At 41.7% G+C, this 576,716-nt stretch overlaps 6 protein-coding genes and 1 long non-coding RNA gene across 12 annotated transcripts; 3 read left to right on the top strand and 4 right to left on the bottom strand.

Moving 5' to 3' along the window:
• Nucleotides 1–18,015: 18,015 nt before the first annotated feature.
• TEK (TEK receptor tyrosine kinase) lies at nt 18,016–116,201 on the top strand. Of its 3 annotated transcripts, none has more exons than XM_047699693.1 (23): nt 18,018–18,554; nt 61,987–62,298; nt 70,757–70,867; nt 71,719–71,871; nt 75,708–75,839; nt 76,158–76,298; nt 77,037–77,165; nt 79,902–80,053; nt 81,664–81,808; nt 86,513–86,674; nt 87,834–87,968; nt 93,100–93,387; nt 95,402–95,701; nt 97,784–97,938; nt 99,715–99,925; nt 102,515–102,625; nt 105,102–105,292; nt 105,822–105,935; nt 110,273–110,343; nt 111,373–111,413; nt 112,301–112,397; nt 114,289–114,388; nt 115,220–116,201. In XM_047699693.1, exons 1-23 carry the CDS (start codon nt 18,503–18,505, stop codon nt 115,292–115,294), a joined length of 3,378 nt encoding a protein of 1,125 aa, XP_047555649.1. In that variant the 5' UTR covers nt 18,018–18,502; the 3' UTR covers nt 115,295–116,201. The 3 variants fall into 3 exon arrangements, with proteins under 3 accessions (XP_047555651.1, XP_047555649.1, XP_047555650.1); XM_047699694.1 differs by having other exon boundaries at nt 18,020–18,554; nt 97,784–97,935; XM_047699695.1 differs by lacking the exon at nt 70,757–70,867 and having other exon boundaries at nt 18,016–18,554.
• Nucleotides 116,202–116,241: 40 nt separating this feature from the next.
• LOC125083338 (putative exonuclease GOR) lies at nt 116,242–134,641 on the bottom strand. Its single transcript, XM_047699696.1, has 7 exons — nt 134,495–134,641; nt 133,775–133,893; nt 129,928–130,032; nt 128,162–128,277; nt 122,336–122,470; nt 119,803–119,921; nt 116,242–116,312 (listed from the first exon to the last, which is right to left on the bottom strand). Exons 1-5 carry the CDS (start codon nt 134,517–134,519, stop codon nt 122,401–122,403), a joined length of 435 nt encoding a protein of 144 aa, XP_047555652.1. The 5' UTR covers nt 134,520–134,641; the 3' UTR covers nt 116,242–116,312; nt 119,803–119,921; nt 122,336–122,400.
• A 7,890-nt stretch (nt 134,642–142,531) lies between these two features.
• LOC125084058 (uncharacterized) lies at nt 142,532–161,202 on the top strand. Its single transcript, XR_007122452.1, has 3 exons — nt 142,532–142,688; nt 147,813–147,887; nt 160,865–161,202. It is a non-coding gene; the product is annotated as an uncharacterized LOC125084058 (long non-coding RNA).
• EQTN (equatorin) lies at nt 156,998–170,483 on the bottom strand. Its single transcript, XM_047701168.1, has 8 exons — nt 170,299–170,483; nt 169,961–170,071; nt 166,113–166,199; nt 164,051–164,140; nt 162,469–162,519; nt 161,110–161,175; nt 158,171–158,324; nt 156,998–157,705 (listed from the first exon to the last, which is right to left on the bottom strand). The coding sequence occupies exons 1-8, from the start codon at nt 170,375–170,377 to the stop codon at nt 157,423–157,425; spliced, it is 921 nt and encodes a 306-aa protein (XP_047557124.1). The 5' UTR covers nt 170,378–170,483; the 3' UTR covers nt 156,998–157,422.
• Nucleotides 170,484–184,425: 13,942 nt separating this feature from the next.
• Nucleotides 184,426–382,602, bottom strand: MOB3B (MOB kinase activator 3B). Its single transcript, XM_047701169.1, has 4 exons — nt 382,348–382,602; nt 307,583–308,205; nt 216,240–216,442; nt 184,426–186,860 (listed from the first exon to the last, which is right to left on the bottom strand). The coding sequence occupies exons 2-4, from the start codon at nt 307,998–308,000 to the stop codon at nt 186,831–186,833; spliced, it is 651 nt and encodes a 216-aa protein (XP_047557125.1). The 5' UTR covers nt 308,001–308,205; nt 382,348–382,602; the 3' UTR covers nt 184,426–186,830.
• On the top strand, nt 376,731–377,357 carry IFNK (interferon kappa). Its single transcript, XM_047701170.1, has one exon. The coding sequence runs from the start codon at nt 376,731–376,733 to the stop codon at nt 377,355–377,357; it is 627 nt and encodes a 208-aa protein (XP_047557126.1).
• A 20,874-nt stretch (nt 382,603–403,476) lies between the features above and the next one.
• C9orf72 (C9orf72-SMCR8 complex subunit) lies at nt 403,477–430,734 on the bottom strand. 4 transcript variants are annotated; one of them, XM_047701163.1, is made up of 12 exons: nt 430,404–430,483; nt 428,315–428,502; nt 424,615–425,102; nt 423,208–423,267; nt 419,330–419,425; nt 418,507–418,571; nt 416,331–416,403; nt 413,533–413,649; nt 409,937–410,172; nt 407,383–407,440; nt 405,370–405,479; nt 403,477–405,257 (listed from the first exon to the last, which is right to left on the bottom strand). In XM_047701163.1, the coding sequence occupies exons 3-12, from the start codon at nt 425,056–425,058 to the stop codon at nt 405,071–405,073; spliced, it is 1,446 nt and encodes a 481-aa protein (XP_047557119.1). In that variant the 5' UTR covers nt 425,059–425,102; nt 428,315–428,502; nt 430,404–430,483; the 3' UTR covers nt 403,477–405,070. The 4 variants fall into 4 exon arrangements, with proteins under 4 accessions (XP_047557119.1, XP_047557122.1, XP_047557121.1 ...); XM_047701166.1 differs by lacking the exons at nt 428,315–428,502; nt 430,404–430,483 and adding an exon at nt 430,670–430,734; XM_047701165.1 differs by lacking the exon at nt 428,315–428,502 and having other exon boundaries at nt 430,404–430,490.
• Nucleotides 430,735–576,716: the final 145,982 nt, after the last annotated feature.

Raw genomic sequence — 576,716 nt, forward strand, 5'->3', positions numbered from 1 at the left:
ATGTAAAAACAGCTTATGTCACTTTTCCCAAAAATGCGACTTATACACAACGGTTATGTAGCAATAAATGTGAAACCTTTAAAAAAAAAAAAAAGAACAATAAACTTCTGGTAAGGAAGTTTAAAACAAAGATGCATTCCATTGGGATATGTCCTCCTTTTTAATTACTGTAATTGGGAAGTAGAGTTGAGTAGGAGATAGGGGCAGGAGGCAGGAGACTTTAAAAAAGAAAGGATACTAAAATAGAAATCTTTCCAAGTTTACTTTCATCAATAGGTGACTTTCCCCTCCATAAGTGTGCTGTTCTAAAACAGGATGTCTGAACATCCTGGTAATATACAATCATGTGGCTGTTACATACTTTTTCTTGCAAGTTCTTTGGCTTTTTATTTTGGCTACATGTTTCGTGGTGTTCCGCATGCTGATTTTTACCACTTAAACATTTTTCATTGATTTTCTGTAATAAGGAGTGGAGAAAGGGGAGTTATAAGAAGAAAGGCTGCCTTGTGAAAGAAAGTACAAAAATATATTATCAAGTCCTTCAGCAAGTGCAAGTGAAGTCTTAGCAGAGCTAATTGCTCAATTCACTAGGTTTATAGTGCATATTTGTAGGGAGCAGCATAAAATATATGCTTTACAAATTGGAATGAAAAAAATCTTCATAAAACAAAGTTATCAGTCCATTACTATTAATAGAAAGAATACTAATAGAGGCTAGTATGCATTCTAAATGTTTCTCCATTAGTAATTTCTTTTTTTTTTAAAGATTTTATTTATTTATTTGACAGAGATCACAAGTAGACAGAGAGGCAGGCAGAGAGAGAGGGAAGCAGGCTCCCTGCTGAGCAGAGAGCCCGACGCGGGACTCGATCCCAGGACCCTGCGATCATGACCTGAGCCGAAGGCAGCGGCTTAACCCACTGAGCCACCCAGGCGCCCCTCCATTAGTAATTTCTGTTAAGAAATACGAGTTTTATACATGGTAGATGTATAATAAGAAAGATTGGCATATTTAATTTTCACACTAACTTTAAAAATACGATAGATGAAATTGGCTAAAAGGAAACTGTTCAAATGGTATACAAACAAACAAATAAAAACTTAAAAAGATCTTTCTCCTACAGACCAACAGGAGAAGAGCCTGATTAATTAATGGCCAAGTGAATTAATTAAAAAAGACAACATGAAAATGACATTTGAAACAAAGTTGAGGGGCCCCTTGGTGGCTCAGTAGTTAGGTGTCTGCCTTTGGCTCAGGTCATGATCCCAGGGTTCTGGGATCAAGCCCCACTTTGGACTCCACACTCAGGGGAAAGCCTGCTTGTCCCTCTCCGACTCCCCCTGCTTGTGTTCTCTCTCTTGCTGTGTCTTGCTCTATCAAATAAATAAATAATATCCTAAAAAAAAAACAAAGTTGATACAAGATTTTATATTATTTCAAAAATAAATCAAGCCCTTCTACAAATATGTTTTATTAAATAAGAAAATATTGAGAAACTTAGGTAATGGGAATACTTCCTTAGTGTTTGAAAATGAAACATTTCTTGCTCCTTGTATCACAAGGATGTTCCTTGCATCACATTGTGCTTTAGATGAGAGCATTCTGGAAAATATATGTATGTTTGTATGTATGTATATGTATATTTTTTAACTGAGAAATTTGTCATCTTTTTAAAAGATAAAAAAATATTATTTTTTAAAAATACAACTTTAATTCAAATTACATGGATAATATGTTCCAAAAAGAGAGAATTTTCCTTAATTCCTAGGAAAAGGAGCAGGATGTATAATGTTTTTCTACAGTAACATTGGAATTGTTTTTCTTCATCAACTGTAGGTTTGGACAAGCTCTAGGCCTGGTATTTATCAGGCTTTCAATGAACTGAAGAGAAGCGGGTGAAGGTACAGACCAGGCATATCTCCCAGTATGGGAGTGACTAAGAAGTACTGTATCTCTTCTTTTAAGTCTAAATCTTCAAAGAGAGTAATGATTAGAGGGCAATTTAAACTATCAAGCCAAAGAAATGCACACACCTAATACCTAACTGTCAATGGGGTAATTCACAACTTGGTCTCATAACTGGAAGAAAAAAAGAAACTTTTGGAATTAGAATAAACAAATACAAACATTTGTACAAGATCTGCTGAAACTCCAAGTGGTTCTTCTCATAATTTGGAGAATTTTTTAAGAAGTGTGCCCTGAAAATCCCAAAGTTATCTAGCAGCAACTCAAATTCAACATAAACCAGAAAGAGTCATCTTTCTCCCTAGCCTTTTTTCTGCTATGGATTCTTTCTATATGATCGAGCCTCTGGGCTGTGTTTCATTTATATTTTTTTATTCTGTTATTTTATATGCAATTTTAGAGAAATCACAACAGGAAACCCCAACTGAGTTTACTTTTTAATAAATACTACATATCTTTTCTAGACTTCAGTTCCTTATTTGTAAATGAGGAATCAAACCAATTAAGTAGAAAGATTATAGACTCAAAAACCAGATGTGTCTGTTCATACTCCAACTCTGCCACTTACATGTATGCTGTCCTGGAAAATTTTAACAACTCATCTGCATCAAAGTCTCCTTGTTCTTACATTCTTTGACTTGATGATTTATCTGATGATGTTTCCATATTTCCATATCATACTAAAGAAAATTAAGTAAAATATTAACTTTAAGAGAGCCATGAAATTAGTAGGTATAGACTGCAGAATTCATATATATTGCAGTTTGAAAAATTACAGTTGGAGGCTCCCAGGAAACTATTTCAATCTACTTAACTCTATACAACCATGTTCTTTCCAGCCTGAGTGACTGCCTCTAGCTGCTTCCACCTGAGATGCCCTCCTTCTGCCCATTTATATGTACCCTAGCCACACTTCAAAGCCCAACTCAACTCACATTCTCTAACTGCAGCATCCATTTCAGAAACATCCTTCTGAAAATTTCAGTAAAAACTGAACAGTAACTGAACTTTCTAATTAAACAGGACTTAGGCTTATTATGCATTTCCACCCTTCGCAATATGTAATATACTGTTTTACCTGCATGAGGTACTTAAATTATTCATTCTCTTATTTACTTTCTTTAAATGCTCATCAAAAATGTACCACATACTCTGTGCTCTAGGACTTTACGTTTCTTTGTAAAATGGAAATGAAAATTCCTATCTTTCAAGGTTGTGGAAGATTTAAAAAGATAATGTTAATGAAAGGGCTATGTGTTATGGCATAAATGTCTGTTTCTCCTTCTTTTGTAAGCAGGTATTTTCTGAAAATTAAAAAAAAATTAATTCTCAGAAATAAATGATGTCCTATCCAGAAAGCAGTTTTCTTTCTTTGTCACAAGCAACATTGTAACACTGTCTTTTTTATTAGAGTATTTTGGTATCTACTTGGAGATGTCTGTCACTTAAAAAAAATTTCTAACTTTGCTAACATTAATAGAATTCCATGACCATATGTTTAGAATACTGGGGAAAGGCGATTCCTTCTCTTTTCCTCACACTTGAAGGGTTGCTTCATACATTTGTAATATAGATAGATTCTTTTGTTATGTTCTGTACTACATCTTTGGCCTCTTAAATAATTTTTTAAAAATTCGAGTGCATTAAGTTTCGCTCTTTGTGCAGTAAAGTTCCATGAGTGTGACAAATGCACAATGCCATATATCTACCATTACAGTCCAATACAGAATACTTTCACTGCTTCTGAAAATTCACTGTACTCCATCCAATCAACACGAACTCCAACTCCTAGAAACCATTGATCTTTTGACTCTATAGTTTTGCCTTTTCCAGAACATTATAGGAATCATACAATATCTAGCTTTTTTATACTGGCTTTTAAAATTTAGCAATATGCATTTAGCTGTTTTTATCACCAAATAGTATTCCATTGTATGCATATATCTGAATATATTAAAAATAGCATCCTATTCTTGCTTGTCTATTTCCTCCAATTGCTTTTCTTCTGACTGTTTCTGTATGCCTCTGGTAAAACCAGGCTTTCCTCAGATACCTGGCTCTCTTGGCTGTTTGTTTAAGAACAGGGTACCAAAAAGTTAACTGGAAGCTCTGAGCATGAGGTCAGTATGTTGAGTACGAATTTTCCTGTAGCAAAACTAATGGATTGGTTTTGTTGGAGGTGTCTTACTGACATATCTGTTGGAGAAATATCAACATCTTCAGACATAGTCACTAGGAATGGTCAGGTTGCCTAGAGATCTACTGATCCTTTTTGCCGACTTTCTGCAAGTAAAAGTGGGGAGAAAGCCCAAGGTTTAAATTCAGTTCAGAACTTTAGCCTATTCCTATTGCCTATAACTGTATGGTCTAAAGAACCTCTCTTTTATACCTCCTTCAGCAAAACGGACTCCCATCCACTGTACTAGTCTTCTGTGTGGTAGAAAAACTATGGTTGCTCTACTGTGCAAGAAAATGCCTGGAGGGTCTAACTGTTGCATTTTTATTGGAATAGTTTTATTGAGATACAATCCATAAACCATACAATTAACTCTTTAAAGTACATAACTCAACATTTTTTAATATATTCACAAAGTTACGCAACTCACACCACATTGATTTTAGAACATTCTCACCACCTCACCAAAAGGCCCTAAGTCCTGCCCACTATACCTCACATCCTCCACTGCCCCCAACCTTAGCCCTAAGCAATACTAATCTACTTTATGTTTCTATAGATTTGCCTAGTTGGGACATTTCATATAAATGGATTCACTTTTATTTCTGCCAAATAATAGCTCATCATGTGGATATACCATATTTTATTTATTCACTTGTCAGTTAATGGTTTGGAGTTGTTTCTACTTTTTGGCTCTTATAAATAATACTTCTATGAACAATTGTGTACAAGTTTCTCAACAGACATGTTTTTACTTCTTCTGGGTATATACCTAGGAATGGAATTGCTGGTAACTCTTCTTTAACTTCTTGAGAAACTGTTGGTATGTTTTCCAAAGTAGCTCAACCATTTGCATTACCACTAACAATGTATGAGTGTTCCAATTCTCCACATCCTAGACAACACTTGTCATTATCTGACTTTTTTATTACACCACTTTAGTGTACACGAAGTGGTATCTCATTCCAAATGGTTTTAAAACATACTTTCAGCTACTCTTAATTTTAATTCCACTTTGTCTCCTCTTCCAGAAGTATAAGTGGCCGCTAATTTATCATCTTTTAGGGGTTCTATAGAGTATGTTGCTTTCTCTACCAATCACTTAGCAGTAGCATTTTGGGGACTGCTATATGAGGTAACTCTGACCCATCAGTTTTTCAGCTTCTAAAGTTTTGTGGTTTCTGTCTTTCCCATTTTCTTTGGTTGGCTTTCTATCCTTAAGCAATTCATTTGCTTTATTTTAATGGTTTTTAAAGGGAAGAGTAGTCATGCATATGATTAATGCGCCATCTCTAAACTGGAAGTTTATTTTCAACTTTACTTGCATGTTGCAGTTTTTTGTTTATAAAATAAAGAGAATAAAGTTTAACGTTTCTTTTTTCTAAAAGAGACATAAGGTGGCTTATGCCACCTTATGTGGCATAAGGTGCCACATATGTGGCTTTTCTTTTAGAAAAGAGGCATAAGCCACTTTATGTCTCTTTTAGAAAAAAAAGCCACCTTAGAATAAAATATTACTTTTGGGAATAAAGGGAAACACAAACATACTTGAATTCTTTGTCATGGCTCTTTTGTGATCATTTAAAAATATGTAAATTATATGAATAGCAACAACTTGTATTAATTTTTCTCATCTTTTAACCCCCTGAGCCACCCAGGTGCCCCAATTTTTCTCATCTTTTAAATTAATCACTGAGATACATTAAACTTTAAAACATCATAAAATGATGGCTACCAACTTCCTTTTTAAACTTTTAATGATGCTAATAGTAATACTTTGTACATACTGTATCCCAGGCACTGTGCTAAGCATTGTTCATACATTACCTCACTTAATTTTTCTGTGAGGCAAGAACTTTCGAACTACTAGTATAGAGAAGGAAGCTGTAGTTTTACTATCTACTGTAACATGCTAGGAAATAATGGATTTAGGCATTTATATTTGCTTTCTGATTCTGAGGCTTGTTCTCTTAACAATATGCTATATTTTACTGGGGAAGACCTTTGCTTATTCAGGTTAGAGGCAGCCCAGGTTGGTTAAATCTGCCATAGCAGGGATGGCTGGGTGGCTCAGTTGGTTAAGCCACTGCCTTCAGCTCAGGTCATGATCCCCAGGGTCCTAGAATCAAATCCCACATTCGGTTCCTTGCTCAGTGGGGAGCCTGCTTCTCTCTCTGCCTCTGCCTGCCACTCTGCCTGCTTGTGCACGTGCTCTCTCTCTAAATAAAATCTTAAAAAAAAAAATCTGCCATAGCATAAATTATATATCTATGTGTTTAAACATTGTGCTTGGTGTTGGGTCCATGGTCAAAGGAGTGAGACTGATACAAAGAGAAGGTCCAGCAAAGCTTTATTTCGTGCCAAGCATCGAGAATCAAACTGACGGGCCAGGGCCGTCTCTTGCAAAGCAGGCCCTTACACTTGGGTCTGTAGGTATTACTAATATCTGTCTACATTTTAAATTGAAGATATTTAATTGATTAAATTCTTTCTGCTGATGGATTTTTTTGAGCTTTAATCCAAATTAAAGTACAGATAATTATAATCAATTAACATTAACTTAATGTGGGATTCTGGAATGCCGGTTTTGGAAGTCAATTTAAATATGGGCTTTTCCATTTTAAAACAATTTGTAGCATGTGGGCCCTTGGGTGCTTAGTCTCTTAAGTGTATGCCTTCGCTGTAGGTCATGATTCCCGGGTCCTGGAATCAAGGCCCACATTGGGCTCCCTCCTCAGCAGGGAGTCTGCTTCTCCCCTTGCCCTCCCCAACCCAGCTCATGCACTTGGGTTCTCTTGTTCTCTTTCTCATGAAAATAAATAAAAACTTTTTTAGAAAAAATTTGTAGCACAAAGAGACTCCATGTTCCTGCCTTAAAGAGTATTTTGCCAAATGCAGGAGGAAAATAAAAATAAAACAAAACCTTCTTACTTAAAAAAAAATATTAGTTTCTATTTTGAGTTGTTTTATTAAATTCCTCATTACAATTGTTTTTTTGTTTGTTTTTGTATCTCATAAGAATGACTGTGATTACTATCTCAGTGGTTGGGTGTGGCTGAAGAGATGATACACAATCTAACATTCTTCCCGGGTTAATTTGTTCTCTTTTTCCATCTCTTCCCCCCTTAACTGAAGTGACAAACTGAAAGAGTTTTTGAGATAATGGGATAACTTACCACAAAGGTCCCAAGGAGGGGAATGGTTTATGGGGCTATGTGTTTAGAATGTTCCAGGAATAGTGAGGAGACCATTGTGCCTAAGTGCAGAGGGCAAGGGGAAGGCAGCTCCTGATAAAGCTGGAGAGGTTGGCAGGATGGCTCCTGTAGGCACTGCAGGCCACGCCAAGAGTTCACAATACAGAGCTGATGAGTAGCAGTGAGTCACAAAGGGCAGGGGGCCTTCCATGTGGCCAAAGCCTTGTATAAGAGAGCACCTCATGACTCCCTACTCTTTTAGCCTCAAAAAATCAAAAGGGAGAAATTTGGGTCTGAGTTTCTAAATATTTTGCAGGCAGTTTTAGAAGTCAAAGAATTACTGTTGATTTATTTTACAGTGAGATGCTTATATTCCTGACTGGCCTGGCCAAGATAGCTTCAATTTCATCTATGGACACATACATGTGGAACTATAAATCTTATATGCAAAAAACACAAAACAAAAAAAACTTATGTGCAAACTGCCTCAATTCAGAGAGCTCTTCCTGGACATTTAATCCATCAGTGCTAATGGCACTGAATTGAATGAACTCATGCTCATGTAGGAACTAGTTAAACTGCTTGTATTTGGTTTTCCAAAATACTAATGCTATCCAAACTGCAATGTCTCCTAAATAGTATTTAAGGGCTCTGCATTTCATGTTTCAATTCTATGAACCTTTATAGAAATAGCTGCTGGACAAGATTCCTGCTTTCAGGGAGCCCACAAACTACCATGATAGACAGGCACACCATTTTTTTTTTTTTTTTTTTTTTTTTTTGACATAAAGCATGATAGATTCCCCAGTGGAGACCTGATTCAACTTTTTCTATGGTTGTCATAGGTGGATGTTGATGCTTTTTATCTGTGAAATGTATAAGTTATATTTGATGATGATGATGATAACTATCATCAGGCATTCTGCTGGATGATTTACACAAATTACATGTTATTTCAAAGTAGAAGTCCTCCTCCCCCTTCCTTCATTTAGTGTATGAGGAAACTAGGCTTCAGAGAACTGAATTAGCCAAGGGTAAAAGAGGTAGTGAGTGGGGTCCCTGTGATTCCTCCCATTAGTGATTCTGGAGTTCTGTACTTCTTGCACTTCTACAGAGCAACTCCTTAAATACTATGATGTATTTCTGGAATGAATCAGAGGCAATTTAATAACAACTTTATCACTAACCCTCTAAGGACATTTGTACTTGTTTTGTTTTGAATGATCAAATTGTTCTAAAGTGTGGGCCCTTCTGTATTCATTTATCAAAACTTCCCTGAATATCTGTGAGTGAAGCATGATGCCAATGGAGCTGCAATGATGACTGTAGCATTGTGCTTGACTCTGAAGAACTTCAAGTCTGAAGAGAAGCAAGGAATTATAATGCAGAGTCACAAATACCGTTAGAGTAATTTTAAAAAGCCCCTTCCTGCTTCTCGAGTCCTGTCTCTCTCCCTCCTCTACTCTTCCTCCTCTATCTACTTCTTATGGTAGTAGCTTCTCTGGGGTCCTTCACTTTGCCTGCTATCTGAGTGACCTCCTTCATCCCCAAAGCTATGCTTAGATTCTTCTCTTGAGCTGCAAGCTAAGCGTCTATCCAAAGTTGGCTATCCAATATCCAACCCAAACCTATGTATCCTAGAATTTTATGCTGAATTTTCAGTATTTCCTGAAAAATGAGCTTGATGACCCTTTCACAAGTGAGTATTACCATGTAAATATCGTTATACAAAACAGCAATCATGGACTTACCCGTAGTCTCTTCCCTCCATGTCAACCCCTAACACTCATTAAATTAATATTTATAACACTTTAACACCTGTCATTTTCCCCACCTCTGATGCTAGTAGAGCCTTAGCTCAGACTTTAATCATCTCTAAATGCCACATTGTAATATTCATCTATTATGAGTTTTTCTAGCTATAATCTCTAAAAATTTAACATGTCTATTGTTTCCAGAGTGATCTTCCTAAAACAAAGTTTTGGTCATGACATTCTTTGATTTAAGACCTTTTATTTCTGGGGCACCTGGGTGGCTCAGTGGGTTAAGCCTCTGCCTTCGGATCGGGTCATGGTCTTAGGGTCTTGGGATCAAGCCCCACATTGGGCTTTCTGCTCAGCAGGGAGTCTGCTTCCCCAACCCACCCCTACCTCTCTGCCTACTTGTGATCTCCCTCTCTGTCAAAAAATAAACAAAATCTTAAGAAAATAAAATAAAATCTTTTATTTCCAAACATTGTTATAGACCTCAGTATTGTAGACCAAATCAGAATCCAGTTTGATCAATGCACCTTGTCTCTTACCAAACCCTTTCTCACCCTTATTTCTGCTTGCTCAATCAATCATTTACATTTCCCCTAACATGGTATATTACCTCAAACCCCTGTGTTTTGGCTCAGACTACTGGTCCATTTGTTGAAATGCCTATCCTACCTCCCTCCTATTCTTAACATGGTTCACCTGGTAAACACCTCTGCTTTCAGCATCCCACTGGAAGACCTAATTAACACTATACTCCAACTGGAACTGACTAGTTTTTGGAACATTCGGCCACCAACAGAATGAATATTCTTTTCAAGTACATGTGGAACATTCACCAGGATACATCTTATTCTGGGCCATAAAACAAACCTAAATGAATTTAAAAGAACTGAGATCATACAAAGCATGTTCTCTGATCATAACACAATTAAACTATAAATCATATAAAGAAAGATACCTATAAAATCCCCTAAATATTTGGGAAGTAAACAGTTCATGGATTATAAGAGAAACTAGAAAATATTTTGAACTAAATGCAAATGAAAATTCAATTTATGAAAGTTGGAGGTGCAGCTAAAGCTGTGCTTAGAGGGAAACTTACAGCATAACATGATTGTATCAAAAGGAAAAAAAAACTATCAATTTAGTGATACAAGTGTCTACCTTAAAAAACTACAATTTAAAGAGCAAATTAAATCCAAAGTAAGCTGAAGGATACAAAGAAACTAGAATAACTAAAACAATTTTGAGGGGCGCCTGGGTGGCTCAGTGGGTTAAAGCCTCTGCCTTCGGCTCAGGTCATGATCCTGGGGTCCTGGGATCGAGCCCCACATCGGGCTCTCTGCTCAGTGGGGAGCCTGCTTCCCTCCCCCTCTCTCTGCCTGCCTCTCTGCCTACTTGTGATCTCTCTCTGTCAAATAAATAAATAAAATCTTAAAAAAAAATAAAACAATTTTGAAATAGAAGTACAAAGTTGGAGGACTTAGGCTCCCTGATATTATTAAGATTTACTCTAAAGCTCTAATAACCAAGATTAGTACAGCATTCACAGAATGACACAGAAGAATAGACACAGAGATTAATGGCATAGAGTGAAGAGTCTAGAAATATACCAATACATTTGTGGCCAATTGATTTTTGGCAAAGGTGAGAAGCATATTCAATGGAGAAATGGTGGTCTTTTCAACAAATGGTGCTAGAATGGTTGAGCTTTCACATGCAAGAAAATGGACCTGAACTTTTATCTGACATCTCATACAAAAATTCAAATGGATTAGTGAATGAAATAAAAAATTATAAGACTTTTAGAAGACAACACAGAAAATAATCTTTGTGACCTTATGTTTGGCACAGAAGTAATACTTTTTAAAAAAGATTTTATTTATCTATTTGACAGAGAGAGACATGGTGAGAGAGGGAGCACAAGCAGGGGGAGTGGGAGAGAGAGAAGCAGGCTCTCCTCCAAGCAGGGAGCCCGATGTGGGGCTCGATCCCAGGACCCAGGGATCATGACCTGAGCCGAAGGCAGACGCTTAACCAACTGAGACACCCAGGTGCCCCCAGAAGCAATATTTGTAAAAGAAGTTACAAAAAAGAAGCAATGTATATAAAAGTAAAAGATAGGGGCGCCTGGGTGACTCAGTCAGTTAAGCATCTGACCAGCTCGGGTCATGATCTCAGGGTCTTGGGAATGAGTCCTGCATCGGGCAACCTGCTCAACAGGGAGATTGCTTGTTTCTCTCCCTCTCACTCTGTTCCTCCCCTTGCTGTGCTCTCTTTCTCAAATAATTTTTTTTTCCTTTTTTCACAGCAGGTGCTCCAGCGGGGCGTGGATGCTGCGGCGGTCCATCCTCTCATGGCTTTCTCTCTGCTCCCAGGTCAGAGGCCACAGAAGAAGGAGTGGCTCTAGATTATCACATGAGAGAGGGGTCACAGCACAGAACCCAAAAAAACTTAACTTTAAAAAAAAAAAAATGACCCGGGACGCCTGGGTGGCTCAGTGGGTTAAAGCCTCTGCCTTCGGGTCCTCAGGGTCCTGGGATCGAGCCCCGCATCGGGCTCTCTGCTCAGCGGGGAGCCTGCTTCCCTCTCTCTCTCTCTCTCTCTCTCTGCCTGCCTCTCTGCCTACTTGTGATCTCTGTCTGTCAAACAAATAAATAAAATCTTTAAAAAAAAAATGACCCAAAATCTTCATTTTGAAAATTTTTTGCCCTTTGCATTATAACTTTATAACTCTTCATACCAAAAGATGAAGTCTGTTTCCACCTCTTGGATCTAGTCTTAGCCGGGTGACTTGGTTTGGGAATAACATGTGGCAGAAATAATGACGTGCCTAGGTCTTGTTAGAAGATAAACTGAGCCATATAAAAAAAGTTAAGAATTTATTTGAGCAAAAATTTATTTGAATCAGGCAACACCATATTAGAAGTGGTTAGGAACTCTACCTACAGGAGTATGGGGAAGCAGCTCGGAAAGAGGCTTTTATAGAGAAAAGGAGGAAGGAAAGTAAGAAAATTGGGTAGATGTAGCTTAAAGCGTATTTGGCTGTGATTGGTTGTCCTAAGGGAGGGTTTTGCTTTCATAATCTTGAGGCATTTACAAGCTTGGATTTTGGTTTACTTACCTCGGCCTAGGGCCACCTCAGTCTAATGGGCTTGTTTAATTAGCTGAATGTCTTCAAGAAAACTTGCATCCCTGACTACAGACAAATGAGGGAGTCCAGGGGCACCTGGGTGGCTCAGTGGGTTAAAGCCTGTCTTCAGCTTAGGTCATGATTCCAGGGTCCTGGGATCAGGCCCTCTGCTCAGCGAGGAGCCTGCTTCCCTTCCTCTCTCTCTGCCTGCCTCTCTGCCTACTTGTGATCTCTGTCAAATAAACAAATAAAATCTTAAAAAAAAAAAAAATGAGGGAGTCCAGGTGAGCCTGAACTGTTTGTCAACCCACAAAAACCACGAGCTATGAAGGTATTTGTTGTTTTAAGCCAATAAGTCATGGGGTGGTTTATTGGAGATCATTAACCACCAACTGAAAGTTTTCACAGATGAAGTAACATATGAATTGTATTCTGAAGGATGAATAAAAGTTTCTTTTTCTTTTTTTTTCTTATTATTTTTGTCTTTTTTTGAAGGGTTTCTTGGGTGGGGGGCAGTTCATGAAAAATACCTCTAGTCTATTCTGTCTGTGGCATATTGGTGTCATAGTGGTTACGGGGCATCCTGGTTACCCTTTCCCCCAAGCCATTGAGAAAATAGCACAGGATCATCTGGAACGAATTACAGAGTCCCTGCAATCTTGGGGGCAACAGCAAAGACTCCTAAAAATTTTACTGCCAGTACCACCCTTTGGTATTTAGCCACACGATGCCTGATTTTGTTATTTAACTTTTCCTGTTTTGATACATCGTTGTCATGCCAGGACGGTGTCATTGTGAGGTTCAAAAGCCGAAACTACATCTTCTATATCTGCGTCTCTTCCTACAGCAACAGGCATAGTCCTTGTCATTTAGATGCTAAAAGAAAAAAAAAGATTTAGAGTAAATGAGGCTCATGGAGGGTCAGGTTTTTTTCCATATTTTCCATAGCCATCAGCTCTGCTCTAGACCATAGTGGGTGTTGCCACTTTAATTGTGGTGTCCTGGCGGAGGCCCAGGACTTAATTGTTGAAGACCCTTCCTTTTCTCCTAGCCACTTTTAAGTACAGAAGGTTCACGAAAAAGTTCACGAAAGTCCTAAAGAAACCAGACGTGATGGCACTGGAGGTTCAGTAAGCACAGCCCTACAAAAGGTAGGATGATGCCAAGACTACCCTGTGGGAAACCAACACTGGAATCTGTTCACCTCCTCGATGCTGAGCTTCACTTGGATCCCCTTCATATTTGTCAGTGGGTGTTTTAAAGTACATCCTACGGCCCTGGGTCAACTCTCTCAAGGATTTCCCCCAGTCTTCTTCATTTGTACACATATGCTCATTATTTTTTTAAATGTTGAAATTAAGAAAGTTATAAAGAAGTAAATATTGTCAGTTTTCTAATAAGCTAGAAATAATAGCATTTAACATTTTGGTATACATTTGTCATATATACAGGAGTGTGTGTGTATGTGTGTGTGTAAATTTCACACTGATCAAACTTTTTTCCCAGTCAACAATATACCATAAACATCTTTATATCCTTCACTGTCAGTACGCTGACATTTTGACACTTTGTCTATTTTATTGTATATCATGATTTGTATAAATAATCTATTTTTATTGGCTGTTCACGTTGTGTCCATGTTTTGATTATTGTCAACAATGCTTCTATAATGCCCTTGTACATACATTTTGGAGCACATCCTTGACCTTTGCTTGGGATATATCATAAAAGTGGATTTTCCCAGCTAAAGGATATACATCTATGGCTTTTGCTACATAATTGTGATACTGACCTCTAGACGTGGAAACCAATTCACAGTAACATTGTATACTTCCTACACCTCTTCACATTTTTTATTGTCCCTTGATATTTTTGTTAATCTGTCTCAAAGATTTTTAATGTTTTCCATGGATATTTTTGCCTATATTAAGTGCAAAAACCAGAGAATAGAAAAGAAAAAATTAGCCAAGTGCCTTGTTTGCTTATTTTGTTTGCTCATTGCCTGGTTTGGTTTTTGTGTGTGTGTGTGTGTGTGTGTGTTCTGTTGTAAGTATGTCTAGAAAAATAAAACTAAACTGAGTAAGCCTGACTCATAAGGAAGCTCCCTTTCATTTCCTTAGAGCAAGGCAGTGGAGTGCTCACAGGTCCTGATATTAGCAATTACTATTTTGGAAGCACAATGAGAAGTGACTACATTCCTCAGTGTTATCAAGCTTTTTCCATTATCTGTCAAAGTTTCATTTCACTACTTTCTTAAGGTCTGGATATACCCTGTTGATGTTTATGATATTTCCTATATTTATCTACTTTTTAGCATGTTGTAGTCTAAAGATGAACTACGCAAAAAAAAAAAAAAAGTCATATATTAAACTTGCAAAAATTGGAAACCAAAAGACCAGGATTCTACTAGTCCCTCTGCTACCCACAGCTGAACACATCACTTAGACTGTGTGGGACCTCATTTCTGCATTGCAAATAGCTCTATATAACAGTCCCGGGGGGGTAGTGGTGGCTGTAAATGGGGAAAGAATCTGTAGAGAGCCTTTATTAAATATCACTTGTGCCAGTTACTATGTATTTATTACCTTGCTAAATAGGCATTATTTCCACTCATTTTATTTTTTTCTTTTCTTTTTTTCTTAAGTAGGCTCCATACCCAGCACAGTCTAGTGCAGGGCTTGAGCTCGTGACGCTGAGATCAACACCTGAGCTGAGATCAAGAGTCAGATGCTTAACTGACTGAGCCACCCAGGTGACCCCTGCCCTCATTTTAAAGAAAAGGAATCTGAGGTTCAGAGATGTGAATGGCCCAGGTCATATAGTGAGTTAGTCATAGCTGTAACACGGAATCTAGGATTGCCTAACTCCAAAGCCCTTTTTAGATGTGAGTATAATTTATTATTGACTAATGAGTAATTTATTAGCTCAATTTATTATTATAATAATTATTATATTATATAATATATAGTATCTATATATTATAACTTATAATTATTATTATAATTTATTACTCAATTTATTATTGAGTGGTGAGTAATTTATTAGCTCATGAAGTATTTATTTAAGGCCTACTACGTGCCAAACACTATGCTCAGGTCTGAGAATTCAGTGAATAATTTAGATATCTTCTGCCTTATGAAGATTACAGTCAACTTGAGGTGGGAGGAAGAGACATTAAAAAGATAAGGACACAAATGTAGGATTACCAGTTGTGATTAGCACCATGAACAAAAGGGCATGGTGTTGTGAGAGAACAGGGAAACCTAATCTGAATTCAGCAGTCAGGGAAGAAATTTCGGAGCCCGAGAAGGTAGCAAGGAGTTAGTCAGGCAAGGATGGGAAGATAATTTCAACCCTTCCAGGTGGACAAACCTGCTAAGGGTGGAGAGCTGATCCAGCTGGCCTCCAACAAGCTCTTCAGGGGATGGAGAGGCCCTGATGATGGCCACAGCTAGCTTTCTAGAGAAGGGCTGTGGCATGTCCAAGTGTGTGGTATTTCCTTAAACGTTATGTACTGGGGAGAGTCCTGTCCAGACGTGGAAGTGGCCTCTCCCTTCCCTTGGAAATTCTGGCATGCCATCCAGTTTTGCAACTTCCCAGTATATTGCCAGTCAGCTCTGCTAACCTATTGGCCCCACATCTCCTGGTGAATCTTGTAGTATTGTTCCTTGATCAGTTCTTCATGTTCTAACATCCACAGGGCAGAAAATGAGAGCCGAGCATGTTTAGCCACTTTCGTCTCCAATAATCTTCACTTTACACTGGGAATTTACATGCTAAAGATTCGGACATCTCAGAGAAAAGTTGCTCAGCCTTTTGACTAGTGATGTAATTATCATAGGCTCAGGAAATCTAGCAGTTTTTATTCAGTGGGGTCAATACTTTGGATAGCATTGGAAAGGATTACATGGAAGATGAGATCAAACTACATAGCTCTTTTGGATAATGGAGCAACATTCCCTTTTCCATAATGAGCAGAATTTCTGGATTACAAATGAAACTGAGTCATCTATTCTGGATAAGGGAAGGAGAGAGAATTTAACAATTGACAATAAGTGTAGATCTTTCTGGATAACGGGGGAAAGATGAAATTGAGGTGCTTTTCTGAATAACAGAGGGAAATAACCCAGAAAAGGAAGCAAGGTAGTAGCATCTTTGGCCCACAAGAACAAGCCAACAGGAGGGTGTGTGAGCAAAGACTTCCTTGTGTGGCCATCAAGCACAAACAGAGGAAGCTGTGCCTGAGGAGGCAGGTGCCCTGGAGTTTGTTTATTTCCAAGGCTTTCCATCGCTGCTGCATATGGCCTGGGGCCAGTGGAGCTCACAAAGCCTCAGCCGCCATGTTCTTAAAATAGAGCATGTTGTGACCCTCTAGGTTCCGCAGCGACTGAGATACAAAGCTAGCATCTTCTCTGAACTGCCCAGATGAGAGGACCTAGAAATCTACTTGGGGATGCTGTGAGAGGACAGTTTAGTCATTTAGACTTATGAACTGTTACCAGTGGAGGGAAATTAGTCACATCCAGTACAAATCCTTCATTTTACAGTTAAGGAAACTGAGGCCTGCAGGTGGGAAATGACTCGTCCAAGGCCTCACAGGAAGAACAGAGCTGGGACAAGAGCCCAGAATCCCCAAATCCCAGCCTGATTCTTTACAACAGCAAACTTAAAGCCATTTCATAAAATGAGAGAATGGCTTTCGGAGAAATTGCTTGGGGTGGAAATCAGAGACTGAATGGAAAGACTCAAGGAAATGAATACACTAACATTTAACAAAAGCCTTCTATGAATTAGGCACTGTGCCAGCCTCATGTAATTCTCTCAAAAATCCCCCCATTGGAGATATTATTGCTGTTTTACAGCTGTTGAAACGGAGACTCCAAGAGATTAAGTAAATATGTGGCTGAGTAAATATTTGAACTCAGGTCTGCTTGAAAACAGCCTGCGCCTTTCTACCCGAGCAGACTGGAAACATCCATCGTTCTCAAGATCATCACTGATGTGATAAAACCTGGGACAGAAATGAGGCAAGGCTAACAAGCGCCTGCCTTTTTCTGTGGTGAGCAGGTCAGGAGGAGGAGCAGACTGCTCTTTCCTCCAGCATGAAGGCAGGGTGATGAACAAGAACATTGACATTCTGTCCTGACGTCACAGTTTGTGTTATGGAAAAATGATTTTCTGGATCAGTTCAGCATTTCTGATCTCATTTTAGGTATGGTTACTCCAAGGGCTGTTTTCCTTTTGGCCTATGTGGTCTCTCTGGTCTTATAAATGCTATTTTTATCCCAATTGAATCACTTATATTAGGTTTTGACAGAGGTTATTTGTAAAGTTTTGTGTATAATTTGCTTCTAAAACACCACTGGCCAAGAACCATGAAATTCCTTTCATCACTAAAACTCTTCTAGACCAAGTGCTTTAAGAAATGAAATCACCTTCGGATGAATTGTTAATAAAAATTAAAGCTATAGCCAGTAGCATGGATATTTTTGGGCTCTTGGCCAGAAAAGAAACCATCTGTGTGCAAGAAAACAGGCCGACAATTTTGGACTCTGGTCTCTGGGGCTGCATTGTGCATTGACCTCACCGGTAATTACCCGAATGAATTGCCTTTGGGTTGTGTTCTCTCATCATGGAATCCTTCTCTTACCAATGCAAACCACGTGGGTTAAAATGAGAAAACAAAAGCCAAAACTCCTCCCCACCCCATACCCGAAAGCCCCTCTGTCAGGGATCCCAGGTGGATCTGGTGGGCGGAGGGGGTTTGCAGTTGGAAGCTTAGAAAGGCTGGTCACCCCCGCATGCCATCCATAGGTGGAGGGCTGTTATTCTGTTTCCCGCCTATGAGAGGATACCCCTATTGTTCCTGAAAACGCTGACCAGGACCCACACTTCCAACAAAAATTCCTCTACCCCTACAACAGCAGCAAGAGCAGCGGCAGAAGCAACAGCAATAGAGAAGTGTTTTGATGAATTGCTAGACGGATAGGGCTTGCCGTGCCCCCAGCCCTGCAGATACCAAATGCCTTTAAGATACAGCCTTTCCCATCCTAATCTACAAAGGAAACAGGAAAAAGGAACTTAAAACTCCCTGTGCTCAGACAGAAATGAGACTGTTACAGCCTGCTTCTGTGCTGTTCCTTCTTGCCTCTGACTTGTAAACAAGACCTAGTAGAACATGCGAATGGAAAGTCACAAACCTCTGTGTGTTTGAAAGGCTCCTTGGGACCTCATGCACATCTGCGGGAACTGGATGGAGAGATTTGGGGAAGCATGGACTCTTTAGCCGGCTTAGTTCTCTGTGGAGTCAGCTTACTCCTTTCTGGTAAGGTTTGGCTTTGTTTTCTTAATTTAGTTTTTTTGGTTTGTTTTTTTTTGTTTGTTTGTTTTAAACGGAGTTAGTGTTTCTGGGCTTTCTCACAAGCTGTTAGTGCTGGATAACAAGGGGAAGCTGTGGCTTAGGCACTGTTTCTCCAGGACTTTCCATTTAATCTATGTGTGGATTAAAATGCAATGTCTTCATGGCATTGAACTGATTTTTCTAGAGTTTTCCTTCTGCATAATTGCCACCTGTGTTGCCAAAGACTCTATGAGAACTGATCAGGTCACTTTATTTGTAGAGATCCACTTACTGTAATACATTATTTGACTGCCCCTCATTTGGGATTGTTTCCTTATTAAAAAAAAAAAAAAAACAAAACCCTGCTTCCAAAAAAACTCCCATAATTTTGTAAAAAACGAAATTCATGCAGAGAATTATGGGACCCACTTACAGCAATGTGCAGATTGTCATTTTTAAATGAGAACAAAAACGCTTTTCTATAAGGATTTCTTATCTATCCACGTCCTATTTTAAGCAAAACAGCCAAAGGCTAGGCTTTTTTTCTTTTTTTCTAAGAGCTGGGGTCAGGACTTTATAATTTTTGTTAGATTTTTAAAAATATTTGGCATGTAGTAATTTATAAAGTCTTCATTATCCCAATGGGACGAAAGTTGGGGCAGTTACCCCGATCCCTGGGCACAGGAGATTATCGAAAGCTAAGGAATGGTGGGTTTGGATGTTTTTGGATCTGGTATGTCTGTTGCTCAGATTCTCCAGATAGTGGCATGCTTCTTCTATTCCCTCACTCTGTGGGACACTGGCTGAGAGTGGAATGAAATCCTGACGTGCAAATCACAACTCTAATCACCAGCAGCTTCTCCCTGTTAGTTTGAAAACATTCTAATTATTGTAATGAAAATAGAATTGTTAGTGGAAATCAAATTGGGAAAATGTGCTGAATTCAATGGTGCAGCCTATATTATGTTATTAAAAATGGATCCAAACATACATAAGTATGTGTTACATTATTTTCATCTTTTTCTATATGTTTGAAATACTATATTAAATAGTCAAAAAATTAATCCAACAAGATAAGAGAATTGCAGGTGATTTGTCTATAGCTTTTCAATTTGCCTTCAACACCCAATTATATTGAGGATTTAATAATATTCTTAAGACTGTGTAATATAAACTGCTGAGATGGTTTCAGTGTTTTGTACAAATTATTTATATTAACATGGAAATGCTGATTTCTCTAGTAATAGGCACCTTTAAAACAAATAATTACTATGATTCCATTTTTATTTTGCTTTCTTTTCTGTGTGACATATTTATCAGTAACATGAAATCTGGAACTACTCTACACCAGGGATTACAGTAAGGCAAAGCCCAGGGGGCTACAGTTGCTCTGAGATACTTTATAAGTTAAATCACCTGTGTGCGTACACATGCACGCACACACACACACACACATACACACACACACACACACAGAGTTTTAATTCATTTTTCCCCCCTCAAAATGACTGGATCATGGTACTTTGCAGTATAGGCTTAGACATAAAATCAGACAAAAAAAAATTTATGTGGCTGAAATAGTTGCTGTGTCTAGACCTTAGTTCCCTGGAAACATAGCCCTGACTTCAACAGGGAGAGGCTCAGGGAGAGGGATTTCATGCTCCTTTTGAAAAGAAAGTGTGACACTAGCAAAGTTGGTTTCTGGGGTAGGTCTGTTGTATTGGAATCCTAACTTACTTTCCCAGTATAACCCTCCATGAACATGGATACACAGTGCTTGGTCATTGCAACAAGAATCCAGCATGATCATGTCTATAAGCATAGGAGTCCATTCTTTTTTTGTGGGGCGGGGGGCATGGGGAGGCCATTCTTTACACCAAACTCCAGTGGTGCACCAATTGATGGAACAAGGGACTTAGGACTTAGGCATTTCTCTCTCTATTCCAGTGGATTGTTTCTGATTCCTTTTTCTCTGGACATAGAGGACTGAAACAATATGTCACATTTGCCTCAATGAAGGTGGCTCTGGGTGGCAGATACTGACCCATAAGGGGTTGGAAAAGGTATATAATTTTCAGAAGACTTCCCTAGATTGTGTACATTCCCCTCCCAATGGAGAATCACGGCCAACTTACAAACAAGTTCTCATAAACACACTAGCTTTTCCCTACTCTCCCATTCTCTCCAGTCAGGCTGTTTAGTCTAAAGAATTGTATATGCAGAAATACAAAATATATTATTCTTTGTGCTTTATCATAGTATGTCCTATATGATCAACACTGACCCAATGGTAAGTTTCTAGTAGTGTGCCTTCATATCTCTTTCCTGTTTCATTTGGCATTTTAAATAACAACTATTATCTCTAATAGTGGATATTTTGTCTGGAATGACAGTGGAAATTTGGTTACAAGGTCAGGGAAGTGGTCCCAGATGGAACCTTCTCTTTAGGGCTGGTCTTGGAAGGTTATATCGGGTCTTAGTAATCAAGGGTGGAGGTCCAGAAGCTGGGACTAGAGACACACCTGGAAATTACTCTCACAGGGAGGAGTTTTGCTTTCTTCACAGATGCTCCCTCCTAAGCATTGTCTTTGTTGGAAATGTCAGGATTTCCCTTTCAGCTCTATGCTGGGAGAGCTTCCTGCAAGAGTTCTGGTTCTTTTAAGACATCTCTCGAGGAGGGAAGCACTCATCCAAGTCCATTTCAGAAGATTGTGCTGTGTCTTCTGGGGGATTCATATGGGTGGATTCCAAATTTTTCTGACATTATAAATTTGTCTACTAAAAAGATATGTGTATGATTGTGTAACCTGCTTATTCCCTGTAGATGGCTTATTGGTTAGGCCACAGAATCTGTATTCAGATGATTTCTCTAAGATGACTAAGTGGACCAAACCCAAAAGATAGCAATTTAAAATGGATCAATGTGAAGTTTGGTTTCAAAAAATGTATGTATTTATGTTCAGTGTGAGAGAGTCTTGGTTTGTTGAAAGTTCTAGGGAATAATACCTGCATTTTGGTGATACACACAATTCAGAGGTGCCAACATGTGCTCTGTTTACTAAAAATGTAATATATAAGCTGCAACAGTTGACTTTCGTAGAAATATAAGGTCCACATTAGAAATGATAGTCATCAAGGGGAGATGGAGAGGAGAAGGGAGTTGAGGGAAATTGGAAGGGGAGGTGAACCATGAGAGACTATGGACTCTGAAAAACGATCTGAGAATTTTGAAGGGGTGGGGGGTGGGAGGTTGGGGGCACCAGGTGGTGGGTATTGTAGAGGGCACGGATTGCATGGAGCACTGGGTGTGGTGCAAAAATAATGAATACTGTTATGCTGAAAAAATAAAAAATTAAAAAAAAAACTAGTTTACAAATAGACAATGCAAAAAAAAAAAAAAAAAAAAAGAAATGGTAGTCACTTGGGGCGCCTGGGTGGCTCAGTGGGTTAAGCCTTTGCCTTCAGCTCAGGTCATGATCTCAAGGTCCTGGAATCAAGCCCCACATTGGTCTCTCTGCTCAGAAGGGAGTCTGCTTCCCCCCACCCCCGGCCCCCGCTACCTGCCTCTCTGCCTATTTGTGATCTCTGTCAAATAAATAAAATATTTTTTTTAAATGTAAAAAAAAAAAAGGTAGTCACGTTACTGCTCAGAGAATATCCATTAAACACTGAAGAGACTGAAAAATTTGACAGCAAAGAGAGTGGGCAAGCAAGAAGGTAAGTGCTTTAGAAAAATATTTAGCCAGGAGAGAAGAGATGAATTTTTAAGGGTTTCCATAGAGAAGACACCATGATTGTCTTCATTGTATTTTGCTAGATCTAGCATACAAGGATGAAGGGACTTTGGCTTGATTGATAGAAAGTTTCTGAATATTGGACCACCATCCCCATGATGAGTGAGCTCCCACACTGGAGAATGTTGAGGCATAGATGGGGTGATCCTCTAGCAGGATCATCTGAAGACACTTCTCTCTTTTTTTTTTTTTTAAAGATTTTATTTATTTATTTGACAGACAGAGATCACAAGTAGGCAGAGAGGAAGGCAGAGAGAGAGGAGGAAGCAGGCTCCCTGCTGAGCAGAGAGCCCGATGCGGGGCTCGATCCCAGGACTGTGGGATCATGACCTGAGCCGAAGGCAGAGGCTTTATTTAACCCACTGAGCCACCCAGTCACCCTGAAGACACTTCTCTTTTACATCCCTTTCATTTTACTGTTTGTGGCTCTTCCCTGATCATTTAAGTGGAGAAGAGTTCAGAAAAGCCACCAACATCTTTGCCCAGTGAAACCAACCTGGGTGTTTCCTGAATTTTTTAACTCAATCAACATGCCTTATGAGGAAAAAAAGCATATGTGTACAAGTGCTATGATGACTCTTCTGAAGCCACTACTCTTGGAGACTGAGGTGGAACTAAAACAAACAAACAAATAAAAAACAGGAGAAACAGTGAAGAATAAGCATTGTGAAACCACGGATCTGGGGTTAAGCTCAAACTTGATGACTATGAGAATGTCACTTGATTTCTCAAAGCCACTGTTTTCTCCTCTTTTGTGGATGAGAGGACTTATTTCCCAAAGTCATTATGAGCATCACGTGATGCAAGTAGAGAGCTTAGCCAGTAAGAACTTCCTTAATAAATGAAGCAAGTATAATAATAATTAATAATAATAATAATAAGTGTTTCTATGAGGAACTCTCTGGTAGTTCAAGACTCGTTCAATATTTTCCAGCATGTAGGGAAGTCACTGCTCAGAGAGGTACTCTCCTTCTAAAAGACATCAACTTTATCTAATTCCATAAGTTTTATGCTCGTCTCTGTCCATGTGGGCTATTATCCAGTGCTTCCCCTCACCTCCTCTTCATCCTTGCTTTAGGCTCTTTGCATTCAGTCAGGCTCATCTCTACAATCTATGCCTTCTTTCCTCTTGGCTCTTGTTCATGCTCCTCCATCCATTTGGAAAGGACACTCTCCATGCCTACTCTGTAAACACATATTCAACTCAAACTGCCTAGGCCAAATTTTCATCAATGATCTTCCCCTAATCCTCAGTTCCCTTACCATATAGACTGTGTCTTTGTGATTTGGGCACATACATTTAGCTACATTAGCCTCTTACATTTTTGGCAAGAGATGTTACTTCTTTTTTATTCTCCGTAACACATGCATTTGATGTTGAATAATCTTTATTGGATAGAGTTTAATATGCCATAATAAGAAATTGTTGGTATGCCACAGCAGGCCTGAAAGAAAGAAGGAATGTTGTAGAAAGAGTTTTAGTCACATTGAAGTAATAATAATGACAAAAATAACAAATAATTGGATGACAGTAACCGATTTCATGTAAATGGCAAGTGGTATTTGCTCAAATCTTAAAAGATTAGCTTGTTTTATATATATATATATATATATATATGATGTGAACAAGGTCAAAAGAAAATTCCTTTATTCCCTTAGATGTGAAACATAAAAAAACTTCATGAAGATGGGTCTAACCTGGCCTTTACCTAATATTAGATATTGTACTATTATTGAATTTCACCCAAAAGATAGACTCTTTATTCAATAGACCTTTGAGTTATTGCCCACCTTTTCTTTGTTCATTTTATTCATTCCTTTACTCAACTATCATTTTGGTCAATGAAGACATATTGAGGATTTAGTTTATGCCAAGTACTGTACTACTTATGAGGAATGCAAAAAAGGATGAGTCATTTTTTCTCCCTTCACATTTTAGTAGGAAAGAAGAGTATAGGCAGGTGAATTATGTGATGTGATAAATGGTACCATAGGGATACATACAAAGTCAAGTTTTTCAAGAGTTACAAAAACTATTAGTGACTTCAATTAAAAAAAAGGAACTTTAAAATCTAAATTAAATGTCTAAAAACATAGAATGTCACGTCACCTTCATTAGTTGCTAAACATGTATGAATAAAATGAATAATATTTCACAACAATCTGTAGGTTAGATTTTCCTCACTTTGCAAGAATTCCTAAATAGTTGTGGATATTGCCAATTATTGCCAATTGTAATTATAAGTTGCTCACAGCCAAATGATGTGAAAACTAAGAATAAAAAAAGGAAAAGGGAAGAAAGCACTTCCCATTAGAGGGAGCAGGGAGTGTGGAATAGCAAGGCAAGTTCAAGAAAGTGGAGTAAGGTTAGACTGTAGGGTGGGAGTGGAGAATTATGGTTGGGGTCAGAAAGGGAAGGGCCTTGTAGACCATTTTAAGTAACTTGTACCTCATTCTGTTCATGTTGAAATTTAGTATGGTGTTTGTCCTATCACAGCTGATTTATATCTTGGAAAATTCACTGTGATAATGGTATGGAAGATGGGTTAACCTGGCAGAGAGTATCAGCCCAGACTAATAATGTTTCTTTTCAGAACTCCAGGAAGGAAGGTCTGGATGGGCAGGGGTGTTGAGAACGTTTAGGAGGTGAAGCTATAAGGGTTGGTGATGCATTGCCTTTGGGAGATTGAGTGATAGGGGACAGAATAAGTATTGCTCTGTGGTTTTGGTTTGAGTAATGGTGGTAAAATTCACAGTGCTGGGAAAGGCGGCAGAAGGAACTGGTTGGAGATGAGCTGAGATGGAGCCAGTCGTTATTTTGTTCATGTTCACTTTGAGGTTCCATGAAAAGGGAAATATTTAGCAAAATTGAGCTCTCTGGGTCTGAAGCTTAGATAAAGGAGTCTGGGCAAGGGTTTGAGACATAGGCATCCTTGGTTTATGGGAAGTGAAGCCATGGTCATGGATGTGTACAAAAATTAAAGGATGAAAAAGAGGAAGTCAAGGGTTCCTTGACTTCCAGGGAGTCAGGGAGTTGGTAAGAGAAGTAAATCCAATCAGATTTCTTTTCTGGAATTTTAGAGAATTGGTGTGGCAGTAGCTAAAGAAGAAGAGCTTTTTAAGAAAAGGAGAGTAGGAAGGGAACAGCAGAGTGACAGCCCCTGGGCTTGACGTGGGGGCACCAGATTATAGGTATGTTGTTTTACAGAACACCAGCTGCACTCATAACATTCTGGACCAGAACTGAAAGGGATGTCAGACGATCAGTTGGCATCACTCCCAGCCTTCAGGAAAGGGAATGTCTAAAGTTGCCTCCCTTATTTCTGGAATTTCAAACTGATAACCGAGTTCCCACCAGTCTGGCCAGACTATTCCTTAACTCCTAGTACACGTGCAGAATGTTTTTTAGCTTCATCTGTACCTGCTTTCCTCTGCGCCCCATCCCCCCCACTTCCCCCACTTGTCCCTTCAGGAATTTGACCATCCTTCTCTCCTTGTTTCTTTACCAAGGCAGCAGGGGCAGGTGTGGGGGCATGGGTCTGCCAGATGGACAGACTCCTCTTTTCAACACATCCGCTGATGAGAGGGAGTGAATTCCTTCTGCCCCGCTGTTCCCTGTGGGACATGGTATGGATATGACAGGGGAGCCTGTCCGGCGGCCAGATGACAGACACTGTGGGTGGCTGCTGTTAGCTTTCTGTTGGCCACTGCCCTTGCTCAGAGTTTGACCAGTGAGGTGTAGATGGTGGTCACACCCATCTCCCCAGATCTGTCAGCTTTCCCGCTTTTGTTAGAGGGTGATATCATGCTTCCTGGGGGGAGTGCTGGAAGACAATGCTCGGCCACTTTTCTCCAGATACAATAGGCGGAGTCAGGAAGGCAGTATTGACATTGCTGGGGCCAGGGAGGCACTCAGAGCTCTGCGGCCGTCAGATGGTGAACCAGCTTAACCTTGGCACATGGGGCCTGGGTTGTGCAAGGCGTCTGGCTGCAGAGCCAAAGGGGACTCCGCCCTGGGGACAGGACTGCTTTAGACATCTGGGAATCTGGGATGGGCTTCAAATTCTGATCCCTCTGTCAAAAACAACCACAAAACAGTAACAGTACTGGATAACAAAAATGACTACCATAGACTGAATGTCTCTGTGGCAAGTATTTAATAGGATTTTTCATAACTCACAACAATCTTGCTCAGTAGATAATATTATTTTTTAAATAGATGGTAAAACTGAGGTTCAAAAAGTGACTTGCCCAAGGTTAAAAACTAAGACCTGCGTTATTTTGGACTGCTTAGCATTCCTATTTTTCAAGAGCTGTCATTAGTTCCCTCCATGTGACCCTGATGGGACTGCCAATTACTGATTGCAGAGTGTACCACTCAGCTGACCACAGCAGTTGGTTCCGATGGAGGAAGAATGACCCAACAGGGAGAGTTAGACTCTTTCTCTGGGAATTTGTGAGCAAGAGGTTCTCCTTGTTCAGTGAGGACACTGAACACCCAGAGCTACCAGCTTCCCTGGACAGCTGAGAGAAACTGGTCTTTGGCAGGAGAGAATGAGTTCAGTCACGCAGAGAGAACAGAACCATGACAGGCACTCTGTGATTATTGGAGTGTTGAGTCCAGTGGTTTTAGATCAGAGACCCAACCCTGTACTTTCCAATTATGGGAACCAGTTACCTTCATTTGCTTCCACTATTTTGAATGGTTTCTGTCTCTTGAAAGTGAATAGTCCTGAGAAGGCCCATTTCCTCAGGCTGCCTGGAAAATGAGGCTGATGACCACACTTCTTCATGTGGTTTTGGTAATGATTTTAAGAGAAATACTACTTAAAATACTTAGTATGGTGTTGGTACATGATCAGCACTCAGCAAAACCAGATGCTCTTAAATGTTTGCTTATAAACAGAGCTGCAGACTCTTACATTGTTTTATGCCAGTCTTTTCAAAGCTCATCTGGGTGAGGGCAGGCAACTCCTCTTCTATGCCAGATGGGGCTCCCCATCTTCCCTGGGTGAAACAGCCTTCATACCCCACATTTGGCCTTGTCTCGGGGAAAGGAGAGAGAGCTTAGAGCTGTGATTTCTTGGGTTTTTGCTAAAAATCTGGAGTGTCAGGTAGGGGAATTCCTTCCAGTGCCTCTGCTGGGTAGCAAGATGGTTCTCCTTACTTTTTTCTGGCCAGCCCTCAATTCCTTCTTCTCTCTTGTCTTGATTGAACAGAGGGTCTAGGATGATTTGTCATCTATAAGTCCCACCTCAATTATCCCAAACCTAATTCCTAGTTCTTGATTACTTATGGTGGAATTGTCAATTCTAAATAGAAGTCACCTCATTTTTTACCAAGCTCATTATTGGATTTTTGGACCCAACTAGATTAAGTGTGTGTGTGTGTGTGTGTGTGTGTGTAGAGAGAGAGAGAGAGAGAGAGAGAGACAGTAGCTCTTCTCACATTTCACCATTGTCTTTGCTCCAATTACTCCTGCTCTTACTCTTTTTTTTTTTTAATATTTTATTTATTTATTTGACAGAGAGAGATCACAAGTAGGCAGAGAGGCAGACAGAGAGAGAGAGAGGAGAAAGCAGGCTCCCTGCCAAGCAGAGAGCCCGATGCGGGACTCGATCCCAGGACCCTGAGATCATGACCTGAGCCGAAGGCAGAGGCTTATTAACCCACTGAGCCACCCAGGCGCCCCTCCTGCTCTTACTCTTAATTCCTCTTTGTGTCTAGTGCCCTCACATCTAGAAAGCTCTTTCTGGTCTTCTGGGGTTGCTTTAAATGTCCACCTGTTTTGTTCCTTCTTGCTGCCTCTTCAGACCCAGACAGCAGGGTGCAAATAGCCATCAGTGGTCATCAGTGCCTTTTCAGGAGCCAGTCTTTGCCTACCCCACTAGGCTCTTGGGATTCTCAGTCCCTCGTGCTAACCTGGAGGTGTATTTCAGCCATTCTGGGCTCTTTGCAATCTCTAAACATACACTTCCAAGCCTCCCTGCCTCTGTATGTGCTGTTTCTTCTGCCCAGAATGCCCTCTTCACCTTCCCTTCTTCATTTGACTTATTCAAGCTTCAAGGTTTATCTCCAGTGTCATGTCTTCCAAGACATCTCCCTGAACCTTCTTGCATGGGTTTGGGTCTGCTTTTGCCTGGGATTCCATCAGAAATGTGGCCTGAGGCAAAGGCACATGCGTAGGTAGGTTATCTGGGAAGTGATCTCAGGGAGCAGGAGTGAGGGATGAGGGGAGTAGAGCTGTACTAGGATACGTTATCAGGCGAGCCACTGCTATGGATCCTGGATCCTGCCAGCATCCTGAGGAGCCTTAGGAGATGAGACTCAGGACTGTTCACCTGTAGCACAGGAAAAGGAGAGGCATTCATCCTTTGCAATCCTCCCCCTTTGTGCAAGGTTCTGTAGATAAAAGAAGCTGGTGAGTTACTGTTGGTGTCCTGGTGTCCTGTGCTGTTGAGCCAGAAGAAGTCCCAGGAGAGGAAATGAGATGTACTCACATGGGCTCTGGGTGAGCTACTTGGAGATTACATCTGCTGAAAGCTGGTGGAGGTCTGCTCAGAAGTGGCTGCTGCAGGCGGAGCTGGCCTGAGAGCTGGGATGGGGAGGATTTGCACTCACGCCCAAAAGGGGTCACATGTAGGCACCCTTATGTTTGCCTCTGTCGTCGTACTTAGAACATAAATTATAATTAACAGTTTACTTGTTGCTTTTGTCCACTAGGCTGGGAGCTGTGTTGGGCATTTCAATATTCTAAGCACCAGACATAGTATACTGGCTGGCAGAGAAATCTTTAATAAATGGTTTTTGCATTGGTTTAATTGTTCCAGCCATTGCTTCCCTAAGTGTACTGTATATATTACTGCTGGCCAGAAAAAAATAATTTGATGTGGCTCTTGGAAACATATTCTAAAACTACCTACTCATTTTTATATGTAAGTATAAATAGATGCATGTGTGTATATATATATCCGTATATATATACACACCCACATATATCTATACATATACCTATACATATATCAATCATATAATTTCTTGAATATTCTTAATACAAAGCTAATAAAACATGAGTTAAAGAGAATGGTTAATAGAATAATTGTACAAGCAGCATGTAGAGTCAGTAAGAATCTGACTGTGATACATAAATTATGCAGTTTGGGAGACATTGCTCTAAGTGAATGAGTTAGCTAATCTTTTTTAGAACTCTGTGTGTTCAAATAAAAAATAGAAAAGTAATTAGGTATATAATGAATACTATCCAAGTGAGATGAGTAAAGTGAAGGCATCTGTGGTGATCAACCTGTCTCAAGGACAGTCTAGGACTCTAATCTTGCTTTTTCCAGTAAGCCTGGAAAGTGGGCATTTGTTTATAAAGATTTTATTTATTTATTTGACAGAGAGAAATCACAAGTAAGCAGAGAGGCAGGCAGAGAGAGAGGAGGAAGCAGGCTCCCTGCTGAGCAGAAAGCCCGATGCGGGGCTTGAACCCAGGATCTGGGATCATGACCTGAGCCGAAGGCAGCAGCTTAACCCACTGAGCCACCCAGGCGCCCCAGTGGGCATTTGTTTATAAATCACAGATACCTAGTTTGCCCCTTGGGCATACTGGGCATCCATGAAAATAGGCTGAGCGGTCAGCTAGCAAGCCAGGAGTCATTGTCAACCAGGAGAGGAATGGATATGTTAGTGACAGTCACACATTCAGGCTAACTTCTTCTGAGCCCTATGTCCTGGGAATCTGCTAGGTAATGCAGTTAGAAAGATAGTTAAGAGAGGCACATAACCTCCAATGCCTTGTGGTCTGCTGGGTGAAAAGCTCTTTAATGGAGGCAGACATTGGGAGCATGGGAAATGGTGGGGCGGGGAGTGGTAATCCTGGATGTTTGAGGAGGTTGAATAGGATTATGTCTTATGGAAAACCAGGAGTGATAGTGAGGAGTAGAGCATTCCAGGCAGAGGAAAAAGCATGAAAACGGGGAATAGAAAGTTTAAGGATCATTTGGTACGCTGGTTCTACGTGGCTATACTCCAGGGCACACTGAAGGAGGTGGCAGGGGATACAACTGGGGAGATGAGTGGGGAAGAGAAGGTAATTTGGTTTGAGATGGGCTGAGTGGGCAGGGACAGCGTAGGGACGCCTCCGGGAGTCATTAATACTGTAGGGTGAAGCTGTGTGAGGGAATGAGATTGTCCAAGAAGAAGACAGCAGAGTCTGGGGACACCTATATTAAGGGGTGAAATGGGTAGAGGAAGAGGAAACTGAAGACATTCAACAAGAGAAGCCAAGGGTGAAGGGAATTTCAACCACATCAAAAGTTGTAGAGGCAGGGGCAGCGTAAAGAGAGGGACTAGAGACTGGGCAATTTGGGACTGTGCACTGCAGAGCATTCTCAGTGGATGGGCTGGGCTGGGGTTGAGGAGTAAGCGGGAAGTGGGGAAGTAGAGTAGGTAAGTGTAAGTTCCTTTCTGAGAGATGTCCCTTATCCAGGCAGGTTCCTGTAACCATGTGCTTTTCTCTAAGCTTGATTCTGGGTGGTCTGGTAGAAGGTATGAGGTCCTCTCTGCCAAGACTGGCTTGAGATGCTAGGAAGATAACACAGAGGTCTGGAGATAATAGGGAAAGAACTCTTCCATCACAGACACCCTCTCTTGCCCCTGGATGCGGTCCCAAGTTACCTGTATTAGGGAACTATTTTAGTTTCACAAACATGGTAATAGAGGTCTTCATGGAATAGAGTCTTCATGGAAGGACCACACATTAACCGTTATACAGAGTAACAGAATAATAGGACTTAAGACTTAAAAGATTATTTAGTCCAGCATTTCTGAATACCAATTCCAGGAGAATCCTAGAATCTTTTATTTTTATTTTTTATGTATGCTAGGGAGCTAACACAAGGTACCTTAAGAAATACTAACTTGGTTCAACTTTCTCATTTTATAGACGCCAACACTGAGGCTCAGCACTTTGGTCAAACCTACTGAGCTCATTAGAGGCTAAGTTTTTTCTCTTTAACAGAGAATATGGAAGGCAATAGAAATTAGAGCTTAATGCATGTACTGTGTCGTCAAACTACCTTTTTTTTTTTTAAAGATTTTATTTATTTATTTGACAGAGAGAGATCACAAGTAGACAGAGAGGCAGGCAGAGAGAGAGAGGGAAGCAGGCTTCCCGCCGAGCAGAGAGCCCGATGCGGGACTCGATTCCAGGACCCTGAGATCATGACCCAAGCCGAAGGCAGCAGCTCAACCCACTGAGCCACCCAGGCGCCCCTCAAACTACCTTTTTTAGGATAGTTTGTTATCAAGTTATGCTTTCAGCTCAGGTCATGAACTTAAGCAGCAGTAAAATGCTGCTTAAGTTAGAGCCCCCATATCGTCCACTTAAAAATTCCTTGTATTCTTTCTTAAATGCTTAATGGACACAGCTGTAAGGCCCCCTAGCAGCATTGGCTTGCTTCGTGCCGCCCGGCCCTCCCATCCCCCTTCCCCTTGTGGATCTCACACCCAGAGTCAGTGGTGCTTTTCACACAAATAGTCTGCCAAGAGGTGTAGAACTAGAGCCAGAAACCCAGAGCAGCTGCAGAGGCTCAGCCACATCTAGAGGCTTGCAGAAATCTCCAGCCTGCCTGGCCACAGCCCCAATCACTGAGCGACTCTAGAGTACATAAACTATCAGCAAAGTGTGATTCCAACATAAGTAATACATGCATTCTGCCAGCTGCTTCTGGAATGAAACAAACAAAAAGAAACAGTTTTGTTGCCAGCCAGGGAGAAAAAAAAGATCACCATTAATTGCATCACTGTCTTCCTATTAAAGCTGGGGAGAGTCTGTGACTCAGGCTGATTTCTGTTAGAGAACCTCTTTTTCTCTCCTAGAGAACATTTTCTGAAGGAACTCATGGCTTATTACCCCCGCCAAGCCCACATTTTCACTCTACCCAGATTATGAGCACAGACTGTGGGGGCAGGAGAATCTGATCTGGAGCTCCACACACTGTGGCAGCGGTGCGACCCTGGACAAGTCCTTTGTCCTTTCTGTAGAATGGAGATATGTTATGCCTCTAAGAGTAGTGAGGATTACATAATATAAGTAGATCAGAGGTTCAGCAAGTGCAGTTTCATACAAAAAGCTCAATAAATATTAGCTATCATTATTATTTCTTATGTTTCCCTATGTTCTGAAGAGCTCCCTGTTGCTAAGAATCTGTGTAAATGTTATTCTATTCCATTCGATCTCATTTCAACAGCTCCTTCCTTCCCAGCCTATTCTATTCTATGAACATTTCTTGAACTTGTCTCTGTGCCCCACCCTGGGTCAGCAGATGTGAAGATAAATAAAGTCCCGGGCTGCCGGTGGGGTGGGACATACCGATGGCCGTCCAGTAGGTTCTCATCATTCAGAATAGTTCTATAAACCGTGAACACAGGGTTAGATTCAGGCAAGTCACCACATTTTTGTCAACTAGTCGATACACCTAGTTTTGTGTGTGTTTTGTTTAAAGGCAAATCGTTTAGCACATGTGGCTGATGGATGAGCATGGAAGTCCAGGTCAACAGCACTACTGCTGCTTGAACAGAGCTCCTCTAACATACGGAGTTTCTTCTGAGGCACATCACCGCTCCCTCATGCTTAGGAACATGAGAATGCACTTTGACACTTGGGGACACTTAAACTTAGGACCATTTCATTTTTTTTTTTTTATCTTTTGGGTTTGTCTTAAATTTTTTTTGAGTACAATTGGCGCACAATGTTACATTAGTCTCAGTTGTATGATATAGTGATGTGATGTGATGTATTGATACATTATGCTATGTTCATTACAAACGTAGTTGCCCTCTGTCCTGTTACATCACTATTCTGGTATCATTGACTGTATTATGATGTGCTTTTTATTTGTTTGGGAGTCATTTTTTTTTTTTTTTAAGATTTTATTTGAGAGGGAGAGGGCACCAGCAGGGGGAGGGGCAGAGGGAGAAGCAGGCTCCCCACTGAGCAGGGAGCCAGACCTGGGGCTTGATCCCAGGACCCCGGGATCATGACTTGAGCTTACGGCAGAGGCTTGAGTGACCCAGGCTCCCCTAGAAGTCATATTACATGGTGAAATTGCCAACTAATACCACAAAAAATGTGAAAAAATAGCACTAGGTACGGTGTGAGGAGGATACTGATTTACAGTTAGCAAAATGGGCATCTGAGGACAACCTAAGCCACAAAGGGGGTTCATTTTGAGGTTGTAAATAAACCATAAGCACATTGACAGGTACAGAATCAACAAATGAGGATAGACTGTTGATACAAATGACTCAACTCAGGTGGTAATAAAATAGCCAGAGACCGTAAAGGACAAGCACAGGAGAGAGAGAGAGAGAGAGAAATGGGATCCATCTGGGACATTCTACTCCACTGATGGCAATGAGGTGTTCAGAAAGGCATTTCTGACAAGCAGACATGGAAACATGGAGGGATGACAGTATGGCCCCAGGTTGGGGTTCAGGGGTGGAGGGCTCTGGGCCTCCAGCACTCTACTGTGCGGTCTGACTTGACTGGATACCTTTCGGCAGGCCTCTTCTTGCCCACGTTCACCTAGAGGCAAGACCCAGCACTCTGAGACTCCAGACACATGAAACAATCTGACCCCATGGTGTTAGTGAGTAGTAGACTACTTAGTGGGCCGAAGGGAAAGATGCTTTGCATTGTACAGTGTGCAGAACGTACTGAGTGCATAAATAGACATCTCTCCATTTCTCTGACAAAGTTCAGCTCCAGCTCCCCGTCTCCTGATTTCTCTTCCCTTGCCCCACTGCCCGCATGATCCAGACCATTCCATTCTCACCCCCACTTGTACATACCACTCAGCCAATGATAGACCAGCTAGTTATCCGGCCCCCTCTCCTCTGGAAACTTAGCAGGAGCCCAGTATTGTGAGTCGAGCATGGCTTTGGGGAATTTTCACTGTATGCTTCATTTCCCACTTATCCAAATACTCACTCCATAAAATATTTTCCTTCATAGTTTGGCATAAGCAATAAAGAAGTACAAGGTCCCAGATGAGTTACCACTCCCTATTACTGCCAGTTACTCCTGATGGAGTATTTTCTCATCTTGGACACGTGACCCATGGTTGCTACAGTTTCTTAAGCACCTCGTCCAGGCTCTAGCCACATTAGATATTGGATAAATGAATAGATTTCCACTGAACTGATGATTTGGGGGAAAGGAGACTTTTTTTATTTTAAAGATTTTATTCATTTATTTGACAGAGAGAAAGATCACAAGTAGGCAGAGAGGCAGGCAGAGAGAGGGGGAAGCAGGCTCCCTGCTGAGCAGAGAGCCTGATGCAGGACTCGATCCCAGGACCCTGGGACCGTGACCTGAGCTGACGGCAGAGGCTTTAACCCACTGAGCCACCCAGGCGCCCCTAGGAGACATTTTTATAATGTTTTCCTCCTTAAAACTGATAGGTAATTTTACTTGCTGTCATTTTCTTACACCTTTTACAAGGTTTTGTAATTCTCATCACATTTAGTTCTAAACATTTCTTCCTAATAATTCTCATCAAAATTTCCAGTGATACTATTTTTGAAACTTAAAATAATTGTGAATTTTATCTTGAGGAATAAGCAGAAGGAGCAGCTAAGAAAATTCTGCGGGGGAAGAAAGTAATTCTTGGGAATAGCTCTATTAGATCTTAAGGGTATCTTAAGGGCAGAGGACTATACTATAGTAACAGTGGGATACAGAACAAGAGTCTGGAGACACAGATCAACAGACTAAAAAAATCAGAAACCAGACCCAAGTTTATAAAAAATTTTATTACCTATAAAGGATACAAATCAGTGGGGAAAGGAGTAATAGTTCTGGGAAAATTAGTTTTCTGTTTAGAAAAAAGAACTGTTTAAAAAAGTCCATCTGTTACCACACACCAAAACAAATTCTAAATAGATTAAAGAGTAAATGCAAGAAATCAAGCCATCAAAAGAAGATGGAAGTGAATATTTTTTGACATTTTATATGGAGAAAAACTTCTTAAGTTTAAAAACAGTGGAAGAGGGGCGCCTGGGTGGCTCAGTGGGTTAAGCCGCTGCCTTCGGCTCAGGTCATGATCCCAGGTCCTGGGTTCGAGCCCCACATCGGGCTTTCTGCTCAGCAGGGAGCCTGCTTCCTCCTCTCTCTCTGCCTGCCTCTCTGCCTACTTGTGATTTCTCTCTGTCAAATAAATAAATAAAATCTTTAAAAAAAAAAATAAATAAATAAAAAATAAAAACAGTGGAAGAAACCACAAAAATAAAAATCAATAAACTTAGATATATAAATATTTAAACTGTTAATTTAACAATAAGCAAAATTAAAAGGCAAAGAAAAAATAAGAATATTTGCAACAATTATGGCAAATAAACAACTAAAGTATTTTCATACATGAAGCTGATTGAAATTGATACTAAAAATAAAAAACATCAATAGAAAAAGGAACAAACAATTCACAGAGAAAATATAAATGGCTAGGCTTGTGAAAAAGTTCATTCTCTAAATTAAAGTAAAATCAAAATAAGTTACTATTTTTCTACATCAAACTACTGAAGATTAAAAACCAAGAGATATTTAAGAATACATGACTAGGGTTGGTGAGATGAGTGTGTTTTCATACACTGTAGCTCTTTAAATAGAAATTTAGAAAAGCAAAGCAAATTTTTACAAGATTTAAAATGTTGTAAGGTTAAGTTAAAATTTAGAATATGAAATGTTCTGCTTTAACCTAGGAAAAAACCTATATATGTTGGTTTCTGCAGTTCCTCTTTGTGTATACTTTGTGTATAAAGGATATACATCAAAATGTTAACAAGAGTAAAAATGTTTTGTCATAACCATTTCTTCTCACTGTATTTGGATCTCAATGTCCAGATTTGGATAGGCTTGATCTGGTATTTAAAGAAAAATTTTATGAAAAGAATATGTATTTTTAAGTAGTTTACATTCTGAGTGTTTTAAAAAGAAGATTAAATACAATACTTCTGTAGTTTTAGAGATACTCCCTGCTGATCATTTTTATTCTCAAATTGTTACTACCTAAAGGATAAAAGTAATAGGAAAGGAACCCACGTTTATCAGGACTGCTGTCTATTTTGCATACATAAAATGTTAGTGACTGTCAATATATTAATTCATGCTCTGTGAATACAGGAAAAGATCCTTGGACATTTTCATTGGGCCATATGATCTATTGAAATAAGACCAGGAGAGACTGAGAAATGTTTCTTTCACAGGATTCAGTTAATTTTTGATGTTTGGGAATAAAAAAGTACTATTCAAATTGGAACTCTGTGTAGTTATTTCAAATTATAACATTTGTATGCATTAACTTCCTTAAAATGTATATTTTTCTGTAAAAATAATTTGATTATAAAAATACTGACAAAAATATTTCATGTTCCTATTGAAAAGTTTGGATATGCAGAAAAACATTTTAATATATAAATGAATTTTATACTTTTTAAATATACAAATATATTAAACGTGTTAATATATAAAAATAAGATAATATATAAATATAGAAATAACATATTTACAAAGGGATCAAGAGAGAAAGAAAGATTAAGAGACAGACCAAGAGGCATAGAAATACAGATTTGATTATTTGGTTTTAAACATCTGTTAATTATTGTCTTAAGGCATAAACCCAGTTTTGCCAGCTCCCTTTTATGATGGGAACTGAGAGAGGGACAAAAAAGGGGTCTCAACCACAGCATCATTGACCATAAATCAGAAGGGCCATGCAAACTGAAGACAGAGCCAAGCCAGGTCTTTTTTTTTTTTTTTAAATAAGATTTTTATTTATTTAATTGAGAAAGGGTGAGAGAGAATGAGGGGGGAGAGGGAAAAGCAGACTCCCCACTGGCAGGGAGCCTGACACGGGGCTCAATCCCAGGAACTGGAGATCATGACTTGAGCCGAAGGCAGACCCTTAACCGACTGAGCCATCCAGATGCCCCTAAGCCAGGTCTTCTGATGGTGCCATGTTATACTCAACCAAGCCCTGAAACAAATACTTTCCTCTTGTCCCTGGACTGCCTCTCATCATTTAGACTTAATCCTGAGAGATGAAGTGAGAATTCAGGGAAGTGTGAAGGATGAAGGTAAATTTCAGAAATGGAGTTGGAATGTCATCTATCTGTTACTTGTTCATAAAGAAGACCTTTTGCTATTAATGAAGAAGAGGGTCATGGCTTGTTTTAGGGTCACAAGTCTTGAGAATGTCCAGGAAGGCATTTTTCAAAATGTCGTGTCCTTCTGGCTCTGTGTCTTTTGCTCTCCATGTCACCATCTCCTTGTAAAACAGAGGGGCCACAGTCAGCTGAGTTTGAGGAAGGTGAGGACGACAGCCCTCAGTGCCCTCTCCAATCTTGCTTCTTGGCCTCCTGTGTTATCACAGTGGCTGTGATGTGGCCAAACCCGAAGGCCAGTGTCCTCACTTTCCTGTTGACCTTTAGTATTTGTATGCAAACTAATTACCACACCATGTCTGATCTTTCTACAGATCTACCATTAGGTAGGCCAGTGGCTCTCATATTTTCTTTCTGGGGCCCTGGGATTGTGGGGGGCACCTGTGTGTCTGGCACACCTGGCCAAAGTGGGTGAATGCCCGTTGGTCTCCAGCCCTATGCCCCTACTTTGCCAACTTCAATCAAGGTTACTATACTTTTTATGTAGTTAACATCATCTTCTATATAATATTTCACTTGGTAAAAGGACGCCTTTGTTTAACAAAAGTGCACGGGGAAATAGCTAACATCAGTTGCAAGATACGCTTGGGCAAAGATGGCCCGGAGCTGGGCTGGGTAGACACGTATCCTGTATGAGGAATTATTGGCTCAATACTGGCTAGAAGTACAGGTTTTGAAACTGAAATAGGAAAGCTGATGGGTTTCTTTATTTACTGTAAAAACCAGGAACCAGGTCATCACTTGTATCTGTAAAGGCTAATAAAGTTTTGAGGTTTGAGAGACTCTTCTAGGAATAAAGGGGATGTATTTTTAAGCCAAGAGCTTGCTAACACTGATCTTAGTGTTATGGGAAAGATTGTTTGCAAAAAAAAAAAGCAAAATTTGGCTGGATGAACTGTTACTTTATGGATATTAATATTTTATATACTTGAATTAGGAGTTAACACCATCTCATTTATTCTGTGAGCTTTACTGCCAACAAACCTGAAGTTGAATAAGTCCTTTGGAAATCTATTGAATATGTACAGGTATTCCCTTTTAAATTGACATTTGAGTGTTGATCCCTTTCACACATTAAAATTTTGAAATTAACCACTCAGACCTCAGCAATCAAGTTTTAATTTCAAGCAAACATAATAGAGCAAAAAAATTATCATCCCTTGAATACATTTTACATCACACAATCTAAGAACTAAAGTCAATTTGATCTAGTTTTGAACTCCTTTAGGGGCCAAGCTTAGGACTATCAGAAATTCTTTTTGAAACCTAGGGCTCTGGCTGATGAGTCCTCTTTTAAAATTCAGAATCCAGGGATTTTGGACTTACATTCCTAGAGCAGATGGTAAGTCTGGTTTTCCAGTGGTGACCTTAGACTTAGTCATTCTTTGAATCGGATTTCATTATCATTAGAGAAACCATAGATTAAAACTTCATGGCCCCTACTAGAAGTTAAATCCATTTGAAGATCCAGCCCATTAAAGGAATGGAGGCTTGAGCAACACAGCCCAGGAAGCCAGATATAGAAGGAATGTAGTTCTGAATTTTCAGAAGCTGATAGGCTGAGGGAGACTCATTTCTTGCCTCTGTTTGTGTTGCTTCTCTGGGCCATTACTATCTGGAAAAAAAGAGCAAAAAGGTGTGAAATAAATTTTAAAAAGGATCCTTGTCCTAGTGCACCATTACTATGCGGGATGGTATTTGACAGCTCTCTCTGGACCCTGTTTTCTCTGGATGTAAGATAAAAATGCTACTATAAACTTGAACTTTTCCGTGTGATGGGCTCTGCAAGCAGGATCACCCCTCGAGAGGGTGGAGTTGTGCCTATTCTGCAGGACAGCAGACCCTATTTTCTCCTCATCGGTCTCACAGCTTCAGGGAATCCTGAGGTCATCCTCCTCCTCCTCATCATCGCTGTTTATTGACTATTACACTATTTGTCACACACTCTTAACACATCATAGAATTTACAAAAATCATTCTATATGATGTAGACCTACACATTTATCCATCCTCAGCAAAATGCTAAGCAGTCAGGATCCTCCCGTCCTTACAATGACGCCGCGAAGGCACAGAAAACTCAGTCATTCGAGGATGGGTCTGTGTTACATGAATAGTATATGGCAGACCTGGGACTCAAACACTGGCCGCTGGATTCCCGAGGCTCTGAATGGGAACTGCATGGCTCTGCTCCTCAGCCAGGCTTACCTCGCTGGCCTTTCATGTGATGGGATCGGTTTTGAGATAGGCGTGGCAGGGCATCTGGGGGCTGATACAGAGTTTAGACCCATCGCCACAGTGAGAGGCAGGACTGTAAATCCAAGACTTAGCGTGCAGAGCACAAGCCTTTTGCTTTCCTTCCAATGACTTCATTTAAAAAAATGTTTATCTTTTATTCTGTGTGTCTACTACCACCATCCAGAGATAGCCACTGTTAACATTTTCCAGATAAGATTGAATTTTATATCCCTCCCTATGGAATTCACAAGCCTCCTACCAGGTTTCCCCTGTGAATTCCCAGGGCACTCCCATTCCCAGGGTTCCCTCCTACACTAAGTTTGGCTTCAGTCTTGGTTAATTTATGCACCCCTCCCTCGCTCTGTCCTGCTGCTCTAGTCTCTCTTCGACTTGGTGTCAAGCTAGACATGCAGCTCAGGCTTTTATACTTCAATTAAAAATTTAAAAAAGGCAACAATTGTTCAACACACAGACAGACGATACATTTGTGACTATCACGCACTTGAGTTGAACCAGAGGTGGGATTTATCCTGTGGCGACGCAGGCACACCTGCTTCCTGAAGTCCTTTAGCTGCCCATGGTACTGCTCAGACCTTCTCTTTTTTTCTCCTCTTTCCTTTTGTGCCACCAACTGGGATTATCTTAAGTTTAGGAAGAATTATCTTTCCACTTCAGAACACAACATTTCTCCGTGTCTTTAGAGCTTTTTTTTTTATCTTTCAGTAAAATTTCATAGATAGTTTCATAAAGGTCCTACACGTTTCATATTGAGCTATTAATACAGCTGTGATCTACAACACCATTCTTGCCTGCTGGGAACCATAGATGTATTTACAGAGAATGAATCCTTTAATAAAGGGCTGAAGTGATTTGCTAATATTTTATTTGGGATTTTTGCTTTTTCATAAGTGAGATAAGGAGTAGTTTTCACTGGTCAGCTATTTATTTGAGGTTAGATAACAGGATTATACTACCTTAAAGGAATTGGTAGATTGCTTTTTTTTTTTTAAACATGTTGTTGTATTGAATGAACTCATAAGCAAAATTGGTTGGCCCTGTGAATTTTTTTTTTTTTTATTACGTTCAGTTAGCCAGCGTGCCCTGTGAATTTTTGATGAGCTAATTCAGGCTTTGTATTTTTTGAGTTTAACTATAAGAATCTATATTTACTAATAAAATCACTGAATGTATGTTTTTCAAATCTATTGAGAATTATACATGAGATTTTCTCGTGATTTAAAACATCTTTTCACAAGCTATTTTGCCTTGTGTTTCATTGACAATTTTAGGTGTTTTTTTTTTGTTTGTTTGTTTGTTTTTGAGGACTCTCCTCTTTTTGTAATCTTTTTTTAAAATTTAAACTTTATTTTTTCAGTGTTCCAAGATTCATTGTTTATGAATTGTTTGCCACATTGTTTACCACACCCAGTGCTCCATGCAATACATGCCCTCCTTAATACCCACCACCAGGCTCACCCAACCCCCCACCCCTCTTCCCTCTAAAACCTTCAGTTTGTTTCTCAGAGTCTAAGGTCTCTCATGGTTCATCTCCCCCTCTGATTTCCCCCCAACTCCTTTCTCCTCTCCATCTCCCAATGTTCTTCATGTTATTCCTTATGCTCCACAAGTAAGTGAAACCATATGATAATTGACTTTCTCTGCTTGACTTATTTCACTCAGCATAATCTTCTCCAGTCCCATCCATGTTGATACAAAAGTTAATATTCATCCTTTCTGATGGAGGCATAATATTCCACTGTATATATGGATCATATCTTCTTTATCCATTCATCTGTTGAAGGGCATCTTGGCTGTTTCCACAGTTTGGTGACTGTGGCCATTGCTGGTATGAATATTGGGGTACAGGTAGCCTTTCTTTTCACTACATCTGTATGTTTGGGGTAAAGACCCAGTAATGCAATTGCAGGGTCATAGGGTAGCTCTATTTTTAATTTCCTAAGGAATCTCCACACTGTTTTCCAAAGTGGCTGCACCAACTTGCATTCCCACCAATAGTGTGAGAGGGTTCCCCCTTCTCCACATCCTCTCCAACACTTGTTTACTGTCTTGTTAATTTTGGTCATTCTAGCTGGTGTAAGGTGGTATCTCAATGTGGTTTTTGAATAGATTTCAGTGACTTGCTATTGTGAGTTCTATCCACACCACAAACAACCTCTTGGAATTCTTCTTTTTTCTATTTTTAAGTTTATTAATATCTGTATTTAGCTTTATTTTTTCTTTTTCCCTGCCTTAATTTTTTAAAAAAATTTTATTATTTATTTAGAGAGAGAGGGAGCAAGCGAGAGTGAGAGAGAGAGAGTGCGAGTTAGGGGGGCAAAGGGAGACGGAGGCACCACACTCAGAACAGAGCAAACACGGGCTGGAAATTGAGGTCATGGACCTAGTCAGACCAAGACCCTGAGATCATGACCTGGGCCAAAATGAAGTCAGACACTCAACCAACTGAGCCATCCAGGAGCCCTTCTCCCTGCCTTTTTAAAGTCTTACTAGTTCTTTTACACATGTTTCCTGAGTAGAGTTCTTGGTTTATTTATATTCATTAATAAGCAAAGTATTTAAAGCTATACATTGTCTCTGAAAGTAGTTTTGGACTCGTGTAGTTTTGAAAGTAAGAAGATTATCCTTTATTTTCTAGAAATCTTGTCTTTTTAGTTATGGTCTTTTCTAAAAATTATTTAGAAGGCAGTTTTATGATTTTGAAGAGTTGGATTGTTTTCACTTGTTCATTGATAGATCGTTAAACTCGATTTATCATGCTGTGTATGGCATCATTAGGTTGTGTTTGGGGAATATTGCATGGGTGGTTTGTCTTTGTTGGATTTCACTGAGGCACGCATGCACCATGAGTTACGGCAGGGCTGATATTCCACTGTTTTGTACTCGTTCATCTGTACTGATTGTTAAAAGAGTAAAATAATTCTGTGCTCTCTGGCAAATGTTGCTTGCTCCTACTAAAGGCCCCCTGTCCTGTCACCTTGGTTGCCTAGTCCCTGTAGACTTCCCAACCATCTAAAGGGTAATGTCTGGCCTGTCAGAGTCTTTCAAAGCATTTTCTGGCACTCAGATCAATGTGGATTTTAATTTGGTTGGCCCAGGTTGTTAAATATTTTGAATATTACCTCTGAGCCAAACCAAATGGAAATTAAGCAAATGCAACTAGATGTGCTTGGTCTAAACCACATACAAATATAAAACGGTGCAGATAATTTCACATGCCTTCCCTCTTCCACTGAGCTTGGTCTCTGTTCAACTGCTTCCCATGCTCTGGTTGTGAGCTGTGTGTGTGGAGGTACATATTTTTTGTGTCATCTGATTCCTGAATACCAACCGGCTCCTTTATCTGGTTCTCATCCAAAGCAGCAGTGATCTGTTCCGGTGCGGGAGGAAAACCTACATGTTACATTTGTGGATTAATGACACACTTCCACATTATCTTTCTGGATGAGTTAAAAGATTGTCAAAAGTAATTTTGTCTATATATAGTTTGACCTTACATGCTGATCTTACTAAATGTGTTGCTCCTTTGAGTGTACTCAATTTTGGGAAATATTGTTTGGATGGTTGGAGAAAAAAGAACCTGAATTCCTTGTTTTAAGGTATAGAATTATAGAAAGATACATGTGTGTGTGCGCGTGTGCACCTGTGTATAATTTATAATAATTGTATGTTTGATTTTTAGTCTACTTCATCAGTCCACATTTGAGAGAGATGTGATGCTGTCCCCCAAAACTATTGTACTTATATTCTTTTTGCTTTTACCTTTTTTCTTTATATATTTGACTCTATATGATTTAGAGCACAATTCATGACCACTATGTTTTCATTGTGTACTTCATTTTCCATTAGCATAATATAGATTTAGTTCCATTTCCATTTCATGCCTTCCGTCTTGAATTCCCCTTTGTCTGAAACTAATATTATTACCTTTGGTTTCTTTTTTTTTATTTTTTATTTTTTCTTGTCATTTCTTGATCATCTCTTTGTTTTTAAGATTGTGTGAGTTTAAGTGAGTCTCCTATAAGGATCATCTAGGAAGATTTTAATTTTTAAGCTAATTTTAATTAATTTTAATTAATTAATTTTTAATTTTTTTCTGAGAGGATTTGTCCATAGGTGATTGTAAACACTTATCTTTAAGTCATAATATATTTAATTTTAACTTCTAACCTCCTGTTTTATGTCCATTTTTTATACTTCCCTGATGTTTCCTTTATGTTTTTTTTTTCCTGTCCTTTGGTTTTTAATTTCATTAGTGGTTACTCTAAGTTTGTCAAAAACATTCTTTAACTTATACTTCTCTATTTATAATAGTAAATAATGAACCCATATCTTGAACATCTGCATATATGTTCACATATGTACACATATCATGTACACATATCATGATGAAAAAAATAAAATGATTGAAACAAGGGGCTCCTGGGGGACTCAGTCGTTAAGCGTCTGCCTTCAGCTCAGGTCATGACCCTGGGGTCCTGGGATAGGGCCCCGTATTGGGCTCCCTGCTCAGCCGAAGCCTGCTTCTCCCTCTCCCACTCCCCTTCTTGCCTTCCCTCTCTTGCTATGTCTCTTTGTCAAATAAACAAAATCTTGAAAAAAAAAGATTGAAGGAAAACAAAAATAAATCTGAGATTCAGACTTTAGTATTTAGTGTTAATAGGCTCTATTTCTATTTCATGATGTTATTAATTTAATATCTCACATTTGTTATCTTAAAGTCCTCTGTATTCTTTAATTCAAAAAATAAGTATAGAGGGTTTAAATTATCAGTTATGACAGTCTACGCACCTGAACTTTCTTGAACTTTGCAAAATGGAAGGGAAATTCCTATTACCTTAGAGATTTGAACTGAGTCTCAGAAGAGACTGGACTTGAGCAGATAAATATACATAGGGAAGGGCGTCCTTAGTAGAAAGAACCAGGTCAGCAGTGGCCAGAGAGGCTGGGACTACAGAGACCATGGTCACTATAAACCCACAGTAGTTCAAGTGAGAAAGAATGAAGGCATGAAAAGGGGTTGAATGTGAGAGACAGAGTCAAGCTAGAATGTGCAGAACACGATGATTGGCTAAAAACAGTGGGGGAAAGAGACTTGTCAACAATAACATGGAGTTTTTAGGCATCTGTTAGGAAAGCTGGAGGCTTAAGAGATTGTAGGAGAGGAAAGGTTAAGGCAAGAGAAGATGCTGAGTTTGTTATAATCCTATTACACTTGAGATGCATGTCGAGGGGTCCGTAGGCATTTTCATAACGTGTGTTTGTAGCTGGGAAGAAGTTAGAACTGGAGACCCCGATTTGGCATAAGTGGTAACTGAAGCCTTGGGAGTTGGTGAGATCACTGTGAACACGGAAATGGGGTGTTCCGTAACACTGGTCAGGCCATAATCTCGGGGCTAAGGCCACAGCCACTTGCTGAGTTTTGGCAAGAAGGGTGAATGGGAAATGAGATCCAAGGGAAACCTGCTCTTTTGGATGGCCGGTGTTACTCGCAGAGTACTCCCCTACCTCTACTGGGATGACCTGGTACAAAGGTGTATGGGTACTGAACCAGTGCACATGGAGAACCTCCTGTGCCAAGCTCTCCCTCAGGGAAAAGGAAGAGTTAAAATTCTAACTCTATTGAGGGTGTTTTCCATTTGAGATCTCCCTTAGTCACGGGTTGCTTGGTTCAGTCACCACTGATGTACGGAGATATAAATGATTGACAGGGTTGTTGTGAGAATTATGTAAAACAGTGCACTTAAGGTTCTGAATGATAATAGGTGCTTGATAAGTGGTGGCTATTGTATTACTAGCAGTTTTAGTAATTGTTCACATGTAATTGACACAATACTATTGAAACACCAAACTAGCAAATACTTCACACTGATTTGCAAATGCTAAACAAATAGATCTAGAGAGGCGCTCCAGGGACTGCTTCAAGGTCGGGGGAGTAGGGACGAATGCTGAGCTCCGATTTCCCTGCCAACCCACAGGAAGCATGGTTTTATCTGTTTTAGTTATCAGACATCACAAAAAAATGAGAGTTGTTTGAAATGAGCATAGACCTGAAGGCACTAGGGAAAGGAACAGTTACTGAACCCAGATAGAGCAGTGGCAACAGGGGACAGTCCACCAGAGCCATGGCTTCTGTAGATGGCTCAGCATGGGGGATGTTGGGAGAACAGACGCCCTGACCACACGCTCCTTCCGCCCACCAGTCTCCTTCTGGGGCTTCCTACCAGCAGAACCCGGTGGAACACAGGGGACCTCCATGGACCTAGCGCTAGCGGGGAGGAGATAGGAGAGTGGCTGCTGCGGGGCACATCTTGTCAAAATAGAACTGAGGAAAAGCCTGACCCTAGTAGTTGAGACCCTTACACTGTGACCTTCACATTTGTGAACTAAATTTGACTTAAAACTGGACCCAGCCTATCTATGCCCAGGTATCTGACTCGGATATTTCGTGAGATGCTTCTCTGGCTTTCATGTTTTTGGACTGCTTCCCCTCAAGTGACTGCACAGACAGGCTCTTGATGCCAGAACAATCTAAGTACATCCCACCTTGTCTAATTGGGAAGATAAAGGAATCGTTCTTCTAAACCATTACAGTGTTAACTGCCCAGCAGTAGCTCTCTGTAGGATCATAGTCTCTCACACGGCCATACCCATTAGGTACCACATCTGTGCAGTCCCTAAGACACAGCCCCTGCCCTGTGGCACCTGGGACGCTTCCCAGCGTTACGTGAGAGCATTAGCCTAGCTCGTGGGCCAAGCCACAGTTAACCAGTTGAATGTGGGCATAAAAGCCCTGGAGGAGGGCCATACAGGCACGGAGTGTGGTTCATGCCAAGAGATTCCAAAGTTGAATCCTTGGGAGGAGCTGCTGACATGTTTGAAATGATGTCATTGTCATTGGAATAAATGTGTGGGGCCTGGCAGGGGCCTCAGGGATTATACTAACTGTGGCCTCCAGGGCTTCTCTTAGGAAGACCACAGACTAACACCCCTTGAGACATTCAGGCTTCCGTGTGATCAGGGAAAACCTGACAGAAAGTTGAATTGGTATTCCACCTGGCAAATGTGTCTGTAATTTGGAAGTACAAAGGATTTTTTTTTTTTTTAAATGAAGGCAAGGGTATGTGACCAGACAAGTTGCTTTGCTTCAGAAATAGGTGACTTCCATTCACAGATACTTCTGTGAGGCACAGAAGACATGTAAGGCACAGAAGACAACAGATTCCAGAATTATCATAAAGGAATTTCTAAACTAAACGATGCAAGGCTAGAGGGCATCTGCCTTTTTTTACTATGAGTTAGGATCATGACCCCATTGGTGAGGTCGATGCTTCTAGAAGCAGACCTATTGTCCTGTTTAAAGAGTAGAGACATATATAGAGTGCACAGACTCACTTTTAAAGACGATGAAGAAAATGTCAGAGCAGGTGCTCTGGCCCAGGGACAAACACAGTGGTGGGCTACTGGGTCAGGTGAGTGATTTCCCTGAGGCTAGCAAAGGCTGATGGAAAGATTGCTTGTGTTATCTTCAAGTGGCCCCTGGTGCCCCCCAAAGTTGCCACCGTGTCACCAAGCTGGTTGTGAGACTGCTTTTCTAGAATCACTTGCATGTGCAGAGAATTGGTTTCCTGTTAAGGTCAGTCCTGTAAGAAAGGGGACAAGAATCAAAGTGCTTTTGAAGGAAACAGAGGGAATCTTCATTAGCTCAGGACTGGCCTGTTTCCTGCTCATGTGGGTTTGAAGTGTGTGGGAGGGTAGGCACGCAGCAGGACAGAAAGCCCTTAGCAGTTCTTCCTTTTGTGAGTGCTTTAGTTCCAAGATGACTTAAAAAAATAAAACAACACAAAACAAAACCCCAGCTGTCCCCTAAGGCTAATGCAGACCATGAGTTGATAGAAATTCAGTGATCAAATTGGCTTTGTGGCAGGTTGATACAAATTGTCCTTGACACAGCAATCAGTGATTGAAATTTCATTCTCCCATTTCACAGTTGAGGAAAATGAGACAAGATTTCAAGACCAAAGATTTTAACTACTATCCGGTTGACAGTGCCAGGCAATTTGTAATTCACAAAATAGTCACCTGGGTTTAAGATGTATTACTTTCAATTATTGTGGAATTCTTCCAGTTCAACTTAAACATACTGAGAAGACAAGCTATCTGTCAAATGTAGTGCTCGATGCTGGAGAGTCGAGGGTGAGCAAACCAGTTCTTTTCTTCAGGGAAATGGACATCTCAGGTACTAATTAGAGCACTGCCATAAGATTGATTAGTTGTGTGTGCTTTTCTGTAAATAAAAATATTTGAAAATTACAAAAAATAAAACACTATATGAATAATAAGTGAACATCTTTAAAAATTTTTTTTAAATTAACATATAATGTATTATTAGCCCCAGGGGTACAGGTCTGTGAATCGCCAGGTTTACACACTTCACAGCACTCACCATAGTACATACCCTCTCCAACGTCCATAACCCCACTTCCTTCTCCCTCCCCTCCTCCCCCAGGCAACTGTAAGTGAACATCTTGAACAGATACTGAACACAGTAAGTGAACATCTCCCTTCTTCCTTACCCCACCCTTAATTTCTAAGCCTGACAATTTCATTATCCAAAGGTACCACTGCTACTAAACTAGTCTATGACTTCTAGGCTTTTCTCTGTTTGGCAAAGACGAGATCACGCATATGGTTCTGTGTCTTTTTTTAAATTATTTTTATTTATTTTTATTTATTTATCTAAAATATTATTTATTTATTTTTATTTATTTTTTCTTAATGTATCAGGGGCATAAATCCATGCAAACTTCTAATATTACATTCTATGTAAGAATCATCATTTACTTAGCCATGTTCCTATTCATGAATTTCATGGTGTTTCCAATTTTTGGCCATAGGCTGTGATGAATATCCTTGCCATGTCTTTGCATATTTTTATCAGTAATTATGGAAGATACATTTTTATTGTAATTTTAAAATTAACATACAGCATAATTGTGTGTGTGTGCAGCCCTATGAGTTTTAATGTTTTAGAAATTTGTGCAACTGTCATCACAATCAGAATACAGAACCATTCCATCACCCCAGAAGTCTTACTGGACTAACCCTTTGTAGCCCGATCTCTCCCACTCCTAATCCTGGGCAACCACTCATCTGCTATTCAGCCATAAAAGGCTTTCCTTTTCCAGAATGTCATATAAATGCAGTCATACAGTATGTAGCCTTCTGATGCTTCCTTACTTTACTCAACATAATACCATGTTGTTGCAAGGATCAACAGTTTGTTCCTTTCTGTTGTGGAGTAATATTCCATTGTGTGGATGTTGATAACTTCATCTATTGAAGGTCATTTGGGTATTTTCAGTTTTGAGTGATTATAAATAAATAGAATTGCTATAAACATTCGTTGCAGAAACAAAAATTTCCATTTCTCTCAGGTAAATACCAGGAGTAGCCTTGCTGGGTGATATGATGAATGTAAGTTTGCTTTTATGAAAAAAAATGTGGAAGCATTTTCACAGTGATTGACCTATTCATTTTATGTTACACCCAGCAATGAATGAGAGGTACAGCTGTTGTGCTTTCTTAGTGCACTTAGTATTATCAGTGTTTTTTGATTGATAGTTTTGTTTTTAGCCATTCTGATAGGTGTATAGCAATATCTCATTTTTTACAATTTAATTATAATTTATAATTTTAATATCTCATAGTTTTAATGAGCCTTTCCCTAATGGCTAATGAAATGGGACATGTTTCTGCATGCTTTTTTGCCATCCATATGTTGTCTTTGGTGAAATGTCTCAAGTCTTTTGCCCATTACAAAAAATGAATTTTTTTTTACTGTTGAGTTTTGAGAGTTTTTTTTTTTTTTTGATACCTTCTGGATACAAGTTGTTTGTCAGATATGTGATTTGCAAATATCCTCTCCCAGTCTGTGGTTGTCTTCTTACTTTTAACACTGTCATTTATAGACCAAAGTTTTCAATGTTGATAAAATATAATTTGTTCATTTATTTCCATGTGGATCACAATTTTGGTGTCCTAGCTAACAACTCACAGCCTAACTCCAACATCATGAAGATTTTTCTTCCATATCCCTGTATTTTAACATTTTATAGGATTCATTTTCAGTTAATTTTTAAGGTTGGAGGTTTTTTTCAGGGCTCAGTTATTTTTGCATATGGATGTCCAATTGTTCCAACACTATTTCTTAAAAAGACCTATTGTCACTGAATTGCTGAAAGATACATTTTTTATGTGAAATGGTATAATATGAATATAGTTTAATTGTTAATAGGTTTTGAAGCCAGTCTGCTTAAGTTTGAACCTCAATTCTACCACTAATTATCTTTGTGACACTGACCACGTACTTAACCTCCCTTGGCCTTAGTCTCCTTTTTTGTAGAACAAAGAGTTACAGTTCCTACTCCGTAAGATTGCTATGATGATGATTATGTGTAATACACTTGAAGCGGCACTTGACATGTAGTAAGTGATGAATTAGGGTTAGCTTTTATGTAGCTTTATAATTATTGTAGATATTGCAAGCATGTCCTATAAGTGCATTTCCAAGAAAAAATAAAATATTGCAACCATTTTTTCTTCAACCTACTAGCTGGCTATTTGTATTTCTTCATCTGTGAATTAACACTGATTTATTTTCTCTAAGATTTTATTTATTTATTTGAGAGAGAGAGAGAGAGCACATGAGCAGCGGGGTGGGGCTGAGGGAGAAGGAGGAGCAGATTCCCCACTGAGCAAGGACCTGGTGTGGGACTGGATCCCAGGATCCTGGGATTATGACCTGAGCTGAAGGCAGATGTTCAACTGACTGAACCACCCAAGCACCCAACACTAATTTATTTGTCTATTATATGTATTAACACTTTAAGTTTCACACATAATAGTGTTTTTTTCCATTAGAGGCTGGAACATGAAGTTCTACCCCCTACCCTCTGGGGAGAGGTGAGGAGCTGGAGGTTGAATCAGCCAATCGCCAATGACTTAGTTATGAGTCAAAATGAACCTCCATAAAACCCAAAAAAACTGGACTCCGAGCTTCCAGGTTGGTGAGAACAGAGCTGGGGATTCAGGGACCGTGGTTCTCCTGGAGAGGGCACGGAAGCTCCCAGACCTCCCCCCATACCTTATCCTCAGTACCTCTTCACCTGGCTGTTGATTTGGATCCTTTATCATATCTTTAATTAACTGGCAAATCTGTTTCTCTGAGTTCTTTGAGCCCCTCTAGCAAAATAAAAGAAGTTACTCTAGCAAAGCTCCTAAGAGGAGGTCCTGGGAACCTCTGCTTTGTAGCCAGTCAGTCCGAAGTACAGGGAACAGCCGGCACTTGCAGCTGGGATCTGAAATCCAAGGAAGAGGGTTTGGGAACCTCAGATCTGTAGCCCAGTGGAGAAGCACAGATAACAGCCTGAACTTGTGACTGGCATCCGAAATAGGGTAGAGGGTGGGGAGTGGGTGGTCTTACAAGACAGAGCCCTTACTCTGGGGAATCTGATGCTGTGTCTGAGTACATAATGTCAAAATTGGGTGGAATTCTCAGACACTTGCTTGTGTCCAAGAATTGCTTGGTGTGGGACATTGGGGAACTCCTCCCTGCACATTGGAATTGAGTCCAGGAACCCAAAAAGAGTTGGTGTCAGTAAACCTATAAAATGGAATATAAATACCTTTCTTCACTATTATTATAAGAATTCAGGGGTACAGTGTTTGTAAAACACCCAGCACAGTACCTATTAAGTAGTATATGATAAGGAGTGCTAGCTTTGTCCCTACAGGGTATAATCTGAGGCCTGCGGGCAAGGCTACCTTCCTCCTTTGTCACTCTCTTCATAGTGATTATTATGATTCTGAACTTTTTCTATTACAGACTCATTTCTTTTGTTTGCTCTTCTAATAGTTCTCAGTGTGTGGTCACTTTAGGCTATTTTTGATTATTCTCTTTTTTGTGCAAACAAATCAATCAAATTGGCTTCTTTATCAGGATCTGGAGATCAAGGCATGAGGAGTTAGAGTGGTTAAATTCCGTCTTGGAAGATAAAGACATTAGGTTGTAGAAGTAGACATGCACACATTTGGGCAGCATAAGGGTGGAGGGGAACTTGGCAGGTGATTGAATCAGGAGAAGAGCCCAGAAAGAATTGGTGGCCTGGCACCAAGTGTGGATTCCTCTGACACCCGATGCGTTTCCTGGCACAAATGAACGCAGTCCACTTAGGGAGCAGTTTTCTCTCGGGATGAAGTGGACAGGAAAGATTGTAAGGCAGCATTGTAAGACTTGGGGGTATTTGCGAAATAGGCAAACTTCATTTCTGCGTATTCCCAATTTCTCTGTCCTGTATCCTTTCCAGATTTTTGGCTGCCTCTCCTCCAGGTCTTTTCTCCTTGCCCCAGCTTCTACCAAGCTCCAGGATTCTCCATGTACCATTCTGCCAGATCTGTAAACATTCCCAATTCCCTCACATTAATGATCTGTCCAGTTACACTCATATCCCTGGTGACAGAAAGGGCCCTGGAGAGAAATCAGCAATTGGGGACTGGCTTGACTATTGCCTTTCATGTGACCACTGATGAGTCTCTTGTCTGTAGGCCTCAGTTTACTTTTTAAACACTGTGAGTCTTGTTTCGGGAAGTCTCTCAAGTCCCCTTCAGTTTAAACAAGCCTTGATGGGATGGTACCATGCTACCGCCACCCCCACGATGTGGCACAGAGTTTGTAAGTAAGTGCACACATGTGCTTTATACTCAGTAAAGTCTCACTGTGTGGACGTTCTGCCTATTCCCTGGAAATAAACAGTTTCCTGCCAACTGACTGTAGCTAATTCTAACTAGAACACATGTTACTCTCAAAAAGTAATCAATAGGAAAAGAATGATGCTGAAATTGTAATTAGGCAGACAACATTGTAGTCTTGAGGTAGAATAAATGATGTCACTAAACAATATCTGTAAAGTTAGAATATTTGTTATTTGCTTGATGTGTGAATTTATTCTAATTTAAGTTATCATATCTCAGGAGGTGCTATAACCTCAAGAGGTGGGAACTGACTCAGTTTTTCTCACTGTTATATTCTCACCACCTAGCACAGTGCCTGGTATGAGCGAATGCCCAATAAATTTTTCAGGAGGAAAAAAAAAGAACATGTGTTACTTATCCTGGATGGAAAATTTCTGGTATTCTAAGGTGGGGAGAGGTTGCCATTTCATCCAGGAGACAAGGACCGTATTTGGCTGGGAGGCAGGGATGGGAAACAGGCATGCCCTTTGGGCAAACTGGCTTGGCACAGCTCCTGGTGAGATGTTAGAGATGCACAGCCTACTCACATCAAGGATGTCCTTCTCTAACTCCAAACTCCCAATTATACAATAAAAAAGTTAGCAACTTCCTTTAGTTATTTCTAGTCTTGTACGTTTTGGCATCTTCTCGTTAATTGCCCAATACCTTCTTGGAAGGAACCTTGAGGATAACGTTAGTCCTCAGAGACTTACTACATACATAAAAGGATCATGAAGAACAAAAAGAGATTAAAGTGTTGGAAGCATGCCTGGGAACTGGATTTCTTCAGAGAAGGCAAGAAAGCAGAGAAGATACTAAAAATATTTTAGCACAGACACATAGAAATGGCTCTAGTAGTTCTGAGGATCCAATCAGAAGAAATTTAACGCCAACTTTAGGATAGATTTAAGAAAGAACATTCTAGAAGTGAGTCTTATCAAACACTTAATCATTCTTAAAACTCTGCTTTGTAGTTACCCTTTCAGGGAAAAGTATTCTGTCTTCTCATATCCCTTTTGCTTTATCTGAGTAAGTCTAATTCTCCTTCAGGCCAAATGTCACTTCCTGAGGGAAATCTACCTGATCCACAAATCATTCCCCCACCCCAGCCAAGTCTGATTAAGTTCACCATTATCCTATCCCATAGTCATCAAAACTTGTCATTCTCTCTCATACTATTTATCATGGTTCCAGGGTTACATTTATTTATGTTCCTAGTTTCCTACATCTGTCTTTCACATTTGCCTGGAAGCTACATGAGGGTTGAAATCATCTGTTTTATTTATTGTTGTGTCTCCAAGATGGAGTATAGTCACTGGCACAAGGGAGGTACTCGGGAAATTTTTTTAGTAGATGGACGAACATATAAATGACTTCATGACAGGTTTTTAACCTACAGATCATTTTCCTTTTCTGGCAGTATATAAAAAAAAATAACTATTCCGCCAAATATCCTGGGTAGTTTGGGGGTTGTCTTGACTTCTTCAGCTCTTTGCCAACTCCCTCATTCCAGAAATGCTTTGGTTAAGGTAGTATTCATTGACATTTTAAATATTTGGAAGTTTAAGATCTCTACTGCTGTTACTGAGACATCCAAGAACACCTTAGAAAGGTTTTAAATCAAGTCAAGATCAAATTTCCAAGAACTCATACATACAGTTGTTTTAAAGACATGATATCTTACTCCAGACACATATCGATGAAACTTTACCAATACTACAAATCTAGGGTGTTAAGAAGCACAAATAAATGGCCTCAGTATGCAATAATTTAACCTGCTTTTTCTACTTACCCTGCCAGTGCTTTGAAGATGAGGGAGCTGGTTTAATCAGAACTTCATCATCTGCAACAGTCTCGAACTTGAATGTGGGAAGAGAGGGACAGCAGGCTAATTGGAATAAGCATGTTGTACTGCATTGGAATGTATTCTCATTGATAATCATATTTAACCTTTCAGTTTTTTCATCTGTAAAAAGAAAAGTAGTTAAAAGTGGTGATCTTTAAGATTTTGTTTTTATTGAAACAATTTTTTTTTTAAGATTTTATTTATTTATTTGACAGAGAGAGCTCACAAGTAGACGGAGAGGCAGGCAGAGAGAGAGAGAGGGGGAAGCAGGCTCCCTGCTGAGCAGAGAGCCCGATGTGGGACTCGATCCCAGGACCCTGAGATCATGACCTGAGCCGAAGGCAGCGGCTTAACCCACTGAGCCACCCAGGCGCCCCGAAACAATTTTTTTTAAAGATTTTATTTATTTATTTGACAGAGATCACAAGTAGGCAGAGAAGCAGGCAGAGAGAGAGGAGGAAGCAGGCTCCCTGCTGAGCAGAGAGCCCAATGTGGGGCTCGAACCCAGAACCCTGGGATCATGACCTGAGCTGAAGGCAGAGGCTTCAACCCACTGAGCCACCCAGGTGCCCCTGAAACAAATTTTTTTTTCCCAAATTTTTTCCCCAAATGAAAGCTTACATGAGTGTAAATGTAAACAGATAAAAGTTGAGTAGCTCATTGAGAGCATGTATGTGTGATAATTTCACCTCTACCAGTCTCACAAACTTCTGGAACAACATTTTAGAAAACTGAGAAATAACTCCTTGAAATAATACAGCTTGAAAAATGGCTCCATTTCTAATTTCCAAATCAGTTAAATTCTATTATATGGGTATTCATTTAGGTCCACAATCCTTTCTATAATAATTTTAAAAAATATTTTTATTTGAAATATTTTAATTACAGCATAGTTAACATATGGTGTTATATTAGTTTCAGGTATACAATACAGTGATTCAGCAAATCCATATATCACTCGGTGCTGTTCAAGATAAGTGTACTCTTGGGTCACCAGGGTGGCTCAGTCCATTAAGCGTCTGACCCCTGATCTCTGTTCAGGTCATGATCTCAGGGCTGTGAGATTCAGCTCCACATTGGGCTCTGCTCTTGGTGAAGAGGCTGCTTCACATTCTCTCTCTCCCTCTGCCCCTCCCCTGGCTCCCGCACACTCTTGCTCTCTCTCGAATAAGTAAGTAAATCTTTAAAACAACATTAAGTGTACTCTTAATCCCCGTTACCCTATTTCACCCATACTGCCACCCACCTCCCCTCTGGTAACCATCTGTTTGTTCCCCATAGCAAAGAAACAGTTTCTTGCTTTGTCTCTTTCTCCCCTCTTTATTCATTTATTTCTTAAATTCCACATAAGAGTGAAATCATACGGTATTTTTCTTTCTCTGACTGGTTTATTTCACTTAGCCTAATGCTCTGTAGCACCATCCATGTTGTTGTGAATGACAAGATTTCGTTCTTTTTTATGGCTGAGTAGTATCTTATTGTGTATATGTGTGTGGATACACCACATCTTTCTCCGTGCATCTATTAGCAGACATCTGTGCTGCTTCCATAATTGGGCTATTGTAAATAATGCTGCTGTACACATGGGGTGCATCTATCCCCTTGATTTACTGCTTTTGTATTCTTAGTGTAAATACCCAATGGTGCAATTACTGAATCATATTCTTTTTTAAGTTTTTTTGAGGAGACTCCATACTGTTTTCCACAGTGGCTGCACCAGTCTGCATTCCCACCAACAGTGTGCATGTATTCTTTTTTCCCAAATCCTTACCAACACTTGTTAAAAAACAAGTTTTTGATTTTATTCATTCTGACAAGTGTGAGGTGGTATCTCATTGTGGTTTTGATTTGCATTTCCCTGATGCCGAGTGATGTGGAGCATCTTTTCATGTATCTGTTGGCCGTCTGAACGGCCTGTTCATGTCTTCTGCCCATTTTTAAATTGGATTATGATTATTATTATTGGTATTGAGTTGTGTAAGTTCCTTATATATATTTGGGTACTAATCCTTTATTGGGTACGTCATTTGCAAATATCGTTTCCCATTCAGTAGGTTGTCTTTTAGTTTGTTGGTTATGTCCTTTGTTGTACAGAACTTTTTATTTTAATATAGTCCCAATAGTTTATTTTTGCTTTTGTTTCCCTTGCTTCAAGAGACATATCTAAAAAGATGCTGTTATGACTGATATCAAAGAAATTACTGCTTATGCTCTCTTCTTGGATTTTTATGGTTTCAGGTTTCACATTAAGGTCCTTAATTCATTTTTAATTTTGTTCTGTGTACAGTGTAACAAACTGGTTCTGTTTCATTCATTAATGTAGTCCAGTTTTTCAACACCGTTTGTTGAAGAGACTCTTGTTTTTCCTTTGCATATTCTTACTTCCTCTGTTGAAGATTAATTGGCATGTAATTATGGCTTTATTTCTGGCCTTTCTATTCTGTTCCACTGATCTATGTGTCTATTTTTCTATGACTATTTTTGTTTGTTTCAAATTTTTATTTAAATTCTAGTTATGGGTGCCTGGGTGGCTCAGATGGTTAAGCAGCTACCTTCGCTCAGGTCATGATCCCGGGGTCCGGGGATTGAGTCCCGTGTCGGGCTCCCTGCTCAGTGGGAAGCCAGCTTCTCCCTCTGCCTCTCTCTCTCTCTCTCTGTCTCTCATGAATAAATAAATAAAATCTTTTTAAAAAGATTAATTCTAGTTTGTTAACATATAGGGTAATATTGGCTTCAGGAGTAGAATTTAGTGGTTCATCACATATAACACCCAGTGTTTATCACTAGTGCCCTCCTTAATCCCTATCACCCATTTAGCCCATCCCCCGCCCACCTCCCTCCATCAACCCTCAGTTTATTCTCTATAGTTAAGAGTCTCTTATGGTTTGCTTCCCTCCTTTTCTTTCCCCCTTTCCCATATATTTACCTGTTTTATTTCTTAAATTCCACATATAAGTGAGATCATATGGTATTTGTCTTTGTCTGATTTATTTCACTTAGCGTAATACACTCTAACCCCACCCACATCGATGACTATTTTTATTTTTTTATTTATTTTTTTTTTTTAAGATTTTTTTTTTTTATTTGACAGACAGATCACAAGTAGGCAGAGAGGCAGGCAGAGAGAGACAGGAGGAGGAGGCAGGCTCCCTGCCGAGCAGAGAGCCCGATGTGGGACTTGATCTCAGGACCCTGAGATCATGACCTGAGCCGAAGGCAGAGGCTTTAACCACTGAGCCACCCAGGCGCCCCTCGATGACTATTTTTAAAGAAAAATATTTCTTTGTCTTAGTTAATGAGTCATTATTCAGAGCAATATTAAATATAAGAAAATCTAAGGGCAAAAACAATTTATAAACATTTCGAGTGTACCACAATGCAGTTTAATAAGCAAATGTTACTGTGAATGATTAGATGATGTGTCCTACAGCAGACAAATGACAGAGTGAGCCAAGTAACATTTTAGGATATTGGGCTTCAACTGTGATGGACAATCATTTGTTAACTTGGCAGATGCCATGTCATGATGGAAAGCATTTCTTTATAAATAAGACACATTTTAGGCAAATATTAAAAAGTGTTTGCAAAGTCTTTGCTAAGGAAAAATCATATCAATCCCCAAAGTGTGAAAGATGCCTGAAATTCAACATGCGTCTTACTTACTGATATAGCAAACTTAGCCTTTTCCTTGATGCTAGATGTGTCAAGAACTAAGCACTGGGTTGGACTAGAGCCCTTCAGACCATGCCTGAGGTGAAAGAACCCCATGCCGGTCCCCAGTGGGACTTGGAGAAGACAGCGTTATAATGTAGGAAAAGGCGTTAGGCACAGGAGATGATACTGGTGTGAGCCTGGTCTGTCTTTTGGTAATTTTTCCGAGGCCCGTGTCTCCAGTAGCAGATTTCTCTGTGGCACCAGCTGTGTACCTACAGTCACAACTTTCACAGTGTCAGTGGCTGAACTCTTTCAAGAAGCCACAGGCCACAGCTGTTAGCTATTAACAGCCACAGCTGTTACCCATGGCGTTAGGGCCCCGGCTCCTTTATTCTCTTTGAGAGGCCAAGTATGGTTACTCTTCTTCTCCCTATTCTCAAAGGGTTTTTTCCTTTTTTCTTTTTAAACCCATGTTTTTTCCCCCAGCTTTGTGGAATGGTATCACATTTCCCACTAGTCTAAAGAAGAGACAAAGAGAAAAATGCATTACTTGGATGCAATCCAAAGAGATTGGGATATAGGGACAAATGATGAGAGACACATATATTCCTCTGGCTCTTGATTCCCTTCCAAATACAACTTTTTAAGGGACGAGCAATAGCATTTACTTTTTACGTTTGATTTTTATGTGTAGGTATTATCAAATGGTTCTAAAAGCCAGCGTATATATGTATATGGTGACAAACCTTCCTCTTATCATGTCCCCCAGCTATCCCACTCTCCCCTAATGGGTCACTCTTATTCTCAGTTTCACGTCTCACCTTCCAGAATTGCTTTAGGCATATGCAGACAAGTACAAATGCATACTCTTGTTTCAGGAAAACTAAGTAGATTATTTTTAAGATCCATCCCAGGAATCTGGTAGGGATTTCTTCTCATCTCCATAGCTCACATACAAAATCCTTCTGACACCTCACTGAAAATGGCATGACCAAGGACAGACAACTCACTGGTGGGAGAGGGCTTCCTGTAAGTGGCATGCTGAGTAAGGGGAGAAAAGCCTAGTCCAGTCTGGACCCGCAGAAGTACATGATTTCCCTTTCTGTCACTGAAAGTAAAGGGAGAGAACTGGGAGCAAAAAAAGGAAAAAAAAAAAAAACCGGATCCATACCCAGAAACTGTGTAGAGATGAAGTGTGGCTGTCTTTTCAAATCAGCTGTGTTTTCTATTATTTCCTAACATCCTTCAAAAACCAGAGCCAGCGCAAGTTCAGTGAGTTCAGAGTCAGTCCCTTAGTTTTGGCAAGTAACTCACCTGGTCCTAGAAATGAGCCTCGATTGAATCGGAGCTGAAAGAATTACGGTGTTTCCTTCCTCTGATGACTCTCTCTGGGAACATGCCTGGAATGAGTGAGTGTGGGAGACGAGGTGGTATTCACAGCTGGACCTACGTGTGGAGGGGAGCTGGGCTCCAGTGTTATTTTTGGAGGCCCTAATTCCACTGTTAGTTTTCCTCACTCATCCTCTTTTACAGCACATTTTTTTTTTATTATTGGTTTTTTAATCACAATCCCTGTCTCTTATCTGGAGATCGTGAAGTTACCATTGAGGCTTGGAGCAAGATACATGCTTCTTTAGGGTCAGGTTTGGAAACCCATTCAAGGTAAATTTTGTCCCTCAGTCCCAAATATTGAGTTAACATTACAAGGAAAAAAATATATAGCTCTCATTCCCAATTACATTAAGATCTGACTTGGACATTCTTCTTAATTAATCAGACAAAAATGTAACTCCTAGTAGTGTCCTTCTCAAAATATCACTGCATCCATCCAACACTGGCGATTGTCATTAAAATTCTAAGAGGACTTCATGGCAGGCACAATGTCTGACATAAGCAAAGGCTCAAAAAAGATCTGGTAGATGAATACCAGTCAGCCCTAGATACTCAACAATTAATCACCTTCCTGTGGCATTTTATAAAAATTAAAACATTTGCTTTTTCTTTCTTTAAACTTAGTACTTCTCAAAACAGCCTTTTAAATTTGGGCAAGGATGTCAATTTAAACTCAGAGGAACACTTACATGTTTAACTCATTATTCTAGAAGTCGGAGTTGTAAACTTGAAGCAAGCAGATCTGGAATAAAATTGGTCCATCCATCCATCCATCCATCCATCCATCCATCCAACCACCCATTCATTCAACAAATATTTGTTAAGTCCTATATGCAGGGACTAGGCAGGGCACTCCTATATACGTCGGTGTGAACAAAACAGCTTCTCTCCTTCACGGAACTTGTCATCTATCGTGCTTGACCTCGCTAGCCCCAGGTCATTGCATGTAGACTTGGGGATCAGCCATCACCTGAGCCAGTGAATACCCTTCATTCCTGGTTTTCCACACTTGAGAGGAGCAGAGATTTCATTAGTTCATCTTAGAAACTTTGGAAATCAGAAGAGAAAAGAGGGGAGGGAGAGAATGTGAAAAGATGGCATTTTATTTTCTAAAATGTGCTTCATCATTTATAAAAAAAACTTTTAAAGGCCAGATAGGATTTCATTTTCACATGTGGGGACGGTTGAGGTTTGGGCCTAGGTGTTCAGGAAACAGAATTAAGAGAACTGAATTAATGGTTGTTGTAAACCCCATAAGACACAGTGCTTAGTAAGTTTGGTACTTTCTCTCATTTAATCTTTACAGGAATCCTGCAAAATGGGTCTTGTTAGCCTCATTTTTTTAAAATAACTTTATTTTTTTTAAAGATTTTATTTATTTATTTTACAGAGAGAGATCACAAGTAGACAAAGAGGCAGGCGGAGAGGGAGAGAGGGAAGCAGATTCCCTCCTGAGCAAAGACCCCGATGCGGGACTCGATCCTAGGACCCTGAGATCATGACCCGAGCCGAAGGCAGCGGCTTAACCCACTGAGCCACCCAGGCGCCCATAACTTTATTTTTTTTTTAAGATTTTATTTATTTATTTGAAAGAGAGTGGGAGCAAGAGAGAGCAGGAGCAGGGGGAGGGAGAAGGAGAAGCAGACTCTGCTGCTGAGCAGGGACCCAGACATGGGGCTCGATCCCAGGTAACTGGGATCCTGACCTGAGGCAAAGGCAGATGCTTAACCCACTGAGCCACCCAGGCTCCCTTGTTAGCCTCATTTTAGAGATGAGGCAAATGAGGCTCAGAAGGAAATGTGGCCCTCTCTCAGTCCTTCTCTATGGAATTCTTTGATAACGATGAGAGTACCACATTCTCATTAATTTTTAATAATTAGAATTACTTTCATTAATAATTAGTGACAATAATGCTATTGTTGTGAATTTAACTCAACAAGCATTTGCTGAATACCTAACTAATGTTACAGACACTGGAGTGGGTAGAGCTATAATGCACAGCTCTGTTTGCGGGGGTGGAGAATAACTGAGAGTCCATGGCAGCCGCGGTGTGCAGTGGGGCAGGAGGGGCTCATAGTGTTTAGGTGATGCCATGGTAAAGAGTTTCAGATCTTGTCCTATGGAACAGTAGCATTTTATTTTATTTTATTTTTAAAGATTTTATTTCTTTATTTGACAGAGATCACAAGCAGGTAGAGAGGCAGGCAGAGAGAGAGGGGGAAGCAGGCTCCCTGCTGAGCAGAGAGCCCGATGCAGGGCTCTATCCCAGGACCCTGGGATCATGACCTGAGCCCAAGGCAGAGGCTTTAAGCCACTGAGCCACCCAGGCGCCCCGAACAGTAGCATTTTAGAAAGATGGCTCACCAGCTATTTTCAGCCAGGACTCTATAAGCCCCCATTTATCCCATGGAGCCACATTGATAACCTTCCTCATGGATGACACACCTTCTTTCTTTTTCAGGAACAGTGGACAGTGCCATGGATCTGATCCTGATCAATTCCCTACCTCTGGTGTCTGATGCGGAAACGTCCCTCACCTGCATTGCCTCTGGCTGGCGCCCCCATGAGCCCATCACTATAGGAAGGGACTTTGAAGCCTTAATGAACCAGCACCAGGATCCCCTGGAAGTTACTCAAGATGTGACCAGAGAATGGGCTAAAAAAGTCGTTTGGAAGAGAGAAAAGGCTAGTAAAATCAATGGTGCCTACTTCTGCGAAGGGCGCGTTCGAGGAGAAGCAATAAGGATCCGGACCATGAAGATGCGGCAGCAAGGTAACATGCGCATTCGTCGGGGGCCATGGGGTCCGCTGAGGCTCACACAGAGTTCATCTGCTGCTTGTCTCTAGCATGCACATAGCATTCGGGAGCAAAGACACCGGCCAGTCCGCCTCACCCACGTTCGACCCCTTCGCCGGACATTGTGCCTGGTTCCTGAGATGAAATGAACTGTAATACATATTGTGCTAAGGTTTCCGTGGCCCTTATGGATTTAGGAACATGTTACGTGTATGGAGTAAGGAAATCACAGAGACGAAGACAGCTGTCCATGCCAAGATAGTAGCTGTTTTGAGCTTTCTAATTGAGTTTCCATTTGTTTCTTTGTTTTGCTTGTCCCTGAGTATTCTTAACAGAAGTCACTGTTTTCAGGGGATAATGTGGTAGAAATAAGAAACTTAAAAGGGGAGCATCTATCAATAACTTAACTGGTTCCTTAGTCTGTTGGCTATCTGTGGCTGTGGTCATGCTGTGTCCCACACAACCACAAACCCCAGTGGCACACCACAGTAAGCATTCACAGCCCGTGAGTGTAAGTCAGCTGGGCGGATTGGGTGGCTCTGCCGTACCTGACCCGGCTTTCTCACACGTGGACATTGGCCGACGGTAGGCATATTATGCTGGCCTTGGCTGTACCAGCCTGGCTCTGTTCCATGCATCTATTTCCCTTTCACAGGTTTAGCTAGGTGCACTCTCACGGAGATGGCAGAAGTGCAAGAGAACAGGAGGAAATGCACAAGCCTTCTTGAAACCTAGCCTCAGTGTTGTGCTCTCTCACTTCTGTCTCATTTCTTTGCCCAGGAAAGTCAAGTAGCTGAGCCTAAGCTCACAATGGCTGGGCCTCCCACAATTAAATGGCAAAGATGACGGAGACAGGGAAGGAGACAGGGGAGGACCTTCCAGCCCGCTGCCATTCTTGGAAAGAGACCATGGTTTCGTTCTGGCACTTGAGTGGCCACACTTAGCTCACAGAACCCTGGAATTTTTAAGGGAGATGTTGAGGGGTTTCTGCAAAGGGGCACATTATTCTTAGCTACCTCCTCACAAGACAGTGACGGGATGGAACCTTTGTCCCAAAATACAAGTGGCTCTAAGCTAAGTCTTTACGCCCGTCCACCAAACTGATGACAGCTGGAGAAGGCAGCTGTGCTTATTCTTTAATGGTTCTGTTTTGCCCTAAGGCTCCCAGGCCTGGACAGGTGGGTAGACTCCTGGTATCTTGATGCTGCTTGCTGGGAGGAAGGCACAGAATTCCAGTGGAGATGACCTCTCCTTGTTCTGAATGGAATGATCTGGCCACTCATGTGTCAACCCTTTTTTCTGAGCTGGTCATACCTCTAGAGGAGTCCTTTCTAGATTGATGTCATCATATCCACAGGGACCGTGGCCTGAGAAAGTGTCATTTTAGGAGATAATGACATTGTGAACTCTTCAGGGTTTGATTTTTCATTGCTAGACTGATCCACAAAAATAACATAGCTCTACATGTGTCTCTGATGGGCCGTTTTTAAGCTAGGAGTCTGCATTTTTTTTTTTTTTTAGACCAGTGTCTCTCGAAGTTGAATGAGCTTCTAGACCACCTGTGGGTCTTGGTAAAATGCAGACTCTGATTGGTAGGTCCTTGAGGAGAGTCCCGAGATGGTGCATTTCCCACAAGGTCCCAGGCGGTAAGATTCCTCTGGGCTGTGATAATTAAAAGATTTGAAGGCAGCAAGCTCATTTTAAAGTCAAAAGTGATAAAATCACCATTTATTACAAATAAAGGAAAAGGTTTTCTTAGCAAAACTGTACCGGTCACCTTTAAATGACACTAGGGTGAGTGGGAAAGTGCACAACAGACGTTCCCAGGAATGCAGCTCTCCGGTGAGGGAAGAGAGTTTGAACAAAGGGATGTGAGGTGTGCCAAAGCTATCAGAGCTGAAGAGTCAGCCCTGTTATGTTCCACACGTGTCATTCGGGATTTGACTTGTGTCAAGAGTTAGTCCTTTCTGCTGACGTTTCCACATTCAGAATGAAGATAATCCGAGACGTGGGCCCCAGTGCCTTCGTAGGAATGAAATGTGGGGTGCCACTGTGCCCTTTTCAGGTTGGCATGGGTCTGTCCTTGAAGGTGTAGAAGTAAGAACCTGCAGAGTATATTAAACCAGAATCTTGGGAGTCAAAGACCAACCGTAACGATCACTCCAAACTGAAGGTCTAGGCCAGCGCAGGGAAAAGAGAGCTTAAATTCAGCTAAATGAAGTGAAGGCTGGCTTGCTAGCGAGAAAGCATGGGGAGAAGATGGCTTTTAGATGCCTTTTCTCATGAGTTTTAATTCTTTCCCCACCACTAACCAGCTCTGGGGCCCTGGACAATTTCTTTAACATCCACTGGTCTCATTTTTCATCATCTGTGAAATGAGTATAATGATACCTTCAAAATACCATGAGTGCCTTTACATGAAGAGTGGATGGATACGGTCGACATGTTGCTAAAAGCTGGGGTGAAATGGGACCTTGCAGAGTGAGTTACGGAATAACAATAGTGGTTTGTAAATGGTGGGAATGGGATTTTTAAAAAAGATTTTATTGATTTATTTGAGAGAGAGAGAGAGAGAGAAAGCATGAGAGGGGAGAAGCTCAGAGAGAGAAACAGACTCCCTGCAGAGCTGGGAGCCTGATGCAGGACTCGATCCCAGGACTTCAGGATCAGGACCTGAGCCAAAGGCAGTCACTTAACCAACTGAGCCACCCAGGCACCTGGGAATGGGATTAAATGACCAGTGACCTGACTGCTGAGCCTATGTGGGTGACCGTTACCATATGCTTGGCACATCCCTCCCATTTGCTGTTAACCCCCCTCCTCCATTCTGAGCACATGTTTTATAAGGTAGAGCCAGTCCATGGGAAAGCCTGCAGGGCACCACAGGGCACCCCAGTGTAGAGACATGGGCTTGAGCCTCTGCAGCTGAATCACAGGATGCAGGGAAAACTCCTTCACTGAAATCATTTTTCTCACTTGAAAAAAATAATACAAGTAGAGATTTTACCCCAGACATCTGAGAATCAAAGGAGATGGCCAGTCTACCTGGCTCCTAGTAAGTCTTCAATAATCATCACAGTGCCATGGAATAAGCAATCATTTAGTAAGACTATTTTTCTACTCCGTTGTGGAAAAATGTAATACCATCCATTAACATAATTGTGGAAATGTATACAAAATAGGAAAAGAGGTAGCGCTTTCTCTCCTACATTTTAATAACAACATCACCGGCTGTTGAACTGATTCTGTTTCTTTCGCTGACCATCCAGTAGCTGAAATGTGGTGGGAGGAAAGTGTTATCCTTTACAGTGAATCAGGAAAACCTGCACAGCTCTGTCTTTGTGACACTATTAATTCCCTAGCAAAACACCAGGGGATCTCAGAGGTGCCTATGCAGGGACATAGCAGGATACAATGTAGTCCAGCTTGCCGCTGACTCGTGCATCTGGGGAGGAAGTGGAAAATCCATTTGAGATGGGCCAAAATACGCTTATGTTGGCTCTCACACGCCAAACAGTCAAACCGTTTTTATCAATGGCATCATGCAAAAAAATCAAAAGCAGTTTGTTCAAACCTCAGTGGTGATTTCATTTGGGGGTAGGGAGGTATAAATGAAGTTTGAGACATTTTCACATCCAAACGCTGTCTCGGTGTTCCATCAGAAGGAAGCATAGGTTATTTCCTTCCTATTTTCATCTGAGAAATCGCTTTGCTTTAAGAACATCAAACTTTGCAGGGGCACCTGTGTGGCTCAGAGGGTTAAAGCCTTTGCCTTCAGCTCAGGTCATGATCTCAGGGTCCTGGGATCGAGCCCCGAGTCGGGCTCTCTGCTCAGCGGGGAGCCTGCTTCCCCTTCTCTCTCTGCCTGCCTCTCTGCCTGCTTGTGATCTCTATCAAATAAATAAATAAAATCTTAAAAAAAAAAGAACATCAAACCTTGCAAATATGATTTGTGAAGTTGATAGAGAGGAGTTATTTCTATCTAAACAACACAGATGAATGTGTTAGAAGCAGAAAGAAAATAGGAAAACTTGAGACCTGAATCATTCATATATTCTTCCATTTCCCAAGTACTCTTAGGCCTCTTTTTGTGTCACACATGGGAACTGAAGTGACGGTAACATTTCCTGAATACTTCTGTGCCTGACATCCCCCTAGCTATCTTATAGACATTACTGCATAGTTGAGTCTTTACCAAATGTATCTCTGATGAGGACTGTTAGGACCTGTAATAATAGTTGAGGCTTAGATCAGTTGCAACTTAGATGCAGTCACACACCTGGTTTTCATTGTCGGATCTGGAAAGGTTCACTCCAGCTGATCACAGAAGCCAGGCCCTGACCAACACCGCGTGCTGCCTTTCAAAACAGATGTGAACTTGCGTCTTGGAGCATTCGGGCTAGCAGGGGTGCTGTGCTCTGCAAGGGCTGGCATGGGGACGTGCGGGGCCTTCGGAGAGCAGCCTTGAGACACTCACCCTGGATCCCAGGGGAGGGATAAAGTTCCTGGAGAAAGGGACATCTATGGGGGCCGAGGATGAGTGACACTTGGTGAGACATAGGGGGAAGGAAGGAGCCGAGGAGATGGAGGAAGTTCATGACTTGGGTGTGAGTGATCTGTGGCCTTTTGTAGAGCTGAGTACAGTTCAGAATGGCTGCTGTTGAGAGCTGAGGCCGTGGACTTGGAGTGAGATGGGTCTGGAGAGCTAGCGTTGTTGAGCAAGTGGGGGCATCTTGAGTTCATGTCTCGGCTTTCACACGATTCACTGTCAGGAAGCCTCGGGTAAGGGACTAACTCACTCTTAACTCCATCTTCCACATGGGTAGACAAATGGATACACCATCTTTCTAGCACACTTGTGAGACTGCACAAAAAAGTAATGGGCATAAAACTATGTTATTACCCTTAGTCTCTATCATTAAAGGAGATACCCAAAATTGAACTCAATTATTTTACATCAGTGAGAAATATCTTTGTTTATAAGTGTTACTATGACCTCTTCTCTTCATCAGCCCTTAAGGAATAGGGAATCATGTTCTTAGTTAAGCTCTGTCCATTAAGTAGCCCATTCAAATGACCTTGAACAAGTCATCTTCACATTCAGTCCCTAGCAATCTCACTGATAAATGAGGTACTAGGACTTTAAAGCCTTGTGAGTACTAACATTATATAGCCTCTGAAAAGCTTCCAGACCCAAGGAATCTAGTTTAAATCCTGACTTTCCCATGAATTTGCTGCATGATTTTGAACAAGTTACTTTACCTCTCTGTACCTTAACTTCCTCATTTGTAAAATTAGGATAATTGTAGTACCTATCTGATAGAGATATTGTGAAAATTATATCTGTATGAAGTGCTAAGAAAGAGTTGTGTCTGATCGTAGGCACTATTGAAAGGTGCTTATTATTTTCATGATCCAGTCAAGTCACATGACATTAATCTGTGCATACTGTAGACCAGCGGGGCTCCAGCAAAGGTCAGCGTGAAGGTTGTAGATCCCTGTATTAGTACTCAGCAGAGAACAGTCAATTTAGAGCCATTAATGCAGGAGTGGGCAGGATGGGTGGGGTAGACTCTGCTGTTACCATGTTTCTACCTAAGAAAACAGGGAGCTTAAGGGACACCTGGGTGACTCAGTGGTTAAGCATCTGCCTTTGGCTCAGGTCACGATCCCAGAGTCCTGGGATCAAACTCCACATAGGGCTCCCTGCTCTGCTGGGAGCCTGCTTCTCCCTCCTGTCTCTTGCTCCCCCTGGTTGTGCTTTATCTCTCTCTGACAAATAAATAAATAAAATCTTAAGAAAAAAAAGAAAGAGAACAGGAGCTTAAAAGGCACAAAGTCTAAAATAAGAAAGAGCCACAGAGTGGGGGGAAAAAGAAAAGCCCCATTGGAGCTGAGCCTCGTGGGGAATGGCAGTTCCTTTTCAGGATATGATGCTGAGTGAGAAGTTCCATGGTCAGCTCCATGGTCAGACCGTCACACAAAGGGGCAGAAAATCAAAACAGACCACAGAGAAAGGAACAACAGTATAAAGTGATCACAAAAGGTTCTCTCTGGTTCTCCTGCTACAGAGAGCAGGAGCTGCATGTGTTGGGACTGCTTGAGGAAGCCCCTTGTCACTGCGAGCAGGAGCCCCAAGTCCCCCTGCCAGTCGTGCATGCCTTCCCTGCATGTTGGATCCGTCTCAGTCCCCGTGAGAAAGCTGCCCCTGTTGTCCGTATTGGACATGTCCGCGCAGCCGTGCTGTCATTTGTTTGTATTTGGGAAGGATGCTGATCGCTTCTAAGTCCCTCGGCGCTTGGAATCCATCATTTCATATTCCCCAACAACCTTTCAAAGTGAATACTTTTACTTCTAAATTAGAGACGAGGAAGCTGAAATGTTCAGAGGTTAAGTAACTCCTTCAAGGAGGTCCAGTAAGTGGAGGAGCCACTTTGACAGCCCAGGACTGTCTTCTTCCAACGCTCCCACTGCCCTTGAGTCTGTCCCATCCCCCCTCTAGGTGTGTCCCAGGTCATTGATGGGGGTGTCCTGGGAGGGCACCATGCCTGGGTATACAGACAGAGAACAGGCAGATGAACCTAAGGCTGAGTCCTGTTGAGTTCAAGGCATCGTCTGCACCCAGGGTAGCCCTCTAAGCCCATGGTGTGCACGTACCTAATCAGCCTCTCTCAAGGCACCAGTCCAAGGGCCACAGAGGAGCCAGGAAGGAAGGCTGATTCACCCCGCTGTCTGCAGAAGCCTTGCTCCTGGGCTGAAATGCCTTAGGGATCCAAACCTCAGGGCATAGGGTGCTTTGCTACTGATGGCTAATTTCCGTGCATCTGGTCGGAGAATTTGTTCCATGGGATATTGATTCTATGTTATTTAGGGAGATGTGCTTTGTGGCTTAATAAGGGAGGCAATGATCTTAGAACTGGGTACAGGGATCTGTGAACAGCCAACAGATCTTTAATTGTGTTACTCAGTAATTTTTGGTCTGTTTGATGGATCGGTTTTGGGAAGCTTCCACAATGTTTGTGGGTTTGTCAGTTTCTTTAATTCTGTCAGTTTCTGTTTCGTGGGTCCTGAACCTGTTGTTAGATGCATATATAAGTTCATGATTACTAGATCTTCCATTTTTTATATCATCATGTAAAGACCATCTTTATCCTTAAAATTTTGTTTTGACTTTAAAGTAAATTATTTTTTTCTGACATAATTATTGTAGTGCCAGCTTCTCTGAATTATTGAGTCTGGCATACATTTTTCTCTCCCTCAATCTTATGTGTTACTATGTTTAATGTGTAGGTCATGAAAAAGAGCATGTTGTGTGTGTGTGTGTGTGTGTGTGTGTGTGTGTGTAATGTATTTTTTAAAAATTCATTCTAGGATTCTCTGGCTTTGGACATACATTTGGCAGAATCTCTCTTTTCTGTATGCTGTAACTTTTACTTGGGCTTTTGTCTCCCCTTTTATGTCCCTCCTGGCCTCCATGTTTAGGGAAGTTATATATTCTGATTCTCTTCTTCAAGTAGTGATCCTTAAATTTTAAAAATTGGCTTAACTTGTATGTCAATTATACCTCAATAAGGCTTAAATTTTTAAAAAAATTGGCTTACCTCAATAAAGCCTAAAATTAATCCCCCCTTATTCTTATAATTGTGGCTCTTTATAGATTATAGCATAAATTAAGGGAATTCAGAAACTGTCGTGGCTGGAAGAATGCTAGAAGATTTTATCCACATACCTTGTTCAACAAACCAAAGGACTCAGGCATATATATACAAGCATATATATACAAAGGACTCAGGCATATACATACACATACATACAATTAAGGGGAAGAAGGGAAGATATTGGATCTCATCTTTGCCTTATTGTCCAATATTCCAATACTTACACCATTAGTAATAAGTCCAGTATTGTGCTGATTCCATTTGAGAAATGCTTGCAGCATTCCAAAGCAATTAGAATTAGTTGGATTGACACAACCCAGAAGGACCTTGACCCAAAAGGGAAGAGCCATTTGGCAAATATCTAACCACTTCTATTCTTTTCCACTTTGAGAAAACTTGGTAGGAACTGGAGAAGGTTGTTTGATCCATTGTTACTATAGTTTATAGCTAATGTCAGGTCTTAGTTTGATATTGGATACTAATCAACATAAAGTCCTTATCTCCCCAACTAGTTGTATGAAAACAATGTGTTTATGTATAATGTGTGTATATATGTATTTATATTTTTATGGAGAGAATGAGTATTCCTTTCATCACATTTTTCAAAACCTTAATGAAGTTTAAAATCCGTTAGCTGCCATCGTTTTTCCTGTCCTACAAATCAGCTGACTTCTGGCAAGTGCCATCCCCCATCTGTTGAAGTTCCAAGTTCACTTGCTCCTGGAGAAAATATGTGACCTCATTTTCTTATTTGTTTTCCTTCTCTCTTTCAAAAGCTTCCTTCCTACCAGCTACTTTAACCATGACTGTGGACAGGGGAGATAATGTGAATATATCTTTCAAAAAAGTATTGATTAAAGAAGAAGATGCAGTGATTTATAAAAATGGTGAGTATGTGTTTCATTTCCTGCCAGCACCATGGTGTGAGACATTAGATAGCATGAAATGTATCGGGTCATTATCCTGGTGCAGTCTTGGGAGCAGATGTTGCAAGCAAAGCTGTTCTGATGCAAGAGTTGAATCTTATTAAAGAAGCTCTATGAGGCACTGTGGTTGGTTGCTTAATTAAGTAGAGATTCATATACATAAATGAATGTACATACATTCTATATTTATGAGTGTATAATATGAAATTGTGAATGTACAATAGATCACCCCTTTGATGTGGTAAGTGAGGTCCCAAATTCAGCCATGTAAACTGAGGGTTGCTTGATTGCAAGGTTAAGGAAATTACCAGATTGAGCCTAGGAAGCCAACTGGAAGTAGGTCTGGGAGTCCAACTGTGTCTTACAAATCTGTCCAGTTCCAGCTGTGATTTGGCACCCCGTGGTGGCAGTTGCCTGATCCAGCTGGAATATTGATGGGGACTATGCTGAGTTCTGTGGGTGGAGAGGACTTCCAGATTGCAGCAGCGATTCTAGGTTATCTCCTGGTTAGCTGATTAGTTGGCTGGGTGTCTTTGCCTGTTCATCTCTTCCTGCAGAAGATAAGCACTTTAGCTTTACCTCTGTCTTCATACCTTTGGTGGTAGATCGCGTAGACTAACCTCTCTGCTCTATCACCGTAACTTTCTCAGTTTGGGGAGAGCATTGCATGGCTCAGCCTTTTCATTCTTCTACATCCAATATGCTAGAGCACGTTTTCTGTATCCAGTCAGAGCTGATAAAGTGGAGGGGCCAGATGGGGAAACGGAGTGTCTGCTTATGACTCACTGTTCTCCACTCTTCTCCCTCACCAGGTTCCTTCATCCACTCAGTGCCCCGGCATGAAGTACCTGATATTTTAGAAGTGCATCTGCCTCACGCTCAGCCCCAGGACGCTGGAGTGTACTCAGCCAGGTACATAGGAGGAAACCTCTTCACCTCAGCCTTCACCAGGCTGATAGTCCGGAGTAAGTGACTGAGAGGCCACAATCTGTGATGATTTGGTCATTAGGATTTTTAGTTGCAAATAACAGAAACTGACTCTGACTACCTGAGTAAAAACCAGGGGATTGGTTGGAAGTTTACTAAGGACTCTAGAAAATTGGTAGAATGGCTGACAAAGAAGTTTCCAGAAAAGATAGGCCCCAGGGAAGATCTGGGGCTCAGCATGGGTGGGGGCAGATGGACTTTCTCTCAAGGAGGATGAGCTTACTCTAACTGTGCTTCAGCAATGTTTTTCTATTTACTAAATTTGAATTCCCAGGATAAAGAATCAGATAGGCCTAATATATGTCAAATGTCTACTGGCTTACACCAATGAGCTATAGTCAAGTGTGGGGGCAACATACCACAGTGCAGACTCCAGGACCTCACACTTGAATAGCAGCTTCATTCCCCTAAGAAGGGGGCATCACAGTGAGCTGGGCAGTCTCCCTGAAATGCATCTGATACACGGGGATGAGTTGGGCCTTCTGGATTGGTCTAATAGCTAGTTAAACATTCAGTCTCCTGCGAGACTCTTGGGTAGCTCAGTCAGTTAAGCATCCGACTCTTGATTTTAGGTCAGGTCACGATCTCAGGGTCATCAGATCAAGCCCCTCATTGGGCTTTGTGCTCAGTACAGAGTCTGCTTAAGGTTCTTCCCCCTCCCTCTCTCTCTGCTCCTCCCCCGTGCCCTCATGCTCTCTCTCAAATAAATAAATAACATCTTTTTAAAAAAACCACATTAAGTCTCTTGTAAATCCTACACTGTCTGGACTATTTAACTCTCAAATGGGATTTCTATTCTCATGTTTGAAAACGTGCATGAGTTAGAGAACTAGTAAACACTCTGACCCCCTATTTACAACTATCAAAGTAGAGAGTAACTATCAACCAGTAGTTTTTTTTTTTTTAAGATTTTATTTATTTATTTGACAGAGAGGGATCACAAGTAGGAGAGAGGGAGGCAGAGGGAGAGAGAGATGGGGAAGCAGGCTCCCTGCTGCGTGGAGAGCCCGATGCAGGGCTCGATCCCAGGACCCTGAGATCATGACCTGAGCTGAAGGCAGAGGCTTAACCCACTGCACCACCCAGGCACCCCTCAGCCAGTAGTTTTTATAAGAAATTGATTTATAGAAAGGAAAAACTTGCCTTGAGTTTCCTGGCTATCCCACGTATTCATGATATGAAACAACTCAGGTCTAAGTATTTGGGCTGCTCCGTCATTCTAATGGCTGGAATCTTACAGTTTTTCTTTTTCTTTGCCTTATATTTATTCATTTGTTCATTCAGCAAAAATCTATTAATCATAACTCTGTGCCTAGTATTGTGTTGGTATGAAAATACAAGGATGAGAAGATGAATCACTGTCCCTTGGGTAATTCTCAGAGCAGTTACATAGGCAAATGGATAAATCGTTTTGCATCATGATAGTGGGAAGTGTGAAAAGTGTGGTTCATGTGGTTTAGGCAGGTGGAGTCCCCTTTTATTCCACTGCTCTCATGAAGAATCCAAATGGCAAGAGCACAGTTGGACTTCATTTCATTTAGGTGTTTCTCTCCAGCCTATATAGCACTGTGTACCAGGCGTACTCAGAGTCTGGGGAAAATGGGCACATTTTCTAGTCATATCAGAAACACCAGATGTTGACCTATGGTAAAATATTTAACTTTTTTTTTAATGTCAAAACAATCATGACTTAATATAGACTAGAATTTGAAACTCACCTGAAGTTTAAAGATAAAGTGAAAGATTTCAAACACACTTTGATCTCTAGCTATCTCTTGAGACTGCTAGGAGCACGTGGTCATTCCTTTGTTTTAGAGTATTTTGGTGAAACTGAGAAGCATTGCTAATATCTAAAATAATTCTAAGAAAGTTTGAGTTTGGCTACAATCATCCGGTTTAAGAGTATTTTTTGCCAGTATGATTTACTTGATGTTTTAAGCAATGAGGTACAGCTAACGGCATTTGTCCATTTCTCATAACTCTAGGGTATCTGTCCAGGACAAATTGAAACCTAGGAGTAAATCATAAGTTCCTTAAACTTTGTGCCAAGAATCACACTGGTTTTATTTATAGGATTTCAATATAAATTCTCTCTCTGACAAAAGATTTCTTAGAACCAATGAATTTATAGGATTTCTCTCTGTATGCATGAATATTTAGTTTCCTAAAAATATAAAACCACAGGGCTTTTGATGAAAATCACAGAAGCCTGATTGCATCTTGTTGCTTATCAAAAAACACTTTTCCTAGCTTCTCCATCTCTAGGAGATCACCTCCGTTTTCCCTTCAAGCTTTATTCTTTTGTCTTTCTCAGGATGAGGGAAAAACCTGGGAAAGGTCTATAGATAGGTAGAGAGCTAGAGACATAATACAGTGTAATAGGAAGCTCATTTTCTTCTCCATGGGCTGCCATCATTAGTTTTCAACACGTGCAAATAACTGTGATCTGGCTCTCAAGAAATCACTAATTGTGCAGAAGTATTTTTCCCTTTATATAGTAAGGCATGTAAATATTAACTTTTAGACATTTTGCAGCTTTATCTTTTAAATGGAAGTTTGTAAGAAAGGGTCTGTGTAGACAGTCTTCCTGATTGTTTTAGAGAAAATACTGATAACCAGGAATTCTTGCCAAAGAAATTATTAAGTTACATCAGCTGTAGGCACAGGTCCAAGCTTACCACCGTGAGAGTAACATTCAGGGACAAAGACACTAGTTCCTATCAGATGAGAAATTAAAATGCTGACCACAAAGGGTCATCCCAATCCCCTTGCATTTTTTCCTTATATCAGAAGGTGTCTTTGGACCTAAAAAAAAATCATCTAAACTCACTAAATGTTAGAAAGAAGTAACCAGTAAATAAGAATATAGGAACATTTTACCATTCTTGTACTTTAGGTTTTGCATAGCTTGTTTTACTTCCTGTATTTTTTTTTTTTTACCTGAAAAATGGGTGGATGCTACTGCTCCTGCTCGCTCCTTCAGCCACATCTTGTCTCTATAGACTGTGGACCATAGGTTCTCACACTCTGGCAGGCATTAGAATTATCGGGAGGACTTGGTAAGAACAGATCGCTAGGCCGCCTCCAATTCAGTAGGTCACGGATGGGGGCTACATATGAGATTTGCATCTCTAGCAGATTCCCAGGTAATGGAGAAGCTAGTGGTCAGGGATCACACTTGGAAAACCATTGATCTAGCTCTGATCGTACCTGCAGCTCTGGAAAATGCCAGGCCTTCCTCCCCTGCCTTACCTTTGCTTGGAAAACACTCTGCAGCCTATCTTCTTTGCTGATTATGTGGTCATGCAGGTTCTGTTCACATACCACCTCCTCCAGGAAGCTTTCCTTTCATCCCCAAGACAGGATTAGGTACTCCTTGTCTCTCTCTCTCTCTCTCTGTCTCTCTTTTTAAAGATTTTATTTATGTATTTGATAGGGAGACACAGATAGCGACAGAGAGCACAAGAGGAGTGGAGAGGGAAAAGCAGGGAGCCTGACTGTGGGGCTTGATCCCAGGACCCTGGGAACATGACCCAAGTGGAAGGCAGATGCTCAATTGACTGAGCCACCCAGGCACCCCTCCTTGACTTTGTTGCTATCCTTATTTCCTGTTTCCATGTCTGTTTCCCACAGAGGACTATTAGCTTTTAAAGAACTGAGATTGTTTAAAAAAAAAAAAAAAAAGAACTGAGATTGTATTTTGTTTCTCTTCATTTACTCGTGTCTGTTGAAATGACTGCCATATTGTAGGTGTTCAGTAAAGGTTTATGGAATGAGTGCGCTCAACTCAGCAGAGCCTTGTTTTTCTTAAAAGGATGTGAAGCGCAGAAGTGGGGACCTGAATGCAACCGTGTCTGCACTGAGTGTAAGAACAACGGTGTCTGCCATGAAGATACGGGAGAATGCATTTGCCCCCCTGGGTTTATGGGGAAGACCTGTGAGAAGGGTAAGTCAGGAGCGCTTGATGAGCAAGTTCCGCATTTAAAAAGCCGTCATTGCTGGATGTAGAATTTTAACTCTGGACACTGTTGGGAACAGAAACTAAGTGGCCCAGGTTAGGCCATGTAGGAACTTGGTGGGAATTGGAAAAAGGCACCCTTTTCTAAAGGTTCTTTATTGCCAATCATTGTAAAGCTGTCCCTGCCTCAGCTGAGATTGGATTGTTTTCCATATTCACTAGTCTAGGGGAGACCCATAATAGAAGACCCATACATTTCAAGGGGTTGAATATTTGACTCTGACTCATCTTTTTCTCCCACCAAAGCTTGTGAGCTGCACACGTTTGGCAGAACTTGTAAAGAAAGGTGTAGTGGACCAGAGGGCTGCAAGTCCTATGTGTTCTGTCTCCCAGACCCCTATGGGTGCTCCTGTGCCACGGGCTGGCGGGGTCTGCAGTGCAACGAAGGTATGTGCCAGTCACACCCCTGAACAGAAACGTTCCAGCAGGTACACCCGGGAGATCCAGCTTGCAGGAGATCAGAGCGAGGGATGAACCTGGACTGTTCACTCTGCTAACCAGTGCTGAGCTATGGGTTTGTTTTTTAAAAGATTTTATTCATTTATTTGACACAGAGAGAGTGAGAGAGACAGTGAGAGAGGGAACACAAGCAGGGAGAGTGGGAGAGGGAGAAGCGGGCTCTGATCCCAGGACCCTGGGTTCATGACCCAAGCCTAAGGCAGATGCTTAACAACTGAACCACCCAGGTGCCCCTGAGCTACAGGGTTTTGAATCACAGATGTTTTCATTGCAAGTTAATGATGCTTTCATAATTAAGCATAAGACTCTGGAAGTTAGAGAAAGTGCTTTTCCTGCACATCATCTAAGGTTCTTATTAAAACACAGCCTCTGATTCCATAGGTGTGGACTGGGTCCTGGGGTCTGAGTTTCCCAAAACTCCCAGATGGTGCTCACAGTGCTGGTTTTCAGACCACATTTTGAGTTGGAAAGGCCATAGAGATTTGTGTTTTTTTAGTGGACTCTAGATATCAGAGCTCTGAGGTCCTATCCAGGCAGAATTTGGACTTTGAAAATAGAGGAAGAGCTTTCTTCTGTGGACCCACTAACATCACCTCCTAGCCACCCACAGCCTTCATTTTCTCCCTTCGTCTCTGTTCACCATGGTTCTGGGGTCTTGGTTTACAGCGTGCCAGCCGGGTTATTACGGGCCAGACTGCAGGCTTAGCTGCAGGTGCACCCACGGGGAGCTGTGCGATCGGTTCCAAGGATGTCTCTGCTCTCCAGAACGCCAAGGGCTACAGTGTGAGAAAGAAGGTAAAGCAAGGTAACACTGTAACTAGGGCTGTGTTTAGCCTGTCTGCGCTGGGCTTTGCCGGTTATAATTCTTGCCCCAGCAGCCCAAATTCCTCAAGCCACTTCTGTTTCCATCCAGAAGTTGGGAAGAATATACCCCAAGTTCTAAAGGACAACATTCTTGTCCTTTCCTACGGGCCCTCCTCCTGGCCTTCATTCCTCTTTCTGCTAGAGTAAACCACGTTCCCTTTGTGGAGCAGGGAGTGATGACCGGCTGGTGGAGGGCTCTGCCTACCCCGTCTGCTCCCTTCCAGGGCACCCATCTTTTCCCAGGGTATGCACAACAGGGGAGAATTCCTTTGGAGGGATTTGGACAAAGGATATTTTTGAAAAGAAAGATAGAAAAAGGAAGCAAAAGGAGAAAAGACGAAGCCTCAAAGTGCAATTTTAAGTAATTCTAGTTCAGAAATTACCGTAGAGCAAGGGGTTCACAAACTCTGACCCACAGACCATTCAGTCCGCTATTTTTTTTAACAACTTTATTGAGATATCGTTTCTATACCATGAAGTTCATTCCTTTTAAGTGTGCAATTGAGTGATATTTACAGAGTTGTGCAGCCATGACTGCAATCTAATTTTAGGATGTTTCTGCTCCTTCAGAAGAAACCTTGTACCTATTGGCTGTAGATCCCATTCTCCTCCCCCCCCCCCCTCCACCCTGCCCCCTGGCAACCCTGAATTTACTTTTTGTCTCTATAGATTGACTTATTCTTGACACTGCATAAACTTAGATGGGATCACCCATTACGTGGTCTTTCGTGACTGGCTTCTTTCACGGACCATACTGATTTTGAAGTTTAACTGTACTATAGCACTTATCCTTTTTATTTCCCCACCGTCTGTTGTTGTAAAGAAAATTTGATTGGCAGGAGCCGCACTAATTCGTTCAGAACGTGTACTCGCTAGCTGCTTACTCTCTACATCAGGGTTAAGGAGTTCGTTATTAGAGAACTTCCAGTCTGCAGAGCTGAAAATATTTACTGTCTAGACAGAAAAAGCTTAATTCCTCCCCTAGAATATACTTTATAAAATGAAAAGAAACATATTTTTATATATTTTCCCAACATTTAAAAATAATGAACCTATATAACGTTTCCAACCCTACAAATCTAAGTGTTCCAGAAGGAAATCTACACTCAGAGCAGCAAGACCAAGACCCTTCTGGCTTTTTGTCTGTTCATTTTTAAATTCAGAGCAAATACGGGAGGAAAATACCAACAATTGTTTTCTCAAAGGCTTTGGCTTTGTTTTACTGTGTTCAGTTCCCCGCCCCCCACACTGTTCGGACTTCTGGCCACACGGCAGGAACCTGGGAGGGTCTAGGAAGGGAAGGAAAGGCCTTGGGGCTGCGGGAGGATTTAGTTGAAAACAGGCGGCCAACACGCCCAGGGATTTGACTTTTCAATTTTATGCCCGTTTACCTTTGCTGAGCCTGAAGTTGCAAAAGGTGGGAGACCCTCAGACCTAGATGCAGGCCTCTGGCTTTCAGATAGCAGCCCCGCACCCCCCTTCCTAGCTTCTCCTCCATCTCCACCTGCAAACCCACCTTCCAGCCGATTGCAGGAAGTGCAAGGTGACCGTGCAGGAAAGACTTAACTGCCTTCAAAGTGTCAAAGCGCTTTTTAAAGTTCCTATGCGAATCACTTCTTAAGCCGAAAAATCAATCTGGTAGATTCTAATCACAATCCCTTCAAGTCTACAGACAGGTCAGGGAATTACCCTTGTAGTTCTTAGACCTCTTTCCTCCCTGCTCCGTACCGTTATCTCATTGCGTTCTAGGCTGGGGAAACAGGACAACAATATAAAATATGAATGTTGTGTTCAACACGGGCCCCATCGCCTTACCCCACCCCCACCAGTATCCAACAGCTCGTAAGTCCCTGCTGCTCTTGGGGGGCATTTCCATCACCCACAGTCTTCACGAAGTGCTGGACTGGTTTCTACTGCATCTCACTTTTAGTTACAAAGGGTCTGAGGTTCTCTAAGACCCTACAATTCAGAATAAAATTGTATTTCAGGATTATTCATTCTCTACCACATAGGTATTAGTCCTGATACCCTTGTTGATACCAGAGACAGTGTCTTTCAGTATTGGTGGCAACACTAGTGACTGGGCTGTTGCCTAGAAACAAGTTTGAGGGACTAGTTCTGTTCCACTTCGCTTCTTGTGCGTGTCGATGTTCCTCATTGCTCGTCACCTGCAGATTCAGGGAGCTCTGTCTTGTAGAGCAAAAGGGAGGCTCACGTTGGTCAGCAATGTTGTGGGGTTGTTTGCAGAGTCAAAGAGGACCGAGTTTTTGTTTTCGTTTTTGCTTTTTTTTTTTTTTTTTTTGGTCAGCATTCTCTTAAAAAGTAAAGGGAGCTGAAACGTCAGACCAGGGATGATTTGCTCATGATGATCATTTTAATGTAGAGACTGTCCATCCCAGATCCACTGAGGGGAGCACGGCATTATGGCAGAGTGTAGACTCTGGATTCATACAGATTGAGCTTGATTCTGGGCTATGAGCCTCAGTCTTCTCATCTGTAAGATGGGACCACAATAGCATTCCCCCACAAATTTATTACACGATGATAAAACAATATACTACTTGCAAAGTTCTTACCGGGGACATGACTTGCCAAATGGTAGCTGCTTTTACTTCTGTTGCTACTGTGTCAAAGATTAGATTTCACAGTGCTGTTTTCCTCGTGCAGGCACACCAAGGATGATCCCAAAGATAGAGGATTTGCCGGATCACATAGAAGTAAACAGCGGTAAATTCAACCCCATCTGCAAAGCGTCTGGCTGGCCACTACCTGCCAATGAAGAAATGACTCTCGTGAAGCCAGATGGGACAGTGCTCCATGTAGGAGTTATTCTTCCTCTGGCTCCTGACACTACTAGATGCTTTCAGTGTAGCAATCCCCTTGCTGCAGGCTGGGTTCCACCCTGGGCTTGCATCCTCCAAAGCCAGTGTGTTGTCACCTTGGACAGAATGATGTGTCCCTGGGGAGGTAGAACAGAGTCACCGCAGCCTGGCCAGTGCCACAGGGCGAGGTTGGAAAGAGACCACTACAGTGGAATTGAAGCTGAGTGCCAACCACCCCACTCTCCCCGCAGAGTTTTCCGACTGTGTGTGTTGAGAGGGACATGTCAGGCTATGCAGTCCTCACAGTACATCCCCTCGGTCTAACATCTATAAGGAAGAGTGAGGGGCTCTTGTGGCCACCAAAGGGTGTGGCAAGGTGTGGCCACATGAATCAGCAGGAGATTCTTGTGTTACCTACCATGTGCTATCAGGAAATGGAAATTTGATGACTGATCTACTTCTATTGTGTTCTTTGGAGCAAAAACTAGTAGAGCATTAAAGAAGGCAGTTCAGCCTAATTTCGTTGATTCCAGATAGATCTGCTCTCACACTTCCCATTCAGAAACCATACACCATGGAATCCCTTGGATCTGAATACATTCCTTCGGCCCCCGACCTCTTCACTCTGCCCTTGTGGCAGGAGCTCGGCTCTGGTTAGGGGCTGTCAGAGCACTTCTTCTTTGCTGGAAAGGACTAAGCAACTTTTCCAATATGTTTCCCTTCTCTCTTCCAACAATCTCCAATGCAGCCCAGATAGGAGTTCCCCAAATTTCTCTGTGTCACCAGAGATCCTCAGGAAGTTGATGTATTTTCTTGTCTAAACATTTTGAAATGGTTATCTTTTTTTTTTTCCTCTCAAAGATAGCTGAAAATCAACCTGACAAGAGGGTAGATGCCCGTGGCCTCCCGGTTGCAGGATATGTGGAATGTGCCATTATTGGTTTCCACACGTCAGCTATTCCTAACTCCCCTCAAACAATTCCTTAGGCAGTGAAGCCAGTTGACAGCTGCTTAAAATCTTGTTGGCCTTTTCCTGAGTTAATGGAAGTAAGAGCTACTCTCTAGGGAGGGTCAGCCGTGCTGTGTACGTGCTGCTTATTATTCCCTGTCCCCCTCACTAGAGAAGTGGAAATTGGCTGGGTGACATTGACTCAGGAATTGTCAAGAGTGGCAGAGTAGGGATATGAGTTGAGGTCCATGTGTCTTCAGAGCCCGGATTTTTCCCACAACACTGCACCCAATAGCTCCTCAATTATTTTGTGGAACCATTTTGTCCTCTCACCCAGCTATCTCTGTATTAAACTGGGAAGGAACAAATATTGCCAGAGCAGTTTAAAGGAATTGGGTTCTTAGCCTGTAAGTATTTACCCCACACTTCCAAACACACAAACACAACAGCAGGATCTGAGAGGGCGTCAATCCAATATAAACTTTCAGGGTTACTACAATAGCTTTGGAAATAAGCCAATGATTATACTAGCATTGCATTTGGCTTCTTAATCTCTCCTAGAAAACTTCTTATCAAACAATGAGACGGGGTCAGTGTTATGGACCTTTCGTGTGTTTATGCCTCCCTAGAAGCTTTTATTTGTGTTTGACCCTTCCAGCCAAAAGACTTCAACCTTACGAGTCATCTGTCAGTGGCCACATTCACCATCCACCGGATCCTCCCCCCTGACTCAGGAGTCTGGGTCTGCAGTGTGAACACCGTGGCTGGGATGGTGGAAAAGCCCTTCAACATTTCTGTTAAAGGTAAGCTCAGTTTCCTAGAGGAAGAGCTGGCCTCCTCCCTGCAGTGTTTATGTATGGTTGGGTGCTGCTCCCAGATAGAAATGTTATCTGAACACGAAAATGCCCTTTTGGGTATTTTCTAGGTTTTAAACTTTTTTTCATATGCATGAAAATGGAAAGGAGGTATTAAGTAGATAACCTTTAGAGTCACACAGCCCTGGCTTTGATTTTTTGCCCCTAAGAGCAAGACAGCTTTTGTATAGCCCTGAGCAGATGAGTTTAACTTCTCTGAGCCTTTCTTCATTTGAAAATAAAGTTTAGTTGGGGCGCCTGGGTGGCTCAGTGGGTTAAGCCGCTGCCTTTGGCTCGGGTCATGATCTCAGGGTCCTGGGATCGAGCCCTGCATCGAGCCCCGCATCGAGCCCCGCATCGGGCTCTCTGCTCAGCAGGGAGCCTGCTTCCTCCTCTCTTTCTACCTGCCTCTCTGCCTGCTTGTGATCTCTGTCAAATAAATAAATAAAATCTTTAAAAAAAAAAAAGTTTAGTTCATCTACTGCTCAGGGTGACTGTGAATATTTGTTAAATACGCAGAACACCTGGAACTGTGTCTGGCACAACATGTCTAGTTGTGTTTATGGTACATGAAAAGTTTGACTTCATCATTGTGACTTCCTATTCATTATTGTACAGAATAATTTGGAAAATACTTTTGAGAATTACTTATTATGAAGCCCAGGCTCTGCTATATAATGAACAATAATTTTTTCACATATTCAGCATGGTGCATATTCTTCCTGCTATGAATTAGGATTCCAAAATTTACATTAATCTAAGTAGATGGGTATACATTTGTGGCTTGGGGGGGAGAAGGAACATGAAGGTAAATCCAAATTATCTTGGCTGGTATACATAGATACCACAAGGAATTTTAAATTTGGAAGTTTCTTATGAACCCATTTAGACAAAAACAGCTAACAGCTCTTGGAGGTATTTTGTAGAAAGTCACTGGGCTAAGTACTTCACACACTTCACCTTCTTTAATTATTATAAGAACTGTATGCAGTAGATATTGTTATCACCACTTTACCAGTCAGAAAACAGGTGCAGAGGGTTTAGTTAACTTGTATAAAGTAGCACATTTGTTAAGGAATAAATCTTAGTTTTGAACCTGGGTCTCCTGACTCAGATGCTGCACTATCTTTTCTAGACCATTTTGTTTTCTCTGTCTCCTGTGTTAAAGTTTAGGAATCAAGATAACGAATGATGACTTGTATTTTACCCATTTGATTGCTTGATTAGGAATCTTTGGGCTATCTGAGAAGTAATTTCCATAAATAAAAGTAAATGTCCAGAGCATAATAATCTTTTTTAAGAGACCAGTAACGACATTAGCCTAAATACAACTTTGTAGATTGGGATTCTCTACTCTGAGCATCCATATAAACTGTCACAGAATCTTTAATATATTTTTTTTAATTACTGGAAAAAGCCCTGATCTGTTTTATTCAGTAGAACATTCACATGATCAAAATAATTTCTTGTATCTTGCATGTTCTTGAAGGGAAGGAAATGATATGCAGACAAGACAAATTACCTTATTTTTAAGCTTCTTGGAATGTTTGCTGCCCATGGAAAATAAAAGTCAAAAATAAAACATGTTGCTAAGAGTCCGTGGTTATAATTTTTATTTTTTAGTGGAAGACACAGCATATAATATCAATGCATCAAAGCCTCTGTAGTACTAAGGTATTGATACCTCTTCATGTCATATTTACTGATAGATATAAAATCAAAATAGCCATTTGGTAAATTAGTCAGTGTCTTTAATCACAGTGAAAAAAAAAAAAGTTGCAAGGCTTTTACTACCAGAATACAAGTTGGTACAACCACTTTGGAAAACTGAAAATGTGTGCTTAAGTTAGCCTGCATATACCTAGGACCTGGCAATTCTCCTAGGTATAAGCTCAAAAGAGTATATATTTTCAAAAAGACATCTTCAATATTCAGAGAAGTTTTATTCATGATAGTCCCAAACTGCAACTAACCCAATTATCCAACCACATGATAAAGGAGAACTAGATTGTATTATATTCATACCTAATGGGTTGCTAGGGCTGTCATACAGAGTGCCACAGATGAAGAGGCTTAAACAGAAATCTGTTTTCTTACATTCTGGAGGCTAGGTAAGTGATCAAAGTGTCAGCAGAATTGATTTCTCCTGAGGCCTCTCTCTTTGGCTCATAAATGGCTGTCTTTTCCCTGTATTTTCACATGGTCTTCCCTCTGTGTGTATGTGTGTGTGTGTGTCCTAATTTAACTTCTTATAAGGACAATAGTTGCATTGGATTGGGACCCACCCTAATGACCTCTTTTTGACTTCCTTACCTCTTTAAAGACCCTGTCTCTAGATAGAGTTACCTTCTGAGGTACTGGGGATTAAGACTTCCACTTAAGAATTTTGGGGGAATGCAGTTCAGCTCATAACACCATACAATGGAATATAAAACAGCAATAAAAGAGAATTAATTTCTGCAACAATATGGATATCATAGATGTAATAAAGAGCAAATGAAAATAGATGCTTTATGATTCCATTTATATAAAGAACAGGCAAAACTAACTGATAGTGACAAAAGCCAGGGTAATAGTTCCCTATTAAATAGTTCCCTGTTCCTCATAAGAGTGCCTTCCTGGGGACTGGAAATATTCCTTGTCTCAGTGTGTGTGCACAAGCAAAGTCCCTCGAATGAAATACACTTAAGAGTTTTGCACTTTATAATATGTATATCTCAACACAAATTACTAAAAGACAAAAAACTAAAATGATAAATTACTAAAAGGAAGGTTTTGGAGCAGTTTGTTTCATGTTAATATCATGAATATACTGCATATCTATTCATTATTTTTGTAATATCTGAGGCTTTTTTAATCCCACAAGAACCAATTTTAACCTATATGGGGGTGTTATTTCACCCTATTGAGAATATATGGTCTTTGAAATGGGGAGATTATTCTAGATTATCTGGGTGGACCCACTCTAATCAGATGAGTCCTTAAAAGCAGAGAATTTAACCTAGTTATCATCAGAAAGAGATAGCACAATGGAAGAAGGGTTCAAGATACATGATGTTGTTGCCTTTGAAGATGGAGGAAGGGACCACAAGTGAAGGAATGTAGGTGGTTTCTAGAAGTTGGGAAGAACAAGGAAACAGTGTCTCCCTTTGAGCTCCGTACAGTCCTACTAACACCTTGACCTTAGCCCTGTGAGACCCATGTCTGACTTCTGACCTCCAGAACTTTAAGAATCAATTTGTGTTGCTTTAAAGAGAGAGAGAGAGAGAGACCATGCATAGTTGAGAGGAAGTCCAATATCAAATGTTCACACAAAATCTCTAAGAATAATAAATTCTGAAAATTGCAATGGAGGAAAAGATTAAGTTCTTTGAAGCCTAACTGAGGTTCTAGTATAGCGCCTGTAAAGAAATCACATCAGAGCTGATTAATGAATGATCAGTTAAGAGGTAAGGGAGAATGGTGAGAGGCCTGGGGCTTTGGTTTCAGGAAAACAACACTTACAAAGAACAGAGATAGAAAGGAGCTTGTCACAGTTTTAGTTGGATGAGTTGAAAGGTCAGTGGCTGGGTGATGGGCATTAAGGAGGGCATGTGATGGGATGGGCACTGGTGTTACACGCAACTGATGGATCATTGAACACTACCTCTGAAAGTAATGATGTACTGTATGTCGGCTAATTGAATTTAAATTAAAATTTTTTTAAAAATTAAAAGGTCAGTGATACTGGAGGGTATTGGGTGAGGGGAAGAGGAGGCAGGGGCTCAATGTGCCAGGCCTGATAGGTCATGGTATAAATTTTAGATTTTATTCTAAACATGATGAGAATCCATGGTAAGGTCTTGAGCAGAGGAGTGATCATATTTTAAGAAGTACTTTGCGGATAGTGGGTGGGAGGGGAAAGAGCAAAGCCAGGAGATCACAGCGCAGGTGACGGCATTGAATCTGAACAGCAACTCTTAAGAGTGATAAGGGAGACAGGGGGAGTTTTCAGGCCCTGAGACCTCAACCACCAGCCAGTGCCAGGTTCTTGACTTCCTTATGAGAAAGAATTCAAGGAATTCAGAGGATAGCAGAAGTTATATTACAAAGCAAAAGTACACACAGATACAGGATCTGAGATGCCCTGGGTGGATGTAGAGTTCTGCTTTTTATAAGTAGTCACAATGGACGGGTGATATATTCTTGAAAGCTTCTGTGAATAGATGGGGACTTCCAAAAACTGTGCATATCATTACGCATGGTTTATGGCAGCTACTTTGCGCAGGCGCAGTCTAATTTTTCTCGTACAGATACTCCATAGTCAAAATGTACGAGGAGTACTCTGGCGCCCCCAGTGGAGAAGTCATTCGGTCATTTGCAGGCTGACTGGGACTGTGTGCATGCGCGCCATGGGCTTGAGCCATAAGGGGATGCTTGCGGCCCTGAGAAACCACCGAGCTATCGCGGGGTTTACTCAGTTGTCACAAACAGTCTGTCAGGTGTCAGACTCCGTTCCCTGCCTTTTGTTCCCCCTGCAGTTACCCAGTGTTTTCCTATATACTGCCTCAAGGGGGTTTTGTTGGAAATGTAAGGTAACCTCTCCTCTGTCCTCATCAAAGTACAGGTAATCAAACTCCAAAGATTAATCTGATTGTTGAAAAATTTGTCCAGTTCTTCCAGAGCCGCTGAATGCCCCAAATGTGATTGACACTGGACATAATTTTGCTGTCATCAACATCAGCTCTGAGCCTTACTTTGGGGATGGACCAATCAAATCCAAGAAGCTTCTATACAAACCTGTTAATCATTATGAGGCTTGGCGGCATATTCAAGGTAAGGTTTGAACAGGAAAGACTCCACCTAAAGATGTGGCACCAGGAGGGGAAAAAAAAAAATTCCTCAAATAAAAAAATACAGAAATCCTCTCTTGCACTCTCATTCCTCTGCCCCAGGGTAGTGGCTGTAGCCAAGGATTCCATCTCAGAGTTAATTACCTACCAATCTTTTAGTCTCACTATGCCCGTGATTTCCTCCTAAAAAGGGCCCTCTAGGCACTGTTATGTAGGTAATTGAGGAAGTTACAAAAAGGAGAACAAAAGGAGTTTTGGTCTTCATATTAACCCAGCTGACCTGGATATGTGGAGTTAAGTCATGGCACTGTTACCGAGCCCTTCACATTCTATTGTAGACTCAGCCAAAATTCAGAATCCTAGTGACGTAAGGCTGATTTGTGAAGTAGCTGCTGACAATATCAATGGAGAGGTTTTATTAAAAAGCAGCTTTTTTTTTCATATGATGGTAATAATTTGTCACTTTCCACAAACTGTTCTTTTAAGAACTTGTAAACCCAGCCCAATTTTTTTGGTAATAAACTGGAAATTTATCATATGGTAAGGCAGTACTTTTGCAATACCTGTAGAGAACAGAGTGTGGCTAAAGCAAATAGCTAAGGAGAAAAGACGCACATACTATTTGTTTATGAGATCTATGTTCAATGACTTCAGAGCCCTTCATTTGTAAATGGTATGATCATTACAAATCTGCTTTCTGGTCTTTGTAAGCAAACCCTCAAAGGATCTCTTCTCTTGATAGTCTGGTTGTGATCACTATGTATTTAAAAACAGTGGCAATTAAATTATATTATTTTAATTGAGATTCCCCTCCATTAAGTCTAATTGCTATTCCATATAGTTGAAGATTTGTGTGATTTTATCCTATAAGTGAAAAGACAAAATCCCTAGAGCAAAAGTGATTCAGTGGCTCAGAGAGACTTACATTAATGTATACATCGTAATCTGGAAGCTTCCTTAAAAAAGCCTCATTTTCCTTATGTTAGGAATGGTGAGGCCCTGAAGGGGGGGACTGGCTGTTTCACTTAGTACATTGTATTTTAAAAAAACCAAACACTAGTTCACATCACAATAACAACATTCCATTTTAAACAATGTACAAGTATGCCAACTTAAGTTTCCTGAACTTTCTCTCTTCTCAGTGACAAATGAGATTGTTACACTCAACTATTTGGAACCTCGCACAGAATATGAGCTCTGCGTGCAGCTGGTCCGGCGTGGAGAGGGCGGGGAAGGGCATCCGGGACCCGTGAGACGGTTCACAACTGCTTCTATCGGTCAGTGGAAGCAAACAGCATTTATTCCTGCACTGGGTGGGAGGGGGGAGGAAGGGGAAAGAGGAAGGAAGACCAGGAAGGGTGGTGGTGGGCGAGTGGGTGGGTGGAGATGTAGGGGGAAGGAGTTTGCTTTTGAATGGGTGGGAAAGTGACAGGAAGGTTGGCAGCTTGGAGCCAAAGAGTTCTTTTATTTGGGCTGCACTCCTGGTCTATGTCCCTGGGGGAGGGTGTCTGCAGCAGTACGGGGACAGAGGAGGAAGCAGATGAGCCTTCAGGAAGTCAGGGCCATCCCTTAGGAGTTGGGATTTACTTAGCAGCAACTGCTTGGCTCCTGAGTTTTACCAACAGCTTCCTGTTTCCATCTTAAGGGCCTAAGTCAGACTCTTGCCACATACGTACTTCAGAAATCCCAGTTTATTTATTTTTAAAACTAATTTTTAATTTTTCAAAGAAATTCATGCACAGAGTTAAAAGATCAAATAGGATAAAAGGCTTTTATCTAAAGAACAGCAGACCCCTGTTCCACCTCCCAACCCTCCAGTGCTGCCTCCTACAGGCAGTCCGTTTTACCTCCTTAAGCTACTTTTTTTGGTTTCAAGATTATTTATTTATTTGTCAGAGAGAGAGAGAGAGAGCACAAGCAGGGGGAACAGGGGAGCGGCAGGGAGAGGATACGACTCCATGTTTCTAAATCAGTGGTTCTCAAACATTAGCATCCTTAAGAATTACCTGGAGAGCTGGTTAAAACACATTTCTGGGCCCCACCCCCAGAGTTTCCAATTCAGTAGGTTTGGGGTAGGGGTCGGGCTTAAGACTTTGCAGCTCTAAGAAGTTGACAAGTGGTACTTGTTGTTGATCTTCGATCTGTACATGCTGAGTAATAGTGCTTGGAGAAACAGTGTGCAAATAAGGGATGGTTTCCTGGAACTCACCAGGTAGCAAATACAAAAAATAGCACCAGAAGCGATATATACATATATATATATATATATATGTGTATATATATATATACACATATATATATATATATGTTGGAAGATAAAGAGATAAAGGGGCCTCTGCTCTGTGCTCAGGTTGCTGCTAAAAGGCAAATGGTAGTTAATTCTCTCTCTGCCAGTGTTAATGAATCAAAGGGGAAGGTCATAATCTGACTCAGATGGAAAGTATTTATGGAACAGATCATAAAACACTTCACAGACCCACACAGTACTGTCTTCAGCATTCAGAGTACGTTCCAGCCAGGATGTCTTTAGAAGTCTCTTGGAATATTTCAAAGTAGTTCTCAGGGGTAGGTGGGGAGGGAATTCTTGAAGGTTCTTCTTTTCCCATCATTTGAATTTTGCTGATGTTTGTTTTTTAATTCATCTGGCAGTTGCACTATTTATAAGTATGTTGATTTAACGGTGAAAGCCAGGAGGCCCGGGTTGGGGGCGGGGAGGGGAGAGATCACACTCTGAACACAGTCAGAAAAAGGGCAGGTAGGGAGGGGTGAAGGGTAAGTCATGTTCCTGAAGGAAAGGAAAGGAAAAGGGAAATGACCATTTATCAAGTGACTCTTCTGTACCAAGCCTAGGCTTTGGAGGTTTAGTATATGCTCTTATTGTCAAAGCAGAGCAGAACTCTCTGTTCTGCTTTGTCATTCTGAGTTTGTCTGGCTCCTCTGGGCGGCTTCTTTTAGAACTTAAACTTCAGAGATAAGGAATGGAGTTACCATCACCTCTTTTTTTTTTTTTTTTTAAATCTTTTTTATTTATTTATTTTCAGCATAACAGTATTCATTGTTTTTGTACCACACCCAGGGCTCCATGCAATCCATGCCCTCTCTAATACCCACCACCTGGTTCCCCCAACCTCCCACCCCCCCACCTCTTCAAACCCTTCAGATTGTTTTTCAGAGTCCATAGTCTCATGGTTCACCTCCCCTTCCAATTTCCCCCAACTCCCTTCTCCTAACTCCCCATGTCCTCCATGCTATTTGTTATGCCCCACAAATAAGTGAAACCATATGATAACTGACTCTCTCTGCTTGACTTATTTCACTCAGCATAATCTCTTCCAGTCCCATCCATGTTGCTACAAAAGTTGGGTATTCATCCTTTCTGATGGAGGCATAATACTCCATAGTGTATATGGACCACATCTTCCTTATCCATTCGTCCTTTGAAGGGCATCTTGGTTCTTTCCACTGTTTGGCAACCATGGCCATTGCTGCTATAAACATTGGGGTACAGATGGCCCTTTTTTTCACTACATCTGTATCTTTGGGGTAAATACCCAGTAGTGCAATTGCAGGGTCATAGGGAAGTTCTATTTTTAATTTCGTGAGGAATCTCCACACTGTTCTCCAAAGTGGCTGCACCAACTTGCATTCCCACCAACAGTGTAAGAGGCTTCCCCTTTCTCCACATCCCCTCCAACACATGTTGTTTCCTGTCTTGCTAATTTTGGCCATTCTAACTGGTGTAAGGTGATATCTCAATGTGGTTTTAATTTGAATCTCCCTGATGGCTAGTGATGATGAACATTTTTTCATGTGTCTGATAGCCATTTGTATGTCTTCATTGGAGAAGTGTCTGTTCATATCTTCTGCCCATTTTTTGATATGATTATCTGTTTTGTGTGTGTTGAGTTTGAGGAGTTCTTTATAGATCCTGGATATCAATCTTTTGTCTGTACTGTCATTTGCAAATATCTTCTCCCATTCCGTGGGTTGCCTCTTTGTTTTGTTGACTGTTTCCTTTGCTGTGCAGAAGCTTTTGATTATGATGAAGTCCCAAAAGTTTATTTTGGCTTTTGTTTCCTTCGCCTTTGGAGACATATCTTGAAAGAAGTTGCTGTGGCTGATATTGAAGAGATTAATGCCTATGTTCTCCTCTAGGATTCTGATGGATTCCTGTCTCACGTTGAGGTCTTTTATCCATTTTGAGTTTATCTTTATGTACGGTGTAAGAGAATGATCGAGTTTCATTCTTCTACATATAGCTGCCCAGTTTTCCCAGCACCATTTATTGAAGAGACTGTCTTTTTTCCACTGTATATTTTTTCCTGTTTTGTCGAAGATTAACTGACCATAGAGTTGAGGGTCCATATCTGGGCTCTCTACTCTGTTCCACTGTTCTATGTGTCTGTTTTTATGCCAGTACCATGCTGTCTTGGACCATCACCTCTTTCAACTTGTAAAGGTTATAGAGAATAAGAGCTATTTAGAGTAATAAATGTATTAATATTAAATAGTTAAAATAATGATTATATTTGCAAAGGCTACAGGTCGTCGTCCTGATGTATGGAAACAGACCCTTTCTCTCACCTCTAACTGAAAATAGCAGTTTTTCAACCTTTTCTCCCTCTCTCTCCCCTCCTTCCCCTGCTCCTCTTCCTTCAACTACTGCCTCCTTTAGATATCTGTGTCCTTAGGACAAAATGCCTCTTTTGTCCTAATGTCTCCCCTGCCATGAATTTTAATACCATAGATATATTTGTATACTGTGGCCCTACACAAGCCATTGTAATATCTAAAATATTCTCATATCCCACAAACCAGTTTTTGCCCTCTTAGGGCCAATAGTGTCCCCACTGAGAATGCATGAGTTAGAGGATCCCTATTGCATGTTTTGAAAATACTTAATATCTAGAATTTAAAAATCAATTTACTGTTATTATAAACTGAGAATACAGAGTCCTGTGCCCACTGACACAGATAAGACAGGAAGGGAGAAAGGGAGGGAGGAAGGAAGGAGGGAAAGTAGTTTATGTAAGAGTCCCTGACTTCTTGTAAGCATTCTCACATCCATTATCCCATGTGTTCCTCCTGAGTCTGAAAGATAACTATTTCCATTTCGTGTTACATGTGAACTTAGAGAGCTTATGAATTTTCCCAAGGCTGCAAAACTAGGCGTGTTCTTCTCTCTTTCATTTCAAAACCCATGTTGTTTGCATTCAGGTACCTGTCTGGTAGCCCATGTTCTCAGTCAGGGCAGCGTGTGGTCAGAGCCAGTCCCTTGCTGTGATCAGAGCAGGGCGAGGCCAGGCTCTGCCACCATAGCTGTTCCAATGTTTGACATTCTTGCTACAGGGAAGGAACCCTGAAATTGCGTTAAAATATATTGCTCAAAATCATAACCGAAACACTGAATAGTTACCCACCCATTCTATCCCACAGCGTTAGAACATCCACTGTTTTAATTTTTATCAGTTTCCTATCCTTCACCAACTGTATCCAGGACTTTTACCTAACTGCAACTAGAGTTTTTTCTCTTGTATTATAAATATTTTTATTGGCCCCCCATGCTACTCTCAATGATCAATTTTAATCCATTGGATGGTTATATCATAATTTATTAAAGCATTTTCCTATTTTGAGCATTTAGATTTCTTCTGATTATTGCTATTATTGAATAATGCCACAATGAATGTCTTCATGCACTTAGGTTTTTCTCTTCTTCTGGATTATTTCTTCAGGATAAACCAGGATAAAATTATTTCTTCAGGATATAATCTATAGTTAGATTATAGGACCAAAGCAGACGGTTACTTCTAGAACTCTTGAAAATACTCCCAAGTTGTTCTCTAAGGGGGTTCCTCTATTATAATTACTCAAACTACAAGTTAGAACTGTTATAAAGGGGCACCTGGGTGGCTCAGTCGTTAAGCGTCTGCCTTCGGCTCAGGTCATGATCCCAGGGTCCTGGGATCCAGCTCCACATCAGGCTCCCTGTTCCGTGGGTGGGAAGCCTGCTTCTTCCTCTTCCACTCACCCTGCTTATGTTCCCTCTCTTTCTGTGTCTCTCCCTGTCAGATAAATAAATAAAATCTTTTAAAAAAATAGAATTGTTATAAATATTTGCTATTTTGATAGAAAAAAAAAAGTGTGGCATGGCTGCTAGCTTGTGTTTCTTTGATGGTTTGTGAAGTTGTCTATTATTCTAGATGCCAAGGTTATTCTGTAAAGTTGTCCTTTGGGGCTGTTTGTGCTTCATCTGATACAAAAGTCATGATCCAGGGGCACCTGGCTGGTACAACAGGTAGAGCATGTGACTCTTTACCTTGGGATTGTGAGTTCAAGCCCCATGGTGGGTGTAGAGTTTACTTAAAAATAAAATCTTAAAATCGTGATCTTTCTGGTTTCTCCCAGGTCTCCCACCTCCAAGAGGTCTCATCCTCCTACCAAAAAGTCAGACCACTCTAAATTTGACCTGGCAACCAATATTTCCAATTTCAGAAGATGACTTTTATGTTGAAGTGGAGAGAAGGTCTGTGCAAATGAATAGTGACCAGCAGAATATCAAAGTTCCAGGCAACCTGACTTCAGTGCTCCTTAACAATTTACACCCCAGGGAGCAGTATATAGTGCGAGCCAGAGTCAACACCAAGGCCCAGGGGGAATGGAGTGAAGACCTCATCGCTTGGACCCTTAGCGACAGTAAGTAACTCACCTGGCACTAGCCTTGCCCGAATGACATTTGGGTGCTGCTGCTTGGACTTAGCTACCATCAAGTCAAGCCTGTTTGCTAGACATCATAAAAGGCAGTTAAGTGTGCATGGAGATTAGTTAGTGTCCCCATCCCAACACACCAAACCATTTAAATGACCTGTAATATATAAGAAAGCCCCATGTATTTAGATTTGCAATAATTCAGGCAGGACTGTGCTAAAATTTACCTTTCCTTGGTATGCAGTTATCTAGTAAGTAAATTAATAGCATGAATAAGGTTTCTAGGGTATGTTTAATTTGTTATAGGACAGTTTTCAGGGTTGTCTTGTTTTTCAGACCCACAGATGCTGGTTAATTAGATAGGTGTTTCCTAATCTTAAAAGTCGAAGAATTCTGCTTGAAAAATCTTCAGTAGTAGATAATTCTTAGGGTTAGAACATACATTTGAGAGTAATAAAACCTCTTTTCTTTCAAAATATTCTGCAACTCAGGATTTCCTCTATTTCAGATTGGTCATTTAAAATTAGATGGAACTTCTTGGGTTTCTTGGTAGTATTGAAAGTTTTTCGTCATTAAGCAAGGAGTTCTGTTTTGCGTCACTGCATTAGAACTGTGTCTATGTATTTTGGAGTCCTTGGAAAGATAAAATATGTCTTGGCCACATGGACTATCATTTAGGTTAGGATCATGGGGTCCCTTGCCAACACCCGATGTCTGAGGTTCCCCTCTGCAGCTGCCTATCTCCACTTGCTCAATACCAGGTGTAGAAATGGGCTCTGTGTTCCTCCAGCCACTCTCCTGTGTCAGTGACATGTGGAAGTCTCACCTGTCATGGTGGCATTAAGGGATTCTTCATCAATTTTTAAAAATTCGTGAAATTTACAGAATACTCAAAGAGTAATTCAACAAACACCCACGTTCCTACCACCCAGAATTAACAACTGGTTCTATTTTGTCATACTTGTTTTCAGCTCTTTTGTTGATTCGTGGAAGTAAAAACACAATACGGCTCACAGGGCCCTTGGCCTGTCATCCCTACTCTCATTTTAGGGCTGACTCCCTGGAGACAATCCAATTATGAGTTTGCTGCGTATCTTTCCATTCAAGGTTGAATCAGCTCGATATGTTAGATTCATCTATAAGTGCACATATGCACACATACTGTTCTTCATTTTGCTTTTTTGAATTAACACTATGATTTCTGTTCATTGTTGACATATACTTTTATGATCTGACATATACTTTTAAAATTTCTGCATAACATTCTGTGTTCTGACTATATGGTCTTATTTATCCGTTCTCTTTGAGGTGGATATTTAGGTTGTTTCCTTTGTGTACCATATTCTCCTTTCTTTTTTTTTTTTTTTAAACTATCCCAAACAAAAGTGCAATGACCATCCTTATACATGTCTCCAGGTGTATAGATGTGAGAGCTGTCCTAGAGGATCTGTCCAGAAGTAGAACTGATGGGCCATGTTTCTCGTTCAATGTGTACAATGCCCAGGGGTATATGAGAGTATCATTTTCCCTACATCCATCTCTGTTCATATATCTTTTCCCTATATCTCTATCATTTGATGGTGGAGACCTTTTTATTTTTCATAATCTCAAAGGTAAAAAATGGTACCCCACTATTAAATTCAATTTTCATTTTCTTAATAATTAGCAATGTGGAGTATCTTTTCTTTGGCATATGGATTTCTGCTTTTTGATGAATTTATTCATACACTTTGCCCAATTTCTACTAGTTGTAACAGAATTTGATGTCTTAATTTAATGCAAGGATGAGAAAATATATGATGAAATATGTGTTGCCATTTTCCTGTCTTGTGCCATTTTGTCAAGTCTGCATAGAGTCCACTTCCAGTTGATTGGAATTACTACCCAAGAAAACACCTATTTGCCCTTCTTAGTTTATGTGCTAACAGTAAGTATCCATTAAAAGCATAGTAATCTAAGAGATGGTAGTGTAACTTAAGTGAATTTTTTTTTAAATTTCCAGTTCTCCCTCCTCAACCAGAAAATATCAGGATTTCTAACATCACAGACTCCACAGCCATGATCTCTTGGACAATCTTGGATGGCTATTCTATTTCTTCTATTATCATCCGTTACAAGGTTCAGGGCAAGAATGAAGACCAGCACATTGATGTGAAGATCAAGAATGCCACCATTACCCAGTATCAGCTCAAGGGCCTAGAGCCTGAAACAGCTTACCAGGTGGACATTTTTGCAGAGAACAACATAGGGTCAAGCAACCCAACCTTTTCTCATGAACTGATGACCCTTTCTAAATCTCAAGGTTGGTAGAGTGGACAGGTATTTACCTAGGATTGTTTCTGGAGAGTATCAGAAAAGCCCCATTATCTTAATTAAGATATTTACCTCATATATATGTGATGTGACATAATTCATTTGTCCTAGGCTTCTCCATCTCTAGATAGGTTCTTTTTATTATTATTTTTTTTTATTTTTATTTTTTTTTATATATTTTTTTTATTTTTTTATTTTTAAAGATTTTTAAAAATTTATTAGAGAGAGAGAGAGAGATCACAAGTAGGCAGAGAGGCAGGCTGAAGAGGAGGGAGAAGCAGGCTCCCCGCTGAGCAGAGAGCCCAATGTGGGACTTGATCCCAGGACCCTGAGATCATGACCTGAGCCAAAGGCAGAGGCTTTAACCCACTAAGCCACCCAGGCACCCCTCTAGATAGGTTCTTAAAATGAAAATGCCCCTGGGAGGGATACCCTGTTGATCCATTTTCTTTTGTTAAGCCTAAATCAGCCCATCAGCACGCCCCATCCAGGAATGGAGGCTCTGAGGAATATGAATTTCATTCCACAGAAAAAGAACATGGAACCTGCTTAGTGAAGGCAGGCCTGTGCATGTGCTTCAGTGGGAAGTTCCAAGAACCAACTCCATTCTTTCTCAAGAATGAACTCCTCTTTTAACTTTGAGGACACTATGCTCTTCTAAGTTGGGGTTTTTTGTTGGTTGGTTGGTTGGTTTTGTTTTGTTTTTACTTTCTGGATCTAAATTATGATGTCTCCATGTCCACCACTAACCCCCATTCCAGTGAGAGTAAGCTTTTTGAGATAGCTGGAGGTCTTTCAGAGTGCCAGGCACACGATGCTCAGTGATTATGGCTGATAATGCCATTTGAATGTAGTTAAGTGGGTAAGGGACCAGGGTTGGGGGGGGCTGCAGCTCCCAGAGCACCTTCCCTTTGAACTCTGTCTGCAATGGCGCCTGCCAGCCCTCAGCAACGTGTGCAGGGGAACACAGAGTGAGGTTAGGTGGAGAGTTTTGCAGATTTATAATCTGGGCTAGAGTTTATTTTTACAGAAAATCTTCTGGTAGTAAAAACTTCTTGGTTTTCAAGGGTTACTTAAGAAATAAAAGGAACCATGCCATATTTTCAGGGCTGATTCTTTGGAATATTTTTGAAATGTCCAAGGAATGAGGAGTCTGCCAGTTATAGAGAGTTGCAGTTTTCAGGTGACACCCTTAATTAATGCCTATTTTTTACATTTATTTGTGCTTTAGTACAATGTATACAGGCCCTAAATCCAAGCTATACATAAAATACAAACAGAAAAATTAAAAACAAGGCATAACAAAGCAACAAAATTCTCACCATTCTGTTCCAGACGTGTCTTTATGTACCCATGCTTAGAGAGAGAAGGAAGGAAAGAGAGGTAATCACAAAAGAGTACTTGTAAGAACATAGGGTCTTGCTCTACATACTGTTTTTCAGAAAATGTATTGCATTTAATTTTTTTTTGTTTAAATAAAGGGAAAAATGGGTTAGAGCATAATCTTTAACAGTTGATTTTTACTTAAGCCCTCATTTAATGATTTTTCTTTTCTGTCTTTCCCTCCTTCCCCTCCTCCTTTCCTTCATTCTCCCAATGGCATTCTTGGATTTTCTCTATCAGCTTTTAAACAAGAAAAAAAAAAAAAAGGCAAGATAACTTACAGATTTAAATTCAGCAACTTAAGACTTGAGAGCTTTTCTAGTTAGGGAAATTGTGCAGGGACATTTAGCCACCTTCCCAAAGCTTTATATCTAGTTAGTCATTCTTGCTGCTACTTGATTATGTGCTACTGCTTGGGCCTTACTTGGAAGTAAAAGTGGGACAAATGGTAATAACTAATGCTTAGCACTTTTCCCTTTCTTTTTGCAGGTCTTCTAACAGTCCTGTGAGTCAGACTCCTCTCCATTGAGTTTCAGAACATATAAATGAGTAGCTGAACGTCCCCTAGCAATTAGTTGGCAGAACCAGGGCTGCCATTACATATCCATTGTACCATGATGTTGCCCAAGGATGGTCTTGGCTTCTCTCTCCTAAACTAAACCTGCCGCTTCTCCTGTGTTCTGTGCAGCACCAGCAGACCTTGGAGGTGGGAAGATGCTGCTTATAGCCATCCTTGGCTCGGCGGGAATGACTTGCCTGACGGTGCTGTTGGCCTTCCTGATCATGTTGCAATTGAAGAGGGCAAATGTCCAAAGGAGAATGGCCCAAGCTTTCCAAAACGTGGTAGTGCCTCATCTTCCTACTAGCTAATAAGTAGCTAATTAGCTAATGTAGCTAATTAATTAATGTAGCTAATAAGTACAAGTCTGCATGTATGCAGAATCCTCACTTTAAAGATGTGGACCAGGAGGGGTGCCTGGGTGGCTCACTTGGTTTAGCAACCGACTCTTGATTTCAGCTCAGGTCCTGTTCTCAGTGTTGTGAGTTCAAGCCTCATGTTGGGCTCCACGCTAGGTGTGGGGCCTACTTTAAAAAAAAAAAAAAAAAAAAAAAAGATGTGGACCAGGAAATTTACTTGTAAAGCAAATGTTTCCCTTAGGCAGGTCTCATCTTCTCTTTGACTTCCATTATGAAATGGGAGATAAACAACATGACTATGTAATGTGTTGTCCAAACTGGAATGAATTTGAGAGTGGAAAGTTTGCTCTTAATAATTATTTAGGAAAACAGGGCTAAAACAGAACTATTGCCCTGCCGAAATGAGATGTATTATCATCATAGCGATGAGTCACCAGGAGGACCAGTCTTGCAATATGAAGAATTGAATGCTGTTAATAAGGAAGGACATGAACATAACCAGATCTCAGTGTGATGGGTAACGATGTGTTGTGCTAGAAAAATTTCCCCCACATTTCCTATTTCCAGTTCCTGCTTAATTCTTCTAATACCTCCCAGTCTTATTATTGCTCATATATATTATATGTGTAATATATGTGAATTTTTATGTTCACATGTGTCTCTCCATTCTTGTGTACCCATCAGTCTGCAGTCATAGTTTATAATACCTGGCACAGCCCCATTCTTTCATCTAGAAATTTTGACCAGTAACTAAGGCTTACAAAATCATACCTGACCAGTATACACCCAGTTTGATTCCTTTGGTATGCTATAGCCTGAATGTTTTTCTAAAACTAGGATGTTTTTCTAAAACTAGAACATTTTTCTAGTTTGTGGTTTCAAATTCTGTCAAATGAATTTGTACCTGACTTTATCAATTCCATGTTTGAAACATTGGGTACAATTACACATTCCAGATGAGGTGCAGCTTCCTGTCCACAAATCCCTGAGAGTCCCCTCCTTGGAGGATAAGGGGAGCTTTGTTATCTGACTCCATGCCAGAAGGGACTCAACTCAGGCTGTCTCTGGAGAAGAAAAACTAGCAAGGGGGCTGGGAGTGCTGGAGCTGCTCATGGTCCCACTGCTTTCTCCTGATATGTCAACAGTCTATCAAACTCAGGAGAAAAGGGGATGCTGTGTTGGGCTTTACTGTATGCCTCTGTCATCCTGGAGCCAGAGTCTGCTCCAGAATGGGCTTGAGAGGTTCAAAGGTTTAGGAGAAGTCATTGAGAGTAAGAGTCAATAATAGACCAAGATAATGCAAGGAAAGCTCTTAGCGATGCATGGCCTGTTACTGCCCCAGACAGGATCTCGGAGTTCTTTTCCAAACCAGAACTGAACACCTGTTTGTTCCCCAGCTCAGCAGAAACTCAAGTGTGACTAACTCAGGGATATGCTATCCTGTGGCATACTTACTGTTATTCCCCTATGCCTTGTGCTCTGCAGACATTGCTAATCGATTGCAGCATGCCTTCCACCTGAGCCCTGGAATTACCTCATGCAGCCCTTTAGACAGCCTGTTAGATGAAACCTATTTCCATCTGCATTTTAGAATTAGACAGTTTCTTGTTTTACCTGGTATGGATACAAACCAGGAATATTTATGCACATTAGAATTATGAAAAATCCTGACACTAAACCATGAAAAAATTATTTCTCCAGAGGGAAGAACCAGCTGTGCAGTTCAACTCAGGAACTCTGGCCCTGAACAGGAAGGCCAAAAACAACCCGGATCCTACAATTTATCCAGTGCTTGACTGGAATGACATCAAATTTCAAGATGTGATCGGGGAGGGTAATTTTGGCCAGGTTCTTAAGGCGCGCATCAAGAAGGACGGGTTACGGATGGATGCTGCCATCAAGAGGATGAAAGGTCAGTGCTTGACCAGATCAAGTCAGCATTTCACTAGGGTGGGGAGAAAACTTCACTTCCTGTCAGATCTTTCCGCTATGGTCTTAAATTATTTAAACAGAAAATTGGCATGATGTCAAATACAGCTGTTCTGAACAATGGCAGGTGGTAGTTCCTTTGAGGATAGCCAGTGATAGGGCCAGGCCATAAACATGAAGGCATGAGCTGTTTACAGGCCACGTCTCGACTCGTTGGGATGTGACAATATAGATAGATCTCTGTCACACATGGCTAACTTCAGGGGAACGCTGTTGTTTCTCTTGATGCAGTGGTTCTCAAAGTGGAGTGAGTATCTGAATCACCTGGAAGGCTTGTTAAAAACAAACTGTTGGGGTCCACCCTGGTTTCTGATTCAGCAAGTCTGGGGCGGAGCCAGAGGATTTGCCTTTCTAATTAGCTCACAGATGATGCTGATGCCAGGGTTTGGAGACCACACTTTGCAAACTACTGTCTTCGTGGATGATCGGCAACAGAGCTCCTGGAGACATTGTTAGAAATTCATCTTCTTGGCCTCTCCCACTGTCGGGTCTAGTGTAGGTGAATTTCTGGGGGGGACACGTGAGAATCTGTGTTCTTAACATGTGTGCTCTGTGATCCTTCTGTATGCTCAAGTTTGAAAGCTACCGACCTAAGGTCAGAAGAACTAAATCTTTTCCAGTTGTGTTCATCTCAGGACTGCTTGGAGCTTACCCACTTACCAAGATGGCTAATATACCTCCTCTGAGAAAGCAGACTGACTAGCTCACTGGCGGTCCTGGCTGTGTTCTCTTCTGTGAGGAGTTTACGCATGGCTTGACGAGGACGCCGCGGTGTCGTTTGTACAGCATCCGGCCTTGGAAAGCCATGAATTAGAGCAGGGAATGTTATGAACTGCTGTTGTTGGTCACCTTCACAAAGCGGGCTCTCTAAGGTTGCTGCTAGGTTTTCCTTTTTTTTTTTTTTAAGATTTTTATTTATTTATTTGACAGAGATCACAATTAGGCAGAGAGGCAGGCAGAGAGAGAGAGAGAGAGGAGGAACCAGGCTCCCCGCCGAGCAGAGAGCCTGATGTGGGGCTCGATCCCAGGACCCCGGGATCACGACCCGAGCCGAAGGCAGAGGCTCTAACCCACTGAGCCACCCAGGCGCCCCTAGGTTTTCCTTTTTGACCACAATATGGAACCTAAAGTTGGAATTAACCCTAAATCTCATTATGTCATGGCTGCTTTTTACAGGGTTGTCAGAAAAGAAATAAAATAAAACAAATAAAATAGTGTCTGTGCTTAGGGATAGTAGTATGTTTCAAACACACACACGTGCGCACGCATGCGCACACACACACACACACACACACGCACGGTCTTGCTTAAGTCTCTTTTCCATTTTGCTATGTTAGTCATGGGGAGTTTGGGGGTACAGTAAGGACAGGATGAGGGAACAGGGTATAGAATCTTGTAAAAGCCAGGCTTTTAAAATCTGAACTGAGCCTGATTGTCTCATGCCTATGTGAAGAGGTGAAATAGCTTAAATGGGGCATCAGGGCAGAAACTGTCATGGGGGAGAGTGATGCATTCAGAGAAGGACAATTACCGAAATAGGGGGACAACTTGCTTATAAAGAACTTCATTTTAAAAATGCTCCCAAGGCATTGACCCTCGGGCTTCTTGTGGTAAGAACAGTGTATCTGGCCTGGGATTGCCTACTAGCTAGTTTTATGGGTACCCTTAGCCCCTATGAAACATTCCTGTAATTTCCAAGCATATTCAGGCCAACACAGGGCCACCAGCACCCAACAGTCCCCCTCTCCCACCTTTCCTGTGCAAGAGCAGCATGAGTGCTTTGTCACTGACCAAGGCTGATCGGTTTGTTCAACAACCAGAAAGCACCTTCCCTTCAGCCTGGTTGGTCCTGGAGATCCTTCTTCTGACCAAATGCTAAGGGAGAGACAGGACGAAAAGACTAGTTTCCTGACCACTAAGCACTTCCATAAAAATACTGTGGGATTTGAGTTTCTGTTTTAGCAGGACTGCTTTGTGGAAAAGCAAGTTAAAATTATGGTAATAAAGCAAGGTGTCTGCATTCCTTGTGTTGTTGCTCTGAAACTGGTTCTCCTGCTCAGCATATTTGTTGCTGGACAGCGGCTTCAGCTAGAACAGGTAGAGTCTAAAGTGGAGGCCACTCCGTCGCTACCAAGTCATTTCACGGGGTCTTTGAGAGTCGAAACGAGGAAAAGTGTAAAGGAGAGGTTCTCAAGCAGGGGTGGTTTTGCCCTTTGGGGGAACATTCAGCAGCATCTGTATACATTTTTGGCTGGGTTGCTGCTATCTAGTGGGAGAAGCCAGATGTGCTGCCAAACATCCTATTGTGCACAGGACAGCTCCCAACAACAAAGAAGTGTCAGCCCAAGGTGTCAGCAGTTCCAAGTACTCTTCCTAGAGTAATCTCTGGTTTCTGTACAGTTTTCTAGACCTGATGGTGACTCTGAAGGTCCTCTGAGGGGAGCAGGACAGGACAACTGTTTCCCAAGAGGTCTAAGAGAGAGGGAATCACAACTCTTGACTTTCTTCCCAGAATATGCCTCCAAAGATGACCACAGGGACTTTGCTGGGGAACTGGAGGTTCTCTGTAAACTTGGCCACCACCCAAACATCATCAATCTCTTGGGAGCGTGTGAACATCGTGGTAAGATGTGCTTTTCCTATCTTTCCTGCCAGAATTTTTTCTTTTGAAACAAGCACAGTCCATATTAAGATCAGTAAAGATAATAATCTTAAGAATGTTACCTTTTTTTTTTAAAAGATTTTATTTATTTATTTATTTGTCAGAAAGAGAGAGAGAGAGTGAGCACAGGCAGACAGAGTGGCAGGCAGAGGCAGAGGGAGAAGCAGGCTCCCCACAGAACAAGGAGCCTGATGTGGGACTCGATCCCAGGATGCTGGGATCATGACCTGAGCCGAAGGCAGCTGCCCAACCAACTGAGCCACCCAGGTGTCCCAAGAATGTTACCTTTTAAAAAAAAAAGTTGCAGTCTTAATCGGAATGTCTAGTCCCATTTATAAACTGTGCTGAGTAGTAGTGCTGGAGGTAGGTCTCAAGGTTGGATCTTTTGCCCTCTGATGTGGTTCATCATTACTGCCCAGACGTTCCCATGGTTGCTGCAAACTCCCATCTTTGCTGACCCAGAGGTTTCCTCGGCTGCTGTTGCTTAGGTATATCAGGGAAGCCTTCAGCATCAGGAAGAGAGAAGTGCTTTGGATTTTCTTAATTGCTTACCTTTTTCCCTCCAAACCCAAGACACTGATATTCTGACTGTAAAATCCATGAATGCCAATAATCAACTGTAATGTGAAAGCATTGGTGATGATTAGGATAAAATAAAAACAATAATCTTATATCTGATTGAGCTTTATTTTTTTCCAAAACCATTACTGGTACAATTATGGTGGAGCTTTACAACTACCCTATGTCACACTCTTAAAGTTAACTTATATTATTATTTTTTAAAGATTTTATTTATTTATTTGACACACAGAGAAAGATCACAAGTAGGCAAAGAAGCAGGCAGAGAGAGAGGAGGAAGCAGCCTCCCCACTGAGCAGAGAGCCTGATGTGGGGCTCGATCCCAGGACCCTGAGATCATGACCTGAGCCAAAGGCAGAGGCTTTAACCCACTGAGCCACCCAGGCATCCTTCAACTTATATTATCAATTCAGATATTACTGAGTACTTCCATGAGTTTATGTCTCCAGGCTACCCGGGTTTCTAGTTCTACAGGAAGGCTTTCACTTAATTTCTCATGGAAAAGTTCGTGTCCACGAAAAAGCTCCACACAGCAATTATTTACAAACTTGACAACCTCTTGTTGACTTTGCAGCACGCACAAACAGCAACAATAGAAAAGAGACTACTTCCTTTTCCTCAATTTATTAAACTAAAAATACTGGGACTTCAAATAATATATCATTCTGTGATCCAATAAGGGTGTAATTCTGAAAGCCAGATCATGTCCCTTAGGTTAGATAATGAAGTAATGACATTTATTTGTGAGCTATTTCCTGAAAAGAGTAATCCGCATGGAACAACAGTAAATGAAAAGTTAAAAAAAAAAAAAAGTAACCACCATCAACAGAAAAATATGTATCTTCCAAATTTTCGCTCTATCATCACCTTAGCCCATAACTGGTTGACTCTTAAAATTTATAGTTCAGTAAGGAAGTGAGAAAGAATTGAGGTGTATCTTGACTTACAGTGCAACATGGTACCGTGTTAGACTTTTTTTTTTTTTTTTTTTGGCCAGAATTTCAATGTCTTAGAATGGCATTGAAGTTTATAATCACTTGACATTTTAAATTTTAAAAAAGGTATACCAAAAAAATTTACCTCTAAAAGACAGTAAAATCAGTCTACTTTTCATTGACTCAAGAGATCAACGTTTTTAATGGAAGAAAGTAATTTTATTAAAACAAACAATTTGGAATAAAACCAAGACAATGGACTATAATTTGTTCGAGGATCTATTGTTTTATTTGTCTCTAAAAGTTTGAGTTTTCTCATCTCTCTAAGCAAGAGGCAGTCTCTGACATTAGACTGTGCTGACCGGTGAGCTAATCAGCAATACGGTGACTGAGTACGAACTTCCAGGGAGGAATAGAACCTGTAGAGAGAATGTTGCCTGGTGTGGGTCCATCTGCCATGGATACAGAATCTTTTCCTTTTTAAAAAATAATCTCAAGAAAAGTTAGAAAGTAAATGGAATAACACGCCTGGCTCATATTAGTTCTCCATCAATATTGACCAAAAAAAAAAAAAAAAAGATGACGTGCATCTGCTCTCCTAGAGCTTCTGAAGGAAAACACGTTCATTTCATTCTGTTCTTCTTCCTGAGAGGGTGAAAGCATTCAGGAAGCTTCCATGTTAATCCACAAGTGGCAGGAGGGAGGGGTGTGGGAAAGAGGGGACCCCGGGTTCAAGCATGGTGCCCTTTAAGCACGGCAGGAGCATGGAACTTCTCTTCCTCCTGTCGCCGGCGTTCCCGAGGTTGGTACCGCTAGACCTGTTGCTTTTAGATACCGAGTTTTATAAGCAGTTCCCAGGACCATAGCCCATCTCAGAAATTTCACAGCTGCTGAGAAGGTGATCTCTCTCCCTTTCCCCACAGGCTACCTGTACCTGGCCATCGAATACGCCCCCCATGGAAACCTCCTGGACTTCCTGCGCAAGAGCCGAGTGCTGGAGACCGATCCAGCCTTTGCCATCGCCAACAGCACTGCCTCCACGCTCTCCTCCCAGCAGCTTCTCCATTTCGCAGCAGACGTGGCCCGGGGTATGGACTACTTGAGCCAAAAACAGGTTTGTTGTAAGGACCTTGCTTTGGACATCTTTCCTTTAGAATTCTCTCCAGGATTAGAGTTGAGTTAAATCTATGCATTTTTCAATTCCTCTTCGCCAGTAATTCCCCTTAGAATCTCCCTAATTTTCATGTCTTTCTTACTGTTCTATTTGTATAGAAGTTAAGGCCGAACACTGGCAATACCTGTATTTAGTGAAGGTCGGCATATGCATTTGGTGGGGTGCCCTAACCCATCATAGCTTCTCCTGGGTCCAAACGATGCGCGGTAGCAGAGGACTTACCTGGCAACAGGAAGATTTAGTGACCTGGGTTTCTTTTCTTTCTTTTTTCTTTTTCCCCATGAAATGCTTCCCAAGACATGGCAGGTCATTTGGCACAACCCACTGAGGACTTTGGAGGGGGATGTTTAAGGGACTTGGATTCCTCACTTCTCTATTTCCCAGAGTTCTTGCCCCAGTGGCTCTGTGCCAGCAGAATGAGCGAACAAGCAAAAATGCTGAAAATACATGATGTTTTTTAAAATTTCAGTTTATCCACAGGGATCTGGCTGCCAGGAACATTTTAGTTGGTGAAAACTATGTAGCCAAAATAGCAGATTTTGGATTGTCCCGAGGTCAAGAAGTGTATGTGAAAAAGACAATGGTAAGTTCAGAGCACAGACACGGAGAACGTCCTCCCCAGGGCCCCTCCCTCTCGAGATGGCCCTTCTCTTGGAATACCTCCATGCTTTGGTGACTCGGGCACCTGGTTGTATACCCCAGGAGTTAGTGCCCTGGCCCAGAAAACATCCCTTCAGAGTTTTGATTCCTAAAATGACCGAAGGCTCCACATTTACCAGTGAAAAGCCACCATCACATGTGGTCAAGGGATGGTATATGCGAGTCTCATGGTGTAGGGGCTCTGGTCTGCTTCTAGGCCAGACCCTTAAGTATCTCACCCAGAAACCTCTGAGGAGCTCCCTCAACCCCCTTTCATGTATAGCAAGCATAGGAAGGGCAAAAAAAGGCATTTAATATACTTTCCAAACATAAAGGAAATAAATTAATGAGGTTCCTAAATCACAAGGAGGCCTTGGAGAGAAATTCATAACTTCTAAAGCCTACGGAAGATGTCCCCTCTTCATCACAAGTTCTCCACTGTCTCTCCAAGGCACATCGAATCCACATCCGCCTAATGATACCTCCTCTCCCAGATAGTGATATTTAATCTTGATCCCAGGAGAACGTCCTCACAGCAGAGGGAAGAAGCTGGACTCCTCCTGCTTTTGTGGCCCAGTGTAAATCATAACGCCCCAGAAATGCCCCTCCCAGGGACATGAGAGCTGGGTGACAACATGGCGCTGCCCTTGCTTTCCCTCTGTGGGTGGGAGAGTGCAGGACCTTGGCACTGACAAATCCTGTAGTCGTCACATGTGTTTGGTGGCTCTACCCCAGTGGCACGGCTGCCCCTTCCCGAGGGCTGATGGACATTGCTCGGGCTCAGCTTCCCTGTGACTACGGCAGTTTTCACACGGTCCCTTTATGTTTGTGGGTAACAAGGTGTCTCGCCAGGCTCAGGCTTCTGTATTTATCCTCTTATTCAGGGTTTTTTTTTTTTGTTTCTTGTTTTTCCCAATATGCTTATTTTAGTTACTGACAAGATAACAAACAATATTCAAGAATGTTTTGAAAAGGAAATGACCCATTGTTCACCCCCTTGACCCGTTTTATTTTTCTTTTACTTATTGCCTTCCACAAACATACATATTTTTATATGGTTACCATCCCAGTGAACATAACTATTTTGGATCTTTCCAGTCCCTTTTTGGATGGGGGTTTGAAGTGGGACCCCTTCGGCCTGTAGAGACCACCACACACAACCAGTGGGACTCCAGATGCTTATCGATGGCAGTGATTTCAGAAGCCATAGCCACCTCCTTGAGGGCTGGCTTCCATGTAATACTTTTTTCTCTTGTTCTTTTCAGTTTTTCTGAATTTGCCTGACCCCAAACAGGCAATGTTTCTCTGCAGAGGGACTGGGCTTGTCTTAAAGAACCAGGACCCGCCCCTCACCCATTCACTCCCACTCTCCTGCTCCTCCTAGGCCACCTGAAGCTTGAGCTCTCCTTTGCAGAGCAACTCTCCTTGCTTCTCTCTGGCATCTGGGGGGCTGTGGTGCTCTGGGTGATGGGGTTGAGGCACTGACACAGTTTACCCCACAACCTACACATTTTATCTGGATCCTGTCCTCCGATCCCTAAGAAAAATGCTGCTTTGCTTGGCATTTCCTAAAGGGCAGGGATTTCGGCAGTCTTGGATAGTTTGGGGGAAATGCTTAGAGGGTTAGAGCACTTAGGTAGGTCAGAACTTAATTCTATCTGCTAGCAGCTGGGTGAAGTGTTGTGGCAGCACCGGGTCTGGGAGGAAAGACACAGAGACAGCCCAGGCTGAGAGCAAAGATGAGAGAATGGAGAGAAGCAAGCTCCCGGCAAGAAGGGTGTAGTGTGGCGAGTTACCACCAGAGGGCAGAGTGGCTACCTTCCCTGGCCTACCGTTTAAATTTGCGATTTTCCACTCCTTGCACTCCAGAATCTCTGGGAAGCTTTCAAAAAGTACAGAGGCAGAGTCCTATGGCTGAGATACTATGATTCAGCAGCCTTGGGATGAGCCTTCTACATCAGTTTCTGTTTTTTAAGTCCCCCAGGTGATGCTAATATTGGAAGTGCTGGAAGCCAACATACTAAGTGATTTGGGGCTTTTTATTATCATGGATAGATCCATCCCCTCATCATCGATTTATTTATGACTACAATGTTTCATGCCTGTGCTAGGTTTTGGGGTAACATAAATTGAGCTAGTCTTCACTTTTAAATGAACACACAATGAACAATTGTTAACAGTTGGTGAATGCCAAGGGCCAGGAGGGCACAGAGGAGGAACACACACTGAACTGAGCCCGTGTGGAGTCATGAGGGCTCCGTGGAGGAGGCCAGCTCCTGGGTTTTATAAATGTTAAATAGATATTGGAGACCCAGGAATGAATTGGGTCACCTGGAGGGTACAGTCTATATAAAAACTTAGAGGCAACCATTCGGGTCAAATAATTCAATGTGGCTAGAATGTAATGCAGAGAAGGAGAGTTAAAATTTAGGGTGGGAGGTGGAAGGGGTTATAACATCTTCTTGTAGATTCTTGAATTCCAGCTAAAACATTTTTTTTTAAAGATTTTATTTATTTATCTGACAGAGATCACAAGTAGGCAAAGAGGCAGGCAGAGAGAGAGGGAGAAGCAGGCTCCCTGCCGAGCAGAGAGCCCGATGTGGGGCTCGATCCCGGGACCCGGCGATCATGACCTGAGCCGAAGGCAGAGGCTTAACCCACTGAGCCACCCAGGCACCCCCCAGCTAAAACATTTTGAATTCAGTTAGGGACTTGAGATCTTGGGACAATAAGGGACACTGAAGAACTTTAAGAAAAGGAACCACATGGCTGGATTTGCCATTTCGAGTGATTGGTCTGGCTGTGGTGAGGAGGACTGATCCTTAGGGAGTAAACTCTGAAGCAGGAAGGTCAGTTAAGAGGTTGTCCTCAGGTAAGAGGCGATGGTGGCCTAAATCCTGGAGAGAGAGCAAGGGGAACGGTGGAAGTGGAAAGATCCAAAAGATGTCAAATGAGAAAAATAAAAAAGTGAACATAGAAATTAGTCATTGGGAGGTATGAGGTCAGAAGCTAGCAGGTACCTAGAAGCAAAGACAAGACAGAAAATGTTGATGATGCCTTCCATTCCTGTGGAGGGGAAGAAGCAGCTAGGAAAACAGGTCGGTGGTGGGGAGTGGTGGGCATGGAGTGGAGGGAGGCATGAATGTTGAGGATACACTGAAGAAGGAGGTTTGAGAAGAGACAGTTTTATAACTGACCTGTAAGGTAACAATCAGGACTTACGATTGGAAAGAGCTTCAGAATATCACTACTTCACAAAGATCTAGGAGACAAGAGCACGTTCAGGAATAGTTTTTGCAGTCCAGGGCACAGCTGGTCTCAGGATGGTTGGTCTGGGAGAATACCTGCTCCTGTTTCAGGGGGGCTGAAAAGACCCCCCCACATAGTGCTGCTGTTGCCCCACCTCTTGGCTACTGTGGGCTGAACCACCACTGTTGGAGCTTGGACAAAACCCTGGAAGGGAGGCAGCCATCTCTCAGTAGGGCCCATGAGATTCTCTTGGTGGGTCTTTAGGAAGGGAGCCCCCAGACCACTGTAAAACTAGGACTAAAACCTAGAAGTCAAACTTCTCAGTGTCCAGTCCACATTCATTTTTCCCAGGTTGGACTTAAAGAAATGGGGACAATCTGGATGGAGTCAGGGCCGGGCCCCCAAAGGATGAGTGTCCCTCACGACACTCCAAACCCAGTGAAAACTGCACTGACAGGAAATTATTTCTTCCTCCACTGATGTGCATGTGCACCGTTCCCTTTGGTCTGAAATGCTCTTCTCTCCCCAGGCCACCTGCTGAACCTACACATCTTACAGGACCCAACTCCGAGGTCCCCTTGTCTGAAAGTCTGCCCCATCTCCTTCAGGCACAGTTGGTCATGTGACATGGCCTGAGCCTTTCCCACCTTACAGTTTAATTCCTGGTTTCTCTGCCTCCCTCCCCTTTCAAGCCTCTGAGAGCCACAAAGTGAATAAATGAAATGCCCACCAAGAGGGCACACAGCCGTCCACACACGTACATGCCCATGCTTATAATTCTTCTTTATATAAAACTCCTGTAGGGATTCCTTGAAGTAAGCAGGGCTTAATCTTTGCATGTCTTTGAATTTGAGAATGTTCTTGTGCGTGGCACATACACAAACAGCAATTCCTGATTCTACCACCCCACATGTCTGGGAATTCCAAGTAGAGTTCCCTGTGGGCTTGGGTGAAGCAGGGCTCCAGGCAAGTTACATGCCTTGGGCAGGGTCCCTGTCTTGACTAAGTGGCATCTCACTTTGTTCTCTCCAGGGAAGGCTCCCGGTGCGCTGGATGGCGATCGAGTCACTCAATTACAGTGTATATACAACCAACAGTGATGTGTGAGTACGCCTTTTATTTTGAGGGTTTTCTTTTTTCCCCCAGGAAAGTAAGCATTTGACAGAGGTCTTAACGAGAGGCAGGAATATGCCTCTCGTAGAAGAAAGCTTCCTCTGTAGAAGAAAGCTAGTCAGTAAGCCCAGGAAATAAATTGTCTACAAAATGCAGCCTCAGAGTAGATAGACTGTTCTCATGGTCTAAGATCATTGGGGGCAGGTTGTGGGTTTCCTTCCGCCTGTCAAGGGGAAGTGGTGACTTCTCAATCACCAGAGAGTCAAGGGGCATGTGGGGTTTCCTGTGGCTCCACATCCCCGACTGAGTTCCGTATACAGGTGGGGGGTGAGGGGGCAGCCCAGACTAGCTGCTGGGGTCAGAGGTGGCAGGGACAGAAGGCAGGCTGGGTCTAGAGAATGTCTCTGCTCGCAGCCTGCAGGGACGAGTCTCAGGCTGGCGGTGGGAGGGAGGTTTGGGAGTGAGACCTCGGCCGTTTGGCCCACAACTTTATTGACAGCAGGAGAAACTGAGGCCTCGAGGGTTGAGGTGACTTGTCCAGGAAGTTTAGCTTCTGCCTGGGGAAGGGCGGGGGGCTGGCGAGTATTTGTGTCCTCACTGCGTGCAACATGCCTCTGGGGTGTTCTCTCACTTCCTGTGACCGAGGCAGCAGCTGGTGTCCCCACTTTCCGAACACATGAAGAGGCCTCAGGCGGTTGAGTAACTTGTCCCAGGTCATGCGAGTGTCAAGGTGGTAGAGCTGGAATTTAGTCTGTCAGCTTGGACTTGGCCCTGCCGCCCTGACACTGTCCCGTGCTCTCCGCCGGAAACGAGTGGGGGCTCTAACGCGGTTTCCCTGTTAGAATCCTGACCTTGGCCGAAGAGGAGAGAAGCACGTGCCCCCGCGGGGCCCTGTCCCAGGGAGCGCACACTTAACACTTCCTTTTCGGCAAAGTGTCAGTCACCCTGACTTTTGAGGCAGGAAACTAACCTGTCAGCTTGTCTGCTGGTGATTGGTCTCCCCGTTGTGTCCCCTGCAGGTGGTCCTACGGAGTGCTGCTCTGGGAGATCGTTTCCTTAGGTGAGTGTCCATGTTCATCTATGGCGAGACTTCAGGCGCCCGGAGCCGGCCCTCCCGGGCCCCCTCACTGTAATTTCAGCAGTGCCATTTTTACGTATTTCTGTATTTACGTGGCACCACCGGATAGGACTGGGAAATAGAATTTGATAGGTTTCTGTCTGTTTTTCCTGTTTTTCTTTTTTGAGAGCCCTGTTATTTAATGTCATACCTGATACTAACAACCTGGTGGCTGTGAGCTACACTAGAGCTTGTCTCTGTGGGCGCAGGGATGTCCCAGAACCATCGCTTGTACAACTTGAAGATGGCACACTACACAGCCGTGAGAAGTCCTTTCCGAAGGCCAGTTAATAGCTTGTGAAAACGCGTGTGTCAAAACCCAGCAACTGCCTTACACTAGGGCCCCGTTGTGTAAATACTGCCCATGAAAAACCCGGAAAGACTACACCAGAGTGATACACACTATTACTTGCTCTCTTCCTACTTTTTTGTATTTTCCAAGTTTTCTATCATTGGACAGTAACTATTACAGATCAAACAGGAAGTGGGTAACCTAATGGCAGACTCCCAAGTAGGGAAAAGATACTGCTCATTGGTACGCTAGACAAGTTGTGTGGGCTGACTCAGGGAGGAGAATGGCCCTGAGTAGAGTAATAGCCCTGTGAGCCCTGAGCTGGATCTTTCCACAGAGGGGATGGCCACCCTCTGATGCGGTTGGTGGCATCTGGACAGCTGTGCTGTGTGGTGGGTTTGCTCAGACGGGAGGGTCACACTGGGTGGGCACCTCCCTTGACACACCCTTTCTCCCCGTCTCTCTGCTTGAGAGGCTTAAGGCAGGAGACCCCATGTGCCAATTAGCAGGGCCTGAGGGTGACATGGTTTTCTTCCAGGTGGCACCCCCTACTGTGGGATGACATGTGCAGAGCTCTATGAGAAGCTGCCCCAGGGCTACAGACTGGAGAAGCCCCTGAACTGTGATGACGAGGTGTAAGTCAGGCTCCGCGCTGGGGCCATTTCATCTTGACCTCCCCCACATTTCTTGAACACACAGACTCTCATGGAAGGGGTGTCTGATTCATACACACGTCACCATCCCAAACAGCCAAAATAGAGGAGGAGGGTAGGGGGCTCCTTAAACTCAGAGCATGGTGCAGTGGGCAGGGAGTGAAGAGCTTTATCGGCATAGAAATCCAGTAGGAATTTAAGGCAGTGATATCAGGAAGGTGGGAATGAGGAAAGGCCCCAAATGCAGAAAAGATCTGAAATTCATAAATAAATGTATGAAACCTTGAGGCTAACCTTGGAGAGAGAGATTTCAGAGCTGTGACGTTAGGAAGATGGATTTTTTTTTTTTAATCACAGAATCTTGATTCTGCAAGGATCATTTTCCAGGAAATAAGAATTATTCCCCAGGGAAGAATGAGTAGCTTTTGTGAAACCACCATTCCCAGAATTCCCTGAAGGAGCTGCTGCCTGAAGCGTGTAATGTGAAAGGGCAAGGCGCTAGGTTCGGCAAAGAATTTATTATCCACACAGAGTTACTTTCTGAGAAAGCGTGTTATTCCTTAGGTCTCTGGTACAAGAGGCATGAACCTAGACCATGCTAGGTTGCTAGACTTCTGTGCCTGTAAGTTTCCCTTAAGACATTTATTCCCTGGGACGCCTGGGTGGCTCAGTGGTTGAAGCCTCTGCCTTCGGCTCAGGTCATGATCTCAGGGTCGGGTCCTGGGATCGAGCCTCACATGGGGCTCTCTGTTCAGCAGGGAGCCTGCCTCCTCCTCCTTTCTCTCTCTGCCTGCCTCTCTGCCTACTTGTGATCTGTCAAATAAAAAAAAAAAAAAGACATTTATTCCCTATGTGAAATTTTGAGCCCTACCCCCCAACATTGCTTCTTTAAAAAAAAAAAATTATTAACATACAATGTATTATTTGCCCCAGGGGTACAGGTCTGTGAATCATCAGTCTTAGAAACATCACATCACTCACCATAGCCCATACCCTCCCCAATGTCCATCACCCAGTCACCCTGTTTGCTGCCTACCCCTCAGCAACCCTGTTTGCTTCGTGAGATTGAGAGTCTCTTAAGGTTTGTCTCCCTCCCAACCCCATCTTGTTTCATTTTTTCCTTTCCTACCCTCCACAGCCCCCCAGCCTGCCTCTCAAATTCCTCATATCAGAAAGATCCTACAATAGTCCAATAGTCCGACATTGCTTCTATAGGTCTAGAGTGGGTCCCAGGAATCTGCATTTTAATGCAAGTGGTTCTGACCACATTGGGGGGTGTACTGCCTTAGACCAGTGCTTCCACACGGTGTTCCCGGGACATACAAGATGCAAATAGGTAATATAAGAGGGAAGGAATTCTGTGGTCGCTGACGTGGGGCAAGCTCCAGGTTAAGTCAGGTTACACGGGTTTTTTTGTTTGTAAGGGCAAGACTTCTCAAGCTTTGACTCTGCTACTCCCTAAGGGGGAGACGCAATTGGTGGGAATCTTGCAAATTTATTACAGCATGGAGTCTTTAAAAAAAAAAAAAAAAAGAATTATTAACATTTTGAGAGCTGTGGCATTCCAAGGGAAATGCTGCCCTAGATGCACGCATGAGTTGGTTCTTTCCAGGTCAGGAGAGCTGAGACCAAGATCCCGCAGGAATGGTACTCAGGATGGGTACTAGTTTTACTGACAGAAGAAAGGCGGACCGGCGGGGGGAGGGGGGAGGCCAGAGAGAAACTCGATGCTCTACTTTTGTGCTGCTGTTTAAGCGCAGATGCCCATGTGTGAAATGGCTCCCTCTCTTATCTCGTTTTGGTGCCCCACAGCAGGACAGGCCCAGGACTGAAGCAGAGTCAGAGTTCACTGCTTAACCCTTTGTGTTCACAGGTATGACCTCATGAGACAGTGCTGGCGGGAGAAGCCCTACGAGAGGCCCTCGTTTGCCCAGATCCTGGTGTCCTTGAACAGGATGTTAGAAGAACGCAAGGTGAGCACGGAGTTTCGGGCAGACTCTGGAGTCACAGTTCATCACGTCCCCCATGGTTAAAAAGAAACAGCTGATACAGTTCAACAAGGTGGTCTGGGCACAGCCTGAGGCAATAGAGGGACATAAAGGACGTGGCCCCCAGCTCTGAGGATGTTACAATGTCTGAGTTAATCAGATTTCCATAAAAGAGAGAGTCACTTGGTAGGACAGATAGAATTACCTCAGAGTTAGAAGGCACCTCATCAGTAATGGAGCCTGACTCTTGAATTTTGCAGAAGGAATCTATACAAAGAGGGGAGAATGATGTGTCCAAGGGCACACAGCCGGGAACTGGTACAGCCTGGTCTGCAGGTCTCTAGGGGGTAAGGACAGGAATTCTATAAAAAGGTCCAGCAGGTGGTTGGCTGTACAAATCTGAGGTTGAAAAGACAAATCTAGGTTATGGAACTGGACGGAAAGTTACCACCACCCGAGTGGTAATTAAACCAGAGATGTGGGTGAGGTCAGAGAGAAATGGGGACTGAGAACGATCCTGAGAGACTGGGACATTTCCAGGGGGACCACACCGGGACAAGAAAGAATGGCCTGGAGATTGAGGAGAGTACAAGAGTGAAGTCTTAGGTGCAGAAGGCCAGGGATGCATTTCAGGAAGAAAGCCAGCAAATACAACATGGGGACTGAGGACAGAAAAACATCCCCCAGGTACCTAGTATTTGAATCAAAACAAGTTAAGAAAACTAGGGTCTGATGATTCCTGCCCCTGGCGGTGGCAGAACACTGTTAGACCACTGTTCTGGACACTGTTGTTCTAAACCACTCTTGCTCTCGTAGACCTATGTGAATACCACGCTTTATGAGAAGTTCGCCTATGCCGGGATCGACTGCTCAGCTGAGGAGGCCGCCTAGAACAAGTCACACCCATCCGTACATAATGTTGCCCCTTCCCCGGCCTGTCAGACCCTTGATGCCAAGAAAGCCAGCAAGACTCTACCAAGAGAGGGGACACAGAATATACAAATGTATATATATTGCTGTATGTCTGGGACGAAACCACAAAAACCCGTGCGTGTGAATCTGTAGGACCCTTCGACTCTACTAGGACTGTATATACCGTTTTGAGTAAGAATGTGCTGAACTCAGAATGCCTGTTTGTGGTTTCATATGCAATAATATATTTTTCTAAAAATGGACTTTACAGGAAGGTGTGTGAATACAATTACTATGATGCCTAACTCATTATCATTCTGGATTTTTTTTGATATTTACCTTCATAGTGAATGCTGTAAAATGTTTTGCTGTATAGAAGAAAGATGTTAATAAATGTCACACCAACCCTGATGGCACCGGTGAGGAAAGTGGGGGAAAGAGGTTAGTTCTATCAGGACATAGTTGAACATTTAAAAGGGATTCTTCAATTCCTCAACTGTAGAAGCCATTTCAATGTCATTTGCTCATTGGACCCTGCTGTCATGTGTGTCCAGAACCCACGAGTCAATCCAGAGTGCTACCATCTAAAAGGGGACTCAACTCTCCTTCAGTGTGCATCTAAGGAACTTTAAAGAAGTACAAGTTTGGTAAATCAATGGGATTTAGTTTTAGTTTCTCTGGTGACAGCGCTTTGTGTATTTTAAGAAATCGAGTAGGACGCCTGGGGCTCTATTTGGAAGACATGTGACATTCGTACCAACAGAACACCACGTACTGCTCATTGTAAAGTTCCCGTGTTGATCAGCTGTGAGTCTGCGGTTTATATGGTAGGCACACATTGCCGTGAGATCTCATAGTAAGTGAATAAATGTCTTGCGTACCTGTTTTTTGTCTGGGAGTGTTTCTCCTAGGTCATGCCTGATGTCCAAGTTCCCGCCCTCCAGCTGTGTCGGTGAGATGCCCGTAGTGCGGTGGGTGGGGACTCCAGCTGGCAGGACTGAAAACATCGAGAAGTGTTCGGGCGAGCCCATTTTCTTGTAGCAGCGCTCTGTGCCCCCAGTAGTGCGACAAGGTCCACTGCGGGCTTAGGACAGCGGTCTTTTTTTTTTTTTTTTTTTTTTAAAGATTTTGACAGACAGAGATCACAAGTAGGCAGAGAGGCAGGCAGAGAGAGAGGGGGAAGCAGGCTCCCTGCTGAGCAGAGAGCCCGACGTGGGGCTCGATCCCAGGACACTGGGATCATGACCTGAGCCGAAGGCAGAGGTTTTAACCCACTGAGCCACCCAGGCGCCCCAGAACGGCAATCTCTTAACTGGGATAGTGTGAAATCGGTCGACACAGAGCATAAAGTTCCCTGTTCCTGTCACTTGCTCCACCTCGTGTGTTCAGAGACGATAGCAGGGCCCTTTGTTCCCAACGGCGTTCTCCAGCGGAGAGCACACACGCAAGGCTGCTGGCAGACCGAGTCAGCAGCCGGAAACGGGGGGAAGAGCCCTTGACAGGTCCAGGTATCTGCACTGGCTCCTTGGGCTTTTTACCACATGTTGTGGAGATAATTCTGCCAGCCCCTGGTTTGAAAGTACATGGAACTGAGCAAGGAGGACCTGAAAATGCAGATAATCCCTTCATTGCATATGGCATTGGAACAAATCTCCCCCCCCCCAATAGTCTTTCTTCATTACATATTACTTAAATTCATAATGATCAAAATTTGTATTATTTTACTTTACATCAAGTACATGACAAGAGAGATGGCTGAGAAGTACCTGGGACAGCAAGAAAAAAATGTTCAGGCATCACTGAGTTACTTGTAAGTCACAACACGAAGGCAGCCAAACTGACGTACACTTGAGGGCATCTCCTCACAAGCAACCGTCAGAAGGTAGCAGGTGTACTTCCCACCAGAGGCCCTCCTATTAATTGCTCTGACTCTCCTGTACTATTGGCAGTGAAACCTTTGTAATTTTGTAGCATGCTAGCAACATTAATACTGAAGATTCGTACTCAAGGGTAATCAAACTGAATCAGGTCAGGTACTTGCCCATAATGAGAAAGCAAGAAAGATGGAGCTAACTCCTCAAAGGAATGAGACAGTCTGGCACTGAGAACACAGGTTAGTGTGTTCAGAAGATCCCTAGGACACTGCCTGAAAAAAATAAGTTGTGAATTAAAATCCAGTCACAGTACACCAGTTAGAATACAAACATTACCCAACAGCCAAATGACCCAAAGCTTTATGTTAACAGAGTACACTGGAAAGTTTACATTTACTTTGTGAGGAAAATCTATTTATATATGAGACCTTAAAAAAATGTGTTAGGTAATGACAGTTTTCGGTATTTGGAGAGAAAGAAGTATACGTAACCAGAGACGTGACCCTTGAGGAGGTCACTGCTCAACTGTAAACCATACTCCTTTGTAAACCTGTCACCCTAGATCCATCAAGAGGAGTCGAAAATTCAAAGCAACTTAATCCTCCCCATTAACCACCCCCCACCCCACTCACAACTTTAGAAATGAACCGTGGAAATTGAAGAAAAAGGTCAAGAAACTTCCTACGGTCATAGACCCAACTCTAATGCCAGCCGCAGAGGCATCCCTGAAACCACACTGCAGGTATTTAAGATCTGCTCGGGCAGAGCGATCACTCCTTTCCTTTCAGGTCTTCTTTCACCTTCCAGAGAACCAGTTCCATCTAGGTGGTTGTATTTTCACTTGAACTATGACCTCCAAACATTACAGAATAGAAGACAAAGTGTTAGACCCACAATGACTGCATCCATGATACTACCCACAGCGGTTCTCAAAACGAAGCCTTGAGTTCATGTTTATAAAAAATTAACACTGGGTACTTACCAACACATGATTCTGAATGCTTTGTAAAGATTATACATAAATCTAGGGGCACCTGGGTGGCTCAGTGGGTTAAAGCCTCTGCCTTCAGTTCAGGTCATGATCCCAGGGTCCTGGGATCGAGCCCCACGTCGGGCTCTCTGCTCCGCAGGGAGCCTGTTTCCTTCCCTCTCTCTCTCTGCCTGCCTCTCTGCCTACTTGTGATCTCTCTCTGTCAAATAAATAAAATCTTAAAAAAAAAAAAAAGATTATACATAAATCTAGATTAGCAAACACTCCCTTTTCCTACGGAGGCTCTCCCCACATTGTCGCTACCTTGCTGTGACAAGATAGCACATTGCTACCTTCTCTGTAAACCCCTTTTCCAGAAAACAACAAAGTGGGAGGTATTAGTAAAAGATCTGGCAAAAAGCCAAACATAGACAGTGCTAGAAAAAGTGCAAGTCTCTATACAGAGAATGACCCGAAATACAAGTGGATAAAATTTACCCCAAACATAAAGCCTACAGTTCTGATGAGAATAATAAATGATGTAGGAGGTTAAATGAGAAATCATATGATCACCATGTCTAAAATGGTATGGTATTTTTCATTTGTGTTATTCTGGAAAAAATGGGGTAGTATATGTTTATATAAGCTGTTTTTTGTTAAGTGAAATATTTTCCTAAGGTTCAAGACGGTTTTCAATAGAACACATTACATTTGATAATAGAATATTGTGGGAATTTTTTGAGATATATTTTTAGCAAAACAGATAAAGACCCACTGTGAGGCAGCAGTAGTGTCTAACAGACGAAGAATCAAAGAATAAAGACCATAGGGTACAGCTGGTATGTTGTACAATTAATGACACTGTCAGAAGGCCTTCCCATGTCTTAGTCATCTTTAGAAACACAGCACTGTAACAAATTTTAAAATAGGCAGAATTAGTTTTCTCAGAATTCTCTATTGTGCCAAAGAGGAGCCTACATGGGTATGAGTGAATGTACAGAGTAACCTCCCTTCCAAGGCAGATACTGCTCAACTGTGCATATGGCAATGCCACTAACAGGGTAGTTGTAGCTATACTCAATGTACTTGACTAACGTGTTTACTGTTGGGTGTATTTCATCAGAAAAAAACAAGATGTTATGAGAGCAAGCTATACACCAAGCCAGTACAAATCACATGCACATATGATGAAATCTATTGAATTTAAACAGTAGTTTTTCTAACACAACACACACAATTTACTCTGGGTGAGATGACCTGACCCCAGTACATTTTGGAATCTCATTTAATGAAAAGCTGGTATGAAAAGAGGTACCCAGCAAAATTTAGACTGGAATTAGACCTCCACACCAATTGAAGTTTTATACATGAACTCCAAGACCAGGCAACTTGCTGAACAGCGACCTGGCCACCATTTTCTGGCTGTTCTGGTGCCTGTGGAAGATCCAGAATGACACCAGGCAGGGGGCATTTGAGTGGGGTCTACATACGCAGATGCTTTAGGGCCCTCCACCCTAGCAGGAATCCGTAAAGAAAAACCTACCTTAAGCATTTCAGGGAGCAAAGCTTTTACCACGAATCCCATGGTTTACTCAAGTCAGACTTAGGATCCTGATATTAATCATGAGTGAACAGGCTCTTACCACAGTCCTGAATGATTCTCTGCAGGTGGTCAGCCACTAGACGAGAGGGATCTTTTGTGAGGCAAACCTCGCCGATGAGGAAACAGAACTGTCTCGTCCACAACTGAAATAGCAATTAGCTGTCAAGTGAATGAGAAAATGCTATCAGAAGCTCTCCCCCAAAAATAACCACACTGATCGCAGCAAAGATCATTGTAGAGGGAGAACTATGCTCCGCGAGCAAGGAACGTGAGGCAGCTGTGACCTATCAGTCACTAAGCTCTCCACATAGATTATCCAGTACAACTTGCAGACCAACCGAATGGGGTAGATATTTTATTGTCCCTTTTATGACATTGGCCCTTGTTACAGCCCAGGGAACTGCAACTCTGGGAGATGAAGGATGGAGTTAGGAGAGTCCCGGGGAATCGAACACAAGCAGTCTGACTTGTGGATCCACTTTCCTGCTGGAAGCACCACCAGGGGGCAGCATGTGCAGACAGGTTCCAACCAAGACGGGTAGATGCAGAGCCAAGCTCCTCTCACCCTGGGACGCCGCTGAAGGGGACCCCCTCAACTTAGCACATGTCCCATCACATATTAGTGTTTACGTGTCTGCGTCTGGGGAGGCAGCACGGACAAGGACCCTGTCCCATCTATGTCCAAGTTTCCTGTGCTTATACATGAACAATGATGCATACATTTCCACTGAAGTTCATAAAGCAGACAATAGGATAAAAAGCAGAGCAGTCAGATAACTGAGTCTAGAAAGTGAGGTACCAGTTTGGATTCTTGCGGAGGGGAGCTGTATTTTGAAAGGAGCATGGAAGAAGATGAGCTTCAAGAGTAATTTAGAGACTCACTGAAAAATGAGGAGTTGGAGAGTTAACAGTAAGCACCTAGTACGCCATGTTTAAGAAGTACTGTAAAATTTCCTTTAATGAGTCAACTACCAACTAGACACCAGTTCCTGGCTGTGGGGTATTGAGTAAATAAAAGAAGATGGTGGTAGAAATAGAGGAAAACGGGAAAATCCATGAGTTATCTGGGCAGAAGAAACGGACTGATTACAGTGAAGAATCGTGACAGTTTAACATTTTCTGATCCAGGAGACAGATGGAGTAGAATGGTTCCTGAAAAAGGAGGGACAGAGTCATGGTGAGAAGTTCAGTTTGAGCGGTGAGGTCTCTGGGCCACAGAAGGACATCCCTGGAATAACTTTCTCAAAGGCAACTTAGGTCTGTTCCCACCTCTCTTTCCACATAGTTTGGTAGGTCTGGGTAGAGGCACACCCCAGTCTTACCTGGCACGTGCAAAGACAACACTGCTATGGGAAACAGATCTATACTTTGAATGCCAGGTGCTTTACAGAGAACGAGGTTGACATTCACCTATGAAATTTAAATAGCTATATTTGTATTCTTGCACTAAAGAAGAACTAGCCCTTCTCAGCATGAAGGTAAGTCCTGGGGGTGGCTAAAACAATCAGCAAATGTCTCCAAAGTTCAAGAGCTGTGCTATACAAGTGGTAGGCCACCAGTTGCATGTGGCTGTTTAAATTTAATAAAAATGAAAAAAATCATCTTCTCAGTCACATTAGACATACTATAAATGTTCAATAACCAAGTGTGGTTAGTGTCTACCATAGTAGGTAGTGGAAAATATAGAAAGTTCTACTGGATACCAGTGTTCTAGAACAGAGGTGGCCACCAACCTCTTCACAGTGTCAAGCTATAAATATTTTGGGCTTGCAGACCACACAGTCTCTGTTGTGACTCTTTAACAATGCTGCTATAGCATGAAAGCAGCCACAGAAAATACAGAGGTGAATGGGGGCAGTGGGTCTAACAAAAATATTTGCAAAACTAGGTGGCCAGCACCAGCTGCAGTGTTTGGACTCCTGTTCTAGAGCAAAGAATAGATAATGTTAACCTGAAGTATATTAAGGCATAGATTTTTCAAGTCTATCATGCCAAGAAAAATGAACATGACATTTGATTTTGAGCCTACCTGTAAGACCTACCTGGACTTAACACGAAAAAGTATCTCCAAGGAGGTGAATAAAATAACCTGTTAGATAAACTTAGTCTCACCCATTTGAATATTAAAGATAATATCAAACAATGATTTTGGTTTAATTCTAACTAATGGATTTTCTTTTTGATCTGGATGAGCCAAATGACTTTAGCTGTCTTACACTGCTTCTGGTTTTTGTTTTTTTTTTTTTATTTGACAGAGAGAGATCACAAGCGGGCAGAGAGGCAGGCAGAGAGAGAGGAGGAAGCAGGCTCCCTGCTGAGCAGAGAGCCCGATGCGGGGCTCGATCCCAGGACCCTGCGATCATGACCTGAGCCGAAGGCAGCGGCTTAACCCACTGAGCCACCCAGGCGCCCCTGCTTCTGGTTTTTGATGGTTGGACTGTATTATCAACATGGACAGCAATTCTTTCCTTCTTAGTTAACAGGGCAAATCGACCATCAATGATAACGCAATAGTAAGGACTACCATCTTAACTCATACTGTTCTGTAAAAGTAGGAGGCTGTAGTTCTTCACCTTAAGAGCATACAGACTCTGTTCAAAGCTATGTCCAATTAGTACGGTGTCAGCACTGAACAGGTTCAACAGGGTGGCTTGGACATCTGGATCGATATTCTAGTGTTCCTCAGGTCATCTTCAACACCAGAAAACCTGCCCCAGTAAGAAACACAATACAAGAAGGCATCTCGCTGGATTTCATCCATTAGAGTTAGAACACATCACTGACCCAACATGACAAACATTCACTGAACAAAACAATGATCTTACTTATGATCATCAGCTATCCTTTACCAGCTTATATTTATAAAATGTAATGTGGATTAATTAATGTAAAGCTGGGACGGGGGAGACATTAGTTCACAGAGTTCCTTTGAACTCTCTTTGTATAATCTGAGTTTTAGTCCCCCATTTCAAGTAAGCCTCAAAGAGCCACCACGGAGAACAATATGGAAGTTCCTGAAAAAATTAAAATAGCATTACCATAGGATATAGTAATTCCACCACTGGGTATTTACCCAAAGAAAACAAAACCACAATTTGAAAAAGACACATGCAACCCTATGTTTACTGCAGCCTTACTTGTAATAGCCAAGATATGGAAGCAACCTAGGTGTCCACTGATGGATAAAGGTGTGGTACACACACACACACACACACACACACACACACACACACACGAATGTTATGCAGCATTAAAAAAGAATGAGATCTTACCATTTATGACAACATGGATGGACCTAAAGGGTATTATGCTAAGTGAAATAAGTTAGACTGAGTTTTCAGTCACATGTGGAATAGACCTATAAAAATAGAGAGCTAATGGTTGCCGGATGGAAGGGGGATGGGAGGATGGCCAAAATGGGCAGATGGGAGTGGGAGATACATGCTTTTAGTTACAAAGTAAATTAAGTTCTGGGAATAAAAGGTATAGCATGAGGAGTATAGTTTATAATTTAGTAGTGTTGTGTGGTGATACTTGTGAGCATAGAATAATGGAGAAATGTTGAATCACAGTCTTTTATACCTGAGACTAATGTCACATTGTGTGTTGACTATACTCAAATAATAAAAAATAATAAAGCCTAACTATGAAATATGGGTAGCATGGAAGAATCCTAGGGAGAGGTCAGATAACCTAAGTTTGAACTATGCTATGACTCTACTACTTACTTACATTTTTTTTTACTGTTTTATTTATTTTTTTAATTTTAACTTCAGGATAGTTAACATACAGTGTTACATTAGTTTCAGGTGGATGATATAGTGATTCAACAATTCTATACATTACTCAGTGCTCATCATGGTAAGTGTACTCCTACTCCCCTTCACCTCTCCCCCATTCCCCCCCTTCCCTCTGGTAACCATCAGTTTGTTCTCTATAGTTAAGAGTCTGTTTATTGGTTTGTCTCTCCCTCTTTTCCCCCACGATCACTAGTTTGGTTTCTTAAATTCCACATATGATTGAAACCATATGGTATTTGTCTTCCTCTGACTGACTTATTTCCCTTGGCATTATACTCTCTTGTTCCATCCATGTTGTTGCAAATGGCAAGATTTCATTCTTTTTTTTATGGCTGAATTATACACACACACACACACACACACACACCATCTTCTTTACAGTTACTATATTTGATTTTCAGAAAGTTACTTAACCTTCTGGTCTAGTCTTATCTGTAGAGTTAATTACCAATCTTAATGGCTTATGAGGACCAGTGAAATACATGCAGAAAACTCTCCAGTGGCTTTCATGAAGCCCATTCTAAATAACTGTCCAGAAGCATGGCTACTTCTATGCTTTACTGTGATTTAGGAGAAAACCACAAGATAAAAGTACCTTTTTTTTTTTTTTAAAGATCTTATTTATATGACAGAGAGACAGCAAGAGAGGGAATACAAGCCAAGGGAGAGGGAAAAGAAGATTCCCTGCCGAGCAGAGAGCCCAATGTGGGCTCGATCTCAGGACCCTGGGATCATGACCTGAGCCGAAGGCAGATGCTTAACAACTGAGCTACCCAGGCACCCCTGGGAAGGTATTTTTAATTTAAAGTGTATATTGATATTATTGTCCCCTGTGAACAAAATATATATGGCTCAACTTTTATTTAACATAGTATAGGAAGTATTAGCTAGAGCAACAAGAACATGATTTTATATATAGACAATCCAAAGACTCCACCAAAAAACTGTTAGAATAAATGAGGTCAGTAAATTTGCAGGGTCCAAAAATCAATATACAAAAGTCTATTATATGTTTATACATTAATAATGAAATTTCACTTAAAAATTAAGAAAATCCCATTTACAGCATCAGAAAGAATAAAATACCTAGGAATAAATTTAATCGAGGAGGTAGAAGACCTGTACACTGAAAACTAAGACACTGATGAAAGAAATCAAAGGGGATAGCAGTAAATGCAAAGATTTTCCATGCTCATGGGTTGGAAGAACACTGTAAATATTGCCATACCACTCAAAGCAGTCTACACATCCAATGCAATCTGTATCAAAATTCTAACGGCATTTTCCAAAGAAATAGAACAAACGATTGTAAAAATTTGTATGGAACTACAAAAGATCCAGAATAGCTAAAGCAATCTTGAAAAAGAACAACAAAGTTGGAGGCCTCACACTTACTGATTTCAAGCAATATTACAAAGCTATAGTAATCAAAACAGTATAGGGTATTGGCATAAAAACAAATGCAGAGATCAATGAAACAGAATAGATAGCCCAGAAATAAACCCATGCATTTATGATCAATTAATCTAGTACAAAGAAAGAATGACTACACAGCGGAGAAAGGATGGTCTCTTCAATAAGTGGTGTTGGGAAAATTGGACAACCACATGCAAAAGAATGAAAGTGGACTACCATCCTATACCTCACTCAAAAATTAACTCAAAATGAATTAAAGACTTGACTGTAAGACCAAAACCACAAAACTCCTAGAACAGGCAAAAAAAAGCTCCTTGATATTGGTTTTAGACATTTTTTTTTTAATCTGACTCCATAGGCGATAGCAACAAAAGCAAAAATAAACAAATGGGACCACCTTAAACTAAAAAGCTTTTGCACAGTTAAAGATACCATCAACAAAATAACCCACAAAATGGACGAAGGTATTTGCAAATCATTTATCCAATGAGTGGTTAATACCCAAAGTATATGAAGAACTCCTGCAACTCAATAACAACAACAAAAAAATCCCAAACAACCTGATTAAAAAATGGGCAGAGGATCTGAATAGACATTTTTGCAAAGATACACAGACGGCCAACAGACTCATGAACAGATGCTTGATATCACTCATCAGGGAAATGCAAATCAAAACCGCCATAAGATACCACCTCACACCTGTTAGAATGGCTACTGTTAAAAAGATAAAAAATAACAAGTGTTGGTGAGGATGTGGGGCAAAGGGAATCTTTGTGCACTGTTGGTGGTAATATAAATTGGTGCAGCCAATATACCACCAGTATACAGTATATATGGTGCATAGCCATATACTATGAAAAACATGGAGCTTCCTCAAAAAATTTAAAACAGAATTACCATATGATCCACTAACTATACTTCTGGGTATTTGAAGAATATGAAAAGCATGAACTTGAAAAGACGGATGTACTCTAGTGTTTATTGTAGCATTATTTTCAACAGCCAAGATATGGAAACGACCTAAGTAATCACTGATGGATGAATGGATGAGAAGATGCAACATAATATCTACAAAGAAATACCACTTAGCTCTATAAAAGAATGAAATCTTGCCATTTGTGACAACATGGATGAAACTTAGGGTATTAGACTAAGTGAAATAAATCAGAGCAAGATAAACACTGTATGATTTCACTTATAGGTAGAATCTAAAAAAAAAGAAAAATCAACGAACAAAACAAAACTCAGATACAGAGATCTGAATGTCTGAATGGTGGTTTCCAGAGGGGAGGACTATTGGGGGTAGAAAAAAATGGGTTCAGGAGACCAAGAGGTACAAATTTCCACTTTTAAGTCAAGAGGTTGTAATGTACACCATGGGGACTATAATCATTAAGACTGTACTGTAAATTTGAAAGTTGTCTAAAAAGCAAATCTTCGAAGTTCTCACAAGGAAAAAGTTTTTAAACTTTGTATGGTGACAGATGGTAACCAGTCTTATTTTGATCATTTCACATGCGAATGACAAATCATTTTACTGTATGTACACCTGAAACTGATAATGTATGCCAATTATACTTGAATAGTTAAAAAAAAAAGATACCTAGCTCCATCATCAAGCTTAGGGAATTTGATAAATAATCAAATATTTGGATTAAGAGGAAATTATCATGGGGTACTTGGGTTTATTTTAAAACATTTTTAAAAAATTCAATGCATTGAATGTATTTGAACTTTTTTTGAGACTCAAAAATTATTTATAATGCAAGCCCTTCAGTTATCATTTTGTCACTATGAGTATCAATAATTACCAAATATTTCCAAAATGCAGTTAGGAAAGATCCCATTAAAACCATTCAAGTATAAGTACCATTGGAAGTATAGTAACGTTAAGTATATTACAATTTTGTTTGTCAATATACCCCAATAAAGCTGGGAAAAAAAAACAGTTAAATTGATAGGACTATTTAAATGTGGCAAAAATGAGTAGGAAAAAAAAAATCCAAAGAGATCAGGAGAAAGATTAGTATACAAATATTAGTATTTTCTGATCATAGCAATCTTTACTAAGTTTTTATGCATATAACCATTTTTTATGAACTGTGAGGGAATTTAGGTTTAAAATGCTTATTAGAATTCTCTATATATATTCTCAATATTTATCATCAAAACAACTTTTAATTTACATGACCACTTTGCTTTGTTGTGTTCCAAAATTATGGACATATACACATTATATATTATATGATATATACTTTATATACAATATTATGTAAGATAGTATATATACTATACTATATTATGTATACTATATACATTATTATATATACCATATATGTGTACGTGTATACACAAGTCATATTTGTTTATATATATAAACAAATCATATATATATACACACACATAATTGAGTAATTTTAAGTACTTTTGGAGAATGTGTTAAATTGAATAAATACAGTAACATCAATAATAGACACTTCTTATTCTAAAGTGAAAATTTAGATCCTTGCCATTTTATATTTGAGGAAATATATAAATAGGTCATGTTATATGGCTTATAAACCTTTAGGAAACCCAAATTCAACTGATCAGTGATATCACTGGTGTTTCATATGAAGTTTTAAAAAATTAAAGTCACATCTATATTGTACCACTTCAAGTTAGCACTGAGTTTGGGTCAGAAATACATTTTATTTTAATAATAATGATTCACAGAATAGAATCTGCACTGAACCATTACTTTGCATGCCATATCAAAGCCATGTATACTCAGGGACATGTCTACAAGATTGCAGAAATTTTTATCCAATGGGAATTTTTACTGAATGGAAATGGCAAATAGGGCATTTTCAAAAGGAACTGATTAATGATGGAACAATGAATAAAATAATGTATTCAATGTTTTTTACCTCTCTAGCTCCTACCTATCACTTCCACATGTCAACACCATAAGGGCTGAAAACCTATTATTTAGGGCTGTAACATGGGGTCTAACACAGTGTCTGTCTGCATAATTTTAGCAAGGTACTCCATAAAATATGAATGTTTTTGAACAAATGAATGAACTAAAGGAAAATAGTGTAACTCCTGCTGTAACATTGACTCAATAAAAGTATTAAGCTAAAACTCACCTAAACTACATGTTGAATATTCTACATTCTCAAAGTCAACCCTTTTATATACCTGGTGTTATAGTCAATGACTTCTTCATCTGGTTTCACAAATGTATCATAGACCACCTGGAGGCTAGGATCAACCACGGTCACTTGAGTAAGTTCCAAACCTTTGGCTGTACAGCACTATAAAGGGGGACATATTAAACTTACATAGCATATTGAGTAAACATTTTAACATCTGAGATATCACAAAGGAGTATTTCTGACTAGAATAGACAATTTAGTATTATTTGGATTTCTAACAAAAGCCAGTCTGATAGTCTTACAAAAGATATTCCAAACTTTTATTTTTTCTTTAATGTTAGTAGTATTTCTGCTAATAAAATAATTCCATTTTCTTGGCCTAGTCTTTATGATTATTTTTATTAGAATCAGTGCTATCCAGTAGAACATTCCATGATGACCAAATGTTTTATTTCTATGCTGTTTAATATGGCAGCCAGTAGCCACAGGTCTGAGGGGTGCCTGGGTGGCTCAGTCAGTTAAACATATGACTCTTGATTTCAGCTCAGGTCATGATCTCAGGATCTTGAGACCAAGATCTGCACTGGACTCTGTACTGGGCATGGAGCCTGTTTGGGATTCTCCGTCCCAGGGCTCCTGGGTGGCTCACTTGGTTAAGGGTTTGCATTTAGTTCAGATTATGATCCCAGGGTCCTGGGATCCAACCTCGCATTGGGCTCCCTGCTCAGTGGGAAGCCTGCTTCTCTCCCTCCCCTTCCCCCTGCTCATGATCTCTTTCAAATAAATAAATAAAATCTTAAAAAAAAATTCTCCCTCCCCCCATTTGCCCCTCCCCCGCTTGCATGTGTGCTCCCTCTCCCTCTCTCTCGCTCTCTCAAACAAAATGAAATATGGCTAGTGTGACTGAGGAACTGAGTGTTACCATATTGGATAATGCAGTTAAAGATCTTACTCAATGAAAAAAAGAAAATCTTTACCATAAATGTATAAACATGGCATTGTAGAAGACAGCATAGCAAGGATACTGGATTTCAAAGCCTGAAGCAGCCTTAATTGTTTCTAGTTAAAGACCCATGCTTCAAACTGAACAATGCCTTATATATTTATCATAATTAAACTCTACAAATCTGCTCTCCAAATATACTACAGGGAATAAAAATTTTATGTTTTGGGAGAGACAACTCTTCACATGATGTTTGACACATCCAATGTACTTTCCCTTATTTTAGTATATCTGATTCTCACAGTAACCATGGAGTGATGATTAACCCCATACTTCACAGGTTAGAGCATCTGGGACTCTTGTTCAGGGGTGACCATGGGGGAGGGGTGGAGGTTCCAAGGTCATAGGATTCCAAGTTCTGTTTGTTCCCTACTTTTTCGTATTGATTCTTATATGAATAAAAGTCCCTACAAATATTTTACTGTCTCTATAAACAATAGTGTCTGAAAAATTTATTCAAGTTTTTATGTTGATTCTGGGGATAACAGCACTATTTATAGTATTCTCCACCTATATAATTTTGGCAATTTGAGGAGTAGAACCACCATTGGTAATAAAGAAAAATTAATAGCCCAAAGGAGGACCAAGGGTCAATTCCTGGCTCTATCCCTAAGTATAGGAAAGTGGCCAAGTGGCCTGACTCTCTTCAGCTTCAGTTGTTTCTGAAAATACATGAACTACACTGCAGAGCTATGTGGGATGGGGATAAAGCCCAGTGAAGTACTGTCATACTATGAAGGGTGCGACACCATAATTTCCTTATAATTACTCCAAGAAGGGTAAGCGAGAAAACACTGATACACCACCTCACAACTCACAGCAAATACACAAGGATTACCATCGGCAGGTGGGCACTTGAGGGAAGTCTTCACGAAGCCCTCTAGGTTTTCTTTCCGGTCATCAACATGAAGCTAAAATAAACAGGGCCCAATAAATTACTGTATATTCCTGCAGGGAAGATTATGCTCATAGAAATCTCATCAATTAAAAATTAGTTAATGAATTCTTTCCAATTCTTTCAAAGGCTTCTTAATCTCTGGAGACAAACCTCTGATCCTGACCCAGGCAGCGGTCGTGGTGACAAGCCCTACCTTAGCAACCGGACACCCAGCAGGTCCAAGGACGCATTCCTAACAGCTGTACTGTGTCTCTAAGCCACTAAGGACTACAAACCAGAAACAAATAAAAATCAAAACAGCCCAACTCTATAAAGCAGAAGCAGACCTCACTCCCAGGTCTTACCTTCAAAGATCTTTAAGGACACTGCTGTGCGTGTGATCTGATGTTACCACTCCCCATAGTCCTAGTTCTAGATATTCCATAATGAGCAGAAAAATCAACTCCTGGAAGCAGAGTTCTTATGGGTTCCACTTTGATGAAGTACAATTACCAATGTCCTGAACACTTTCTATTCCCTTCCTTCCTCTTTCCCTCATTTTTGTCCTGGTACCTCAGCAATCCTCTGGCATCATTTTTCTAAGATTTTAATGTATTTATTTATTGAGAGAAAGAATGTAGGCACATGAGAGTAGGGCTGGGGCAAAGGGAGAGGGAGAAAGAATCTCAAGCAGACTCCGTGCTGAGTGGGGAGGCCCACAAGGGGCTTGATCCCAGGACCCGGAGATCAGGACCAGAGTCAAAATCGAGAGTCAGACGCTTCACTAGCTGAGCCACCCAGGTGCCCCTAGTGTGGCTTCTTTATTCTGCTTTGACTTTACCTCAACTATCTTTTCAACCTTCTCTACTCCTTGACCTTCTCTCTCTACTGGAGCCCTCTGGTTGAGGGCTACCAACTACCAGCTTCTCCCTTCCCATGTCTGAGCTGTTGATCTGACCCAAGAAATATCACCCAGTTTAACAGTCTGAGAGCGCAACACAGATGTCCCCTCCAGCCTTGGCTAGACCTACAAAACCCTGATGCCCTCTTCTTCTGGATCTTTTTTCAGGCATATGCACATTTTCACAGCCATAACCCCAAGCCTTCATAACTCTTTTCTTACCCCACTCCCATATGCCATCCCATCTGTTTCCTTATCCACCTCAGCCCATTTCCCTCTGGCCAAGACAACGTTCTCTCAACTGCTACCTATGAAATCCTTCTGCCTCCAGTGGTTTCTGCACCAGTTTTCCTATAAAATGTGGTTAAGACTGACTTTCCTAAAACACATGTTCATTATATCACTTTGCTCAAGTTGTTCCCTTGCACATGACTGATCAAATGCAAATTTCTCAGGCTGGCCCCGAAGGCTCTTGCTTACCCAGGTTTACCTCACTCATCCAGTCTTGACATCCCACAGCTCCATCTTACTTCCTCCCGGGATGAGGAAGGGAGGCGGAGATCCAGTTTTAACACAGCATTTATTATAAGCCAGGACTTGCACATGCCAGCTCACCAAATTGCCACACAAAGCTCATTCTGTGAAGGTGGAACCAAAAGCTCAGAAAGCTTAAGTAACTTGACCAATGTCTTAGAGGAAGTCAGTGGCAAAAAATCCCCAAATCTTAGGTCTGCAGACTCTAGAGTCCTCGTTCTGCTTTTTATGCTGTATCGCCTGGTTAGCCCAACCGGTCTCCCTGCTACACTGACTCTTCCTGCGGCATCTTCCTTCTTTGTTCTCCTCCCTTGGGAATTCACAATCCCTCCACCCTGTGAAACTAAGCCCTCCATGCTCTAAACACTCGGGCCAAACCTGCCTGATTTACTTTATTCTTTATCCACATATTTTTTTCTGTCATTCAATCAAGCCAACTGTTCTGTTATCTTCTTCATAGTATTTTGTACATTCACTTATATTCATGCCCATCTCTACATAATACATAAATAATTCTACATAAATTCTACATAAATAATTCATGTGTCCACGCACCCACCCAAAGATTTACTGACAGTCCCTATGCGTTAGTACCATGCTAAGTGCTGGGGATACAATAGGGAGAGAAATCAGGAACGGATGGGCATCCCTCCTAGAGCTTACAGTCTTTCAGAAAGGGCAGATAAATGACTAGATTGTTATTAAATATGGTTACATGCTCTGAAAGCAAGAGGCCCAGAGCTGGGATTCGGCTGGGAAAGGATGGAGGAGTTAAGCAGAGACACAGAGGGTAAGAAGGACCCAGCCATAGCACAAGCACAGGGAACAACAGGGAAGGAGGCTCTGGGCAGGTGGGCGGGGTGGGGATGGCTAGGAAGGGAACAAGGAACAGGGTGGAAGATGGGGGCAGAAGCCGAATCAGGCAGGGTCAGCCAAGAAACCAAAGTTGGTTTTCATCAAAGCAGGGCAGAGTGATGTCAAAAGCACATGTGATGTCAAAAAGTTATTCTGGGGGCTTGGGGGTGGGGGTTGGGAGGAGCCATGAGACTGAGCAGGACGACGGTGCAGCAACTGGGGACAGAGATGGGGTGGCCGGGACCTGGGCAGGGGCAGGAGAGGTGGAGCCGCTCAGGCTCAAGCTACATTCCTGAGGGAGAGCAGAGGAGATGTGCACGCTGCCGGGACGAAAATGTGCGCGACAGGGAGACTCCTGAGGCGCCCAGGTTTCCAGTTTGCATAGGCAGACCGCCCAGCTAAGGGGACGGGAGCAGACCTATCATGTTGCAGGGAAGACGGGGGCTGGCAGGGGAAGGGATCAAGAGTTCATGTTCACTCAGCATTGCCAGGCAGAGCGGCAAAGACCATTCCAAGCCCAGCAGATGCAAAGCAGGTTAAGTCCGGGGGGAGGTGACCGCCTGCAGGTCCGTCTGCCCAACTGTCCTGGCCTGGAGTTCCTGAGCTCGCGGGCCACAAGGGGAGGAAGTGGTAGTCAGAGGTGCAGACTTCAGTGGGTGCGGTCTCTCTCTACGGGACCGCATTTATACATACAGCAAACGGAATACTTTATTCCACTTTTCTCTCAACAGCTTGGGCACTGGCTGGTCAACGAAATGCAACAGAGCTACCCAGTACTTGCCTTTATGACTCAGCACCGGGCCAGAGTGGTAGTGACACTCTTCTGCCCTGCTGTGTTTGCCTGCGGGCAACACGCCATGTATTTCCCTACAATGACAAAGTATCTTCCTGGAAGCTCAACCCAAGCAGGAAGTGAGATTATTTGTGAATCTATGGAGAGAAAAGAAGAACGGATGGAAGTGCAGGGAATGAACCGCCCGTGTGTTCTTGGTCATGCATGGACAGCACATGCAGCGCTGACCATGAAGTCACAGGAGAAGTCACAGGGCGACTCCAGGGAATCCTTGCCGGTGACCTGCTCATGGCAGCCCGGGCCCCTCCTCAAACAGGCATCCACCATCTGCCTCCAGAGTCAGCCCAGCACCAGAGAATTGTGGATTTAGCCCCACAGTCAGACTGCAGCCAACTTTATTAACCATGCGTGCTAGCCCATCGTGGCTCCTGAAACAGGATGCAAGTCTTCTGTATTATTTTATCCCTTCCAGACACACAGTGACCTGTACGTACGTTCTAAGTCGCTGAGTGTATATCTGAGCTATTCACTAGACCCATTTCTGAAAAATATTCCTCAAACTGGCCATGATGATGAAAGCAGCTCTTGTCTGAAGGCCTACTATGCGTTTCTGAGGCACACGCTATGCCCAGTGCTTCACATACGTTCCTGGAACAGATGCTCAAAACAACCCGATGGGGTAGCTCGATTAACCCAGAACTGGGAAAACCAAGGCTGGGAGAGGCTAAGTGACTTATCCATATCTAACCAGCATCCAAACCTGGATTTGCCTTCCTCTTTCAGAGCCTGTGTTCTTAACTGGGTGAAGGGGTCTAGAAAAAAAAAAAAAAAAAGGTATCACAAATGGTGAAGATAATCCTGAGAAAAATTCTAAAGATATAAAAGGTATTTTATAGTCACTAAAAAATATTCCTATAACTGCATTTCAAACTCCAATGGACCTAAGATTTGACAGTTGTGGTATCAAGTATCCTATATTTTCTTGTTTTGGGTGGTGGTGGGGGGAAGGAATGGGTTCTAAGTAACCATGCCTAGCATTTAGAGAAAATGTAGAATAATAACACCAGTTGTAAATCTTTTGATAAGAATTCCTAACCAAAGATGTAAAGTATTCAGAGATGACACTGCATATGTGTATGAAGAGTAGTTAGGAGTAAGGACTCCAGAGTCAGACTCCTTGGGTTCAAATCATGGCTCTACCACTTATTTTCAGAGGAAACTCTGACAAGTCATTTGACCTGTGAATGGAGATAATGCTAGTACTTACTGGAAATGATTAATATTCAATACAATAAATTACGAAAATAAAATAAACTACGTAGATAATGGAAATGAAGTGGGAAGGGAAATAGTCCTTTCAGTGTTCCAACCTTAGCAAATAACGAGGATCATTTTTGGTCCCCATAGACTTACTGTCATTCACAAGAGCTTTTGTCATGCCTGGGGTTAAAAGAACACTTCCTGGCTTGTCAGGGTTGGGGTGGGGATAGTTATTTTCCTGTAACTGTTCTTTGGGTTAGAAGGCAGTCTTTCAGAGGTCTGTAAAGAATAATTCCTGTGAGCGCTAAGAAAAAAAAGGGGGGGGGGGCACTGTTCAATAAAACTTAAATAAATACTTTTAAAGGAGTGGTAAGGTTAGAGTCTATTAATCCTTCCAGACATGAAAAGCTAGGATGCTAATTAATATTAAGTAAGGGAGTAGCCTAAAAGAATCCAAGTCTCGGGGCGCCTGGGTGGCTCAGTGGGTTAAGCCGCTGCCTTCGGCTCAGGTCATGATCTCGGAGTCCTGGGATCGAGTCCCGCATCGGGCTCTCTGCTCAGCAGGGAGCCTGCTTCCTCCTCTCTCTGCCTGCCTCTCTGCCTGCTTGTGATCTCTCTCTGTCAAATAAATAAATAAAATCTTTAAAAAAAAAAAAAAGAATCCAAGTCTCCATATCCTCTGACAAAAAGATATATATATACACATACATACACACATATACACATGCATATGAATATACAGACATATATACATATACATGCATACATATATATTGTTCCCTGTATCATATGATGTCCTATACTTTGGGTAAGAGAAGGGAAAGTAAGAATCAGGTCAGTAACAGCCAGTGCATAATACGCATGCCAAAAACTTTTCTAATGACTTCGATTTAAACTTTATATTAACCCAGAAGGGCACACATATTGACCTCGTTTTTATAGACGCAGGGGATGAAGCTCAGGGAAATGAAGACACACGACCAAGGTTACATAGCACAGTTGATTTACAAACTCAGGTGCTCTGGTTCCAAATCATGCTTATTGATTCTCAATAGTCACAGAGATAAGAGTGCAAAAGCTTACAAGCAGGAAACATGGTGACTTTCACACGGGCAAAAGGCACAAATTCAAGGATCTCTTCCCAGCATCACTAACTCTTAAAATGCCTCACACTAATGGATTCTTAAAATTTCTTCTAATATGTTATTTAAAATGGGCAGAATTCGCTAGACCACCTTTGGCAAACCTTTTTATAAAAGGAAGAATTCTTCTGTGTGAGAAGTATTAAGAGATTCTAGAAGCATCTACTTTGTTTCAGACAAGTACTTGGAGGACAAGTACTACCATCTGGTTTTATTCAAAATACAACCAAATTCAAGTAACACCTTTTCTCTAGTTTCTTGTTCCTGGAAATTTGTTATAAATTCAGACTTTGAGGCTGTTCCCAGACCTGCTGAAGCAGAATCTGCATTTAACAATTCCCAGGCAATTACGTGCATGTTGAGTTTGAGAAACAGGACTCTTTCTGACTGGATGTATGTTAGCTCTCATCCTTTCAAAAAAGAGAGGTTGAGAATTCAAATGCTGCCTAAGTATAGCCCATTTCTTCATCTATTTATACTAACTTTTAAAAAGGATATCAAGTATGCATGGTGTGCAGATGATCCTTCATAAACAACAGCAATTTAGTAATTGCATTATGCTACGTTTAGTTCTTTAAGGTGACACGGTCAAGAGTCTGTCATCATTACACCAAGCTTACCACTTCTCTTTTCCTTCTTTTTCAATCCAGTTGTTTTGCTGTTGTTACTGCTTCTGGACACATCTAGAACATATAAGAACTCTTCTCCTAAGATATGAATTATATTTTTTAAATTTTTTATTTTTTAAATTTCTTTTCAGTGTCCCAGAATTCATCATTTATGCACCACACCCAGGGCTCCATGCAATACATGCCCTCCATAATACCCACCACCAGGCTCACCCAACCTCCCACCCTCTGCCCCTTCAAAACCCTCAGATTGTTTTTCAAAGTCCATAGTCTCTCATGGTTCATCTCCCCCTCTAATTTCCCTCAACTCCCTTCAACTCTCCAAGTCCTCCATGTTATTTCTTATGCTCCACAGATAAGCGAAACCATATGATAATTGACTTTCTCTGCTTGACTTATTTCACTCAGCATAATCTCTTCCAGTCCTGTCCATGTTGATACAAAGGTTGGGTATTCATCTTTTCTGATGGAGGCATCATACTCCATTGTATATATGGACCACATCTTCCTTATCCCTTCGTCCGCTGAAGGGCATCTTGGTTCTTTCCACAGTTTGGTGACTGTGGCCATTGCTGCTATGAACACTGGGGTACAGATGGCCCTTCTTTTCACTACATCTGTATCTTTGGGGTAAATACCCAGGAATGCAATTGCAGGGTCATAGGGAAGCTCTATTTTTAATTTCTTAAGGAATCTCCACACTGTTTTCCAAAGTGGCTGCACCAACTTGCATTCCCACCAACAGTATAAGAGGGTTCCCCTTTCTCCACAACTTCCCCAACACACGTTGCTTACTGTCTTATTAATTTTGGCCATTCTAACTGGTATAAGGTGGTATCTCAATGTGGTTTTGATTTGAATCTCCCTGATGGCTAGTGATGATGAACATTTTTTCATGTGTCTGATAGCCATTTGTATGTCTTAATTGGAGAAGTGTCTGTTTATATCTTCTGCCCATTTTTTGACATGATTATCTGTTTTGTATGTGTTGAGTTTGAGAAGTTCTTTATAGATCCTGGATATCAGCCTTTTGTCTGTACTGTCATTTGCAAATATCTTCTCCCATTCTGTGAGTTGCCTCTTTATTTTGTTGACTGTTTCCTTTGCTGTGCAGAAGCTTTTGATCTTGATGAAGTCCCAAAAATTCATTTTCGCTTTTGTTTCCTTCACCTTTGGAGACATATCTTGAAAGAAGTTGCTGTGGCTGATGTTGAAGAGGTTACTGCCTATGTTCTCCTCTATGATTCTGATGGATCCTGCCTCACGTTGAGGCCTTTTATCCATTTTGAGTTTATCTTTGTGTATGGTGTAAGAGAATGGTCAAGTTTCATTCTTCTATACATAGCTGTCCAATTTTTCCAGCACCATTTATTGAAGAGACTATCTTTTTTCCACTGTATATTTTTTCCTACTTTGTCGAAGATTATTTGACCATAGAGTTGAGGGTCCACATCTGGGCTCTCTACTCTGTTCCACTGGTCCATGTTTCTGTTTTTATGCCAGTACCATGCTGTCTTGGTGATCACAGCTTTGTAGTAAAGCTTGAAATAAGGCAATGTGATGCCACCAGTTTTGTTTTTCTTTTTCAACATTTCCTTAGCAATTCGGAGTCTCTTCTGATTCCATACAAATTTTAGGATTGTTTGCTCCAGCTCCTTGAAAAAGGTTGGGGGATTTTGATAGGAATGGCACTGAAAATCTAGACCACGAATTATTTTTGTCTGCTTTATAAAAAAATAAGAGAACACAAGAAAGGTATATAGCATAGTCAAGACTTTTATCTTTACCTTAAAACAAGTACCCAGCAAGTGAGACTAAACATCTTCATAATCACTTTCAACTTGGGGAAAAAAGTTAAATTTACTGAACTACTAAATAGATCAAGATTTCACAGTTTCCAAAGCTGATGTATTTTGTATTCTGTCTAGAGTATGTCTAATGTGAGTCAATGAGTTTTCATCATCATTGACTACAACCCTAATGATTTGCAAATCCTTTCTTTTTTTTTCTTTTTCTTTTTTTTTTTTGTCAGAGAGAGAGAGAGAGGGAGAAAGCAAGCACAGGTAGACAGAGTGGTAGGCAGAGGCAGAGGGAGAAGCAGGCTTCCTGCCAAGCAAGGAGCCTGATGTGGGACTCGATCCCAGGACAGACGCCGGGATCATGACCTGAGCCGAAGGCAGCCGCTTAACCAACTGAGCCACCCAGGCGTCCCTGCAAATCCTTTATATTTCCATTGTAAATATCCAAAATATGTACTTAGACTTCTATGTTCAATTTCTGTATGCTATATTTAATTTGAAAAGGGGGGAATTTAGAATACCATAAAAATACTAACCTATATGACCTTGTATATATTTTTTTTAATTTTTATCTTATTAAGTTTTTAATTCCAGTATAGTTAGCATACAGTACTGTATCAGTTTCAGGTGGGCAATGCAGTGATTCAACACTTGCATACATCACCTCATGTTCCTCACAAGTGACCTCCTCAGTCCCCATCATCTATTTCCCCCATCCCCCACCCATCTTCCATCTGGTAACCATCAGATTGTTCTCCAGAGTTAAGAGTCTGTTCTTTGGCTAGTCTCTTTTTTTCCTTTGTTCATCTGTTTCTTAAATTCCACATACAAGTGAAATACGGTATAGGTCCTTTCCTGACTCACTTTGCTTAGCATAATACACTCTAGATCCATGTCTATTGTTGCAAACAGCCAAGATTTCATGCTTTTATATGGTTGAGTAATATTTCATTGTGTATATATGTATGTGTACATATATGTAGGTATATATAATATAATGTATGTACATATCTTCTTTATCCATTCACCCACTTGGATTGCTTCTATAATTTGGCTATTGTAAATAATGCTACAGTAAACAAAGGTGTGCTTAGATTCTTTTGAATTAGTGTTTTCTTCTTCTTTGGGTAAATACCCAGTAGTACATACTAGATCATAGGGTAGTTCTATTTTTATTCTTTTGAGGAACCTCCATACTGTTTTCCACAGTGGCTGCACCAGTTGCATTCCCACCAACACTGCATGAGGGTTCCTTTTTCTCCACATCCTCACCAATACTTGTTGTTGTTTTTTTTTTTTTTTTTTAACCCTTCTGACAAGTGTGAGGAGGTATCTCATTGTACTTTTGTTTTTTATTTCCCTGATGAGTGATGTTGAGCATCTTTTCATGTGTCTGTTGGCCATCTGAAGGTCTTCAAGAAATGTCTGTTCATGTGACCTTGTATATCTTAAAGCATGTTTAAGTCTACTTGCAGTACTGTATATTTTTAAAATATCATAAAGAAATTATAAACAGTTTTTATATTCTTGAAGTTAGAATAGCCTTTCTAAGCATAACACAAAATCCAGAAACCATAAGAGAAAATATCTTCTATATTATTAAAAACTTCATAAATAAGGCTGAAGTACAAGTGACAAACTGAGGAAAACATCTGCAACGCATTAAAAGGAGAGACGCAAAAAGTTGTTGCAGATGGATGGGCCAACAAGAGGGAGGAGAAGGATGCAAAAAGGGAAATTAAAAAGTGAGAGGAAAAGGAAGGTCTTCATAGTAATAATTTTAAAAAGACTGGGGCGCCTGGGTGGCTCAGTGGGTTAAAGCCTCTGCCTTCAGCTCAGGTCATGACCCCATGTTCCTGGGATCAAGCCCCACATCGGGCTCTCTGCTCTGCGGGGAGCCTGCTTCCTTCTCTCTCTCTCTGCCTGACTCTCTGCCTACTTGTGATCTCTCCCTCTGCCAAATAAATAAATAAAATCTTTTTAAAAAATTTTTAAAAAGACTAAAATAACTTCATTTCTGGCCTATACTTTCACACTCTGAATAGGATAAATGATTAACTTTTGCAAGGTGTGAGGACAAACACATATACTCCTATCTTTTTAGTTGGGGATGTAAAGGGCAAACATTTTCTGGAGGCATTTGCAGTATTTACCAATTTTAAACATGCAGACCCCTTCTGCTAGCTACTCTGTGCACAGGCATTTATGCTAAGGATGTACCGGCTCTAGCATGAGGAAATGTTAGATTTCACACTCCATTAATCATAGAATTTATGGCAGGAAAAACATCTAATCAACCTAAATACTCAGATGTGTCTATTTCATTTGTATTATACATTCCACACAATGGAATATCAATATTATAGGTTCTATACAATCGAATACCCATAGTCATTAAAAAGTAGGATAACAGATGTAGATGTTAACACAGACTGTAGATTAACTGACTAGAGACTTCTGTGATACCTTATTCAGTGAAAAAAGGTTAGACCATATGTAAAATGATTGTATTCATTTAAGTCATTAAAATATATTTCTGCATTCATTATAGAGGGTCTATGTAGAAGATTTCGAAGAAGATTGTCTGGCTGTATTTTTTTTTTTTTTTTAAGAGAAAGAGTGCATGCATTGGAGTGGGGATGGGCAGAGAGAGAGGGAGAGAGAGAATCTTAAGCAAGCTCTACCCCAGCCTGGAGTCCAAAGGGGGCTCAATCTTATGACCCTGAGATCATGAACTGAGCCAAAATCAAGAGTTGGATGCTTAATCAACTGGCCACCCACATGCTCCTGGTTTTTTTTTTTTTAATGCTTTTCTGTATTATTTGAATTCATGCTATGTATTCTCAATGGGGGTGGTACTGCCCCTGAGCAAACAAAACTGGCTCTTGTGGAATTAAAAAAAAAAAAAAAAATCACATCTGTTACAATGGTATGTGGCTCTCCAAAACTCAACTTTATCCAAAAAAATATTATCCGTTGATACCTAATATTACTGGAGACTGGGAGTGGGGGAGGGTAGAAAAAAAAAGATGTCTAAAAAGATACCTGAAGGGGAACAATAATGGAAAAACAACACAAGACAAAAAACTAAGAAATACTATTCCACATGGAATGAGTTACTTTTATAACCAAAAACCAAGTTTAACTATCTCTGTGATAACCGCTCTCGAAGAGGTTATATTCCTTTGTCTAACTTCATATCTAGTTTGTTATTTTCAACCCAAAATCCCACTTGCACATCCTTATTTTAACAGAATGTTTTAGAAGGACACTGCACGCGGGGCGCCTGGGTGGCTCAGTGGGTTAAGCCGCTGCCTTCAGCTCAGGTCATGATCTCAGGGTCCTGGGATCGAGTCCCACATCGGGCTCTCTGCTCAGCAAGAAGCCTGCTTCCCTCTCTCTCTCTCTCTCTGCCTGCCTCTCCGTCTACTTGTGATCTCTCTCTGTCAAATAAATAAATAAATAAATCTTAAAAAAAAAAAAAAAAAAAAAAAGGACACTGCACTGAGTATCTAAAACAACCCTGCTAATGAAAACACATGTTCAGCAGCAGGTGTCCACCACAAGTTTTTAATCTCACCACTTGATTAATTAAAAAGAAATTACCTTGATGTCCAGCTTCTTAAGAGTATTTGTTGCTATGTTCACATACATATTTCTACTGCTGCAGCATTCATCAATGGCCTTTTCTTCTGTTTTAGCCTAGAGCATGAAGGGAATTAAAAAATATCAAAATTTCAAGTCTATGGATAATATATGTCATTTATGATATAATGAAATAAATATGGCAAAATATTTAACTCAAGGGATGGGGGAAATAGCACAAATAAAAAAAAATCTTACCTAAAAAACTATTTATGGTTTTTGAGGGAAAAAAATAAACTTATCCTATATATCGAATCCAAGAACTAGATACTTATCATCATAAACTAAAACTGCAGTATAGAGTGCACACTGCTAAAAGCCTATAGTGTATATAAATAGTGTATCAAGGACATATATTATTATTCTCATCTAAAAGGTGAGGAAGCTAGGCTCAAGTTGCCAAATACTTTGCTTAACATCATACAGCAAAGGGAAGACAGGATCCTCTTTTTATTATCTTTAATTTGTACGTTACTTCTAAAACTATAAAGTAATTATTATTTTTATACCAGAACACATTAACATAGGTCAGTAAAAGAAAAAAAATGGATGTTTTGTGACAGAAACAAGTAAAGGGAACAAAAGAATAATAAATAATATATTATATTAATACTTTACTGAGCACCGAGTATGTGCAGGTTTGGTATCAGCTCATTAAATATCTCCTCAATCTTCATTGTGATTCTGTGAGCGTGGGTGTCCTCATCACTAACATATATGAGGCTCAAGAGTTGCAGAGCTAGTAACTGAGTCCAGGTTGGCCCAAATGCCAAAGCCAAGACTCTTCTCACTACACTAAAACTCACAGAGAGAAAGCCATGGGAAGTCATGGCGGGGGCGGGGTGGGGGGTGTTGAGGAGAATAGAAAAGTAAACTGAAACAAAAAAATGTAACACTTCTCTGTAAGAGACTTCTTTTTTGTCTTTGCTTTGCCATTATTCTTTAGCCAATATAGAATCCTGGAGGAGACAGACTTCCGGAATGGCAGAACAAGAATCTTCGTGAACTCCTTGTCCCACTAAAATAATAAAAATACTGGCAAAACAACCAAAAGTAACCATTTCACAACTCTGAAAATTAACCAAAGCTACAGAACAAACTGAAAATTATCTAAGAGAACTACTGAACCTCGGTAAGATAGTGGGGTCTGTACCATTTTAGTTTGACTTTTCCCACCCTCCACTTCCTACCTCCCAGCTTAGTGGCATAGCAGTAAAAAGCTGGCAGCCTGGTTACCAGCCAACAGAGAGGACAGACTTCTCTTATAGGTACACGACAAGCATCATCCCCAGAGCACAGTCAATAGTTTGTCTGAACAAGCAGTTCCCTGGAAATTCTCTATTCCCAAGGTCTTGTGGGTATTTGATTTAAACTCAGTTAATGGGGGGAAAAAACCCTATTCCCAGGGTGCTATTAAAACAGTAGCAATGGGGTGGCAATATGGCAGCTACCTAATGTTATGATTTCCCATTGGTTAACAGGAATCTGTCAGGAATTTTTTTTTTTTTTTAATCTTGGTTATCTAGATGACCATAAAGAACTTTGAAGAGCTTTGACACATTTCTGGGGCTTAAAAGGTGGCTCAGGAAAGACCTGAGAAAAGAGAAGTCTTTACAAGGCTCTTCTCTGAGGACCAGGCCCAAGCAGGAAGTAAAAGCTAAAGCTATCTACAAACTGTGCTAAGTTTTAGGGCATGTCTTCTCACATGGGGTCCCTTGGCAAAGGGAGGAAGACAGAGAGACAAGGCACTGAAGAAAATTTTCTAACCAGTCGCTGATTAACCAGTAAGTTACGCTGGCAGAGGGTGACCCCACTGAAGCCAGCCTTAAAATAAAAAATAAAAGAACTTAAAAAACAATGCTACGGGGCACCTGGGTGGCTCAGTGGGTTAAAGCCTCTGCCTTCGGCTCAGGTCATGATCTCAGGGTCCTGGGATCGAGCCCCGCATCAGGCTCTCTGCTCAGCGGTGAGCCTGCTTCCTCCTCTCTCTGCCTGCCTTTCTGCCTACTTGTGATCTCTATGTCAAATAAATAAAATCTTTAAAAAAAAAAAAACAAAACACAATGCTACTAGAGAACTTGGTGGCCATATATGGAAAGTAATACAAAATCTAGAGAATTAGTCCAGTAAAGTCTCTAAGTAGCAACAAGCAAAACAACAAAAACCTAGCAACAAAAAAGGTATCAGACACCAGAGTTATCACAATATACTGTTTAACCATACAGTTTTCAACAAAGAAATTATGAGTCATGTAAAGAAACAAAAAAGTGGGTGCCTGGTTGGCTCAGTGGGTTAAGCCGCTGCCTTCCACTCAGGTCATGATCTCAGGGTCCTGGGATCGAGTCCCGCATTGGGAACCTGTTTCCCTCTCTCTGCCTACTTGTGATCTCTCTCTGTCAAATAAATAAATAAAATCTTTAAAAAAAAAAAAAAAAAAAAAGAAACAAAAAAGTATTCCCCATACAGGAAAACAAACAAACATACAAACAAAACACGAGAGAAAATGTCACTGAGAAGTCCAGATTTTGGACTTAGTAGGTAGTACGCAGACTTTGTAAAGATTTTTTAAAAATTAAGGAAACTGGGGTGCCTGGGTGGCTCAGTGGTTAAAGCCTCTGCCTTCGGCTTAGGTCATGATCTCAGGGTCCTGGAATCGAGAAGTCCAGATTTTGGACTTAGTAGGTAGTACGCAGACTTTGTAAAGATTTTTTAAAAATTAAGGAAACTGGGGCGCCTGGGTGGCTCAGTGGTTAAAGCCTCTGCCTTCGGCTTAGGTCATGATCTCAGGGTCCTGGAATCGAGTCCCGCATTGGGCTCTCTGCTCAGCAGGGAGCCTGCTTCCTCCTCCTGTCTCTCTCTGCCTATCTCTCTGCCTACTTGTGATCTGTCAAAAAAAAAAAAAAATCTAAAAAAAAAAAATTAAGGAAACCACATTTAAAGAATGCAAGAAAATGATACATAGAGAACATGAATAAAGAGAAATTTTTTAAATAAAAAAATTCTAGAATTTCTAGGGTTAGGAGACACCTGGGTGGCTCAGTGGGTTAAGCCTCTGCCTTCGGCTCAGGTCATGGTCCCAGGGTTCTGGGATCGAGCCCTGCATCGGGTTCTCTGCTTGGCAAGGAGCCTGCTTCCTCCTCTCTCTCTGCCTGCCTCTCTGCCTACTTGTGACCTCCCTCTCTATCAAATAAATAAAATCTTTAAAAAAAAAATTTCTAGGGTTAAAAAGTATAAAAATTGATATCAACAATTCACTGTCTGGGCTCAACAACAGGTACCCAAGATGGTTATTTGAATCCACATGAGAAGTAAAGAATATTGGCAAATATAACTTCATAGGAAAATATAAAAGAGAATAAATGTGTTTGTAATCCTTTTTTACTTTAACAACAGCCTAGAGCAATAATCATAAAACTGATGATAGGCTTGTAATATATGTCATAAACTGCATGGTAATAATGGTATAAAGGAGGGGGTAGGAAACACTGGGAATTTCTGTGATTATTAAAATGAAGGTAATTTTAATATGAAGTAGATGATTATAAATTAAGATGGTAACTGTAATCCTCAGGGCAAAAACTAAAACAACAACGAAAAAAACTAGCCCAAGAAAGGAAATGGATGTTTGCTTTTTCTTAAGATTTTTATTTATTTGACAGAGAAAGACACAGTGAGAGAGGAGATACAAGCAGGGGGAGTGGGAGAGGGAGAAGCAGGCTTCCCTAGAAGCAAGGAGCCTAGTGTGGGGCTTGATCCCAGGACCCTAGGATCCTGAGCTGAAGCCAGACGCTTAATGACTGAGTCACCCAGGCACCCCTGGCATGGACATTTAAATGGTACATTAGAAAATATCTGCTTAACAGAGAAGAAGTGATGTAAATCCTCTTGCTGGTCATCAGCTATTAAATATAAATTGATTAAATAATCAAAAGGGAGAGAATGGAAAAACTGGGGAAAATATACTTTACTGAATGCTGTCTATAAGATAGACACTTTAGTTTTGTTTTTTTAAAGTAATCTCTACACCCAACATGGGGCTTGAACTCATGACCCTGAGATCAAGTGTTGCATGCTTTACCAACTGAGCCATCCAGGCACCCCAAGATAGGCTCTTTAGATTCACAGAACTGGTTGAAAATAAAAGAAAAAATAAGTACTTTATAAATAGTAAAAGATATTTAGAGTGGCTATATTAATGCCAAAGTAGATTAAAAATTTATTTTAAATTCTAGTTAGTGAACATACAGTGCAATATTGGTTTCAGTAGAATTCAGTGATTCATTATTTACATACAACACCCAGTGCTCATCACTAGAAGTGCCCTCTTTAATACCCATCTAGCCCATCCCCCACCTACCACCCTCCATCAACCCTCAGTTTGTTCTCCATCATTAAGTGTCTCTTATGGTTTCCCACTCTTTCTTCTCCCCTTCCCATGTGTTCATTCTGTTTTTGTTCTTAAATTCCACATGAGTGAGAGCATATGGTATTTGTCTTTCTCTGATGGACTTATTTCACTCAGCATAACACACTCTAGTTCTACCCACATCAGGCTTAACACAAGATCTGGTACCACAACCTTTCGAAAAAGAAGTGAAGAGAAAATTAAATTGTTTGCTAATTGTGCCCCATGAGTTTTTTATCCAATGTAATAGTCACAAAGTATGTGTGTATCTTCAGATAGACTTTATTATTCAGTACTGACCTTGTTCAGAACCTCATCCTCTGTTTTATAAACCCGCAAGTACTTCTCAACAAAGAGGCTGACAGCGTTGTCTCACTTCCTCAGGGACTTTGGAAGACGACTCTGGCGTGACCAAAGCCCACTTCCGCTGGGCCACCTTGTATGTCAGCATCTTGTTCAATACAGAATTGTAGATTACAAAAATGTAAAACATGTATTTCTGTTTAACATTCCTACTATGTGTATGAAAGAAGTAAAACTCTCAGGTAACTTCTATAGCCATTAAATTCAAAAATAATTTCAAGTTTTAAATTCATTAAAAAATAGAATGATTGGGATGCCTGCATGGTTCAGTTGGTTAAGTGGCTGCCTTCGGTTCAGGTCATGATCCAGGGGTCCTGGGATCGAGTCCCGCATTGGGCTGCTTGCTCAGCAGGGAGCCTGCTTCTCCCTCTGCCTGCTTGTGTTCACTCTCTCTCTGACAAACACATAAACAAAATCTTTTTAAAAAAATATGATACAAGGCCTAAAATGGCCTGCACTCATGAAAGTCTGCCATCAGACTGTGGAGTCAGGGCTGTGCCCCATGTGTGCCCCACTGTAGCTGACCTGGGCACCCAACTCCCCCTTTTCACACCTGGAATCTTCGAGCTCCAATGTGGTCCTCTGCTCAGCAAATAGGAAAGTTTGTCACTTACCTATTCTTAAAACAAATATATGTCCCAATGTCAGTTACCATGACACAAAGAAAAAGGCTCAGACTTAAATAAGATTTATGAAGGATTTGTGCCTACTCAGTATTAAAATGATCCCAGCTACAAACAATGAAACAATGAGACAATGAGAACTCTAACATCAGGTAATCTCACTTTGGAGGGCAGGAGAGCCAATGTTACACTTCTTTGTAGTTGTCCCCTTAGGGCACACAGATGTTTTAGGGAGGGAGGAAGCCTCAAAATTGACAGGTAGTTTTCTGCTGAAAAATATTTAGTATACAGAAAAAAAAAAGTCACTGCCACAAATAGGAGAAAAATAACTGAAGAAGGAAGGTTATGTCACCATATCACTGATAGCATTATTTCCTGAAGGTCTGCCTTCTGCCCCTTCTCTCACACACATACACATGGATGCCCCGCAAGGGATGGTTCTTGAAAGGTATACTCCAGTGTGAAACTTTCCTCTGAAAAAAATTTAGGAGTCTTAAATGAGTCATAGCCACAGAGGTTTTAGGTCTAAAAATATGCCGAATATTTCCAAGAACAGGATAAACAAAATAACTGAATGTGACATGCAGACATGAATCCCATCATAAAATGAAAACAGCTGCATCAAATAGTAACCAGGAAAAGCTGAAACTTCTCTCTGGGGTCTGGCATTTCTCTGAAGGAGGGATCTCCAGAAAAAAAAAAAAAAAATAACAGAAGCACTCTCCTAGGGGCTCTATATGTGGACAGAAAAGCTGGTTGTTGGAAATAGACTTCTGGTCTTCAGACTTATTTATAATACCTTTCTGGGAAAAGAAGCAAGACTTTTCACAGGAATGTGTGCTCTGTTTGGCTTTTCCCTTGACAGAACCACATCCAGGTGGAGGCTGTTTGACATAAGCAAATTTTCTAAGAAGTTTTAACGAACAAGAAAAATAAAAAGGTAAGTTTTAATCACCTTAGCCTCAGATGATTAGAGTTTATTTTAATGATCAATTCAAGATTTCATAATACTTCCTTTACAGACTCTATTCTTTTCTTGAAACAAAATGTAAACACAAAAAATCCCAATAGCTAATACCAACATAAGCTAAAGAACAAATTTAGACAATTGGTAAAGCTATTCACTCCACGTAGATATGCTTGCAAAATATTACTTCTATGGCTTAGCATTTACGGATAAACAGTGTAAGTGATTTAAGTATCATGCCAATCATATAATCTCACATAAAGCTTCATGTCAGCAACTCAACTATAATTGGTAATATGTGAATTTCACAGGAAATGTTTTCTAAAATAAGGTAAAATTCCAAAACAAAAACAAAAACAAAAGGTAAAATTCCATTTCTTAACTGATTTTCTCATACCTTCTGAGGCTTTCCTTCAGGTCTGAGGGATGGAACAGGCAAATACCATTTTCCTTTGATCAGAAGGGGCAGCGAGAAAAGCCTGCCCACTGTTTAAGTCAGGCATTATCTGCACCACCTGTTGCGGGGCCTGAAGGATTCCAGGGTGACCAATTAGTGGGGCAACAGTCTCCCTCAATGGGCTAAGGATCTCTTTACTGGTTGGAACCTAGAGAGCATCAAAATGATTTTAAAATTTGAGAAGACGGAGCATTTCACTTTCCTTTTCTCCACAAAAGCTTTTGGAATGGACTACATGTATAATACCCCATGTAATACAATACACATAAATGGGGGTATTCCCAGAAACAAGCGGAGAAGAAAATAGAACCTTAAAGCAAAAAATACAAGAAAATTTTCTTGAAATAAGAGAACACATTAATTCTCCTATGAAAATGACACTTTGTATGCAGTAAAAATGTGAATAAAAAATGTGAATAAAACTTTGTATGCAGTAAAAATGTGAATAAAAAAAATAAAATAAAAGCTTTAAAAATAAAAGCTAACAGGAAGACCTATCCTACTACCAAAGTTACTGGAATTTAAGGAAGGACTTCCTTAGGTCACCACGCAAGAGTATCAGGTGATGCATGAAGGTAGAAACAGCAGGCTAGCCTCAGACTTCGCTACAGCAACATTCAGTACAAGAGAATGCAACCCCAGAAAAGATGTTAAGCTTGATCAGTAACAAAAGAAATGTCATACAAAACAAGGAAATAAAATTTCACCCAGACAGGTTTTTTAAAAAGAATTTAATACCCAGGTTTGATGAAGGTTTGTGGGAAAAAAACCTTAACATACCTGTAGGACAGTACCCTGTTACAACCCTTCTGGAAGGCAATATAGCAACATACTTGAAAAATGTTAAAACTCTATCTTCCTTTGACTTGTTATTTCCATTTCTGAGAATTTTAAGTGAAGGAAAAAAAAATTTTAAGGGGGAAAAGTGAAAGGGAAATAATGTTAGCTTCCAAAAATTTTTTCCAAAGAGAAGGGGAAAAAACTACTTAAGTAGGTAGCTATATATCTGACCCTTGGAGAGAGATACTCCATATCTCCATTTCACAGATAAAGAAAATGAAGCTCAGAGATATTAAATAACTTGCCCAAGGACATCTAACTATTCTGCGAAGAACCAGAATCCAGGTTCTCATTTGGGACTTGGAAGCATAAACTCTATTTACGTCATGCATAACATTCTGCCGTCAATGTGTCCCAAGCACAAGTAACACAGAGAATAGAGCGGAGAGATGGAGTTTGTTAAATGTCACTTTTTAAGCCAAAAGTGGTAAAGAAATACTACTCACAGCAGTGCCTCCTTAACTTCTGAAAATGCCATTAAAGGACTTCAGCACATACAGTATTACAAGACGTTTAAAGGACTTTGAAAATCTACAGTCCATGCCCCTTATTCACAGCACTCACGGTCCTATAGAGTCCCACAAACAGCTAACCAGTGAATCCTGAACCAGGGCTCCTAGGGCAAACAGAGGTGGGTTCAGGAGCGTCTCCGGTCACATTTCTGTCAACCAGTCAATAACCTCACCTTGTTTGAGGTGTTTCTGTTTAGAGATTCTTTACTTAGCATGTATTGCTGACTCATGAATCTCAAACTTGTGGTCGACAGCACTGGAACGCACGCCTCTACGGAGTTCAGCTAACACACTGCCTTTGTGAGGCACATCATGGGCCTCTTGATCTCAGCAACACCAGACAACCCTATACTTGGGGGCCATTTTAATCAGCAAAATCACCAACAAACACCACAAAAATGCAAAGAACGTGGCACTAAATAGGTTGAGAAAAGGACATACGTTAACGGTAGGAGAGCCGAAACAAGAAGGCAGTATTGCCTTGTTCGGTCTTAGCTGGGAGTGTGCATGGGAGGCAGTTTTTGGTTTGGTTTTTTTTTTTGTTTGGTTGGTTTTTGTTTGTTTTCGTTTTTTGCCATTATGAAGGCCGACAAAGGACCACATAAACACAAGTCTTGATTTTAAGGTTACAAATTAACTTCAATGAGTAGGGAATTCACAAATCCAGAATCTAGAAATAATGAGGATTGATCATGGCAATTTATAGTTCAAAAGCTATGCATTAACAACCTACCTGCTTTTAATGAAAATGTTAGATAATGGGAAGAAAATGAAGGATGGAGACAATGCTTACAAGTAGGAATCAACTTACTGAGTGCCCACTTGTGCCCCCAGGTGGATAACAGGACGGTAGTAGTGGAACATGCTTAAAGCTCAAAATGACAAGGCTTGTACTTTGTATGTGTCCCACAAGAGAGGAACTAAATAACTCACATCAAACTTGGCAATGTGCAGAATTTTTTTTTCTTGGTCCAGAAATGTTTTGGTAATAGAACATCTCTAATTCCATTTGCTTTCCTGAAGCCTAGTGGGAAAAAGATAGGAATTATCCAATTTCAGCAGAGTAAAAGCAAATCTAGCTTTTTTTTTTTTCCTGAAGAGCCACAGGAATCTAAGCTACAAAATATGGGGCAGTTTATTAAGAAATAATTCACAAAAAAATTATCTGAACCATTTGACATGCATAGAGTACTACAGAATATTTCTCTAAGTTGGGAAATCAACTATAAGTTGCTGTATGTACTATGATGGCCTCTGGAATCTGTCATGTCTGCAAGACACTATATCCAGCTAATTATCAAGGTTTTTGCCTTGCCATTCCAATGCCATCACAAGCATTAGAATATATATTATATACACATTATATAATCCATATTTCTACAGAGTTCAGCAGAGAGTACGTATTTAAGGAAAACTCCTTTAAATGTAGGAAAAGGATTAAAAAAAAAAACTGACTGACCTATTTAGTAATCTCTCTACAAGCTTTACTTCCCATGACCTCAGTGAAAATTCAAAGACATTCTTTCATAGGGTCATCCAAATCAGAGGGAATGTCCTCTCCAGTTTGCTCCATATCAAAAATCAAATTCAACTAATTTGCTGTCTTCATAAGTAGTGCAGTCTGGACTACGATCTTGTCTTCTCAGCCCTTGTCTTTGGCATGCTCACCTGAGGAACAGATTGGGGGCTGGCTTGAATTCGGACATTGACTTCCCTCATTTTGAGTATCATACATTGTTTTTATGTATTGTTTGCTCCGTGGATAACTCCCATTACAAATTCTGTTCTGCATTTGTCACTGAGAGGTGCACAGTGTATGCTTTCTTCTGAAACAGAGGCATAGTTTTTCTCACCACCAAAACTTCCCATCTTAGAAATGGGGTTTTTAACACCATACAAGTTACTTCTAACATCTAGTGAGCCTTGAATGAGCCGTTTTGGTAGTTCTAAATTGTTACAGTCATCTCTTTGTGTGGTTAGTTGGGTTTTCTCTAGTTTTTCCAATTCTTTGTCACTAATTTGACAATTTCTCTCCTCTGAGGACACTATATGTAACCTTTCATCCATATTCGGATACTTGAAGCCACTCCAAGGTTTAGCCTTTTTAGAAATAGGCATGACTGGAGGTACATCCATTACAAGGTCGTCTTCATCAGATTCTTGAAGATTTATTGTAATTCTTATTGGTGAAACGTAAGGTCTTTGGCTCTCCTGGGACTTGTGGCCATGTTCCCCCACATGTTTTTTCAAGTGGCAGAGGTGATATATCAGTCCCGTCCTGCCTTGCTTTCGACATGCCAAGCAGCCCTGCAGAATAATTGAGCAAGGGGTCATATTCAAGATCTGTTGCTGGACATTTGTGGTCCAGCACATACTTCCTAGGCTAACTCTCTGTTCTTTGATAGTTCATCCCACTTTTCCTTTGGAAGTAGGCTATTATATTCAAGAAAATCTTGCCTCAAATTTGTGTCACTCAAGGAGGCAATGTGGCTTTGCAGTAGTTCAAGTGTTAAAGTAAACCTGGAGAGCCTCTTCTGCTTTTTTTTAACCTCAGTCTTGACAGAGTCGAGTTCTTTGTTGAGCCTTTCCAGTTCTTCCATAGTTGTGCCTAGTTTTGTCAATGGAAGAGGAGTTTTATCTTTAAAAATCACCTCAGAAGAAATGCAGACTCCAGAATATCCTGGACAAGTAGTTTACTATCAGAAGGACATTAATTCCTTCAAACCCAGCCATTAACACATGGGGTTGTTTACTAACTGATGGGTTCTTAGAAGCAGAATGAGCAGTCAAGGATTAGCTCTCTAAGTCTTTCAAACATCATGCCCATGTCTGATTAAATAACATCCATGCCTCATTGCTAGAGTGGCTATATATCAGTGGGTCAGGCCAGGTTTACACATAATTATTAAACTGTGTCAAATGTGATACAGTTTGGATATACTCTGTTCACCTCATTATTTACCAACCAGTGACAATTTGAAAAGAGTTCAAATAGCTGAATGCGACTTACACAGAATTACACAAAGTTTCATATACCAATACATCTTGGTTATAAGTTATTTAAAGCACCAGTCTTTCCTAAATTCAGTGGGCCTCAAAATTCTCATTGAGGTCCTTGGTAATCTACTGATTGCCTCAAACATAAAATACACCCCCCCCCAGCATATAGCATTAAAAAAAACCAAACTTTATTTATTTGTCAGAGAGAGAGAGAGAGAGAACACAAGCAAGCAGAGTGCAGGCAGAGGCAGAGAGAGAAGTAGGCTCCCCTGAGCAAGGAGCCCGATGCAGGACTCGATCCCAGAACCCCAGGTTCATGACCTGAGCTGAAGGCAGTGGCTCAACCGACTGAACCACCCAGGCATCCCTAAAAAGCAACAACAACAACTTAAAAAAAAATCTTAAAAAAAAAAAGTCAATACAACAAACCTCCAGTGCAGTTTTAGATTCACACTCCGGAGGGAAAACCAGGACAGTTACAAGAGATAAGGCTTGCTGGAACAGCTGTTCACAACCCCCGCAGCTCCTTCCTGACTTTTAACTAAGGAAATCACAAGTTTCTTTCCTCTTCCCAAGATACATTTTCCTGTATCATTTATGAGGAAATTTACACACCTCTCTCTTCTCTCAAACAAGAGATTTCAGATTTAAAATGTGATCCCAATTTTCGAAACTCTGCATTTATTTTAGATAACCCCCATGCTTTGGTAACACACATATGCTTCTTCTTAACACAATGAGCACTCTCTTGGCTCAGTAAACTTTGGCTTCCTATTAAGAAATTAACTCTGTTGAAATCTAAAACAATGTGTTAAAGAAGTATGTGGCATTTGAGTGGAGGAAGGAGAAGGCAAAAAAGCCAGCGCAAGAATGAAAATTATCCTAGGATCCAAACATATGCCTGGATCGAATTTCCCTTTAAATAAACTTGGACAGGGGACTAAACTCTGGACAGCCAGCCAGAACTGCATTTTAGCTTAAGCTGGGTTTTATTTATTTATTCCTTGATTCAGGAAAGGGTCTTCGGCACTGCTTTGGGGACTCTACTGGAAAAAAAAAAAAAAAAAAGGAAGAGAGATTATACTTTCGGTTCATGTTACCAGTTTAAAATAAAACCTTTTTCTCATCAGAAGCTACATTTAGGGGGCTAATTTTGAAGTTTGAAGGCAGGCGTCACAATCTTTGCTCAAGGTAGAATTGACTGAGGAGCTCCTCTGGACCGTAAATACTTTTTGCTCCAAACGGGGTCCTACCCCACCTTCTTTCACCAGAGCAGAGCAAAACCCCTATAATAACTCCACACTGGGGATGGTGTCAAGGAGGGAGGATCGGACCGCACAAGTCCACGCACATCCATCAAAGCCAGCAAACCTGGGCTCGCCTTTCTAGGATCCCACGCTCGGGCATCTGCGGGTCCACAGCAGAGAGACAGCAGGCTGGGCCATACCGCTCCCCAGCCCTCCCCCGGACCACGTGACTTTGGCCCCGCCCTGTACCCCCTGCGGGCAGAGCCCTTACTGGGGTGGAGGTGCTCTCTTCTCCCAGCGGGGGGGGGGGGGGGGGGGGAGGTTCTTTTTTTTTTTTTTTTAAGATTTTGTTTATTTGACAGAGAGAGATCACAAGTAGACAGGCAGGCAGAGAGAGAGGGAAGCAGGCTCCCTGCTGAGCAGAGAGCCCGATGTGGGACTCGATCCCAGGACCCTGAGATCATGACCTGAGCCGAAGGCAGCGGCTTAACCCACTGAGCCACCCAGGCGCCCCAAAAGAGGTTCTTAAGGGAGCCAGCCCACTCTATCTTCCCCCAACATCACTGCCCCACCTTCTCCAGGTTTCAGGAATCTTGCGACCGGAAAGGTCTGAGAAACACGTTCCTAGTTAGGACCCCCAGAGCACCCTTACTGTGCTCAGATCTCAGGACATACTTTCCACGGGAGGGATGAAGAAAGAGGGAATAAAGGTTGGCACTTAAGGCTCCTGATCCTAGGTGTGTGATGCTGGGGAGATTTACTCTTGAGGACTTTGGGACAACTTGTTCCTCTTCCTAACACAAGCACTGGTTTTTTCTTTGGTCTGTAATAGCCACTCTGTAGGAACTACCCTTAAATAGCAAAGGTGGAGGAAAATAGATTAAAGTCCCTCTTTGAGGGCTGAGGAACAGGAGGAGTATGGGCACCGGAGAAAGGAAGAGGGTGTTTCAGAATGCCAGGGAGACAGGTTAAAAATCAGGTTTTTTTTTTTTTTTTTTTTTTTTAATGCCCTTTCAGGGAGAAACACCCAGAGAATCTGCTCAGGAAATGCAGGTTTGGTCAGTTAAGGGACAAACCAGAAGCATCCCCCCCCGTCCCCCCCCCCCGCCCTGGGCGTGTGACCCTCCTCTCGCTTCTAGACTAGGAAGTGGGGAGAAGGAGGTGGATACCAGTAAGGACTACCTGGTATTTTTCATGCCCCCCCCCCCCCCCGCAACTTGACTGCACGTTACATGGTATCTGCAAGCTAACCCCACTGATGAGAAGTCAATTTCTAAAAAATATGTTAACATCTCTTTGGGCCATTTTAGCCATAGTAATGCTATAGTAATTAACTTTCTTACTCTATAATACTTGTTAAGTACTGAAGAGAAGTTGGGTCATTGAATCCTGACTTACACTTACTTCTGATCAAGGAAATTCTCGGCCCCTCTCAAGGGTGAGTGGAGAAAACAGGTGGGAATGGTTGATAGTCAAACCCTCCTCAAGCTCACCTGATGTTCCCTCCACGCGCTCTTTCTCACCCGTGGATTCAACGTGGCTCCCCCGCACCTGCTTCCAAGGAGCGGCAACCCTCTGTCTCAGTTCCCACCGCATGTCCCGGCGCCCCAACTGGCAATACAAACGCTGGCCCAGACCCCCGGCGCCGTCAAAAGGGCATGGAAAATGGCCAAAGTAACCCGCTGAGGGTAGCTTGGACCACTGCCCAAGGTCACCCCCACTGGCTCAAGAGCTCCGCCCACCGAAAGCAAGGGCTGGGGAGAGCTGCCGGGCCAATTCTTTCCCCTCGAGCGTCAGTCTGATATAGGCCCTAGCGACTCAAGGGCAGAGCTTCCGCGCTTTCCCAACCAATGGTGAGATGGGGCTGGATTCAGGGCGGAAATGACTGAGAATGGTTGGGAGGGGGCCTGGCTGGTGAGTGCGAACAGACTGACTTTCCTCCTCCGCAGGGAAGGTTTGTAGGGACCTACGCCCGAGGTAGGGAAAACAATTTCCCAAGAGCTAAAAGGACTCCAAGGAACCTCCTGCCCTATGTGGAGCCTAGCTTGCTCCTAACAACCTCCTTTGACATCTGTTATATTTGGCTAGTAACCTTCATGGATCACAGACACCTCGCTTTGGAAGCACATCTTAGCTTCTCCAGCAGGTGATCTTAGGCAGGGTATCTGATTTACCTGAGTTTTCATTTCTTGATCTGTGAAATAAGCGTGCCTTTCAGTGTGATGTACCAAACCACCGAGCATAAAGTAGGTGAGAATTTAGGAAGACGATAAAACCTAAATTCGCACCCTCCCCCCAGCTCCACACATATCCACAAAAGATCTGACGCATGTTCCCCAAATCCTTCCAGTTGAAACTAATACCTCAAAGGGAAACGGTATCCCTATTCCATTGGTCTTCTTTGAAACTGAAATATTCCTGGAATGGACAGCCTCATAAGTGATTGATCACTCGACTTTTAAACAATAATGCTAGGAGGCTTGTAGTGATCCAAAGGGGAACAGCACCCCAATGTTTGTAGCAGTGACGTCCACAATAGCTAACTGATGGAAAGAGCCCAGATGTCCATCGACAGATGATTGAATAAAGAAGATATGGTGTATATACAATGAAATATTAGCCATAAAAAAATGAAATCTTCCCACTTACAAGGACATGGATGGAGCTAGAGGGTATTGTGCTAAGTGAGATACATCAGAGAAAGACAATTATATGATTTCATTCATATGTGGAATTAAAAAAAAACACTGGATCACAGGGAAGGGAGAAAAAAAAATAAAGACAAAATCAGAGAGGGAGAAAAACCATAAGTGACTCTTAACTATAGGAAACAAACTGAGGGTTGCTGAAGGGTGGGTGAGGGGATGGGGAAGTGGCTGATGGGCACTAAGGAGGGCATGTGATGTAATGTATCATGGGTATCATGGGCGACTGATGAATCACTGAACTCCACCTCTGAAACTAATGATACACTATATTAATAGAATTTGAATAAAAAGTTTAAAGTGGTAAAAATTAAAAAGAATGCTAGGAGTCTCTAGTACTAATTTAGTTTCATTTCTTCATAGGGCCCAACTGTTTCAGCAGTAAAACACAAGTGTGTTCTTTTTGCTTTGGTGAGGAGGAGGGATGTAGGTAGTAGTGATTATCATGAAAGTTCCCCAAATGTCCCCAGATAAGATAGATATCTAAATGTCTTCATTTTAAAGCTAACCAGCCTAGAGTAAATAAATTTCATAAGTCACTGTCCAGGATTATTTTTACTGAATGAGTTTTCCACACATTAAATTATTTTCTTGTATTTTTTTCCATTGTATAATTTTTATGGCTGAGATAATTTTATTGAATATGTCCTCCTTTTCAGATACCAGAAAATTTAAGTTTCTCAGCAGAGTTTCCAAATCATGATGTTAGTGAAATCACAAACTTCTTTTCTGAAAAAAACTTAACATCTATTCATCAGTGGGTGTTTCTTCACTTGGCTCCTCACTCTGAATTAAATCTGACTCCTCATTCCCGCCTGTATCATCTGAGGCTGTGGAAACAATGTCCGTTGTTCTAGATTTTGACACTATGTCTGGTTTTTTCAGTTCTGGAGAAGTGGTGCCCCAAAATGTGCTACTCTCAGCACTCTTAGAGAAAGATGTGTCTGATATGCCTTCTGAAGGATGAAAATAAGACAGAGTTGCCAGCTCTGGGTTGACGGTGTATTCAGTCTGACATCTACTTTTATAACTGAAACAGAAAACATGTATCGAGAATTATTTTTCATTACATACATTTGCAGCTCAACTCAATTTAGAAAAGCATCACAAAAATTGAAATAACACGTTAATTCTGTCCAATTACTTTGTATAACACCATATAAATAAACGACAAATGTTAGACCTTAAGCAGATGTGCTGTTTAGAACAGAGTTCATAGCCCTTTTGATCCAAGGCTAGCAAAAAAGAATGCATATCTAGATTCTCTATAACCTTTCCAATCGACTAATATTACTTTTATCTCTAGATGACTAATACACTGGGGGAAAATTCTCCAGACCGCCCCATGCTTCTTTCTAAATAGGGGAACTGGAGCTTAATGTGAGATCTTATAGATACATTTGGGAGCCACATTTCCTGAACAATTTGCTAAAGAGAGAGGGTGACAGCTTCACATCGTGCACGTTCCAAAGACTCCAGAGGTCTGCAGACTTACTTAATTGTCTTCACTTTGTACAGCATGGCACTACAGACTGCCAAGAGGATAACAAAAAGGAAGAGGGTCATCAATGAGATGCCCAGCATTAATTTTAACTTGATTTCCTGTAGCTTGGTCAGGGTGTCTTCACTTGTGGCATTCAAATCAGACTCTGAGAGGAAAGAAAGAAAATGCAATGGAAAAGAGTGACTGTTTCCAGCATGTCTTCCTGGATGAGTAAAGAGAGCAAAGCAACTGAAGAGCAGCCTTCACCATCCAGGGTATCACTGTACACCCTCACTTGTCTCATGCAACGCAAAGACGACTGTGGGCTACTCCCTAGGGCGAAGTACTCTTCGCTTGTTTTGTTGAACTGCCACAGTCGTCCTGGGGGAGCTGTTCTTAGCTCCATTTCACAGGATCAGAGAAGTTTATGAATTCGCCCATCTCACATAACGAATGAAGGGCAAAATCTGGTTTCAAACCCAGGTTACCAGATGCTCAAATATGTCTATAGCAATCTTCCTCCCTGACTGATAAAGACCATTTCAAGACACAAGAGATGACTATTAAAAAATGTGATGAACTTACACACCAGGGCCTCGGCCTTCAGAAGAGAAAGATACCCTTTTACTGTTGGGGCCCGCATTGACTTTGATGCTAAAAGGATGGTGTACCGGATGCTTTCTCCATGAAATTTAAGAACTGCATTTGTCATTCTGTTACTGAGACCACACCTAGTGTATTTGATGTTTAAAAAGTTAGATAATAAAACTAAAACTTAATATTAAATAAATAAAACTTAAATAAAGCTAAAATTTTTTTAAACTTCTAAAGTTAGATAATAAAAAATCATGTCCAGATCCAGAGATGTCAAAGGTCTTTTTACTAAATCTATTAATGAAAATACATCTTTACTGCCACACTTTGCTTTTTCCTGAATTTATGTCTGACTTAATAGACATTTATTTGATGGTGACTTGAAATAACCATGTTGATTTTTCTCTCTTGCCCCAAATTTCTCCCATCCAAAAGTTCCAAAGTTTTCATTATTTTCTAGGTTATGGTGTTTTGGTGATAAGCAGTGGCGAGCTTGCATGTGTGTATTCCCTGATTCCATAATTGTCAAAGTGCGATCTTAGACCATGAAGAGTGAAATGGATACAGCTGTCAGTGATTGTTGACTTTGAGGCAGATTCTTTGGGGAATAATCACATTATGTTAAGAGGGGCTGTGCTCTTGAATTGCTCTGCTACTCCTTCAAAGGGTTTTTGTAGAGGTGAGCTTGTAGTACATTTTGTTTTTCAAGGTGATGGTCTAAACTAGAGAAGGTTTGGAATTCCCCACCACTGGAAATGATGGGAAAGCTAATTACAACCTTGGGCAGTTTTTCTAAGCCTCAGTTCCTTCATTTGTAAAATGGATAATCCCAACTTCGTGGAGGACTGACATAATAATGTATATAAAACACCTGGCATGTGTAATATGTGCTCCATACATGATAAAAATTAATCATGTTCAATTTAACTACTTGGAAAGACAAAATATTTCTAAAGTAACACAGCATTAGTCATTCCTATATGTAACTTTTCTAAACAAAGCCTCACATGATATTTTTAAAACCCTGCAAGGCAAATGGTTGTAGTTGTCAAATAATCCAATGCCGAATAGAGATGTCAGGCTTAGATGTATCATCAGATGCTGTTTTTTTCCCAATAGTTTATTTGTAGGACAGAGGTTTGGGGGAAATTAATATATTGTCTTTTCATGACATTTTATATTGAAATCAATTCTTTTACTCACATAAATATAACTAATGCATGCATGAAAATTACAAACAAAACAAAATAAAACACTGCACTCAGCAGTAGGAATTCTCTTATTCATTGCTGGTGGAAATACAAAATGGTACCGCCACTTTAGAAGTTAGTTTGGTAATTTCTTACAAAGCTAAACATAGTTTTACCACACAATCCAGCTATCACAATTCTTGATATTTACCCAGAAAAGTTGAAAACTTAGGTCCACACAAAGACCTACACATGAATGTTTATAGCAGCTTTATTCGTTATTGCCAAAAATTGGAAGTAATCAAGATGTCCTTCAGTAGGCGAATGGATACATTGGTATATTCACACAGGAAATGTTATTCAGTGATTAAAAAGAAATGAGCCATCAGGTCACGAAAATACTTAGAGGACTCTTAAATGCATATTACTGAGCAAAAGAAACCCGGCTGAGTCTATGTACTTTATGTTTCCAACTATATAATATTCTGGAAAAGGCAAAACTATGGTGGTGGTGGAAGGATCAGTGGTTGCCACGGATTTAAGGACAAAGGGGCGGATGGTGGAGCAGAAGAGATTTTTAGTGCAGTGAAATGATTCTATGATCGTGTTGGTGGACACAAGATTATGCAGTTGTCAAAATGTACAGACCTGTGCAACACAGGGAGTGGACTCTAATGTAAACTACGCACTTTAATTAATACTAACATTGATGTTAGCTCATCCATCGTAAAACCTGTACCAAACTAAATTCAAGCTGAGAATGATAGGAGAAACCGAGTTGGGGGAATACAGGAGAACTCTGTACTTTCTGCTCATTTTATTCTGTAATCCTAAAACTGCTCAGAAAACAGAGTCTATCAATTAAAAACACTGAGTTCTAGATATGATTCACTTGCCTACTCCTCTGGTTTCTCTGTTTCAGGAATAGAAGTCACAAAACTGGAAAATGAAAACATATCTCTGCATATATGGCGACTGGAGAATAATGCTTAGGGACCATCGCTCTTTAAAACAGCACATGCCCTCTCTAAGATAACGTTAACTACCACGCTACGCTTTTACATACATTCCACGTTATTAGGGAAAACAGAATCTCCATGCAGTTAAGTCACACACTGAAACGTGTGCCGGCACTTATGCCATTTAACTGAAGTATTTTGTTCTTACTTGGAATTGGGCGAAATAATTGATCTCTTTCTTCAATCTCCTCAGCTGTTGGTGTTGCATTTAAAGCTGTTAAGACAATAAAGTGGTGTTATGGTAAACAAAACTCACTTATGAATATTACTGTGTGTGTGTGTGTGTGTGTGTGTGTGTGTGTTTAATATAGAGAGTGTATTCTCATTATTTATGACAGTTATGCTCCATAAAGTCATGGGAACACTGACTTGGTGAAGACTGAATTGTTGGTCCTGGGGGAAATGCAAGCTTAGGTCCCTGAGAACCTCTGGCCACAACATCTTCATCAACCAATCAATACATAACTTTTTAATGTGTGTTTCTGTTTAAAGGTACTTTATTTAATATATATTGCTGATTTATTAATATTGAATTCATGATTAACTGCATGATCACTCAAGCCTAAACAAAGTTTATCTGACACATATTTTCTCCATAAGTTATATCACTGCCTTCTCCCGCTCAGGAACACTGCCCAGCTCTTAATACTACACTCGGGGCCACGTTCATTAGCAAAATCACCGACCAAAAGCGTACAAATGCAAAACACGTAGCACTAAATAGACAACAAAAAGGACACTTAATTACAGTGTAAGAGCTGCAAAAGGAAGACAGGGTGTTCCTTGTTCTGCCTCCGTTGGGCACATGAGGGTCAGGCAATTAAAATTTTTTGCTGCTCTGTGCATGTCTGCAAATGACCATGAAAGTGATTTGGGGGGTTACACATATATTTTAGACGTAGGTAAATTCACAAACACAAAATCTGCAAATAATGAGACTCAACTGAATTTGGTATGTATTTCGTGTTTACAGTGTGTGCATCTATGTGTGTGTGCTACATGAATTACATTATACATGTGTGCATCTACAGAAACGTGCATTTGTAAGGCATGCACATTACATTTACATATGTATGCATATGTAATACATACATAAATATATGCTTATATGTTTATGATACATGCATTACTTTCTACATGCATATGTTTTGCTACATACTTTGCATTTATTCACAGATCTCCATGTGCTTACATGCGTACTGCTCCAAACACAAAGATGGACTACATTGAGGGAAAGCCTTATTTAAAATTTTTAATCACAAATAAACTGAATGACAAAAGTGCAACATTTATAGGAGAGTAAGCTTTGGGGAGAGAAATCAGAAAGTGTGCGACACAATCAATTTTGTGGGTTTGTTTTGCATTTGCTATTACACGTGATAATGGCAGCAAAATGTTGACTTATTAATTCTTAATATTAGAACTATTTACACTGACCTTGGCTTTCTTATGTAAGACTTTAGAAAACCAAAACATTTCCCCAGCTACCTAACCACTATGAGTTTACCTTTAGCTAACATTGTCCAAAATGCAGGTTCATTTGGACCCTTGGTTAGTCCTGTTTAAAAAACAAAATAGAACAAGATAACTAAGTAAGGTAAGTTCAGTTTAGTAAATTTGTGATAGAGCATTTATTCACTTGTCAGTTTAGTCATGTAACAGTTATACCTTGAGCTCCTACCGTGTGCCAGATGCTGTGCTTGGCATTAAACTTCAGAAATGAAGAAGACACAGGACTTATGCTGACGGAACACACTCTTAGTTTGGGAGGCAGACAAGAATCACTGTTAATTAGGATGCAGGATAACAGGGGTTCAACAGAAACGCACCAGTGGGATGCACAGAGAGCCCTAACTCCAGTTGCAAAGGCCAGAAGCCCTTCAAAATGGAGATGGTGCTCAGTATAGGCCTAGAGGACTAGAAATTTTTTGCCAGGCAAACAAGGCAAGAGTGAGATCCTTCCACTGAGTCATGAACAGATTTGGTGAGTTCTGAGAGCTTCAGATAGATTGGAATGAAGAATATGGATGGGGAATGTGACCGGAAATGAAACCTGAACATTTCTCAATAGTCAGATAATTTTCAGATTTAAATGCCTGGTTAAGAAATTAGAACATTAAAAAAAAAAAGAAATTAAAAAAAAAAAGAAATTAGAACATGACCCAAGCTTAATAGTAAATTACTAAAGATATTTTAGAAAGGAACACCACTAGGATGATGAGATTTCTATTTTTGTAGATATCAAAAAAAAAACGACTAAGATTTTTATTTGTTTTAGAAGTGTTAAAGATGCAAACTAATTCACAGTAACCATATGAGAAACATACTTGGATGCTTCATGTAATGACAGGTCCATTATCTTCAATTAGACCACTCATCCAAGACCTTAGAGGACAGCCATCCTGGGTTGATATGGTTATATAATTATTTTATTTTATTTTATTTTATTTTAATTTATTTGACAGACAGATCACAAGTAGGCAGAGAGGCAGGCAGAGAGACAGACAGGAGGAGGACGCAGGCTCCCTGCTGAGCAGAGAGCCCGATGTGGGACTCGATCCCAGGACCCTGAGATCACGACCCGAGCCGAAGGTAGAGGCTTTAACCACTGAGCCACCCAGGTGCCCCTGGTTATATAATTATTTTATAAGGAACAATATTGTTAGCATGAAAGTAAAATAATGATTTGGATTTTGAAGCTTGTCACTACCAACCCCTCCCCCAAAATTTCAGGAAATACTAAAAATTGATTCTAATTAGAGATAAATTTATTCCTCAAGCAGATAGAAATTTTACATTATTAAAATGTATTAAAATATACTTATATATCTAATATAAATATAAATATAATACATTTTATTAAAATAAATTTCATTTTTAAAAAAGCCCACATCCTATTCCTTGTCAAACAAATCTAAAAATGGACTCAGATTTTCGCTGTTTAAAAGATTTTAGAGTGACTTTAAATTGTAGCTGTAAAAATTCTTTAAGCATGCTATTACTATATGAAGTACCCAGAGTAGTGAAACATAATTTAGATCATATAATGATATGCTCCAAGTATGACTACGGTTTTGAAACTTTAATACTTTGATTGTTTTTTCCAGAGGGTTCTGCTGGAAATTCTTCACTGGTGCCTATTCCAATAGGTGACACAGTTGTTTCATTGACGAGTTTATCTGCGGAAAGGGATAACAGATTATCAGCATATACAAATATTGACAGCATCTGTGATTAGGCATTTTTTTAAGCTAAAAAATGGAACAAAGAAAAGGGAAAAAAAGAGAAAGATGTTGACATTTTCCTGAGCTATCATAAAGGAGGGGAAAGAAGAAGGCATTGAAGAACAAAGTTTTGGGATAATGGGTTGCCTGAGAAGGGATTAATATACCTATAATTTGTAAGAGAGAGGAAAAACAGGGACAAGGGTGGGGGATGGTTGTGGTGGTGGCTATAAGCTTCCTTTAGAGGTAAAAGAGATGTATTGGATGAGAACATTGGGTTCAGATGTTTCCCTTGACAGGACTTGAAGTGATCCCGTCAGCCCTGGAGAGCTTGGTGGCCAGAGTTAGGACACAGAAGAGGAAGGCGCATCAGTATCCTTGTAAATCAGAAACATCTGCGTGTGAACTACTCAAAACAGAGTCTTGGGTACAACCATTTGGGGCTACAAATCAGGGGTTTTCAGGCCTAATTTAGTATATATCTCTGTCTATAATGTGTCCATCTTTTGGAGGAATGTCAGTAAGAGTGTATTTGGGAACAATTGTGACTGGGGGACATTTTCCACACACATCCCCATGGTGGCCATTTCCTTTAATTTTGTTTAATAGGGAAGTCAGTTAAGTTCCACATGAAGTACAGGCAATCTCACTATAAAAGAAGCTCTACAGAGAGGCAGAATGAATTGAGACTGAGCCTACCAACAGCACTATGACAGAATTGTTGGCAAGAAAGTTATGAAAAAGAGTCTGTTACCAGAGTTGACATAATTCAAGCAGGACTCCAACAAAATTCATAAGTAATCCTTCAACTATGCCATGCATCCCTTATACTTAGAGAAAAGTGTGTGGATTTTCCCTTTGCCCTCACAGTTCTGGGCACTAAAAGAATTGTTAGTCAAAATTATTCCGGAGAATTCCATCTCCTTGATTGAGGGGCTTGCTCCTCTAGAATGTCCCAACCATGTTAGTATTATTTCTTTCTGTCAGAGCCCCCATTTAAAATGGCAGCAATTTCTTATTCCAATCCAACTTTCTTTGACAATACTTTGAGGACCTGAATTGTGGTAATAGAAATTAGGGTTTTAGAATTTCTTCCATGGGTCCTATGGTCTTCAATAATCCATCTCCTAAGGGAATTTGAGCTACCCGGTCTGTTGAAGACCTGACTCTCTGTTTCTTGTCCCAAACAACTCAAAATGATGTTTGCAGTGTACAAGCAAAATTCCCATGAGTGATTTGCTTAATTAACGTATGCCCTTGAAATGTCCCTCTCATTTATGTCCCAAGGTTTAGAATTACTCAAAATATTCCATTATTGTCAAATAACTTTATTAATAATTATGTATTACAGAGTCTGGCTTCTCTCAATATTGAAGCTGCTAGAGCCAGAAACATTCTCTCTTCCCTATTTAATTCTATCCTCTTTTCCTTGTCTTCTGTTTTATGCTAATGTGTTTTGTAGATATGAGCTGTTGATACTTCATGGTGTAAGATATGGATATGTCCTTTGAAGACTTTTAGTGGCCTCTGAAGTCACATGCTGGCAACAGTTTTATCTAGCAAATTAATTACACTTGATGGAAAGATGCAAAAAGGAAATAAGAACGTTTGAAGTTGAAGGTATAAGTAGAAAGGAATAAAAATGTGGGTTTAAGAAAACATACAATTTTCGAGAGCCCTAAATCTAGTCATTATTTTTCTTTTCAAACCAAAAATATGAGGCTAAGGTATGTAAGAACCTCCTTGACTTCTGACTTTGTTACTGCAAGGGACATGGAGTCAGTCTCCTTTTCTAGGAACTAAGATTCCCTGACACAAGATCACTAAGACCTTTTTCTTACTTGATACGCTCTAGCGCTGTTTGGAAATCTTGCTTTAAGGGGTTTTCATATTTGTGACACTGACTTCCAGTACTCTCAGTACTTACAGTTTCTAAGAGCAAATTGCAAATCAGTTGTTGCTCTCACAGATATTTCAGACTGGCTGCCATTTGGATTTTGCGTTGTGAACACATCTAAAAATACAAGATCAAATGTTTTCAGCAACTAACTCAGTTCCTTCTTCTTCCTTTAAATTTTTCCTTATCTAATTTTTTTTTTAAAGATTTTCTTTATTTATTTGACAGTCAGAGATCACAAGTAGGCAGAGAGACAGGCAGAGAGAGAGAAGGGGAAGCAGGCTCCTTCCTGAGCAGAGAGCCTGATGCGGGGCTCAATCCCAGGACCCTGGGACCATGACCTGAGCTGAAGGCAGAGGCTTTAGCCCACTGAGCCACCCAGGCGCCCCACTAATTTTTTTCTTAAAACATAGGCACTAATTCTGAGAAAAGAATAATAAAGTATTTGAGACATTCTTTAGCTACAAATTAAGGAAGTGGGGAAGGGTTTAAAAATAAAATTCATGGGGTGCCTGGGTGGCTCATTCAGTTAAGCGTCTATCTGCCTTCAGCTCAGGTCATGGAATGAAGCCCTATGTCGGGCTCCTTCCTTGTTCAGTGGGGAGGCCGCTTCTCCTTCTCGCTCTGCTGCTCCCACTGCTTGTGCTTTCTCTGTGTCAAATGGATAAATAAAATCTTAAAAAAATAATAGATAAATAAGATAAACATAAAATTCATGGAGAAAAAGCCAAATTGGTACCCTTGTGCTAAATAACATTCTGAGAATAAATTACTGAGCGTTGGTTATAATTCAAAACTAATGGATATATCCACTCAACCAGAGTCAAAGTAAATTGGATCAAGATGGCAGTCTGATATATTGACATATACATGTCTCGTTTTTCTTAAAATCTCATGAAATGACAGAAAATTTTATACATACATGAATGTATATGTGTGTTTAGCACATACATATATATTCAATCATCCTACCATGCAGGCATGTGTATGCACACACACACAGTGTCATTAATGAATTTTGATTTTTGAGGAATTTCTGAGCTAGATTAATGGGGAAATATCACAAAACAAAACCAAAGCCCAACATGCATGTTGTGAGTCACGAAACTATAAAAATTAAAACATTTTGGTATTTTTACAGGGAAAAACAGATCGAAGAAACAATAAAAAGGTAACAACTAATCCAATTTCAAGTGAGAATTTAGATTATATTAAATGGGTTTCACATGAGTAGGGAATTGGTGTTAGACATTTGGCGAACCTCCTTGAAAAATATAAAGTTTTGTGCGTATATTTATGACATATACAAAGATAATGATTTGAGACCTAAGAGTTAAAAACAAAAATGAGATTATTTGAAAAAATAGGAAAACAATTTAATTTCTTCAATTGAATAAGACCTATCTAACCAAAATATAAAATGCAGAAATTATTAAAAAATTAATCAACAACTGATTTTAGAAAATTACGATTTTTCTCTATGATTAAGGTACCTAGACAGGTTAAGAATAAGCAACAGCCTGGTGGGGGAAATATTTGTTAACTTTTACTATAGGAAAAGGATTAATATATTGAACATAGAAAGAGCTGTTGCAAATAAATGAAAATACAGCCTGATAAAAAAGTGGGCCATGATATGAATAGGCAAATCACAGAAGTAGAAATAAAAATACCCATAAATATATAGGAAAATACCCAACTTCATAAGTAATCAGAATGCAAATGAAAACAGTAATGGAAATTTCTCACTTACAGTCACAAAATATGATTAACAATATTCATTGTGGGTGAGCTTGTGGGGCATTCTCGGAGGACGTAAATCAGTAGATGCTTTTTGGAGGGCAATTTGCTGGTATCAATATATTTTTTTAATATTTTATTTGTTTATTTGACAGAGAGCTAGAGAGAGAGCACAAGTAAGCAGAGCAGCAGGGAGAGGGGGAGAGAGAGAAGCAGGCTCTCTGCTGAGCAGGGAGCCCGATGCGGGGCTTGATCCCAGGACCCTGGAATCATGACCCCAGCCAAAGGCAGCCGCTTAACCAACTGAGCCACCCGGGCGCCCCTGGTATCAATATTTTTAAAGATTTACTCTTTATTCAGCAATGCCCAGTACTTGATATCTATCCAAAGAGAGATACACCCAACTGTACATGAGAAAAATATAAAAGGGAAAAACTGCATGTAATCCAATTCTTTAAATGCTAGTGGATAAATTATGGGACATCATTTTATGGAATACTAGGCATCCACCAAAAATAATGAGGCAGATGTGAAAAGAGCTTCAGAGTTGTTAAATGAGAAAAGTAAGTTATAACACAATTTCTTAGGGAGATTTCATTTATGTTTTGTATATATTGTGTGTGTAAAAAAGACTTTTTTCTCTAATCGAGGTAATCATCAGGCTCTTAGTTTATTTACCCTCTGGATATTTTAAAGCAGAGGCACCTGCTTTAAAAGGAAATGACTGAAAAGGAAATGATTGCACCATTTGTACACCCTAGGCAGAAGCCCAGTGATAGATACATTAGATAACACTCCTGACTCTGGCTTTGGTAGTGTGAAATCTGGCAATTGACCTCTCTGAGAATCAGGTGGGGTTTTTTTTTACCTACAAAGGAAGGACATAGATTCACCAAAGAGAAAGTAGAAATACAACTTATATGTTATTATTATCAAAGTACTTGAGTGTATATATATATGTGCATGAATATATATGTAAATATCTTGATTGTATTCCTATTTTTCCTTGGATTAATGTTAATAAGGATCCCAAGACAACTAGATTTAATCTTAATTTTTTTTTAAATTTTCACAAGAGTTTCTTTTGAGTGGAGGACCTTATAAGGGCACAGAAAGAAAGCCCATACAAGTAATGATGAATAAACTGAAGTTTGATGGAACTTTCGGACATCTTAAAGTCATCTTGTTATGGGTTGAATTTTGTGTCCCTCCCCCCAAAAAGACATGTTGAAGTCCTAACCCCCAGGATCTCAGAATGCAACCTAATTTTGAAATAGGGTCATCGAAGATATAATTAGTCAAGATGGAATCACAGGAGTGAAAGGTGGGCTCCTAATCTGATATGAATGCTGTCCTTATAAGAAGAGGGAAATGGACACAGAGGCACAGCAAGAATGCCATGTGAAGATGGAGACGAGACTAGGATTGTGCTACAAGCCAAGGAAGGCCTGGGGCTACCAGGAGCTGGAGGAAGCAAGAACTGATTCACCTCTAGAGGCTTTGTAGAGAGCATGGCATGATCAAAACTTTGATTTTGGATTTCTGATTTCCAGAACTGTGAGAGAATAAATTTCTGTTGCTTTGAGCCACCAAGTTTGTGGTAATTTGTTTCAGCAGCCTTAGGAAAATGATACCCACCTCCAAATAAATTTTGGTTAACTCACCATAGAATTAGATCAATTTCAAATCACCGTAATTACATGATGAACTGTGTTATTTATGGGAAATTATCAAAAGAACCTTGTTAAACTTCATAACATCTTATGGGAAAAAAAAGCTGTAGAGGGGCGACTGGGTGGCTCAGTGGGTTAAAGCCTCTGCCTTAGGCTCAGGTCATGATCTCAGGGATCCTGGGATCGCGCCCCACGTCGGGCTCTCTGCTCAGTGGGGAGCCTGCTTTCCTTCCTCTCTCTCCCTGCTTGCCTCTCTGCCTACTTGTGATCTCTGTCAAATGAATAAATAAAATCTTTAAAAAAAAGCTGTAGAAAATGAGAATTTCATTTAACGTACTGAAATATTTATGCAGTAAATAAGAATTTAGGAAGTAGGAAATAAAATTAGAGTTTTTTAAAATGTTAAATCAAACCAGTATAACACCAGCTTTTCTATATGTGTTGCTATTAACTTTAAAGACTTACATTGTTTTATATCTTTATAATAATTGCCATTTTTCTCATTAGCAGGAGTATTCTCCTTAATTTCCGGTCCTGGTTTATATTCTTTTATAGCGTTAGGTGCCCACATCTCGTCTGCAAAATTCATAAGAAATAAGTTCAATTCTTTTACTACTTTCTTTTCTTTTAACTACATTTTTCTACAAAGAATTTGAGGCAGAGATTTAAAATGTAAATTATGCCATATTTCCAATAATAAACTTTGTACCATCCTATAGAAAACTGTCACATACCAGTTTTCTAGGATAATGGGTCATCTTTCTCATCTGCTCTTTCTGTAAAACCTTTAAATGCTTACTCACCAGCACCACCATGGTTAGTTGTATTGGGGTCCTGTAAGGAAAAAACCCCAGATACAAAAATAAACAATATAAAATTCATAGGGAAAATGATTGATTTATCCAGTAATCTCCTGCTTCCCCTGAAGAGTTTCTTTCTGTTGCCCAGCAGATCCTGTAACTAGCTAAGACATTATGATGTCACTGCCAAATGGAGGTGAGAATGCTGGGCATGGATTTCCAAAAGGTTTGTGACTCAATCTGACGTTGATTTTATCTTTGATACTCTGATGGTTTCTAGTTCTTAAAAATTAACCATTATAAGATTTTCTTTGAAAATTAGGAAATACATTTGCATGAAATAATGTGAATTATTAGTCATCGGGTTTTAAAGAACCACTAATATTGTTGATAGCAAAGTGAGAACAGAAGTTTTGGTTTTCAAAGCATTACAATATTGTATGTTCTTTTGAAAAATTGCAAGAAAGCATCTGTTAAAAAGTAATCAGAGATCCCTAGATTCAATCCAAGTACTCTGCAAGTTCTGGTTCACGGGCTGCCTTAACTATATAATTCCTCAATAAAGGTGTTGTGAAACTCATCTTTACCCTGTTGATGAATGATGTTGGGCATCTTGTGTCTGTTAGTTATTTCTATGTCTTCTTTGGAAAAATGTCTATTCATGTGTTCTGTCCATTTCTCAACGGAATTATTCGGTTTGAAAAGTTTGGCTGAGTTTGAAAAGTTCTTTATAGATTTTAGATACTAACCTCTTATCAGATATGTCATTAACAAATATCTTTTTCTGTTTCATAGGTTGCCTTTTAGTTTCATTGATTGTTTCCTTTGCTGTGTGGAAACTTTTTATTTTGATGAACTCCCAAAGTTAATTTTTGCTTTTGTTTTCCTTGCCTCAGGAGACATATCCAGTAAAATGTTGCTATGGCCAAGGTCAAAGAGGTTACTGCCTGTGTTCTCCTCTAGGATTTTGATGGTTTCCTGTCTTACATTCAGGTCTTTAATACATTTTGAATCTAATTTTGTGTATGGGATAAGACAGTGGTCCAGTTTCACTCTTTCGCTGTCCACTTTTCCCAACACTGCTCGTTGAAGAGACTGTATTTTTCCATTAGATAGTCTTTCCTGCTTTGTCGAGGATTAATTGACTACATAGTTATGGGCTCATTTCTGTGTTTCCTATTCTGTTTCATTGAGTTTTGTGCCAGTACCATACTGTCTCGATCACTGTAGCTTTGTAATACAGCTTGAAGTCCAAAATTGTGATGCCTCCAGCTTTGCTTTTCTCTTTCGACATTATTTTGGCTTTTCCAGGTCTCTTGTGATTCCATACAAATTTTAGAATTGTTTGTTCTAGCTCTGTGAAAAATGCTATTGGTATTTTGATAGGGACTGCCCTGAATGTGTAGATTGCTTTGTGTAGTCTAGATATTCTAACAATATTTATTCTTCTAATCCATGAGCATAGAATGTTTTTCCATTTCTTTATGTCATTTTCAATTTCTTTCAGTATTTATTATTTCTATCTTCTATCTATCTTTCAGTGTTTATTATTTCTATCAGTGTTTATTAGTTTTCAGAGTACAGATCTTTTATCTCTTTGGTTATGTTTATTTCTAAGTATCTTATCATTTTTGGTGTAGTTGTAAATGATATTAAGATTAAGGTTCATTAAAATACTCAAGTATCTTAATGAATGGCTTCAGATAACCAAACCATGAATACAGGGGATGACCCCACAGCATCTGCCTTCCAGTGGAAAATGCCAGGTTCATGGCGATTACTCTTTGGTAGTGGTCTTCCCCCTCTACTTTTTTTATCTTTTTGCAGCTTTATACTTATGTCCCAAGATGCTTATTACCAATACAACTGTTAAACAACTATATCAAAAGTTATATTATCTGAGAATATATTAGGAAAAAATCTTTACTTTTCACAGAAATTTCAAAGGAAATGGGCTAACAAAATGTTGCTTTGCTATGCTTTTCACTATATACAACAAATGTAAATTTTGTACAATAAATATTTCCTGGGGTAAAAAAATAAAGAAAGAGTCCCTTTAATATTTCTTGCAGGGTTGGTTTAGTGAACTCCTTTAGTTTTTGTTTGTCTGGAAAACTGTCTCTCCTTCCATTTTGAATAATAACCTTGCTGGATAGAGTATTCTTGGCTGCAGATTTTTGCTAGTCAGCATGTTGAATATATCATGCCATTCTCTTCTGGCTTGCAGAGATTCTCTTGATGATCTGTAACCAGCCTTATGGGCTTTCCCTTATAAGTTAGGGACTTCTTTTGTCTTGCTGTTTTTAGGATTTTTTTTCTTTATCACTATATTTTGCAAATTTAATTACAATATGTCTTGATATTGGCCTGCTTTTGTCGATTATGATGCGGGTTCTCTGTGCCTCCTGGATACGGATGTCTGTTTCCTTCCCCAGATTTGGGAAATTTTTAGTTATTATTTCCTCAAATAAATTTTATGCCCCCTCCTTCTTCTTCTGAGACTCCCATGATACAAATATTATTACCTTTGATGGAGTCATGGAGTTCCCTAAGTCTGTTCTGGTATTGTATAACTCTTCTTTCTTTTGTTCAGCTTCATTATTTTCTACTGTTTTGTCTTCTAGGTCACTAATTTTTTTTTAAAGATTTTATTTATTTATTTGACAGACAAGTAGGTAGAGAGGCAGGCAGAGAGAGAGAGGAGAAAGCAGGCTCCTGCCCAAGCAGAGAGCCTGATGCGGGGCTCGACCCCAGGACACCGGGATCATGACCTGAGCCAAAGGCAGATGCTTAACAACTGAGCCACCCAGGTGCCCCTGTAGGTCTCTAATTTATTCACCCGCTCCTTCCATCCTTGTATTGATTGCATCAAGTCTGTTTCAAATCTTTGTTATTGCATTTTTCATTTCTGACTGATTGTTTCTTAACTCTTTTATCTCTGTGATAAGGGCCTCCCTGAATTCTTGCATTCTTTTCCTAAGCCCAGAGAGTATCCTTATAATTATTGCTCTAAATTCTCCATCAGTCATATTACTTACATTGGTTTTGATTAGATCTCTGGCCATGAACTTATCTTGTTCTTTCATTTGGGATAAATTCCTCCATCTTGGCATTTTTTTCCAAGTCTCTGACTTCTGTGTGCTAGAAAAGCCTGCTATGCTTTCTGCTCCTGATAGTAATGGCTTTCTGAAGACAAGGTCATATAGTGTCCAAGCCCTTGCACTTCTCAGGTGTGCGCTGCATGCACTCTGCTGCTGTGTTTTGGCTGCCCTATCCTTCAGGTCAGGTGTCTGCAGAGGGTTCCCTTGCCAGCTATGGTCAGTGTTTGGACCTTGGTCAGAGTGTGGGGAGTTTTAACTAGGTGTGCTGTGGTCTGCTTGTTAAATGAGACCTGATGTTACTTTCACTAGAACTGAAGCCCTGCAGAACTCTGTTCAGTTAATGAGGTGTACAGGGCTTTCTGCTGGTCCTCTGGGGAAGGAGCCTGCTACACTGGGACTGAGATACACTTGCCCCAGAAAAGTAGTCCCAGCAGAGCACAGAGAGGTGGAACTTGGTATAAGGAGCTGAGGCAGCCAGTGTGAGTGCTGTGTTATTTACCTCAGGGGGCTCTGCACCTATGTTGAGGGGTAGCAGAGGGAAATGGCGTCCACTGGCTTTTTTTGTCCTAGGAGACAGGACTCTGCCTGTGCCACCTCTTGCAGATGTGCTCCAAAAGATCAAACTGTCTCCCCCATGCACCTTAGGTGATCCCCAGATCATGCTATCTGCCCGAGGGGTGCTTGGCTACCTTCACTCCAGGATGGGCAGCAGCCTCAGGGCTCTATCTCAGCCAAGCCCACTGGCTTCAGCCCTGCTGATTGCAAAAACTCAGGAAAATCAGTCCCTCTTGTTTTCCCAGCAACTGGCCTCAGGGAAGTATTTTCTTTGTGTGATCCCCTGTGTGTTCCACTCTCTCTCTCTCACCTTTCTCTGCGACAAGGGCTTCCTTCCTTCCACGGCACCCACCATCTGTTTTTCCCCCAAACCACATCTCTGCACCTCCTGCTTTCTGTGATGTGACTTCTTCTCTCCCTCAAGTTGTGGAGTTTGTTCTGTCAGTCTTCAGGTCGATTTCTTGGGTTTTCGGAATGATTTGATATCTAACTGTGTTCTAGGGACAAGACGAGCTGAGGGGTCTCCTTCTATGCCGATGACTAAGCTCCCCTCCTCTGTTTTAAAACTTCTACTTAACCTGTCATAAGGAGATTGCTAATTAATGGCTGTCTAATCATCTGGGAAGACAGATTGGATGCATTAGAATAGAACCACCAGAACATTGAATGTTGAGGTTGCTAAGAAAAAAGTGGAAGAACAGATTTACAGTGGGGTCTGGGAGTTAAACTCGTTTTTGAAAGAGACAGTGAGCGACAGAGAGCAATCAGGGCTGATGGGGAGATGAAGAGAGGCTCCATGTTCAGCACAGAGCCCAACTCGGGGCTCAATCTCAGCACCCTGCGATCATGACCTGAGCTGAAATCAAGATTCAGACGCTTAAACTGACTGAGCCACCAGGGTACCCCGTGTTTAACATTTCAAAGCTGGAACAGGGCAGTATGGTAATGAGGTCCAAGGACATAGTTTCAGATTGCTAAATTAGACTAGAGGGGAAGAGCATTGGCATGGGGACATCAAGTAAACCGAGCAACCAAGCTGTTGGATGCATTATCTGCGTGGCCAAAGAAGATCTGTATGAGAGGAACGAGAGGCACAGGGGAAAGGGGTGCCAAATCTTCAGTGAATTAGGGCAGGTGTGGAGGATGACTAAAGATGATGATGTGTTGGAGGTGGTAAATGTAGGGATAAATGGTGTAAACCTTGAAGGACAGATGGTATTTGAGAACAGGAGTCAAGACCTTGAGGAAGCAAGAATGCCAGCTCCACCTGAAGGCACCGATAGGTGCTGGGATACATGAGCTAGATCCGAAGGGCTTCTCTTCTAGAAGGCTGCAGTGAAGATCCAGACGTCATTTAGGACTCGTACTCTTACTGGATCTAGATGTTGCGTTTGTAACTGAACATTATAACATAAGCATCCTCATGAACTTACCTCCCCTAGGACATCAGTTTAGTGAATATTCATAACTGGTTTTGGTCATTTGCCTTACTGTTTGTTATTTGGGTTGCTTCCAATTTTCCTTATTGTAAACCATGAAGTAATGAGCATATTTATGACTCAATTTTTTCCCTGCATTTATGAATATTTCATTTAGATAATTTCCTAAAAGGGGACTTTCTACCTTAAAGCCTATGAACATTTTCCCAGCTCTTGATGCTCATGGTTCCATACTCATCTTGGATTTTCTCTGCTCCTGCCCTGAAACCAACCATTTCTCCAAGAACTCCTGGTTCCTTTAAGTAGAGACTAGTATTCACATGTCAAGATCTGGGCACTCAATGTGTTCATTGCACCGGCATGTCACCGTCCTCAGGCCGTCTCCGTGCACAAACACAGAGACTCTATTGAGTGCCCGAGTGTCTGTGCCCGCAGTATGTGGACACATATGCACACACATACAGGTGCTAGCTCTCATCTGCAGGGGTGGTCACAGGCGTTCTGTCTTCAAGTCACAGTAGAGTCCTGGAGAGTCTGCCTGCCCTCCAGGGGACGTCCTCTTCCAGGTGCAAGCCGGAGCACGTGGAGTGTGACCCGGTAAGGAAGGGCTGGGCATCAGGGGCCTCTAGGCCTTCAGGACTCTGTAGGGAAAACCATCAGCACTGCCACCAAATGAACAAAACACAGAGCGATTTCCAACAGCGCATTAGTACTCTTCTGAAGGCCAACTTGAGATGATTTAGGAAACATAGCAGCCTGGTGTTTATTCTTAGATCTACTTTCTCTATTCTTTCTGTGTTGAAATGTCCTTTCTTCTATGAAATAAGGGTCATGATATATGGTAGCATTGCTAAATTACCCTCTATTTTTTCTTTAAAGATTTTATTTATTTATTTGACAGAGAGAGAGAGAGAGAGCAAGCGTGGATGCACAAGCAGGGGGAGTGGCAGGCAGAAGGAGAGGGAGAAGCAGGTTCCCTGCAGAGCCGGGGAAGCCCGAAACGGGACTCGATCCCAGGACTCTGGAATCATGAGAGTGGAAGGCAGTGGCTTGGCTTAACCAACTGAGCCTCCCAGGCACCCTAATCACCCTCTATTTTTTTTTTTTTTTATTATTTTAAACCTCCTAACCCACAAAAAAGAAAGAAAGAAAGAAAGAAAGAAAGAAAGAAAGAAAGAAAGAAAGAAACCTAAGGTGTGAGAGGATTGTTGGCCATCTTTCTAACCTGTGAGAAGCCTGCCCTGGGCTTTGCCAAAGACAGAAGTCCGTACCGGTGGGAGTGGACTGCCTCTGAAGGATTCTTGGCGGGGAGCCGAGGAAGGGGGCATGATCGGGTCTGGGATTTAGAAGGGGCACTCTGGCTCCAGCTTGTGAAAAGTGAATGGTGAGAGAAGATTCCAGACACAGGGAAAGGCCTCCCCTCACTTCTGTAGAGTGATGGGCACAAGCAAGGAGAGCCTGAAGAAATGCAAAGGTCAAAGAGAACGGACATGCAGGAAGAGGGACCTCTCGAGCTTTGAGACTCACCTTCTAAGAAGAGTCTGAGCACAGCTTTCCTCTACGCCACCCAGGTGCCCCCAGACTCACACTTTCTACACTGTGAAAGAAACATTCGTCTCACCTGGTATCACTTCCTCATCACAGTTTCCCAAGGGTCCTCTGGGCTTTTCCGTTCCTCGAGGAACGGTTGTGAGAATGGGTTGGAGGCTGTACATCAAGTCCAAGAACTGTGCGTGGCACAAAGTAGATTAAATCCCAGTCCTTCTCCCTCCAAAATGCCTTCCTAATTCCCCTGGAAGCTCTCAGCACACCCATCTCCTCAGCTCCCAGTTCTTTCCAAACACAGCACCTCGGGCATCTATGAGGACCAGAAGAGGTTCACGTAAAAACCATCACATTTCTTTCCCCTTCTTCTTGGTAATGTGGGAGGGGCTTTAGAATTTTCCTCTCACATTTCTCTATCCAAGTAACACAGAGTCTCTTTGCAGTCACTTAGGAGGGATAATGCAAATTCCAATTAAATCTCATGAGCCCAGGGCAGCACAATCTTTTTTCTGAATGCAAAGAGACCACATGGCAATAACTGGTTTATGACTCTGAGGGACTTTGTGGACTTGCCACTTTGTATTTATTTCAAACCCATAGGCTCACAGGGTTGTGGCAAATTCACAGTCCAGAGAATGCCCTGCCAATTGGTAAAAACAAAACTATACCTTAGGTTATCTGCACAACCGTAGGTATCTCGTGCCAAGGCCAGAAGTGTGAAACGGGGCTCACCTTTTGAATTACTTTTCTTTAACTTCCATGGTTCAATAGTTGGTGAATCTAATGATTTACCACTTAAAAGCAAAAACCAAAAACCAAAACCAAAAACAAAAACACCTGCCCGTCTCTTGACATGTTGCCCCCTTGTATATTTTGTAGTTGAATCATTGTATGGACAATGTCCATGAAGTCCTAGGAATGGGAAGGTACAAGTCATTCATTTCCTCACAGCATATTTATTTCATTCAGCCTTAAAACATAGGATGGAACTACATCCTGACATATTAAAGATCTTCCAGGAACCAGGAACTAAACATTTATGGTTTGTGTAATTCCTGGTGACCTCAAAGGAGTCAGGTGGAATGGAATGGATGCTGCTTTTCAAATGTAATGTGATTCCTACTCATTCCTAAATTAGTCCATGGAATATATGCATTCAGAGATCTCACAGCCACATAGTGCTCTCTACCCTCTTAGTTATGTACTTCTAATTATTCACATAACCATATATTTTACATTAGAGCTAAAGAATTAATGCCAGTTAATTTCTTTAGTAGAGAAAGAAAATCAGCAAAAATTAACTGTGATAGTTCTGCAAATGTCTTTTCTATTTTTTAAATTTAATTTTAAGAATATTTAATTCAATTTTTTTTTTCAGATCTGTAAACTTCTTATGGTCAAAGCTATGTTTTGGGTGCTCATTAATTTTTAAAAGTCTGCTTGTTTTCCCCTAAGGATCAGTGAAATCATGTTTTTTTTCCCCCACTTTGGAGCAGGGAGCCAGACCCAGAAATTTTTTAGGTACAGTTTTAATTGATCATAGGAACACCTTGTTCCCACTGTAAGTAAAATTCCTCCTGGACTCATAGATGGTCTTCCTGTCTCCTGCCCACTCACAGACCCCATTCTGGCCTCTGGTCTTAGCCTCACACCACTCAACATTTTGTGGACTAGCCTTTCTGACCTTCTTGGTGTCTTCCTGTTAGATTTGTTGTCCTGCCTCATGTCAGACTCAGGGTCTACTCTGTATTTGTGAATGCTGTACATCTTGTGAATAGAAATACTTTACGATCTCAGTGGGACTGGTCATAGAAGCACTAATGCAATCACACTGACAAATGGCCAAAAAGAGACTGAAAGCTGAATTGCTCTACCACACAGAGTCTGTGTCCGTAGAGAAGGAGATAATCTGAAGAAGAGCTCAATGCTTAGAGGGTGCAGGTGTCTCCTGTGGCTGAGTGAGGGCCCTGAAGCACACCTGAGGGGCATTAAGTCCTAGCTCCATCCCCTTGCTTGTAACTTTGGGCAAATTACTTGGATAACCTTGACTGTAGGGATAAACATGGAAAGCCAACCTCACAGGGTTGTCATGGGCATTAAATGAGATTATCCATATAAAATGCTTAGAGTATATGTAATCTAAAGTATACAGTTAATAAATGTACACTTCCTGGCATATCATCAAATTAATATTATTACATATTGCTTTTTATTTATTTCTCTTTGATAGCAGACCTTATCTGCCATGTAAATCTAGTCATTCATTCATTCATTCACTCATTCATTCATCAAAGGTTTATTAAGCAACTACTGTGTGCTAGACACTCTCTTCTAGGTGACAGGGATAGAGATCCCTGATATGAAATTTATATTCTAGTGGGGTGGGGGATGGACAGGAAACAATAAAAAACCTAATAAATAAATATAATATAAATTATATAATGTATATATATTTATAAACTGTATATGTATAATGTATATAAACGGTATAGGAGAAGGAAATTCAAGCAGAGAAAGGGAGCTCATGAGTCCTGGGGAGCCTGGGGGGCAGGTGCGATCAGCAGCCACCTCAATGTCCAGCTAGAACTTGAAGGGGAGAAGGAAGTGGCCATGAGTCTACATGGGGGAAGAGCATCCAGGCAGGGGAACACTCAGGACAGAGGCCATGAGAGTGAGTGTGCCCAGCATGTGCAAGGCCTGGGGTGCAGGAGTGGAAGGAGAAATGGGGAGCTGAAGCTTTTAAGCGCAGTGCAAAGGGGAGTATTGTAGGGTTTCCAGCAGAGATGGGGCTAGGTTCTCATAGACAGACTGGACAGGGTAGGCAGCCCCGTTCCTCACTTCCAGCCAGTGGGAACTTCTCCTACTAGACTTGATCCTTTTTAAAGGCCTCCACAACTTTACCAAGATTTTGTCTTAACCACAGACTCCTATGGGCCAAGCGTCTTTGTTGTACTTCCCATGATTATACTTCTGATAAGACAAACCGTAAGGAAAATAATTAACCTTTAGGTAAGTACATAAGTCACAGTTCATGAATTTTCTAAATGCTGCTGCCTCTTGTGGTTATCAGTCCTCCTGCAGTTTTTAGCAATATCAAGATGTGTACATCACTGTAGAGACCTATATACATACAGTCAGAGCACAGTTATTTGTAACATTGTTTCGGAGTTAATAAACATACTATTCTGTTGATACCTTTCCCCAGCTGTGTTCTACATAGTTCTTGAAAATGCCTAGACTCTTACTCTTTGCTGATCTGATACTATGTGAGGTCATGTCTCAACTGTACGATATGATTTCCTTTGAAGCAGATATTCGACTTAATCTAGTGTGCAGTATTATAATTATAAACTCAAAGTTTATTTAGATTAAACCATATTTCCTCTTTTAATTTTTAATCAATTAAGTACTGGTAATTTGTGCTTGGTTTTTGTGAATACAGTAATATAGCAGGTAGTCAGTATATGTAAGGATCAACCGGAATGGGAGCTCGGGAAACCTACCCGCCCGAGAGGACAATGGTAACTGACAGACACGGGTCTGGGACACCGCAGGGAGTGGGGAAGACATCGGTAAATTGGAGAGACCATGCCCCATCTACACGGGTCAGCCACATCTAGCTAATTCCTACCCCACGAAAACAAAAGCCTGGTGTTGCCAGATCTGATTTGGTAAGAGGAGCCAGAAATTCTGACTTTTAGGCATCAAATTTCTCAATTTTTAAATGTTGGCAGCTAGTTAAAAAAAGAAAAACAAACTGTGTTAGTCTAACCCAACGTGCCTGCAGGCCACATTCAGTACGTAGCCTGCCTCTCTGCCACATCTCTGTGTACATTTCAGACAGTGGAACCGAGAAGGAGAAGAACACTTTATATTTGTCCTGGGGTTCCAGAAGCCTCATTCCTCACCCTCTGTCTAGAAATCACCTCATCACAAATAGCTTTTGTCAGATAGAGTATTCGATTGTTGCTATTAGCAACAGTGGCTATAACTGGAATCACAATTACTCAAAGTGGCTATACAGGTACTAATAACATATAAATAGAATGTATATATTTGTCCTCCAGATATATTAATATTTTTATGTTTTGCAAAAATAATTATAAGCCATACAGGAACAAATCTAGAAGCAGTTGCAGTTCAGAAATCCTAGGCACAGAACAATTAGATAGAAAACTCAGGGTCTCGCAAGGAAGGCGGCGGCAAACCTGAGGTTAAAGTTTATTTACCTGATTGATGAACGATTTCTCTAGTCAGGATGTATTGTATTTACATGTGAGGTTGTCATCAAATTTAATAGTGAATCCTACTGCAAGAAAAAAGAGGCACAACAGTCCTCTGTGGACAGTTAAACTATATGCAAAACGTTTCCTCCTGGGAAAATCTGAAAAGTATAAAGGAACTTCTGTTAGACTACAACTATGCGCATGTGTGTTCTCAAACACATTATGAATTACTTTTTGTAGAAGTAACCATTTTCTTATCATTTACTTGCTCCAAGACCACTGCAAGATGAAAAACGCACCTGTGAAAGAAATTAACTGAGCAACACACAAAAAAGACAGAACAGGTGATGGTTATGTGTCTTTTATTTGTGACATTGGGATTCCCAAGCTCACATGAATCGATTTCATAAATATCCTTTCATTTCCTCTTGCTTTTCTAATTGATGAATTGTGTTAGTTTGTTCTTAGAGTGAAACCCTTAAATTAATCACAAATGGAACTAAAATATACTAAACATTCTTTCTTCTGATGCAGTTAGAAAAGATACAGGAAAACCTTGAAATTAGAACACTAACAGCTAGTAACACAGCTTAAATGTCAGATTAGAAATGGACTCTCCCTAAAAGTTACAAAAATCCTTATTTATTCATCAAAAATTTCCTATCCAGAATTAATAACTGCCCAGAGGGAAACAACCTGTTATAAGTTTTTGGTTGTTGACATACTTTTTAAAGCAGGAAAGAAACTGTCTACTTCCAAAACACTTTGTTTGGCTAGTTCTAGGAGAGAATCACCTATTTTTTTCAAGGACCAAAATGATCCAAACACAAATGATGACAGTATTACCCAAGTAACATATCTGAGCCCTTGTGATTTTGCCTTTGTACACATTTCTGGAAGACATGTCTCTACTTGGCCCATGATATTTCTTAGACTCACAGTGTGATACCCACGGGGTGTGGAAGCGATGGAAGGTCGGTGACCACAGGGAATGATGTGCTTCCATTAAGGACCAGATAATGACTCGGCCTACATCACCATGAAAAGATGAGAGGCACTCTCCATCCAAGTCTCTTAATGCTTTGCCAAGTAAAGAAGGGATTAAAACAAAATAGCGCAATCTGATGAGGCCTGTTAAAGGTAGATATGAAGGCAACTCAGGAAGATAAACCAAAATGGCTGAATATAATATAGACATAGATTTAGTGTGGACTAATAGAAAAGAAAATTTATAAGAGTCTAAAAAACAAGTTGGGACTTAGCAAAGAGATGACGGTTTGGAGAAAGCATGTGGTACAACCACTGTTGGTTGCATCCATAATCCACAGGGACATGGGAAGTCTAGTGCGAACGGAGGTGGAGATGTTAGCCACTGGGCAACAAGGCTTCCAAATTCTGCCCTTGGAGAGCAGAAGGGAAAGGAGGCTAAAGGCCATTTGCTAACAGTCTTCAAATACTTAATGGATATGCAAATAAGGCTCTCATTTATTATGCTTCATATCCTAGATAATCCTTGGATCTTTTTTTTTTTTAAAGATTTTATTTATTTATTTGACAGACAGAGATCACAAGTAGGCAGAGAGGCAGAGAGAGGAGGAAGCAGGCTCCCTGCCGAGCAGAGAGCCCGATGTGGGGCTCGATCCCAGGACCCTGGGACCATGACCTGAGTGGAAGGCAGAGGCTTTAACCCACTGAGCCACCCAGGCGCCCCTCCTTGGATCTTTCTTAATGTGAGACCCTAGGAAAGGTGTGCTGAAACCCAAAGATCTGGCTCAGGTTAAATGGAAGGATTACAGATGCTGTGAAGTGATCTGTGGGATACACCAAAGGATGTTGTGGAATGTCTATGCCTGAGGCCGTGGAGAGGAGAAGGAGGTTTTTACCAGGAATGTTACTGATACAGTTTGGGAGGGTAGAAGGAACGGACTAAGAAATCTCCTGAAGTTGCCTCCACTCATCCTAGACGTCAGAAATGAGGAAACACCCCAGGAAGAGAGAATTAACACTGAAGCAGCAGAATCTGACTCTAGATGAGTATTTCTCAAACGTATCTGGTTTTGTTTTTCATTATCATACTCCTAAGGAACCTTTTAGGAAATTTAATTATTAATCATCCTCATGAAATTTTAATACCACAAAGACACTTTATACCTACTATGGCCCTTTGAGGGGCCACACCCCCCTGTTTTATCTAAGATGCCTCCCCGCATCAAAAAAAACCCCAAAAAAACAAAAAACAAATTTTGTACCCTTGAGCAATCACCTTCAATGAGAATATACACTATCTAAAATAAACCATGGGTCTGAACTGGACATCACTGAGAATGGGTGAAAAAAAAAATTACATTCAACTCTGGCTACAGGGCCCATACAAATTCTCATTAGCCAGTTCTTCTTCCTTCCCCTTCTAATGTAGTGCCCTTCTTCTTTCCCCTTTCCTCTGTTAAGTGGGAATTTATGAGTCCTCTATCATTGCTGTATCATTTAACTGCAATGGTTATAATCTTTTGGAGAACCTGGACCTCTTTGAGAATATTAAGAAAAGAATGCACATTTGCATAGCCTCAACCTCTATAAAATGCGTGCGTGCTGAATTTAAGAGCTTCCTAATGAATTTTTTACCTTTATGATGAATGGATCAGGTCGACAACACCTGAACTCAGTGGCCAAGCTTCATATCATGAAAAGAGATGACTAGACATTATATACTTCCCGACAAATGCAATAGGAAGGACACATCACTAATGTAGTATTTTTCCTTAAAAAATATGTTTAACTGAGTCTAATAAAGAGGAAACCACCAGGAAAAAAAAAATCCAGATCATGGAACATTCTACAGAAAGCCAGCCTGAAATCCTTAATAATGCCAGTGTCATCACACACACACACACACACACACACACACACACAGCATCACCACCCACCACCACCACACCACACACATACCAAACGGGAGAACTCTAACCCATTAACTAAAAAGAATGACAACAAATGCCACGTGTGATTCCTAACTAGATGCTGGATAAACAACAACAAAAAGCTATAAACATTTTGGGGGCAAATGACAAAGTATTTTAAAGTTTTATGATGTCTGCAACATACTTTGAAATGGTTCAGCAATAAGAATGTATAGTTACAGAGAAAGAGAAAATATATGGAAAAAGTCAAGAATTTAAAAAATGTTAACAATTGATGCATGGAAGTGAAGGGGACATGGACGTTCATTGTAATCTTTTTGAAATTTCCACTTTGAAATGTCTTAAAAAAAAAAAAAAGTGGATACATGTGTTACCCAGCTAAAAAAAGGTAGTGGGAAATAAGGGAGAGCTCATCAGGTGAGGAGGAAGAAGCAGCAGGTCAGGCTCAGACCCAGAAAGCCAGAGGGGCCCGGGCCACTGCCAGGGGCTCAGCTCCCCCCTTTGCAATGAGATGAACTTAGGATGTCATCAGGTCAAAGAGATGAGAGTTACCTGTAATGATTCTCTTTAGAATTTGCCAAACAAAGTTCTGCAGGACTAGGAATACTCTAATTAAAAATAAGAGTGGTTTGCCAGAACTTATCTTAGAAGAGCTGATGAATGCAATCAGAAATATAACCAGGAGGAAATTGTGCCAAGAAGCTTAAAAATATTTGGTCTTTTAAATTGAATGGCAATTTCATATGCACAAACAGTCAACAGAAAAGAACCTTAAAAAGAATTAATAACAAATGTCTTCAGAGTCCAGCAACCTGCTTGGTCAGGCATCACTGAAACACAGGAACATGGTCAACGTTTTAATGCAAAAATCCTGTGGTTTTCCATGGTGGCAGAACTTCGGAGTTCCTCCTAGGGCATGGGCTCCACACTGTCATCTCTCTGTCCCTCCGTTCGACATCCCCACGCAGTACTGACTGCGTGTTGCATAGGCTGGGAAGAGGGGGTCTTGTTTCTTTGTTCTCTGGATCCTTAGGACGGTCAGGTGTTTTTTCAGCCAAATATGAGGCTGAGAAGAATCTTAGTTTATCTTATTCTCTCGGAGTTACTTAGGAAGCCAAAAAAGGGGAGAGGGTGTGTTGGTTGTTGACCAGAGCACAACAAGATGGAAAGAGGTAGCAGCACTTGGATTCCGTGAGACTACTTGGACAAGACGGGACGCGAAGGTTGCTTTGCTGGATCAGGGCAGGGTGCCACGGTGCCCCGACAGTCAGTCCTTTCTTTGGACAAGGAAAGATTTCACTTTCTAGGCTCCTGGGGCGGCCATGAACAGCTTTAACGCATGACATATAATGAAACGAAATCGGAGTTGTTTCGGGATGATTTAATCGGCGTTACATTAAAATACACGAATACATTCTTATCTACTTCCCTCCACCAACTGCCGTTTTGTCAAATTCGAAGGATCCCTGGGAGTATCATGACCCCCGAGAGCCCACCAGGTTTGCGAATGAAGCAGAGAAGGCAACGTTTCTTCAGCGAAGACTCACTTGGGTTTCAAAAGGCAGGATGTGGCACAGACTGTGCTCGTCTGTTGACTGGAATGGAAAACTGGGAAGTAATGGAAGAAGGAAGTTCGCTCCAGTGCCACTGTTCCCTTGGCAACGGTGGCACAATCCTAGGGGCAGAAATTAATTTTGTGACCCAACACAATCCAGCCGAGGGAGGGTGGGGGACGTGTAGCGGAAGAGAAAGAAAACACAGGCTGGACCTGGATGTAGGCGCTCAGAGGGCCAGCTGGGGAGGCTACGAGCCAATGAACCAGCTGTCTGAGTTAAGCGCACCAAATAAGCAATTGCACTTCTGTTTTTTTTTTTTTTTTCACTGAAATTTTCATATTCTGTGGAGACAGCCACAACTCCCTCCCCTTTGGTCAAGAAAAAACGCTGCACGGATCTGTCTGGCTCAGGGCTTCTGCGGATCGTTCCTGGTCATTTACAACTTCCTTTTCTTCCTCTTTTCTGGGAAACAGGAAGGAAATACCTTGACTAGAAAAGACAAGGAATGGTGTGGTTGTAAAAAGCACATTCTGTTCAGAGTTAACTGGTAATGCATCAGCTTTCTGCTAGCGACCGGTCTCCCCCGCCTGTCGTTAAGGTTTGATTGGGGTCATGGAGTGGGAAACCGTGCTGAGGCTGTGGGGTGGGTCTCAGATCTCTCCTGGCTCCAGGCCCTGCGCAAAGTTAAACCACCGAATCAGATCAGGGCCGGAGCTTTGAAAGGAAGGTTTGTTTTAGAAAAACTCACGGCTCATCCAGAGTTCCAAAATTCCCCCGGTACTTAGAAACCACGTTACAGAAAAGTCGGCCAGCTGACAAGACAGAGTGGGAAAGTACAAGTAAGTGTCTCCGTCTCAAAACCTGAATTCCAGTAAAGCTTAGGCGGCAGGTCTCAGCAGAGCTGTGATGTGCCTGTTAAGTGCAGAGGCTTTCTGGGGGCAACTCAGAGCCAGAAGGGGCAAGGGGTAGTCCTTCTTGCATGCTGTGGTCGGACAGGTCCACCGGTCGTGGCTAGCAGCACTCAGAGGGTTAAGAGCACACGGGGTGAGTGGGGAACGTCTCTCAGGAATCATGGCTCGTCTTCACCTCTCCTGCTCCTGGAAGTAGGCGTGCCATTTAAGCGAGGGATGACTCCCTGCTCGGGACTCCCGGAGGAAAGAGCTTTCCTCTGTCTTCCGAAGGCAAGGCAGGGGCGTTAGTGACACATTCTGCTCGTCATCTCTTTCTGGAAAGCAGTGAGAGAGGGATGGTTAGGAGTAACAATAAACAAGGCCTTGCTGAAGGATTCCAAAAATACCCTCACAACCTCAGGAGCCTTTGAACAAGGACTTGCCAGCACGGCCCATGGAGAAGGCTCAGCATGGACATGAGTTCCATTTGGTCTGCAAGTTTGGGTTTGGGGTTTTTGTTCTGATCAAGCAATGTTAAAAATAACAACAAACCAAAACACTTGGCTAACTTGCTGAAACTCCAGGTTATTCACTCCCCCAACCCCCCAAATCCCAAGATTTGGAGCCACTGGACAGCTGGAGTTGAAGAACGGCTGTCCTCTTCAGATGGAGATGTGCTCTCCAGTTGGTCCCAGTCCCCACTACTCCCAGCTGTCTCCCCAACAGGAGCCAAGCATCACTTACTGATGGATGCGATCATTGGATTTAGATTGCTGTTTTTCTTACAGAGGAGAATAGTTTCTCTTTATCTACGTTTTAAACAACGATAGAAAAATGAAGGATAGAGGGGTGCCTGGGTGGCTCAGTGGGTTAAGCTTCTGCCTTCAGCTCAGGTCATGGTTCCGGGGTCCTGGGATTGAGCCCCATATCAGCTTTCTGCTCGCTGGGGAGTCTGCTTCCCCATCTCTCTCTCTGCCTGCCTCTCTGCCTACTTGTGATCTCTCTGTCAAATACATAAATAAAATCTTTAAAAAAAAATGAAGGATAGCATAAGTGGGTATAAGACAAGGGAAATGGGAGGGAGGACTTTTCTGAATGGGCATGAATACACCAATGCGTCTGACCTGCTCCCACCTGGCCTTTCCCTCATCTCTATCACCTGCTTAGCTCCTGTTAGGATTTGCAGACCCCAAATGTGCCATCTTTTCTCTTTCTCTGCACCGCTGCAGAGGTGAGACTCTTGCCTGTGGCATGCTCCTCCCCTCTCTGCCCTCCTGAACTTATCTAACTGCCATTCATTTCCCCAGCTCAGGCAAGAGGACTTTCAGGATGCCTGGGAGGTCCTCCGCTGTTCCTGTCCCCCACACTGTGGAGTTCACCACTTCTTCCACCGGGGCCAGCCTGGAGTCTTGCTTACAGTGAGCTGGTTTATGTGTGTGTGTGTGTGTGTGTGCGTGTGCGTGTGTGTGTGTGTGCATGGACCATGGGCATGTCTGCGGGCCCTACTAGACAGTGAGTTACCGTGTGTCAAGAAAAGGAACCCTCATGGGCTCACCACATGTGCACTCGTCTTGTCTCCCCTGCCCCAAAACAGTGCCCGGCACAGGACGACCACTCTGCTTTCAGCTCCAAGAACGGCCTGGAGGGCAGGCTGGGAAGGAGCCCTGGGCCAGGCAGCATCCAGGGGGATACGCTTAACATAATTTTATGTAGATGAATGAGCTGCTTGCAAGTCCCACCTTCCGCAGAGCTGATGGCAGCTGCCCCCTCTCTCGCATGTTCACCCCAGATCACCCCAGCCCATGGAAGAGAAAACATCGGAGCACAAGGAGTTGGAGATAGGAGTTCCCAGGTGCTTAGAGACTCTATTAGAAAACCATACCAATGTGTGGGTTAAAGAAATGACCGAATATACATGGCATATTCTAGGCACTTCTGCATCCTTGTAATATTATTAAACACAGGCAATCACATACAAATACATATACTGAAACGTGAAATGACCATTTCCTTCTCGTGACTTGTACTACGTGCCAGGTGCCTGGGAGATGCGGTTGTTGTCTGCAAGGAGCTACAGTCCATCAGAGAGAAAGAAATGTGGATCACTAGAAGGCACACTGAAAGACAAGACACAAATGCAAATATCTGGAGGAAGGGAGACCACGAGGCATGGTAGCTCCAAGTTCCAGCCACCGTTAGAACCCACTTCTGCCCTCTTTACCTACCCATATGACCGCCCTGAGTCTTTGGGTCTTAGCAGACTTGCCTTTTCTTTAGGGATCCCCTCCCTAGGCTCTGAGATAGGCATATCCCTCTTTCCTGCCTTTCATAGCACCCTTCTTCACACCTGGAATAGCCCATTATTTCTTTCATTCCTGCTTCCCGGCCAACCCATTTTAGATCCTATATGACCCACAAGGAAGGGGCTGTGTCTGCTCTATTCCCAGTATTTGGCAACTGATATTCAATAGATGTTTGTTCAATGAAGCAATGAATGGGCCCTCAGTCTCCTCATCTGTAAAATGGAACAGTGAGACTACCTGAGAAGGTTACTTTTAACCGGGAAGGTTAAAAGTATTAAGATATGTCCAGACTTGATGCATATTAATTCCTTCCCCTCAGAAACACATACATGGCAACAATCACTTCATGCCATGGCAAGAAGGGGCTTCAGAAGACCTCTCTGATAATATTTCCATTTAGATGGACCCCAAAATTTAAAGAAGGAGTCAGATGTTGTGAGGTGGGGAGAAGAGGACTAGATAGCCAGGGGGAAGAGCAGCCAAGGCAGAGCCCTCCATGGTCTGGTGTTGCTGTGGCTGGAGCAGAGGAGCCAGGCCAGGAGCGAGGTGTGGGTTGGAGAGACAGGTAAACACACATGCCCAAACACAGACCCATGCTCCTGGTATGGGGACTGGAAAGGAACGAGGACAATCTTAAAATGAATTTGCTGTCCCTTTGATAAGCTTCCAAAAGTCCTCCTGCTTTTGGTTAAGCTTTGATGACAAAGATGGGGAAAATAAGGTGGGAGCGCAAATGTGCACATGTGCATGAGTATTTAAGTCAGCAAGAGAGACCAGTGGTGGGGGAGAGATCACAGCCTGAACACGATTTGGCCTCAAAACTAATTCTGTCCTTGTTTGCAATGGGTTACTACTCTGGAAAAGAAAGGAGCTAGCATCTGTGAAGCACCTCTGAGGAGCCAGGCACTTGGTGGGGGCAGAGGGGAGGTGTTACATCATCGTGTCTGTAAAACTCTAAGAGAAGGAACTATGACCCCATTGGACAGCAGAGGGATCCAGGCTTCAGAGCAGAAGGGACCTGCTCAAGTAAAACAGGGAAGCTGCAGAGCCTGACCAGTAATAGTCACTTCCATCCAACAAAACGCAGCTCTCCCTTGGTCCCAGTGTCCCTCAGAGCTCTGCAGAGATCCCATCCCGTAACTCTTACACTCACACTGTGAAATGAGACTGGTTGTGCTCACTGAAACAGGCTCAGAGACAGAGAGTATCTTCTCAAAGTCACACAGAGAGGGGCGGGGGTGGGACTTAAACTCAGGTCTAACCAAAGACAAAGGCCAGCTCTTTCCACTTAGACCAAGTGATCTGTGGTTGAAAGCCTCTGAGACATTCTTATGAAGATACACTCCGATGGTACTGACGTACATTAATTGACATATATTCATTATAAATGGTTACAGTTATTCCCGGATTTTCAAAGTGATGAAGATATGTTTTCATTACCCAAATGGATGCCACTTGGAATTACAGGTGCACTGAGTAAATACTAAAACAGTTATGCCACTAGAAATATGGAAGAGTTAAGCACACACAGACACACACACAGACACACGTACACAAGGGAGCACTTTGATAGAGGGCATGGGACTTAACGAAAGCCACTGACTTAGTCTGTGAGAAGCCAGGACTGGTGCTTTCCTCACTGCAAATGCTTTCTCGCCTCCCAATGAAGGAGAAAAACTGTCTACTGGGATGTCTCCTAACATTCTTACAGGGAAAGAATGGCTGAAATAGCAGACCAGGAATTCCCAGATCCTTCCGTGGGAGGACAGCTAGACCCACTCTTCAAAGCTGTATTCTAGCACTTTCCCACTGGGTGGTGCAAATGAGCTGGGTAAGAAATAACTGGAGCTTGTGGGAAAAACTCCAAACCAAAAAGCAGGCAAATATTGTCTTCCAAAGCTTTCGTCATCATCTAAGCCCTCTTGAAGGCACCTAGCAGAACCAAACACATTCCTTCTTATCCCAGAGAGTGACCTAAACAACATCTACCCAGGTTGTTCTTTTTTTTTTTTTTAAAGATGTATTTATTTATTTGACAAATCACAAGGAGGCAGAGAGGCAGGCAGAGAGAGAGGAGGAAGCAGGCTCCCTGCTGAGCAGAGAGCCCACTGCGGGGCTCGATCCTAGGACCCTGGGATCATGACCTGAGCCAAAGGCAGAGGCTTTAACCCACTGAGCCACCCAGGTGCCCCTACCCAGGTTGTTCTTAAAGAATGAATTTGCAGTTGTTGGAGTGATCAAAGTGTAACATGTATTAAGGCAGACCACTGAAGAATGCCAGAAGTGCTCAAAAAGCTTCTCCAGAGATGATGACAATTTTCTGAGACAGGTTCATAGGGACTGTATTTAGCTTGTCTAGGAAGATGTTTTTAAGCACCTGCATTAAAAAAAAAAAATCCATCCTTAATAAGGAAAGGAGTAATAAGGAAAAGCTGGGTTTTGTTTGGCTCACCCAGTATTATTTGCTTTAAAGTAAGGAAGTAATTGATTTTGTAAAGTCCCTGGTTCCCCACTGCCAACAGAACAAATACCTTACTCCAGGGCCAGGCAAACAAAGCTGTTCACAACAGAGACTGGTGCCCTCTGCTCACCTCCTGTTGAACCCCACCACTCGCAACCTACCCACCCCCCACCCCCACTGCAAACTGGACTCCTCCCCTGTTTTCCACAGGACACGGTCTCTTAAGGTTTCTAATAGTTTTTCTAGCTGTTCCTTCTATCTGGGAAATGCTTTCTGCTCTTCTGTGCCTGGCAAATACTGACATCCTGACATCCTTCAAGATCCAACTGTCAGCTCCCAGAAAGGATTCATTAGCAAGCTGCTCCGTTTTCCCCATTGCACACACACACCGTATCACTTTCTACCAGCACTGGAATTCATCATTAAGTTTTTGCCAGAATCTGAGAAGACCCTTACAACTTTGTTGTATATTAGTATGTGATGGAAATATTTTGGTCAAGTCATTGAACAGTATATATAGTTTGATATAATTATTTTGGGAAAAAAATAGAAACAAAATATGAGTCCACTGTGATGAGTTTATCTCTGGGTGAATGAAATGATGTATGTGTTCTCTTCCTGACATCTGCCTTTAGCATATCCTCTTGGATTTTGAGGTATTTTTAATACATATGTAATTTCTTTTTCTAAGAAAATAAGCTCCAGTAATTAAAAAACAAAAAACAAAAACAAAACAAAACAAAACCAAAAAACAAAAATAGAAGTAGACCAAACCTCCAAATTGAAATCTTAGTTTTAAAAATAAAGTTAAAATGACTTTTGGCTACTTTTGTGTGGAAAGGGGGTGGTGAATGAAATCGGCATGTCTACATAAGATATTCAAGCTCTTCTGTTCTAAACACTTTCAAACTGAAATAGAGATATTTCTTAGCCATTGCATGAAGTGTTTGATATCTGTAGGACAAACCTGAATGTACTCTGAAAGTCTCAACTTAGTCTTATCTGTCAGTTTACCCATTTTAGAACTGGTAGTGGAGGGCAGGGAGTAGGTGGTCGCAAAGAGAAGTAAAATGACTTACTTTAGGTCCCACAAGTAATTTCTAACCCAGCCATGGCTACCAGAGTCCAACTGACTCTTAGCTTACTGCACAACCCATCATACATTTTAGTGATCTACTTTGCACATGAAATAAAGGGAAAACATTGACGAATAGGTGTCAGTCATCATGCTGCACAGCAATTTTACTAACTTAACATTAGAAACCAGAAAGCAAGCTCCAAAAGGTGGCATGATCACAGAATCACCGACCACTGCTGCCGCTGGGAGGACACTTGGGTATTGTCTAGTCTAAGACCTTCACTTCAGAGACTCAAAACCCAGGTCACGAGAGCGGTGCCTAGCCACCTGAGGGGGTAAAATAATTAGCGGCAGAGCTCGCACCCCAGGCCTGTGGGCTCTGGACACTTGATGTTGATCTGAGAGAGGCATTTGTGAAAGCAAAGGTGTCTCAGAGTTGGCTCAGCGTGAGGCACACGGGGTAAAACCCATCCTGCGCTACTGACTTTCGCTCACCGATACTCCTTCAACAGCTCCACAGAGTTTTCAAACTAAGTCCCAATTCTGGTGATCAATGCTCTTCTTGACCCGGACCTCCAATCTCTCTTCTGCCTTGTCACTCCCCAGCTCTCCTTCTCTCCTGCTGAATCCATGGCATCCAGGGATCTCCCGTGTATATGCTTTCATTCGTTCCTCTTTCCCCAGGACACCTTTCTCCCAACTCCAACCTCCTTCAAGGCGCTTGGGCAGTGTGGTCCTCTTGAGGGACAACTTTTCCTACCTCCCTCCTCACCCTGACCCCAAGGAGGTCTTCGGTGTTGTACTTCTGGTTTCCCATAGTGCCCGTCCTACCCTTCACCCTTGTTCTCTGATGGTTTATTCCTTCCCGGGCTCCAGCACAGGGCTGTCACTGAAGAGATGATCCCCATCTCGGGTCTGTTTGGACCCTGGGGCACTAGCCCAGACACATACCAGGTGCTGGAAAAATATTTAATTAAACCAAAACCCAATAAAGAAAAAACAATGATTAGGTCTATAGACCCAGTAAAATGAGTGGTGGAGGGAAAAATGCCTTGGATACTTACTATGGTAGAGGCACTTACATTTAGTTTGTGGACTTCTTTTCAGAACTCTGTGAAGTAGGCACTGCTTTTCTATTACACGGACGAGGAAAAGGAGAACTGACATAACTTGCCCATGTTCACAAGCAGGAGAATCAGGATTTGCACCCGAGTGGACTCAAGAACAAAAATAAACCAACAAACTAAAAACATGCTGTTCCCATCACTCCACTGGGGTGAGAAAGAAAAGCAGTGAGGCCTTTTGTTTTTCTAGCTTTTTAACATGTATTAGGGGGAGAGGTGTATACCCACAGCCTCCTGAAGCCTATTGTTTTAAATTCCCCAACTCTGCTAATTCTGAGAAACAAGGAGGAGGAGGAGGAAAAAATATTGGAAACAAAACTGAGGAAGAAGGGGAGCACAGAGAGATGAAAGGAAGGTGGGTATTGAAGCTCCAGAGTGTGGTAAGGAGAGAACACTGGGCTAAAAACTTTCTAGAGGGGCGCCTGGGTGGCTCAGTGGGTTAAAGCCTCTACCTTCGGCTCGCATCGTGATCCCAGGGTCCTGGAATCCAGCCCTGCATCAGGCTCCCCCTCTCTCCGCCTGCCTTTCTTCCTACTTGTGATCTCTCTCTGTGTCAAATAAATAAATAAAATCTTTAAAAAAATAAAAAAATAAAAACTTTCTGGAAACGATCTTTATGGAAACAGCCCCCCCCCGCCCCACCACCATTAAAAACCCAATGGCTTCAAACCGGGGAGTTCAAACATACAACTTAGTGTTAGAGTTGGCCCTAAGACGGCAGTAAATTGCCTCCCAGCTAAGAGCGCTGGAGCGCGTGTGCACACACACCACACACACACACACACACACACACACACACACACAAAGCACACTTGTGCACAAACGTGCACAGACAAGGGCGCACTTGCCTTTTCCAGTAACAGAGCTTCGTCCACACTTTTAAAAGGCAGTATGTTAAGGTGTGGGTTGCTGAAAGAACACCAAGGAATGGTGAGCCCACTGTGGTGAAGCCAGCAGGTGTGGTGCTCCCTGCCCAACCCCCACCATGCCCAGCAGTGAGCCCCCCACACCCGTCCCCAACCAGTGACCCACCCTGGGTTGGAGCATGGACACTCCAGGCCTCTCATCAGCCCCAGCCTCCTCCAAGAGAGACTTGGGAATCTGGGGTTAGAAGCAGCATGAAGTACGGGGATAGCATCTCCGGCTGGGCTGGAGGGTGAGGGTATGGGGAACAGATCGGGAAGAACTTCCTTCCCAACAGGGAGGCTGGGCCTTCTGCGGGTGTTGGCCGGGTCAGAAAGAAAGCTTTCTGTGGTGGCTTTCATCCTGCAAATGCCATTTTTTTAAGAGACTTGAAAACCTCCAAGTTGTATCCATATTATCCATTTGTTTCTTTTGTTATTGGCTATTTTTTTCTTCCCCTAAAAAGTGGGTGGTTTGAAAATGTTCACTGTCTTGAAAATTCTATTTCTCTGAGAGTCTTGCCCCTTTCCCTCCTCTGTTCCAAACAACTGTGTTGGTGGTGTCTGCACCAAGATTTCAGCAGAGCCACGGTAATTTCCCAGCCCCTCCAGGGTTCCCAACTCCTGCCAACACCCATTTCCCTCAGGTCATGCAGCTACACTGGAGGTCAAGCAGATAATTTGTTAATTCCTTATCTCCAGCTCTAACCCACTGGTAGCAAAGGCAAGTCCCTTTGGGACTTGTTCCTGGAGGAACAAGGAGAGTAAGTCCCAAAACCCTGAGGCCCTGAGGAAGAATTCCAGGAATGGGCAGGTGTGGCCCTGAGGGCTGTGGATTCAGAAGAGGAAGTGGTATTGTGCTAAGGCGTCAGATTGTAAGCATCAACCTCGGCTGCTGTCCCGGAACCCATCCGTTTGCAGGGCTCAGAATTCCTGCGATATCACACTGCCCTTTGATTCCAGTGTGCAGTCCACACTACTCCCTGCCGGTATCATCAACCGTGATGGCTGGAAAGGTGCTGTGGAAAATACACAGGGGCAGAAAACGTGGGTCCACTCCTCTCCATCAACCACCAGATAAAGTCCCAGCAAGTTAAAGAGACTGCATGTATCTCAGATCTACCTCCTCCTTCTCTCTTGCCCTGCACACACCTTGCTTCTGGCTGTTTCTGTATCTTTGCACACTTGTTTCTTCTGCGGGGAGAGCTCCATGTCCTTCTCCTCCCCAGAACACTCCCGTTGAGTCTTTCCTGCTCTGCTCACAGGTCTGTGAGGCTTACACACTGCCTCAGTGGGAGACAGAGTGATTCAGAGAAAGGGACCAGGGCGCAGGGAAGGGAGAGAAAGGATCTCAATGGCTCTAAAGCTGGTTGCTGAGAGTGTGGTCTGGCAGCTGGCTCTCCCTCAGACAGGGGTGTAGTATGTTTCTGCTCTGAAGGGCAGTGTCAAGGGGGAGCCCAGGAAAAACAGCCAGCTGCTTGCGGAAGGGAAATCCCTGGACCAACAGAGAAGAAAAACAAACAAGCAAATGCAAAATACCCCGGCTACTCTGCTGCTCATTCCCGGTGGGAAAGCTGGACTGTTGACAGTGGAAACCACAGCGGGGGAGGGGCATAGCTCCTGCAGCCCTCAGGGCACAGGGAGGCTGCCACGTCTCAGAACCACAGTCCTTGAGCCCATGTTGGAGAATCTCTGTGGCAGCCTCTCCCTGACCAGGATCTCCTACTCCAAGCACTTGTTTCACCCTCAAGGCCTTTGCAGCAGGAGGATGCAGCTTCTCTCCAGTGTCCTGTAGGAGGGAGCTCGTGTTCAGAAGAGCAGCTTATGACCAGGGAGTCAAGAGCAAGTACGGTGCGCAAGCCTCAAGTACTGGGCCTAAACATTTTCTTAAAACTATTTTTCTTAACATAGTTATGTCTCTTTAATGGGAACTGGGAGAAAGAATTCCAGTGGGAGACTGACACCAGACCCCTTAAATTCTTTTTGGAACAAGGCTTCATACATAATAACTAACTTGAATGAATGAATGAATGAATGAATGAATGTCAGGTCACAAAAGATGGAGGGAACAAGGTGGGGCAATGGTGTTAAAAGCCTCAGTGAGTCAAATATATTGTGTTCCTAACAGTAGTATCTACCATGTCCTGCACCTTTTCTAGGCCAGACGCTGTGCTCGATGCTGTCTGGATGTTCTTTATTTCATTCAGTCCTTACAGCAGTCTTAGTGGTATTATCCTCATTTTATAGATGAGGGAACTGAGATTAAGTGTCTTGGTCAAAGTCACATTGCTAGTAATGAGGATAGCCAAGGTGGAAACCTGAAAACCCGTCTTCCTAACCAGTTACACTGTATTGCAAGGCCTTAGCTGAACAGATCTCCCTTTATGCCTGTAAGTACTTTGAGCTGAGTCTGCTTGAGTCAGGGGGCGTACAGAGCCAGCGCTGACCATGGAACAGGGACATGGCCGGTGGAACCACTCACGGGAGGCCCACAGTCTGGGCCCTGCTAGCATCCCAAAGTCTGAATTCTTGTAAGGCAGGTGGGGCAGCCAGACTACAGAATTTTAAAAAGAATTCTCCCAGTTCAAAGTATACATGGGCTCCAACCAGCACACAGGAATTAAAAATGTTCTTTCTGCTTTCTTTCAGGAATGTGGGTGGTAAATAAGCCAAAAGAAATAAAAATAGAAACATGGCAGGCCAAACCTCCCTAAACAGGAAAGAACAATAATATTTATTTAATTAATTCTGTTCCTAAAGAGCAGCTCACATTACCGATACGGAGGGCGTTCCCCAACGGAGGGGTAATTGTGTGTGTGTGTGTGTGTAAAAGTGTGCACACGCCTCCAAGTACATGTACACATACGTATGGATGGATAAACACACAGACCTGCCACCCACAGAGAATATTTATTCATATGATACAAGAATCAAACTGCTCTTCTTTTCCTAAGTCCTGCAAGCATTAAAAATAAGTCACTTTATGTAAACATACTCAGTCTCTTGATTTATATGGATTCTCATAAAGGCAGAGCTACACATTTTTGAAACACTCTCCTTTAACCACAGGAGATGGGTTATGGACACACTCCATATGCGGAGACAGGCTGCCTTAGCAGGCATCAGGAAAGCAAGCGCATGAATCAAAATGCTTCATCGTCACTGCATTTCTCCAGATCTCTTCGCCAAAGCCCTGCAGGGCCCCTTCTGCCACACTGTGCATTTGGACATCCTGACTTATTCTGGGAAGGGAGCTACCATGTTCCCTATGTCATCCTTCTTGCTGGCACACTATTAGCTCCGACCCTGACAGCGTGTGCGTCCAACCTGTTTCCTGGTCAAAGCGATGGTCCCTGTAACCCAATGAGGCCCAGTGCTGGCCTCTCAGGCTAGCAGCTGCCCTGCCCTCCTCCTTCCCATCTCTGCCAGCCCACGTCCCCCACAGCCTGGCTTGAGGACCACACTGCCGTAACGGGGCTGACTCCTTCCCTCTTACACCTTGCATGTGCCAGCACAGCTGGACTGATTTCTGGCAGATGCTCTTCGTGCCCCTGGTTTTGGGATGAGCAAAGGGAGGCCGAGTGCACCCACTCCCTCAGAGGGTTGTGACAGATTTCAACATGGCCCAGTGGCCAGCCAGCAGGTTGTCGCTCTTTGAAGACTGGATGTGGGCGGAAGACAGGGTAAGGAATTCTCCTGTTTGCTTCTGCCACTTGGCCTTTTCATGGCGTGGGGGCGGGGGGGGTGCACTGGCTGGTGAGGCCCTTCTAGTCTAGATTAGGCTACTACAGGCATAGACTTACTTGTTCTGAGAGAAGTTTGAAGGGCCCAGCTCTTAATGACATTCAAGAAACCCGGAAGGAACACGATTTGTCATTTTGGGTGTGTCCTGAACTTTCAGGGCACGGGTCCCTGGAGGAAGAATTTACCTCCCCCAGAAAAACAAAGAATTCATAGAAGTCATTCAGCTGAGCTGACTTCACCACAGGACAGAGCTTGCCATCACTTAATAAGACCTCTATTGTGTGTCTGATGAAAACACAGGGAGATTTTCTTCCTCAGAGAGCCTATAATTTAGGAAGTGTCTAGCTTCTTAGCAGTCCCATTCCTTTGGAAGGAACAAAATATTAGGTCAGTGAAAAAAATGGACATGGAACAAAATGAATCTTCATTTTAGCAAAATAAGATTGCTTGCTAGGAGTCAGACTCCTGCTAGTTGAGACACATGCTCAAGCTCCTGAGAGCTTTAAGGGCTGACTGTGGCGTCCCGACCGCTGCCCTACTTGGTCACTGACACTCATCTCTACTGGGTGGCCACTATGCTTCCCCCCCAGAGAAACTGCAGCTTGCAGAGGCTGGTGGCTTGCCCATGGTTAACACCTGGCAGAGTGAGAATCTGCCCTGAGATCTGTCATTTGGATCTCATCAGTGGGCCTCAGAATCCCATTTTTCCTTTACATCAGGAAATGGGAAACCACAGGGCACAGGCCAGATCCAGTCCACACCTGTTTTGTATGGCCCATAAACTAAGGATAGTTTTTACATTTTTAAATAGTTGGGGGAAAAAACAAAAGAAGAAGAACATTCCATGACACAGGAACATCCTAGGAAGCTCGAATTTCAATGTCTATCCATAAAGTTGTACGGGGACACAGTCACGCCCATTCATGTCTGCATTGTCTCTGGCTGCCTTTCCGCTTCAAAGGCGGAGGTGAGCAGTAGTAAGAGGAACCGTTTAAGGCCCACAAGCTGAAATGTTGGGCATCTGGACCTTTCCAGAAACAGTTTGCTGCGCCCTGATCTGCACCCCGAGGACACCCTGGCCAGTGTGACTCTATAGCATTAAGGCCCACGGGATTATAAATGGATCCCCAAGCTACCAAGCTTATAAAGTTGACCTGGCCATAAACAGTCCAATGTTTCTCCTGTAGTGGGCGAGCAGTGATGCTACACCGGGAAGAAAACACATGTCGTAAACCAGGAACGAACTCTGCACATGCCTACAGCCTCTGAGCTCTGAACCAGCATGGGTTTCAGAGTAGGGGAGGAGACAAACCCCTTTCTTTCCGTAGTCTCTGACTCCCAGTTAATGAACCATGAATACAACACGGCTTTTACATAAAGGGAATGTGCTTCAGAGAGCTAAGGTGATGGTTACATGTGAGGGCTCCTTCCTCCCTTGCTCTGCTGATACTTCAGGACGAAGCTGCAATTTTAGACTTTTTAGCAAGAGAGGTGATTATGTGCTACTGTCGGTACCCTGTGTTTCGCTCTCAAGAGAAGAGGGAAATTGTCTAACGTATTGAAGGTGGGAAGCAGTTCTGCCTCATTTAAAGAGAAGTAAGAGCAGATACCCTTTTCCTTGGCATATTTTTTGTTCCCTTTCCTGGCCTCAGCTGCACACCCTAAAGACCTGGCTCACATGTGAGAAGAAAAGAAAAGAAGAGAAGAGAAGAGAAGAGAAGAGACGAGACGAGACGAGACGAGACGAGACGAGACGAGACGAGAAGAGAAGAGAAGAGAAAAGAAAAGAAAAGAAAAGGAAAGAAAAGAAAAGAGACGAGACAGGAAGGGAAAGGGAGGGGAGGGGAGGGAAGAAAAACCATGTCTGCCAAGATGAAAACAGTTCTGGAAACGGATAGTGGTGTGGGTTGTACAACAACAAGAGTTTACTTAGTGCCACTAAACTGGACACTTAAAATAGTTAAGATGGCAAATTTGATGTTATGGGTATTGTACCACAATTTAAAATGAAACAAATCCAAACAACAAAAATCCCATAGCTATCAATTTTGGAAAAAAGCATTTCAAAAGCTTCAAGGAAGATGTTTATATATAATTCCATTAGCAAAATGGAAAAAAAATCCATAGAGAAGGGATTTTGAAAGATTTTAAGTTCTATTGGGGAAAAAAAATGAAGATTAGTGTGTAGTTTGTGTGTGTGTGTGTGCTTGTGCACGTGTGTGTGCTTTCAAGAACATACTCCTGTCCAACTCATTAAATCCCCTCTGTTGTTGCTGTCAATATTGGAAACAAAAAATGTTTAGAAGAATTCTTCCATCTGGAATAATCTATTCACACAAAATGCCAAGCAACCTTGAACCAGTAACAGAAACTAAAAGAGTTAACTGTCTGAGACCCTTTTACGACTCTAACATCGTACAGCAGTGACACCAGAGGAGAAAACTACACCCGTGAGTACCTATTAAGATTCCTCTGTAGTATATGCATAAAGGGTGCTGTCACCGTCAAAGAAAGGCTGAGTTCCAAATAAAGTGAAAACCACATCAGAAACCTTATATTAAAAATTGAATTTAGGTAGGCATGGGAGTGCCAACTTTCATGGAAAGTCTGCCTCTTCAATCCTGAGGCCATAAAACTAAAACCAACCTATGTGGGATGTGGTCAAATACCTTATTTAACTCCTGTCCATTTGCCAGTGTTTTTCAAAGATTAGTAAGATAAAATCCCTCGAGGGTGCGCTGTGAGCGCTCGGTACCTTCTGCCAGTTCCCCAGACCAGGGCTGGTGTGCGATGGGCGTTCTGAAGGCTCCACTGTTTAGAGTGAACGTATATGATTACAACAGCTGCTTTCCAGCCCGGGCCTGGCAGTGACGGGGTCCACAATCCAACTGGCGATGACACTGGCTGTGTTGGGTGAAGCCAGAGACAAAGGAACAGATGTGCTCTGTGTCCCTTGGCACCCGGAGCACTACAGTCGCTGCAGACCAGTGATGGCGAGGGGGAACGGGGCAGCCTTGGTTTGAAGTGGATGCCAACTCAACCCAACGACCACTGTCTCATCTGCTTCATCTGAAGTGGGTACACTCCCCCAACGCACACATGCACGCACACACACACGCACAAAACACACCCCAATGCTTCATTTCATATGCTTAGAAGTTCTGGGCTTTCAAGATCAGGGAGAACTCTAAAATTAACACCTAAGGTGCAGGCACTGTGAAAGTATTGCCAGATTGTAATGGGCCAGACCCTGTCTTACCTACCACGGGCTCTATACAAGGCAGGAGTGCAAAATGATGGCTCTTAGGCAAACTGCACCCCTAGAAGGAATGGCTTGGGCCTGAAGGTTTAAAAAATGAAATGAAATAAAGTGCAAGAACTACTCTCATCAGTTGCCATCATTTAAAATTCTGAAGCATTCACCTAAAATGATGGAGTGCCAATTTTTTTTGATTTGGAGACTCTGGGTCCCAGCTCCCCCAGTGAAACCACGAGCTGGAGTCTCAGGGAGGTGGCTCCCAGAGCTTCCTATTTCTTGTTACCTGCTTGCTAATTCACACCTGCCACCTGCCTGGCCTCTGCAGGCTCTGTGTTTGGGTCACCTATCTACAGACGTGACACTTCTTGAGGCAGGTGTCATGCCGTTTTAGTCGTCCTAGCACTTAGCACCAGCTCCTCACACACGAGCTCCTTACACGCTATCATGTTGTTTGAGTCACTGAACACAGTGTGCCACATGTGCTCAGAGAGCAGATGTGACTTGACTGTGGCCTCGTAGCCGGATGCTGTTCTACCAAAGGGACAGAACTTCAGGAAACTTCCTAACTGCTACCGATCATCAGAAATCATTTGAATTAGTGTGCACCTGAGCAAAAATCTGCCTGAGCAGAGGTGGGTCTGGGTTTTGGGGTCAGACTTCCTGTGTTTGAATCCTGATTCCACAGGGCTGTGTGATATGGGACAAATTACTTCACTGCCTTGTCTGATTTTCCTCTTCTCTAAATTGGGGATAAAAACAGTATTTATCTCATAGAACTGTGTGCAGAGTAAATGAGGGAATACATAAACCTATTTCCCACAGCACCTGGTCCACAGCTTTATTTAAAAAAATTTCCCTCTCCTCCGATTACTATATTCTCAGAAGCTCAACATATCAAATTTTAAAAGTGTATAGTTATTACAGGCCATTTAAAGTTCTTCCTAGGCTGAAATACTTTAATAAGACACAGACATAAATCTCTACTATAAATCTTTTCTAAAATAATTTACTATTATAAATAAATGAAGTAAAAAAAAAAAAAAAGGCAGAGGACAATCTGTCACTCTGGATCTACAATATGCCAGAACTGGAAGGAAATCAAAACTTTCCTTAATCCAGTGGATTTACAACTTCTTTTAGTAGCAGAAACTGTATCTTCTAATGTAATCTGATACAAAGGCCACTAATGAAAAACTACAGCAGATCTGGTTGAAGAGGAGGTGAGGGCCCAGCCGCCAGCCCCGGGCTTCACCCCTGCATGCTTACAGGACCCCGATTTGGGCTACGCTCCCTCTTTCTACCAGTGGGAAAACGAAGACTTGGCTCACTCTAAGACCTAGATGGACTAGTCGCAGTATCCCTGGAGCCCAGCCATGCGCCTGGAACACAGGGTCCTGACAACACTGAGGTTTGTGTGATGGGAGCTCTGATACATGAGAAGGGCCGTGCTGAAGTGGTGAGGTCCGGAGGGGATGGGCCTCTAGGGTGTGGTGGTGGCTGCTGCCAGCAAAGTAATACCATTATGGTTTAGACAGGGAACGGGATGTAGGGCTGACTCTGGGGGAAGGCACGGAGTGGAGGGAGCTGAGCCTGACCGTAAGCAAACCAAAGTATTAGGGCTAGATTCCATCTACAAGATCAAGATGAGAGGGGCCACTCTTCAGTCTGGGAATCCTGCTGGACTCCAGTTCTGCCCAGAAATTGGGGAATGGATGGTATTAGTTCCAAAGTGTGATGCCTGGACTGCTTATATCAACGTTACCTGGGAGCTTATTAAAAATGCAGATTCCCAAGTCCCATCCCAGAACTACTGAACCAAAAATTCCAGTGGTAGAACCCATGCATTCACCCTCCCTAAGCTCCCCAGATGTTCTTGTGTGGGAAGAGTCAGGAAGCACCGTACCTCACTGGGGCTCACCAATGGTGTCTCATGAGAGCCGCCTAGAGAGCTGGACTTTGCATGGGCCCTACCCTTGGAGATCCTGATTTAATAGGCCTGGGATGGGGGACTGAGGGCTGAGATGCTCTCTGAAGTCTCCCCAGGTGATATGTGGCAGAATGTTTTACAACCATTCATAACTGATTGCCAGAGGGAAGGGAGAGCTACCCGTCTCTGTGACATGAATTATTCCTGTTATTATAACCAATGAAGATGCAGATACTCTAATTGGCCCTCAGGGATAAGTCCCTACTTTCCCTTTCAGTTTGTCTTGTTAACCACCCAGGCAGCTGGGAGACAAGTTTTCAGCAAAGACCTATCACTACCAAATCATTGTTCTTGCAAATACTAAGGTTGTTTTAAAAATATACTGAATCCTTTACCAAGCATCCTTTAAAAATAAAGTTTATTGAGGTATATTTGGTCCTATAAAATGCTTCTAATTAAATGTAGAATTCGATGAACTTCAACAGGGACACGCTCCCAGGTAACCACCACGTTAAGATACGGAACATTTCCATTGCCTCGGAGATTCTGTCCTGACCCTCAATCAATCAATCAACCAACCCCCCCTACCCCAGCAACCACCCCATCTGCTTTCTGACACTGTCCATTAGTTTAGACTGCTCTAGAATTTGATATAAATGGGATCAAACAGTATGTACTTTTTATGTCTGGTTTCTTTTGCTGAGCACAATGTTTTTAAGGTTTCTCACCACCATGAATTATATCACATGTTATTTCTTCTCTGTTTCAAAGGTAAGCACACAGGGCTGCGAGTCAGTACTGCAGGATAAAGGGCAAGTTTCTGGAGTTGCAGATCTCGGAGAACAGATCGCAGAGACAACTGGCTCAGCCGTCTTCCTCAAGGAGCCTGGCTAGGAGCAGGAGGCGGGGCCTACCACTCTGAGAGTGGTTATGGGAGTTTTCACGGAGGCATGTGATTTCTGGAGGAATGAGCGCTCTGGGGCAGGCAGCAGACCTGAGCTACAGGGTGTGGGAAATGAAAGACGAAAGGGAAATGGACAGGCCAAAGGCAAACATCATCCATTAAAAAATTTGGTCTCTGTAGTGATTTAAAAATATACTAGGAAAGTCTTTGGTATTTCTCTCTTTGGGAAATAGAGATTAATTCCCTCTCCTAAGTATGGGCAGGACTGAGTGACTCACTTCTAAGGAACAGAAAATGGTGAAAGGGGTGGCTATTGCTTCTGATACTGGACCTTGACAATATGAGGGCTTCCATCTTGGTTGCTCTCTTTGGGTTCAGGGAGCAGTTAGCAGGGACCCATTGTGGTGATGAGTGAGGGAGGTCTCTGAGGAAGGGACAATGAAGCTGCCAACACGTAGGCTGAGTAGGACTTGGGAGGACATGGAGATCCCTACAGGGATCTCCGGCCTGGCATTAAGAGGACATGACCCATTCAAGGAACTCTAGGAAGTTCTCTTTGGAGTAGTCTGCATTTCTCTTTCTTCATCCAGCCCTACCTGTATGCCTTTATTTTCATTTCTTGGTCCAGGCACACTCAGAGTCACAATGTAATAGGAATCTGTTAGCGCTGACAGTGTGGGACTAATACTGATTCATACGATGTTCTACTACTACACTACAGCCTAAATGGCTTTGCAGGTAGCCGATATCTCAGAACTTTATGCATAAAATTACTTCACAGGAAGAGCTCTTCCTAAGACCACACAAGTCCCTATAATAGGGACAGCCCATGCTTTTAAGTGGTGGAACAGATGGATGGCGAGAGAAGATATACTGTTAGATTTCAATAAATAAAGCCTTCCTGCATCCAAATCCCAATACTCATTTGCTGTCTTTTGGAGCCAAAGAACCTAGTCTTGGGGCACTTGGGTGGCTCAGTAGGTTAAGCCTCTGCCTTTGGCTCGGGTCATGATCTCAGGGTCCTGGGATTGAGCCCTGCATCGGGCTCTCTGCTTGGCAGGGAGCCTGCTTCCCCCTCTCCCTCTGCCTGCCCTTCTGCCTACTTGTGCTTTCTCTCTCTGTCAAATAAGTAAATAAAATCTTAAAAAAAAAAAAAAAAAATCTAGTCTCACCAGTCCGGGAAATTTGAACGAGTCTAGACCACACATAGCAGCCAAAATTTGGCAGTCTTATCTATGGGCATCAAGCCATACTGATTATTCCTATTTTCCTTTAAATGCTCACAGAGATGAATGGAATCCTACTGTGTGACTAACATTCTGCAGCAGTTTCCAGTTCAGCAGACACAGTAGAGTGTAATTATGACTTGGTGCCCCAGAGACCAACAGCACTCCTGAGGTACTGAGCTACTCTCTAATGTGGAGATTCTGACATCGGACCTAGGGAGAAACAATGAACGTATAATTTTGAGTCTTATCTGCTTTTCATCTGTAAACCAGAAGAGGAGTGGCCTAGCCAGTAGACACATGTGGCTTTTGAGCTCTTCAACTATGCCTAGGAAGATTAAGAGACCAGTTTTTCTTTTAATTTAATTTTAATTAGTCTAACTTGAAGCAACCACAAGTAGTTAGTGGCTACTATACTGGGTGTCGCAGCTTTAAGTAATGGATCGAAGGGTATGATTCCTGAAAATCACGACTTTCCTGAAGGATGGAAGTGTATCTTAGGTGACCGTCACTCCAGTTCTCAGTGCGGTGTCTGTGATACAGGTTTTTAAAATGTTTATTGACAGATGCGAGGCAGCCAGAAGAGAACTGAGCTCATAAGAGAGAAGACAGATTATATAAGTCTGCATGGTTTGTATTTCCCAAAGGGTATTTCAAAGCTTTAGATACACAAAATGCTCTGCAGAGAAAGGATTCCCCGATCAAATAAATCTGCACATTGCATGAACTACTTGGAGGTTAGGATGCACGTTAGGGTATTAAAGACATCAGAAGAGCTTTATTGACTCACTATTTCCCCTAATTATTTGAGCATATAACTCCCCTTTCACCTAACACCCTCTGACATCCCCTAGAACTAGCAGATTCTAAGGAAAAGCCTTTAGGAGATGCTGCAGTAATGACAGGGTAGGTGGGAAACTTCCAATGAATTCCTTGAAAGCAGGGACCCTGATTTTCAGCCCACATTTAGCATGTAACAAATGTGTACCGAATGGCCTAGAAATGACTCTCTTCTGCTAAAAATCAGAGGCAGTCGGAAACCATTCCCACTGAGCCTAGGAGAAGAGAGAAGGCAGAGTGTGACTTGTAAGCCTAGGCAGTCATTCTTAGGCTGCAATGCAGGGCACACCTGCAGAAGTGGACAATCATCTGACATGTAAGCATCACCCAGAAGTATGTAATGGCAAACTGGAACAGAAACCATGAGTTATGAAACATACACAAATATACATATATGTGTATTTTGTAATCTCTATGTAGAACATGGGGTTTAAGCTCCCCAAGATCAAGAGTCACATGCTCTACTGAGCCCACCAGGAGCCCCTGGAAATATACTAATAGTGTTTGAAGACTGTGCACTTTAAAAGTTAAACCACAACTGGGAGTGCATTGCGATTAGAGTATCAACCTTCATACAAAGGAATCAATTATCAATCATACAAAAGAGATTTAGGGTGCTATAAAACAGCGGGGCATGGATTCCTGAAGAAAGAAGAGAGAATGGTCCCGAGGGGAAAAAAAAGAAAAAAGATAATACCAGAATCTGAGATCAAGACTGTGTTTGTTACTTAGGTACTTCCTTAGTTACCTCTGGGGCTTTGTCAATACTTTAGCAAGAAGGGATTGGAATTAACTCTAGATCCCCATGATAACTTCAGCTGAAAATTATTTGTAGTGCTTTAGTTTAATAAAGTGTGTATACACCATTCCATGGTCAAGAATAATCCCTTTTCAATGAATCCCTTTGGTTCTCTTTTAAAACTTGGAAGTTAAAACTCAAAAATCTTTTCAGATCTAATTCAGTAGAGGAATCCAGCCAGGAAAAAACTCCAACCAAAACCTTTCATCAAGGTCATGGAACGCTTTGCAGTGAGGTGCCTGTCCCCACAGGGCTAGATATGTTACATGCACAGAATCCACAGACTTCGTCACGTGCTTTGGAATCTCTGAGATCTGCCCCCTTTGAACAGAACCTTCAAAATAAAAAATGCATGTATATAGTAAAGATAATAGCATGTCAATGTCTACAAAGGTGCTTAACTCCTTACTTCAGGAGGGACCACTCCATATCCAAGGACAGCCTAATCGTTTAGTCCACGGTTAATGTACTCCACCTTCAACTACAGACACAGAGCGATCCGCAACACCACAGGCTGTACCACCAGCTTGCTCCTTCAAGCATTTCTGTCACAGCCGCTCTGAGAAGAGGGGAGCAGAGGGCACAGCCAGAGAGAGCAGACACCACGCTCAGAGCCATTGGTCCTGGGCACATAGGCCACTGGGAGCAGCTTTGGCCTTTGTTAGGCCTTTGAAAGAGTAAGATTTGATTTTCCTGATTATTATAAAAGTGATACATGTTTGTGACAGAAAAGCTGAAAAACCCAAAGAAGTACATATATGCAAAAAAAAAGAAGCATTATCCATAATTCCACCAAGACAGAATGGCTCTTGACAACTTTCTGCCATACTTCCTTTCTCAAGGACATACTAACAGACAGACATATGGTTAGAATGATTTTCTAATACATTTCTGAATCTTGTTTTTATTAGTCAATATTATGTGCTGACAATTTTCACATGCACATCATCTCCCACATTTTAGGCCCTGAAATAAACCAGACCACGTCTGATCCCGGACCCAACCAAAACCGAAACCCAAAACAAAAACAAAAGAAAACCAGTCCTCATCCCACCAACCGGAAGCAAAAGCTCTCTGGACATGGGGTAAGGATGAAAAACAGAGCTGACAAAGACATGTGGCTGATGTTGCCGCATTCCCAGTAACTCAGCACAAGGTGGTTCATGGAAAATAACCGCACATTTCTTTGCTAGTTTTCAAATGGACACTTTAGAGCATGTCTGCCAAGGTTCTTAAAATGGCTTCTGGCCAGTATTCCCACTCAGCTGTGGGCATCTGGGTTGCCCTGAACAACCAGTCCTAGCTGATGCTACACTGGACACACACACACACACACACACACCACATGTCGTCTAAACTGACAAAGTCCCAGGAAAGCAAACTCTAGCTGGGGTCTTGCCAGTTGTACCCCGTTTGCTGGCATGGTGGGCTTTCACTCATGGAGGCCTCATTAAGCAAGAAGAGGCCACCTTGGGCCAAAGGTGACAAGACTGGGGACATCCCACATCAGAAATCATAATCTCAGCACTCAAGCTGGGGGTACGGCTGATATGGGCTCTTTGACATATGGGAAAACTGAGGCCCACAGACATTACATGCCTTGCCTAGTGCTGGCCGACCACTACGGTGACATAACAGTGGGAGCATCCCTGTAGCAAAGGCCGAACTGCCAGACGCACAGGCTGAAGCCCTTCCCTTCTTCAATGCCTGTGCCCATGTCCAAGCCATTGGACTGCAAGGCAAGGAAACTGCCTGACAAGAGGCATCCCAGAAGACTTTGCACAGAGGATATTTCCAAGAAAAAGGCCTTTCAAAAGCCCCCAGTGGCTCTTTTGGGGAGTGGCTCTGACTCCGGGGAGAGGCTCTGCTGCTTTTCACAGCCCTGATCTGATACTGCCTTTACAGGCCAACCTTGGCTACACTCACCCGAGCCACTCTAAGGGGAGTATAGGCATGACCCAACAACCTCTTAGGGGAATAGAAGGTCAGCATATGCTTGGGCCTAGATGGGTTGTGCTAAGAACTTTATGGAATAAGGCTTTCCAACTCTTTGGTCTCCAAAGTATCCTGGCCCTAAGGTACCCATTGTTAGAGGGGTGGTTTTGGAGCTAAAGTCTAAAATCATTAGGTGCATGAACCTGAATCATTAGCCAAGGAGGAGTGGGAGCTCTAGTGTGACAGAACGGCAGTAATGGCACAGAGCGATGGAGAGGAATGTGGTTTAGATGCAAAGAAACTGCCAACCACACTTGCCTGAAGTAAAGGTAAAGGCAGTATGCTTAAACATGCTAAGAACTAAGTGACGGGTGTCATACAATGATGGAGTACCACCGAGGAGTGGTAACTAACAGGGTTTCTTTTCTTTCCATGAAGCCCTCCCCTGTGAGGAGTTTCATCTCCTCATCTCCCCCTTTCCATCTTCTCTCTTCCACCCCACAATCAGCCATGGTGTGTGTGGCGGGGGCCCAGTAGGAGACAGGAAGGGGAAACTCAAAATCTAGAGACATATCACAAGGATGGAGTGTTGCCCAAAGTTTGCTCCACGGATCATGATCTTGACAAGATGGTCAATGAGTGACAACCAAAGAAAAAAGATTTCAGGGGACAAAACGTGGTTAAACTGGGTGTGCACCACAAAACTGAACCAGTTTCCTCACTTCCTTGACTTTTCAAAGCCTTTAATCTGCGATTACACACTGTGGGTCTTCAGGGATGATGATATAGCATTTTGTAAACTTAGTTGACCAAGGGAAAGAAGTCTGTTTTCACCAAGCATTACTCAGGACAAACTTTTTTTTTTTTTTTTTAGTATAGTTGACCCACAATCTCACATTAGTCTCAGGTGTACAACATAGTGATTGTCAAGTGTATATGTTACGCTATGCTCACTGGCCATCTACGCCATACAGCGCTATTATAAAATCACTGACTACATTCCCTATGCTGTGCCTTTTATACCCAGGACTTCATCATTCCAGGACTGCCATCTGGAGAAATATGCTTCACCACTACTGATCCTCAAGATCTTTCTTCTTTGCTTTACGTTCCCACCTCAAAGAGCCAGCCTCTAATCCTAGAGGAGGAGAAGAGATGAAGTGCTAAAAATAGTAATTCTCACATCTGAGAGTAATTGTCATGTAGCATCTTGCCCCTCGGAGTGTGGTCTGGGAACCAGGGGCACTGACATCACCTGGGAGCAAACCTGCACGCGCAATCCCATTCCAGGTGTACTGAGTTGGAACCTACAGTTTGGCAACATGCCCGGGGACTCACAGGCACATTAAATTCTGGATGAAGATGGAGAGCGCTTGGTAGTAGGCAGTAACCTCAGTAATTCTGATTTGGCGTGTCTGTGATGAGGCCCAGGGATGCACATTTTAAAATATCACCTCCAGAAGATTCTGATGCAGCTAGTGTGCGGATCCCTATTAAGAAACGTTGATTTGATTGAAGAGCTTCTACAGCTCAAGTGACCTGCTTATAAGGTAAAAGGGCAGCACTGTGATAACATTGAGTTTCCCAGAGGCACTTCTGCAAGGCAGGTCCTAAACAATCACCTTCATTGTAAGAAATAAGGAAATGATGTCCTGGAGATAGAAGGAGAAAGCCCTGGACCAAGGTCACCCAGGGGTCAGCAGGTGCGTGAGGGCGAGCAAGCTCCCTCCTGTCTTTCCTCCCCACCTCCCCAGCCTCTCTTCTCCTCCCTCATCAGTTCTTTATTCACCAGCAACTGCACTGCTAACAGCCCGCTCTGAGTCTGCTTTTGTGCTTAGTGAAAGGCCAACAAAACACTGCTGGTTATTTGTGCTTGCTAATGATAATTCTGATTAGCTCAATTCTGTCAGCTGACTCCCAGGCTGCCAGGGGCCCACAGCAGCCTGCTTATTCAATCAGGGCCTGGCCCATTTTCTAATTACTAGCATCATTTGGGCTCGTTTTCCCCAACTGTGAATTTGCTTGAGTTCAACTCATCTTCAGCTGTTGCATTTACATGAGAAATGGCTCATCTGTCACGTCTGTGTCTGCGCGTCTGTGTCTGTGCGCCAGTCTCCCCCCAACTGCTGGAGACCAGATGAAATGGGTTCCCAGGCTGCTGCTGACCAGCAGGTCCCAGTGGGACCCATGAGTCGAGCCCTTTGTGGGGACAGACGCACTGGCCTTCCTCACTGGGTTGGCCAGAGTGACCTCTTCCCAGCTTCTGAATTCCAAATTGTATTCCCACTCTGAGACCTGAGAGGGTGACCAACTGTCCCAGTTTGCCAGGGACCGAGAATTTTCCCAGGACATGCGACTTTCAGTGCCAAATCAGGGAGGGTTAGTCACCTGGACGCAGCAGTATGAGAGCATTCAACACCCCCCCCCCCCAGGTGATCTAGTTGGAATCTAAAACAGAGAACAGCCTGGAAGCTGAGGTCCCACTTTTCTCTGTCAGGCCTAAGACGGATGATGCATCCCTTCGCTGCACTGTGCCTAATTTTGCATCTTAATCTCTACTGCTAATCCAACAGGATGAAGCTTTATTTCCAACAGTGATAAGTGGAAGTCTGCTGGCATGGTCTGAGATGAAGGTGGCTCCAAGGGAGGAATGACCAGTATGAAATTGCTCCAAATGGAGGTACATCCTCCCCAAAGTACTCTTCCTAATTCAAAACACGTAAGCATTTAGCAGGTACTTGGCAACATGGGCCTATAGCCTGTAAACTCCCAGCCCTCTGAGAGCTGACCATCCCATCAGAGACACCAATACAATCACCTATACCTGTTTCAAGGCTACCTAAGATGGCAAAAGGCCACGGGAGCTGGGAAGGGAGAACTGGGGTACCCTTGCTTACTGTATGCCAGCTACTTAATACTCATTATCTCATTTAACAGCCAACATTTCTTAAGCACTCATCATGTGACAGATCCATTTAATTTTTATAACAATTCAAGTATTATACCCATTCTATGAATGAGGAAAATGAGGCTTTGCAAAACCAACTACCTTGCTCAAGATGGCAAGTTAGTAATCCAAGAGTTTGAACCCAGAGAGTCTGGGTCTTATTTTTAAGCACCGAGCCTGGATCTCCTACCCTGTTGGTGTGCTGGAGGGAGTCTTCACACAACCAGGGTGCTGGACACTCAGTCAACAGCAGACAAAGCTACAGGCAAGGCGCTGGGAACTGGGGAAGGTGGCCGTGTGTGGCGGGAGCCTGACAGAGAGAAGCAGGAGGTGGCGTTTCTGAGTCCCACACTGTGCAGTCCCAAGGCATGCGGTCAGGAATGTCCCACTGGAGGTGTGGGAACTCTGGGAATGCTGACGTTCCAAAGGAAACTGGCTGTACAGATGCCGCCCTTCTGGTCCCTTGCCGCATTCGCTTCTAAAGAATGTATGGGAGAATGTGAAGCCAAATGCCTGACCTCTTCATCATCCTTCCAGAGCAGAAGATGAGCGTGTCGTTGTTGTACATATTTTAGACTGCATGTAAATTCCTTTTTAAAAATTTTTTTTTGTTTGAGAGAGACAGAGATAGCGACAGAGATAGCAAGAGAGGGGAGGAGAAGGAGAAGCAGGCTCCCCACTGAGCAGGGAGCCTGACATAGGGCTTGTTCCCAGGACCCTGGGATCATGACCTGAGCCGAAGGCAGAGGCTTAACTGACTGAGCCACCCAGGCACCTCTGCATCTGTAAATTCCTGAAAGCATCTTTCTTATGCCTTGAAACATCTGAACAACTTGTATTGAATACATAGGGTACTTGATATATGCAAATCAAACAAAAATATGTTGATTTGACATACGACGGCTGACTTTAATATGTTCATTGCTATAGTCAACTTAGAAGTTAGGTATTATGGGGGCCTGGGTGGTTCAGTCGATTAAGTGCCTGACTCTTGGTTTTGGCTCAGGTCATGATCTCAGGGTCATGCATGGAGCCCCATGTTGGGCTCTGCGCTCAGCGTGGAGTCTGCTTGAGTTTCTTTCTCCCTCTCCCTCTGCTCCTCCCTACTACATTTGTGCTGTCTCTCTAAAATAAATTAATTTTTTAAAAAAGTTAGGTATTCTAGCATTATCAATGACTGAAAGCGTTCTTTGCAGTAAGAACAATCCACAAATCCAGTATTCTTAGTGGACACTAGACTATGCTAAGTATCCAGAGCCTGACATTATATAATTATTGTCCTCAGAAACATCTTCAATCTCTTCTTCTGTTACTTCATAGTTTGTGTAAAATGAACACAGAATTTCAGGCAATTCAGCATGGAAAACACTAGTTACTATGTAAAAGCATTAAAATTAATCACCCTGCAATTACAATTAGGAAAACAGAAAGGCAGGAAGGATACTGTTTCAAGCCAGACTGAAAGAAATAAAAGGTGCTAGGGGGAACCACCGATACCCTTCCTGCTCACTTCCACGGTTAATAATTCTTGGTTAATCCAGTCAGTTTTACCCCATGCCCCCAAAGAGGCTTTCATCTGGAACAGCGGGCTCTTCGGGGCCTTTCTGTGACTCTAGACTTCCAGCCAGCTCCTGGCACTGCCAGGTGTTAGAATCCATGAGGCTCTTCTTCAGTTATAGAAGATAACTGAGAGTTTTTTGATGGCAAAGAATGGCCTTCTCTACTGGCTCGTGCTCAGCTTTGTCTTACAATAGCCTTTATGCTTCTGGATGTAGAGAAGAAATTGACTTTTCTCTCTATCATCTAATGTTTCTGCTCCTTTCACTCCGTGAAACCGAAAGAGAGAGAGACTCCTTCACATGGACCGTAATTCCCCTCACGGTTTCTCCACCCTCTTCATTTCCATGGCCCCTAGTCACTCTTTCCTTTGTACTTGACATTTTCTAAAATTAGCTTTATCAACTCTTTCCAGTATTTTAACTCCCTTGAGCTGTTTGTACAACCTTTTCGCCTTATAGTGACTGTTTACCCAGGCCGGCCTTTAAACAGGACAAAGTAGGAGAATTCAACCGGGAAGCATTTCAGCTTCTATCCACACTGTTTGTCCTACTAAATTCAGAGACAATCTGGTTCCTGCCCCCAGTAACTTTCTAGAATAGCTGTTGTGAAAGAAAATGGAGAAAATGAGCTCTTCCTTTGCCAGTGATATATCTTATTTGGGCTCAGAAAGTCTTGCTCTGTTCTGGAACTCCTAATGATGCAAACAAAAATATTTTTTGCCATGTACTTTCACAGCACAATAATAGATTTCAAGTTGAGAAACTCTAAAGGTGATATATAAATTTCTTTGCCAGATATAGGTACTGTATCATAATAAACATGTCTTTTTCCTTGTTTGTAATTTTTTTAAGCATTTGTAGTGAAGCACTTAGATCTTTTAACAGAATTTCCATCTTTTTAAAAAAAAATTTTTATTTATTTATCTGTCAGAGAGACAGAGAGAGAGCACAAGCAGGGAAAGCAACAGGCAGAGAGAGCAGGGTCTCCACTGAGCAGGAGCCCGATGTGAGGCTCTACTGGGATCATGACCTGAGCTAAAGGCGGGTGCCTAACTGACTGAGCCACCCAGGTGCCCCTCTATTTTGATTCTTTAATATCCTGACCTTGCCCACCTCGGAGGGACTGCCCCTCCCAGGGCTAGCCAATTCCTACCTATAGTAAACAACTCACCCTCCAGCTGTTTACTCTCCAGTCAATACAAACTAATCAATCTGGGCCTACAGCCCCAACCACCTCCTTTGAGGCATCTCAAAGGGTGAGGCATCTCACCCTTAGGGCTGCCGCTGCCCTCCCCTAATCACCCTAGGTCCAGGTACCACACAATTAAGACAGCCTCTATTCCCCAGCGCCTCCTGAAATGATTCAAATTAGTCAATTTAATTCCAATCCCGCTTAGTTTGACTCACATTGTTCCTTCCCAGAGAAACCACAATAACGGCCTTTGCCCACATGTTCCCTGCTCCCTCTGCCTCTGACCAACCCTGGTGGTTCCCTGCATGCCCCCCACCACACTCCCCATGACATGTTGTGCCCCCTTCTCTTCAGATGTATGAGTGTAATAATCTATCTTTTCAATGGCAATTGTTTCCCTGATCCTTGGTCCTCATGATACACAAATAACAATAAAACCTAGATTTAAAAAACACGTACACAGAGAGAAAGACAGAAGGACTAGCGAAAGACCAGAGCCTGGCCTCTGCTTTGCTCATATTCAAATGGACTTGGATGAAAGTTGGTTGCCCTGTCAGTTCTATTTAGAAAACTGTCACTTTTAATACTCCCAGAAAAAAGCCTGATTTTAGTATAAAGCCCTGTATTGTACTGGAAAGTTTCAGTAGAGCCGGTGAGAAACAGCTGTGATGATGGCATCCAACATTAAATGTTAAAATGTGCTGGGATTTTTAAGGTTTCTGGGCTTCTAGAGCACAGATTGGGTCCAACTGGAAACATACCTTACGAAGCAAATATAAGGAAGCCCATTCACCTGAACAATTAGGGTAAAGTTTTCTTAAATGTTCTGGATTTTAATATATACCATGAAAACTGCATCCGGGGAGATTCAGTATGAAAAGCAAAATCCTGGAGGCACTGTACTCTTACCTGGGGCTTCCTTCTGTCTCCATCTCTGGAGTCAAAGCTACAGTTTGTCTTGACTTGGCATGCCTAGCAGTGGACACACAACAGGTGCTAAATACATATTTACCGATCCAAAGAATGTTTCTCATTATCGTTATCTTTTTTTTTTTTTAAGATTTTATTTATTTGACACAGAGAGACACAGCGAGAAGGGGAACACAAAGTAGGGGGAGTGGGAGAAAGAGAAGCAGGCCTCCCGGTGAGCAGGGAGCCTGATGCTGATGGGGGACTGAGCCAGGATTCTGGGATCATGACCTGAGCAGAAGGCAGAGGCTTAAGGACTGAGCTGCCCAGGTGCCCCTCTCATTATGTTTAAACAGTTGAGGTAAGACATCAAAGATGCTCACTTAAGGGATTATGTAAATCAGTGGCTGGTTTTGAGAATTAAAGCCACTCCCTCTGGCCCAAACCTTCAGGATCCACTCCCTTCTGCCCCCACTCATAGAGAAACGTAAGACCCTTACGTGGTGAGGGCAGGGGACATCCTGGCATCTTCTGACCCTTACACCGAACTCCACCTGTGGCAGGGCGCTGGGACCCACGGCTCAGCCCTGCACAGGGACACTCACCAACGGCTCCAGCTCCTTGCGGTCGATGAGGTTCATCTCTGTGACGAAGTAGTAGAAGTGTTTGTAGCAGGTGTTGACGTGGGCCTCCGCACCCATCACGATGACGCGGTCGAAGTGGTGGATGTAGACGTGGACGAAGACTCGGAAGAGGCGGCACAGGATCTTCTTGCAGATCTGAAGGAAATTCTTGGGGAAGGGAACACCTAAAGAAGTAAAAAGAGAGAGAACAAAGCCGTGAAGGGAAAGTTCCGGAAGCCCGGGAGTGTGGGCACGAGGCTGGAGAACCGTCCTTCGTGGGAGCCTCCAGGCCAGCTCGCAGATGCTGGGCTCCACGTGGGCAGCGGCAACCAACACTGCCTAAGACAGTGGCTAATGACCCCGTTACATTTAAATACCAGCAGTGACCCGGAAGAGACCAAATCAATGAGTGAAGAGGGCCTGGTTTGTTTCTTTGGGATATCTATATCTATGCTTTTATTTACATATAAATATTGGCTTTTATTTATATATAAATATTAAATATTTATTTTTACATAGAAATGTATATTCTCCCTTCTTGCCCCCTCTCAACTTTATAGAGCACAAGAAGGTTCATTTTCCTCTTACATCTAATATAAGAGAACAGGTAGGAGGGGAGCAATGCTAGAGGGAGAGGAGTGCTGCCTGACAGAGTAATAGGGGTCATGGGGACTACAGCAAATTGGGAAGCACCTTCTTCTCAAAGGGAGCAGCCACGGCAAAACTCCAGCCAATGATGGCCTAATGGGGACAGAGGCCCAGGGCTCTTAGAAATTCTGATTTTCTAAAAGATAATTCAGGAATTTAGAGCTCTATGTGCACTTGCTACATTTTTTTAAACTTGAGCAATAAATCTAAAGTTTTAAAAAAATACCGGCGGTCAAAACAAGACATCTTTCTGGCTTAATGTGGCCTCCAGGCTACCCGTGTGCAAATTCTGATCCAAATTTTTCCCGAGATTCACTGTTTTGAGGTGGGCACATGCAACAACCTCCTTAGATAATGGACATTGCACTTGTCACCACTTCGTCTCCTTGAGGAAGGTCAGAGTGGGTTATGGGGCAGGAGGAGGCACCCTGATTTCCTCTCTGGTGACCACCACTGCCGGCTGGTCAGAGCGACACAGCAGAATGCACAAGCCCACTTCCTTTCTCCCTCTCAAACACTGTTGAAACTCTTGTTATTTACACTGTCCTTAAGTGGTGACATGTTGTAAGTTAAACAGACTTTGAATTCCTGTTCTGCAATTTTTCCAGCTGTATGACCACGGGCCAGAGAGTTAACCTCTCGGAGCTTCAGTTCTTCTACATGTAAATAAAAATTCCAGCAGTTGTGAGGATTAGATACAGTGGTTGTGAGAATTAGATGTGGTGCCCGTGCAACTCTGGTTTCTCATCTATAAAAGAAGGGTCATAATAAGGCCTTCCTTGCATGAGTAGGAGGGTGTTCACGTGAGTAAAATCCCTTGATGGTGCCTGGAGAGGAGGAAGAACTCACTAAATGGAAAGGACGTCCCTTCTCTCCACACAGTAAGGTCTGGAGCATTCAGCTGTTGTTATAAGGAATATATCACCGTTACCAAGAAAAGGCAGACATGGCTACCAGCCTTTCAACAGAACTGCCGAGTGTGCTCAGGGTAGGCTCCTGGTCACTGTCCATCCCTCCACAGGGTCCCAGTGGCAGCTGTCTGGTGAGATACTCTGTAATGGGATCACCTGGGACCCCAGGGCACGATGCAAGAGACAGAACATGACTGGCAGCTGGCAGAGGCAAGGTCTGCCTCCCTGGGGCCCAGCACCAACACCCGCTTTTCTTCAAATACAAAGCGGGACCTATCAAATGAAACCCAGGGAGAGACTTGGGCACAGCTTGGCAGCTGTCTGGGCAACAGATGCTGGGACTTAGGGATGGAGATGAGGTAAAGCTGGGGAGTGGGCAGCCCCTCAGAGAGATTATGGGTGGTTTTCTATGCTGAGGAAGGGCCAGCAAAAAGCTGCCAGGCTGGGGAAGGGTCTGGAGTCTTCAGAGCAGCTCAAGTCCCAGAGGTGAAGGAATCCCCTGTGTGTTCCCACACAGTGGCAACACCAAGGGTTGACATCTGATTCCTTTCCAACCTATCTGCAAAGGAGGCTTTACTACTCCTACGTCACAGATGACGAACACTGAAACTCTAAAGCACAGATTAACTTGCCTCAGGCTATTTAGCTAAAAAGTGGCCGGGCTGGGAATTGGACCAAGTCAGCCTGGTTCTAAACACCATAAGATCTGGTTATGTTTGGAGCATGTCACTCTTTCTCTGCCAAGGACAGAGGCATATATAGCTCGATGGCTAAGTGTAACAAGGCATCCAAAAGTTACTCTTGGTAGTACAGGAATGGGATTTAAAACACAAAAAGTGGTGGGAAGTGAGCGAAGTTTGAAAAAAGTCTATATCCGCAACAGTCACAGATTCAAGGTGATAGATCAGCTAACACACTCTGCTGCTTTCAAGGAGAGATGTGTTTCCTCTGTCCATGCCTTAGGACCTGGGACTAATGGAAAAAGCCAACATTTACTGAGCACTTACTGTGTTCCAGGGACTGAGCCAAAAGCTGTATGTGGAATAGCTGACTGAACTCTGAGAACAAGGCTTGAAGACAGGTACTATGATTGTTTCCATCACAAAGACGGGAAAACAGACTTGGGCAAATTAAGTAGCTGCCCAAGGTCACCCAGCTGGCAAGTAGTAGAGGAGGGGTCTGGAGCGAGGTTTGTCCAACTCCAAAGCCCAGAACCACCTTGAAAACCCGAGATGTTGCCCAGGGGCTCGGCACGCACCTCCAGCTCTGTGGCCCTTCCCTTCTGGGTGGCCCGAACCCCCTGTGGCAGGTTCACCTTTCACACCCCCTGCCGCAGTCCAGCAGAGGCTCACCGGCTGCCAGGGAACACGGGGAGTCTCAGCTGGGCCACTTCGCCTGCTCGATCAGCCCCACCCCACACACTAACTGCAGGTAAGGCGGTCTCAGGTACACTGAGCATGTTCATGACAACTGCGAGGTCCCTCTAGATGGTCCCCAGTTTGCATCTTTCCCCCATCCCTATTCTGCTCAGCTCTGCACTCTTGGCTCTGCCTTCCATCCCATACCTGGTGTCTGGCTGTGCCTTTGTCCTCCAACTTGGTTTGCCTCTTGGGTCTCCCTTTTCGGCTATGGCTAGAAATGTCATTAGAGTAGCAGAGAGGAGTTGCTTTGAGATTCTGGAAGATTAAAGTCCTAGTCCTACAATTTACTTGCCATACAGGCAGGTTACCTTATCACTCTTCTGCCTTATAAAATAGAGAAAAACATTTGTTTTGTAGTGTCCTTAAACTAGTATCCTACCATAACAGGTACTTAATGGGAACTGTCAGACTAAATTGTACTTGTCATTTCTCCCCTGAACTCCCCTGGTTGGTAAAACCCCAGGCGTAGCATCTCTTGACTGACTCTAGCTACAAGGTTGGGTCAGACTCTTCCACCATTCCCTCCCTTTCATGTAATTCATTCTTCAAAAGTGAACATTGCAAACAGTTCAAGTCAGGATGTGCTCAGCATGCACCAGTCACCTCAGGCCAGCTCTGGAAGCTGAGAAGTCCTGGGCTGGGAGCTCTAGGGACCCCAGGAACCCCAGGGCTCTCTGCTGAACCGGAAAGAAAATCCCAGTTCACAGAGAATGGGGTGAAGAAGAAGAATGCTTGGGGCACCTGGGCAGCTCAGTCGGTTGAGTGTCTGCCTTGCACTCAGGTCACGATCTCAGGTCCTGGGATGGGGCCCTATGTCCAGCTTCCTGCTCAGTGGGGAGGCTGCTTCTCCCTCTCTTTCCCTCTGCCTGCAGCTCCCCCTGCTTGTGCTCTTTCTCTCTCTCAAACAAATAAATAAAATCTTAAAAAAAAATAATAAGAAAGCTATATGGTAGTTGGGAAATTGTTTCAATTATTATCTATGGTTCAGGGGCCTTTTCTATAGTTGGTAGAGTATTTTAGCTCTTTTCTCCCCTTCTCTTCTGCCTTCCAGGTGTTCAGATTTGTGTGTGTGTCCATATGTATGAATGTGTATACAAATGTGCATGTGTTTGTATGTATATGTATTTATGTGTGCATGTATTTATGTGTATGTATATATGCATGTGTGTATACCTGTGTATTGTATGTGTGTGAATGTGTGTTTATGTGTGTGTACAGACATGTATGCATATGTCTGTGTGGCATGCATGTCTGTGTGTCTGTTTTAAATAAACCTTCAGAAGGTAAGGAGTGGAAGACATCACTCCTTTGGAGGTAAAGAACCGGCTGTCCGCCCCTCTGGTGGACTCTGGAACTATCTCACCCTGTGTAACACGCTCCATGGCAGCAAGATAAGGCAAGACTTGATCCTGCTGATCCACTCCCTTCCTTGACAGGTCCCAGAGGGACCAGCTCAGGAAATCAGATCAGTCTGAGGGTTTTTGTCTCCGTTATGCTGCTAAGAAATATCCAATCTTCATTAAATAGCCAAAGGAAAGGGAGCCCTGGGTGATGCCTGATTTGCAGTGTGTCCCAACAACACTCTGAGCAGTGGTATTATTGGCACAGTTTTATTTTTTTGTTTTTAAGATTTATTTATTTAGAGAGAGATTGTGGGGGGGGGGTGCGCAGAGAGAGAGAAACCCTCCAGCAGACTCCCCGCTGGGGAGTGGAGCCTGACGCGGGACTCCATTCTAGGACCCTGAGATCCTTACCTGAGCTGAACTCAAGAGATGAACACTAGTAAACTAAGCCATCCAGGTGCCGGGCAGGGTTTTTTTTGTATGTTTGGTTTGCTTTTTTAAAGTACCCTAGCCTTAGCTCAAAGTATTTGCTCCTGGCCCCACAACTAAAGGGTGGTAATGGTTTGGCTCTAAAACTCGGGTTTTTCTCTTCTGCATCCTATCACTATGGGCTCCATGATGGTAGGGAACAGAGCAGCATTTCATGACCTGCACTTAGCCCAAGACCTGGCTTATAGAGGGAGCTTGAAAAATGTGTGTTCACTTGCTTTAAATGGCTACAGTCCAGTAGCGGGAAGAGTGACGGGCTAATGAATCACCACAAATGGATGCTGGGCTCGTTACAATGATGGCCCGCACCTCAGGGAGCCGGACTCTGGTCGGGTCTGGACAGAGGGCAGTCTACGTGGACACGTGGCCCCACTGACCCCGCTCAGGACTACATCCAACCTCCTGTCACTCTGCTTCTCTTGCCTGTGGGAGATATTATAGATCCTCCACTTTAGTATTTCCCAAGGCATGTTTTAAAACTAATTTGGGAGAGCCCTGGCTAAAAAAAGAGAGGGACATGAGATCAAATGTATTTGCAAAAATGCTGCTTTCATAGAGGTTTACAGTGTATCTCTGCATAGGAAAGGACGTGAGAACTTCTGCAGCAAAAAGTCCTATTTTACTCTGAGCCCCTCTTTTCCCTCATAATATCTATTGGTTTAAAACACAGAGCCTGTAACAAAAGCCTGGCATTTGTTTCTATCTCATTCTACTTCTTCTACTCACAATGCAGTCATATGCAAATGGCTGGTCCCTCTAAGCCTCAGTTTCTCCATGTAGAAAGAAAGGAGGTTAATGTCATCTGTAGCTCATGAGGTGGTTATGAGGATTAAATACACGTATAAAAGGCTTTGCCTAATGCCTTGAGTACAGAAATGCCTTGCGGACTCTTTTAGGAACCGTTATTTTTAGTATCCCATGGACCCAGTGTTCTTCGGAAAATACTTTGGGATTAAATTCCTCCTCCATATTTACTTTTCAGGAGGGCACTTAGGGTTTTAACACATCAATTCTGAATTTACAAAGAACTCAGAGGGGCTATGTTCTGCCTTACATTATTTTCTACAAGTTTCTCATACTTACATCTTGTATACTTGTTAAGTTCCCTGAACAAAGGGATTGTTTTTTATTTTGAGTCTGCCTTTAGAAGCACCTGGCACAGGGCTAGATGGGGAACAGTCATCCATCAAAATCGAATCATAAAAGAGCAGGGATCTTATTTAGTCAAGATGGGAGTCTATCATCTCCTCTTTGGGGCAGGGAAAAAACCTACAACAGAGATGATAGCCTTTTGCCAGGATCTTGATATGGTCCTGGCAAGGGAGGCTCCAAGCTGCTTTTGGTGAAAAGGAAGGAGAGCTCTGTGATAAGAACATTTTGATCTTACCTAGGTGGTGGGAAGAAAAAAACAAACAAACCAGAAACTCCTCTTTTCTTATCATTAAAACCTCCCTTCCTTGCCTTTCAAGGTATTTTTTCAGGTGGTGATGGTTAATTTTCAGTTACTTTACTCAATTAGAAAGTTAATGGCAGACAATATTAACCAGTATTCCTAACCGAAGTAGGGTGCACGTCTGAAGTGTTTGCAGTTAAACTTTGACTAGTCTTATTACGATGGAGACTTACCATGTGACTATAATCCCAGACCCAGATAGGTACTGATTGATACAGAAAACAACCTTTGATCAGAGAGTCTTTAAGTGATTTGCAGTCACGGACCAGGTCTCTCCGGTTATCCCCCACCTCTGCCCCACCCCCAGCCACGTCCCAGGACTCTCAGATTCAAGCTGGAAAATTTTAGACTTTAAGAAGTTGTTCCAAAAGGAGATGTGTTCAGAAGAGTGTTCTCCAAGGAGGTGACAGACAGGCAGACACATGCATGCACACGCACACACGCACGCGGGCACACGCACGTACACACACCCCTCCCTGGATCTGGATGGTCTCGGATCACATGATGGAGCTTGGTCTCTGCAAATGGCTCAGTAATGAAATGAAGGTGGTGAACCCAAAACAGGGCCAGGTTGAGCTCAGATGCCAGAGTGAGCTGAGGCAAAATTGCCTGGGCAGAAGTCAGAATCCCAAACCCAACACTCATGAGCCGTTCCGGCCGGAATCAGACTCGAAGCAAGGCTGCAGTTTGTAGGACGATCAGGCCAAGAAGGAGCCCGAGAGCGGCGATGAAAGCAGAGGGTGAGGTGAGCCTGACCGGCCTGGACTCTCCTGAAGGCCTGCAAGGCATTCCCCAGCTCTGCCTCCACTGTTCAGGAAGACAGGACGCTCGGCAGGGACCCAGCATCTGACAGAGCCCTGCAGAGTTTATGAATGTGCCTCTCCACAACTTTCTGATCTCCAAGCCACATTCAGTACCAGAGCTAAATCGAGCATGGAATATAATAATTTCTCTGGGGCCCCATGTGGATTTGCCTTTTATCTCTGCCTTAGTAAATCTCCTTTCTCCAAAACAAAACTGGATTAAAAATTCCAGTGATTTCTGAGCTTCAATCCGTTTTCTTTCTTCCTCCTTCCTCCTCTCTTCCCTCCCTTGCACTAAGCAGATGCCCCATTCAATCCTTCCTCTGTAGACATACCTGAAAGAAAATAAGCTGTCTAAATGGCTTATGTTTCCTTTTTTATCCTATCACAGATGCTGCAAAGGGAAGAGAGTCCCTCAGAGAATGCAGAAATGACTGGGAGGATGGGGCCACAGGCTGGAGACAAAGGTCCCAAACTCAAATAAGAGCTGGGGGTAGTTTCTGTGTTCGCTGAAGTATATTCCTGTTCTCATCACCTTCTCTCTTTTCTTTGGAAGAGAACGCCCAGTGCTTGGGGATAAGACTGGTTCATGATCACACCGGGTTGGACCTGCACCATGGAGGTGTAGAGAGGAAGGGCTAAGAGATGGTCTCCAGCGACACTGACAACTGCCCTCAAACATCCCAGGTCCCACAGGTTAGTTGGCAGACGTTCCAGCCTGTCACTGACAGGGTTAATGCCTCTACTGTCTTAGGAGCTCAGCCCAAAGGCCGTCCCCATTTCTAGCCTCAGGTTATCTGACATCTGCTCTCTGCTCCAGAAACTTCCTGAGCACAGATCCCAGAGAGTAATTCCACACTGCTGGGTGGGAATCCCTGACTGAAGGCCAGCCCCTCTTCTAGACTGTACCCTCCCTGAGGGTCCTCCTGGCTGATCCTCAGTGCCCACGTGGAGCCTGGAGAAGGCTGGGCATGTAACCAATGCTTGCCACGTGCTGGATGGAGGCCTGACCTCTCAGGCCACATGATGACCCTGAAATTAAAGCTCAGAAAGGTAAAATCTTAAAAAAAGAAAAAAAAAAAAAAGGCAGGGGGTGGGGCACCAGGGTGGCTCAGTGGGCCTCTCTGCCTTTGGCTCAGGTCATGGTCTCAGGGTCCTGGGATTGAGTCCCGCATCGGGCTCTCTGCTGAGCAGGGAGCTGCTTCCTCCTCTCAGTCTGCCTCTCTGCCTACTTGTGATCTCTGTCAAATAAATAAATAAAATCTCAAAAAAAAAAAAAAAAAAAAGCTCAGAAAGGCAAGGGGAGGGCGCCTACATGGCTCGGGGTTAAAGCCTCTGCCTTCGGCTCAGGTCATGATCCCAGGGTCCTGGGATCAAGCCCCACATCGGGCTCTCTGCTCAGCAGGGAGCCTGTTTCCTCCTCTCTCTCTGCCTACTTGTGATCTCTGTTAAATAAATAAAATCTTAAAAAAAAAAAAAAGGCGAGGGGACTGACTGTTGGGATTTACAGTAAGTTTATGATGAAAAGGGACCTGCATTCCAGTCTGGTTCCAGAGCCTGTGCTCTTTCCACCATTGTTAGATTACTTACGGGCTCTTCTCATGGCTCCTTCCATCTCTCTTCAATCCAACTAGCAGAATTGGGGAAGCAAAACTTGTTAAAAGATGAAAGTGGAAAAGGGAGGTTTGGCTCTCACTTCCCCCAAACACATGTGTCATCCGGGGCAAAGGACAGCAGCTAGGCATCTGGCCCTGGTGTCCTCCTACGCGGGTTCACACTCTAGCCGTGGAACGTCCATGCTGCTTGTTCTTGAGGAAGTTTGCTAACTTCTAAGAGGCTTATTTCCTGATCCCAGAAACGGGGATAATGATGCCAGGGCCTCTGTGAGATGGTGACTTGGATCAACACAAGCACAGAGCCCAGGCACCCGGGAGACACTCGGAAAGTAACAGCCAACGTTACTGTGGTTAGGAAGTTCGGGCTCTTCCTGGTCAAAGCCAAGGGTGTGGGGAAGGGCAAAGGAAACAGGAAAAAGGAAGTGACCTTTTCTTCAAAAGGGCAGACTCTCCTGAAAAGTGGATTTGGGGAACATGCTGAGAGTTGTCTGAAGAGTTTCCACATGATAAGATGAAAACTCACGGTGTGCCCAGTCCTTTTGGGGGCCGCCTGACGGCACACAAGTAACAACCAGAAATGCTCACATTTCTCCTTAAAACAGTCGCTCCTGCCTGGGGGCGTCTGTGCTGTCCTTTATGTCTTTGGAGGTCAGTAACTGAGGAGAGCACGTATGAAACTCGCCGTACAAGTCCTCAAATTCACTCATTCTCAATAGTTCATGAATAAAAACAACATCCCACACACGTGGGAAAAGAAAACAGACCTCCTCTGGCAGTGTGGCTGAGAACATACCATTTCCAAAACACTTGCAAAACAAAATGCAGTTGGATCACGAGGAAAACAAACAATGAAAAAAAACGAGTAACAGCTCTGTTTCTCAAAAACACACATCCTCCTCCTCTTTGCTTCCTCTGTGGCCCATCCCATCCACATTCTCCTGCCCCCCCTGCAAAATGCAGAGATAGAGACATGTAGCTAAAGAAGCCTCATGCTTTCGCTGGTGAAAAGTCCGCTGCGGAGGACTGACGGCTCTAAGCAGATGTTTTGTGTTATCTCAGAGCGTTCCTCAAGAAAGTGTCTGTTCCTCATGCCAAGGAAAACAATCTCCCGTAGCAAGACTTTGTTCCTCTGCCTAAAAAAAAAAAAATAAAAAGTCCCCAAACAAGCTGACAGCTGCAAATGGTTAGAAATAAACTGGCTACCACTCTGTCCTCCCCCTCCCTCTGCCCTTCGCCAGCGCCCCCCGCATTGCCCTCTGACCTACAATCACAGTGGTGGGACTGACGGAAGATGGACGAGCGTGTGATTATCCGTTCTAAACAGACTGTTAATTCTTTCAGACATGCCATTTGCTGGGCAGAGGAAGTGCTGTTTCAGCCACCCAGAGGAGCGGCTGTAGATACAATGTGCCTGCCTGTGCCACTTCCCTCTCTCCCCAGTGTCACCTCCCTGCTGTGGAGACTGTTCCTCATCTGCCCGTCCGTCCATCCGTCCATCCGTCTGCTGGCAGGCTATCTGCCCTCACCCTCTGCAGGCAAGGCACGGAGGAGGGAGGAGACTGACAAAGACCCAGCAAAACCCTAGAAAGATACTCATTCACTCTGGACTGGCAATAAGAACCATAAAAAAAAAAAAAAAAAAAAAAAAAAAACCAAAACTGTAGCTAGTTCAGATGTGCTGAGTTTAATGAAAAGCACACGGGCCAAATGAGATGGGAGTAAGCCGAGCACACGATGTCAATTAATGAACTTTATTAGCACTGGGGACTTAGAGATACCTGCCCTTGGATCAGAGCCCCAGTCAGAGTCTACAACTGACTCAGCCTCCTTGTCGTGGATGGTATGTTGTGAGTGTCTTCACAACTAAAAGTTTTCTCTCGTCACCGGCAGAAACTTTCTCCCACTATGGGAAGGACAATTAATACCAAATCTTGTCTGAATAGTTTCTAGCCTGTAATTTTCTCTCCATTCCCACAGCTACTTCCTAGCTCAAGCCACCATCACCTCCTGCCTGGTATTGGAGCTTCCCCTGCTCCACTCTTGGATTTTCCCAGTCTCCCCCTGACAGACAGATGATCTTCCTAATATGCAAATGACCTTCTTAATATGGAAAGCTAACCAGCACATCCATCTTTCTGCATTAAACTCTAAAGCAACTTCCCACCGCGTGAAAGTAAAAATCAGAGCTATTTGACACAGCAGCAAGACTCGCCATGGTTTCAACCCTGTGTATCTCTCCATCATCACCTCTGGAGCCCCCTAATTTACATACAATACTCCAGTCCTCTTGGGCTCCTTCTGGGAGACGGCACATACTAAGAGTTGGCAGCTGGAAACCCTCTTCCTCAGCTTCCCTTTTTAGTCTAACTTCCATTTGTTATTCAAGGCTCAACTATGTTATCACTTCTTCTAGGATATCCTCCTCATCCACCTCACCCTGGTCAGGTCAGGCACATCAAGATACCCTATACCTGTCCCATGAGGATATTTATTACATTGTATTGTACTCTGTCCATTTTTTGGTCTCCCACTAGAATGAAAATTTTGTGGTATCAGGCAATGTCCTTTTACCTTTCTTGTTCACAGTCATCCCTGCCATCAAATGCATACCAGAACATGATCCCAACGAGTCCCTGTAAAGTGAACGCATGAACACATGACCATATAAAGTGGGGGTGGTGAAGACTGCCTGCTCAGGCTGCCTTTGCTTCCCATCGCTAAGCAGTGGCCAAGTCACAGCCTGAGAACTCTTGCTCTGTGGAAAGTTTCCCCAGGGAATTGCTACAGGCGGTAATAATTTAAATTGAATAATTTAACCTTGTCTTGTCCAAAGCTATAAGGCTGTGGGGAAAGTTGATACTTCAAGGAGCCTGGGTGGCTCAGTCAGCTAAGCCTCTGCCTTTGACTCTGGTCACGATTCCAGGGTCCTGGGATGGAGCCCTGCGTTAGGCTCCCTGCTCAGTGGGGAGTCTGTTTCTCCCTTTCCTCTGTCTCTTCCCTGGCTTGTGTGCTCTCTCTCACTCTGTCTCTCTCAAATAAATAAATAAAATCTTAAAAAAAAAAAAAAAGAAAGTTGATACTTTAATCTCTTCTTACCTGGCAGATTGCACAGAGAAATTAATTTTCTTATCAGGTTTTCACTCATAGTGAGAAAGAAGCATCTCTTCAAATTTACTGTATATTTGTACTGAAGTGTCAACTTTCATCTAAATAGAAAGGTGTCAGATAGTTAGTTTTTCAATCTTAGCAAAGATGGAAATAAGCTAGGATTGGTTCACAGATACTCCTGAGATACATGATGGGGGCAGGCAGGAGGGAGGGAGATGATAGCAAAGTAATGGATCCTTTTTGGAAAGGCTGGCAGATCCAGATAGAAATATGAACAGAATCCAATTTGAGGGGTGCTTTGCAGAGCCAAGAGGGAACAGTGGCCAGGAGAAAATTAATCTGAGGCAGGGGTGTAACTGTTGGGTGAATTTCCTTCTGACAGAAAGAGTGTAAGAAAAGGCAACTTGCCAAAGAAGTTCAGAAAGACTCTACATGCAAAGACCCACAGAGCCTGAAGCTGAGGGGAAAACGGCAGGTGGATGTAGACGACCCTTTACCCCTGAGCTAAAGGGGTTAAGGCAGGGACTGAGCACTAAGTGGTGAGTCCTTGTATCTGCATGTAAGACCCAATGGGGGTAGAGGCACCTGGGTGGCTCAGTGGGTTAAGTGTCTGCCTTTAGCTCAGGTCATGACCTTGGAGTCCCCCACTGGGCTCCACACTCTGCAGGAACTCTGCTTGTCCATTTCCCTCTCCCCCCAGCTAGTGCTTTCCCTCTCTTCTCTCAGATAAACAAACAAACAAATAAATAAATGAATAAATAAAATCTTTTTAAAAAGATCCAATGAAGGTAAACTAGTGAGATAGGGATGAAACCAGAACCATAGCTCTAATATTTGATCTCTGGGATCAGAGTTCAGCTAAATTCAAAGACTAAGCTGTTAATCTGTAAATCACCTACTTGAATCCAGTCTGAACCAGGAATCACAAAATCAAATGCTTTCAAGGTTCAGAAAGAAATAAAAGAGTAACGTGGGCTTGGTGTTACACAGTAGGGAGCAGTGCATATGACGACTGCCCGACATCCCGAGACTGCTTTCTGCAGGGAAGGGTAAGAGCCCTTCTGCCTGGCTGATTGCTGTTGAGCAGGACTATGGGCCCAGGACTGCCAGACCTTCTAGCAGTCTAGAAGATTCCAACGTGAAATGTGTTCATAGTTAAATGTTAATGGTGAATTAAAAAACATTAAAAATGTTCAACATTTTATTTATTAATGTAATTTATCTTCACATAGTTATCTCAGCTTGGAAAAGTCGACTTTCTGTAAGATGACAGCTTAATTTTTAAAAGTTTACAGTAAAAAATTTAAAGTGCTCTGGTAGCCAGTGAGTACACACAACACCAGACCGTAGTTTCTAACACCATTCTGTAGTAAAAGGAATCGGGGCTCCTGGGAAAAATGGCTGATCCTAGGGCTGGGACAGGACTATAAAAGATGGCCTGGCATTCCTGGTAGTGCCAGAAAGAAAGGATGTCTTCAATAAAATCACAGCCTTGGAGGGATGTCCAAGGGACACTAGAGGCAACCTAAAAGAGCTCTTGAACCAACAAAGCTGGAATAGGAGCAACAAAATAAATGGAAGAATCCTGGATTATAACCCAAAGTATAAAATAAATATCCATAAGTTCAGACTGATATAAATAAATGATTGAATAAATAAATGGAAAATAGACAAATGTCTCATGCAGTGGAACTCCAAATAATTTATGTAGATACCTCCCCCATCAGGAGGTAGAATGCTGTTAACTGCGGGGTATGCTAGGTAACATTATTCCAAAGAGTGAGTACAGAATGAAAAGGGAGGGAGAGAGAACAACTTCATGGAGAAAATTGGCAAGCACTACACTGGCCAGGTGATCATCAGCAATGATAAGTCATTGGCATGGTGTCTATCTTTGATATGATGTGATGAAAATGTCACTTGGCCTCTGTAGTCTTCCTCTCAAGAATACAGAACCCCTGCCTAATCATGAGAAAAACACCAGGCAAACCCAAACTGAGAGTCTACAAAGTACCTGACAAATACTGCTCAAAATTGTCAAAGTCATCAAAAACAAGAAAAGTTTGAAAAAGCATCATAGCCCAGAGAAGCATAAAGAGATATGATGGTTAAATGTTATGTGGTGTCCTGGATGGAATCCAGGAACAGAAAAAGGGCGTCAGGGAAAGGCTCACGACGTCTGAACACTGTGTGAAGTTCAGCTGACGGCGGGTACTGATGTTAGTTCCTTAGTTGTGACCCATATATTATCGATATAAATATAAAAGTAATGTAAGATGTTATTAACATGAGAAACTGTGTGAGGCATTTATGGGTACTCTCTGTACTATCTTTGCAACTTTTGAGTAAATCTAAAACTCTTCTAAGTAAAAATTTTATTTATATAAAAAATACCACTCTGTGGGCTAAAAATATTTGACTGGGTCCAGGAACCATGAGTTTTTACCCTTTGGTTCATGTACTGACATTTCTATATTTACTGATGAAACTCTGATCAGAACTGGCTACATAATTTGCAGAGCCCCTTGTTCAAAAATTATTAAGAATTTCAAGATGGTGATGGCAGAGTGTTAAACCAAGCACAGGCTCTCCTGAGGGCCGGTTCCATGTGACTGTACGTGACCCAAGCCTAGGAAGCAGGCATCTCTGATACACATAGTCTCAACAGAGCTGCCCAGTTAGTAGTTCTTGCCAGATAAAACTCCCACATACACTGTTTATTTGTTCACTAACCAATTTACATAACTAACAAACATTTATTTGTTTGGGGATGTGCAAAATACTGGAGATTCAGCAATGAGCTAGAGTTAAATTGGACTGATAAATCTTAAGGTCACTTTATAGCTAAGTGCATTTGGGAACTGATACTAGAAGCTCCCCCAGGCAGACACCCCTGAGATCCATCCCCTCATCTTGTCGATTTTCTCCTTTTCTCCCATGTCAACTGCAATTCTATTGACTACAAGGGAACTTCTGAAGGAAGCAGATTTTCAAAATTCTAATATTAAAAATGTAAAGGCATTAAAAGACTATCTTATAATATTTGCAATGAAGTTTCCATGACTTTGGTTCCTAAGAGAAACTTACATCCCCTGAGCACCTAATGGCACCATGTATTAACATGTCAGTATCACTGATGACTCAAAACAAACTGAAAAACCCATGAGCTGTTTCCCCCACTTTGCAGATAAGAAAATGGGAAGCTAAGAGAGGTTGAGTCACTTGCCCAAGAGATATAAATGATAGGTAGTAGAGCTGAAATTTCATCCCAGATCCATCCCACTCCAAAGCACACACATTTCTCAAATAAAACACTTTCTACCCGCTGAAAACCAAGGCAGTTCCCTTAAAATTATTTTTTAAATTAACTTCATCTTCCAGAAAATGCCTCCTAATAGTTAGTTTTTAAAATCCTCAATTGAAATAAATGACTGTGAGGCCATTAGCCAGTTTTAAGATCCTTAATAAAACACAACTTTTGAGGAGAAGAGTCTGAGAGTTTGGGAAATTTTGTCTTTTGGAATTTGGTGGAGGCAGGTGGGAAGAGCAGTAAGAAGACAAAGGGACTCAAGCAATTGTCTCTTCAGGATTTGAGAGTCTATAGCAGAGGTAAGATACGGATGCTGCAGGCCAACGCCAGCCAGCAGGCATGTTTTCTTTGGACTACACAGTATTTTTGAAATGCTGCCAACATTTAGAAATTGGGACCTATAATACAAAGATCAAGAATTCTGGTTTCTCTTGGAAAAACTCAGAAGACCTGGCACAACTGAACCGAAATTCCCTAATGGCAAAGCTAAGTGCTGTCTGCTTCCTGTAACTGGGAGATGCTGTATTCACCTGGGCAGTCCCATTCATTTCATTCATTTATTGTCCCAGCCTGTACTCTTCGAAGAAAACATTGCACGTGGTTGCAAATTTGGCTGCAGTAAATGGCAGGCACTTGTGGCTGTGTGCCCTTCCTTGGGAGAGGCCTCCTGCCCTGCGGGAGAAGGGACTCTTTCCACGAAGGGGCCGCTCCAGAGTGGTGCCCACTGGCCTACCACCTGCTCCTCTAACCTGGGCCACCAGTCCCAGCTGCCGTGGAAGCAGGTGGGTTTGTTTTGTATAGCCAGGGGAGGCTGGGTTTCAGAGAAAAAATCTACTGGCTATACTGGAAATCATTATCCTAGTGGTACTGTCCCCGAGTATGTAGTATTTTCAGATTCCTGCTTACCAAGCCTCTCTGTAGTGAACCGACCTCTTTCTAATGCTCCGTTCGACACATGTGTGCAGGGGATACCATGTGCTCATTTTCTGAAGGCAACTCCAGGAGGAGCATCAGGAGAGAGACTCCTGGGTTAATGAAGGCAATGGGCTTGGTGATTTGCAACACAGGAGTTTCCTCCCTGTCTTTTCTTTGTTAACATTAATTGATCGATGGTCCTCAAATTACACAGACTTGATTTTCCCACGGCCTGCATATTTGCATGGTATACATAGACATTGCTAGACCCCCTTCTTGGCACATTTGGTCTATTCTATATTGTAACCACGGTTATGCTTTGGTGATGTTACACAGAAGCACTGTTTGCCAGCCTACTCACTGGGGAGGACCAAAGTCCTACCCCCACACTGCCCCTATGCACCCTGAGGGGATCCCAGGAGTCTCAGCTGGGCCACCTTGCAGGGCACATGTCCCCTTGCCCAGGACGACCTCTCCTAAGTTCTGATGAAGTTCTCACTCTTGTGGGCTGAAACATTAGTACTTTGAATGGCAATTAGCAATTTTAAATGATTTCTAGTTTTGCGAAAAAACTTTGACTTATAAACCTATGTTTAATTTATCAGACTGGTATTTGGGAATGTATATTTATAAAAGCAGACTGCTGCCTAAATTCTTTTGGTCTAATCATAAAAGTAGTAATGCTTAAAAATTGGAAAATGCTGTCAAGTATAAATATCATCACCCATAATCCCACCAAAGAATAACCACTGATAATATTTTGGCGTGTTGCCTTCAGGCCTTTTTTCTTTGCATATGTATATGTACATTTATTTTTTTTATTTTATTTTTTTAAACATTTTTTTTAAGATTTTATTTATTTATTTGACACAGAGAGAGAGAGAGAGAGATCACAAGTAGGCAGAGAGGCAGGCAGAGAGGCAGGCAGAGAGGCAGGCAGAGAGGGAGGAGGAAGCAGGCTCCCTGCTGAGCAGAGAGCCCGATGCGGGCCTTGATCCCAGGACCCTGAGATCATGACCTGAGCTGAAGGCAGAGGCTTAACCCACTGAGCCACCCAGGCGCCCTATATGTACATTTATGTGTATGTGTGTAAGCATGTATGTATGCATATGGTATACTGTTTTTTAGTATATGTGCTGCTGAAGTGAGCACAGTATATTGTTTTTTAAAAATAAGATCAAAATCACATAATACATTGTATCCTTTTTACACTTAACATTATATCATGAGTACATATCATTATATCATGAATACATATTAAACATTCTTTGAGCAATGAATTATCACAGATTCAACAATTATGAGGACAAAATAACGTCTGGGTAACTCTCCTTGAGTATATCTTCAGCAATTAGTATCTGACAATTTTCCCTGGTTAGATTCTTAGGAATGGGTTGAATCCCATAGTTCATATATATATACACATATATATATATGTATGTATATGTATATATATATATATATTAAAGATTTATTCATTTATTTGAGAGAGACAGAGTGAGAGAGAGGACAAGCAGGGGGAGCGCAGGGGGAGCAGCAGAGGGAGAGGGAGAAGCGGTGCTCCATCCCAGGACCCCAGGACCACGACCTGAGCTGAAGGCAGACACTTAACTGGGAGCCACCCAGATGCCCCTCCCATAATTTATATGAACAGTTCACACACATTTTGCACTTGACTCCAGAGCAGATCCACTTGTTTTATGGGGAATATTAGCTTTTCTGTAAATCTTGAAATAAAATTAATGGGCTCTATTTATCTGCAATATTGGTATTCCTTGGCATACCAGTGGTAGGTAGGACTGAAGCACTAAAGCCGAAGACGGTAATTAATAGTCCTCCTTTGAGTATAGCCGTAGCTCTCTCAACCCTGGCTACACATTAGAATTACCTGGGAGCATGTTACTACAAAACAAAAATAAAACCAAAACCAACCAAACAAAAAACCTTATTAGAAATGCAAATTCCTAGACCCCAACCCACAGGCACCATATCTGACTCCCTGGGACTAGGGCCCAGCAATCAGTGCATTTTAAGACGCACTCCAGATAATCATGATCCATGTTGAAGTTTTAAGACCACTGGCCTAGAGTATTCCTTGTACATATTCCTGGCCCAGGGATACAGCCTGCTTTCCCCAGCAGGGAACCTTACTGAAGAGTCACAGTATCTGGTGTCGGACAGACCTGAGTTCAAGTCTCTTATCTGCCACTGACTCGCCACATGCTCTTGGGCAAGTAAGTGAATTAGCCCCTCGAAGGATCAGTTTCACCATGCAGGACATGGGGATAATACTAACCATATACCTACCTCATTGGATTATGAGAATTAAATGGAAAAAAATAATGAAAGGTATTTTGCAAAATGGGTAGAGCTTGATAAATACTTGCTAGTACCATTACCCATCAGAGATACCATTACTAGTGGTCAGGCGGCCAGGGAGAAAGCTTTGGAGGTGGAGGAAGCCAAGGGATCTGGTGGTTGGAACATCCAAAACAGATGTTTGTTCCCTGACTCTTCTCTAGTACAGGTTTGGATTTAGATTACACCTGCCGCTGGCATGAACAGATGAGTCTCCCAGGATGAGACAATAAATCATTCTCCCAGGAGCTGTCTTCAAACTGTAGAAGTACTGAAAATATATGGCTAGAGGTATAGGCCTGCTCATCTGGATGTGAGAACTGCCAGGGGTGGGAGGAGGGGGAGAAGGAGCCAGATGCCACTATTACCTAGACCAATGTTTGTAAACGGGGGCCATAAGAAGCATGTGGAGGGCTCATTAAAACACAAATTGCTGGGGGGGAGGGTGCTTGGGTGATTCAGTTGGTTAAGCATCTGCCTTTGGCTTAGATATGATCTCGGGATCCTAGGATCGAGCCCCATGTTGAGCTCCCTGCTCAGTGGGGAGTCTCCTTCTCTCTCTCCCTCTGACCCACCCCCCACCTCCCACTTCTGCAGGCTCTCACTCTCTCTCAAATAAATAAAATCTTTTAAAAAATAAATAAAACAAAAATAAATAAATAAATAAATAAAAACGATGGTTGGGCTGCACCCTGGTTTCCGCATGTTTGGGGTGGGGTGCGGGTTTTGCACTTCTATCAGATTCCCAGATGATGTTCACACAGCTGGCCAGACCACACTTCCTGTACTAAACTGAAACTTCATGAAACTGAAAGGCAACACTGAACCGTGATCTATAAAAGCTTAAGAAAGGAAAAAATGTTCTCCAAGACATTTGCATTTCCTCTGTAAAATTCAAATGCCTTCTGAGGTGCTATTCAGATTTGCCTCAGGACAGGACTGGCCAACTTGACAGACAGGCTGATGGTCACGATTTCATTTGAACCCCAGGTCCGGTGCATGGTATTGGTGAGGCAGAGTGATGGGTGCAGTGGTGGCGTGGGATTCCAATCCTTCCCAGTTGAAGCTCCTCCTTCCAAGAAGCCAAGCCATACCCATCACTTAGTGAGGACTAAGTGTTTGTATATACAGTGTCATCAATCCCTTCCCCAATCCTATTGATGTGTCATCAATCCCTTCCCCAATCCTATTACTTGTATCCCAATTTAGAGATGAAGGAGGTAAGCTCAAAGAGGTTAAACAAATGTTCTGAAGACACATGGCTAGAACAAGGATCTTCAGAAATCAGACTTCAAAATCTTTGTCTTTCTTTTTCTGACCCACACAGTGGGTGGAGGAGTCCCAGCTTGTAGACTGAAAGACATGTGCATGGCTGAGAACAAAGAAGGCATTGTTGGCATATGGTCACCCTGCGTCGGAGCCAGGGTGGGGCGGGGTTAGTGGGATGGACTCTGCATCTGGGGGTAGGTAAAAGAGGCATGGGCCATATTCCCCCTCGCCTGCCCTCTAGCAAGCTCTGGTCCTACCGTCTGGACCAACTATACAGGAGGGAGTGTTGGCCTCACCCCATCCAGTTCCTTGATAACTACCCTCAAAGATGTGGCCAGGATGATGACAACCATCTCCAGTCCCAGTCGCAGCCCCAGCCCCAAAGGGACACAGTCAGGGTTTAGACCCAGAAGCATTAGAACTGGAGGTCAGCCCAGCTGAATGACTATGGGGATGAGGGCTGGGAATTTCTGTGGCAGTCTGTTCATGCCTCTGGCTCACTCTCTGGCCTTCTGGTCTGACCACCCAGCCCCTGCCAGCTCTGCTTTGTTCCCTGACCCCACTCCTGGGGGACTATAGCATCATTGAGTGTAACAGGTGAGTGAGGTGATAAGAGAAATGGAGGTCTTATCACACAGGAAGGCCAAGAGAAGACTGGACAGATACTGTTCAAACACTGAAAGGCTGTCATTTGGAAGACAGAAAGGGAAAAGAAAACAGCAAGTCATTTGCCCAGGGCCATAAAGCCGAGAGGCACTAGAGTGGAGTTCAAGCCCATTTCTTTCTGACTTCCAAGTCTGTTCTCTTTCCACTACTCTCTTCTGCCTCCTTAAGGCCAGAGGCAGTCCCTTCCTTCTTTAGGTCAATGCAAAGACAAACTTGTGTTTTATCCAAAGTGTCTGAAAGTAGGATGCACTGCTTCAGGTGATGGGGAGCTTCCCCTGCAGGAGATGTTCAAATGGAGGGTTACTGCTAATGTTATTGGTGAGGGAACCCAGGCAAGAGAGGGTAGTTCCCACTGGCTACACGTGACAATCACCTACATTTGTTAACAGGACAGATTACTAGCCCCGCTTCTAATCTGCCCTGAGAACAGATAATTTTTCAAAGCACCTTCAAGGATTCTAAGGCAGCCTTTGGGAACTGTTTGGGTCTCCTTCACCTCAGAGATCCTATGACTGTAGAGATTCTGGTGTAAGAGGCCAGCTGGTGACAACAATACTAGTTAACTGCTGAGTGTTAACTCGGGCCAGGACCGGTGCCTGATGTCACGCAGTCCCCACCACCACCCCACTGGGCAGACACCATCGTCATCCCTATTTCACAGATGAGGAACTGGGCAGAGACGGATTAACTTCCCTGTCCAAGGTCATACCACCAGGAGCTGGAGGAGCCAGGCTATGAGTCCAAGCAGGGCTGGTTCTAGATCTTTACTCCTAATGGTAGGAGAAAGCACCAAATGTGACCCTCTCCAAAGCCATTCAGCCCAAGGCGGGTTCTCAATGAAACCTACCAGCAGTTAATTACCCAAATATCAAACACTGCGCAGTACAGGAAACATTAGGAGTGAAACAGACACAGACCTTGAAATGACGGTAAGAACTAAGTTGCAAAGCTCCGTAGACATTTCTTTAGTTTAAATGTACTAGATTGGGTTTTTAAAATTTAAACTTTTCAACACAGTGCAAAGGTATCCAAGTCATTTCCTACAGCCGTTTCTTCGCTTCAAAACAAAACAAAACCTGCTCCTTAAAAATGGTTTTATTCTGTCATGGAATGTTCAAACACAATGGCATAAATATATTGACACAATGGTTAAAACATTAACCCCAGTGAAACTCCTGGTGTGTTAATTCAACAGAACCTGCCCCTGCCTTTCTGGGAAGAGCTGGGTCACCCCTGCTTGCAGGATGTGTTCAAATCCTTGCACACACACACACACCCCCCACCATCTAGGGGCCACCACCAGGACTGAACCTTCAGTACAGAGCCTTTCTTAACCAAATAGTGTTCTTCTTTCCTCTTTTACGCCAATCTCAAGGCTCAGGAGAACAGAATGGAGAAAGAGATGGCGGTATGTACAGTCAGCAGAATTCACTGAGGGACTTTCCAGGCAAGAGGCCATTAAACTAATCCTCTCATTAAAGTTGATTCTGGTGTAGATGGCAAGACAGGAGCTGGTTCCTCTTTTGACTGCCACTCCCTCTTCCCTCGGCAACATCAATCACCCTTTTTCTTGCTTCCTCCCCAGGGCTCTTAAACTATTCTTGCTATTTAATAATCCTCTCTTTCTCTAAATTGCTAACCCCTTGTGAGATTGGTTGAAACTCACAAGAGAGAGTTGGAACAGCCTGAACGGGATCGAGCCATCAGAGATGTCTGGGCTTTTTCCTGCTGCCTGGGGAAGTTCAGTTGAGGCTGTGGGGTGGGAAGAGGTATAGCCAATGTCACACAAAATTATCCGGGAAATACCAATTCACACCACCTCTCACCAGACTAAGATCTGGGTCCTGGTGACCTCTGGAGGAACTTGATCAAGCTCTGTAGGGTTTCAGGCTCCTTGGCAAACAGGAGGTGTGTGCCTATCTGGAACTCTTCACCACCGGCACTGAGGGGTTTCCAAGCTGGCGGGAGGAACAAGGGATCTCTTCGGCCTCCTTATCCCTTTTGACATTCACGTTCTATGCAGAATTTCACTTGACAAAATTAAAGTTTGAAAATTCCTGGCCTAGGTGTTTTCTAAGTTTCCTTCCAGACCTAACAATCTATGGTTCTGTGAGGCAATCGTCCACAGAAACAGCTGTCTCCCTCTGGGTACTGCCCCCTCAACCATGCTGATCCGGAAGTTGCTAGAGGGTTCGCACCTCTTCCTTGGAGTCAGGATTACAAATCTGTCTCTGCCAAATGACTGAGAAGCTGCCCCCATCTTCTGCACATCCTCAGATCAGATGGGGCCCTCGGTGTCCCTGGAATTCTGCCAAAGGCTTATGCAAACCAAGCCAGCTGCGGACAGCAGGGGTCTGGGAGGAAAGGCCACCGCAGGCATCACACCCAGGCTGGGCCCCTCATGGCACTGCCTGGTTTGTGATGGAATTAAAGACAGTTTCCTTCCACGTGTTGCTCTGGGATTTCCAAGTCCATGAGAAGGTAGTATTAAATTGGCAAGGGGTAGGCATAACCTGATGGGAGTGGGTGTTCTCAATCTGGAGCCTTGGTGTCCAAAAGCACTGGATTCATAATTCTGACCTCCCTTCATTCTAGCTTATTTCATGTTTCTGGGCCTCAGCCCCTTCACAGGTCAAACAGGTGATGAAGTGTCATCGTGTGTGTTGATCACGCGGAACAGGGCCTGACACTGCCAATATAATTATCTTTTTTTGCAGCCACTTTGCACTAAGTGAACACCTGGATTGCCTTAAAATGTGATGAGTCATAAAAGGAGCCAAAAAAGTGAAGGGGCTCAAAGTTACCCAGCTGTGTGGATACCCACTGCTTTAGATATGAAATCCATTCTCCTCTACAAGGGTTTCTCTGCCTGAATTCCCAGGCTCCCCATAACACAGCAAGCAGTTTCAAGTGTTCCTAGTTATTCTCATGCTCTGACTCATTCTTTACACCCAGAAGCTGAAAAGTATGCGCACTGTTCAGAAGATCAAGGCCAACCATCCCCCAACTCCCCCCCCCCCAACTCTTCCACCCCTACTCTCATGGCTAAGGGCAGAGAAAGCCACCTAATAAATCATGCCGATTCACACAAACAGCTCCTTAGCTCCTCCCTGGGCTGAGAACAGACAAGACCAAGAATTGTATGGACTTTGCCCTCCCAGGACATAATAAAAACTTGGTAAGTGTAGACTGGTAGTGACATGTGGTTCTCCTGTGTACCATGAGAGATGAAGGATACTCAGGCGCCACTCACAATGTTACTCCCTACAGAGCAGAACTGGCTGAAACAGGGTGCTTACTGCACTGCTCCTGGGGAAATGAAATCAGCTGTTTCCGTCCCCCATCCTGTTGAAAGCCCCACAGCAATGTCATGAACCTCCACGACTTACAGGACCTTTCTGTGTAAAACCTATAAACCATTCAATAAGGAAAACCTCATTAAGCAAGAAGGTGCTTGGGGAGGGGAGAACAGACTGATTCAGAAGAGAGAGTAGACGTGGAGGGAGAAGAAGGTGTTCATGAACATATTCCTACCACAGGCCAGGTACTACTCAGGTTCTTCCTAAGAAAGGTGGGAAAGTGAAGCCGCAGGAGCATGGGTGTGGGACCCAGCCTGCCCCCATTCACATCGTGGCACAGTCACTGGGACAAATTATATAGTGTGTCTGCATCTTGAAGGTAATCACAAAGCCTCATTCACAGCACTCCTTAAGGATGACACAAATCCCTATGGGTTGGTGCCCTCACAACACAGCCTGGGGCAGAGGAAATGCTACAGAAGCTGCCGTTATCCGTAATGTTCCTCATTTAATCTCTCCAAGTCATTCTGATCTTTGTGAGGCAGACGGGGTCCAAGTTTTATGGCTGAAGAAACCTGGACACAGTTTATCTTGGGTCACATGGGCAGTAAGTGGAAGTCTGGGAATTCAGACTCTGCCTCAAACGATCCCAAGTCAATTATGTAAGTAAACACTGATTCATGAAGGTGCCATGAGAGAGGGCCAGATAACCTGTCAAAGGAGCTGACAGGCTAGGTTGTGGGGTGGCTCCTGAGGCAAGTCCAGAGGGGCCAGCAGGCTGTTTACATGTGGATGTGGGTGTAGGAGGGCACCTATCTATGGAAACACATTATTTTCCTTTTAAATCAGGACGGAGCCAACCCTGTGAACCCAGAGAGCCCATTGATGCCTTTAAAGAGTGTCTGGAAGATGCGTACATACACACATTTCTTGTTAAAGTGTTAGCAGACTCTATTCTTAATTTGTTATTTATACTGTACTCTACCCAAAACCTAGCAGGCCTCTAATAAATGGCTGTGATCACCCTTAATGACTATTCCGTGTTAGCATGAAGCTAAATTGCATTATCTAGCATTCCTCAAAGTTTGCTCTCCTATGGCTGGATGTTCCTTTAAAAAAAAAAAATGAAAAGATATCAGACTTAAATAAAACTGTTTACTGTGGCTCTTTCCAGGAAATTTCCTGGTATATATAAGCATCATAAAGGTTCTGAAAAAATTCTACAGTAAAGAAACCCTCTTCCTTTTAATGCAGTATTTCCTAAGCCTACTTGGCCACAGAACACTTTTCTACATAACAGAAACTTTGGGGAATGCTAAAATGATCTGATTAAATTTTGACTTCCCTGCAAGCAAGGGATAATTACCCCCATTTCTGAGGTAAGTAAACAGAAACCCACCCAGTAAGCGGAGGAGCCATTGCTCCGTCACCCAAGTCTCTACCTCCAAACAAGAAGGCTGGGGTTTCCAAAACGCGGAGCTACAGAAGCCACCTCCACAGACACCGTGTCTTCTGCTTTTCATTTTAAAAATTTATACGTAAAAGTAAACGTTAGTAAATTAAGTGACTTGGTGAAAATCACAGAGCTCCTGAGGAGTGAACAAGGGATGAAGCCTAAGTTCACTCGCTTTTAAAAACATCTGAGTGGGGCGCCCGGGTGGCTCAGTGGGTTAAGCCTCTGCCTTCGGCTCAGGTCATGATCTCAGGGTCCTGGAATCGAGCCTCGCATCGGGCTCTCTGCTCAGCAGGGAGCCTGCTTCCCTTCCTCTCTCTCTGCCTGCCTCTGTGGCTACTTGTGATCTCTGTCAAATAAATAAATAAAATCTTATGAATGAATGAATGAATGAATGAATGAATGAATAATCGGAGTAGAGAAACAAGCTACCACATTGTCATGACTGGTCTGAGTGCGCACCGGCCCGAGCTAGGACCGGGCCCCACAGGCAACCTCTCCTGGCATTTAGGGTGAGCTACAGGCATGCCACTGAGGAGATGCTGTTATTTCAGAGCTCAAAAGCTCAAACAATCTCTGCCCATTCACACTGTCAACAAGCTGGCACACCCCTGCCTGAACCGAGGAAAACAAAGACCTGGCCACTTGGTGATTATAATCTCTCATTAAATCGACTGTTCCGCAGCAACTCCTATTCTTCCCGAGGAAACAATAGTGGGGGCGGACCTGCTGCAGGATCTGGACGCGGGGGGTGCTCTCTCCACCAGCACCCCCTCCAACAGTTCTCTGGCATATCTGAGTGTCGGATGGAAACATCCCCTCTCCCCCTACCTCCCGGCTTCCAAGTGCCTCCTGGCGCAGCCCACCCACTGTTTTGCGTTAAGTAGTAGCATCTGATACAGAGGGGAGTCATCCTGGCCATAGGGCACCAGCCTGGACCAGGGAAGGTGAGCCTGGTTCTCAGCCAGCACCCCCACCCACCCCCCACCCATCTGCCAGGAACCCAGAGCATGTCTCACCAATTACAAAGGTTGCTCAGGGAGTCCCCATCCAGGGGAACTGAGATGAGCATCTGGAGACCATTAAAGCATGAAGATAGGCATCTTGCCTTAGAAATCAGCATCGAGCCCAAACTGCGTAATTCTCGCAGCAGAGCCCATCACAGGGCAGGAAGCAGGACTACCGGAGGAGGAGAAGGGAGAAAAAGGAGAGTCTATAGGGTATGTTTCCCTGAAGGCGTTTTTATAGCCTCGTTTCCTCCATGGGGTTTAACATACTCCCCTGAATGCTGACATTCACAGGACACTTTTTAAAGCAAAGCAGGACATACAGAAGAACGGCAACTGTGTCTCCCAATTCGTATCAATTCAGTAAGAAATGTATTCAGCCCTCCCAGAGCATCAGACACTGTGCGAGGCACCATGAGGCCATCATAACGGAGTGCCAAGAAGAAAAAGAAGGAAAACCAGGACCAACCAGTGGTTTAGAACTTTACTGAGCAGCTGTTACAATGGTGCCTAAGGGGCTGCAGAAGGCTGTGGGGATGGTGACAGGCTGAGAGCGTGGGGCCCTCTCCTGCCACTGCCCTCTTTCTCATCCACTCTCCCCGCCAACTCCCCCATGACCTGCTCCCCCATGACCTGCTCTCTAGGTCTCTTTGCAGGGAGAGCTGCTGGGACACTTAATGTCTGGATATCTGAAAATTCCTCAGGAATATTTCTGCAGGACTGGTCCGGGAGCAGAACTCTTACTGAGCATGCCAAGACAGAGGCCAGTATCGATTGCCCTAATGCATTCTGGCAGAGGAAACACACACTCAAAGCGGATCATTTGCCGAGAGCTTTAGAGCATGCCCCAGCGCTGGCCAGGCCTGGCGTGGCCTCAAGCACTGACTTGCGCCCTTTGACAGTTGGCGGTGGCAGCTGCTGAGATAAGCCCCAGAGCACCCTGAGGTTTGGATTCTTGGTGCCAACCATGATGGCGAAGGGTGCCTCCGGGCCTCATGCACAGGAAGGAAGAAGGTTCTCAAACACTTTCCCCATGGACATGTTCGGGGAAGCTTTCAACCTCGTAAGCTCTGGACACCTCGATTACTGCGCAGAGATGTGCAAGAAGCCAGGGGTAGTCCAGCTTGCAACTGTGTCTCCTTAGGCATATGCTGTCCACAGGCAGAAGGCAGCCTGCAAAAGACGGTGAGTACCCTGGATTGTGTGCAAAGTTCAAGTCCCAGTCCCCGACTGCCTTACTTGTCACCTGGCACAGGCGAGTGACTCCTCTATTTGTATTTTCTCATCTGTGAATCCGGGGTCAGTAGGATTCCTTTCTCATAGGCTGGAGGAGTTAAATTAGCCACCTGAAGTGGTGAGCATATTAGGTAGGTACCCTATATATCTCAGTCATTTTTAGTATTTTAACATTATTGACACATGTGAAAGGAACAACTCCATAAAGCCCAAGGAAATGTCCTGTTATAGCAATAACTCTCTTGATGGTCTGGATCTGGATGGAAGGCTAGTCAAAAACAAAAAACAGGGGCGCCTGGGTGGCTTAGTCGTTAAGCATCTGCCTTCGGCTCATGTCATGATCCCAGGGTCCTGGGATCAAGCCCCGCATCGGGCTCCCTGCTTGGCAGGAAGCCTGCTTCTCCCTCTCCCACTCCCCCTGCTTGTGTTCCTTCTCTTGCTGTGTCTCTCTGTCAAATAAATAAATAAAATCTTAAAAAAAAAAAAAAGAAAAACAACAAAGAAACACATAACAAACAACAAAACAACAAAACCCCACAACAACAACAAAACAAAACCAAAAAAACCTAAAGCAGATTGAAGGAACTTCTATGTTGATGGCAACTCTATCTTTTCAAGAATAGCACGAAGAAATTTTTTTTTTTTCAGATGCAAAACGGGTATGTGCAAGAAACTTCTCTCCTTAGGGAAATTCACCAGATGGAAGCTCTTTTCGAAGGAATTTCAAAATTTATAAATGTAGCACAAACAGGGTCAGGTGTAATCCTGTATCGGTTGTCATCACATTCTTGATGGCCCTTAAGGCCTAGTCAGCCTGAGTTCCAGTGGTATTTTATTAGCTACAGGAATTGCATTTCAGAACATGTTTTGAAGGAAAATGTCATGAGCTTATCTTTCCAGGGGCCAAGACAGCAATCAGAGAATCAGCTCATGACTCATGTTATATCCCTCATCCAAGCACATTTCCCACTGCAATCTCTTGGCTGCTGGAGGGGTTTGGGGGAAAGGTGTGAGCATTCATCCCTCCTAAATCACATGAATTCAGCACACCTCTAATTTCACAGCTGCCTGCCCTTGCCACAGTAATGGAAATTTTGTTTGTACTGGCTTCTCCATGCAATCTGGAAATAGCAAAATGTGGCAGAAATAGCAAATTTGGGATACCAAAAATAATGTTGCAAATGCATGAAAACGAATACCTATGACTTAATGAAATCTGTGGCCTTAATGTGTGTTTGCTAAGAAAATGAAACTTAGGTGCCTCCTTTAAGCCGAATGAAAGGGGGGTAAAACGCATGAATAAATAAATGTTTATGGAAAATATGTGTCATCAATGCAAATCACAATTTCTAAGATACTTTCAATTATCAGAATTTACTACTGAAGAGACTTGGTAAATTTAGAACTATGGTTGAGGATTAAAGGTGATACATCTTAGCAGGCGGATCATTTTACCCTCTTTTGAAAACAGGAGGATGGAAGTGGGGGGAGGGGCAGATTGCCTGGTTCCTAACGCAGCTGTTACTTAACTGCATGACCTTGGGTAAGTCTCTACAGCTCCGTTTCCTCATCCATAAAATGGGGATAATAAAACTACCAAAGTCATGGTGTTGCTATAAGGATTACGTGAGTTAGTATTTTTTTTAAATATTTAAATCTGTGCTATGGCACATTTCCATATACATATTAGCAGCTGCTATTATTATTGCTATTATTACCATTATCATTATCAGGCTTACCATCAGATTCTCCCATTCTTCTTCCTACAGGCTGCCCTAAAGTTCCTTCCATCAGCAACATTAACAGGAACATTTTAAGACCAGAGATGTCTTCTCCAGAAAATCATTATAGCATTTCCTTAACCACTGGCCTGTATTAACATTTAAGACTGATTAAAAAGTCCCCTTGAAAGGGAGTTCTGAGGGGGAGCCTGGGTGGCTCAGTGGGTTAAGCCTCTGCCTTTGGCTCAGGTCATGATCTCGGGGTCCTGGGACCGAGCCCCACATCAGGCTCTCTGCTCGGCAGGGAGCCTGCTTCCTCCTCTCTCTCACTCTGCCTGCCTCTCTGGCTACTTGTGATCTCTCTGTCAAATAAATAAATAAAATCTTTAAAAAAAGAAAAAAGAAAGAAAGGAAGTTCTGAGAAGCTGGGATAGAAAGCAGGAATATTAAATGAGGAGTAGTTTGTCTCGTGGCAAGGGGTACTGTGCAAGGTTAACATGCTGGGCTATTTTGCTCCCCAGCGGGGGGACATTTGGCAATGGTTGCAGGTATTCTGGGTTGTTACAAATCAGGAGGAGGAGGGGCTACCAGCATCTGGTAGGTATGATGCTGCTAACCATTTCACAAGGCTCAGGACAGTGGCCCCTGCCCACCCCAAGCAAAGAATCATCCAACCAAATGTCCGCAGTGTCAAAGGTGAGAAGCCCCATCTTAGGGCAGACCGTGGAAAAAAAAGCAGTCTGGCCCCACAGGAGCCTTCACTTTAGAATGGACATAGTGTTAACCACCAACTACCCAAGAGCAAAGATGCCTGGCCTACTTGAAGTTGACTTCTGGGGATGCCTGGGTGGCTCAGTCAATTAAGCGTCTGTCTTCGGCTCAGCTCATGATTGCAGGGTCCTGGGATGGAGTCCCACATCAGGATCCCTGCTCAGTGGAGAGCCTGCTTCTCCTTCTGCCTGCTGCTCCCCCTGTTTGTGCTCTCTCTCTCTCTCTGACAAATAAAATAAATAAAATCTTAAAAAAAAAAAAAAGAAAGAAAGAAAATTACTTTTGGGGATGTTACTCCCAGAGAAGGAGTAGTAATTTATTACCGAGCACGCCCGGTTCCCAGAGAGAGAAGACTAATGAGCCAGTCCCCAAGCACCCAGAGAGTTTTCATTTTAGCGCTGAGGAGGTTACTGCCTTCAATATTATCAATTCATGCTAGTGTTGAGCCTGGAGATGGTTCTTCAAACGTAACGTGTCTAAAACATGCCAACAAATTCCTTTCCTCTTCTTCCCAAACATGCCCATCTCCCTTACCTCAGTAAATGCCTCCACCACCTTCCCCAAACCCAGGCAATAGCCTCTTTCTCTTCCCCTCACACTCACATTCAATCCTCAGGCAGATCCTATTGCTGCCACTTCCTAAGCACACCCTGAATGCTTCCTCTCTTCTCCACTGCCACTGCCTTGGCCTGACGACAGTCCATAACTTCCTAAATGACGTCCCCATTGTTAATCTTGATAATCTCCAACGAATTATCCACACAATACTCTAAGTCATCATTTAAAAAATAATAATTAAAGGCTACAGCTCTTGACATCACTTGTCGGCTTCTAACTAAGGCTTCAAATTAAATTCAAACCGTTTACTGTGTCCTGAAGAAGTCTTCTATCAGGGGTCTCCAGGGTGGCCCCAGACTCACAGCATCTGTGTATGCGAGTTCCCAGACCCCACCCCAGACCTACTGGATCTCCAGGTGTAAGGCCCAGCAGGTCAGCTGTTACCAAGGCCCTGGGTGATAGTGACGCACGCCTGTTGGAGAACCAGGGCTTTGTGTGATCTGGCTCCTCTCCTCTTCTCTGATTCCACTCCAGGCAAACGGGCCTCTTTGCAATTTCTTGACCATGCCAAGGTCTCTTCTATTTCAGGTCCTACACAGTCTGCTCCTGCACCCTGGAATTCCCCACCTCTCTTCTCATCACCCCTCTCAGATGCTTGCTCTGACCACTCTCACATAGATTTCTGCCTCCACCTTAAATTCTCTGATCGTTTTCTTCATAGTGCTCCCTATCACTAGCTGTTTCCTCTCTTTTTGTTCTGGCTTACTTGTTGTTCTCTGGCCCTTCCACTAGTCTGTAACCTCCATGAGGCCACGGCCATGCCTTTGTTACTATATGTGCAATGAATACTACAGTGCCTGGGACATAGCAGATGATCACTCCAAGAGCTCAAATGCATTATTACCCCATGGTAGAACGCAGGGAGACCTAATGTGTGGCGTCTGCCCCCAGCCCACCACTCAATATGTGTGAGGCACATATTGCCATTTGACCCCCACAGTCCTTACCCCTTACACCTGGCTATGGCTTTAGAATTTGTCATGACACTTCACTCCAAGCATCCACCAAAAAAAAAAAAAAAAAAATCAAAGTTATTACTTGTAGTGGACATGGAAGAAAGATGTTTATCAATTTTCTAAATATTATTTCCGTAATTTAATTGCTAATATTATTTATGTGACTGACATTGTGCTAATATTTTGTAAGCATTACCTTATGTATAAACCCTATGTAGAATATCCAATAATGATGCCGACTGACAAATGAAACACTGAGTTGCAACATACCACCTGCCCAAGTTCCCACAGTGAGTGGCCAAGAGGGGACCCTACCAAGAGGGCCTAGCTGTGGGCCTGAGCTCACGGAGAAACCCTTTCACTACAGTGAGAACAGCAAGGGGTATGAAGTCATCAGTGAGAAGCAGGAGCAGAGCACCTTGCCCAGGCAGAGATGCCAGAGGGAATCCTGGAGGAGCTCTGAGGCATAAGTGAGTCAAGAGCACAAAAGAGTAGAGAAGCAGGGAAGCAGAGGCGTGATCCCTTTACTCAACCTACTTCTTTTTTTAAAATTTTATTATTGTTATTTTTTTAGAGACGGAGAAAGAGGAGGGCAGTGGGACAGGGAGAGAGAATCGTATTCAGGCTCCACGCGCAGCACAGGGCCCCACTCAGGGCTCCATGTCATGACTCTGAGATTATGACCTGAGCTGAAATCAAGATTGGATGCTTAACCAACTGAGCCACCCATGCAGCCTCACACCTACTCCTTTTTTTTTTTTTTTAAATTTAAAGATTTTATTTATTTGACAGAGAGAGAGGGAGATCACAAGTAGGCAGAGAGGCAGGCAGAGGGGGAAGCAGGCTCCCTGCTGAGCAGAGAGCCTGATGTGGGGCTCCATCCCAAGATCCTGACACCATGACCCGAGCCAAAGGCAGAGGCTTAACCCACTGAGCCACGCAGGCATCCCATCACCTACTCCTTTCTTAAGAGAGGTCTTATTTGGGAAGAGGGGAGCTTTGGTAAAATGACGTCTGGCTGAGTGGTGTTGTATTCAGGAACTACTGCTGGCTGCTCTCACCTCGGGCACGTCTTCAATGATGATCTTCTTTTTGGATACGGGCAGCATAGCTGATCTCTGTGAAGTTTATTGGTATAAATGAGGGCTGGAGTGTAGCGGCAGGGCGGGAAAGGCCTCCAAAGGGAGGCCTTTCAAGTTTTACTCAGGCCCCCGCTGATCTGATCAGCGTCTCCTGGGCCAGGAATCCTCGTAGGTTATTGTTGGAAGTGTACTGTTCGTGTGAAAAATGTGATGGCCGAAAATATTTGGAAACCATAAATCATTAAAGTATTTTAATAAAAGTAAGTGTTTATACTAAATATCCTCTCTGAGTGTGATCCAAAAGGAAAAAAAAAGTGTTTCTCAGTTGATGTGCACTAAAAGAACTCTGCATGGAGGTGGGAATTACAGCACAGCCTTCACTCCCTGGCAACCGACTGATGTCACACATAGGATGGAGACTATCCCGAAGGGGCCAGGATTCGGCTGGGAGGTACTGGGTCTTGAATATAGTGTAAAACTGACCTGATACTTAGGAAATACTTTTTAAGACTAATTTTACTTAAATTGATTTTCAAAGGAAGTGCTTAAAGCAAATCAGAAGGTTGTTTTCTAATATTTTAGCCAGAAATGGATGTAGAAATCTCATATAATTCACAAAATTGAGCTTGACGTGATACCATGCCTCCATGGAAAGAACAAAGAATTCTCAATGTGGAGAAGAGATCATCTCATGTGAGATCCAAGGCCTTTATATGAGAGTTTCTGGAAGTATCATTCCCAGATGAGCAGCATCAGCGTCCCCTCAAAGGGGTCCTAAAAAACCATATTTGGGGTCCTGCCCAGAACTACTGAATCAGTCTCTGAGGGCAGGGCTCTGGAATCTGAAGTTTCAGTGTTTCCCAGAGAATTTTTAATTGAAACCATTTTTGGGTAGAATCTGCACAAAGCAACAAGGAAATGTGCCTTGACTGTCGAGGAGCAGGTAATTCTTGAGCATCATTACGGCTTAGTGAATAATTTAGACCATAATTACGTACTTGGCCCACAGGTTATGAGGAGTATCAATGCAAACAGGGGCATTTAAGACATTTGCATGTGCTCTGAGGGAAGCAAAACAGTGTCATATAGTAATACTAGACTTCTGGTTTTCAGAATTCAGCACAATTTTAAAAACTGGGCAAAAGGTCAACACAAGTTGTTTCCTTTACTTTGCCAACAAGGGCAAATAAAAATGCCTCTCTGGTTCCATCATGTCGTAAAAGAAATGGCATTTCTTCTTTAAGAAGTGACATTTTTAGCCCCAAAAGAGAAATAAAGAAGAAAGAATCTCAGAATAAAAAACAATACTTTACAGGGGCGCCTGGGTGGCTCAGTCGGTTGAGCGTCTGCCTTCAGCTCAGGTCATGGCCCACAGTCCTGGGATGGAAGCCCTGCATTGGGCTCCCTGGTCAGTGGGGAGCCTGCTTCTTCTTCTCCACGCCACTCATGCTCTCTCTCGCTATCTCTGTCTCTCAAATAAATAAATAAAATCTTAAAAAAAAAAACCCAAAACCAAAACAGTCTTTTACACAGAATACACTGGAAAATAAATATGAATCATTTGATCTGACATCTTTATTTTCCTCTTTCTCATTTTGTCACAGGGTGCTGTTAGTCCACCACTGACACCTGAGAACCTTTCACACAGTGGAGAGACCAAAGTCAAAAGTCAGTTCCACGCTTTGCCCCGTGCTAGCAGTACGCTTTCCCTATCACTTGCACAACTGAGTCATCTTGGCTTCCTCATCTATAAAATAAATGTAATCGTCATGGTAACCACTGATGGCCTAACATGGATTGATCAACTGTCGCACAGAATGGGCTGGAAAGATGTCCTCCCTCCCTGGTTTTCCCTCCTTAGGCTTCCCAATCTACTAATCTCCTATGAATCTTGTTGGATGTGAGCTAAAGACTTGCTTCCAACAAAAAGGAAGAAAAGGGGCTGCTTAACTAATGGTCCCCAGCTTTTTTATTTTTTAAGCTTCTTTGTTCTTTCTCTAGATTCTGATGGGGTTTCACGTGAGGCAGATCCTTGGTATCTGGCTGTTACCAACCCTCTGGAATAGCAGCAGTACCCTGCCTAGTTTGTTATAAAACAAGGACTACAAGTAAATTCTTGCCATGTGTGTTGAAAATGTTGTCTAGGTCCTTTTTTGCTTTTTTCTTTTATACCTATTTATGAGTAACTTGTTTCCCAAAGGTAAGAGTAGGCCAGGTGATTATTTGTAAAGGGTGAAGAGGCTTGTTGGGGCGCGGGTCGGGGAGAACTGGAAGGGATGGGGGCTGCTGTGTCGCCCTGTTCCAGGATATTATGCACGTGGCAGTCTATGTGAATGGAGTCCCTCTGCTAACTTGTGTCCCACAAAGTCATACAAAATGATGGACCTGGGTGGAGGGGGGCACACAGATAAACTGTTCCACAAACAGAGCCTAGGCATGGGCTTCCAAAGAACTTAATAAGAATGTCATAGCTAAGTATCCAAAATCTATAAAGAAGTTATCAAACTCAACACCCAAAGAACAAATAATCCAATCAAGAAATGAGGAGGGGACATGAACAGACATTTCTGCAAAGAAGACATCCAGATGGCCAACAGACACATGAAAAAATGCTCCACATAACTCAGCATCAGGGAAATACAAATCAAAACCACAGTGAGATACCACCTCACACCAATCAGAATGGCTAAAATTAACAAGTCAGGAAATGACAGGTGTTGGCGAGGATGCGGAGAAAGGGGAAGCCTCCTCACTGTTGGTGGGAATGCAAGCTGGTGCAGCCACTCTGGAAAACAGCATGGAGGTTCCTCAAAAAGTTGAAAATAGAGCTACCCTACAACCCAGCAATCACACTACTGGATATTTACCCTAAAGATACAAATGTAGCGATCTGAAGGGGCACGTGCACCCAAATGTTTATAGCAGCAATGTCCACAATAGCCAAATTATGGAAAGAACCTAGATGTCCATCAACAGATGAATGGATAAAGAAGATGTGGTATATATACACAATGGAATACTATGCAGCCATCAAAAGAAACGAAATCTTGCCTTTTGCAAGGACGTGGATGGAACTAGAGGGTATTATGCTGAGCAAAATAAGTCAATCAGAGAAAGACAATTATCATATGATCTCCCTGATATGAAGAATTTGAGAGGCAACATGAAGGGTTTGCAGGGTAGGGAAGGAAAAAATGAAACAAGATGGATTCAGGAAGGAAACAAACCATAAGAGACTTTTAATCTCACAAAACAAACTGAAGGTTGCTGGGGGAATGGGTGTAGGGAGAGTGTGGTTGGGTTATGGACATTGGGGAGGGTATGTGCTATGGTGAGTGTTGTTAAGTGTGTAAACCTGGCGATTCACAGACTTGTACCCCTGGGGCTAATAATACATTATATGTTAATTAAAAAAATGTCATAGCTAATACTTTTTGAGTCTTAGGTCAAGCACTGTGCTAAGCCCCTTATATGCATCATCATATTTTCTCCCCCACAATAACCCTACAATTATCATCCCCACTTCCTATACAAGGAAACCAAGAATTAAGTGGTCACTGACTCAATATCACCCAGCTGGTCAGTGGCCGCAGCAGCATTTGAATCTAGATCTGTGGTAAGCTACAGCCTAAACTCAAAACCTGTTGGCTAAAGCAAAAGAAAGCAGAGAACAGAGATCTTGTTTAACACATAAACTTTAAAGGAGGGTTGGTGTCTTGTCTTTCAGTGCTCTTAAAAAGACAGGTGACCAGCTCTGGCTTGTGTTTTACTTCCGTGAAGGCAGAAAACAAAAGCACTTCGGAATAACTTGTTCCTCCATTCCTAGAGCGGTATTTCTGTTTTCCCGGGGGAAGGAGGCTCTCATATTCGAGGCTCTTGCAGAATAAGCTGCTGTTGTATTTCCTAAAGGGATGACCTCCCTTTCTTCAAGCCGTAATCCCTCATGCCCTGCTGAACTGGACCGAAAGCGGTAGCCAAATATCCTGTCGTCAAGCCTCCTCCAAGGGCAGCTCTGCTGAGTGGTTATTTTGGAAGAGGCTCTAATCGGTCACGTTATGCAGCTTTGCTAAGACTCACTTTATTAGCTACCATCAAGAGCTAATAAAACATGTCAGGAAGTCTCTGTAAGCTGTAAAAACATTTCCAAAGGTCACGGCCGACACTCCGGACTTCAATGACTTTTTAAAGGAAAAGAAAACAGAGGCAGAGGCCCAACTTTTCAAAAGACAGAACTACCAAAAGCAGTGGTCCCACATGGGCGGTGAATTCTACCCGCCATTGAATCAACCCAGTCCAGAGGATGTCTTGAAGAAAAGGTCCAAAAGCCACAGAAGGGCAGTGGCGATGGTGGCGAGGAAGGAAAGCAGGACCTACCATACCCTCGTGTGAGATAGTGCATTTCTCTTGGTGATTTCAGTTTGGTGTGGGGGGTGTCTAACAGTCACACTTACCTATGAACAATGGTGTAGGTGACAGAGAAGGGATTGATTTTCGATTACCTCTAACACAGGAGGCATTTTTCCTTAATATATGACTTTTTTCCCATTATAAAATAAGCCCAGTTTTCAGTAAATAGTAGCAAAACATAAAAAAAGAGAAGTAATCCTGTCACCTTAAAAGCAGGGAACAGGGGTGCCTTGGGTGGCTCAGTTGGTTAAGGGACTGTCTTCAGCTCAGATCATGATCCTGGAGTCCCAAGATCGAGTCCCACATTGGGCTCCCTGTCAGCGGGGAGTCTGCTTCTCCCGCTGACCTCTCTTCTCTCATGCTCTCTTTCTCTCTCTCTCAAATAAATAGATAAAATCTTTAAAAAAAAAAAAAAAGCAGGGAACAGAGTTTCGGGTTTTTTGTTTCAGGAGTCATACTTTATCATGTGGGATGTCTCATGACAAATGGCTAGAGCCAGTGGTCCTACTAGCTTGAAAATATTTATAATCATCGAGAGTCCCATTCACCACTGATCGACAGGTCCAGGTCCAGAAGACACAGTAACATTTTTATCCTGGTTTAGGATACAGATTTTAGACTTGAAATCTGAACTTGGGTGGAGAGGGGGGAAGGTGGTCCTTGGAGTAAGTCAGGATGGCAACTTGTAGAAGCCTGCGGCTTCCTACCTCCAGGCTAGTTCTCTCGCTCCCTTCTGCAGCACGGCACCAAAGAAGATAACAGGACTAGCCCCAGGGAACACCTGAAGGATTAAATGTAGAGCCTGTAGAGCTCTCAGCAAAAAACTTGGCACCTGGCAAGCATTCAGTAAGTGAGGAATTCACAACACTGTGTTGCTGGACTGGGAGCTCTTTGAGGACGTGTGTCATGTCTCCTCCTTCAGATCCCCAGTCAGAGGTGTCTGGGTACCCCCCAAGGATATGTTCAAAAATATGTTCAAGAATGAATGAATTTGGTTTGATTTATTTCACTTTCCTTTCCTGGTACATTCTCCCTATTTTTTTCCCCTTCTCCAAAACATTAAGCTACACGTTTTCTTGCTTCCGACAAATGTATCACTGACAGAGGGTTAAGGCCATCTGATTCTCTTCTCACTTGTTTAGGAATATTTATCTTTCTTGTATTATTCTTGATAGTCAGCTTTCCTTTCCCCTTCCTCTTTCATCGCTTTCCTCCCTTGGAGAACTGCTCTCCCTTCAGTTACTGGGGTTCTGCTGAGTTTGCCAGTCTGTTATCCTCCCTACCCAAACCTACCCATCCCAATGCCCCAATTCACATAAACCCAGAATCCTCACTTGACTTTGAGATGACTTACTCTGTAATAAAGCCCTTTTTCAACAGGTTAGTAAGAGTGAATTTCTGTTGCTTACAACCAAAAGGCCCTAATTGATCCCTACCTACTTTTTTTCCTTTTCTTCCTTTCTAGTCATGTTTCCTTCCTACTGCATTGATGGTTTCCCATATGTCTCCTTGACCATCTTCCACCAATCAATCTCCTTCCTCATGGAACACGGCAGAATTTACTCCCTTCTGTGAATAAAAATGAGCCACCCCTCTATTCACAGGTTAGCCTCCCTCTTAACTAGCATAGTGGCTTCCATGAAATTCAGTTACCCTCAAGGCAATCTGATATTTTGCTGAACAAAATGTTAATGTCAGCATCCTAAGTGCCCTAAGAGAAAGCCTGGCTATCGCAGGCTTAAAATGATAATGCGTGAGGAGAAGTAGCTACCATCTGCTTTAACTCAATTCATGTGACTGTGCGGACAAAGGAAGAGACGTTTAATGACTTGTGCGGGGCCAAACAGCCAAACAGAGGTAAGATCGGAATGCAGTCTTCTGATACTTGGGTAAGATGTTTTCACCATCCCACTGGGCAACTTGGAAGGAAATACTATTTTGGATCCAATCCAAGCAATTTTCTTTGTGAAGTAGAAAAGCCTCTGTCGTAAGATGGTCACATCTACAAGACAGTCTCATAATAAGGAGATGTAAGTACTGTTCAAACTGAAAAGAGGTCAGGGAAGAAAGAAATGCATGAAGAAGGGAGACGGGTGTTAAGGAAAAATGTCTGATATTACTTCTTCTAGAGGGAGGTGCAGGGATCCTCCAAAACGAAATCATTCCAAGGCCATCGCCAGCCAACACATACGGAATGTAACACATATTGAACATAGCACATATTGCACATAAAGATGTGCAGTGAACTGGTTTAAATTTGAAGGTTCCCCACACACAAAAAATAAGCACTGAATAACTGACCCAAAGCAATGAACCCATAAAAGAGTTCTTTATTTTAAATTCATATAAAAATATTTAATTTTCTTTTATCCCCAAGGAACAAAAAATCATAGTCTCTTAAAACCCTCTGAGTGATTGAGTGAAGGCAACAGGAAAGGAGATATACAGGCTTTGGGAATGCATTGCATAATACATGTAGAGTTCTCCAAAATTTTTTGTTAGGTAACACTGTATAAATATCAGATCCCCAAGTATGAACACCAAATGCATATGGCAATGATATGTATCTTTAAATTTCTCTGATCTAAAAATCTGCTTTATAGCAGATATTTTCTAGACAGAGGTGTTGGTTGTCATAGCATCTGGCATATTACTTTAGCTTTAAAAAATGAATGAAATTAGATATGCACACTTGACTTTAACCACATAATTAAATGTCTTTGTAAGGCAGTTGCAATTGACAAAACGTGGGCAGATACAGCTTTCTCAAAAAAAAATTTTTTTTAGAAGATTCTCTAACTCAGAGAACTTTTGAAATGAGGGTATTGAGAGACAATACTTAACTGTTAAACATGTAGAGCAGGGTGGTCAAATAAACGGTTTCCACGTCACCATGCTCCCCACCACGCTTCCAAAGCTGACATGGTTGATTCCCTACAGTGCTCTTCTGAACTTAGGCCAGTTTCAGGATCTTCTCAACTCAATACAACAAACAGCCATAACTAACAGATAAACACAAAGAAACCCACTTACCATTCCTCTATTAAATGATCCTGGTACTCATGCTCTTATCCAATGACAAGAACTTCCATGGTTCTACTAGTTAGCAAATTCATTAATTATGTGGCTCTCCATAATGAAGAACAGCTATTGGTTAAAAGTAGGTCTAGGGGCGCCTGGGTGGCTCAGTGGGTTAAGCCGCTGCCTTCGGCTCGGGTCATGATCTCAGGGTCCTGGGATCGAGTCCCACATCGGGCTCTCTGCTCGGCAGGAGGCCTGCTTCCCTCTCTCTCTCTCTCTGCCTGCCTCTCCGTCTACTTGTGATCTCTCTCTGTCAAATAAATAAATAAAATCTTTAAAAAAAATAATAAAAGTAGGTCTAAAAATGTGCAAAATGCATGGGTCACTCAATTTCCCTGGCTCTCAAGAATATGTAGAAGGGTGCTCAGGGTCCCTGCACACTTCAACAATCCACTCTAGCACGTTCCTTAACATCTCACTCAACTCTGCCTCTGTAACTAAAGTAAAAATGCCATCAAGCAAGAGATAGTAGTATTTTTTTCACATTTTCCCATTTGAAAAATGGATTTCTTTTCCTCCATTGAAGACATAGGCCCTGACTTCTTCAATTTCCTATCCTACCCCAAACTAAAAATAAAACCCACAGGCAGGCCTAGGATGAGACCTATGACTATGAGTCTTAGAGAAGTGCCCCCCAATACCATCACTGCAAAAAGGGTCAAGACTGATAATGTCGTTGATCCTTGAAACAAAAGTTTGAACTATACGGGTCCACTAACATGTAGATTGTTTTAGATAAAGAGAGTATAGTACTGTAAATGTATTTTCTCTTATGCTTATTTTATTGTAAGAATACAGTATATAATACACATAAAATATGTGTTAATTGGCTGTTTATGTTATCAGTAAGGTCAATAGCAGATCATTAGTAGTTAAGTTTTTGGGGAGTCAATAGTTACATGAGGATTTTCTACTGTGTGTGGTGGGGAGGGGTAAGGACAGCACCCCTAACCCCCACATTGTTCAAGGGTCAACTGTCTTAACAATCTCATTTAATTCAAGGCTTTTCTTCCATTGAACCATAGCCTTTTTATAGCTAATGCTTACATTAGAAAGAATAACAAAATAAATGTAGGTCATTAGGGTCTCCACTGATTATTATGTAAAGCAATACATTAAAGGGAATACACCCATAATGCCTCAGTATTTTGAAGTCATCATTAACTCTGATTCCTTCCTTGTCTGGCTCTGATGAGTGTAAGTCTGTGAAATTTGACTGTATCTCTTTCCTTACTACAATATTCTTTTTTAAAAGTTTATAGAACATTCAGGAAATAATAATTAATAATAATAATAATAACAACTGAATTCCCTCCTGAGAAGTGCTTTTATGATTAGAGATTTTGTAATTTATAATTACAGTAATTTTTCATGTACAAATAAGTGCTTCGAAAGTACTTGGCAGGGGCGCCTGGGTGGCTCAGTGGGTTAGGCAGCTGCCTTCGGCTCAGGTCATGATCTCAGGGTCCTGGGATCGAGTCCCGCATCGGGCTCTCTGCTCGGCAAGAAGCCTGCTTCCCTCTCTCTCTCTGCCTGCCTCTCTGTATACTTGTGATCTCTCTCTGTCAAATAAATAAATAAAATCTTTAAAAAAAAAAAAAAAAAGAAAGTACTTGGCAGTTCATGAAATTAACTGGCTCTTTTAGAGCAGGTGAACTATCTTCCCACCAAATACTCATTAGACCAGAGTTTCTCTACCTCAACTCCATTCACATTTGGGCTGGTTACTTGTAGTGAGAGGCTGTCCTGTGTGGTGTAGGGTATTTTGTTAGTATCCACCTGATAGATGCCAAAAGCACCCTCCCACATGTGACAACTAAAAATGTCTGTAGACATTGCCAAATGTCTAGAATCCCTGGGGCACAGAATCACGTCCCAGTTGAAATCTACTTCAGGTCACTCATCCAGTGCTTAATGACCTCTTCCTTCTTCTGACAAATGATGCTAAGATTAATTTTATGGCATACCTCCTCTCTATTCAAAAGGTCACCATTCCAGGGTGCCAGGGGTGGCTCATGGGTTAAGCCACTGCCTTCAGCTCAGGTCATGATCTCAGGGTCCTGGGATAGAGCCCCACATGGGGCTCTCTGCTCGGCGGGGAGCCTGCTTTCCCCCACCTCTCTGCCTGCCTCTCTGCCTACTTGTGATCACTCTCTCTGTGTCAAATAAATAAATAAAATCTTAAAAAAAAATAAAAAGGGTCACTGTTTCAAGCTATCTGAGTAGAAATTAAAGCAATTTTGCTTTAATCACATAGCTTCCCTGGGAAGAGCTCATGTATTATCTTCAATCCACTGCTGGGGAAACAGAATCCAATACCACAGAGTACAAGAGGGATACAGTGTGTTTTCTGAAACGTATCTCCTTCTCATACCCCCTCCCAACCTGGGCAGAGAGATCATCAACTCACTTCTTGTCTTCGTCCCTTGGGGAGATCAACTTGGCCCTGGAGGGTTTCAGAGCTCAGAGCCAAGAACTAACCAAGAGCAAACATCTCCTAGGTAATTCTGGGCAAGTTATGGGCATCTCTTAGAGGCTCAGTTTTCCTACCCATGAAAACCAAGATAATTCCCACTTCTTCAAGTTATTATATGGAACTGAAGAAAACTATACACATAAAGTATTTAGCACAGAGTCTAGAATGCAGACAATGTGCACAATGAACATTATGGCTCTTTCAGTCCCTCTACATGGGAATCTCAAACCAGGGCAACTGCACAGTGAATTTGGAAGTCGTGATGGAGACCAGAAGAGCCATGGGCAAAAGGCAAGCACACAGGTACCCCCACCATGATCTGGATGGAGGGGTAAGCTCAATGTGTCAGAGAGGCAGAAAACACCTTTGAAGCAAAAATATTCACTGTGTAATACTGCCAAATCTTTCTATAAATACAGTTACATATAATTAAACACCCTGATCCCTTTTTAAAGTTGTCTATGATCTGAATCGCCAAAAAGAGACACCTGTGACTGGTGTGACAAACTGTGTACACAGTACATAAAATTTCTACTGCTTCCGCCCCACCATCCACATGCTCTGCTGTTAGTAGGCTGAAACACGTGGAACTGCTGATATTCAACTATTTTTCACCCGCAAAATGGCAATTTCTTGGGGGTCAATCTATCCGTTGGGGGAAAGCAGACTCTTTCAAATATCTGAAAGTTTCTCAAGTAGAGGTCAAATAAATTCTAAGTTAGAGGTGGAAAATTCTGAGGAAGCCAAGCCCACGTGTGATGTGCTCTCATTATGTGTGACAATTCTATTCTTTCCCATCTTTTTTTCATAAACTCAAGATGCAAATTTACAGTGCTCCCAAAAGACTCTAGCTAAAGAGGCAGGTAGGTGCTTGATCCTAAATCCCAGCAGAGCTCTGAATTAATAATCACAGGGAGAAGGAATAACTTACCTGGAACTGCTAACAGGCTATTATTAACTAAAAGAGGGGCATATATATGCCACATGGGGACAGGGCAAGGACAAGGACCATGCAGCACAAAACGGCAGATGGAAATGCAGTTGAGGCTATTATATTATAGATTTGGGCATTTCCCTCCTCCCCCCCAACCCCAGCTCATGCCTACCTGGTTGCCCTCTTAGGGAGCAGAGAGCACTAGGGAGTGGGAGGTGGAGCTCCAGCGACTTGGCTGAGACAGACAAACCACTGGATGGTTGTTTTACTTTTTTAAAAATTTTAAAAAATTTGTTTTATTTATTCATTTGAGAGAGAAAGAGAGCACAAGCAATGGGGAAAGGCAGAGAGAGAAGAGGGCTCCTCACAGCCGGGAGCCCAATGTGGGGCTGGATCCCAGGACCCCTGGGTTCATGACCTGAGCGAAGGCAGACGCTCAACCATCTGAACCACCCAGGCGCCCTGGGATGGCTGTTTTAGAGAGCATTACACACCAACTGTACCTACTGCTGTGGCCTGGCCACCCTCCCGTTAATACAAATCTTGGAAATGGTCTTGCACACCTCTCTGAACCCTTCCACTGGTCACAAGGACGGAGTGATCAAAACTCCCCGATCTGTCTAGTCATCCTAATTCCTTTCCCAAGATTCAGCTTCCCCTCTGACTGCCAGCAGACCTCCACTTTGATCTCTTTTTAGATCTGACATGAATATGCTCCCTAAATGAAATCACATCCTCCTGCCTCATCCTATTCATGAATCGTCTCTCAGTGCTGTCACTATTCTCTCCACCTCTAAAAAGGAAACCCTTCAAATCAGGCTCATGGCTTTCATTCTTCTTCCACATATTTAGATAATTTTGCTTCAGAAGTGTGTCTCAGACCCAGCTTCTCCTACGGGGCCTGCAGCCAGGGCCCTAGATCAGGCACTTGCTTCTCCTGTGGACTTACAGCTGCCCGCTGCCTGCCCTCCCTAGTCCTCATCTTCCCTCACACCTGTCTCTCCTCCAAATTGCCTACACAGTCCTCATCCTGAAAAACTAGCTTGAAACCTTTCCATTGGCTGGACATTGCCCACAATGCATTTCCTTGGCATTTAACTAAATGAGAACAAGATGTATAAATGGATTACTTTGACCCTGGTAGAGAATAATGAATAATATTTACTGTAATTATTAATTGCATTATTAATTATATATTCAGTGCTTCAAAATCTGACCCCAACCTAACCTTATTCCTGCCATTCACCCAAAACACCCACTTTTTCAACTGCACTGACTTTCTCCTGGTGAACTCCACAGGCCATTTTAACTCCCTGCCTTTGCACATTCTATGCCCTTTGCCTGGACTACCGGGATCCCTCCTTCACTCCTCAGTGGCCAGGCAAACAGTCACTCACCCTTCAAGTCTCTGCTCAAAAATCCCTGGGTGGAGTCTTCTCCAATATACTCAGGGGAAAATGGTCATTCTCTTCCCAGGGACCATTTACACATTTCTGCTATTGCAGCTCCCGTATTTTATGGTGCTTTCCTTATTTGCTGTTCTCTTCATGTTACACCGGGAACACCCCAGAACAGGTACTGTGTCACTCACTCTCATCTACCCAGTATCTAGCACAGAGCCTGAGCTAGCGAAGGCCCAGGGGTCGGTGGGTGAGAGGGATGGCCAGCGGCCTGAACGGAACAACGGATCTGGTGTTACATTAAATGTACAAAGAGAATTACTTACATTGGGCAGTTTCTTTTCTTTCTTTGAGCCTTTCTTTAAGGAGACAATAAAATATCTAGCTTAGCCTTCTGTGGAAAGGGCAGAAGTCCCTGAGACCCAGAAGCAGGACATCAAGGGGTTCCCCTGTCCCCCTTAGTTGTGCACAAACTGCTTCACCTGCTTTGAGAACTTGTGTTTTGATCCACCCACTGCAAAGAACGGAAGCCTAAGGAAGCAATTTAAGTGAGTGAGGGATCTGCTGTGTTAAAACATGGCCCCCAAGAGCAGGCAAGAAGCACAGCGATGTGGCTGGGTGAGGGAGCCCAAGTGGGGAGACTGGTGCTCGTCTTCTCTCACAGGCCACGGGGTCTCACCGGGAGACTCCTGGGAGTCTTTACTCTCTCTCCGTTCGACAATGCATGTGAGCCCCCAATGGCAGCCTCAGCCTGGCCCCCGTGACTTTTCAACTCAAGGGCTCTCATGAACAATTTCCCTCTGAGCCTCAGGACTGTTCAATCAGTTCAACAAGGAGGCCATTAGGCTGAGGTGGCTCTAATCCCTTTGAAGCCTGCACAGGCATACAAAATCCTAAACCTGAAATACCGCAAGGTTAAGAAATCAAAACCTAAGGACAACCAGTGGCTCTCATAGCCAACTAAGCTTCCCCAAATATGCCAAATGCCTTCAGCTAGAACCAATCAAATAATGCCCTTGCTTTGCTTCCACCTTTTCTCTGTTAACATCTTTCCCCGAGCTCCAGCCAGTGGAGAGCTTCTAACCACTTCAGTCTGGCATGGCCTGATCCAAATGGAGTTTTACCCAAATAAACTCCTAAAAATCTTACTACACCTCAGTTTTTGTCTAACAGTAAAAAGATCATAAGAGAGAAGCTCTAGTTGGTCCAGCTCCCCTTTAGGTGGCACACAAGTCACATGGTGCAGGCCAGCTGACTGGTTGGCCTGGCTCAGGTAAGGTGTCCTCCCTGGTTCCATCAAGGAAGGGTGGGATCACATGAACAGATGCCTTCTTACCTCTACGGTCACCCCCAAAGGTATGCTTCCCCTTCTAATCCCTCTTCCCCCCAACACCTGCCAAGAAACTTGCCCTACCCTTTTCTGCCTCACCCTCCGTTCCTAGCAAATTTGCTGGGCTGCCAACATCAATACCGTTGGACAGGGCACATCTAGATGCCAAAAGTTAAATCCTCTTAATATAATAATGTGGAGTTAAAACCATTAAAGGAACATCAAAGCAAGGAAAGCAAAAGAAAAACACACAGGTAAGCCAAAAGCTAGAAACCTACGGTGAGTTTCGCAAGCTATCTCCTATCTGATAGGAGATTTTGAAACGCGGCCACCACAACTCCAGAGGCTCAACGTCATTCCATCCATTATTTCAAATAACAGGTGAGCCCTCCACTCTACCAACTTGCCCTGCTCCTGTCCAGCGGCCTGGCCCACAATGTGAAGATGTTTCTGGACCATAGAGAATACCGCACAGAAGCTGGAGTCAGACAGACTTCTGCCACTTAGTATCTGTGACCGAGGAATTTCATACAACCTCTCTTCGTGTCATTTCCCATCTATAAAATGGAAATAATAAAAGCTACTTTACAGGGTTCTTGTGTATGTTTATCGTAATACTTAAAAAGCACATGGTCCCACACTTGCCATGCAGGGAGCAATCAATAAACAGCATTAGGTTGTATCATACAAAGTTGACCTTCTGGTAGATAACTAATATTATATTACCCCTTTGTCAGAGAAATGATCACTTCTTATGATTATCTTGCATTTATATGTTCCCCCATTAAACTCTGAGCTCCATGAGACTATACACTCTGTTCATCCTGCTTCCCACACAAGGCCTGGACCAGCACTTGGCAGACAGTAGGTGTTTCATCTGTATTTTTTGAGTGAATGAATGTTGACAATGATGGTCATTGTGGCGATGATGAAGCTACTTCTTCTGGACGGCCTACTGGTGCAATACAGTCCTTGATTCCACTGCCTGGCACACAGCAGGGACACCATAATGTCTATTGAAGGAAGGAATGAGTGAACAAGTAAATAAATGCATTTCAGGCATATACATACAAATTCCAAAGAGACTATCAAGTCAATAAAAACTGCTATGTGGCTGGGTGTTGGTCAGTGCCATCACAAAACACCCGCGGGCTTGCTTTCATTTTCACATTTCCAGCAGGCTCTCTGGTATTATGTGGATACTATCAGCATTCACGTGGCTGCATGGGCCTCCCAGGAAAATGAGAAAGGCAAAGTGCTGAACTGCTGACTGACAAGCCAGGAAAGGTTCAGATTGTTGGGTGCAGCTTCCAGAAGCCTGCGGCTTTAGTCTGCCCAGAAACAGCCAGCAGCTTGCAATTGTACCATTAAGCCTCTGGATGCAAGAAGACCTCCCCAAGGCATGTGTGTGGCTCATGCTACTTAATGTAGCTTTTGTCCAAAGGCCCTGCTTAATTGATTCACTGCACTTCTGATCAAATGCTCAATCTTCCCTAAAGAAAACAGGTTGGGGGGGTGCCTGGGTGGCTCAGTGGGTTAAAGCCTCTGCCTTCGGCTCAGGTCATGATTCCAGGGTCCTGGTATCAAGCCCAGCATCGGGCTCTCTGCTCAGCAGGGAGCCTGCTTCTCCCCTCTCTCTCTCTCTGCCTGCCTTTCTGCCTACTTGTGATCTCTAATAAAAAAATTTAAAAAATAAATGATTTTTAAAAAAAGAAAGAAAACAGGTTAGGAGGGAGAATGGTCTGGGACAGGTGGGGGTGCATGGAGAAGAAGAAGATCTGGTGTCTGGCTCTGGTACCTGGTGACCACCAGAATAGGAGAAGGGCTGGAATGATCAAGAAGACAGAAAGAAAAAGCTTCACCAAAAAGGGAAGAATTAGGGCACCTGGACGGTACAACAGGCTAAGCCTCCAACTCTTGGTTTCAGCTCAGGTTGTGATATCAGGGTCCTGAGATCAACCCCCCACATCAGGCTCTGCGCTCATTGTGGATATTGCTTGAGATTCCCTAGGCCCCTCCTACTCGTGTACTCTTTCACTCATTCTCTTTCTCTCCAAGATAAATCTTAAAAAGAAAAAGGAAGACTTCACTCAGCCATATATTTATCGTTAAAACCTCTAATAATAGCCAGTTTATGTCTCTGGATTTTAAAATGAAGTCACTTTTAGAAAAGAGGAATGTTCTTTCTGGTTTTGACAACAAATAAAGGAGAAACAAAATATGAAAGGTAGAATGTAAATTATATTTAAAAGAAAATCAGTCATTTTCAATTATTTAACCTTCAGGAAACCACAAATATGCAAGCATGGAGAGAGAGGAGAAGAAGAAAAGAATGGCTGAGGTTCACAGAGCCAAACACACCGATGTTATCCCCAAAGATCTCCCACACTGCTCACCCTCTGGCCCCCTCTTTGTGTTATCTGCCAGGTCTGGGAAAGGCGGAAGTACCCTGCATTTCACCATGTGAATTTAGAAGAAGTACTTAGAGCAGAACATCAGGGAACCATTCCCAGAAAAGGCTGAGGATTGCTGCCATTTCTCACGACGATTTGGGAGCTGGTCTTTTCAACTCAAGCTACTGTTTACAGAAGCGTTACCACAGGATTATAATTATAGGTTTTGTTTAGCTATAAAGAGGGTCTGAATCCTCCATCAAAGGAAGAGGAAACAACTCACTCAGAGGTGTGGAGTGAATCTTTCACACTCACTGTTGGATGGAATTCCAGTGGTCTGCATGGATTCAGGCCAAAGCATGAGCCCTTGAGGTATGGGGAGCTCTGAGCTCATGGTGGGAAGGAGTCTGTGCTCTACCCTGCTTTTCCCTGTTCTTAGAGATGTGCTGGAGGTGGGGAGGCAAGAAAGTCCTATGCTCCCATTGGGCCAGCTCCCACCCAGGTGGACTTCCTTCTGCTCCAAAAACTGGCGTTCTCTTTTCTCCCATAGAACATGAAACCAGAAGTGCCCAGATGCATGGAGGGTGCCGCCCTGGCAATGGGAATGTGGGACAAAATTCCAGGGGCTATCTCTGGCAAGACAGTGGGATCTTTGGAATGACCATTTGCTCCCAAAATTGCTTCCACTCGACTTCTCTTGTCTTTTCTCTCATTTTTGGCCCTGAAATGACATTCTTTGACAACCCATCGCATCACTGGCTCTCAAGACCTAAGCTCTGGTCCTGCCTACCTCAGGTGGAACCTTCATAGGGTCCTCCCAAGCCTCTCCATTTCTAGAGGCTCTTTCTGTACACTGAGTCTCATACCTGGAGCACCTACAGCTCCCCAGGGCCTCAGGGTATCCTGCTGATCTCTGGCCAGGACCTACACAGCACAATGGAGTCTGATGCTCTGAAAGAATGTGGTGTGCATAGAGAGGACCTGCTGACCTTTTACCCCACGAAAGCTGTATAGATGAATATATTGCTGACTTAGCCACTGGAATAATGCATGTACTACTTCTGAAATGTCCCAGCAGGCTCTGTCAAGTTGATAAAACGGGCAAACCACACTATGGGTAAAAGTAAAAATTATCCTCCTCCTAAGAGAAACCTGCTTGACACAAGCCAGCCTCCATTCACTGGACACATAACAGACCCAACTGGGACTTAGTGTTCAGGCTGCCTGAATTCCCAAGAACCTTCATTTTCTGCACCCACATGCATTTTCTATCAATACCTGAGCAAGGGAGGAAACCCCCAGCTTTCCCCTCCTTTAGTCTACTTTCTCCTGGACCCTGGGTATTAGCATTTCCTTAACATTTAAGGTTACCTGGAGCTTCATTTTCCCAGCGCATTGCTACATATCTTGAAGGACTGTGGTAGATGGAGCTGCAAAATCCACCATCAATCACTGGTCATTAATCTCCACTACTGTTCCTCCTGCTGGGATCTCTCTGTGCCCCTTCTAGTTTAAGTTCCTGATGGCTGGGGCCATTGAGAGCATGCCCCCTTGTTCTCGTGCCTCTACCTCGGGTCCCTCAGCATCCTTGCCAGGGAGTGCATTTGCTCTGGGGAGCTCTGAGCTTTCCGGATTTTACAGCACTTCCCCTTTCTTCCTGTTACAAAGCTCTGGCTTAGCATGAAAGTCACCTGGCAGAGGACACTATCTTTTTTCCCGCATTAGGAAAAGGAGACACATCCAGGAAATGGAGACAAGTTATCAACCTAAGCCAGGCCACATAGCTAGTAAGAGCTGAAGCTAGAATTTCTCCATTCAACAGACAGTATTAGGTTCTTATTATGTGCCAGTCATTGTCTTAGGGACTGGGGATTCCATGTTGGTAAACAAAACAGTCTACAATTCCTTCCCTCATGGAGTTGATTTCCTTTTGGCGTTTTTATACTCAAAGCTGTTTGACCTCAGCGGTGGAGTCCAGCAATAGCCAAACTATATGACACCAGTGCAGAGGGAGTCACAACCTCCGGGAAAGACTTGCTTTCAAATGTTGGATAGTAACCACAATGAGCTACCATGTCACACTCATCAGGATGGCTTGTATCAAAGACACAGAAAATAACTAGTGTTGGCAAGGTTGTGAAGAAATCAGAAACTTTGCACACTGATGGTAGGAGTGTAAAATGAGGCCAATATAGTGTGGACAGGAGTTCCTTAACAAGTTAAGCTCCTTAACAAGTTAAACACGGAATTATCATATGACCTGGCAATTCCGTTTCTAGGTGTCCACCCAAAGGAACTGAAAATAGGGATGTGAATAGATATTTGTTTATGAGTGTTCATGGCGGCGTTATTCACAGTAGCCAAAAGGTGGAAATAACCCAAATGCCCATCTGCAGATGAATGGATAAACTAAATATGGTCTATACACACAAGGAAATATTATTCAGCTCTAAACATGATTTAGAATGAGATTCTGATGGGCACCTGGGTGGCTCAGTGGGTTAAAGCCTCTGCCTTCAGTTCAGGTCGTGGTCCCAGGGTCCTGGGATCGAGTCCCGCGCATCAGGCTCTCTGCTCACCGGGGAGCCTGCTTCCTCCTCTCTCTCTGCCTGCCTCTCTGCCTATTGGTGATCTCTGTCAAATAAATAAATAACATCTTTAAAAAAATTATGTAAAAAAAAGGGGGGGGTTCTGATACTGGCTACAACATAGATAAAACTTGAAAACATTATGCCAGTGAAATTATTCAATGGAAACTGTGTAATTTTATTTATATGTGGTACCTAAGATAAGCAAATTCATTGAGGCACAAAATAGAAGTTAACAGGGGTTGGGGGAAAGGAAGGATGTGGAGTTGGTGTTCATGGGTACACAGTTTATGGATGTAGTAAAGTTTGGGGTGACTAAAGTTCTGGAGATGGATGGTGGTGACGGTTGAACAATACTGTGAAAGCACAACACGGTGAATTCACTGAATTTAACACTTAAAAATAGTGAAAACGGTAGATTTTATGTTATGTGTCTTTTACCACAATACAAGAAATAGTTTGATTTTTTTTTTAAGTCTGATCATAAAGGAAATCAACCCAAGGACAAGAAGCCAGCAGATAATTACTGAGGGTTCTCTGGGTCTGGAGGACATGCCTAATCATTCTGTCATGCGATTTCAAAGTGAACAAACATTCTTGCCCTGAGACACTTTGGGAAGAAAAGATGTCAAGTTTTTACAAGTCCTCTCCCCTCTCGTCCTTTATCTGATGGCCTCATTTATCCCTAAACGGACAATCAGTAGGGTACAAATGTACTGACTATAGTTTGATGAAGATGATGGCAAGGGGATACTGGAAACCGGCAAATTTCAGTCACCAAATACAAGAGAGTTTTTAGATGCACCTGAGTAGGAAATTGCTTACAAAAGAGGATTTTTTTTTTTTTTTTTTTTTTTGCCTTGAATTTCTGGAAATTCTTTTAAGAGCACAACACAATTGCTCTTGGGATAAATATGTATTTTGTATCTTTCTGGAATTAAGCACAGGCAAAATTAACATAGGGCCTTGAACCTATCAAGTTGGGTCTTCCCTGGAGCTATTTGTCTTCTGGGGAAAAGACACATTGCTCTCTCAGTATGAAATCTGTGTCTGGGAAAGAAAAGTTCTAGAGTTGGAAGGAAGGATACTACTGCAGTGGAGGAATCCAGCTCTCTCCTGGACCCAAAGAAGGTTCAAAATTTCTAGGAAGGAACATCTAGATGGTAAATCACCGCCCTCCAATTTTCCATCAAAGGGTTTGCAGATTTGTAACAACCTTTTGGGATTATAGTGTGGGGATTAGAAGCCAGTGGGAAGCCTCGAGTGGGCAAGGCGACAGGGGAATAGGACACTCTGCCTACTTTCAGACTTTTAAATTGTCTGTGTGTATTTCCTTGTTGATCTTTCTCAGGATTTGGCAGAGCCTGAAAATCTGAAGCAGGCCAGTTCTACTAAATGAACCAACAAAAGGGGTTTTGATTCACACATGAGGCATGAAAAATGTAAATAAGTGAGTAAGTAAATAAAGAAATACCAGGGAGTGGGGCGCCTGGGTGGCGCAGTGGGTTGGGCCTCTGCCTTTGGCTCGGGTCATGGTCTCAGGGTCCTGGGATCGAGCCCCGAATCAGGCTCTCTGCTCAGCAGGGAGCCTGCTTCCCCCTCTCTCTCTGCCTGCCTCTCTGTCTACTTGTGATCTCTGTCTGTCAAATAAATAAATAAAATCTTAAAAAAAAAAAAAAAGAAAAAAAAAAAAAGAAATACCAGGGAGTGATGAAATGGCAAAGTGTAGGCAAGGCTTTAGGGCAGTGAAACCATTCTGTATACTATGGTGGGTTCATGATATTGTGTGTTTGTCAAAACCCACAGTACCTTAACACAATGTGACCCCCTACCGTAAATTATAGTCTTCAGTTAATAATAATGTATCAATTTTGGTCCATCAACTGTAACAAGTGTACCCAGGAGAAACTATGAGGGGAAAAGGAACATAAGAGAAGTCTGCATTATCTGCTTAATTTCCTGTAAGCTTAAAACTGCTCTAAAAAAATAAAGTCAATTAATTTGGGGAAAAAAGGGGATGCTTACTGACCCTAAATCATTTATTACTGGTGCTGTTTTTGTGTAGTCTAACAAGGTAAAATGAAACAATTCAGGTAGTGTGTGACAGAATAATATAGGGCAAAGGTTATAAAAAAAAAAGTCAACTTAGTCTTGACATCTGCCCTTATGATTAAAAAAATTAAAAAATAAAATAAAATAAAAACAAAGAATAGCAGCATACGTATCCATGTCCAATGCAGTGGCTGTAGAGATAACTCAAAATTCCAGGGGGCTTAGGGGTGCTTGGGTGGTGCAGTGGGTTAAGTGTCCGACTCTTGGTTTAGGTCGTGATCTTAGGGTCATGAGATTAAGACCCATATTGGGCTCCAAGCTCCAGAGTCTCTCTCTCCCTCTGCTCTTTCTCCGTCTCTTTCTCTTTCTCTCCCCCTCCCTCTCTAATAAATAAATAAATCTTTTTAAAAAATTCCAGGGGCACCTGGGTGGCTCAGTCAATTAAGTGTCTGCTTTTGGCTCAGGTCATGATCCCAGGGTCCTGGGATGGAGCCCTGCATCGGGCTCCCTACTCTGCAGGGAACCTGCCTCTCCCTCTCTCCCAGCTTGTGCTCTCTCTTGCTGTCTCTGTCTCTCTCAAATAAATACATAAAATCTTAAAAAAAGAAAATTAAAAAAAATTCCAGGGGTGGAGAGAGGCTGCTTAGCCATTCCTTTCCTCACCTGGAGATTCTTTTCCAGAGCAATATCTGAAAAACTCCAAGATGACTTCTAATAAGGGAAGTGGTAAGGTTTCATGATGAAACCCTCATCCTTTCAGATGCAAAAGGATTGCAATGGGGGCACCTGGTTGGCTCAGTCCTTAACTGTCTGCCTTCAGCTGGGTCATGATCCCAGGGTCCTGCTCAGCGGGAAGCCTGCTTCTCCCTCTCCCACTCCCCCTGCTTGTGTTCCCTCTCTTGCTGTCTCTCTCTGTCAAATAAATAAATAAAATCTTTTTAAAGGGTGAGGGGGTTTACAATCATACAACAACCCACTCTTAACATGTATTTCTTTTCTATACTTCAGCGCCATGAGAAAACATTCAGCACTAAACACCAGAAGGCTCTTTCCTTTTTGTTTCTGTAGTTGTTAGGGTGTTTTTTCTTTTCCTTCCCTTCCCTCTCTTGCCTTCTTTTCTTCAAAATGAAAGTACCGAGTTTGACTTTCCCAACCAAAGCAAGTCTTCTAGACTTACAGCTGTGAACCAGAAAGAAGCCAACATTCTTATTTCTATCCATAGGAGGAGGATGACAATCAGTGCTGAGGGCTTATGCAGCATGGTCTCAGGAACCATGGGTTCTGGTTCTGGTTCTGGTTCTTTCCTCAGGAAAGGACCCACGTGAGGCTTACAGCTTAAGACCAGTTAGCTTAGCTTATTACAGCCAGTCCCTAAGTCATCAGCTCATACCTGTCTATGTCTCCATTTAATTCTGATGACTCATGCACATCCCACTGCCTTATACATCCCACGGCAGCCCTACTGAGATAGACTACAGCTGATGGGATGATGAGCAGATGAAGTTGGACCATCCACTCAGATGGGTTCTCCTTTGAAAGGCTTCCTTTGAAGAGTTAGCTTCAGCCATGTGTAGGGCAGGGGAGCACAGAACCATCCAATCAAGTAGGAAGAGCACAAGACCACCCAACCTTGGTAGAGCCTACAACAGCAGTCCACAGTGGGATAAGAAGGAAGTCATGGAACATGAGTAGAATGTGGCCATATTTCCCTTGCTCCATTCCCCTGAGGCAAACTGTCCAATGATAACTCTTAGCACCACAAGGCAGTGGGGGGCAGAGGTAGGAGAAAGAGTCTTCCTTTTGGTACCTTATTATTACTTGGATGGGATTTATTCTCATTACTGAATTGGGGCTTTTATGTGACTTAAAGTGATGTAGAATTGTTACTCCTTAAGAGTGACTAGAATGACCTGAAAGAATTGTGTCTAGGAACAAAGGGAGGACCACCACACTGGAGACAATTTTTAAAGGGGCAGGAGGAGGCAAAGCATGAAGTCACATTCTTGTTGCAACACCAGATATACCCACTAATGGACCAGTTATATACATGGCCAGGTTTGTTTTAAAAGCTTTCTCTTGGCTATTTTGAAGCGAATAGAGTGGAGACGGGGCAAGAATAAAGTGGGGAGACTTAAATTGGGGGTGCTGTGGTATTCTAGCTGAGAGATGATGACAGACATGACGAAGAAATGGAGAAGTCTGGCATACATTAGAGCGTACAAGCAATAGTATTAAAGGCTAGATAGAAAATGTAGGTAAGGAAGAAGGAAGCAGGGATTTTTCTAGGTTTCTGGCTTGAGCAACTGAGTAGGAGATCATGGCCGAATTATAAGCTGGAGAGCCCTGTGGGAGAAGCAGGTTTGGCGTACAGAGGGGCCTGGGGTGGAGGGGAGAGTAATAAATCCAAGCCTTAGCAAGTTCCTGAGGCTATTTTAAAACAGTCTTCCAAAGGCTCTGGTTTCTTTGAGGTATCTCAATGAACAGAAGGCAAATGCTGGAACTGGAGATGTATTTTGCAAACTGACATATGCCTTGGCTAGAGTCAAGCTTTCATTTAACTTCGGAGCAACCAAGTATCCCGTGACATCTCTACGCTATGCCTAGCCCTATAAATCTGGAGTGGGTTCTGATGGAGAAACACATACGATCTTTCTCACTGCTGCTTCCCAAGGGAAGGTCTTGCTTTTCAAAGACCCACGTTTGCCTATTCTTGTCAACAAATGCCAACTTCTACAGGTACCGTCACATGGCTTCAGAAGACCTTGGAGCATGATGTGAATAACCACCGTCCCTGGCAAGAGGCAACAAAACTGCACATTCATTTCCCAGTGTTCAGAACAGAAACATCTGTCTAAAGCCACAAAGCCTCGGTGGACGCAAGCAGCTGCAGACCCTTGGGGCTCATTCATCTCAACACCAGATTGTTACAGATGTTTGCAGCTGCTGAGAGCCTGTTCTGAAACTCAGGGCCTCCATTCCACTAGGGCTGGGCAGCGGGATGACCCTGAGCATTCCCCACATAAGGCAAGACCCACCTCCTGCCTCACCAAAGCTAATACGGGGATTAGCTTTAAAATGTCAGAGTCTTGAACGAAAGGCCATTTTTCTTGGCACCTGGTACTGAGGTTATACTCCCTATAGCCCTGGATTTGGTGATAAAGAACCAGTTACACGTGGTCTAATTTTCAAAGTGCTGCCTCACTACTGAAATCAGCAACGTAAACACGAAATGACTCGGTCACAAGTTCTTTTCCCCCAATAAGTCAAACCTTCCAAGCAGCTGTTTCTAAGAAGTGCTGTTCAGATCTTCAAAAATTTTAACCAAAGTGAGGAAGAGAGCTTAACCAAACTGTACGGTTTTAGAGTCCGCTGGAATGAAGGAATTTTTATAAGATGGCTTTACGTGTGTGCACAATGAATAAAGACAAAATACTATTTTTTTTCTTAAATATAAGCTAAAAGCAAAATTGTACTGTGTTCAGAAAAGTTATTAAAAATTATGACTCATTGTCAATTTTGTAGGTTTGAAAATCGCCCTCAGGTTACGTTAACATTAGAAGTGAGGTGAATGGTATAGGGAAACTCCATGTACTATTTCTGCAATTTATCTCTAAGTCTAAAATTATTTCAAATTATAAAATAAAAATTTTAAAAAAGTAGGACAGGGTTCTATGGTCTCTAGGCTTTCCCATCCATGACGTCTCTCCCCAAAAGCACTAGCTCCCACTGATGAAAGAACTTAGCTGATCAGTTTTGGATGGGACCATGAAACAATCCATGAGGTGGGCACTAACCTTCTGTATCAGTCTAAGTTTTGCAGTAATTGAGCCAAGAGTCTAGGAAAGCGCCAGCAGCTAACAACAGTGTGAGAAAGATCCTCATTCTTCACTTTCAAATGGAAAAGGTCCTGGCTGATTCAACTGGATTTGGCTCTAGATCTAAAAAACCACTGTGTCATCCAGGGACAACCAAACAGATGTCTATCTCCTTTCCTGAAGTGCTGGCTTGCTGAGGAAAACACAATTTCATCACATCTGGTTCTAAACTGCAACATGAGTGGATTCTATGGCTCATATAGATTCTAATGTGGGGTTTCATGCACTTATTTCTTTAGCTAGCGCATGCAGACAATAGGATTAGATATGCTTTTCATATGCTGTCACCTCTGAGTCATCTATATTCGAACTTTGCTGATATCTGGACTTGCAAATATGTGTTTCTCCTCTTACTTTATGACAAAAAGGTATTTTGGTTAATACAGTATTCTGACTGGTACAACTACTATATAGCATGTATTAGTGTTATTGAATTCTGAATAATTAGAACCTAATAAACTATAGTTGTGGGAGAAAAAGCATTAACTCTCCCTTCATGATCTTGAAGGACGAGATTTTATTAAAGGTATGGTTAAACATCACTTGGAAAGAGCAATCCAATAAGTAGCATATAAAAAAAATTCTTGAATTTGAACATGAGAAAATTTGGTGAAATGGCAATAGTAGGGGGACCTCAGAGAACATCTGGTCTAGTTATGTTTTGGGGTTTTAGGAAGTCTAAAATGACTGGTGCTAATTATTAATTTGGGGTTGGGGTGGGGTACTAGCTTACTTTGGCAATCTGATAACGCTATAGAAATCCTACCTAGAAAATGCATTATTAAATATTTTAGATACAATTTGAAAGGTGTGATGGAACCTCTGGAGGTTTCTTTTATTTTTATAAAACAAAACAGAAGAGAGGCACCGCCATAGACCTGTAAATGTGTTTACGGTTGTTTGAATCGACAAGAAAAAAACTAAAGAAAGACACACACTAAACTATTATCTTTAGTTTCATCTGGAGTTTGGAATTGTGGTGGGTTACAGGGTGAAAAGACTCTTGATTTTACTGAGACTTGAGACACTCAGTATTGTTTAAATTATAGTGCCAGGATTAAGACAAAAGCCTGAAATAAATGAGAAAGGGAGAGAGGGAGGGTGGGTGAAGGAGAGAGAGACAGAGATGCCTCCTTTAAGTGAAATGATTAAGTTAGGCTTGGGCACCATGACTGCAGCTCCTCTGCTCATAGCTCCTGTCTCTGGCTCCAGGAATCAACAGTTGTCTTTTCTGGGATTTTTAGGAACACCCTCTAAGCCTCTAAACTCCTGGCTCAGCATCCCCAGGAGAGAAGAAAGAAGCCAGGACTTTGGACTATAATGGTAAGGGAAGGCGAAGGGAGTCAATGTTTACTGAGCTCCTGCCAAGTACTTCATATATAGGATCTCTTATGATCCTTGTACACAGCCCCCTGCATTGAGAAAATAGGAAGGGCAGCAGTATACCTCAGTGACCCAGAGCTTGACAACAATAATAATTTTATCTGTACTGTGAGCCTTTAGCATATGTGTGGGATACCCTTGCCCCCAACTCTTCTTCAATGGGAAGAGAGGTACTTTCACCCCCATTTCACAGATGAGGGGTGGAGGTGTGAAGTCAGAGAGCTACCCGAGAGTAGCAGAAGTCAACCCCAATCTTTTTTCTTTTTTTAACTCAAAACCTTTTGCTCACACGAAGTACTCCTCTCAAACCACCATGTTCTTGAGCACAGCAACTAGAATGGTTTTCTTAGAAACTGAGGTAGATGACTTCATGTCTCTGCTCAAAACCCTTCACTGGCTCCTCAGCTACCTCAGAATAAAATCCAAAAAGCTGACTGGCCTTACAGAATGTGACTTCCTTCAGTTTTTCTTCCCACAGTCACCACACCGGCCTCCTTACTGTTCCTCGAACATTCCAAACATGGCACCTCCTCGGGGCCTTGGTATTCGCTCTTTTCCCTATCCCAAGCGTGCTTTCCCCAGATGTCCAGGGGCTCCACCCCTCACATCATCCATTGTTGCTCCAAAATCACTTTCTCTGAGGGGATTTTCTGTGCTGTGGTACGAAACAGCACTCTGTCACCCTCCTGTTACTGTTCTTCACGTATCACCCCCTGACAACTCATACCTGTGATTAGAGTCTGCCTCCCTCTCCCACTCAAATAGAAGCTCAATGAGACCCAGGACAGAGTCTTCATTATCCTCTACTGTGTACCCGGTAAAAGTCAAAACAGTGCCTGGAACTTGATAGGGGCTCAACCCGTATTTGCTGAGCGAGGGAACAAGTAAATGCAGGAGTAAGTGAAGGAATGTTGCCTCCCCTCAGGGCATTAAGTTCCAAAAGGAAAATAATGAGGACTAAATATTCAGTTCAACTTACAAACCTAGGGCTGGTGCGCCTGGGGGGTTCAGTGGGTTAAGCGTCCTGCTCCTGATTTCGGCTCAGGTCATGATCTCAGGGTGCTGGGACATAGCCCCCTGTCGGTTCTGTGCTCAGCTGAGACTCCTCATGAGAGTCTCTCTCTCTCCCTCTCCCTATTTCTCTCTCTCTCTCTCTCTGTTTCTCTCTAAAATAAATAAATCTTTAAAAGAAAAACAAAAAAGAAATCTAGAGCTCATTCTGCTTTCCAAAGAGATGGCTGGCTGAGCAAACTGCACTTGAGTTTTCACTTCCCAGCATTTCCTGAGTTCATTCATTTAAGCTTCCATGCATTAAAATAAATCAAGTACCAGCCATTTCATGCATAAATTAAATTCAGCCCGACTTTATTACCTGCTTTCAGAGGAGCCTTTCACAAAGGAGGCATTTGGTGAATGTGAACTATGCTAACACCTATCTTGGTGTCATTTCCTTAATTCTGCTGATGTAGTCTGACCTAGGTTAACATCAGGCCTCCTGAAGAAATGAAAGCTATCAGTGGAATGTAACCAAGCCGTCATATTTAATAAAGACAGCTGAAGACAGATTTTATCGTTCAGTTTTCACGTCTTTGCAATATGTAGTTTTATGCCTCGCCAAAAATTTCAGGAGAGTGATGTACTTCATAAGTTTTTCGTATGACGATCCTTGTGAGATCAGCCTCTAATGAATATTAATGGCTCTGAGGAGATCGTATCTGGACGAGATAATCCAAGGACTGGTTGAAGCATGTATACCACTAATTCTACTTTGCCTGTAAACTGCAGTTACAGAAACAATTTGTCAGGACACACTGTACTGTGATTTTTAAAAATTACTAAATGCACTTACAAAATGTTGGAAGATATGCCTTGAAAATCAGTTGTCTATGTCCTGAGTAGACAGAAAAAAAGATGGAGATGTATAGATGTCAGGTCTGTAAGTGCTGTCAACTGTCACCTGCAGAGAAGTAGTATAAATCATCCTAACAACACGAAATCAGCATGAAATCTAAAAATACTGGAGTTGCGGTTCTCCTTGTGTTCTGCGTAGAGAACCAGAAAGAGCATGACCTGCGGAGTTAGGACATGACTGTGACTCAGGGTCATTTTACTATGCTGGCCTTCAGTTTTCTCATCTGTACATCAGGCATAAATCCTTCCCTGCTGACTTACATCGAGGTTGTGAAAATCAAAGATGAAGAACTAATGACTAAGCATTACAACTCTTCTGGCTATTATTATTATTCCAAATAAATGCAAAAATATCACCTGTTCTGTAGACACTCTTGGCCCCACACACAAGATAGTAAATGTAATAACTATTGTTTAAAAAACTTATCCATGATTTAAATCATTCCTTGTCCCAACCAAGCAACTATGGCTAACTGTTATTCTAAGACATCCTCACCTCTCCTTAGACCCTGATCATTGGACAATGTATGAAATATTTAGTGGGAATTTTTAAAGACAACAAAGTTGGACTTACTAATCTCGTTTCTGTTCTTCTCTTTAGAAAGCATAATGTTTGCACCATCACATGTGTAATAACTTGTTTAGTATCTGTCTTTACCATAAGACTAGAAGATACACAAATCCATCTGCTTAAACACAGTGCCTTCACATGGTAGACACAAAATACCCCCAAATAAGTATTTGTTTAATGAACAGGAGTCTAACTCAGCCTTGATGCTTGTAACAGGAAAGTATCAAATATTTATCCAGAACTTATTACGTGCCAGGTACTTTCTAAGTGATTTTGCATATATTAACTCATTCAATCCTCAAACCACAGGAGTAAGTAGGTGCCAGTATGCTCACATGACACATGAAAACACAAGGACCAAGAGAGGTTGAGCAACTTTCCGAGGGTTAAGGCAGCTAGTAAGTGGTAGAACTAGGACATGAATCTGGAAGGCTGGCTCCAGAGCCCATACCCTTTATTTATTTATTTTTTTTAAAAAGATTTTATTTATTTATTTGACAGACAGAGATCACAAGTAGGCAGAGAGGCAGGCAGAGAGAGAGGAAGGGAAGCAGGCTCCCCGCTGAGCGAGAGCCCAATGTGGGGCTTGATCCCAGGACCCCGGGATCATGACCTGAGCCGAAGGCAGAGGCTTTAACCCACTGACCCACCCAGGCGCCCTGAGCCTGTACCCTTTAATCACTGCCCTAATGCAGGGTGGATGTCTGTGTACTGTGGGTATGTCCAATGCCCCACCTTCCTGACAGATGATCATCACCTAAATTGACTTAGCCTCATGTAATTGACTTAGTACTGGTGTAAGATGCTATTGGGTAACATAAAGAAAATGGGAAAAGGACATTTGCAGGAATTTTATGGTTTCTTAAGACACGAAGACTAAAGATAATGCACTTAGAAGAAAAACGATTTGGCTGCTTTAGAGGCTCATCCCCAACGGTCATGACCAAGTGAAGCCAGGTCCAAGGCCTACTGGCCCAGGGAAAGAGACCAAACATGACTGGAGCTCAAACTAGAAGTCCAAAGAAATACTGATGGACAGGGTAGTTTGCCTCATTTCAAACAGGATGGCTTTTTGTTATCCTTCTTCCTTTTTGCTTCATGCCTCATATATTCTTACATAAATCAAACCCCACAACTGTGGGGAAGATTAACTCCGAACAATTCCTGTCACCGTCAAACCCAGTGAAGGAACCTGGAGGATGGTCACAAACTCTCCGGGGACTGCCGGCTTCTCAGTTAACAGGCCTGCTGCTCAGAAGCCTGGGAGCTCAGCAGAGCCTGACAGTGCAAATCACTGTAAAGAGACGCTACAAAAGGAAATTCTGGTGATGGGCTAGAAGAAAAGAGCGATACGTGTTGGCCATCAGGCAAGTAATATAGCAGACTGGAAAGCCAACCTGTGAACTGACACATACATATTAGGTTCCTAAGACCTGCCATAGACTGGGGCCCTAGGGTTATAACTGGTCCATCAATGGCAGCCATCCTCGTGTCCCTAAGAACCAGAGTTCTAGACCTTCCCAGACCTTCCCAGACCTCCCAGGCCTGCTCCCACCCCCTTCTCAAGGCAGCTGCACTTACCCCCTGGGCTTCTGTAAGGTATGCCTATAAGCCTTGAAACACTTGCCCACCACTCCCAATTCATTGTTCACTTAAACAACTTTTATAGTTAGCTTTTGTCAAAGAAAAACCCTATTCAAAGTCAATGGAGACAGATTTAGTACGAGAATTTATGATTTTTCAGAATTTAGAGTAGCACCATACTGGTACAGATAACTGCTCATTACATAACACCCCCAGCAGGGCCAAGGGTAATACCCCGGAATTAAACACATTAATATCTTTGTGGCAAAATGTAAGAATGCTCATATTAAGTTAAATAAGAAATATAAGTAGTCTCATGCCGGAGGAAAACACTTGCAGCTTTTAGACTTTTTCTGGACTCTGGGATGGCTAATAATAGATTACAGATCCATATTTATAACCCGAAGTCCAATACGGTGGGCCTTACAGAGCTGGACATGCTCAGGACAGGATGAAAGACAGTTCAGGGGACCCATCAGAAAGCCTGAGGGCCCTTCCATCATTCCTCTCCTCATTTCATTCCTCTTTTTCCTAGCACCTCCTGCCACAAGGTGTTTCTAAACTCAATGTATTTCAAGCATACATTGTACCATGAATTCATCAATCCAATCACAGACCATTCGAAATGTAGGGCTAGAAAAGGCACAGAATTAATGAAGGAAGACCGACTTGTAACTGGTTTGTCCATTAAGAAGAAGGGCAATCTGCTTCTCTGTGGGTGGGTGGGGGGTGTAAAAACAAGGGGTACCTGGGTGGCTCTATCAGTTAAGCATCTGCCTTAGACTCAGGTCATGATCTCAGGGTCCTAGGATCAGCACAGTATCAAGCTCCCTGCTCGGTGGGGAATCTGCTTCTCCCTCTACCCATCCCTATCCCCCAGCTCGTGTTCTTTCTCTCTCTTTCTCTCACACAAAAATAAATAAAATCTTTAAAAAACAAAAAAGAGGGGGTAGGGAGAGGGTGATTAGGTTATGGACATTGGGGAGGGTATGGGCTATGGTGAGTGCTGTGAAATGTGTGAGCCTGACGATTCACAGACCTGTACCCCTGGGGCAAAGAGTACATTATATGTTAATAAAAATAATTAATAAAAAAAGTTAAAAAACCCAAAAAACAAACAAAAAGTCCGATATTTACTCAATGCTTCCCAGAGCAAAGGATGGTGCCAAGCCTTCAAATATAAGGTCTCATTCCAGCCTCTCAGTAAATTTTAGGGGGTAGGTGCTATTATTAACCCCATCTTATCTATGAGGACATAGAGACTTAGTAAGGTTCAGTAACTTGTCAGTAAGTAGCAACAGTGGGATTCCAACCTCTAACGTGTTGATACCAAAGCACACGCTCTTGATCTGTTTAAGTTGGTATAAATAAAGTCATCCACACTGAGTGGTACTCAAACCCAATTTTCTCAGTTATAGCATCACTTAGGAAGGAAAGAAGGGTGATAGGTTTTGTGGGGTTTGTCTGTTTTTCCATTCTTGCTTGGCATGAACAGGATAAGAAGGTGCTCATGTTAAGAGGTGGGGAGCAATCTTGGAGATCACAGCTTCTAAGCCATTACTGGTTGAGATACAACACCTCCTGGCCGAGCTCATGCACACAGAGGTCCAGGCAGGTACCCAGGTGGCTGTGAAGCAAAATCTCCCATTTGGGCACGAATTCCACTCCTGTGAGGATTTGTGCAGCTGACTTAAGTATGTCAATGCCATTGCCTTCACGGAGCTCTAGTTCATGTCTAGGCAGCAGCAGCAGCTTTTTCAAAAGAAGTCCAGGCTCAGCTGAATTCTGATCTCAGAGTATACATGACACTCTCACCCTCTACCACCTCAGAATTCAAGGGGAAAATGAGCTGCTCCAGGTTCCCCAGGACTCTTTTTCCCAGCCTGCACGATTTCCTTTTCTGCAGCCTCCTCCTGCCCAGACAGGCAGGCCTGGCTTCAATCAGAATCATCTCCCCTCCCCCATGAGTGCTTTGAAAGCAAGCTCTCAGGGTTCATTATAAGCACAGAGGTAGAAGAAAATAGAATGGGCAGGGACACTTCATTTTCCTTGCAGAACCCCATGCCTGTGTAGGCAGGATGGAATTTGCAAGCACACACTGGATTATCCCAGGTGCCAAATTCGGCAGAGGGTATCCAAGTTTGCCAAAAGCAAAGGCAGAGTGAGTGCCACATGCCCCCCCTAAAAGCAGATGCAGACATTCCAGGGCAAGGAGTGTAGAAAGCCTTCAAGGCTCGTCTGACTTCTTACCCATCTGCAGCGGAGTTCGGGACCTGCTGCAGCCCTAAGACACGATGCTTCCATTTCTTCCCCCACCCCAGATCCAGTGCGAAGCCTCCTTGGTATAATCCATATAGATTATGTTCTACAAAAGGAGAAATTTCAGTAACTGATATGGCACCAATGGGCAAGCATCCCCAAACAGTATCTGGTTATCTCCTAGGGAAAAGGAAATACCAGTGAGAATGAACCACTTCACCTGCCAAACCATTCCCATGTGGCCAACATCAAACATTCCTTTGGAGTGACCAGTCTGAAGAGAAATGTCTGCATAGACAAGCAACACCTTTCCGCAGCTAGCCACCTCTATGACCCAGTTACTCTAACGGTGACTTAATGTCAATCCAGGTGGTAATGCCTTTACAGTAACTAGGTGTGTAAAAGCTGCCACTGAAATCTCAGATTCCTAACCTAACCTGAGATGTGGATTTAATCCAACTTGTTGACTCTTCCTCCCCCACCCTCAAGTTCAAATGCATAAAAGGAATGAAAAGAAGAGTAAAGATTCTGTTCATATTTTTTGGCTCGTCTTTGATCTAGCTGGGATCTATGTCTCAGTATGGGGTGGCAAACGAATGCCACCAGTTCAGTCTACCTGCCCAAACTTATTTCCCACTGCATCCTTCAGGAACACTTACGAGGTTGCCCTACCCACTCCTCTGCTTCTTTGTGCCTCTCCCTCCTGGGTAGGCTCTCCTATGGGCTCTCTAACCCAGCCCACTGGGCCCCAGCTGGCCTATTAGTTGGTTATCACACCTGTGGGCCTGGCTACCTAATCTGAGCTGAGTCCATCCTTTCTGGCTCCACTGAGTGGGTTCCCAATGTGCCCCCTCCATCTCCAGCTTGGTCCAGTATAGTAGGTCCCAGGGCACAATCCCTTTTCTAATAGCAGCCCCTGCAAGCTCAATGTTTGGTCTATCTCATTACTACGGGCTCTTCATACATTCACTAACTATTTACTGAGGGGCTGGCATGGAGTAGGCACTATGAAAGGGAATATGATGGTGAAAAAAATAATGTCTTTGCGATCAAGAAGCTCACCATCTCGTAAGTCTGTGTTTCTTACACTTTGATGTGCCTATGGGCTACCTGGGGATGATGTTAAACAAAGATTCTATTCCAGCAATCCAATCCTCAGTTGGGTCTGAGATTCTGCATTTTCACAATTTCCCGTGCAATCCCACTGTAAATCATACCTGGGGTACAAGGTAGTAGGAAAGTGGATGGGCAGGTAGAGGGGATGCTCACGTGAGCACCTGTGACTTGGTCAGCACTATCAAGGATGAGTAAGAGTTGGCCAGAAAAAGATGGGTTTGGTCTGTGTGGAAGAATGAGTGGTGGCAGAGGCAAAAGGTAAATATGTTGAAATAAGGTAAATATGTTGAATTTCTATCACCGAAGTCCCAAAGCCTGAACACAAGGAAGTGTTTCAAGATCATGTATTGATGACTCATTGGTGGGGGGAGATGGCAATCCATTCAAGGTAACAGCCATAGGGTGTATCTAAAATGTCTAGATGGTAGGTGCCAGGGCTCCCAACTCTGCTGAAAATTCCCATGCTCCAAGACCAGCAAAAATGCAGCAACTCGAGTGGACCAAGTGGGCTGGAACAAGGGCATCTCAGTGATAACCAGGGTAATAAAGGCCTGGCTAAGCTGTCTTTGACATGAGGTCAAGTCCTAGAAGCTTTGCCAAACTCTAAGGAGGGAGAGAAAGCCTCAGCAATGTCTATGGCTGAGTTCACCACCACCTGGTAGAAAAAAAACTACTCAGATAGAAGTTAAATTAAGGAAAATGAACATGACATTCCATTCACACTCAGGTTTGTATTCTTAAGTCATTCATACTACAGAAGTTTCGAGAATTCAAAATGGGTTAGTCTGGTGGTGACACCCAAAAGGAGACACTCTGGCTTTAGAGCCACACTATGGATGCCAGAGTACCAAGGGAAAGAACCAAAGTAACACTTTGAGTGCTTCTCACCACTCTGGGAACACTGTTGTTATACTCACTTCAAAGAACAGGTCTTAGTTGAATTTAGGAGTTCAGAATAATGTTGTAAGATGAACCACTTGGAAAGCCCAATTTGATACAGTAGTCAACACACCAATGAACTGCACAGCCCCACAAATCCAAAGTGTGTGATCTTTGGAAATAACCCCTTGGAAGGAGATGGTATATGCAGAGTGAGTAATCGTGTCTCACAGCAGACATCAGCTGAGACCTGATCTCTGGAGTCACAGAAAAGGAGAATGGAGCGGGGGAGATCTCACCTAAAAATATTCTAATCCCATTTAGAGCAATTTCTCAGAGATCAGGAAACAGTTAAGAGAAAAACAGATCTTAAAACCATCAAAATCAGCAAAGGAAATACTCTTGGGAGCTAGAACATGGTTCATTTTCTCCATTTGCTGTGGCAGTTTGTTAACAGCAAAAAGAAGAGGCTGGACCAGGCACCAGAGTGTCAGAAACCCAAGTAGAAGAGTATGCAGATGGACGCTGTGGCTGATGAATGGATGGGAAGCTTGAGCGAGCTTACCAGTGGTGGATACCCAGTTTTGAGGTGATGTTCAAGGTCATGAGTCTGAAGTTTCATAACCATGAGTTTCAAGGTTACCATTCAAGGAATAAGCACAATCACCAGGTAAAGGCCCATACAACATCTCTAATGGTTACTGGGAAAGCAGGTTTCAGAGAGGAATAAGAATGTGTTAAAGCTTGGGGTGCCCGTGTGGCTCAGTCAGTTAAGTGTCTGACCCTTGATCCCAGCTCAGGTCTTGATCTCAGGGTTGTGAGTTCAAGCTCCACACGGCACCACGATGGGCTTAGAGCCTATTTATTTATTTATTTTTAAAATTTTATTTATTTATTTGACAGAGAGAGAGAGAGAGAGAGAGAGAGATCACAAGTAGGCAGAGAGGCAGGCAGAGAGAGGAGGAAGCAGGCTCACTGCCGAGCAGAGCCCGATGCGGGGCTCGATCCCAGGACCCTGAGATCATGACCTGAGCCAAAGGCAGAGGCTTAACCCACTGAGCCACCCAGGTGCCCCGCTTAGAGCCTATTTAAAAAACAAACATACAAAAAAGAATGTGTTAAGGCTTAATGGTCTAAGATAATGGCTGAGACAGAAAGATCAGTATTTATAGCCCAGAAGTGAATGCAACAGAGTTCCTCATGGGCCCCACAGATGACTTCTGCTTTGCAGAAGCTTCCCAGGGTACTTCCTTTAACTACGCTGCCTGATCAATGGTTCTGAATAAATAAGGATATGCTGTTACTCCCTGACCAGGTACTTTCACCATCCACCTCTTTGGTCAGGCCCACCTTCTCAAGGTAAATGGGGACAGTTGGAGAAGTTGCTGAGATCGTGAGGGGTTGGCACCAGAGCCTCCAACAAACTCTTCCTTCCTTCTGAAGCAGGCAGGCTCTCTTGGTCTGTGACTCCTTTCTGACTTCTAGAAGAAAGGCAGACCCTCAGCGAAAACTGTGACAAATGCTTATGAAGCAATGGTTTGCAAACTGTGTTCCATGAAGCTTTAGGGTTCCATTTCATTAGTGAGGTGGGTACTTCCCTTTAAGTGGGGGTGGAGGGGGGGACTCTCAGCCTTTCATCCACCACCTTAGCCAATGCAGATCCAATTTTACTCATCTTGTTAGAGGTTCTGTAACTTTGTTTGTTTGAAAAATATAAAGAAAGGTTTAAAACCAGGAAAATGGTGTGTCTGTACCAAAAACATCATACCATATTTTTTACAGTTAAAACAACTGGAGAGTTGAAGCCAAGATAAAAGCAGAGTGTGGCCAGGTGGGATTCAAAGGAGACAGGAAATTCCTGAAATAGGTCATCATAAAACACAAAAGCTCGTTGGGCCAATTATTAAGTGAGGGTTTCTGGGATAGTTGTTTTTAAGGATTTTCTGTGAAAGTAGGCACAACCATGCCTGCTTCTTACCACCGTGTTAGCCTTCTGAACCCTCCCTTCCAGAATATTAACCACATGGATTCTGCTCTACATTTTGTGAAGCTGCCATTCGCCTGACAGAAAAAAAATTTCCCAGTCAAGGATCAGGTTTCACCTGAGACTCTTAAGCCCCAAGAATTTGGCCACTGCTAATTTACCCACTCCTTAAACAGGTTCCTTCACTTGTAAATCACTGGGATTCTGTGCACAGCTAGAAAAACTGACTTCTGCAGTTGGGGGAAAGTTCAACTTTTTCTTTCTTTTTTTGTTTTTTTAAGAGAGAAAGTTCCATTTTTAAAGATGGTTTTCCACCCCTGAGAGGACATTCTCTGTATTCCCAAAGGAGGAGATGCTAGATGGCCCTACAATTAAAAAATAAACAAACAAATCCTATGAATCACAACCAAAGAATCAAAAGTTAAACAAACAACGGACTTTTCCTCACTGCACTAGAGATGTGTGGTTTTATTTTAGTTGTTAAATCTAATTCCTGATCTGCTTTCCAACAGGCCCAAGGACTCAATAACCACATCTGAAAGGAGATCCAAGAAAGAGAATGGAGACAGGAATCTTCTTGGCTGTTCCTTCCCCAATCTTCACAGAATTCAGAGGGCACCAAACCTCATCAAGATGAAAGCCTCAAGCACTTTCTCGAAAGACAAGACCTCCCTTGGGAAGGAGAGCTTGACCTCGAGTGGCAACAGGAGCTAACTACTATGGAGAGAACATGAGAACTTGGATGTAAATCTTCCCTGCAAAGAGTATGGCACAGATGACTGACAAACGACTCCTGCGTCTCCACTCCCCTCACCTTCTTTGGCTTCCCTTTCTCATCTGCCTTTAAAGTATGGGGTCGGGGTCATGGGGGAGGTATAGAGCTGGGAATCTGGTCATTCTCAAACGTAAAAACTCCTGAGGCAGCCCCAGGGGAAGAAGAAAAAGAACATTTTTTTTTCCCCCAAATGACACCAAGCAGCCTTAAGTAAATTTACTTGTTCAGAAAAGGTCGGTAAAGTCGTGCTTTTCCCATTAAAAACTGTACACAACCCATCAACACAAGGCATAAACACAGCTCCATGTACCAGGAGATAAATATGCTAAAAATTCCCCCAACTCTCTAGCGTACCAGGCTGATGTATCACAAACAGAGGAGACGAGCTGAGTTTTTGGACATCACGGTTCAGGGCAGTTTAGGGCAGAGCTAAATAAACTTTTTAGCGCTGGAATGAACTGAACACCAGCCTGGAAAAAAAAGGTAACATTAGAAACGGGCCAACATACATTAGGTAACACACTTCACAAATGCAAAAGGCAAGCAGCTACCATTTTCAGAAAAAGAACACAGCAAACTGTAATGCTAAGAGAGAAACCACTTACAAAGAGGAAGGCAGCCTATTATAAAAACGGTCAGGCATTTCGAGAAAACTTATTTTGATCATCCAGCCAGACAGGAGCTCTCCTTTTGCTATGCTGTCAGATTTCTTTCTTTCTTTCTGTAAACTGAGTTTCTTTCCCTGGGTAGTGGGGATAGTAATAACTCCACAACAGAATGATTGCCATGTGAGGTATCAGAATAACCAGCCCACTGGAAAGTTCTATTTTGTGTTGTCATACTAACTTTTATGTTTTAGTCTTTCTTCCCTTTGAGATAGTAAGCTCAAGGCGAGGGAGCACGTTTTGCTCTTCTTTCTGGACCTTGCAATGCCTTACCCCTTGCCCAGTATATGGTGGATACTCATTCACTAAGACTCTTTTGATCTGAACTGAATCCCAGCCGGGGTGTGCTTACTTACTCCTGACCCTTGTCACGCCCTGTCCGCGCAGTGATAATCCCTTCCCATAACAGAATGTTGGCGCTGGAGAGGACCCTGGAAGTCTTCTCGTTTGATCCCCTCCTATCCAGAAACAGTGTTGGGAAAATTGCACAGTTTCCACCTAGTAAATTAGGGTGGGTTCAACTGTAAGCTATGCATTCACTAGTTAGTGTCTCTAGTGGGTTTTCTTTCTCTGTCCTCTTCACTCTACGTCTTCTTGTGCAGGGAAAGGAAGTATAAAAGGTGTCAGGGTAAGGTGAAGTAGGAAGAGGAGGAAAAAAAAAGCTGTTTTCCAACCTTTGCTAAAAACACAAAAATACTTCCAAATTTACTGAATACTTGACTCGTCTGGGAACAAGAGAATGATACTGAAACAATCCGTCCAGGGATATCCTCTTCCCTCCTTTGAGAATATTCTCTTTCCTTTAAGAAAAATCAACATTTTCCTCTGAGGAAATTCTTTTTTTCTAAATCAGATTTGCTGATTTTCAACTAGGCACCCTCCCCCAAATTTTAAATCAGTCCCTAGCTCCCCTCTTTCTTAGCACCCCCTCCCTAGTTCCCCTTTTTTAGTTCCAAACACATTTTCACCCACGTCTGTCACATGCCATGGCTCTTACCTTCGCCCACCTTGAGCAGGAGGATGATTTTAAACTAAGAGGCTCCCGTGAATTAAGCCACGAGGAGGTGAAATCGCTGTCCGATGTTCAGTGGAAACGGGGGTACAAACCTCACTTACTGTCACAGAAATCAGAGATGCAAAAAGTCAATGAGATAAGCTAATCTCATGTGTTCTGCCTTAAAAAGAGAGGTGTTTCTCTCACTTTTTCATACAGCCAAGGATACCAAAAACGAGTCTGCAAAGCCCCATCTCCGCCCTTCCAGTTATCAAGTCTGAAAAAGGTCCTCGAAGTGAAACAACGGAGGGAGGTTGTGCTGTGAATCGTCAAGGTCTTTAGGATCTCTGTGATTTATAGATGAGAAGGAAGCCTTTCCACGCATGTGGAAGGTGCATGGGGTTCGTAATTTACAGTGTAGGAACTGCAGGCTACGGCAGTAATCCTGCTAAGCTACTGTCACTGCTAAGGGTGACCTCTAACGGAGCCTGCGGGGGTGGGGGGAACAAGCAGCCTTTTCTCTGCGCTCAGAGTTCTTGGCTTACCCCAGGGCCTTTGGGTTGAACAAAAGGGAAAACCACTTGAGTGAGCATGGCGAAGGCAGCAGTTTGGTGGGAGGGAACGAGGGCAGAAGTAGCAGCGCAGTATTGCGAGGGGAGAGGGGAGAAATGGAACTGAGAAGTCAAGACCCACAGTGTTCATTCACCCCCTTTTGGAGATGCAGCTTCCTGTCCTTCACTCCTCCCTCTGCAGGCAGATGTTCTCTGCTTTGGAACCGGGAAGCGGAACTGGCTAGGCTCTGTTTGGCACTGATGCCAGTCAGAATCTCTTCAGGAGAACAGGGCTGCCTTAGAAAAGTGCTCGCCTCTCCTGGACTGCTGTCTGCCCCTCCCGCTATGGATCTGTGATGGGCCGGTCTTTTCTGCGTTCCATCTTAACCTCTCAACATGCTACTCTTTGCAGCCCTCCTTCCCTCTGCTCTGGTGACACACTCCTGATTTTCTTACTCCGACTTCTCCAACGCCTTTACCAACATACCCCTGACTCCGGGCCACCTAACGACGGGGTCCCTCAGGGCTCTATCCTAGGCCTTTTCTCTTTATACTTGAAACTCCCTCCTTAGGTGAAGCCACACCTATGACTTCAACGCCCTTTGCCATGGCCCACCTGGTTTCCGAGTCCCAGACCTGGATATCCACTAGACCAGTTCATAGTCTCACAGGCACCTCAAAATCAACTCACCCAAACTTCCAGCACCCCTCGCTCTCAAATCCTCCAAGATTCTCAATCTCACTAAGGGGTTCTTCTCAGAGAGATTATAAAGGATAATTCCTAGGTTTCAAGCCAGAAACCTAGAAATTATCCTTTTTTCCTCCTGTTCCTCCTGTTCCCTGCTCTATTCCCATACGTTCCATCATGGATTCTCCCTGCTAAATCTCTCCAATCCACCACATTCTCTCCACACTTGAGTTTCAGGTCGCACCATCTCCCGTCTGCACCCCTGCAATGGGCTCCATGCATCCATGCTCGCCCCTCCCCGGTTAGTGGCCAAGGCAAACCTTCTGATGACCCAGTCTTGCACTGGCTTCCCCACCATCAGAGGCTCCCTATGACCATAGAATAAAGATCAGAGTTCTTCTGTGCTCTCACACATGGCCTCCAAGTTCCTGTCACTGTTGGCAACCCCTTGTGTGTCACTCCTGAGCACTGTGTCACTCCTGAGCACTCACTGTGCGGCAATCACAACCGCCTCCTGTCATCCTCTGGCAATACCACACTTTCCTCAGCTGGGAGCCTCCACGCACATAGCCCTCTCCTTCTGCACAGACCAGCTCCCTCCCCTACCCTCTCGCCCTTGTTGAATCCCAGTCACCATCCAGTGTCCCCTTAAATTTCACTTCTGAGTTACAGACTTTGTGGGTATTTGTGTGTGCATTTGTATTTCGTATACTTAGCACACTGCATTTTCTTCTGCTCAACTTCCCACGTTTGTCATGATTTATGTCACTTGTTCGTTGATCAGCTTACCCTGATCCCCTGCTCATGCCAAGCACTCTTCTAGGCACTGGGGTGGCAGCATCGAATGCACGAAATGTCTGTGCTCACAGTGTTTCCAGCCTTTGCAATGGCTCACCCACTACTTGATTTTAAGCTCTGTGAGAAGGTCCCGTTTGTCTGGTTTACCACAGTAGCCCAGAGTTCAGCACACCAGTACCTCTCTGGTGTGTGTGAAATATTCAGTAAATATTTGCTCACTGTCTGTCCTCCCAAAGTTACTACTGTACAGGGCACATAGTGAGTAATTATGTGTTGAATTAGACACCTTCTTTCAGGCAATCATGTGCATGGAAAAAGGTAATTTTTCAGATTTATGATGGTGATTTTCATCTCTTATTTGATTTTTAGTAAGGAACTACTGGTTCTCTTACCCCTGTTAATTAATATAAATGAATAAGATAATTTCAGAATGAAAATGGTAGTAAGAAAATTGGATGGGATGGTCTACTAGAGACAAACAGAAGGGACCTATGTCATATTATGTGGAGTATTTAGAGAAATTCTCTCCAAGGAGGGGAAATTTGAGCTGAGACCTGAATGACAAGGAGTCAGCTACACAAAAATCTAGGCGGAGGGTCCTGGACATAAGAAACAGCAAGTGCAAAGGCTTGGAGGTGGGGAGGGGAAGGAAGAACTAGCAGGGGTGGCAGTGGGGTTGAGAAGCTCCAGGAACACCTGGAGTCCGGGGGGCAGGGGGAAATGGTACAAGAGGAGGTTAGAGTAGCTAATGGCCAGTTTACGAAGGATGCAGCAGACCAAGGGAAGGAGTTAGAACTTTTTTCTGGTTGTAGTGGGAAGATACTGGAGATTTTTTTTTTTTTAATGAACATACAATTTGTAAAAATGTATTGTTTGTTTTGGAGGTACGGTCAGTGATTCATCAGTCTTACACAATTTACAGAGCTCACATTAGCACATACCCTCCTCCCCAGTGTCCATCATCCAGCCACCCCATCCCTTCCACTCCAGCAGCCCTCAGTTTGTTTCCTGAGATTAAGAGTTTCTTATGGTTTGTCTCCATCTCTAGTTTCGTCCCATTTCATTTCCTCTCTTCCCCTATGATCCTCTGCCTTGTTTCTCAAAGTCCACATATCAGCGAGAGCATATGATAATTGTCTTTCTCTGATTGATTTATTTCACTTAGCATAATACCCTCTAATTCCATCCACATTATTGCAAATGGCAAGGTTTCATTTTTTGATGGCTGCATAGTATTCCATTATATGTATGTATATGCCTGTGTGTGTGTGTGTGTGTGTGTGTGTATAAAACACCTTCTTTATCCATTCTTCTGTTGATGGACATCTAGGTTCTTTCCATAGTTTGGCTATTGTGGACATTGCTATTATAAACATTTGGGTGCACATGCCCCTTCAGATCACTACATTTGTATCTTTAGGGTAAATACCCAGTAGTGCGATTGCTGGGTTGTAGGGCAGCTCTATTTTCAACTTTTTGAGGAACCTCCATGCTGTTTTCCAGAGTGGCTGAGCCAGCTTGCATTCCCACCAACAGTGTAGGAGGGTTTCCCTTCAATACTGGAGCTTCTTAAGCACAGAATGAACATGATCTGATTTGTGATTTTTAATAAAACGACTATCTGCTATGTGACGAATGAGGTAAAGAGTTGTGCTGCCCCCCTCGGTAGTAAAACCTCCAAGAATACCAAAGACTACTATAGGAAAAAATATAGAAGTTATTCGTTAACTTTACTCCTTTTTGATGAGTTTCAAGCCCTTGCTGACGGCCATGGGAAAACTGTCTTATTTTATTGGACATGAGGACGCCTGGATGGCTCAGTGCAGCGTCCTGGGATCGAGTCCCACATCAGGCTCTCTGCTCAGCAGGGAGCCTGCTTCCCCCTCTCTCTCTGCCTGCTTCTCTGCCTACTTGTGATTTCTCTCTCTGTGTCAAATAATTCAATAAAATTTTTTAAAAAATAATAATTTTATTGGACATGAGTCAGTTAGGGGGCCGTGGCTCTCTTACCAAATTCATTTACTTATTTATATGAGATCTATTTATCTATTAATCATTGATGACTATGATCCATTTCATGGGGGACAAAAATAGAGTCATTTCTGATTAAAAACAAAAACAAAACCCTTCAGCTACTACAATCTGCATCACATGGTCACCAGAGCCCTTCCTTCTGAAATTCACTGGTGCATCCCACATGTGTCAGACTCATTATTTATGAGCAGTGAGCTATGCGATAGAGTGAGAATCATCTCCTTAGGGAAACATCGGCCTTAGATCTGAAACTGCTTATTCTCCAAGGAAAAAAGACTTCAGGTTTTTTTTTTTCTAATGTCACTTAAAACAATGTACTCAAGTATTTTTAGACTGAAGCCTTCTTCGTAAAGCATGGGATAATGACTTTGCTAAATCCTACTGAAAACAAAAACATCTAGACGCTATGGGAGAACAGAAATCATGTTGCTATTTTTTAAATTACGGAGATGGATGGCTAGACCAATGCATGGGGCAGCTTGATAAGGCCCTCCCATGCAAAATGTCAGATGCATTTTTTCTTTTCTTATTTCACTGCAGTACCATTAGGACACTGTGATGCAAGCCGCTTTACCTGCTGGAAGCACAGACAGCAGTAGCAGTAACTACATGATAGTTGAGGGCACTGAGAATTCTTGTGAGCAAGGGGCTGTACCACCTGTTAGTCCCTCGGCTTTTGACCACACTTCAGTCTGGCCAGAGGAGCAGAGCATTAACCTTAGAAAAAGCTTGAGCAGTCAAGTCAGGGCACGATCAGCTACAGGGGACCTTGACTCAGAGCCCCATTCCTGCCCAGCCTAGGAGCCCTCACTTGCTCCCTGCTCAAAGCACGGTGCCCAGCCTGAGGTTGTAAATGGCTCCCGAGCTTCTACTAAGTTGGTGGTAGGAGGCCATCGTCAGTGGCAGAAGGCTTAGGACCCCTGACAAACCCATGAGGATGAGGCAGATGCTTGGGGCAAACTCAAGAGGACAGGGGGCTGGCAGAGGAACTGAGCTGGCCAGTGGTCAGCATGGAAGGGACTGGCATCCAGTAGTGTCACCCTGTTATCAGTCTGGATACCATTAAGTGACTCCAATATGGGCACAACTGGGCAGACCAGGTAGGATGCCAGTCCTAAGTGACTAGGGTACCAGGCAGAGCTCCAAGCAAGAATTCACTTCCTGGTCTTGGAATGTGGGACGAGGAGCTGGCCTAATAAATGAGGTTAGGAGAGACCAGCCTGCCACTAAAACCTGGGAAGAAAGTCAGAGTCTCTGGTGGGTTAAATGCTCCAATGATGGGAACAGAGGGCTTTTAGGGGTGTGGAGGAGCCCCCGAGAGGCAGCCACAAGGACCGGGTAGACCAGTCTTTGTGTCCCACGGATGAATACAGTACTTGGAATGTGGAGGGCTTAATAAGTAGCTGCTGAATTAATAGCTCTGAACCTAGTTCTAAAACCTAGCTTTTTCCAGAAACTTATCCTTATAGATTGATTAGATCTATATATAGATTAAATCTATATATAGATTAAAAGGTTCACTTTGACAGCATCGCCTTTCAAACCGTCTTGGAAAAGGCTACACTACTGTATCTGAAACACGTGAGCCCTGCTTTTGGTTGTCTTTCTCCGGAGCTGACAGAGTGTCTCCATAGACCTCACTTTGTCAGAGGGGAGGCCGGGGAGCTGGTGCGGGGGTGGGGGAGGGTGAACAATGCACCTGGGCCACCTGGAAGAACAGTTCAGCCAGTCAGCCCCATGAATCATCACAGACTGATAAAGGCAGCCAGATTCCAGGGCTGTCCTAACAGTCAGCATGTTTTCGGGCTAAAAAAATTTCACGGGCCCCAAGGGGTCCACTGTCTAAGGGGTGACTGATAAACCACGGCTGAACAGTCCACCTCTGAGGGAGGTCCAGCAACCTGCCTCTGACCCTGGCTATTGGGGGGCTTGCGGCCTCTAGGGTTTTTATTTCTGGGAGCCTCTATCATGAACTGGGATGTGCAGCTTCTCCTATGGGAGAGAGACCCAGCAATGACTTTGCAGAGATGCAGTATCCGCAATATTATTGGGAACCACGGTAGTTGATATTTATCAAGCCCGTTTTCTACGTGCCAAACCTGTGTGTTATCCTAAGACCTCATAGCAACCTCATGACCTAGGTCTTCTAGCATTACAGCAGAGGAAATAGGGTTAACCAACCACGGAGCAAAAAAGGGGAGGCAGAGGGAGGGACGGGGGTTGTACACATGGTCCTGAAAATTGAAGACTGTACTATGTTGGTCTGCTCAGTGATTTGGCATGAAACCACAGGGCACTGAATGTAGCAAGCTGGCATACCCTTATATTCTTTTATTTTTTTTTCCCCCTCTTCCTAAGCAGTGAGACTTTTAATCATTACACACACACACACACACACACACACACACACACACACACACACACACTCAACCTTCACCATACAATGAAAACCCCTGAACCAGCTGTCTCACCTTATTAACTAATGGAAGCTCTGTCTCACCAACATCAATGTCCCAAGTTGCAAGTGACCCTGTGTCAAAATCCCAGCATTCAAGGCTATGGCTTGAGATACCTTATTTCATCCAGGCAGGATTTCTTCTGCAAGGGCCTCACACTTTGGTGTCACAGAGAATCGAACGTTCTGCATCTTCGAATTGTCCTTTCATTGCTTTCCTCTCCCACTCAGTCTTTGAATATCTATGTGTCTGTGAGTTTATGCGAAGGCATGCAAGCACATGTCTAGAACGTGCATATCACCGTGAAGAAACACCGAGGAGTCAGAAAGAACTTCTGCAAGCCTTAACAGGCTGTGTGGCCACGTGCCTCCCTGAGATGCTTTCCTTATTTGGAAAACAAGCAAAAAATACCTCTCTAAAAAGGTTATTCAAAGCAAGTGAACTTTGTAAAGCACCTAACCTATTGCAGGTGCTCAGTAAATGGTACACATGTTATTAGAGCCACAGCATGAAACCAAAGCTAGATAATGATATAATCCACTCAGAAAGCCAGATGTGAACTGTGCCTCTGACAAAGCAATAAAACACATTTCATTTGGCATAAGATGTTTTTCTGAAGATTTATGTATTTATATTAGAGAGCGAGAGAGTGCGTGCGCATGAGAGCAGCGGGAGGGGCAGAGCAAGAGGGAGAAGAGAATCTCAAGGGGACTCTGCCCTGAGCGTGGAGCCCCATGTGGTGCTCAATCTCATGACCCTGAGATCACGACCTAAGCTGAAACCAAGAGTCAGATGCTTAACCGACTATACCGCCTATGCACCCCTGGCATAAGATATTTTTAAAAACCCCACTTAAAAACTATTCTACCTACAGAATCTTCTCCTATCTGTCCACTTGCAGGTTGGAAGCAGTATGGTCTTGTCTATCTAAAGATGACTAACGGTTGTCTCCAGCACGGTATCGTTTGTCATGGGGCTCAGTTACTGCCAAATTTAATTATCTGTGCTGATGGAGAGAGCAGGTAACAGATAATCCAAAAGAACAAATACTTCCTAGATCATTCATCCAATTTCTTTCCCATAACAGCTTACAGGTATTACTTAGGTCCTGGCTAATGCTGCCATTCTGTAAGACTATATACCAGTAGATGGTGAGAAGAAATTCATGACCTCTCTGATTCAGACAGAACACCACCCTGAACTTGATTATCTGCTGCATAGCATTTGCAAGGTGAGTAACTGGTGGTGGCCTACCACTCTTTATTGTAGAGCACAATAATTATTTCATAGCAATTCCATTCAAATGTTAAAATGCTGCCTAGATGCACATCAAGAACCACCAATTAAGTGTCTAGTTTGAAGTGGCTCTTTAGGTTGGTGTGAACACAGTGCTAAAGAAATCAGAGGGTTCGTTTTTTTCAAGAGAGTAATTAGCATCTTTCTTTTGGTGGTCCTACAAAAGTCTGTGAGCGAGAGACGACGTGAACTATGAACACAGAGGGAGAACTATGAACACAGAGGCCATCAGCACTGCTGGATAAATATCACAGAGTTTATGTCCTACTGATGAATGGGGCCCTAACACTGTTGCCTAACTGGTTTATACGATCATGATGTCCCCAATGTCACCACTGTCACAAGGGACAGCAAACCCTCAGTGCAATTTTAATTTGTGTTCATTCAACCCAAATGTCAAATACCTAGTAGGTGCAAAGGACTGGGCTCCTCATCACTTTATGTGTATCAGTGGTTTTCAAAGCATTGTATGGAGCCCTGGGGTTCTTTCATGGGGATCCTGTCAGGGTTACGCAAAGTCATCACATTTCAGCTGTTTATTGTGGCCCTAGACTTGACCCTAGACTTGAATGAAACAACGTATCACAATACATCAAAATGTGGAAGCAGATAGGAGAGTCCAATTGTCTTCTAAAGAGATATTTAAGAGATTTTTAAAAAATAACACAATGCCACTCTTCCTACTCTATTTTTTTGTTTTGGGAAACCATTACTTCTCTTGAAAAATGTTATATATGCTCATATGTGACGTTTATTGTTTTTTTCAATGAATAAATATTTGTAAAATTTCCTACTTGTAATGTCTAATATGGTAATTATTAATAAATAGAACCCATGTAAACAAAAGGGGCTTTTGAAATCTTTGATAATTTTTAAAAGTATGAAAGTGTTCTGAGACCAAAAAAAAAAAAGCAAAAATTGAGAACCACTACTCTACATCTATCTCAAATCTTACAGCATCCCAAACCCCTGTTCCAACTTCAGTGGTCTTCCCAGAAGTTATCACTGCCTAAAATTATATCATACATTTCTTTTTTATTTATCTGTTTTCTCCATAAGCCAGTCACTTGCTAAACTATTTGTTCTCAGATCCATTCCTCACCCTTTCCGACACAGAGCCCCCAGGCTTCTATGCCAAAGACCAGGGGGAGCACTGGCAGGAGAGAAGAGGAGGGTAACAGACACCCAGGCACTTTTCCTCACCCTCTCTCCTTTGGACTCATGTTCTTGGCTCTAGGGCCTATGGACCAGGTCTTTGCTCTGCGCACCCAGCTCCTGCTGAGCACCCTGGCTCCCAGGCACCCGAAATCCTTTCCCTTCCTTTTGTCCAACCCTAGGGTCAGAGTGGCTCGAACCTTTTGTTATTACCTGCTCTCTACACCATCCCAGTTTGACTTTCCAGCTCTACCCATACTCTGGGAAGAGAAAGTCATCTCAGGTTCCTCATTTAAAATAGGGATAATAACAATGGTCAACCAGAACTTCTGTGAGGATTAGAAAAAAATATCCAGAAAGAACGCAGCATGGTGTTTGGCCCAGAATAGGTCATACATGTTCGTTAATATGACTACTACTGTGTTTTGTTTTATTTTATTTTATTTTATTTTTTATTTATTTTACTTTTTTAAGATTTTATTTTTTTATTTGACAGAGAGATGGAGAGAAAGCACAAGCAGGCAGAGCAGCAGGTAGAGGGAGAGGGAGAAGCAGGCTCCATGCTGAGCAGGAAGTCTGATGCGGGTCTGGATCCCAAGACACTGGGATCATGACCCAAGCCGAAGGCAGACACTTAACTGACAGAGCCACCCACGTGCCCTGACTACTACTGTATTTTAAACTTTAGAACTTGATTACCCTGCCGAAAAAAATGGAATCTACTGCTTTCAGCTGGTGTTCAAGTTTTGATTCTTAATCGGGACTCTAATGGCTATGGAAATTATTTTTTTTTTTTTTTTAAAGATTTTATTTATTTATTTGACAGAGAGAGATCACAAGTAGACAGAGAGGCAGGCAGAGAGAGAGAGGGAAGCAGGCTTCTTGCTGAGCAGAGAGCCCGATGCGGGACTCGATCCCAGGACCCTGAGATCATGACCTGAGCCAAAGGCAGCGGCTTAACCCACTGAGCCACCCAGGCGCCCCTATGGAAATTATTTTTTTCCAAGATCACTACTACAATTATGATAGGGTCAATAACTTTTCTTAATTTTTAACTTCAGTTGGAAAAGAAGTGTGCAGAGAATGCTGTAAGAGACATTCTCCTCTATAATCAGGCATTAGAGCTGCAATAAATCACAAGTCTCCCCTTTTTATATTACTGCAAGATGGAAATAAAGCTCAAATTTATTCAGGACTTAACTCTCTGCCGGGAACTCATGAAGAGCTTCATACACACTGTGACACTTAATTCATAACCTTGTATTAGTTCATAACCTTACTAAGCGGGTATCATCATTACTACCCCCCATTTTCCAGACGAGGAAACAGGCTCAGAGAAGTTCAGGGCTTGCCAAGTCACAGAGCCCATAAAGCGAGGAAGGGATCTGAACCTGGACTGATGTGATGATGGACCATTCTTTCTATGGTCCTTTTGGAAAACAGAAATAAAGCCATCAAAACACACAGCTCCTGCCCACAGATAGTTCCCTAGGGATCTTTGTATATGTCAGTAACATATATTTGCTCACATTTCTCTTCAGAGATATAGGAAGACAGATGTCCTCAGCTATAGGCTTTTTCTTCCCTACTCTGGGATGGCAAAATATGGATGGTTTATATTTGATGAGGGGCCATAGCAGGTAAATTCCTAGCATTCGACAACTTCCTTCCCTCTGCTCCTTATGGGGTGCACGGTAGGACTCCCTGGCTGGGCCCAACAACCGAGGTGATGTTGAAGGAAGTCACCTACAAGGGACGCTCGGTTGTCCCTGGATGCTAAGGCTCCACTGTGCTGCCATGCCCAGCATCAGGGCTCCCTCACTTCAGCCTGTCACTGCTGGCAGTTTCCCGGATGACAGGACTCCGGGGGTAAGCAACAAAACAAATACTCCTTTGGCTGGAGCCCCTCCCTTAAACCGTCCTGGTTCTCAACTCTCGGGATCCTGGGCTGAGAAACCCCGAAAACCTATTGCTTCTTTTGAAGAACGGGTTCTCCTTTCCCTATGAGAATGCTAACAGTTCATTTCATCTCTCCATGAAGACAAACACTTTCCCTTCCAGAGGCATGCCCTGAGAGTCAATGAGACACACCACTAAAGAGGTACTCCCATCACAAAAGGATTTTTGGACAAGCTTCCTTTAAATATTGAACTTTGTCCAAGAAATGAAAATGTGAGCCAAGTGACCAAAAATTCCACTCCTTCCTGTTTTTTTAGGAAGACGTATGTTCAGCAATAGGAACTCCATGGCATCGGTCAGTCAATCTCCACTTGCCCCGCAGGTAGTTAGCTCTGCAGGGGTCCACTCAGTGCAGAGTGTTCTGCCAAGCGCCGTACCCTGGGGCGGAAACAAGAAGGCGGAACGGGCTTGGTGCAGGCCATGCAGGCTGTGCCTGTGAAGCATCTTCTGTAGTCCTACTGTGGACCTGGTCCTGCTCCTGGTAGCCAAGGTCAAGCGAGGTTAATCTCATCCCACGCAAGTTTACCTTTTCTTCCACGGGTTCCATGAGACGTAGCAAAAGGGGAAGGGAACCTGAACGATCAACCCCAATGTCGAATGTTTGGTATAATTAGTGGATTTTTATCCAAGGTTCTTCCCTTTTTCACCTCAATGCACCTGGCGCGTCTATTTCACCATGATACTGTGTGAGGCTGAGGGAAGGAACATGTAAAGTTTATCCAGCACTGAGCTGAGGGGTTGAAACGTAGCATTTATTGAATACCTTCAACCATCCCATGATGTAGCTACTGTTACACGCATTTTACAGATGGAGAAACAAGCTTAGAGAGACTGAAAATTTGCCAGTAAAAGTTGATTACTGGGATTCAAAGTCACATCTGACAGACACACTAATGCTTTGGTTCCTTTTTACTGCTGTCCCCCAACTTCCCGCTCCAGACTGGCTCATTTTCCCAGAGCATCCATTTTATTAGAAGACTTCATGGAAAAGCAGCTTATGTGAAGGAAAATGGATAGAATTATCACTTAGACAACGCATTTAGCATGAGTTACTAAAGCTAAAATGACAGAAAGGTCCCGTCTGCAGAGGTCTTACAGACAATACATGTCCCTAGACCTACAAGATATTTTAAAGGAAACGAATCACTCTCTACACACGGAGCTCTAGGGCAGGCCCGTAATTGGATCTCCCTTCAAAATGACATTATTTAAGTATGTATACCCTATCTGTAGGGAGGCATACCACTGGCCAGTAGGGCAGAGAGGGAAGACCTGTGGAATCAGGGCTCTGCTGACGAGCCCTGCTCAGATCAACAAACCTGCTCTCTGTAGAGGTCAGTTGGGAATTCTAGTACAGGCTTAGGGGTCTCACCCTCCCTCCAAGTAACTTGTACCCACTGTTCCTTCCAACTCCATACTCTATTCCGGGCAAGAGTTCTGGTTAAGTCACTGTTGTCCATCCCGCTGTACTTGCAGATGTACGTCCACATCCTTACAGTATGGCTCTGAGCCGGCCCACATCTCCGTGCAGCACTGACCGCCACAGCTGGCTAAGGAAGGACGCCACGCTCACTACCCAAGTTAAAGCAGCAGGGGCCCCACCCCCACCGCATTACAGTTTTTGTTTTTCATCTCTGTTTTCCACTGAATATCACATATCCCTTTTGCCTTCCCAACTGATGCTGAGATGTAACAACTTGTCACCCGAGATCTGGCCCATTAAAATTACATAGCACAGGTAATGGAGAACTCAGTGCAGGTTGGGACAGCAGATAATTAGCCTTCCCTTACAGGGCAGTCTCTAGGTCTTCTGAGCTCGCTGTATCTACTTCCCTTCTTCTCTGCTTCTTATCACAGGGAGGCACTCACCGTTTTTCAGAGGCATCTCTTGGGATCTGCTGAGTGGGGGTAGTTATTCAACACTGTCCTCATTAACAGAGCCACCAAGTCACTGCAGTACTGGGTTAACAAGGCAAGGAATTGTGACCATCCACAATAGACCGTCAATTCTCCAGTAGCCAGTGGGGGTGTGGAGGAGTGGATTCAGCTGTATCTGCATGTTTTCTATGAATTTACAACTGAACAAACTTGGGCCCCAGGCACCCCAGAGGAGGCAAGTTCTCAAAAAGAGCAGGACCAAGGCCACTTGGGTGGCCCAGTTGGTTAAGCGTCCAACTCTTGATTTCAGCTCAGGTCATGATCTCAGGGTCCTAGGAACAAGCCCAACCTCAGGCTTCATGCTCAACACAGAGTCTGCATGTTCCTCTCCCTCTGATCTTCCTCCTGCTCATTCTCTCTCTCTCAAATAAATAAATAAAATCTTTAAAAAACATAAAAAGCAGAACCTTGGAGTTCCCATCATAAGGACCCAGTATAATTTCTATCAGATGCAGGGCCCTGTCTATTTTCATACCCCTCACTGTGACTGTTGGGTTTGTCTTAGGACTCTTCCCAGAGAGGATTTAACATCTGATGAAACAGGCAGAGGTAAATCGAGGATGGTGTTTATTCTGGGGTAAGACTATCACAGACACAGGTTGTCCGAGTAGCTGAGACCATGGCTGTGGAATTGGGCCACCTTGGGTCTGAATCCCAGCCCTGCTTGTGTGAACCTGGCCAAGTTCCTTAATCTTTTTCATCTGTGAAACTGAAATCATACTATGTGCCTTAGAGTGACCGTTTTACATTTTAAATGGCATAATATAGGTAAAGTATTTAGGGTAGTACCTGTCCAAAAGATGGCAGCTTTATTATTAGGCCCTCCCAACCAGTAAATTCTTAGAAAGCCTAACAGTCTCTTAGATCCCAAAGGCAAATCGTGTTTTCAAAAGCCCTGGGAAAACTTGCTAGCTCACAAGGCTATCTTGGGAGCTCCATTCCTGGCCTTGATCTCTTGAGAGATCAAATCGAGGTAACCTTGCACACCATTGATTTCACTGAGTAGTTTGTCCCAGATGTGACTGGTAGGCTATCTCCCCTCTTCTCCACCAATCTGTACCCACCCTTTACTGAGGCTGGCTGCTTTAACACTGGACATTGGCAGGTTCAGGACTCAATTTTCTGAAAACCAAGTGAGAAGACCCACCAAATGGCTTTCTCCCTAAATAGTTAGGTGTTCATCCCCCAAACCAGGATTTGCTCTAGCTCCTTAAAAAAACATTGAAATTTCCCAAAGTCTTTGAGAGATGACAACCTATGAAGAGATTACAACCCCAAGACAGAGCAATTCAGCAATGAAGACTGCTAACTTTTAAAAATCTTATTGAGTCTTTTACAATGCATTTTATTGTTCTAGGGATACTGTTCAGAAATTGCCAATGGTCACCATGAGTTTGCGTTGATAGTTACGCAGAAGAGTATGCAGAGAGGGAAAAGCAATAAGCTCATTTGTTTCTCAGCACCACTTAGAGATGATCAGGGCTCAGGGCTGGGTGTTTCTACTCTCAGGGCCTCCTTCAATCCTTACAACAGTCCTGTGAGATCTAATTATAGTTCTCAGTTATGCTTTTACCAACATCACAGAAGACCCTGTGAGGGCAGGGCTCCTTGAATCAATTCAGATCTCCGTCTGCAAGGCCAATGTTAGCCTGACCACAGGTAAATACATTTTGCTGATGTACACGTTGTCTTACCAGTGTTACACAGATTTATATCAAAACCAAAAAATGAGGAAGACCTACAATAAAAAAAATAGTTTAAATTTAAAGGCTAAAACTGTGGAAGGAGTGAAGAGCCCCTTCAACAGATGAATGGCTAAAAAAGACATGGTTCATATATACAAAGAATATTACTCAGCCATCAGAAAGAATGAATATCTACCATTTGCAGTGACATGGATGAACTTGAGGGGATTGTGCTAAGTCAAATAAGCCAAGCAGAGAACCACCATTATCATATGGTTTCACTCATATGTGGAAGAGAAGGAATAGCACAGAGAACCATAGGGGAAGGGAGAGAAAACTGAAGGGGGAGAAATTGGAGAGGGAGACAAACCATGATAAACAATGGATTCCCGGAAACAAACAGAAGGTTTTAGAGGGGAGAGAGGTGGGGGGATGGGGTCGCCAGGTGATGGGCATTAAGGAGGGCACGTGATGTGATGAGTACTGGGTGTTATATGCAACTAAAGAACACTGAACACTACATCAAAAACTAATGATGTGGGGTGCCTGGGTGGGTCAGTGGGTTAAGCCTCTGCCTTCCGCTCAGGTCATGATCTCAGGGTCCTGGACTGAGCCCCACATGGGGCTCTCTGTTCAGCAGGGAGCCTGCTTCCCACCCCCACCGCCACCCCCTCCTGCCTCTCTGCCTACTTGTGATCTCTCCCTCTGTCAAATAAATAAAATCTTAAAAAAAAAAAAAAAAAAACTAATGATGTACTATACAGTGGCTAACTGAACATAATAAAAAAAAGTGAAAAAAATAAAATTTAAAGGCTAATTATAAACCCAGTTCCCTGACACCTCATGTCTGAAGAGCTCTCCCCACGGACAGTTTTATAGTCTCATGTTTCCTGCCACAATATTTTGAGAGAGGATGAAACTCAGCTGTAGCCTCATGAGAAAGGTAGCCAAAGGGATGCAACTATTTCCACAACACACTTGATCACTGAACAAACTACCCATTTTGGAAAAACCTACAGAGCAACTTGACATTCTGGACATTATGGAAGCTGCTCAAGGACATGAACTCTGCTTTGCTCTCTCAGTGCCTAAAACAGAGCCTGCTCCAGAGCAGGAGCTTTTCAAGCATTTATTAAATGAAAGAATCAATGAACCATAGTAATAGGTCATTATGGGCTCACAAAGTGTTTTCATGAGGCTAAGTCATCCCTTCCCTGATCTCGGAATGGAACATGGAAACACTTCCAGGGCCTGGACATACACTTCAGCCATTTTGTAGGTGATTTTTTTTTTTTTTAAAGATTGTATTTATTTATTTGACAGAGAGAAATCACAAGTAGGCAGAGAGGCAGGCAGAGAGAGAGGAGGAAGCAGGCTCCCTGCTGAGCAGAGAGCCCGATGTGGGGCTTGAACCCAGGACCTGGGATCATGACCTGAGCCGAAGGCAGCGGCTTAACCCACTGAGCCACCCAGGCGCCCCTGTAGGTGATTTTTTTAAACAGGAGCAAACAAAAACAAAATAAAACAAAACCCAAAAAAGAATCACTTCCTTAAAAGTAATAACAAAGTCAGGTTTTGTAACATTTTCTCCATCCTAGACAACCTCCTAGAACCACTGATTGAGAAATCTTTAGCCATGTGAAGGAAAATTTGCAAATAATGATTCATGCTATGAATGGTAGTGGGAAATAAGGGCATGGATTTTTTGCTACGCTTGAACCCAAACTCTGACTTCTAAATAACCTACTAGCTGTACGACCTTGGGAAAGCCCCTTAGCTTATTTAAATGTCAGCATCCTCACTGGTAAAATGGAATTTTAATTAACTGAGTTGTTGCAAGAATTAAGAAAGATTAACAGTGGCACTTAGCAAGCCCAACAGACATGAGTCCCCCACCCCCACCACCTTTCTTGCTTTCCTTCCCTGCTCTCTCCTTGCATGACACCCAACTATTCTAAAACCATAAAGGTAGGTGAGATCATGTAATTAATTTTCAAATGTTCTTATTCCTCCTGTTCAGAGACTTTTTAAAAACATGAGTTGGAGGAGCTCTAAGTTTTCCACTCATTTTTTTTCTTAGTGTTAGAACTAAGATATGACGTCATATTATATAACAGAAAAACAGAGAAGCTGAGGGCTAGAACATAAAAATTATTGTTAACTAGATAGGCCATAGAATAAAGAACGATGTAGCTATTTTCCTGCTGTTATCTCTACAAGTGGTTGAGGAGATACAGTGCAAGAGGAGGTGGCCTCTGCTTCTGCACTGAAGGAGGTTTTAGAAGCTTTCACAGGGACATCTGTTGACTTTTTCACAAAGGAAGCTTAAGGGGATCAAGGGGGAGTGGAGGAGACTATGGTTCACAAGGGAGCCACATCTGTTTGGTATGCTCCCAACTGAGAACGCTGGACTTCAAAATAGTACGGGCATCCTAGTTAAACTAGGATCAGGGAACAGATGAAAGCTTTTCTTTCCCCCTGTGTTTCAATGGCAGAGATCAACAGCTGTTTATATGCTTTCATACCTAACTGAGGGTGAAACCTTCACATCTGTCAGTATTTTCCGGTCCCATTTCCTTGGATCACAGTGGGGAGGAGGTGAAGTCTGAACTCCTCTCAATGCCCAGGCAAGAACACAGAAATATGCCTGCGATTCAAAGCCCTAATGCTAAGCAGAACTCCCCATTTCTCATCCACACGGGGTCTGCTGTTTGCAGAGAATTCTTCTTTTACTTTATCCTGACAGACATCTTGATCATTTCCATGATAATGACTCAAGGCAGAACAAAGATAAAAAAAAAAAAAAGAGAGAGAGAGAGAGAAAAGTAGGCTGGAATCAGGGGGAGGAAGAAGAAGAGGAAATGAATTCTAACAGAGAAAGTGGCTCCTAAAGATAAGTTTTTTCAAAAGATGGTAACAATATAATCCAAGGGCAGATGACAGAGGTGAGCAGGATGCTGATGAAGACCTTTAGGGCAATGGTGGAGGGTGGTGATTTTTACTGACCCCTAACATTCCACACTGGAAAATTAAACAGAGAAAATTAAACTCTATGAAGGTGCAGAACAGACTGAGGATGGTGATGAAGGGATTCAGAGATTCTGTTTAACTTTCGATCACCAGCACTACAGACATGGTGGGACTTTATAAAGATTATTTTTTCCTCCATCCTTCCATCCATCAATCTGTCTGTTCATCCATTTACTAACTTATAAGGCAGTGAGACTGGACTTAGGACTGGAATATTCAAATGAATAAAATACATTCCATCACCTTAAGGGGCTTTATATTCTCATGGGCGAAAGCCTTCACAGAGGACATGGTATAAAGGATGCAGGAAAATTCACTAGAGAAGAGAGGGGATTCTAGAAGGAGAAACAAAATGGATAAAACCAGAGAGATAAGAAAGAGACTGTTTCTGGGGGAATGAAAAGCATTCTGGAAAGTTAAACAAAAGAGTGGCAGGTGCTTATTACAAGTACAGATTCTTAGGTCTCATCTAAGAGATTTTGATTTGGTTGTTAAGGGGGAGGGACAAAGAATTTGCATTTTGAACAGAAGGCCCATGTAATTCTGATACAAATAAATGTTTGACAACTCTAACGTACATAGATTAATACTTCCCCAAAGATGCTAATGGTGCTTCATTAAAAAAAAAAAAAGTACTGGTTCAAATTAGGAAATACTACATACTAAACAAAATATTCCTTTCTCGGAGATTTATAATGTACATTAGCACATTAAAAGTCCTGCAGTAAAGAAACGGTTTTCACTCAGCACTTTCCAACTTATTTCCCGTGCACACACACACACAAAAATTACGGTGCCCCTATTTAGATCTCTTAGAACTATGTACTATGGAGCAAAGGTTGGGCAGAGCTGAAACAGAGGATTCTGACCAGGTGAATATGCTCTGCAAACCCACTGAATGGCTAAGGAAATGTCTGGAAAAAGACAGCAACATCAATGACTCGGGGGGATATGGCGGCATCCGCTGATTTCCTCCTAGTAAAGTCTAAAGCCATCTATGATGTCCTAGTTTCCAAGCAGACTGCCAGAAGCTTCCTTACTCTCAAGTAACACACCATGGCTCTGCGATGTTATTTCTGGTCACCAACTCTATGTGGTAACCACAGCTGCCAGAGACAGTCGAAGTGCCCAGAGTTCAAAGCATCAAGGAGCAGAAACAGAAGGGGAAAGACAAAGAGGACGTATCTTTGCCCACATTTATTTATCTTTATTGCTATCACATGTTCAGCACAGAGCATTGGCAGTTGGGGAAATTCCTCCTAGCAACAAAAGAAGCCTCAGACAGTCAATGAAAGTATAAAAAGATAGGAATCTAAGAGCTTCCCATCCCCCTGAGGTGCCTATTATATGGTTGGGGGAGTTCTGGAACCCTGCCTTCTTCCTTCTGTGCTGGTGAGCCAAGGGAATTTGCACAACCCCACATGCCACCTCCTTCCTTAGCAAGGAACGGCACAGAGCAGGAATATGAGGGAGCTGGACAAGTCAAGGCAGCACAGTGATTCTGAGCCAATCGGTCTGTGTGCTGAATATTTCAAGATGTCCATACTGCCCTAATCAATGCATATGCTTCTCTCCCCCTGGTATTAGCTTAATTACTTCCATACCCCCCACCTCCACTTCCCATATGCCACATGGGGACACATACATCCCATCTAGAGGGGATTTCAGCAATGTGTTCCAAATGCCTCTTTTATATCCCAAACCATCTCAGAGCTTTTTAATACTACTGTCCAACAGCACAAGTATTTTCTCAGTCATTCCACAAATATTTCCTGATTGCCTACAAAGGTTCCAGGGTACCGTGTTAGACCCTGGAAACACAAGAGTAGAAGTAGGAGATTGCTCATTCCTAGTGAATCTTGGGCCTAAAAAACAAAAACAAACACAACAAACAAACCTGAATTTTAAGTTTAGCCTGTCAGTGCATAGACAAATCCAATTATCAGCAGCATAAAGAAATATAAAAGGGAAAGAGGTTTCGTCCTCCTCCTTGAAGAGTTTTATGGCTCAGAGCACCAAGCAAATGAAAGCATTTGCATCTCAAGAGTCCTAATGGGTCCAGCAGCTTACACGAGTGTCTACAGTTAACAGTACAGCCTGGAATTAATAACAAATGATCAAGAGTGGGCAGAACAGAATGCCAGGACCTCTATTTCCCTGGAAGGCCAACCCCTGTTTGCTTGATCCGCAAACAAGCAGATTCTCACACTGGCATTCTCTGACCTGAGAGATGAATACCAATAAATGCACCAGAGTTAATGCAACTTTAACTAGTTAGTTAGCCAAAATATAAAAATTCTATGAGGATAACTAGGTGGGTTTAGAGTCTAGTCCTAAGAAAACCAGCAAGATCAAATCTAACATTTCACCAAGACAAATTTCCCTAGCATGTGGTATGTGTACCACTGAGGTCCACAAAATAAGTATAAGTAGTCCACTAATTATTTTTTAATTTCAAGGAGGTTCTTGGATATGGAAAAAGACACTGTAGGTATGGTGGAATTTAAGGAAACATCAACATGGTGTTACCCAGCATTCAAAGACAGTCCTAGAAAAAGCCTCTGCAAACTTTCTGAGCTTGGGTGGGATGCACCAAAATATGCAAGAAGCCGGCCACAGACTTACCCACACAGGTTGGAAATATGTCCTCATTGTTGATCTGGACCTCAATCCAATCCATAAGAAGGTTCATGTACTGAGGAGCTGGGAGGGCAGTTGGCTTCTTGTACTTGAGGTCATCCTGCCACCGATATTCATATTTGGGGCCCCCTGACATCACAGGGCAGGTCTGCTCAGTGCAGAACTCGCAGATGGTGCCATAGATGAGGTTGATCCGATTGAAGAAGTCTACCACGTGCACCGCCACCCAGTCGTTCTGGTCCTCCCCATTGGGCAGCTGCACAGCTGCCTTCAGATCCACACCGGAGTTGAGGGACGCCTGAGCCCGTTTGTGGAGCTCAAATCTCTGCGTGCCAGGTTCAAATTTCCTCTTGGGCCGGAAGGTCTTGTCCTTGTTGAACACTTGCTTCAAGGCTATGGACATGGTCTTCTCCTTCTCTTCCTTTTTTTTGCAGGAAGCAAAAAGGCACCTAGAACTTTTCAGGGAGAGGTCACAACCCAGCAGGGTTTTCCACTGCCAGCCCTCTGGCCCCAGGCTTGCGGTCTGCAGCTTTTAATCTCTTTTAGGCGGCCCCCTCCATCTTCCTTTTGAATAGTCTCCAAGAGAACCTCATGTTTCTTCCTAAAGTCTGTAGAGAAAAGGGTCTTATTAGCATCCAATCTGCACGTAAGAAATGTCAAATGCTGAGATCTGATTTCCACCTTGCTTCTGCCAGTACCTACTTCCACCCAGGTATAAAGATACTGAGGACATGCCAGACCCCTGAACATGTGTAATGGTGATTCAAACCACACAAATAACTCTTTTTCTTCATGGCCTTGATCAAATCTCTCGCAACTCTTCCTCTGTGGTCATAGGCTAATGGATTCTCCAAGATATTAACATGAACACATTAGTCAGGCCCCAGCCCCATCTCACACATGCGCCTTTCTAGAGCATCTGCCCCACTCCCCACTATGCCTTTATTGAGTAAGCACAGGATCACCATCCCGTGCTCTTAAACATAACTGAATGGAGCAGGGGTGGAGCCAAGCTGGCTAATAAGAATATTTCTCCTGGGAAAGGGAAATTCTTCTATACTGTTGGTGGGAATGTAAGCTGGCTTAGCCACTCTGGAAAAAAGCATGGAGATTCCTCAAAAAGTTGAAAATAGAGCTGCACTACAACCCAGCAAGCACACTACTGGGTATTTACCCTAAAGATACAAATGTAGTGATCTGAAGGGCCACATGCACCTGAATGTTTACAGCAGCAATGACAATAGCCAAACCATGGAAAGAACCTAGATGTCTATCAACAGATGAATGGATAAAGAAGATGTGATATATATAACACACAATGGAGTACTATGCAGCCATCAAAAAGTCCCTCAAAATCTTGCCATTTGCAATGACGTGGATAGAACTAGAGGGTATTATGCTAAGCGAAGTAAGTCAATCAGAGAAAGACAATTATATGATCTCACTGTTACAAGGAATTTGAGAAACAAGACAGAGGATGATAGGGAAGTAAGGGAAAAATGAAACAAAATGAAACCAGAGAGGGAGACAAACTATAAGAGACTCTTAATCACAGGAAACAAACTGAGGGTTCTGGAGTGGAGGAGAGTGGGAGGGATGGAGGGGCTGGGTGATGGACATTGGGGAGGGTATGTGCTGTGGTGAGTGCTGGGAATTGTGTAAGACTGATGAATCACAGATCTGTACCCCTGAAACAAATAATACACTATATGCTAATTTAAAAAAAAGAGTATCTCTCTTTGGAATTTGGGATCAGGGCCCAGACTTTTTCAGGCATTGTTCCTGAGAAACAATGAAAACTGGGCCTGGCTGAACCCTATCTGGACCACATGCAGTGCAGTTAAGAAAGTTGCTCTGCAGACAGAGGAAGAAGGAGAGAAGAACCAGGAAGGAAGGAGAATAAAGGTGCGGAGAGAGAAGGAAGGGGAGAGAAGGAAGGGGAGAGAGGAGAAGGAAAACGTCACTGACATACAGAAGAACAGATACAAGAGCACAAGTGGCTACAGGGAGAAAAAGATAAGAGACAAAGAGAAACAGTGAGGAGAGTGGCTTTGTGAGTTCCTCATAATCTTTTAGAAATTAGTTCCAGTAATTTTTTTTCTTTTTAGTTCCAGTTATTTTTGAAGTCTAGCTGTGATTCCAGCCCTTGAGATCCATAGGTTTTCCCTGGATTAGTCAGATAAATTCTTAGGTGGCTCAGTCAACTGGGTGGTTCAGTTGGTTAAGCCATCTGTCCTTGGCTGAGGTCACGATCCCAGGGTCCTGGGCTCGAGCCCCACATCGGGTTCCCTGCTCAGCGGGGAGCCTCCTTCTTCCCCTCCCTCTGCCCCCTACTTGTGCATGCTCACTCTCTCTAGTGCTCTCTCTCAAATAAAAAAATAAAATCTTTAAAAAAAATTAATCTCTTGCTTTACTTCAGCTGACTTCAGAGGGTTTTTCTTTCTTTCCAAGAATCCTTAACTCTGACAGCATTTATCACCTCTATAATATTTCATCCTTTTCATCTTTGCTGTCATAACCTAGAATTCTAAGGCATGGGTGTACAACAAAACTTTCTGTGATAATGCAAATGTTCTATATCTTTGCTGTCCAATATAGTCCCACTAGCCATATGTGGCTAGCGAGCACATGAAATGTGGCTAGTGTGGCTGAGGAAATGAATTTCTCATGTTATTGAAGTTGAACAAATTGAAATTCAAATAGCCACATGCAGTTAATGGCTACCATTTTGGAAAGTGTAGTTTTGGTCTTCCGTGCTCTCTTTACTACCTCATTTGACCTTACAAAATCCTAATGTGGTTTATAGTAGATTTGTAGTAGTTGTCACTATCCCTGGATCTCTAAGAGATAAAGTTACTTGCCTAACAATGTCCCATAGCTATCATGGGCATAATTAGGATCAAAATCAAGTTTCTTGATTCCTAGTAAATGTTCTTTGCACGCAGACTTATATTCTAAAAAGTGATGTCCTTCAACCTTTCTTTCTTGCTGGTTCCTGAAGCCCCTTTAACCCAGACTTTCCATCCACAAATTCCCTAAAGACCACAAGTACTGACTGGCTGGATGTAAAGATGGTATCCTGTGGCTTGGAAACAGACAGCAGATAACTGAACCATCCATGGATCACGTCCTAGCACAATGGACCGCCAGCTGTGGCCAGATTCAGAAGAGCCCATGACGGAATCTGCTCCAATGGACTTCGGGCACGGATCCCACTGTGTTGCATTTGCCCCCACTCAGATGGGGTTCTGCTATTCCACACTCAAACACGGCTTGGCGACGCATTCAATCTTAAGTTATTTAGGTAAAAGCATAAAATCAAAAACACCTGAGACATGTGTACTCTCTCTCATAGGCTGCTCTGTGCTCAGAACCGCTGATGATTCAGGTGCCTGCCTCCTCCCGGCCACCCTCCGCAGCCCCTGTCTGCTCACTGCCTCCCTCTTTTTTTTTTTTTTTAAAGATTTTATTTATTCATTTGACAGAGATCACAAGTAGGCAGAGAGGCAGGCAGAGAGAGAGGAGGAAGCAGGCTCCCTGCTAAGCAGAGAGCCCGATGCAGGGCTCGATCCCAGGACTCTGGGATCATGACCTGAGCCGAAGGCAGAGGCTTTAACCCACTGAGCTACCCAGGTGCCCCTCACTGCCTCCCTCTTATCTCTCTCTCTTCCTATTAGCTTTCTTTCCACTGAAATGCCACGGGGACCAGGTGGGGTTTTCCTCCTCCTCCTCACATGGCATTGAGCACAAACACCTCCCATAAAGAGGTCCACGTGGAAAAGCAGGTTCTGTGGCCCTCTCTGCCTGAGATCGTCTGTGAAATCACACTGCTGGGGTGCTTCAAACTATCAGCACGAAGGAAATCACCATGCAAACTCTGCAAACCTCAGGAAAAGAAAGAGGCAATCTTTCCCTGAAAGAAATACCTTCCCAAAGGCTTGGTTGGCCTGTAAAGATGAGAAAACTGAGGGCCCTAAAAGTGCTTTTCCAAAAAATATGAGCTAGAGGTTTGGAAGATAGAGAAGGGATGGTGAGGGTTTTTTTTTTTTTTTTCTTTTTCCTTTAAAATACCCAACAGTGGGGTACCTGGGTGGCCCAGTCAGTGAAGCCTAAGGTCATGGAGTCAGGGGTCTCGAGATGGAGCCTGACTTGGCACTACGCTCAGCACAGAGGCTGCTCAGGATTCTGTCTCTCCCTCCTCCTCTGCCCCTCCCCCTGCGTGTGCACACACACACACACTCTCTCTCTTGTTCTCTCAAATAAATAAATTAATTAAATCTTTTTTAAAAACCCAACTTCAGGATGCCTGGGTGGCTCAGTCAGTTAAGCGTCTGCCCTCGGCTTAGGTTGTGATCTCAGGGGTCCTGGGATCATGTTCCAAGCGGCTGCTTCTCCCTCTGCCTGCGGCTCCCCGGCTCTCTCTCTCTCTCTCTCAAATAAATAAATAAAACCTTCAATTAAAAAAAAAAAGATCAAAACAATAGTCCCTCTGTATCACAAAGGCTTAATTGCTGACAGAAAAGCAGCAACCACCCACCAGCCGCCCCTTCTTGTCTCCAGCAAGTAAGACTTGCTGTTCTGTTATTCTGACAATGAGGGGGCCATCAGTTACCATGGTCCTCAGAACAATCTTCTTTCATTGCCTTACATGACCCTTGCTATCACTTGCTGGGCTGTTTCCCTGAGGTCTGGAGGATCTGCCTGCATGGACACCAAGCTGAAACCTTCCTCCATACACCGGCAGGCTCCTGTGCACACCCGGGAAAGACCTGCTAGCACCTCTGAGGACAGGGCGTGAATGACACAGAATAATCACAGCGACTCCTTGTCACGGAGCCCGGCAGTGGCTGGTACTCACAAACACTTCAGTAAATAGTAAAACCTCATGTGAAGTTTAGAGATTTTTCTTCCAGAGACACTTAATCAACTTGAAGCTATCAGTCTCTTGAACTGGCTGGGCATTTATTCAGGACTTTAACCAGCTTGAAAGTCATGCCTCCTTTTTGCCCCAATGTAGAAAGGCTTTACTGGACGGGGGAAAAAAAATCATCTTTGCAGGATTTATTTCTCAATCATGTCCCTTAATGTGCCGCGACTGTGTACCATTTATTAAACTCTAATATGCACCAGATCGTTTACGTATATTATTACCATTTTAATCCCCACTACAGTCTTGTATGGTGGATGTTTCTATGACCACTTAGCATAGAAAGAAACTGAGGCTGAAGTAGATTAAATAGTTTGGCAGAAATCACAAAATTGGTAGATGGTAAGGCTAAATTTTGAACCCAGAACTCTTTGGCACTGAAACAAACGTGATTTTTTTTTCTCACTAACACTGCTTTAAAATCTCATGAACATTTTTATGTTTTCAAAGCTCCTCACAACAAGACTAGAAAGGAAACTAGAACAGGTGGTATTTTTTTATCTCTAATTTTACGGATAAGGAAACAAACTCTGGGTCTCCTCTAGCGCTCGCATTAACCATTCTGACATGCTCAAACACAAGGATGTGTCTTCTGCTCAAACTTTTTCACCTAGAATAAAGTTCCCTGGAGACGGGACAGATTGGTGGTTGGGTTCCCATGTTTAAAAACATCGGCAATCCAGAACGGATAATAACAATTTCATCACACCACTGAATAGCTGAACCAAAAGGCACCTATGTCTTTATTTGACTGTCAAATGCTGTATTAGGGCAGATACCCAGAGGAGTTCTGAAATGAACAAGGGAACAGGAAACCCACCTGGCCTTACTGACCAACTCAGAGACCCATCAAGACCCCTGCCTGTAATTTATACACTGTGCTTATTAAAGGGTTAGAGCAGTGCTTCATTGATGTGAAGCTGGAATCTTGTTAAAATGCAGGTTCAGATCCAGTAGGTCTGGGGTGAGGTCTAAGCTTCTGCATTTCTTTTTGTTTTTTTTTTTTTAATAAGATTTTTTATGTATTTATTTGACAAAGAGAGATCACGAGCAGGCAGAGAAGCAGGCAGAGAGAGAGAGAGAGAGAGGAGGAAGCAGGCTCCCCGCTGAGCAGGGAGCCCGATGCGGGACTCGATCCCAGGACCCTGAGATCATGACCTGAGCTGAAGGCAGAGGCTTTAATCCACTGAGCCACCCAGGCATCCCAGCAACTGCATTTCTAAAAAGCTCCCTGGTGATGTCAAATCTACTGTCCTTAGAGGACACTTTAGGTCACTAAGAGAGCTTGTTAGAAATGCATGCACTCATGCCTCGCGCCAGACCTAGCAGATCTAAGTCTGCACTTTAACAAAATCTCAGAAGTATACACTTTGAGGAGCACAGAGTTGGAGGGCTGCCTGACTGGCTGGGCAAAGGGATGACAACATAAATTTCCATTTGTTGTTTCGTCAACAGTTTGCTTCATAATCATTGTCTTCAGTTGTGTGTGTGTGTGTTTAAGAAGAATGGGGGGAAACTCACTGTTTTGAATACAAATGCCTTGACAGATGGTGCCCAGGACCAGGTCTATTGAACTGGACTGATTTGGAGAGCACAGTGCCCAGAATCCAGGAGGCAGCCAGTGAATAGCTCTCCATAAATGCCAGACAGAACCTGGACGCCGCTAATAGGGCTGCAGCCTCGTGCAGGAAAGCTTCTTTGGCTGATGTTAATGTAACGTTAGCAACAACACAGTTGTTATTCTCTATCTTTGTCCAGTCTCCGAAATGAAGGAACAAGTCCTAAGTTTTGTTTTTATGTTATGAATAGCATCCAGTATAATGCTGGTTCTCAATAAAATTCTGAAGCCAATTGCTCAATCAATGGATATCTACTAAAGACCTTTAATGTGCCAGACTCAAGGCTAGGCACCACAGACACAGAGCTAATGAAAACTTGGTGTCTGCCTTTGAAAAGTCCACAATCTGCTGTCTGGTTTGAGGTTGGTGTATTGGCTTTTGCTTTATAAGCCACAAAGTTAAATGCACCAACATGGCTAGTGATGTGATTTCTTCACAGGATTACTCCAGTTGGGAATGAAAAGGACAATGAAGAATGAAGTTTTATGGAAAGAGAAAAATGGAAACCCAAATAAACAGCATAAAATTGACAGGAGCTCCATGTGTTCTCCATATTTTCTGCTTAATAGATCAATTATAGCAATAAAACATGTGCACTATAAAAATATGCAGAGAGAATTCGGCTGGGCTGCAAGGGAATGTTGACAAGGTAACTAGGCAACCCTGGCAGGGAAAGTTCTTATTTTTCTTTTCCTATTGATGTCTTCTGCCTTATTATTTGAAAATTCACATTCAAATTCAAATTGCCAGGATGAGGAAGAAATAAAGCAATTTTCTCATTCACCCTTGAGAGATCCATCTTCTCTAGCTGTGACCACCTCTAAAGAGATGTTGGTAGTACGGGACAGTACTACAGTTGGTAGTACAGTGGGCAGGACAGAAGGAGAAAAACCAAAGCTGATACAAGTTGGGAGAAAGAAGTTCAGTATCTCATCTATGGGATGGAGAACTCCTTCTGGAAGGATCAGCCAACAGGGCAATTCACCCCAGGAAGCTAAGGGAAATGCCCTAGAAGTGCCCCACACATGGGGTGTTCCATGTCATTTTCAGTGCTGGGGTCCCAGAAGCTAGGATGGTGCCTGGCACAGAGCCAACGTCACTGAATGTTGGCTGATGAACAGAGGACAGTAAATGAAGGATCCTTTACATCCAAGTGAAACCAAAAAGTGAAAACAAACTGAACCTCCTATACTTTAGTTATCTGGGGACGCCCACCCACATCTGCAAGCTCACTGCCAACTCACTGAGGTCCAGTCCTACCAGCTGCTGTGCCGCTCTGAAGGCTCCCGTCCTCAAAGACGAAGGTATCTGTCCCACTTCTTTCTCAAATGGGCTGCTCCTTTCCCATGTGTTACCTAAAATTCCAGCTCTTCAGAACTGAAGAATGACTAAGTCTGATATCTTATCTTCCCACCATTTTTCTTTATGGCTAGAATAGTGCATGGAACTCTTCGTTGATACTCCAGAAGCCAAATAAAAGCAGATAAGGTTTTTATCTTAGAGGACTGTGTGTATGTGTGTGTGTGCGCGTGAACATGCACACGCATAAGATGAATATCATGTGACCTTCCCAGGCTCCACTAAAGGACATGCCTAAAAACGTGATTTCATCAACCTTTTTGTACTGTTTTACTTCTGCCAACTCATTAAATGCTATCTTTGCTCATAAGACAACCCCAACTTAGAGAGATTCCTGTCTCAGAGGCCATATCACTGCATTTTAGATTAGCTGGGAGAAACATGGCTGCCTCAATTTAATCTTCAAAGATATGCACGATTTCTAAGCTTCCAAATGCCCGTGTTATTTCCGAACCAGGTGAAGTCAGCATAAGCAGGTGAAACCCTACAGAGGCCTCTCTATCTCTCTCTCTCACACGCCCCATCATTTTCTGGCTCTTCAATATCCATACAAGTTAACACTCTCACTCGTTCCCTCACTCATTTATTTAGTCACCAGCGCAGACATGCTAGCACTGAAAATGGGAGTAAACATTCCAAAGATGGAAACATCACATGTCACCTTGTTATACTGCAGAGACAGCAACAGCAGTGATGGATCGGGCACATGTGCTCACAGCAGGCACCTGTACTGAGCCACCATTTCACAGACACGGGATCCTCACCATTCGGAAGAGGATGCGTGATGGTGAGAACCAGCAAGAAGAGCAGAAGGATAGGAGAAGGTGAGATTTATTTGGTAGGGTTTAATTCACCACATACTCACATTCTGCTGAAGAAAACGCAGCCTTTAAAAAAAAAAATGTTTTCTTAAAGAGAATAATATTCTCTGAGATACAGGCTTTCTGGAGGCCGGTAGAGATTGGCTTGGATTCTCCATAATAAGGAAGATGGCAAATCTTTGATCCAAACTTGGGCAGGGTGGATCCGATCTTGCCACCATTAATTTTTTAAAGGGGAAAATGAACTTCTCCAAGTCAGTAACCACTTGCTCTATTACTTCCAAATTTTTGGACTATCTAGAAAATATTTTTATGGTTAAAAAAAAGACATAGGATTTGAGAACCCAATATGTAAGGCATGTACAAACAAGGGCATGGAGGATAAGAAGGGAATGACAAAACAAAGCTAATAGAATAGTTGAAATTTAAAAACTGAGGCAGATTTTTTTTAATTTTTAAAAATAAACAATTTAATTTTTAACATTAGTATAATACTAACCTAGATTTTCAGATTTTTACTCAGATTTTTTAATTCATTTCATGTCAGTTTCAGAAAGTTAGGCCTTTTAAGTAAGTTTTCCATTTCATGTTTGGTGAATTTATTGACATTAAGTTTCATAATATTCCCTTATGATTCTTTTAATGTCTGTAAGATTTGCAATAACAACCCTATGTTGATTTAAATATTGCTAATTTGTATTATGCTTCTGCTGTGGAACAAATGTGTGCCCCAAAAATTCATATGCAAAGCTCTAACCCCCAGTGATGGTAATAGGAGGTGGAGCCTTTGGGAGGTAATTGGGTTCAGATGAGATCATGGGAGTGGGGCCCGATCTTGGAATCAGCACCTTTATATGAAGAGGAAGAAACATCAGAGCTTACTCTCTCTGCTACCTGAGGACAAGGGAAAAGGCAGCCTTCTACAAGCCAAGAAGAGGGCTCTTACCAGAACCTAACCATGCTGGCAAGGTTTTTCCAGCCTCCAGAGCTATGAAAAGTAAATTTCTGTTGTTTAACCCCAAAAAAGAAAAAGATTAAGGCAAGTTAAAAAAATGTATTTTTACTTTTTAAAGCACAGGTGTACACCAATTGGTGTGATGTCACTCAGAACCTCTATCGGATACGGGGATAAAGGTCATTGTCAATTACCATTTCCTTCTTTCTCTCTGAGACAGAGTATGACAATTCTTTCTTGGGAAAGTCCTGCTTTAAAGGAAAAATGTTCACATTCAAGGAAGTCGGTTCCTGTAACTGTCAAAAGACTTATTTACTCTTAGCCACTCTAAGTGAATGTGAGTCTCAGGATCTGGAAAATTTTTATCCCTGGCACTATGGGAACTTGTGTATGACATCTGGAACCACTGCAAGAGATCTGTGAAGGGGGACAGAGAGAACAAAATGGGCTAGAAGACTGGAAATTGGAAAATACAGTTCTAATTTTCAAAAGAATACTATTTTAAGCTTGAAGAGATGGGTAAAATTGACACCAATCACAGGCAAGATTTAGAACAATATAGCCCAGGAGCTCAGAGCACAGCATCTAGAGAGGGTTGTTGTGATATTTCAAGAGGGTATATGTAAAATGTTTGGAACACAATAGGCACTGAGTAATCTGGTCTGCTATCATCATTATCACTCTTTGAGTCATATTATGATGCAAGTTTTTTAACAGTCAGATTCTTGAGAGGCCAAACAGACACTGAAACCTAAGAATGCTTAAAATTCTATTCAACCTGATTATGTAACAGTAACAATAATTAACATTTACTTACTTTGCATCTATTTTAATTTTTGTAACAACCCCATGGGTTAGGCATTATTATTCTCCCCCACATTTTGCACTTACAGAAACCTGAGACACAGCAAGATTAAAACTTTGTCCCAGGTTGTAGAACTGGTTAAGTAGCCAAGCTGACTCCAAAACTCTGACCTTAATTAAGACTCCCTCTTTAGATCATTGGGTAGTTCACAATAAAAAACAAAGAAACAAAACAAAAACAGAGGACCTTCTAAGGCCTATCTAAGGAGGTTGGGGGGAAGGGATGGGAGAAACCAAAGACTTAGCCCTATTGTACCTGGTCACGGACCACTCCCAAAGACATGTTATTTCTTGAACTTTGGTGGTTTAAGAGAAGATCTGGATCCAGCAGCTGGAAATGATTCTAACTGGCTTTGTCTTTGGACAAGACACCCTTGATGAGCCTCAGTTTTGTCTTTAAAGGTAATGGTGCTTCTCTCTCAAGATTACTGCGAACATTAAAGAGATAATGCCTGTGAAAGCACTCCACCCATGGAAAACCATTATGCAGTTATTGACATGGGGACTGGTGACAAAGGGGACTATAACTTTGGACAGAACATGAAGAAATTACATGAGTAACAGAAAATGACTCCTTCAATGCAAATATGTGTTTAGGAGTAAGAAACAGGGTGAGGGAAGGGGGACAATGGGAACCCTGCATAAGAGGAAACAAAGAAATCAAATGCTTCCTTCCTGCTTAATTTGGAGTTCTAATTAGAAGTCTTTCTAATTCTCTGGCAAAAAAAAAAACAGTAATCTAAGTGATGTGATGATGAGTCAACATTCCCGAACATTTATAATGCATTTAACTTAATATTGTAAGAGAGTTCCAGTATTTTTGCATATAATAAAATCTAATGCAATATTACTTCATGAATATGGCTATATCAGGGCAAATTGTATGGCCCATGCTCTCCCACTAATCTCTCAAACACTTTTTAGAATGGAGTAAAGAAGATTCTCACTTAAAACTTCAGAACGCTTTACATTGAATATATAACACACTGGGTTATAACTCAGCTGTGACCTCTGCTAGAGTGATCCTGCTGGAAGATTCAAACTGCACCCCCAGGAACTCTCAAGAGAGAAAAGACAACCATCTACCTGGGAGCTTTTCAGTCTGCCTAGGTGAAAACAGATAGACAAACAGGATAAGACAGAGATAAAACTGATACAAATAATTAATGATGCCATCCTCTCTACACTTCTGAACAGTCCACAGCAACTGAAAAAGAGGTTTGAAATAAAATGGAATCAAACAAGTAACTGTGAAGGTTATGGCCACCTGGAGGACTGAGCCAGACCCTACCTCTAGAGTCAGAAAGATAGGGTCCTGAATCCAAACTCTGCTTCTTAACTAGTTATCCTTCTCAGTTAAACACGCCTTTGTGTGTCAATTTCTTCTTTAGATAATTGAGAGCACTAATACCAGTATCATAGTGTGTTTGGGGTTAAGTGAGATAATGTAGTAAAAGCTGGGCTAATGTCAAGTATTATACTTATGAATCCAGATTTCTCATACTATTGGGTTTCAGGTGGCTTTATGAGCAATAGAACCCCAACCATAACCTGGTCTCTTCTTTAACTTCTTGTAAGACCTGAGCACCTAACCCTGAAATGTATAAAATCTTGGAACATTTTGGAGGAGAGTTCTGTTTCCCCACTTCTGGTTTTTGTTTGTTTATTTGTTTTGTTTTTGTTTTTAAAGATTTATTTATTTATTTGAGAGAGAAAGAGACAGAGAGGTGGGGGAAGGGGCAGAGGGAGAGAGAGTCTTAAGCAGACTCCACACTGAGCTTGGAACCCGAGGCAGGGCTTGATCTCATGACCCTATGGTCATGACCTGAGTCGAAACCAAGAGTTGGACGCTTAACTGACTGCACCACCCAGGTGTCCCCCACATCCCCTCATTTCTGGATTCTATGAGAAAGAACTTTTGCTAAGTATACAACTGGGCTCTCTCTTTTTAGTAAGGGGTGCCTAGGGGAAGTGAAGGGAGTAATTAGCTTAACTGGTAAATCTGAGAAAATTCAATGGGGCGTGCTCAGCTGGCTCAGCCTTACCTCTTGGGAACTGCCTGGCTTCAAGGAGTGTGCTCTGTGCTGCTTCCCCACTTTTCTGAATGGAGGAAGCCTGCTCTCTCTAGCACAACATGGGAAAAGGTGGGTGGGTTGGGGGGGTTAGAGTTAGCAGGATCATTTGGTTAACAGACCTTCAGCTTCATCTTCCAGAGTTGGCTTCCAAAAGCAATAAAGCTGATGACTGTTTTTGTTGTTTCTTTTTTTTTTTTTTAAAGATTTTATTTATTTATTTGACAGAGAGAAATCACAAGTAGGCAGAGAGGCAGGCAGAGAGAGAGGAGGAAGCAGGCTCCCTGCTGAGCAGAAAGCCCGATGCGGGGCTTGAACCCAGGACCTGGGATCATGACCTGAGCCGAAGGCAGCGGCTTAACCCACTGAGCCACCCAGGCGCCCCAGTGTTTTGTTGTTTCAATTAAATTCTTCTGCTGCCATGTTGGGAAGAGTGGTATCATTTGTTCATTGGGGGCCCTTGTGGAGACCCTAACATTACACTGTGCAGCCTGGTTTGCAAAGGTAGCTGCTTTTCGGTAGAGACTCATTGTGACATCAATTCAAGAGTGCTCCACATAGGACATCACTTAAAATTTATCTGCAGAAAGTCTGTGCCTGCATATAAGACATGCATAGTTTTCTCGAGAGTTTTCTCAGACAAGCGAGGACCCCGTCACAGGGAATATCTGTCCCAGTGACTGTCCTGCTATAGGCATGGAGAGCAAGAAGGTTGAGAACAGAGTAACAGACTTCCCCTCACCCCACCTGTGAAGTGTTTCCAAACCTTCCCCAACAGTCAGTGAGCATGGGCTGCCCAGTCCCACGCCGCATGTGGCTACTGTTCAGGAACAGATCACCAGTGTTCTCCATAGGGAATCTACAAACTTCTACCCAGATAAAGCCTCTTTTTTGCCAAATACATTTTCTCAGGCTTCTCTCTGGGTTAACTTTAACCTCTGATATAAACTAAGAGGAGAGAGGTAGAGAAAGAAGGAAGGGAGGCCAGTCATCCATGTGTTGTGACATCTGTATCTTGTACATATTACACACACACACACACACACACACACACACACACACACACACACACTCTGACCTCAATATGCTATATTTCTGAGCTCATGTGTGTGGCTCTCTGCCAGGTTGTGAGGGCCGAATCACGCCCCAGACTTGACTGCAGTGCTAGTCCGTAAGGCAGGATCCAGCACAAACAGCAAGTCATTAGTTTTCAGGTTAAACTATATCTAAATTATTGTTAATCAAATACTAAATCAAATACTAAAACAGTTCCTTCTCTAGCTGAGAGGGCCATTCTCCTGGAATCATGATGAGATATGATCAACAAAAGAGACCTTTTCAGAAAACAGAGATAAACTTCACACAAAGGTCAACAGCAGCCACAGGACATGGGGCTCCCCAGGCCAATCTGAATCACTCGTGCGTTTTCATTTTCCAGCATTCATTAAAACATAAGCTCCCTGGGAAGTACCTCTAGCTTTAAGAGAATGTTAATAAAACTCACAGATCTTTGTAAAGATCTTTGCATGGTGCTACAAAAGTCTCGACCTGTGTGCTTTTTAAACTTACTTTAAAAATAAGTTTAAAATATATACCTCAAAGGGAAAATAATGCAGAAAAGGTCAATCAGCTTGGGGAATTTTTTTTCTAATATAAGAAGAAATGTATCCTATCACCTTCTTAAGTGCAAATTCTGCTTCTGTGTGTGACTTTGGTGCCCATCCCCAAGCTTCTGCTTCTGCTGCATCCACCCTGAACTCCTCGTATCCCTTCACACTGGGACGTGGCCACAGGCATCGTGGCCTCGGGCCCTGTGTCCCTGAATCATCCTGCGCAGTACCAAGAAATTCTTGTTCCTCAAGCATGATCCCGCTGCCCACCCTGTGTGTGTGTTGGGAGGCCTGCGAGCAAGATCATTCCTCATAGGATTTTACGGCAGGAATAACCCTCGAAAATCACTTAATTCGATTCAACCTCTTAATGTATTAAATACAAAAGCGGAAAAAGACATGCCTAATGCCCAGGAAAATGAGGGGAGCCCGCAGTTAGGACAGGCTGAGGCTGAAAGCAAAGTCTCAATCCAGTGCCAATATTCTTTGCACAAAGCCATAAGTCTTTTCAGTGGATAAGCAAACCTGATGCCTAAGTGCCCTTCAAAGGGCCCCCAACTTAAGTATCTCTTATACTTCAACACAAAGCATACGTATACATATATATATATATAAAATTATTATTTTTTAATCCCCTGGTTGTTTTTAAGGCTTTTGTTTTAAGCAACACAGTCCATTTCTCCCAAAGAAAGCCTTACATGGCACCTAATTATAGAAAAATAGGTAAAAATTATCTCTTCTGTGGTTAAAACAGGGGAAAGGACTCTCACTCTTAGTCTCTACCCCCTCCCAATAGCCACAGAAACTTCTTTGAGGACCTTGAGGCTTGGCTCTATCAATTAGACAACACACCAGACCCCTAATGCCCACTGCACTGTCAGTGACTAACTCTGCCCTGGCCTTCCCTTGGCTGGCCCACGTGCCACTCTCCTCCAGCCTTCAAGGCCTGGCCACTGGTCACCACCTCCAGGCAGCCTCTCCTGACCATACTATTAGGAAGTGACCCCGTCTCCCTCTTGCTACAACGCTCTGAATTTTAAACTCTTCTTTTGTACCAAAAGAGTCTGATTCATTCATTAGTCTCATGTTCCCCACTCCGGGCCCACCCTCCCATCTGGCAGTCCCTGTGCTTCCATCAAACCAGACATCAAACCAGAAGGTTCAACCCACCTCTTTGCCTTCCCTCCTGACCCTTCCCCAGTCTGGCTTGGTTTCTACTCATTCTCATGAAGCTCACTGGAATCCTTGCTTCTCAACAAATATTTACGTGTTTCACTTACTCCGCTTGAGCTTGACATTCTCCCCCCAGTACTGCTTGCCATTTGTTCTTTTTCTCTTTCATCCCCCCCACCTCGGCCCCTTGAGCTCTGGGAATTCTGGTAGAAGTTGAGTAGCTGCTGAAGAAAAAAATTCAACACCTACTCACCCAGCACCATCTGTCCACTGACTATCAAGTTCCCCTGGGACCTCCTAGGGACCCTAAGAAACCATAGAGGACCAAAATCACCTGGGTGTTTACTTAAAATGCAAATCCCCTGGGGTGCCTGCATGGCTCAATGGGTTGAGCCTCTGCCTTCAGCTCAGGTCATGATCTCAGGGTCCTGGGATCCAGCCCCGCAATGGGCTCTCTGCTCAGCAGGGAGCCTGCTTTCCCCTACCTCTCTGCCTGCCTCTCTGCCTACTTGTGATCTCTGTCAAATAAATAAATAAAATCTTTAAAACGCAGACCCCAAGGTCCCACCCCTCACCCTCAGATGTACTGACTCTGATGCAAGCCAACATTTAAGAACCCCTAAGGCAGGGAGTGACGCACCAAGCCTAGCTTATCCAGGAGTCCCTGGGCCAATACTCATTTACTGACAAGAATGGGCAGGACAGAAATGTGGAACGCTGACATGTCCAGCAGTAAGGATGACAAAAAAAAAGTCCTTAGGAAGAAGGAGGGCTGACCTGAATCACACTGGGGATTGAGAGTGTGGCCCTTCCCCAGACTGGCCCACCAGCTACACCACTGATGGGACACCTGGTTCCGCTAAGCAGCCCCTGCCTCCCATCTCTGCAGGCTCCTGTATTATACAGGCTGGAGGTTAAGTAAACGCATCTGGGTTTGACTCCCACACCTATCATTTCCAGAGCTGTGGACTCCTGAGCTTATGCAATCTCACTACACTTCAGCATCCTCTTCTACAAAAGGGAGATAAAATGATCTATCACATGGTCTTCCTAAGAGAGGTAAATGACATTATCCAAATACAGCATCTGAGAGAGCACCAGGCACAAGGTAAGTCTGTAATAAGCTCTGGCTTTTAATTCTTGTCATTAACAATGCTTTCTTGAACGCGCTCACTGATGTGTGTCCCGTCCCTCCTGGACAGGGAACTCTGTGGGCTTTCTGCTTCTCCTTTCTCAGAAAAACACTCCTCCCTCGTAGATGACACCCAGCAGGACTGTGACAGTGATGGAATAAGACAGTGGGTGAAAAGAGGTCTGGCGTCCTGGAGGTACTCAGTAATCGTCCAGGATTACCGAAAAAGGTTGACCCACCTTGGCCTTGCCCTCATAGCCAGGAATAGCAGGAACTTTCCTTCAACAGAGCTAACGCTCTGCACCTCCCTCCAGGCACCAGGCGGAGGAGACTTGTAAGAGGGCAGAAGCTGCCAGAAAACCTGTGTTGATTAGACATTTGTGCCTCTGATTTTATGATGGGAATCTGAACTCTCTCACAGCAGTGCCAGAAAAACTCATCCTGAGTCAATGGGTGCTTTTTAAATATCAAATATCTTAATTCTGATTTTCTTATGTAACCACAATGTGCAGACGTGCCAAAAATGTTAAAAATAGAAAACAACCAAAAATCAAAAAGAAAAATCTTCTCCTAGCTTCTAAATCAACCTTGCATGGAAACAGTTACCACACAAAAGTGGGATGGGGGTCATTTTTTTTTCTTTCATTTAGGGGAGTGGCTTTTGTTTTTCCTGTTATATTCTTTGAGAAGTTTTATTTATTTTCCCCACAGTATTCTTTAATGACAAGTGAGGGTGACCCACTCTTCTTAAAAACAATAAAAGCTATGGGGAGGCGGGGTGGGAGGGTGGGGGAGAGAAGCCTATAAAGCTTCCAAAGGCGTGGGGGACTTCTGCCTGGAGAAGTGTACTCTGGAGTCAAACGGTGGAAAACAACCACAGCCACAGGCACTGGGCTAAGCCAAACCCCTGTGGTGAGGACTCGCTTTATTTCTGGTCCAAGCACAGAGTACAGGAAGCCACATCCCCTGACTTCTTTTTCATTTAAGACTCCGCATTCATCAATACATCTTGTTGAGAAAGGCTCCATTAGCGATTTCCTCTTTGCTCTAAGAAAGAGGACGGAAAAACAGAAACACAGTGATCAAAACCAGAAACAGTGATCATTTGTAGAAACAGCGCCCACCCAGCAAGATTTCAAAACAGGTGCTTGCCACTATCTCCTATTCTAGTTCCCTTCAACTGTATTTTATTCTTTAAAAGAAAAGAAAAGGCAGCTCTCTGCGCTTAGATAGGGTTTGATTTTATGTTAAGTGCCAGATGACTCAAATTCCTTTTGGAAGAAGGTGGTATAAAAATCTATAAAAACTCTAATAAGTCTAACCACAAACATTTCTTCCACCAACTTTGGTCAATTAAGAAAAAATTCAAAGGCTTAATATAGTTGAAGACTGAAAAATAACAGAGTTCCACAAAGACAAGGCTGTCATATTAAAAAAAGATGAAAAAAAAATCTAACAGTCACTTTAGCACATCTCAAACACAGATCTTTATATAACTCATCAAGATACAACCATTTGCAAATATTTATATTTCAAATCACAAGATGGTTGCTCCCCCGCTCCAGAGATTGTGAGTGATTGTAGAGGGAGCTGATCCTCATTTGGTCTCCCCTAATTTGCCCTAACCCAGCGTGGCTTCTAGAAAAAGACAAAACCCGACAGACCAAGCCAGGGGAGCCAAGGAGCCCTGATTTATTTCAGCTTTGAAAGGCCACTGCACTTGGATTCTCTCTTCTGCAGGGAATGCGGTCCACACCGCTGGGCTCGCTGTCCTGCATAAAATACACTGTTTTTCTCTAGCGGAGTAATCTTGTGAAACATGAGCACAACCTGCACAGGCATCAGGGGGAGGGCAGAAAGGGAAGGCGGGGTCATGCTGGGACGCAGAGTCACTCCACCTTCAGTAAGCCTCGCTTGCTTGCTTGCTCACTTGGTCAGCACTAGGCTCACAGCAGAGCCTAGACAGGAAGGAGGCAGGGCCTTGACCTTCAGGATTTCCAGTAAGCAGAGCTCTCCACGCTGGCATCACAAACGGAGGTGGAGTTGCTGCTCTGAGAGTGAGGTCCCTAAACTGATCCACACCAGAGGGAACCCCATGAGTTCTGGAGTCAATAGGGGGCCCAGAAGTGGAAAAGTGGGGGCAGAGTGCAGGGGGATTCCAGACCCTTCTCCACCTAAGGGGCTAGCCACAAACTGGGAAAGCAGATGATGGACCCTCCTCAAGATGATCCCTCAACATCATGAGAGTTCCTACCCTTTCTCTAGCTCTGCCCCTAACTCCATGTTGTTCACAAGAGGAAGGTATCTTGGCATTCATTTCGGAAGATGCCAACATAGCCTGAGGTTCCAAGTGGGCACCTGACCTGACTGCAGCCACAGACACCTGGAACAGCAATCATTTCATTTTTATCATAGTCTGGCTTTAGGGTGTGTTTCATTTTATAAAGCCACATCAGATTGCGTGGGAGGGAGACAAAGTAATTCTGATGATGGTCTGCATTTCCTCTGACCATATCCTAATATACGTAAGAGGGCCCCGGTAAGTAAAGGTGCTTTCTGACTAATAAAGAAACAAATGTACACCTCATTACTCCATGGCCTACCAGAAACTTCTGAGGACTGAGGATTTAGAAGAAATGATTCAAGCGGAGTTTCCCTAGACCTCGCCAGCTAAACCTACCTCTCTCTGCTTTACTTTTTCATCCCTCTCACCAAGCTGGCTGAAAAAAACCTCACCCAAGCCAGGAGACAAGTGAAGGCAATGACATTTTTTTTATAATGGCACAATCCAGGTCAGCATACCCTAGACTAGTTGCCAGGATGACAGGGATGGCATGTGGCCGCTGGTTAGAACCCTCCTATCCTTTCGGTTACAAGACACACAGTTATTTCCTGTTCTGGGAAATTTTGGAGGGGCAAGAAAAGGAAGACAGGAAGGGAAGTGATGCTAATGAAAAAGCTGGCAAAGGCTCTTTGAGGATCTACAATCTCTCTTTTGCGGCAATAGCAAATAGTCCTATCAAAATGAACCTTGAAATCTGGAATTAAGCTTTTGAAAACAGATCTCATGTTCTACTTGAATTTTTAAAATATGCATAATGTTTCCCTCAGAAAATCACCATAACAATCTATCAAAAGACAAATATAGTGGACTGTTATGGCAAGCAGATTTTTAAAAAAGATTTTATCTATTTCAGACAGAGGGAAAAGGAGAGCATGAGTGTTGGGGGGGGTAGGGGCAGAGGGAGAAGCAGACTCCCCGCTGAGCAAGGAGCCTGATATGGGGCTCAGTTCCAGTACCCTGGGATCATGACCTGAGCCGAAGGCAGAAGCTTAAATGACTGAGCCACCCAGGTGCCCCTGGCAAGATTTTTTAAGAAGGCCCCTAGTGATCTCTGCCTCCTGATATCTATGTCCCTTGAATAATCCTTCCCATCTGAGTGAGGGCTGGACCTAATAGTGACTTACTTCTAGAGAACAAGATCTAGCAAGAGAGAAGGGGAACACTACTGACTTTAGGGTAGAAAAGACTGACTCTATCTTGCTTGCCTATTCTTTCCCTCTCTCCTGCTAGCTCACTTTGATGAAGCCATGTTGTGAGCTCTTCTTTGGGGAAGTCCACATGGCAATGAACTGACGGTGTCTTCAGTCAACAGTCAGGAAGAAGGAAGGCCCTCAGGCCCACAGCCCACCAGGAACTGAATTCTGCCAACAACCACTGAGTAAGCTCGGAAGGAGATCCTTCCACATTCCACCCTTCAAATGACCACAGCCCCAGATTACACCTTGGTTACAACCTTGTGAGAGATCCTGAACTAGAGAACCTATCTAAGCTGTGCCCTGATTCCCGACCCAGAGAAACTGTGAGAGAATACGTGTTGTTCTTCAGTCACCAAGCTTTGGGGTATTTCGGTGTACAGCAAGAGTAAATAATGTGGCTTTTAAGCATCAGTATATGTAATTGCACTCGGAAGGGGAAAACGATCCAAAAGTCATTCAGAGGGAGCCAGTTCAATCAAGAGTGGCATATCCATTCAAGAAACACTAGGCAGCCCTCAAAATATAATGAGGTCAAAATTTCTACATTGAATGGAAAGATGAGTCCACAAAAATTAAAAAGCAAGTTGCAAAACAATGTGAGACTTCTAAAACGTCAGATATCCAAATTTTCACTCCTGTGAACTCTAGGCAAGCTCTTTACCCACTATTCCCATCTCAGAAAATAGCAACTGCAGTTATCTAATTGCTGTAGGCAAACAAACAAAAGCAAAAGACAAAATATACACGAAGAGTGAGGAAAAGAAGAGAGATTGTTCTGACTCTCCTCGTTCCCCCTCACTGTTCATCCAATCCATGAGTAAATTACAGAGTTTGCCTTCAAATCGCCACCACACCCCACAGTTCTCACCAACTCCCCCAGTTACTCCTCCCATCCACACCACCATCCTTTCTTTCTTGGACAGAAGCACCGGACCTGATTCGGTGCCCTGCCTCCACTTCGGCTCCTCCTCAGTCAGTTTCCAGACAACAACCAGAACAGTAGTTACCAAATGAGAATGGTATCAGGCCACTCTCCTCTCTAAATTCTGTAGTCTTCCCATTAGGGTTGGAATAAAACTAAGTTTGGTGGTTCACAAAGACATAATCTACAGATCTGGTCTCTGGATACTTTTCCTTCCTCTACAATTCTCTCATTTACCTACTCTAGCCACATTGTCCTCCTTGATGTTCCTATAATACACCCAGTTCACTCTCATTTCAGGGCTGTATTAGCTTGCTAGGCCTACCAGAACAAAGTGCCAAAGAATGTATTGTCTCGTGGTTTTGGAGGCTAGAAGTGTAAAAGCAAGGTGTTAGCAGGGGTGTCTCTGACTTTATCTTCACATAGTGTTCTGGCTGTGCACGTGTGTGCATGTGTGTGTCTCTAAACTTCCCCCTTTTTAAGAGGACACCACTCTTGGAAGATTAGGGGTCCATCCTACTCTAAGAGGACTTCATCTTAAGTGATTGTAACTGAAATGACCCTATTTCCAAATTATGTCACGTTCTGAGATAGCAGGGCTTAGGATTTCTATAGATGAATTTGGAAGACATGATTGAACTCATAACAAGACCCTTTGCAATCTCTGTTCCCTCTTTCTGGAAAGCTCTCTAGCAGCTTGGTTGCCAAGAGGATGTGCCTCATGTAAGCATCACTGGCCAGGAGTCATAGCTGCTGTGCTCTGAAACCTACCTGCACATTTGTGCCAAAATCATGCTTCCCACAAGCAACTCTGAGTCAGTGACTGAGCATGGCAATGATACCAAGGCAAGCCTATTTCTAGAAGATGAAAAATTCACCTGATGGGTATCTTTGGCTCATGAACTCTCCCAACAGCCTTACCAAACACTCTGTAGTGCTTCCACTCAACCTTCCTTCCTCCCCTCCCTTCTGTACCTGGGATCAGACTTGTATCACAACCTGAGGGCTCTCCCTGGCTCCCACCAGCTCCCTCCCCATTTTCTCTTGCAGCTGAGACAGAGTACTCAAAACAGCCCTGCACTTTGTTGAATGCTCTGTTGTAGCTAACTTGAAATTCTTAATATATTATTTATGAAGAAGGGGATGCATGTTTCATTTTGTATTGAACACTGTTTGGTTCACAGGGGTTCCCTTAATAAATCTCTTGCACAGCTAACCCATGACTTGGTTCTGCTTTCTGGGAGACCCAGGCTGATACCCCAGATATCAGCATGACCCTTCACCACCTCATGTAAGCCTCTGGTCAGATGTCATCTCCTCAGAGAGGCCTCCTTTGCCATCCCCAGTCTCTCCCTCCCATTATCCTGCTATAGTTTTCTTCAGAGCTCCATCTCATTTTATTGTACCTTTTATTTGTTTGTTTTGTCTTTCCCTTGAGAAGATAAACTGTAAAGGGACAAAGACTTTTGTTTATTATTGTGCCCCAGTACCTATAACAAAGCCAAGTATAAGATAGGTAGTCAATAATTACTTTGTGAATAAATTAATTTATAAAAACAAAAAAGTCATATTGAACTCACCCAGCTCCTCCTTCAGTTCTAAACATACAGAAAAAATAACCTAGTGTGAGCCTCTTGAGAATGTACTTCACAGATCTAGACAATAAAACTGTTTTTGTTTTTGTTTAAAAGACAGGCCAGAAGTGAGGACAGAATCAAAAGCCAAAGCAGTAAGCATGATAGCAAATGCTGCAACCACCCAGAAGTGAGTTGAATCTGGATACAGCTGCTTAGGGGTCTAAAGCTGGGATTTTAATCCTCAGGTAAGGACAGATGATGTGGCCCTGGGCCTATGCAAGGTAGGAGGAAATACCTGAAAATAGGGCTAGAAAAAATGTCCACTGCTCCCCAGTAGCTCGGGGAACAGGCAAGTAAGTCTGTATTCTGCCCCAGTCTCCTGGTTAAAAGAAAAAAAAGTATCTAATGAAAAAAACAAGACACCAAGTCTGTGACATGCATGAGTGTGTGACCTAAATTTACACTGTTTATATTGTGCAAGAATCTAGAGCTACTAAATCACCATGAAAATGTTACCAGGACCAGAGAAATCTTTGTAGAAGTAAACTCAAATTGCTCTGTAGAAATATTTTCATAACTCAGGACTCACAGGACTCCCTCAGATTAAACAATTCCTGTGGAACGAATGAAACAAAAAATAAACCAGTCAAGAGGGAGAGGCCACAGGCATAGTAAACAGAAGAATCAGCACTCTAAGAGTTGGTGGTAAGAGGAAAAAATCTGATGTTTAAAGTATTTTTTAAATAAAAGAAGGAATAAAAACTATTAGAAAAAAACAACCTCTAAAAAAAAGGGCCAGATTTTGAAAAAAAAAAAAAAAAAAAAAAGAACAGAATCCTAAATATTAAAAATGCTAAGTTAAGTTGCATATTAGAAACAGCTGAAAAGAGAATTAGTATCACGGAAGATGGGTTTGAAGAAATTAATCATAAAGTAGCAGAGATAGAAAAATATGAAAGAGAGGTTGTAAGAGACAGAAAGTAGATTGAAAAAAGAAAAAATATACATTTAATTGGAATTCCAGGAAGGAGCAGGAAATTGTGAGAAAAGCAATACTGAAATGATAATAGCTGAAAATTTAACAGAATTAAAGCAATGTCTATGCTCTTCATTTGAGTGAATAATGAAGAATGTGCTTCAATAATTCCAAGCAAGATTCAGAAGAAACACACACACACACACACACTCCCCTAAACACACTGTGGTAAAATGCAGAATACTGGAGCAAAACAGAAAGTTGCGAAAGCAACCACAGAGAAAAGGATAGGTTGCCAACCTAATAATGGCAATCAGATTAGCAGCAGACTTTTAATCAGTGGCAGAAGTGCCAGAAGATAATAGAATAATACATTCAAAGTGGTAAGAGAAAATAACTAAAACTAATACTCTATCCCTAACTCAATTACTGCTCAAATATGAGCCTGAAATAAAGACATATTTATATAAAAAAGTAAGAGAATATTCAATTCACAGATGGTCCCTAAAAAGATTTAACAATAACAACATATTTTTTTTTTTAAAGATTTTATTTATTTATTTGACAGAGAGAGATCACAAGTAGATGGAGAGGCAGGCAGAGGGGGGGGGGGAGCAGGATCTCCGCCGAGCAGAGAGCCCGATGCGGGACTCGATCCCAGGACCCTGAGATCATGACCTGAGCCCAAGGCAGCGGCTTAACCCACTGAGCCACCCAGGCGCCCAATAACAACATATTTCAATATGAAGTAAAATAAACTGAGAAAAGAAGATAAATAATGATGAGAAAAGAAGCTAATAAACATGGTAGTAAATTTATAAATACCCCTACTGTTTAATTTTTTTTGTAGATTAAGGAGTAGAGGAGTTATAAACAACTTGGATCTAAAATTTTAGGTACAATAATATGAAAGGACAATTACATTAAAGTATTCTAAAGTCCTTGTGTTGTTTGATATGAGGATAGTGATTCTGAATAATTTTTAAAAAATTTAAAGCTAAGTATGCATATTATAATTTCAGGGGAAATGAGGATAGGGATGAGGGGAAATAAAAAGGAATGTATAACTTTCAAAGTAGTAAAGGAGAGAGACAAAGTGAAAAAAGGACACCCAAAGGAGACCTCTAGAGACAAATAAAACCAGAAAGAATGTGCCATTAGCTGATCCTCATTAAAGGAAACTGAAAGAATGTAGTCCAGGCAAAAGACAATTGATCACAGATGTAATACACATAAGTGGAGACAGAAGAAGAAATTGGGAAGATATAAGATGATATAAGATAGAAGATCCTATGATATAAGAATTAAAAGGACAGAAAATGGTAAATATAAAGGCAAATCAATACACTGACTATTTAAAAAAAAAAAAGGAGTAATGCCTTGTTGGCTTAACAAATACACAGACTTTTTTTTTTAGCATAGGTGTTGGTGGGTCATATATGGTAAGGGTTTTGTTTAGAGGAAGATAAAGATATTGAGCACTTTAGAATTTGGCAAAGTAAAGACACATGCTAGTTTAAAGAATAAAAGAGTAAAAAAAAAACATATCTTTCAGAATGGTACAGGAAAAAAGTGGAGTGAGACAACAAATGTAATAAACCCAAAAGAAGACAAGAAAGGTGAGAAGAAACATAGAAACGGTGGGACTAATAAAAAACACAAAAGACTGGCAGACATGAATTAAAATATATCAGTAATGGTAACAAATGTAAGTCCATCAAATGCTCCAGCTAAAAGATAGTAATGAGTTCAAATGCCTCCTGGGGCAGGTTAGATGACATAAATGAGCAAACAGCAGGCATAGGAAAGCAAAGCTCAAATGAAATTGTAAGTGATGACTTCTCAGGGTCAGGGAGATAATAGGGTGTAGTGGGGTAAATCGGTGAGTGTATCTGTCTAAAGAAGGCAGTTCTCACAGATTGTTGCCATGTGTAATATAAATCCAGTGGTCATGTAGGTCAACAAAGCTGGAAATTCAGTTTTGTGGCAAATCTGATTTTTAAACATAGGCTACTCATCTTTTAAAAGCAAACTGAAAAGCAAAAGGAAAAGAAAATGCTATCCATCCACTGGATGGAAGGAAAAAAGAAAAAATAAAACAGACAAAAAGCATGGTGAATAAAACACAAAAACAGAAACAGAAAACGAAAGAAAAAAAGAACAATCCTTGCAAACCCTTGAACACGAATGGAAGTGATGGCTTATACTCAAACACCACTGTGATCCACACCCTGTAATTTCCACCCTGTTCAACCTTATCATTTGGCTGAAGAGACGTAACATTACAGGATGGGAAAAACACTGAATAATCCAAACATAAAGTATGTGGAGCCCAGCGGTCACTCAAAACTCAAAATGATGTCTGGATGTTTGTTCCATCGGTTCTGCTTACACCAAGTCTCCTTTGGGGTTTCCTGGATACCTGGGCTTCTCTAGCTGTTAATAAAAACAGTGATGGGGCGCCTGGGTGGCTCAGTGGGTTGGGCCGCTGCCTTCGGCTCAGGTCATGATCTCAGGGTCCTGGGATCGAGTCCCGCATCGGGCTCTCTGCTCGGCGAGAGGCCTGCTTCCCTCTCTCTCTCTCTCTGCCTGCCTCTCCGTCTACTTGTGATCTCTCTCTGTCAAATAAATAAATAAAAAATCTTAAAAAAAAAATAAAATAAAATAAAATAAAAACAGTGATGTTAAAAAATGCCTGAAAGGAGGGAGCAGAGGAAGCCGAGAAAGGTAAAGAAGAACAAGAAATATTCACTTTCTGTTACTCTGAGTCTATTACATGAGCCGGCTCCTGGATGCCAGTGTTTCTCACCAACTATGAGGTGAGGTCCCATGCGTTCAGCATGGCTTCCAAGGCCTTTCAGACCAGGCTGGTCTGAGCTCCTGCCTTCACACCTTTACCCAGGCCGGCACCCCTGCCAGGATGCCTTTGCCTCCCCCTCCACACTTCACACCAAATCCACCCCCAAGGGAAGCATTCTCTGAAGGCTGCTTGAGGTTCCAGACACAATCCCTATATGAGGAATGCAGCACATGGCTATTTTTAAACTTAGCCTCTGCAAAAATGTGTATAATGAGACAAAGAAAACTGGGCTCATGATAATTCCAGAAGGCACAAGGGGTAAGTGGGTTGGCCTGATGGGGCTATGGCAAGCCAAGGATGCAGCCATGATGGAGACTGGACTGTCTTCTTTTTTCTTAGATGATCTTGCCTTGTGAACAGGCCTTCTGCAAAAGCTGTCTTATCCATTGCAAAGCAGAATTCCAGTGCCCATGGTCTAATCTTCTTATGGGATGTACATAATGATCTGAAGGCTTAAAAGAGATTACTGTCTCCAGAACACAAAGATAAAAACACAAAAACTAACATATATATAAAATGCTTGTATCTTTCGCTATTAAATCTAGTATTCAAAGATATTTTATTCTATGTGAAAACAAGTGGTAGTTTAAATTTTCTCCCTTTTTAAGAACACCATGCCATGTGTTCTTAGACAGAACTTCTCAGAATGACACCTGAGAAGTTGGAGCCAATCAAAATCGAATGAGTAACTTAGGTCAATTTCAAAAGTAACTTATAAAAATACTTTTCATTTCTTGCACCAAAAGTTACATTTGATGTGGGGTGCGGGTGCATGTGGGTATGTCCGGAATGCGTGTGGGCAGAAGAAAGTCGTCAAGACGGGGACCTGTGTTCAGCTGGAGGGGACAGGGATGGCTGGTGGCCCTGTTGTAGAGCAGGAGGACACGGCAGAGGGCTGGTCATGGCTGAGGTGGTCCCTCCTTTGATCCCCACCTCTGAAGAAATCATTAATAAAACAAAAGACCCAGAAAAATGTTGATTTCAACTAGATTTCTTGTAGATAGGGCAAGAGGATAAAACTTAAGAGTCCAAGTTGGCTTCTGAGTGGAAACGAGGAGACTGCACAATTCAGGAGCAGGGGGAGAGAAACGAAAGATGGGCCAGAGCAAGGATGAGGGGAGCAGAGAAGCAAAAGAGTGACCAGAGCAGGGGAGAGGAGCCACGTTGAACTTGCAGTGCCAGGAACTGGGGTTTGGACTAAGTTCTACCTAAATCTTTGAGGGGCAGGGATGCCCCAAGTGAGAGATGTTACCACATTTCATAACATAAGCTTTTCTAAAAATGCACAACCTTGTTAAGGTTGTCCGGGGCTAACGATGGGTGAAAATGGAAGTGATGAGAGTCCTCTATAAGGGCTTCCTTCAGAGATAAATATTCATTAGGAGACCAGGGGGAAGGGCTAGTCAAGCAGTGCCCAAAAGACCTTGATCCTCCCAGGGTTTCCTTGAAATTCCACTGCCTACCAGGTTGGGGTGAGTAGGTAGTCTCTGTTTCTCGTTATAGTACACCAATATTAAAACAAAAGAAACAAAACAGAAACCTGGGTGGGACAGGAAACCATAGGAAGTGCACATTTCTCCCTGCACAAAGCTGATGGGGGGGAGACATAAGCAAAGAGCAGACAAAATTTTGTTAATTCTGAGCTTATTTCTACGTTATTTATTTTTTAAAAAGATTTTCTTTTTTTGACAGAGAGAGACAACGAGAAAGGGGACACAAGCAGGGGGAGTGGGAGCTTAACGACTGAGCCACCCAGGCACACCGCTTATTTCTACTTTAAATAAAAAAGTACTTAACCTACTTTAGCTTACCTTTTTATTACAAAGTTAGCCTCCAGTTTGGAAGTTACTCCAACCCGTCCACATCAAAGGCTCACTATGAAGTCTCCAAGGGCAGTGGTCCCAGAATGGTTCCCTTCCATTTACTCCAGATGTTATTCCTACTACACCGCAGGTGTGCCCACCTCCAAGCCCTGCACCTGCCCCAAGGTTGCACATATTAACTCCACTGACTCTACCTGCCCATCTCTCAAATCTCTCTCTTTCGCACACACACACACACACACACACACACACCCACCCTCTCAGGATTCCACATGTTCCTGGACTCTTCTGTAGGGGCTCACATCCAGGCATCAGGCTCACCAGGGTACAAGCCAGTAAATACAACCACACGGCCAGGTCCAGGTCCCCACCTTGAGCAGGCTAGCCTTGGACTATGACACATTCAGTGACAGTGACCATTATACCTCAGTTAATGGAAACTCTGACAACATATCAACTACCCTGGAAAATGGGCCTTGCCACTCTTTTTTAAACATTCCGCTCATCTGAGTCTAAGCCAGCGTTTCCCATTGCCAGATGGACAGTTTCAATAGGATGTCTCACTGGCATCCAAGCTACATACTGATAAAATATTAATAACAATAAGGGTCATAGCAAATACTCCTATATATCACTTACTCTATACTATTAACTATTGCTAACCATATAAGTACAAACTTGCTGAGCTGATGTTCAAGCCTCTTTACAATAAGAAGGTAAAAAAAAAACAAAAACACATTTAATTTATCCAATCAATATTTCTTGAGTGGCTGCTGTATCAGGCCAGGTTTGGTCTAGTGAACGAAACAGACATGGTTCTTGTCTTAATGGAGCTTAGAGTCTGGTGAGGGAGAAGCCATTAAACATACACGCAGCACAGAGTCATAAGTGGTCTGCGTGCTAGGGATAGTTAAGAGCAAGTGTTGAAAGCGTAGACAATGGGCAAGGGCTAGTTTGGATGGTGGGCCTGGAGCTCTGGTTCAGATTCAGAGCCTGGGGCTCTGGTTCAGATTCAGATCCCCACTAACCATCATGGAGGCGATGAATAGAATAATTTCTGGTATCTTGGGCAGTCATGTCCCAAATGAACAGAAGCACGACGGGATCAGGTAAAATGGATGCTGGTCTCGTAGCACCTCTTATTTGATTATAACTTTTGCCCAGCATTCAAGGCCCCGCATTCTGACTCCAACCTAACTTTCCAGTTTTACGTTAGTCTTGCTCTTCCAGAGGTGGGAGCAGAAAGCCACTCAGGCTAGTGTGGGGGGAAGAGTGCTGCTTTTAAGAATGTGAACGGGCACCTGGGTGGCTCAGTGGGTCAAAGCCTCTGCCTTCAGCTCGGGTCATGATCTCAGGGTTCTGGGATCGAGTCTCACATCTGGCTCTCTGCTCAGTGGGGAGCCTGCTCCCTCCTCTCTCTCTGCCTGCCTCTCTGCCTACTTGTGATCTCTGTCAAATAAAAAAGTAAAATCTTGGGCACCTGGGTGGCTCAGTTGGTTAAAGCCTCTGCCCTCAGCTCAGGTCATGGTCCCAGGGTCCTGGGATCGAGGCCCGCATCGGGCTCTCTGCTCAGCAGGGAGCCTGCTTCTTCCTCTCTCTCTGACTGCCTCTCTGCCTACTTGTGATCTCTCTCTCTGTCAAATAAATAAATAAAATCTTAAAAAAAAATAAAATAAAATCTTAAAAAAAAAAAAAGAATGTGAAGGCAGTGGGGGCCCTGGGTGGCTCTGTCTGTTGAGCATCCAACTCTTGATTTCAGTTCAGGTCATGGTCTCAGGATCCTGAGATCGAGCCCTGCCTCAGGTTCAACGCTCAGTATAAAATTTGCTTGAGATTCCCTTTCTCCCTTTGCCCCTCCCACCACTAGAGCTCTTTCTCTAAAATAAATAAAATCTTAAAAAAAAAAAAACAAAGAATGTAAAGGCAATAAGGAAAACATGAGTTTCGTGTGGCTCTAAACAGGAGATAAAGTAGTATTTGGCCTTGTGTAAACTGGACTGAGAGCCAAGGTAGCCAAGAGTCCTTAGTGTTGTGAGATAATTCTCCATGGTGTTTCTATAAGTCTCATACCAGACTATCTTTTCTGGGACCTTCGCCTTAGCAAACAGCCTAGGAAACCAGAGATAGTATCCCTCTCCAGATCACAGGGCACATTTGTTTCCCGATTAGCATAGTAAAGGCAGGGAAAATCCCCAACCCAAGATCTGTTTGCATTCTAGGGTAATATATAGAATGGCACTCTTTCTGGAAAGGAGGATAGGCAGAACCCCCTACAAAACTGGGGGCTTCCTAAGCTCCGTGTTGCTCACCTGTGAAACAGAACCGCAAGTGCACGGTACCCACCTGGGCCCACGTCCACGTCTACCCGTGGGACATGGAGGGGAGGGTGGAACTGACGTGAACATAAAGCTCATGCTGCTTGTTGTACCATGAGTAATAAACTATCTAGATGCGTTTGGGTTCATTGGCCTGGTCCATCAATCAATTACCTTCCCACTCTACGCTGCGACTTAGGGACCGCATGATCACTTGACCTGTGGGAGGAGGGGTTGGGGGATCCTCACTCCTGTGTCTGCTGTTAAAAGGACTCAACTATTTCCACAGGTTCTCCATGTGTATCCTTCTCACTCTGACGGCACGTCTCTTTTTCTCTGGTAATCTGCCTTCTATCGTGGTTTCTGCCTTCTCTTAAGTTGGTTTGCTCATGGCCTCTTCTGTGCAGGCTCTAACTTCTACTGCTCTCTACTAATCTCTGCTTCTAAATGAGAGAAATGACTTGCTGAGCCTACCTGTCTCTGACTGGACAGAGATTTCCAAGCCAGGTCAGTCCCTAGGCCTGTCAACGTGCACAGTGGCTTCCTCTGAGGCCGGTGCAGATGATGTACCTGCTGTCTCCCAGCCTCACCGCAGCCCTCCCCTACTTTGTTCTGTATTGCCCCTGGGGCTGGAAGTCTGCAAATGCTTTTCCAAACCGCCCTTAACCAGTTGGTTTCCTAGCCTACTGTGGGATGGGAGGCAAAGAGGGAGAGAACTGGATGGAATAAAGACAAAATCTTCCTGCATTTAGCTCTACAGTGCGGCAGCTGCCAGAGTAGCACCAGGAGTCGGGTGATTTAGAAATCTAACCTCAGCAGATCGCAAGGTACGCTACAGACGTAATTTCCTACACAAAGATTCAAGACTGGCGTCACATCTGTTGAGAGTTCACGATGCACCCACTGAGTAACCCTGACCTAATCACAGGGGACACTCCTCTGCATACCCAGCAGAACACCGTGACGTCGCGGTTGGCTCGCAGGGGGAAGCGCGGCTTACGGGACACACATTTCAAGGCTGCTGGTGTCAGCTTATCTCATGCAGGACTGAGAGTTCTAGTGGAGGGTCCACCATCCCATGGCCGGGGCTCAAAACTGTTCCTACTTATTCTGGAAGGATGGGTAGCTTGTACGACTACAAGGGTGAGACATGATGTTTCAAATGATCATGTCTGGTAGGGATTTTAGGTAACTTCGGTTCCCACCCTCATGATGGGAAATTTGGATGTTGCCATCGGGCTTTCTTTCCAGCCATTTTAGGCTCTTTTTTCAGCTTTTCTCTGCTATTTCATACTCACACGTATCTTTTTGCCTTAGCACAGTCTTTTGTCAATAGTATTCCCTCTTACTTCTCCTGGGCCGTCCTTCTCTTTCACTTGTGGTTTTTCTCCCCTTGTCATTTAAGCTTTCTCAGCTATGCACAGAAATCCAACAGAAGCCTTTTGTGTGGGGGTTCCCTCACTCCCAGGCAGTCCTGAAAGCAGCAGGTGGCTCTGCAAAGGCTTCTGTCAGACCTTAGACCTATACCCAGCAGCTGTTAATCCTGGGTTCTCACTGTTAAAGGCAGTAAAATGGACTTAAGTAAAAAACAACTGTGATGCGGTTAAGGTACCTTGAACTCAAGCCACTTTTGCTTTGAAACTTTCCCCAAAACACTAAGCTCATTTCTCTTACCATGGGAAGAGAAGACAACTATGTTGGGATATAGAATCCTGTTTACACGGGAGGTGGTGAGGCATAGATTTCCTTAATCAGTGGATAAATGCAAACTCTGTCTATATGGGTGGGGTGGGGGTAAGGTGGCGTGCGGGGTACCAGAGCTGCAAGTGAATACAAATTCCAGTAGCTGGGAATAGGCTCCTGGAAAGGGAACTGCCACGCCTCATTTAAAAAAAAAAAAAAAAAAAAAAAAAGAATCTATTTCCTTTTTGTCCAGGAAGGCATTAAGGCTGTTATCCTATAACGAGTAATGTCCACCTATCAAAGAATACACAGACTAGGTTCTCTACACTCTCAACACAACACAGACATATCTCTAAGACAGTCACATAAGTTTTAAAAAGACCTCAAAATCTGTTTTATGTTGTTTATGGATTCAGTCATATACCTAGTAAAAATGAAAAAATTTGCAAGGGATCAATGCTTACCAACTGGAAGATAGTTGTCACCCCTGGAAATGAAAGGAGTAGGAAAGAATGGATATATAGCTCTAGCTGTTTCTGTAATGTTTTATTTCTTTTTAAAAAAGAGATCTGAAGCTTGTGCCACAAACTGTTTACCTCTGCAAGATCTAGGTAGTGTGTCTTTTGTATATACATATTATTTTCTGTGTATTTCTGTGGTATAAATAATCAAAACATGAGGCATGGGGACTAAACAGTGGGACTCCCCAAGTTATGCTCTCCCCTTTAAGTCTTGGAAGGTGAGGTCGGTAGAGAAATATATTAGCAAACAAAATAAAAAATAGACACACAACTGTTTGAAAAATTATTTAGGAATGATATCACCCATCCTCCATACAGAGTTCCCAAGAGTGATCTTTCTAAAGCACACATCTGATCAAGGTCCATGCTCAGAGTCCCCAAGGGGTCTCCATTGCCTTCATTACATACTGCAAGTGCTCCACCACAGCCTAGCAGACCCACCCTGATCTGGACTCGGTGCCACCACACTCGCTCCTTGGAACTCAACACCCAACTCAGAATATACCTCTTAGGTGCTCCAGGAGCAGCATCCTCTGCCTGCTAGGCCTTTGAGCATGTTGCACCCTGTCTGCCTTGAGATCTGTCCTTCTCTGGCCCTCCCTGACCCCTACCCTTGGCTCCCTTCTACTCATCCTTCAGATCCAACATTAGACCCCTTTCCGGGGGAGCACCCCTGTCTCTGAGTTAGGGGTCCTCTTCCTGTACCCCACCCCCATACCATAACTCGTATCACAATGGATAAGCTGGACATTTGCCAACCTCCCAGCTGTTTCCTTCCCCACCAGAGGGGGAGCTCCCTGTCAACAGGACTGTATTTTGCTGTCCTTTGGATGCCTAGCACAGGGTGACCTGCCTGGCACCCAGAACCTTCAGCAAATGTCTGTTCATGAGTGGGAGAGTAGATAGTCAGTAGGTAAAGAAATGGATCTAGAAATGGGACTAATAAACTCTCCTAGTCACTTCTAGTCCAATGTCAAGGGGCCCCCAAATCGGTTTATTTTCTGACAAACATAAAAGACATGGTGAAAATTTTCAAACAGTTTTTGATTTAATATCATCACTTTTTAGTTAATTAATCTAATCTAGCAGGCCAGATTAAAAACCATCATGGTTTTTATTAACCATTATTCAAAGCAAGGATTATTCAAAGCTGGTAAAGATTCAGACAGAGAATACAGTAACATTTTGTGGATTTATTTTAACAATCAGCTCCCAGTGATTACTAATTCTTTGAAGTATAATAAGACAGGACTGATAGCATAGCGAGAAAGCTCAAAAGGTAATTTGCCTCTTTGCTCACCATTGTGAAATGGCAAAATGGCCAAACATCTCACTCCACCGACATACTTCCCTTTGTACTATATACACAAAGTATCACCTAGCTGAGCATCTGCAGACCTGGCCCCTTGTTTAAGGTCTTTTTCTAAACACTGAATTCTATGGTGCTGCTTTAATACCAAATGGTCCAACCCTCTTACTGCAGATGAGGTAACTGAGGCCCATGCCTTCAGTGAACAAGCAGGTAAAGAAGACCTACTCTCCATCAGTAGGTCCTGGGGAACGAAGATGAATGAGAGAGAGTCCCCGCCCTGAAGGTGCTCATGATTAGCAAGGGAGGTTCAGCCCTACACACGCACACATACATACATACACACAATCACAATGACATACTGGAAGTATTATCTTGAGTGTTTGTACAATTATAAGTTTGCTCATAATGGAAAAAGACACTAACAGTATTTAAGAGAGGGAGTCAAGAAAAGCTTCCCATAGGAGATGAGATGTGAACCTGGTCTTTGAATAGGAGTAGTGGTTTGCCTAGTGGGAGACAAGAAAGGTTATTCAGGGTGGTAGGAACAGAGTATGCAAAGGCATCTACATGGGAAAGTGCTTGATCAAGCTAGTATAACTTGGGGGATGGCAGTAAGGAGTGGGACAGAAAGTCTAAAGAGATTACATGATTTGCCCAAAGGTTCTACAGCGCAATAGCTCCAGGGCCCACCTAACCAGTTTTTTTTTTTCCTCTCCTTGCAGTACTCTTCATGAGCACTTGATGCCTTTATTTCCAATGAAATGTAACCATGTGAAAGTAGAATCATTTTTTATAAATGCCATCAGATGCTGGGGGCACAATGGGAACCTCAAGGAGAGGCTACTTGGAAGCAAAGAAAAGCAAATTAGTAGGTGGATTGATAGGTATGTACTTACTGCTATTTTGTTCATTGTTTTCTGGCTGTTATATAGTTTTTCTCTGTTCCTTTCTTTCTTCTCTTGCTGTCTTTCCTTGTGGGCCTATGAGTTTCTTAAACTGTATTTTTTTTTAAGATTTTATTTATTTATTTGACAGACAGATCACAAGTAGGCAGAGAGGCAGGCAGAGGGAGGAAGGAAAGCAGGCTCCCCGCTGAGCAGAGAGCCCCATGTGGGGCTCGATCCCAGGACCCTGGGATCATGACCTGAGCTGAAGGCAGAGGCTTTAACCCACTGAGCCACCCAGGCGCCCCCCTATGAGTTTCTTTAATGTTATATTTAGTTAGATTCTCTTCCTACTACCTCTTGTGCATTTACTAGAGGATTTTGCTTTGTGATTACCATGAGGATTACAAAGAAACCTACATATATATATGTGTGTATGTATGTATGTGTGTATGTATTTGTGTGTGTGTGTATATATATATATATATTCATATATATATTCTATTCACAGTCTTTTTTAAAGTTGATAGCAATTTAAATTTGAATACATTCTATAACTCTCTATTTTTTACTCCCCATATGATGCTTTTGATGCCACATTTTACATTTCTTAATTTTGTGTATCCCTGAACTGATTATTATAGTTATCATTATTTTACTACTTTCATCTTTAAACCTTCATACTAGCTTTAGAAGTGATTAATGCACTACATTCCCCATATATTTACCTTTACCAGTAAGATTTATGCTTTCATATGTTTTCTTGTTACTAATTAATGCTCTTTCTTAAAGAAGCCCTTCAACATTTCTTGAAAGGTCAGGTTAGTGATGATGAACTCTGTTAGCTTTTGCCTGTCTGGAAAACTCAATCTCTACTTCAATTCGGAGGGATAACCTTGCTGGGTAGAGTATTCTTGATTGGAAATTTTTTTCTTTCAGAACTTTGAATATCTCATGCTACTTCCTTCTGGCCTGCAAAGTTTCTGCTAAGAAGTCAGCAGATAATCTTATGGGGTTTCCCTTGTACATAATAAGTTGTTTTTCTCTTGCTGCTTTCAAGATTCTCTCTTTAACTCTTTACCTTTTAATTATAGTGTGTCTTGGTGTGGATCTTTTTGAGTTTATCTTATTTGGAACTCTCTGTGCTTCCTGACCCTGGATGTATGTTTCCTTCCTCAGGTTGAGAAGTTTTTAGCCATTATTTTTTCAAATAAGTTTTCTGCCCTTCTCTTTCTCTTCTCCTCTGGGATCCCTATAATGTGAATATTATTACCCTTGATGGTGTCCCATGAGTCCCTTAAGCAATCTTCACTTTTTTAAAATTCTTTTTTCTTTTGTGGGCTCTGTCTAGGTAAGTTCTACTGCCCTGTCTTCTGGATCACTGATCTGGAAGGTGGATTATAATAACTATAACAACAACAACCAGAACCAAAAGATTACTTATCAAAGCCCCAAATAGCACATCATATAGCCATTTTTCTTAAATTTAGAAAATCAAGTATACCAGGCAAAGGAAAATAAAAATAAAAGTAATAATAATTGTAAAAAGTGTTCCTTGTACATTACACTTCTAAAATCTTTTATTTCATCACAAGAATAAGATACATAGAAAGAAAAAATTAATATGTAGTCCATGACTAAAAAGAACAAAACACATTATTTTTTTAAAGATTTATTTACTTTTTTTAGGGAGCAAGAGAGAACACAAGTAGGAGGGGTGGAGGGAGAGGGAGAGAGAATCTCAAGCAGACTCCACACTGAGCACAGAGCCCAATGCAGGGCTCAATCTCATGACCCTGAGATCATGACCTGAGCTAAAACCCAGAGTCAGATGCTTAACTGACTGTGCCACCCAGGCACCCCAAGGTATATTATTTGTAACTATTCATTTGAGGTTATCACTGAGTCAAAACACAAAACAGATGCCTTCATGCACAGGGATTTGGCGCCAATTCCACATTTACCAGAAGGTTAGAAAAACAGAAAACAGAAGTATACTTATGCTATTTATTAAGGTAGGTAATCTTTTCCTTTCAAGCTTTGAAAAAAAGCTTTCAAGCTTTTGCTTTCACAGCTTTGAAGCTGTGTAAGAGAGCACAGGAAGAGGCATGGAGAAAGGAGTGTAGCATACTTTCATTTTTTTAGTTTTTCTTACTGTTCTTTTAAGTGGCCATCAACTTAACATAGACTGCTATGTGCAGAAGATGTCACATACAAACCTAATGGTAACCAAAAATCAAAAAACAGTAATAGATATGCAAAGAATAAAGAGAAATGTATATCAGTAAGAAAAGCCAACAAACCATGAAAGAGAGCAAGAAAATAAAGGATCAGAGAAAATCTACAGAAACAACTACAAAACAAGTAACAAAATGACAATAAATACATATCTGTAGATAATTACTTTTAATGTAAATGGACTAAACACTCCAATCAAAAGACATAAGGTGACAGAGTAGATAAAATAAACAAAAAAAAAAAACCACAAGATCTATCTATATGCGACCTACAAAAGACTCATTTCAGATGTAAAGTCACCGCAGATTGAAAGTGAGGGGACAGAGAAACATTTATCATGCAAATGGATGCCAAAAGAAAGCCAGGGTAGCAATACTTATATGGGATAAAACAGACTCTATTTTCTTTTTATTCGAAATAGATTTTAAAACAAAGACTGTAACAAGAGACAAAGAAAGGCACTCTATCATAATAAAGGGGACAATCCATAAATATTTATGTACCCAATATGGGAGCAACCAAATACATAAAATAATAATAAACATAAAGGGAAATAATTGATAGTAATATAGTAATAGGAAGGGACTTTAACACCCCCTTACATTGATGGACAGATCATCCAAACAGAAAATCAACCAGGAAATAGTGGCTTTGAATGACACACTGGATCCAATGGATTTAACAGACATATATATTCAGAACACAGAAAACACATTCTTTTCAAGTACACATAAAGCATTCACCAGAAGAAATAACATATCAGGCCACAAAGCAAGTCTCAACAAATACAAAAAAATCTGTCACACCACATATCTTTTCTGACCACAATGCTATGAAACTAGAAGTCAACCACAAGAGAAAATCTGAAAAGACCACAAATACATGGAGGTTAAATAACACATTACTAAACAATGAATGGATCAACCAAGATATCAAGGAAGAAATCAAAAATTACATGGAAGCCAATGAAAACAAAAACACAATGATTCAAAACCTTTGGGATGTAGCAAAAGTGACCTAAGGGGGAAGTTTATAACAATACAGGCCTACCTCAAAAAGCAAGAAAAATATCAAATAAACAACATAACATTATACCTAAAAGAACTAGAAAAAGAACAACAAACAAAAGCTAAAACCAGCAAAAGGAAGGAAATAATAAAAGATTAGAGCAGAAGTAAATGATATAGAAACCGAAGGGGGAAAAAACAGAACACATCAATGAAACCAGGAGCTGGTTCTTTATAAAGATCAGCAAAATTGATAAACCTCTAGCCAGACTCATAAAAAAAAATGAGAGAGAGAGGGAAAAAGAGAGAGAGAGGAGCCAAATACATAAAATCACCAAGAAAGAGAGGAAATAACAACCAACAACACAGAAATACAAACAATTATAGCAAATTATTATGAAAACCCATATGCCAACAATTTGGACAACCTAGAAGCAATGGAAAAATTTCTAGAAACACATAATCTACTAAAATTAAAGCAAGAATAAATAAAAAAATTTGAATAGATCAATTACCAGCAGTGAAATTGATTCGGTAAACAAAAAAAAACCCCAACAAACAAAAGTCCAGGACCAGATGGCTTCACAGATGAATTCTACCGAACATTTAAAAAAGAATTAATACCTATTCTTCTCAAACAATCCAAAAAAAAAAAAAAAAAAGGAAGAGGAAGGAAAATTTCCAAATTCATTCTATGAAGCCAATAGCACTATGATACCAAATCAGATAAAGACACCACAAAAAAGAACTACAGGCCAATATTTCATGAATAGAGATGCAAAAATCCTCAACAACAATCAGCACACAAAATCCAACAATACATTTAAGAAATCATATATTGTGATCAAATGGAATTTATTCCCAGGTTGCAAGTGTTGTTCAATATTCACAAAACAATCAATATGAAACATCACATCAAGAAAAGAAAGGATAAAAACCATATGATTATTTCAACAGATGCAGAAAAAGCATTTGACAAAGTTCAACTACATTCATGATAAAAAAAAAAAACCCTCTGCAAAGTAGGTCTAGAGGGAACATACCTCAACATAATAAAGGCCTTGTATGAAAAACTCACAGCCAACATTACGCTTAATGGTAAAAAACTGAGAGCTTTTTCTTTAGGGTCAGGAACAAGACAAGGATGTCCACTCTTATCACTTTTATTCAACGTAGTACTGAAGTCCCAGCAACAGCAATTATACAACATAAAGAATAAAAGGCACTCAAATTGGTGAGGAAGAAGTAAAACTCTCACTATTTGCAGACGACATGATACTATATATAGAAAACCCTAAAGATTCCCCCCTAAAACTGCTAGAACTGGTAAATGAATTCAGTGAAGCTAAAGGATACAAAACCAATGTACAGAAACGTGTTGCATTCCTACACAGTAATAATGAAGCCGAAGAAAGTGACGTTAAGAAAACAGTCCCATTTACAGTTGCACAAAAAACAATAAAATATCTAGAAACTTTTCCAAAGAGAGAAAGACATGTACTCTGAAAACTATAAAACACTGTTGAAAAAAATTCAAGATGATTCAAAGAAATAGACATTCCATGCTCACGGATTGGGAGGACAAATATTGTTAAAATGCCTATACTAACCAAAGAAATCTTCAGATTTCGAGCAATTCCTATCAAAATAACCAAGAGCACTTTTCAAAGAAGTAGAACAAAGAATCCTAAAATTTGTATGGAACCATAAAAGACCTTGAATAGCCAAAGCAATCTTGAAAAAGAAGGACAAAATTGAGGATGCCTGGGTGGCTCTGTGGGTTAAGAGTCTGCCTTTGGCTCAGGTCATGATCTCAGGGTCCTGGGCTCAAGTCCTACATCAGTCTCTGCTCAGGGGATAGTCTGCTTTCCCTCTCTCCTTGACCCTCTTTCCCACTTAGATTCTCTCTCTCTCTCTCTCTCTCAAATAAATAAATAAATAAATAAATAAATAAAATCTTTTAAAAAAACACAAAACAAGAATAAAACTGAAGGTATCACAATTCCAGATTTCAAATTATATTACAAAGCAGTAGCAATTAAAACAGTATGGTACTGGCATAAATTAAAAATAGTGACAAAGATAGAATAGAATAGAAAACCAGAAATAAGCCCACAAGTAGATAGCATATAGACATTTCTCCAAAACAAACATACAAATGGCCACAGACACATGAAAAGATGCTCAACATCACTCATCATCAGGGAAATGCAAATCAAAACTACAATAAGATATCACTTCACACCTGTCAGAATGGCCAAAATCAACAACACAAGAAACAAGTGTTGGTGAGAATGTGAGAGGAAAAAGAACCCTCTTGCACTGTTGGCAGGAATGCAGACTGGTACAGCCACTGTGGAAAACAGTATGGAGGTTCCTCAGAATATTAAAAGTAGAAGTACCCCATGATCCAGTAATAGCACTACTGGGTATTTACCCAAAAAACACAAAAACCCTAATTCAAAGGGATACTAGCACACCTATGTTCACTGTAGCATTATTTATAATAGCCAAACTATGAAAGCAGCCCATATGTCCATCAATAGATGAATGGATAAAGAAGATGTGATATATATATCACATGTGATATATATATCACATCTTTATCCATTTATATATATTTATCCATATATTCATTTATATATATATATATATATTTATCTATTTACTGGAATATTATTTGGCCATAAAAAAGAATGAAATCTTGCCATTTGCAACAACATGGATAGAGCTAGAGAGTATGATGCTAAGTGAAATAAGTCAATGGGAGAAAGCAAATGCCATATGATGATCTCACTCACACATGGAATTTAAGAAATAAAACAAATGAACTCAGAAAAAAAAAAAAGACACACACATCCAGAAATAGACTCTTAACTATAGAGAACAAACTGATTGTTACCAGAGAGGAGGTGGGTGGAGGGACGCACGAAGTAGGTGATGGGGATTAAGGAGTACATGTATCATGATGAAAAATAATAATAATAATGATGATGACAGAAATGAGTACAGTATACTTTTAGAACATTTCAGATGCTGCAATAATTTTGCCAGAATAAGGCACATTTTCTTCCCAGAAAGAGTCACTATCACTCAAACTGCTTAGTTTTGGAGAGTAGAGAAAAAGATGTATATCAGGATAAAGCACTCTTTTTCAATAATCTAGATTAGAAAGATAATTTCTTAGAGATCAGTATAGGCATTTTCACATTTTAAAAGCACCTTTTATTTTGCATCATGACCTTTACAGGCATAGCTCTTTAAACACTGGTGGGGGATAGCTAGACTGAAACAGTCTCATTTTCCCCTGCTCAAATGGAGAATCCTTGTAGTGCAGAAAAATGAATTTTGCAAGTGAGCTTTGACAGCACAGAGAGGGGATGTCCATGACATATTAAAATCCAATAGCAGAGTATTTTCTGTAAAACTGAAAACCCTTCATATGCCCATATCTGCATACATGACTGTGAGGAAAGAGAAAGGTATGGAACAATACTAGCCAATCTGTGAAGGAAGCAGGAGGAAGGAAGGGAAGGAAAATTAGAAAAGAGATTATTAACGTGTCTTCATACATCCTCATAATGTTCACACTTATTACAATGATTGTAAAATGTTACACTTTTCCTTTCATTGAATAGAAAAAAACTTGAAAAGAAAAACAGATCTCATGAATTTAAAAAAAAAAATCTTTTAAAAGCTGATTCAAAAAGTATTCCCTGAGTAAAATACATCCACAGCAAAGAAATAGTCTCTTTAAGGCCCAGATTTCTGACAGGTCGTCTGCCAGTCAATTGTTCCCCAAATGATCCCCAAGGTGGGGTCTACCTGAAGATTTTCAGAGAAGTGATTCATCTAATATCGAAAACTGCAAGTAAGCAGACCAATGGAATTCAACCACTGACCAAAACTGCCTGTGGGAACTGGAAGCTGCCCAGGGCTTCAGGCTAGCAAGTTTAGAGCAATTATTAGTTGTATTTGGAGCAGAAAATAATTAACTGCAGTTTTAGGGCTGTTTGGGCTTGGTGGACTAAATTTCCATCGCAAGACTGACAGACAAAAGGAAGCAGGGTAAGGCCAGTGTTCAGGGATAGGTCCCAGCACTGGGGAGTCCCTGCGGGTACTGCAGGCATAGAAGCAGGCTCTGGAAGCAAGTGGTCCTGGGTTTATATTCTGGTTCAGCTATTACTTGCCGCGTGGCCTTTGACACATCCCTTCAGCTCTGTGAGCTTCTGTCTTCCAATGTATGAAATGGGTATAAGTAAATGAGTTACACAGAGACATGAGTAAGATCGTACACTGGAGTCACTGAGTAGCCACTCTGCCAAGTAACAGACGCATCCAACAGAGGCTGTTATTACTCAGTTATTCCAACGCTCATTGATTAAGGAGCCGCTCTCTCTGCTCACCCTTTTAAGAGCCTACATTGGTAATGGTACCGCTCTGATTCACACAGGAGGAGTTCTAACTATGTCACAAAATTTGGATCTTGTTAAAATGCAAATCAGGATTCAACAGTTCTGCGTGGGGTCTGAGATGCTGCATTTTGAACAAACTGCCCGTGAGACAGAAGCTGCCTGGTAAGCGTGCCATCATTACAGCAGACAGGCTCTTAAAAAAAAAAAAAAAAAAAAAACCTGAAATCAAATAAAACGAATGAAGCTGAGGGAGACAGAGCCGGCTCTGACGCGGGGTGCCTCTCCCTCCCTGGGTCTGCACAAATCAGTGCACTTTGCTGGTAGCACTCACCACGCTGTTGCAATTCTCTGCGCCACAGGGCTGTGATCTCCTTCACCGCAAGAAGTCCAACCAGCCCAACCTTTCAGCTCCAGGTGTCTGCCGCACTCAATTTAGACACTCAGTGCAGGTATGAGTTAATACGTGAAGGAAGGAACAGATACATGAATGGCGTGAACGAATAAAATTCAGGGGAATTGCTATTGGTTGGTGTATTAAAAATCTAAGTGGGTTTCAACTTCATTTTTCTTAATTACGGGACCAGTTTCGTATACTATTAGTGTTCTTGGTGTTAAGTACTTTATTGAGCTTGATAGTCAAGCAAAAGAACCATCAGGAGAGATTAATCTTGGACAATCACTTGGACAATATAAAATCTGAGAGTTCCCTTCACTGTAACACAAAAACAAAGATCCAGAACTCCTTTCTTCTTTCATGGGAGGTCTCCTGTCCTTAGGAGACCCGTAGCTACAGTTCCCAGGACCTCAATGGGACATGTCTTACAAAACAATCATGCTGGTAACATTTTATAATAATGAGTATAGATTCTCTTCTAAGGCATGTAACAGATTTATCCCTCTGTATTTCTCTCATTTATAGATTTTCTAGGTTATTAGGAATCATTAAAAATGAACAAAAAACTTCATTGCTTTTATGACAAAATATAGTTGAGTTTTCCAACTAGAATTTCACAGTGGCATCAGGTTGTACGATCAAGTCATATAATCTTTGCATGGTTAGTCTTACTGCATGGACAACAGGAGGTTACATTTGCTAAACTGACTATGATAACCCTTTTTACTGCTAGGAGTTACAGACCCTGTTAAATTCAGAGGGACCACTGAAAATTTAAGTTTCATTAGACAACACCAGGAAGCACCTGTCTATACCTGATCTACTTATACAATGTGATTCTTTTGACCAGAGCCTTAAGTTCTAATTCAGTTAGTCAGGTCAAGGTTTGTGTTCCTATGGCTATTTTGTTGCAAATCAGAACAGTGCATATAGACAGTACAGTATCTACTTCTGAAACTCTCCAGAGATGTCTAAAATCTGTAGCCTAAATATTTGAAAATATGGGTGTGGTTAGCTGTGCTTTATCTTCTCAAGAGACTAACAGGGTTCCAGGGGCTCCTGGGTGGCTCGTTTGTTAAAGCCTCTGCCTTTGGCTTAGGTCATGATCTCAGGGTCCTGGGATTGAGCCCCGAGCACCCTGGTTGGGCTCTCTGCTTGGCAGGGAGCCTGCTTCCCTTTCTGCCTGCCTCTCTGCCTACTTGTGATCTGTCAAATAAATAAATAAAATCTATAAAAAAATATTTTAAAAAAGAGAGTAACAAGGTTCCAATAATATGGTGCATTACACTTATGAAAGGAGGGACTGTAATTAGACTCGCTTTAATATTTACTTCTCACTTAGGTCACCCCAGGTAGTCACAACATACTAGTGGTTGTCAGTAAAGGAATTTACCTCCTCTGAATTGCATCTTTCTCAACACAGTGGCCTACAAAACACACTCTCCCTGGGCTTCTGGAGAACTTTAAAATCATTCTTTAATTAACATTTTCAGCACCCCATGGCCTCATTATGCTGTCATTATTATTTTATTTTCTTGGTCCCAAGAGCTCCCAAAGCAAATACATGTTCCCTAGCTGACTTTTATGTTTTCTTACAGAAGAGTTGGTCTTCCATTAATGATATAAAACAAATGTTAGTTAGGATGATGGTTGAGATGGCCGAGGCTTTTTCCAAGCATCTTTCTATAAACCAAGAAACTTAAATGGTTAGCCTTTTTCACAAAGTAAAAATATCTGGGTTTAAAAAAAAAAAAATCTAGATAAAAGCGGCCAAAGAATATTGAGAGCAGCTTCCCAAAAAGACATCCTCAGAAAAGTTCACTATTTAGGCTCTCATAAAATGCCACTGGGAAGTTTATTCAGATCCTTCAACCTTCCTAGGGGTCACCATAAAACCCAATTGTACCTTTTTTTTTTTTTTTTAAGATTTTTTATTTATTTATTTGACAGAGAGAGATCACAAGCAGGCAGAGAGGCAGGCAGAGAGAGAGGAGGAAGCAGGCTCCCTGCTGAGCAGAAAGCCCGATGTGGGGCTCGATCCCAGGACTCCAAGATCATGACCTGAGCCGAAGGCAGCGGCTTAACCCACTGAGCCACCCAGGCGCCCCCCAATTGTACCTTTTGACCCACAAATTACTTCTGGGAATTTTTCCCAAGGAAAAATCATAGATGTGCACAAGGGTTGGATATGAAAAACCTATCTTAATAAAAATAGATCAATCATGGAGTACCCATAAATGTAATTCTATAGAGATTTTTTAAAGCTTTAATACAATATCTAAAGATATGGAAATATAATGACTTAGTATTACACATAAACATGTAGATGATAAAATAGCATGTCTAAAATTATCTCAATTTCCTAAAAAATATACATACATGTTTGCCTGAAAAGAAGTAAACTCGAAAGTTAACAATAATTATATGGTAGGATAGGGTAATTTAAAATTTCTTCTTTGTATTCTTCTGCATTTTTGTAGTTTTATCTTCTATACTAAATATGTATTCCTTGGGTAATTAGAATATAAAATGTTTTCTTCATTTTTGTCTCTTACGACATGAATATAGCATTCATACATGTGCAATTAAATAATCACCAGAATTGTAGGAAATAAACGAAAATAAAGACCAGTGAACATAACCTTAACTCACTATATGGATTTGGCATTAACTTGTTATATTTAAATAAATTCCTCCCAGGAGATTCTCCACCAACCATCTCCAGTTTCTACTAGCTGATCCTTTTTCTGAAACAGTTCAATGATTCTTAGAAATCCAAATGAAAATCCCAGACAGACAAGGAAATAAAATGTGCAAAGGAAGTTAGCCTTGGCCGTGTGCAGAGAGGTGGAAACCATGAATATGAATGGCTGGAGGTTTAGGACAACGGGGATAATGAAGGAGGAAAATACTATTCAGATGACAGCTGCCAGCTCCCTCCCCCAACTGTCACTCCCCTGCTGCCCGCCCCTTACTCCCCTCCCCCACCTTTATTCCCAGCCCCCGAGGAACATTGTGGAGCTTGTAGCCTTCATGGTGTTCTCACACTCCAAAAGCACAGAGGATAAAAGGCCACTGTGTTGAAAGCTTGTGCCTCATAGAGTAACAACCGTGCTAAAAGTGCTTAAGAATACGTTGTTACTTTTCATATCAATCACAGCGCTTGCCAAGCTACTTCTCCAATCTACTGGGAGGTACAGGGTGAGCACTGTTTAATTGGCTTTGGGAATCTTATGAGCTGTGCGAGACCATTAATTAGAGGAGTTGCTGGAGTAAGCATGTGACGCGTCTATACTCGGAGGGGAGGGCTGGTTATGCCACAGTCTTGGTAAACCATTTACAAACGCATCTTTGGACAAACAAGTAGAAAAAAGTTAGAACTCCCTTCTTAGGAAGTAACAGTTCAAGCCAGCAGTGACCTAAATCTTCCTACAGGTATCTAATCTCTTTGAATATGAATACCACTTAATCATGCCTAAATTATTTATTCTCAATGCCAGAATTTTCCTATCTAGGCCAAGGAGAAAACTGTGATTTGTAGAATCAGGGTCTCATACTCAATAATGTGCTGAGCTGTCAGGCAGAGGAAGAGACAAATAGTGTTGGGGTACACGTACCATTTAAGCGGGGCAGTTACTCAGTGCTAGCAGCTGTTGCTTATGTGGAGATAAAACCTAGTATTGCTGGATTTACTGATTTTTCTTCTCTCTCTCTCTCTTTTTGTTTTTAAAGATTTATTTATGTATCTTAGAGAGCATGCAGGAACCGAAGGGGCAGAGGGAGGAGAGAGAAATTCAAACAGACTTGCCCTGAGTGCAGAGTCCCTCAGGGTGGGTGTTCAGGGGCTTGATCTCAAGACTCAGAGATCAGAACCTGAGCAGAAACCAAGAATCAACAGCTTATCCGACTGTGCCACCCGGACGCCCCTGATTTTTCAAGAGTAACTGGCAATCCTAATTTTTATATGAAGTCTCTGTGTTTCTACAGCTTAACAACTAAAAAGAAGAATCGGTGCTTTCTATGAACAAATGAAATTATCTCTGAGGATCAAAACAGACTGCCAGGATATAACCCTCTGATTCAAAGAATAAGATCTTAAACAGGATTTTTAAAGTGCATGTTACTAAGTTTATCTGTATATGCATCAATTACCATCCAGAAAATGGACTAGGAAAGAATCATGAATTTAAATTCTAAACTGTCTGACCAATTTACCCTAATCAAGTTCCTAAATTCATCTGGGGTATGTTTTCCTCTTTTTATTAAAATATGAGTAATGTACTAGAGTTTTACAATTTAAAGATCTTACTCCAAAAAAAAAAAAAAAAAAAAGATTTGGGGCACCTGGGTGGCTCAGTGGTTTAAGCCTCTGCCTTCAGCTCAGGTCATGGTCTCAAGGTCCTGGGATGGAGCCCGCATCGCATAGGGCTCTCCACTCAGCGGGGAGCCTGCTTCCCCCTCTCTCTCTGTCTGCCTCTCTGCCTACTGTGACCTCTCTCTCTCTCTCTCTCTGTCAAATAAATAAATAATCTTAAAAAAAAAAAAGATTTTACTTAAAGATTTTAATAGGCAAATGCATTCATTTTTATAACTCAGAGCTATTGCTAATAATTTATTCCTTTTATGTATGAAAAGACTAAGGAACAAAGCAAAATCATCTAAGCCAGAGGATGAGGCTGGAACCCAAGAACCCTGTCTCCTCATGATTCAACAATCAACGTAAGAACCTCCTCTAAAGGATGACTAAGAAAGCAAGCCTATTAATACGTTAGGTTTATGAAGCAAGTAGTCATGTAAACGAATCACTATTCTAATAGTTCCAGCAAGATGAACTCAGGATCCTCATTTAAAGCATATGGAAAGGAAATGTGTCAGGTTAAGACATCTTTATCTAATTACTGGAATATTAATCACATTTAATCCAATGTACATATTCAGATGAATAACTCCACCACATTCACTGTCCAACTTAATAAACAGTTTCCTAGGACAGATACTTTAATATTTACTAATTTGTTTTCCACCCATGCCATTTCTCATTAGAATGGCAACATCTGGTTTTCGAGGGAAATGAGTCACATTATGCCACTATCCTACCTTCCAAGGGAAAAGTTAAAGCAGGAAATGAATGGTTTTTTGTATGTGTGTGTTTGTCGGTACAGGAAAATGGTGTATTCTTTTTTTTTTTTTTAAGATTTTATTATTTATTTGACAGAGAGAGACTCAGCAAGAGAGGGAACACAAGCAGGGGGAGTGGGAGAGGGAGAAGCAGGCTTCCCTCTGAGCAGGGAGCCCAACATGGGGCTCGATCCCAGGACCCTGGCATCATGACGTGAGCTGAAGGCAGACGCTTAATGACTGAGCCACCGAAGCACCCCAACAGTGTATTCTAACACTGAAGGATTTCAACTTGGGGACATATTTTCTTTTTTTTTTTTAGATATTGTTTACAACTTTTAGACCTGTCTTACATTAAATAGAATTATAACTTTACCATTCAGTTTCATTTTGAACTGACTCATAATATACAGATCTCTAAATGTTTGTGAATTTTGCACCTAAAAAATCAACCTTTATTAGTCTTAAGCAGACAGTCTCCACTTAGATTTCTGTCTTTTACACCTAACAACTGCATCTTGTTCTTCAATGCTGTGGCATTCCTGACTAGACCTCAGAACTACTGAAGACTTCCAAATAATGATTTAAAAAATCCCCACTAAAGTGAGGATACCACAAACCAGAAATCCAGAACGGTGGTGCCAAAGTCACTTTAACTCTCTCCTTCTTTAGTTTCGTTCTGTGTCTAAAGTTCCCTGTGCTGGGAAAACTATGACTTTCTACCTATAAGGTATCTTGTGAGAAACAAAACGTTCCTTTGCAAAGCTGCCTTATTACACAATTTAAATTATAGAAAGCACAAACAGGGCCTTTCTGAACAGATGAAAAGAGTCCTCATTTAAAACTCCAATTACAGCAATATGATCTAAAAAAAAATCTTTTTTAATGCTATTTATGAGATGAGGACTCCATGTTAACCAAAGTAATATCCATCCAGCAAGGGAAAGTGTCAGAGAGTTGGTATTTTGGGGCAGCCTTGTTTTTTGCTTAACAAAAACAGACGTTGCTGGGCAAAGGAAATTTTAAAATTACAGTTCACATTTTACCTCTATACAGTCCTTGATGCTCTTTCAGGGAAAGCACACCCTCAACATAAAGAACAAGGACCCTAAACCTGTTTGTCCTTCACTCTACTGCCACCAGTTCAGCTCTCTTATTTTTTCCAAACACATGCAATCCTTCTCCCTACGCATTAGGCAGAGCTTCAGTCTCCAGGCATCATTCGCTAAGCACAGTGCTCTAAGCTCTATTGTCATACTTCACTGCCTGCTATTACATCAAATGAGATGAGATTCTCCATTTGAAACCAAAACAACCTTTGTATCAACTGGTCCAGGCACACAGGACCTAGAACTAAACTGACAGAATCAGCGATCTGTGTCTCCTACACCATATCAACACCAGAGAATATTTACACATTCTAATTCCACTATCTCTTCCACATCCAAACCCTCATTTGGGGGTTTAGTTATTCTTCACTTTCCCCTACAGTCTAGAGACTAGAAGGGCGCCTGGGTGGCTCAGTCAGTTAAGTGTCTGCCTTCTGCTCAAGTTATGATCCCAGGGTCCTGAGACTGCGACTGAGCCCTTGCCCTCCTTGGGTCAGGCTCTGTACTCAGCAGGGAGTCTGCTTCTCCACCCCAACCCTCACCCCCGACCCTCTGCCCAACCCGCATATGTGCTTGCACGTGCACACTCTCTCTCTTCTTTCTCTCAAATAAATAAATAGAATACCTAAAAAAAAAAAAAAAAGTCTAGAGACTGGACAACCACCTCTTTAACTTACCATCTTACATTCAACACGTTACCTCTCAATGACTCAAAAACTGCAACATATCCCACCCTGGGTTAAAGGTAAGCATTGGGTATCATCTAAAAACAAACAAAAACACCCTTCAGCCAACTGAGGACTGTTGGTGGAAACTTTAGTTCCCAGATGACCAAATACACAGCAGGTTCCCTGCCCCTCCCCGCTCCACAGGTGCAAAGTCAGGCAGTCATCAGCCAGTCAGCCAGGGGCCCTTCCTGCCCTCAGCATCTTTCCTAACTCAGCGTCTTCAGGCAGCTACTCCCAACATGGCAGACTTGGTTCTCCAGATGCAGAGCCTGAGTCAGGTAGCCTCCCAACTCCCAGTCCCCAAGGACGTCAAAACTAAATTCTTGCAGGCAGGGGCATCTTCAGTCTCTCTGATGAGAATATCACTAACCTTTTTTTTTAAAAATCTGGCATTCAGCCTAAGCATTGAGATCAGCAATTCTAAAATATGCTGTCAGCCCTTTGTGCCAAAGTCCTCTATTATTACCCTGATCATCTCTCTACTGACTTCAGGGATCTGCCAACCCCCCTTTTTTTTGGGGGGGGGGGGTTGTCCTCAAAACCTTAAGTGTGAGTTAATCAGTCACTTCAGCGAATGAGAGGTATTGACTCCTCTGCTTCCCAGTTCAGGGAAGTGGGAGCCAGACTTCAGACATCCAGTTCTTTATGGCTGAGGAGCCTGGGTAACCATACTGCAGAGGAACTGATAATATGTGTGTGGTCTAAGAACCAAAAGAAAAAAGGAGGATGGGGCAGGAGGGGCAGGGAGCAAACAAAAAACAAAAAACAAAAACAAACAAACAAACAAAAACACCCTCATCTCTTTGTTAGATCTATATTTTACTAGAGGAAAAATTGACTATAAAATGTCAAATCTAGCAACTTTCTATTTCAAGTTTTTTTATTTCCTCCTCTGTTCCAATTCAAAGTCCAAGTGTCGTACAAGGCCAAAATAAGACCAAGGCACAAGACCTTCATGTATCTCAAACTAACAACCTGTCAAAAGTGAAAATGCAAGCGGAAGCCAATCCAGGCCCAGGAGGCCTGGAAGGGGGAAGTTCTGGCTCGAAGGTGGTGGCCCTGCCCTCCTCCTCCTGCCGTCCAGCAGCTCTCCTGTGCACGTCTCTTCTGCTTACTTTGCCCCAGATTCTGACTTGATGCTTGCTAGAAACAGTGCTCAGGCCCCTCTAAAGTTTGGCGGTCTGATGGCACCAGAATCATAGAATGATCGGTGTAGTGGACCCTGTTATGTGCTGCCCACATCCCTTTAGGACTGGAGCATCTTTGACCAGGAGTACTGGAGCCTGCCAGCTGTCTGCTGAGAGCCTCTTCGGGAATTAGATGCAAAAACAGCCCCCTCTCTGGAGGGACTTTATCTACTGCGGTTTGGGCAGCCCACATCCAATGACTGGCTGATGGACACAAAGACCCAGCCTCCTTGCCTTAGTGCCATCCCAGTTCCAGAGCCCCCCCCAACCATCACCCGTCCTGCATCACAGTCAGCCTCTCCCTCTACCCAGCTCTGCTGCCCTCATTTCGCCGCCAGGATTTGTTCCATAAGGAGTCCCTCATACCCTCCATCTCAGCATCTCAGATTCTGTTTCCTAGAGAATTGAGCCGTGATCCTCAGAAACAGGGTACAAAGAGTGTTGCACTAACCTTTGCTCAATTTATTTTCTTTCCTTTTCTTTCTTTCTTTTGAGAGAGGGGAGGGGGGAGGGGGATGGACAGGAAGAGGGAGAGAGAGAGAATCCCAAGCATGTTCCATGCCCAGCGCAGAGCCCCACACAGGGCTCAATCTCACGACCCTGAGATCATGACCTGAGCCGAAATCAAGAGTCAGACGCTCAACCAACTGAGCCACCCAGGCGCCCCCTCCTTTGCTCAACTTCAAATTCATAGTTCACTCACATCCCCAACCCCTGCACCAGCCACAGTTCAGACTTTGGTATCCAGTGGATTCATGAGGGCATGGCTGCCCACCAGTCCAGGTATAACAATTACACTGCAGGATTTATGGCATCATCTAAACACATGCAGCCCTCGTTTTTATATGGTTCTAAGAAGCATGCAATTCAGTGGCCACGGTTTGGTTAAGGAACACCAGCCCAACAACAACCATGTTCAGATTCCAGTCACCACACGGTATTATATTAGTAAGTACCCGAAGTACAAACTGGGCAGGGAGCTCTTCAGTCCACAAGTGACAGGTACACGTGACAGGCCAGGGACCAGTCACAGCACTTCTTTCAGAGCTTGTCTGTGACTGGACCACATATCTAAGCAGGGCAGCAAGAGGGGGAGTGAGGTTTGGCCCCGGGGGAGTAGGGAGCTGGAGGAAGGTCAGCCAGAAAGCAGGTTCCCCTTGCCCAGATAGTGGCAGATGGCCGGCCTCCCCCTCAAGTGTCAGTGTCTTAAAACAATACTGGGGTATGTTATCCATGCACCTTTAAGCACAGGAAAGGTGAGACGGATATTCATGCAGTGGTTTCCAGTGGCTGCTGTAATAAATTACCTAAGCACAAACCCAGCAGTGTAAAATAACAAAAATGTATTAACTGAGAGTTTGCAGGTCAGAAGTCTAAAATGGGGGCACCTGGGTGGCTCAGTCAGTTAAGGGTTTGCCTTGGGCTCAGGTCATGATCTCAGGATCCTGGGATCCACCCCTGCACTGGGCTTCCTGCTCAGTGGGGAGTCTGCTTCTCCCTCTCCCTCTGCTGCTCTCTCTGCTTGTGCTCTCTCTCATGTGTGCTCTCTCTCTCATAAATAAGATAAAAATCTTAAAAAAAAAAAAAAAGTCTAAAATGGGTGGCAGGGCCGTGTTCCTCCAGGAGGCTCTAAGGGATAATCTATTTCTTTGCTTTTTCTAGTTTCTAGAAGCTACCTGACTTACAGCCCTACATTCCTCCGACCTCTGCTTCTGTCCTTGCATCTCCTCAGACCCTCATTCACCTGCCTCCCCCTGATTAAAATGGGTTCACCCAGGGGTGCCTGGGTGGCTCAGTGGGTTAAAGCCTCTGCCTTCAGCTCAGGTGATGATCCCAGGGGCCTGGGATCAAGCCCCGTGTCCAGCTCTCTGCTCAGCGGGGAGTCTGCTTCCCCCCCCTCTGTCTCTGCCTGTCTCCCTGCCTAGTTGTGATCTCTGCCAAATAAAATCAATCAATCAATCAATAATAAAATGGGCCTATCGTGATACTCTAGGATGATGGCCTATCTCTGTACTTTTAAGCTAACCACGTGTGCAAAGTCCCTTTTGACATGTAAGGTAACATATTCACAGGCTTTAGGGATTTGAATGTGGACATCTTTGGAGGGTCATTATTTTCCCTACCATACCACCATTAGGTTCTTCCAAATGACTGTGTTCTCCTGGACAGTGATCTCTCCCCCATTTGGCTGCTAGAAAGGCAAAGCTGTCTACAAACATTTGTGTTTCTATCTGGATCCCCTGGGAAGGGCAGGAACTAAGAAATGATTTAGGCTGGTGTTTCTGTTCCTGAATCAGCTTTGTCCAAGGGACTGCTTGAGTCTCTAGATGTACATTCTACCTCACAAATTATCACTTTCCATGGGGCACCTGGGTGGCTCAGTGGGTTAAAGCCTCTGCCTTCGGCTCAGGTCATGATCCCAGGGTTCTGGGATCGAGCCCCGAGTTAGGCTCTCTGCCCAGCAGGGAGCCTGCTTCCTCCTCTCTCTCTGCCTGACTCTCTGCCTACTTGTGATTTCTCTCTGTCAAATACATAAATAAAATCTTTTTTAAAAAATTATCACTTTCCAGTAAGTTTGTGGAATATAGAATTCATACTTTCCCTCCTTGGACACTCACAATCTATACTGGCATTTCAAAGGTCTGGAGGAGTCCTCCAGGAAAGAAACTGACTTCTCACGTAACATTTCGTGGAACGCTTTGGGAACGATGCACTAGATTGTCCTCCAACTCTGGTCAATGCCATGGAAATAGCTCTGCCTGGTGTCTGCACACCTCTCCAGGTCCTCTTACAAGCCCAACACTTGAAGCCATGCTTCCTGCTGTGAGGGAGTAGTCCTTCTCTTGCACTGGCCGTCAGGTGCACTTTGGCAAACCCAGAACCTGCTTACTGACTCACACGTACACACAAAGTATGTGAAGTGACATACTGTTTAGGTGTCTCGGTTCCCCCTGGAAACTCATTTCCTGGACAGCTAGATGGGTCCCCCCACCCCAATTCTTCTCTTTTCCCTCTCCTTGACTCCAGCTCTCAAAACTCAAGGGGAAAAAAATGAGCAGGAAATGGTGTGTCACCAAATAGACTTATGAGTTTTGCTTCCCTCCCTTACTTGTCAAATCAAACACTTGGGCAGATTGCCACATGAAAACTGAAACAGTTTCTTCTTTCAGCAAATGGTTGCTATTGTCAAAACAGAGAAGAGTGTATTCACTGCCTTATTGCTGGTATATTCTGAGCTGTGACCTGGCACTCTGCTGCATGCATGTTTGATTCACTGTAGCCTTTCTCAGAAATCACTGGAAGCTTGGGAGATAGCACAGAATCTCAGAAGAATACTTAGGTATCACTCACAGGGTTTTCTTCTGGAATCCTGGACTCTTCCTTCAGTATCCCTAATTAAGAGGCTCTTCATTTATGTTTCATACATTTTACAACCATCAACTACCTACTCACCTGAACAAATCTTTTGTACTAGCGTCCTGGCAGACCAGGCAATGGGCCTCCTCTATACATCTGAGATGCTTTCTCTCATCTACCTATACCTTCCATAATAGTAAATATTATAACAGTAAATATTTATAGAATGTATGCCACACAGTAGGCACTATGCCAGCCCTTTTAGTTATGTCATCTTATTTCATCTTGACCACAGTCCTATGAGGTAATACCATTACTTCATAGACAAACAAAACACAAAACTATCTACGGAGTCTTTTTTACTGCATTTACCTATTTTACTGAGTGTTTTCCATTTTTCACACACTGAAGTGCTACGCATTTTCCATTTTTATCATCAGGTCCATGAGGAGATGTTAAGGTTCTTCTTTTGCAGATAAAGAAACTGAGGCTTCCATGAGATAAGACATCCCACCACAGTCACAGAGCTAGTAAGAGGAAGAACTAGGATCCAAACCTATGAGTATCTTCTATTTACCCTTCATTGCCTCCTTCTCCCTGTTGTCTTTCCAGCCAAAGGGGTCCTCTGTATATCAGTGAATTCACAGAGCATTTATTCATCATCCCAGTCTTGGTACTTGTCATTTTCTGTACAGAGCTTAATTGCTCCTCACTGGGCATCTCTTAATCTATTTTGCCTTCCTTAGCATGCCACTCATAACACAAGCTCCATAAATATAAGCTGGTTTAGAGTAAGTCAGTTTACAGCTACCAGGACCGGCAAAACAAACGAACAAAACAAACAAACAGTTTTTTGATGAAGAGTTTCCAGGTCTCAGTTGATTTCTTCATTGTTTCAGGAAGCTGCTACACAATGGTATTCAGTGCAGGGGATGACACTGAATGGTTTGTCCCCACTGCTTATTTTAGCAGCTACCACGGCTGTTTGGTCAAGTCCCCTCGGATCTACTGGGGAGGCCAAGGCTGAAAGGATCTGTAAGTCAGAGTAAGCTCCAGTTTCTGGAAAGTGTCTGACACACAGTAGGCACTCAACAAATATCTTTTGCATAACAACCAGGTACGAAGTCACGAGGTACAGATTCCGCATTTAGAAATGATCACCTCTTTTCACCCGTACAGTGATTCTTAGAAATCATTTATCTAGAAGATAATATACTCAAAACATTTATTTTCACCTAAATAATAGCTTACCCACCTTCAGTAGTAAAAATAATGTAAAATGAAATCCTGCAGATTCTTTTGGCAATAAAGGGGAACACTGTATGAAAACTTAGTAACACTCTGCTGAACACATGGCTGATGCCCACGGATGATCCTGAACGACCTTCTGCTCCATGTTGGTCCCCATGGGGAAATAAGTGGTATGGGCTCTGTTTTCTAAAGAAAGTTAATGACAGTATCTTTCTATCAAAAGATATTTCTTGTAAGGAAAACATGCTTTTGAAAAAGCCACCAAATTAGTATCTTCTTTTATTTGTATAATTTTGAAAAGACCCCAAAATCTTTTATTTCAACAGTACTTCTGCTGCTGCTTTTCAGTAAAAAAGAAAATAATGCCATTAGAAAGCTGCTTACAGATTCTAGAAGATCTTTATTGAGTGTCTACAAAGTGTTCCATTGTGCTAGCCCAACCCCTAAGCCAACTCATACCAGTGCCAACGCATTTCGATTGCTAGACTCTTTCTCCTACTAGATCAAGAGCATGGCAGAGATGGACTAACTGTTTATCACACTGTTCTCTCTTCGTCCTGGGGACACAGCTGGACTATATTTCCTGGGAACCCTTGCACTTAGCTGTGACTATGACTATATAGCTAGGTTCCCACCGATGGGATATGGCTGGAGGGGATGTGTGCTTCTCGAAGCCTGGTCCATGTAATATCCCATGCACACCCCTCCAGCTCTTGCCATTCTGCCTGAGCTTGACAAAGATTGGCCCTGAAACCTTGAAGGCCACAGGGAAGATGGCAGAGCCTCAAGATAGAAGGTTTCTGTGTCCCTGACCACTGCTTGGAAAAAAGTCAACCACAGCCCAAGTACCTCTGCTCTGAACTTTACATAAGTAAGAAATGCTTCTATCATGGTTGATTCATTTTACTGTCTTGGATGTGTTTGTTAAAGTAGCTAGCATCAGGATGTCCTGAGATTTTTTACAAAATTATGAAATACTGACACATTAGTTATAAAATAGTGACCCTAATCATTATATGCCAGATCAGACGCTAGCTTATAAAAGAACCAAATAATCTAGAAGATATCACTGTAGACTAGGTTCTACTCTAGATAAACCATCGAAGGTGCCAAAAGTTTAAATGTTATTGAACATTTGAAATACAGAATAGAATGAACCTTGAAATACAGAATATTCTTTTAATTGATTTAATTTTCCTGTGACACAATTAGAGTCTGCTATTGCTTGATTTCAGGGATAAGTATATCTTGATCCAGCCTATTAAGCACCAGTGTTTAAAAGAAGGACAGGGGCGCCTGGGTGGCTCAGTGGGTTAAAGCCGCTGCCTTCGGCTCAGGTCATGGTCCCAGGGTCCTGGGATCGAGCCCCACGTCGGGCTCTCTGCTCACCAGGGAGCCTGCTTCCTCCTCTCTCTGCCTGCCTCTCTGCCTACTTGTGATCTCTGTCTGTCAAATGAATAAATAAAATCTTAAAAAAAAATAAAATAAAATAAAATAATAAATAAAAGAAGGATAGGGGCGCCTGGATGGCTCAGTGGGTTAAAGCCTCTGCCTTCAGCTCGGGTCATGGTTCCAGGGACCTGGGATCCAGACCTACATTGGGCTCTCTGCTCGGCAGGGAGCCTGCTTCCCCCTCTCTCTCTCTGCCTGCCTCTCTGCCTGCTTGTGTGATCGCTGTCAAATAAATAAATAAAATTTAAAAAAAATAGAAGGAGGATAGTTTGTCCCAGAACATTCATGCAAGTAGACATTTCTGAGGCTTTTTAAAAAAACCTAGCTGGTGAGAATTGAAGTTGTGAGCTATAGGCTCTTATCTATATGTAGTAATTGACAGATTAGGGTCACTCTCTTACCTTCAGAACTGTATGATTATATTTGACCACTGATAGTATTCCATAGTTTAAACTGATCATAAAAACACATTATTTTAATGTTAAAATGTAAGGAATATGTATTTGTCCTGTGTAGATGTAGGAAATATATCAGGAGACACTCTCAGAAATTTAAGCTCAAGCGAAACCTGAGATATTTAAGCCTCAACTGCAACCAAAGTCCAATTAAATAAATTACTTATTTTATTGTCCAAAGTATAAGGGACCTAACCTAGTTTAAGGCCATCAAGTTAAAGGTGTAATGCCAAATAAGATTACCCACCAGTTCTCAAAAACTGTCCTGTTATTTGAGAGGCAGGGCAGGGATCTTGGTGGGTAGGGAGGGAAAAAATGAAACAAGATGGGACCAGGGAGGGAGACAAGCCATAAGAGACTCTTAATCTCAGGAACCAAACTGAGGGTTGCTCGGGGGGTGGGGATATGGTGGCTGGGTTATGGACACTGGGGAGAGTATGTGCTACGGTGAGTGCTGTGAAATGTGTAAGCCTGATGATCCACAGACCTGTAGCCCTGGGGCAAATAATACATTATATGTTAATATAAAAAAACAAAAGATACAAAAACAAAAAACCAACCCCCCCCCCCCAAAAAAAAACCCTGTCCTGTTAATGCAGTAAAGACCTTATAAGTAGATGGATAATCAATGGCACTTCTGGAAAACTGCCTCTGGTGATCACAGCTGTTCACCCTGGCCCAAACGCATCCCAAATAACTTACTGAAAATACCTCTCCAATCAGTCTTCTTTCCATCTTCACTGCTCCTACTTTTATCTAGGCCCCCACAGCTCTTACCTGGTGTAACAAAGTATCTACTTTCAACCTGGGTTCCTTGCTTCCACTGTGCTCCTTCTCCAGATGGTTCGTTCCTCCAAGGGGGCCCAAAGCAATCTCTCTAAAGCACAAGTCATATCACACCACTCTCTGGCCCCACCCCATTCCAGCCTATCCTATTACCAATCTCCCCACTCCCTTCACTCTAAAGCAACTAACCTCCTTTGTCTTCATTGAATATCCCCAATTCTTTTCCATCAAGTTTCCTCTGCCTGAAAGGCTCTCCCTCCAGCTCTTTACATGGCTGACTTTTCTTCACCCTTCAAGTCTCAGCTTAGCTATCACCTCCCCCAATTCCCTTCTTGCCCTCTTTATTTCTTTCATAGCACTTGTAACACCCTGTAATTTTATTCTCTATTGTCTGGAAACCTAGACACCTTATGAGGACATGAACTTTTCTTTCTTTCTTTCTTTCTTTCTTTCTTTCTTTCTTTCTTTCTTTCTTTCTTTCTTTCTTCTTTCTTTTTTATTACCTTTTGTAATGTTTCAGGCATCTTACCCTCAGAGATGGGTGGATGAGTAGATGGACAATTTAGGCAATAGATAATTTCAGCATTCTTTGTCCAATGGACCAACCATGAGAAACTGTACTATCACATTTGTCAGTAAGTGTTACTGTCCTGTCCTGGCAGGCATCGTTATAAAGCCCAATTTCTGCTCTCTTAACTGCGTCTCTCCTGGGAACATAAAGAAATTTTAGTTCTGAGGCCATCCATTCGGCCCTTTCCACACAGTGAGTCTTACTGTTAAATGAAAAATACCCAAGTTGGCAAAACTGATCATTCCAAAAGGATATGTCCTAATGTTTCATTATCCATCACACAAGGCTATCCCGGCTTTGAATTTTAAGCTATTCAACTTCAGAAAAAGCTCTTTTAGGAGAAATAAAAGTCACCTCAATGCAGAGTAAAACTACACGTCACTTCCTGGGTTCCTGTATCTTGGACTTCCACCCTTAAAGGAGTAGAGCAATCAAACCGACGACTATATGGAAATCCAGCACACACTTCACCTTGCTTTATGGCACTGGGTCAATGTGACAGAATAGCTTGTTTTCCCAGTTCTGATGAACTGAAGGAGTGTTGTGCCTACAAATAGGTTTCCCGGACGTTCCTCTGTACATGTAATAGGAAATGCAGAATTGGATCTGGGCACGGGCTCTGGAAATGTCAGGGCAGTCTCTCCACACTGAATGGCCCTGAGAAAGCCAACATTCTCAAGTGACCACACTTTTCCCCACTTCAAATCACGGTGAAGACATGCTAGCCCAATCCAGCTGAACTAAAGAACTCCACTCTGTAACTCGACATGAGAAAAGTCAGTAAGCACCCGCAGAACGCCTGCCAAGAAACTGCCAAGAAACTGCCCATGAGCAATGTGACATCGGCCCACAGAGGGAGGTTACACGAATCGCGCCTGCAACACATGTGGTGGGAGTCAGTCCTATAAGATGACTGCTGGGATCTTTACTCAGGACATTCCATTGTGCTCTCTTCTTGAATGCCCATAGAAGAAATGCCTCCCAGGACTCCGTACCAAGAAAAGCTTTGTTTCTCCTAAGGATTTAGCTTTGCTGATGGTTTGTTTTATCTTTTGGACATTGTGATTACTTTAACAGCCTGCATTTCCTCTTTGCTTCTAGAAAGCCCAGGGACAGATTTGCAACCCTCTTCAATAATGACACTGGACAATATGACATGCATTCTTACGTTTCAACTGTACCACTGACTTCATCTTGTTTTCTTACACATGATTTCCCTCAACTCTGGTTTCTTTAAATACTTTGTATTCTCTTGTATTGTATGTATTTTATGAGCTGCTTCAAATTCTTTTGGGAATGAAACTGGCTATTAATGCATAGATACACACAGTGGATTTTATGTCAAACCTGTTACAACCCTAGATTCTACAAAAACACAAGATGGCCTCAGACAGACCTGGGCTTGAATCCTGTTTTGTTTTGTTTTGTTTTTTTAAGATTTTATTTATTTACTTGAGAGAGAGAACATGACAGAAGAGAAGGTCAGAGGGAGAAGCAGACTCCCTGTGGAGCTGGGAGCCCGATGCAGGACTCGATCTCAGGACTCCAGGATCATGACATGAGCCAAAGACAGTGGCTTAACCAACTAAGCTACCCAGGTGCCCCTTGAATTCTGATTCTGCAGGTTTCTAGCTATGTTATCTCAGGAAGGTCCCTTAATATTTCCATTTCCTCTGCTTTAAATTAAGGGTAATAACATTTGCACTGTACTGCACTGTACTGTACGTATGAGAAATAATGACAATTTATATGAACAGTTGATACTTAGTAACCACAAAACAAATAGTGTCTTCTATTGTTAATAACAACTATGCAGACTGCTACCAAAAAAATACCTAAAGGCAATGTCTGGAAGACCCAGAGACACTGGCACATGGAGGATATCACGTGACTATGCAGGCAGAGCCCGGAGTGACGCACCTAATAAGCTAAGGAACATCAAGAACTACCAGCAACCACTAGAAGCTAGAAAAGGCAAAAGGAGATTCTTCCCTAGAGGGTTTGGAGGGAAAATGGCCATGAAGACACTTTGATTTTCGACTTCTAGACTCCAGAACTGTGAGAGAATAAATTACTTATTTTAAGCCATGCTGTCCATGGAAATCTGTTATGTAAGTCACAGGAAACCAATACAGCCCCCAACTCCTATAGCCACAAATGGCAGAAGTGAAATAACCAAATCATGTTTCAATTCAGCTGACATCTGCCAAGGTCTCACAGACACATACCTGGCCAGCAAGATGCATTTCATGGAAGGCATATGCTAGAAGAGCACGAGGACCTTGACCTTAGGCTAAATGAATTAATTCCCCTCTCTGACCTTCAAACAGCTCATCTATAACAAGGGATTAGGTCTAGATCAATGATAGCAAATGTAATTTAAATGGGAATGACATGGGGCACCTGGGTGGCTCAGTGGGTTAAGCCTCTGCCTTCAGCTCAGGTCATGATCTTGGGATCTTGGGATCGAACCCCACATAGGGCTCTCTGCTCAGCGGGGAGCCTGCCTCCCCCTCTCTCTCTGCCTGCCTCTCTGCCGACTTGTGATCTCTGTCTGTCAAATAAATAAATAAAATCTTAAAAAAAAAATAAATGGGAATGGCTGCCTGAGATGCTGTATTGAGGATTATGAGGAGTCATCTGGACAAAGAGGCACAGACAGATAAAGAGTCAAAATATTCCATCTTCATTCTCCTCATGCCTCTGTGACCATCCTTGTCAGTTTCTGCTTCCAATTTCTTTTAAAGATTTTATTTATTCATTTGACACAGAGAGAGAGCACAAGAAGGGAGAGTGGGAGAGGGAGAAGCAGGCTCCCTGCTCAGCAGAGAGCCAGATGCAGGGCTCGATCTCAGGACCCTGCGATCACGATCCAAGCTGGAGGCAGATGCTTAACAGACTGAGCCACCCAGGCATCCTGACTGCCCACTCTTTAAACATAGGCGATGCTTATGAAGTGTGAGCGTCTGATACTCATTCACACTTCTCTTCCTACATTAAACTTTCTCCTTAGACAAACCAACTGATTCTTAAGGCCTTAAATTATCACCTATAGTTTCTGCTAATAATTTCAAGTCTATCTCTCCCATCTAGATCAGCCTCCTGTCCTCATTTATAGTCCCACATATCTAACTGCTGGATGAACATCTCCATTTGGCTATCCCATAGACAACTCTAAGCAACTCAACCATAACAAAACCCACCAGTTGCTCCCCTAAGCCTGCTCTTCCTCTCATATGCTTCCTCTTAATTGGTGACACAATATAACTAGTTAGAAAACTGGACTTCTTCCTGGTCTAGTTCCACTTTCTCACCCTCCCATCCCAAATCAATTATTAAGACCCATCAATCTTACCTCCTAGGTAATTCCCTTCCATACCTACTATCACTGTCCTAATTCAAACTTCCATCAGCTCTTGCCTTTCAAGATTCAGCTCTGGTATCACTGCCTCCAGGACCCTCTGCAAGGACAGGGACGACTCTGGCTTTTCTGCCCCTGTATTCTTGGAATTTGTCATTGTGTCTAATACCACAGGCAACAGATGATAGTGATTATGATGATGACGACAATGACAATGGTGCATATCATTTAATGACCACTTACTATGTACCAGGCACCGTTCTCAGCAATTTATATCTCCACAACCACCCTCTAGGGTAGGTTCTCATTATCCCTATTTACTGACAAAGTACAGGAAGTTTAAGTGACTTGCTCAAAGCTATACAGTTGTACCAAGAGGTCGCTAAACGGATTAAAGTTCAATTTAAATTAAAATAAAGTCATCAGGTAAAATAGTGGAACAGATACCTATTTGTTCAATACATATTTACTGAACATATATTATGTGTTAAGCCGCAGAGACACAAGTAAACGAATACGTGAACACATTAATTTCAGAAATGGGGGGAATCTCTCAGAAAACTCAGTCCAAGCCACTTCTCTAGGCCTGAACTGACCCGGGAATCTGGGAAACCAGTCATTACCTACAGAATTCTAAATAACTCTGAGAAATAGTAGGGGTAGCAGACTTAACTCAGGGTTTCCTCCTTTGCTATCCTCTTCCCCACAAAGCTGAGAAGCCACTGTGAAGTACTAGAAAGAGCTTTAGTTCCTCCCTTCCTGACCTCAAAACAGTGACAGCCCCCGGCCTCCAAGATCCCCCTCTCTTTTGACTGTAAGTGGGCTGCTCCTCTCAGCGGAGGCAGGGAGAACAGAGTTTGCTGCATGCTGGTGAAAGGCTTACACTGATGGTATTGAGGTCAAAAGACCTCTATGGCAGCCTGATTTTGTCCCCAAGTAGCACTATCGCCTTGGGCAAGTCAATTCACCCCTCTGACCCCAGTAGTCTATCTCTCTAAGTGTCCTTCCAACCCTACATTCTATGATTTAGATTCTGTACTTCACAGGCTACCAAGAGGCAGGGGTCTTGGCAAGAAGAGACCCTTTCCCCACTCCTCCTGGCTCCAGTAGATTATTCCTGGACACTACCCCCAAACCCAAGCATTGCTCAGATCCTAAAGAAATTCTAAAAATTGAGGCTTGTGAGTCTTCTGTCAGTCTAAGAAAAGTCCACTTAAATTTTCCCATAATAATGCCTTTCTTTGTTATTCATAAATGTCAGGAAACCTATGACTGCATGCAAGCTGACAGTAATTAAAAGAAGACCCTCTCCTCATTTCTGCAATGGCAGCTACCTTTTAAACATTTATCCAAGATAGGAGTGCCTGGGTGGCTCAGTCAGTTAATCACATAATTTTGGATTTTGGCTCAGGTCATGATCTCAAGGTCCTAGGGTTAAGCCCCATGTTGAGCCCTGCTCAGGCTCCATGCTCAGGAGGAATTTAGCCTGAGTAGTCTTTCTCTCCCCCACCCTCTGCTCACTCTCTCTCTCTAACAAATAAATAGATCATATAAATAAATATAAATATATATACGTGTGTGTGTATGTGTGTGTGTGTGTGTATCTCCAAGGCAAGAGGATATGTCTGTCCATCACTCACTCCACTCTTGCTGTTTCTTCCCAGACTGTGGCACTCTTGGATGTGGTCTGGGAAGAAATCCACGTTTACTCAGTGAGTCCATGAAAGCCCCATTAGGGTTCGAACCGACCAAGAGAAAAAAAAAGGATACAGGTGGAAGCTGTTCTGGTAATCCCAAAACTGAGGGTAGGTTTTACTGATGTTGGATATTTATTTACTTAAATATTCACTTCACATGGTAAATGTCTTTTTGCCAGGGATCATTTTCAAAAAGCTAAAATTAATTCTGCACACAGGTTATTATGTGCATCATCTGAAGCTGGGCTATAAACTAGAACCCAGGGTAAGTCTGTCCAAAGACCTCCTTAAGGGTGACATGATGAGAAACAAAACAAAACCCAGAGAACCAAACAAAGCTACTGGGAGCATCTACTATAACAGGGAAGTGGCAATACTGGGGGAAGGAATGCTCTCAGAACCTCGTTTTGCTTGCATAGCAAACTTGACGATCCTAAAAAATCACATGGCATTTTTTATTCAACAAATATTTAGTGTGTTGATGTAAGAGATGCCATGGATACAAAATTCAATAACTGTCTGGACAGTTAGGCATGTGAGTCACCCAAACAACACAGATCTATGTGATACCCCTACTGTACAGGTATGGCTGTGCTCATGACCTCAGCAGCCACAGGGAGAAAGCAGTGAAGGTCAGAGCTCCTACCCACCCTTCTGTGAACTTGTCAGTTTCCCCAATGCTGAACTTTGTCCTCCCCAGATCCCTACACTCAAAGAACCAAATCACCAAATAATTTCCCTGTCACTGAGACACAGTTTCATTCTCTCAGTCATCCAGCAAATAATTACTGAGCACCTACCTTGTGCCAGGTGCTGTGAAAGACACCTGGATCCGTCTGATCCGGGTCTAGCGAGCCATTTATCTTGGGCCTCATACTCATGAAAGGTTCATAATGTAGATTGTTAAGATTATATGCAAATGATATCATATATACAGTCAGAGTTACACTTACAGGATTAAACTTTAAAGCACATCAGAACTTTTATAATGTTGGTTTAGCAATTGTCAAAAATACACACAAATCTCCCCACTACCGGGCCACTTATCATCCAAGGAAGGGATCTGGGTCCCTCCCCATCACTGCAGGTCTTGCAGTACAGTCAAGAGAGGACAGCAAGCAAGCCAGTTGTACTGTACTCACAGAACTTTGTGTTTAGTGGGGAGACAAGTATGGAATAAGGACATATATCAGACTAACAACCAGTTATCTCTGGGAGGAGAGCAGCATGGCGTGAGGCTGAGTAGGCAAGCAGAGCTTTCCCTTTATCTAAAGTGTTCAAATTTTTACAATAAAGACATTTCCATGTACTACTTGTGTAGTCATTACAAATTTCTATATCAGGTACATCATTAAAAGACCAGCCAAGAAGAGGACTAGAAGAGCATGAGAGAGGCTGACCCCAATGTGAGAGGCAGGGAGAATGAGCCAAACACCAAGATGGAGCTTCAGGGTTGGTCTGGAGCTAGAGGGCGGCACACACCTTTGTGGTGACCATTATCTGCACAGCCTGGGGAGGGCACTGCCATAGAGGGATGCATGGCTCCGCATCTCAGAGCTCTCTACTGGGCTCAATCACTTTCTGACCCCAATGGAACCACCTACTGTCAGGTACTGAGTAACACAGTTGATCAACATGTTACACTCATCTTGGTATGAAACTTGCCTTTTCGTGGACAGCAATAAATCCTACCGGAGAATAATACTAAATGCTCCCGGGCTGAATCACAGTGATCCTGTCTAGACTGAAATGTCTCATCTCCACTTTGTCAAACAAATTGTGCCTTGCCCATTACTGTTCACCTTGTAACCCATATGGGCTTTACATGGTTCTATCAGCAAGAAGGCAGCCCCTGACCATATATAAATGATCTCATGACATGCTAGAGAAATAAGAGCAGATATCATGGAAATACCATTAGCTATGGCAACACACAGATTACTAATGACAGATGGAGCAGTTGTTAACACACAAATTTGCAGATAAAAACACTGCCTTACACTGTCATTCTTTTCCATTTTCCTGATATTCTGAGATATACTCACATGGCATGGCTTTTGCAGAACAGAGACAAGACCAATGACTGATCATCCAATAATACTTCTGATCAGAGCAATTTGTGTGTGTGTGTGTGTGTTTGAACACATGTGTGTGCACATGTAATATTTTCAGTACGACAGGTGCCCCTTGGGAGTGTGCTGTGCACAGTTTTTAGGGAAATATATACAAGTAAAGTCAGCATGGAGTTACACAACTGAATGCACCTCTCCGTGAGGTGGACAGCCAGCAGAGACAAAGTTTCCTGTAAAGGGTTTCATGTCTGAGTTCTACTCTAAAAGCTCAAAGGGAGTTTGTACAGTGGACAGGGTTACCGGGTAAAATAATGGGACACCCAGTTAAATTGGAATGTGGTACAAATGCCGAGTGATTTTTTTTTAGCATAGGTAATTCCCAAGTACTGCATGGGTGTTCTGTATTTTTATTTGCAAAATTAGGCATAGATAAGAACTTTTTAAAAGCTAACAGTGGAAGAGGGGAAGATATCCATGTCATTCATCTTTCCTTTTTTGTCATGAATCTTGTCACCATCAGCACCAATTAACATTTATAGCACATGGGGATGAGGCCCATGCTATAGGGAAGACCTATGAATTACACCAGCCAAAATGCTCAGAATGTGCCTGCTTCTTCACTCATGGACTCCTAGAGATCATGCACTATACCTTATTCCTTCATCCTCAAGACCCACCCAAGTGACTGGCATGTGGTACTAGCTAAAAATACAGTTTTGAATAAATAAGGATGAGATATGGAATGACTATAAGGGGAGGAAATTTGGGGTGAGCAGGATAAAATGACAAAACTGTACATGGCAGAAAACAGAGGAACCGTCAAGATGGCTGACAACAGCTATATCTGTAGCCGCCTCCATCGACTATGAGCAGAACCTCGGAGCATAGTGATTCAACTGAACAAACTCTGAGTTTGGTTTAGTAAGACAGAACTGTCCCAAGTGCAAGGAAGTCTAAGCATTCTAAGTGGGCAGGGCAGGGAGAAGTACACAAAGTTGGGAAATCCACAATTATGCCCTTAAAAAAGCCATAACAGAGGCGGACAACACATCTAAAAGCCCCAAAGAGGGACAAGCAGTTCCTTCTAGGACAAGGTAACAAGTTTTAGACATAAGAAGCTGTATGAGCTATATAAGAAGGTATGGCCTACAGAGATGCTTTGCACTCTATAGACTGTGTGTATGTTTAATCATAAATATATATATAAACATACATATTTTTATTAAAAGGTTGCAAACATGGCACACTGAACTCCCACATATTCTGTGCTATTCTATGGAATGAGAACTGAGTCTTGGGGTAAATTCACATGTCCTCTGGAAGTATCCTAGAGCGGCACTTGGGTGGCTCAGTGGGTTGGGCCTCTGCCTTCGGCTCAGGTCATGATCTCGGGGTCCTGGGATCAAGTCCCATATCGGGCTCTCTGCTCAGCAGGGAGCCTGCTTCCCCTCTCTCTCTGCCTCTTGTCATCTCTCTCTGTCAAATAAATAAATAAATAAAAATCTTTTAAAAATTAAAAGAAAAGATTTTTTTTCTGCACATATATGCACATGTAGGTATTTCACATACATACTGTCAGCCTCTATATACTGCCCATGTAAGCTTGGTTTTAAACTACAAAGTGAATTTACCCAAGTGACCAAATATACTTAACCACCTACCTACTACTGAACATTTAAATTGTTTTCCCTTTTTTTTTTCTTTTTGTATGATAAACTTCCTGACAGCGAAGTCTTTAAAGATGTCCATCATGGGGCGCCTGGGTGGCTCAGTGGGTTAAGCCTCTGCCTTCGGCTCAGGTCATGATCTCAGGGTCCTGGGATCAAGCTCCGAATCAGGCTCTCTGCTCAGCAGGGAGCCTGCTTCCTCCTCTCTCTCTGCCTGTCTCTCTGCCTGCTTGTGATCTCTCTCTGTCAAATAAATGAATAAAAAATTCTTTAAAAAAAAAAAAAGATGTCCATCATTATTTCTTGGGGATAAATTCCTAGAGGGAGAACTGCTGAGTCAAAGACCATGTGCATTTTTAAGTCTTTTGGTACATATCACCATTTTGCTCTCTAGGAAGGTTGCATCAATGTATAATGTTATAATTATAAAATATTACAGGGCTCATTTTCAAAATTTTTTCCAGGTTAGTCACCTCATAAAATCTGTGAAATCGTTATTTAGAGAGTGCACACATAGAGTAATATATGTAGTAAGTACTTCTATGATGGGTATCAGAGGCGTGTGAAACATTAGACAGCTGTGGGAGGTGCTAGTGTGGGTTTAACTAAAGGAAAGCCTAGTTGGAGAGTAACAACATTTTCTAATGACAACAGAAAACCAAGCCAGCTTACAGTAAGTGCCATGCTCAAACTGACCAACTCTGTTTTTCATCTTCTTTGAGACCCAGGAAAATTAAAAAAGAGAAAATATCCAAATAGAGAAGCTTAATTTAACAAGAGTAGAGAAACCTAGGCTATGTTATATTCTGGTGACCTTGCAATCAAATAATTAAAGTCGTTTGGCCAACATCTATGATTAACTCAATGAGAGAAGCGGATTGGCTACATGGCCAGATCCAAAAAATAAATAAATAAATTTCTTTAACGGATCGCTCGCTCTCTTATGTAACAGTGTTGGAGGGATGAGTGTATAGAGTCAGAACTTTCCGTTCTTTCTGAAACAGTCTGCATCAATCTTGTTATGACAATCCTGTAGTCCTGGGATGGGTCACCCAGACTACTAAAGTAATGCACCGGTAATGCTTTGCTCACGTTAAAGAAAAAGATTAGCATTTCCAAAGTCAGAGTCATCCAAAGTCAAAACAAACCTCTGAGGCAAAGGAAAGGGGCTGAAACCCTGAGAAACATAAAATGAGGAATGAGAAAACTCCTCCCCACCGAAGATTATTCAGGTGTATAAAAGGCACACGTTGGGATACTTAAGACCTAAAACATCACTGTCAACCCTGAGTCTGGTGGATTTTTTAGCTTGGGGGGAAAAAAATGAGCACTAAGCCTGATGTGATTCAGAAGTGTTTGTGGCCTACATGCCTTGTGGGTCTGCTCATCACTGGCATGCTCTCTCTGGACTGTAACTTGCTGCATTTCTACCTGAGGAAAGTCACCTGGCAAAACCTAAGACTTCTGAGCAGTATGAGCAGCTCCTTTCCTGCAGAGTGCCTGAGCGAAACCAAAGCGTTTGAGTTGCCCCAAGAGATCCTGTCACACACCCAGCCTGTGAAAAGGTACATCAAGGAGGCCTTCTATGAAATGTCTATACAGGCCTTCAACATCTTCAGTCAGTACACCCTCAAATCCACTTGGGAAAGCGAAGATCTGAAACAAATCCAAATCGGGCTCGATCAGCAGCTGCAGTACTTGGAACAATGCCTGGAGGAAGAGGAGAAGGAAAAGGAAGACTTGAAAGAGATGACAGAAGATGGGATGAACTGGTCAGGAGCTCTGGTCCCCCAGCTGAGCAGCCTAGAACTGAGGAGATATTTCAATAGGATAGACAACTTCCTGAAAGAAAAGAGATACAGTCACTGTGCCTGGGAAATCATCCGAGCGGAAATCAGAAGATGTTTCTACTACTTTCAGAAATTTGCAGCCCTACTCAGGAAGAAATAAGGTATATTTTTTAGAATTAAAATTCCCTTTCTCTCCATGATCTCCCTCTCCTTTATCTTCTTTTTAAGAATTTTTGGGCTATCCTATAAGCCTGCCCACCATTGGAGTGGCGGTCATTTAGGTAATGTTTGCTGTCTCTAAAGTTGGCCTTGAGACATCAGCTACATCCACCTTTCTAAGAGGTGATGCCAACCACCTCTGGGTACCAACAGTCTTCTTAGAAAGTTCTGAAGGTAGTTTTATTATTTTTTTAAAGATTTTATGTATTTATTTGACAGAAAGAGATCACAAGTAGGCAGAGAGGCAGGCAGAGAGAGAGGAGGAAGCAGGCTCCCGGTCGAGCAGAGAGCCCGATGCGGGGCTCGATCCCAGGACCCTGAGATCATGACCTGAGCCGAAGGCAGAGGCTTTAACCCACTGAGCCACCCAGGTGCCCCTGAAGATAGTTTTAAATAAAGGAATAAGATCCTCTCCATGTTCTACTCTTTTCTTTCTCTTTCTTTTGCTATTTTTTAACTTGCTTTGCTCTATGGCCTTTGAACTTCACCATGCCAATGTTAGAGGATATGAATGAGAGAATGTTGCAAAATGTAACACCTCAGTGATTTCACGGTCATGCTGCCATAGCTGTGTATTCTGTGATCGCTGAGCATGTTAAAGGAGCTTATACAAGCTTTCATAGAGTTAAAACCCTTCTTTTCTCCCCCTGCCCTCAAAAAAAAAAAAAAAAAAAAAAGTGAAATTTCTGTCCTATTTGCTTCTCAGTTTGGTGTGTTTGAAATGATATAGTTTGTAGGATGGCATTTTATTATTTTTTTTAAGAGAATGAAGATCCTCAATGATATCAGATAGTTGAATTAGATGGCCATTAAGTTCTCATCTTTTGAGAGCCAATGATTGTAATGTAGAAAACACAGCTCATTCCTACTGCATACTATTTGATTTCTACATCCAAGAGCATGGAAAATGCTGCAAAAAAAAAAAAAAAAATATATATATATATATATATATATATATATATATATATAATCTGTTTTTCTGTGTTTTTTAAAAATCCCTTAGATGAAGTACCTGCGTATTTCACACTGATTTGCACACTGGATTTTCCCAATAGGAAGACCACTTTCTGTCTGTTAAGTAGACTAGTTAGAATAATACATGACACTTTAATCTCATTTATCTTTTTAGAAATTATTTTGTATCCAGGTTACCTAGATTATATATTTAAATTTTCTTGTGTGATCCTTCATCTGTGTTAATCCATCATCCAGCTGAAATCAATTTTTTTTCTTCCTCTCTCTCCTCCCCATTTCAGAATCCTGTACACCATCAAGCGAGAATTAACAAAAAGACTTGTGGCTACACAAATGGCAAAAGCACAAATGTACCTGGTTCCACCCTTGGGAAACCTCCCCTGCTATACTGTTTCAAAAGCAAGCTCCCGACCTATTTAGATTCAAAGTTCATTCAAGTACAGGGCTCAAATGGTAAAGCCAAACAGAGGCAAATTTCAGGCAAAAATTAAAAGTTGTGGATTATGGTATCCTGGCTATCAGTGGAAGGAATGTAAATAAAATGAGTTAGTTAAATCCATTAGTAAAAACAACTCATCAAGAGTTGTTCTAAATGAAGAAAAAAAAAGTCACCATAAACTGTAAAGATGTTGGGGCTTGCAAGCTACTAAGCAGAAAGTATACATCTGGTATTTTCCAAGAATTTCTCTACTAATGCTTTTGCACAGTCTCCCTAATAACTCTACCAGAGATCATGTCAGTTATTTCAGTAATTTATGGTTGCAGTCTTGCCAAATGTTTGCTATGCTAGAGGGAAGAGTATTGGCACTTCAAGTCAATAAAGATTGTCTGATTACAAGGGCAGGGTCAGAAGTCAGAACACTATGCTTTCACTAAGAGCACCTCTAGTCAGAAAAGGGAGAACATCCCCACTGAAAAATATTGGTTAAGGACATAAACTGGCATCATCATAAAGGAAGAAATACTAACAGACAACAGGAAAAATGTTTAATCTCATTTGTGGTTTAAGAAATACAAAAGAAGACAAAAGGATACCTCCCATCCATCTGGCAGAAATGAAAAAGTGATTATAATATAAAGTATGAGCGGGGTGTGGGATACAGGAAAAAAAAAAATCCTCTTGGGGCACCTGGGTGGCTCAGTGGGTTAAGCCGCTGCCTTCGGCTCAGGTCACGATCCCAGGTCCTGGGTTCGAGCCCCACATCGGGCTTTCTGCTCAGCAGGGAGCCTGCTTCCTCCTCTCTCTCTGCCTGCCTCTCTGCTTACTTGTGATTTCTCTCTGTCAAATAAATAAATAAAATCTTTTAAAAAAAAATCCTCTTGTATATTGTTAGACAGCAGGTAAAGTGGCACAACTTTCCTACAGGACAATACGGCAATCTCAAGTATCCTAAAAAGTGCACTAACTCTTTCAGCCTAGCTATACTAAGCTCCAGAAATTAATCCAAGGAAATGATTGGGTAAGACTGTTTACTGGAGCCTTATTTATAATATCCCCTTTCCTTTTGTCTTCATTTTTACCTCTCAGTATTGTCTATGTTTTCTACAATGATTTGAGGAAGGGGAGGCTAATTCTAAAGTTAAAGAAACTGTACAAGCTCATCTTTAACTGCAATTACCCTGTTTTCCTTACGGGGGTAGACTGGGACAAACACTGCCCTTTCACCTGATTAATGATGTCTCTGGGCACTTCTTAAGCAACTCAGGTCTGCCGTGTTCTCTTCTGCTGCTACTAAGTAGCTGCTAAATTTCAAAGGTATCCTTCCTTAGGCATCATTTTCATGAGACCTTTGTAAAGTGCCTTCCATTGCTTCAAAAATTCACTTTTTTTTCTTTTGGTGGTGTCACTGGCAATATCCAGAAATCACCAGAGAAAGTGCTTCCTGACTTAGCAGTCTCCTTTTTCTGTTTATTGAATGAAAGTCAAATTTCTGGTAAGTCAGATAAAGGGAAAACTCCCAGAACTGTTCAGAGGTCCCACATAAAATGCTTGAGTGGGTACCTAGGTCACAGGTGTTCTGATGGAAGCTTGCTTCCTCCCTCCCCATGCTCCGGGAAGTGATCAAAAGGTAGAGAGTAGAAAGAGTGTAACTGAGCTTTCCTGGAATAGGGAGGACTGGGCCTCCAGGAGCAAATGCTGGCACCACCACTACAGTAAAGCTGAGCGTGCACAGCTTCTAACAGGTGCACAGGCTTGGCCTCCCCTCACCGGCAAAAACGACTGTCTGGGCACCGTAAGGGAACTCTGCCTTCTCAGAGTGCCTACTTTGCTGTTGCCCTACCTCTTTAATAATCCACACTAAGAAGAGGCATGATGTGTAAACATCTGACTTGCGAGGAAAGGCAAAGAAACAGGGCCACCTATAACCTAACAGGCGCACCCCCTGGGGGAACTCAGAGGCAGTTCCAAGCCACTGGTTTCGCAAGGACTTGCTGGCGTGAACACTGCCCCGGCGGCGTCTGCGCGGTATCCTCCGGATTTGCTTTTTTCCAAATGCTGACAGGGGACCTGGGATTTAAACTTGGAGCTCTACCCCTAAGTCAAAATTCCACGTTCAGTCTGGAGGGAGCCACCTAACCAGTTTCTAGGCAAAGTCTTGAGGCTTCTTGGATTACTTCCTTCTTCATTCTCGCCTGTTCTCCAGTCCCTGAAAACTCGCAAACCCCAGGACCTCGGCTTTCCGCCTATCCAAAGTGCCCTGATCCCGTCCCCCCTGCCCTGGAAGCGGCCCAGCCACAGGCCTTCGGGCGGATATTTAAATCCGCTGGAACCACCCAAGGACACCCTGGCGGAGGGCGGAAGGTCTCTCCCACTCTCGGGAAAGCAGCAACCCTCTCCGGCTGCGCCCTTCGCGGCGCGTCTGGGATCAGATCCGAGAAACGCGCCCCGGGCCACAGGCAGCCGAGGAGGCGGAGAAGCAGCAACTTTCCCTCCGCCCTCTAACCGCAGGGCCTTGGTGCGGCGGCCTCGCGGGGGCCGGGCTCCTCGCCTTTCCCCGTCGGGATGCCGGGCTGGAGCCGGCCGTGTAGCTGGCGGGCGGTAGGGGAGTGCGGGGAAGACCCGGGGGGCGTCCTGCTCTCCGCGAGCCCCGTCAGATGTTGCAAAGGCAAACAATAGGGGAGAAGCGGAGAAACAAAAGGCCATTCGTCACGATCTCCACGGGCGCTGTGGCGTGGTCCCTGCGGGGAGGACATCTGGGAGGCGGTCAGGAAGGTGGGTGAAGGGGGGAGCCTGAGGGGCCTGGAGGTCTCCGGTACTCACTTGCCTGGCACCGGAGGGCGGCCCTTTTCCATTCGGAGAGGGGTCCCAAGGCAGGGAGGACAATCAAAGGAAAGTTAAGGGGTTTTCACCTTCCTCGGCGTAGGGGAAGGGAGGGGCTGGATTCCAGATGTTTGACAGTTGTTGGCCCAAGGGGGCAGCAGAGCTTCCCGGTCCTTCACCCAGGCGCTCCCTCCCCGAAGCCCCGACAGTGCCCGGGGCGAGCGGGCGGGCGGAGCGGGCTTCCCCCGCGCAGCCCGCGCCCAGCCTCCGCACACGCCCTGAGCGCCGTGCTCCCGCCCAGGCGCACTTTCGCAAAAGTTTGTCTTCCCGCCGCCGCAGCCCGACACGCACGCGGCAGTCTCCCGCGATTCGGGACGGCTCCGGGGCGCACTTGTGCCGCGCGGGACATGTATTTTACTGCTAGAGCTTTCACAGTCAAGGCCCGGGAGCCCGGGCTGGGGACTGGACTCTCGTTCCCGCCCGAGAAGGGCACGCGAGGAGCCGGCCTGAGCCGAGGCGCGGGCAGGGGTCTGACGCGGATCCCAGCCCCGGAGCCGCCGCTCGCCCCCGCCCCCCACCCCCGACGCGTTCTCCCCCAGGGGCGCCCCACACCGCGGCCCGCCCCGGCTCCCCGGAGGGCGAGCAGCTGCCTGGCGGCGCCACCTCGCCTCGCCGCGCGCGGGCTCTCACTCACCGTGGGCTTTTACCTTCACCCCGCGGCCCTGTCGGCTCCTGCGCCGGATCAGCCGCAGCCGGCGCGGGAGGAGGAGGACGAGCCGGGGGCCGGACGCGGGACGCTTGCGGATCCACGCGGCGGGCGCGGAGCGAGCGGCGAGGGGCCAGCGCGCGCGGTCTCCACGAACGCGCAGGCGAGCGAGCGCGGGGTTGGAGCTCCAGCCGCCGCCGTTCCGAAGTAGCCCCCACAGGCACCCAGCGCGCGGCTCCCGCGCGGGGGCGCCGACCGGGGACCCCTGGCGGCCGCCCGCGGAATGGCAGCTCCGTGAAGTCAGGTCGCCTGGAGGCTCATCTTGCCTCCCGCAGAGGTGAGGAATGGGCGGTCTATGCGGGCTCCAGGGCTTGCCAAAAAGACCGGGACCCTCTCACGAGGGGGGAGAGCGAGAAAGCATCAGAAAGTTCGCGTTCTGGGTCCAACACAACCAAGGCACCTAGAAAGGGGGAAATCATCTTCTCCAAGATTTTCTCACTTGTTGAAAAAGACTGCTGGAAAATACTGACGGGGGCGGGGCGGGGGGGCTTTAATCATTGGTAAATACTGAGATTCTGGCGGCTTTACTAGAACAACCTGGGAGTAGTGGAATGAGAATAGCCTTGGAAGCCGGGCACACCCTGCGACTTTCTACTGTGTGATTTTCGGTCTGTGACTTCTAAACCAGTATTTTCCTCTGTAAATTGGAAGAGCCGTATCTACCTTGCTGGGTGGTTTTAAGGGTAAACTAAACACAGAAAGCATTCTTTTCCTTTCTTTCTTTTTCTTTCTTTTTTTTTTTTTTTAACATAGAAAGCATTCTTTTTTTTTTTTTTAAGATTTTATTTATTTATTTGAGAGAGAGACAGTGAGAGAGAGCATGAGCTAGGAGAAGGTCAGAGGGAGAAGCAGACTCCCCATGGAGCTGGGAGCCTGATGTGGGACTTGATCCCGGGATTCCGGGATCATGACCTGAGCCGAAGGCAGTCGTCCAACCAACTGAGCCACCCAGGCGTCCCATAGAAAGCATTCTTAATAGTAGGAATCACTAGATAAAAACTTCCTAAGGAGGGGCGCCTGGGTGGCTCAGTGGGTTAAGCCCCTGCCTTCGGCTCAGGTAATGATCCCAGGGTCCTGGAATCGAGTCCCGCATGAGGCTCTCTGCTCAGCGGGGAGCTTGCTTCCTCCTCTCTGCCTGCCTCTCTGCCTACTTGTGATCTCTGTCAAATAAATAAATAAAATCTTAAAAAAAAAAAAAAACTTCCTAAGGAAAATAATGCCTCCCACATCTTTTTATTTCCCTATAGCTCCTCAGTACATACCGATTGGGGAGTACCAAATGACTAGGTACTGGATTTTACAATTCTGACTACACATTTTAAAGAGGTATAGAAATATACATATATAATATATGTCATATATATATTTTATTTATTTATTTGAGAGGGCACGTGCACAAGCAAGGGCGGAGGTGAAGGGCAGAGGGAGAGGGAGAAGCTGACTCCCCACTGAGCAGGGAGCCCAATCAGGGCTTGATCTGGAGGCTCAACCGACTGAGCCACCCAAATATTGGGAAGTATGGAAAAATATTAAGTAGAAATGAGGATGCATGAGAGGTCAACATCATTCCCCCAAAAGTGGTTTCCACCACTACTAAATGAGAACCTCTAAAAACCACACATTTGGGGCGCCTGGGTGCCTCAGTGGGTTGGGCCGCTGCCTTTGGCTCAGGTCATGATCTCAGAGTCCTGGGATCGAGCCCGCATCGGGCTCTCTGCTCGGCGGGGAGCCTGCTTCCTCCTCTCTCTGCCTGCCTCTCTGCCTGCTTGTGATCTCTCTGTCAAATAAATAAATAAAATCTTAAAAAAAAAAAAAACCACACATTTTCTGCAATATTAAGTCATTTCTGATACTCTAAGAAATATTTGATAGTCAAATAGTTATTGTCTAATGATGTTAACACTAGATTAAATGATTCCACTTAATTCTTGGGCAATGCAAAGATACTGGAGATTGTGAATAAGAAACTCAAACATGAGGGTGAAAAATAGTCAGATGCAAATATACAGCCATTAATTAAGCAATGATTCTTATTGAGTAATGCAGTTTCATTTCCAAACTGCCTCAAACCCTAGTCACTGCTTTTAAAGCTTTTGTCCTTTTGGCCTCATGGCAATCAGAACACTCTCATGGTGCAGAACAATCAGGATGGAAGTATCTCTTAATTACCCCAGTTTACCTTTAATTGTCCTTCCCTTTCACTCACTAGTCCCTAATTGGGAAGTCTCTTGCCTGCCTTGCAATACCCTTGGCATGATCTTTTCTGTCCATTCAAAAAGGAAAAATAAGGGTTTTTTGCCTTAGAAACTAAAGCCAAACACTGAGATCCGGCTCTGCCCTTGGAGAGCTGACTCACGGTCCAGAGTACCGATGAGCAAGACATGCACGTGGTGAAGAGGGCATTCAGTTCTAATCAATAAATATTAATGGAACCATCTCTGCCTCTCTCCTTGCGTTTCAGCTTTGCCTGTGGGAGGAGAGAACTTTCATCCCACTTCCATCCCCTTAGTGGCGATTTCCCCAGGGAGGAATGGTAAATCTTGTGACTGGGAGGGAGCCACCCATATTTCCTGGATAATTTTCATCAGTGAGAGGGGTCATTGTAGTGAATAATACCCCAGTTCTTGCCCACTCTCTCCTAGCTTCTCTGCCTGTGACCTGGTGTGCTGGAGAAGGATGAGTCCACCTTCACAGTGTGCTCGGAAGGGCCAGCATTTAGATTCAAGCCCTCCTTGGTCCTCCTGCATCTTTGTGTGGTCAGGCTACTACAACAAAGCCTGGGGGCTTCCCAACAGCAGAAAGGGATTTCTCACAGTTCTGGAGGCTGAGAAGTCCAAGATAAGTTGCTAGCAGATTCAGTGTTTGGTTGAGGGCTTGCACTGTGTCCTCACAACGCAAAAGGGGGCAGGAAGCTTTCTCAGGCCTCTTTTATAAAGACACTAATCCCATTCATAAGGCATCCTCCCTCATGACTGATCACCACACAGAAGCTCCATCTCCCAATACCATCACACTGGGCCATAGGATTCAACAGATGAATTTGGGGAGGGCACACACATTCCATCTGTGGCGTCCCCGGCTACACCTCCTTCTCCAGTCAGGCTTTTATCAGAACTCTGCGTAGGTGTTACATAACAAACTGGCTCAGTCACAAATTGAACAAGATGCTGTTTCCCACTGGCTATTATTCCTTATGTCTATGGTTCTTTGCTTGTAGGGAAAAGCAATCTGAAGGGAAAGACTAGGTGAAGGAAAGGATTCAGGTACCAGGAGTCCACCCAACCTACACCATCCTCTCCCTCAAACGTGCTCCCCTGCTGTCTTCCCCATCTCAGTGAATGGCCTCTCCAACCTTTCATTGACTTAAAGCTCCAAACCACAGGATCATCTTTGACTTTTCTCCTTTTCTGTTCCACTCCTAATCTATCAACACATCTCATTGGCTTTATTGACAGACCTTTTTCCACCACCTCAGACCAAGCCACAAATACCTGTAGCTAGTATTACTACAATAACCTTCTGTCCCCCTTTCCAACTTGTCCCCCCATATGTGCTATTCTCAATAAAGCAGCCAATGTGATTCCAGTAAAAGTGTGTCCTATTTTGTCAACTTGCTACTCCAAATCCTCCTTGGGCTCCTCTTCCAAATCTACTTAAAATTATTATCACTTTCCCCTTCTAACACTCCCTTATCCGTATTCCCTGCTCCAATGTCTCAGAATTTATTGCCATCTGGTTTTATATATATATATATATATATATATATATATATATATATAATCTCCTGTATTCATTTTCTGTGTTAGTTTTCTATGGCTGCGGTAATGAAGAACCACAAACTTAACAACATACAACAATACAAATTTATTATATTCTGTAGGTTAGACTTTCAGCCCAGGTCTCATTGGTGTCAGCAGGGCTGCATTCCTCTTTGAAGTCTCTGGAGGAAAGGCAGTCAGTTTCACTGTTTTTACTGGTTTCTAGAGGCTGCTGACATACCTCAGCCAGGGTTTCCTTTCTCCATCTCCAAAACCAGCCACAGCAGTCAAGATTTCATTTTCTTCACCCTGACCTTTCTGCTTCCCTCTTCCACTTATAAAGGCCCTTCGGGTTACACTGAGCCCATCCAAATAATCCAGTGTTATCTCCCTATGTCAAAGTTAGCTGATTAGTGACCTTAATTCTGTCTGCAACCCCAGTGCCTCCTTGCCGTGTAATGTAACACGATCCCAGGTTATGGAGATAAAGATGTGGACATTTGGGGGTCCGTTATTCTGTCTACCACACCGTCTTACTCTTTCTACTAGAATGTAAATTCCACATTACATGGATTTTTATCTATTTTGTTTATTACTCTATCCTTGGACTAGCTCAATAAATATATAGATGCTTGCTAAGGACTGAATTATATCCCACCTCCCTCCGCCTCCAAATCCTATGTTGAAGCCCTAACCCTCAATGTGATGGTATTTGGAGTTGGAGCCTTTAAGAGGTAATTACAGTTATCCCGCTTCTTGGCTTCTTGGCCCTTTGCCTAAGATCAAGAGGTAATTACAGTTAGATGAAGTGATAAGGGTAGTCTGCTCATGATGAGATTAGTGGTGATTAGTGGCTTTATAAAGAGAAACAGGAAAAGAGAGATTGTTGTCTCTTTGCCACATGAGGACACAGTGAGAAGGAAGTCATCCATAAGCCAACAAGACTCTTAGCAGGAACCAAACTGGCCAGCATCATGATCTTGGGCTTCCCAGTGCCCAAAACTGAGAGAAATAAATGTCTAATATTTAAGCCATCTGGTCTATGGTATTTTGTTATACCACCTGAACATGCTAGTATGGCACTCAAATATGTGTTGAATTAATTAATGAAGAGAACTCATTATGGGTGTTGCAAATACTTAATCTCTATTAAGCACCCATCTTACCGTCAGGTACTCGCTAAGTACTTTACATGGAATGTCTCATTTAATTCTCACAAGGTTCCTATGCAGTAAATACAGATGAAGAAATTACAGACCAGAAATTTCCCCCATCTGAGGGAACCTGCCCAAGGTCATGCAGCTAGTACATCGTGTAGGTAGGTTTTAGACTTGGCAGCATGACTTAAAACCATAGTGGAACCCTCACACTCCTCTGCCACTATCATGCAGCAATAGACTGCCTAGGATCCTGCCCTCAAGATGCTTACAACCTAGTTAGAGAAATATGACTAGCAAGAAGGGGGGAGGGGAAGGGGCGTGTAGAAGAGGCCGATACATTTCTGTGGAGCACAGACACAAGATTAATTCTGGATGGAGTTGACTGGGGGGAGTTTCAGGGAGGATGTAGCATTTGAGCTGGACCTAAAGATGGCGGACACTGGGACACCTGGGTGGCTCAGTTGGTGGCTCAGCATCTGCCGTCAGCTCAAGTCATGATCCCAGAGTCCTGGGATCAAGCCCTGAATTAGGCTCCCTGATCAGCAGGGAGTCTGCTTCTCCCTCTTCCCCTCACCCTGCTCATGTTCTCTCTCTCTCTCTCTCTCATTCTCCCTGTCTTTCTCTCAAATAAACAAATTAAACCTATAAATAAATAAATAAATAAATAAATAAGGTGGACATTGTTGGGAGTTAGAAAAGTTGTTTCAGGTACAGAAAACCTGTAATGATACAGGAAGGTAGCAAAATGCTAAATGTGTCCTAGAAACCAAGATTAATCTAGTTGGTATGGGGACTATGTGTGTAGTCAGATGATAAAGGCTGGGACCCCAATGCTAGGCTAGAGATCGAAGGAAATGTAATGATTTTCATCTAAGTTATTGATGGAGAAAGTTAATGAAAGAGCTGCCAAAGCAATGTCTGAAGCTATAACTCAAAAGGCAGTTAGTAGAAGACAAAAATGAACTTCTTGCTGATAAAATGTTTTGAGAGGCTTCTCTGTTTGCCACATTATAAAAGGGCAATCATGGATCTGTCATTCTAGGTCCAGAGCACAGCCTCCCATATCCTAGAACCAAAAGGTTCTCAAGTGAGCAAAAACAGATAATGAAAGCAACTGGGTTATTCCTGACCTTTAGACAAATATAATTTTCACCATTTCCATTTTATAGGTGAAGTAACAGTCTGGAAGAATTGACTCGCCCCAGATTACATAACTAATATGACTGGGATGTTAGTTTTAGGTCTCATGACCATTACTGTTGTGTGTCCTGATCCAGCAGTGGAGAAGGCCCTAAAAGTGTGCTTGTCCAAGATAAAGTTGTCAGATTTCAAGCTGTCTCAGATAAATCTCTCCAGGTAGTGATGGGATAAGTCTAAGGAGTATGGATGGAGGCACTCATGATTCTTACTTCCAAGCTTTTGCAGGGAAAAGAGAGAAGACAGATCATCTGAAAGATGCATTTTAGGGAGACAAAGTGGCATAGTAATTAATAGAATGGGCATCAGAGTCTGAAAGACCCATATTCGCTGTGTCTATCGCCTCATTTTATAAAATGGGGTAAATAACATAAGTGGTTGTATGGATTCTGTCAAGGGATGCATGTAATGTGCTTAGCACAGAGCTTGCCACATGGTATGTGCTCCAGAAACTCCATCTCTTTTTCTTTCCAGCAAATAGTTCTACATCACCCTCCCATAGCTCCTCCCTCAGGAGGGCAAGACACCCTAGCCCCCAGCCCATGTGACATTCCACACTCAATCTAGAAGACTTACCACCTCTTGGGATGTCATGTCCTAGAACTGGAAACAAAAAGAGAATATTTCTGGGTAGTTAGGTACAGAATTAATAACATTCACATTTTTTGCCCAAGTCAGTGCAAATTACTTTCTGTCATTTTCAGTTCATGCTTTATGTATTTCCTGTAAGAGGAAAGCCATGCTGGTCTTCAGTGGTGAATGAGAAAAATCCCAGAAAGATTCTGTTGCCAAACCACCTCATTACAGCTTCCACTGAGAGGGCACCAAAAGAGCAAAGGGATAGCATAAGAGCGTCACCATAGTAACATCATAACACATTGCAATGGAGTAAAGCGGAGAAAACATGTTTGCGTCATCCTTGACAAACACAGACTCACAATCATGTTGCTCAGGAGAGCAGTGCTCACTCAAATTGGATTTATGAGAGGGCATTCCTATTAATTTTGGTAGTCTGATTACCCTTTGGCATGGTGTGCTAACCATATTGATTACAGGCAGCTTACTAACAAAGAACAGACATTCTCAGAGTCCTTTTTTCATACCAAGCAACGAGAGTTAACACAACTGTCTACTTAACAAATCTTGAACAGTAAGGCACACTTCCTTCTTACCTACTTTGATTTTGCTCTCAAAACCCCGACTGATCATAATTCTGGAGAGATTGTCTCAATGTTGTATGGGGCATCTTTGGGTCCCAGAAATGAATGGGCATGCCTTCTCATAAGCATTGAAATCATGGCAATTTAAACAAGAGAGAGGTGTGTGTGTACATGTACAAAAGATATGCATAATATGTAAAAATATATGGTATATATAAAGATATTCATATAAATCTTTTATTCATATCTAGTATGTATATACGTAAAACTTTTTAAGCAATTTCAAGCCATGAAAAGAATCCACGTTAAAGCCCGTTTCCTGCTAGCATAATTCTTACCATTTATAATGACACTAGATGTCTATAATTATGTCCTCTGAAATCCACATTATATCAATTCCATCTCGTGGAAGTGGAAATGAGGCACGGAAAGGTCACGGGGTTTGAGGGCTGGGGAAAAAAAAACCTGTGACACAGTTCAAAATTGTACCAGAGCAGCTAAACAAGATGGGGGACTTTGGAACCATTCTAGAAAATTGCCTGCCTTCCATCCTATGGGAGTAAAGTGAGTGTTCTTTCCTTACTTATTTTTTAAAAATTCATTTTATTTAAATGAGATTGTGATCTTCCCTCATGCTCTCTGGATTTATTTGTATTTTTCATAGTGACCCAATGTCCTTCAGATCTCCCTACCAGACTGTGTTTTTTCCAGTTTTGTTTGTTTTTTAAATCATTTGAGTCTTTAATAAGTGACTTTTCTCCTGAGAGAAGCCCGGTGTTTTTGTGCTGGCCTGACACACACCAGAGGTAGTACAACTTGTGGTCTGCCTCAGACTCTGAATAACGGAGAATTGTCCTTTAGGAATTCTCCTAAAGTAGGTCAGTAGATAGGATCTAAGGAGAGTTAGTTGCCAGGAGAATTGGACTTTAAGGTAGTCTCATGTGAAGACAGCATAGATCCCCCAAGTCAATTTAAGAGTGAGTCTTTCTAAGATGGGGAATCAGACCACTGTGCGCTCAGTGGGGTCGAGAAGTCTTGTTCTCAAAGTGATTCATACAGGAGGGGACAGGAAACCAGAGAAGAGGCTGGTGTGTCATGGAAGGTTTGCACCTCCTCCCCCTCCAAATAAGAAAATAAGGAAGCTCTCACATGGACTTTCTCTAGAAGGGGAAAAAAACCCACAGCTTTACTGTCTTTGTGATCTGTGTCCACTACCAGGGCCAATACATCAGTCCTTAACTCCCAGTTGCCATGTTTGCAAAACAAAAAAAAAGTCTCTCGTGCCTTCTCAGCTCTCCTTGAATATCTGTGGAAAGAAAGAAGTAAGCTGTTCTATTGTCTGACTGAAGGTGGCTGTTAATGAACAAGGAGCATCTCCAAACCACCCCCTGGCCTCCTGGCATAAAAAATAAACAAGATTCTCCTTTTCACATCATAATTAAGGCAAGACACAAAAATGAGGGGATCACTTGTCCTGACCTACTTTAGCTTCCAGCTGTTTTACCTACTCAGGACCCCATTTCCTCAAGATTCCAATTAGTTTTGATACACTGTTCAATATTAATTTCCTCCTAAGATGCTGCTTCACCATTTGGAGAGCCCCTTGGGTTGAATAATTATTGAATTTCTAAATGGCCTCTGACCAGTTTCAGATATGATAGTGTTTCATGTCTAGTAATATGAAAGACTTGCCCTGGATATCGAACAGTCCTGATGATGCTTTTCTGAAGAAAAACACCTCTCTGAAAAATTTTTAGAAAAGTTTCAGTTACAATTTTTCCCAAGTCCTATTGCCTAATGCTCAGCAGAGTCTCTGACGGATAATTTCCCTCCTTCCTTTTATTTCTTCTTTCTTTTTACCCTCCCTCTTCCCTTCCTCCTTTCTTTTTCTTCCCTTTTGTGAACTTTGTACCAAAGAGGATTTATGACAGCTGGGTACCTCATCAAGATTTCTACCCAATGTCCTAGAAGAACAATGAAACTGCATTACACTTTCTTTCCTTTTCCTTGCCTATTTGCTTTCCTTTGTTCTTTTCTGTTTATCTCAGCAGAGGCTAAACTTGGGTTTCCATTTGAAGTTGCTGCTCATTGATGCTCAAATTGTAGTCAGCGTCAAAAGCCAGAAGGAAGGCACAAGTGAAGGGTTGGAAGGACCCTCAGGACCTTTGCCTCAGCAGCTAGGACAGTCCTATGGCATTTACTGGAGAGGGAGGGCAGTGGACTCATATTTGTCAAGCAAGAGAAGGTGTAATGTGCTAAGACCTGTGCTGGGCATTTTCACATGTTTGCTCACCAAATATTTACAATGACTGTGGATAGTAGGTAGGATTACCCCCATTTTAGACATTAGGCAGCTTGTCCAGGGTTCACACGGGCTGCCTGTGGTGTTCTCTTGGTATCACCTTGTATCTATCAGCTCTGCAAGAACTAAGATTAGTGTTTGGGGATGGGGTTTGGTATAGAAAATATCCCTGGTTCCAGTGCCCTTACGGTGGCTGGTTTCCCAGATCTCAAGCATGCATCAGGCATCATCCCACTGTCTGCCTCAAGACTCTGCACAGCTGTGGGAGCTTGCCCAGCCCTGGAATGAGCACAGTGGCTAAGCTGTAGGGAGGCTAGGTCGAGCCCCTAAGCTCAACCAACAGGGAAGGATAGCCAGTGAATAAATATTCCAGCCTCTTATCCTTGAGATGGACAATGATGGGAGGCACTCTTTACATGACTTAGAGATCCCAGCCTGAAGTGGCCCTTGACCATTCATCCTTATATTGTCCCAGACTCCTGCTTCCCAGACTCACCTCCCAAGTAAACTAACTGCATTCAAGTCCACATCTCAGGCTCTGATTTGGAGGGAATCCAAAGCCATATTTGGGTTCCTGGTAGACTGGAAATGAAGACCACCTTGTGTACTGACCAATTAAGGGGAAGGTTCTTGTCATGAGTCCTATAGGAAAGTAAGACTAAATCAGAGAGAGACCCTGGAGTAGAGAACACAATTCCAAGCCTGGAACTCTAAAAAATTTTCCTTTAAGTAGGACTGTTTGAGAAAATATATGCTAAGTGTCCATTAAACATGCCTGGAAGGAAATGCACCAAGACATAAACTGTTTTTTCTCTTCTGAGTAAATCTTCCATGGAAGTTCCCCTGATCCACCTCAGTTCTCGTATTTATGTCCTGACTGCCCCCTGGGGAATCTCAATTCCTGTCACTGGAGGTAATGACCATTTTTTCCCTGCTCCTCAAACTGGGTAGAATAATACACTTAGTCATCATTCTCTATCTGGAAGGCAGACCAGCATGTTAGCCCAAAATAAGCTGTGGGTGACAGAGGCAGGTCAAGTTCCGATCAGCTGGCTTAGTGTTATCACTCAGGTTTTGCTATAGACACAATTCTCAAGTTCAGTGGCTCAAAACTGCAAAGGTTAATGTCTTACTCGTGCACAACACTCATCTTGGGTTGATGGGGGTGGGAGAGGGGGCTCTGCTTCTGTATCCCCCACTGAAGGACCAAGGCTGTGGAGCAGCCACTTTCCAGAATGTTGGTAGTCTCTGTGGAACAGGGGAAGAAGGCAAAGCTCACAGAGTCTCTCCAGCCTTCTGCCTGGAAACAGCACGTTGCCTGCTCAAACTTCATTGGCTAAAAAGAGTTGTGTGGGAGCGCCCGGGTGGCTCAGTGGGTTAAAGCCTCTGCTCTCAGCTCAGGTCATGATCCCGGGGTCCTGGGATCGAGCCCCGCATCGGGCTCTCTGCTCAGCAGGGAGTCGGCTTCCACCTCTCTCTCTGCCTGCCTCTCTGCCTACTTGTGATCTCTGTCAAATAAATAAAATCTTTAAAAAAAAAAAAAAAAGAGTTGTGTGGTCTCGTGCATGGGTTCCACAGAAAGTGGAAGTACAACTTAACTTCCAGGTGAGAAAAGAGAGAGAGAGAGAAAAGCAGACTATTTGTGAAAAATGTCTATCAACGTTTGGACGATCACTTAACCTATGCTTCAGTGTTCTCCACACGTACGAGGGGACGTTCATTTCATGGGGTCATTGTGAGGATTAAATGCGAAATTGCTCATAAAGCAGCTGGCACGTAGCCATGACTAAATACACATTGCTAAGTGGGCCATGATTCTTGGGACACCTGAAATATGATGTTCAGGTTTATCCCGATATTTCCCACATCTCGGTGATTAAATAATAGCAAGTTTTTCTTAATGCTTTTCTGTAAGTTGCATTTTCTTGTTTTTTAAAAAAATTACCCCTGTGCCTTTTCACTGAATTTCTCTAAGTTCTGTCCATTCTAAGATATGGATTCCGGCAGAATGCTCCCCACATAGAAAGGACCAGACCACTACCACGCAAAGAGCAAATACTTTGTTTTGAGGAAGTTACAAAAATAGAAAATGAGAATCAGTGTATTTATTATTTATAGCAAGTTATAATTCTTGCACAGATAAACTTAGCATAAACTCATTGGAATAGTATGGGTCTCGTCAGAAGGAACATATTATTATCACACTTGAAAGACTATGACTGGGCATGAAGTTATCCTAACTTTATGGTCTGGGCTCCTTTGGCCAAGCATGTTATTCAGTTTCAGTGGGTCCTTTATCTTGTCAACAGAACACTGGTGAAACTCGCATTGGCTGCCTCTGATTTCATGAGAGTGAGTACACACTGGTTCTCCCTGAGGAAGGCAGGGGCTTGGTAGGGTCCGAGCAAGGGCCTGAGGCATAAGCTGTAGCCCCTGTCCCTCAACATCTTGGCTTTGGGCTGGAAAGCCAGCATTTTGAGGATCTAGTCGTGAGACTTTCTCATTGTCCTTGGGCTGGGTCACCCCACGCCACCCCCTGGATCTTGTCCTTACCTGATGGTCATGGATTTCTAGTTTTATAAGGTGTTCTTTATTTTGACAGAATTTGGGTGACAAGCTTTCTGTTCAGTTAGTGGCTCAGCTCATGTGCACCCTGGGGTTGTTTACGTTTTCAGGACCTGCTTTTGAGAAACTCTAAAAAAGTTTATTTTACAGAGCTGGTTTGCTTTTGCCAGAATGCATTCATTTGCTCAAGTTATTTTTAAAATGTGCTTTTTCTTAGCTTCTTAGAGAAGCTTTAGTTTCTTGATTGTGTGGGTCTGGGTCAGAAAAAAACTGCCTACCTATTGATAGAAACCTGATTAAATGTCTAGTCGAAGTGGATCGAAGAAGGTTCTTGAACAGAACATCCTCTACAGCCTGAAAGCTGAGTTAAAATACTCTGTGGGGTTGGTCCCAGGGACTGAAATGCTTGATACTTCTGGAACCAACTAGGCCATGCAAATGAGTCTCAAACTGCTGCTACAGGTGTGTGTGGGAGGGGAGACCACAAATGGATATTCATCCAGGAGAACACCCACTGCAGTCTGTTGGAAATACCATGGAACTCAGTAGCAGAAAGACTGCTGGAGACATTCTGTAGAGGCACAAACCCTCTACCTCATCTGAGTCAAATGGACTGACTCATCAAACTACCTTGCAAACTTTTTTATTTCACAGTTGGTTTTTAAAAACACTTCCTTTTAAAAAAAAATAACGATGTTATATATTTACTAATTTGAGAGCAAGAGTGTGAGCAGGGAGAGGGGCAGAGAGAGAGGGAGAGAGACTCTCAAGCAGAATCCACGATGATTGCAAAACCTGACGGGCTGGGGGTGGGGGGGGGCACCAGGGTGGCTCAGTCCTTAAACATCTGCCTTCAGCTCATGTCATGATCCCAAGGTCCTGGGGTCGAGCCCCCCATCGGGCTCCCTGCTTGGCAGGAAGCCTGCTTCTCCCTCTCCCACTCCCCCTGCTTGTGTTCCCTCTCTCGCTGTGTCTCTCTCTGTTGAATAAATAAAATCTTAAAAATAAACAAAACTAAAACAAATTAAAAGAAAAACAAACCTGATGTGGGGCTCGACACCACCACCCTGAGATCACGACCTGAGCCAAAATCAAAAGTCCAACACTTAACTGACCAAGCCACCCAGGCACCCTTATAAACAACTCTTTTTTTTTTTTTTTTTAAAGATTTTATTTATTTATTTGAAACAGAGAGAGAGAGATCACAAGTATGCAGAGAGGCAGGCATAGAGAGAGAGAGGAGAAAGCAGGCTCCCCGCTGAGCAGAGAGCCCGATGCGGGGCTCGATCCCAGGACCCTGAGATCATGACCTGAGCCGAAGGCAGAGGCTTAACCCACTGAGCCACCCAGGCGCCCCCTTATAAACAACTCTTAAGGACATACATTCTTACCTTTCAGGGAATTAGAAACCCCTTTGCGAATCTGATGAAGGCTATGGACCCACTACCCAGAAAGATGCACATACATGCAAACTTGCTTAAAATGTCGGTAGTTTCATTGGGAGAACATCCAAGAACGGGCGATATATCCCCTTGCTTCAGAATTTGAGTGTACTTTAAACCTGAGATTATTGGTATGTGGATAGTGTTCATTGTTTTAGAACTTACTAAGTTCCTGTTTCACAGCAGGCTCTGTTCTGGAAGCTGGGGATGCAAGATGTGTAAGACAAGGACCAGCCTTGTGAAGCTCAGCCCAATGGGAGACAAACAGATCCATAATAATGATGCATAATGAGCTAAGTGCCGTGCTAGAACCCCAAGTAGAGAAACCTCCAAGAGTCCTGAACAGAAGGTAATTAATTCAACAGAATATTTAATAAACATAGTGTGTGCCAGGCAATGAGGATGAGGGAATGAGCTAGTGCACAGACACGGTCTCTGCCTCAACCGTAGGTGAATCCAGATTGGCAAGTAAAGTTCATCCAGGGGAAGGGGTGCATATACCAGGCAGTGGGAGCAACACATGCACCAGCCAAGGATGGAGACAAAGAGAGGATGAGTAGTGAGGGCAGAGTGAAGAGGTCCACTGGGTCGGATCCCAAAGGCCCTGCGCTTCATGGGGTACGGCCCTTATGTTTGTGTCCGAGGTTATCACTGAGGGTTTTTAAATTAATTAATTAATTAATTTTTTAAAAAAGATTTATTTATTTGACAGAGATCACAGGTAGGCAGAGAAGCAGGCAGAGAGAGAGAGAGGAAGAAGCAGGCTCCCTGCTGAGCAGAGAGCCTGATGCGGGGCTCGATCCTAGGACCCTGGGATCATGACCTGAGCAGAAGGCAGAGGCTTTAACCCACTGAGCTACCCAGGCAACCCATCACTGAGAGTTTTTAAAAGCAAGTGAGATCAAGGAAGAGATTCTATTAGAAACATCACTCTGGGGCACCTGGGTGGCTCAGTGGGTTGGGCCGCTGCCTTCGGCTCGGGTCATGGTCTCAGGGTCCTGGGATCGAGGCCCGCATCGGGCTCTCTGCTCAGCAGGGAGCCTGCTTCCCTCTCTCTCTCTCTCTCTCTGCCTGCCTCTCTGTCTACTTGTGATCTCTCTCTGTCAAATAAATAAATAAAATCTTTAAAAAAAAAAAAAAGAAAAAAGAAACATCACTCTGCCTTCTGTGGAGAAATGGATTGATCCGGGGTGGGTAAGTGGGAGGGGGAGGGTGGGGTCTCCGTGAAAAGACCAGAAGGGAGGAAGGTGATGAGTTAATGTAAACGAGACAGGAGAGGTCCTGGTAGTGACAGCGGTGATGGAGTAGACAGAGTGGAAGAACATCATGAGGCTTCTGGCTAGTACCTCACATGCACTCTTTCATGCCTTAGAATGATCTTCTCCTCAGGCAATGCTCTCTGTTCTGTGCAAGGAGGTAGTGCTAGGTTTTTGCTAATAAAACAATCTTGCTACTAAAGTAGTATCTCCTGGACTCTCGGCTGTGAGGTGTGATTTAAAAATATGGGAACTCTACATTCAGTTGCTTAATGATGAGGATAATGGTGGTAACAATGACAACACCCACAACTCAATTTTATTGACCATTTACTCTGTGCCTGTAGCCCTTCAAGCATTCTGCATGTATTAACCCACTCATTCTTCAAACATCTGAGAGTGAACATCTGTTCCAGTTTGCATCTTAGGACCTCCCTTGTCCAGCCTGGAAGCTTCCTATATAATTCCATTCACGTGAAACTAGCAAAACTAATCTATTGTGACAGCATATCAGTGGCTACCCTGAACCTAATCTATTCCCATGCCTATTGAATAAATGAGGATATTGAAGCAGGCCAGAGGGGTTAATACCTTGTCCAAGGTCACACAGCCATGAAGTGGAAAAACAGGGATTTGAGCCTTGGAAGTCTTGGCTCCAGGACCCATGCACCTATCAACTCTACCCTCCTCCTACAGTGACAGAAATCTGGCTTTCTCCATAAAATATAGTAAGAGCATTAAAATAGACTTTTTCGATTTGTCCTGAACATTCTAAACAATCACAATAAAAAGTTTTTCACATCACTCATGACTCCAGAAACACTAGGAGCCTTACATGAGGCAAAAGGCTGGGCGTGAATGTTTTTGCAGATTTGGGATCCAAAGAACAGAAAAGAACTAAAAACAAACAATGGTGTTTTTAAACAATGAATGTTGTTTTCCTCTAACCATAAGGGAGTTTTAAAACTTGACAAATCCATTCAGCTTTCAAAGCATTCCACATTCCCCACCCACAAGCAAATGCCAGAAGGGGCCAATTTGAGCCAACTCTGAGCTCAGGAATGATTTTCTAAATAATGGATCAGATTTCTTGAATGTCCACACTCCACAAATGGATACCCAGTCTTGTCCTAATTGGTCTGATGAAAACTACTTAGCCATTTATCAAGCTATTAATTCAAAAAGAACATTTCAGCAAGAGATGAGATAGTGAGGCAGAAATGCAGAAACAGCAAATGATAGGGTATTACTACTTTGAAAAGACTGAAAATCACTGCCTTAGGTCTTTGAAGTTTTAGAGCTACATTGTGCATAGGCTCAATTTTAATGAAGGACTTTCTGGGATAAAAATGTTTCTGATTTTATAATGAAAGCAATTTCCTCCATTTGCAGGAACTGATTTTCTTTGGAGAGGACAAAGAAAATCGTATTTCATACGATCATTACATTTATTTAACTAACATTTTTTGGGAAGCATGCCCTGTGCCTGATACCATGCTATGCATTAAGACGCAAAAACAAAAAAGATAAAGATCTCGTTCTGTAGCCTAGCCATCAAGACAGACAAGCAAAGGAATAGTGTAATAGATCCGACAAAAGAAGAATGCACTAGCAAGTGAGAAGTGAGGTTAGCGTTGAACAGGAACTGTGTTGCAAAGATTTTGGATTTAATTTTGTAAATGATACAGAGTTAAAGGAGTGATCATGAGATTGTACAAGGGTCATGCTATTATCAACGTGAAGAATGATTATAGTAATGGATTGTTATCAATGTGAAGAGACATCCAAGGCAGGATAAGTTCCACTTTTTTTTTTTTTTTTTAGTTTATTGAATTTTGATAAATGTTTCCACCAACCTAACCATCACCCCAATCAAGATACTTAACATTTCTTTTTAAAGTTTTTATTTATTTATTTGACAGAGAGAGATCACAAGAAGGCAGAGAGGCAGGCAGAGAGAGAGGAAGGGAAGCAGGCTCCCTGCTGAGCAGAGAGCCCGACGTGGGACTCGATCCCAGGACCCTGAGATCATGACCTGAGCTGAAGGCAGCGGCTTAACCCACTGAGCCACCCAGGTGCCTCAAGATACTTAACATTTTTATCACTGCCGTGAGCTCCATGAGTTTTGGTGTCTTTAAAACACCATTCACTCTTGGTCCAAGGCAGCCACTGATAAGCTGTCACAATAGATTAGTTTTTCCTGTTGTAGTTTCACGAATGGAATGATACAGTAAGTACTTTCAGACTGGGACTAGGAAGGCCCTAAGTTGCAAAATGGAGCAGACATTCACTCTCACTTTCATGCTAGTGTTGACCCTACAATGTACCCTGGACCATGTTCTTTTGTATGTTTCTTTTGCTCAGTGTACTGTTTTTGAGATTTTGTTATGTATTTCAGTAGGTTTTGTTTTGTTTTGTTTTGTTTTAGATTTTATTTGGAAGAGAGAGTGAGAGAGTGAGTGCACAAGCAGGGTAAGTGGCAAGAGGGAAAAGCTGGCTCCCCACTGACCAGGGAGCCCAAAGCAGGACTTGATCCCAGGACCCCGGGATCATGACTTGACTGACCCAAGGATCTCAATAGGTCATTCCTTTTTACTCCTGGGTAATTATTTTTATATATTATAATTTATCCATTCTTTCATTGATGGGACATTTGGACTGTTTCCATTTTGGCACTTTTAAAGGAATAAAGCTTCTATGAACAGTTGTGTGTTGACATGTTTTCCTTTCTCTTGGGGAAGTATTTAGGAGTGGAAGTGCTGCATCATATGGCAAGTCAGTACTGAAATTGACAAGACTGCCCAATTATTTTTAGTGGTTGTACTACTTTATATTCTTATCAGCAATGTATAAAAATTCCAGTTGCTCCACAGTTTCACCAATACTTATCAACTTTTACTTTAACTACCTATTCTTTTTTTTTTTTTTAAAGATTTTATTATTTATTTGGCAGAGAGAGAGAGATCACAAGTAGGCAGAGAGGCAGGCAGAGAGAGAGAGGGGGAAGCAGACTCCCCACCAAGCGGAGAGCCGGACGCGGGGCTCGATCCCAGGACCCTGGGATCATGACCTGAGCTGAAGGCAGAGGATTTAACCCACTGAGCCACCCAGGTGCTCCTAACTACCTATTCTTACCTGTGCAGTGATACCCAATGCAGTTCTGATTGTCATCCCCTGATGATTAATATTGGGCATGATTTTATGTGATGATTGATCACTTATGCATTTGTGTGAAGTATGTTAAAATCTTTGCCCATTTAAAAAATTGGGTTGTCTTCTGAATAAGTAGGAATTCTTTTTATATTCTGGATACAAGATCTATGTCAGATCTATGCATTGTATATATCTTCTCCAACATAGCTCCTGTGTTCCACTATTCATAAAAATGATTCCACAAACACTGATACCTCCCTTTCTGCTTTCCATTCCACTTCCCCTTGTCCCCCAATCCTTTATAAGTGCTAGTTTCCAAGTAGTAATTCCATTATGATCAGAGAACTTATTTTGTATGACTTGAATCCTTTTAATTTATTGACACTTGTTAATGGCCCAGAACATGGTCTATCTTTGTATGTGTTCCTGAAAAGAATGTGTAATCTATTGTGGACTATTGCTGTGTTCTATAAATGTCACACCAAATAGGTTGACAGTCTTGTTCAAGTCTTTTATGTCCTTGCTGATTTGGATAGATTTTTTTCTTCTAAAGTCCTTCATTAGAATTTAGCCTCTGTACAATGTAGCTCTAATATTTGTCTTCTTGTTCCATGAAGCACTGACAGAAGGATCTTCAGATCTCTAACTCTAATTGTACATTTGTCTACTTCTCCTTACAGTTCCTGTTTTGCATATTTTGAAACTGTTACTAGGTAAACAAGCACTTAGGGTTGTTATGTCCTCTTGCTGAACTGACCCCTTTGCATTACAGAATGATCTTTATCCCTGGTAATATTTTTTGCTCTGAAATCTGCTTTTCTATTAACATAGTCATTCCTGCTCTTCTTTGATTAGTGTTGGTATGGTGTGTATATTTCCATCCTTTTCATTTGTTTGTTCTTTATTTTTTTAAAAAAGATTTTATTTATTTATTTGACAGACAGAGATCACAAGTAGGCAGAGAAGCAGGCAGAGAGGAAGCAGGCTCCCTGCGGAGCAGAGAGCCTGATGTGGGCCTCAATCCCAGGACTCTGGGATCATGACCTGATCGGAAGGCAGAGGTTTTAATCCACTGAGCCACCCAGGCGCCATGTCCTTTATTTTTAAGGTGTGTTTTGTTGGCACCATATAGTTAGGTCTTGTTTTTTTATTCAATAGAACACTTTCTACCTTTTGATTTGGAATATTTGTACTTAAATCCTTTAAAAAGATAATTAAGTAAAAATCATAATAACAAAGTATGGAGCTTGTAGCATATGTAGAAGTAAAATGTGAGGCCACAGTAGCACAAAGGTAAGAAGGGAGAAATGGAAGTATACTATTACAAAGTTCTTCAACTATATGTCAAGTAGTAGATCACTTGAATGTAGACTGAGAAGGTAAAGATGTATATATAGTATAGTACAGGTCTTTATATACATCTGTGTTGTACATATATAGAGTCTACCAAACTGACTGAATAAGCAATGTCTGAATAAGTTATAATAAGCCAACAAGAGATAAAATGGAATCATAAAAAATACTCAACACAAAAGAAACACACACACACACACACACACAAAAGAAAAAACTAGAATAAAGAAAAACTAGAATAAAGGGAAAACAACTTGCAAGATGGTAAGTTTAACCCAAACCAGATCAATAATCACATTAAATATAAGTGTTCTACAATACCCTGATTAGAAGGTGGTTATTTTCAGATTGGATAAAAAAGCAGGTGTGAAGCTCTGGTCAGAGAGTGCTGTAAGCCCCTTAGACAGTCTCATTAAATCCTCTTTTAACAATCATGAGGTACCATCATATCCTCATTTCAAGTATTTAAAACATGAGCCTCAGGTTAAGTAACTTCTCCAAGCAACCCAGTGGGAAATCACACTTGGGCACTGCAGAGGACTAGTGGGCGGATTCCTCCCTTCCCGTTCCCTTCATTTCAACAATGGAGTACCTACTACATGGGGCAACTGTACGAGGTGCTGTGGTACATGGCAACTATTATACTTTCTGGGATGAAATGCAGCCTAACTAGCTGAGTGACCATGGGCTGCACATTGTATTTCTTTAAGCTTTAGTTTTTGCATTTGTAACATTGGAGATGATAATACTGGCCTCATAGTGTTGTGGTGTTGGATTGAGAAAGTCTAGTGGGCTATGAAGTAATTGGGGGACTTTAGGCTATACCCTGCAGATCATAGGAGAAACGTCAACTGTGCAATTCCACTTCAAAACCAAAACAGTGTTACATGAGAGTAACAATCACTATTCTCCTGTTTAACCTGCAACATTATGGAAACAGACCACAGAAATCACTGTCTCACTTTTGCTTTACAGCATTATAGGAAGTTTTTTTTTTTTTGTTTTTTTTTTTTAAAGAATCTTAGCATGTGGGGCGCCTGGGTGGCTCAGTGGGTTAAACCTCTGCCCTCAGCTCAGGCCATGATCTCAGGGTTCTGGGAGTGAGCCCTGTGTCGGGCTCTCTGCTCAGCGGGGAGCCTGCTCCCTTGCCCACCCCCCCAACCCCTGCCTGCTGCTCTGCCTAGTTGTAATCTCTGTCAAACAAATAAATAAAATCTTCAGAGAAAAAAAAAGAATCTTAGCATGTGATGAATCAGTCTTAAAGAAACCTTTCAACTCAACTATTATATTTATGAATTACATTTTTTTTCCTGGAATAAAAATGGCAATCTTATTTGTTTACCAGATTATAAGGTTTAGAGTCCTTGCACTTTCATTTTGGAGACCTGTACTGGATACCTAAAGGAAATACCTTCAGCTTAGGTTATGGTAATATTTTATAACAGAAATAAAAAAAAATTACCCAAGCATTAGCTTACATTTGAAATGTTAATATTTAATTTAAAAATCAAATTGCAAACCTGTGAGTTAAGCATTAATTAAGTTAAAAATATAATAAAAACAATGAGCATTATAAAGATTCCAGGCATTATAAGGAACCTTCAAATACATCTTTAAAAAAAAAAAAGTAAGAAAGTTTAGATACAACACAGACTGTCAGTCTTTCATTATCCTAACACTGCTTTTCTGAACAAATAATTGCTAAGAGACAAAATTTTGAAGATATTTTATTCAAAATTCTCCATCTAGGAGAAAAGACATATATCAATACTTACACATGCTTTAATAACTTATTTCACTGTACAACTTGCATTCTGTATCACAGTACAATAAACCAGCAAAGAAAATAATCAGTACTCCTTAATATCATCTCACCAAGAAAGCACTGGGTAAGGGGTACAACAAGGTGCTATCTGTAAATTCTTTCATGACTAAGCCACAGAGGGCCAGTCATCCAGTACCATTTGTGTCTATAAATCAAGATGTCTATACCTTTCCGATCAGTGATGTGAAAGGCTAATTAGGACCTTTCAGAAAAGAACATGTTGGTTTTGGTTCAATTTGGTGAGCAACAGCAGAGGGGTTCTGTCACTTTTATCCCTTTCTTATAAATATTTTTCCCTTTTGTGTAGCTTCCACAGTTTTAAATAAAAATATTTTTGATGCTTGTATATACTATTCTGTCAAAACTATTCTAGTGCAGAACTATATTAATCAGTTATTTTATAGCTAGCAAAATGGTCCAAACACATTAAGGAAACAAAAGAAATTGATCACTTAGTTTTTGCCCAAGTAGCACCTAGTAAAATAGCACATCAGCAAAGTTTTTCTTGCTTTCCTCACATGATGCAGGCAAAGAGACCTGCCAACTTAAAAAATATGGGCAGAAATAGAAGAAGGAAAGGACAAGATATTCTCTGTTCCTGAAAAAAAGATCTTACTAGTTAGTACATTCTCTATTGCATTCTATAATCTCGGGAGTCACAACTGCCAAATCAGGGTGAGAATCTACAAGAGGAAAATAAGATAAAAATGACCGACTAGTGTAATCTGAACTTCTTCTAAGTCATTATATTTTTCAAGGAAAAAAAAAAGGCACAGGAGGTACACATTTCAATTTGGCTCAAAAATAATAAAAATTAATTTAAATAGTTGGCAATAACTATTAAAACATAAAATCCAATTTCCTCTCTTTTCTTTGACAGAGCTCAACAAACAACTACACAAACAAACACACCCGCTGGCTATAGTTCACCACAATCCAGACGACATGTATAGCATGAGGTTTTTACACAGACTGAACTCTAAGGACTACTAAGTCTATAAAGTAGGATCTAATAATTGATTTGAATTAAACATCTGCTTGATCAATATAGTCTTCCTAAAACTTAACCTATGTTCAAGGAACACCAAGAGATGAAAAGTCAACTAGTATTTTATCTGTGAAAACTAACTCAGATTTCACTGTGGTACATGTAAACCATGAATTGTAAGTTTCAAACAACAGTAGTTGTGGTCAAGTTTATACTCCATTATTATATCTTTAAAAGATAGCAGTAACATTTACTATGACTGTAAACCTAAGTCTGTATCCCAGGATAGCACATCTAGGAAAAGATGGATCCATCATAACAACGCACCTGACATCCTCTTACAGGCTTGTGATAACTGTAGTGTAAGTAACTTTAACTGCACTGCCAAGCAGGGCTCTAGGGCGTGACCCAAGGGAATGATGTTTCCCACACCACCAAGCTACTTTAGCAGCAGTCATGATTGTGACGAAATATACTTAACAAGTTACACACTTAAAAAGTCATTAGAACATCTCGTTCTTGTACACTAGTATAGAAAGGTCTTCCAAAGATAAACGAGTGTAAACCTGGTTTAATTTTCTCAGCTAGAGCCATTATTATGTTAAGGTCGCCCTCTGCTGTTAAATCAAGGTCTATCTTCAGATTCCGTAGAGATTTAAAGGGCTTTTTCCCCTTCTGCCTATAAATAATGAAGAAAAAAAAAATTTATATTTAAAAATATAGAAAATGTCCCAAAGGAACAAAACAAAACACAATGCACAAAGGTTTTCATTCCATGTGGTTTCACTTACGTATCATCTTCTATATATTTTATTAGCGTCAAGGCTTTTCTGTGAAGGACGAGTAGAAACTGTGCAAGGAAAGTACTCCTGAGCGACAAACCAGGTTTCAAATGAAAAACCTACAGGAAAATGAAGCACTTTAATAAATTATTTGCTCCAATTTTTCTTATACAGCATGTTTTCATCACAGTGTTGACAATGTCTGGCAGATAACACACATTAGAGTAGTTCTCCACAACCATTTGCCCTGATGCCCCAACAGGAAGTAGAGTCTATCTAGAGCAATCAAGATTTTCTGAAGTCGTCTATTTTATCTTTGAAAATGAACTCAAATTTTGCATTCTACCTCAGAACACATCCCTATTTACTTTATTTTATTATTATTATTTTTAAAGATTTTATTTATTTATTTGTCAGAGAGAGAGGGAGAGAACAAGCACAGGCAGACAGAATGGCAGGCAGAGGCAGAGGGAGAAGCAGGCTCCCAGATGAGCAAGGAGCCCGATGCGGGACTCGATCCCAGGACGCCGGGACCATGACCTGAGCCGAAGGCAGCTGCCTAACCAACTGAGCCACCCAGGCATCCCCCCTATTTACTTTATTATTAAGAATCATGACATGGGGGGGGGGCGCCTGGGTGGCTCAGTGGGTTAAAGCCTCTGCCTTCGGGTAGGTCATGGCCAGGGTCCTGGGATCGAGCCCCGCATCAGGCTCTCTGCTCGGCGGGAAGCCTGCTTCCCTCTCTCTCTCTGTCTGTCTCTCTGCCTATTTGTGATCTCTGTCTATCAAATAAATAAATAAAAAAATCTTAAAAAAAAAAAAAAATCATGACATAGGGCACCTGGGTCGCTCAACTGGTTAAGAAGCTGCCTTCCGCTCAGGTCATGATCCCAGGGTCCCGGGATTGAGCCCCATGTCAGGTCCCCTGCTTCTCCCTCTGCCCCTCCCTTGGCTTGTGCGATCTCTGTATCTCTCAAATAAATAAACAAAATATTTAAAAAAAAATCATGATGCAGGGGCGACCAGGTGGCTCAGTCATTAAGCATCTGCCTTCGGCTTAGGTCATGATCCCGGGGTCCTGGGATCAAGCCCTGCATTGGGCTCCCTGCTCAGCTGGGAGCTGCTTGTGTTCCCTCTCTCACTGTGTCTCTCTGTCAAATAAATAAATAAAATCTTTAAAAAAAAAAATCATGTTGTTATTTACTTTCATTTGTTTCATTTCATATTTAACTTTTTCTGCCCACATCTCCAAATAAAACTGAAGCTCCCAAAAGTTGAACCATGCTTATAGACCAAGGATTTGAGATATTCTTCTCTCTCTACCATTGGGGATAAGGGTACATGCGCAGTGGTAGAATGCTTTTACTCGGCTTGAGAAGTATGGCATTAATTGCATGACTATGCATAATCCCTGAACTATGCAATATGTCACAGACCACACAGACCTGGATCTAAAATTGTGAATTAATCTAAGGACCTCATCATTTCAAAGCTACCTCGATTATACTGCTTCCTGGCCTGGTCCCCAGAATATTATGACAAAGCTGTTATATTAAGAAATAAGTCCCATATAATGTATAATTTTCTTCAAGTGTTAAATAGATACTTTTCAAAAGAATGAGACAATAGCGATGTTATTATTTCAGTATGAGTATACTGTTTTAAAGACATTTTGGCTCAATTAAGGTATATAAAAAATATTCTCCCTTCCCCAAAAGAGCGATAAGTTAGTGGTTGGAATTAAAACATTATTTGACTAGGATATATTGCAACTTTCATTGTCAATATATAGGCTACACCCATTAACAATTCAAAAGAAACAGCATGCAGACACTTTAGAAAGACCTGAAACATTACAAAAAGATAATGACTTAAAAAAATGACTTAATTCTATTATGTTACATATATAACGTAGTATACATTAGAAATGTAGTATACATTAGAAATGTAGAAATGCAATGTAGTATACATTAGAAAACATATCATATGATTCATTTTGACAATTTCAGGTTTAACATTTACCTGATCCAGGAAGGCTTTTACTAAGGTGTCTCTGTGTAAGACATCTTGAAAAATATTCCTATGAAGAAAACAGCCCAAATGTTGAAATGGCTACTTTCCAAAATCCCTCACTCCAGCCAATAAATTAAATTCTTAGAAATGAAATATTACATATAAACATATTTATGAAAATTGTATGTGTGTGTATATATGTATGTATATAAATCTAAATATATTTGGAAATAATAAATATATACTCATTTTAACTCAAGGATACACTTGTGTTTTACTGGAGTTTGTCAAGCCACTATGTCATTATTTTTCTCTTAAAGATATAAACAGTCCCAAGAATGGCACATAAGTCCCTATCAATCTACCTTTGAACCGTCACCTTATAAAAAAATGTTGAGAGCCTTAGATAATAAATATGATTACTAATTCCTGCCATCTCAAAAAAAATAAAACAAGAAAAATAAACACCATTACCAGTAAAACCCAAAACAAAAGGTTAACTTATGTTATAGTAACTTGTAATACACTGCTCAGGAAGAAAAAGATAGAAGGCTAAATGCTTAGAAATATTCAAGTGGGATTAAGGAACATCGTGACCACTGAGTTGTATCAACAAACCTATCACCAGGCAAGTAACATGAACTAACTACTCAGGAAAGTGTTATCTACCTTGGCAATGATCAGAATAAGAAATTAAGACATAATACACCCTAGAGATAATATATCTCTAACACACCATAAGGTAAGCAGTTTTTCACTGAAAATGGTAGGGATCATCACTGAACTGACAAGAAAGACAAACAAAGAGGGGTATGTGCATAGAGAAATAGGAAAGTACCTAAAATTTCCTACTCTAGGAGATGGGTGTACCAAATTACAGAAGGAAACTGATGAAAAAAAAATTCAGCAATGCATGATTACTAGCTGGCAGTACTCCTTTTCACTGTCTCTGTCATCAGTGAATCAGATGAAGTGAAGCATTAAAAAAGTTTATTTCCATTGACTCACTTTTCATGTAGTGGCAGTGAGTGAGACTATTTTTAGAAGTTAAAGTTAAAACTATCTTAAAAATAAATAATATTGCTTAAAGAAAACTAAAAAGTAAAATAGATCTGTAATATGTAAATTTAATATACAATCTAATGGTAGAATATTATTTTTGGACAATTTCATGTTCAGAAAATTTACTTTGGAGTTATAAATAAGTTTTAAAAATTAATGACCTTATTTTTTTTATCATCAGTAAAAGAAGACTAACTGGCTAATCAAAGTCTGTCAAATCAGTGAAGCAATCAAACAACTGGTTAAAATAAGTAAGAAATGCTAAAAGCATACACATACCTCTTCTAAAAAAATAAAAATAAAATTACTAGATGGTAAATCCATTCTAGAGTTCACTAAATTCCCCAAGAATGAGCTCTGAAGTAACCACAAAAAGGGGAGAAAATACTAAACACTTCAGGAAAGAAGAAAATGCTTGAAAGCATGGATTAGTTTTGAGAATTCCTACACATGTACCACAATTACCAATACTTGAAAAATCTGTCACCCAGATACAAACCAGAATTCCGGTTTTGACTAATTCATTTCCTAAACTAATTTCCTCCACACTTTACATGGAACCCACAAAAACAGTGGAAAGCTGGAAAAAGATGGTCCTAACGATGCGTTCTTTCTTGACTTAGAGACATGTGAGGCTGGGGATCCCGTGGATGGGGTGTTCCTTTTCTATGCTTTCGGGCAACATATTCTGTGTGACTACTGGTGCTCTGCATGTCCCCTGGCTCAGCTTCCAATGTTTCTCACAAAAACAGGACAAGGTTGCTTGCTCCAATTTTACTGTTGCTTTATACACTCAAACAAGGATTAGCAACAGTTAACATTTATTGAGCACATAATATGTGCTGGGCACTCTAAATTGATTAAAGAGAACCATCAGGATATACTGCATTTCTTCTCCTGATTTAAGTATTTGGTTTGGGTTTTATAATTCTTTTTTTCATTTTCCCCCCCTCTAACTGGGTCCACTTTCAACATTTTATCATTACTTGTTCTTTATTTAATTTACTGATCAGACTTTATGAATAAAAAAATGAAAAACACAATATAAAATGCAAATAAAAGAATGTTCTATAAATGTATTTTCACAGTTCTGTTGTATTCACATATCAAGAAAAAAAAGGCTCAGAATTATTTCTTTGGTTTAGATAACAAGCCTTTTAATGGCTCTTATATACTAGACTGTAGGCAATGTAAGTGTAGGGTCTCTGTATTAGAGAGTCCAACCTTACTAGCACCTATTACCATGCCTAGGGCCTCAATGTATATTTGTTATGTAACTACTTGAATATTTACTTTTAGGGACTAATCTAACCTATCTCTGCAAAACATAATTATATTAAGAAAAATAGACATCTAAGGAAAAATAGGCATGCTTAACCAAATTATTTCTTTGAGCATAATTCTCTTAGTAGTATTTCCTTCCTTTCAAACACAGGCTTTTGTTTTTACTCATAAAAGGTACAATTTCATAACACTGTTTAACAACAGTATCATTACATACAGATCTGGAGTGAAGCTTTCATCTGTACAGATGATAGTATCCTGAGCCATGTCTTCTTCTGAAGTGGCTCTCCAGAACGCTGTCAGCTCAGACCTCATGTATCTACGCTGATTATAAATATGTTCGTGACATGGTGGCATCTGCTTGACAGTATTGACGTCCACATCTATGTGCGTGGTGGGATAGGGAGCATACATGACTTGCCGGAAGGGGAGCACAAAGCTTCCAGTTGAATCCTGTCATAATGAAAAGAAAATTTACTCTCTTATATGCCAAAAGATATGAAGAATTATTATTTTTAAAGATTTTATTTCTTTATTTGACAGAGAGATTACAAGGAGATAGAGAGGCAGGCAGAGAGAGAGGGAGGAAGTAGGCTCCCCGCTGAGAAGAGAGTCCGACGTGGGGCTCAATCCCAGGACCCTGAGACCACGACCCGAGCTGAAGGCAGAGGCCTTAACCCACTGAACCACCCAGGAGCCCCGAAGAATTATTTTTTAATTAGAAAAACTGGCTTTCCCAAGTCCATCTCTAGAAGTTTATTCCAGGAAATTAGTCATGATTGTGTGCAAAAGTTTTAGTGATATGTGCACTATAGCATTGGTTTAAACAGTAAAACACTAGAAAATAAGCTAAGCAGCAAAAAAAAAAAACAAGTGCTTAAATAAATGAAAATGTTTTTTGTTTACTTGCTAAAAATTTATTTGAAGGGGCACCTGGGTGGCTCAGTGGGTTAAAGCCGCTGCCTTTGGCTCAAGTCATGATCTCAGGGTCCTGGGATCGAGCCCCGCATCGGGCTCTCTGCTCAGTGGGGAGCCTGCTTCCCTTCCTCTCTCTCTCTGCCTGCCTCTCTGCCTACTTGTGATCTCTGTCTGTCAAATAAATAAATAAAATCTTAAAAAAAATTAATTTGAAGTTTATGTATTGATATAGAAAGATTTTCGTAACATATTGTGGAAAATGGAGGTTAATATATGTGGAGGGGGCAGGGAGATGTGTCAAAGATACATACAGAATAGAAAGATGAGAAAGATATGCCAAATACATGCCAACAGTGGTTATTCACTGGACTATGAGATTATGGGGAACTTTTTATTTTCTTCTTGATTATTCACATGTTTTTTTAAATCTCCATGAATATGTATTTTTATAAGTAAAAAATGGACTTCCTTCCAGGTATTGTCATTTAGGTAGTTAAGTACCATCTAAGAAGTATCTATTGTTTATGAAGCATGGTGGTATTGGTTATGAATACAAGAGAGACTAGTTTCAATTCTTTACTCTTTTAATGCTGTAATAGACATCTTTATAAGTCAGTCTTTCCCCTTATACAATTGTTTCCCTAGGATGGATGTCCAGAAGTAGAGATAGTGGGTTAAATGTCTGAACATTTTTAAGGCTCCTGACATATAACGGTAAAGTATTTTCTGAAAGGCTTAACAATTTATACATGTACAGAAAACTGCTAAATATTTTTTCATTAAATTATAGCTTCAAGTCTTCCTCTACGCATCTCATAGAGGTCCTTTTCACGGATAAAATTACATAATTAAGTAAGAGGGTGCTGAGGAAATAAAAGTACTAAGTACCTTATTATGTCTTTGATAAAAAGAAATTCTAATTTTCACATTTGTGCAATTCAAATTGGAAATGAGTTTCCCTTAAGTAGTTTCTGTATTTAAATATTTAAACATTATTCTAAGCTCAGAGCATGCACACTACTGAAAATGCAAAAGCTGAATATAATTTTTATTTGCAACACTTTTTAATATATTTTTTTAACTTTGCTATGCCTAGATCCTTAAGAAAGCATTCACGATGAATCACATAACCATTAGGAAATCTACTTTCTCACATCTTTTGACTATAATTGAAATATCAATGATAGATTCAGTAAAGAGTCTTCCCTGTAATTACTGAAAATAATTGCTAATTTACACATATCTGCTTTGCTCCCTGAAAAGTAGACTCAATTAGTCAGAGAAAGACAAGTACCATATGATTTCACCCATATGTGGAATTTAAGAAAAATAAGCACCCCCCCCAATCCAGACAAACCTAAAAGCAGACTCTTTTTTAAAATCTTTTTTAAAAAATATATTATTTATTTATTTGACAGAGAGAGAGATCACAAGTAGGCAGAGAAGCAGGCAGAGAGAGAAGGGGAAGCAGGCTCCCCACTGAGCAGAGAGCCTGACACGGAGCTCGATCCCAGGACCCTGAGATCATGACTTGAGCCAAAGGCAGAGGCTTAACCCACTGAGCCACCCAGGTACCTCTAGAAACAGACTCTTAACTATAGAGAATAAAATAATAGTTACTAGAGGGGAGGTGTGTGGGGGTATAAGATAGGGAGTGAGGATTAAAGAGTACACTAATCATGATGAGCACTGAGTAATGTACAGAATTGTAGGATCACTATATTGTACACCTTGAAATTAACATAATGCTGTATGTTACCTATACTGGCATTAAAAAAAAAAAACGAAAAAGAAAAAGAAAAGCAGACTCAAGTAAATAAAAAAATTTTTTTAAATAATTAAAAAAATACACACATGTGAATATATATGTGAATTGTTCAAATTCAATACACAGTTCTTGAAGACAGGAAGCAGTTTAAAATTTTCTTTCAATAAATGAATACAGTATATAAACAAAAAATGCTAATGAAAATTCAAATTCTTTTCAGTTTAAAAAAAAAAAGTACCCATTTTGGATGTACACTTGATTCAAGCACATATTAAAAAACAAATAATCCTGAGGTCAGACAGGCAGCTATAGGAAACCAAAGAGAAACACGCAAAAAGATACTCTAAGATGTTTTACTCATACTAATTATAAATCTGTAAGACATATACTCAATGCTCAGTTCCTTGGCATATAAACATGAGATGTACTACATGCTAACACTCAAAATATATTTATAGAGTATCAAAAATGATTTTAAAAAGTTGCTTTCAGTTTGTGTTGTGGCCGGCGCGACAAATCAACCAGGTTCGAGAGGGTAAGAGGATGCTGAAAAGAAATTAAGAGACAAAGAGATGGGGGCAGGAGGAGCACCAAGGAGGATGTCCAATAGTGCCAATTTTATTCAAGGCTGTGAGGCATTATATAGCTAACAGAAACAATCATAAGAAAGTATCTATTTTTAGCTGATTACTAAAGAGTTTGCAAGATGCACAGATGCACAGAAAGATGCACAGAAAATCCTTCAAGCTTTCCCATTATCTATTTCCCAAGCACCAATAGCAGACCCTCTAGCGCCAGATGTACTGGCCACCCAAGACATAGTTTATGTAAGCACAGCACAGTCTTACAGTGGTGTAGTCTATAGCCCGTGCAAGGACAGCAAGGACCAGCCAAGAATTTCTGACCCTGACCAAATTGTTTCTATCTGACTAGTAAATGTGTGGGAAGTCACGTAGGCGAGCGCACAACACATAGCACAGACCCTTTCTCAGTGCTACTCGACTTTATCGACGTAAGCCTTTTGTTCGGCTATTCAGCCTTTAAAGGAGGCACAAGTCAGGGCCTTGTTTGGTCCTCGTCTCAAGCCTTACCATGGCCTCCCACAGTTTGACAAATGGAAGCTATACCTTTAGCAGGCCTTGTACAAAGAGCCCTGATTCGTACTTAAATGATGATTCTGCTTCACATAATCTGGAACATTTTCTCTCTGCTGGAGTCAGAAAAAGGCATAATGTTCTCACTATCTGTAAAAGAAAATATTTTAGAATTAAAATAGGGAGTTAAGGGCCACTGGTTTGCTTATGAAAGAAATGTGAATAGAAACTTCAACTATTATTGTCAATAAAATACATCCTGAGAAGAAAGTATTCCTTAGGCACCTTCAGGAGTCCATAGGACATCACAGTTGTTGCTTAAAATAGGAATTCTGTGGTCAAGTAAGTTCGGGAAATGCTGGTAAATGTACTGTATGATATTTCAAAACCTTTAGTGTTTGAATACGTATTGTGACCTTCCAGATGATTGATATAATATGCATACTATATTCAACATATTTGACCACGGAACCCTTATCTCACTAAGAACTAATGACTTAATTATTGATTTTATCTCCACAGAGTAGTAACTATTTTTCAAATAAACAAACAATTCTGGACAAGAAAACTAAATGCAGTTAAATTAGGCAGAATTATGTCTCCTGTTGAATGGTGAAATCCCATTATAATGAATATTAGGAGTCTCTAAATCCTCCAATAGAATGAGAATTAATTCTATCAAATTTGATTTAAAATAAGCAAGCCATTTGTTGGGGCTTGGAAATAGGATTTGATCTATAGCTCTATTAGAAAATGTAAAAAGCCATGTAAGTATGTTGGAATTCAGACTATGTTCAGACAGTTTTTCATTATAGAGTGATGGCAACCTTTTCATATAAAAAAAATAAAAAACAAGCAATTACGCCAGAAGAGGATGTGGGATGAAAAAAGTGTTTTAAAAACAGAAAACCCCTCAGGGCACCTGAGTGGCTCAGTCAGTTAAGCATCTGCCTTCTTTTTTTTTTCAGATTTTTATTTTTTATTTGACAGGGAGAGAGAGATCACAAGTAGGCAGAGAGGCAGGTAGAGAGAGAGAGGGGAGGAAGCAGGCTCCCTGCAGAGCAGAGAGCCCGACGCAGGGCTCGATCCCAGGACCCTGGGATCATGACCTGAGCCGAAGGCAGAGGCTTTGACCCACTGAGCCACCCAGGTGCCCCTTTTTTAAAGATTCTAATCATTTATTTGACAGGCAGAGATCACAAGTAGGCAGGGAGGCAGAGGGGGGGGGGGGAAGCAGGCTCCCTGCTGAGCAGAGACCCCGATGTGGGGCTCCATCCCAGGACACCAGGATCACGACCTGAGCCAAAGGCAGAGGCTTTAACCCATTGAGCTACCCAGGCGCCCAGCATCTGCCTTCTTAAACGTCTGCCTTTTTAAGTGTCTGCTGGCTCAGGTCATGATCCCAGGGTCCTGCGATGGAGCCCCACATCGGGCTCCCTGCCCAGCGGGGAGTCTGCTTCTCCCTCTGCCCTTCCTTGTGTGCTCAGTCTCTCTCTCAGGCTGTCTCAAAAAAATAAAATCTTAAAAAAGTTAAAAAATAAAAAAATAAAAACAGAGAGCCCCAACCACAGAGCCACCTTCTTTGAAAAAGCTACAGGGAAGTCCTGTGAAATCCAAAGGCTCTGGGTGACACAGATAGAAACCTACCTTCTTGGGGTAACAAATATAATAATAAATTGCTAGACCAATAAAGAGGTACACTAACCTCTCATAAATGGATGTATGAAAAATGTAATTTTGGTAAATTAAGGATCAGGCAAGCATACAGGGCAGCTTATTAAAGGAAAAAAATACGAATGAATTTGTCAAGGACATAATCATTCCTAAGATAATTCCTGTGTAAAACATAAAAAAGAAAAATCAGGTTTGCTTAAATTGATAGATATGTACAACTTATCTCTTTCTAATTAACAATCAGTGAAGAAAAGTACAAAATCCCTTAGTTTTTGCCTAATGCTTGGAAAGATTCTGCTTCCCCTCTCCCTCTGGCCCTCCCCCTGCTTGTGCTGGCTCTCTCTCTCAAATGAATAAATAAAATCCCCTTTTTAAAAATTTACTTATTTATTTATTTGAGAGAGAAAGAATGAGAGAGGGAGCATGAGAAGGGGGAGGGTTCGAGGGGGAAGCAGACTCTCTGCTGAGTAGGGAGTCTGATGCGGGACTCAATCCTGGGACTGCAGGATCACGACCTGAGCCCAAGGCAGCTGCTTAACTAACTGAGCCACTCAGGTGCCCCCAAATGAATGAACAGATCTTAAAAAAAAAGGTACACGGTTATTATCCTATTTATTAAAAGTGATGTCAGAAAACAGAAGACAAATATTTTCTTTTTTTTTTCTTTTTTTTTTTTAAATATTTTATTTATTTATTTGACAGACAGAGATCACAAGTAGGCAGAGAGGCAGGCAGAGAGAGAGAGGAAGGGAAGCAGGCTCCCCGACGAGCAGAGAGCCCGATGCGGGGCTCGATCCCAGGACCCCGGGATCATGACCTGAGCCGAAGGCAGCGGCTTTAACCCACTGAGCCACCCAGGCGCCCCAGAAGACAAATATTTTCTAAAAATACCTTATTTTAAGAAATTCTCAAAACTATACAATACTGAGAACTGTATAATATTTATGAATTATCAAAATGAAATGGATAAATGATTTCCTATTTAAGCAGTTCAACTTATTTTTGTCATAGGGTGTCACACAGTAATTTGGCCAGATTGTATTACCTCCTTATACTATTTGATTGTCTTGACTGCAAGTTAAATTTTAAATTACAATCCATGATATGTTAGCAGCATTAAGAAGTCCGATTATTGGTCAGATTATAAAATAAATCACCTTATTTACTTTTTCTGCACTGCTACCTACGACGACAGAACAGCCACAGGTTTGCAAGTGTGAGCTGATGGCACTGCAAGGAGAAGGAAAAAGATGAAAAACACTGGCAGTAAAAAAGTCACAAACTAAAACAAACAAACAAAAAGGGCAAGTGAACTTCAAACAACAGACTAGCTTGATGAATGCCAAGCTACAAGAAAAATGCCATCTCTTATTTCCTATAGTACTTCACATTTTCCTCAGGCCTTTCACAGAGATTCTCCCATTTGAACTTAAAACCCAGTTAGTAAAATATTACCATTTTATAGTGAAAGAAACTGAGGTGTAGAGAGGTTAAGTGATTTATTTAAAATCAAATGGGATTAAAAGTAATTATATGAATGGCTGACAGCAGGCAGAATCAGCACTGAAGTGCTTCTGAGTCAAGCTATGTAAGGCTTCTAGGTTAAAAACACTCATGTCTCTGAGATTCTCTGAGAAAAACACTATGGACATAAGAAGCAAATACTTTATTCTTTCTCTTCTCATTGAAAAAAATAAAATTTCACAATATTCTTTAATTGTAAAGAAACACTAAGGTAGAAGATGAGATTATACATGCAGAGAGAACACTTAGTATACAGACTGACTCACAGGCACCTGATAAATTTGGGCTGTTATTATTGTTACTACATTTTCCTTCAAAGAAAGAGAAATAGAAAATGTCAGCTATTATGTACTTATATGTTACAGGCGCTGTTTTTATGCTTAATATGATTTATCTCACTCAATTCTTACAACAAATCATATGAAGTAGGTACTATTATTATTCCTATTTTACACATGAGGAAATGGGGGCACAGGGACTTCAGGTAGCTTGCCCAGGTTCACAGAGCAATAATCCAGGGAGTCTGGTTTCAGGGCCCACACTCTAAAGTACTAAAATCTGCTGAAAGAGAGAAGGATCAGTAAAAATACAAATAATTTTCTTTCCTAGGCCTAAATAACTTAATTCCATACAAACGAAATTTAATTTGTAAGGGTACTGTGATACTGTGATTTTAAGAAATATATATATGGCCTTCACCCACAGTTCCCAAAACCCTTGGAATTTCCCAAGTGTAGGAAATGAGAGAGATGCCTTTTGTTATGTTAATGAGGCAACTTTGGGAAAGCACAGAAGGATGGGGACTGATTGCCGGTGAAGCCAACCATGTGACAAGGGTTAGAACTTTCAGTCCCTCCCCTTAACTTCTGGGAAGGGAGAAGGGGCTGGAGGTTATCTCCAATGGCCAATGATTTAATCAATCAGGCCTATGAAATGAAGCCTCCATGAAAACCTAATAGGAAAGAGTTTGGAGAGCTTCTGGGTTAGTGAACAAGGGGATCTGGGGAGAGTGGTATGCCTGGAGAGAGTATGGAAGCACTTTACTCTTGTCCCAGACCTTGTCCTAGGCATCTCTTCCATCTGGATGTTCATCTGCATCTTAGATTCTATTGTTTATAATAATCAAGTAAATGAAATGTTTGAGTCCTGTGAGCTGCTCTAGCAAATGAATGGAACCCAAGGAGGGGGCTGTAGGAACCTGATTTATAGCCAATTGGTAAGAAGTCCAGGTAATAACCTGGACTTGTTTCTGGTGTCTGAAGTCCAAGGAGGGGATGGCTGGGATGTTCAATCTGTTGCCAGTCAGTCGACTGGTGTCAGGGGGGTAGAGGAGACACAGTCTTGTGGGACTGAACCCTTAATCTATGGAATCTGACACTATCTCCAGGCAGAGAGTGTCAGAACTGAATTAAATTGTAGGACACCGACTTTGTATCTAGAGCATTGTTTGTAGGGAACCCCCTCGACGCTGAAAGTGGGTCAAAGAACTCCCTTCAGTTTTAGTTTCAGCTTTAATGAGAAGTAAAGTAAGAAACCAGAACCAAACAAGAGACCAAGATTTCTTGCCGGGACACTGTGGAAACTTAACTTCCTTAAACGTTAAAAGAGTAACATCAAATGTATCACAGACATGTAATAAATGAAAAAATAACACAAAGTTAAGTAATAGTTTAAATATGCAATATTGTTCCTAGAATAATTTGGGTAGCTAGTCTCTTATTGTTTTCATCCTTCCAAATCGTGTCATAGGTGAGCCTAAGATTTCTATCTGCTTTATCCATCTCTTACAAAAAGAAACAAAATCCTTACTTGAGAAGAAAGCCTTCGTGACAGCTATCACCAATATCATCATCATTGAGAACTGTGTCAGCTATCTAAAACACACAAAAACAAAAACAACAAAGTTATTCTAGCTATACTACAGCATTGAAATAGCACTCTTAAATACATAAGTTTTCTAAAGTCTGGGTTTAATATGACACATTGCCCTCATTTCTAAAGCATCAAGAATCCCAATAAAACAACCTCTGTGCACTCTATAAACTTTCAGAAGAACAAATGTGAAAACCGGTCAGGCAGGTTAAGCAATAATTTTGACAAGAACAACTTCCTCTTCTGGGCTGTCAGAATCAGGAGACTAATCTTAATGACAAAGTCAGAAAGAAACAAGAATGATTTTCCTAAAGATTTCTCTACACACACAGAGTGTGTGATTCAAAATGCCAACAAATGATTAAGAAAACTAGATTAGTGAATGTCAATAAACTTGTGCTAACCACCACTGAATGGAATACTGCTTTGTTACAAAAAGTACTGCACTAAATACTGATTGCTTTTATAAGGTCTGGAATTCTCTTACTTCTAAGAAATACAAAAGTAGTGAAATAAAACTAAATAAAGGTAATTCTGCCACAACTATCACTGACCAAAAAAAAGCCTCTGTTTGACTATAAAACTCAGGGTTTTATGTGTGTTTGCTAAAGTGGCTGAAACTTCATATGAACAGTATATACGACAAAAAATGCATACTACTAAAATTAGAATACTATGAATATACCTAACAGTAATATAACTCAAGAGAAGTGATAAGAGGTACCATTATTCCTATTTAATAATATAAGAAAGAACTTACATCTATTTCTTCAGGAACACTGTGTGATTTCATAGATGAAAGCAGTTCCATTACAGGAATTACTTCACCAGTAAGCATTGGAATAATACTCTGACCCTGTACAAAAAAGCAAAATGAAGTGAAGAAAACTACACAATGAAGGTATCCCTGGCTTTCTGAAAGCTCAAGTTACACCACTTTGCTTTTATGAAAGACCTACATAAGTACATGTTTTCAGTAACCAAAAGAAATCCGAAGAGGATTTCTGCTTTTACCAAAAAAAGGTGAAAAACTAAAACAGTGTCGAGCATTTGTTTTGAAGGACCCATTACAGAAGGTGGCGCATAGCCTGAGTCCAAGGGCGGCCTGGCTGAGCTCCTGCCCCGGGAACTCCACTCAGCATCTCAGCATCAAGCTTCCTTGACTTTGGACCGTGTCTGTGAGCATCTGTGCGTTAGCTTGATTTTTTTGTGCATCCATCAGTAGGATGTGTTCTAAGGTATCAGAGATGCCTAAGGGGGTTATTTTTTGGGTCTGGGAACACTCAAAAACTTCTCCATATAAATTAATGGTAACCACTTCTTTATGGCCATTTCAGTGTATAACATGTTTTTATAGGAACGCTCTATTTTTGGATAGTGGGGAAAAACCTGTCTAGGATAAATGGGGCAATAAAAGAGTAAGAGCTGAAAACAAAGAACAACATCCTTTGATAGAAATACCTGATAACTTGTTAAAACACAGCCCCAAATAAGTCTACTACTTCAAAACGTTTCTAAAGGATGTACAAACTATTTAAAACTAACTTTTCACTCTTCCAGGAATGATTTTCTTTAGTCAGAGTGGAATCATTGGCTTATCACTTACCAATCCATCTATAATTAAATTACCATGCCAAATTTAGAAAGGATTTGCTTTGATAATTATTTGAGATATAAAAAATTCTTATTGATGCATTTTATATTTAAAAAAAAGGAAAACCAACCATAAAAAATCTTAGAAGTAGTCAGCAAATAACTCAATAGTAAAGCTTGAGTCAATATATTCACAATAAGCGTTAGTACCCAGATGCAAATCAAAATCACATATATCGTAAGCATCAATAAAACATACATCAAAAATACAATTTTGAAATTTGTAGTGTCTAGAATGAAACTGAAACCTCAATATAGAACATCACAGATACAGAGTGTCTCAAAGATGGGTGATCTCTCATTTAGTCATTACCATCACCCCGACCCCAAATTTTTGAACCATCCTGAATATGTAAACTCTTAGAGAAAGAGATGACAAACTTGTCACATATCTGTTAATTTTTAGCTAAACATGTTTTTAAAATCACATATTAAGAATAATCCAATAATAGTTTTTTTCCTCACTCATCTCTCACAAAACTATTTTGTTCAAACTTTTCACATGTGTTTTTAAATCTCAGTCATTCCTAGAGTCATTTTTTGAGTGACTAGTTTTTCAGAAACTTGGAATTTAAATGTGATGCTGTCTGTGGAAATTTTATGCCAAGTCATAAGCCTCCTTGCATCATATAGAAGGTTTTATTATTTTAAAAAAATTCATCCTGTAGTAACCTCCAAACATAACCACTCACTGTTTCTGCTCTTTAAAAGAATTTTTTAAATGCTTGCTCACAATTATAATCAACACATGCAATTCAACAATAATGACTAGCTATAAAGTGATTTCCTTATAAAGTGATTTTATCAGATGATAGCTACAAGCATCCAAAACTTGCACTGAATGAAGTCAGTGACTGATTCCAGACTAATATGTCATCCCCAAATAGTATTTACTTGTTCAAAATAAAATCATGCACATGATATGAGATTTGCAAGGATTCAATTATCCAAAATAAAATCATGCACATGATATGAAATTTGCAAGGATTCAATTATCAGGCAGCTTCTTTGCAGAAAGGATAACTGTAGGAAAATATCTTCCCCTAGGTTTAGGCATATATGTAGTGCCATAAACTGTATCTCAGATATTTATTGTAACTGAATGCATATCCTCATCAAAGCTTAACAAAAGAACGACTACAAGCCTGAACACAGAAGAAACTCAAAAGAAAATCCAGGTTTCTTTTCCTCCTGTGACTTCTCTAACTTGAACTTCTTAGCAGAAGAATGTTTCCTCTTTAAAAACCTCCAGTTTGTCTAAATATACAGAAGGAAGATGATGACATTTTTAAGAAAAGCCCTTAAAACAGAAATAAAAATTAAGAGTGGTAAATTTTTTAAGTACAGCTCTGGTTTGAAAAAAAAAAAAAAAAAAAAAAAAAGTCCCAGGAAAAACAGAAATTTAAATTTCTTTATCATTAGGTAATTCTACTAACTATTCCATAATTAGTTGGTAAAAGTGCCCCCAGTACTTGGCACTCTGCTCATCAACCAACAAGGCCAGGCATCTCTGGGTAAAGGGAAACCTTTTCTGGTAAGTGTCAGACCTTTCCCCAGGATTACCTCCTCTGGCCTGGAAAGTTATTTACAAAAATACAGATATAATAACAATTTTGTAAAGGAAGTCATTTTATAGGGTTTTGTATTTTCCTGGTTTAAGTTCTGTATATTCACAAATTTTTAGAACAGTTACTGTTTAAAGTACTATTTTGTCTTAGGCATGCTATAGGAGAACCAGAGTAAAGACAACCTAGTCTTGTGTTGACTAGAGTTCAACACAAGAAATACTGAGGGTGGGGCGCCTGGGTGGCTCAGTGGGTTAAGCCGCTGCCTTCGGCTCAGGTCATGATCCCAGGTCCTGGGTTCGAGCCCCACTTTGGGCTTTCTGCTCAGCAGGGAGCCTGCTTCCTCCTCTCTCTCTGCCTGACTCTCTGCCTACTTGTGATTTCTCTCTGTCATATAAATAAATAAAATCTTTAAAAAAAAAAAAAAAAAAAAAAAAGAAATACTGAGGGTGGCCAGAGGCAATGGGAGTTAAGGCAAAGAACTCTTTCTCCACTGGAGATTCCCCTTCAGGACATCTCTCCCCTGCAGTGAAATGGTTCGTATTTAATTTCCACAAGGGAAACCACATTCATGCAATCATGCATCTCAGACGTTGGTGCCCGTGCCCTAAGGAGATATAAAGCCATGGGAAAACATGGTTTCCCTAGAGACTTCACATAACCAGAAGTCTGATCAGAAAGGTGAGGAATATCACTGGTAAACTGCAACATTAAATAGATAAAAAATAACTAAAATATAAATCATGAGTTTTAAAAATCCAGCATGAGACTTCAAGTAAATATCATGCTTAGAACTGTCTGTTTCCCCAGCTATCTTAGAGGAGTATACTCACTTCCCTCCTATTATAACTATGTCTACGGAAATGTTTAAGAAGCAATACCTTAAAAAATAATCTCATATAAAACTTAAAATTTTTACTATGAACCAGTTTTTAAAACATATTCTGGGCAAACAGAAAAAAAAAAAAAAAGGTAGCAAAATTGCTATTATTCGGGATGCCTGGGTGGCTCAGTGGGCTAAGCTGCTGCCTTCAGCTCAGGTCATGATCCCAGGGTCCTGGGATCGAGTCCCGCATCGGGCTCCTTGTTTGGCAGGGAGCCTGCTTCTCTCTCTGCCTCTGCCTGCCTCTCTGCCTGCTTGTGTGCTCACTCGCTCTCTCCCTCTGACAAATAAATAAATAAATAAATAAAATCTTTAAAAAAAATTGCTATTATTCACTTATTTAACTATGTCTAAGATATGAAAATTTTCATCCAGTTTATTCCATATATTTCCATAAAGGTTCTGTTCATTTTCATACTGACTCTGTCAAAATAGGATTGGTACAGCTTCAAGGCAGTAAGAAAATTAGCCCTCACTGTTATATAGATGCATGATGTGAGTTTGGTGGTATTTGATAGTACGCAGTCTGTACCTTACCTGATCTTCCATTCTTTCCGTGCCTTCTAAGACTATCTTCTGCACATTTTCTTGCCTTTCCTGAGCAAGAGAAAATTCATTAAAATTAACAAAACAAAACATTGTGATATTTGTTTATTTTTCACAATGTAGTTAAGTGGCAGACATGTTATTGTGTAATTCAGTTCATGGGGAAAATATTTTCCATTAGGGCAGAAAAAAAAGGGAGGGGGCAGGATATTAATCCAACAAATCCATTTTCTTATAAACAATACAAAATAAAATAAAAACACCCTTTTCTCTGCAGGTAAAAAAAGATAACTTATCAGAAAACAGTCAATGTAACATGTGTGCATGGTTTCACAAAGGAAACTAATGGTTTGTACTTTTCAAATTAAGGAAGATCAAGTTATATGTATCTGGGCCTTCCTGATTTAAAATGATTTTCATAAACATTTAAATTAAAAAAACAGGGTGCCTGGATGGCTCAGTGGGTTAAGCCTCTGCCTTTGGCTCAAGTCATGATCTCAGGGTCCTGGGATCAAGCCCTGCATAGGGCAATGGACTCTCTGCTCAGCAGGGAGCCTGCTCCCACCCCCCCCCCCCCCCCCCCCCCGCAACCCCTTATCTTCCTCTCTGCCTACTTGCGATCTTTGTCTGTCAAATAAATAAATAAAATCTTAAAAAAAAAAAAAAAAGAAAACACAGTATACAAACATAGTAAAACACTCTTCTTCTCAAAGATACTACTCTTCCTTACTAGGAATAAAAGCCTTACACAACTAATAGCTATTTAGCTAGTATCAAAACTGTAAAGCAGAAAGGAGAGTTAAATTTGTTCTTCATGTCTGCCAAAAGTACATGAAAATATAAATATCACTAAATATTAAACTATAGCATTTAGGGGAGGAGAGTAATTTCCTCTGGCTTGACCTACAAAATTAAAAGGAACATCTCCTAGAAACTACTTCGTGCAACCTCCTCATTTTACAATTTTCAGAACTTGGCAAAGAAGTTAAAGAGACCAAAGGCTACATGGCCAACTGCTTATGAAACACTTGTTTTGAACTGCTTGTACCTACACACAGTATCAAGTGAAAAACAGGGTCATGCAATGCAAAAAGAGAAAAGGTTTTATAGTTAAACGTTTCCAAGACAAACCTAGACTCTAAAGTTTACTACAATGTTCTCAAGTTCTCTAAGCTTTAGCTTTTACTTGTACCATAGAACTATCATCTCCTACCTTCAAGGGTTATTATGACGATCACTGACATCAGACTACTAGAACTATCTAATAGGGCAGATCCAAGTAAGAGCTACTGTATGAAGTTAAGCGCATGTAATTTCTAAAAATTAGATATAAATGCATCAGAAGATAAATTTTCAATGGCTAGGTTAGCATGATTAATAAGCTCAAAAACCACTCACCTTGTGCATCCATATCCTTCCTTTCCTGATAATGTGTGTTAATCTATCAACACACACTCTGTGAAGTGGGAGGTAGAAGCTGAGTTCTGTCTGTGGAAGTATAATTGATAGACCGTACGTGCTCCTATCTCCATTCCAGTTTCCATCAAAGATTAACGAAACAATAATTACTCCTTTTTCAGACAAGACAAAAAACTTCACATCTATAGCCCCACTCTCTGCATTTCGGAGGATTTCTCCATTTAAGGTGTGGTTGGCAAGAAAAGTTATTTCTCCATCGCTGAGAAGTAGCTGTTCTGTCTTTGGAGCCCAAATGTGTCTAACTCTAGGACCAAGAATATTGTCCCAGTAAGCAAAAGTAGCTGCTAATAAAGGCGATTCACCACTTAGAGCAATCTCTGTCTTGGCAACAGCTGGAGATGGTGGTGGACAGAGATTCGACATCACTGCATCCCATTTACTGTATTATCCAAATGCTCCAGAGATATCTAAACAATAACATACAAAACCAATGATTAGGTTCAGCAATTGTAAAGTCATACATCAGAAATTCAAAAGACTTGGGCCTATGTGGCTCTTTTCTTCAGTCAAAAAGGATTTGGAGAGGTGCCTGGGTGGCTCAGTGGGTTAGGCCTCTGCCTTGGGCCCAGGTCATGATCTCAGGGTCCTGGAATTGAGCCCCGCATCGGGCTCTCTGCTCAGCGGGGAGCCAGCTTCCCCCCACTTTCTCTGCCTGCGCTCTGCTTACTTGTGATCTCTCTCTGTATCAGATAAATAAAAAAAAACTAAAAAAAAAAAAAAAAAAGATTTGGAAACACGTCCCCTACTAGAATAGACATTTGACTACCATGGCAGGTGCACACTAAATACTTGTTAAAACAATGATAATCTTATGATACATACTAACTTGTCACCTATATTCAGGGAATATACTTGGAAATCCAAAGTAATAATGATCCAAAAAAGGGTCTTTGAACATTAATATGAAATATCATATACTAAAGCTCATAGAATAGACTCTCACTGTCCCCAAATATCCAGTCTATGGGCAATATAATGATTGGATATTTGGTTCCTAAACCACAGCAACAAAGAGAGCAAATTGGGAAAGGGAGAACTCAGCTAGAGACCACCATACCTGTGGTGGGTTGAACTATGCCCTCTCCCCCCACTAAATATATGCTCAAGTTCTAACCCTTTGAATTTATGAATGTGACCTTATTTGAAAATAGGTATATTCGAATTAAGATGGGGTCATACTGGATAAGGGTGGATCCTAGTTCAAGGACTAGTGTCCTTCTGAAAGATTTAGAGACACATGGACCAAGAGGAAACAGGGCTATGTAAAGACAGAGATAGGAATTAGAGTGATAGGACTACAAAGGAAAGCCAAACACTGCTGATAACTACTGTGAGTTAAGAGATAAGGAAGAGTCTTCCTTATAGCTTTCAGAGAAGCCTGTCCCTACCGATACCTTATTTTGGACTTCTAGTTTTCAAAACTGTGAGAGAACAAATTTTTGTTGTTTTACATCACTCAGTTTGTGGTCCTTTGTTATAGCAGTCCTAGGAAACTAGTAAAGACACCTGACAGTAGGAACACCTTAAAGCTGTTAAAAGGTGGTGGTCGGGGGGAGAAAAAGTAAAGGAAAAGAAAAAAGTAAAAGAAGAGAGAAAGAAAGACAGGAAGAGGGGCGCCTGGGTGGCTCAGTGGTTAAAGCCTCTGCCTTCGGCTCAGGTCATGATCTGGGGTCCTGGGATCGAGCCTCACATCGGGCTCTCTGCTCAGCAGGGAGCCTGCCTCCTCCTCTCTCTCTCTGCCTGCCTCTCTGCCTACTTGTGATCTGTCAAATAAATAAAAATCTTAAAAAAAAAAAAAAGACAGGAAGAAAAAAAGACAAAAAACTACAACGACGCAACAAGCTGGAGCCATAATAAAAAATGAGGTAACAGGGGCGCCTGGGTGGCTCAGTGGGTTAAGCCGCTGCCTTCAGCTCAGGTCATGATCTCAGGGTCCTGGGATCGAGTCCCGCATCGGGCTTTCTGTTCAGCAGGGAGCCTGCTTCCTCCTCTCTCTCTGCCTGCCTCTCTGCCTACTTGTGATTTCTCTCTGTCAAATAAATAAATAAAATCTTAAAAAAAAAAAATGAGGTAACAGTACTGTTATTCTCAACAAGCTCTCTGGGTTTCAGGACACTAAAGCCCAAGACTGGTGTCCGAAATAACACTGAAACATCAAGATGAAGATAAATATGTTTAATTTGCTTCTTAAATTTAAGAAAGCAGTGCAGCAGTACAAAGTTCATTACAAAGAGTTCTATACTAAATGGCTAAACTAAAAAGCTTCAGTTATTTAGAACATGGAAAGAACAAAGTGACTGAATGGATATTGGTAAAAGCCTTCCACTCTGCTAAGAAAATAGACACGGAGAGAAAAGCTAACTGCCCAAGGTCACAGAGTCAAGCAAGAATCAAGGTGTCCTATAAATTTTAACCCACTGAAATCTTAACACTCTAAAGCTATATACTCTTTGTGATATTAGTGTAAAATGTATCATTCTTGCCTAATATTAAAATTGAGGGGAGCCTGGCTGGCTCAGTCAGTGAAGCATGTTACTGGATCCTGGGGTTGTGGGTTTGAGCCCCGCACTGGGTATAGAGATTACTTAAAAATAAAATGTTTTAAAAAATTGAATACGTGTATTGAAAGGCCTAAAGTGAAAAGAACCATAACAATTACATTAAAGCAAGTCTAAAATTGGGGAATCTATTCATTGTAATGATAAAGGGTAGCAATTTATAGGTGAATTATGATATACCTATCTTTGCTTATGGGATTGCTTTGGGAGGCAACATTTGCTCTATAACTACAATTCATTTACTTAACGAATTTTATCTACATCTTGTCAAGAGAGTTCAGAGACTGCTGAAAAGCAGTGGCTTTTATTTTTAGAGTATCAGATGAGCATTTTTATCATGCATGTCAAGAATAGGTATACAGAACTTGGCAAAACACTTTATAGTATGCACATGTTGAAATGACTTAACGTAAAGTTGAAATGACTTAACGTATGTATTTTCTAGTTCAAGAATTCATTTAGGGAATATTTACTTTTTAATGTGTTATATCAACATAATAGTCTTAAAAGTACTATCCTGGACATAAACTCTCTAGCTTATTTAATTATCCACTGTTCTGAATAAAACTTGAACAGTTTACAAGATAGAAAACAGGAATGTAATTTGAATTCAAATTGTAATGATGCCATTGTCATCATTAACAACAAACTGGGGGCAAGGAGATGAGTTAACACACAGCCACACAATTATATTGTAACATTTTCCTTTTGTTCTTCCTTTTTGGATAAAAAAGGTGAATAATCATAAGAACAATATTTTAACTCAAACATTTCATCATTATGCTGGAAATAAAAGCATTTCCTAAAACCAAATCGAAAAATCTGGTTTGGATTATGGGAAAATCTGGTTGGATTATGGGAAAATTTTAAACTGTGAAAATTAAACTATTACAGACCATTAATTACATTTATATTCATTGCTATTATCATTAGAAAGAAAACAAAAGACAAGCATCATGTTGAATTGCTTAGGTTAAAATTCTTCCAAAATTAATAATTTTGAGAAATGAAATGTTACAGAGAAGTATAATTAGGAGAGCTGTAAAAATAATTTTACTAACACTTTACTCATCATCTTTGGTGAAGAAAATCCATATACATAAATATGACTGAAAAAATTCAGGTCAAAACCAATAGTCTTATCTATATATCTACAGTAGTTGGCTACTCCAGGTTATCAAACATTAGCCATAAGAGTCTTTTGAGGGAAGCCAGGATCCAAATTGGGTGACACGGTGGCTTTCCACTCCTGTAAACAAAGAATAGGGTTCATGAGGATGTACCCAATATACTTTCTGAAAATAACCCAACATTTGCAGACATTAAAGATTATATTAATTACTATCTGTTAAAACTGTTAGCGAGTATAAGGTTCAAAGCTTTGCTTTTTCTTAAACCTTTGCTAAAAACTAGCATCTCTTCTCCCACTGGTATTTAGAAAGTTGACTGGTCCACTGCTGTTGTAAATCAGAATTCAGACATCATAAGGCTCACAATTCTTGTAACCATGCTTTCTGTTTATTTTCTCCCCAGCCCTAAAAGCAGCAGGGTCCTAAGCCAGCCCACTTTCCAAAAACAGACGTTGTCCAGGCCAACTTTAATGACAGTGAACTGTTAACACCAGACTGTTTGCAACATTTTCTAAGTTTTTATCAAAATTCGCAGATGAAATTTATATCACTGTTAGTCTCTCACTAATCCAAGTTTCTCACATAATAGGCAGGCTAACACACACTACTCCTTAGAACTACTTAATTAACAGAGCCCAAGGGCAGGCTTGAAAGCTAGGAGTCCTCATTGTTTTTTGTTTTTTGCTTTTTCTCCGAAAGCAAATTTTGGACTCCTCACGAAGCCAAATAAAGAGACTATTTTATCAACTTTATAAAGAGAGAGAGAAAAAAAAATCTTTTTAACACCTATGTAACTTTCCTGGAGCAGGTTAGTGCTGGCTTTGTGCCCAATAAGCAATGTGGCCCAGAACTTCTCTCAGTTTTGTTTTAGATGTATAAAGAGTAGTCAGTCATGAGGCGATTTCCAACTAATTCAGGGCTTTCCCAGAGTGGCAGGGTTTGGCTGAGGTGCTGGCCAAAGGTATCTGTGTCACATAACACCATCATATTTCAAGTATTCTGACTCCATATTATTAATCTTCCATATATTCTCGCTTCTGTAAGGTTCCCAATATGTTAAAAGTTTCCTAAAGTCTGTTAAAGATGGTATCAAACAGCATTTTTCAAATTAAAATTACAAATTAAATGTACAGCCAGACGTGTTGTGTCCCCTCGCTTTTCATCACAGGTGAGGGATGGAACTCATCCACTGGCCACAGGCACCGTTACTTTTCCAAGGCCTAGCAATCTCCATTGTTTCTGAAAGGGTCATCTCTCTTGGGCAAGTGCATGACCTCCGTCTGCCTCCTGAACACTGTCGTCTGGCGGGGCAGGGGGTGATTCACATGCCGTGTGGGCATGTCAGACGTGTAATCAGTGCACTTCTTTCTGCAGCAGATACTATCAGTCCAGTGATGCTCAAGTCATAATGGTCACTTCCTTTATGTGTAACCTCACTGCCGTGAAGCAATCAAGTCAGGACCCACACAGTGGGAGTACAACCCATCTAGAACTGCTCCTCAAATTCACAGAGAATGGGCAATCTTTAGAAACCTGCTTTCAAATCGTGTAGCCATGTGGTATCTCCTCCCACCTGCCCGTGCCATTCCACCCGGCTTTATCTCCGCTCACACCCGGGCTTGGGGTTCACCGCGCCCCACCCGCCCTCTGGCCTTCCCCAGAGACAGGCTTCTCAGTGCTCGAGGCGCTCTCCCTTGAACCCGCGGCGCAGGTGGTCCGACGGGTCGGTCTGGGTCTCACACCGAGTCCCCGCGAAGCGGCCGGCTCGTGGACCGAGGGCGGAATGAGGGCCAGAGGCCCAGTCCCCAGCCCCTGGTCTCCGTGCCGCCGCCGCCGCCGCCGGGAAGCCCGGGGCCCGGATGGAGACAACTACTAGTCACCAGCTGGAAAACCCGATGCCGGATTTCGGTCTGGGAGCACAAGCCGAGCCCTGGGGAGAGCTGCTGCCACCGCCGCGGCCCTCGCACGGTCCCTGTACCCCGACCCCAAGCAGTCGCCTGCCCGCCGGCTTCTCACTCACCCAGTCGCCACCGCCTGCGACTAAGACGCCGCAGGCGCAGGGACCGCAACCGCAGCCCGGCCACCGCCCCGCCCCACCCCCCCCCCCCCCCCCCGGTCCCGGCCCCTAGCTCGCTTCCCGACCCCGAACCCGCTTCACGCCTCGGTTGTTTCACGCTTGGTACTCTTCTTCAGGGTACATTTTACCCAATCTTTCGCCCATCACCTTCAATGAATACTACGACAGCAAGGGAGGGGAGAAAAGGTGAGGAAAACAAAAGCGCACACCTCCTAAGCACACGCCTCCTGCTCTCTCTGGACCCCGCCCCCGAAGGGAAGCAACCGGGCAGCAGGGATGGTTGACGCGTCAAGCGCCATCTTTTACGTGGGCGGAAGAAGTTGCTGCTTAGTTTTCGTATCCTCGTGAGACACCGTAGCTCGGTGTTGGAGTTTTCGATTTGCCATTACGTGAGCGCGCGAGGCCTGTGGAAGGGGGCGGGCCAAACTTGCTCTGTCCCTTTGTTCCATGACGTGATTCTTGAAAATGTTGTGTAAGGCGTTAGCCGAGGTAGTGCTGTTTTTAGTGGCGAGGGCTGCACGCTCCGAGAAAGCCCAGTTGGTAGTTGCAAATGGTTTTGTTTGTGCTTGGCAGGCAGCGGGCGCTCAGCAAGTGTGTGTTGAATGAATGGATTTATTTTTTCCTTATGACACAATTCAGTGAGCTGTGACTCCACCCCAAATCTGGTTAGGTAATTTCCTTTTTCCACAATACGTAGTCACCGCAAGTCTGTCGTCTTTACGTTGTAAACATTTTCGTAATCTTGATTTTCACACTTTTAAACGTCGTGTTAGTTGCGCAGTGTGAACGAGTTGGGGCTTTTTAGCCTTCGGTCTGCAAGGGTATATATTCACGCTACAGATGAATGGCACTTAACATTTTTCACATTAAAATCATACAGCACATCTTTATCACTCACTGAGGAAAAAAAGGAAGAATAAATACACAAATGACTCCCTCAAACCTCTGCCCTCTGCAGAATTAGACACCTTACCCAGTCCGTGCCATATACTCTTATAGCACCAAATAACTACCATTTATCTAGTTCCTGTTGTACGTCTGGTACTGTGCTCTTTAGTCTAGGGAAAGAATTGTGTTCAATTCTCCCAGCCTATCTAGGGTACAGATACCGTTCTCCAGTTCTGTGCAGTTTCAAAGCCCATTGAGACCTGAGGACATGAGGCTGCTGCTAAGTTAATGACAGCTCTTCTCAGGTAACACCTATAGGAGATAATACTAACAAACCCAGTTTAGAGTAAAACTGAGATTTGGGTTAAGTGCTTGGGGAAGGAGTAAAGTGCCAAAAACAGTTTTTTGTATGTCAAAAATTTGCCTATATACAGAATAATATCCTTAGTCTACAACAGGTTTTCGGTTTTGTGCAATATCAACTTCAGAACAACTGTGTTTTCTAAATTCTGTGTGACCATGAGGAATAAGATAGATAATTAAAGTGGGTCTCTACATGTGATGTTTTGTGGCTAGTGGATGTGAATGTTTCCCCGCACGTGTAACCAATTATTTAGGCATTGTGCACAAGCAGTAGCTTGTATGTTTTTCAGTGAATCAGAGCAAAAAACAAAAAATAGGGCAAAAGTAATTATGGCTTAGTAATGTGATCCATAGTACTTACATGTATAACATTTTACAGTTGAGGTGTGAAATAGGACAGATACCCCTTCTTCAGGGAACCAAAGAAAAAATTTGGTTCTAAAAAAAAATTTGGCTCATATTACTAAATACATAGTAATATGATCCATATTAGCAGCCCCAAAGGATGGCTTGGGAGGGATTTAACCCTTATCTCCTCCAGACTCTGTGAGTCAGCCCAAATAGGCCATCTAGTGAAAATAGTAACTTGCATCTAGTGAAGATAGAAATTTTGCTATTGAAATATTTCTTCAAGCAAGAGTCCTAGTCCTCCATTTCCAACCAGAATCCCAAGACTTTCTTTAGCAATTTTTGAGCAATCCACCTATCCACATATTAATGAACAATCATACGAAAAGTGTCTACAACTAGGGGAGCAGTGAATAAGTAAGAGGTTGGGCTCTGGAATCTTTGCCTTTGATTAGTTGTGAGACTTTGGACAGCATGTGACTTCTTTTGCCTCAGTTTCCTTAGCTACAAAGTGGCAAGCAGAATTAATTTCTCATGGGTTTGTTGTGAGGCTGGCCTGCAGTAAACTAAGGATTTAGAATAGCACATTCAAGAAATGATGGCTTTAATCTCAATTTTTGTAACTGTGCAAGGAAAACAAAAGAAATAACAAACATCAGACAGATCTCTTAAACTGTGTACATATTTTAATTCTAATAAATAGAATACCAGAACCCAGGAAGCATTATTGGTACATAACAAATGTTAGTTATTGTCAGGAAGCCTTCTCCCCATCCACTCTTTATTAATGTATTTCAGAAATGTCTTCTGTGCTGCTTCGGAGCTGGAGCTGAGGACTTGTTGATTACCTCCCATTTACCAGGATTATAGCAAATTAAATTTAACTGTGACTGGCATGCGAACTATCTGATGTCAGTTGGACATGGATGAGGAATATTGCTATATAAACCACAGTGAGTTTAATTTCTTTTAAGTAATGAGATTTTTTGTGGTTGCCTTAGCCATTAGAGACTTGTCAATATGCATTTTATGGTACATTACCTCTTGGTTGGAATATGCATGAGCCAACACCCAACTGAGGTGCTTGCAGTTGGAATCTTGGTCACTGGATATATTAAGTTAGTTCTGTGAGCCAGTGTGATATAAATGGTTTAGAAAGCTTTAGTGGGTCCATGTCTGTTCTAATGATGCATAATGTAGGTAACACTCCTGTGAGGGAACATTAGGATCTCATGGATATTTTCAGGTCCTTCTGGGACTCACCATTCTATAAACAACAAGCTTCTCAATGAGAGGAAGCACATCCTCCACCAGGTATAACCTCTGTTTCTTCCTCCATGTGGGTGCTCAGGACCTCACAAGCAATAGTTATGAATGATCTAAGGCCAGAATAAAGGGTCCCAGGGAGAAGAAATTCCTAGCCAACTGCAACATCATAGAGCACAACAAGTAAGAGAACAAGTAGGAAGACAGGCGCACCAGTTTCTTAAATCTTAGACAAGCTCATTAGCTAATTCCTATAGAAGACAGATTGAAGAAGCCACCATCCTCTCGGTAAGTTGTCCATAATTTGAAGGAATTCAGATGCAATTGGTAGCGCAGAATGCTAGTTCTGGTGCTGTCCTACTAAACTGCGGAGCGTGACAGCGGACCTTGTGGCAGACGAGTGGCGCAATTCAAACACCGTGACTCCTTCTATAGCCACATACTTGCCAGGTCCATTTTACACTACGTCCCTGAGCCTATCTGCCTGCGGTTCTCAAACCTGCCCCGCAACAGCTCTTAGCATTTTCCTGTTTATTTCTAGTTTGTACTTGACTACACTTACTAATATGTTGCTTTTATTATTTATTATTTATTTATTATTTTAAAAAAGATTTATTTATTTATTTGACAGAGAGAGAAATCACAAGTAGCAGAAGTAGGCAGAGAGGCAGGCAGAGAGGGAGACGGAGAGGGAGAAGCAGGCTCCCTGCTGGGCAGAGAGCCCGATGTGGGACTCGATCTCAGGACCCTGGGATCATGACCTGAGCGGAAGGCAGAGGCTTAACCCACTGAACCACCCAGGTGGCCCCAATAATATGTGCTTTTAAAAGTTAGTTCTCAGTTACTTCGTGTGTGACTTCTGCCTCTCCCCAGGGTGGTGTGCTTACAATTTTATCATCTAACTCCTTTTTTTTTTTAGGCACTTTATCAGATGATTAGTGCATGCCAGCTGGTTGATTGAAAACTTAGAATTGTTTTCTTCAGCCAGGCCCCAGCTCTTGCAAGAGCTTCTTTTGAAAATAGCTTTTGACTTCATGAGTCAGAATCCCTGCGTCTGAGATTCGGGGTCACTTTGATTTAAAGTGGATGAGGAACTTGTGTCTTTTTGTCATCAGTATCATCTTTCCCACCCCGTTCTCCACACTATTTCTTTAGCCCAAAAAAGAAATAGAAAACCGTAAGTGTCCTTGGGGCTTGTCTCAGGTCACCTAGTTTGAAATGTTTGACATCTGTTTTTTAATTGAAATAGAGTTGACGTACAATGTTAAATTAGTTTTAGGTATACAATATAGTGATTCGACATTCTGTATAGTACTCTACTGACCACAATAAGTGTAGCACCATCTGTTGCCACACAGTTATCACAGTATTATGGACTATATTCCCAGTGCTATACTTTTCATCTTTGTGACTTATTTGTTTTATAGGTGAAAATTTGTACCTCTTAATCCAACATCTGTGGGGTTTTGAATCTATCCTTTTCTTCTTCAAAATTATCTTGACAAACCTGACCCTTTCTTTTCCATGTGACTGTAAGGGACCGACTGGCCTCTACCAAGATAAGCTTTGTGACATTTTCATTGGAGTTGCATTGAACTTACAGGCCAATTTATTGTCTTTCCATTATAAGGATGGCATATTTCTCCACTTACAACTTCTCATGTATTTTTAAATTAGGTTTATAATTTTTTTTAAAGATTTTATTTATTTATTTCAGACAAAGAGAGAGAGGAGGGAGCACGCATAAGCAGGGGAACAGCGGTCAGGGAAGAAACAGGATCCCGGTTGAGCAAAGAGCCCATGTGGGGCTTGATCCCAAGATCCTGGATCATGACCTAAGCCAAAGGCAGACACTTAACCAAATGAGCAACCCAGGCACCTCTTAGTTTTATAATTGTCGTGGAAAAGACACTTCACATATTTTTTGAGATTATTTTCAAGTATATTCTAATTGTGTTGCTATTAATAATTGTTTCTTCTGAAATGACATTTTAAATTATTTGTTGCTATTGTTAGTATCACTAGTTTCCGTGTTCATCTTGTGTTTGGCAGCCTTGCTAACTGTTTTCACTGGTTGTAAATAATTAAAACAACCAAAACAAGAAATAAACTCAAAAAGGTACTAATCATTTCACTTTCATGTACAACTTCCAGTAGCTGCCTCTTTCCCAGGGTGTGCAGGGTCCTTAGCATAACTAAAGGCTTTCCACAATCTGGCTTGAGCTGAATTTTCAAGGCCTCATTCTTACTGCCCTTTCCACGAATTTCTTGCAGATCTATGAGTGTTTACTGCTTTGTGACCACTCACCTAGTTCTCAAAGCCTGGAGTGCCCTTACCCCTCCAGTTGTGTGTGAGGAAATCTTATTAACTGCAGCCACATGCTACCTCCTCCAGGAAGTCTCCTTGAATTTCCCTGGTTGGAATCAGTGTGCTATTAATCTGCTATTAATCTGCTATTAAGATAAAAATCAAACTCTCTATATTTACATTTTACAATGTAAATTATCATATAATATTGAAATTAGAATCTATTTATACACATATCATGATGAGCACTGAATATTATACACCTATGATGAATACTGAGTAATGTATAGAATTGTTGAATCACTATACTGTACACCTGAAACTACCCTAACACTGTATATTAACTGTACTGGGATTAAAATAAAAAACATAACAGTAAATAAATTTGAAACTATTAAAGGTGGTAACAACAACAATGGCGTCAGTTTTGGAGTCCAGCTAACCTTAGATCTGAATCCTGGCTCAGCTACCTTGTATCCTTGGGCAAGTTAACCTAACATCTTTGAGGTTCACATTCCTCCTCTTGAAAATGGGATTGCTTTGAGGATTAAATGATAATGCACATAAAATGTTTACCCTGGTACCTGCCCCAGGGTAATTGCTCATTAGGGTTAGCCACTATTATGACATGGTAGATGCTCAGTTGGTGTTTGTTGAATACATATAATCCTAATCCCTAGTTTATAGATGAAGAAGAGATTGAGAGGGCAAGAACAAGAAGCTTTCTCAAGGTCATACTTTTAGTTTGGGGCAGATCTGTAACTAACACCGTTGTATGCTAGCAACCAGGTAAGAACTCTTTGCCCTTTATCAACATAATGTAAATATAGTTTCTGTCCTCCCTAGGTTAAAAGCTTCCCAAGGGCCTCATTTTACTCACCTGTGTGCCCCTTACCTCTAGGCATAGCACCTTGCATATGTTAGATTCTCAGTAAATGTTGAGTGCAATTTAATTTAAGAAGGTTCCCATCAGAATCAAGAATAAATTAAGAAAATTCTTTTAGCTGGTACATAGATTTGACTTTGCAGAAATTTGCTAAGTTCCAAATGTGACACATGATCAAGAGAGATTCTGACAAGGGAAAGCTTAATTTGAATATTATTGTATTTGTAGGTGACAAAAATAACAGGCCACTTAAGCATCAAGATTTCTAGATAGAGTAAACATTTCATATATTTCCAAAGGAAGAGGATAAGAAATTCAGACACATTATTTTTAACCTGCAGTTTTACTCATGGCATTAATTATGAGCTTAAATTTGATTATGAAAGATAAAAAAGTATTGCCTTTATAGAAGTAATGGAATTTGATGAGTTGTTAATCATGAAGGTTAATTAGTTTTTTGTGAGAACATGCGACTGAGTCACAGGTTGTAGGTGTGTTTTCAAAAATATAAGGAGGAATGGATTATCATGTCATTGTTTTTCATATGAAAATGCGTAGAGAGATATTCATCTTTTTAGTAGCTTGCCTGAATGTCTTTTTTTTCCATAATTAAGATTTTGCACTTTTTCATATAAATTTTAAAGCTATAGACATGCATAAATAATTTAGTATAGAACAATAAACCAGATGGATGGATGAGAGGTAAGTTATTACTATCAAATCATAGTATTAGTTCTCTCAAAATTTATTTTCCTCTTCAGAAATGATTCATTATTTGCTTGCCCGTATTCCATGTGCAGGGATATAAAAGAGAAATAGTGCTGGAACATTTCTGATCACATGTCAAGACTCTCACTTGCTTTTACCAAATCGTGCTTTAAGAAAGAATGAAAATACTGCATGGGAAATGACATAAAGATCTCATTCTAAAGCACTTTCCCCACTAATGAACTGTGCATTATAAGCCAGGAGATGTGTACATTTCTTTTCCGAACACGGGGAAAAAAGAAAAGAAAAACAGGTGGTCCCTTTGATGAATAGCAAATACCTAATACCCTTCCGGTGTTGCTACACCAAGATCCAATTATCTCCCACATTTCTTAACTGTATTTACAAACTGCTTGTGTATTGAAGTTGAATTAAAAGAAAGAAAAATCCAAATGAAGAGAAAAAAAAAAACAAGGTGAAGTTGAAATCCCGATCATTTTCATGCCTACATATTGTCATGGTGGGAAAAAGACAGGCTAGAAAGTTGAGTTCAAATTCATACTTGCTCTAGGGCAGCTTGTGTACTGTCCAGCTCAGTCTGCCAAGTGCTTGTTAAAATTAATTATCATTCAGCAGCTTTCTCTCTCTAAGTAGAACTCCCAGAAAATATGCTTGGAGTAGAGAAATGCAAATTGGTTTATGAGGTAATTTTATACACTAGGGACAGGTTTTTTTTTCCCATTTCACATTACTTCCTGTTGGAAAAGGTTCATTATTATTTATATAGCAGAACAAGCCCCAAAGCCAATCCATTTCCAACCTCATTGTCACTTTCTGCATTCCAAACACCACTCAATTCCCAAATGAGTAGGCTAATTCTTTCTTCAGAGAGCCATAAAACTTGCTTGGGGCATTACTAACTTAGGTGACAGCACTTAATTCAAAATAAGTCTTATTCTCCAGCGATGTGTTCAAAGACCTCATTTCTCTGTGGCTGTAACTCTGGTGGGAGAGAAGTAGGCCTGTCTCTCGATTATCAATTCTGAATTGTTCCTCTGAGCACCTTGGACCTACAAGAATGGGAGCTACTGATGGGGTGCCTGGGTGGCTCAGTGGGTTAAGCTGCTGCCTTCGGCTCAGGTCATGATCTCAAGGTCCTGGGTTCGAGCCCCACAGCGGGCTTTCTGCTCAGCAGGGAGCCTGCTTCCTCCTCTCTCTCTGCCTGCCTCTCTGCCTACTTGTGATTTCTCTCTGTCAAATAAATAAATAAAATTAAAAAAAAAAAAAGAATGGGAGCTACTGAAATACTTCAGAGTGCATGTTAAAAGACAATTATTCTACTTATTTTGCATTTAAGATGAACTTCTGAAGTGAATTTGGTCAACAAGATGACGAGATTGTATTTTCAATGTAGTATGTTGTAATATTCCTATTTTGCAAACCCTATCAGGGCTTGTTTAAAATCAAACAGCAACATCAACAACAACACATTATTTACTTCCCTTCCCCACTCCACCCCACCCCCATACCCTGACTCCAGACTAATGTAAGGAGGGTGATTCTCCTGGAGTGACTAGTTTAATTAACTTATGTGGGATGAGTTAGTCTTGTCTGCAGGGTTTCGAGGCTAGCAGTAGAACCAATGGGTTGAAGATAGATTTTCCATCTCAACATAAGAACGTCCTGAAGAATCAGGATAACATCAGGGAAAGCATCAGGATAACAGTGGTAGAGAGTTCCCCTCCTGGAAGCATTCAGGGGCAAGCTAACTGTGCCAAAGTGGCCATTCGGGTAATAGATGGACAGTACAGTCCTGAGAGGTGAAAATGACTCCTTCAAGTTTTTGTTCCCTCTTTTAATTGCTGCAGCGGGAAGAGAATTTACAAAGTGAAACCCCTTTGTAAGTGTAGGACTGGAACAGAAACTTACAATTCCTCTCTTGATTCTGGCCAACCCATGCAGAGAAAATATCTGAAAGCTGTCAAAGAGAAAGCTTCCTGAGATGATGTTTTGTGTCTCTTTGGTATGTTCTTTATGAAAATGTAAGAAAATATAAGTATGTATCCATATCACCTTTCTTAGATAAAATTATCATACTCTGTGGCCAGTTTTGTACTTTTTTTCATTCAATCATCTGTTTTCCTTCTGTATCAGTGTGTAGAGGTTCTTCCTCGTTCATTTGTAAGAGCTGCCAAACATTCCATTCTGTGGCTGAACTGTAGTTATATAACCAGTCACCCTTAGATGGACATGTGGATTGCTTCCAGGTTGATGCTATTACAAACTATTTTGTAATGGATAACATACGTGATTTTCTGAGTGCACAGGTATATCCTTAAGACAAATTCCCAGAAGTAGGATTCGCTAGGATAAATCCAATTACAGTTTTAAAATATATTCCCAAATTTCCCTCTGGTAGGTGTTATATTATTTCACTCACCCTCGTAGTGAATGAAGATGTCCACAAATTTGCCAACCTTATGTTTAATCAAACTTGGATGTTTGAAGATGTGATAGGTGAAATATTGTAACTTAGTGGGTTTTTGTTGCATTGCTTTATTGTGGTCACAATTGGAATCTTATCATATGTTTCAAGATCATTTGTATTTCCTTTTTCCCCCTGTTTTATATTTTGCCCATTTTTTTACTATTGGATTTTTGGTCTGCTGTTTTTGTTTTTGTTTTTGTTTTACATTTCTAATTACTTATTGCATCCTGTACAGATTAGTCCTTTGTCTACAGAATGAGTTATAATTAATTTCCCAGTATTTTATTTGATTTTTGATTCTGCCACAGTTTTTTTTTTTTTTTAGTATTATTTTTGTGAAGCTGTATTGGTTGATTTTTTGTTAAAGATTTTATTTATTTATTTGATAGAATGAAATCACAAGTAGGCAGAGAGGCAGGCAGAGAGAGAGAGGGGGAAATAGGCTCCCTGCTGTGCAGAGAGCCCAATGTGGGGCTCCATCCAGAACCCTGAGATCATGACCTGAGCTGAAGGCAGAGGCTTTAACCCACTGAGCCACCCAGGCACCCCATGTTCGTTTTATGACACCTAAATTGTGAGTCATAGTTGGAAGTGTTCCCTACTCTAAGGTTATAAAAAATTTTCCATATCTCTACAGTTTTCATGTTTTGTTTTATTTTTTTAAGATTTATTTATTTATTTGACAGAGAGAGAGAGATCACAAGTAGGCAGAGAGGCAGGCAGAGGTGGGGGAAACAGGCTCCCCGCTAAGCAGAGAGCCGATGCCAGGGTCGATCTCAGGACCCCCAAGACCACGACCTGAGCCAAAAGCAGAGGCTTAACCCACTGAACCCCTTATGTTTTGTTTTAATGTTTGATCCATGTAGAGTTTATCCTGGTGTATAGTGTGAATTGGGGTCCAACTTCCATCTTTTTTCCCTAGAAAGTGGACCCAGTTGTACTCTTTGAAGGGGAGCCGTTTTGCCACCCCAATGTGCCATATGGATTATCTGAGCTGAAGTCATCCAAGAGCCAGAAGACTTCAGAAGAACTTTAACCTCTCCCTCAGCTAGCTAAAATAATTTAGATGGGGGGGCTGACCCAGAAAGAGAGCTATTACCAGAGATAGATTTTTATCTGAATAACCTATCTGTATGGCAGGGCAAACATCTAATTATCAAACATCTGCTCTTCTTATGGTTCTGTGAATTACCCTTCTCCCTTTTGAAGTCCCAGGCCCCTGTCTTTCTCAGCTCAGGAAGGCATATAAACCTCCACTGCCCGATTTGCCCATGAGTCCATGTCTTTGTGACTCCTATACATACAAAATTAAATTTGTCTTTGTCCTGTTAATTTGTCTTATGTCAGTTAATTATAGATCAGCCAAAGAACTTAGAGGGAAGAAGGGAAAATTTTTCTATCCCCTATACTGTAAATACGGATGATTGTAAGTGGCCGTGACCATGTTAATAGCCAAACCAGTGGATTGATTTGGTTAATCCAGAGAAACAGCTGATCACATCAGCAACAATAGGAACAAACCAATGAACAAACACAAAAATAACAAAAAACAAATCAACAGGTTCTTTGAGTTTAACTTTTATTTAATCTTCATGAAATGGTTTAAAGAGTTCTGTTATATCTTGGTCATAACTATGGTATGCCTGGCACTGTGTTACCTCCCATCTGGTCAGTCCAAGTCAGGTGGGTCTTATTGACCTCATTAGACCCGTGAGAGACAGCCTCAGAGAAGTGAGGCAGGGCCTCAGGGCCATTACTAAAGAGCGGTGGAGTAGAGTTTTGATCCAGGTATAAGGTTATAAAGTGAAAAGTCTTTATATTTTTAGAAGATAGCAAATTTCATTGTCTGAGGTATATATAAGGGGAATAAGGACACCTGATAAGAAAATGATGTATTTGTTAGACACATGCAAACCACAGTCCTCTTTGCTTCTGCTTACCAATGCCATTGCATCATGTAGTTCAATTATAAAACTAAGAATGACTATATACAGACTGCCACTGTAGTTGCTTGTAAGAATTACTTTCCTAATGCAGAAGAGTAAAAAGCAAAGGCATTTTAAGATTGTCACATATCTTTTGGCTTTCTGCTGACTTTTAGATAAGATTACTGACTATGAAGCCTTCATAAAAACTGAAGATCTCGGGCGCTGGATGGCTCAGTGGGTGAAACCTCTGCCTTCGGCTCAGGTCATGATCTCAAGGTCCTGGGATCGAGTCTCGCATCGGGCTCTCTGCTTGGCGGGGAGCCTGCTTCCTCCTCTCTCTCTGCCTGCCTCTCTGCCTACTTGTGCTCTCTCCCTGTCAAATAAATAAAATCTAAAAAAACCCAAACCAAACAAACAAAAAAAAACTGAAGATCAAGTCTATACAAAAGGGAAATCCATCACCAGGAGTGGGTAATCCAAGTCACACATTGATTGACTTGAGGATGAATATAAAAAGTGAAATAATGTTTATGACCAGATACATTGCTAGTTTCTTGACACAAAAAGGGTCCAAAATCCCAGGTTTGTGTCTCAGTTTTAGTGTTTTATTAGATTCTTTCTTTGATAGTTGAATTGTTCATGTATTTCCATATGCTTAAAGCTATGTTTTAACATAAACTTAGAATAAAAATGCATTTTTTCAAAATTATCTGTTAATCCCTGAAGTGTCTGGGGCCTGTCCGCCAGGTATTGGGGCTCCTGTGGCAGTGAACACAGGCAGGAAAATCCTGGGGCTAGGTATCCAGAATCTATAATAAGCTGTCCATGACTGTGTTGCCTAGGCAGGAGGTGAAGCCACAACTGGGAAGACTAAGGTCTTAGGCAGACCGGATGGGAATGGCATCCAGTGAGCAGTCTGACCAAGTAGCCAAGGGAACACTGAACCTCAAGTGTGAGGTACAGACGGTACTCACCAAGAAGCAGGCAGATACTTCGGATGTTTTAGGAAGTTAAATGTGAGAACAGTTTACTTTAGCTGAGGCTAGTGTATAGGCGTGAAGACAGTCACTTCTCCAAGTTGCCTTTTGTGTTTGTGTGCCTTTAAAATGTACATTAATAGTATTTTGCAACTTGCTATTTTCCATGCAACATTGTGTTTTTGAGATATATCAGATTAATACTACATATTGTTTGGGGGTAGATAGAAAGAAAGTAAAGTAGAAAAATAATGCATGGCCCAAATGCACACCAACTGTGGGAGGTGGGGGGTCAGGGATCCAGAGAGCCGGAGAAGAGCTCTAAGTCTGGGTAGGTGGTTGTATTAGTCTCTGTGCTTTTCTATGTATTTGAAATATTTTATGTCTTTCTTAACTTTTTTAAAAAATTTATTTGTTTATTTACTTGACACAGAGAGAGGGAGAGAGATCACAAGTAGGCAGAGAGGCAGGCAGAGGGGGTGGGGAAAGCAGGCTCCCTGATGAGCAGAGAGCCCGATGCGGGGCTCAATCCCAGGACCCTGAGATCATGACCTGAGCCGAAGGCAGAGGCTTAACCCACTGAGCACCTGGGTGCCCCAATTTTTATTTTTAACTGTGGTAAAATATCCACATGAAAATGTACCTTTGTCAAGTGTATAGAACAGTATCATTAGGTCTGTTCACACAGTTGTGCAGCCAATCTTCAAGATCTTTTCATCTTGAAACTACAACTCTGAACCCATTAAACCAAAACTTCTTATTTCCTGTTCTTCCCAACCCTGGCAAACCACCATTCTACTTTCTGTTTCTATTAATTTCATTACTCTAGATACCACTTACAGTATTTGTCTTTTTATGACTGGCTTATTGTACTTATCCTCATGTCTTCAAGGTTGATGTATGTTGTAGCATGTAGAATTCCTTTCCTTTTGAAGACTGAATAGTACTCCATTGTGTGTATAAACTACATCTTGTCTATCCATTCATCCATTGATGTTTCCTTAGAGCTACTGTGAATAGTGTGCTATTAACATGGCTGTACAAATATCTCTTTGGGACCCTGCTTTTCAACCTCTCCTGGGTATATACCAGAAGGTGGAACAGTGGAATTGCTGCATCATATGGTAATTCTGTTTTCAGGTTTTTGTTTTGCTTTGTTTTGTTTTTAGGAACTGCCAAACTTTTCTACCATGACTGCTTCATGTCCTACTAATAGTGGACAAAGGTTCCAAATTCTCTGTATTTTTGCCAGGGCTTGTTAGTTTCTTTCTTTTTTTTTTTTTCTCTTTTTCTTTTGTTTTGTTATTTTTCTGGGGGGATAGCAGCCATTCTGATGGATATGAGGTGGTATCTCATTGTTTGCATTTGCACTTCCCTGCTGATTATGTATCTTTTTGAAAAGATTCTATGTTGTGAACAGGTTAGGGAGATGAGTGGGACTGGGGCAGTATTGAAGGAGGGGGTGAGAAAGACATGGGCCTAGTCAGGCAGGGAGATAAGAGAGAAAAAGGCTGAACCCTTCCAGGTACCCAGCAGATGCGGAGGTTTCTGTGAGTGATAAGGACTAGAGTGAGCCAAATGAGCCAAGAAATGGGGCAGAGACTGGAGATGTTGCCCGAGAAAAGTGAGTAAGAATGATACAGGAACAAGAAAGGCAAAGGAAGCACCATAATTCCTGGTAATTAGTTATATTTTCAGTAAAACTGAGTTGAAAGACGTTACTTGGTAACTGCCAGTAGTAGTTAGGCTCCTTTCACCAGTCAGAAACCAGTTTGTCATATACTCTAGGGTGTTTGAATCTATCAGACTTCTAGAATGATTCATTCAGTGAAATAGTTTAGACATAAAAAAAGTTCAAGTGTGTGTCCTGTCAGGTCTGTGTATGAGGAGGGTGGGCGCAATGACTTGTCTTTGGTATACTCTGTTTCTTGTATTCCCCTGGGGAGATATTCTACCACTTGCCACCCAGAGGGAAAAAAATGCCTAGCATTTACCAAAGGACAAGTATTTTTCAGTCAGTAGGGAATTGCAATGCTTCCTGATAAGCAGTGTCTCTAAGGGTGTATTTGGGAGTTGTAATAGTTTCCTAGGACTGTTATAACAAATTCCCGTAAACTGGATGACTTACAGTAACAGAACTTTATTTTCTCACAGTTCTGGAGGCCAGAAGACCAAAATCAAGGTGTTGGGAGGGCTGTACTCTTTCCAAAGGCTCTAGGGGACAAACTTTTCCTGCCTCTTCCAGCTTTGGGTGACTGTTGGCATTCCTTGGCTTCCTTGGCTCCTGGCCACTTTACTCCCACCTCTGCCCCTCCAATCTCACATGCCTTCTCTGTTTCTGTCTTTAGGACATTTATCAAAGAATTTAGTGTCCACTTGCATAGTACGGAATAACCTCATTTCAAGATCCTTAATTTAATTACATCTGCAAAGACCCTTTTTTCAAGTAGTGTGACATTCATAGCTTCTAGAGACTTATTAATGGATGTACCTTTTGCGGGGGCATTATTCAACAGGAGTGCCAAGGCTTTGTGAGGAATACTAGCCCTGGGGTGCCTGGGTGGCTCGGTCATTAAGCATCTGTCTTCAGCTCAGGTCATGGTCCCAGGGTCCTGGGATCCAGCCCCATGTTGGGCTCCCTGCTCAGCAAGAAACCTGCTTCTCTGTCTCCCACTCCCCCTGCTTGTATTCCCTCTCTCTCTGTGTCTCCCTCTGTCAAATAAATAAATAAATAAATAAATAAATAAATAAATAAGGAATACCAGCCTTTACCCTCTGACCTGTGTCTACCCTGGGAGTGGGAAAAGATATTAGAACCTCTGTGCTTTTGTTTGCTCTCCAATAGGCACCATCCAGAGTTAGTGATGGAACAAGCAAATTTGGCATGTGAGTCAATTTAATGTCCCATGCATATTGTTGGTTGTTAGAATTTCAGACTAATGTTTTGAGTGCTCCCATTTTCAACTGGTTCCCAGGGACATAGTCCTCTTTTGCTTCATCCTTTTCTCATCACCTCTGTCCAAAGCTGTACCCGTTCATGGAGTCCTCTGTGTGCGTGCTGGGGGCAGAAGAGGGTCTCTCTCAGTCCTCAGTAACCTGGATAACTTGAGATAGAGAAATCCAGCATCCCTACCCTAAAACTATCCTGATGGGACCTGCTTGCTGAAGAGGTCATTTTCACTTGTGGGTATCTCCTGAGCAGTATAATTCCAGGACCAGTTATGTGTGTTAGGACAGCAAGTCTACAATTTTACAGAAACTATTTTCCTTAATAGAAACATCTTTATAACAACACAAGATCGATATTTCTGATTTTCATGTTTAGTGTTATTCTTTGAGATTGAACAGAAATTGTTACTTACATAGAGATATATTCTCTTCTGCTAATGCTAGAGAACAGATAATGACTTGGGAGAACATCAAGATTAATGCTCTTTGGGTCAACATTTACCACGTAGTAAATGTGATATTAAAGTTCCTAGTGCAGTTTCCCTGAAGGGAGAATACATCCCCCCCCCCCCACTTTTCTGGTCAACAAATAGTATATTACAGGAAATCCTGTATCTGTTGGATTTATTTTGTAAACTTCTTTTTCATTCAAGGAGCGTAGCATATATACAGAAGAATGTACAATTCATAGGTGCAAACCTCAGTGCAAAATAAACACACCTGTGTAATCACCAGTCAGGTCAGGAAAAAGTACATTGTCAGTCTCCCTGCCCCAGAAGGGATCATCAGGCCCCTTCTCTATCACTGCCCCCTTCCTTCTTACCAAAAGTAGCCACTGTTTTGACTATTAACAAGATGAGTTTTGCCTGCATTGGAATTTTTTTAATCAAAGCTTCTGGAAACCATTCCTTTCATGACATCTCATCTCAGAGGCAGAATAATTGTTTCTTTGTGGGTGAGTCTTTGTTGGGAAGATGAATAGCTAACCCCATAAATCATTATCATAAAAACTTATTTGTAATTTACATGAGAAGCCAGCAGGAAGAGTAACATCGTGACCTTGTGATCTAACATGTGCACAAATGGAATTATTAAAAATAAAGATAAATGAGCACTGGATTTTTCAATTTATGAATTATCTGGTTTTCTTTGCTCTAGACTTTCTCTCTTGATAGTAAGGTGACTCTAACCTTTGGGACACAGCAGCATTCTTTTGATGGTTTTTCATTTTTTTTTTTCTTTCTACCACTTGGTCTCTTGTTCAAATGCATTTTCCCTAACAACATGTTTCAGTGTTTAATGGTTTTAAAAAAGAAAAGACTTCAAAGACAATAACATGTAGAGAGGCTTCTATTTGGTGACATACTTCTAAAATTATGACTGATCCTAATTCGCACTAAAACGTGAGCATTGTATTTACTCAGTTCTAAGGGGGAATCAGGTGGAAGATGGAATGAAGAAGGAAAAATAAAGACCACGCTGGATGTGCAGGTACAATCTAATTTCAGAAATGTTGAAATGTGGGGGGAAAAAGTGGATCTTAGGATTAAGGAACTGTATTAGTGCCATTTGCTAATGATCTCCATAGATGGTATTGGCTAGGGGTGATTTGATGTTAGAGTTTTCTCTAAAAATAAAAAAGTGGAAAAAATCAGGAAATCATTCTGGAAATTTATATTGCTGTCCTTCAGCTATTATTGGAGGTCAGAACAGGTAGGTCACCCTATAGAGGTAATGGGGACATTTGTGCATCATGTCATTTCAGGAGTTCTACAGAAGCTCTTCTTCCCTTCAAAGCATTTGTCCCATGCTACTTTAAGAAAATACCTTTTGGGTCAGTCTCTGAGTACTGTTTATATAAGATAGCTAGAAAAGGAAACCAGGTCCTAGGTGTCCCCCTTTGCTTTCCTTTAGTTCATGCCTTGTGTATGTTAGCCAGTTGTCACTATTATAAGCACAGATCCTGACTTTACAGGAATAAATTGCAAAACAGGCAGTTTTGTAATTTCTTGACTGGAAGCTCAGTTTACTGAGAATAGAAACTCCTTGCAGGCCTATGAATGCTTCATTAACATAGAGGGAGTTTCCCAAGGATGTAGAAGAGGAAGCCCAATAGGCTAGTAAGCTCCTTCTTCACCCTGTATGTCCAGATTTGAGTACTGTCTCTTAGGTGTGAGCTTTAAGGAGTGATCAGTAAAAATCACTATTTCAAGCGGTTTCACTTTGACTTCCTCGTAAATGGATGTATTTAACAGTGCCATATTCTTGGAAATATTTGAGATTACTTTCTTATATTTTTCTTTAAATCATTGTTAGTTTTCGAAATGTAATTTATTTAAAGGAAGATTTATATCACTTCTGTAAATAGAAAACCACTATCACTTCCCATAAATGAAAGATAAATGTTAAATAGGTGCATACCTTTGTTTTTAATTTTTTTGTTTGTTTTTGAGAGAGAGAGAGAGAGAGAGAGAGAGAGAGAGCATGCAAGCAAGGGGTGGGGTAGAAGCAGAGGGAGAGAGAATCCCAAGCAGGCCCCATGTCCATTGTGGAGCCCAATGAAGGACTCAATCCCATGACTGTGAGACCACAACCCAAGCCAAAATCAAGAGTTGGACGCCAACTGACTGAGCCCCCCGGAGCCTCAAATAGGTGCATACCTTTAAAACCACCTCCCCCTTGTGGAAATGGCCTGGAAGAGTCAATCTGGGACTTGGAACCAGACCAGCAGAGTTCTCCTCTCTGCTCTGCTGCTCTGGTTTGGGGCAAGTTGCTTCTTTGCATCCCATTTTCCTCCATAGAGAGAAGAGGTGGTGGTGGGAAAGGATAATAACGCCCACTGCAAAGCGTTATGATAGGGATTAGAATGGACACTTAACGATATCTCTTTCACTTTTAAGCCTAAGGTCAAGCAAGGATGACACACGAAGTTCACCTTAAGTGCCAAGGCCCATTCATCAGGAGTTGGTGCCTGGTTCCCTTTATTGACAAGGGCTGTGACAGCAGTGCTGTGATTGGGTAATGCTGGCTGGTGGCCCGAGCTCGGGAGGCCAGCAGGCGGGTACCGCTTATCTAACATTAATTCCTGCTTCCTTTTCACCAAGCCCTTTTAACGTGCCAGAATCTGCCTCTTGCAAGGCGCCTCCAGTTCAGGGTGGATTTCTTCCTTAAAAGAGCCCCTCAGAGTCACTTCAAGTAGATTATACTCATTAAGTCAGTTTTCCAACTGACTTAATAGTCACCTCAAATGAAGGCCCACTCAGGCTCTTCTGATTCTCTCACCTGTTTCTCACTCCCACAGAATAACTCACCTTCCAGTCCAACTAATTCTTGTGAGAGAGAAAAAGAGCTGTCAAGATAATTGGGGCTGTTCTATCACTTTTCTTGCTCTGTGATCCAGCTTAAAGGTTTAGCAAGTACAACCCCAAGGAGGCTGGGTGAAGGTGAAACTGAGGCCTGCGCTCTGGCTGGTGTTGATGTCCCCACAAGCAGCTTGCCGGATGCTCATTTACTCAGCTCTGCAGATAGTCTTGACAATAGGAAGTGCTACCAATAGTGACATCGTGGAAAATCATGGTACATAAAAGACTTTATGATACTTCCCTTTTTTCCAGCTCACACTCCGGAGTGAACCAGTAAACCATTAAAACAGGAGCAAAATTATCCTTCTGGGGTTTCAGGCTCTGTCGTACGAGGAAAAGAATAGTATGGAAGGAAACTTGATGAAAAATACTTAGTAGAACTTAACTTTTAAATGATGTTTTGATGCAAACAAATTCTAAAAGCCTGACATCAACATTTCTAATATTTGTCCATTACTGTTTAATACAGTAGGTTAAGTGTGGCTTCAGGGAGCTCAGAATTGTTCACTTCCAAGGAACAAGCAAGATGCTCATTATTTCCCTTATTACTTCTCTTTTAGTATTTGTATTGCTCTTATCATCCACAGACTGCTCCTTAGTAATTTTTATTACTAACAAACCCATAACCTGATGGGCTTCTCTGGAAATAGAGGGTATTGTGAAGTCATTCAGGATATAGATATGGTGCTGATGGGATCAATTAAAATGAATCGTAGCCCAGGGAAAGGTGCTTTGTGGAGCATCACAATGTGACAAAGATGAGTTTAAAAATAATCGCTTATTTTATGACCACATTTCACAATCTTGTTCACCCAGATATTTATGACAGTCACATTCTGGACCAACATAAAGAGTGAGATAGAGGAAGACTGGCAAACATTATGATTTAAGAGGAATTGATGTTTATCGATGAACACTTCATCATTTCCAAGGGCTTTAAGAAAAGACAGCTTCTTTTATAGATAGTGAAAGGGGACTGTTAATTCAGATGGCATCATCTGAAAGTGTTTCTAAGCCTCCTACTTACTTTACTTTCCATTCTCTTCTTCCCCTCCCTGTTAGAAATTGCAGCATCTCTGTGTGATAGCACTTGAAAATGACACCCCCAAAACACACACACACAAACAGAAAAACAAAAAACAAACTTAGACTTAAGGGCAAAGTTAATTGGAAATGTGAGAATGTGCTGTTATTTCATGTTGAATTGGCTATTATGATACTGGTTTGTGATATTATTTGGGAATCTGATTTAATGATGGTGTAAGAACCTTCTAATATGATGAGAGGTTTAAATTACTCCCTGCTAGAGTTTTCTTCTTTAATTTCAGCTTCTATCCAAAATGTCCCTTACTCAAACCCTTTTAAAGGTTGCCTTACTTTTGAGATACTCCAAAGTTCTGCCTGGCTTTAAAGACCCAATCTCTTTGTAATCCCTCTATCTTCCTCCTCCTCCATCCCCATCAAGTTGTTCTCTATAATCCCCCCAAACTGTATCTTCTCCTCCCTCTGTTCCCTTTCTTACCTTCTCTCCCCACTTTCATCCCATCAAAACCCATTTCCCAGATTTGACATGCCTTTTATTATCTCTGCCTCTCCAACAGCAAGACCTGTTCAAGGTCCATTTCTTCTAGGGAACCCAGATGATCCATTCTCTACTAAGCTCCCATTCATCTGAAATACAATTTTTTTTTTTTAAAGTTTTTATTTGTTTATTTTGGGAGAGAAAGACAATGAGCACAAGTAGAGGAGCAGAGGGAGAGGGAGAGGGAAAAGCAGACTTCCCACTAAGCAAGGAGCCTGATGCAGGACCTGATCCCAAGACCCTGGGATCATGACCTGTGCCAAAGGCAGACACTTAATGAATGAGTCACCCAGGTGCCCCTGAAATACAGTTTTTAAAGCCATGTTCTCTAACAAAATACAAAACATATATGTAATTTTGTAGAAAAAGTAAAAGTAAAAATAAAATGAATTTTAGTGATCTATTTCTAGAAAAAAGTAAAAAGTAAATTTCTAGAAAATTTAGAAAAAGTAAAAGAAAAAGTAAAATGAATGTTAGTGATATATTTTATTTCATCTGCTATTTCCAAAATATTTTCATTTCTACATATAGTCACTTTAATATTATTCACGAGTTATTTTCATTTTGTTCTAGGCCTTAGAAATCTAGTTTATATTTTATACTTACAAACCATCCCAGTTTGGGCTAGCCACATTTCAAGTACTCAATGTGGTGAGTGACTACTGTATTAAACAATGAGGGTTTGGAGTCTGTACCACATTCTCTAGCTCTCAAACATGTATTTTCGTCTTTCTTATCCTTTCACCTGGACCAAATTGCAAACAACTCCTTGAAGTTGGAAGGCTGTGTTTCTACTTTCTCTGTCTTCACACTTCATTCCTGAGTGTATAGTAAGCTATTAGGAATTGCCTATTGATGGATTGGTAATGTCATTCTTTTCTGTGAACCCTGTGTAAGTAACTGTAATAATATTTACTTAAGCATACTTACTTCTAGTACACCTTCCTCATGCTTGGAATTTCCCTTCTTTTCCCCATATTTACATTATGATCCAGTTACCATATTACTTCTGTTTTGTTAGATTTGAGCCTTTTGGAGTATGTTGGATGGCATTTTAAGAAATAAACATACAGGGGCACCTGGGTGGCTCAGTGGGTTAAGCCTCTGCCTTCGACTCAGGTAGTGGTCTTGGGTCCTGGGATCGAGCCCTGCATCAGGCTCTCTGCTCAGTGGGGAGCCTGCTTCCCCACCCCCCTCTCTCTGCCTACTTCTGTGCCTACTTGTGATCTCTCTTTCTATCTCTCTTGCGGTCAAATACATAAAATCTTAAAAAAAAAAAAGAAATAGACGTACATTATTTACAGTTCTGTTGCACTAGAGAGCAGCATTTTCACAGAATACTCGTCATTCATACAACTAGGTCAAAACAGGATTTATAGCTGATATCAATGGAATAATTGCTTCCATTGCTCTTTTTTACTTTCCTAACAGAGACTAGACAAAGACTCACAAGAGTTTCCTGATCCCAGGACCCAACTGTGAAGCAGAGGCTCTCTGATTCGATTGTATAATGGCAAAGACACAGTTTTACAAGCTGAAACCAAATCACTAGAATAGAGATAGCTTGCAAACTGCAGGGAGGGAAAGTTGCAGGGAAGGGAAGGAGACCCTGGATAAAACGGGGGCAGATGGGAGAGCTGATGTAGAGGACAAGATCGGGGGGTTCCAAACTATGGCAGGGGCGCCAAAATGGGGGAAAACAGGAGGAGAATATAAACCCCAACTATTGCAGTTTTATGAGCCATGTACTGATGTGTATTGTTTCTAGCTCTCTCATCAACTTAATTCAAGGCAAAGGACTCAAGGATGAAATGTTGGAATTACAATTCTAGAACTGTGCCCAATAAACAAGAAGTCAAAATCCATGGTTTTTCTCATTACATGAAATTATCATATTAAAGTTACAAACATTATCTCCTTAGAGTCTGATGTTTAATGCATCTTACAGTCTTTATTAAGAACGTGTCAATTGGTCCATAATTGACCCATTCATTTAATTTTAAATTATTGTTTCTGTTTCTTACTGGTAATATCAGCCTTGGCTCCTGGTTGGCTTTTTCCCCCATATGATAGCAAGTATTTCTGCTACTGAACAGAATTGTTTCACTTGGTTTAATTTTACATTTTAAAAAATTTCCACATTTTTAAACCTTTGGTATCTTTGCATATTAGTAGAATTTTGACAACAGGGTCTTAATATCACAGCCATTTCTGTGAAAGCAAAGGTACAAGTCAGTGGGGCGCCTGGGTGGCTCAGTGGGTTAAGCCGCTGCCTTTGGCTCAGGTCATGATCTCAGAGTCCTAGGATCGAGCCCCGTACCGGGCTTTCTGCTCAGCAGGGAGCCTGCTTCCTCCTCTCTCTCTGCCTGCCTCTCTGCCTGCTTGTGATCTCTCTCTGTCAAATAAATAAATAAAATCTTAAAAAAAAAAAAAGGTACAAGTCAGAACTACATTACTTCAGATGAGGGACTTGGGAGTTTACCATAACCAAAGTGTGAAAATTCTCTTCCAGCTTTTGCTGCTTTTTCTCTCAGGACCTGCCCCTGTCTTGACCAGCTTCCTAATCCTGAAGATAGACCTAGCACATGTTTATGCCAAAGGGCCTGGGAAACACCCCTGTCTCAGTACCATTAGGTAGCGGATGGCTGGCATTCAAAACAAAGGCAGCCTGCGTATTTTGTCAGTGGAAATGGAAATGTCCTCAGGTGGAAGATTTTGCTTTAACTAATTTGTATCAGTGTTTGTTAGAGTATAATCTGTAGACTGGGCTAGTCTGTGATGCTTATATTTTCCTGTGTTACATTTGCTTTGATTTCATTTCTTTGAAATGTGGTTTTAAGTCTCTTAAAGCCAGTAACAACAACAACAAAAAATTCAGCTTGTATATCTTTGATTTTTAAGTTTCATTTTCTCATAATTTGCTTTTATTGCATTTTATGAAAGTATTGGCTTCCATGGACCCTTTGTCATAGATAGTTTGAGAAACACTAATATTATTACTTAGTGAAAAGTGGCAAGGAGTGTTTGTCCCCCTGAGAGTAGATTTTTGATAGGAGATAGGAGAAAGGAAACACAAAGTTCTAGACACCTGAGAGAATAAAAGAGAAAGAAAAATTGTTTCCGTGTAGAACGTGGTTGCCCTTATTATTTGCGCAGAGTTAGCCCCTACGTCTGTTAACAAATCTACTACAGACTTCTATTAAATGTAGAATGTATTCTGTGCTAAAGGCATTGTCCCTGGTGCTGAAAGGAATGGGGTAGTTCTTATTTTCCTCTTGTTAAAGCTTTAGTCCAGGCTTCTCAGACTTGGTGGCTATATATCAGAATCACATGGGAAGCTTTATAAAAAATATAGATTCCTGGACTCCCTCTGAAAACCTACCCATTCAACATTTCTGTGGATGGTATCTCTGAACTGTATTTTTAGAAGGTTTGGGGTGATTTTGATGTTTGGTTTGTGTTGGGTAGAACTTAGGCCTTGGTCACCCTTTGAAATGAGTTAAAGTGGAATTAGCAAGCATTGGAATATGAAAAATGTAATAAATTCCATAAGCACTTATTTAGTACTCTACTCTTCCACACGGTGGATATAAGCAAGTTGTTCTAGTTAGGATAATTAATGTTAGACACTATAACTAGAACACTCACATCTCAATGGCTCAGTATAATAGAACTTAATTTTTTGCTCTCATAGAATCTGATGAGATGTTCTTGGTCGGGCTGTTCTCCTGGTGAGCTCTTCTCAAAACAGTGAATCAGAAGTTCAGGCTCTTTTAACTTGGTGCCCAACCATCCTTACCACATTCCTTCTCCATAATAACTGTTTAAAAGTACTCATAATACTTTAAAGAAGATGAAAGGAGGCAGGTAATTAGATCTTCCTGAAATTAGATCTTCCTGAGTATCCAGGAAGGAAAAGAAATGTTTTGGTGAGTACATGGTATTCATACATACATAGCCATTCCAAGGAGTAATGGTAATAGAAGCCATTTGATTTTGTATCACAAATTACATCATCAGTACCTCTAATAATTGGTACAAATTGGTTGCTTCCTATTGGGTCTCCAAATGCTGCTATGGCCATTCTGTGTTATAGATATTTTGAGGTCAAGTTCTCTTCTGATCTATTTTATATTGTCTTTGATAGAGAAAAATTTCTTTTTTAAAAAAAATTTTATTTACTTGAGAGAGAGAGAGAGTGAGAGAGAGAGAGCATGAGAGAGTAGAGAGTCAGAGGGAGAAGCAGACTCCCTGCTGAGCAGGGAGCCCAGTGTGGGACTCGATCCTGGGACTCCCAAGATCATGACCTGAGCCAAAGGCAGTCGCTTAAACAACTGAGCCACCCAGGTGCCCTGAGAAAAATTTCTTAATATGTGAAAGACAAGTAGTATTGCTAGAGAAATCAGGGAGTCTAACTCTCTAAAATCTGACCAAACCATGTAAAATATAAAACCTCCAATCTTAAATTCATGAATTTTGCAGTATCTTTGGGAGATAACTTATCACTCATGCTTGAAATATTAAGAGTATAATATTGTATATAATAAAATACTACCATAAAAGGTGGAATATCTTTGGATCCAGGACAGCATAGAGAAGAGAGAGAGATCTGTCTGGCTTGAAGAATCTTTGAAGATTTTAGTGGTTTTATGATGCCTGGTGACAATGCAGAAGCAAGCTAAACCTTAAATCTGTACAAAAGGAACTTTTGCAAAGCTTTTCCAGATGATACCACACATTATGCTCCCCAGTGTCCTCAAAGATCCATCTTTTCTCATTACCATTACATTTCTCCTCCTACAACAGCATCTTCAAGAATGTTTGGCAGGGGTTAAGGTAGGAATATTTGTCTTTATATTATATTCCATGATACACAGTCCTGCCAGTGAATTCATTTGGATTTGAATATCTACAACTATTTTAGTTTTCCAGGTGCCCCATATTTTAAAACCAACATTGAATCTTGAGGCTCAACAATCAAAAAATAGAAAGGACTAGAGTGTTTTGCTTTATAGTCTGATGCCCTTGAATTGGGTATAAATGTTAGTTTTCTGTAAAGCTTCTTTAATATTAATTTTCCTCAGATTTATAAAATATTCATTCTCACAAATGAGCTCTCATTTTTATCCTTAATTATTCCTATGACTTAATTATTCCTATGTTATTTACTTTTGGACCAAAAATCTGGATCCCAGCTCCACTCTACTGAAGGCCTCTTGTGAGTCTGTTTGCCTCCAGCCATGAAGAAGTCTACTATGTTTGCCCCTCCCAAGGCCATAATTTTACAGATCTCCCAAGGCCATCATTGTTTTACAGATCTTGACTGCTAATTGATTCCTTATTTGAACAGACACCAGGTAATTGGGTGTTTCAGTAGGTTCTTTCAGCGAACTTTTTTCCATTAATATTCTTATCCAGCACCAGATGATCCTGACATTTTATTGCCATATCCAGCGTGCGTTGTACTTCTTCCTTCAACTTATCAAGATTGGCTTCTGGTCACTGCATACCTGAGGACACTTGAGGGAAGACTGACCTTCTAGACATAATAACAGGCGTTGCATTAATTCACTTTTTTTTTTAAGATTTTATTTATTTATTTGACAGACAGAGATCACAAGTAGGCAGAATGACAGGCAGAGAGAGAAAGAGGGAAGCAGGCTTCCCGATGAGTAGAAATCCCGATGCGGGGCTCAATCCCAGGACCCTGAGATCATGACCCGAGCCAAAGGCAGAGGCTTAACCCACTGAGCCACCCAGGTGCCCCTAGTTCACTTTTCTAATGTGGCAATTGGTTTGTAAGTCTGAAGAGCTGGAATGCACAATCCAGTCTTGTCCAGCACAACAGAATGTAAAGCTCAGGGAAATTAGGTGATTTCAGTAGTCATTTAGCTAGTTAAAAACAAGATCTATAAGTTAGATGAAGATAAAACCAAATGGTCTCTCAATGCAAACTTTTTATTGGATTAACTTAAAATTGTTTCCTTTTATTAGGATTATGTGCTGAGTCATTTCCCTTCTGAATCCCTTTTTAAGTAATTATATTCCTGGGATGTATCCCTAGGAAGTAACAGAGGGAAAAAAATGATCTGTACAGAATTGTTCACTGAGCCATTATTCAGAGTGGCAACAATTTTTAAGTGACCCAGTGTCCAATAAGAGGCGAATGGTTAAATAACAGAGGGTACACCCAAATGACAGATTGTAATGCAGTTGTAGAAAATGATCATTGATGACTTTGCAGCAACTGGAAATAAAGTCTATGAGAGAACATGAAATTAAAATACCGGGATATAAAGATGTGGGTTTTCCCACCAGTAAAACAGATTCAGTAGGAAAAGAAGGAACTGAGAGGAGTAATTGGAGGATGTTGAGGTAAAGAATAAAATCTGTCATTTCTGTAAAGCCTGAAATATGGACAAATGAAAGGCATGAGAGGCAGGAAAAACTGCAATATGACCTACTCATTAATTTTAATGCCCTGGCATGGTTGTAGACCTCATGAGGAAACAAAAAAGGAGATGGCTTTGAAATTGTTCCTCCACAGACGCTTGTCTATATAAGGTTGCAATTTCATTGAGAGCTCTTTGTAAACTTGGGAGCATTTCAGTTATAAATATATTCAGATGATATTTGAAATTCCTCAACAAGGTGCAATTTATCTTTTAAAATAATAGCCCTTCCTCAAGCGCACATGCTGCACATACAGTTACCAAGTATTTGAATTTTAGCAGTTTTTTAGGACTGCTTTCTGCCCTTGAATTGAGTTTTGGTTAGAACAGTCTGAATCTGTCTCCTCTAATAGCAAAGGAGAGGATGAGCATATACCAAGGATTCATTATTTTGCCACTAAACAAGTTGTAAAGATAATATTTATTAAGCTTCTGGGAACATGTTTTAAGAACAAAACAAGTTGCTCAAAGATGTCTAGGTTTTGCAAGAAGGATACCTTGACTTTGGAAGTGGACTCTCAAGGTTGTAGCACAGAACCAAGAAGCCAAAGGAGGCTTGAGGAGTCATATTTTCCATTACCTGCTCTCGCGCAGAATGTCAGCTAACATATCCTAGAAAAATAAGACACTGATTTTTAATGACATCCAGGAAGGCATATTATAATCATATTGAGAAATGGCTTTGTGAGTGGACAATAAATATGTCTGCATATCAGTGTTACTGCATTTGAAAAAGCATTGCTTAAGCCGTTGAAAAACCTCAAGGATTAAAAAAACCTTGTGTTAGGCTTTGGCTGTGAGGTGACAGTTTGTTTTTCAGGATTTCCATGATTTATATGCCAGGAAGCAAATCAGACTCACACTGCAAATTGTGCATACTGATACACACATGTGTGCTTATTATTTTTATTAATAAAAATTACAAAACTATAGCTTTCTACACAGCAGTCCGCAATTAACCATAGTTTTGTTGTCAAAAAATGTGTCGAATATCTTCAGAACAGTTGTAACATCTTAGAAAATCCAGTAACCTCATTTACTTATTTATTTAATAAGTATTTATTGAATCTCTATTATATGCAAAGTATCACCTTAGATATTCAAAAGCTTTTACACACACACATACACACACAAACACAAATAAAACACAAGTCCTGCCCTCTAACAAACTTTGAGGGCTGAAAGGAGACACAAATAACACAAGTCAAAGAAATACTAGAGGACTTAAAGAATAAGGATCTTTTGCTGCTGAAGCTATTAAAGACCTTGAACTTGGCCTTGGAGGTCACATGTTCCCCTGGTAAATACATTCATTCTCTCAACAAATATTTATTCAATGACCATGTGCCGGGCACTGTGTTGGTAATGAGTATACAGTGGTGAAGACAGATTTAATCCAGTTCTCATAGGACTTGGAGTCTGATGGGGATAGGGATGAGACAAATAATCGCCTAGTAAAGCCAAATTAAAATGATCTCAGCAATGCTCAGCTGATTCTGAGAGTGAGAACTTCACTTACTGTGGCCAGTGGGGCAGGGCTGAATCAGATGTTCTCCATAAAGGTTAGCAAGAATATAGGTCTTTGTGAAATAAATTTACCTGGGAAATGATACCTTAAGAAAAATTCATAAGCACTAGCTTTCTGCCAAGAGTTACTATTTAGGCTGTTTCACTGCAGAAAAGAAGAGGGGAAACCCTTTCAGACTTCACCTTTGTTACTGTGCTTGGATCATTTTACTATTAGAACCTATCCTTTTTTTTTTTAAATTTAATTCATTTATTTGACAGACAGAGATCACAAGTAGGCAGAGAGGCAGGCAGAGAGAGAGTAGGAAGCAGGCTGTCTGAGGAGCAGAGAGTCTGATGTGGGGCTTGATCCCAGGACCCTGAGATCATGACCTGAGCAGAAGGCAGAGACTTTAACCCACTGAGCCACCCAGGCTTTGTTTGACATTGAGGCTGATTAGATAAGTCAGTCTGGAAAACATTCGACAGCTCTGTTGCTCTAGTATATGATGCCATGCGATATTGACCTCTTCCATGAATACAAAGACATGAAAGTCTGTCATTACCTATAGTGTCTCCTTTAGCCACATTATCTACAGCATCTCATTCTTACCATAGAATCACTTCCTGTTACCGGATGCTGATTTATAGATGCACTGCAGTGAAATTGTATTTAAAAATAACGATCAAAGCGAGGAGCCTTACACCTGAATGCCTAACCTCTCAACATACCTGAGGCTCTTCCCTTTCAAGATGCTTCATGAGAGTGTATTTATTATTCCCAATTACACTGTTCTCAGCATTTATGTATTAGTTTTTGATCCAAGTAATTTGCAGCACAAATGTACCTTGTAAAGGATTTGAGAATATTCCCTCTGTAAACTTAGACATAGTTAGCTCTGTAATGCCTGTATTTATGGGTGACGGTATAGAGTGAATAAGTCAAATTCAGAGATAATACATAGAAATTTAACTCTGAGCCCTGGAAACGGTTCATTAATGTTGTACAACATTCTGATGAAAGCGGACCTCTGTGGTTAAAACAAGGGCTGGAAGCTGGAAACTCCTCGTGTCTAGGCTGCATGGACCCTCCAAGGAGTTTCAAGACTTCTTAGAACAGAGTTCAGAAGCTTCTAACTCAGGCCAGCAGTCCTCCCTCCCATCATGGGATCCATGGGTCTCTTGGGTCATGGATTTCTTCCTGGTGGGCTGTGAACTGATCATTTTATAAGAAAATAATACAGATTTCTGTAGATTTTAATTTTCCCTGTATGTCTTTAAAAGCGACTTCATTGTGATCTATCTGTGTGTTATTATAGATACAAGAATTTCATACATCTTCATTATTTTTGCCTTTCTTTTTTTAAAAAGTTTAATTAAATTAAAATTTTTAAAAAAATCACTGAGTTCTCTCTCTCTTTTTTTTTTTTTTTTTTTTTTTTAAACATTTTATTTATTTATTTGAGAGAGACAGTGAGAGAGAGCTTGAGCGAGGAGAAGGTCAGAGGGAGAAGCAGACTCCCCATGGAGCTGGGAGCCTGATGCGGGACTCGATCCCAGGACTCCAGGATCATGACCTGAGCCGAAGGCAGTCGCTTAACCAACTGAGCCACCCAGGCGCCCCGAGTTCTCTCTCTCTTGAAAGGTAGAAGAAGCCCACAATGTAGGAGGGTCTTTGATCTTTTAGTTTACCTAAATGAGCCACAAGGGAAAAAAGCTTAGAGATCTTTCCCCATAAAATATATATTCAATCTCTACCTTGTCCAATCTTGGCAACAGGTAGACAAATGAGCGTGTTTTTATTCCAGTACATTTTATTTCCTCTGGCCATCTTCTGATGGAGGTGTGAAAAGCCAAAATATGGATAGCTGGAAGGAAAAGGAGAAATAGCAAAAAGCCGCATTAATGGAACTAGCAATATGTGAAAAGGCTTCAAGATGCTAAGAACACAGATACTATGTAGCTCTTTATGTGCAAATTCAAAAGCAGCAGATGTTACTCCTCAATCCCTGTCTATCTCTGAGCCTCTGCAATCCTACCCTTTCTGTAGCCTAACCCTCTTGGACTCCCATGTACAGGGTCAGCCGTACCCCCATTTTAAAAAGCCATCCTGAATGCCACTAGGACGGACATAAGTGGCTGTTTCACATGCTGGCATCTGCATTACATTAGTCTTCAAATTCTTCTCCCATCTTGCCACTGATCTGAAATATGAGGCTTCTCTGTGCGTCGTTGACATAGGCCTTCTAGAACCCTGCTATTCAAAGTATCGTTAAGGGACTAATGGTGTCAGCATCATCTGCAGTCTTGTTGGGAAATGTACAATCTCACGTCCCACCTCAGACGCACTGAACCAAAATCTGCATTTTGAGAGGATTCCCATGTGGCTCATCTATATACTGATGTTTGAGAAGTGCTGGTATAAAACCCAGTTCCTGCTCTTTCCACCCTAGTAACGACCTGGAATCCTTCCCTAGGGCACACATCTTCCTGATGGTGACTGCCAGTGCCCCTGCTCCTCTGTCTTGTCAGTACTGCTGCTCCCAGATTGGCCGTCACTGCACTGGGCTTAGCTCTTGCAGGACTTTGTCATCTTGTCTCAGATGGCCCAAAGCTGGCGTTTCCCTTCGGTTTGCCTTCAGTTATCTGCCTTGGTCATTTTCAGAAACTATGTATATATCCAACTGGAATGAGTTTCAATACCTGTAGCTCTGCATCTACCCAGTGCCTGCCCACCCAGTCTACTGCTCCTGAATGTTTAGCAACCCATGCTCTTACCTAAGAAACATCTGTGAGCCAGTTATTAACCTGAAGAATTCCTTTAAGATGATTTTTTTGAAATTCTCTCAATGATTGATTATCACCTATAAAGGGCTAAACAGAGTTTCAGAATTCTTTTTTTAATGTGTTTCTCAGGGAGCTATTGAAAGATATGTGTATGTAGAATTTGGCTTTAAGGATATTAAAGTAATAGTTATGATTAAGTTGTACATAATTAGAGAATAAAAAATTATAAACAAATTAAAATATAGGCGAAAGATACCAAAAACAAAGATCAAAAGACAGGCATTTAGTCTGGAAGAAAATATCTGCCACATATATGAAAGATAAATGATTAATACCCTGAATAAATACAGAGCTCATATAAATGAGAAAGAAAAAGCTTACCACGCAAAACCAGAGGATATGAGCAGACAATTTACAGAAGAAAAGCCAGTGATCCATAAAAGAATGAATATTTAACCTCACTAGAAATTGGGAAAATGCAAATTAAAATAACAATGTGACATTATTCTTTATCCCTCAGATTGGCATTAATTAAAAGTATTGACTATAAGCAGCGAGGGTAAGGAAGCAATAAAGCAGACACTGTTCTGACACTGTTGATGTGAACGTAAACTAGTACAGAGTTTTGGTAGGTTATTAAATTATAACTGTATTTATCAAAATAACTATATTAAAACCTTCAGTCTTTTGCTGTTGCTCTTCTGGAAACCCATCCTAAAGAAATGTACATGTTGCACAAAGATGCATGTGTGTTAATTGAAGTATAGTTTTTAATTATGAAAATTTTGGAAAAAACCTAAATGCTTATTGGTAGGGAAAGAGTAAATAAATTATGGTCCATGACTATTTTGGAATATTCTACAATTTTATAAAAAATGAATTATGGGGGCACCTGGGTGGCTCAGTAGGTTAAGCCTTGCCATCAGCTCAGGTCATGATCTCAGGGTCCTGGGATCGAGCCCCGCATCGGGCTCTCTGCTCAGTGGGGAGCCTGCTTCCGTCTCTCTCTCTGCCTGCCTCTCTGCCTGCTTGTGATCTCTCGCTCTCTGTCAAATGAATAAATAAAATCTTTAAAAAAAATGAATTATGTGTGTATATAGAAAGGGAACAGTGTACTAGAGGTTATAAACAAGTTTCTCCCTAGGCCTCATTATATATATATAGACATTTCATATTATATTATATATATACATGATACATATATGTATACCCTATATTGCTTATACATATTTCTCTCAGACATGTTATTTGGTTGAAAAAGCAGGTCATAGAACAATATCTATATTTCAATTCCATTTAGGCTAAAATATCACATCTGTCTATCTGTATATACATGCATTCATATAGGTAAAAACAGAAAGAGCTAGAACTAGGAGAACATTTGTCAAACTACAATGATAAATTATTTTCATAAGGAGCTGGGAGTTGGGTAGGGTAAGGATGAAGGGGAACTTTCTTTTTTTTTTTAAATTAATTTAATTTTGTGTGTGTGTATTCCAGAATTCATTGTATATGCACCACACCCAGTACTCTATGCAATACGTGCCCTCCTTAATACCCAGCACCAGGCTCACCCAACCCCCCATTCCCCTCCCTTTCAAAATGATCAGTTTGTTTCTCAGAGTCCACAGTCTCTCATGGTTTGTCTCTCCCTCCGATTTGAATAGAAGGGGAACTTTCATGGTTTATTTATGTCGTCTAAATCTTTACAGTAAGAATATATGAAGTTGTAATAATTGTGTAATAAGAAAAGCAATAAAGAGAGAAAAGTACACACACCAGAGATGATAATAAAGGACATGATTATGGTATTGTCAAGGTAAAAATTGCCATGAGAAAGCTGCATGTGTGGGGTGCTTGGGTGACTCAGTGGGTTTAGCCACTGCCTTTGGCCTAGGTCATGATCCCAGAGTCCTGGGATCAAGCCCCACATAGGCTCTTTGCTCAGCTGGGAGCCTGCTTCACCCTGTCATCTCCACTGTGCTCTCTCTCACTATCTCTGTCTCTGTCTGCCTCTCTCTCTCTCTCAAATAAATAAGTAAAATCTTTAAAAAAGAAAAGAAAAGAAAAAGCTGCAAGAGGATATAGACAGGTTCTTCCTTGAGGCCCATTTTCCTCATCTTAAAGTTCCTCAGGGTGGGGAGATGGGAGAGAAGGTGAAATACATTTCTTTTCTAAGATTTTTCTAGGTCAAAATTCCATGTCTTTACAGCCCCTTCCAAAGGGTTTTTCAAAGTTGTTGTGCCATTTTGTATTTCACACCAGCACTGTATAAGAATTTCAGTTGCTTTTCATCCTTGTTAGCACTTGGTTTGGTCAGTTTTTTTTTTTTTTAATCTTCTTAAATTTAGCCTTTCTAATGTGTGTATAGTGGTATTTCCTTGTGGTTTTACTGTGCATTTTTCTAATAACTAATGATGGTGAACATCTTCTTATGTACTTATTTACCATCTGAAACGGATCCATGACATAAAATCAAAACATAAAACTATAAAACTTCTAGAAGACAATGTAGGAACTAATCTTTTAAAAATATTTATTTGTTTATTTGAGAGAGAGAGTGCGCACACACATGGGCGGGAGGGGCAGAGTGAGAGGGAGAGAGAATCTCAGGCAGACTCCGCACTGAGCACAGAGCCGGCCATGGGGCTCCATCTCTGGACACTGAGATCATGACCTGAGCCAAAATCAAGAGTCAGACCCTTAATCGATTGCACCACCTAGACATTCCTGAGCTAATCTTTTTGATTACCTTGAACTAAGCAAAGGTTTCTTAGGCCCAAAAACTCCTACAAACCAATGAAAGAAAAGGAATTGATAATTGGACTTCATAAGAATTACAAATTACTCTTTGAAAGACACTATTCAGAAAATGAAAAGATAAATCATAGACTGAGAGAAAATATTTGCAAAATATCTGATATTTGCATGTCTGATAAAGGCTTTGTATCCAAAATATATGAAAAGCTTTTACAACTCAGTAAAAAAGAAACAACTCAATGGCAGATGATCTAATGATTTGAACAAGCACTTCAGCTGCTTCTTTCAATGATGACTAAAATAAAAGATGAACTGTCCTTCTCTGGGCATTGATTGAGTTAATAGCTGGTGATTAGAGTACTAGCCAGATGCAGCTATTTTTACTGTAATAGGTGTCCTTTCATGATGATTCCTATCTAGAATTTGTAATAACAAGTGATTAGCTTTTAGAATGGCTCATTTTCACTATCTATTCACTATACTATTCAGTATCTATTTCACTATACTAGTCACATCAGTTAATAATTAACTGATTTCATAAACACATATTTTAAAGTGTAACTAACTAGACACAGCCTACACAAAGTGAGGTGGCTCTTTTATTCCTTGACAAGGAATTAGCGAACATTCTGTGGACAAGGAAGATTAGATAAAAGTCTCAACTCTTTGCTTCGCTTTCCACTTCCCCATGTTTAATAAGGTAGGAAATTTACAATATAAACCCATCATTTCTCCTTTGTTTTGTAGCAGGGGGCAGTACAGTCTAAAACAATGTGGCAAATAAATAAATAAATAAATACATACATACAAACAAAATGGCATTACCATTCACTGGCCAAAACCCACATGGAACCAGGTAGAATATTCTAGGGGAACTTTAGGCAGGTGATTATTTCTTAACCAACACAGAATAGCATTGATTGGGTGTGGCTTCTCTTATCTCTTCAGTTTGTTCCATATCCCCTGTGTCCCCGCTTCCAAGAGCAGAGTTATCCCCAACGCCCTCTCTCTTGCATCCTCTCTCTTACCCTTACCAACTCCTCTGTCAACCCTTTGCTCCCTTCCCTAGGTTTTGTCCTTCTTTGAGTCCAGTTCTGATGCTGGAGAGGGTATGGAGGAGAGGAGAGGGAAGGGGCTATCTCTGTGGTCTGGCCTCAGGGTGAAGTTGACCGACCCCTAATATTTCAGATTCCAAAAAAGAGTGCAAATGAATTCTGTCATGTAGTTTCATTGTTTGGATTGAAAGTCCTCTTTTAGTTAAGAATGTGAAGTTGTTGGAATTTTGACTTTTTCATGCTATGGATTTGATAAGAATAATTCTCTTGCCTATTTTTATAGTTTTGATCAGAAATCAAATATCCATTATATAAGAATTTGTTATGTCCCATTCATAAATTTTAAGTATGTCATGTTCAAGAGATGTCTGCTTACTCCCATTGTGTTCAGTTGTTCAGCCTTCAGTTAAGCAGGCTATGTCTTTAAAGATTTGTAGTTATTTTTTATCTTCACCTTTCTTTTTTTTTGAACTTCATGTTCATATATCCTATTGCTATTATAATCTTGACTTGTGCTCATTCTTGATGATATTGGTAAGTAGAATAATTACACCCTAAAGATCTCCATGTCTAAACCTTGGATCCTTTTAATGGCAAAATGGCAAAAGGGACTTTGCTTATGTGATTAAGGTTAAGGATTTTCTTATGGGGACACTATTTCATATTATCCAGGTGGGTGCAGGCTGATCATGTGAGTCCTTAGGGAGAATCTTTCCCAGCAGCAGTCAGAGGGAAGGGTGAAGCCATAGAGTAAGAGCTAAGAAGATGTGATGTGAGGAATCTGCCTGCTATTCTGGCCTTGAAGGTGGAGGAAGGATGCCATGAGCCAAGGAATGTGGGTAGCCTCCACAAGCTGAAAGGCAAGGGATGGATTCTCCCATAAAGCTTCCAGAAAGGAATGTACTTCTTGAATTTAGCCACATTGGACATCTGGCCTATGGAGGGACAGATAATAAATCTATGTTGCTTTAAATCACTGAGCTGTGGTAATTTGTTACAGTAATAATAGAAAAATAATACTAATGCATCAAACAATCAAATGCAACTACATTTAAAGTATATGAAATTTAGACAACACTTTTATCTAAAAGTTAAATTAAAGATAGACATTTTAAACTGGGGTGCCTGAGTGGAACAGTGGGTTAAGTGTCTGACTCTTTAGTTTCAGCTCAGGTCTGATCTCAGGGTCCTGAAATCCAGCCCCAAGTCTGGCTCCACATTCAGCAGGGAGTCTTCCAGAATTTCTCTCTTCCTCTCCCTCTGTCCCTTCTCCTGTGCTCTCTCTCTCTCTCTCTCTCTGTCTCTCTCTAAAATAAATAAAGCTTTAAGAAAAATTTTAAGCCAAAATAATTTTTCATGTAGCTTTTCAAAAAAACTAACATGATTATTAAATATTGGATAATAAGTTTATCCAACACAATTAAAAGAAAAGATACAAATTATAAGAAATGTAAGCATTTAAAATAAAATTATTTAAATAAAGTTTTGAATTATTTTAGTTTAGTTTTTATGAATTGAATAAAATCTTAAGTATTTTTATAATGATGAAGTTTTTGGACTTCTCATGTTTGATGTCCATCTAAGTGCCCATACTTCAATCACATTACAACTAAGGTTACATAAACACAAATTTATGAAATATTCAGTATTGCAAAATGTTCCTTTTTTTCCCAGATTTATTTATTTGAGAGAGACAGAGCATGTGCATGGGGCTGTGTGCGGGGAGGGTAGAGGGAAAGGGAGAATCACAAGCAGACTCCCTGCTGATTGGGGCTCCAGAGTCAGATACTTAATCGACTGAGCCACCCGGGTGTCCCAGTATTACAGAATGCTCCTAAACAACCATGTTTAATTTTCAAAAGCTGATCTAATTCATAAATACCTTCAAACCTATGAATTGGAACATGAAGAGAAGCAAGAAAACGGGTTCATGGTACTCCTGGGAAACTGTATTTCATTATGCAGGAATCTGTCATATTCATATTATCTGAGAGGAAGGATTGGACAAGTTAATTTGTCTTTTCTCTTATTTGAGCGCTTCTGCCACTCAAACCCTGCCCAGCTAAGTCAGTGTTTGTCTTTGATTTCAACAGTGGTACAACCCAGAAACCTTCACAGAATTCAAGGGCATTTACCTTTTGTTTTGAAGTCATAGGATTAAGTAAGATATGTGAGAAGTATTTCTTTGGGGCCCAGATGGTGAATCGTGAAAGCAGATGTTTGTGGTTGTGGGTCCTGCTGTGTCAGTGCTGAACGTTGGGTCCCAAGTGGCAGAGGCACCTGTGTGTTCTCTGGAGAATATGTGTAAGTCTGTGATATGCCAGGCCCTCTAAAGCCCACATACAGATGGCTGCTGCCTCTTTCCTGGACCTCAGGGTGATACTGAACTATCTAACACATCCATGAGATCTTTGGGACCATGAAGAATAATCTCCAGCTTATTGTGCTAACAGAATGTTTCCTTCAGGACTGAGTTGTATTACAAAAGGTCTATTTGATTGATTATCTTTGTACCAGAGGTTCGGGGCTCCAGAAAGAGTGAGGGCAAATGTTTAAGAAAACCCTTTCTCTCATACCAGTGAATATGACTCACTTGACCGATTGACCGATTGTCTCCCTGTTGGCTCCAAATCCTTAGGATTGAATTTTCTTTTCCCCCTGACTTGCATCATGTATTTATTTTTTCCCTTTCATATCTTTCTCCTGTCCACGTGCTTTCCTGAGGCTGCTCGTTGTGCATTTGCTGTGGTCTCCTGCGTCTCAGCTGCCATTGCCAGCTCTCACCTCCCTAGGTGTGCTTCCTTGTTCTGTTGCACTTAACTTTTGTTGAGTTGAGAAGGAAGGGAGTACCAAGAGATCCCTGGAGATCTAAATTTTCATTCTAGAGTTCTTTCCCAGTGGTGCAGTGAGAGTAGATGTTGAAGGTTTCTAGAGCAGAAGAGAAAGGAAAGGATTGTCCATGTGCAAGAGTTCCCCTGAGAGTTTTAGTGTCAATGACCAAGCAAGGTGTGATCACAAACACTGCTCCTTGAAGACCAGTGAGCCTATTACCAATCACTCATTATAAAGTCATACTTTATTACCCAGCATTTATTTCAGCAGGACTTGGTGACATTATAAAAATAAAATGTGTGGATTGTCCAGCTATTGTAGGGTAGACAGCATTGTGGCTGCAGCTCAGCCATTAACAGCATCACTAATCTTAAATACCCTCCCGGTGCTACCTGTCTCTGCACTAAATTTGCATACTCTGGCCTCAGGTCCCCATTGCACAGTAAAAGGGACGTTTTATGCTATGCAGAGTGTTTCTAGGAAGATCAGTGTCAGTAAGCAAAGTAAACCCTTTCTCTAGGCTACTTCTCTGTCTCCAAAAGGCACTGTAGAAGCATTGGCTTACCTGCCTTGGAACTCGGGAGCTGGGCAGCAAGCTGACCTGTAACTTCTTACTGCCCACTCTGTGTAGGATTTAGGAAAGGCAGACATGATACTATTCAAATATTTGACCACCTTCAGTAGTGCTCCTAAGAACTGCTAATGTTCCCAGCCAGTAACTGGCAATCTTACAAGATAAACAGTAACAGATTTTGTGTGTGTGTATGTGTGTGTGTAAGCTCCACGCCCAATGTGGGGCGCAACATGGGCTCAAACTCATAACCTTGAGATCAAGGGTTGGATGCTGGATGCTTAACAAACTGAGCCACCCAGGTGCCTGAATGGGAACAGACTTTTTAAAAGAAATAGGAACCAGCAAATGAAAACTTCCTCTTTTTTCAATTTAACAAAGAAGTTTTATTTAACAAAGAAAGTCAGAGTTCTGCAACTTCTCAATTATTTTTTCCATTCCTTTTCCTGTCTTGCAGCCTTCTTAATATAACCATAGCCTAAAATTCTAAGATTGTTATAAAAAATGGCATTAAGGGGCGCCTGGGTGGCTCAGTGGGTTAAGCCGCTGCCTTCGGCTCAGGTCATGATCCCAGGTCCTGGGTTCAAGCCCCACATCGGGCTTTCTGCTCAGCAGGGAGCCTGCTTCCTCCTCTCTCTCTGCCTGCCTCTCTGCCTACTTGTGATTTCTCTCTGTCAAATAAATAAATGAAATCTTTAAAAAAAAAAATGGCATTAAAACATGTTAACCTGTGGTAAGTGACTGCAATTTGTAAGCCCAAGCCTGGGCTCCCGGCTCTTCATCAGCTGAGGACATTTAACCTACGTTTGTGGACTCAGCCCTGAACCCTGTCCCCAGTTTTCTAGGGGTGATCCTTTTGAACACACAATTTGTTTGTTTTTTTTTTTTGTTTTAACTAAGTCTAGAGCAATGGTCCTCAGCCCTAGCTGCATGTGAGCAACAGGTAAGGAGCTTCTACAGAATATCAGTGCCTAAACTCACCCCCACACCAATTAAACTAGACTCTTTGGGGGTGGGGCTGGGAATCTTTTTAAAAAGACACCAGGTTGGGGCATCTGGGTGGCTCAGTCCTTAAGCGACTGCCTTCAGCTCAGGTCATGATCCCAGGGCCTTGGGATGGAGCATCGCATCAGGCTCCCTGCTCTTCGGGGAGTCCGCTTCTCACCCTCCCTCTGCCTGCCACTGCCCTTGCTTGTGCTCTCTCAATCTCTGTCAAATAAATAAATAAAATCTTTTAAAAAAATAAATAAAAATAAAAAGATGCCAGATTCTTCTCATGTTCCACCAGGGTTAAATACCACTCTTCTATTCTGGAGTAGTGGCTCTCAACTAGGGGTGATTTTTGCCTTCCTGGGGGACATCTGGCAATGTTGAGAGACCTTTTTGGTTGTCACACCTGGGACGGTGCTATTGACATCTAGTGAGTAGAGGCCCGGACTGACTGCGAACGTCCTGTGATACATAGGGCAGTTTCCACAGCAAAGAGTTACCTGGCCTACAATGTCAGAAGTGCCAAGGTTTGGACTCTGATCTAGGCTGACACCAAGGCTCTGTGCCAAGCTACCCTCAAGCTGATGCTGTTGAGATTCTAGTAGTATATTCCAGATGTGGTACTGGGATTCTTGCCCAATTCGCAAAGTCTTAGTTCCTACAACTCCCTATCCCAAACCTTAATGTTTATTAGAGGAATGAAAGACCTTCAAAAGGCTGACTGCCTCTTGCTTGCCTAGACAGCTGAAGAATTATTGCTCCCAAATGCCTTTTCCTGTGCTCTCCCTATCTTTTGGGACACAAATGTTACCATCTATCAGACTTCCTATTGTTAACTATTTTCCTCTTTACAAAGTTTTTAATATTGGAATTTTCATTCTAATGTTTTGGTTTTTTTTCTTTCTGTGGTTACATGAGTAATTAATGGCAACCTCCCCTCCCCACAAAACCCTTCAGTGGCTTTATTTTTAGGTAGGGGGTCATCTAAGATTCAGGGAAGAAATGGCCAGCATTTAGAAGAAAATTCTTCTGCAACAGGATTGTCAATTGTGAAAAATGCATGCTAGCAGGAAATTTAAAAGACAAGCATGTTATTGCCTCAAGAGAACTTTTCTGAGCAGACTGCTTATGGAATCAGAATAAATTTGATTGAGAAAGATTCAGCAAAGGGAAGAATGACTGAATAGCATCTCCTCAGAGGTATAGGGATAGATGGGCAAACGTGAACACAGAAAGACATAAACTTTAGTGAAACACCTTTTCCTGGAAGAGTCCAGCCCTTTGGCTTTTGGAAGACAGAAGGGAGAGCCATCAAAGCAGTGGGACTTTGAATTGCTCCAAACTCCTTACTTAGGCCCCAGAAAAGTCAAAATTTACCCTTTCTTCCCTGATGTGGGGCTGGGTTCCCAGATTTAGCAAATATAAAGACCCTCAATTTGAGTATTATGTATTTTTTATTATACATAATAAATATTTTTAGTATAAGTATGTCCTAAATATTGTATGGGTTGTGTTTATACTGAACAAAAAAATGATGTTGCCTATCTGAAATTCAAATTTAATTGGGCATCCTGTCTTTTTTTTTTTTTAAAGGTTTTATTTATTTATTTGACAAAGAAAGAGAGATCACAAGTAGGCAGAGAGGCAGGCAGAGATAGAAGGGAAAGCAGGCTCCCTACTAAGCAGAGAGCCCGATTCGGGGCTTGATCCCAGGACCCTGAGATCGAGACCTGAGCCAAAGGCAGAGGCTTAACCCACTGAGCCACCCAGGTGCCCCAAGCATCCTGTCTTTTATCTGGCAACTCTAACCTGAAGATTCCTTCCAAGCAGAGATGATGAGGAGAGTAGACCAGACAGGATAGCAGGGAGCCTCAAGTACAGGACTTACTACTAACAGAGTTGGTAGAAGAAGCAGTGGGTGAGGAGTACACAGAGGCTCTTTCAATATCCTCATATACAAAGTAATCCTTTTATGATCTTAATATCCTTTCTCCTGATGACCTCATTCTTCACAGGTCAAACCCCTCCCAAACTTCTATCCAGATAGCCCTCATTTTCTGACATGCAAAATTAACCAGACCTAGAATGGCCCTCTTTAATTACTGTTTACTTCATTTGCATCAATTTTTTCCTCCTTCATTATAATGTCATTTCCATAAGAAAGAGAACCACTACCAGTATAACCTTGAATAAAATATGTGCAGAATAATTTTGACAAAAATTTCAGGGGCACCTGAGTGACTCAGTTAAGTGTCCAACTCTTGATTTTGGCTCAGGTTCTGATCGCAGGATCAAGCCCTGCGTGGGGCTCCATGCTCAGCAGGGAGCCTGCTTGAGATTCTCTCTCCCCCTCCGTATACCCCTCGCACTGACCACTCTCTCTCTCTAAAATAAATAAATAAATATTTTTAAAAAAAGAGTTTTTACAAAGATTTTTAACTCTGTTTATTAAGACTCCTTGTGTCTTCTTGGCTACTCTTTCTCTGGTAGTCAAAAGAATGCGAATAATTCTGTGTCCTATTTTCTCTGTTTTTCTTTCTCTTCCCATTGTTTTTGACTTGTCCTCAAGTTTTGCATCCTTTTAATTTGTTAACATGATGATGCCTTTTCTCTTCTTGTTTCATGGATCTTCTGTTTTTATCCAGGACTATCTATTCAATAAATAATAGTTGATGGATACATCAACAAGAGAGACAGACACGCTGTAAAATATATCAGTGTCAAGCAGGTGGCATGCTCTAGGATAGACAAAGATAAACTTTAATGGGGTCTTATAATTTAAGGGTGTTTGGTTTTGCCTAGTTTGTGTGACCCTTGCAATCCTACAGAGGTAGTAGTGTATTTTTCTGAAACAGGAACTTCTGCCACAAGTACTGCAAGACTTGTGGGCAAAGGCATATAAATAGTGAGCAAACCTAGCTGACTGCTTGGTCGATAATGCTGTGTTCATTCATTCATCAGGGGTTATTCTAGTCCTGGGGATCCAGAAATTGATAGACCTTCCCCTCATCAAGGAGACAGATAATAAACAAGTAAACAAGAAAATAAATAATTTAATCTCAGGCAGTGGTAAGTGATAAGTACTATAGAGAAAAATTAAGTGGGATGAGCGATAAGTGTAGCATTAGGATAGGAAGGAGGGTACATTTTTAATATGATGGTAAGAAAAGAGTTCACTAAGGAGGCGCCGTTTAATAAAGATCAGACTGGTGGAAAGTAGTAAGCCATGTCACTGTTTGGGGGAACCTAGACAGAAGGAACAGAAAATGCAACAGCTTGAGTTCAAGAAGCAGCAAGAGGCTGTAACTGAAGGGGAGTGATCACGGAGAGTGAGTCAGAGAGACACGTAGGGGCCAGATCACGATGGAGCTGATAGTCCACAGAAAGGAGTGCCACAAGCAACCACTGGATATTTTAAACAGGGGCAAGACAGGGTCTGAATTAAAATTTAATACATCACTCTGGCTACTGTGTGGAGAATTGTCCTGGGGGAGGGAGAGTTGTGAAGCAAGATTAAATAGGGAGAGCAGTTAGGAGTCCTGAAATAGAACAGACAGAAGATGTTAGCTTAGCAGATAATAGTGGAGGTGGCGATAAATGCTTGGACCAAATGGCAAATGAGTGAATAGTGTCAGGAAATAAGAATCAAAGGTGATGGGCTTCTGACCCAAGCAACTGGGAAAATAGGGATGCCACTTGTTGAGATGGAGAACACTAAGTAGGAGCAGTTTTTGTTGTCATCTTTGAAATATTTTTTGAAACAATCATAAATTTACAAGATACTTGGGAATATAATATGAGTAACTTTTTTCCCCCGAACAATCTGTTTGCCTCACCACCTTTGGATATGTTAATACTCCATACTTTAGTATTCAGAGTATTTACTTACTATTCAACATTTATACTCAAAGTATTAATTTAGTATTTAGTTAATATTCCTACTAGCAAGCATAGTCTACTGTATAACTGTAAAGCATCAAACCGAGGAAGAGAACATTGATTTTCTTCTACCGTCTAATTCTCCGACCATGTTCATGTGTTCCAGTTGTTTCAACAATGATTAGAAATACCCAATTCAGAGTCATGCATTGCATTTGGTTGTCCTATTTCTTGTTTAGTATTGAAGAATTTTTCAGGTTTTCATCAGCTTTAATGACTGTTTTAGTTTTCTGTGTTGCGTAAAATATCACCACAGACTCAGTAGCTTGAAGCAACATACATTTATTATCTCACTTTCTGGAAGTCAGGAGTCTAGATGTGGCCAGGTTGGATTCTCTGCTTCAGGGTCACCAGGCTATAATCCACGTATCACTCAGGACTGTGGTCACATTGGAGATTTGGCTGGGGAAAGATGTGCTTCTTAACTACCTCACTTGGTTGGCACAGTTCATTTGCTTGCTGCTGTAGTCCCAAGGCATCAGTTTATTGTTGGAGATCACCCTTAGCCCTGGTAGTTCCTTGCCACTTGGGTTTCTGCGATATGACCTCTTATGCCATGGCAGCTTGCTGTGTCTGTAGCACCTCTGTTAGCAAGGTGGTCTTATACAATGGTCTTTTTTTTTTTTTAATTTATTTATTTATTTGACAGAGAGAGATCACAAGCAGGCAGAGAGGCAGGCAGAGAGACAGGAGGAAGCAGGCTCCCCGCTGAGCAGAGAGCCCGATGCGGGACTCGATCCCAGGACTCCGAGATCATGACCTGAGCCGAAGGCAGCGGCCCAACCCACTGAGCCACCCAGGCGCCCCTACAATGGTCTTTAATGCAATCCTGGAGGTGACATCGTATCACCTTTGTGATAGTCTCTGGGTTCTGCCCAAACTCAAGGGAATAAACATCAAGGGACAGGGATTTTTGGGGTCCACCTTAAAGTCTGTCTGCCACAATGAGTTTGATACTTTTGAAGATAGCTTTGTAGAAGTGCCTCAATTTGGGTTTGTCTGATATTTCCTCATGATGGAAGCATGTTAAGAATCTTCTCACAGACTATCACAGATATGATTCTACATTGTTCTCATTGTATCATATCCGGTGGCTCATCATATCAATTTGCCTCAATATTTATGTTCACTTTGATTATTTCAATTAAATGGTCCATAGTAGGTCCAATTTACTAGGTCCATAGTAAAAGTTGATTTTTCCTTGTATAACTAGTAAGTGTTCTGTGGAGAGATACTTTGAGACTATATAAATATCCCATTCTGCACCATACTTTTAGTCCATCAATCAATCATTTATTTAGTATGGATTTATAATTTCCTATTTAATTCAGTGGGTTATAATCCATTACTATATTTATTTTTATTCTCAAGTAATTCCAGATTTTTCCTTTGGAAGTCCCTTCAAAATGGCTTCTTTAGTGTTCTTTTGACATACTTCTATCATTCTTTGAGCACTTCCTTTCAGGAGCAATAAACTAGACTCCTGTACTTTCCTTGCCCTAGTGCTGAAGTCACCCTTTACTCTATGGAGCCCTGGACAAGCCAAGATCTGGAGATGAGTTGTTCTCATTGGTACTGGGGTCTTGCTCTAAGGCTCTCTTAGTGGACTGTCAGGAAATATTTGTCTATTTGTCTATCCTCACATTTACATCTATATTTCTATACCTGTATTTAAAATCATGAGCACACACCTATACCTCTAATTTCAGTTTAATACTACAAAGTTTATTGTTTTTTTTTTTACTTTCTATATTTGTAATACCCTTCTCTGACAGTGGGAAACCTTGCTCCCATTAGTCTTATTTATATATTATTTGATCAATTGCCGAATATGTGACATATCTCTCATTGCTGCTGCAGTAACCCATGAGGATACTCTTCTTACCCAACACTCTGACATCTGTCGCTGGGCTGCCATTATCCTCCAATACACCTTTCCTCCCCACAACCATGAGTGCCCTTGCCAATGTCCTCATGCTTCAACAATCCAATCTGAGCCACACTATGCCAATCTTCCTCGACTTGCTGAAGGCTTTGACACCTCAAATCAGGAGTTTGTTTGCTTTTTAATCATCTTCTATTCTTATTAAATGTTGAAATTCTCTAACACAAAGTGACAGATATTCTGTGTGTGTGAAAATGGCCCCATATTATGTCAAATATTAAGGATTAGCTGCATTTGTTTGTTGATTAATGGTGTAGACAAGAGAAATCATGATAGACAACTACCCCATGACTCGAATGCATAGTGCATTCTATGGCTCAGTTTTGGTTCTTGATATCTTGATGCTGATCACTCTTGAAAATATCTAGAGAACAAAAAATCACAAAAGGTAACAGTTGTCCCTTCCTTATAGCATCTGTCTTCCATAAGGAAAGGATGCAGGAAACCATACACTGTCCTAAAGTTTGGATTGAAATTCTTTGTGGAATGGTAATACACTTTTTACTAGAAAACACTGAAGCTCTTTAAGAAAATTAGTAATTGGGGATCTTCAAGTATCCAGAAGTTTGAGGATGGTGATACTTAATGGTGATGAATCCTGCAGAATGCCTTGTGGGTTATAAAGCCAATTTCTTTAAGAGGCACTTGCTGCTGAATAACTTTTTACCAAATAGCCCAGGGGGGAAAATAGGAGATTTAAGGTGCATCATGTGTTGAAAAGTGCAAAAGAAAGTAAAAATAAAAAATTAGGAAACAAGGCAAATTTATTGTCAGCTATTTTATGATCTTGCTAATCTTTTGTAGTCAAGTTTCAAAGGCGGAAACCTAAGTCAGATTCTGCATTTGATTGGATTACAAAGCCAGGTGTTAATTCAAGATGGTTTTGGAAAGGATTTTTTCAGTTGTTACAAGATCACGTTCCTGGTTTTCTCCAGTATTTCAAACTTGCACAAAATATACTTTTGAACCAGAATCCTTACCCCTTCTTATGAAAAACAAACAGACAAAACAAATACTGAATGACACTGGGATATTAGTGTCAGGATGCATCTGGAATTAGGCCCGTGATCCACCTCCCGCAACATTGGTACGAGGTTCTAGGATCAGCCAAAGCTGAGGAAATGAAACTAATTAGACCAGCAGTTCTCGAATTGTGTGTCAGCATCACTTGGGAACATAGAAATGCAAATTCTGCAGCCTCAATTCAGACTTCAGGATGGGGGCCGGCAATCATGCTTTATCAGGTTTTATCAGGTTGGAGAACCCCTGAGTTAGATAAAGCTACTATTGGCAAATATTGGATTCAGTGAATTATCTTTTTCCCCCTCTCTCATTTGCTCTTCAGGACATGATTTCTCTAGCTTTTGGTACCATCAGGGCTACAAGTTCTGAAAGCAATTTTCTCTTATGTATTGAAAAAAAAATACTTTTCACATTTTCTTCTGTTCTTAGACAAGGCCTATATGGTACTTCACTCAAAGATTAGTGTGTAGAAACTACTCAGGTAAATACTAGCTCCCGTCTCTTGTCCCTCAGATATTTGCCTGCTATTCATTACTGAAAAAGATGGAGATAAGATACTGATAAACCTAAGTCATCTAAAGGTCAGTTCACTGGGTAAATTGATCATTATTCTTTATGCAAACTGTATTCTTGAACTTAACATATTGACTATGATAATTCTAAGAGCAAAGTGAATTAATCATAACATATTCTTTATCTTCCTGTTAAACAACCCACTATGTTTACATCAATACAGTGAATAAAAAATAGATATTAAAAATATATCTCCTTTTTTCCCCTGACATTTCTATAGTTTTCCCTTAAAAGGAAAAATTAAATACCCAATATCCTCATCATTATTTCAGAATTTCTAAAACTTGTACTTCTCTCATGGGAAATATCTATGTGAAGGCTGTGGATATCTAAAGGGTATCCCTCAGGGTTCCCATTGTTTCAGGATCTGACTCCTCAGACCACCATTTCAGCTAAATGTCAGCAGTACTGATTTGGCAGCATTCTGTTTGCTAAGGAAGAACCTCCAGGGTACAGGGACCTCCAAAATCCCACATTTTGGCTATTTCAGAAAAATTGAATTGTATCAGTGTTTATCTCAGATTACCTAGCATTGGGTCTTAGGCCCAGATCTGTACAAAAATCCTCTCATGATCTTGTTAAGAAATGCAGAATCTGTTCACCTCCCCAGGTGATTGATTTAGTGTCTGAGGAGTGGAATCCAGAGGAAGAGTGTGTATTGTCAGCAAGCACCCCAGCATTCTTTGTGGGTCTTCAGGGGACCACACACCCTGAAAAAAGCAAACTAGGTCTCTCCCCTGATCGTGTGTCATTTACAGAAGTGTCGGTGTAGCAGGGCTTGTCATTAAGGCAGATACCCTCATCCCTTAAAAGGATCATGTGGATGGATGGCAACTGTCCAGGGCCAGGTTCCTTCCACTGGTTCTGAAACACTGTGAAGGAAGGAGGTAATGTCAGGAACTTACCTTGTGAGATTCTCAGGACAATAAGCCCCACAGAGCTCAGTGACCAAACATGCCACAGATGAGGAATAAAGCCTCCTCCCCTATAAATTGGCTGCCTATAACTGGAATCTCTGGGGGTGCCCAGAGACATCCTTTGTGTGGACAGTGCTGTTCTCAGGATGGCTGAGGCAGGTGATGAGACTTACTTAGCTGACTCTGGAAAGGTGATGTGGGGAATGGGACTGGATCAGGATAAGAAGGAGAGTCTGAGCTCTGTGGGGACTGTCCTTATTTGGAGGACATTTGAAGGACTTCTTTGGAGACTCTTAGGGATAATAATGGGACAGCCTGAGGGGAAGGCTAAATTTCTCTAATTATACCAGGTGGGCCCATTAAAGCTAGAGATATTTGGGCCTCATATTTTATGAATACAGACATTTATTTTTTATCTGTTTTAGAAGATGTCATTGTACTAGATGTGGTTAGACATTCACTTAGGACAATTAAAAACTGTCAGGTACTGTATAAAATGTGGACAGTGTTATTTCACTGCAAGAGCCTTTATAATGCCTAGATCCTTGAGGAGGTGCATCAGTGACTGACATTCCGACCACTAGCCCCCACTTGAATTCAGCCAGTCAGAAGCCTGGAGTGTCCGGGCCGCAGGTGGCACACAGGAGTTCTTTACACCAGCCACCAAAATTCCGTAATTATATGGTGTTCTGAACCATTTTATTAACAATGTAGATCAATTGAGACTATGAATTACCTGGGATAATGATAGATAAGATACTCAAAATATAGAAAAAAAATCTTTGTGCTGTAAGAGATCATAAGAAGGGGGGGAAATTTGCAACAGAATAGATAGGTCCCAAAGCTTTGACTTTGGAAGAATGCAGCTTATATTACACATCTCCTCCCACCCCACCAGCCTTTTGGGCTAGAGCCAACTTGGATCATTTTTGTTTTAGTGGATTGATTAATATATTAAGTGGCATGAGTGGCATTGGACATCCATAGATGCCTGTTATCTTTAGGTGATAAATATACCAATTCATTATAGTCATTGAACGGTAATAGTTCTGAAGGTTTCCTGCGGCCAGGAAGATATTCCTGTGGTGGGTTATGGGATTGCATCCATCTTTCTGGTAGAGAGAATGGGCTGATATGGCCCCCAGGACATTCTTTACTTTTAAAAAATGACTTATTGGCTTTCAGAGTTAGGGTAATTATACTTAACACTGAGAAAAGCTCAGTCATAAACAACAAAACATATTCTAAATTATATGACACAAAATGCTTACTAGTTTAAATTAGAGAAGAAAGATGGAAGTTATGCCTTTTTTCTCCCTTCTCAAAGTCTCCCAGACTTCTATTCTTCTTGCTCAAAAACTATGTAATTAAGAATGATCAACCTTTTCCTTTATAAAGATGAAGATAGTAAATGTTTTCCTACTACAACTTTGACATACGAATATAATGAATAATGAATAACTAAATTCTATTAAATGATGACTAAGTGAATTTAGGTACTTGAATGAGGAATCTAGCTAAATATGTTAAATAAAAAATAGCTTGGGGTGTTAAGTTGTTAAGCATCTGCCTTCAGCTCAGGTCATGATCCCAGGGTCCTGGGATCGAGGCCACATCAGGCTCCCTGCTCGGCGGGAAGCCTGCTTCTCCCTCTCCCACTCCCCCTGCTTGTGTTCCCTCACTCTCTGTGTCTCTCTCTGTCAAATAAATAAAATCTTTAAAAAAAATAGTTTGAACATTTATATAAATAATGGTTTCACTTAAGCTCAGTTATGTCTCAGTAAGTTGGGTTGAGTGGGACCCAGCTTTATGGTAAAGTTTTTGTTTTAAAAAAAAACACAAACATTATTGCAGTATAATTAATAATGCAATAAAATGCACTTATTTTAAAAGTGTTCAGTGAATTTTGCTAATGTACACAAGCATGTGACTACAATCTTAATGAAGACCTTCCCGTTATCCCAAGGAATTACCTTGTGCCTCTTCATAGTCAGCACCCCCAACCATTGCCTTCCATGGCCTCAAATACTAGTCTGCTTCTGTTACTATAACTTAGTTTTGTTTTCTCTAGAATTTTGTATAAGTGGAATCATATAGTGTATACCCTTTTGTGTCTGGTTTCTTTCTTTCAGCATAATATTACTGATACTCATTTGTTGTTGCATAAATCAGAACTTCATTCCTTTTCACTCCTGAGTAGTATCTGTTGTATTGATATCCATGGTTTGTTTTTGTTTTCTGTTAGTGATGGACTTTGGAGCTATTTCCATTTGGGGGCTATTATGAATAAAGCTTTCGTGAACATTCTTGTACAAGTCTTTTTTTTTTTTTTAAATATTTTATTTATTTATTTGACAGAGAGAAATCACAAGTAGGCAGAGAGGCAAGCAGAGAGAGAGGAGGAAGCCGGCTCCCTGCCGAGCGGAAAGCCCGATGCGGGGCTTGAACCCAGGACCTGGGATCATGACCTGAGCCGAAGGCAGCGGCTTAACCCGCTGAGCCACCCAGGCGCCCCTCTTGTACAAGTCTTTGTATGGACATGCGTTTTTACTGCTTTGGGATAAATATAGAAGTGAAATGGCTGGCTAAAGATTTTTCTTTAAAAATTCTTTGTTGTGGGTCACCTGGGTAGCTACAGGGGTTAAGCGTCTGCCTTCAGCTCAGGTCATGATCTCAGGGTCCTGGGATCCAGCCCCATGCCAGGCTCCCTGCTCAGCTGGGAGTCTGTTCCTTCTTATCCCCTAAACTCCCCAACCTGTGCTCGCTCTCTCTCTCTCTCTTGCTTGCTTTCTCTCAAATAAATAAATTCTTTAAAAAAATTAAATATCTTTGTTGTATTTGTTTTATTTTTCTTGTTTATTTGGTGATTTGAACTATTTTTGCGTCAAATAAATACCGCCCTCCCCCATTTGTAATTCAGCCATTTGATCAAAGTTCTTCTGGTAGAAAGCAGCCATTGTCTTTTCTTTTTCTTTTTATCTAGTTGATGTTTAAATTGGCAGACTCTGGCAGTAGTCCGGATCCACTGCGATTTCTTTTGTAGTGTTTGCCTGTATTTCTGGAAACTGGAAGCTTGTCCTAGTTCATAAAAGGATAAGAGGAAATACTTTCTCTGGTAAAGTTTAGAAAGACAAAAATTGGAGACAACAGGACAATTAAGAGTCAGGATCATCAGCATATGAATTGGGTGGAAAGACACCATTAGGTAAAAGAAGTAGGATGGATACAGAGGAAGGAGGCTGAAATCTCTTGAATAAATGCCAAAATGTAAATGCCAAGTATGGAACAAGCTTCAGAATCATTCATCTTCAAGACTTGCCATCACTTAAAATACAAACACGTAGGGGCACCTGGGTGGCTCAGTTGGTTAAATATCTGCCTTTGACTCAGGGTCCTGGGATGGAGCCCCACAGCAGGCGCTCTGCTCAGTGGAGAGCCTGCTTCTCCCTCTCCCTCTCCCTGCTGCCCCCCCTCCTTGTGCTCTCTCTGTCAAATAAAAAAATAAATAGAATCTTTTAAAAAAAATGCAAACATATCTCCTTACCCCAGGTTCTTTAGAAATTTTCAGAGGTGAAAACATTTAGGTATATGATACTTTCTCATGAAAAGAAAGTAGACATAGGGTGTTTTTAATAGCACAGTATGTTGGGTGTGTTAGGTCAGAGAATCCTTTCGTGATGCTCAGAAATTGTTCCCCTTTTCTACCACCCCCCCTTTTTTCTTTCCTTCCTTCTCTTAAATCCAGATATAGGCTAGTTGATCTAGTGCTGTATCTTGAAAAAAAGTCCTTTAATATGGCATTTTACTAAGAGTTTGTTTGCTTAGAAACAACAGGTATTCACATCAATTCCAGTAAAAAAGAGATATGGAGAAGGTTATATCACTTAACTGAAGATAGGAAATGTGGCTAAGCTTCATGGGGGCTGGACCAGGAGCTGGGAAGCCATTGGGAACTCAGGAATTCTCTGTCTCTGTCTTTTTGGATCTTACTTGGGTTTCCTTTCTCCTTCGCCATGTCTCTGTAGTATAGTATCTTTCCTCTCTATCATTCCCTGCAAGTGTCCTTCATTCTCTTCTCTACCGGATACTTTAACCTGCTGATCCATAGCCCCTGCTTCTTATAAACAACATGGCTTTCCTTGACACCAACTCTGATCTCATTTCTCTGTGGCTTTTCAGCTTTTCTTGACCACAATTTATATGCATGGTAGTTTAAATTCTCAAGAGAGATAGAATCTAACTGGCAACATGCCAGTAGATTTACAGGCATAAGGAAAACTTTCCATTTTTTATCTAGTATTTGTGGCTAGCGTGGGGGCAGAGTCAGAGAGTACTAAGCTGGCCACCAAGCCCTGCCCCTTTAAATAGCTGACATGAGTAGGGCAGCTTAAGGGAAATTTGAGCATAGCAGGCTCATTGAATGAGATGTCCACTGTGAGTGGACTTCTACTTCCTGGAAGTGGTAGAAAACTTATTCTATTGGGCAGCAATCATATAATGCTAAAGTCCAGTGGATGGGCAGGCAAACAGGCCAGTGGACCAGAGCTGTCACATTTGGCTGCAATAAGACTTCAAATTTCTCAGTCTTTTTGAAAGAACATTCTTTCCTTAAAAAAAAAAAAAAAAAAGAACATTCTTCCCTCAAGTCTAAGTAAAATTGGCTAGATTGCCAATGGCCAGCTAACTGATTTGACTTAAAACAGCTACTGTTAATGAGCACTGGAGGAAACATAAAGAACAAGCAAAGAAGTGAGTCAATTTAAGGGATAGTGTCTCCTGACCTGTACTAGTAATAGAGAAAATATCTGAATTTGGCTGTGTCTGTGGAGCTGCCCTCCTCCTATCTCATGGTTTAGGATCCAAGCTGTGAAGTTGAAACCTGTATTTGGACTAGTGTAATGTTTCATAATAGGTGAGTTTAATGGAAGCCAGTGATCAGCTTTGAGTTACTTTGTCTTTAACTCATCAGGGTGTAAATGGGCTTCAAGGTAATTTTTAATCTATATGTAAATTAGCTATTTCTGTAACAGCCGTAGTATGAATTTGAGTGTGTGCAGAAAAGAGGGATTGGATGCAAGCAATATTTTGAAAATAATTTCAAGAAAGGCTGTACAAGTGATACATGACATTTAATGAATTTGAATATAGGTTATATTAGGACCCTTTCAATGAAATTATTGTCATTGAAAAATTTCTGGGGCTGATAATACATGAAGTAATATGTAGAACAGAGAATGAAAATAAGGTTTTATTGTTGGTTGTTAAACTATGTTAAAGGTCACACAGTTTTCCATTAGAGATCTTCCATTTGGCAGATTTTATATAAAAGTTGAATTTTTACTGAATTCATTTTTTATTCAGATAGTAGAGTGACTTAAATTCAAACTCTTATTATCTGATATAAAATAATATGCTTTAAAAAAATTTTTTTTATCATGTCATGTTAGTCACCATAAAATACATCATTAGTTTTTGATGCAGTGTTCCAAGATTCAGACGAATGGATAAAGAAGATGTGGTCCTTATATACAATGGAATATTACTCAAAATAATATGCTTTACCTATTATTTGAACCTAGGTTTATAAGTAGTCTTTCTTATATTTATACTTATAGTGTGACATGCTAAAAATCACAGAAGCCCCAGTTTCTCCTAATTTTAGTTAGAAGGAAAGCTGTATAAATATTTTATATCCTAAATCATCTAATCAACTACTTCTTTTTAAAGGAACAGTGTAGCACAGGGAAATGTTCTGAAGGATATTAAAAATTACAAGCATTCAAAATTCAGGGACGCCTGGGTGGCTCAGTTGGTTAAGCAGCTGCCTTCGGCTCAGGTCATGATCCCAGTGTCCTGGGATCGAGTCCCACATCAGGCTCCTTGCTTGGCAGGGAACCTGCTTCTCCCTCTGCCTCTGCCTGCCATTCTGTCTGCCTGTGCTTGCTCTCTCTCTCTCTCTCTGACAAATAAATAAAAATCTTTAAAAAAAAAATTCATTCTGATGTTTAGGGACTGTTAGGCTCCAAAAGCAGTTATCAATACAAGGAACCCACTAGAAAGCACAGAAGGATACAGACTATGTTATTATGGCTACCATTTTCTATTCTCTAAAAGTGTAGTTAAAAGGAAGGTAGGAAATTGTATTGGGGGTCGTGTCTGTACCAAAATTAATTGGTAACTTCAAAACAAAACCTAAGTCACAGCACCTCAACTCTTCTGGTTAAAACTGGCTTTAATTCCGTATGCTTTGAATTTGTTTCCAGAGGGGGGTAAATGCATTTGTTAATGATTTGAATCATTGTCATTATGCTTGATCTACATCTAAAATACAAAATCATTGTCATTAAGATGAGTGTTAAACACCCTTAGGAAGAAAGAACTTCTGTACTTTACCAACTTATTATTTTGATTGTCCAGGGATGTGAAGTGCCCTAGCTCTTTAAATATTAACTCAAAGAATTTTTAAAATTCTGACTTTATTTGTATTTATATAACCCCCTGGAGTTTAAGTACTGTGCTGGATAGTTCTCACTGTGAAGTGACTCTCATGCAATTGTATTCTTGCTGGGAAATGATTTTATTGCATCAGAAAATGAATGGGCAGGGACCAGTGAGCTGGGTCTGCTGATGGACTATAATTTGCCAACTGTGATGTCAAAGCAGATCTGAGATTTGTGACAACAGTTGGTGATTGCCCTGCTCTGCAGTTCTGTGGCGGCAATGAACCCTGCCAGGCACAATCTCATTCCACGTTTTGCACACATAAGTTTAGTTTACACTATCGTATGTGGAAAGCTTTCATGGGCACAGGGAATATTGGCTGGAATTATTGAGTTGGTACTGCATGTTTCATTACCGATGGTACTGGAATATATTTCTCCATTGTCCGGAAGGAAGAGTTGTACCCCATTCTATCAAAGAATGGTTAGGAAGGGAGTGTTCACACTGTCTCTATTAGAGGCTACATACTCCCTGGCACAGATGATAGCTATTATTATTACTAAACCTACCATCAAGGTTTTCTGATGGCATTGCCTTAAAAATAAGACCAATGTGTTGTCTGTTGGTTTATACACGTACTTTTAAGTAGCCTGTCTTTGAGAACTCAAAACAGTTTGGTGTAAACCAAGTTGATTTGGCTGCCTTCTGAAGAAAGAGGCACTTCTGCATAGGGTTTTCTCCTCTGACTCACAAAATTCGGAGAATAGCCTGGTGGTTCTGGCAGCCACATTCTCTTACAGAGTATTCGTGAGCTGGTGCCCCAGGAAAAAATGATGCTGAGGGTAGGCAGACTTATGGTACCCAGTGAACTTTGCCCTCAGATGGCATGCTGTCCTTATGTGACATGGCAGAAAGGACTTTGCAGATGCAATTAAGATGAAGACTTTAGGGGCGTCTGGTGGCTCAGTTGGTTAAACGTCTGCCTTTGACTTAGGTCATGATCCCAGGATCCTGGGATCAAGTTCTGCATCTGGCTCCCTGCTCAGCGGGGTGTCTGCTTCTCCCTCTCACTCCGCCTGCTGCTCCCCTGCTTGTGTTCTCTCTCTCTCTCAAATAAATAAATAAAATCTTAAAAAAAAGAAAGAAAGAAAGAAAGAAAGAAAGAAAGAAATGGGAACCTCAGTCCCACAACTACAAGAAGCTGAATTTGGTTAACAACCTAAATGAGCTTGGGGAGCAGATTTTTTCCCAGCACCTTGAGCAAGGAATACAGCCCTACCAAGACTTTGATTTTGGTATTGTGAGACGCTAGGGAGAGGACCCCAGGCCAACCCACATAGCCTTTTGACCTTTAGAGACTGAGAAAATATATTTGTACTGTTTTAAACCACTAAGTTTGTGATAGTTTGTCAGAGCATCAATAGGAAACACTATCCCTTCTTGAGACATCCCCATTCTCCTGGTCAGATTCTGTCTACATCCCTCGTCTTATATTCCTCCCCATTTAAGTTAATTCTTCTAACTCCTGGCGCATTCTATGACTTGTATACCGTCCTACAACACATTATAACATCTATTAGCATCCTGTAACTTCTATAAGTTATATGAGTCCTATAATATCCTCTAATAACCTACAACTTCTATGATATACACAAAATGCATCTACAGAGGTAAGAAGCATGGCTGGGGAAGTAACTCATCTGATCTAAGTAACCTGTATCTCTGGGAATGGCTGAATTATATCAATATGTTTTAAAAATATGCTGTCTCCCTCCCACCTTCATACTTTCTGCTGACAGTCTTTTCCTGCTAAGCAATTGATTTTTAGTAGTCTGCAATTTAGAATCAGTAGACTGAAATTTATCATATGAGACTATAATGTAGGCTACTTTAAGGTTGTCATTAACAAACTCCGGCACTACTTGCTCAATAGAGAATTGCCTCTCTTCAGTCCACTTTAACTCAGAGAGCAAATTAACTCATTTGTTTACTCAGAAATTTGCTTCTGGAGTTAGATGGAAAGGATATGAGTTTACAGCTGAGTTAACTACGGCTAGGAGAGCCCTTTCCATTAATTGCTGGCTATTGCAAGAAGCGTGTGATGTCCATTATTTCTGTTTCCTTTGCCAATTTGTGAAAACACCCGGAGGTTTAATAAGTGAATGTGCCTTTGCATCCTGAAATAAATAAGCAGGACAGCCAATTAAGGATACATGCACATAAATAAAAATTATTTTCCACATTTGGGCCTGCAAAAAAACCCGAAACAAACAGACTTAGATGGCATTTGTAAAATTTCCCCCCAAATGGTTAGAGTTGGGAGGTTCACTGGATTTAGGAAGGGCTGTGCATTTCCTCATCTTTGGAGTCACAGAGCTGTGTGTGACTCCAATTCCATCACTTTCTGGTGTGTGACGCATTGTGTTACCTAGCCTCTCTAACCTCTTCACCATGGTGATAAGGATCTATCTCTTGAATCTGTAAAGTATGTGACACAGTTCTCCCAAATGCCATTCATGGTGGTGCTTTTACCAAGGCAGTCCGTGGTGGACACCTTTTCTTTGATAGTTCTCCACATGTAGCACATTTTATGTGACACATTAAGCTAATAGGAATCTCAAATCACTTCTCCCCCAAATATTTAGGTTAGAGGTTTTCTGTACATCCCCAAAGCAGTAAGAATGATGAAATGGGCAAGAGAGAGGGAACATGGGGAAGGAAGCTGAGATGAGGAATGGATGTATATGGAAGCTATCCGATGTAGGTTCTTGGAACAATTAATGTAAAAATGTCACAGACATTTGCCCCTAGAGCTAAATTATTTTGAAAAGTATTAGTTATGTATTTATTTATTTTAGAGGGAGAGCACGCACATATGAGTGGGGGAGGGGACAAGGGAGAGAGAGAATCCCAAGCAGGCTCTGCACCAGGCTCCATGTCAGGACCCTGATGAGATCATATCCTGAGCTGACATCAAGAGTCAGACAACCAGCTGACTGAGGCACGCAGGCGCCCTGAAAAGTCTTTAAATATAATTTTAAAATGTTTTTTCTTAGGTGCTGTCTCTTGTATGTTAATAACATGTGTTTCAAGTCAAATCTCAGACTTGAATCTGAAGTTCTTTCTTGAGCATCTGAGAAGAGAAATTGAGCTTCCATATATGCTGTGTATCTGATGGTAGTAGGGCATGTCAAGATAGGTCTGAATGTAAAGAGAATTATTAGTTAACATTTTCTGAGGATCTCAGAGAGAGAACTGTCTTTTAAAATAGAGTACTAATATTTTTCCTTTGCTAGAAACTTAAATTGCAAAAAAAATTCTGTTTGTTAAAACCTGTCTTCTTTTTCTGCTTAGATAGATATCTGTCCTGCCAGAGGCAAGTTGGAAATGTGCTTTTTATCTTAGTAGAGGACATTATGCTGATCACTTTAGGTAAAGAGTTTCATTGTCTTCTAAACAACAGTTTGTGATAAAAAAGGATGTTATTTTCTTTTTAAAAATAACTTAAAATATGAATAATCTTTGGTGAGTTTGTCTTAGGTGGCAGAGAAGGCATGTTAAACTGTTTGCATCAAATAAAAGACATTTTTTAAAAAGAAGGTGGGGAAACTTACCATCTCAGAAGTATTGAATTTAGAGTCAAAAGTCATAAAAACCCAGAAGTCACCCTAAGTTTCCTCTCTCTCTCTCTCTCTCTCTCTCTCTCTCTCTCTCTCTCTCTCTCGCAACACTCGGTGTCACAAGTTCTGCACCTTCTTCCTCTTTCCCGTCTGTTTAACTCTCCCACCCCACCCTTGTAGTCTTTCTTCACACCTCCACTTTCTCTTGACCTAGACCTTGTCAAATCTTCTAACCGGTCTCCCTTTTTCCCTTTTCCTATTGTTGCTCCCTTCCCCCACCACAATTTATCTCTACAGGTTCTTTTTCTTTTTCTTTTCTTTCTTTCTTTCTTTTCTTTTTTTTTTTTTTTTATCATGAAAAACTGTATTTAGATTTAGCCAGCTGGACTCAGTTTAGATGATCCCAATTTTGTTGGCAACATCCGAAGCATCATAGTCAGGGCCAGTCGAACGTATGCCTTCTTCTCTCCATCAGGCCTGATTAAGGTGTTGACCTTGGCTACATCAATGTCATAGAGCTTCTTCAAGCCTGTTTGATCTGGTGCTTGTTGGCCTTGACATCCACAATGAACACAAGTGTGTTGTTGTCTTCTATTTTCTTCATGGCTGACTCAGTAGCCAGGGGGAACTTGATGATGGCGTAGATCAAGCTTGTTTCTCCTGGGGGCGCTCTTTCGAGGGTATTTGGGCTGCCTTCCGAGATGCAGAGTCTTGGGTGTCGGAACGTAGGTGATGTGCGGATCTTCTTTTTTTTGTGACTGTGGACGTCTTTCAGCACCGCTTTCTTGGCCTTCAAAGCCTTTGCTTTGGCTTCAGCTTTGGGAGGGGCAGGGGCGTCCTTCTTAGCTTTCGGCACAATCTTCGTAAAAGGGCTCTTTTTCTTTTCTTTTCTTTTTTTTCTTTTTTTTTTTTTTTTGGGAGAGAGAGACCACATGTGAGCAAGTAGTCGTGGGGGTAGGGATAGGCAGAGGGAGAGGGAGAGAATCTTTTTTTTTTTTTCCCAAAGACTTACTTATATATTTGAAAGAGATAGAGAGAGTGTTGGGGTGGGGTGGTGGCAGAGGGAGAGAAAGTCCTAAGCAGACTCCATGCTAATTGTGGAACCCTGACTCGGAGCTCTATCTAATGACCGTGCAATCACAACCTGGGCCAAAATCAAGAGTTGGGTGTTTTGCAATGCCAGGGGCTCATGATCTGGCCTTTGCAATTTCTGTTTTCAGCCCTACCGTCAAGCCCCCCACCCATTCCATGCCAGAAGTAGCTTGCTATTTCCAGCATCTACCAGGCTGTATAATTCTATCTGTGCTCACCCTGCTTTGATGATCCTTTCTACTCCCATTTTCCTTATAAACATCCATCTTTTAGACTGAGCTCAGTGCTAACTCTCTGATTCTCTTTGCCTAACCCACATAAAACTGACTTCTCCCCTCCTCAAGTCTCCTCTGTATTTTGTAGAGACTTCTGGACAAAGCGCCAGTCATATTTTATTGCATTTGTTCACACAGCCATTTCCCACTTCCAGACTTAATCCAAATGTGATTAAAACTATCTTATCGGGTCGCCTGGGTGGCTCAGTGGGTTAAAGCCTCTGCCTCCGGCTCAGGTCATGATCCCGGTGTCTTGGGATCGAGCTCCGCATCGGGCTCTCTGCTCAGCAGGGAGCCTGCTTCCTCCTCTCTCTCTGCCTGCCTCTCTGCCTACTTCTGATCTCTGTCTGTCAAATAAATAAATAAAATCTTAAAAAAAAAAAAACTATCTTATCTACCCAGTAGTAAGGTGTGTGGCATCTAGGATGCACTTGTCATATATCTGTGTAAAAAAGAAAGGAATGGAGAGACGTGGGATGGAGCCATACGCTTTCCAGGTCTAAGAATTCAGACAAGACACATAATCTCTCTGAGCTTAATTTTACTCACCTGTAAAATGACCATAACATTGTCACCTCTTTCCATTGCATTTATTTGTTTATTTTTAGATTTTATTTATTTATTTATATGAGAAAGATTGTGTGTGAGCAGGGTGAGGAACACAGGGAAAGGGAGAGGGAGAGGGAAAGAATCTCAAGCCGACTCCATGTGGAGTGTGGAGCCCAATGCTGGGCTGATCTCACGATCCTGGGATCATGGCCCCCAAGCCGAACCCAAGTGTCAGATGCTTAGCCAACTGCGCCACCCAGGCATCCCTCCACTGCCTTTAGAAGAAAAGCATTCATAAGTAACCTCTAAACACCAGCCCTGTATAATCTACTATCTGCTTTGCTCTGGAACTTCATTTAAGGTCTCCAGCCCCCCTGTTCCCAGTTTTCCAGAGAAATTTGCCTTCCAGTAGGAATTTGCCTCCTGGTAGTTCACAGAAGGTGCCAAACTCTTTTCCTACCATTCCCAGCCTCCTTGCACATACCACCTTTGCATTTGCTGATTCCTCTAAATGGGAGGCACCACCCCAAACTTTACAGGGAACCTGTTTCTCATCAAACATCACCTTCTCTGAGAGGCCTTGACTAATCCCCTCTCCAAAGTAGGTCTCTCCATGTTATGCTTGGTTATATTTTTTATTTTATAGTACTTTAAAAATTATTTCTTTATTTATGAAGATTTTATTTATTTACTTGAGAGAGAGACAAAAACCACAGTTGGCAGAGGGCGGGTGCAGAGAGGCAGAGGGAGAGGGAGAAGCAGGCTCCGTCAGCAGGAAGCCTGATGCAGGACTTGATCCCAGGACCCTGAGATCATGACCTGAGCTGAAGGCAACTGCTTAACTGACTGAGCCACCCAGGTGCCCCTCTTTTTTTTTTTTTTTTAAATAACTCCATATTTTGTAGTATAATACCATTCTGTACTATAATATATAAAATATGTATTTGTATTAGATATATATTTAGTTTTCTGTTTTGTTTTATTTTTGGCTTGTATTTCCCACTGTAATGTCACCTCTACGTGAGTGGGCAAAGAGAACATTGGTCCTATTTCCCGTTTCATTCCTAGGGCCTGACACATAGCAGGCACTTCATAAATATTTGTTGATAATGTGTGAACTAACCTCTAAGGTTGATTTTGAAGGCCAGGTACAGTATGTGAGTGACATTTATGAACCAAAAACACTACACAAATGCGAAGCAACATTATTATCATGCCAGGGCAGGCATTGAGAAACAGGGAAGCAAGTGCCAACTTCCATTTTCTCAGGAAATGAACATATAGCTTGACAAATAATTACTCATTTTCCCAGTGTGAAATCACAGTCTGAGTGAACAGTCCAACAAGAGGGGACTTTTTCATGCCAACAGAAGGTACTCTTCATGTTTTCTGCTATAAGCTAACTGGAATCCTGGTGACAGAGAAGTTGTATTCATACTTCCAGTGAAGGAGGATGGTGGTGCGGGCTCTGGGACCCATCATCCAGCCAGAGGAGATGTCTCCTCATATATGGATGGCTCTTCCCTCTACTACGTCTATTTTTAGTGTGAAAAGGCTTCAATCTGGGTAATTAATTAAAATAGGGTATATCTCGGGCAGATAAAACACCAGTGCAGGATTGGTAACAGATGACCAGAAGAGGAGAGATGTACCATGATTTTCTGCATGCTTTTTCCCAGCAACATACCTTTTGTTTATCTGATTTCCTTTCTCCGTACCCGTTTTCCTTATCTGTAGATTGAAGGATAATAATATTTATTTGATAAGGCTGTTGTGAACAATAAATCAAATATGTAAAGAGTTTGGAATAGTGTCTAGCATGTAGTAAGCTCTTAAGAATTGCTATTTTTATTGTCAACAGCCCATCATTTCTTATAAATGTGGATCAGGTTTACAGGACTCAATTTTTCCCACGTAGGAACAGTAGGAGGAATAAGGTAGATTCTCAATATGTCACCTAACGGCCAAATGCATTAGCCCCAGTATATGACCAGGACTCAGACTTTTTGCGGTGCTCCTGTTTATCAGATCAAAACCATCTTTCCTAGGCCCTTCTCCCTCATGGCTGTTGTATCAGAAGCAGGAGGATAATACATCTTTAGGTTACTTTCCCCAAGACTCAGAGGGCTCTAATAATAATTAACTCATTCTTTTATATGACATAGAACTACAGTTTAATAAATCATAATATTCTTCTGATTAGACTGTGTTATTTGGTTTACAGTTATTTTTTATTTTTAATTTTAGACTTCAGAAAAGTTGCAAAGATAGTACAGATATTTCTTATAGGCTCTTCACCCAGCTTCCCCTAATGTTACTGTCTCACATTATCATAGTACAGTGATCCAAACTGAGTATGTACCTTGCTATAATACTATTAACCCAAGTACAGACTTTATTTTGATTTTCACAGTTTTCCCACTCATGACCTTTTTTTGTTCTAGGATTCTGTCCAAGGTCCCATGTTGCATTTAGTTGTCATATCTTCTTAGTCTCTTCTACTTTGCAGCTGTTTTTCTGTCTTTCCCTGTCTTTATGACCTTGACATTTTTTGAGAGTTCTGGTCAGCTTTTATTTTGAAGACTTAAGTCCTTAGTTTGGTTTTATCTGGTGTTTTTCCAGGACGAGATTGGTGATATACATTATTGAGAAGAGTAACACAGTGATGAGCCTTCTCAGTGTAAGATGTCCTATTATGGTGTGAGCTTTGATTGCTTGGTTCAGGTGGTGGCTGCCAGGTGTCTCAACTGTTATTATTTTCCTCTTTGCAATCAATTGATATCTTGGGGAGAGATACTTTGAGACTATGCAAATGACTTGTTTCTTCTCAAACTTTCATCCATTATCCAGTTTTAGCATTCATCTGTGAATCTTGCCTGCAATAATTTGTGGTGTTTTAAGAGTGATTTTCTATTCCCTCATTCCCCCTCCCCACATTTATTAATTTGAATTCATTTGAATAAAGAGCTGTCTCTTCTCCATTTACCTACTTATTCAATTATTTACATCAGTGTGGATGCGTGTATATTAACTTGCTTTGTTTTATGGGTTATAATGCAACACTCTCACTTTTTTGTTGCTCAAATTGTTCTACTTTTGGCCCTCGTGAGCTCTTTCAGGTTGGGTCCTGTGGTCTTTCCATATTCTCCCATCTGTTTTTTTTTTTTTTTTAAGTTTATTTATTTATTTTTAAAGTAATCTCTACACCCGATGTGGAGTTTGAACTCATGACCTCAAGAGTTGCACACTCTTTCCACCGAGCTAGCCAGATGCTCCTCTCCCATTCTTTTTTGAGCACTTCTACTTTCTAGAATTTTAAAATGCCCCAGATTCATCTTTTATTTACCCTGCCTCAGGCTTAGAATCAACCACTTCTTCAAAGAAACACTTTGGTTCTTTTTATTGGAGAATGGTTTTTAGGAATAAAGATCTGAACAGTAGGTGGGCTCATTGCTCCTGGGGTGTCATTGTTCTTTCTTCTTTCCTTATTTGTAACTTCTTTCCTGAGCATGAGAAACTTGGTCCTTATTATCTACAGTATGTTTACTTATTTTGTTTAACCCACATAAAAGATCAAGTGGTTTCAGAATTGCTATTCCCCTATCCCCATGAGAAACAAATTTACTGACAATAGTATGAGTTCAGAATTTTTAAAAATTCATAATACATTCTTTGCTAAATCATACTTACTATCCACATGGTAATCATATTTTTTTCCAAGGAAGGACAACCTTTACAAAAAGTATTCTTATACACAAATGCAAAGGTGCTTCACCTACTTCATTCCACTTCCTAAAAACTTAAAAAAATTATCTAGTAAGTATTGTTTGGAAGTTAAGGTTGGAAACACTGTATTTAATGCATAGTTTATAGTGTATGTTCATACCTTACTGATTTGGGGAGTATATAGTTCTAAATAAAAAGTAAAAGATGCCGCATAATTCCTTTAGTTTTTTTAAAAGTCAGAAATAATAACATTCTTTGCAGAATATGAAGATATAAATCTGCTCTGGGGAGTCATGACAGCTGTCCTTGAGATTCAGGGGCTCAGATGAATAGACTAGGTGAAGTAAGAGATCTTACAGAATGACATGTGAACGAAGGCAAGGGAGCCTGCCTTGTGGGAGGGGTGCACATGGGTGAATGCACACACACATATGCATAGGTACGCATGTGTGCATGTATACATACGTGTGGGCACACATGTAGTCCAGGCCAATGGCTCATTTTCCAAATCAGTTTCCTCATCCAATTAATGGAATAAATATGTTTTTGATATATGCTTTCTCTTTGAAACATCTGAGCATTTTGAGGAAGGAACCTTGTGAATATGTGTGTGTGTGTGTGAACCTTTTGCAGTTGTATTCAAAAACAGCTTACATATTACCCAAGATAATGTTACTTTATCTTATAGGCACATCTTAGATGATTGTAAGTGATATTTCCGGTTTGAGCCTTTATTTATCACTCTTGGCTCTGAATAACTTTGGGCTCTTTCAGATTTTTTTTTTTTTAGTATTTTATTTGTTTATTTGACAGACAAAGATCACAAGTAGGCAGAGGGGCAGGGAGAGAGAGAGGAAGGGAAGCAGGCTTCCCAGGGAGCAGAAAGCCAGATGCGATGCGGGCTCAATCCTGGGACCCTGGGATCATGACCTGAGCTGAAGGCAGAGGCTTTAACCCACTGAGCCTCCCAGGCGCCCCTCAGATTTGTTTCTAAAGGGTAAAAAATTTCCATCCCTTAAATAATGAAGCTTAGAGGAGGTTAAGAATGTGTTCCAAGGATGACAGTAACCCCAAAGAGGACTCCCGACACCCCAGACGGCTCTTCTCCCCTAACACAAGATGTGAAACAATCACAGCATTTTTTTTTAAGATTTTATTTATGTATTTGGCAGGCGGGGGGGGGTGGGAAGCAGGCTCCCTGCTGAGCAGAGAGCCTGATGCGGGGCTCGATCCCAGAACCCTGAGACCATGACCCGAGCCGAAGGCAGAGGCTTAACTCACTGAGCCACCCAGGCACCCCCAATCACAGCATTATTAACATAACTTGTCATCGAAAGTTCAGAGTCGCATCTTGAGTATTGAGGAAATCTCACAAAGGTGCAGAGTACTTAAGATCCTTGACAACATTTTTGTGAGTTGGTTAAAGATGCTGTCTTTCAGTCGCACGTTTAGAGAAACGGGAGTCCCCCTGAGAACAGAGGCACATGCCTCTAAGAGCAAGCTGGTGACAAACCATCCTGCATTGGCAGTGAGTCTGCCCCTCCTCCGCTCCCTCTGTCCCCCATCTAGATTCCCTCCGAGACTTTTGAAGGCAAGACCATGAGAGAAGGTTGTGATTTGGTGGGATGCATACTAGACTGGAATCAGAAGCCCTGGTTAGGAATCCAGGCGCTGATCAGAAGCAGCAATACCTCTGAAAGCATTTGTACCATATCGAGCACCCACTGGCCCTCAGGTGTTGATTTTGAATCTGAAATTGAGAAGTCAAAGCTTTGAAAGTCAAGGCTTACTCTATTTTACATGCACTGTTTAATAATAGGATAAAAATACATGCTAGAAGAGGCCAGGCTTTTAATAACCCAATATAGGGAATCTCTTAATTTTTAATTAAAAAAAAGTATAAAAAGGTAAAATAATCTAGCCTATAATTATTCTGCCAAGTCATGAGATGTAAGCAGTTAATTTCAGAATGTTCTATAACTGTACTTTGAACCATAGATTGCATTAAAAATCAGGGTAGTAGTTTTTCAGGTCTCCCATGGCAGGATTTATTTTCTTAATACAGAAATGCTCCGTTCATCATGCGAGCATTTTTCTACAGGCTAGACCTCTTTTCTAGGCTCTCAGATTTCTTTCTGTCCATCTCCTTAACGCTCATTCACAGCAGGCGTGCAGTGCACTTATGAGTGCGTGTTCACTTACACACGCACATGCACACACATGCAAATTAAAACCAGCGAGGCATAACTGGTCACCTTTTGCCTTATAATTTGGATTTTGAGGGGAAAAGAAAATCCTCCCGTGTTTTTCTTCTTTCAGGAAAGCTATGGAGAAATATATTAGCGTCCTCACATTTATTGGCCTCAGGCACTCCCATTCTTCCCTCCCATGGAAACCTCGTAATCTTGCCAAGGTTTTCTAATATTGGCATGTCAAATGCAGATTACAAGCCCCCGTGGGCTGGATTCACACTGGCCTCTTGGCTTTTTACAGAACCTTACATAGCCTTGTCACTAGCTTGATGTTAACAGCAAATAATGCTAGCATCCTTCTTGAGGCCTTTGCACTGAAAACCGAGAAAATTCGACCACGATACACATGCTGTGAATAAAATCAGGCAGTGCTATAATTATTAGGTCAGAGGCAGGTAAGCGCAATTATTTCTTTACTGAACAAAGACAGGTGGGGAGTAGCAGGCTCTACAATGAGAGGGCAAGGTGCAGGAGGGCCGGGGGTGCTCAATCTATCAGCCCACGTGCATTCAACACCCACATACTGCTTCCTATATATTTTTCCTCTCTATGCTATTCTTTTTCTTTGTTTTTTAAAAGCAGTCCTAAATTGCTTAGCATTTTTTTCCCTCCTCACTCTTCTTTCTGTGCTTACAGGCAAGGACAGTAAATTAAGCATATCTAAGGATTTAATGCTGAAAATCACCTTGGATAATTGGCTTAAGGGGTTGAAGCATGCTTTTCCCTCCGTCTCCTTGTCTTAATGCTACTTCTCCTCCGAGGGTACATCTGTCAATAATTGATGGAGCTTTCTTGGGTAAATGAGCTGTTGCTTGGGACATTATAAATCATATTTGGAATCAAGTTTGTTTTCAAGCTGCTTTTAAAGTCTCAGTGCTGTGCTAACTGAATAGAAAATGCTAAATGTTTGAGGGAGTAGTACAAGCCCTCAAGTGTTAAAGGCATGAGCCGGATTTAAGAGAACAAATGGAATTTATACCCTCTGAGGAAACAAGAACACATCTATTTTATCAGAAGAGTGTGTAGATGTGGCAAGGGACTTCTAGAAGGACACTGCCTGAGTACCTACTGCGTGCTGGGCACTGTGATCTGTGATTCACGTAGGGTGTCTGAGTTAATCCTCAGAACAGACTCACCTAGCAGGTGTGATGATGACTCTTCTAGAGATAGAAACAGAGGCTCAGAAAGGTTGATTACCTCCTCAGTGCTTGCCGTGAGCAAGTGGTAGATTTGAAATTGGACTCAGTGGGACTGTGAAGTCCTCGCTCTTCTTACTCCACCGGAAGACAGACATGCTCTGTGGCGTGGTCTTCAGTCTGTGTTTGGTGGGGTCCTGGAGGTTTTCACGTGTTTGGTGTTGAGACAGGCCAACGGCCCCTATCACCAAACCTCTCTCAGGTCTCTTAGCTCTGTTCCTGCCAGTGGGGCTTCCCTTTTATCTGCTTTGTATAGAGGGTGTCAGTAGGAAATTTTGACACAAAGTTTTTGCTGGTAAAAGGAGTTTGAAAACCACAGCTGTGTGAGAACAGTAAAAAACTATCTTATAAAATAAAGACATTAGCATATGTAAGAACATGTCTGCTATGTAAAAAGTTGGAAAATATTTTGCTCCTTTTTCTGCCTCAAAATATATACCGAACAACATTCTAGAATGGCCCTCCTCTAAGCATTTCTTCGGCATGAGAACTAAGCTCAGACTGAGTCCTGGGTTTTCATTTTTGCTCAGATGGTCTGCAGTCTAATTTTCATTTCTGTTTCCACACCTGTGGGCTGGAGACAATACCACTCATTCTACTGACCTCAGAACCAGGTTGTGATGATCAAAGGTGACCAAAGATAAAAAGAACAATGGCTAGAATAGAAGGTATTGCTACTCTTGCTTTTTTTGGTTTTGTTTTGTTTTTAGTGATATATCTGAATCTTTTAGTTAAGATTTTAAAGGCAAAATGTTAAGAGTTGAGGCTATTTTAGCATGAAACAGATGGTGATGTAAAAAGCATGAAACTATTTTTAAAAGCTCATTCAGAATAATTATTTTAGAGATAATGGTTTATTAAGTTCATAGTATCTGCCGTTGAGTTTTAGTTATTCACAATATTGGCTGCTGTTAATTTTCAAACTTTCTAGTGAGAAGATACAATAAGGAATCACTTTTCTTTTTTCCTCTTTCTTTCTAATTGTCAGGGCAAGTAAATGCTAGATTTGAAAGGATGAAATGGCTGATATGAGACCAGAATTACCATCTGACTCATGCTGATTTGAGATAAGGAGGAGTTGTCTCCTGAATGTCTCTGTCATTCTTCCTTCCCTTCCTCCTACTTTTCTTCCCTGCTTTGCAGTAAATACTTATTAGATACCAGCTGTGTGTACATGTGAATATAGCCTCTGCTCTAAAGGTGCTCAGTCCAACATCTAAATAAATACACATTTCACTGTGATCAGTCCTATGCCAGGTCTGCCTTCCCCTTACATGACATCGATGCAAACACCAATGGGAGCCCCGAGGGCAAGACGCTCAGTGTGCATGGGGAGGTCCAGTGAGGTCTCTTGGTGAGGGTTAACTACTAACAACATGGATGATTTCATCTGCGTGTTTCTTGGCTTCTTAGTTTCTGGTTACTTCTATTTCAACCCACTTAAACCATTTTAATTCTCTTGGCCTTATAATACACAAGGATTCTCCTCTGCTGAAATCCTGGGGACTTTCTTTTTTTTATTTTTTATTTTTTATTTTTTTTATTTTTTTTTTAAAGATTTTATTTATTTATTTGACAGAGAGAGATCACAAGTAGACGGAGAGGCAGGCAGAGAGAGAGAGAGAGGGAAGCAGGCTCCCTGCTGAGCAGAGAGCCCGATGCGGGACTCGATCCTAGGACCCTGAGATCATGACCTGAGCCGAAGGCAGCGGCTTAACCCACTGAGCCACCCAGGCGCCCCATCCTGGGGACTTTCTATATTTTATGCTCTTTTTCTTGGTTATTGTAGCTACATCTGTTTTTGCCTTCACTAAGATCTGAGATCTGTAGACACCTATTTCTATGATTCTCCCTCTTCCCTTTCCCCCCTTGAAGACCCTCCCATACTCCCTCCTCTTCTGCTTTTATCTTTTTCTCTTTCCATCCCTCTGCCATCCCTCACTTTGAGAAATCAGAGACAAGAAGGTTAGATTAGTTATGGGAGACTTGAGAAGAATGTACGGAGAAAATTGAGAAGAAAACAGAATTGAGAACCAATACTTTAATATTTTAATCGTGTTTTCCACTCTTCACTGAATCCTCCTCAGATTTTCTGTAACTTTCTCAAATTTGATTTTCAATTCTTTTGGCTCATAGAAAGAGCAAATAGTTTCTGAGTAGGACCTGCGGGGGCAAGCTCTTTTTTTTTTTTTTTTACAGACAAGACTGCAATTGATCATGCTGGGTTGTGCAATTAATGTCTGTGGCACAACCAGACCTATTTCTTAAGGATTCAGTAATTTGTAGGCATTCAGTGTCTGCCATTTTAAGACAGTAGCTCTAGAAGGCACTTCTGCCTGCAGCAGAAGCCAGATTTGCAGTATACTTGAATGAAAAGGTTTGTGTTCTGTGCATTAAAAAGAGAATTAAATTACAGAGAAGGATTGAGGTGAAATTTCAGGAGCCTCCTCTCTGTCCAGCCTCTTACCTAATTATACCCACTTTCTCCTCCTGGGCTGTTTTTCTTTCTTGAATCCAGGTGGTGGGCCCCTGCTGTTGTAGCAGGTCGTGATCAGGAGGAACATGTCCAAGAGTCTCAAATGGGTCTACCCATTTGGTAGTCTGTCAACTGCCACGATCAAAAGTTCACAATCTTCGGGGCCAGACTGCCCTGGTTCAAATGTCTGTGAGCTTGGGCAAGTGACTAATCTCTCTAAACCACTTTAAAAAAAAGTCTGTAAAATGGGACACATAAAAATGATTTTTGTCCTGGGTTGTGTGAGGACTAACTGAGTTCATGATAGCTCTGTCTAGTCCTTGATAATGATAAGACCTGGCATTTGTGGTAGGATTGAAATTCCTGCAGAAACTGGTAATGAGAGTTAGGACAGTGAATGAAGATAAACTTTTCTTGATTCACTTGAAGTTAAGTGTTTTTCCAGGTGGATTTGTGTAACTCCTCTTAGTGGTTATCTTAGAATATTGCTAGATACTCATACTAGCTGATGTTGAATCAGACACCAAGGTGACTGTTTTAATTTTAGGAGCTCATTTAATCCTCCTCACAATTCTGCAAGGTCAGTGAAAGTGTCCCAATAGCAGAGATGAGACTATTGAGACTTGGAAATGTTAGGTAATTTGTCTGAGGATTTCTACCTAGGTATGTCTGTGCTAAAGCCTGTATTCCCCTACCACACCATGGCTTTTGATCAGCCAGTTCTTGTCACCAGGTAACTTGTTTTTTTTCTGAAATTGTCTACCACTTCCGTTTAGGAATTTGAAATGTCCCACTCTCTCCCCCACTGGGCACAGACTCAAAATTCTAGCTGGTCATTTACTTACTCCTGTGTGTTCTGCGTAGTCAGGGATCATATCCTCATGGCTCTTTGCTCATGGAAAGTGCCCTCTGCAGATCTAATATATCTATACTTTCTCTAAGGTTGGGCTCAGAACTAGCCTTCTCTAACAAACATCCATCCTGTGGTTAAGGTGCATATTCAAACTAGTGCCACATTGATCTCCCCTCTTATGAATTCTTACCTGTGCATTTTTTTTTATTAACATATAATGTATATAACATATAATGTATTATTTGCCCCAGGGGTACAGGTCTGTGAATCGTCAGGCTTACACACTTCACAGCAATCACCATAGCCCATACATTCCCTATCCCTATCCCTGCACCCCTCGGCAACCCTCAGTTTGTTTTGTGAGATTAAGAGTCTCTTATGGTTTGTCTCCTTCCCAATCCCATCTTGTTTCATTTTTTCCTTCCTTACCCCCCAAACCCCTCACTTTGCCTTTCAAATTCTTCATATCTTACCTGTGCATTTTAAAGAGCATAACATTGTATAGTACTTAATTATTCTTACTGGAAATCATAGTCATTGTCACCATCACATTTATTGAACACTTGCTTGGCACCAAACTCTTGACAAGAGTTATCTCACTTAACCTCATGTGAACTCTACTAGTTAGGTTCATCTGTGATCCTCATTTTAAAGAGGAGAAAGTTGCAATTTTGAGAGGTTAAGTGACATGCCTAAAGTCACAAAAATGATGGAGCCAGGATTCAAATATTCTCCTCTTGGAGCCCAGTCTTTTATTCACTGCATTTACCATCCACTTTAGTCCTGTGTTCTTGAATGCAATGTGATGTCGCCCCTGGAGTTAATCCTGTAGTACCAAGGCGCTTGATGAAGGAGTTTCACTGGCTGGTTTATTCAGTGGGTGTTTTGAGTGCATATACTGTGCCTGTCACGGTACAAAGACCAGTTCTAATCTTCACCTGATGATCTTCACAGGGATTTATCAAACCACTCAGTCCAGAGAAAGTACTTCAATATCCCTCTGGTCTATAGAATGAGGGACGAGGAGTTACTGACCTATAATCAAAAGCAGGTCACGGATCGATGGGTGGGTGTCCAATACCTTGAACTGACGATACTCAGTTCCACTGTTCCATTTCTGGCGGTCACTGGGATCCATTGATCACATTTACCGTAATTACTTTTGGGAAGAAGCTCTTCAGTTTCTTCCACGTCTGAACAATGCGTGCAACTATTGTCTCGAAAAGATGAGGTTGTACATGAAAGAGAAGATCATTAACAGTGATGATGAGGAGACAAAGGAAGTTGTAGTGTAACCAGGCTCTCTGCCAGGAAAATTAACACAATCCTAGCATCCACTCCACTGTCCACTGTATGCCAGGCGCTGCTCTAAACACCTTATATTTAGCTTATTTAATCCTCACAACAACCCTATGTGGTGGAAATAAGATCTTAAGATTATCATAGATTTACAAATCATCTTAGAGTGATTAAAGAGTGTGTCCAGCTTTACATAGGGCCATGAGTCATCACTTGGTCTGCCTGACAGCCGTGGCCAAATTCTAACCACTTTATTATACTGTCTACCAGAGTCCCTTCTCTCTGCTGGAGAAGATGGTGGATAACTTCTTCTGACAGGTCGTGGTGGGAGGGGACAAGTAAGGGAACAGAAGGAGAAAGGACCCACCGCACATTGGCTGAACTCTAAACACTGTGGAGGCACTTCATATAACTAAAACTCTGTAAGATTAGGATCATCTCTTCGTTTCACAGATGAGAAAACTGAGCTCTTGAGGTTAGGTGACTTTCTCCACGTCATTCTCTTGGCAAGTATAGAATTCAGCTTTGAATCAGCCTGTGCTCTCTCTGCCCCCTCTGAAGGATTTAAATAGAAGACCCTTCCTATTCCATAACGTATCTGTGAGCCATGGCAACATCTACATTCTGTGGCATTTTCCTTTTCATAAACAGCTTGTGTTTTGGAACTCTATTTTTGTAGTCCTCCTTAAGAAATTATATTTGCTACAAAAAAGACTGAATGAAAATTTGAGTGATATGGTAGAACAAAAGGTCACTGACTAGGGCAAGGTTGAAAGATGGTACTTTTCAGGGTTTTGTGTACTGTTCTTAACTCTTTCATCAACTAGTTACATGGAGAAGTGACAAAACCACTTTATCTTCTTGGAGTTTAGTTTCTATAGTGGAAGAATTGGAAGAGATGGCTTCAGTGTCCTTTACAACCATAGAACTCTGCGATGGTTTGAAGGCCAAACTGTAGAGAGTTCGAGCTTTGGAAATGCCCTTGAGAGGATCAGCTCTATCTCCCAATCCCTCCACACCTTTGCATATCTGAGTCAGGCCCTATAGTTTCTTACCATAAGTTCTTGCCTTGCATCTTTTTACCACAGTCTCTTAGCTTATCTCTAGATTTGCTGTCCTGCCCCAAGACCCAAAACAAATATTCTATTTGAAACATTCTCATATTATGTAAGGTGAAATAATCCATTGAAAAAAGTGTTCCAACTGTCACGAATCTCCTTACTTAATTGATGACCTCTCATGGGGAGATACAGAATGAATAATGGAATCTGTACCACCAGCTCTCACCTCAAACATTTTAGTAATGATATGACCATATCTAAAGGTCATATCCCTGCTTACAATCCTTTAATTGGCTCCATCCATAGGATGATCTCTAAATTCTTCTCTCCTTCTCCTCTTTGTGTTGTCCTTCCTGCCCAGCTCTCCTTAGACACACAGCGCTCTGTGCTCTGTTCTCAGCTCGTTGCCTGTGCCCTCTGTCTAGCATGCCTGGCCACCCAGCCAGTTCCTCTTCATTCATTAGGTCTCAATTCTAGTGCCGCATCCCTTAGACTAGGTAGGTGTCCTTCTTGATCTCCAGGCAATACGATTCCTTCTGCTGATATTGAAAATACTTATTTTACTTGTTTCTCCCAACAAACTGGGAGCATCTAAAGAAACTAGGTTTGTATCTTATTCATCTTTGAATTCCTGATACCATCATGGTCTCCAGCACACAGTAGGTGTTAAATAAATGGTTACTAAATAAATGAATGTATGGACCCCTCAATGATAAAGAAATATCAGCTCATATTTACAGCTGAAATGTCCTTCTCCAATGGCCCAGATTTTGACTCCCGGAGTTGATTCAGAACAATTCCCTTTCTTCCACTACAATACAACCTTTTAAGAATTAGAATTTGGGGGCGCCTGGGTGGCTCAGTGGGTTAAGCCTCTGCCTTCGGCTCAGGTCATGATCTCAGTGTGCTGGGATCGAGTTTCGCATCGGGCTTTCTGCTCAGTGGGGAGCCTGCTTCCCCCCACTCTCTCTGCCTGCCTCTCTGCCTCTGTGATTTCTCTCTTGGTGTGTCAAATAAATAAATAAAATCTTAAAAAGAAAAAAGAGAATTAGAATTTGGTTAAGTCTTCTGTTCTCAGGGCTACATATCCTTAGTTCCTCCATGTGTCTTCTTATGCTGGATTGCACAATCTCTCACTATCCTGCCTGGCCTCTACACCTTATATTCCAGTTGTCCCTCTTAATGCTGATATGCCCAGATCAGAACTCAAGGTACCAGTAATTATTCCAAATAGCAACAGTCCCAGGGGTATAATGCCCTCTTCTGCCCCATTTACTAAACTGAAAAGTTATCTAAAAGTTACATAAAGGAGCAGTGACTTTAGTAATGTAATACATATAATAAATATACATATAACAAAGTACATCAGTATGTTTAAAATATAATAAAAATATAACCCAAAACCCCCCAAACTACTTGTGCTTTATTATAGGAATCTCTTACAATAATTCGGTGGGGGAGCTAGGTGCAGCTGTTGTTCTGTTGCCCTTACAGATGAGGAAGCTCAGCTCCAGAGAGAGGGTTATGTTACTTCTTAGAAGGCTGAATAAGAAAGTGAGTGCTGGACACATGATTGGGTCCTGGACTGACTTGTTCAGATAAAGTCCCATGTTCTCAGCCACCAACTGTACATCGATGCCCTGTGAGCCCTCTGTGAGCTTCTTGCAAAATGTACTCATTTCGAAAGTGTGGATAATACTTAATTTTTATCATGCTCTTGGGAATCCTTGTCCCCAAGGAGGTTAAGAATTCCTGTGTTGAAGGTAGACTGACATTGAGCTCATACCCAATTTAAACACCAAATTCGTTATCCCTGTATACCGCTCCTAGATGTCTTCTCTTCACTAGCATAACTGTGGTTTCCTGCATCTGCCTTTGGCACAGTACTCTTTCTTATCCCTGCTGAATTTCATCTTGGTACTTCTGTCTGTTTCAAGGCCATTTTTCTTCATTATTGTACCTCTGTTCCCGTACTTACTATTTCCTTAAATAATCTGGTGAGCATTCTTTCCTGATCATTATCTAAATCATTGTTGGTAATGAAGGCCGACCCAGGAGAGGGTAATGGCTATGAAAATGGTTTGCAAAGCATGTGTCTCCTCTGCATTTATTTATCTCTTGATGTTGCCCCTCAGAAGTGAGAGTATTGATGTCTAGATAAGCTGTTGCTGTAAGTGGCGGCCTTGCTGTGTCCTGGACTCAGGATTTCTGAGAATCTGCTATTCAGGTATTCTAGGTGAGACTTAGTTTCACAGCATGGCATTTACTCTCAGCCTTCCTTGATACTCTAGCCATCTACAGGCTTTCCAGTCCATCAGGAGTCATTTTCTTCCTGCACCTCTTTTGAAGCACGTCCCATCTCTTGCCTAACCCCCAGCAGTTTCTGAGAAACCAGGCCCTTGTCTGTTATCAGGTAGCAGGAGTAAGGTCGAACCCGATTTCTTTTTCCCAAGTTGTCAGATCATTTTAAAGAAAAACAGCACTCTGATATTAAGTGTGGGACAGCTTCAAGTCTTCCTGTTTATTTTCCAACAAACCTGCAATATGGGCTACATTTAGAGACATTAAAGGGTCCTTTAAACAATACATATTTTTAATTTCAGAGGGAAAATTAGCCCAGATTTTTCTTTCTTTAGATTCTTTCTTTAGATTTTCCTGCAGGCTTTGGAATGACTCACCTTCTCTGTGATTGGTAATAATCCGCATCTTTGTGTTCTTTTTAATCTTTTAGGTTTCCTACCTATATTTTGTCATCTCTGGTTTTCCTCCTTTATAACAAGTGTTATTTGATTCTATAGTCATGATTTATACCTTTGATTTTACCCTGCTTTTCAAAGCAATCTTTTCCGTCAAAGGCTCTACCTGCTGATTGATTCTGATTCCCCCACTCAATCCCCCCACCTTCTCTAATAGCATTTTGAACCATTTTTTCCCCCAGTTTCATATGAATCCTGTTATGTTTTTGTCTTTCCTTAGGAAATATGTAAGTGTTGGCTCATGATTCCCTTTAACTTTTAATAGCCTTCAGTGTCAATCCCAACTTCACAAACAAGGAGTGCTGAAGGGACTCCATGGCAACCACCAATTTGTGTATCCTTTTCTAAGTTGGATGACACTTGGCACTTTGGCCTTTATGCTGGAGATTTATAAGGAAGATGTTTTAAATGTTACTGTTTCAAACCTTATTTTTCAAAGGTTTTCATTGTCGAGTGGAAAAAGAGAACCGGTCTTGGGTTTGCGTTTCAGTCAGATGACTTACTAGTGTTGTTACCTTGGGCACCTCACTTTACTTCTGCAATCCTTAATAGCTTCCCATTTCAAATGGGGAAGCAACGCCCACCTGTCACTGCGTGCGGTCTGCTGCTGGGAACAATTGAGATGAACTTGAGAGACATGAAATCATGCAGCACTCTGTGGGAGAGAAGAAGATACTATGCACATACACAAAGCAGAGCTAAGAATTATAGACTGGATATTTTCAGTTGTTCTTTTTTTTTTTTAATTTTACTTATTTATTTGACAGACAGAGATCACAAGTAGGCAGAGAGGCAGGCAGAGAGAGAGAGAAGAGGAAGCAGGCTCCCTGCGGAGCAAACAGCCCGATGTGGGGCTCGATCCCAGGACCCTGGGATCATGACCTGAGCCGAAGGCAGAGGCTTTAACCCACTGAGCCACCCAGGTGCCTCTTTTCAGTTGTTCTTAATTCTTCTTTTTAATTTCTGGAATTGACAGTTTTTGAATTCCTATTTCTGCTCAGTTTCATATCCCATTTCCTTTCCTCTGCCTCCCTGCCTGAGTGCCCAAGAGCTGGCCCCCACCTTAAGCTGTAGTCAGCATCGGGCTAGTGCCCAGACCCATCGGCGCTTCAACCCTGCCCAGGCGTTCTTGCTGGCTGGAAGCCTCAGCATGGTGATGGCACGGTGTGGCTTGGGTTCTTCACCTCTTCTTCCATCTCTTCTTTGCCGTGACTCTGGGTTTATTCCTGTGACTTGCTCTGGCGCATGGATTATTAGCAGATGTGATGGAAGCAGAGCCTTGAAATCTGTGTTTGGGCCTGGACTTGCTCTCTCACTCTTGTGCGTTAACAAAACACCCTGTGAACATATCCAGCTTAGACTGCTGGTCCCAGAAGGAAGATAGGGACATGTAGACTATGGTGGAACATTCCATCTTCCCAGCTGAGGCCATTCCATTTCAGCCAACCACCAGCTAAACGCTCAGATATGTAAATAGCCCCTGCCTAGATCAGCAGAGCCACCTTGCTGACACCCAGCTGGCCCCCAAGACTGTGAGCACAAACATTTGTTGCGATATGTCTCTGAAGTTTCGTGGTTGTTTGTTAGACATTTTAATTCTAGCAATAGGAAATGGATACAGTAGGTATCATAACCATAACTGGCTTTAAGAACAGTGGTCTCAGAGCTTATGATCCTGAAAGTATTGTGATAGGCAAAACTGAAGTTTCATAATCAAGAGAGACCTAGAGAAGGAATGACTAAAATGTTATTCAATGTATTTTTAAATGCAGAGATTCTTTTTTAAAAAAATTAACATATAATGTATTATTTGCTTCAGGGGACAGGTCTGTGAATCATCAGTTTTACACAATTCACAGCACTCACCCTCGCACACACCCTCCCAGTGTCCATAACCCAGCCACCCCATTCCTTCCTCCCCTGACCCCCCAGCAACCCTCAGTTTGTTTCCTGAGATGAAGAGTCTCTTATGGTTTGTCTCCCTCCCCGGTCCCACCTTGTTTCATTTTTTCCCTCCCTTCTCCCCATGACCCTCCTGCCCTGCCTCCCAAATTCCTCCTATCAGAGAGATTATATGATAATTATCTTTCTCTGACTTGTTTCACTTAGGATAATACCCTCTAGTTCCATCCACGTTATTGCAAATGGCAAGATTTCATGTTTTTTTTAATGGGAAATACAGAGATTCTTCATCATGAAAAGCCTTCTTTGGTGGGTAGCCCAGCTCTTGAACCACCTTCAGGGGTTAAGTAGAAATGACTGTGGCATTGTGATTTGCTTAGGCAGAGCCTCATGCAAGTGTTAAGCTACTCGGAAGGCATCACTTCTAAAAGTTTTTTTTTTTTTTTAAGATTTTATTTATTTATTTGACAGACAGAGATCACAAGTAGCAGAGAGGCAGGCAGAGAGAGAGAGAGAGGAGGAAGCAGGCTCCCTGCCGAGCAGAGAGCCCGATGTGGGGCTCTATCCCAGGACCCTGAGATCATGACCCGAGCTGAAGGCAGAGGCTTTAACCCACTGAGCCACCCAGGCGCCCCACTTCTAAAAGTTTTATTCAGAGCTTCTTGGTCTGAAATTGAATGTATTTTTCTTCTGTTTTCTTTCCCTTCATTTTCACTAAGTGCTGGCAGAGTGCTTGTATAACTACTGGCCTCTTCACAAATTGTCACACCACTTCAGGACACATCTTTCTAGACCTGTTCTCTCATCTGTGTATTGATAAGTGAAACATACTTGATTTCTCTGTCCAGCCTCATAGATTCCCTCAGGTGTGGTGTAGTAAAGGGGAGAGTGATGCACGGCTGGTGGTGGAAAGACAATATGTGAAGTATTAATTGCTAATCACCTACCTTTACTGACTTTTAATCCCATGACCCTGCTCCCTTTCATTGTGTCCAAAGATATGTGAGGCTGACATTCCACATGGAGGGTATAGTCAGGGAATACACAGGACAGTGGAAGTTGTCAAGAGGACAGAAAAACCAATGTTCATTAACCTGAGTTTTAAAGTTAAACGTCTCAAATCATCTTTCTGTGTTGTCCCTTGATCTCTCCTTTCTGTCACCCCTCCCTTACTAGATAAAGATGCTCCCAACTGGAGAGAGGGAAGAAAGTTAGAAACTCATAAAGATAGACACTCATTTAAGAGCTAATCCCTATTTTGGGCCAAGTCTCAAATAATGAACCAAGTAATTAGGCTAAGAGACTCGAAGACCTCCAGGTAAGTGTTAGGGTATAGGGAACCAGTGTTGTTGAAGACATTTGTACAGTGTGCTAGTATTTGGGCCCCACTCTTTTCCGGGGCATAGGGAGCATTGTGCTGCCCCTCTCCCTTGAAGATAGGCATGACCCTGTGACTTGCTTTGACCAACAAATTGTTAATGGAAGTGACGTGGATCATTTCCTTGTTGAAGTACCTAACTGCTGGTGCTAGATGTTTCCAGCCTGCTTTTTTTTTTTTTTCCTGCTGGTCTGAGCCAAGATGTGAAAGACTGATATCATGGAGAGTGTTCTGGACTAATGATGGATTTTACATGAGTTAGGAATGAAATTTTACTGACCTTTCAGGTGTAATTTATTCCTACAGCACAATGTACTCTATCCTGAGTGGGATGTCTCCTTTTCCCCATCTAAGTGGCAGGAAGGGAGAGATATCACAAAGATTCTCATGCCACTCAACATGGGAGGGCTTACCGACAGATCCTAACCATACCATGTTTCAGGAGTGATGTGAAACAGTAAACACTGACATTCCTCATGTCCCAAGCAAGGATGCATATTTTAACAAGAGAGAAATCTGGATATCCAAAGGATTCTCAAGGTCATGACAAGGGGATGCAACTATATGTGGTGGCATGGGTTAGTCAGTCTGAGACCAGATGAGTGCAAGCCCATTTTGGAATGTGGCAACACTAAGGAGCCGATATCATGATTGTATATATCAGTAGATGTCAACTTGGGACAACCACAGAGATGCTTTCTCAAGATACTGCATTATTACATAAACACCTGAGATAGAATCAACCCTGGAGAGAAGGAAGGGGCAAATCCATAATTTTTTTTTTTAAGATTTTTTTTTTAAATTTATTTGACAGACAGATCGTGAGTAGGCAGAGAGGCAGGCAGAGAGAGAGAGGAGGAGGAGGCAGGCTCCCTGCTGTGAGCAGAGAGCCCGATGTGGGGCTCGATCCCAGGACCCTGAGATCATGACCTGAGCTGAAGGCAGAGGCTTTAACCACTGAGCCACCCAGGTGCCCCGCAAATCCATAATTTGACTGAGTATTATAATGAAATACCTAATAAATTACCGAGGTTGTTGAATTTACTTAGAAGTGACTAGATTCAATTGTTATCAAGAAGCATGAAGGGCTTGTGATAGAAATTATTTCAGTTATAAAGAAAAAGTTCTATATTTGCCTTGTGGCTATGAAAATCACATACACACTTCCTATTTTTGTAAGAGTATGGAACTGAACTGAATTTTCCAAGAATGAGAGTATTGATTTAATAGAAATTTATAAAACCATATTATTTTACAACCTGGTTATGTTTTTGGTGGTGAGGAATTATTGTATTCCCTCACCCACTTAGAATCCTGCTGGGCCTCCTCTTGAGAACCTGGACCTGACCATTATCATTGGACACGGGGCTACACTTACACACCTGCCTCTGTAAGAGCAGCCTCTTGGCTGAGGGGCTTGAACTCTGGCGTTACTGTGCTGGGTAGGTCTCTAGCAAGGTGCTGTCTGCTCAGGGACAAAACTATAATCAGGATACTTTGCCAAGTGATCAGCCTGCACAATGACTCTTGGTGGTTTAGTGGCCCATAAACAGTGGGCACAAATGTTAGAGATTTTGGATATTTTTTGTTGGTTAGCAGTTCCTCATTGATATAGATACCTTGCAAAAAACCCCACAATTATTTAAAATCTATACATGAGATGAAGATACCCACAAAAGTACAGAATAATGCCATCATTCATATCATGCTTCACATTTGACAAGTACTCATTAGAAAAAATAAAATTAAGTTGCAATGGTATAGAGTAACTGGTTTAAAATAGTCTTTCAAATGCCAAGAATGTGGCAAAAAAGAAAAATAGTGTGCCCAGAGTGATGTTAGAATCTCAAAAGGACTTGAAACATGAGCAAACTCTTTTGTAAGCATATTAATATAGGGCTTTCATCAAACCTACTTAACAACTTCATGAAGAAGATTTATGTGTGCTGATAGATGAGAAAACTGAGATGCAGACAATAACTTCTTCAGTGTTAAATAACCAGGAAAATAATAGAGTTCTTTGTTTTTAACCATCAGGTCTAAGCTCTATTTTAGCACCTTTCTGTATAGACGTCATACCACCTTGTTTGGACTCCTTCCCCATTCTTACTGGTGCTCCTTTTAGGTGAGATTGCTTCAGACAGACTTAGGGGAATATGATCAAAGTTTTCACTTACTTTTTGCTTGGACGGTCGGTGGTTTGAGGAGGCTTTAGATCCTGAATTAGGGGCACATCCTCATTTTTAAGTAAAGATTTTATTTATTTGAGAGAGAGAATGTTCTGCACCCATGAGCAGGGGGAGGTGCAAAGGGAGATGGAGAAGCAGATTCCCTGCTAAGCAGAGAGGCTGATGAGGAGCTGTACCCCAGAACCCTGAGAACATGACCTAGGCAGAAGGCAGACACTTAACCGACTGAGCCGCCCATGTGCCCGGGAACATCCTCATTTAGGTCTGCTTAACTCAGTAGTTGTCAGTCTTGGCTGTACACTGGAACAACCCGGGAAGCTTTTTAACCTCACCGGTACTTGGAATCCACTTCGGTCCAGTTCAGTTACAATACCTGGGGTGGGGCGTAGACATTTAAAAAAGATCCTCGGTGATTCTAATGTTTAGCCAGGGCTGAGAACTACTGGCTTAACATTGTAACACACTGAAAATCAGATTCTAACAGGAGAAAACAATTAGCACAGGTGCTAAGTCAATGTGCTAAGCAATCTGTGATATCAAAACAAGTAATCACCAGTAGGAGGTAGAGAAAAGAACTCTAATCAGTCATTAGGTAGGCCCACCGGGATCTCTACCTCAGGATGTTATTCCGGAACTTGAGAAATGAATGAGCTCTTAGTTTCAGTACTGGCATTGAAATCTCTTATTATTTCAGATTTTAAAAAGAGAAGAGGGAAAATAAATGAGGAAACTCTGTGGGGGCTGATGCTTTGGAATTTTCCCAAGCTTTCATATTTGTGAAGTAAGGTGTTTGATCAGGAATGGGATGTCTGCATAGCAATAGAACACAATCAGACGGAAGCTTCATTTACCAGACACATGCTCCGTGCTGGGGGACACAATGAAGCCAGTACCCACCCGAGAGGAGTTTACACTCTATCTGGAAACACTGGATGTGTATTAGGAGTGATCTTTTTTTAAAAAAAATTTTTTTTTGAAGATTATATTTATTTACTTGAGAAAGAGTGAGAATGAGAGTGAAAGCAAGAGCACACAGAGGAAGAGGGAGAGACAGACTCCCCACTGAGCAGAGAGCCCCATGCAGGGCTCAATCCTAGGACCCTGGGATCATGACCTGAGCCAAAGGCAGATGCTTAACTGACTGTGCCACCCAGGTACCTCTATCAGGAGTGATTTTACAATAATATGGCTGAATTCACAAAATACATTTAAAACATAACTCCTCATTTAAGTTATATCTTGTGTTTAAAGGGGTCCTACAGTAGTAATAGGGGTGCTGGGGTGGCACAGTCATTTAAGTGCCCAACTCTTGGTTTCAGCTCAGGTCATGATCTCAGGGTCGTGAAATCAAGCCTTAGGTCTGGCTCCATCTGGCTCTGTGCTGAGCATGGAACCTGCTTAAGATTCTCTCCCTCTCCCTGTGCCCCTCCCACACCCCCCCACCCCCGCTCATGTGCACTCTCTCTTTTTCTCTTATTAAAAAAAAAAGGTGCTACAATGAATCATGGTAGGACATCCTGAATGCTAAATGAATGTTAACCTCAAATCATACCAGGTAGTTGTGAAAAAACAACATAGCTTAGGCATCATCTTCAGTCTGTTTCCCTTATCTGTGCCTACACTGAGTATCAATGTGTGTCTATCAACGTGTGTCCGTTTCAGTTTCTCAGCATTACTGAAGTCATCCCCTTTGTATCTTCAGTGTCTCCAGTTTAGGCATTTCTTTCCTGGCCTGTAGGAATAGTCTCTTGCCTGCTTCTAGCTCTTTTGAATTCTAGTCAATTTCAGGCGCGAGAAGCCACAAGATGGCTCTCCAGTGTCTGCAGGAAAAGATTGAAGATCCAAAGCATGACATTCAGCCTTGCTACTCCAAGGATGATTCTTAGGCCAGCAGCATTGATCTCATCTGGCAGCTTGTTAGAAATGTAGAATCTTAGAGGCTGCATTTAAACTAGAACCTATATTTTAACAAGATCCCTAGATCATTGGAGTATACAATAAAGTTTGGGAAGCACTTGTGTGTTATAGGCTAGAGCCTTTTTTTTTTTTTTTTTTTCCTTTCTTCTTCTGGCCACTGAATGTTCCAGAAATATCAGATATACCTCAGAGGGACTGTCCTTCTTAACACGGTCCTCTTGGCAAATACCAGCTTGTTCTTTAAAGATCTCTCTCTGGAGCAATTTCCTTTGTGAAGTTTTCCTGGTCATTTCTGAGACAGTTAATCCTGTCCTCTGAAAACTTGCATTATGTATAGAAAACTCTAGTGTTGAAATTGTTTCTTGACCTGTTGCTTACCAGCCTGTAAGTGCCTGAAAGGCAGGGCTTGTGTTTCTTATCTCAGTATGCCTGGTTTGTAGTACAAGGCAGGGCATGGCACATGGCAAGCAATTAGTATTTCAAATTTATTATTATTATTTTAAGATTTTATTTTTATTCATTTGACAGAGATCACAAGTAGGCAGAGAGGCAGGCAGAGAGAGTGGAAGGGAAGCAGGCTCCCCGATGAGCAGAGAGCCCGACTCGGGGCTTGATCCCAGGACCCTGAGATCATGACCTGAGCCGAAGGCAGAGGCTTTAACCCACTGAGCCACCCAGGCGCGCCTCAAATTTATTATTTGGAATTTGATCTGATCAAAGCCTTTACCTGCAGATGTAATTCTGCTTCAGTCATGTATGAAGAAGAGGATTTTTTTTTTTTTAAGATTTTATTTATTTATTTGACAGGCAGGGATCACAAGTATGCAGGCAGAGAGAGATGGAAGCAGGCTCCCGGGCAGAGAGCCCGAAGTGGGGCTCAATCCCAGGACCCTGGGATCATGACCTGAGCCGAAGGCAGAGGCTTTAACCCACTGAGCCACTCAGGCGCCCTGAAGAAGAGGATTCTTAAGCTTTTCCAGGCCTTATAAGTTGTAGTATTAATTTTCTTCCATCAAAACCACTGGGTATCCATATTTTTCCTGTGTAATGGCTTTTCTCTTTATCCACAATGCCTTCATTTTGGCCCAGCCATCTAATTTGGGCTTCTCAGTCAAATCTTAGTTTTTAACTTAGAGTCGGAGCATGGCTCTGACATCAACAGGAGATGGGAAGCAGCTGGCCCAGGGCCTTCTGTCCTCACAGGCTTTGGGGCTGGCAGTCATCTGCTCCTGTTTTGGACTGGAGTCTTTTTCCAAGCTGCTTATGGTTTCTTCTGCCTAGATATCATCCCTCCTGTTTTTTCTAAGACACTCTGCCTATTGTGTGGATTTTCTTTCCTTTTACTTCCTTCATAAACTATCCAGGTTTTCCCAAGGACAGAGTTGCCAGGTTTATCATTTAAAAATAAAGGCTGCTTAATTAAATTTGAATTTCAGACAAACAACAAATCATTTTCTAGCATAAGTATATCCCAGGCAAAATATGGAACCTATTTATATTAAAAAAATACTTTGTCACTTATCTGAAATTCAAGTTTTACTGGGCATCTAGTGTTTTATCTGCCAGCTCCCCCAAGGGCTTAATCTTTGAAAATCTCTCACCTTTTATCTTCTCTAAAGGGAGGAGGTAGGGGGCACCTGGGTGGTTCAGTTGGTTAACTGACTCTTGATTTTGGCTCAGGTCATGATCTCAGGGACGTGAGGTCGAGCCCCATGTCGAGCTCTAAGCTCAGCGAGGAATCTGCTGGAGATTCTCCCTCTCCCTTACCTCTCCACCCTCCAACTCGCGCTCTCTCTTTTTCTCTCTAAAAAATAAATAAATAAGTAAATAAACAAAGTGAGGAGATAGAACAGTAACCAATTTGAAAGAGAAAGAGAAAAATACAGGGAGAAACAGTCACATGTTAAGACTTCATGATATCATCCTGTTAAAATAACTGTTGAATGTATATAAAGTGCTCATTTTCAAGCAAAAGAGAAATCTTCAATGGCAAATAGAAACTTTGGTAATCTCTCATAGGTAATTTGTATTTTCAGGGAAGTTGGTTTCAGCAGAGCTGGGAGGTCATAGAGAGTAGCAGTTAAGAGTGCAAGTTACAGAGTCAACCCTTGCCTTCTAATCCTTATGCTACCACTAACTAATTGTGTGACATCAGGCAGCTCCCTTCTTTTTCTGGGCTACAGTTTCCCCCCTTTGCAGATGGAGCTAATAATTGTATCTATGAAACAGGAATTTTTATGGGAATTAAATCATGTCTTGGGAGATGATAAATACTCAATAAAAGGTTATTTGTCAGTACTCCTTCTACTACTAAATGGTTATCTCTAGTGAGTGTGTTGAGCATGTCTCCGGGAAGCCAGGAAGCAACTTTTAAATTTGATTATCAGAATAGTTGAGAGGAACAGTGTGGTTGGAGCTGGATTTTGGACATATGGATGGTATGAACTTTGCCCCAGGTGCCCCTAGCCCAGTTGATTACCACTCACTTGACATGCATGTGTAATACACAGTTGCACAGAATAAGTCTTACTCTTCTGAGATCCAAGTGAATAGGACTCTTTTCACATGTATACAGGGTCTTTATCAAAATCAAATGTTGTTTTTAAGTGGAAATGTTTTTGCTTTTTAAGAAGTATACTGAGGGGCACCTGAGGGGCTCAGTTGGTTAAGCGTCTGCCTTCAGCTCAGGCCATTATCCCAGGGTCCTGGGATAGAGCCCCACATGGGGCTCCCTGCTCAGCAGAGAGTCTGCTTCTCCCTCTCCCTCTGCTACTTTCTTTGCTTATGCTCTCTTCCTCTCTCTCTCTCTGTCAAATATATAAATAAAATCTTAAAAAAAGAAGTATGCTGATGGTGTGCCTGGGTGGCTCTGTCGGGTAAGTGTCCTCCTTCAGCTCATGTTCTGATCTCAGGGTGCTGGGATCAAGCCCGGTGTTGGGCTCCCTGCTTAGTGGGGAGTCTGCTTTTACCTCTGTCCCTCTCTCTGTCCTTCTTTCAAAATAATCAAATAAAATCTTATTAAAAAAAAAGTGTACCGAGAACAGCATGGGGAAATAAATGACCCCAAGACTCTATGATTGTGCTGACTTTATTTTCCAAATAAATGAAAAGAAAGACAGATGTTCTGACAAAGGAGTATTTTATGAATTTTAAATTCCTGCTAAAATTTAATCTTTTGAACAATTTTAAAATTAAATTAGCAAGTGTCTTTTATTTAGAATTTTGGAAATTTAAATACATAAGTAATCCTTGATAGTTATAGAAGAAAAAGCAGTGAAGATAAATACAATAGGAAAAGAATCTGATTTTATGGAGATAAGCACTGTAAATATTTTATTGTAGACATGTGATGTTTTGTTAATAAGTATATCTGTATAGTATATAAATAGAAACCATTCATATGTATTTATACATAAATATATGTTTATATTTAAATTTAATAATGCATATTATAGACAGTACACATGATGTATGATATATTATATAGTGTTAATTATTAAATATTGTGTAATAATAAATTTATTAAATAAATATTTAAAAATATATATATGTAACCAGTGATTATATCTTATACAATTTTTAACCTGATTTTTAAAATAAGATTTAACTTGGTCTTATAAGTTTATTTTTTATATATAAGGGATATTAATACAAAAGAATATAATTATCCCAGACAGTCTGAAGTGTTCTGAAATGCATAGCTATTATATAGGTGAATTTGCTTATCATGCTCCAAATGGTGTGCATAATATTTTAGCAAGTAACAAAACCACTGAGTTTTTCCTAAGATGGTGTGTCAAGTGGCCATAATTTTGTAATACAGAAATAATAAGAGAAGTTCATGTTCCTGTTAAATGTTAATACCCTTATTCATTTTATTCATCTATTCAATTAGCCACTTCGGTATCACTGGGGACATTAGAGGTTCAGTGTGCATAGTGGCTAACCAAATGGGCATGGTGTATGCCCTTACAGAGCTCAAAAATATAACGGGGATAGTAGATAATAAATAGGCAAACAAATTAAAATATAATTAAAAATTTTGATAAGGAAGAAAATAATGTGCTTGGATTATAGATAATAATCTAGCCTAGGTTAGTGAGCAGGGCAGGCTTAGGCATAAAACAGAGATAAGAAGTGTTGTATTTGTTTCTCAGTATTCTAAATCTCATCAGAAACCAGTGAGGAAAGTTTGCAGATATAAATATGAGACTCAGAGGAGTTAGAAAAACATACCAAGTTAATTCTAGTTGTGGTGTGGGAGAGCATTTTGAAGTGTATATTTTTGTTGTTTTTACAGCTTACCCACTAGAGCCATTCCTGACAACTGGGGTTTGTGTAATGCCAGAGTAGCCTGGACTGATCCCTGGAGGTTAAAATCACCAGATGTCCATAATTAGTAGTGACAGGCTCCATTTAATCTTCCTTTCCCATATTTATTTATTTACGACACAATTCTGAAATGTATTTTTTAAAAATATTTTATTTATTTATTTGATAGACAGAGATCACAAGTAGGCAGAGAGGCAGGCAGAGAGCGGGGGAAGCAGGCTCCCTGCTGAGCAGAGAGTCCAATGCGGGGCTCAATCCCAGGACCCTGAGATTATGACCTGAGCTGAAGGCAGAGGCTTTAACCCCCTGAGCCATCCAGGCGCCCCTGAAATGTATTTTTAATAAGGTAGAGAACTATTGGCTTTAGGACAAATTTTAGAATGTTTGGAGCAATATACTTTAGGATTTTTCATAAACATGAATTTGGGCAGCTAAGCTTTTGGGAAGAAATAAAGAGCAGAGTTCAAAGGTCATCAGTGCTACTAAGCACCTTGGATACAGGGATTACTATGTAGGGCAGATCCATGTGCTTGGACAACCAAGGAGGCAGCACATAGAATCAGCACCCTGTAGAAATACTACCACCCCCCAAGCCCAACAGGAATCTAACTAAGGTATGCACCTAAATGGGTCCTCATATCCTATTGGTTTAGTGAGCTACAGAGCACCTATGACCAGAACTAGAATCTTCCTTAGAAAACTGTCCTAGATTATCTATGTCTGTTTTAACACAGAAGTTTGAATAGGGGATGAAGGCTCAGTGTTTTGCTTTGTATTACATCATAATCATAGTGTATTTGTCTTAGGTAACTTCTAAAACAGGTATTTTTGATTTTCTACCATGATTATAAACAAAAAGAAAACCCAATTAATAGTTTGTCTAATTAAATAGTATATCTTGTTGAATCCTGAGGAAACAGATATTATATATGAATGACCATTGGCTGTACACTATCTGAATCCTGGCGGCTATTTTTCCACCTGGAGAAGTCTTAGAAATGGTGGCTGTGGATGTCATCAGTGGACTTTGCCCTCCTCTCTTGCTGTAGTTAGGGAGATTGAGGAGGAATCATTAATACTCACTTTGGCCAGAATGCCCACTCCTATGGAGAAATCACCTCCCTTGTAGAGTGCCATCCTGTTCCTATTACTGAGGAAGGTCACAACCGTTCATTAGCCATCAAGCCCCTTGCACTGACATCTACACAACTGACACACTTTCATCTTAACACTAAAATGGTTAACTAAATCCTTAGGGCCTGGAAGTGTGTCTTAGAAACCCGAACCTTCTTGTTAGTTGAGGGCAGGGCCAATGGGTTTTTTTTTTCCTTTTCTTTCTTTCTTTCTTTCTTTCTTCCTTCCTTCCTTCCTTCCTTCCTTCCTTCCTTCCTTCCTTCCTTCCTTCCTTTCTTTCTTTCTTTCTTTCTTTCTTTCTTTCTTTCTTTCTTTCCTTTCTTTCTACTAGAATTGGCCCTGAAGACTGAAAGACCATTTATTGCTATAGCCTGGAAGACTCCTGAAGATGAGCTGGTAGAATTCACTGTGTCAGAGTGATTGTGGACCTAGAGAAGTTGGGTGTTAAAAAAAAAAAAAAAGTAGCAAATTCCATCCCAGGTCACCTTTAAGTAGATATTATAAATCTTTAAATACAAGTTAGTTTTCTTCTCCGTGGGAGGCTGGTGGAGATTGCTCAGGTGACTCGCATTTATAAGGAGCTGACGTGAAAGATCCTAGCAACTATTGTTCCTGGTAATCAGTTCCTTCTCTACTGTCCTGAAATTACTTTCAAGGTAGTTCATAAACAGGTTTACAGTTATTTTATGGCTTGCTGTTTAATAGTACCTCCCCAGTCTGAATTTTGCTCAAGATATTTTACCTTACCAACAGGGCTTAATTTACTGGTGCTATTAGACATGGCTACCAAGTTGGAGAAAGCAGTGAGGTAGGTGTTTTCGTCCTGCACAAAGTGTATCTCTGGGTTTTTAAGCTCACATCTGTTACCTTGCATTTGGCAAGAGCCAGTTCTGTATTTTTCTGAGGAAGAATACAATGTGATTTAATTCTGGTACCTAACCTAGTACCTGGTATATGGTTGGCCCCAATGAGTATTTGTTTATTGAGAATTTATTAAAAAATTTATTGGTTACTTACTCTGACTTGGCATCATGTCATATACATAAAAGCAGTCTAGTCAGGCCACTGTATGTCTATGGATGAATGAATGACTCCACTCAAGGTCATTTTTATCTGTGGAGGACCTCCCTTTACTCAAGTAGTGGTAGAACTACGTGGAATCAGGAGAATGAATGTTGGATGAATGGCTAACAACAAAGTCTAGATAAAATGCCGGGAGGGACAGAAGTAATAGTGGTAAACTTCAACAAAGTATGTTATCAACTTTAGAGTGCTGTGCTTGAATGTAAATGACATCTATCACCTCACTCTGACACCAGCACCCAGGGAAACATTTAATATGGGAGCTCTTCATGTTTATTTCCCCAACATCATGAAAGGTTGAAATGTTTCTACGTTTTGAATCACAGAAGTCCTTCGTCTTGAGTCTGAGTTTCAGCTGAGTCCCAGTACCTCACAACAGAGATCACTTTCTCCATAGAATAATGTGAGTTGTTAAAAGAGAGGAGGAAGAGGGAGAAGGTAGAAGAGAGAAGGAGAGAGGAAGGAAGACAGGGACAGAAAACCTTCTTTGTGATGACCTCTGGAATTCTCTAAATGGACAATATGATGGGGTATTATGCAGGATTTGAAAAAATGATGCAAACAAAGGATATGTGAAAACAGAGTCATTTACTTCTGATCTAATGGTAAATGAAAATATAAAATATATGTATATAAAATATTTATAAAATATGTAAGTATTTACAAATTATTTAATATTTAGAAATATTTATAAGATATACAAAATATGTATTACATATATAAAAATATGTGAAAAACAGTAACAACTGTGGTAAAATGCATACTTAGATTTATTTACTTAGCATTTTACGTTATGTTATAGATTATGGAGAAATGTTTTAGCTCCTAATTATGCAGCACTGCTGCTTCCATTTGATTGTGCTTATAATACCAAAGCATTTTGAGAGTATTCCGAAACAGCTAGTCTTAACTGGTTCAAGTTTACACAGTTCAACCCTGCATCCATATCCCATCAGAGGCAAGTTAAGGAGAACAAAGACAGAGCTGACTGCTCCAGGAGGCACCACAGTGTTGAGGTACAGAGAGCTCAGTCAAGGCTGTGAGTGACTCACGGGAACTGTGGGAAAGGCAGCTAGGGATAAACTTCTCCAACTATAGTATTCATTGGCATTATGGAGCTTCAGGGATACAAGTGTACCTAAAGTCAAGTGTAAAAAAGATGCCATGTTGGAATGTTGTATCACCTCTTGCCGGGATATGGCTGACTCTGCATTAGAATAAAGCAAACACAATAGCAACTAAATTCTGTTTTCTATGTCTTCCAAAAGCAGAAACCAGCAGTAAAAGTCTCTCATTAATAAGTTCAACTTAAAACACATAGTAGATTTATAATACAAGTAAGTTATTTGAGTAATAATAGTGATGATGAAGGCCAGACTAAGTTCTTACGGTAGAAATGGTATATTTATAAAACATTCTTTTTGTGCTTTCAGATCTAATTAAGCACTTAAAAATAAAAGATGTATTTATTTGTTTTTGAGGCAGAGAGAGAGAAAGAGTAGAGGAAGGAGCAGATGGAGAAAGAGAGAATCCTCAAGCAGTCTCCATGCTGAGTGTGGAGCCCAACATGGGGTTCAATCCCAGGACCCTGAGATTATGACCTGAACTGAAACCAAGAGTCTGATGCTTAACTGACTGAGCCACCCAGGTGCCCCTAAATTAGCCCTTTGATATTGCATGGCAAAAAACTCTAGAATCTTTATTTCTTTCTTTCTTTCCAGAAGAGATTCAAGGTTTCTTCTTTGAGCACAACTTTAACTCATATTTTGGATCCTTCTGGGACACACTTATACATGAAAGTCTTAATCCTGTTGGTGCCAACAAGGCTGAACTTGATGCTCAACTCATTGTTAAATGAAACAGAAAAATCCCTGACTTCTTTTTTCCTATCTTCATAGTAGCAACATATGGGCCTCTCCATTGGGTTTGTCAGAAGTGACTTGGCTTTACCATGGTTAGGGTGACTGTGCTCCTCCTTTTAGGCTCCTTTCCTCTTAGGAGAGTGCAGATTTCACTTTCTGCTCACCCTCCTCACTCCTCCACTTCCGTGCACACTGGATTCTGTTTACTGCGTGGTCTTCAGATGCAATGGTGTGGTGTGTCTCTGTGGTCCAAGCACCTGCACTCCTTCTTTCCTTGGAGGTGACTTTGGAGTGGAGTGCATTTTGGCCCAGTTTCATTTCTGAAGCAACTCACATCTCAAATTCTGCCTTAAGTCACCTTAACCCAATTTAAAGCTTTCTTGTCCTCACAGCTTTTATAGATAAGCAACATATGTCTTGCCTAGCCATCAAATCTAATAAGAGCAGACAGTCTTGTCTCTCTGATGGTTCCTGTGTAATCATCCCACATCCATGCGTCATCCAACACAGAACCTTTTGTCAGGTTAGGAAAGTGAAATTCATGAGTTTAAAAATAGAGGACATCCTCTGTGGAGTTGCAGCCACAGCAGAGATAGACTTTCTTCAAAAGGGGACGACACAAAAGCGTCCTGGCTGATGACAGCAACACAGGATGAGCTGTGGACTCCTTTGGAGGCCAGTATCTAAGACCAACCATCCATCTGGCACTGACACCAATGTCTTGGGCACTGATTAGCGTATTTCCTGGGCTGAATGTTGCCCTTTTCCTGAACTCTTCAAGTGCTGTGCTTGTTGCTGTTGCTTTAGACTCAAGAGTGTCGTAGATGCGCTTTTTGTGGTTATTGCATTGGCCTCCTTTGGTTCAGATGCCACAGTGGTCCTGATAAGAGAAACATTAAGGAAGAATAATCAAAAATAAATAACAAATAAAACAGGATGGAAATCACAGCATAGCACAATTACCATTAGGATATTAACTCCAGTAAGAGGGCTTTTTAAGTGTTAAAAAGATACGTTAGTCTGTTGTACTGTCTTTTGCCAGTTGATAGCTGACTCTGAATTAGGATAAAGCGAAAACAATAGCAACTAAGCTCTGTTCCCTAGTATGTCCTCCGGAAGAACAGACAAGCTATTTAAACATCTCATTAATAAGTTCAACTTGTGGGACGCCTGGGTGGCTCAGTTGGTTGGACGACTGCCTTCGGCTCAGGTCATGATCCTGGAGTCCCGGGATCGAGTCCCGCATCGGGCTCCCGGCTACGCGGGGAGTCTGCTTCTCTCTCTGACCTTCTCCTCGCTCATGCTCTCTCTCACTGTCTCTCTCTCAAATAAATAAATAAAATCTTAAAAAAAAAAGATTAAAAAAAATAAATTCAACTTGTAACACATAGTTGATTTATAATACAGGCTTGTTTGAATAATGATGATGATAATAAAGGTACTTAGGATGTTATAAGCTAAGTGTTTTCAATGTAAGTCCTCCCTAAGGAGGCCTCTGAGGAAGGATTTACCATCCCCACTTTATGGATGATAAAACTGAAACTTAGAGAAATGACTTTTTTGAGGACACACGGCTAATAAGTGCAGACCTTTTAGGCATCAACTGGTGTTTTATCAGGGAAGCAGAGTGACTTCTGATGGTGCTATGGAATAAATAACTTACTGCAGGGATCAGATCTTTGTCAAGTGTGAAACTTGGTGAAGTCTGAGGGAGGCTGTTGCCTGTGCATCTCTAGTCAGGGGCTTGAAGTCACTGTTGGTAAGTGAAGGGGATTTATTGTAAGGATGTAGCGATATCTTGTGGAACTCTGGCCCCAACAACTGCTTGGAATCAGTCATTGGCAAGTCATCAGGAACCAATGTGCTGGTGCATTCTCTGTCTCTGTGTCTCCTTCTCGCTCTTTTCTTCCCTTCCTATCCCTCTCTCTCAGCATGGCCTTTTGTCTCTTGTTTCTCTGTGAGCATCTGCTATACCTTCTCTTCCCAAAGGCTGACATGGTTTTCTTTTTTGTGCCTTTGGTGAAAGGTGAACACTTACATAGCTACCAAATGTATAGATTTTATATCAAGTGCCCAACAGAGAATGACTTGGGGCCATGAACTCTAATCTAGATTCTAGGGATACAGGATCTCATTGACCCAACATGGATCAAGTATCCAGTCAACTGTGACTAGAAAGGAGTACAGTGAGGACAATGAGGGTCATGAGTGGGCAGCTACTTTCAAAAGTACCAGGTTACAGCCAGGATTGTTCTGGTACTATGTAAGAATGAGTTGTAGGAAGCGATGACGGAAACATGGAAAACACTCAGAACACTAGCGTATCTACTCGTTTCTTTCATTTAGGTCAGTGCAACAGTGGTGCAGGTGGAGAGAAGTGGTGAGATTTTGGGTATTTCTGAAAGCTGATTTTCAGACTTGCTTCTGTAGCAGTCTCCTGAAACTGATCAGGTGAGAGGGCTAAGATTTTACTTTTTTTTTTTTTTAAAGATTTTATTTTTATTTATTTGACAGAGAGAGAAAGATCACAAGTATGAAGAGAAGCAGGCAGAGGGGGAGGGGGAAGCAGGCCCCCTACTGAGCAGGGAGCCCGATGTGGGACTCAATCCCAGGACTCTGGGATCATGACCCGAGCGAAGGCAGAGGCTTAACCCACTCAGCCACCCAGGCACCCCTAAGATTTTACTTTTAAAGCCAATGTAATCATTTCCATTGAAAGGTTGCTACCAAATATATATATTTTATACATTTATATCTGGGTTTTCATGGTTTTCAGATAATGATAAAGTGGCTATAGAGATATAATCTGACTTCCACTTTCTGAATTCATGAAAAGAAAACTGAAGATCAGAGAGATCAAGGGATTATGAAATATCTCTTTTAAATTTAATTATATTTTTAGCCATAATCTCTCATCCAAATTGCACAGATCTTTTAGGAATGTACTTAGAAAAGAAACTCAGTGATCAGAACTACACTTGACAGATTGGGTTAATCTTCAGTTTTTCAAGTGAATTGGGATTAAGCTAAATTATTCTCACTATAACTTAAAATAACTACTTTCTCTACCAAAAAGAGCAAGCATTTAAGTTGACAATCTCTTGGTTCTGATTCTGCAGATGTCTCTAGTTTGAACATACGGTGATTGTACTTACCACCTGTGCAGAAATTCTTGCAAACACTGGGGGATTTGAGACCAAATGTCAGCTCCAAGTTTGGTATTTATTGGCTTCAGTAACTCTTCCTTATAACCTTCTCTCAACCTTAAAATAGTTTAAGATTATTGTATTTGTCTGAGTGTTCATAAGAAAGTCATTACACTGTGGTGGAGAATGGTATTTGAGCAATTGTGATCACTTGTTTCAATTCTGGAATATTATACATTTCTTCGTCATCTTGGAGCTTTCTAAGCCACTAGCTCCTCTCCTTAATATTTGTAATAAATTTTTTTGTGTGTTTTGTTATTTTCATTTTTATAATTTCATCATCTTATGTGAGTTTAAAGTCATTTACAAAAAGAAAGAGTAAAAGATTCTCCTTAGGCTCCAACACATTTAACTTTTAGTACTGAAATACTTTTATGCTGTTCTTATTTTATTGCACCTATTAATATTTATGTACAGTTAAATTCCCTTATAATATTTTCCAAGAGACCAAGCTTTAATATTATAGGCAGAACAATGTGAAATGTGTAATACAGTGGATGTGGAGGCAATTTGCAATGGTTAGCCTGCAGGTAAGACTCTTCTTAGCATAATACATCGGAAAAAATATATCTCATCTTATTCCATGGACTTGAAACGACCACTATAACAAGGCAGGTTTGGGGAAAAAAAATGGTTGCTATATAAGCTTTAAAGAGAAGGTGGAATGGAATTAATAGAATCAAGGGCTGAAATGGAATACTTGATTGGATGTTTATAGACTCATTTTGGTTAGGTGTTAAAAACTTTTGTATTTGAAAAAAAAATTTTGTATTTGATCAGAGGGGTAAATGTAGATCTATTCCAATGAGTTGGATTTTTTTTTTTTGTTCCTCTTTCATAAATGTTACACCTGAGTTGTAGGCATATTAAATAGTTTGTCCAAAGTGGCTTAGCAGTGAATCACTAAAGGAACTAGTATTATTTTATTTTATTTTATTTTTTAAAAAGATTTTATTTATTTATTTGAGAGAGAGAGTGCATGTGAGCAGCCGGGAGGGGCAGAGACAGAGCAGGAGAGAGTCTCAAGCAGACTCCATGCTGAGCAGGAAGCCCAATACAGGGCTCCATCTCACAACCCTGAGATCATGAGATCACATGACCTGAGCTGAGATCAAAAGTCGGACACTTCAATGACTGACCCACCCAGATGCCCCTTAAGGAACCAGTATTAAGAACAAAGTGTTATGTCCTAATTCTTAGCTTTGCCACTATGTATTTGTACCACAGCAGACCAAGTGACTTATGTGATTTTGGCCCATACTAGGTACTCAGTAAACACTTGTTGATTGAAACACCAAGTCACGGTTTTCTCCTCTCTACAACCGGAAACATAAAATCTACCCACATAGTGGGGAAAACTTATGATCCACGTGAAGACAGTTGGAAGAGTTTCATGAGAGGGCAAATGAGTCATTTTAGGGATATAGAATTTTGGTTCCAGAGCTCACTTGCTGTGCTATTTTAAAGCAGAATGTACAACAAGAGAGGATGAGTACACTTGTGGTTAGTCAGTATATGGTTGTAGAAGATGACTGAAAATATCATGAAAATTGTGGAAAGGAAGAGACTCCCTGAAGAAAAGGAAGGAAGAGCAGAGGGTGACATGAGCAAAGGCCACGGCCCTCTCTCTGCAGTCAGGGGGTCGCCTTGCCCCTTCGCTTCTGAGTTTTGTGGTGCTCCGCTTTTTCTTCCGCTTTTAACCTGAACATTTTCCGAAGGCGAGCCATCACATCATGGGAGGTTGTGGGTTCACTGGCCGGTTAGAGTGCTGCCTTCATATCTCATTGCCAGCATATGGTCTACGGTGAATAACCCTTCCATTATTTGCACAGCTGTTGAGTAATATTACGTTAAAACATTACATGCACAATTATGTTCAATTATATAAAATGAATCTATTTTACCTAATGCTTATTCTCTAGGGCTTGCGTATCTTTAGTTACAGGAAGTTGAGTACAGAGTAGCAGATGGTACAACACAGTGTTTGTCAGCTAATAAATTTAAATGTCATGGCAGGCTACATTTTTTAGCACATATATCTATATATTTTAGTCAAATGCCTCAGCTTGCTTTTGAAGTAGAGGAGCAACGGTACTAAACTTCACGCATTTGTGTCTTTTCTCAGTGTGATGATGTGATTGTGGGGCAGGAGGGCAAGTGGCATTAAGCCATAGCATTTTCTTTGTACTTTGGCCTCTCTGTCTTCCCCAAGGACACCACCTGTCAGAGGCACTCCTGTGACATTGCTCTCTGTCCTTTCTCTAATACTGCTCCTCTAGTTCCCAGTTCTTGCCACATGATAGTGATGCCGCTGTCACATCGCTCCTTCAGCCCTGTTTCCCTGCCCTGGCCGGGCTGGCTGTCTGCTACGCTTCTCCCATTGATTCCGGCAGACCCTTCCGTGGTGCCCTGGTAACCCTGCGTATTCAATCGGCATCCTGTCACTTTTGCAATGTTCTTCCTGTTCTGTTGGCTGGGGCTTCGCTTGGGGGAGGCAGGTGTTTATGCTTGACATCCGGACTAGGGGATGGTAGAGATGGTCCTGCTCGCACTGAGAATGCAGAACGCCTTTCCTCCGGTCCATCCCCACTGCCTTCTGCCCTGAATGGAAGTCCTTCTCTCTTCCAGACTGCTTTTCTGGAAACTCGGGATTCTTATACTTATCAGGCCATCCATCTCTTTTGAAACTGTCTGGCCAATGGGACTCAGACTTCACTTCTTGGAGACTCAGGGTTTACCTTTTACTTGGATCTTAAACTTCCAGGAGAACAGCATGCTTTTGAAATCATCTTGTTGCTTCCGGCCTTCAGATTTGGCAAATCCCTCTTCATCTCTGACTACACGGACCACAAGCTTTCCAAGCTCACATTGCCTTTGAAGTACACCAGAGAAGCATCCCGGAGAAGCTCAGGTTTGCACTGTAATCAATAACAATGTGTCTGAACCCCAAGCTGTGCTAGGCGGTCTGCCTGCCTCTGTTCTCTCTCCCATCCCTGAGACCCTCTCAGAGCATCTTCAATGCGGGAATCATGGTACATGAGGACATTGACTCCATCCCCTCACTCTCCTTTAAACTACATCTGTTCTGCTTTATGGGTTATAAACAAAGCTCCATGGTGGGGGAGGGGCAGGACAGTGGGATGATTAAGAGCCCAAACCTTGGAGGCAGAAGTCTGGGTTTGAAGTCTGCTTCTGTCACAGGTTAGTTCTCTAACAGTCAAGTTTGTCCTTATTCCTAGCCTCAGTTTCCCCACTTAAAAAATGTGGATAGTAAATTCTGCCTCAGAGAAATGTTGTGGAAATTAAATAATTTCAAGCACTTACCATAGTGCCTGACACAGAGTGAACAAAGAAATAAACAGTAGTTACTATTTATTACAATGAGGTACAATTCATTGGGAATCAGAATTTATTCTTTTGCTAAATCAATATATTAGGTTAATAATGCTAACCAATGTTTACTGAGCATGTGTGTGTGGCCTTTTTCTTGGGATACCTTCATTCTTCTGTGGAGTTTATATTCTAGAATTCTTTTTTTTTTTTAAAGATTTTATTTGTTTATTTGACAGAGAGAGATCACACGTAGACAGAGAGGCAGGCAGAGAGAGAGAGAGGGAAGCAGGCTCCCTGCTGAGAAGAGAGCCCGATGCGGGACTCGATCCCAGGACCCTGAGATCATGACCTGAGCTGAAGGCAGCGGCTTAACCCACTGAGCCACCCAGGCGCCCCTATATTCTAGAATTCTTGCAGTTATCTCAGGAGTTGACTTCAGTGGACTTCTGGTGCATGAATCCCACCATTTGGGTTGAGAGTTCAAGTTCAAATGGGGCTCCGCCACTTCTTCTTGCATGGTTTTAACAACTCGCTTGTCCCATGTTTTGGTTTTCTTATTTGATAATGGTGAAACTAACACTTTCCTTTTAGTGAGACAATAAAACTGAAAATGCTTAATACATGGTAGGGAGTATTGCTACTCTCTGAACCCCACCCACGCCTTCCTCTTTTATTTCCTCCTTTACTTCCTCAGTTCCTTTTCTATCCAAACTCACTTCTAAATTTCTGAAATTCCTCAAATAGTACTGTAAGTTTCTAGACTTTAAGTAGAAATTCCATACACTTTCAGTTAAAAGGATCAATGTCTATTTAACACAAAGAGGATTAAACCTCATGCTCAGAGAGGGCAGAGATTTGACCTTGACCTTGTGTCTTTGTCCAGTGAGTACTGCTTGTGAGCTAAATGCACAAGGATGGTAGTAAATGTCCAATGGAGATTGCCTTTTTTTTTTAAAAATTAAACCTGTATTTGCATCCTCTTACTCTGCTCCCAAGTCCTAGCACATGCATTTCTGTATGTTATTTTTAATATGGATAAATTGAAAAGAAAAAATAGATAACTATGAGATTTTCTTTTTTTCTTTTTTCAATCAGAATGAGTAGCTGTAGTCCAGAGGTTTGAAGGTTATGTGATGTGTTGTCCTTGATGTGGAATCATCTAGAAGTCTACTTTGACTTTTGCCTCATCTTGAATACTGTCTAAGCCCCGACTTGTGTTTGGAGCTGACAAACATCTACACCCACATCACCAAGCTTTTGATTTCGTGAGAGTCCATCAGCTAGGATATGGTGGTAGAATATTTGTGGAGAATCTCAGTTCAGGTGACCTTGATGTTTTCAGCCAACTGTCCCAGGCTGTCAGCTTCCTGGGACTTCTGGCATCTGGCAAGCATTGCTAGTTTATGGTTGCTTCAGCTGAATGTGAACCTACATTTATTAAATAGAAACCTCATATTCAAACTTAACAGTTTTGCTAAAGGAAGGCAAGTCATTTCTTATTCCTGGCTGGGGACTTGGGAGGATATTAATTTTTCTATTATTGTTCCTCTCAGACCCTTCTTGCTTTCTGGTTTTTTTTTTTATTTTTTTTAAAGATTTTATTTATTTATTTGACAGAGAGAAATCACAAGTAGGCAGAGAGGCAAGCAGAGAGAGAGGAGGAAGCAGGCTCCCCACCGAGTGGAAAGCCCGATGTGGGGCTTGAACCCAGGACCTGGGATCATGACCTCAGCCGAAGGCAGTGGCTTAACCCACTGAGCCACCCAGGCGCCCCTTGCTTTCTGTTTTTAATAAGAGTTTGAATAATACTTTCAGTCTCCTCCCATTTCCTTTAGAAAATGTTACCCCCCCCCCCATTAAGACTATGGATAAGTAATGATGGGGGAGGCATTGGGACTTGAAGCTAGGGAAGTTAGAAAGGGAGCAGTTCCATTTCAGTTCACTAGGAGACTGGTGTGTTGCTGGGGTTGACAGGACAGTTGGACAGGGAAGCTTGGTCTGGACCAGAAAGGAGAGGAATCTAATGCTAGGGGAAAGGAAGCATTGGCAGCATGAAAAGTCAGGACAAAAGAGACCCAGACCCAGACTAGACTGCCTTCAGAGTGCCAGTCTCAGAGGTACAGTCTGTGGCTGGAGGAACTGGCCACTGCCAACAGTGCAGTTGGGTCATAGAGAGCAAGTGTCGAAATGATCCATGAGGTATAGTGTTGAAAGGACATCACCTGGCATCAGTAAGGATGGGAAAAAGGCCGAGGGAAATTATTTGCAAACTCCTTGGTATAGAGCTTAGGTTTGAATCTTTTGTTGCTATGTTGGAGAAAGAAATAGTTCTTTTCATCGTTCACAGACATTCTCCTAGCAATGTGCTTAAAAATTGCAGTGTCAGGAGACAAGAATATCCTCTGATTGGAAAGACATAGTACAAAATACTTTAAGAGCCATTAAAAGGTTTATGCTTTGACACAGGGATTTCCCTCCTGGGACTGTCTTTTAAAGAAATAATCTGATGAAGGGACAAAGCTTTATGCACTATGATATTCACTGTTGCATTGTCTGTTTTGGAGAAAATCTGAGAATTGCTTATAAGTCCAGTACTAGGAAAACATGAAATAAACTAATCAAATCAATGGACTGTCCTGAAACCTTAAAAATTGTAATTGAAGGCTTTGTAGTAATAGTGGAAAAAATATTTGTAACACAAAAAGAAATCTAGTAAATGGTATTATACCTATGTCCAAAAGTGTAGCCTTTGTTACTCATGGAGAGGCAAGGATTAGAAAAACAAAAGTAGCAACTTTGTGAGTGCTATGGGAATGTAGGTGATTTTCTGTTTTTAGTGTTCTTTAATGGGTGTGCAACTAGAGTTGTTATTGTGTTTTTTTGTTCTGTTTTTGTTTTTGTTCTTATTTTTGTTTTTTGACCATGCTAAGGAGAAAGTAGGGGTTAGGTATGTGAACAAAACTTTTAGTGATTCTTGTTCCTTGAACCAGGCAACCTAATTGAAATTTTGTGTAGTCTGTTCAGCTACTCCTTGTTTTTTTTTTTTTTTTTTTTTTTTTTAAAGAAGCTAGAACCAGTTATTGGGGGAATTCCAGAGAGTTAGAAACAAAACCCCTTGGAGAGTGAAGCAAACATTTGTGTTTAAATGCAGTTGCAGCAAAAGGACACTGCATGTGGGGCAAGGAGCAATTTTCCAGAGGGAAAATTTGTTCTTGTTCTTGGAGATGTCAGTGAGAATACCACACAGTCTGCTAGATGTCAGCTTTATCTGAGGACAATATAATGGATAAGGTTGGAGTGTTTGATCTTGAACGTCCTTGAGAATGTACTGAGACCGAAGGTTAACTCTGGTTGATGTAAGTGCAGATTCCTCTAGAGATTTTACAAATCTAGATACCCCAGTTAGTGGGGAGTCATGGTCAGGTATATGTCTGAGCTGAAAGATTATATGAGCTCAGGGACAAGATTAAGGGTGGTCTTAAAAAACCACCTAGGAAAGGCTGGTTCCTAGTCCAACCAGGAATGTTGTCCACAGTATAAGCAACGAGAAGGAAAGGAGGTGAGAGGAGGTGAGAGAAGCTTTCTTGGAACAATGGTCACCTTAATTCAAGGAAGTATAAGTGGGGGTGGACAGAGTTGATCCATGTTTAGGAAGAAGGACTTGGTAAGATCTCAGATCCCTCAGTGTGGGGTGAAGTAAAGCATGGCAGAGGGGGTGGGCGTGGTGGTAGTGGCTGTTATAATTATTGTGTTTCTTGAGGACACAAAATATACTTGAGGCAACACAGAACCTATGAGAAACCTGGGCCTGACATCTGCGAACTGCTCCTCTGGGTCTGCCGTATCAGAAGTCTTTACCTGTACGCAGCCTGTGCATATATGATTGTACCATCATTTAAATGAACCCCTCCGCCTTTATGTGGTCCCCTCTGTGTGCCCATTAGGGGAACAGAGAGGAGCGAGCAATTAGATCATCTAAGTTAACAGTTTAATACCTTCACTTTTTGAAAGAAACTGAAGTTCAGTAAAAGAAAACAAAAACAAAACAAAAATGCGTTGAGCTGTGTTAGATTCCAGGAAAGTGAATCCTCAACTCTTCACCCAGTGGCTGCTTGCCACTGTCAGTCTTCGGTACCAGCCTGACAGTCACCAGGAGGAACTGGCATCTTTAGTGTTTGCTGATTAAACATGTGGTTTCGGGAAGACGGGCAAGAGGTCTAATGTCCTGGGATATGCTGCGACCAGAGTTGGGGACAGAATGAGAGCTGAGATCTGTATTCCCCAAATGAAGCACATTCCCCAAATGAAGCTGAGATCTGTATTCCCCAAATGAAGGTGTGGAAGGCAGTCAAGTGACCTGGAGAGAAAAGATCGAGAGGAGAATTCGGGGTGGTGAATGGAGATAGGGGTGCCATGGAATCTTCAGGGCCCTACTAGAGCATGAAGACTGAAATACTGATGGCTCAGGTTTAGGAAAGGTGGAATTCGAAATAATAAGCAAGCATCCCTATCATTGGTGCAGCAAGACTGTGGCTCAGATGGTCTGGTTTATAATCCGGAAGATTCTCGCCATTCATCTGAGCTTCAGGGCCTGGGGTTCCTTTGGGATCTGAGGTGATGGACACTGGTCTTCAAAGAGAGGGCTTGGCCTCCTTTGAATCCTTTAAGGAAGACTCCTTTCCTCTCTTTTCCTCCCCACTCCTCTCTCTTTTTTCTTTCTTCTTTTTTATTCTTAGCCTTGCCCCCATTTGTTCTTCTGGTAGATATGATCACAGATGGGACCAGGATCAACTGTAGGCAGGAGGCCAGAGAGAATGCTGGGGAAGGGAGGAAGCCTTCTGTGGGAAATGTGGAGCCAGGAAACATGGGCCATGGATGGCTGGATTTCCATACCCTGCGTTAGGCCATGGGATTGCACCATGAAAAGGTGAGCTGCAGACTTGATGAGAGCCTCTGCAAGCCTGGAGGAGTGAAAGGAAGCCAAAGGCCAGGCTTTGCTTAGTTAGGGCAGTGCTGAGATGGCTGTTGGCACAGTGCAGTGGCAGGTTCTGGGAAGCTCATTTGGACAGCAGGAGAGAGAAAGCAGAATGTATTCGTGAAAGGAGAACAGCTCCTGGTGCTTAGCACAAAGGGCTTCGTGTGCTTCAAGAAAAAGCTCAGACTTTTGCTGGGGAACCAGTCTGGACCACTGTGGCATCAACCCAGTGAGTGGGATGAGCAGTGGATTGGTGTGCCTGGTACAGAGGCATATGAAAGCTAGAGGCAGACGATGCTGCTAGGAGTCTTGGCAGGAAAGCAAGTGCAAAATCCGAGGGAAAAAGTGGTCAGTCCTTCTGAAGACAACCTATGACCTCTCTTCCAGCACCCACCTCTTCCTCAAGGATTGACGTGCAGAATAAGAGTTTCCTACTAGGGTGATAGGTAGGTATATAGAAAGAAAGATAGACAGACAGACGACAGACAGACGACACCTGCCCCTATACCTGCTTGTGTTTCTTGGCTCTGTATCTTGCCCCAAATTCAGGGTAGAGGCACAAAGTCTCAGGGAATGGGTCCCTTCATGACAACCTGGCTGTAATGTTTCCCACTATTTCAGTGACTGCCACCAGTTTCAGGAAATAATATCTAGTATCACTTCTGATATATGAGTATTTAGCAGAGGCCTGTGGGCTAGAGTTAAGTGGCTCAAGATAAGGAGTGGGAATTCCACTGATACCACTGATACAGGCTATGATGTGACATCATCTTTGACTAGAACACATAGGGGCCAAGGATATATGGATATGGAACAGTTGGAGGTGGAATGTTGAGGGTTGGTCCTCCTACTATCTACATCACGTCTCACCCCCAGTCCTCCTGGTGAGTACAGCTGGGATCCTGGCAGTAGACATAGGGAGTCTCTAACTTGCAAAGGAAGCAGACCCATTCCTGGCAGGTACTGAGCTCTCTCAAGGTTGTAAATCTAACACACCAGAGTGATATTTATTTACCCTTCTCACCAGTAGAGGAACAGAAAGAACAGCTTTAAATGTAGGTTGGTAGGACTCTGCTGGAAGGAAGGGACCAACAGCCAACCCTAAAGAGCAATAAAGGCCTTTGTTTTCCAGTCTCTTCTGGACTTTGGACACTTGCATAGCACTGACAACAATAATATCTCTCCATAATTGCTCTTAATTTGTGCAATGCTTTTTCCATGTAGTATCTCATATATTTTTCACAATAACCTGATAAAGAAGGCATTATCATCTTAATTTCACACTTGATTAATTGGGACTAGAGAGGTTCTGTAAGTTTTTCAAGGTCACGCAGCTAGTAATTGACAGAGTTTTTCTTGGAACTCCAGTCAGTCTGAGTCCAGAGTCCATGTTATCTGATCCAGTATACAGCTTGGCCTATCTTAGCCATTTATGCCCCTGACTCTTTTGGTAACCAGGAGAAAAGCACAATAGTAGCTCAGAGCCAGCAGAAGCCCCTCTGGGCACTGGGATGATTGCGTACCCCACTTTTGGGACATCATCTGCAGATCTGGTCATCATGTGTCTTCTTTGCTCTGAAACACAGAGCAGTCCCCAGCACAGCAGCTGGGATAGAAAAGAGCTCAGAAATTGTTCTTGGTAAGGAATGAGTGAATCAACCAGCAGGTGAATACTGCCTTTGGGAATAGTCAACGAGAATCATGCAAACATTTGAAGGATTTTCCACAGAGAATAAGGTTTGTCTCTAGACATTAGAAATAGACTGGCATATGGGCAGATTTTGGTTTCCTGCAGAAGAATAATTTCTGAGGACTGGAGTTGTCAGTGGGGGAAATGGGCTGCTTCTATTCCAACACTTGTCATGCATATTGGAAAGATTATTTCTCTATAGGCAAGAATTTGAGCAGATGGTCTCCAAGGTCCTCCTAATATTAACAGTCTAGTGTCCAAAGTCTTGAAAGTGGATGTCATATTTTATGCCCCATCTAGCTAGGTGCTTTGATAGAATTGTGGATTGAATAAATGAATGAAGCTGGCCCTTGGGGTTCATTGCAGTAACCTGGAGTAGGTGTGTTGAGCACATTCTCCTCATCCTCTCCCCACATGCTGTGACCTCACTTCCAACAGACAAGTCTGAAACTGCATTGCTCAGTGTGGCCCTCCAGCGCTGAGGTGTTCTCAGGCACTTATGCAGACTGTAAGGAGAGAATCGAAGTGGTGGGGCCAGGAAGTTCTTACAGCTCTTATAGGGATGCAGTTTCCATATTGGAGGTAGGCATTTCTATTCCAAGGCAGGATAGAGAAGCATGGCCTCTGGGTGACACAGCTGGATTGGCCTGGAACAGGTGCACAGAAAGCTGTGTGCATGGCAGGAGTGATGGAGGCTAGAGAGTGGTGTCAGGATCTTATTGTCCTTGGGGTAACACCTGATGTTCTGGAAAGTTTTTTATGGAAATCTTCCTTCTCCACTTTCCAGGGGCTCAAATTCTTTTATGGGGAAAAAGCCTTCATTGAACATTGTACATCAAGAGCTTAAAATGTCCCAAGCAAATGGCTCTTGAACATCATCTAGTTCGAGTGAAGGTGAACCTGTCTGAGGTAGGTTGTGAAGGAGAGAAGTGGGGAAATGGAATATTCTGCACCCCTCCGCGAATTGGAGGAGAGAATATGTACACTGTAGGATGGCAGGAGCAATCGAGACTTCCGAGGATGAATTTTTCTCATAGTATTGCCTCAGGTAGAAGGAGAGGATAGAGATACTCCAGTTTGAAAAACGTTCTGTAGGACTGATTAAGAAGGTGGAAATTTAAAAATGGTTTATGCTGCAGGATTTTCTCTGAAATGTTGACCCTGTAAGCTATGCCTGGGAGATTTTGACCACCCCTCAAGGATCTCATGGATTCTCGAGAGTCCTGTGCCCAGAGAGCAACTTCGATGGTCTCAGCAGATAGTTCTCTCTGTGCCTCCCCTTATCGGAAGCACTCTGATCACTTCCCTTCCTCAAGGAGCACCTGTCAGGCACCTACAGTGGCTTTGTATTGCCCACCAAAGCAAGTCTAAAAGCTTTTCCTGGCCAGAAAATGTAATTTCCTTAGAAAATAGAAATGTCTTGTAACAAATTTTTTAAAAAAGATTTATATATTTATTTTAGAGGGGGAGCGGCAGAATGAGAGGGAGGGAGTCTTAAGCAGGCTCCACGCTGAGTATGTACTCTGAAGGAGGGCTTGATCTCACGGCCTTGAGATCATGACCTGAACCGAAACCAAGAGTCGGACACTTAACCGTGTCACCCAGGCACCCCAACTAATGTTTTCCTTAACAATTTTTTTTTTTTTTTACAGATAGAGTCACAATTTTGATTTGCATCGATATGGAAACTCTGTATCTGATACAAAGTACGGTTATGTATTTAAGCAAATGTTATGAATGATTGGAATTTTGATTTCCATATTAGCCGTTTCATTTCCAAGTTCAAACCATTCACACCAAATCACTGAAACTATCCCCATGAGGGCATTCACACAGTTAAGCCTTTTATTCTGGCTAATGGACCTCTAAGACTTCCAGTGTTAAGCCCTTAGCTGCTCAGGTGGCAGAGGCATTCCATCCCCTCTCTCACCTGGCTGAGTCTGGACTGTCCTTCCTATTACACTGCTGCATGCTGGTCGGCTTTTTCCTTGATCAAGAGTATCATCCCGGGTGCCTGGGTGGCTCAGTGGGTTAAGGCTCTGCCTTCAGCTAAGGTCATGATCTCAGGGTCCTGGGATGGAGTTCCGCATCGGGCTCTCTGCTCAGCAGGGAGCCTGCTTCCCTCTCTGCCTGCCTCTCTGCCTACTTGTGATCTCTCTCTCTCTGTGTCAAATAAATAAATAAATAAATCTTAAAAAAAAAAAAAAGAGTATCATCCCTTCCTTTTTCTGCTCTCCAAATTATTGTCATCCCTCACATTCTATCTGCAATCTCTCCCTGTTTCTGAGAAGTCTGCGGGGAGTCCTTATTTTCCCTTCCCCTATGCTCCTTTTTCATCCTAGCACACTTATGGTTTCTACCACCCACTTCAGACTGGCTTTTTTCCTCCTTTCTGGTGCACACTGAAAATCCTGATTAGTGATTTTTCCTCTGTGGAACAAGGGCACTTCTCACCTGGGGCTGTACTTAGCAGCCGTGCTTGGTGCTCTCTTCAAGTGGACAGAAATCAATTAGTCTAACTCCTGCCCACCCTTCGTCTCCTTTCTTCACGAAGATGCAGGAGGGGAGCTATTTATCTAATTGGTAAAACTGGGAAGAACAAAGGGGATGAAGGCAGCCCCGCTCCCCCTCCTTCTGCCCCCTGAACTTGCAAAACCTAGCTACAGAGAATATTAATTCTCCACTTTTTCTCCAGGGAAAAATCTTCAATCCTTTTGGGAGTAGTATGCAAATCTGCTTAATCTTGTGTTTCATTTTCCAGCATATGTGGCTTTCTCACTAAGTTACATCCTCCAGTTTAATTTATATTGATAATAAAGGTAATATTTTGAGCCTCAATTTGCCATTTTATGGCTTTATCTTTAAATTTACTTAATGCTCAGATGAGGGAAGGGGGGTGTTACCTATTAGAGACCTTAACACCAGGAAGTGATGGCCTTGGCATATGTTCGTGGAGGCAGGAGACAACTATCTTTCAGATTGTGTGGTGATGGAGGCAATACCTCCACTGTGATACAGGGATCTTGGACTTCTCCTGGCACTTCATAAGCCCATATGATGGAGACAGTAACAATAGGTAAGGCTGTTGATGGAGAGAATACCTAACCTAAAATTTATATTCTTAATCATGTGAAACCTGATCCTTGTCTCTCTGCTTCTAACTTGACCACAGGGGTCTAGTGTTCAGATGGGCTAGACGTTGGCAACTTTGGCCATGGTGAACTCAAAGGCTAGCATCTCCCAGTGATCTGGGCCCATTTCCAGTTTCAAGAACAGCCTGTCCAAACAGCAAAACCTCTTGATCTCTTTTTGTCAGAAAGAAGAGGTAAATGCACACAGTGCCAAAACCAAGATGCCACTTCTGGCCCGGATGTTTGAGCAACACCAAATGAATGTTGCTGAAAGTTCTGTAAACCAAATGACCCCATCTGGGAGGTGACGGTCCATTCTTGAGTAGTCGTATCCTGAGGCTGAGCTCGTTCAAAATGATCTGAGATACAGCTGTCACAGAGGAACCAGGATCAGAACCAAGATCTCCTGGGGTGCCTGTGTGGCTCAGTTGGTTAAGCATCTGCCTTCGGCTTAGGTCATGATTTCAGGGTCCTGGGATCAAGCCCTGCATGGGGCTCACTGCTCAGTGGGGAGTCTTCTTGTCCCTCTCCCTTTGCCCTCCCCCCTGCTTGTGTTCTCTCTGAAATAAATTAAAAAATCTTAAAAAAAAAAAAAGAATCAAGATCTCCTGATAATAGTGTGCATATTTTCCTCTCTATGTACTGCCTTTTTGTGTACTATGGACATAGCTTCTTTCATTTTTGTTCTTGTTCATAGCATACTTTTAGATTAGAATTGGGCATTGTGCTAGTTTTCTATTTTTGTGTCACAAGTTACCAGAAACTTAGTGGTTTAAAACAACACACATTTACCATCTCAGTTTTTTGTGGCCCAGGAATTTCGACACGGTTTAGCTAGTTCCTATGCTCAGGGTCTCCCAAGGCTGCAATTAAGATGTTGGATGGGCTGTGTTCCTTTCTGGAGCTTAGAGCCCACTTTCAAGTTCACATGCTTATTGGCAGGGTTTAGTTTCTTTGTATTTGTAGGACTCAGGTCTGTTGTCTTGCTGGTTGTCAACCAGGAGCTGCTCTTAGCTCCTGGAGACACATTTCATTGCCTGGGACCCTCTGACAGCGTGGAAGTCTACTTCTTCAAGACCCGCTAGAAGTATCTCTCTCTTCAGAAAGGGTTCAGTTCCTCTTTTAAGGATTTGCTTCTGATTAAGTCAGGCCCATCCAAGATCATATCCCTTTTGATTAATTCATAGTCCTCTGATTTGGGACCTTAGTTACATCTGCAGAGTCCTCTCACCTTTGCCAGATAATATAACCTAATCACAGGAGTGTCATGGGGTCATAGACATGACCCATACCTGTGTCCTACCCACATTCAAGGAAAGGGGATCGTTCAGGTTTAGGGAGAGAGGCAGGGATGTTGGCGGCCAGGTTAGAATTCTGCTACCACAGGCTATAGATTGAGGAAGACTTCCCATGAGAGGTGATGCCTGAGCTGTGAGTTACTTGAGGATACATTATTCATGCTTCTTTTATTTAAATCTCTAATGCATAACACAGTGTCTAGTACATCATTAAGTTGTAAGTTTTTGTTATGGAGTTAAATATACATACAAAAAAACCACCATGAGCATCTCTTAGAGATTTGATAAAGCATTTCAAGCTGTAGGAGCTTCCATAGGGTCAGGTTTAGGAGAAAGCAAGGGAGAGATTATGATGCTTCTATGACAGTTTGCCCTACATCGTTGCCAGTGGGTTCAGAGACTGTCACCTCCAGACCTGGTTACTGCTGCCCATAGTATCACTTTCTAAAGCATCCTGGATACAATCTTCCCAGCAATCTTTTGATGGAAAACCCCAGGATTTCTACTGCTGACCCAGGTGACTATTTCTTGCATGGTCACTGGTTTATCTTGGCTCTCAGATGCCTCTGTATCCACTGATGTCCTGATACATCATGGATTATTACCCCAAGAATCAAGTGATACTGTTTTTATCATTTCTAGAATCCTTGAAGGAGAATTGGGATTACAGTTACTGTTCTTTAAACTTAAAATGAGCTTCAATCAAGAGGAGGAATGAAAATTGCTTAAGTCAGACCCCACAGCTAAAGGTAAAAAATGCCTAGATTCTCTGAAAACTTTAGTTTGAAAGCATTTCTAGTGTTCAGCTCAGCTAAAGGGAAGGGTGCTTTGTTACAGAATACAATGACAGCCCTGGAAAATAGCAGCCTCTATGGCTTGCTGACACTGGGAACATAGATGTAGAAGGGGGAATAGTTTTATGAAAAGCTACCTTATTTGGAAAAGTCTTGCTTTAAGTAAAATAAAAAAAGGGCCCTGAGCTTTGTAAGTTTGGAAATGAATAGAAATAGATATTACTCGGCAGACCTACCTAGTGTGTGCACGTGGGGGCCAGGAGAGGAGGATGGCATTGTGCTGTTTTTTTCCTCCACAGGGTTACAGATAGCTCAATCTGATAAATGTTTAGTTTAACTGTTGATCCACTTTCTATGTTTTTTGTGTACTTTACTCCGATTTTTTTTGCCTTTTCCAGTAATTTGTGTAGAAATAATATTATAAATGTAGCACTTTATTAAAAATAGAAATGAACACACACACACACATGCACGTACCACTTCAGCATCATGGATATTTAGGAAACTCGGGAAATGCAGCGTTTTTGTTCCGTGTGTGTGTGTGTGTGTGTGTGTGTGTGTGTATGTGTGCACGCATGCACACATACACACACACTCACCCATGCTATGGGCTGTAGAAGTCCCAAGAATTTCTGCTCTGCCTCAAGCAGTTATCTGTCTTCCTGACCTCAGTCCTCCGGGTTCTGGCTTCCTTACATGTTGTCTTGTGCTCTCCTACACGGGAACCTCGTCTCCTTAATCCAGTTTCATTCCCAAATGCATGCAAGTATGCAAGTGCTCTTGAGTTTCATAGACTTTGAGGCATGGTTTTGGTTGGTCCTGTTGTATGGTCCTAACACTGAGTCCCTCTCTTCTCTCTGTCTTTTCCTGCCATTGTCTACCTCCTGAATTGCCTTAGAAGCTCCAGATTCCTCCTTCCGTCATTAAGCTTTTTTCTTCTTCCTCTAAGCCTTGGTGCCAGCTAACCCTTAGTTCTTAGTTTGAGTAGGGAGAGAGCTGGGCACCACTTCCCACCTGCACACTTAACAAAGGTTTTTTTTTTTTTTTTTTTTTTTTTAAAGACTTATTTGTTTTAGAGAGAGAGAGAGGGAGCACACACATGCACGACAATTGGGGGTGAGGTGGAGGGAGGGGGCGAGAGGTTCTCCATCAGACTTCCTTCTGAGCGTGGAGCCACACAGGATACAAGGCTTGATCCTAGGACCCTGAGATCATGACCCGAGCTGAAACCAAGAGTCAGATACTTAACCAGCTGAACCACCTAGGCACCCCAAAGTTTGTTTGTTTTTTTTAATCCTTTTTCCTTAACATGCATTGCAGTGTCCGCTGTTAAGATTAAAACATTTTTCCAGGCTAATATGTTCGATGGTATATATTATATGAAAATGTAAATATGTATGTGTACAGGATACATATACATATATGAGGAAAATCCCAATAGAAAAACGGAAACTAGTCTCTTTCTCTGTCATACACACACACGCATACAAAAGGAAATACATCAAAATGTTAACAATAGCCATCTCTGAGTAGTGGGATTATGGGTGATTTTTGTTTGTCCTCATCCTTTACTGCATGCTATTTTAACATTTATGTATGTATTACTTCACAATATAAAAAGCAATAAAAAAACTCTAAAATGTAACAGAAAGAGTACAATGAGATAACCCATAGAGCCTGCTTGCTGTCCATAGAGGTACTGCCCCAGTAAGCAGGGGAGGAGAGAGACCTACTTCTGACATAGCCCATTGTGGCCTCCGGAGACCATTTCTCCACTTTCCATTCACAAAGACAGAAAACAGACCATTGACTTGACAAGTGGAGGTTCTTGGTGACCTTGAAAGAACTGTTTAAATGCTTTGGTGGGAAAATTCTGATTTCTAAGTGGTTTATATCTATCGTCTGCGAAAAAGTAGTTGACTTAGTGTCTCCTAGGAATAGTAAGTCCCTTTAAAACCTTGAGAATATGAAACATCCTTATCTTTCTTTTTCTGGATATGAAAATCATATAATGTGGTCCACTAGAGAGGTAGATAGGGCAAAATGGCTTCGTTGTGGGTTTTGGGATGCATAGAAATTTTTTCCTTAGGGAAAGGCACAGCATAACTTTCTTTCCTATAGCTGATACTCAGTGTTTGTTTTTCTGTCACTGATGAAGGTGATGGTATTGATAAGTTGGCAAAATAAAATTGGACAGCTTTTGTACATGCAGGCACCTTGCATTCTGAGATGCCGGTTTCCTCTTCCTATGGAACAGAGTTTTTCTAAACTTGCCCTTAGGGTTAGATTCATGACTTTGCTGTCCTTGGTAGCACCAGTCAACTGGTCCAGTTGCTCACTAAGCCATCTATCGTGCCAGCTGCAGTTCCTGTTTTGGGGCATTTTTGCCATGATGTTATATTTAGGCAGCTCTCCCTCAACTTAAGGGAAAGTGGGCTTTTCTGCCTCAGGTAAAAAGTCACTTATTGGACCATTGTTTTTTCCACTCTGATACAGAGGTAGAAGCTGACCATACGCCATGGTGTCAGCTATACAGCTAGGTCCTTGATCAGCCAACATGACACACAACAGGTTGAACAGGAGTGCCCACAGGTGTCTGGAGAAGATGCCATTGGGAGGAGACAAACATTTTATTTATTTCCAATTTTGACTTTACCATCCCCCCCCCATCTTGAAAGTTAGGCCTAAAGATAAACCATCTCATTAGGCAGGGGCTACGAAAAGGTTATTAAAGATATTCTAGCATTTGACTTGCATGGGAGTGATAGAATCCCAAAGTGAGCTAACCTCATTCTCTGATGCAAAAGCCCAAACCCAAGAGAATTACAGTGCTGCAAAAATTATGTAGAGAAAACCAGCAGGTGGCGCTGCTGCTCCATGTGTCTCTTCTGAGGCCCACAAATGTGCAAAGTTGCATTTCAAATGGCGAAGTGTTTTGATGTCCGTGCAAGGGTCTGCTAAAAAGAGTAGCCCCTTGTTGTGTCAGTCTGAAGTAAGCTCCTTTGGGAAGGGGCTTAGCTCTTCTGACTTTGGAAACTGAAGACTTAGCTCCACCAAAAACAAACCAACAAACCAACAAAAAAAACCCAAATGAAAATCAGAAGGAGATTTGCAAAGAGCACAGCTTTCAATTCCCCCATGGAGAAATAAGGTTAGTGGTCTGGAGACAGCAAGCAAAAAGCAGCACAACTAAAGACGTTAGCCTCGGAGAGCCCTGAGGTTAATGTGGATGATAAGAGCTGCAAAACCCTTCTACATGCTAATTTGGTTTGTTAACTTATTTTCTTCCTCTGGATTGGACGAAGAATTCCCTTGAGCAACAGAGGTTTTTGTATCAGGAGATTAAGTAGCATAGAAAATTACAGCCCTGAATTTGTGCTGTTGGAGTTAAGGTGGTGTCAGCGTTCCTATTTTAAGCCATTATTTTCAAGGGTGTGAGTTTGCTGGGACATACGGATTCAGTCCAAGTATCTCCTCAGTGCAGGACACGCGCAGTGTGATAGACTCTTGTAGACGAGCAGAATCACTACAGGGGAGATGGGTTATAGGAGCTGGCTCCCTCTCACTCTTTATTTTTATTTTTTTAAATTAACATAGAATGTATTATTAGCCCCAGGGGTAAAGATCTGTGAATCATCAAGCTTACACACTTCACAGCACTCGCCATAGCACATACCCTCCCAATGTACAGAACCTCACCACCCTTTCCCTACACTCCTCCCCCTGACACCTCTCAGTTTGTTTTGTGAGATCAAGAGTCTCTTACGGTTTTTCTCTCTCCCGATCCCATCTTCCCTCTCACTCTTAAACAAAAAATACAACAGAAGTGAGTGAAAACATCCACTGCGGAAATATGTAATGAGTTAGAAAAAAGGTTGCAAGAAGATTTGGAGCGCAAAGACTTAGTGCTCATGTGTGACAACAGAATTGACAAAACACACACTTACTAGCTTTTAATGATTACTTGGGCCAGTGGTCTATGAACTGAGATAGATCTCCTGGAGACTGTAATGGCCCTAAAGGGTGTCTGGGTAATAAATACATATTTTCAGAATTGGTTAGCCCATGGCCAGGAGCATTACTCGGGAAGGCCCACTGGCTGGGTTATATGATAACCTAGCAATGATTAGGGAGGGGAGGTAATAACACCTGCAGAGGTTTTATTACGGTTCAGACTCTATTATCTATATTAGTTTACTCCTACAACGATGCCTACAATAACCCCTGTACAATAGGACTTATTATTCCCATTTTAGAGATGAAAAAAAAAAACAAAAACCGAGTCTATTTGAGGTGAAGCAGCTTTCCTTGTGTATTCAGTTGGCAAGTGCCTGGGACTTAAACTCAGGATTATCTGGTCTGAGGCTCATAATTCCTTCTACAATAGCATCTCATGTATCTGCTCCTTAGGAGATATTTCATTCCCTTTCCATTGATCATTGTTTTTGACAAGGCTGCCTAATCTGAGTTTCCTTATCTATAGAATAAGGGTAATATCATCAGCTTCTCAGGGCTGGTGTGGAAACCTCTCAGCACAGGGCCTAACACGCAGAAAGCACTCCACATCTGCTCCCCATCATCATTATTACTATTATTTTAAATATTTATTTTATTTTATTTTTATTTTTTTAAAAGATTTTATGTATTTATTTGACAGAGAGAGAGAGAGAGATCAAGTAGGCAGGCAGGCAGAGGGAGAGGAAGCAGGCTCCCTGCTGAGCAGACAGCCCGATGTGGGGCTTGATCCCAGGACCCTGAGATCATGACCTGAACTGAAGTCAGAGGCTTAACCCACTGAGCCACCCAGGTTCCCCAGATTTATTTATTTTAGAGAGACAACCTGTGCACAGTGGAAGGGTGGGTGGCGGGCGGGGGAAAATCTCAAGCAGACTCTATACTAATTGCCAAGCCTGACATGGGGGTTGATCCCTTGACCCTGAGATCATGACCTGAGCTGAAACCAAGAGTTGACGCTTGACTAACTGAGCCACCCAGGTGCAGCTGCTGCGCACCATTATTGCCATTACATTTGAGATGAAATGGAGAACAAGGCTATGGTAAACAGTGTGCTTTGGAACTAGACCTTTCAGATTTAAGGGAATTATGCCACGGAAGTGTGAGTTTCCTCAATTTTCTCAGATTCATGAGGTGTAAGAATAGAGTGCCTACATTGATTTTCCAGCCAATAAGTAGACAAAGACCAAGACAGGAAAACAGGCATGGAAAATTGCATGTCAATACTCAGAGAAGCGAGGTGATTGTGGCAATTGAGTGGAACCAAAAGAAGTCACATGTGTAATTATTGGCTGCCCTCAGGGTATCAGGACTGTACCTTCTTCATGGTCTTTGAGTGGACTGGGAGGGGTCATGTAGATATACCTTCATCTCAGATCAGTAGGGGCCATTTAATTAATTAATTTTACTTTTGATTTACTATTTTTAAAATTTAAATTCTATTAGCCAACATATAGTACATCATTAATTTCTGATGTAGTGTTCAATGATTCATCAGTTGCATATAATACCCAGTGCTCATCACATCACATGCCCTCCTTAATGCCCATCACCCAGTTACCCCATCCACTTCTGCTCCAGCAACCCTCAGTTTATTTCCCAGAGTCCAGAGTCTCTCATGTTTTGTCTCCCTCTCTGATTTCTTCCCATTTGGTTTTCCCTCCCTTCCCTATGATCCTGTTTCTTATATTCCACATTTGAGTCAAACTTTATGATAACTCTCTTTCTCTGATTGACTTATTTCACTCAGCATAATCTCCTCCAGTTCCATCCATGTTGATGTAAATGGTAGGTATTCATCCTTTCTGATGGCTGAGTAATATTCCATTGAATATATGAACCTCATCTTCTTTATTCATTCATCTGTTAAAGTCCTTCAACAGTCTTTCTCAGCTCAACAAGTCCTTCTCAGCTTCTTCCACAGTTTGGCTATGGTGAACGTTGCTGCTATGAACATTAGGGTGCAGGTGCCCCTTCATTTCACCTCTGTATCTTTGGGGTAAATACACAGTAATGTAATTGCTGGGATAGGATAGCTCTATTTTTTAATTTCTTGAGGAATCTCCATACTGTTTTTCAGAGAGGCTGTACCAGCTTGCATTCCCACCCAACAGTGTAAGAGGGTTACCCTTTCTCCACATCCTTGCCAGCATTTGTTGTTTCCTGTCTTTTTAATTTTAGCCATTCTAACTGGTGTAAGGTGGTATCTCACTGTGGTATTGATTTGTATTTCCCTGATGCCAAGTGATGCAGAGCATTTTTTCATATGCCTGTTAACCATTTGTATGTCTTCTTTGGAGAAATGTCTGTTCAGGTCTTCTGCCCATTTCTTGACTGGGTTACTTGTTTTTTTGGGTGTTGAAGTCTGGTGAGTTCTTTATAGATCTTGGGTACCAGGCCTTTATCTGTTATGTCATTTGCAAATATCTTCTCCGATTCCATAGGTTGCCTTTTAGTTTTGCTGACAGTTTCCTTTGCTGTGTAGAAGACTTTTATCTTGATGAAGTTCCAATAGTTCATTTTTACTTTTGTTTCCCTTGCCTTTAGAGACATGTCTTGCAGGAGTTGCTGTGGCCGAGGTTGAAGAGGTTACTTCCTGTGTTCTCCTCCAGGGTTTTGATGCTTTACTATCTCACATTTTGAATTTAATTTTGCATATGGTGTAAGAGAATGGTCCAGTCTCATTCTTCTGCATGTGGCTGTCCAATTTTTCCCAGCACCATTTATTGAAGAGACTGTCTTTTTTCCATTGGATATTATTTCCTGCTTTGATGAAGATTGGTTGACCATAGAGTGGAGGGTCCATTTCTGGGTTCTGTATTCTTTTCCATTGATCCGTATGTATCTTTTTGTGCCAGTACCATGCTGTCTTGATGATCAGAGCTTTGTAATACAGCTTGAAGTCAGGCATTGTGATGCCCTCAACTTTGGTTTTCTTTTTCAACATTCCCTTGGCTAGTTAGGGTCTTTTCTGGTCCCATTCACATTTTAGGATTGTTTGTTCCAGCTCTGTGAAAAATGTCGATGGTATTTTGATAGGGATTGCTTTGGATGTGTAGATTGCTCTGGGAAGCATAGACATTTTAACAATGTTTATTCTTCCAATCCATGAGCATGAAATGTTTTTCCATCTCCTTGTATCTTCCTCAGTTTCTTTCTAGAGTGTGGTTTCTAGAGAGTAGTTTCTAGAGTGTGGATCCTTTATCTCTTTGGCTAGGTTTATTCTTAGGTATCTTATGGTTTTTGGTGCTATTGTAAATGGAATCAATTCCTTAATTTCCCTTTCTTTAGTCATGTTGTCAGTGTATAGAAATGTGACTGATTTCTGTGTATTGATTTAGTATCCTGCTGTGTTGCTGAATTGCTGTATTCTAGTTCTAGCAATTTTGGGATGGAGTCTTTTGGGTTTTCCACATGAAGTATCATGTCATTTGTGAAGAGTAGGAGTTTGACTTCTTCTTTGCCAATTTAAATCCCTTTTATTTCTTTTTATTGTCTGATTGCTGAGGCTAGGACTTCCAGTACTATGTTGAACAATAGTGGTGAGAGTGGGCATCCCTGTTATGTTCCTGACCTTAAGGGAAAAGCTCTGTTTTTCCCCATTGAGAATGATACTCACTGTGGGATTTTTGTAGATGGCTTTTATGGTATTGAGGTATGTTCCCTCTATCCCTATATTTTGAAGAGTTTTAATGAAGAAATGATGCTATACTTTGTCAGATGCTTTTTCTGCATCATTTGAGAGGATCATATGGTTCTTGTCTTTTATTTTATTAATGTGATCTATCACGTTGATTGCTTTGCAAATGTTGAACCACCCTTGCATCCCAGAAATAAATCCCATGTGGTTGCGGTGAATAATCCTTTTAATGTATTGTTGGATCCTATTGGCTAGTATATTGGTGAATATTTTGGGATCCATGTTCATCAGTGATATTGGTCTGCAATTCTCCTTTTTAGTGGGGTCTTTGTCTGATTTTGGGATCAAAGTAATGCTGGCCTCATAGAAAGAGTTTGGAAATTTCCCTTCCATTTCTATGTTTTGAAACAGCTTTTGTAGAATAGGTATTATTTCTTCTTTAAATGTTTGGTGGAATTCCCCTGGGAAGCCATCTGGCCCTGGACTCTTTTTTTTTTTTTTTTTAAAGATTTTTTATTTATTCATTTGACAGAGATCACAAGTAGGCAGAGAGAGAGGGGCAAGAAGGCTCCCTGAGGAGCAGAGAGCCCAATGCGGGGCTCGATCCCAGGACCCTGAGACCATGACCTGAGCCAAAGGCAGAGGCTTAACCCACTGAGCCACCCAGGTGCCCCTGGACTCTTGTTTTTTGGGAGGTTTTTGATTACAGCTTCAATTTCCTTGCTGGTTATGGGTCTGTTTAAATTTCCTATTTCTTCCTTTTTCAGTTTTGGTATTTTATAAGTTTACAGAAATGCATCCATTTCTTCCAGACTGACTAATTTGTTGACATATAGTTGCTGATAGTCTGTTCTTAAAACTGTCTGAACCTCCTTGGTGTTGGTTGTGATCTCTCCCCTTTCATTCATGATTTTATTAATTTGGGTCCTTTCTCTTTTCTTTTGGATAAGTCTGGCCAGAGATTTATCAATCTTATTAATTCTTTCAAAGAACTAGCTTCTAGTTTTGTTGAACTGTTCTTCTGGTTTCTATTTCATTGATTTCTGCTCTAAACTTTATTACTTCTCTTCTTCTGCTTAGTTTAGGGTTTATTTGCTGTTCTTTCTCCAGGACATTTACATGTAGGGTTAGCTTCTGTATTTGAGATTTTTCTAATTTTTTGAGAGAGCCTTGTATGGCAATGTACTTCCCTCTTAGGACTGCATTTGCTGTGTCCCAAAGGTTTTGAACAGATGTGTTTTCATTGTCATTAGTTTCCATGAATTTTTTTAAAAAAATTATTTATTTATTGGACAGACAGAGATCACAAGTAGGCAGAAAGGCAGGCAGAGAGAGAGGAAGGGAAGCAGACTTCCTGCTGAGCAGAAAGCCCAATGTGGGGCTCAATCCCAGGACCCTGGGATCATGACCTGAGCCGAAGGCAGAGGCTTTAACCCATTGAGCCACCCAGGTGCCCCTAGTTTCCATGAATTTTTAAAAATTCTTCTTCAGTTTCATGGCTGACCCATTCACTCTTTAGCAGGATGCTCTTTAATCTCCAAGTATACATTTATCCACAAGGTCCACCGCCACTGCCTCTCCTGGTTATGGTGAGGCAGGAAGTGCTTCTGTGGAGATCATCAAGATGCTTTGGAGGCAGAGTCCCCAACCAAGGGGATTAGGATTAGGTTGGCAGTCTGGAAGGAGGAAATCTTTGGCAGGGAGAAAGGAGGGGAAGTAGTAGAACAGAGACCAGGAGAGGTAGAGTAAGAAATAGAGAAGAGTAAGCAGAGGGATGTGCGGTCAAGAGTGGAGGCAGAGAATGAAAACTGGCCACAGGAGAACCTGCCCAGGTCTTATGTTTTCAGCCAGTTGTGAAGGAGAACATTTCTGCGATGGTTTCGGACTCACAAGGACTGTGTGCATGCACACACAAAGCCCATGAGCTTTAGAAAGGAGAAAGCTCAGAGAAAGAGACTGCCTTTACATGCCCGACAGTGTGTAAAGGGGCTTCTGCACTCATAAACTAATCCTAGTACAACGCCTGTTCCATTTTCCCCATATTAGGCGTGAGGAAAGGAAGATCAGTCTTAGGTCACAGAGCTAGTAAGAAGCTGAGCAAAGGTTTAAGCCTACCCCTAAACTTGACCTCTTTCTAACTAGGTTGATGATAAGTAACCTGAGTTTTCATTGTGTTGCAAGATGTTGATAGCAGCACCTTTCTTGGTTATGAGAATGAAAATGGACAAGATTGCCTATATATAAAGCCCCTGCGGAGGAATTGTGCCTAGTAAGTGCTTGAGAAATGTGAGTTTCTTTTCTCTGCTTCATTAAGCAGTCAAAATGTAGGTGGCCAAATCCCTCCCAGTCACTTACCAAGCTGGGCTTGAATCAAATCCTTGTACTTTGGGGGAGCAGGTTTTTTTTTTTTTTTTTTTTTTTTTAATGGAAGAAACACTTTAATTTTATGAAATAGCTTCCAAGAGACCTGGGGAGGTTGCTGAGAATCAAGTTCTGTTTCATTATAAATAAAAACAATAGAAGCTGCTGGACAAGGCAGGGTAATCAATTACAGGTGACTGTCAGGAGTTGGATTTACTGGGAAGCAATCTAGAAGCACAGCAATATTGAAACACAGTGTGAATTGTGTGTTCCTTAATGGCTCTGGCCCTCTGGATATGGGCAGATGTGTAGGATATGGGCTTCCTTTAAACTACATTATTCCACCTCCTGAGGGATTTCAATTCATCTCCAAGAGCTCATCTACATACCACGCAGGTCGCCACGGGTAGAAGTGTGTCTCTGGAGCGGACGGTGGTAAGATTTGGAATAAGGAATCAACTCCTATTTAATGCAAAGGAAACACTGAAGCTAAGTAGAGAACTGCAAATTAACACCATCTGGGTTAATAAGGCCGATGTTGACAGAGTTTAAATTTGCTTGCACAATTAAAGAACCCACAGAAATCTATATGTTTGGGTCTCCACGAAGACACACCAGATAGTGATGAAGATTCTCTTGTTTTTCTAAAAAAAAAGAAAAAGCTTTACTTCATACATTTTTAAAGGAAAGGGAGTGGTGTGAGATTACAGAACTAGGTGGATACTTCCTCCCTTGTCTCTGGCAGCGACCTGTTTGCAGAGTGGCCTGGTAACACCATGGCTTTCCCAAGCACATTCAACTAAGCCTTAGCACAGGGGCGCCTGGGTGGTTCGGTGGATTAAAGCCTCTGCCTTAGACTCGGGTCATGATCCCAGGCTCCTGGGATCAGGCCCCACATCGGGCTCTCTGCTTGGCGGGGAGCCTGCTCCCCCCCACCCCCCCATTCTCTGCATGCCTTTCTGCCTGCTTGTGATCTCTGTCTGTCAAATAAATAAATAAAATCTTAAAAAAAAAAAGCCTTAGCACAGTTCTTGGCCTGGAGGAAGACAGCCTTCCCCCTCACCCCCAGCACCGTCCCTAGGGCTCAATGCTTTGCAGATTATAAGCAGCTATTGTTCTGTGGTGATGAACCTGCATTTAGCAGTCTTCTACTCAGTAGAAGACTGAAAAATCCAGTCAAGGCCATTGAATGGCAAAGTGTGTGTTTGCCGCTCCCCACCAGGGAAGGTACCTAGGGTCTTTCAGTTTTCGACTCAGACTTAGTGACAGCTTCTGTTCTCTGTTGACTAGAGACTCTTGCTTGGTAGCCATGACAACATCTGAGGGTCCCGCCAGTGAGACACCATAGACATGGCTGGGGCTGGCCCTGACCCCTCTTTCCTAACAGAGTCTCTTAACAAAGAGTTTATTTGAATTGACTTACTTAACTTTTTAAAGTAAACATCAAGTTTACTTTAAAGTGGACCCCCACCCCCATTCCTGGTATGCTTTGGGTCTTTTCCTAATATTTTGTCTTTCTTATGTATTAGTATTCCATTTGATTTTTAGATTTCTTTAATATAGTGGAATAAAAATAATACGGTGGAAAAAATAAAAATATGGTGGAATAAATTAAAAAAAAAATAAAAATCTATTTGTTGCTGCCTACTTACTACTTTTGAGCTCCAAAAATGTGGGTAAGCTTTTGTGGGGAGTATGTTTTTATTATTTGCCTGAAGTTGAAATTACATATTGATTGCCCATGGGCCCACTCTGACCTGTGAATAATTTTTTTCATTTTTTAAAAATGATTATTATTTTAATTGGCGCCGACAGTGAGAATTAGGTGAGCTAGAGCTGAATGTTCTCCATCTAGCCAGTTTCGACCTCTTTTTATTCTCTCCCTGATGCCAGGATCACCTGAGTCTTACTTATTATTGCATTTGTTAGTGTATATATATTTTTTCTTAAGGTAAAGAAAATATTCCTCTGTACCTACAGCCATCTCATTCATTCTCTCTCATGCCTCTTCCTGTAGGCATTGAAGCTTAGGATCCCTGTTGTAAAGCCTAGTGGTAAGAATATGAGAAGCAAGCGGCAAAGAGTGAGTTACTGTGGCAAAGAGCAAGTTACCATCCCTCTTTCCAGGCTGGTCCCCATCCCCAGCTGCCCTGAGTGTTGGCCGCTAACAGCTCACAGATCCCCTTCCTATCTTGCACATTGCTGGCAAAGTTACGTCCTTTGAGACTCATGCCCCTCCCAACACACACCCCACAGCCCTCATAGCCAGTGACTCATTAACCCGGGATGAAAAGTGAGAAGAGCTTTGCTGTGCAGCTTTTGTTTCTGAGTTCCCATGGGATGGGACTAAAATAAGGCTCCACCTGAGGACTGGCTTTGCTCCACTGCTCTCTCCACCCTACCCTGCATCCCTTCTCCCTGTCTCCTCAGGGCACCCTCCATCAATGCCTTGTATGAAAATTCCTGCCTAAGTCTTCTTTGAGAAATCCAGCCTGATGAGATACTGTCTGTAAAGAGCTCCCGGCGACAGTCGGTATCCTGTGGTTAACCAGCTCAGGTTTCCTGATGGGACAAGACAGAACCAGTTTTGAAACAGAATATTCTAAAATCCTTGAGCCCCTTCCTCCCCAGAATAATTCTGATCCCAGGCGTTGTAAATTCATTTTTACCTCTCATCCCATTAGATTAGGATTCCCTACTTAGAGGACTGTATTGGAAGTGATTCTGAAGCGACATGAGATGAATGATGATAAGGTCTGTTGGTCAGGATGTGGAAGAGGGAGGCACACACACCCTTCCTGTCCTTTTCTGCAAGCCTCAGCTTGGGCACTATTCTTTCAGGAAGCCGCCCCTGAACCCTCAGTTAAAATTAGATGCCCTTTTTCTGAGCTTCTGTAGCAACCTGTAGTTATCTATATTGTCACATTTCCCAAATTGCATTCCTTTTTTTTTTTTAAGGATTTTATTTATTTATTTGAGACAGAGATATATATATAGAGAGAACATGAGCAGAGGGAGAGGGAGAGGGAGAAGCAGACTCCTCCCTGAGCCAGGAGCCTGACATGGGGCTCAATCCCAGGACACCAGGATCCTGACCCGAGCCGAAGGCAAACGCCCAAGCATCTGAGCCACCTAGGTGTGCCCCCGCAATTGCATTCTTAATACTTATTGAAATATAACTGACCTATGTATTTAACTTATACCATCTGATAGGTTTTGACATGTGAACAACCTGCAAAACCATGACCACAGTTGTGATCATCAACATTTACATCCCTTCCAAAAGTTTCTTAGGCTCCCATGTGATCCCTCCCGACATTCCCTTCCTGCTCCTCATACATCGCTGGATACCCCAAACAACCACTGATCTGCTTTCTGTCACCATAGACAAATTTGAATTTTATTTCATTTTATGTATTTATTGTTTTATTAAATGTTTTTTTGAGAGAGGGAGAGGGAGGGGAGGAGAGAGGAGAGGGAATCCCAAGCAGGCTCCACAGCCAGCATGGAGCCTGATGACACGGTGTTCAATCTCACCATCTTGAGATCACGACCTCAGCCAACATCAAGAGTTGAACGCTGGGCTGACTGAGCCACCCAGTTGCCCCAGACTAGTTTGACTTCCAGAGAGTTTATTTATATAAATAGAATCATTCACTACATGTTCTTATTTTTTGTTTGGTTTCTTTGACTCAGCATAATTATTTTGAGGTTCATCAATATTGTTGTGTATATTAATAGTTTATTACTTTTTATTTGCTGAGTAGTATTCCATTGCATGGACATGTCACAATTTGTTTACCCACTCACCTGTTAATGAACATTTATGTTGTTTCTAGTTTTTGGTTATTATAAATAAAGCTGCTAGGAACACTCACGTACATGTTGAACAAATGAAAAGGCAAGCCATTGATGAGAAAATAATTGCAAACCATGTATCTGAAAAAGGGCTTTTATCCAGAAGATACAAAAAACCCTTAAACCAGAGATAGAAAGATGACCTGATAAAGAAATGGAGAGAGATTTGAAAAGACATGTCACAAAATAAGATACGGAGATGATAAATAAGCCCATAAGGTGCTCAGAATCACTGGTTATTAGGGAAAATTTAAATCAAAACAAGATATCACTACACAGCTATTAGAAAACAGCTTGGAAGTTTCTTAAAAAGCTGACATCTTCCACATGATTCAGCTTTTTTTTTTTTTTTTAAATAGGCATTTACTCAAACAACTTTGATTTCTGATTATTTGGATTTTTTTTTCACTAGAGTGAGGTGTAAACATCTTAAAAATTGGAACACTTAAAAGTTTTATCTTATTGTTTTATTTAATGCGTATATTCCTAGAGTCAGCTAGCATGTGTGGAACCTGACAGTTTTGGAGTAAGTTTAATCCTTTTATTGAAAAGTGGGTAGTGGAAAATATTCCTGAATTTCAGTGTCACTGGAGGAGGTTTATCATTTTCAAAAACAAAGGTGAGAACATAGAATTGTACCCTTCTGCCATGGTTTCCTTTGCATTTCTAGCAAGAGATTTTCTAGGGTCCCATACTTAGTAGCTACTACCCATTGACTATCCATACACTTCCCAAATCATAGTGAACATCTGTAGGCTCTTGACCTGCCCGGTGGCACTTATCTATCCAGTTTCATAGTTTTTATGTGTAAAAGCCTGTGAGTTATTTAAGGGTAGAGTTTTGATTTATTTTTGCTTCTCCCCATAGCTTCCGTTTAACAATTTGTACATATATTTGTTCAACTAAATAAGGCAATTGCATGAATTAAACACAGATTGACATCCCAGGCATGTCTTTTATGTTAGGAAATATGGGAGCTATAAAAGAAGTAGACAATTATACTGCCTATATTCAATTTGTCAAGAGTATTGGCACTATCTCTAAGATTGGGCTCTGAAAATTTTTGAGCAAAATCTAAAAGCTATTTTCCCCAGTATAAATATTATTTATGCACATTATAGAACACATAGAAAACATGTTAAATGCAGTGTTAGTGGAAAAGTAAATGTGGTGCAACACCTTTCTGGGGGACAATTTGGCAGTCTACCAAAATTTTATATTTATCTACTTTTTGCCTAGTATCCTGATTTCTATAAGATCATCCTACAGAAAATGGTAAAAAAAAAAAAAAAAAAAAAAAGCCTACCAGGCTTTCTCCTATGCACTTTTTAGTTGTGATTATATAGGGAGTATGATTTTGTATCCATTTTTTTCATTTAACATGAGATTATTATAAAATAATCATTTCCTTGTGTTGTTTCAAAGTCTTTTGCTTATTATTTTAACAGATAGTGTTTTATTAGTTTCCAGTGTACAGTATAGTGATTCAACATTTCCATACATTTCCTGATGCTCGTCATGACAAGTGTACTTCTTAATCCCCATCCCCTATTTCACCTATCCCCCCACCAACCTCCCCTCCAATAACCATCAGTTTGTTCTCTTTATTTAAGAGTCTGTTTCTTGGTTTGCATCTCTCTCTCTCTCTCCTTTTTCCCCCCTTTGTCCTTTGTCTTATTTCTTAAATTCCACATATGAGTGAAATCCTATGGTATTTGTCTTTCTTTGACTGACTTATTTCACTTACCATTATACCCTCTACCTTCATCCATGTTGTTGAGAATGGCAAGATTTCATTCTTTTTTTTTTTTTTTTTTTTGGCTGCACAATATTCTGTTGTGTGTATGTATCACGCCTTTATCCATTCATCAACCAGTGAACACTTGGGCTGCTTCCATAATTTGGTTGTTGTAAATAATGCTCCTATAAACATAGGGATGCAAATATCCCTTTGATTTAGTGTTTTTGTTTTCTTTGAGTAAGTACTCAGTAATATGATTACTGGATCATTAGGTAGTTCTGTTTTTAAGTTTTTGAGGAACCTCCATACTGTTTTCCAGAGTGACCGACACAGTTTGCATTCCCTCCAACAGTGGGTTCCCCTTTCTCCACATCCTTGTCAACAACTGTTGTTAGTTGTGTTAATTTTAGCCATTCTGACAGGTGTGAAAAGATATCTCATTGTAGTTTTGATTTGTATTTTCCTGGTGATGAATGATCTTGGGTATCTTTTCATGTCTGTTGGCCATCTGAATGTCTTCTTTGGAGAAATATCTGTTCATGTCTTCTGCCCAGTTTTTAATTGGATTATTTTTTGGGGGGGTGTTGAAGTTTTGGAAGTTTTGCTTCTTTCTTACTGGTTTTGATGCTTTTATTTCTTTTTGTTGTGTGATTGCTGTGGCTATAACTTCCAGGACCATGTTGAATAAAAATGTTGAGAGTGGAGAGACATCCTTGTCTTCTTCCTTACCTTAGGGGAAGAGCTCTCAATTTTTCCCAGTTAAGGAAGATGTTAGCCATGGATTCTTTCATATGGCTTTTATTATGTTGAGGTATGCTCCCTCAAAACCTTATAATTGTTTGTATTTCTGTGGCATTGTTTGTTATTTCTCTTGTCTCACTTGAAATTTAATTTGAATCTTTTATTTTTTTTTCTTAATAAGTCTGGCTAGAGGTTTATCGATTTTATTGATTTTTTTTCAAAGAACCAGCTCCATGATTTCAATGATTTGTTTGTTTGTTTGTTTTAAGTCTCTGTAGCATTTATTTTTGCTCTAATCTTTATTATTTTCTTCATTTTGTTGGTTTCAGGCTTTGTTTGTTGTTCTTTTGTAGTTCCTTTAGGGGTAAGGTTAGGTTGTCTATTTGAGATTTTTTTCTGCTTCTTGGTATAGGCCTGTATTGCTATATACTTCCCTTTTAGGACCACTTTTGGTGCATCCCAAAGGTTTTGAACTGTTGTGTTTTCATTTTCATTTGTTTCTATGTATTTTTTTATTTCTTTTTTTTATTTTCTGGTGGACCCATTTATTGTTTAGTAGCATGTTATTTAACCTCCACATATTTATTTGTGGTCTTTTCAGGTTTTTTTTTTTTTTTTTTTCTTGTGGTTGACTTCTAGTTTCATGGCTTGTGATCAGATAAGTACATGTTATGACTTTAATTGTCTTGAATTTGATGAGGCTTGTTTTGTGAGCTAATATGCGATTTATTCTGGACAATGTTCTTCATGCACTTAAAAGAATGTGTATTCTGCTGTTTTAGGATGGAATGTTCTGAATATGTTAGTTCAATCCATCTATTCCTGTGTATCATTCAAAGGAATTCTTTCTTTGTGATTTTCTGTTTACGTGGTGTGTCCATTGATGTAAGTGGGGCGTAAAAGTCCCTTACTATTTTTGTGTTATTATTGATTAGTTCCTTTGTGTTTGTTATTAACTATGAATACATATTTATGATTGTTATATGTTCTTGTTGGGTTTTTCCCATTATTATTATAAAGTGTCCTTCTTTATCTCTTATTACAGTCTTTGTTTTAAAGTCTATTTTGTCTGGTATTAGTATTGCTGTTTGGCTGTCTTTTGACATTCATTTGCATAATAGATGTTTCTCCATCCCCTCACTTTGAATCTGCAGGTATCTTCAGGCCTATAATGAGTCTTTTGTAGGCAGCATATAGATGGGCCTTTTGTTTTGTTTTGTTTTGTTTTATCTTAATCCATTCTGTCATCCTATGTCTTTTGATTGGGGTGTTGAGCTCATTTACACTGAAAGTAATTATTGATAGATATGTTATTTCTTATCATTTCATTATTTGTTTTGTGGTTGTTTTTGAAGATTTTCTCTGATCCTTTCTTGTTTTTCTCTCTTTCATGGTTTGCTGATTTTCTTTGGTGATATATTTGAACTTCTTTTCTTTATTCTTTGTATATAATTAGTGGTTTTTGATATATGGTTACCATTAGGTTTGTATATAACCTCTTTGCATATAGCAGTCTATACTAAGTTGATGGTTATTTAAGTTGGAACCCATTCTTTAGTCCTCTCCTCCCCACAATTCAGGTGTATGTTGCCATATTTTACATATTTTTATTTTATGATTCCCTTGACTGATTTTACAGGAAATATTTATTTGTACTGCTTCTGTCTTTCCTACCTACATACTGTCACTTTTCATCTCAACTTTCCAATCAAAGTGTCCCCTTTAATCTTTCCTGCAGGGTTCATTTAGTGGTCCTGAATTCCTTTAGGTTTTGTTTGTCTGGGAAACTCTTTATCTGTCCTTCTATTTTGAATGATAGCCTTGCTAGAGAGAGTATTCTTGGCTGCAGATTTTTCCCATTCAGCACCTTGAATCTATCATACCATTCCCTCCTGGTTTGGGAAGTTTCTGCTGAAAAATCCCCTAATAGCCTTATTGGGTTTCAGTTGTATGTAACTGTCTTCTTTTGTATTGCTGCTTAATTTTTTTTTCTTTAGCTTTGTATTTTGCCAGTTTAATTGCAGTATATCTTGGTGTGAGTCTGCTTTTGTGAATTTTGTTGGTGCTCTCTGTGCCTCCTGCATCTAGTTATCTGTTTCTTCTACCAGATTAGGGAAATTTTCAAATTATTTCTTCAAAAAAACTTTGGCCCCTTTTTTCTCTCCTCTTCTTCTGCAACTTCTGTAATATTAATGTTATTACATTTGATGGAGTCACTGAGTTCCCTAAGTCTTTTTTTTTTTTTTAAAGATTTTTTATTTATTTATTTGACAGAGAGAGATCACAAGTAGACGGAGAGGCAGGCAGAGAGAGAGAGAGAGAGGGAAGCAGGCTTCTTGCTGAGCAGAGAGCCCGATGTGGGACTTGATCCCAGGACCCTGAGATCATGACCTGAGCCAAAGGCAGCGGCTTAACCCACTGAGCCACCCAGGCGGCCGTCTTTTTTTTTTAATAATTCTTTTTTTCTCTGTTTTGTTTAGCTTTATTACTTTCCATTAATCTCTCTTCTAGGTCCTTAATTTGTTCCTCTCTTCTTCCATCCTATTGTTCATTACCTCAACCATGCTTCTTATTTTGTTTGTTGAGCCCTTTATCTCTATGTTATTCCTTATCTCTGTGGTAAGGGTCTCACTCATGTTTTCTACTCTTTTCTCAAGTCCAGTGAGTATCCTTATGATTGTGGCTTTAAATACTCCATCAGGTGTGTTACTTATATTTATTTCACTTAGATCTCTGGCCACGGCCTTATTCTTTCATTTGGCTAAATTTCTTTGTTTTCTCATTTTTGTCTAAGTCTCTATGCCTGTTTCTCTGTGTTAAGAAATTCAGCTACATTTCCTGCCCATGAGGGTAATGGCCTTATGAAGAAGAGGTCCTGTAGTGGCCAACAATGTAGTATCTCCTAATTCCAAGAGGCTGGCACTTCTGGGAGTCTCCAATGTATGCTGTATGTGCTCTGCTTTTGTGTCCTGGCCACTTTATCCTTCAGGCCAGTTGTCTGCAGAGGCTCTTTGCCTGCCCTGGCCTGAATGTTGTACATTTTAACGATGCCCTGGTCTGCTCGTACAACGAGACCTGTCACCACTGCCACTGGAACTGAGGCTTTACAAAATTCCCTAGGTGAGAGGTGCCATGTGAGTAGGGATTAGGGCTTGTTTTCTGGGGAAGAGGGTCTGCTGCTGCTGGGACTGAAGCAAGCTAGACTGGGAAAGGTGATTGCACTGGAGTTTGGGGGCAAGAGGCAGGGCTTGGTGTAAGCAAGCTAGGTATTGAGTGTCTGTGCTACACTGGTTCCCACAGGTGGCTCTGTTTATGCTGTAGGATGCTGGAGGAAAGTGTGCCTTCCAGTTCCTTTGTTCCCAGAGCCCTCTCCCTGTGAATGCTGCCTCTCTGGGACACACTCTGAAATGAGCAAAGAACCTTCCCACTGTGTGCTCCTGGTGCTCTTCTCACCACTGTTTTTTAGCTGTACGTCTCAGGGTTTTTTGCCTGCCTTTTCTCCAAGAGCAGTCCCCATGCCCTCCAGGCTCACCCACATTTCAACTCCAGGCTTAGGCCCCGCTGGTTGCCAGAAGTCATGAAATTCAGCCCCTCTATCTTTCTAAGTCAGTTGCTATGGGGATTCATCTTACCCATGTACCCTCCTCTGTGTCATGTGTACTCCCCTGTGTGCTATCTGTCTCTAGCCCTTCTCTGCAACTGCACCTGCATTTTTCTCCCAAATCACGTCTGTACACCTCTTACCTCTTCTCTTCGTTTAGTTGTAGAATTTGTTCTGCCAGTCTTCAGGTCAGTTTCTGGGGTATTTAGGATGATTTGAGAGCGATACCTAGTTGTATTCATGGGATGATGTGAGTCTAGGGTCCTCCTACCCACCATCTTCAACAACTGTCCTCTTTTGCTTATTTTTAATGCCTATATGAGTGTCTATTATCAGATGGTACCACAATTCTCCTATTGTCAGTTATTTGGTTTCTTTTGATGGTATGGGAGCAGCTTATAAATATTGCATGACAGATTTTTTAGAATAAAGCTTTTTAAAAAATATACCGGATTATTTCCTTATTTATGCATATTGTTTAATTGTTCTTTAGAAAGGTTTCCAAAAGGGGTGTGGCATTAATTGTACCCTCAAAAATGCATGAGTGTTTTTAAGCAAATTTAATTGCTTTCAGAAATTCACTTGATTCTGAGTCAAGTACTTGATTGTATGAAAGGATAGGCTAGAATAGATGGTTATTTATTCAGTCCCTGACACCAGCTAAAGATCATCTTTCTCCTATGTGCATTTATTTTCACTGTTTGCTTATTAAATAAAGCAGAAGTTTAAATATAGCAGAAAACTAATGATTCTTTGCCACAGTTGATATTCCACAGAATTTATGAGCACTGATCAAGGATCAAAAGAATCTTACAATTCTGTGCTTTAATTTTTGCATCAAAGCTTTCATTTGGCACTCAGACATCCCTAATGATATGAAAGTATGACAAGCAATATCCTGATTAATTTATTTTCTCTGGTTTATACTTTCTCAGTGTTTGCAACATAGCTACCAGAATCTCCTGAAAAGTGGAATTAAAGGAATTTAATGTCCATCTTGCAAATAAACAAAGCCACCAGATTTCTAATCCAAGATTTGCTTTCATCCAGCTTACATGGCTTTTCAGATCCATGAAGAGAGGGGTACAGCTCTAATAGGGATAGATGAGATTGCAGTCATCAATAAGGTATGGGTTTTGAACTGCAAATTGAAAAAAAGGAAATAATAAGAAATGTAATAGGAGAAAGTGAATGTCAAGTTTTCATTTTTTCTTTTGAACATACGGTTGATTCTTACATTTGTGAAGGGATTCATATTTTCTTAGGTTTTTACTGGAGATATTTATATCTTTATATTTTATCTATCTATCCATCGATCTCTTTCACACTGCTAGTTTTCAAATGATTGCCTCTTAGCTCCGAATCTTCGGTCCTTTGCTGTGTTTTTTGATTTGGGCTGGACACTTCACTTTGAGAGTTGGTGTGATGTTCGATTTCATCAGTAGAGGGGGCTAGAGATACACTACAGGCTTAGCAGAGAAAGGCTTTCCTGGTGTGCTTTTCTCTTCCTCCTTCCGCTGCCCCAGGTGGGTGGCCCTGTGGCCTTTAATCTCCCATGAGACTTTCCAGCACTTGAGTAGAAGACTTCCTATAGACCAACAACAATCTATAAACATCCCAGAGAGCACTTTAATTAAACTAACTTTACCCCATGGCACCCCCATGAACTTTACCAGCACCCCAACAATGTGACCTTCTACAAATCAGCTCTAGCCTACAACACCCAGTGAAAGCTCTGTTTTTCAGCAGGTTTTAGTTAAATACTTCCAATGAAGTCTAAATTTCAGGGGTGAGTTGGTGCCCTTCCAAATTTTTAGTTCCCTCTTTGTGTATTCTCTGTCACCTAAGCGTGTGATTACCCCCAACATTTGCTATCAGTCCTCTTCAGCTCGTTTCAGGATCACTTCTTACTAGGTAAGCATTTTGTATATAAACATTTCCCTGCTCAAATTTCTGGTGTGCTTCAATGACAAATAAGTACTGAGTTCCTATTGTGTCAGACACTGGGCTAGGTAGTGGAGACACAGCAGTAAAGAATACAGACATGGTTCCTGTCCTCCAAAACCCTGCGGTTTCCCTGTAATGAACAAGTAAGGTGTTAGGTGTGGTAGGGAAACTTCTTTTAGGATGAGAGTCATGGGGTGAGGTTACAATGTTCTATTTACACGAAGCCACTCTTCAACCCAAACTAGAGATCAGTAGAAGTTGGCCAGATTAAGAGGTGGGGGAAGCATGTTCCAGTAAATGGAGCAGCTTTCTAAGAGAGAGCGTCAGAAAGGAGTGGCAGGTTTGAAGACTGGCAGCTTGGGAAGTGCTCTGCTGAGGGTCTGGGAAGAGGGAGCAACATAGAAGCAGGGGTCCGATCGCAGAGGGCACTGACAACCACATGAGGGATTTCGACTTTAATCAGCAGGCATGAGAGTTGTTGAATCACCAGAAGGTTGTTAGTGAAGCAAGGACATCGTGTTCTCTTGTGTTCTCCTAATTCAGAGTGGTGGTTCTAAATTCCGGCTGCACATTTGAAACACGTAGAATACTTAAACAAACCCTGGGCCAGACCCCAGACCAATTAAACAGTCTCGCCAGGCATGGATACCAGGTCTCACCAGTTTTCACGTATTTCTTGGTGATCCCAGTGTACAAGCAAGGCTGCGAACCACTGATCTTGAGAAATAAGACATTAGACTATTGCATGATGAGAGGGTTAAATAAAGCCCATTTATTGGATGGTGAAAGTCTCCCAGACTAAAGATAATTTAAACTAATCTATAGTACTGCTTCATTATGTCAAAGTCATTTAGAAATCCAAAGGCACTGATTTGGCATTTTTGCTAATTAGGGAGTGGTTACAGGTGGCAAATATTTTTGATGTAAATTTGCTCAACTACTCACTCAAGGCAAGGATGGGATCCTTGGGGAGTTAGGCAATCTAAAATTAAGAAACACGCAACATGGAAATTTCTAGTGAGTTTTGCTTTAGTTAAAAAACAAAAGGCTTCAGGTAGTTAAACAAATATTTGCAGAGCCAGTGAAAGAATGAGTGACCTCTTTGTGATTAGATTCCAACTAAACAAAAAGAAAGGGAGCATATTGGCCACCTTTTATCTTGACTAAAATTAATTAAACATTAATTTCTCATCTGAGATTAACCTCCAGATAAACCAGCTCTTAGAGCTGTGTTTGACTAATTTATGAAAATCTATACTTGGCATAAAGGTGAAGAGGACCAGTACCTTTGATTTCATTTTTTTCTGGTACTAAAAGCTAAAGTCAGTTTCAAAAGAATCTTAAGCACTTTCTTTGGCTGCACAGCTGTTTCTATTGCTTTCTGACATGCTGTGCCGACCTCCAAACCACACTGCTTACCTTACTTTAGAGACTGAATCAGATGCGCCACCTCTGGAGACTATGCAGGTTAAAGAAAAAAATCATTAGGTTTTGCATTATAGAGGCATTACAGGGAACGAGGCTTGAAATCATAACGTAGCCACAGTAGACCAGCTCATCTCGCTCAAATGGGACATGGTTCTTGTCTGCTGATTACGTGGTACGACAACTGATGCACATATGGATTGCCGTCAAGAGAGAATAAATTAAATGATTATCAGGGGTATTCTAGTCAATCTATAATGTGGCTGAAACATGAAAATTAATGTTGAAATTCCCATTCAATAGTGAATCGACTTCTGAGCTACTTATTATCTATTCTACTTCTTTTGGCCCGCTATTTTAGAAGGTGCTGAATTTTTCTCTAGCAGTTGGTTACATGCTTACAAATCTCCTTGAGTGTAAAACCCCTTGAGATTACAGTCCCAAGCTCATTATAGAATGCTTTTCTTTTACTCCCATGCCTGGTGGGGGACTAGGCTCAGAGTTGAGCTTTGCAGTAAGTGCTTTTTCAATGACATTGGCAGAAGGATTGGATTGATAGATCATTCCATAAAGAAAACATGTGACTGAATCCGTGGTATCATAAAATATTACAATATGCTATAAAATAAGAGACCACATTATTCCCTAGGGTTTCACCATATCTTGTTTCACATTCTCTCAGCTTCCTCATACATATTTCATAGCTAAATTACTGTGATATAGAAAGCTATGTATAATAGTATATGAATTAGAAAAAGAAAGTAGCAATCCAGCATGGCCGAAACATAATGTATGGTATTTGGGTGGTACCTGAAGAACAAGAACTGTACTCAAGAATGGTCCTAATTGGAGAACGACATGTAATTGGAGAACAGGATCTTAATGACTGAGAGAATGAGGACTGAGGAAAACTTCCAGTGGCTCAAATTAGGTTCAGTAAGTCTCTCACAGGGTTCTGCTGAGAATTACGTCCATTTACATTATTACTGTCTATACTGAACTCCATCCCACTTCCAGGAATATAGTGCTTGGTCCTTCAACAATCTTCCCATCAGTTACATCTGATATTACTAGTTGCACTCGAGAAGGAGGTAGAGGAAAGAGAAGTGGGAGATGTAGGTTCTAGCTTTGGCTGAACTACTGAGTAATTGGGTGGCTTTGGGAAACTCACTGGCTTTTTTTTTGAGGGGATGAAGAGTTGGAGAGGATTCTGGAAGTCATCCATCCTGACTTCATAGCCCAACAAAAAGCAATCTCTGCTACAAAGCCACTTGTGGATTCAGCTTCATCTTAGGCACTTCTCTTAAGAAAGGGAGGCTTATTATGTTTGATACACCATGTCTTTTGCCAGACAGTTCCAAAGATTTAAAGGATTTTAATTATACTGAGCTGAAATCTTCTCATATATAACACCCATCTATTGGAGCTAGTCCTTTGAAAGATAGGGTTTGGCACAGGGGAAACAAACTGTGAAAGTCAGTGATCATTATCAGAACTGTCATTATCAACCCATATTACCATTATCCTCTGGAAAAAAGAATCATCCTTGAAAAGCCACTATCACAGTAGAAAGAAACAATGTTTGGAGTTAGATGATTCCAACAGGAATCCTACCTTCAGTAATTAATCTGTATTAATTCTGAGCCTCAACTTTCTAATATGAAAATTTCTATCTCATAAGAACATTCTGTGTAAAATGCTACCATTAACATCTTTCTTTCCTTTAGGTTTTGGTTCAGTTACCATTTTTCGTTACAATCTTCTCATTCCTTGCCACTCCCTCCTTTAACTTAAAAACCTATATGATGCTGACTTGGCAGCCTTGCGAAGCCTGTGCCCTTCCCTGAGTCGTACCCATGTCCCCTCTATTGGCCATTATGAAACAACATTGACATTTATGGCTATGACTGATTGTGAGAGAAGACTTTATCTCTCTGCTTCTCTGCATCAGAAAGAATTACCTTACCCATATTGGAGGATTAATGTGAAGATCTAGTATTATACCGCATGTGAAAAATAATTTTGGAAAAATTCAGTGTCATGTAAAATTAAGTTTCAATTGTTGCTATTGGTACCTCATTTAAGAAAAAGAACTAAGTTGCTAAGGAAACCATGGTGAGGCAGTGAGGAGCAGAGACATATTCTTTTCAACTGATCTGAGATGGCTTCATAAACTTTTGTGTCTCTGAACCTAATTAATGATCAACTTCAGGATTTATGATAATTTATGGTATGATAATTTATGATAAATTTACCTAATTTATGATAACATGCAGGATTTCATTAGTTCTTTTCAAACTTACAGAATATTTCTAAGGGACCAGGTCTCTCCTCTAGAACCATGGAACTCTGAAATGTCTTCTCCTTAGATTCATTTACAGACTACAGATCTCCTTTAAGTATCTAAAAATGATCATTTTGGGGCATCTGGATGTTGCAGTTGGTTAAGCGTCCGACTCTTGGTTTCGGGTCAGGTCATGATCCCAGCATGGGGTCTCTGGAGATCCTTCCTCTCTCTCTGCCTCCTCCTCAGATAAGTAAATCTTAAAAAAATTATCATTTTCTGTTGCCAAAGCAAGTACGTTTCTCTTATTTGTTGAAATTCATAATACAAGTTCCTTCAGGCTGAAACAACCCTGTTTCATCCTTTTTTCTTAGTTTCAATACTAAGTGTTGTCTAGAACAAGGATTAGAACATTTTCCTGTAAAGGGCCAGATGGTAAATATTTTTTTAGGCTTTATGGGCCAGAAGTCCCTGCTGCAACTACTCAGCTCTGCTGTGCTGTGAAAAGCAGCTACAGACAACAAGGAAACAGTTGGGTGTGGCTGGGTTCCAATCCCACTTCATTTACGGAAGCAGGTCGCTGGCTGTGTTTGACCTACACGTTGTAATTTGCCAATCCTCATCTAGTACAGTGCTACTTAGTAAGGTGTGTGGTCTGTAGATTGTGAGTGTCAGCGTCACCTGGGATCTTGTTAGAAATGCAGAATGGCAGGCTCTACCCCAGACCTACTGAATTAGGACCTGCATTTAGACAAGATTTCCAGGTGACTCACGTGCATATTCAAGTTTGAGGACCACAGTGGCAGATGAAGAACACAAAGGAGACATCTGGGAGCATATTGTATGTGCTTATTGGGGTGGGCTGCCTTCTCCGAATGTAACTTGTGGGCCTTTTCCAGTCCTCCTTCCTTTGCCAGTTTTCTTCCCCTGGTACATTCTCACCCACTAACCGCATGGTCTGCTTTGGCTGTCAGCTTGCCTTGCCACCTCCGCAGCCTAGCAGCTGCTCATTCGCCAGGTTCTCTGTCCTCAGAGAGGGCGTTGGGAACTCGTCAGATGGAAAGGGTTTGGCCTGCTCAAAGCATTACTTAGTGTATAACCTGGACCTGTATATTTACACAATGCCTTTGCCCACCGCCCCCGCCAGCCGCGCCCCTGCTTCTATACCCACCTCTCCTTTCAAGTGTTGATATCAATGGAAAAGAAAGCTCAAGGTGGTAAGGAGATTTCCCCCTTTCATATTTTGATACGGAAGAGCCTACAGTAATGATTAACACTTTTCAGTAAAATAATAACGGCAACAATCGGAAAAAATGCTAAGAGTGCCTGGGAGCAAAGCAATTGAATTGTTCCAGCATTTTCTTAAATGGAACCCAGAGGCATTAATTATGATGTATGTTTCTTCAGGTAAGTCTTTCAAGCAATTTGGAATAGGCAATTATGTAATTTTCCTGCTGTTCTCCCAACCCCCTTCTGTTTTATCCTTCATTATTAATATAGACACCTATCAGAATGAAGTGGCCCACACGCAACTTGAGGCTGATGCAAGTGGGTGCAAGTTGATTATTCGGTCTAGAAATCTGATTAAAACTCTCCCTACCCCAAGGTCTCCCTAGGTTGCATTAGGTTTTCCGGGGTGGATGCACTCTGCTGGGTCCTGCTGTCACCAGGCGGTTGGTTGCCCATCCCACACTTAAAACATCCAGCGACAGACATCTTATCTACCTGGAGCTTAGTGGCTCATATAATAGTAGGTCCTCAATGAATATTTATTGAAGACATGTCCTTTTTTCCAGGGCAGTGCTTGACACTGGGAAGAAATACCTTACTGAAATCTTTTTTCCTGTAATTTCTACCTAGTAATCATTTCACCATTTTATGAAACCCTAACATGTGTTCTATTTAAAAAAGGGGGGGCGCAGTTAAAAAAAATCATTCTCATTTTCCATGCCAGGCACTGTATTTTCTCATTTAATCTTCACCATAAGTAGTTGCTCTTATTACCCCTCTTTTAAAGATAAAAGGGACTTTGAGAGGGTAAATTATCTGAAGTCTTTTTTTTTTTTAAAGATTTTATTTATTATTTATTTGACAGAGAGAGATCACAAGTAGACAGAGAGGCAGGCAGGCGGGGGGAGAGAGAGAGAGAGAGAGAGAGAGAGGGAAGCAGGCTCCCTGTCGAGCAGAGAGCCTGATGCGGGACTTGATCCCAGGACCCTGAGATCATGACCTGAGCTGAAGGCAACGGCTTAACCCACTGAGCCACCCAGGCGCCCAATTATCTGAAGTCTTACAATTAGCAAGTGAAGGAATGGAGATTTGCAACCAGGCAGTATAACTGGAAAGGAAATGCTCTTAACCATTAACAATACCATAAGGCTCTTGATAGAAAGTTAGGGTGTATAGAGCTGTCTGATGACGAGCATGTTTAGAAACGTGTAAGGATCAGTTGCAAAGTGAGTCATGGATATTTGAGGCCCATGCACAGGAAGCTATTATGCGTGGGTCATCAGGAAAGGCATTGAAAGCTGATGCTGGCATCCTGTTAGTCCCACTAAAGTGTGGCAATGTAAAAATCCCCCCCCCCCCCCCCGTTTGTCAAGGGCCCCATTACAATCAGAAGCAGAGCTCTGGTAAACGCATAAGTAGTACTGGTTCCCCATGGAGTTAGCTGGTAGAGTCGCAGTGATCACCTTTCACTTCCTCCTTGATAGTTCCGTCTCAGGGCTTTTCACCAAAGCCTCTAATGCAATCCCAGGATTGCCAGCTGTGCTCCTTGGTGTAAGCAATGCATTAATGGTGTGAAAAATTGCAGCTCGCAAGCCCTTCCTGGAGCAACTGTGGTGACAGTGACAGGCTGCCTTTGCAGCCATGGGGTCAGGTCTCCTGGCAGAACGTACGACTCTTGAGAATTAGAGCAGCCTGGTTCACCTCAAATGCATGAAAATGGACATTCCATTCAAATTTCTCTGGTCACAAGCCCGAATATTTGCCTGGAGTCCTGCTGTTTTGGGCAGTTACTAAGGCCAGCGGAGCTGGGAGAGAGAAGAGACTGAACAGCATCTCAGCTACTCTGCAAAATCAAACCTGAAAGAGAGGTGAAAACAACACACTGTTTTTTCTCTTCCTCTGATTGATAGTGACGACAAATCATTATTTATGGCTGAATGCCACAAAACTTGCCTTTCTGGATGGTAAAATAAGAGACATGAAGTCATTTGTGAAATCCACATGTGAAACAGATGCAAGGTGGATGCTGTTGTGGCCATCGTGGACTGGCTTCTGGCAGAGGTGTAGAGTCTGGGCAGACAGGAAGAGGAAAGAAAATGGTGTGTTGGAGAGACCAGGATGTCTGTGAAGGCTGATGGCACTTTGGGTCTCAGATGTCATGTGTAAGCATGACATTAGAGTAGAGGAAGTTGCTGGTGTGTTTTGGTTCCAACTTATAATAACTTGTTATATTATAGTTATAATAACTTGCAACACTCATGGGAGATATCCCTGCCACTGAAATGGGTGTTTGTTTCAGTCTATCGACCCCTGACTTCCCCACACTTCCATTGCAGTCCAAACAGCCTTCTGTTGATACCTTTTAATTCAGATCCATTCCATCATCCAGTAGATGTTTACTGAACCCCTACCATGTGCCAGGCACTGGTCTCTATATAGCTAGCTCCACAGACAAATAAGATGGGACCCAGCTCTCAACATCTAGGAGGATGAAAGAGACAAAGGTATTGCAGGTCCTTAAATTACCTGAACAGTTTATATTTGGGGTAAGAAGGAAGAAAGGCTCAATTCTTTCTGAGTGGGAGTGAGATAGAGGCAGCTCAGGAAAGTCTTCAAGCAAGTATCTGTTTTGGCCTAGAGGTGGTTATGGTTCTGCAGTGAACTTTGCATGCTCTTGATCTGATCTGTTACATCCAGTCCAGAAGACAATCTTGTTTTTTCCAAGTCTGTACTGAGCATCTACTTTGCGTCAGGCACTCTGCTAGGAAGTATGAATTTAGGAACTTACAGTCTAGTCTGGAGGCAGGTGGGTAATTACTTGTGTCTAGAGAAGAGAAGTGCACTCCAAGAAGGAATTATATGGCTTTCACACATGTTGTTGCCTTGGTATATGTCTGGAATTCTTTTCCTCAGGCCCCAGACCTCCCTCCTGCTTCATGAGCCAGAGTCATTACTTATTGTATAAGTCATTACTGGGCACTTGGGATGATTGCATTTCCTACTTGAATGGGATGCATCATTAGTCCTGGCCGAAGAGAATCGAGGAGAGTGATATGTGCACTTACAGGTGGAACTTTCAAATGCTAGTGCCAGACCCTCAGAGGTACTTGTCCCTCTGCCTTAGCATTTGGTACCATTGGAGTTGACGGCTGTCCTCTCAGCCCGGGTCCCTGAGTAACAATGACCAACAGAGGTCCCTGGTATACTACAGTGGACATCCAGGGTTAGCATGGAACTTGTAAGTCCCTGACACTTTGGGCCATTAATCATCCCAGCATAACCCGGGTGTCCTGGTGATACATCTTTTTGGAAAGGCTGCCATGTTTCACTAAATAAGTTTGGCTTGTGATCCATATGTGTACTTTGCTTCCTGTCCATACTCTTTCATTTAAAAAAAAAAATCACACTTTAGTACATATTTAACTGGTTAGCTATAAAAAGAGAGGAACCATATTTATCTTATTTTTTGCCATATTCCTAAGGTCTAGCACAATGGTTGGTATATAGAAAATAAATATTGTTGAGAGAATGAAAGAATGAATAAAGGAACTGGGGACTGTTGCATGAAATCATATAGTTTGGAAGGGACTCATCTCCTTACATAAATACTATACTGTGTAAAGTCTCAGGAGCGTGGCAGTGAATTCAAAGCATTTTTTCTCCCCTCTTTCCCCCAACTACTGTCCCTCAATTGTCAATGATCTTAAGGTCAAATAATCCCGATTCCAATACAATAAGCTATAGCTCTCAAAGTGTCAGTTTTGTAGCACCTATTTGGTGCCACAAAAACAAAACAAAGGGTTCCCCAAATTTGAATTTGCTTCATCGCCTTCCCCTCCATGGGAGGAAGCACTGTTCCTCGCCGCCTGTTGTGCTTGGGCCTCCATTTCAGTTGTAAGCCTCTGACTGGACAGGCTCCCACAGACTCTAGACCACCACCCGTCTCTCAAAAACAGGTCTTTGATGAAGGGACGCCCCTCCCTGCACAAATACAACAATTAACTAAAGCAGGTAAAAGTGTGTCTTGGGAAGATAACGAGGTTTACCTCCGTGCCTGTATAATTTTGCCTGTGTGTGCCTGGTGCTCTAGCCTGGATCTCGTCCAGCTCGCCCCAGGGAAAACATAGATGGTGTGCTCCATGGTGCTTTAATGAAGCGCCTGGCTGGGTTCAGAAAACATCAAAGTTGCGTGAGCTTCAAAACAAGTTAAATTTTGGCAGCTGCGGTTTTGGGGGCCGTGTAGGGGACTGTTCCCCTCTCTGGTAGGTGAACTAGTGACAAGAGAGCAGGATCCACTGCTGGTGTGCGTCACACATATCCCCAAGCCCCAAGTGTTAGCTTTTTCTATACGGCCCCTTCGTTTTGTCTGGGACCCGGGAGGCCCAGGAGAGAGGCAAGCCAGACAACCCTTCCACACTGGCTCAGTGGCAAGAGACCTCATTCTTTGAGGAGACTAGACAGTCTGGGATGTGACGCAGCAAATGCCAAGTGGCCCCTGCCAATCACATCCAGCTTCCTCTCACCTGTGCTTCTGTTGGCCTCAAGTTGACTTGACAGTCTGTTTTGCCTCAGGTATAAGCTTATTTCCAGCTCTCCCTCCGAAGCCTGCTGAGCATTTATGCACAGAGGCCCTGGCTGCATGGCCGAAGCAATGGTCCGTGCTCACTGCCGCCTCTCTTTGTTACGCTTGCTTCCAGTACATTCATCTTGTTGCTCGTTTCTGTTTCCCTGACTATTTGTGATTGCCCGTGTTCTGCCGCTGTGTGACCACTCATCCTTATTTCCCAGTGACAAGGACAGTTTGCCTTGGACAATTAGGGGCAAACAAATGTAAATAGCATGATTTATAGACCAGAGTGCTAAAGGGGGGGGGGAACCCTTTATAACCTCCATAATGTTAATCTAGAGATACGCTCACAAAATCGGGAAATGCAGAAATTGTCCATTTCAATGCTGTTTGCCGACAACTTGGAAGAACAGTTCTACATTATATGGAAGAGCATGCGGTAAAGCTGTTTCAACGTGATAGCAAATCCATCTGGGTCCATCTGCAGTAGGGGAGGGGGCGCCCAGCTGGCGAAAGCGTGGTGCTAATGGAGGATGTCAGTTCAAGCCCTGTGTAGATCTGTGTGTTTCCCTGTATCCTATGGCCATAGACAGAAGACTTCATCCTGGGCTTCACAGCTCCGAAAAAAGCCAGGGCGGGGGTGGGTATAGGAAGAAATAAATCCACATAGGTCTACTGAGACAGTGCTCACAACTGTGCTTGAGAAATTCAAGCCATGTATCTATCAGTATCCTATGGTTATATCTCACATCAGTTTTTTGGATTCAGTTGATTGGAGGCTTCTGTTCAGAGTTCGTTGGTGATTCTGAGCCTGCTCCTGTGGAACCACTCAGTCAGCAATTCAATCCAGAGAACATTTATTGAGCGCCCTGTGTTTATGAGCCGATGGAGAGCAAAGGAGCAACATGCCTTACTCATCTTTTCCACCCTAGCTCTGAGAATGATGCTGGGCACAAAGAGTGTTTACAAATGTGTGTTGAAATTTCTGAACTACTGTCTGGAGAAGGAAGGCTAAAACATAGTGAGCGTCTGTGGGCTACCTGGCATGGTGGGCAGTGATCATACAGTGATGAATGGAACCGTCTCTGCCCTTAGGACTCCATGCTCAAGTCTTCCCTCATGGATTGCGGATGCAGATTATATGGAAAATTTAGTACTGACCTTAGGTGCTCTAAGGTCAACTTTGAAATTGCCCAACTTCATGATTAATGACTTAAAGGAGGTTTGCAGAACCGTTTTGGCCATACTTTCTTTTGTGCATATACTTAATCTGTTGGAAGAAAGGAGATTGTAAAGCTCTAGCATGGATTTAGATATGGCATGGAAGCCTGAAACATACATCTCATGTTTTCCCTTCCCTTGGTTGATAGATGGCTTAGGTTGGGCCAGAACAAAAAGCTCATTGATCAATCTGGTCCCTTTGGAAGAAGCGCTGATGCTCTTCACTGGGGTTGACTGCTAAGAGCACCCTCGCACATACCATAGGTCATGCACATACACTAAGCTATTGTTCAGTAGCTTTCTTGTCTCTTACCTCACTGAAAACAGCTCTAACAGAAGGCATCTGAGAAGCTCTGAGTAATCCCTCCTCGTGCTCCCATGAGCATCTGTACATCCCTCTTCCATAGAAGTTCTCACTGAACAGCAATAATTTATTGCTGTGCCATCTTTACTTGGCTGCGATCTCCTTAAATGATCCAGACTGCTGTCTACATAGGTGGCCCAGGATTACCTGTGAAGGAGCTCAGGGCCATGAGGCTAATGGGTGAAGCTAACATTGGGAGAAGTAAAGCAATTCAAACCTCTGACTTCCACTGTCTGTTTTTGGTTTGGTCCAAGCTGAAAGGACATCTTTATTTTGATCACCTCTTTTGTGCTGCGAATTTGCTGTGATTGGCCCAGGAGTCCTCTCTACCCCATTCTTTAAAAAAAAAAAAAAAAAAAAAAGGCAAACAGGAATCAGTGTGGGTCCTGGAAAAATTGTGCACCAATAGAGTTTCATGCAGGGGGGTGCCATTCACACAGACTCTGACACGACTGGTGTGCCCACCCTGGGAGGAGTGCCTCCTCCCTTCCCAGAGGTCACTCCTGTGCGCAGGAGGCAGGCAGTTCTCTAGGAGGAGAGGGAATACAGGAACTTACGACTACCATCTTAGTCAGATTTATACCTGCTCGAATGTAGTACCTTTGAGCGGTTACTATGCCTCAGGTCTCCACAATATGAAGAGTCAACAGGTATGTTGCACGATGTTAGTCCCACTCACCACAACTTACAGTTATGTCTTAATTTCTCACTCATGTCAGTATCGGCTTCAGGTACCCAGCACATGGTAGGTAGTTAACGGGTGGCAGGTAGGACTCACCGGATGTCTAGCAGTTCCTCCCACATAATTCCTCTTACATCGCTATGCACAATTAAGAATCATAAACAAGAGAAGAAGGATTAAGGCTTAAGAATATGTGCAGATATTTGCTGCTTACTTATGGACTGGGTTTGCTGGTTTTGAGCACTTTGAAAGGAGGATGAGCTTTAGAGTCATTTTTAAATTCTGGCTTTCCTACTTACCACATGTATGACCTGGTAGCAGTTCAGAGCCACCTTTTTCTTAGCTGAATAATGAGGCTTATATTACCTTGGATAAGTTAAAAAAAAAAACCCTGGATTTTTGTCCTCCTTTGTACCCAGTCCCTAGTTACCCCTTCCCACCATGTTTGATTTCTTTTCCCCAGGCTTTTGGTAGGATCATGGCATGATGTTGAATTTTGATTTTTATCCTAATATTCTGATTGGCATTGTCGAGTATGGTAGCCACTAACCACACGTGGATGTTTAAACCTAAGTTAATTAAATCAAATTAAAAGTTAATTTTCTCAGTAACACACTTCAAGTGCTCAATAGCCGTGTGCGGTTAGTGGCTACCATATCGGACAGCACAGCTATGAAACATTTCCATCACTGTAGAAAGCTCTGTAGGTCTATAATGCCCTCGATACTGTTTATTTCTGAACATCTGGATGTCACAAATTGAGTCCCCCAGGTCAAGGAATTGACTGGGGAGTAGTATTAGGAATAAATCTGGAAGGGAGTGAGAGAAATAAGATTATTTCTTAATCTTATTTAATAATCTTATTAAATAATCTTATTATTTAATCTTATTAATCTTATCTTATCTTATTATTATTATTATCTTATCTTATCTTATTAATCTTATTAAATAAGATTAAGCAAAGAGAGAGGTTGAACTGTGAAGTGGTCACACAGGGGGCCTCAGCATATCTTGGGGGAAGTCTGAACCTGGGAGTGCTCTTCAAAAACATCTAGAATTGAGACAAGGGAGCCAGGTCTCTATAACCCCTTCACCAGCAGTCATTGGATGTTGGTTGTCCCACTCTCTTCTTGAAGCAGGGGCATAACTTGGGGGGAAGCAGCTCTCTTTCAGTAAGGGAGGAAATCCCAGGAAGGGGACCCAGCTATAAGCTGTCAGTTGCCAACACTACCAGCAGCCGAGGAATAGATGCCTCGGTCCTTAAGAGGCATGGGGTGCCACACCACAGTGTCCCCTGAATGGTCTCACTAGTGCTTTGATGTGCTTTCACGTCGTAGCTGGTGATGCCTGTGGATCTTATCTCTCAGCTTCTGCTTCATCAACTCTTTTCTGTTGCTTTCTGTCCAGTGTAACACAACTAAATGGATTATAAGTGAGAGAGTTTCTGAGACTCAGCATTCCTTCTGTCTTTCTAATGATGGTGCTCATTAAAGCCCAAAGCAAGTGATGTTAGCGCCACGTATATGTTATCTCTAGGAGTCCTACCTTCTCACCTTTAACATAAGAACAAAACGCGGAGAGACTAGAACTAATTTTGCTGGGACACCAGCGCTGGTGGTGTCCTTTGGGAGTTTAATGTGGAACGCTAATCGCAAACAGTTGTCTCTGGATGATTGTGATTGTAAGAGAAACCAATTTAAGTTAATCTAAGCCAGAGGAAAATTTATGAGAAGGATACTAGGGGATTTCATGCAATCTAAAAGCCACCCTGCTAGAATCTAGTCCATACTCTCAGTCCAACTATCCCATGTTTCCATGTGGTAAGAGCTCTGTTAGTGTCAGACTCCTGGCTACTTTTTACCCTCTCACTCACTTCTTCTTGGGAAGGGGTGATGTATTTAACGTATCTAACTAGATTTGAAAGAATACACTGGGCATGTTTGGCTCAGCCTCTTCCTTAATTTTGAGACCTGTCTGCTTACAGAGGACATACGTTCTGCTCTGTTCCTTCATCCCATTATGGTATAAAATTTTTTTAAATTTAAATTCAATTAATTAATATAATATATTATTAGTTTCAGAGGTACAGACCTGTGATTCATCAGTCTCCTATAATATCCAGTGCTCATTATATCACATGCCTTCCTTAATGTCCATCACCCAATTACCTCATCCCCCTATCCCCCTCCCCTCCAGCAACCCTCAGTTTGTTTCCTGTGATTAAGAGTTTCTTATGGTTTGTCTCCCTCTCTGGTTTTGTCTTGTTTTATTTTTTCCTCTCTTCCCCTATGATCCTCCATTTTGTTTCTTAAATTCCACATATCAGTGAGATCATATGATATTTGTCTTTCTCTGATTGATTTATCTTGCTTAACATAATACTCTCTATTTCCATCCACATCATTGCACATGGCAAGATTTCATTTTTTGATGGCTGCGTAATATTCTATTACATATGTTTTAAGATGTCTGGAAGATACCTGCAGGGAAATAACTGTGCTGGGTGGGTCTGCCTAATCTGGGGTTATGAACTGGGAAGGCAGCTCTGTCATACCTAAAGCTGTGACAAACCATCTCTGAAATAAATGGGCTATTTTGATTTTTTTTTTTTCACAGTACACAAAACTTTAGGGCTATTTTGATGTTAACGTGTATCCTGAGTCTCCCAATTGGATCATAACTTGGGCAGGGAAGAGGGTCTTTGTATTGGGCCTAATCAGGCTTCTTTCCACATATACTCCAGTGCAGCCTTTCCTGACTCTTCATTCACATGACAGAGGATGGCCACGTTCACACTGTTCATTTCTAAAGCCACCTATAGCAACTGGTTGCCTTTCTTTTTTTCTGTTTTTTTTTTTTTTTTTTTTTTTTTTTTTGTCTGTTTGCCTTTCTATCCCAATTCCAAAGTCATATATAGAGTAACTTATTGACTGAACTTTGGACAGATATCCATCTTTGGTTGAAAAACTGTGCAGAACTGGGGGAAGGATAAGTTCACATATTATGGAGGTGACCTTTCTGGGTGGGGAAGAAAGTGAGGTCATTGTGACTGCCCAAAGCAGATCTGCCCACAACCATGGCAGAGGGTAGGTATTTTGGACCAATTAATTGTTTTCATTATGTTGATCAAAAGGTGGCTGGTAAATCTGTTCTGTCTTCATGTTTCTGTTGCTATGAATCTATACTTTTTGTTCTTATTTTTAAATTTTTTTACGTGTTAGACACTGTGCTAGGCATTTATTATGCATTATCACATAAAATAGTACGTAACTGGCATAATGTACATCTAGCCAGATCTTATAATTATGATATATTAATTCCTTACAGTTATAAAAAACACCTTGCAGCATAATCCAG

Source organism: Lutra lutra, chromosome 13, assembly GCF_902655055.1.
Source record: "Lutra lutra chromosome 13, mLutLut1.2, whole genome shotgun sequence".
Taxonomy (NCBI): domain Eukaryota; kingdom Metazoa; phylum Chordata; class Mammalia; order Carnivora; family Mustelidae; genus Lutra; species Lutra lutra.

Excerpts from the sequence above, each read along its gene's own strand:
- C9orf72 (XM_047701166.1), bottom strand. The coding sequence starts at position 425,058 with ATGTCGAATCTCTGTCCACCACCATCTCCAGCTGTTGCCAAGACAGAG. Across the intron at positions 418,572-419,329 it reads GTGTTCCTGAAGAAATAGAT|ATAGCTGACACAGTTCTCAA; the intron begins GTAAGTTCTTTC and ends TGTGTGTTTTAG. Across the intron at positions 413,650-416,330 it reads GTGCAGAAAAAGTAAATAAG|ATAGTGAGAACATTATGCCT; the intron begins GTGATTTATTTT and ends TTTCTTTTACAG.
- IFNK (XM_047701170.1), top strand. The coding sequence starts at position 376,731 with ATGAGCACTAAGCCTGATGTGATTCAGAAGTGTTTGTGGCCTACATGC.
- LOC125083338 (XM_047699696.1), bottom strand. The coding sequence starts at position 134,519 with ATGACAAAAGCTCTTGTGAATGACA. Across the intron at positions 133,894-134,494 it reads AAAAGCTCTTGTGAATGACA|ACCCCTTCACCCAGTTAAGA; the intron begins GTAAGTCTATGG and ends TTTTTTTTCTAG. Across the intron at positions 128,278-129,927 it reads TATTTGCTGTGAGTTGTGAG|TGCTGTACAGCCAAAGGTTT; the intron begins GTGGTGTATCAG and ends CCCCCTTTATAG.
- MOB3B (XM_047701169.1), bottom strand. The coding sequence starts at position 308,000 with ATGTCCATAGCCTTGAAGCAAGTGTTCAACAAGGACAAGACCTTCCGG. Across the intron at positions 216,443-307,582 it reads CATATTTCCAACCTGTGTGG|GTGTTCCCTTCCCCAAGAAT; the intron begins GTAAGTCTGTGG and ends TTACTTCTTTAG. Across the intron at positions 186,861-216,239 it reads GCAAGGAGCTGGAGCCGTTG|AAAGAGATGACGAGCAGAAT; the intron begins GTGAGTGTCCCT and ends ACTGCTTTCCAG.
- EQTN (XM_047701168.1), bottom strand. The coding sequence starts at position 170,377 with ATGAATTTTATATTGTTTATTTTTGTATCTGGGGTTTTTTCCTTACAG. Across the intron at positions 164,141-166,112 it reads GCAATTTGCTCTTAGAAACT|ATAAACTCGTCAATGAAACA; the intron begins GTAAGTACTGAG and ends CCCTTTCCGCAG. Across the intron at positions 161,176-162,468 it reads TTGGACAATGTTAGCTAAAG|CTTTAAATGCAACACCAACA; the intron begins GTAAACTCATAG and ends TTGTCTTAACAG.
- TEK (XM_047699693.1), top strand. The coding sequence starts at position 18,503 with ATGGACTCTTTAGCCGGCTTAGTTCTCTGTGGAGTCAGCTTACTCCTT. Across the intron at positions 93,388-95,401 it reads CGCTTGGACCCTTAGCGACA|TTCTCCCTCCTCAACCAGAA; the intron begins GTAAGTAACTCA and ends TTAAATTTCCAG. Across the intron at positions 105,936-110,272 it reads TGTATGTGAAAAAGACAATG|GGAAGGCTCCCGGTGCGCTG; the intron begins GTAAGTTCAGAG and ends TGTTCTCTCCAG.